Source organism: Pipistrellus kuhlii, unplaced genomic scaffold (assembly GCF_014108245.1).
Source record: "Pipistrellus kuhlii isolate mPipKuh1 unplaced genomic scaffold, mPipKuh1.p scaffold_m20_p_5, whole genome shotgun sequence".
NCBI lineage: Eukaryota > Metazoa > Chordata > Mammalia > Chiroptera > Vespertilionidae > Pipistrellus > Pipistrellus kuhlii.
Window position 1 is genome coordinate 77,196,285 of NW_023425551.1, and position 429,630 is coordinate 77,625,914.

The 429,630-nt window shown below is 45.0% G+C and overlaps 5 protein-coding genes and 1 long non-coding RNA gene across 6 annotated transcripts; 3 read left to right on the forward strand and 3 right to left on the reverse strand.

Moving 5' to 3' along the window:
• The first annotated feature begins 43,050 nt into the window (after nt 1–43,050).
• SAYSD1 (SAYSVFN motif domain containing 1) lies at nt 43,051–50,810 on the forward strand. Its single transcript, XM_036414860.2, has 2 exons — nt 43,051–43,861; nt 50,211–50,810. Exons 1-2 carry the CDS (start codon nt 43,391–43,393, stop codon nt 50,553–50,555), a joined length of 816 nt encoding a protein of 271 aa, XP_036270753.1. The 5' UTR covers nt 43,051–43,390; the 3' UTR covers nt 50,556–50,810.
• A 17,960-nt stretch (nt 50,811–68,770) lies between these two features.
• GLP1R (glucagon like peptide 1 receptor) lies at nt 68,771–101,781 on the reverse strand. Its single transcript, XM_036414992.2, has 13 exons — nt 101,664–101,781; nt 93,079–93,175; nt 92,339–92,446; nt 85,262–85,380; nt 84,833–84,939; nt 81,031–81,184; nt 80,608–80,767; nt 76,562–76,622; nt 76,008–76,077; nt 75,823–75,911; nt 75,345–75,483; nt 74,131–74,172; nt 68,771–69,059 (listed from the first exon to the last, which is right to left on the reverse strand). The coding sequence occupies exons 1-13, from the start codon at nt 101,739–101,741 to the stop codon at nt 68,892–68,894; spliced, it is 1,392 nt and encodes a 463-aa protein (XP_036270885.1). The 5' UTR covers nt 101,742–101,781; the 3' UTR covers nt 68,771–68,891.
• An 18,670-nt stretch (nt 101,782–120,451) lies between these two features.
• DNAH8 (dynein axonemal heavy chain 8) lies at nt 120,452–383,792 on the reverse strand. Its single transcript, XM_036414990.2, has 92 exons — nt 383,521–383,792; nt 383,284–383,418; nt 378,180–378,264; nt 374,366–374,517; nt 372,135–372,324; nt 371,478–371,641; nt 365,591–365,767; nt 358,445–358,558; nt 353,227–353,334; nt 348,928–349,029; nt 348,314–348,460; nt 345,523–345,720; nt 342,518–342,594; nt 338,343–338,442; nt 337,636–337,755; nt 336,270–336,405; nt 331,077–331,264; nt 321,105–321,185; nt 320,596–320,712; nt 319,505–319,624; nt 318,161–318,296; nt 316,437–316,552; nt 312,504–312,610; nt 307,392–307,467; nt 306,416–306,608; nt 301,970–302,166; nt 301,300–301,426; nt 297,580–297,815; nt 295,535–295,639; nt 291,311–291,424; nt 289,801–289,863; nt 284,727–284,827; nt 281,323–281,460; nt 280,917–281,157; nt 275,247–275,446; nt 274,226–274,379; nt 272,668–272,831; nt 271,240–271,342; nt 270,198–270,302; nt 269,701–269,862; nt 266,569–266,793; nt 262,988–263,160; nt 261,484–261,662; nt 255,400–255,587; nt 252,582–252,668; nt 252,381–252,488; nt 251,390–251,524; nt 249,836–249,997; nt 247,702–247,948; nt 247,337–247,578; nt 247,106–247,246; nt 245,545–245,782; nt 243,184–243,326; nt 242,616–242,750; nt 241,997–242,119; nt 234,287–234,500; nt 230,980–231,089; nt 226,935–227,098; nt 224,582–224,774; nt 222,806–222,928; nt 221,035–221,165; nt 218,115–218,268; nt 216,408–216,572; nt 215,030–215,256; nt 213,123–213,241; nt 211,415–211,518; nt 209,655–209,831; nt 208,873–209,040; nt 208,237–208,452; nt 205,426–205,563; nt 201,583–201,710; nt 200,816–200,987; nt 198,990–199,145; nt 197,952–198,107; nt 195,810–195,992; nt 191,713–191,818; nt 189,463–189,715; nt 189,184–189,374; nt 183,640–183,761; nt 180,695–180,813; nt 179,045–179,247; nt 170,737–170,810; nt 168,134–168,286; nt 167,650–167,805; nt 156,154–156,270; nt 154,370–154,471; nt 150,265–150,425; nt 138,716–138,872; nt 134,955–135,107; nt 134,490–134,679; nt 124,473–124,594; nt 120,452–121,065 (listed from the first exon to the last, which is right to left on the reverse strand). The coding sequence occupies exons 1-92, from the start codon at nt 383,734–383,736 to the stop codon at nt 120,778–120,780; spliced, it is 13,956 nt and encodes a 4,651-aa protein (XP_036270883.2). The 5' UTR covers nt 383,737–383,792; the 3' UTR covers nt 120,452–120,777.
• On the forward strand, nt 313,383–315,361 carry LOC118705432 (proteasome subunit alpha type-1-like). The gene is given in 5 exon segments (XM_036414199.1): nt 313,383–313,431; nt 313,947–314,392; nt 314,394–314,696; nt 314,698–314,876; nt 315,337–315,361. Coding segments are annotated over 5 exon segments (1,002 nt in total).
• An 11,495-nt stretch (nt 383,793–395,287) lies between the features above and the next one.
• Nucleotides 395,288–418,087, forward strand: GLO1 (glyoxalase I). The gene is made up of 6 exons (XM_036414407.2): nt 395,288–395,470; nt 407,373–407,455; nt 410,830–410,970; nt 412,100–412,167; nt 413,031–413,120; nt 416,640–418,087. The coding sequence occupies exons 1-6, from the start codon at nt 395,387–395,389 to the stop codon at nt 416,726–416,728; spliced, it is 555 nt and encodes a 184-aa protein (XP_036270300.1). The 5' UTR covers nt 395,288–395,386; the 3' UTR covers nt 416,729–418,087.
• LOC118705550 lies at nt 412,047–413,158 on the reverse strand. The gene is made up of 2 exons (XR_004983711.1): nt 413,026–413,158; nt 412,047–412,162 (listed from the first exon to the last, which is right to left on the reverse strand). It is a non-coding gene; the product is annotated as an uncharacterized LOC118705550 (long non-coding RNA).
• Nucleotides 418,088–429,630: the final 11,543 nt, after the last annotated feature.

Below are 429,630 nucleotides of genomic sequence, written 5' to 3' on the forward strand. Positions count from 1 at the left end.
CCCACATATGCCAGGGATCGAGCCTGCAACAGAGGTATGTGCCCTTGACCAGAACCAAACCTATAACCCTTCAGTCCAAGTACCAATGCTCTAACCACTGAGCAACCAACCAGGGCTGATTGTATATTTAGGCCCAAATACTTACTTAGCTACATGGTTGTGGGGTCTTGATTTCTCTAAAAAAAGAAAAAAAGAAAAAGAAAAGGAAAAATCTTTGCTGTTTTGATATTCTGGGGTTTTGGGTTTTTTGTTTTTTTTTCTGTCTTTGGTTTTTTAAAATTTACTTATTTATTTATTTGTTATTTCAGAGAGGAAGAGAGAGAGGTAGGAACATCAGTGATGAGAGAGTATCATTGATTGGCTGCTTCCTGCATGCCCCACACCAGGGATTGAGCCAGAAATCTGGGCATGTGCCCTGACTGAGAATTGAACCATGACCTTCTGGTTCATAGATGGACACTCAATCATTGAGTCACACTGGCAGGGTTGATATTGTTTTTAATTGGGTAACTTTTTATTTCAGAAGTTTTATACCTACAGAAAAATTGAAAGATTAGTGTGATGAATATCCCATATACAATTCACTAATAGTCACTAATTGCTAACATTTTTGTCATAATTTCTTCCTCTGTGATGTATACTTTTTTGCTGAATAATTTGGAAGCAAATCACAGATGTAACATTCCATTCCTAAATATTTCAGCATAATTCTCCAATGAATAAAGACATCTCCTGACATTACTGTAATACCACATCTCATAAAAATTAACAATAATTCCAAAACCTAAAATACAACCCAATTAAAATTTCCTTATTTGTCCCAAAATGAATTCTTACCCAAGGAACAATAATTCCAATTAAAATTTCCTTATTTGTCCCAAAATGAATTCTTACCCAAGGAACAATAATTTCAATTAAAATTTCCTTATTTGTCCCAAAATGAATTCTTACCCAAGGATATTTTTTCCATTGATTTTTTAGAGAGAGTATAAGGGGGGAGGAAGAGGAGGAGGAGGAGGAGGAGGAGGAGGAGGAAAAAGAGGAGGAGGAGAGAGAAACATCGATGTGAGAGCAATACATGGATTGGTTGCCCTGACCTGGGTGGGGGATGGAACCTGAGACCCATGTACATGCCCTTGAGTTAGAATTAAAACTGAGACCCTTGGGTGCACAGGCCAGTGCTCTAACCATTTAGCAACATCAGCCAGGGTGAATCTGACAACTTTAAGATCATTTTTAAAATTCTGCTAAGATCATTTTAATTACTGAGCAATTTGTTATTTGATCACTTGGTATCTTCAACTCTATGGGGAGGAGTGTTCTTCCCTTCCCCCTCCAAAGAAACTGGCAAATGCACCATTCTCAAGAAGGCAGTAAAAATTCAATACCCACCAGGCCCATTATAAAAATCCCATCCAGCCCTTGCCAGTTGCTCAGTGGTTAGAGCATCTGCCTGCAGACCAAAGGGTCAATGGTTTGATTCCTGTTCAAGGGCACTTACCATGGTTGCAGGGACCCTAGCCCCAGGAGGGGGCTTTGTGGAAGGCAACCAATCGATGTGTCTCTCTCTGTCAATGTTTCTATCTCTTTCTCTCCCCTCTTCCTTTTTCCCTTCCACTCTCTCTAGAAATCAATGGAATAAATATCTTCGGGCGAGGATTTTTTAAAAAATTCCAGCCCAGCCTAAATTGCTTAGGCACAGTGGCCAGCGGCATGTCAGCATATCAGTTTGGGAATTCTGAATTGCTGCTGCTGTCAGACATGGCTGCTTTCCTGAGCTTATTTCTTGGCCGTATTTTGAGACACAGATGCTTCCAAGCCATTGTACAATCAAGATCTCAGACTCTTCCAGCATATTCAAATCCTTTCCAGGCATTTTCACTCTAACAACAGGCTTTACTCTGCCCGGCAGTGTCCTCGTGTAATTCCTTGTTATCTTCCATCCTGAGTGTCACTTGGGTTGAAGTTGATTTTCCAGTCATTTCTTCAGAAAGACTTCAAAGAGCAATCTTTTCCTTAATTCTTGCATGTTTAAACATGTTCAAGGTTAACATGTGACTTTGGCCAGTGTGACTCGTTTGGCTGGGTGCACGGAGGGGTCACTGTTCAATTCCCATAGGAGGCAGGCAGGAGGCAGCCGATATCATCTCTCTCGCCCTTCCTCTTTCTCTCAAATCAATACAAACATATTTTTTAAAATGTTCAAGTTTATATTTCTAAAGTAAAAACTCAGTACAGAGAGTTTAGATCACACTCTCTTCCTGGGGGAATTCCCAGGACTTGCTCTGGGCTTCTAGCATTGACTGTGGACTCCGAGGGGCCTGCAGTCGGCAACTCACAGAAGGGTCTTTATCGCTGAGGCCCAGCAATCTTGCGAAGATGCGTTTTGGTTATGAGAATCCTTGTTAGAGTTTTTCTGGAATCAGCTACCCCTTTTCAACAGCTGTGTCTTTAATTTTTCTTCTATTAGATGGTTTCCAGTGTTTCCTTCAGATTACCGTGTGTGTGCCCGCGCGTGCACGTGCTTCATTGACTCGGTGTTTTATTTTGTTTGCTTTTTGGTCCTTTATTGTTTGTTTTGTAGTGTCTTTGTACTTTTATCAAGGTATAATTATATAGTAGAAACTACATATTTAGCGTGTGCCATTTGATAGGTAAGTTTTAAAATGTATACACCCATGAAACCACTGCTGCAATCAAATAGTGAACACACTCACCTAGCAGAAAAGTTTCCCTGTGCCCTTTATAATCCCTCCCTAGGCCTTTCCTGCCCCTAACCCTCCCCATACACCACTGATGTGCCTTCTGTCACTTTCCATTTATTTGCGTTTCCTAAAATTTTATATAAATAGTACCATACAGAACAAACTCTGTTTACTCAGCATAGTTATTGGAAGTCGTCCATGTTGTCGCATGTCTCAGTAGAAGATGTGAGAGCAGACAGCCTTGTTCCTTGCCTTGTCCCTGATCTTATGTGGGAATTTTCACCAAAAGAATTGTCTTCGGGGGATTCTCTTCTTCCTCCCACCCCCAGCCCTGCCTCCTCAGTAGTTTCCTCTCGGGAGCTCTCTGGATCTCTTTCTCTCTCTCTCCCCCCGCCTCCACCCTTTGTTCTCTATATTATTCCATGACAACTCTAGCCCCCTAACCTTCAGCTCTTCTAGCTCCTTCCGCTGAACTGAGAGATCACCAGGCTCTGAATGAGTTTCCTTCTCTGTGTTGTGACCTCAAAACTCTCAAAGTGTTAACCTGGGACAATTGTGGGGCTCACCTCATTTATTTCCCATCTCTCAGGGATCAATGAATGTCATTGGTGACAACCAATATCCTGAACACCATTGCTTCAAATATTTTGTCTGCTTTTTAGACAAAAAAAGTTTTGTTTTGTTTGTTGTTGTTTTCAGGAAGAAGATACCCTGTTACTTTCAGAAGTGGAAGTCATTGTTGCACAAGTCTGTGATGAGTGATGGGTGTTTTTCCTCCATCTGCTACTCAGAGGAGCTCATGCAGGAAGTGAGGTTCCAAACCAGCATTTTTCTTATAACCAGCAGGAATTTCCCTTAAAACCTCTCTCTCCTCATTCTCATAAACATGGTGTGACTGTGTGGCTTCTACCCTTCTCTTTCCTTCCTCAGGACCAAACGAGATCCAGGGATACCCTGGCTCCTGGCCTGGCCACCCAGTCTTACTCTTATAAATCAAGGAGTTAGGGTTTGACTCCCACCTTGGACAATGGTACTTTGCAAACTCAATTCTGCAGCCCCTATATTCTCTCTTCTTTCCTCCCTTGCTCCTGATCTACTTCTACATCTTTTGACACTCTTTCCATCCATTTAGACTTTTGACTTTCTTATAGTTTTAACAAAGACAGAGTTTGACTTTCTGCTTCTTGTTCTCCTTGTTTCTCTTAGGGGATTTCCACAAGAACAGGAAACATCATGAAGGCTGTCATCTTCACATTGGAAGTCAGGGCCATGCAGTTGCTGTGTTTGTTTTGAGTGTATGTTTTGCTTCTCTACTAAGCCACACACAGTGTCTGGTCCCTAGAGATAGTCAAGAAATGTTTGAAGAATGACTATCAAATATCAATAGATACTGCATTCCTCCTCCTAACTCGGGTCTGCATATTGAGGTAGACTGTTGCTTCCTCTCCCTGAGATGTCCCAGAATGCATGGGCATATTCCCCCATTGAGTCTGGAGATTCCTAAGGAATGGAAAAAGCTGATGGAAGTCTAAGAAGAGACGGTCATCTGAAATCTGTGTCCCAAGAGCACGGGCTTTCATGTTGGACAAAGCTGAGTTTGAAACTCAACTATAATATTTACTACTTGCTGGATCTTGTATTCATCAGGGTTCTTCAGAGAAACAGAAATAATAAGATTAAAATGATAGAAACATAGATGATAGATAGATAGATAGATAGGTAGGTAGATAGATAGATAATAGCTAGATAGTTGTAGATGTACTATCTATTTATCTACCTAACTATATCTTTCATCTACCTATCTATCTGAATATACATTTTAAGGAATTGGCTCATGCTTATTGTGGGGGTTGGCAAGTCCAAAATCTTCAAGGCAGGTCAGCAGGCTTGAAGTTGCTGTTGATGTTGCAGTCTTGAGTCTGAAGGCAATCTGGAGGTAGAGTCTTTCTTCCTGTTGGGTGGGGGGCGAAGTCGGGGGAACAGACTTCCGTCTTTTCTCTTAGGCCCTCAACTGATTGGATGAGGTCCAACCCCATTATGGACAGTAATGAGTTTTACTCAAAGACTACTGTTTTAATCACATCCTTAAAAAATACCTTCACAGCAACATCTAGACTGGTGTCTGACCAAACAACTGGACATGATAGCTTAGCCAAGTTGATACATAAAATTAACCATCACAGACCTTGAGTAATTTATTCAATCTCACTGATTCTCAGTTTTCTTACCTATAAAATGGAGCTATTATTATATGCCCCATCACAGGACTGTTGTGAAAATCAAATTGGGATAAGTATGTAAATCACCTAACCTAACATCTGACAAATTATAGGATCTTACTAAATGAAAGCTATTCTTGTTTTGTCTAGACTCTAGACAGTGGTCGGCAAACTCATTAGTCAACAGAGCCAAATATCAATAGTACAACTATTGAAATTTCTTTTGAGAATCAAATTTTTTAAACTTAAACTTCTTCTAACACCACTTCTTCAAAATAGACTCGCCCAGGCCATGGTATTTTGTGGAAGAGCCATACTCAAAGGGTCAAAGAGCCGCATGTGGCTCGCAAGCTGCAGTTTGCCAACCACGGGTCTACAAGATATGCCTGATATGGTCTCCTGGAATCCAGTCCACTCTCTTCCATGTTCCCTCGCCTTCTGTTCATATTAAGGGCTAGAAGTTTCAGAACCTATAATACTTTGCTAGACTCCTTTGCAGCTAGAGACTTTAGGCTGAGGTAAACTTAGGCAAGATTTGGAAGAAGAAAGTAAGCAAGATTGGGCAGATGTGACTGTAGCTGTCAGAGGTCAAGTTCTAGTTGCTGGTCACCAGTTTCTTGGCTTTACATCATGCTGACAGCAGCAATAGCAACAGCCATTTCCTGACCTCTAGCCTGCAGCTGTGGAGGTATGACCTTGAACCAACAGCTTTCAAGTGGCCCCTGGCTTCTATTCCTCCCATAAGCACCTGATTGCTTATATGAAGTCTAATTGCTTTGGGACGGAAATACCTAGCGTGGTTTCTGATTCCTCCGAGGAATCCAGACTGCTTCAGAGACTTCGCTACGGTGGCTTCCTGGTGCACTCCCCTCTGTATCCTAGAGGGTGCGCTAGAGGGCTGACACTCTACCCACCAGGTCCAGGAAGGCTCCCTGGGCCTTCCTCAATAGGCCCTGTCAGGAGGGACAAGGCCCACGATTAGAGCTATGGTGATGAGACAGGAGACAGAGGATGCATCAGCAACAGACAGTCCAACACAAGGCGTTTTACTCATTGCATGGTGCTCTTGCTTTGGACTAAGAACTCCAGTGTCAAACAAACTATTCAGCTCACTGGAATCTTCCATGAACATGATGTCACTAAGGCCAGGGCTGGCGTCTGTCACTCAGCAGGCAGATTTTATTAAATTGTAATATTTATAGGTATAAACGTTTTGGTGCATTTAAAGGATCGTCTCCTTCAAAAAATAAATAAATAAAATTTCCCCAATGAGGACAATGACCATAAATCCTTCCTCGTGGTGTCACAAAAGTGGCCTCTTGACCTGCCTATGCCCCATTCCCACTGCAGCCCAATGTCAGGAGGGTGATATGAAAGAAAATGTATGCACCAATCCCTGGCATTCAGGGTGAGAACTGCAGACACATTGGTGGGCTGGGGGGTGCAGGCTTCCTAATGAACCCAGAGTTAAGAGTTAAAAAACAAACAAACAGGGAGAGACAGATGGGCCAGGGAACATAAAGACAGGCTATAACTGCTGAGGGGAGGACTGGCTTACTTACAGAGGGGAATCATCTCAAGAATTTTAATAAAAAGAACTCCTACCTTTATCAAGTGCCTACTGTATACATTTCACATACAATTTCATTAAATCCTAAAAATCTTATGAGATAGGATTATTAATCCAAGTCTACTGATGAGAAGAACAAGGCTTAGAAAGATTAAGAGACTTCCCCCAGGCCCCTGGCGGGAGCATGATTCAGATCTGAGCCCACAGCTGGGGTTACAGACTCTGTGTTACACCGTTGACTCAAAGGATGATCAGAGGTCTTATACCAAAGAAGGGGATCAAAACCAGCTTGGAAAATAACAAGTTTTGAAAAGTTTGGGTTAATCAAAACAAAGGAGGTTGGTTTTGTTTCTTTGTTTTTGCTGCAGGACTTCTCAGAGCCTTTAATGTGCTGTCAGGCCGAAACCGGTTTGGCTCAGTGAGTAAAGCGTCGGCCTGAGGACTGAAAGGTCTGGGTTCGATTCTGGTCCAGGGCACGTAACTTGGTTGCAGGCACATCCCCAATGGAGGGTGTGCAGGAGGCAGCTGATTGATGTTTCTCTCTCATCGATGTTTCTAACTCTCGATCCCTCTCAATTCCTCTCTATAAAAATCAATAAAATATATATTTTTTAAAAATAATATGCTGTCAGGTGGAGAGAGAGAAAATCACTGAGAGATGGCCAGGGAGGAAGACTCCTTTTTCATATAGCATTCATAGATAGAAGGATATAATTGCATTACCTAAAGAAGTATTCTAGATATAACCCCAGGCAAAATACCAAGCAATTGGAATGGAAAGGAACGTGCGTGTCCAGCAGAAGACAGCTTTTTAGTACAGGCAAGAATAAATATGTACACACAGCAAGTAAGCCACAAATTGGGAAAAGAAATCTCGGCTAAAGTAGTCATCACTAGGTGATCTATGCCAAAGGGCTGTTAATTGGTGCTTATTTTTATTTTCTGTTCTTATGATAGAAACATCTGCTGTTTTCTATACTGCTGCAGACAAAGCTGGCTACCGAATTTGAAGGGCCTGACGCAAAATGAAAATACAGGACTCCTTGTTCCAAAAGCAGCAAAAAAAAAAAAAAAAAAAAAAAAAAGTCATTAAGTACAAAAATGGAGACATTTTTCTTTTCTTCTGCAGTTCTCCGCTGCTCATGGTGGTTGTTTTTTTTTATTTGCTACTCAAATTTTTTCTAAATAAAGAAAAATTAAAGTTTTGAATTATCAGCACAAATTTTACTGTTCTTCTCCGTATTATGCAATACCAGTTTTAAATGCAGACTATAAAACCAAGAGCAGGGTGCTTCTGGGCGTAAGACTCTGTGACTGAGCAGGTCGCATGCCCGGGAAGCCTGCCCGGCTGCAGAACAGGGAGAAACGCACCTTTTGTTCTACAGTCTCCAAGCAGCTGGTCTGGTGCACGCTGCGCAGAAAGATCAGGGTTCTGACATTTCCAGCATCCTCCCAAGGGAAGTCTGGCGCATCGTCCACTGACAGAGGCCACCTTTGAAAGACGGTACTGACTGGCTCATTTGAGAGAGACAGAGAGGAGTCAGCAAGAAAAATGTTTCCCTGGCACCTCTGGAAGCTGTGAATGTCACTGCTCATTGCAGGGAGTGTTCCGGGCCAGCCTGATAAACCAATCAGGCCGCCTCAGGTGAAGGCATCTCATAAACACATTTGAAACCTGCCTGGCAGCTTCAGGGCTGAATGGGCTGCAGAGGCCAGCTGGCTGGAGAACGGGGAGAGGGAGCCAAAAAAGATAGCATGCTCCCAAACAGGAAGAGCAGGGGACCCGCACAGCCGGTGGGGGAGGGGGCATCTCCCCCACCCCACCCACCCCTGCAGTGGTTCTCAACCTTTCTAATGCCCTGACCCTTTAATAAGTTCCTCATGTTGCGGTGAGCCCCAACCATAAAATTATTTTCCTTGCTATTTCATAACTGTAATTTTGCTACTGTTAGGAATCGTAATGTAAATATCCGTGTTTTCTGATGGTCGCGACCCACAGGTTGAGAACTGCTGCTGTAGAGCCTAAGACCAAAGGAAAACACAGATATTTACATTATGGTTCATAACAGTAGCAACATTACAGTTATGAAGTAGCAATGAAAATAATGTTATGGTTGGGGGTCACCACAACACAAGGAGCTATATTAAAGGGTCCTGGCATTAGAAAGGTTGAGAATCACTGCCCTAGAGGCTGGGACAGAGTTAGACTGCGGGTCTGCCTTTTCCTCCCCATCTTTCCCTGCTTCATGGGACCTGGTATAAGCACGCTATGCCTTCCGCCTTACATATAACTAACGCTCCCACCTTTGCCAGTTCTTTGCTTGTTCATAAAACTAGCACTTATGATCCTCGTAACAGATTTATAAGGCTATCTTTACCATTTCCCTGGTGAATAAACTGAGACTCCAAAGAATAATGTGATTGACTGAGGTCACCCAGCCTGAGGACCTCCCTGGGCCTGGAGGTCAGGCTGGCTGGCTCCACAGCATCCTCACCCTCATTATTCCTGGCCTCGGGGTCCCATCCTAAGCTCCAGCTGCCTGACGTACGTTCAACATCACGGCATTGGCTTCAGGTCTGTCTGCTAGTCTCACATGGTTGAGGATTTTACTAACTGCCAAATGTACACACTTACATACATGCACACATGTATAACTGTAGTGTATTATAAAGAGAAAGCTTTGGAATCTGAGCACAGCCCTTTGCATATCCTTTACAGTAGCAAATCTTTAGCTCTGAAAGTGTATTTGATTTTTGGAAATGGAAGGAAATTATTTGGAGCTTGTGATACTGTGAATTATAATAAAAAAGATAACATTTGGTCTTTGTCCCCAGTCCCTGACACAAGGTCCCTAAAACTTTTGGAAAGTCCTAAGTGACAAGAGGACTGGGAGCATCTTCTGTTGTAATGAGGTGACTCTGGGCGGGCTCCTGGATGGCTGTGAGGAAGCCTCCATAAGCATGGGGTCCGGAGAGCTTCCAAGTACATGAACACATTCACATGCCAGGAGGGTGACACACCCAGGTGCCCCAGGTCAGAAGCTCCGTGTCAGGACCCTCCCAGACCTCCCCCATTCTTCCTCTAGCTGCACATCTGCATCCTTTATCAGATCCTTTAGTCTTGAGCCATGCTCATTACAGTGAACGTTTCCCTGAGTTCTTTGAGCTGTTCTAGCAAATTAATTGAACCTAAGGAGGGAGTCATGGTAATCTCAGATTTGTAGCAGTTGGACAGGAACTGTGGGTAATGGGATTGGCATCTGAAGAGGGGGACAGCCTTGTGGGACTGCACCCTTACACATGGGATAGGACACCGTGTCCAGGTAGATAGTGTCAGAATTGAGTTAAATCGTAGGACACTCAGCTGGTGTCGCAAAAAATGCTTCGTGGGGGGAAACCCCACATATTTGGTGACCGGAAGTGGTGGGCAGAGCTGGAGGCGGGCAGAAGGGTCATAAGTGACATGTTCTGTGTGCAAGTAGAGAGGAAAAGCACAAGAGGAGCAAAGGCTTGGTTTTTCCGATATGGAGCCTGAAAGTTAGTGGACGATGAATTTATTCAGTGGATAAAGAGGGGAAGTAGGCAGTCAGGAAGGGGAAGTCTGCATATATGATTGTATTAATGTGCTTAACTGCCTATCCTGAGCCAAGCACCCTGCCTGCTCCTGCTGTCCTAATCCTCAGCTCGCCAATGGCCATACTACACTGTAGATTTTATTATCCAGTTTTGCAGGGGAGGACACCAAGGCCAAAAAAAGAAAATTACAATCCTCTAATTAGCGGCAGAATTGGAACTGGAATCTAGTTTGCCTAAGGGAAAGAGAACTTTTTTTTTTTTTTTTTTTTTTTTTTTTTTTTTTTTTGGCTCAGAAAATAAACAAAACGAAAGAAGAAATGCATGGCTATAAAGCAATGAGATACTTTTCTACTTTGGTTCCAAGAACTGGCCCTGCAGATAATTTTAAACCAATGAATCTGAGAGTGTTGTGAGAAATGGCAGCACCGCTATCCTAAGAGTCAGGTTCCCAAGGAGACAAGTACAAGATAAAAACAAACGCCCTTTGGGCTGTGTGTGTGTTACTCTTGTTGAGTCAGAGACTTTCCTGGTCCCCTGAGCTATGGTTCTCTAGAACCCAGCATCTAGGCGCCGAGCAGACCCCCAGACCTTGCTCAGCAGCCCCATCCCAGGGAGGCGGAGCTCGGCACCAGGGCGGGAGCAATAACTGCTCACGTTCACACAGTGAATTTGCGCTGGAGCCTTGACAAAAACCCAGGTGTCTGATGAAGCAGTGCTGTTTCCCTGAGCTAATCCCGCCCCTGTGGATAGGGCATCTTCCTAAAACAACAGTAGACATTCTTAAAGAAGCCTTCCTATGTCAGACACCCGGAAGTGAAGTGCATTATCTTTATTAAGCCTTCAAGGAAGCCTCACCATCCCCATTTCACGGATAATAAAGCCAAGGAGCCGAGAAATAAAAGGTGTTAACAAAAAAAACCCACAAAAAAACATTGAAACCTGTAAAGAATTTTTGTGAGTTTATTTGAGCCAAGTTGTCGACATATGCTGGGAAGCAAGAACCTCAGTGGATTGAGATAATGCTCCGAAGAATGGCAGGTTACATATGTATTTATGCATTGCAATCAAAGGAGGGACATAGGTGGGTGACATGAAATTCATTGGTGATGGATTAAGGAGGTGGGAGAAAGCAAAGCGGTGGGAAACACCTGAGATTGGATAAAAAGTAAAATGATGGACACATACTTAGGTGGGTACAGGGACAATTAACATGATAATGAAGGAATTTGAGGCATCTGTCCTGGCGCCCACCACATTTGGTTGTGCCTCAGGGGCTCCAGAAAAAGGGAAGTTACAAGTTACCCAGACATCTCACAGTTATGTTATCTTAGAGGCAAAAAGGCAAATGGGCTCAGGAAAGAAGATCTAAGTTGGTCTTTGTCAGGGAAAATATCGGCCTAGGACATGACTACCCACTATAACCTGTTTGTAGTTAAATATTTAATTTTCAGACCATCTTTTGTGGTTACCTTAGGTCTCTGAGTTTGCAAGACTGTCACCCAGGCCTCCCCTGAGCTTGTCAGGTTAGTATGTGGCTCTTTTCGTCCACAAAGGATAGGGCCCAGTTTCAGAGCTAGGCAATGGAGGCCCCGGGACTTGAACCCAGGTCTGCTCACCTCCATGCCCCACATGTTTAACAGCACTCAGCACCTTTTTGCCTGAGCATCTTCTTCTTCCTCTTGTGTCCCTTAGGGCCCCGGAGAAGACACAGCACATTCCACTGAAACCCCCCTCCCCCAGCCAGCCACTTCCCTGCTTTCCGTGTTTATCAACACAAAGAGCCTGACCCCCTCACACGTTTGTTTGGTCGGAGGAGGCCTGCCTCCTTCCCTGGGAACCAGAGGAACAATGAGTTGTTGTCCATCCGGGACTGCTTCCTCCACTTCCCCTGCCCGCACTGGCCCGCAGCTCAGACCAGCCAGGCCTCTCCGGCTTGTTACAAAGTGCGTCAATCACTTGTTTACTTGCTTTTCCTGCCTGGCCCCGGGGTTCCGCTGGCTGTTTCTTCTCCTGGGAAGTTCCTCCAGGGTGAGCTTTGATCTTCCTAGAGGAAGGGGCAGCAGGAAAAGGATAAAGATGCTAGATGTCTGTGGCACCTGACTCACTCTGTGAAGGAGAAGCGGCTCTCTGGGAGCAACGGAGGGAGCAGCTGAGATCGGAGCATCCTGCCCGGGTGGAGGCCTGCCTTCCCTCTGGGACAGAAGCGGAAAGGAGCAAATATGCCGCAGGCCGGAAGCAAATGGCCCCAGGCCTTTCGGTACTCGGCCGGCAGCATCACGCAGTGAATAATGAACGCAGCCTTCTTACAAAACGCCGCGCTGCAGGTGCCCGCCAGAGGGAGAGGCTTTTAGATGTGCATCTTCCCCGCGACAAGGCTGCTTATAAAAACACCTGACTGCTGGTAAAGGTCTAATTGGAGAGCTCACATGAGGACGTCTCTGGAATACTGCCCAGACTACCACCCCACTAGAGAGCTGCTTATTAGGGTTCTACGGGCTTTTGGGTCCTCAACATCCATTTTAGCATGAAAATGAACAGGGACACTTAAATATTAAAATAAAACGTCAGTCAGGGCCCAGCAGGAAATGGCAGAGACACACAAAAGGGTTTAACGGAAGAACATTTAATATGGACCACTCCCAGGGGCGCGTGGATTACGGGGACAGTAAGGTACTGCGAGGCAGGAAGGGAGGAGATAAGAAATACGCCGACCTTTCGCTACTCCATGTTCTTTACTCTCCCAACAGTGCCTCCCACTGACAAAACCCTGCTCACAGCCTAAGATTAAAGAAGCCTGGGTGACCTGGTCCACAGAGGGCAGCGCTGGGGGGACAGGGCAGGGGCGGGGCAGGAGGGGCAGGGGTGAGTCACAGCCCCTGTGCTCGCACCCAGAGTCCAGGGAGTGGCTCTGAATTGCCTCTTCACACAGAGCTGCTGTGTCCAGGTTACGACAGCAGGATTCCAAGTGTATAGGACTAGTGTATGAGAGTGGCCGGAAAACCTCAGCTCCGAGCTGCTGGGTGGCCATGTCATTGCGGTTGATGCTCCCTGGTGACAAGGACTCCGAGAGAGGGAGAAGCTGGTGGCCTTTTCACGTTTCCTGTTTAAGGTAAGGTGACCAGACATCCCGCTTTTGGCGGGACAGTCCCGATTTTTAACAATTTGTCCCGCTAAAGGCAGGACGTCTGGTCACCTTAGTTTAAGGCCCAGAGAACCCAGATTTCATTGCTTCACAGGGTGGCTTTGCTCGGTGTGAGTCGTGCTGGGAAGTATATCATATGTATAGGATGGGTGAAGAGTATTTGAAATATATGTAGAGTTGAAAATACGGTACATTTAGTACCTATGTGCCCATCATACAAATTAAAAAGTAGAACACTCACCAGGACCTAAGACACCCTCCACGGGCTCCTCTGTGAATGATACCTCCACCCTCCTCCCCAGAGGTGACCTTGTCTTAACGTCTGTGCTCATCACACTCCTGGTTTTCTTCACTGTTGTACCGCTAGGTGTGTATTATTCCCAAACAGTGTGTGTGGGGTAGAAGCACAAATCCAGCTGAGAATGAAAGGGCACGGTTCTCCTGTTCGATGGCAGGGTCCGGGAGAGAGAGGAGGCAAACAGGGTCTCTGGATCAGTCTGGTTTCAGTTTCCCCCCGATTTTACAAGAGTCCCTTCTGGGGAAGTCGGCGAACAAGGTCATGAGTTGGGAAACACAGGGCACCTCGGAAGTGGGCATCTGGTAGGGCTCCGGTGAGGGCCAGGTACTTAGTATCCGGAAGAAATATGGTCCGGAGTGTGCATTGCTCTGGATTTGCTGCCTCACTGCGGCCCACCTTCAGCTTCTTCTTCTTCTTTTTTTTTTTTGTTTAATATATTTTATTGATTTTTTACAGAGAGGAAGAGAGATGGATAGAGAGTTAGAAACATCAATGAGAGAGAATCATCAATCAGCTGCCTCTTGCACACCCCCTACTGGGGATGTGCCCGCAACTAAGGTACATGCCCTTGACCGGAATCGAACCTGGGACCTTTCAGTCTGCAGGCCGACGCTCTATCCACTGAGCCAAATACCTTCAGCTTCTGAAGCAGATCCCAGCAGAGCCCTTCTGTGGGGTGAACTGAGCAACCTCAGCTGAGCCATTAAATAGACCGTAGTAGGAAAAGCAGTGACCTCAGCAGAAGTGAATAAGGCAAGTCACATCAGCCAGCCTCACCCAGGAATTCTGTCTTCAGGCACCACTCCCCCCAAAAGGGTCAATAATAGTGGGCATCTTGGTGATGACAGCTCTTAACATATCTATCTTTTGAGGCACTCTTTTCTCATCTGGGCTGGTTGTCCTCTATGCCACATACACAGCTGTCAATCTAGACACCATTTACCACCCTCTTGGGTATTTCTTTCATCTCTCTCCAGTGTTGGAGCGCATGTGTCCCATATTCAATGTCTTTCTCTAGTTTCTCTCTTTCTCTTTCTCCCTCCCTCTCTCTCTCTCTCTCTCTCTCTCTCTCTCTCTCTCTCATTTTATAAATCATATACTCCAGTAATTCCGTGAGGAAGAATGCATGGGAAGAGAAATTTGTTAAGACTGTACAGATCTATAAATGTTTTTATTCTATAGTACTTGATTTATAGTACTTAAATTTTTAATGTTTTTATTCTATGGGACTTGATTTATAGTACTTGCTTTTATAGTTGAACGGTGTATAGAATTTCAGGTAAAAGTTAAATGTTTTCACCAGCATTTTGAGGGCATTTTTCTATTGTCTTATTTCACACTAGAGGCACAGTGCACAAAATTCATGCACAGGTAGCCTAGTGGCAGCCGGCTGCTGACGGAGGCCTCCCTTCCCCAGGGCCTTCCTTCATTTCATACTACCCCCTGGTGGTCAGCATACTTCATAGTGAGCAGTTGAGCTCCTAATTCATTGAACTCCCACCCAAGGGGGCAATTTGCATATTCTCAACAGTTATATATATATGTGTGTGTATATATATATATATATATATATATATATATACACACACACATATATATATAACTGTTGAGAAATCTAAAGCCTTTCTGACCTACCTGGTATGGCTCAGTGACTGAGCATTGCCCATGCACCAGGAGGTCACCAGTTCGATTCCCAGTGGGGCACATGCTTGCATTTTGGGCTTCATCCCCAATATGGAGTATTCAGGAGGCAGCTGATTGATATTGATGTTTCTCTCTCATCAAAGTTTCTATCTCTGCCACTTGCTCTTCCTTTCTCTCTAAAATCAATGAAAACACTCAAAAAAAAAAAAAAAAAAAAGCTATTCTGATTCCAGGTCCTTGGAACATATTCCAGGTCCTAAGATATCTATAATAGCCTGTATTTCTGTACTAAAAAAAATATCTTTTAAATAAAATAATAATAAAGATTTTTGAAATCAAGGGACTAGTGTATGAATCCTAACTCTCTCTCTCTCTCTCTCTCTCTCTCTCTCTCTCTCTCTCTCTCACACACACACACACACACACACACACAGAGGCATATATATATATTCCAATATATTCCATATATATGTATATTTTCCTCTGGTACTTTGAATATTTTGTTCTTTGTCCCCACTGATGTGAAATTTCACAATGATATATGTGCCTTGTGAGTTTTTTCTTTCACTCATTAGGCTGGATAGTTGGTGGGTACTTTTGATCTGCTCTGGGAAATTTCTTGCATTATTTCTGAGAATTCCTTACTCTTCCACATTTTCTCTGATGTCTCTCTTTAGAACTACCAGTATTCTAATGTTGGACATTTATTATGGACCTCTCTTATTTTTATTTTGTTTCTTTCTATGTTTGTTTGCTCTCTTTTTGTGGGGATAAGAGTAAGATGAAATTCCCTCAGTATTATTTTCTTACCTAGTTAGAGGTTTTCGTTTATTATACCATATATATACTGTTCTTGTTTCAGAGAAGTTCTTTTATTTTTCAAAATATATTAGTCATAAAATTTATTTGGGAATTTTTTCCCCTGCAGTTTCTGTTTCCTCCAAAATACTTTGTTCTTGTTTTTTATCTATGTCTCCCATAATACAGCCTTGCCTTAGATGTAAAACTTGGCTGTATGTTCATAGTAAATGGGAAGGTTAAAAAAAAAAACTAATTGGAAGCTCTGACAAGAGCCTGACAACACTGAGATTAGATTCAAGTAGGGAAAACTGGGCTCATCTGTTTGTTGGGAGAACATCGAATATAGGCATTTCCTTTTCAGATACCTAAAGAATGGTTTTCCTGTATCTTGCCATGAAGGTAAGATTCTAGATGCTAATGTATTGGGAGCCAAGTGTGGAAATAACACAAACATATTCAGAGTTAATCCTGTTCCAGAGCTCTGTTTCCTATGAAGCACTCAAGGATGGGAAGTGGGAAGGTCACTGCCAGTCCATGCCTATAACATCTTCTAATACACCAGGCTTGGCCTTGCTGTAGTAGAAAACTGAGTGTCCAAGCAATGAGATAGGAAATAATAAACCAACATTTGCTGACCATTTCTTTTACTTAAGAAAAGAACAGTACATACATGTAGTTGAGCTCATTTACTATCCACAAGGGGCCTGACATGGTAGGCATTGGGAAATTATTGAAAACTTACATTTTTTATTTTTCAGTAAATAATGGCCAGTGAAGACTAAATTAACTGACCCAAGGTCAGACTGTTACTAAGTGACAGAGTTAGGATTCATATCCCAGTCTCTTGATTCCAAAGATCTTTATTATTATTTCATTTAAAATGTATTTTTCTGAGTAAAGCAATTCAGGCTATTATAGATATCTTAGAAAATATATAAAATTCCAAATCCATATTTTAAAACATATAAGGCTACCCAAACATTGTACAATTTTCATAGGGACACATCATAATTTATAATAATAATTTATTTGACTGTCTCCTAATTTGAATCATTTATGTTGGTAAGTCTATTCTCTTTCTACTATATGGCATCAGCCAAGAGCAGTAGGAATGGCCAGGAGTCAGGATCAGGAAGGAGCAGCGTTCTAGGCAAGTCCCTTGGCAGAGAGCTCCGGATTAAAGGCAGTTTAGAAGGATGTGGTTCAGTACCCTGGAGAGCGCCAAAGGGTCCACCTCTATTGGGGATTAGGCCCAACCATGGCTGAGAGTTCTTAAGGATTCTGAACTGCTTCCCTGGAAAGGAATGTTAAAAGAGACAACACCCAACTATGATTGGAGGACTCTTTGTCCTTGAGGGATTCATCCTCACTACTCCCCAGATGAGAGAGCTTTGAGGAAGTAGGTCATTGTCTTCACCAAGATGCCTTTTCTCATTGCTGGAAATGCCTGGCTAATTTCTATTCATGCTTTAATGTTCCATTTAATCACTAATTTCTCCAAAAAATGTTCTGAGCTTCCTCTACATATCACCTCAAAAGCTTTTCCCCTTTCCTTCTGCATTTCTTTTGGTCTTCGTATACTAGAGGCCTGGTGCAAGAAATTCATGCACTCAGGGGGGGGGGTGGTTCCTTAGCTCAGCCTGTGCCCTCTTGTAGTCTTGGAGCCCTTGGGAGATGTCTGACCGATGGTTTAGGCCCACTCTCCACTGGAAGCAGGCCTAAGCTGGCAGTCGGACACCCTTAGTGCTGCCATGGAGGCAGGAGAGGCTCCCGCCACTGCCACTGCATTTGCCAGCCATGAGCCCAGCTTCTGGCTGAGTAGAGCTCTCCCTGTGGAATCGCACTGATCACTAGGGGACAGCTCCTGCATTAAGTGTCTGCCCCCTGGTCATCAGTGCACATCATAGCAACCAATTGTTCTGCTGTTTGGTCATTTTGCATATTAGCCTTTTATTATATAGGATTAGACTAGATTATAATGTTCTGTTTGTTATTCTAACTAGACTGAGTTCCTTGTGAACAGGGACTGATTCTCAATTATCTTTGGTCTTAGTAAGTATTCAATAAATAATGTTAAATATTTAATAAATGAGTGTATTTTCTGTAGGCAATGGAGAGCTATTAAAAGTGGTTCTCAACTAGGGAAAATTTTTGCCCCCATTTGGCAGTGTTAGAAATAGTTTTGTTGCTAACTGTGGTGTGTGTGTGTGTATGTGTGTGTGTGTGTTACTGGCATATCGTATGTAGAAACCATGGATGTTTCTCAGCATCCTACTATGGATAGGACAGCCCCCACAACAAATAATTATCTGGCCCAAAGTGTTATTTGTGCTGAGGTTCAGAAACCCTGTTTTAGAATAATAAAATGAGTTTAATCAAACCTTTCTTTAATAAACTTAAGAGTCTTCAGAGAAAAGTGAACCCAATGGGCTCATTTTTCAGACATGAAAACTGAGCTAGTTGGTATAGGGCCAGAGCAAAAACTTGTACCACGACATCCTTTCCACACAGTTGCATTTGGCTAACATTATTTTTACCCATCCAGTACTCTGAGTGGTATAGGAATGGAATGATTTCCTTAATGCCTATTATAATAGGTTCACCAATCAGGTTTGGGAAACAAGACTAGAGGGAGAAATTATCTATTTATTTAGTATATTTATATTCCTCACCTAAGGATATTTTTTCCATTGATTTTTAGAGAGAGTGGGAGGGAGAGAGAGACACACACTGATTGGTTGCCTCCTGCACACACCCCAACCAGTACCAGAGATTGAACCAAGGTATGTGCCCTTGAGCAGAATCAAGCCTGGGACCCTTCAATTCAAGGGCCAATGCTCTATCCACTAAGCCAAACTGGCTAAGGCTGTTAGTTGATATTTTTTTAAAAAAAATAATAGTTTATTAATTTTTAAAGAGAGAAGAGGGTTGAGAGAAACATGGATGAGAGAGAAACATATATGCAAGAGTTCAACATTGATTGACTGCCTCCTGCATGCCCCCCACCAAGTATTAATCCCATAACCCGGACATGTACCCCTGACCAGGAATGGAACCAGCAACCACCTGGTGCATGGGATAATGCCCAGGCAACTGAGCCACACCAGCCAGGGCAAGAAAAACAATTTGAAGTCACAGAATAGGTACAGCCAGCCTCCTCCACCCCACTCTTGCATTGGCCTCCTTTTTTTCTGGAAATATATGTTCTAAATCTAGGGCTGAATGAGAAGAAACAGTTCTCTCAAAGGCTCATTTCTGAACAATTCCCAATCTGCTCCGGGAAATGAGAGATTAGCCTGTGGAAGAGTGAATTAATTTTAAGCCACTCTGCATTGGAACCAATTAAAGCACTGGAGAGTCCATCCTGTCACAGGGGAATTTACTCTAATTGCTACAGACCAAGGGGATTCAGTATAATTTTCTTCCCATCAACAAATAAGAGCATTATTGGGAGACAAATTCAATCTCCAAGGGTTCAAGTGCCTCAGATTTAGAATGTTCTTGGTCTCAAAGAGTGCTCTGACCACTCCTTTCATGAGCCAAATCTGCCATTTTCCCAGAGTAATCACATGCCCGACTTCTCCCATTCAGCTCAGTTGATTTAGAGAAGCCAAGTGATTCAGGCACAATACGCAGTGATTCAGCAGAGTAAAAAAAAAAAAAAAATGTAGGGAAAAATAATCTGCATGGCATCCTGAATAAAATGCCTCCCAATAAACTTGGTGAATTGTCTTCAAGGGATTCAGCTGAATGTGTTGAGCATTTATTATATACCATAAATGTCTGGAGCATACATGATTAGCCAAAAATTGTATTTGTGGGTCCACTGAGCTCTGAAATGATGCATAGGGGAAGCTAGTTTCTGCAGAAGCTCAACTTTCTTTGCTGAAGTTTCCGTGGAGCATCAAAAGCTATGCTTGTATTGGCTGCTATTGGCCCGAAAATGGAAGGAGGGAGGGGGCAGGGGAAGAAAGGATAATAGGCAGCAGGTCCCAGCAAGGAAATACTGTCTCTCCATTTACATTCCCTGTCCTTTTCCTCTCCCCTGCACACCCTCCAAACTACCCCCCTCCCCCACAACACACACACACACACACATACACACACACCATGGGGAAAAGCAGTATAGCAACTCAGTATGTAGACTTAAGTAGGTTTAGGTTTGAGTCTTCTTTCTACTCATTTTCAGAGCCTCGAATTCTTCACCTATGAATTGGGACTAACACTGCTAATATCCCCAGATTATCAAAGGCATTAAATGAAATTATATATATATATATAAAGCATATGGCTCATGAAGGTACTAAATAATGTTCTACTATCATTGGGCTCAATCTCTGCCTGGACAATTTTTTAAAGACAGAAAGCTTGGTCCAGGGGATTAGTGGGATGGCAATATGGGATGGCAATTAGTGGGATGGTCAATTGAAAAAAAAAAAAACTTATTGGGGGTCCATTTCAAGTTTTGAGGTCCTAGTGATTTTCCAAAACTCTTCACAAGATATAAAATAATTGGATTGCCAAAGCTGGTTTGGCTCAGTGGATAGAGTGTCAGTCTGTGGGCTGAAAGGTCCCAGGTTCAATTCCGGTCAAGGGCATATATAATACATTGGTTGTGGGCACATCCCTGTAGGCAGCTAATCAATGTTTCTCTTTCCTCAATGTTTCTAGCTCTCTATCCCTCTCCTTTCCTCTCTTTAAAAAAAAAATCAATAAAATATATTTAAATAAATAAATAAATAAATAAAAATGATTGGATTTGTGGTTAGCCAAATTTTTGGATTGCTCCACTCTGTACTTCAGTTTCTAAAGAATAGACTTGTCACTGAGCAGGCTTGGAGAAAGCCCAAAACTCCTTGAACACTGCAATAACCCAGAGCTTAGAGTTCAGAGAGAACATTAAGCAGGAATCAGCCTTCCATAGGTCCAAACAGAGAAAAATGTTTCAACCATAAATTTGCAGTTAGAGCAAACACACAGTGGTGATAAGTCTCCTCAATGCAAGGGTGCCCACGCTAGCTCTCCATCAGAATCACTGGGATAATTTTACAAAAATATACAAATTCTTGAACTCTACTCCTGAAATTCAATGTCATGGAGGGGCTCAGGACTTTGTTTGTTGTTTGTAATTAAAGTGCCAAGGTGTTTCTGATGACCAGCCAGATTTAGAAATAACTCAGATGGTGGATGCTCAGGAGCATGGGCTCCCATGGGCTCCTGCTTTAGAAGTGATTATTAGCTTTTCTATTCTATTTCCATTTGTAAAGATGTCTCTCCAAAATCATATAGTAAGGAAGATTTAGGAGAATCTTAAGGGGCACTTGAATCTGATTCCTATTTTAGAGGTAGTGATTCTGGAATACGTGGCTGAGAAATGACACTATCTAAAAGTGGCGGTTATTATCACTTTTTGACATTCAAGTCCTGCACAATAAGATGCAACCTTCTCCCACCATTTCCCACCAGGCACTCCAAGGGTTTTCCAATATATTTTGAACTTTTCTTTTTTCACATGTTCCTCTCTAATCTGCAGTGAGTTTAGCTTCACTTAGACAATATGACCTGGTGGTTAAGAGGCTGGCCTTGGAATTAAGGCATGCTGAAATTCTGGTGAGGCTGTGAGTCAACCTGTACTATGCTCGTGGACAACTTACAGATGGCAGAGCAACAAGAGAGAAGGGATCTGGGTCCCTGCCCAATGGTACTCCCAAGTGATGCCTACAAGGAAAACAAACTTCTTTATTTTAAAGCCACTATTATTTTTGGCCTTTATTAAAAAGTCTTACACTATACCCTAACTACTGACCAACAACAGTAGTGCAGGTGATAAGGGTTGTTATGGAGAATGGACTTGGTGCTGGGAGAACGGATCTGAGTAAACCAAACTCTACCTGCGGAGCGAGGCCCCGGAGGCTTCCTAGAAGAGACATTTAAGTCATGTATGTAAGATGAGTGGCACTCACACCTGTGAGGAAGGAATGAAAGGATGCCCAGATACAAAGAAAAAGTATGGGCAAAGGCACAAAGGTAGGAAACAACACGAGATCTTTGGGAAATTAGGGTTTAGCAGGCCTGAAGAGTCAGGTATGAATGGGCAGTGGGAAGCAATGAGGCTGAGGTTTGGGAGTGAGTTTTGGATGGGAAAAGAAGAGGGTGTGGTGACATAATGAAAACTAATCAGAGAGTCCTTCACCATGGAATGTCTTTAGCAGCTCCTGGTAAGAGAAAGATAAGTACTGAAAGCCAAAGATAAGTGCTATATGGTTTCCCCCTACTGTTAGCTTCCTGATGGAGATCACAGATTCATAGAGAGGCTCAGTCCATGATCCTAACAGCAAGATTTCTTATGAGGCTGACAGGAATCCCCGGTGGCTCCTATAATCAGACTGTGGGAGGTTGGCTCAGCTGTAGGCTTATCTATACCAGATCAAAGCGACTCCAAGTGAGGTCACTGGTTAAGTAAATTTAATCCATGTCTATTGAGGTAATGGGAGGAAGAGGTTTATTTTGGTTCAGACAAGCTCTGGAGAGTAATGGGAGTCAGGGAGAAGGCAGGAACAGAGCCATATGTCAGTTTTTTAATAAGTAAATAATTTCAGTTCAGCCATCTGAGATAAATAATATCTTCTTTAGTTTAACAACCTACCAAGGCACCAATTCCCCACATGCATTTCAATTTCTCTAAGTTAGGAGAAATTGGAATGCATGTGGGTAATTGTTTCTTTCCAGGTGTTTGGTCACTCATTAAGTTTGGACCATGCTGGTTTCTTCCTCTCTTAGCTGTTCATGTTGACTAAGGTTCTACAATGAGCCAGGTATTGCTGGGTACTCCATATCAGCTCACCTCATCCTGATATCTTCCTATAAAGTCTTATTGCCATTTACAGAAGAAGAAATAGGGAGAGAAGTTAAAATAAAATAAAATAAAATAAAATAAAATAAAATAAAATAAAATAGGCAAAATTGGAAAATGGTGAGGGGGTGGTTTTGGTTTGTTTGTTGATTTTTACAGCTTTATCACAGATATCATAGTGATTACTCATGGAACCATCATTTAAGTACAGAGATAAAACTTTATCAACATCTTTGCCACCTCAGGTCACTATATCCTCCCTCTCCATCTCACTTAAGCCTCTTCTGGTTCCAAACTTCTGCTTTCTCCCCTCCCTCCCATGTCACCTCTCTAGGCCTTTCTCTTTATGGCAAAGAAAATGGAGCAATAAAGGGAATGAGGGACTTTACTATAATTGCCTAGGCAATGTCAGAGCTGGGACTTGAACCCGTGTGATCAAAGTCCTCTGGACCTTGGTTGATTTCCTTCTCTCAGTTTACCTGTCTTTTCCATCTTTCAAGGCCAATGGAATGTCATTCTCCTCCATGGAACATTTTAGACCACCCCTGTCCTCACCGATCTTTTCCTTTACCTGGTAAATTCCTGCCTGTTTGTTCCACTGGTAGGACACTTAGTAGTCAGTGTTTGGCATTATCCAACATTTTGTATTCTTGTTTTGTCTTCCTTATGAGTTTGTAAGTTTTTTGGAGGCAAAGAATCACAGCTTATACCAGTTTGTATTCATAAAACCTTGAAAGTGGTCTGCAGAGAGGAAGAGACAGAGTAAATGGGTTCCTAGGCTCTGGGATCAGACTCAAATTTAAATTCTGGCCCTACTACGTAGTTGTTTGCTGTGTGACATCAAATTACTTCATCTCTTACCAAGTGCCTTCCTAAGGGTGGTTGAGAAAATGAAACCACATAATTTTTAGGGTGTGGCAAACAGTCACTACAAAAAGGTCAATTATTATCGAAACCCAACAAGTATTTGTTGTTGATAGTGAATTACTCAATCAGTCCTCAAGGTTAAAAACTTTTTAAAATTTTAATTGAATTTATTAGGGTGATATTGGTTTATAAAATTATATGCTTCAGGTGTATGATTTCCTAATTCATCACCTGTGTATTGCGTTCACCACACAAAGTCACATCTCTTTCTATCAAGTCAAGTCTCTTTTATCCCCTCTTTTCCCTCCTACCCTCCTTCCTTCTGGTAATCATCATGCTATTGTCCATATCTATGATTTTTTTGTTTGTTTGTTTGTTTGTTTTGGGTGGGGGGGTTGTGTGTAATCCTTTCAACTTTTTCACTGAGGCACTCACCCCCTCCTCTCAAACAGCTTTCAGTCTGTTTTCTGTATCTATGAGTCTATTTCTATTTTTTTTTTGCTAGTTTATTTTATTTATTTGATTCCAAATATAAGTTAAACCAGTGCACAAAATTCATGCACATTAAAAGGGAATAGAGGAAATATTTTAATATTGCTATTTGTCCTTTCTTTATAATAGAAATGCCAGGGATGAAAGAAAATTAGTAAAATGTATATGAAAATCTTCCTCCTGGGGTGCACTGTGGGACCCAGAATCAAGTCCCCACCCACCTGCATGCACCTCAAAATCAAGCCAGACCCAGACCCAGCCGGCCCCACCCCTGTCAAACCCCGCCGGGCAGGGGGCACAACCTCAGGTCCCCAGGCCAGCACCAGGTGGGGGGGTGTAACCTCAGTCCCCCATCAAGCCCTGCCAGGTGGGAGGCATGCCTTGAAGTCCCCCATTAAGCCCCACCAGGCTGGAGGTGTGGCCTCAGGTCCCCCAGCCAGGCATCAGGATGGGTGGCACAGCCTGAGGTACCCTGGCCCAGTTCCTGGGCAGGGGGCATGCCTTGAGGTACCCTGTCAAGCCCTGCCAGACAGGCAGTGGGCAGAGCCTCAGGTCTCCTGCCCTGGTCAGGTACCATGCAGCCTCAGTTCTCTGCTGATCACTCATTATGGGAACCCTGCCTCTGCTGTGGGAGCAGCCATCTTGTGTTACAGGAAACCAGCCTTCACTGTGCATGCCGCCATCTTGTGATGGCATGAGGGTCAATTTGCATATTACCTCTTTAATATATAGGATAATATGGTATTTGTCTTTCTCTGACTGTCTTGTTTTACTTAGCATGATAATCTCCAGGGCCATTCATGCTGTCGCAAAAGTTAAGACTTGCTTTTTGTAGGGCCAAATCGTATTCCATTGTATGAATATACCACAGCTTTTTTTATTAACTCATCAACTAATGAGCACTTGGGCTGCTTCCAAGTCTTGGCTATTGCAAACAACACTGCAATGAACATAGGGGTGTGCATATTCTTTGGAATCAGTATTTCTGGTTTCTTTGGATATATTCTCAGAAGTAGAAATGCTGGGTCATAGACAATTCCATTTTAAATTTTTTGTGGAAACTCCATACTGTTTCCCACAGTGGCTGCACCAGTCTGCAGTCCTATCAATATTGCACTGTTTCCCTTTTCTCCACATCCTCATCAACACTTGTTTGTTGATTTATTTTTTAAAATATTGTATATTTTTATTAATTTCAGAGAGGAAGGGAGTGGGGGAGAGAGATGGAAACACCAATGATGAGGGAGAATCATTGATCAGCTGCCTCCTGCATGGCCCCTGCTGGGGATCAAGCCAGCAACCCAGGCATATATCCTTGACTGGAATCGAACCCAGGACCCTTCAATCCACAGGCTGAGGCTTTATCCACTAAGCCAAACCGGCCAGGGCTGCTAGTTGATTTATTGATGAAAGTTATTCTGAAAAGTGTGAGGTGATATATTGTTGTGGTTTTAATTTGCATTTCTCTGATGATTAGTAACTTTGAACATCTTTCCATATGTCTATTGGCCATCTGTATATCCTATTTGAAGAAGTGTCTATTCTGGTCCCATTCCCATTTTTTAATTAGATTGTTTGTTTTGGTGTAGAGTTGTATAAGTTCTTTATAAACTTTGGATATTAAACCCTTATCAGATGTATCATTAGTGAATATATTCTCCCATTCAATGGGTTGTCTTTGCATTTTGTTGATGGTTTCCTTTGCAAAACCTTTTTAGACTAATGTAGTATCATTTGTTTATTTATTTTCTTTTGTTTCCCTTGCCTGAGGAGACATATCAGGAAAAAAATATTGCTACAAGAAATGTTCAATATTTTACTATATTTTCTTCTAGGATTTTTATGGTTTCAAGTCTAACATTGAAGTCTTCAATCCATTTTGAGTTCATTCTTTTGTATGTTGTAAGAAGATGGTCTAGGTCCATATTCTTGGCATATGTCTGTCCAATTTTCCCAACGACATTTATTGAATAGATTACCTTTACCCCATCGTATGTCTTGCCTCCTTTGTCAAATGTTGACCATAAATGTGTGGGCATATTTCTGGGCCCTCTATTCTGTTCCATTGATCTATGTCTGTTTTTATACCTTTACCATGTTGTTTTATTCAGTCTCTTATAATTTTCCAAGTACAGGTGTGTTTTATATCATTGGTTAAATTTATTCCTAGGTGTGTGTTTTTTAATGCAATTGTACATGGAATTGTTTTCTTAGTTTCTCTTAGTTCATTATTAGTGTAAAAAATGCAATTGACCCTAGCTGGTTTGGCTCAACGGATAGTCAGCCTATGGAATGAAGGGTTTAGGGCACATGCCTGGGTTGCAGGCTTGATTCCCAGTGGGAGGTGTACATGAAGCAGCCGATCAATGATTCTCTCTCATCATTGATGTTTCTATCCCTGTTTTCCTCTCCCTTCCTCTCTGAAATCGATAAAAACACATTTTTTTAAAAAAAATGCAATTGATTTCTAAATATTTATTTTGTATCCTGCTACTTTACTGAATTCATTTATCAGTTCTAGTAGTTTTTTTGTTTTGTTTTGTTTTGTTTGGTGAAATTTCTGTATACCATATCATGAAAATAAGGACAGTTTCACTTCTTCCTTTCCAATTTGAATGTTTTTTATTTCTTCTTGTCTGATTGCTATGACTAGGACTTTCAGTGTTATGTTGAATAAGAGCGGTGAAAGCAAACCTCAGCATTGTTCCTGATCTTAAGGAAATGCTCTTAGCTTTTTCTCATTGAGAATGATGTTGGCTTTGGATTGTCATACATTGCCTTTATTATGTTGAGATATGATCCCTCCACTCCCACTTTGCTGAGTGTGTTTATCATAAATGGATGCTAGATTTTATCAAATGCTTTTTCTGCATCTATTGATATGGTCATTTGATTTTTATCCTTTATTTTGTTTATGTGGTGTATCATGTTTATTGATTTGCAATATTGACCAACTTTGCATCCCTGGAATAAATCCCACTTAATCGTGGAATATGATCTTTTTAATGTACTGCTGAATCTGATTTGCTAATACTTTGTTGAGGATTTTAGCACCTATTTTCATCAGGGATATTGGCTTATAATTTTCTTTCCTTTTGGTGTCTTCATCTGGCTTTGGAATTAGGACAATGCTAGCCACATAAAAAGAGCTTGTGAATCTTCTCCTCTTGAATTTTTTGGAATAGCATGAGAAGAATGGGTGTTTGTTTTTCTTTGAATGTTTGGTAAAACTTACCTGTGAAACCATCTGGTCCATGACTTTTGTTTATTGGGAGTTTTTGATTACTGATTCAATTTCATTGGTTATAAGTGGTCTGTTCAGATTTCTGATTCTTCCTGATTCAGTTTTGGAAAATTGCATATCTAGTAACTTTATTTAGCTCCCATCTTTTTTGTGTGTTTTTTCAGGTGTTTTTTTCTTATGATTTCTAGTTTCATACCTTTGTGGTCAGTGAAGATACTTGATTGGATTTCAAACATCTTAAGTTCATTAAGATTAGTTTTTTTGTGTGTCTTAACATGTGCTCTACCCTAGAAAGGGTATGCACTTGAAAGGAATGTATATTCTGCTGTTTTGGGTTAATATTCTCTGATGATATCAGTTAAATGCATCTAATCTAGTGTGTCATTTAAGGCTATGATTTCTCTTTTGATTTTCTGTCTGGAAGGTTGATCTATTAATGCCAATGGGGTGTTAAAATCCCCTACTATGATTGTAGTATTGTCAATCTCTCCCTTTATGTTCATCAAGATTTGCTGTATGTATTTAGGTGCTCCTACGTTTCATGCATAAGTATTTACAAGGGTTATATCATCTTATTGGATTGATCCCTTTAGCATTATGTAATGTCCTTCTTTATGTCTTTTATGGCCTTTGCTTTAAAGTTTATTTTTTCAAATATAAGCATTACTAACCCACCCTTTTTTCATTTCCATGAAATATCTTTTTACATCCCTTTACTTTTAGTCTGTATCTTTCATTCTGAGGTTGGTCTCTTGCAGACAGCATATATATGGTTCTTGTTTTCTTATCCATTCTGCTGTCCTGTCTTTTGATTGGAGCATTTAAGCCATTTACACTTAATATTGATAGGTACATATTTATTGCCATTTTATTCTTCATAACTATGTTCCCTTTTTCTTATTCTTAAAAAAGAGTCTAACATTTTTTGCAATACTGGTTTCTTGATAATGAACTCCTCTAGCCTTTTCTTGTCTGAGAGGCTCTTTATTTCTGCTTTGATTTCAAATGATAGCCTTGCTGGGTAAAGTAGTCTTGGTTGTAGTTCCTTGATTTTCATCACTTTTAATATTTCATGCCAATCCCTTCTGGTCTGAAATGTTTCTGTTGAGAAATCAGTAGACAGTCTTATTTGAACTCCCTTGTAGACTGTCTTCCTCTTGCTGCTTTTAAGATTCTTTCTTTGTCCCTAACATTTGCCATTTTAATTATGATGTGTCTTGGTGTGGGCCTCTTTGGGTTCATCCTATTTGGGATTGCCAGTGGTTCCTAAACCTGTGTGTCTTTTTCTTTCACCAGATTATATAAGTTTTTAGCCATTATTTCTTCAAATAGGTTCTCAATCTCTTGCTCTCTCTCTTCTCCTTCTGGTACCCCCCACTCCCCATGATGTAGATGTTGCAACGCTTCATGTGTTGAACTATCCTCATCTTTTAAACTTCTTTTGTCTTTTTACTATTTTAATAGTGTGTTTTCTGCTACATTGTTTTTCAAATTGCTGATGCAACCCTTTGCTTTATCCAATCTACCATTTATCCCTTCTAGATATTGTATTCTTCATCTGATTGGTTCTTTCTTATGGTTTCTACTAGAAGCTTGGTGCACGAAATTCATGCACAGGTAGGGTCCCTAGGCCTGGCTTGTGATCAGGGCCAATCTGCGGGGTGACTGGCGGGGTGATTTGCCCCCCATTCCCCCTTCCCCCTGCTCACACCCGCCTTGGCCTGGCACCACCTGCTCACTGGCCCCACCCTCCACCTTTGGTCGCTGTCTGTGGGGCAATGGCAGGGCCCCCACTTGCACTCCCCTTGGCCTGGCGCCACCTGCTCACCTGTTCCACCATTCCACCACGGTCCTACTCTCGTCAGGGCCCATTGGGGTTGGCAGTGCCTCCACTGCTGCCTGCTGCCAGTGTTGCATCGCCAATGCCTACCATGTTCTATGCTGCCCCCTGGTAGTCAGCTCACAACTGACTCCCAGTTGGTTGAACTCCTGCCCATGGGGACAATTTGCATATTAACCTTTTATTATATAGGATGTTCTTTTTTATGCTTGCTATCACTTTAAGTTCTAAATTCTTTGGGCATTCTTATAACCACTTTTAAAAAACTCTGTATCTCGTAAATTGTTTGCCTCCATCTCATTTAGCTCTTTTTCTGTAGATTTCTCCTGTTCTCTTATTGGGTCATATTTGTCTTCCTATTTTGGCTGCCTCTTTGTGTTTGTTTCTATGTATTAGATATATCTGCTATTACTCCCAGTCTTGGTAAGGTAGATTTATGTAGTATGTGTCCTTTAGGACTCAGTGGCATGTCTCCTTGATCACCTAATCTGGGTGCTTCAGGAATACCTCTTGTGTGGGTTAGTGAGCACTTCTGTTATTATTGAGTCTTGGCTGCTATTGGCTTGTGTGTGGACTCAACCCTCAGACTAGCTGATTGTGAGGATTGCCCCTGGTTACCGTGTATGGGCTGCTGGGTATGTGCTGATCCCATGAAGTGGAATTCGCCTCAGCAGGGCCTGGTGCATGTCAAGAGCTCCCTTTGGATACACTTCTTATGAAACTTATTGGATCCTGCTCTGATGTTGTGTGAAGATGGCCACTGGGTGTGTTAGTTCTGCTGCCTTTTAGGAGGTATTCTGGTGCAGGCCAATGTTAGATGCTGTCTGTGACTGGTCCTAGGCAACTTATTTGGAGTGACAAAGCAATCCCAATTTGTGACTGCCTCTGCTGGGCCTGGGCATGTGTGGGAAGGACCAATGTGCACTCCAAGGTTGGATTTTACCAGTCCTAGGACCATGGGCAGGTCAGAAAAAGTCCCAATCTGCCTCTGCCTGCCTCTAATTGCTGGCTGCCCGATAGACTCAGTCACTGAAAGAGCCTCTGGTGACACTTGAGTTGCATGAGGTATGTTCTCAGTGAGTCACCAGGTAGGGTTGAGTGGTGTTCACCAGATGCATACAGGTGCAAACTCTGTGCCAGTGCTGGGTCTGAGGCCAATCAGCAAATGTCCCAGGACATAGCAAGTTTAGCTGCCTCTTGCCAAATGCTCAAAGACTTCGTGGTGGGGTGTGGTCCCAGGGAATCATCAGGGAGAGGCCAGCATTTTATCAGATCCAAACAGACCAAGATTTGGGCACGGGAAGGGAGGAATCTTCAGTGGTCATGCATGTGAGAGAAAAATGACCCGCATACTACAGGCACATAACTCAGTCTGTTCAAGATTCTGCCAGGAGCCAGGGCTCGACAGGGTGGAGCTCCTGTGAGTTCTGAGGATGTGATGCCAGCCAGGCTCCAGGAGAGATGGCAGGAGTGGCTTCTGCCTAGAGCCACAACTCAGTCTGTCCTGCATTCTGCCCAGATGTTGGCAGGATGGGGCCACCAGGAGTCAAGAGGGTGGGGCTAGAGGATCTCCTGTGATAGGGAGGCACCAGTTAGGTTCATGGGAATGTGTGAGGAATGGACCCTGCCTCAAAGCTACACTACTCAATTACTGACACCACCTAAGTCTGCCCATACCTTTACACCCAGGCCCAGGCAGCTGACTCCTCAGCAAGGCATGAGGTCACAGGGTGTGGCTATTGCTTTCCCCCAGGCTGATGCCATAAGGAGAGGAGTGCTCCAACCAAGAAAGATGGTGTCTGTGGTGTTGAAGATTTACTCAGCACAGGGGTCCTGGTAGCTGTCCACTTAGCCCTCTCTCTGGAGCCAGAAATCCAAGTATCTCCTCACATGACTCCAATCCATCCCATCCCCTCTCCTCTGCTGGAGCCTAGGGCTAGTGATTGCAAACAAGATCTTGTGTGTTGGCCCTTTAGGTGGGCACCTGTGACTCTAATGGACTGTTTTTCCCTGGAATACATAATTCCTGCTGATTTTCATAGCCAGATATTTGGGCATCTTTTCCTGGTTCTGGTGCTCTGGGCTGTGGAGCATAGCATGGGGTTGAGACTGCTCTTCAAGGGGAATGTTGGCAACTGAAATATCCTTCTGAAATACCAGCTACTGCCCATGGGTGCAGGGCCAGCCTTTTTCACATCTCTACTCTTCCTACCTGTCTCAATATGGCTGCTTCTGTAAATCCTTGGTTATAAGACTTCTATTCAGCTTGTCTTCAGTTGGTTATTCAGGTGCTTGTTCTATATTTTAGTTTAATTCCAGTTTGATCCTGGGAGGAGATGAGTATAGCATCTACCTTATCCACTGCTATCTAGGATCCCCCTCGCTCCCTACTTACTCCAACAAAAACATTTTTTTTTTAAGAAAGAACTCAGATAGGACATCTTTTTTCCATAGAATACAAATGTAGAAAATTCACACGCACATTGGAAAGAGGCCAAGTGTTGGGTAGGAAATGCCTCACTTCCCCTCTATCACTTCCACCTTACAGCAAAATAATGCTCCCCCGTGTGCAGAGTATTGGAATGACTAACAGCTGAGCAGGCAACAACCAGGCAGAGTTAGGGGCCCTGGCAGTGTTCCTACTACTAAGTCATGAAGAAGGGTCAGCTTTGCCTATAAGCCTCAGCAGCAGCCAATGCTGTTAGGATGAAAGATGAGTCTATTTGGGTCCCAACCTCAGTGTTCAGGCCAAACTCTAGAAGGATGGTGGCTGGAGAGAAATGCAAGGGTTGAATCAAGAATTTGCAGGGAAAAGGCTGAGTAACTGACTTTGTTAAAACTTTGAAAATACATTACTGTGGGAATGTATGCATGTATTTTAGCAACACAACCTATTTCTTAAAGAACTTTAAAGGGCAAATGCCTGCATTCCTTATAATTTTATTCCTATACATCTGAAACATACAACACCTATTGCTTTCTTTACAGGCATTCTCAATTTGCAAAGAGATTCTCCTTCAAATACTTTCAGATAATTTTAAGAAGAGTTTTAGGATGGGATTTACACATAATCTTTGCTATAATTCTATGGGCTTTGTCTGATCATCTGTCCTGCAAGGCACAGGAGGCATTTTTCTGAGCATCAGAACTAAACATAACAGAACTCAAAATAGAACAGAGTGAGGCAAGTCAGATGGCAGGAAACTGTCACAATCTGAGGTCTTGGAAGCTAAAGGGAGTGTAGGTGATAGAAAAGAGGGTAATGAGGAAACTTCAGATAATGGGATCAGGTAAGACTGGGAAACCAGCAAAGACTGCTGAGGTCTTCTGGAATACAAGATCCTTGTAATTGGAGGGAGGGGAGGGGGAAAGAAAAAGGCCAAGCTCAAACCAGCAGTAGCTGTCAGAAGTGGACCACCAAGCTAAAAGCAGATGGGGGCAAGCGGTCATGCGGCAATACCTTCTAATGCAAATAAGTGTAAGACAGTAATACAAAGAAATAAACTACCATCAAAATACTTATTGTCTACAGCAGTGCCCAGCAATCATATAACCTCACCAGCTTTCCTTCTCTGGCTGCAATCTCCCCATATTTAAATCCCTGGCCTAGAGTGATACTCCTCCTCTGCTTCCTCAGATTTCCCTGGGTAATTGTCTGTTAATGTTACTGTCTCCCCAAATAGACCTTAGGATCCTCAGGGCTGGGACTATATTTTATTCATCTCTGTATCTTCAAAGCCTGGCACAGGCTGACATATAGCAGGTGTCTGATCAACATTTGTTGACTGAATGGTCTTTAAAGTCTTTGGAGGACAGTCACAGAATGAATGGATCAGTCATTTGGATTCTGTCCTCCAGAGCTGAGCATAAAGTGTGGGCCAAATCACCTTCCCAGCTGTCCTGAACAGGCTGCTTCAGTCAAGCTCTGTGGCCCTCCCCTTCCCTTCCTGTCTGCTCCTTCCCTTGTTTATTCCCATCTTCAAACATCATTCTCCTTGCATTGCCTAAAGCCCTGTTTTGCTTGCTTCAAACTTCACGACAATGGGCTTCTAAATGTGAAATACCAACCAGCCCTCTGGTTTACTTCCTCTCTGCAAGCAAGTCCATAGGCCTTACGTAGGTCTTGTGTGGGTCCTACCTTAGATTCTCTTAGAAGAAGATTCTGAGATAACGATTTGAATGGAAGGGGTTAAATGGGGAAATGTTTCCAGGAAGCACTGATGGTGGACCAGGAAATGAGAAAGGAAAGAGAAGGTGATATAGGATGCTTTAATGAGCTGTGGGTTCACTCCTCCTGAGGGCCCCTGGGAGATTCTGTGGAGCACATCTCAAGGTCATCCCCCATAGGGAGTGAGGAAGCTGGGGTTCTGGTCCACCAAATCCTATCCCAATCTGGTTGGAGGCTATTTAAGGGATGGGGGAATAATCTCCCAGCACTGCTAGTCTGCCTCATGCACTGGCTGAACACACTCCTGCAGCCAGACAGTTCCAGATGCTTGTGGAAACAAGCTACCAGCATGTACAGCAATAGTGAGGTCTGAGAATATGGACAGTGGCACCAGCAGTTTATTTGACACATTCTTAGCTTGATGACCCAAAGTCTTCCATTCTCTCCTCCCAGTTGGCTCTACTTGGAATGAAACTAAGTTTTCTAGTTGGAAGAGATTCAGCAGTCATCTAGGTTAACTAAACCCCTCTTCAGTTCTGAAATTGTCTAAACATTCCTGACAAGTATTGTCTCTGCTTGAATACTGATAGTGCCAGGAAACTCGCTGTTCTGAAAGGCAGCCCATGCAGTTAATGTTTTTGAGTTGTTGAAAAAAAAATTTTTTTTATTAGATTTTACATTTTTCACCTTATATTTCCAACTGTTGGCCTTAGTTCTGTCTTTTGGAGCCCCACAGAGTGACTCTCCTCCCTCACTCGCAGTAGCTCTTTAAAAAAACCAAAAAACAAAAAACAAAACCCAAAAAACATATATATGTTTATATATATATGTTTATTGATTTCAGAGAGGAAGAGAGAAGGAGAGAGAAATATCAATGATGAGAGACAATCAGACTCATTGATTGGCTGTCTCCTGCACATGCCCCACTGGGCATTGAACCCACAACCCAGGCATGTGCCCTTGGCCGGAATCCAACCTGAGACCCTTCAGTCTGCAGCTGATGCTCTATCCTCAGTAGCAGTAGCCCTTTATTAATAGAGTTCCTAAAACTAACTGGCGTGTTTTCATTATGACTCTTCGCTGGCCCAAATCATCCACTGCCTTCACCATTCTTACTACAATATGACCTCTAGACCAGTCATTCCCAACTGAGGCCAAATTTGCCTCCCAGGAGACATATTTGGTCATAACAACAATAGCAGGGAGTGCTACCAGCAACAATGGGTTGTGGCCAGGGAGGCTACTAAGAATCTTACAAGTCACTGGACAACCCCCACAACAATTATCTGTCACAAAATGTCTAAAGTCCCAAGGCTGGGAAACCCTGCTATAGACACATCATTATCCAGGTCGCTCCCCTCTGGACATGCGATGAGTTGTCATATAAAGCACAGTGCTCGTACTCGGCATGAGGTACCTGCAGGGATAGGGACAGAGACAGCATGAGAGCATGAGGCTCTTCTCTCACTAGACAATGGAGATGACTGTAGCAGCTAAAGCATCCACCACATACGGCCCTCCCCTCCAGTGTGTGGTCAGGGAAAATCTCCGAGTCTTACTGAAACAAACTGCTCTCAAACCAATAGTTAAGAAACAAAAACAAAGCTATAAAAATATACATATGCAAATTTAGGAGGTAGCTTTCCCTCTGAACATCTCCACAATTCTTTAATCATAATAAATTGAATCAAATTCCTTTCTTTTTTTACCCTAATAACATTCTTTCAAATTTTCATATGATAAATTGATAAATTGAGCATATGATAAATTGCCTTTTATATACTTTCATGCAGGCCACTTCTGAAAACATCAGACAGACAGGCCAATGTTGATCTATTTCTTAGCATTTCTTTTTAAAAAAGGCTATGTTGTCCAGCTATGGATTCATTTAACTGTAGCTTACATTTATTTATTTCATGTATGAAAACACCAGGCCTAGATGATTTACTACTAAGTCCTATCAAACATTCGAATAAAAGTTAATTCCTATTTTAAACTGTTCTAGAAAATAGGGGGGGGGGGGAGGGTAGGGGATAGATAATCCTAAAATCAAAACCTTTCAAGGACAGTACATGAAAGAAAGAAAATTATTGGAAAATCTCATTAATGAACTTAGATGCAAAATTCCTTTAAAAAATACCAAGTTCAATATAGCTTTGAAATTTATATTTTATAAAGTGACTGAGTTTTGGAAGAGAACTAAGATAGCAGTGTACATAAATGCTGGTAGTCACCACCTTTCATAGCCACATAAAAATTATAAATAAAATACAGAACCACCATTATTCAGAACTGCCTGAAGCCTGGCTGAATGGAACTCCTACAATTAGAGAAGTAAAGAAGAAAGCCACACTGGGACTGGTAGGAACTGCAGAGTCAACAACGTGTGGTGTTTTTTGTAATCAAGAGAAATATCTTGGTGGCAGAGGCCTCCTGTGAGGAGCAAGAGGTCCCAGCTCCACAACAGAACCCCAGCCCAGTATTTCAGAACTGGGAAGAGAAGACCCCATAACTTCAGGCTGTAAAACCCAGTGGGGATTGTGGCTGTGTGACAAAGCCCCTGCTGGAGTCCCAGGCAATTTCTCTTAAAGGGCCAATGCACAGACTTACTTGGACTTGGTCCTCTAAGCATGACTTGGAGGAATCCAGTGGCATAAGAGAGGATCTGGATTGTCTAACATTGGGGTAGGAACTTGGGGAGGCTTTCTCACAGATAGGGGTGCTCTCAGGGTTCACTGTTCCTATGCTGAGATCTACCATCACAGAGCTGATTGACAACCATATCAGAATCTCCATCAACCTGGCCCATACTGTTTGCTCCACCCTGGTGATTCCCTAAGATCCCACCCCATCTAATTTGCAGCTCCACCCAAGCTATTTGCAGTGGCTTTTCTATATAAATGATCTATCCTGGCTTAGGCTTCATACTTTCCTAAAATCTCTCAAACAAGCAGCAACTGGCATCAGCATGTCCTATACCTCTCAGTAAGAGGCCCAAGACCTGGCATTAGCAGCAGCCTGCCTTGCTTCACAGGTTGGCCACTCATGGGTATTTTCAAACCCAACACAAGTAGCAGCCAGCTACAGATTACTCTGTAACCCTTTTTGGGTAGCCCCAGGCAGTGGCTGACTCTGCACTTCCCCAAAGGCCAAAACTAGTATAGTCTTATAGAAGCTTCAGATCACACAACGTTAAAGTTCTACACATCCATGTGCAAACACTCTCAAGGGGCAGATTCAGTGAGCACCAAAGCCCCACTGAAGCAGCTCCTGCTCCACTGGGGTGTCTCTTGCACAGCAGCTCTTCCACTGTAGTAGGGGCTGGTCTTCACAGCTAATTGGCCAAGAGATCAATTCCTACCAGCGATGCCAACAGCAATCAAAGCTCAGGTGACTGGGGTAGCTGAGGCACTGGGCTCTACAAGACACCTCGCGTGTTTCCCCAAAAATAAGACATCCTCCGAAAATAAGACTACTTACAGGTTTCCTTCTGAGTGAAATATAAGGCATCCCCCTAGGCTCTGTCTCAGAATGCTATTGCTAAACATGAGAGATTTGGTCCACTGATTTTGAAAGAAATGGAGTCACAAGAAATTCACCAGGAAATTTAGGAATTGGATTGTTATGATGATGTTCCAGAAGATGATGACATGATTGTCACTGAATAAATGAGTAAATTCTTGATACTGTAGGATTCACAGTTTGTCTGGTTTGTGTTGACAACTAATCGTACTACCGTGCCATATACAGGTAATAAATTTCCTTTATTTTCATTTAACAATAAATGTGTACCGTATTCTTCTTCATGGAAAAAGAAGACATCCCCTGAAAATAAGACCTAGCACATCTTTGGGAGCAAAAATTAATATAAGACACTATCTTATTTTCGAGGAAACAGGATACTACATAAGGCCACTCAAGGAATTCCAGGAAACATAGCAGCTCTACCTAATACATAGTAACAAACATAGGGAAGCAGCCAAATTGTGGAGACAAAGAAACTTGTCACAAATGAAAGAACAGAAGCAATCTCCAGATAAAGAACTAAATTAAATTGAAGCCAGCAAACCACTGTATACAGAGTTCAAAACAATGGTTATAAGGATGCTCAAGGATCTTAGTGAAAGCTTCAAGAGACTTCGTGAGAATTTTAAGAACCTTAGTGAGAACATCAAAGACATGAAAAGGACCAGTCAGAAATTAATCATACACTCACTGAAATAAATAATAATTTAGAGAAGATGCTGAGAATCAAAATCAGCAACTTGAAATATAAGGAAGTAAAAAGAGCAACAAAACAAAGAATCAAACAAAAAACAATCAGAAGAGCATAAAAGAAAGAATCCAAAAATATGAAGATAGTGCAAGGAGCCTCTGGGACAACGTTAAGCACACCAACCAAAAGGAGAAGATAGCAAGAGATTGAAAACCTATTTAAAGAAATAATGACAGAGAACTTCCTATACCTGGTGAACAAAATAAACTTACAAGTCCAAGAAGCACAGACAGTCCAAACAAGAGGAACCCAAAGAAGCCTACACTAAAACCCATCATACTTGAAATGTCAGGGTTTAAAGACAAAGAGAGAATCTTAAAAGCAGCAAGAGAAAAGCAATTAGTTACCTACAAGGGAGCACCCATACAACTGTCAGCTGATTTCTCAAGAAACTTTGCAGGCAGAAAGGAGTGACAAGAAATATTCAAAGTGATGAATAGCAAAGACCTACAACCAGCAAAGTTAGCATTTAGAATTGAAGGTCAGAAACAGAGTTTCAGAAAAAGCTAAAGGTGTTCATTACCACCAAACTAGTATTACATGAAATGTTGAAGGTATTCTTTAAGAAGAGGAAGGAGGAGGAGGAAAAAGGGGGGAGAGGTAGGAGAGGAGGAGAAGGAGGAGGAGGAGGAGGAGGAGGAGGAGGAGGAGGAGGAGGAGGAGGAGGAGGAGGAGGAGAAGGGGAAAATGTGAACAATAAAATGGCAATAAATTCATATCTATCAACAGTTGAATCTAAAAAACAAAATAAACAAACAAGAAATCTAATGAACAAAATAAACTGGTGAATAAAACAGAACCAGAGGCCTGGAAACATGGAACAGACTAATGAACCTCGGAGTGAAGGGGGAATAGGGGTGCTGGAAGAGATCAACCAAAGAACTTATATGCATATACTGTATGCTTTACCTGTGGACACAGACAATAAGATGGTGAAGGCCTGGGGTGGGGCAGGAACTAGGTGGAGGAAGGCAATGGGGATAAAAAGGAGGGACATCTGTAATACTCTCAACAATAAAGATTAAAAAGAAATAAAGTCACTGAGTTTTTTTAATTCCAAGAATGTAGGGTAGTTTAATAGAAAATCTATTAAAGTTACTCACTGTATTAATAGAATGAAGGGGTGGAAAGTACTCAGGAATGGACTACAGGCACACAAAGAAACATTCTTTTTCTTGAGTAGTGGCCCTTTTCTGTGTAACCAAAGAAACCTACAAAATTTCTGTGATATAAAATAAGCATTTATTTTTCATACATTTTTGGGTCAGCTGGGATCAGCTCCTTCAGGTTGGGCTCAGCTGGGCAGCTCAGCGTTAAACTGCAGGTATGCAGGTCAGCTGGGTGACTATATCCATGTGACTCATTATTCTGGGACCAGGTGGCTAGCTGATGCAAGTTCATCTCATGGCAGTGCAAAGTATTCAGTGGGTGCCCCCAACAGGACAAACACACTTCATGCCCCTGCTTGCATAACATCGGCCATTATCCCATTGACCAAAGCAACCTGAAAGGTGCAGTTCAAATAGGGTCCTACCCAGTGTGGCTCAGTGGTTAAAGCATCAGCCTGAACAGACTAACAGGTCTCAGGTTCAAGTCTGGTCAAGGGCACGTACCTTGGTTGCAGGTTGAATCCCCAGCACCAGTCATGTCGCATGAGGGAAGCAATCAATCAAGCAATGTATCTCTCTCATTGAACAATAAAGTGGCAATAAATTCATAAATAAATAAAAACAAAAAAAATACAAAAAAAATCAATGGAAAAAATACCCTTAGGTGAGAGTTAACTTAAATAAATAAATAAGTAAATAAATAAATAAATAAAGTCAAGAAATAGGGAAGTATACTCTGTCCTTATATATTTTCCTTATGGCATGGATGTAAGGAAGAGTAAAAAATTGAGGCCAAAGACTGAATATCACAGGGCATATAGGTATTTTAGTATTTACAACTTATAAATATGACATACATGTATACACATAATTTGTTATGTACAAAATATTTTTTTAAATATATTTTATTGATTTTTTTACAGAGAGTAGGAGAGAGTGATAGAGAGCTAGAAATGTCGATGAGAGAGAAACATGGATCAGCTGCCTCTTGCACACCCCCTACTGGGGATGTGCCTGCAATCAAGGTACATGCCCTTGACCGGAATCGCACCTGGGACCTTTCAGTCAGCAGACCGACGCTCTACCACTGAGCCAAACTGGTTTCGGCTATGTACAAAATATTTAATAATAAAAATTAAATTTACACATTATAAGTATACTTTGAGATCCTGCTTATTTACTAGTCTCATAATCTTAATCCAAAAGGAAATGAAGTTAGTTCAGTAGGAGTTATTCTTTCATGATCATCTCTACTTTTTTCCATTCTTTTAACCTCTTCCAAAGAGAGTTTTAAAAAGTTTACAAAGCATCAAAAAAATTTACAATAAGTCAGAGAATAAAGCAAAGGGGAAATAAAGTTTATCAGAGCAAGATGGGAGCTCAGATGACAACTGCACTTGGCTGGATATTGCCCGATTGTTCTTGATTCTCTCCCCACCCTTCTGCTCTCCGCTCTTTTGAGGGCTCTCTCTGCTCCTTCGAGGGCTCTCGTCTCCAGCTTCTCCTATAGCTACAGGTCTTGCTGGGTTCTGATGATTACTCATCTGCTAAGTCCTCGTTCTGCTTAAGGCCTAGAGGCTGGTCACACTTCCTGGGAACCATCCCTTGTTAGCGTCCTTAATCCTTCCATACGTTTGTAACTTAACTCCTTCATGACGTTCTCTTTAGGTAACCCCTTTAAAGATGCCATGTTTCCTGTCAGGGACCTTGACTGCAACAGCCCACAAATCCTATGCCTTAAGTCTAATGCCTACTAGGAGACCATAAATACAGCTCCAAGGTCTCAGTGTGATTATCCAGCGGGAAACACAATCAATGAGAGACTCTAATCCTTCACGAGAAGCAGATCTACTGTTCTCTATGCCCATTCTCCTATCTCCAAAGTAAGATGGCCCAGCCTTTGGCAGCAGTCTCTGCCCTGATTATCCTCAGTCTGGATGCTCCACAGGAGGGCTGAAGGACAGAGCCAACACACGTGCTGTGACTGGGATGCTGCCGTGGTGGAACCTGGCACCTGGTAGATGCCAGTAAAAATCCTAGGTGATGCCTGGCTCATCTTCCTTGGCTTTCCTTCCATCACACCTTATTTTTCAATCCTTACCTGAAGATATTTTTCCATTCATTTTTAGGGAGAGTGGGAGAGAGAGAGGGAAAAACAGAAACATTGATGTTAGAGAAACACATCGATTGGCTGCCTCCTGCATGAGCCCCGACCAGGGCCCGGGCCAGGGAGGGGCCTGCAACCAAGGTGCATGCCCTTGACCAGAATCGAACCCAGGACCCTTTGGCAAGCCAAGGCTCTATCAACTGAGCGAAACTGCCTAGGGCTCCATAACTTTTTAAACTAATCTACACCAGTTGTGTTTTCTATGATACCTGTCTGTGACTTCCTGGAGTTCGGCGTACCCCTATCCCCTTTACCTGGTAAACTTTTCTTTTTGTACCAACAGATCTGGCCCCAAGACACTGAAAGGAGATTTCTAGAATAAATGTATAAACTGAAAAAAAACAAAGGAAGAGAAAGAGAGAGCAAAGCAGACCTACCCTTGACACCAAGATGGGCAAGAAATTTTCTCTGTGATTGCTCAGAGAGGTGATCATAGTATAATGACCATTCTTTTCATCTTACAAACTACCTCTAATTATTCAGGGCTCAATCCTAAAATATATTCTCTGCTATCCACACTCACATTCTAGTTATCTCATCTAGTTATCTTGCAGCTTTAAATAACATATATATATATATATATATCCATATATATATGCTGATGACTCCCAATATGTATCTCCTGTCCTGACTTTTTCTTGATTTTTAGTTTTTACTATCCAATTGCCTATAATGGATGTCCAATAGGCATCTCAAATTATTTTGGCATGTCCCAAATAAAACTATCTACGTTTATTCCATAATCCTCTCTTCTTGATCTTCCCCCATTTCAGGAGGGGGTGTCCCAGCATCAATCCTTTGTTTAGGATGTGAGTGGGGAGGTGGTGTGGCAAAAATCTGTCATCCCTTCCCCCACCTTTTTCCTAAAAATCCATTATCCTTGATTCATTTTCCTCATACTCCACATTCAACCCATCTGCACATTATGCTGGTTCAAATCTTCAAAATATATTCAGAATTGGAGAATTCTCACCACTTCTATCACTACCACTCTAGCCCAAAGAGTCAGAGTCTCTCTGATACCTCTATCTTTTCCCTCCTACATTTGCACTATTCCATGGCTCCACCTCCAGCAGCCAGTGAAGTCTTCAAAAATGTCAGCCCTGGCTAGTGTGGCTCAGTTGGTTGGAGTGTCGTCCCGTACTCCAAAAGGTGGTGGGTTCAAATCTCCATCAGGGCGGATTCGGGAGGTAGCCAATTGATGTTTCTCTCCCACATCGATCTTTCTCTTTCTCTCCTTTCTTCTATTTGGAATCAATTCTTAAAAAAGGCATTATGTCATCTCCTGCTCAGAATCCTCTAGTCATTTACTATCACACTCCAAACGCACCACAAAGTGTCTATCATGGCCTATAAGATCTCACATGATCTGGCCCTTGATACCTGTGCATCTGTGTTTCCTACCATTCTGTCCCTCCTTCCCTCTCCTCCAGTTGTACTGGCTTCCCTGATGTTTTGTGAGGTCAAGCAAACTACCTGAGGTCGCATGATCTTTGCACTTGCTGTTTTCTCTAAAACACTCTCCTCCAGATATGTGACTCTGGATATTTCATTTAGAGCTCTGCTCCAACAGCAACTCGTCAACCAAGTCTTTTCTGGTCATTGACTCCCAACATGGCCACCATTCCTGTTCCTGACTTTACTCTTCTTCATAACACTCACCAGCAGACACTGCACTTAATGTAAATACGCAGCTATGCATTTGGTTGTCTGTCTTTCCACTCAGAATGTAAGCACTAAGAAAACATGATTGATTTTATTCACTCCAGCATCTCCAGTGCCAGATACAATACCTGGCATTTGTTTAATGAACAAAAGAATCCATCCTAGTTTTAAATTCTTGACTCAAATTCAGAAAGATCCAAAAAATATTTGAGTCTCAATTATGTGAGCGGCACTTAACCAGATGCTTAGAGCTTTAAAAGTAGTATTACCTAGCAGTCCCTGACCTGAAATGTAAACTTCTGGGTGAGTAGTGATTGGAAGAGGGCAAGGGGGCCCTCAGCGTGCCAGAACAGTTCTTTATGCATAATTACAAACTTACTGAGCCATACACTTACAGATTTGTTCATTTTAAGCTGCACCCCAATAAGTCTTCAAGTTTCTGGCCTATCTAGATGCACCCACGGGCGCATGGTGGCAAGAGCAATGGTAGCAGTCTGCAGAGCCTGCCTGCCTGCCAGGTAAGCAGCGAGAAAGCCACCCTCCAAGTACTGACTGGCATACTCGTTAAAAAGGGAGGCTGTATCCTGTTCCCAGAGATCATGGACCTTCTTCAGTGCTCTGGGACCACCTTTCCCAATCTGGCCCCTGCTGCAGGAAGCTTCGCCCGCTGAGGAGCAGATCCCTGAACTGAGATGGAGCACATGGGAACCGCCTCCCCACCTCCTCCCCAGGAGCCTGGGGCTAGAGAGGAAGGATGGAGCAGTCCTTAAGCTTCAGATTCTTCACCATTGTGCCGAGGAGGTGGACACCGCATCCACGTGCGTTCGGAGTGGCATTCGCTCGGAGGGCCCACGGAACGTCACAAAGCCGGCGCACGCTGGGACCCGGTGCCCAGTGCGCATGCTCAGCACACAACCGCGCTGCGCAGGCGCACTGCGGCCTGGCGCCGGGCCGCGCGCAGCGCCGGCTCCTAGCGGGCGGGCGCGCTCCTGGGCTCCCAGGAAGCGAGGCGCACGCCATGGAACAGCGGTTAGCCGAGTTCCGAGAGGCCCGGAGGCGGGCCGGGCTGGCGGCCGAACCCGGCACTTCCAGGCAGAGCGCACAAATCTCGGGAGAGAAGGCGGAAGCTACTGCCACTCCAGAGTCAGCCCCAGGCTGGCTCAAACGATTCCTGGTGTGGAAACGGAGGCCCGCGAGTGCCCCGGGCCAGCCCAGCCTCGCTCAGGTGAGAGGAGGGAGGCCTGGCCCTGTACGTGGCTTTGGAGCCGCTGTCGTGGCTCCTCTGGAAACTCTGGCTGAGGCTCCGCCCCTTCCACCACGTGGTGGCTCTCAGGCCCCGCCCCCGTGAGGAGCCGGCTCTGGGTGGAGGAGCGGCCCCGCCCACACACCCTTGCCCCCAGGCCACGCCTCCTCTGGGGGCGGGGCTTCAGGGGCCTACCACCTGCTCCGGGGCTGGGCCTTGGTCTCTATCACTCCAGTGATTAATGGATTTGACCTTTTCTTTCCTGCAGCTCCTCATTCCAGCTGGGAGGCGAAGGTCTAGGACAGCGATTTTCAACCTATTTCACCTCATGGCACACAATTACTAAAATTCTGTGTACATCAAAAAATGATGTTTTTGCCCATCTGACAAAAAAAAAGTGTAATTTTGATTCATTCACAACAGATGGGCTGTTGTGTTGACTGTTGCCATTTTTAAAAATTTTGCAATCTAACGGAAAAGAGGTCAGTGCCCCTAAGTAGTCAGGTGTTGCACTGAAAAAAGGTCTTGCCGTCCCCCGCATCTCATCCTCCCTGTTGAAAATCGCTGCTCTGGGGTCCTGGAAGAAAGTCCCTCTGCCCTTGAGTTACTAACAACAAGTTGAGTTATCTTGTGACGCCCTGCGGCTCCCAGAAACCTCTCCACAACCGTGTTGAGTCCCAGCCCTTTGCTAGTGGAAGGTGAAAGGTATAATCAAAAGTGACAGTAATTAAGGCTTCGTATGATTTCGCACCTGGACTACATACAGCTAGTAACCTACGTTTGAATATAAAACTTGCAAAAATGTGGTTACTATGACTGCGCTGCTGTAGAACTAGACCAGCAAAAAGCTCAATACTGAATGCTGAAGGTGAAAACAGCATTTGGGTTAGTCTGATAGCATTCTCCCCCTTTAATCCTTTCGGTAGCTCTTGTTTTGCAGATGAACTTATTCACATCTCTATCTTTCTTTAGTTTTCTCTCACGAATAAAGTGGCCAGGTGAGATGCACATGAGACTGGAGTATCTAAGGGGACAAAACATCAAGGGAAAATCAGTGCTTTGAGACCATCTGTGACACGGCTGGCCTTTGTACCTCCGATGTATATTAAGATCCAAAAATTCCTTTTGGAATTTAAAATGTTCTGGAGCAGAAGTGTACCTTACTCCCTTAATTTTTTGTTATATTAAGTTCATTTATTATTGCATAATATCTGGTTAGGTGTTGTTTTTTTGTTTGTTTTGTTTTGTTTTGTTTTCAATCTGGTTAGGTTTTTTTTCAATCCTCACCTGAGGATATTTTCCCATTGATTTTTAGAGAGTGAAAGAGAGAGGGAAAGACAGAAAAATATCGATGTGAGAGAAACACATTGATTGGTTGCCTCCTGCTTGAACCCCGACCAAGGCCTGAGCCGGGGAGGAGCCTGTAACCAAAGAATGTGCCCCTCACTGAAACTGAACCCAGGACCCTCAGTCTGCAGACCGATGCTCTATCCACTGAGCCAAACCGGCTAGGGCCACAACATCTGGTTTTAGGGAATTTTTTTTTTTTAAAAACATGAATTGTTCCTTAAGTTTGATATGTTCTTCCATGACAGGCAGGTTCTAACGGACTTCCAGAAGAGGTGCTATAGGGTTCAAACATCCCCTTTCCTTGTATGCAGTTTGTCTTGGGGTAACTTTATTGTCAATTAGGACTCCCTTGAGCACAATTGCTTAAGATTTTTAAAAAATATATATTTTATTGATTTTTTACAGAGAGGAAGGGAGAGAGATAGAGGGCTAGAAATGTCAATGAGAGAGAAACATCGACCAGCTGCCTCTTGCACACCCCCTACCGGGGATGTGACCGCAACCAATGTACATGCCCTTGACCGGAATCGAACCTGGGACCTTTTAGTCCACAGACCAACGCTCTATCCACTGAGCCAAACCGGTTTCGGTACAATTGCTTAAGATTTTAGAATCCATTTCCCCTACTCATTTTTCTCCCTGCAGTTAAAAAACAATGTCTACTCCACACAGTGAGCTTCTGACGGTATGTCTCATTATCAAAGGAATATGAGATCATTGAGTTGGACCCAGAGAATCTGAACTTGGAAAAAGATTCTGCTATTAAAAACCCGAAAGCTGTGGCCTGACAGCAGAATGAGATGAAATGCTGGGCCTGCAGCTGGTTCTTATTAATCAAGCTGTTTCTATCCTAAGCTCTTTCTCATGCATTCTCTTATCATTCCTGAGGTTGCTCTGGTGTGACAATTCTCATTAAATTTTCTTTCTCATTTATAATTCATCTCTGCCTAATGATTTTGGTGGCACATAGTGGCATGCCAGATATCTTGCCTTCTATTTGTAATTTTCTGTAGTCATTGATAAGGAAGCGCCCACATCCTCCTTTCCCCACTCTCAAATGTCTTTCTTTCTGTGACAAGCTTCTGCTACAATAGGGCAAAAATGCTTGTAACTTTTTTTTTTAATCCTGTGGAAACCCCCTGTCTCTCTCCCAGGCATATTCCCCACCAGCCACCGAGGATCTACTTCCCACACCTGGCTTGCAACTCCTCACCTCCAACCCTTGGCTCAGGTTGGCCCACTGCCCAAACGTGCTTTTTCTTTGAAGTCACCTGGCTAAAAAGTGTTTGCATCAGCCCCTCCAATCCAGGAGTCACCTTTTGTTCCTTCCTTTCCCTCACTACCACTCAGCAAAATTCTATCCTGTGCCCACTGAGTTCCAGCTGCTGTCCTAAGTCTGGGGGGACGCTGTGGAAACGACACACAAAACGCTACTCTCACAGAACCAGCTTTGGGAGAGGAGACAATAAGAGAAGAGAATGGTGAAAGGGGAATCAGGAACGGCCACTGGCAGTGAATTGGGGTGAGAGGTGCAGAGTGCTGCTCTAAATTGGATAGGCAGGCAGGACCTCAGCCAGGCGGTGGCATTTCATAAGGAGCCACTCTTGCAGAAACCTGGGGCCAAGGCCAAGGCCACCTGTGACGTTTTTGCTGAGGTTTATAGGAGCAAGGGAGCCAGCCAGGTGATGTGAGGGGACAGGGGCATTCGTCTCAGAGGGAGAAACTAGTACAAGTGCAGAGGCCCTGCGGTGGGAAGCAGCTTGGTATTTGGGGAATGGAAGTGTCTCCCTACACCGTGCCTATATGTGCTGTGAGACCACAGACCCTCCCACTTCCACACAACAGAAGGCGCCCCGGGACTGAAGCCAAGGCCCAGCAAGGCTGAGGACGTCCCCTATCCCTCCTCTCCTTGCTTTGTCCCTTGGCCAGCTCATTTACTAGTCATCTTCCCCATCTTCTTCTAGCTCTTGACCCTCCCCTTTACCATCTCCCACAAAGGCTCCTATGCAAGTAACGGCTGTGGAGGGAGACCATTCTCAGGTCCTAGACCAGCCTCATCCCTCCTATCTCCAGCTGTGTGACTTGAGAGGAGTTCCTTAACATCTCAGTGATCCCTTATCAGTAAATTGGGAATAACGGTGCCTGCCTGGATTACAGGAGATCAGGCATTTTAAAGGCACTCAATAAATAAATGATGGTGCAAGCATTATTTTTATACTCCCTCAATAATAAAATAAATCCAGTTTGCTATGAAATTCAGGTCATACACATTCAAAATGTATTCTGTATCCATCAGTCCACCATTCCTCTCTGACATCTGGGTCACCACCTTAATCTCTGCCTGGTCCTCTCTCACTGGGCCTCCTGCTACTAACAGTTTCCCTATTTCTACCCTTGAAGCCCATTCTCTACCTGGCAGCCAGAGCAGTCTGAACTATCAATTGATTGTATTAGCTCCCATTGAGATCTGCAGAGATTTTCCTATTGTGCACACTGACAAATCCAAAAAGGACCTTTATCTATTTAATAAATGCCTTTCATTGTACAGGATGATGCTCCAACCAACTGAGCCACCTGGCCAGGGCGACCTGTATACTTCATTGAAACCAAATATAGTTTGTGGTCCTTTTAAAATGAAATGGAAAAAAAAATCTTAAAAATAAAATGAAGTGAAGTGAAGAAGAGGAGATATAACTGGAGAAATGAACTAAAAGTTCTTCTGTGGATTGAGAACCTAGGTGTTAGTGCTTTGTTTGGCTCTGGAGACAACAAAAGATGACAAATAGCAGTCTGTGTCTTCATGGTGACTATCTAGGATACAGGTGACCTATATTAAAAGAGAGCAGCTTCAGCCCTGGCCAGGTGGCTCAGTTAGGTGGAGCGCCGTCTCCTACACCCGAAAGGTTACAGGTTTGATCCCCAATCAGGGCGAGTATGGGAAGCAAGCAGTTAATGTTTCTCTCCCACATCAATGTTTCTCTCCTTTTCCCTCTCTCTAAAATCAATAATTATATCCTCAGGTAAGGATAAGAAAAAAAGAGAGAGACACTTCAGTAAGTATTATTTTACCTCAGATTTGTTATTTTTTGAGACAATTTCTTTTTTAATAGACATCTGTATATTATTGTATTGTTTGTTCACCACCCCAAGTCAAGTCTCCTTCTATCACGTTACCCCACTCCCCTTTACTCTCTCCTCCCTCCCCCACCCTCCCCTTCCCTCAGGTAAATTACCATACTGCTGCCTGTGTCCATGAGTTCTTTTTCTTTGCTCATTCCCTTCACCTTTTCCACCCAGCCCCTGACAGCTGTCCATCTGTCCTCTGTTTCTGTGAGTCTGTTTCTATTTTTTTGTGAGTTTAACTTACCAAAATAAATAAATAAAAGAGACACTAGCGGAATAGTTGGGTGCTCAGTGAGCCAGAGCCAGTCAGTGCCCGGGAGGCTGGGCACCCTTCTCAGTGGTGGAGAGACCAAGGCATGCACAGCGCACAGTCATGGCTGCCCGGAAGGAAGGCAAGGAGCCGGGGATGGAGAGGGACAGAGGCGATTCCAGGCCAGTCAGGCAATGGCCTCTGTAGTGAGACCAGTTGAACTGGAGTAGAGGGTTCATTTGTACAGTTTCAGATTGTGCCGTGCAGAAACTTTCTTAGAGCATTTTTCAAATGGCAAGTCATGACCCTTTAGTGTAGGGGTGTCGAACTCAATCAGAGAAGGGGCCAAAATCTAAAATTCAGCCTAAATCGCGGGCCGAATGGTTTACTGTACAGTCATAAACTGTCATTGTGATGGAAACGCAGCGGAGTGCAGTGATGACAGCGTGGTGTGGGCCACATTGCAAGGCCTGGCGGGACGGATTTGGCCCGCGGGCCGTGTGTTTGACACATGTGCTTTAGTGAGTGTTGACATCAATTTAGAGAAATCTAGTCCTCTGTTAAAATAAAATAGAATAGAAAATGACAGCTTCATATGATGTGAAGATATTTGTTGATTTGTGAAACTTTTTAAAATTTCATACACATACACATACACCTACACCTACACATACACATACACATACATATACATATACATATACATATACATATACACATGCATGCTAAGTCACAGTATAAAATGTATCTTTTATTCTCGGTCATGCCCAAAGAGGTTTGGAAAAAATACCGGAGTAGAGACCAGCTCCCTAAAACGGCCTAAGTCCCCGTGTCTCCCGTTAGCGCCAGCACAGCAGCCTGTGTATTGGCATTTCTATCTGCTAAGTAAATGGAAGGCCTTGGATTGCAGCCCAAAGAGTTTAAATTTTAACCTCTAGGCAATAAAAATTTGTTGAAGGCTTGTGAACAGGAGGTTGATGGGTGTTTTAGGAGATTCATTTAGCAACTGTATGTACACAGAATGGCGTGGGGAGGGGAGAGATAGGAGGTGAGAGTCCACTTAGGAGGCACTGCCTGGGCCTGGGATGTGTGGGATGGCCACCGGGTGGCAAGGTTGTAGCTGAAACAGCAATTTTTATTTTTTTAATATGTAGAGGAGTTTTCTTTCCTGTTTCTGGTGTAGTCCTCATTTTAGAATCATGTCACTCAAAATTTTAGCTCATCTAATCAAATCAACGGACATCGATCCTGTGTGAAGCATACGCGTGGCTATTGCATTACCGATTACTGGGGAGCTTCTGTGGGGGGCACACATTAGCTCTTGTTAGCAGCAGACTCGTCTGAGGAAGTGCCTCCCACAAAGGGAACCCATCTGAGTGCTGTAGGGTTTTCATCGGGTCATCTCACTAAGTGCTGACCGGTCTTGGTCCAGTCGGAGCGGGGCACAAGAGCTCTCTGGGAGATGATTGTTTTAGAGAGCAGGGCAAGGAAATAGAAATCAATGAGCCAGAAGCCTTCCGGGGACAATGAGAGCGGCCTCTCCAGATTGGCTTTCATCCTCTCAGCCTCATTACCCTTTATTTCTACCTTCGCTTGTTTGTGTCCTAGGAAGCCACTCAGCCTGGGAGCGGGACGCCACAGCCCCCACAGAGGACAGCCGTCCCCCCACCGTTGCCGCGGGACCAGTCCTTCCTGACCAGCATCACCTTCTTGAAGGTTCTCCTCTGGTTGATCCTGCTGGGACTGTTTGCGGAACTGGAATTCGGCCTGGCTTACTTTGTCCTGTCCTTGTTCTACTGGATGTACGTCGGGATGCGAGGTCCCGGGGAGAAGAAGGAGGGAGAGAAAAGCGCCTACTCTGTGTTCAACCCGGGCTGTGAAGCCATCGAGGGCACCCTGACTGCAGAGCAGTTAGAGCGCGAGCTTCAGCTTAGACCCCTGCAGGGGAGATAGGAGCCGCTCTGCTGTCCCTGGCTAGCCGCCTGCACGCCTTGGCCCTCCTAGCCCTTGGCCTTGGACTTGAGGGTTTGTTCAGGTGCCCCAGACTAAGGACAGCTTGCTTGCAGGTTAGTCCTGTGACCGCACAATTTGACCTGTTTTCCCTGATCTGCTGCAGTTTTTATTTTTGAACTTCTCTTTGGTTTGGGTGAAATTCCCTGAAAGATACTCACTGTGTATCTGATACAATGATAAAAATTACATACTGGAGAGGAGACCTGTTTGTGTCCTGATTCTGAGAGAGATGGTTCTAGAGCACTACCGAGGCCCCGGGGAGCTGACTGAAAACAGCCAGCTGGTGGTTGTGATGGTCATGTCCATGGGACTGTACACTAAAAGTAAATGTTCTCTGTAAGTCATTTCATAGTTACAGCATTTTCTTTTCCTGGAAAGTTTAAGTTGAAAGTTTTGTTTTTTCTTTCTGTTTTGCTTTGCTTTTTCAGTCATTAATAGTTTGCAAAATATTAATGACTATTTTATTAATATTTAGAGATAGACCCCATTCCCATCTCCATCCTCCACTCTCCTCATTGATCCTGCCCCGACTCAGTGAAGGAAGACGAGAGAAGACAGAGGCCTGGTGACATGTGGGGAGGGATTTCACCAAGTCAATATGGGAGGATTTGATAAATAGTTCTTAATGATGAAGTCAGTCGGAAAAAATTCTCCAGTGTGTACAGAGGGGAGCCTGGAAGCGGAATCCAGACTCGCTGGCTGCGTGGTGGCTTCCTGTTTGGAGTGAGCAGTGCCTCTGCCCGTGGGCCTCTGGTGAGAAACTGTAAATAGTGGTAATAGGTTTGCTTTCAGTGTTCCTTCTCCTTCCGGTACAGAGTTAGAGTTTGGGTTCATTTAAATTGAGCAAAGAAAACCCTTAAAAACTTTTTAATGGATCATACTGAGGAGTAATAGGACTGTAGTTTTAAAGCAATAGTGTTTTCCAAACTTAAGATTTTAAGCAATTAGTGATTCCTCAGCAGGTTTCCCACTTCAGAATTCAGTTATTAATTCTGATACTATGAAAGTAATTTTAATACCTATGAGATGTTATTAAGTAATGGAGGTCTTACTATTTTTTTTCTTTTCATTTTTGCATGATTTATTTATTTCAGCAAAATCTCAGCACAATTTAAAGTTAGCTTTTGTTCACGGAATACAGGTGCTTGAGATATGATAATGAGAAAAGCACACATATCCCCAGTTCACTGAGCATACAGTCTGGACAGGAGTGGAGTGGTAGATAAAATAAAATAAGCGTTTCCAGTAATAGAGAGATATATGTTTTAGTAATAGAAGGAGTACAGAGGAGATGTTCTCAGTTATCACATTTTGTAGCCAACTAAACCTGGGCGAAGTTTCAGCCATTGCTGAAAACTCTGCTATGCATTGCTCCTCTCGCCAGCCCTTGGCTGATTGGTAGCTTGGCTGTCCCTCAGAGTCAGCCCATTGAGCAGAAATCACTTTAGTTCATAAAGAAGTCTTTTCTTCCATGACTTCTGTCTGAAGTGGATCTGTAAAGAGTATGGGGAACAGAATCCCTAACAAACATGCAGGTTTTCATTATATTGAAGATGCATGATTTTGTCTTCTGATTTATTTTATTAAGTCTTTCTTCATTTCCCTGATACTTTTAAAATGTATTTTTATTGATTTCAGAGAGGAAGGGAGAGGTAGGGAGGGATAGAAACATCAATGATGAGAGGAAACCATTGATTGGCTGCCTCCTGCATACCATGACTAGGGATTGAGCCCACAACCCAGCCAAGTGCCCTGACCAGGAATCGAATCACAACCTGCTGGTTCATAGGTTGATGTTCAACCTCTGAGCCATGCCAGCCAGGCATTTTCCTGATATTTTCCTTGGGATTTTTCATTTTATAAAATCTAAATGAAGGAAGAAATATCTTTTTAAAAATAAGTTTTTATTGATTTTTAGAGAAAGAGAGAGAGAGGAGGGGAGAGGGAGAGAGAGAAGCATTGATTGACACTCAACCAACTGAGCCACATGAATCCAGGATAGAAGAAATATCTTTGACCAATAAGCATTGTTTAGGAAATAATTAATTTGCATTTTAAGACTATAACTCTGACTTTCCCCTAAAACAAGGTGCCCGTAACTCTCAATTAGGAATTATTACAGAGGAGATGTTCTCAATTAGGAACTCTCAATTAGTAATTGGGTTCAATTGCTAGTCCCAGCAAGGTAGAGACTTCTCATAAGTATAGAAGAGAACAACATATGAATGGACCACTAGTGCTCTTTGAAGAGTTGCTGTTTTTCTCCTGAGGCTGAGCCCAGGTTGCCTGAAGCCCTGCTTTCTTAGGATTTTCTGGGAACTATTTGTCATCTCTCCTTGCTCATTTCTTCTCAAAGGTTACATAATGCCAGGATTAACTTCTAGGAAAAGTGGGGTGTGAACCAATTAAATGCTTGGCGGGGAAGAGAGGCAGGGACTATATGTATTGCCATTCTGATCAGACCATTAAGCTTTAAGTGCGATCTGATTTCCGGAATTTAGAAAGGCCTGTACTCTCAGAAGGTCCACGCAGGGCCTGACCGTTAGCCCAGCAAGCAGCCTCCATCAAAAGGCTTGTCTGTCATCAGGAAATGCGAACCTCAGAGCTGCGTGTACTCCCCGCAAGAGCTGTGTGCAGGGGTGAAGTCGTTTCTGTCCGAATCTTACAAGTAAATTGGCTTTTGCTCGTCTTTACATTGTCCCATCTTGCCTATTCATAGGAGCAATTAAATGAGCTTCTGTTTGGAAGGCTGGAAGAGACCCCAAAATGCCATCAGATGTCCCCCAGCATTGAGCAGGGCTGCATTTATTCCTTGAATAAAATCTGCCCACCTAGTGATTCCTGAAGAAGGAGAATCCAGACACAAGACTCAGTCTCTTCCAGGCAGTTCTTTACCCAAAGAATTTGAGCCGCCCCGGTAATCGCCACCCCAGGATATCCTTATCCTAATCTCAGTGGATGCTGAGGGTCCTCCAACTGTGAGCCATCTCTCTCAGTCTCCTCCGTTCTTCAGGCTCAGCCATCCCAGTCCTGCCTCTGGGACAAGCACTTTGCACTGAGGGCTCCAGGTCTGGGTGGGATGAAGGATGGTTCTGAAAAAGCTTGAGTTTTACCAGTGATGGCTTAGGCGTTTCTCTTTGGTGCTGTGAGGATTGTGTTTTGAGGCTGGGTGATCTGCACGTTAAGAGTAAGCTCACAAGCTGTACAAAAAGAAGAAGGAAGTTACAGAGTTGGTAGAGCCAGTGTTGGACAGTTCCTCGGTTGGACTGGAGAAAGTAAAAGTCTAACTGTGTGTTTTTGTTTCCTGCCACTCACACTGTTAACCGTTTACCAGCAAGTCTCTGTAGGCTCCCTGGGCTTGCTGCTGAGACATTTCATGAGCCTCTGCTGTTGAGTCCACTGTGAGAGCCGGGATGCGGGTGGGGCTGGGATGCTTGGAGCATCCTGCCACCAGGGGGTTGCAGAGAGCTGCCGCTGTGCCTCGTGGGTCTCTTCCCATCACACTTAAACATTCTTGGCTTTTGCTCTTCACTCTGCTGCTTCTTCAAATGGCCTTTTCTCTTTAAGATTCACAAAGGAAAGGGCTCATCAGAGGTCCTGGGGAAGGCACAGAAAGCCGCCAGAGTGATTGATACACACATTTAAAACAACAGCCCCTCTAGATGTAGCAGTCGAGGGGGTTAGTCCTGTGCTTGTCCATATCTGAGCTCTGTGGGGGGAAAAGGCTGGGAACTTACACAGCCGCCAGAGAAACTTGATCCCTAAGCCAAGAAAGTAGCATTTGACCTGTATGCTTTGGTTTCTGTCACACACTTTTATTTCACAACAGTGGAGCACTGGGTTAGATGAAGACTTGAATCTCACTCTCCAAAAGCTGAGAGAGAAGGCAAGGTCAGTGCACAGAGGATCGCACTGTAAGGCATGTAACGCATGTAACATGGTATGGGTGTTTAAAAAATATATGGTGTGTGGGGGGGGGGCCAGTCATCAGATCTCAAGTCTATACTATGCAGGATTGTCACTTTTATATATATATACACACATATATATATAAATGGAGTTCCCTTAAGTGATGGATGAATGCTTTGCAAAGTGTGGACTAAGCGCACTTACATGGGAATCTTTTTTGGTAGGGTTAAAATGCAGATTTCAGGGCTAGACCCACTGACTCTGAATGTCTAGGGATAGGGCCCCGAGAATCTGCATTTTAGCAACCTCCCTGGGAAAATTTCTAGCTTGCTAAAGGTTTAGAGCCACTGACATAAATCATAAATGTTAACTAGGAAGTAAACAGTATATATTTGATCCGAGCCAAGAAAGATGGCTGCGTATTTTATTTTATTATTTTTTTATAAATATGTTTTTATTGATTTCAGAAGGGAAGGGAATGGGATAGAGAGAAGAGATTAATGATGAGAAACATAGATGGGCTGCCTCCTGCACGCTCCCTACTGGAGATGGACCCACAACCAGGGCATGTACCCTGACTTGACTGAGAATTGAACCATAACCTAGTAATTGATGGATCAAGACTCAACTACTGGGCTACACCAGCCAGGCTGGATGTGTATTTTAAATGGAGGTAACAAAGTTTTCTATTTTTCAAACTGTTCATTCAGAACATCATAGCTACATAAATGGCTTTAAAACGATGAGGAACTCACTCCGAAGGCTGTATGGCTATTAAAGGTGCTTTATTTTTGAAGTATTCTTTAAATATAATTACAAAAAGGAAACACATGGTTATTTTAGAATACCTTGGAATTATGAAAAAGAATAAAGTATTTTAATTTTGTATTTATGTGCATATATTTGAGAATTCAAAAAGTTCATAACAGGAATGAAGCTCCTTCCCTACTGCCATGCAAGCCAACAACTGATAACCTGCTCCATACACTCTTCTGCCCTTTGCTTTCTATTTTCTTCGTTATGTTTTTGGGTCGATTCCCATGCATGAAGTTTTTATGAGAGAGTGACATGATCCAGTTTTCATGGTTAAAAAGCCATCTGGGCTATCATATGGAGAGCAGATACTCTGTGTCATTCATCTGCCCTTCCATCGTCCACCACCTGTCACCTGTCCATCCATCCATCCATCCATACATGTCATCTGATTTATGAAAATATTTACATATTTTTATTCAGCCATCCTTTAAGATTTTATTAATAGTATTGCCATTATGGCAAAATTATTGGCTTATGAAGTATATTGATACATTCTACACTTTTTTCGTTAAAGTGGAATGTTTTAATTTGGGGAAACCAATTATATTAATGATCATGATAATTAAAAACCAAGTCAGAATATCCTAAAAGTCAACACAATAAAAGTTAAAAAAATTTTAGTAAAAGAACTGAATAAAGCCTGTAACCATTTGTTTCCAGAACAAATACTCTTATGCATTCATCAGTTTAACTGTTTTGGACAGCACTTTACAGAACAACTTTTTTTCTGAATCAATGAAAGAATTACAATCTATAAACATGACCAAATGAGGCATAACAATCTACTAACTAGCACCTGTTTTTTCAACTTATGAATCTATCAGATCTTTCCCCGTCTATTTACCTATCTGTCAATCTTCAATCATTTATCTGCTTGGGATCTGGTTCATTATTATTATTATTTTTAAATTCTTTCTAATACACTTTATTCAAATTTCAGTTGTTTGATAGTCTCTACAGCAAAATCGAACCTTTTTTAAATTTTTTTCTGGTTCAGTATTCCATCCTGGGTCATGACTTCCAATGAAGAGAATCAAAGCCTAATGGTGTCTACTGTGGGCTTTGACAGAGCACCTAATCTTTGCCAGGCCTGGTGCTGAGCATGAGAGAGCATGCAGCCGAGGTCCCTCTTCTCATGGAGTTCAGTCAAATGGGGAAGGCGGTCCCAAATGAGTTACAATACTGTGTGGTAAGCACTACGAGAACATGATGTCTAAAGAAGAACCAGAGCATAGAAAAGGGATATGGGGTAATGGAGGGCTTCCTGGAGGCAGTGATGTCCTGATTTTGCAGGAGCATCATCCCCTAGGGAAGAAGGCAAGGACAAGGAGCTGGCATTTCAGACACAGGAAATCAACCTGGTAAAAAGGTGATAATCATGATGGAGACTAGCATGCTTGTGAAAGTGATGCATTCTGAGGATTTCTATTATTCCTTCCCACTAGTTGGTGTGTGTGTGTGTGTGTGTGTGTGTGTGTGTATACAATGGCCTGGGCCTCCCGTGCATGTGTGTATGTGTGTGTGTGTGTGTGTGTGTGTGTGAATATATATATATATATATATATGAAAATTGTTGATTTTAATATATTAATATCATACTAGCTCTTGTCTTTTCATGAATTTTTTACTAATTATAATGATTTTCAAATTGATTCTCCTAGGTTTTTCACATAGATAATTATTTTCCTTTCAAATAATGTAAAATTTAGCCCCCCTTTTTCTAATTCTTCCTTTTCTGACACTAAGATTGGGACCTCTTCTTACTTTTTGTTTGCATTTGCCAAGTATGTTTCTGTCCAATCTTAGATTTTCAGCCAGATTAATTTTTATTAGGTAGGTTGCTTTTAGAGAACAGTTGGATTTTTTATAATTTATTCTGAGAATATTTTTCTTCAAAAATTTTTTTAAATATATTTTATTGATTTTTTTTACAGAGAGGAAGGGAGAGAGATAGAGAGCTAGAAACATCGATGAGAGAGAAACATCAACCAGCTGCCTCCTGCACACCCCCTACTGGGGATGTGCCCACAACCAAGGTACATGCCCCTGACCAGAATCAACCCGGGACCCTTCAGTTCGCAGGCCAATGCTCTATCCACTGAGCCAAACCTGTTTTGGCTGAGAATATTTTTCTTTGAGTAGTTGAGTGTAGCTCATTTATATTTATTGAAATCTTGTTTATCTCATCAAATTTTATGTTAGTTTTCTGTTTATATTGACTTTTTTTTTTTTTTTACCATAATGGTCTCTGCTTTTTAAGTTTTTTGTTTTGTTTCTTTTGATAATTAGAACAAATTTCTGTTCCAAAGTTCTTTTTTAACTTTAAAATATTTTATCATTCATATTTTAGGCAGGATTTATTAATATCTTGTGCAAAAGTGAATATCATAAGTTTGTATTTCCACCCTCTCCCTGCTTCTCTCTATTCCTTCTATTAACTGATTGACTTCTTGACTTTATATTTTTCAATTTAATTTCAACTTATTACTCAATTTGTTAGCCTTAAATTACATATTTTTACCTGTGGCTATGAAAGATGAGGAAGTCAACATACCTACACTGCTTTATACCTCCTATCCCTTTTCCTTTCCTTGATTATATATTGTTAAGGTTTAAAGCATCTACATTCTTCTTTTTAATCATAATTTCTATTTGTTTTAGTCTTAGTCATACAATAATTGATTTTTTTACTTAATGATAAACTACGAATATATTCTCATGTGGTTCTTCTACAATATTGATTTTGATAGCTGCATATTTCTTTTTAAAACATGTGTTTTTTAATTGATTTCAGAGGAAGGAAGGAAGAGGGAGAGTTAGAAAATCAATGATGAGAATCATTGGTCAGCTACCTCCTATATGCCCCTTACTGGGGATCGAGCCTGAAACCCAGGCACCTGTCCTGACTGGCAATTGAACTGTGACCTCCTGGTTCATGGGTCATCCTTCAAACACTGACCCACACCAACTGGACTTCAGAATATTTGTATATTAATAACTGTACCATTATTTACTTAGCCAATGCCCTATTATTAAACCTTTATAATGTATTGAATGTTCACTAGTATGAATAGTATAAACCAGGCTAGCCTCTTTGAAACTTAAGATTATATTTCTAACTCCTGGAGAGTGGTGTCAGACTTTACTGACCATTCCAATCTCTGAGGATCTGCTTACAATGCAGATTCTGGTTTTGTAGTCTAGCTAGGGCCTAAGATTCTCATTTCAAACAAGCTCCTAGGTGCTGCTGATGCTGCTGGTCTTTGGAACATTTTGAGTAGCAAGGTCTTGGAATATATTTTGTGTCTTTGGAATTTTGCTTGAATGAAAAAATGCTAGAAAGCATTGTAATAGTTGTTCTCATTCTTTTTTGTGACAAACTTTAAAATCTTAGGTTTGTATCAAAGGAGCAAACCTAACGAATGTTCATTTTGCAAGGTTACCTTTATATTGTAAATCTTCTCACTGGCCTGGGCCTGCCATGCATGTGTGCAGGGAGCCGATCAGTTGCGCACATTGCTGTCACCCGGGGGGAACGGCTGAGAACCAATGAGCAAATGAAGCAGAGGTCAGAGAGGTTCCCTGGAGCAAGCTGGTGTGAAGAAGCCTCCGAACTCCTCGTTGTAAGTGATATCTGCACTCCTGACCCTCGGAGGTGTGTGCCTCATTTGGTGGGCGGTTGGTGGTTTAGGTGGTTTTATCCTACCAGGCCCTGAGTGACCTGGCCCTGCCTGCCCTCTCGGTTACGTTTGCCTCCTTCACCGTCATCATGTACAGTAGTTTGGCAAACTTTTTATAAAGGACCAAACAGTAAATAGCTTCATTGGCCATACTGTCTCTGTCACAACTAGCCAGCGTCAACCCATTGTGAATAAATGGGTGTGCCAATAAGACTTTATTTATAAAACCAGGCAGGGTTGGGAGGGCACAGTTTGCTGACACCTGCTGTACACACTGAATAAGCTTCTGTTTTAGGGTTTTCCCACCTCCCCTGGATGATCCTAGGATTTGTTCCCTCACTCCATTCAGGTCTCTCAGAAGTCAGTCAGCTGGCAGGCCCCCTGACCACCCAGTCTACAATAGCATCCCTCCCCCAGATCTCCATGTCATTTTTGCCACTTCCCTCTGGTAGTTTTACAAATAATATTGATTATATTTTGATAATTCCTAAGAAAAGCATACCTGTTTATAGGCAGAGTCATTTTTGTGCATGTAGACGTTTATTTACAGTGGAACATCTCCGTGGACAAAAATAGGTTTGTGATACAGAGTCTGTTGTAATCATATTCCTTCTAATGACTTTCCCCTGAGCCTTGGCAGTACCAAATGTATTATATGGTAAATATAGCTTGATATGAAGAATTACTTTGTTCTAGAGCCTTATCAATAATAAAAAAAAAATGTCTTGGGCTATTCTGGCTCTTCTTATGGATTATACCAGGTTCTGCCCCCACATGTGATTTGCAAGAACCATTTACAGAAAGAGAAGAATTTTCTATACAATTTGCACATATCTCCAAAACAGAGGAGGCCTCGTGGCCTAACGGAAGGCTGGTCACTGCAGGGTGAGTTGGGGAGCTTGGGAGACATTTCCTGAGGAAAGATGGCCAACGGGAATGCATGTTAGCTTTGGAGGGTCCAGCCCCACGGAGGAGAGAGAGGTCGGATTCTGAAGAGTCCACCAGGGTGCCGGCAACCTCGCTACTGCGGCGCCCGGACATCCCCACCAGGGGCCATTGTGAGGGAGCCGAGGAAAGTCTTCCGCGTGGGCAGCTGAGGCAGAGGTGAGCCCCACGTGCTGTTACGGAGATGACTCCAAATTGGGGGCATTCCTGGGGTTCAGGTGGCTGGGCATACTCCCAGAGGGCCTGCACCATGGATGCAGAACCTCCAAGAGCTGTTGCATTTCTAATGTGAGGAGGAGGCCAAGACAAACCTGGTCAAGGAGCCGAGTGACAGAGGGCCCTCTGGCTAGGTGAGGGGCTATATCTGAGCAGCACGCAGTGCTCCAGCCAGGAGAATGCGAAGGAGCTGACCTTGGCTGCCACTTACCTGGTCGTGCAGCCCATCTGCTTTGGTGGGCAGCCTCATGGTCTTTACCAATTGCTAATAAAAGGTGCTATTGTGAAATTTCTTGATTACTAAGAATATTCCAGCCAGTATAATTGTTAATGCAACATGATTCTTTTATATGAGTTTACACAAATGCCTTTTCATCTATATTTTTAATGTTCCTTTCCAGAGGATGCTGTTGGTTAACTGGAGTGAAATGTATTTACTTTGGTGTGTCTCCTGCATTTTGGTCTCTCGACCTCACTTCCCATACCAGGATTTGAAAGATGAGAGCTTGAGGGTGGTTTAATTATAAAGTGGCATCTAATTGGTGGATACTAACGGGCTTCAATAAACTCAATTTTCTGGGACTTTAGAAGGTTCTGAAACTGTCTGGAAGGCAAAATATACGGTGATAAAACACATGTCTCTTTAAGGCAAAAATGTACATAAAGGGTTATAGATTGTTGAAGCATGGACCTAAACGATAAAGCAACTGTGGCCTTTTTGTGTAGCTATTCCATTTCTATCCTTATGTTCCTAAGTCTGAACTGTGTTTCTAATTCCACCTTAGTCACTGGAGCTAAAAAGGCTTCTGTAACTACTATTTACTATTTCAAGTCCTTGCTCTTTTACCTTGGGGATCTGGAAAGTTAAAAAATAAATTGCTTGCCAGTGCCCTCCAGCCCACTTGAGCCCCAAAGCAATGCGTCTCTTGGCACGGGACACTCAGTGTTGATAATTCTCAGCTATTGATTTTGTTCTTAGAGGTTGTAACACGGATAAATTCTGAGTCTGCCTGCCCTGCCCCGGGAGGAGCCGCAGTAACTCATTCGAACGCTGGTGCCCTGAGTCAGTGGGGAAAATTTTTAATTGTTAGATTTACTCTAGGCGGTGGGTCTTTTTCTCTTTCTTAAGTCATTCTGTTAGTTAGAATGAGCCTTCGCACCAGAGAAAGTAATCTATCTCAGTTTGGGATTAGAGAACTCTGCAGGGAAACAGCTCGATTTATGGAAGCAAGTCCTTCTTGGCTCCCTCTCGCTGGCAGGCCCCCTGCGATTCCCCTCCTTCTTCCCACCTCTGCACTCCCGCCCCTCTCATCCCGAGGCTCTTTTTCACATTTAAGCAGTCTGCTGCTTTCCTTTACTTACTTGTCTTATATCCTGGCCTCTTCATCATCTCTTTACAACTACCTGCCCACCTTTGGGGGCACAATTCCTACCCCTTCCTGTCCCAGTATTGGATCTACTTTTCCACTGTCTCTAGCTCTCTGGCTACCCCTGTCACCCCTTCCAGTTTGTGCTGCCTGGGTTACCCTGCTGTTTCTGATAAGGGAGACCCACTGCTCTCAGACTTTTTATCAGGGGGTTGGGGGTGGGAGGGAAGGGAAGGGAAGGAGGAGAGAGGTTGGAAGACAGTGAACTGCATGTGCTCCTGGCATTGGCTTCTGAGAGGAGTGTGAGAGATTGGGGCGGGAGGTGGTTCCACCTGGGAATGCCTACACAGATGGCATGTGAGTGAGGCTGTCACAGGTTCTGAGGGGAACTCAGTCACCCCTCCTGTGGGGCATCATCGCTGAATGTGGCTTTCTATTGCAGTGAACAGGCTGAGTTCATTCCATCTGTTACCCCCATGGCTGAGCCTCTGAAGGGCAGGGCAGCTCCCCTCGCCCTTCCCTCAGCCTCGGGGCAAGCCCTGTTAAACCAGAGTGCACCCTCTCTTCCTGATTTCCAGGGTCCTACCAATGTGTGTGGCCACAATCCTCTAATGGGGTTAGAGGCCCCGAATCCTCCCTCACCCCCCATTGAACATCCATGTGCAATCTCACTCCTCTAAACCTTCACTATAGTCTTCCCTCGGTATCTGCAGGGCGTTGGCTCCAGCTCCCCATGAATTCTCAGTCCCTTGTATGAAATGCTGTAGAACAACGCATGGAGGTGGCACTTGGCCTCTGGATTTGCAATTCTCCCTCATAGAAGAACACACGCTCCCTAACTCCTCCTCCATTTGGCTCCCACCCTGCATTGAAAAGACTGTTTTTGATTTGTGGTTGGTTGAACCCACAGGTGGATTAGAAACCCAGAGATAGGGAGGGCCGCTGGGAACGCTCCGAAAGAGACCGAGTACCCGTGGACCCGCTCAGGTTAAACCGTGTTTCTCAAGGGCCAGCTGCCTTGGTCGGGGCAGGTGTTTGGGGTGGGAAGGGGAATAGCTTGAGCTCTAGCCTGTCCTGCTGAGTGTCAGGGTGAAGATGCAGAGAGGTGACAATAGCAAGGTGGGGGGGGGGGGAGCAAAGGGAAGGGAGATGAAGTCAAAACCAAGGTTGGTGCAGAGACTCCAAAATGCAAAGATTGTGTCTGCAGATAGCAGGGGCTGGCTAATTTGTAGTTTGCTCTCAGAGTAAGATTTATTCTGTTTGAAAGGAACAATGGCCACAGCTTGTCCTACTAGGAGGTGTGTTTGAGGAGACCTTTGGAGAAGTACGTTAATTTTCTACCAGTAGTGGTAACTGAACGGTGGGGGAATTAGGAGGAATGTTCCCTGTGTGAGAGGGGATTGCGAATCTGGAGGGTTCGAGCGAAGACTTAAATTGGTGAAAAGTTCATTTCTCTGAAGATGAATCTCTAACCAGCAGCCCCATTCAAAGTCTGTGTCTGCTTTGCAAACAAGGTTCCTGCTTTTATGGCTTTTTTGTTGTTGTTAAAGAAATGGACTTAATGGACTGAGTTCATTTAGACCGGGGATCGGATGAACGAGTGGAATCAGGAGACATCCATTTGGGCATCAGTCTTTGTTTAAGCCACTCGACCACCCCACATCTCTAATGAAATGACATCGCAGTCCCTGGATAAAGTCTTCGGCGGGTAAATGAGTGCGTGCTGAGTGCTTTGAAGATGAAAATCTCGACGCGCAAGTGAACAAGGTTTCTTCCCGGGGCTGCAAACGGCATCATTTGTGCTTTCCTGCCGCACCAGGAGTCACCTCGGTTGACACTGCAGAACATTTCCTCTCCCGAAAGAAGAGCAGGACAGACACAGTGACAACAGGCCTTTATTGGGTTTGCCGGGCAAATTGAGAGAGAGCCCGAACCCATTCACATCCGTACAAGGGATTACACACCGTCCACGTCTGCTACCTATAGATGAAGGTCACGTTTTGCATGAGTCTGTACAGTAAGAAATTGCATGACAATTACCTTATTGAGACATGAATGAGGCGCCAACACCCCCTCCCAGCACTGAAGACAGACAGAAAACGCTGTCCCTCCAGCAGCCTGGCTCATCTCGGCGTTTCAAGATCCCATCAAACCCTCGGCCAAACCAAGGGGACGTTGAGGTTAATCTGCTTGGGAGGAGCTTAGAAGAACTGCAGATTTGGATGTGAAGTGAGAGCCATTGGGCAAGACCCAGCCCTGTCTGTCCATCTGAATCTGGCCCTGACCCATCAGCCCACTGGCTCCCAGGGGAAGAAGCCAGCAAGGTGGTCCATGTCCCAGGCTTGGCAGGAGCGCTCTTCTCCCCGCTCCCAAACACCCAGCACCCTCGTTTGTCTGGTTTCCGTCTGCCGACTGCTATGACACGGCGATAATTAGTCATGCTAGGTTGTCGGGATGACAATCACCGATAATTTTGACAGGCCCCTTCAGGAAGATCGCACGACCCCTGTGCACATTCGGATCCGAGCCACTGGCGGCCGCACTCCTCGCTGCGCCCAGTGCGAACTCGGTGCATCACTGTCAGCCTGGCGGCGCCTCCCTCCCAGCTGCACCCCTAAATTGGTCACAGCTGAGAGAAGGGCACTCACAGCATGGCCAGCAGGGGCCACTCCCGCTGAGGGGAGGCGTGGGGGGAGCTCACTGTGGGGAAGGGGCTGGGGGAGTGAGGGGGGTGCAGAGGAGATTGGATACATCAGAGGGGATTGCAGGGCTGCTGGGTGAGGTCCTGGAAACTGGCTAACATGACCAAGGGAAGGAGAGAAAACTCAGATTTGGATGCAGGCAAAGTCTAAGAGACCTGGAGGAGTTAATGGGAAAATTATTCTCCTTCTCTGCTTCCTGCCAATCTGTATCCATTGACAGAGCAGAAGTAATTATAGATACTGTGGACACATGTGGCATTCAGTAAAGTGTTTCAAATTACACTGCTTAACGACGCTTCCTGGCGCGGCCCTGCTCGGCCCAGTGCGTGGGGCCAGCGGGTAACACCGCAGGGCACGGCGGGTCGCTGGCAGACGTCCCTCACTCTGTGCATGTGACTTCCCAAGCAAACTTGCTCCGGCGAGAAGAAGAAGAAGAAAAAGACGACACTAATTTGGTTTTTGTTGAATATTTAGAATGTCATTCACATGGTTGTCTTAGCAGAGTCAGCTGACATACTTGAAGGATTTTCCTAGTTTGCCTTGTAGGAGCCAAAAGCGGGGTCAGCACTGAAGATTAGAATCAATTCAGTGGAAGGAAAATAAACCTGTGGAACAGATTCTGCCTCCCCGGAGCACGTAGCAGGCATTAACAGTAATGGGAGCACTGTCTGTGCATGGAGAGGAAGCATCTATGGCTCAGACTCCCACACATCCTCTCCCGGGGTCCTGTGGTCCCGTGACCTTCACAGTGGGTGGGAAGATTCTAGATTCATCATCTCCTAACTTTATGCTGCTATGCGCAGGACCACACACACACACACACACACACACACACGGAGTGTTCCTGTGGAGGAAAGGGACGGGAGGAAAAGGAGACAGGAGCTGCTGAAATGTGGCCCACATGGGTGAGGTGACCGAGTCTTGCTGGGCACGGACGTGAATGGACTGTTTGCCCTTCGTGATGGCTGTGCCACCTCTGCCAGGCTGACGTTGCCCAGGTTGCTGGGCTTCTCCCACTTCGGGGAGCGCTACAGAAAACAAAAGAGGGCCAGGACCCTTGTAGGGCTCCTTCAGTCCGCTCTGTGTGTCTGCCAGGACTTCTCCAACAAGTACAGGGGCAGCAGGAGCACATGGAGCCAGACCATTGGAAGAGCGCTGGGTTTGGGACATGGGATGGCCCCTCGCTGTCTCTATGCGTATGCGGGCTTTATGCATTTCATTTCTTAATGTTAAGACAAGGATGAGTGGAGTATGGCATAGAGATTATAAAACACACGCTACCCCTTGTCTCAGTAAAATAAGTCACTGCGGAGATGGCACCTACATTTGCTGCTGTTTGCTCTCTAACGGAAACCCAGATAACAGCTCATTTTTACTTAGAGCATTGGTGAAGCCATTTATACTTTTCACCTATCCTTGCTAGAGGCCTCGCTGGCTAGATAGGCAGGAGCTGGCCGGGGTCCTGGCCCAGCTCAGCCACTATCTACTGTGTTTTCCCGAAAATAAGACATCCTCCGAAAATAAAACCTACTTACAGGTTTCCTTCCGAGTGAAACATAAGGCATCCCCTGAAAATAAGGCCCCCCTTGGCTAACCATGAGAGATTTGGTCCACTGATTCTGAAAGAAATGGAGTCACAAGAAATTCACCCGGAAATTCAGGAATTGGATTGTTATGATGATGTTCCAGAAGATTTTGACATGATTGTCATTGAATAAATGAGTAAATTCTTGATACTGTAGGATTCACAGTTTGTCTGGTTTGTGTTGACAACTACCATACTACTGTACCATATACAGGTAATAATTTTCCTTTATTTTCATTTAACAATAACTGTGTACTGTATTCTTCTTCATGGAAAAATAATACATCCACTGAAAATAAGACCTAGCGCATCTTTGGGAGCAAAAATTAATATAAGACACTGTCTTATTTCTGGGGAAACAGGGTAGCACTGTGACCTTGGGCATGTCAGCTCTGCCAGCCTCCCTCCTCCCTGTAGCTCAGGCAGGAGGGCTCTCCAGGGTCCTTCCTGCTCTTGAGTCTCAGAGAACTCCACTGGGGTGGTCTTCAGCAAGAATTGCATTGAAGCAATTGAAAATCATGCCACAACCTGTAAAGGCCTTTGAAACGGAAGGAAAGTTTGCAACATGTGGTTTGCTTCAGATCTGCGATTTAGCTGCTCCAAGGATTGAAATGGCAAGGACAGGCTGACAGGATTTAAGCCCCTAAAAGTCGAGGGAGCTGGCCAGAGTGCTGAATCCAGACCTTGAGGGCCGCTCAGCTCCAGTGCCCACACCCTGCTGGCCAGCAGTACACTCAGCACAGAGGCAGACAAGCTCCAGCCCCACAGCATCAGGCATGCAAAGCCCCAGAGCCTCAGCGTCAGGCATGCAAACAGCTGGTGGGTTCCGGGGTACGTCGCATTTGATGGTTCCCAGATCTGTTAGAACTATTTTACATTTAGGACAGTTTGGGAACAGCTTTGAAAGGAGTGCACTGCAGTTCACATGAATATTAATAGTGCGGGTCTTGGAACAAAGAAAGAAAATATTTTCTTCAGTATCTGGTAAGTCTCCAAGAAGGAGAAAGTCCCTCGACGTTAAAAGGCGTGGAATGTGGGGGCGTGACGAGCCTTCTGAAATCAGGAATCGCCAGCACCAGTTGGGAAAAGAACTGTGCTTGTCAAATTGCCCGAGCTTCCCGGGTGCCCCTCACTAAACACTGTCTCCCCTCAACAATGTAGTTCTTGCAGGAAATGCCAATGCGTCTCTTTCGTTGTTGCCATGCCGTGTATCAATATTCTCAAAATCTTCCAAAACCGAAATGCTTGCACCAGAGCTGTACCCCCCACCCCGTCAACACCCCAGTGCCCATCACCCCTCCAGCTCCACTGAGAGAGCCAAGGAGCGGTGCCGGCCGGGAAGGCTGCCCTGCCTCCGCTGAGGAGGCGGTACGCACAGTTCTTCTTTAGCCCGAGGCCCAGCTTCCCTATTAACACAGACACAACACTTGGCTGAAGCTGAGGTATAAGAAATTTTCTGCTTGACGTGTTTTATGTCCCATTATTATTTTCCCTGCGTGTCACACGCCTCTGCTGAGAACTCGTCTGGTGCAAGGTTTTGGGGGAGGCCCCTGCCGCTCAAAACAGGAAGGAGGGAGAGAGGGGCTCCGACAGCAGTTCATCGGAAGCTTCTCCCTCGGCTCTCCCGGGAGGCCGGGACTCCAGAGAGGTCTCTCCTGCTGGAACCGTCCTCAGCACCCGTCCACGCCGCCACCAGCCTCCCAGGGTGGCTGGCTCCCTTTTTTCTGGGAATCTACGGTGCTGCTACGTGTCAGCTCATGGTGGCTGCAGCAGGATTAGCAAGTTACTACTGCTCATGACTTATGGGATGAGACCGGAGGCAGGGCAAACATTAATGGGCTCTGAGTGTGGAGGAGTCCAATCAGTGACACCCCTCCCATTTATCCCCCCACCCCCACCCCAGCAAACATCACCACCATCACCACTGCCACAACTTAGTTCTTGTTTCATCAGGTGGGAGAAACCAGAATGGCATGTTTGCACATACAGACCATTCACAGCAATGGAGAGAAGCGGATCCAGTCTATACAAGCTCCCCAGTGGGGGTTCTTCAGAGGGAGGGGAGGCCTGTCTCCATGGTAACAGTGGGGCCTGGCAGTTGTCCCACAAGAGGTCACATTTCCTAAAGTTAGAGGAGGCACCCAAACTCCCATGAGAATGCAGAATCTGGCCATAAGTGGAAGCATGTCCACAGGGTGGTGCGAGCACCCTCCCGGCTCCTGGGTTTCCGTCAGCAGCGGGCAACCAAATCCCTGGCGTGGGTGTTGTTGGAGCTCCTAGGGGAACCCAGGGCACTCCCGAGCATCTCCAGAAGAGAGTTGGGGGCTCATGCACAGGGCGGGCTCCTGGGGAGTGGGCCTGCCGGGTTCCCTGGGGTGGCAGGGGCAGGCACCAAAGCAACTCAGAGAGACGCCCAGGAGAAGTGGGAACCAGCAAAGAAAACCCGCAGGCATCTCCTCGACATGACCCACAGCCATTTCGAGAACCAGCTGCTGGGTGCAGCCCCAACACACCTCTGCAAAGAGAAGCTGGTGGAAGATGAGGGGCAAGCAGAGGGGAACCTGTGACCTGGACACATGCCCATCGCCCCTGACCAAGGAGCCGATGGGCTGGGGGGAACCCCCCCTCGTCCCCCGAGGCAGGGCAGCGCTGCATTACCCAGCTCTCGTCTGGCTGGGGTTATGTCCGCCTCTCTCAGGACCACCTCCTCCGACAGCTGCAGTCCCACTAATAAGCCATTGACCTCACGTTTGATCTGGGGCTGATTTGCGGCGCTGTCTGGGGGAACCCCAGGGGCCTGTGGCTTAACGGGAAGAGATCCTCATTTTAGCAGCAATCGCTTTTCCTCTCTTCCCGCCACAGTGATCAAATTAGCAGGCTGCTTCTCTTCAGAGAAAATGTGTCCACGTCCCGGGGGCATTGCCCATTTGCCTGTCTGATGGGTTGGGGAAGGGGGAGCGGGCGGAGAGAAGAGGGTGTTTGAGAGCAGCTGTCCCTCCCTTCCCCGGCCCCGCCCGGGAGGCTCTCCCCCACCTGGGAGGGCGGGCGCCTCGGGCTTAGCTGCAGGAGACCTGGCAGGTGGCGGTGTACACGCTGCTCCCCGCGGCGCCCCCGCTGCTCAGGCTGCTGGTGGCACACTGCAGGGGCTTCATGCTGCTGTCCCTCTGCATGTGCAGGCGCTCCAGCCGCCAGCGCTCCCACCTCTTCCGGAACTCCAGCTGGACCTTCCGTGGGAAAAGGAGGGGAACAAAAGCCATCATGCAAACCGGCCGCCCACAGGATGGCCGTGATTACATTAGCGGGGAAGGGAAGCATCCACGGCATTGCATCAGGAGACACAAGTCAAGGCCTTCGGGCGCCTAAATTAATATCCCAATAAAATTGTTTATTGTTGTCTCCTATTTTCCGCCTCAGCTCAGGAGAGAGAGATGGGCTTGATGGTTTAATCGGTCCCTTCCATCTCTAAACTCTGACTCACCAAGCACCTTCCCCATCCATCTCGGGATCATTGAACGGAAGAGAACGAGAGGGAGAAACTCGGGGAGACGAGAAGGAGGAGGAGAGAGAATCTGACTTTTCAGCTTGGAAGACAGGAGAAGGACGCACACCCCCACCCCTCATGGTGTCCACCCCGGCTTCAGGGGAGGGAGGAGCAAAGGGCGGGAGAGGCTGCGCTGGGAGCAGCAGTGAGGAGGGGGCCGTGGGCCAGGGCTTCGCTGCCTGTGTTTGAACTAAGCCCATCCAGGAACCAGTCCGGACCCAGGGGTGCGGCCAGGTGAGGTCAGTCAACCGGGCCCTGCTGTGCAGGGCTCGGGCTCCCCTGAAAAAGCCTTCTCTGGGGACCACGTTGTGGGCACAGAGATCAACTCCAGCTAACACTGTGGATCCCGGAGTTGCCATGGGCTCGTGGCCACACGCTGGTGACCCAGGTCCTCCAGGGGCTGCTGGGACCTGCAGGTCCATCCGGCCCAGGGCGCCTGGAGGGCTCTTCTGGGGACGTTTCCATAAGTTCTAGAGAAGATTCCAGAACTTCTCCTATGCCCACCCTTGCACCCAGGCCTCCCCACACTGGAATGTCCGGGGCCTGATTCCTCTTTCCGGCCCCAGCCACCTGGATGGCCAGCTGCCAGCAGCTGGAGGAAGCAGCTCGCTGCCCATGCCCATCCGCCCCTGCACAAACACCCCCCTCTGTGCAACTGCAGGGATGACATCCACCCAGCTGGGCCCACCCACGCCTGGTGTGGCCGCTCGCCACCCCTTAAAAGAACGTCTGCTGCACTGAGTGGAGAGGAGCTGCCGGGGCCTGCCTGCCAGGATGGGCCCAGAGCCCCAGGCCACACTGCGGAGCCCAGGCCCGGGTGCGAAGGGACGGGGAGTGGACACGTGTAGCCCCCGCCACGCGCCAGCTCCCTGCCCAGCAGAGTGTGTGTGGAGTGTGTGCTCACAGCTGGGATGGTGGCCTCAGACAATGGTGGTCTCTGTGCAGCATCCCAAAACCAGGGATTTGGGGAGAGAGATGGTAAACTGAGGCACGTCCATGGGCAGCCACCCAGGGACTGAAGGGGTCTCGTGGACGCCAGCAGGAAAACAGGCAGGACCAGGGCTCCCCAGTGTGTCGACTCTGGGCCTCTGTGCCCATCACCCTCGGCACTTTTCCCAAACCTCCGCTGGTGTCCCTCCCACCACAAAGCAGCGGTTATTGGGAGCTACGACACGCAGCATTTTCCGTGGATTATTTTAGTTAAATGTCACAGCAACCCTGTGACCAGCTCCTGTTTGAGGGAACTGAGGTGTGTGGTGTTTAAGTGTTTCTCTGGGCCCAGCTGGCCCGGCTCAGTGGTTGAGCCAGGAGGTCACAGTTCGATTCCCGTTAGAATACATGTCCGGGGTTTCAGGAGGCAGCTGATCAATGACTCTCTCATCATTAATGTTTCTCTCCCTCTCCCTTCCTCTCTGAAATCAATTTAAAAATCTATTTGAGCCGAAACCGGTTTGGGTCAGTGGATAAAGCGTCGGCCTGCAGCCTGAAAGGTCCAGATTTGATTCCGGTCAAGGGCATGTACCTTGGTTGCGGGCACATCCCCAGTAGGGGGTGTGCAAGAGGCAGCTGATCAATGATTCTCTCTCATCGGTGTTTCTAACTCTCTATCCCTCTCTCTTTCTCTCTGTAAAAAATCAATAAAATATATTTTAAAAAATCTATTTGAAAATATTTCTCTGGCTCTCAGCCTGGATTTGAACTAATGGGGACTGACTCCAAAGCCAGTCTCCTAGCAGAGGCCCTGCCTCCCCCGACTATCTCGGCCATATTTGTTTCTGTGCGCGCCCCGCCCCGCGCCCCCCCTCCCCCCAACTCAGGTGGCAGGGCCGGCACCACACCTTCCTCACCTCACTTGTCCTGAACCTGTCACAGTGCCCGGCATACAGTCGGTACTCAGTAAGTGTTTCTTAAAGGAGCCAAATGGATGAATGAGTAACAAATAAGCCCCTGATGTTGGGCTCCTGGATACCGAGCTATTACGATGGAGCCGCATGGACAATGACGCAAGTGTGGACCTGGTCCAGCACTGCACCCCCTAAGTCACCCCCATCCTGCCCCACGGCCCCTCTGGCAAGGCACCGAGCCAGGCTCTGGGGTTGAGGTGAACTGGTAATGCTCATTCACCACCATTTGCACTTGGGGAGAGAAGCAAGGCGACTGCCAGGCCACACAGCCAGGCAGTGTCAGAACCAGACCATCATGTGGGCTCCGGGGTCAGAGCACAGGAGCCGCCATCAGTTCCCCCAGGCCACTCCTCCTGGGCCTGCTCCCCGCCCTCCGGCCGCAGGTGCCGGGCAGCCATGCAGGACCAATGCCCGGGCCATCTTTCCTCTTCGGGTCACAAGAACCTGGCATTGCCATGGTAACCATGGACCTGGAGGACAGGCCCCAGTCCAAGAGCCACGGGTGCCTCTGTGGCCCAGAGATGGTGACAGGTCTGTCCTCATGCTGGCAGCTACAGCGCACAAGGGACTCCACGAGGAGTACAGGTGCACTGGGTGGGGCCTCTGGGACCCCAAGGCAGGAGCCTGGGAGAGCCCCCGGGAGAGGCCAGCAGGGATCTGGTGATTCACGGGTCAAGTTATTTGCCAGGAGCAGAGCGGGGGTATGTGCCCATCCCTCCCTCGGTATACAGCGGAGCCGGGCGGGGGAGGCCGGCGAGGAGGGAGGTGGCAGGGAGACTGGGCTTTTAGGACTGGAATCAGGAGACGGGACTGAGACAGGGTCCAGGTGAGACACTCCACGGAAGTGCTGGGGAAGCCATTGCACAGGTGCCTGCAGGGGTGGGGCGTGAGCGTGCGCTGCCAGCAGGGCTCTGGGGAAAGGGGAGGGATACATGGGAAGTGGGACTGGGGGGTTCAGTGAGAAGTGGCAGCAAGGAGCCCAGTTCTCTCCTCACAGGCCTCCGCTCCCCTGCCGAGCACACAGGGGAGGGGACACCGCCATCCTGGCCCTGTCCCCAGAAGATAAAGCTGCAGAGCTTTGGGCCAGGTGGCACACCACTCCTCTGGCTGTGCCATTCCTGCAGGGAATGCCATCCCTCTGGGTGTCCTCCACACCTGCCTTCCCTCCTTGCCTGGCCCACCCCACACGGCTGGCCAGCCCTCTGAGACCTGCCCGGGAATGCCCTTTGCCTGGGGCTGCCTCCGCCTCCTCAGTTGCCGGCTATGTAGGCTCCCTCCCACACCCTCCCACAGCCTGCGAGCTCGTCCACCTTCTCGCCATCGAATGGGGGCTTTCCTTCCACGTTGCTCAGACTAAACTGTCTCATCTGTAACAGGAGGATAACACCTGCTGCACAGGATTGGATTCATTAAAACCCCCGAGCACCTCGTACACAGCCAGTGCTCCGGAGGTGTCTCCCTCTCCTTCAGAGATCCGAGTCCACGCCCTGCGAGCATCGGCACCTCCTTTTTGTAGACGAGGAAACCGAGGTTCAGAGTGGGCCTGTCGCTCACCCAATGTCACACAGCTCATTTGGTGACGGGGCCAGCACCAGAGCGGAAAGCTGATGCCATTGCCCACACCCTTCATCCTCCCTGCGGCGTCACATTGCTTCTCTGAGCGTCTCCCAGATCCCCGAAACTCCAAAGTCCCACCGCTGCTCCCCTGTCCCCCACGCCCAGAGCAAAAGCGCAGTTTGCATGAGTGCGCAGACTCTAAGATCTCTGAGCTCCGACCCCGGTCTCAGCGACACAGAGCCACACGGAGAGAAGGGTCTTGGACGAACAGTGTCCCTGGGCCCCCTGAGGCAGACCCTCCGCTGCAGTTACCTGGATGCAGCTGACAGAGCCTCAGTCCCCCCCAGACTGCGGGGAGGGGTGCCGCCCTTCTGGGGGTCAGGCCTCTTGTGGAAACTTCCCCAGGCGGCCCTGTGCTGCCTGTGGGACTATTACTTGTTTTCTCCCCTGGAAGATGTGTGTGTGTATGTGTGTCGGGGAGTGGGGGTGAGCAGTGAGATCTGTGATATCCGCTCTGATGGCTTGAGGTGTGCCTGCTCTAGCACCAAGCTAGGTACTTTGGAGCAAGCAGCCTGCCCCCGGCACCACAGACACAAACAGCCCCTCTCGCCAGGAGCTGGCCCTCCCGGAGGGGGAGGGCTGTGGTCTCAGGGGGTCTCCAGGAGACGGTGTGGGGTCAGCCAGAGCCCTCCTCCCAGCCCAGCCGCCAGCAGGCCTCGGAGGAGCTTCCGTGTGGCCGGGCCCTGGCCTGCCTGCAAGAAGGGCGGCTGGCTTCTCCCAGCAGAACTCACTGAGTCCTGGCCCTGCCGCTCTCCAGGCCAAACCTGGGCATGCGTCTCTGTCTCTGACCATCAGCGTTCTCATGTGAGGAGCACGGGAATATCAAATCCAAGCTTTGGCAGGGATTTCTGGGGGAAGAGGCTGGGACACTCAACGGAGACAGTGATTATTAAAGCCCCAAATCTGGGCCGTGGGCACGTCTGTGGAGTCACCTTGTAACAGTCTCACCACCTGCTCTCAGGACTCCCTTACCATGGGGCTGGGTCTCCCCCAAACTCACAGATGGTAAGGTAAGCCTGCACACGTGTGTGTGTGTGTGTGTGTGTGTGTGTGTGTGTCTGTGAGAGAGAGAGAGAGAGAGAGAGAGAGAGAGAGAGAGAGACCCGTACACAGAAAACTGGGTTTGCTAAGTAGGGGTCTGAGCTGGGAGAGTGTGGGGGTCCCCACTGAATAGTTCCAGAACACCGAGGGTGGCAGCCTAGCAGGGTGCCCACGCCCTTCCTCAGGCCTTACCTCGTTGTTGACAAAGCAGTATAAGATAGCCACCATCAGCCCCTGGAACAGAGAGGCGCGTCAGCAGGGAGGAGGTGAGAGGAGAAGGGAGGAGGGAGAGGCGGGGGGTGGGGGAAGGCTGGCGTCCTGCAGATGGCCCCGGTCCCCAGCTCCATGGGGCTCCCGCCCCAGCTTTGCCTGCTCAGACTGGGAAGCCCAGAGCCAGGGGCTGCTCTCCTCTCCTCTCTGGAGGGACAAGAAGTCCTCTTGCCCAGGTGCTGCAGAGCCCTCCCATCTCCCTTAGGGGACAAAGGGCCCCCAAAGGAGGACCTCTGACTGCATGGACTTCCCCCACCCAGCCCCGTGCTCACTCAGGAGACACGTGCTCCAGAACTCCGATCTGTGTGTGAGTATGTGTGTGCATGTGTGCATGTGTGCTTGTGCATTACTATTGTGTGCACACGTGTCTCTCGGTGTGTGCACATGAAGTTTCCTTCTTCATGTGAACACGTGTGTGTGTTCATGTTGTGTACATGTGTTTATGGGTGAGTGTGTGCATGTGCATGTCTGTGCATTTAAGTATTGTGCACATGTGTGTCTGCATGTGTGTGTGTCTCTGTGTGCATGCATATACAAGTGCGTGAGTGTGAGTGCACATGCACATATGTGTACATGTGAATGCATATGCATGTGACTGTGTGTGCATATGTGTGTCTGTGTGAATGTGCTGTGTGTCTCTCTGTGTATATGCACATGTAAGAATATGTGCATGTGAGTATGTGTATGTGTGCATGTGACTATGCATGTGACTGTGTATGTGTGCATCACATGTGACTGTTTGATGTGAGTGTGTGTGCAAGTGCACACACAGGTCCGCATGCTTGTGGCCATCCCATGAGCTTCCTGAGAGGCTGGGACCAGTATCTTATGTTCTTACGCCCCCAATGACACCTACACCCCTGAAGCAGAGTCTTCTAATACTAGTGGAGAAGATCAGTTCATGGCTGGGTGCCCACGGCTACATCCGGAAAGCTTCTTGTCATTGTGCTTACAGAAAAGACCGGCCTGGGCATCGGGGCACCAGGGATTCCAGCTCAGGCTCAGCTCCAACCACACAACCTGGCCAGGACCCCTCTCCTCCCGGCCCGCTGCCTGCCTGCCTGCCTGCCTGCCGCCAGCCGGCTCTGCCCGCGCTCACTCTGGGGCTTTGCAGGGAAGGGCCCAGCCCTGGTCACCTGGAAGGAGGTGAAGGAGAGCTCTGTGAGCAGCTTGATGAAGCGCAGGGCCCCCCGGGCGTGCTCGTCCATCACGAAGGCGAAGATGACCTCATGGGTGCCCAGCAGGGGGATGAGCGTCAACGTGGACTTGGCAAGTCTGGGGGTGGGGGGGTGGAGATGTCATTCTGGGCTTCTCCCTTCAACTCTTCTCCTCTCTGTGCCCTAAACCCCACCAAGGCCTGGCATCTGGGTTAGTCACCCTCCCACCCCAATACCCTGGGGCAGCTGCTTAGAGGGAAGGAGGTAGTGGCCAGCGGCCCCCCAGCCCCACCCCGAGCCCAGGAGCTGCCCAGATATAGGGAGGAGGGCAAGGCGTGGGCCCCAGTGAGGTCCAGGTGGGAGACAGTCGGTCGTGCAGGCTTGAACTGGGCCCTGGGAGCTCCGTCTCTGCCGGAAGGAGGGCTGAGGGTGTCCGGTAGAGCCGGCAGTCACGCACCTGCACTTGATGTCCGTCTTGCACATGAGGTTGGCTTTCAGCTTGGACACCACGATGCAGATGACTCGGACGAAGATGAGGAAGTTCACCTGCAGGGCAGACGCAAGGGTGGCCGGAGGCCTTCTCACGACACACTTCCCCATGCCCCGCGGCTCAGCCGGGGCCACGCCCACGCCGCCACTCACCCCGACGGCGAAGAGGATGGGCAGCCGGATGATGAGCCAGTAGTTCATGTTGGAGTTCCTGGTCCAGCAGCTGGAGAGGGGAGACACACAGGCGCCCCATGGGGCCCAGACTCCGGCACGGTGCAGGCACAGGGCACTGAGCACACCGGGCATCCGAGGGACACACGCAGAGCCACACGAGCACTGCCACCGGGAGCTACCCAACAACCACCCCACAGACCCACACACACAGCCCTGAACACACAGACACACGGGAGCCCATGAACACAGGCATGTGTGTACGCAGCACCACACACAAAGCAACAGACACTTCATTCCGTTCTTACAGAACCTGGAAGGGGCGCCACGCTCCCCACGGACCCCCACCATTCGTCCTCATACAATCCCGAGGAGGGTGGACAGGGCAGGACAGAGCCGTCATAAATGCAGCTCTGGTCCCTCAGTGTGTCCTCCCGACAGGTCCCGGCCGCAGGGCCCAGGGCCAAGGAACCCACACGCACGGGGTTTGGGGACAGAGACGTCAGCACACTCACCCCGAGGAGCAGGACACTCACCCCTCGTCCTCATAGCGGTACTTGACGATGCCCCAGGGGATGACAAACAGCAAGGGAATGCCTGAGGAGAGAGGGAGAGAGAGGGGAGAGGGCTGGCAGGCGAGGGCCACTGCACGTACACCCAGCAGCCTCTCCTTCCTGGCCTCCCCCTCCCGAGCCCCTCTCCGTGCCTGGCCAGCACCAAACTTTCCAGAAGGGGTGGAACGAGGCTGGTCTGGGTGCGTGAAGAGCAGGCGGTGGAGCCACACCCACCGACTCCTCAGCCTTCCTCAGAGAGGGCCACGGAGGGGGAGAGCATTCTGCATGCGGTGGGAACAGGCCAGACCTCTGATGCGCTTCCCCCACAGCCTCAGCCCACACCCCATCTCGGTCCATTTCTTCAGGCACAGGACGCCCCGCCAGACACCTGTTCCCTGGCCACGCACACCTGCGGGGCGCCGGGGAGAGCCTGGGATGGGAATAGGACCTTGATGCCGGCAGCCCAACTAACTGCACCGTGGCCCACAGCCACCAGGCTCCACCAGGCTCCTCCAGGGCCCCACCTCCTGGCATCCACACCCTGGCATGGTCCGCCTCGTACCAGCGCTCGTCTGGGTGACAATGGATGCACAGCGGAAGTGATGGCGTGACCCTTCATAGATGAGGTTATAAAACACAATCGTAAATGGTTAGGAAAGGCTTATTGTGGACTTTCTCGCTCAATGAGGTCACCTGTTGCCATGTCATGAGGACACTTAGCCAGGGCAGAGGTCCCTGTTGCAGGGAATGCCGCCTCCTCCATGCACCCAGCAAGGCCCTCGGCTCCCTGCCCTCAGCCCCTCACGAGAGCTTGGCAGTGGATTCTCCAATCCCGGCTCAGCCTTGAGATGACAGCTGCCCTGACTGACAGCTGGACTCCATCTGTCAGAGACCCTACCCTGACTCAGAGGCCAGCTAAGGTGAACCAGATTCCTGACCACAGAAACTTCGAGGTCACAATTGTTTTAAGCAGCTAAGCTTTTTTTGCTTGCAGCAAATGGCAAGGAATGCAACTGGTTTCCCTCACTTCCAGAGCCTGCGCTCAGCTCACCGAGAGCTCGGTGTGTGTGCTGACTTACAGACTGTCATTCCTCACGGGACAGATGGGGAGGGATTGGCTCAGGGGGTTCAGGGGGGACTGCAATCCCACACTCATGCCAGTCCCCTCAGTGGCTTCCACACTAACCCCCACCCCATGTCTGTCTCTATGGTGGCCCTCTCAGGGCTGGAGATGTGGGTGTCTGAGATAGGTAACAGGGTGCATTGTAAGGGGTGTGGACACAGCTCTCTGTGTGTGGGGGGGTGTCATGTGTAAGCATGTGTGGCTTTGCGGGGGTCTTCCAGGGAAGGACACACTTCACAGCCTTTCCTGCCACCGCCATCCAGGTCCTCAACATGTGCTGTCCACTCAACAGCAGCTGCCGAGCGGCTCGCATGTCCGGAGCGGCTGTGTGTGGAGCTGCAGACGGGCATGGAGGAAGCAGAGCCCACAGCTTCCTCAATAGCTTCCTGTTGGCCATTTATTTGAACACAACAGACCTCTCAGCACCCACGATGCTTTAATAAGAGGCTTTCACAGATGCCCCAAAGGCCCCAGCACAGAAGATGCTCTGGGAGAAGGGGAGGGATGGAGGGATGGATGGATGGACGGACAGATGGACGATGAAGGAGTCAGTATGGCATTTAGAGAAGGGAAGCTCTCCAGGCAAGAACATGTCCACTCCAAGAGGCCTTCCCGGGCACCCCGGCCGTTCCTTTTCTCAGAGCCCCCGCTCCAGGCCTGGGCCTCACTCCTGATACCAGACACGGGCTTCCTTCATTCATCAGCATCTCCTTAACAAAGCCTTTCTAAAACCAGGCACAGCGCTGCCGCATGCAAACATTACGCACTCCCTGCTGGCTTCATCTCTCTCCCATTTGGAAAATCCACAGGACTGCCTGCAGAGGAAGCTCGAATTAACACAGAACCAGCTCCAAGAAGTAATGGGGCCCTCGTCCACACTTGTCTTCGTCCTGCGCTGCCTCCTGGGGGGTGGGGATTGGGGTGCCCGGCCGACCATGGACATGGCTTCTGGGAATCCCCCGCTGTGCTGGAGTCCCCACTTTCGTTCTTCTGCTCACACAAGAAGCTGCTCTTCTTGCCCAAGCTGCCAACGGGGCTAGGCGTCTTGGCATCACAGCGGGCGCTTGGCTCTCTGACTCTCTCGGACCTTCTGCCTTTGTCCCTCTGAGTCTCTCTGCATCTCCCTATCACAATTCCTCAAGAAGAGGATGCTCTGACTGGGGAGGGGGTCCCCTTAAAGCCCCTCAGACCCTGAGCCCTGAGCTGGGGAGTGAGGGGGTAGAAAGACTGGCACCTCTCTCTCATTTCCCACTCGAGACCTCAGGGCACGGTGTGTCCCCACCAACTCTCCACCAATCACCCCCTCCTGCGCACACACCACAGCGTCCCTTTGATTGTTCCTGTCCACAGGTCGCCATGGTGACAGGCACTCCCAGTGCTGATGCTATTTCCCAGAATGGACATCAGCAGCCCCTCCCTTAGGACAGAGCTCTCCACACGGGCCCATCCTGGCTCTCCACGGGCTCTCCAGCTGCCGTGCCTGACTGCCCTCGTGGGATAGAGAGGCCTGGGAGGTCAGGGAGGGGCCGAGCCTTGGGGTTGGGGGCGGGGGGAGAGGGGTGAAGGCGGAAGCAGGGAGCTGAATGCACAGTCCAGGCCCAGAGGGTCACCTGTGCAGAGGCCTGAGCATATTCCACTGGGCAGAGGGGAAGGGAGCAGACACAGTGCCGGCTGGAGAGCCGGGCAGGACAGGTGGGGCCCAGAGCCTGGGACTCAGGAGGCTGTTCCAGGGCTGCCCTGCCCATGAGGCCCTGCCCCTTCTGTGAGACCCTGCCCATGAGGCTCTGCCCCATCTGCACCCCAGTGCCCTCCATACACTGACCCCACTATTGCCCCTTAGAGGCATTCTTCTACGCTGGGCCACACAGAGCCAAGTGGCCGAGGCATGCCAGCAAGAAGCGAGGAGTGTGAGAGAGCACAGAGCCAGGGTGGCAGGCCACCTGCGTGGCCTCCTGAGAGGCGGGCTGGACAGAGCAGCCTTGCCAGGCCCAGGGGCAGGAGGCAGCATGGACGGGCCTTCGAGGGGGACGTGGCTGTGACTGAGTGGAAGACCCTGGGAGTTGGGCAGCAGTCAGGACAGCTTGAGGCGGGTGAGTGAAGGGAGGGAGGAGTGGGTGGATGGCTGCTGCTCTGGTGGAGGGGGCCTGTGGTGGGCGGGGGGCAGGGACCCGCTGGCCGGGGAGGCCAGGCGGCAGGGCCTGTGCTGCATCCCCGTGGGCGCCGGTGGCCCCGGAGCAATCCTGTTTTCCGGGGACGAGTGGGGGCCAGGGGGTGCTGCTGGGGTCCCAGCCCCTGCCCCACCACCCCTTCCTCATCGGGATCCCACGTGGCGAGAGGCAGAAGCACAACCAGAAATGTTCCAGCAAAAAAAAAAGACACAGTGGTTCTCGGCAAACTTTTTTGGCCAGAACATTTCCGGCCGGGCTCCAGGAGCATCCGCGGTCCACCTTCCTCCGCTGGAGTCCGTGACCCCTGCCCTCCTCTGACCCCTCGTCCCCATCAGGTGACGGAGCCACAGCCCTCTGCCCACCCAGGGACCCCACTGCGGCCCGGGACCTCCCTCTCCCTCCGGCCTCACTGCCCAGGGCTGGCGGCTGTGGGCTCCGTCCCGCGGGCCTGGGGGAGAGGCGGGTATTCGAGGACGGTGCAGGGCTGTAGCGTAGGCAGTGGATGTGGCTTCCATTAGGGGGAAGGCTATGAAAAGGGGGAGGGTAACCCCATGGGCAGCACGGCCTGTTCCCAAGTGAGAGCTACCCAGGGAGCCCTGCCCCAGCCCGGCAGTGTGCTCTGAGCACCAAGGCGGCTTCAGGGGGAGGGGGAGCCCCTGCCCCTCCCTCTCCCCTTTCTTCCTCCCTCCTCCCCTCACCCTCCCTGAGGTGGGGATGTGATGGCCGGGGGGCCTTACCCCAGCCTATGCTCAGGTAGAGCCGGAAGACACGCTGCTCAGAGAAGACGGAGAGGGCCAGCAGCGTGTACAGGTACACGCCCTCCACCAGGAGCCAGTAGTAGTTGGCCGCCACGCAGTACTGCATGAGCAGGAACACCAGGCGGCAGCTCAGCGAGTCCTGGGGGCGGAGGAAGGGTCCCGGGGGGGGACGACAGCTCTGGCCCCAGCCTCTCTTCACCCCTCCCCCACGTCAGACCGAGAACTCCCTAAGGGCAGGGGCCGTGTCTCCTTGGACTGCCCCTCCCATCAGACTGGGGGCTCCCAGAGGACCAGGTCTGGGCAGCTCTTGCCTTTCTCTGTGCCAGGCCTGGGAGGGTGGGGGACACCAGACTCCACCGTCTGCCCGCCCCTCCCGGGGCCCTTCCCGGGCACACCCAGCACCTGGTAGGAGAGGAGCCCGTCCCAGGCGTGCTGCGGGGCCGCCGTGCTGTACATCCACTTGAGGGCCGCGTCCTTGACGAAGACGGACAGCGCCCGGAGGATGAAGGACGCGAACAGGTTCAGGTGGATGTAGTTGCGGGTGCAGTGCAGGTGTCTGGGAGGGAAAGCAGGGCCTCTGGCAAGACGGCCCGCAGCCCCCAGCTCTTGGGCAAGCACCCACAGGGAATGCTCCAGCTCAGGGGCTGTGCTCCTGTCCTCCTCTGAGAATGCCCGTCTCCCCACACCCGTAACAACCCTTTTGCTTCTTTCGAGTCCAGCCTCTCCATAAGCCTTCAGTTGTGTGGTCCCTGCACCTCCACCCCACCCACATTCTGTCCTCTGTCTGTGGCACTTCTTTGCTACAAAGTCATGTGCGGCCCAAGCGGTGAAGGTGTGAGGGCCACTTCCCCTGGTGGGGGAGAGGGACCCTTCTTATCTACCTCAGGGCTGTTGTAGAGGGCACACAGAAAGGATTCCAAAAGTATTGGATACAATTTCAATATCCTTTCATGTAAAAACGGTGTTACAGACTGGAAATATGAGGGCATTTCTTAGCATAATAAGGGCTATCTACCCAAACCAGGAGAAAACATCACTCTTAACAAGAAACTTTAGAAGTATTCCCTTTAAAATCAGAAGAAAATAAGGATCACCCTATCTAATAAAAAGAGTACTATGCAAATTGACCATCACTCCAACACACAAGATGGCTGACCCCATGTGGTCAAAGATGATTTCTTCCATGTAGACATAAGATAGCCAGCAGGGGACGGCAGTTGGATGCCATCAAGCCATCAGGGGAGGGTAGTTAAGGGTGACCAGGCCTGCAGGGGAGGGCACATAGAGGCAATTAAGCTGGTGGGGAGTGGTTAGGGGGCAATCAGACAGGCAGGCTGGCAGCAGTCCTGGATTGTGAGAAAGATGTCCCAAATTGGAAAGGGTTCAGGCTGAGCTGAGGGCATGCGACCCCCCCCCCCCCCCGCGCGTGCATCAATTTGTGCACCAGGCCTCCAGTCTGGACATAAGAAGCTATCTTCACATCTATTCACAATGCACGACTGACCTTGGCCACTATAATAAGAAAAGGAAAGAGTGTGTTGGAATTGGGAAAGCCTTGGTTGGCGTGGCTCAGTTGCTTGGGGCATCATCCCATGCACTGAGGGGTCCTGGGTTGGATTCCAAGTCAGGGCACATACCCGGGTTTCAAGTTTGATCCCTGGAGGCAACCAACCAATGCTTCTCTCCCTTCCTCTCTCTGTCAAACCAGCAAAAAAATATCCTCAGGTGAGGATTTTAAAAAAATAGATTTGGGCATAAAGGAACAAAATTGTTATTATTTGTAGATAACAGATTATCTTCATAGAAAATCCAAGACATTTGACACATAAATTATTAGAACTAGTAAGAGAGTTCAGCAAGGTGATATGTAGGTTCGTATACATCAGCAACAAACAAGGAAAAAGTAAATTTTAAAAATTCATTTATAATACTTCTAATTGACTACCTACAAACAAGAGTGACATAGCATGGGCAAGATTTCTAGGAAGAATAAAACTTGCCAAAATTATTAAAGAAGACTTAAGTTCATTGAAGCTATACCGCATTCGCAGAGAGACTCACTCTCTTAAAGATGTCAATTCTCCCCATATTAATTGATAAGGCCATTATAGCTATAACAAAAATTCCAACAGTATTGGTTTTTACAAATGAAATTTAAAAGCGTATAAAGAAGAGGCGAGGGCTAAGATTAGTCCAGCTCACAAAGAAGGGGTCTTTGCTGCAAGTGAACAGAGACTTCTGATGAATATGTAGTAGCGAAGGCACCATAAATGAAGAGTCCAAGGAACATGACGGAAACCAACCCAGCCACTGGTGGCCCTTGCTGCCTGGCAGGGTAGGCACTGCAACCGAGGGGGTAGGGTGACTGGCAGTAAACGGTCCTGAGACAATTAACTAGGTGTATCCGTGGAAAAGTAAATCCACCTTTATTTCCATCAGATACAAAAACAAATTCCAGGCACATCAAAGAACCATAAGGAATGAGCAAAACTCGTGACCCCAGGAGATAAGGGACGATTTCTCAAACAAGACCATAACAAAATGTGGTCTTTGGAAAAGATGATACATTTTAAATCAATTGACAAAATTATTTTTTTTTAATCTATTCACAAAGTTCGTTTATGAATAAAAAAAGAAAAATTAAGATGTTTCATTCCATTAAAATTGATGTCTTCTGTGCATAAAAGGCACCAGACTAAGAGCAGACATTTCCTGCATTGGTATCCAGAATGTGTAATGAACGCCTAAGATAAAAACGAAGAAGCCAAATAAGCCAATAAAAAAGTAAGCGATTCTACGAGCAAGCAATTCACAGAATCAAACATAAAAAACGTTGCTCTCTCTGGGAATCAGAGATATGCGCATTAAAATCACAATGAGATATTTCAGACACTTTAGATTAGCAACAATTAAGCCTGGAAATACTGAATAGTGGTGAGGGTATTAAGGGAAGGGAACTCTCATTAACTGGTGAGAGAAGGCAAACTGGTGTGATCACTTCGGAAGCAACCGCACCTGATACATTTGCAACAGCACGCGCTTTTCCGATCGGGCGACTGTACGCTGAGGCGTGTGCCCTCGGAGAAATGCACGAGGGGTCACAGGGAAGAGCGTTCCTTGTAGCAAGGTTTATAATCCAGGAGAGGAAAACTTCAAATGCCCACTCAAAGGACAAGCGATAAATGAACTGTGCTACATCACACAATGTGGTACACGGCGACAGTGAAAAGGAATGAAGAATTACCTGTTTCAACAGAAATGAATCTCCCCAAAAACATTGTCAGGCCTAAAATAACACTGCGGAAGAAATCAATGTCCAGCATGTCGTCTAAAGCATGCACCATTCAGGCTATATATTCTTACGGAGACTTACAAAAGCACTGAGAGTCTTCCAGAGAGATGCGTGGGAATTATAAGCAGCCCTCTGAGGGGGCAGGAACTAAGTGCTATCCTGGGAACCGAACGGCAGTTCTTAGACTGGACGGCAGTTCTTAGACTGGACGACCCCAGCATTAGCCACTGTATCTCCAAATCTCTGAAATACTTCATAGTGAAATTAATTCCTGGAGCGAATACATCTATTGAGCACTGACTGTGTGCTCAGCACTGACTGTGTGCTCAGCACTGACCGTGCCAGGAACGAGGGGACATAGGAGGAGTACCACCTCTCCGGCTCCTGCTGACGGGTGTCCTGAGCTCCCCGGCCTCGGACTCCCTCCTGCCCTTGATGCCAGCCCCCCACCCACCCCTGGCCAGCGCCGAGGGTGTGGGAAGAAGCTGGTACTCCGGATGGAATGGCTCCTCCAGGAAATCCTTTCCCTGGGGTGACTGATGAGCTCTGAAGAGAGCAGGCCCTCTGAACCCGAGGCCTGTCTAGAACCATGCTCAGCCCTGACTACCTGAGTCACACACACGCCCTAAGACCATGTCCCTCAGCTCAGCCCACGGTGAAGGGTGCGGGTGCCTCGTGTGCGGACATGTGGCGTTTGTGTTCCCTTCTTACATGCTCACGCTTATGGAGCGGGGATTAGACGCAGCACACAGCGTCAGAGCCCTGTGTTCAGCCTCACAGTCAATGGGGCGGGCTCTCTGGAGACCTCTCAGGGGAAGAACCTGCTGCCTGTGGTTCTGGTCTGGCGCCCCCGCCTCCGCCTGGGGACAGACAGGGGTTGGGACGCGGCAGGGCCTGGGGCGGGACTCTTACCTGAAGCCCAGGAGGATGGTGGAGGCGATGACCAGGGCGGAGAAGGAGAGCGCATAGCCCACCGTGTAGACGATGTAGAGGGACAGGAGCTGGTCCTCCGGGGAGCTCTGTGTGCACACAGGGACACGCGGACATGGATGCCCCAGGACGTCCCTCCCTCACCCCTCCTTCCCATGGGACCATGGGCCCCCAGAACGAAGAAAGAGAATAAGCCAGGGAGACGGACCCCAGATCCCAGGGCCCTGGTCCCAGGCCAGAGGCAAACACGCACCGCCTCTGCCCAGAAAGCATGGTGTGCGGAGCTCCCACCCGGAGCGATGGAGGAGACGACGAGGGCCCGGCCCCACACCCACCAGGACCCAGGGCCCTGCTCCACTGATGCTGGGACCTGCTACCCCTTGCTGGCCCGGAGCCCCATCTCCAACTCACCCTGTCCCCGCGCTTGGACTCCTCGCACTCCGACAGGTCCCGCCAGGGCAGGCTGGAGTTGACCTGGTGCAGCCACAGGCCGTCGGCCGTGCAGAAGCGGTACACGTGGCCCTGCAGCACTGGGGAGACATGGGGGACACGGGGCTGAGCCTCGGCCGCTGCCCCGAGCCTCCCGTCCTCTGCACCCCGGGCTCCCCAGGCCCCTGGGACAAGCCTCTGAGAGTTAGTAACACTCACACACAGCACACACACAGACGCCCGCACACCTGGCTCCTGCCCTGCCAGGTGCCCGCCGGGCCCAGGGACAGGGAGGCGGTCACGAAGATGGGGTGCCACCGCCCTCAACCCCTCGTCCTGGCTGCACTGCAGGGTGATCGGGAAGCCTTGCCTGAGAGGAGCCGACTCCAGCCGCTCCCGGCCCCGTCTCCGCCTCAGGCACACTGCTCCCAGGTCCTGTGACCTCAGTGGCCCTGGCAACCCACAGCCACCTGCTGTGGCTTCGGACCCGAAGGCTCAGTGCCCACCTCCCCCCAACACCCTGTGGGCAGAGCGGGCCTGGAAACCAAGTGGGCAGGAGGGGCTAAGAGGAAGCGAGAGACATGGCCCTGTCCTCAGGGAGCCCCAGTCTGAGGGGGACACGACGCTGTCCTCAGGGAGCCCCAGTCTGAGGGGGACACAGTCCTGTCCTCAGGGAGCCCCAGTCTGAGGGGGACATGGCCCTGTCCTCAGGGAGCCCCAGTCTGAGGGGGACACAGCCATGTCCTCAGGGAGCCCAGTTGAAGCAGGAAGGAAGCACACTTCCTGGCTTTAATGAGACTCACAGAAAAAAAGCCAAAAATGTGGCAGAAAGGAAGCACAAATGTAAAGCAAGAGAGAGTAAGCACCAGCCAGGCGAGCGGTGCCCTTCACGCCCATCCAGGCCTCTGGACCGGAGTCCGTCTCTGGCCAGGACACACCGTCGCCTCCCCAGGACACCGGGCCTGTGGCCACAGGTTGCTCAGTGAGCATGAGTCTGCCCCCAGGGCAGGAATCGGGACAGAATGAGGGGGGACGGGAGGGGTGGCACAGGGGGACCCAGGAGAGAAGCTGGAGCCAGGACAAATTTTAAGAGCTTACAATTCTAATGATGTCAGAGCCCTGCTTCCCCAGCTGTGGGAGGCAGAGCCCAGTGAGGGGGAGGCGGCAGGGAGGCAAGCTTCCTGGTGGAGGTGGAATTAGACCTTGTCTGCGGGCTGGCCAGCCTTCCTGCTGGGGCCCAGGGTGGGCCTAGGCTGGGGCTGTCTCCCAGTGCACATAGTGTGAGTGCAGACTTCATTGCAGGGTCTGGGACAGCGTCTCCCCACCCCGTCAGGCACCTGCAGGCCCTGTCCTCCCTAGCTGGCCCCTGAGCACCTGGGCAGCCTCCCTGCTGGCTCTCCCTCCCCTGCTCCCTGCCACAAGCAAAGCCTGAGCCAGGTCCCACCCCGGACTGAGCACACGATGAGGCGTCAGCTTGCAGCATCGCTCCCAGAAGGCCCTGCATGTTAACACCCTTCTCTGGGAAAGCCTGAAGTCTAACGGCAAGACTTCAGCAGCCACAGAGCCTGTCCCAGCACCCCTAACCCAGAACCAGGCAGAGGAGGGAAGGGCCCGCCTCAGGCCCCGTAGGTGTCTGCTGTCTGCTGGGTGGATGCCTGGAAGCCTTCCCTAGGGGTCCAGTCCTTTTCTGGCCAAACCAGTGCTAGGTAAGCCCACAGCAGTGCCAGGATCTGGGCTCTCACCCCTTGGCGAGTGGGTGGGGAGTGAGAAAGAGGGAGGCAGAAGGGCCAAGGGAGGGGGAGGACATGGCCTGGAGCACAAACCATCAAGTCGCCCAGTTACCCAAGACTCAGCCCATGCAAGCGTGACCCTGCTGATACCTACTGGCCACCGCGGGCTCAGGGCCTGGCACTCCACAATTGCACTCCCATCACGCCCCTTTGCACACCCGCTCTGCAGGCCGCTCACTCATAGAGCCTGTCTCACGCGCCTGCTGTATGCCTGACATCTTGGAGCATCACAACCACCTGATACGGTTCACCACGTTTGGCAGGTGGAGACACGGAGCCTCTCAGAGGCCAAGCAACCTGCCCCAGACCAGCCGGCCAGGATGCAGCAGCAGTGGGACTCACACACCAGCTCTTCGCCTCCAAAAGCCACGAGTTAGCAGCCACACGTACTGCTCCGAGTGAGTCAACATTGGCCACGTGCCGTTTCTCCTCTGCCCTTCCCGGGCCGATCACCGGCCTCCGGGGTCCTCCCTGCAGGTCCTCCCTCCAGCGGGACCCCAGGCTGCCCTCTCTGCTCAGGGCGGGGGGGGGGGGGGAGGACAGGAGGATGGGGAGGTGGTGTGAGCACAGATGTGGTGTTACTGGCAGAGCGTCAGGGATCACCGCATCCCTGAGAGTCTGTGCGAGGGTGGCTGTCAATTATCCTTCAGCAGCAGCAAATATTAAAATCCAGGGCCGGCTCCTGGCCGGACCGCGGTCCCCAGATGCCCATCTTGGCCGTGGGCGCAGCAGGTCCAGGCCCAGCCCTGCTTATCAGCCCAGCTTTATCTGGCCCGGGAGCTGCGGGTAAGTCAGCCAGGGGCTTGGCTCCGGTCTTGTCAACACCAGGAGGCCGCCGGCCGTGTGCCAGGAGGCCCAGGCATATTTCATTAAGTCAGACCCTGGTGTTGGAAATAAAACCCCCAATTAAACACTTCCCCTCCCGGAAACTGCGGCGGCGTCTGTAATCAAGCTAACAGCCGCCCTTCCACGTGGCTGCGGCACGCGGGGCCGCAGAGAGCCGCTCATGAATCCATTAGCCCTGCTCTGGCAGCGGCAGTGCCAGCAGGACGCCTGGCCGCTGTCACAGACCGCGGGCCCAGCTGAGGGCCCTGAGGGGGGGGTCACAGGCCCTCCCCAGAGGGCTGACATGCAGGTCAGAGGCGGGGCTCGGGCATCAGCGCGGGGTGAGCTGGGGGTGCAGCACCAATCATGTCCCAGGAAGAGGAGGGCAGGCTCTGAGCTGCAGACTCAAGTTCAGATCCTGATTCTGCCTCAGCCAGCCATGGGGCCGGGAACAGCCCTCCTGGGAGTCCGTTTCCTCGTTTGTAAACGGGACCATAATGACTGCCCTGCCCGGGTCTGCGAGGTGAGGATTAGGAGAAAAAGAGCGTGAAGTGCCTAGTGCAGTGGCCAGCAAACTGCAGCTTGCGAGCCACAGGCGGCTCTTTGGCCCCTTGAGTTTTTAGCAAAGGCCAGCTTAGGAGTACCCTAATTAAGTTAATAACAATGTACCTACCTATACAGTTTAAGTTAAAAACATTTGGCTCTTGCCAAAACCGGTTTGACTCAGTGGATAGAGCGTCGGCCTGCGGACTCAAGGGTTCGATTCTGGTCAAGAGCATGTACCTTGGTTGCGGGCACATCCCCATAAGGGAATGTGCGTGCAGGAGGCAACTGATCAATGTTTCTCTCTCAGCGATGTTTCTAACTTTCTATCCCTCTTCCTCTCTGTAGAAAATCAATAAAACATATATTTAAATAAATAAATAAATAAATAAATAAATAAATAAATAAATAAATAAAAAAAAACATTTGGCTCTCAAAAGAAATTTCAATCCTTATACTGTTGAGATTCGGCTCTGTTGACTAATTAGTTTGTTGACCCCTGGCCTGGTGCACAGGAAGCCTTCAACATGTGGTCCCTGTGGGAGCCCTGCTGCTGCCCCACCCTGATTTCTCCAAAGAGCACCCCTTCCCAGAGGCTGGGCTGGGGCTGGGGCTGGGGCTGGGGCTCGGGACACCTCCTCGGCCAGCACTCCTCCAAAGCCAAGCTCGGGTCCGTCTCCCCTGGGCAGCCCGGGCCCGCCACGGGAGCGCCCACGCTGCTGCTCAGGGGAGGCACCTGTCAGAGCTCCCGAGACTTGTGAGTGATAGGCCACTTTACACGCCTTTTATGGCTCCTGTGTAATTAGAGCTGAGCTAACACGCAGGTCGAGATCGGGAGGGGCTACAGCTAATGAGGCCAGATGATGGGTAACAAGCAGTTCGCTGTGTGTGGGTGAGCGGCCCTCCTTGCCTTCTTCCTCTGCCTGTTCATTCAGGCCCGGAGTCACCGCTCTGAAAGCCACAACGTGGGCAGGAGAGGTGGCTCTGACCTCCCTCAGCACACACCGCTTCAGCCCCGTGGTGCGGGGTCACCCTTACTGCCCAGCACACGCACTCACACACCCCTAAGCGGGACTCACCCTGGCCGCCCCAGCTCCTGACACACACCTAACTGTTTTGAATGTAGTTCCTTCTCTGGTCATTCATTCCCCGGCCTGCTCTGACCCCGGGAGGCTGACCCCTGTGGACAGCATCACTTGGGCTCTCTGACCTCTACTGGGTTTGACTAAGGGATATGTCAGCAGAAGGTAGGAGGTCAGGAGAGGGGAGACGCTGGGGGATTTCTCCCTGGCTCCCTTCCTGCCTTGATTTGGAGGTTCAGTCAGTGGCCTCAGGCTGACCTCTCTGTCACCACAACCTCCGGCTGTCAGGGGGTCCCAGAGCCCCATTCCTGCCCCACTGGGGTGCAAGGGTACTAAGCTTCCCTCAGCTGCAGTCCGTGGTGCTTCATGTACCTGTCAGCCCCAGCTCCGCCAGCCCCTGTAAGTGCCCACCGCTAACCTCTCTTCCACATCCCAGCTGAGTGTGTTTTCCGCCAGCATCCCGCCTGAGACAACCCTTCCTTCTGCCCACCTGAAGCTGTGCTCACTGGTCACTTCCTTATTCACCCAGAAAGATCCCAAACTGCCCCTTCCTGCTCCCACGTACCCTGAGTGGGGGTGAGGGAAGCCAGCCTCTGCCCACCGGGCGGCCAGGCCAGGCCAGAGATAGCAATTCTGCTGCGGGAGCCCGGTGGGTGTCTCTCCGGATCCCTCACTCGGGGAGAGGGGCAGGGGAGGCAGCTGGGTGGTTCTGAGTGTCAAAAAGGGGCATGAATCAGCGCGGGAGTCAGGGAGGGGCGGGGGCTGGCCGGGGCCCGGGCTGCGGCCGTTATCTTCGCGTAGAAAGCAATAAAACTGTGTTCGCTCATAAACGGGCACCACCAGGACCTATTTCCTGCTCAAATAAAATTAAAGGTGATGGATGGAGCCAGGAGCGGCAGGGGAGGGGGGGTGGCTTGTGCTGAGTGATGGGGCCTGTCCGGCGCCTGGCTCCTGGGGGTCTAGGGCACAGCCCTGGCAGGGCCGTAAGCAGCCTCCAAACCCTAGGAGGTGGGGACCGTGGAGGTATTCCGGGAGGAGGGGGAGGTAGACAGGGTGGGTAGAAAAATTAACAGCAACCATTTTTCAAGAACCTGCAATCCTCCCAACACCCCCATCTCCTGGCTCCGCCCCATGTCCCAGGTGAGCCAGCTGAGGCCCAGGGAGGCCTGAGGGTTCCCTCCAGCTCACGCAGCCCCTCAGAACAGCGGCAAGCACAGCCGCTGATTGCCAGACTGCTTTTCCCTCTCTGGAAAGAGGGAAGGCAGCTCCCTGCTCTCCCTCAAGCTTTGCCCAGCCAGCGATGCCTCGACCACTCACCTGTCTCCATGCCCAGGAATACACACACACACACACACACACACACACACACACACACTCATGCTTGCACACGCAGGGAAGTCTGGGCTAGCAATTAAACTAGACTCCTGACTGAGTCCCAGGTCTTCTATTTACAAGCTGTGTGAGCTTGGAAAGGTCACTCAGCATCTCTGTGCCTTGGTTTGAACCTCTGTAAAACGGGAGATAACCGGAGTGCTGGCCTCAGAGTTGTGAGGATTACATGAGCTCAGGCATGTGCAGTGCTTACAACAGGCCACAAGGCGCTGTGTGAAGGGGCTGTCACAGCCAGGCTCGCCCTGTGCACCTCAGGGAGGGGGTGTCCTGCGGGAAAAAAAGGGGAGAATCTGTAGGACCCCTGCTGCGGCTCCCTATGACCTCAGTCCTGAGAGCTGAGGTGAGGCTCCTGCCAGGCCCTGCCCTGTTCGGCTAAAAGGCGCCTCCTCCAGGAAGGCTGCTGGCTTCCCGTGGTGTGGAATCATTTTCACACTTGCTTCCGGCCTGGTTTCTGCTCAGTCAGTCTCAGGTCCCCTCGGACACAGGAGTGAAGATCCCAGGTTGGGTTCAAATCCTGGCTCTGCCATTTGCTACATCCTCTGGAGCAAGTAGCTTAAACTTTCCGGGGCCTCAGTCTCCTCATCTTTACAAGAAGCATACCCATGGAGCCGTAGTAAAGATTCAATGAACACCCTGCTTTCAGGCAATTTTTGGCACATAGTAGGTCCTCAATATATATTTCTGTGATCGTTATTATGACAGAGTGTCTTTTCTCCCCTGATTGGGACTGAGCTCCTTGAGGCAGGGTGCATGTCTTTGTTAACCCTTGACACTGAGATAGATGGGTAGTGTGGGGGTGCACTAACTGCCCCTCCAGCCAGTGCCCCGCATGCAGCCTCTGTGTCTCTGTACCCCAGGGACCCCTCACTTATCTGGTCACACCTTCCCCATGCAGGACACCCCCTGCAGGTAGGAGTGAGCTGGGAGGCCTTAGGGACAGCTCCCAATGCCCTCATCACTACTTCCACTGGGTCCATCTGACAGCGAAGCCCTGAAGAGTTAGGAGGTGGCTACATGCCACCACCAGGTACAGGGCACCTACCAACACCCAGCACGTATACATGCATACATATATACATGCATGCACACATGCATGCACGCATACATACATACATCCATACATGTATGCATAGATACATCAGAGCAATGGCACCTTCTAGGACTGTTCCCACATTTCTCCTTAAGTCAGACCCCACACTTCCCCCACCCCACCTGCCAGCACAGGCTCAGGCCCAGTTACACCCAATGCCCCCCACTGTCCCCTCACCCCAAGGAAAAGCAGGCAGGCTACCCGAAGGAAGCCTAAAAACCTTCTGGGGTGAGGAAGGCTGTGTCCCAGTGGAAAGGAAGCAGTGTGCACCCCATCCCAACTGCACCCCCGGCTCCGGGGCACCGGAGGGCGGTCCACACCAGGGGAGGGGACTCACCGCTGTTGGCCCAGGGCAGGTACCAGGGGCAGCTGACATTCACGAAGGAGCCGGGTGGCCCGTCTGGCCAGCAGGCATAGTCATCGAAGGTCCGGTTGCAGAACAGGTCTGGGTGCAGAGAGAACAGTCCTGAGTCCCGCCTGTCCAAGGCACCTCCCCACCGCGGGGCTGCGGTGGTAGGGGGGCAGGACCCTGCGCTCTGCGAGCCTCTGCTGAGCACCTGCTGTTTGCCAGGCAAGCAGACTTGGCCCCTTAGCAGTGGCACTTAGAGCAAGTTGCTTAATGTCCCTTTTCCCTCATCTGTAAGATGGGGGTAACCCCGGTTCCCCAGGGCTTTGTGGGGACACATAGTGCACGGCGTGGAGAGATAGCGGAGCATAGTAAGTGCTCGGTAAACAAGCTCCTTAGGACTATTCTTATTCACTGCCTTCGAGGGGAAAATGGGGGCTCACAGACTGTTGTCACCTTCCTAAGGTTGCTGCGTTGTGATTGCAGGGTCAGGGTTTGAACCCAGGCCTTTTTGTCTCCTAACCCCGCCTTCCCCCCAACATTCACTGTTACAGATATGCCGGTCGGCTCACAGTCCCTGCACAGGGGGGGAGTGCCGAGGACACAGAATGGAAAGGCCTGAGGGGCCAACGCCAGGGACATCAACAAGACAACACCCCAAAGCCCAGGGCAGACGTGGCGTCCCAGAGGTGAAGGATGCCACCCAAGGCACGGGCCCCACCTGGACTCACCCGTGGCCGGGGGTGGAGCCTCGGTCAGGAAGCGCTGGCACTGGTGGCGATACTCACGCCATTTCTGCACCGTCTCCGAGAGGGACACGGTGGCGCCCTGCGGGGAGGGCAGACATGGGGCCCCTCTGTTTCAAGCCAACCTCTCTTCTAACCCCCGCCCCCAACACACTTGGTTTCTGGACGTCCAGGGGACCTGGAGCCCCGGCTCCACCAACGCTGGCAGTCTGAGACGGGGACGGGACCCAGTGGCGCTTCAGAGGACGTTTTTATGTCTCTGTCCCTCCCAGGGGCTGGTGCCCAGTCTGAGGAGTGGCAGTGCCCCGCAAGTGTCTCCTGACTTGATGCTTTGGGGGAGGTGTGGGGGGGAAAGGGGGGAGGATGTGGGTCAAGCATGGTCTTCTCTGACCTCACCTGGGAACCCCGTGCTCTGTGACTGCCGAGGGCCCCGCTCCCAGGGCCCAGTCAGCCTGCCAAAAGGCTTCTCAAACTTCCAACCCTTCTAGAAGGGAAATACAGGCCCCGAGTGGGAGAGGGACACAGTCAGGGCCACACAGCACCCTAAGGGGCAGAGGTGCTGTGCGGCTCACCACTGGTAATTCGACCCTCCTGCACAAAGCAATCCTGTGGGGGAGGCAGCAACACTGTCCAGGGTCCCCGTAACATGACAACACAGGTAAAGTGTGCAGCCCAGCTCCAGGCAGCTGGAGAGGGGCGTCCTGAGGGCCTGGTATGAAGGGCTCAGGAAAGTTCCAGAACATGGAGCTCAGGCCTGTGACGGGAGGGGTCCCCCATCTAGGATTAGGGGAATATGAGTTTCAATGTTCAGATAAGGTAACAGAACCGGCCTTTTAGCATGGCGACCCCAATGGACCCGCCCGGTGAGCACGGTCCCTGCCAAACATTTTTATGCACTTCCTGTAGGTTTGTCTTGGGACTCTGTTTCTTTTCTTTCCCCTTTTCCTATTTTCTTTTATTTCCTGAACTGGCTCAAGGTTATAAACATTCCTGATGTAGAGGCTGCAGTTGTGAAATGACCAAGGAGCCCTACATATAAAATTTAGGACCTATGCATAATTTAAAAGAAATCTCACTTTCTGAAATCACACAAGTAGACATGTGTGCTGAAATCAAAACAGCTTCTTTTGGAAGCTGCCAGCCTTGACTGGCGGGGCCCTGAGCGCTCACTAGGCCTGGTTTCTGAGGGTCCCGCCCCCGGGGAGCGGAGTCCTGGCTTAGAAGACACGGCCCGGCCTGTAAAAGACACATGTTACCAGGTGCTGGTCCCCCGGGAGGGCCCCAGGCCTGCCAGAGCCCCAGGCACATGCCTGGAGGAAGCGTGCTGGAGGATGGAGCTCTTCTGAGGGCAAAGTTCAAGTGTATTTGAATAGTATTGTTATAAATAAATAACATGATTCCTTAGTCAACCTCAACAGCAGCAAAGGCAGCAGCAGGATTTTAGCTACAAATGAGGCCTGGTGGGCCCACCCCACACTCCAAATCCCTTTCCTGCGGCTCCGGCCCAGCCTGCAGCAGAGGCTGCTGGGGCTGCTGGAGCAGGAAGGTGCAGGAGGGCAGAGGCTGGGAGATTTCCCCTGACCTCTCCTTCTGGGAGGAGAGTGGCAGGGAGCAAGGTCACTGCTGGGAACTGGGCAGAAGGTATAACTGGGCCAGGGAGTGGGGACAAGGCAGCGATGAAAACCAGAAGCCTCAGGGTGGGGGTGGGGGTTAAAGGCCAAGGTCAGGCCATGAAGGCCTGGCCAACACCTCAGGGAGCTTTAGACCCAGGCAGCCTGTCACCTGCTCTATCTCAGACTGGGGCTCCTTGAGGACAGGGCTGTGTCCCCTCAGACTGGGGCTCCCTGAGGACAGGGCTGTGTCCCCTCAGACTGGGGCTCCCTGAGGACAGGGCTGTGTCCCCTCAGACTGGGGCTCCCTGAGGACAGAGCTGTGTCCCCTCAGACTGGGGCTCCCTGAGGACAGGGCTGTGTCTCCCTCAGACGGGGGCTCCCTGAGGACAGGGCTGTGTCCCCTCAGACTGGGGCTCCCTGAGGACAGGGGTGTGTCCCCTCAGACTGGGGCTCCCTGAGGACAGGGCCATGTCTCCTCAGACTGGGGCTCCCTGAGGACAGGGCTGTATCCCCCTCAGACTGGGGCTCCCTGAAGACAGGGCTGTGTCCCCTCAGACTGGGGCTCCCTGAGGACAGGGCTGTGTCCCCTCAGACTGGGGCTCCCTGAGGACAGGGCTGTGTCCCCTCAGACTGGGGCTCCCTGAGGACAGGGCCGTGTCCCCTCAGACTGGGGCTCCCTGAGGACAGGGCCGTGCCCCCCTCAGACTGGGGCTCCCTGAGGACAGAGCTGTGTCCCCTCAGACTGGGGCTCCCTGAGGACAGGGCCGTGTCCCCTCAGACTGGGGCTCCCTGAGGACAAGGCTGTGTCCCCTCAGACTGGGGCTCCCTGAGGACAGGGCTGTGTCCCCTCAGACTGGGGCTCCCTGTCCCCCTCAGACTGGGGTTCCCTGAGGACAGGGCCATGTCCCCCTCAGACTGGGGCTCCCTGAGGACAAAGCCATGTCCCCCTCAGACTGGGGCTCCCTGAGGACAGGGCTGTGTCCCCTCAGACTGGGGCTCCCTGTCCCCCTCAGACTGGGGTTCCCTGAGGACAGGGCCATGTCCCCCTCAGACTGGGGCTCCCTGAGGACAAAGCCATGTCCCCCTCAGACTGGGGCTCCCTGAGGACAGAGCTGTGTCCCCTCAGACTGGGGCTCCCTGAGGACAGAGCTGTGTCCCCCTCAGACTGGGGCTCCCTGAGGACAGAGCTGTGTCCCCTCAGACTGGGGCTCCCTGAGGACAGAGCTGTGTCCCCCTCAGACTGGGGCTCCCTGAGGACAGGGCCGTGTCCCCTCAGACTGGGGCTCCCTGAGGACAGGGCTGTGTCCCCTCAGACTGGGGCTCCCTGAGGACAGGGCCGTGTCCCCCTCAGACTGGGGCTCCCTGAGGACAGAGCTGTGTCCCCCTCAGACTGGGGCTCCCTGAGGACAGGGCTGTGTCCCCTCAGACTGGGGCTCCCTGTCCCCCTCAGACTGGGGTTCCCTGAGGACAGGGCCATGTCCCCCTCAGACTGGGGCTCCCTGAGGACAGGGCAGTGTCCCCTCAGACTGGGGCTCCCTGAGGACAGGCTGTGTACCCTCAGACTGGGGCTCCCTGAGGACAGGCTGTGTCCCCCTCAGACTGGGGCTCCAGTTATAAAAGGAATAAGCCATGATATAACGAAGAGCATAGGGAATATAATCAATAGTATTGTTACAACCATATACACTGACTTATTATGATGATCATGTCAGAAGATAAATAAATGTTGAATCTCTATATTGTGCAGCTGAAACTATATGATATCATATGTCAATTATAATTAAAAAATAAGTCAAGTGCTATGAGAACACACACATACACAGAAATAAGAACAGGCCTGTGTCCACTCAGAAAGAGCTCTCTGACAACTGGGTCTGCCCCAGCTTGGGGTCTCCAGATACTGCTCACACCCCTCCAGGACTAAGTAACTGGGCCTCGGGCCTCTCCCCACCTGGGGTTACGGGAGCCTCACTGTGCCAGGCTCTGGGGGGTGATGTGGGGGATGGGCAGGCCTGGGGAAGACGAAGATGTAGAACCTGGCTCTGGCCTGAGGGGTCCCAGGCCAGGGCTGTGCCCTTCACTTGTGGGTGGGGTGGGTCCTTGCTTTGCAGGATGGTCAGAGGGGGAAGGGAGGGGGCCCTGCTCAGGCTGGGCCGGGCTCAGTACAGACTCCAGAGCCCGGGAGACTGGGAGCTGGGGATGAAAGGAGGAGTGGGGGGGAGCTAGGGCTGGGGAGGTGGAGGGAGGGCTTTGCAGCAGAAGGGCCCAGCAGGGGACAGAGCAGGAGCAGAGGAAAGCCTGGGCTGAGGTTCAGGAAGCTTCCCTGGCCAGAACGGGACCTGGGCAGAGCTGAGGATCTGGCCAGGGCAGGGCTGGGGCCACCCGGACAGCCGGGCCCAGGTGCTCAGGTGGACTCGATAACACCGTGGAGGGAAAACAGCCCTGGCTGTGGGCTCAGATCTGGGCCTGACATGGAATTAATTAATTAACATTCCCCTCTCCCCATTTTTTGTGACCTTGTGCAGGAATTTCACTCCCAGCCTCAGTTTTCACATGTGCAAAATGGGAATAGCAAGAGTCCCTCCCCACCCAGGCTTGCCGTGAGGAAGGAATAGGTAAGTTCATGCCGAGGGCGGTCCCTGGCCGGGAAATGCGCGGTCCACAGCCCGGCCTCGGGGTTGCTGCTGTTTGTGGGAGAAGGAGCAGTGCAGCAAGCAGCCTGGCTTCCTGGGGAGTCTGGGCCCCACCCGTCCATCACTTTTAGGGTCAACACTCTCCCCAAAGCAGGAAACAAACATACTTTCACCCAAGGATTGAGCAGCCAAGAGAGGACAAGGGGAACTCCGTGTCCCAGGGCAGGAAACAGTGAAGAGGAGCGAGGCCCTGCCCACCAGCCCCGGCCCCACTGCATGCTCCCAGCGAGGTGGGGCTTGTGCTGCTGGCTGACAGGAGGGCTCAGTGGAAGGTGCCCCTGCCCCACACAGGGCAGCAGAGCTGGCCCAGCGTACAGGGCAGAGGGGAGGGGCCCACAGGCCTGGGTTGGCAGTTTTTAAAATTGGGATTCGCCAGGCTTCCTGGGGTCTCTCTGAGGGGGGTGAGGGTCAATGCAGGTGGAGTTTACCACAGGAGGGGGTGTCTCTCAGATTCGGGAGGTAAGAAAGAGGATGCCGGGAGGGAGTGGTGTGCGAGCACTGAGCAGGGAGTCAGAGGACCTGGACCCCTGGCCTCTTGGTTTAGATCTCAGCTGTGACCGAAGGGGTATATTTACTCTTTTGGGGCCTCAGTTCCTTCGCCTAGAAAATGGGAAGATCATTCTCAGAGTTACTGCACAGACCCGGCGAGATAAGCCAGGTGAGCATCCTCAGGAGCTGACAGCCCTGTAGCGTGGGCGGTGTGAGGAGGAGGGGTGGCGGTGGAAGGGCACTCAGCCTTGAGCCCAAGCTAATCGCTGCTAACCTGAAATCCCCTCCTGCGGTTTTATTCCTCCCAGTGAGTAAGGGCACTGGATTCTTCTCTTTCCTGGGCACAGGTCTGAGTGAAAGGGAGGAGGAAAGAGACCTTGCCTTCTGGGCCATGAGGTGGGAAAATGGGAGAGGGCCCCCCAAAAGAAGAAAGAGGGCTCAGGAGACAGCCCTGATCCCCGGAGGCTCCTCCAGGACCTCAAGGCCCTCAGCCACTACCCAGGGCCCAACTCACTGGCCCCTGGTCCCTGGAGGGGTGGGGCTGTCGGCCCCGGCTCTTAGACACTCCTTTTTGTTGTCTTAAGGGCTCAGATACACAGGGGAAGGAATGGTGCACACACGTTCTCACATGCACAACCTCACACGGATACCCTGGCCACACATTACCACCTACGTCAACACATGCTTACTTCCCGAGAGATGACCCAGAGTCTCTCACATGCTGAGACACTGCCCACAAGATAAACACACACACACACACACACACACACACATGTTCCTTGACTGATATATACTCAACTCACAGTGTCACACACATACATACAGAGACACAGCCACACATCCTGTGACAAGTGCTCTATCTCTCACCCACACCAGGACTCATCCTGGCAGCCAGCCAGACACACACTAAGATGTCACACACACACACACCACACACACACACACACACACACACACGCACACCTTCCAGACACAGTATCACATATGAGGCCTTCCAGACACAGTATCACATATGAGGTCACAAACACATATGCACTGTCAGACACAATCACATGCTGAGATGTTTCACACACAGTGACACACACACACACAGGGCCGTGTACAAGTACACAGAGAAACAGGCCCATGCAGCCCTCACCCCCTGGTCTGTCTCAGTTTCTCTCTCCGTTTCTATGTCTCTGTATCTCTCTAACACACACACACACACACACACACACACACACACACACAGGAGTCTGCACAGAGGCAGGTGGCAGTTAAGGCATCAGAGGGCAGGATGTATTTGCTGGTTGCTCCTGCCCCGGCAGCCACCTGCGTCCATGTCAGGAGTGAGCCCTGCTCAGAACAACACCCACGCTGACCGCAGTGCGCCCTGGACTCCCTCCGCCTCCCCTGGGGTGTAGAGCCGGCCTCCACAGCCCCTCTCCCAGCCCTCCTCTGCTGCCTGGGGCAGGCTTGCAGACTCCCGAGGACAAAGGGGTCAGTCTGACAAGCGGCGGGAGCTGTCTCAGGTGCCAGTGTCTCCATCCTCTCCATACCCTGTTTACAGATGCGAAAACTGAGGTTCAGGACCGCCAGGCGTCCTATCCGAGATCACCAGCCGATGGACTCAAAATGAGAACCAGGTTTGTCTGGTTCTAATTTGCCAAAGGCCTCCCGTCCCCAGGAGAACAGCTCCATCCCAGGCGGCTTGGGAGGTCAGGAGCGGGATGGGTGGTCCTTGCCAGCAGCAATGGAGTGGCCTAGGCCCCGTTCTTCAGAGCTCACCCCTGACCCCGGGGCTCTCTCTGGGACCTTCCTTCCGTCCCACCTGGGCAGGCAGGTACTAAGCACCAGCCCCGCACCCCCTTTGCTCCTCTCTGATCCTGAATCTTGGGGCCACCTTACACAGAGAACCTTTCTTTTCTGAGCTCTGCCCACCCACTGCCCGCCCATCAGTGGCCTGGAGGGAGTAACTCTATTCTTGCCAACCTCATGAACAGAAAATAGAACGAAAAATTTACATTTTCTTAGAGTCTTATATGCGGGCATGAGGATGTGACAATTATTGTGGTCTAATCTCCAAGTCCCTGTCCACGGCAGCCAGGGATGCTCAGGGCCCCCCAACAAGAGCGTGTCTGCTCAGAGCCTGGCTCACCCTGCCTTCTCTGTCCCCAGGATATTGGGTTTAGCCTTTGGCCCAGGGCTGAGGGGATCAGAGGAAGGGCAGGTTCAAGGAGCCTGTCTCCTCTGGGGGAAGGAAGGGACTTTGGGGAGAAGACAGGCAGCCTCCAGAACCTCTCCTCTTCCCTGAATCCAAACCAGTCCACACGCCCCCTGGAGCAGCGGGATGGAGCCTGACCGCATCTTCTGCCCCCGCCCCCGCACCCCCCCTCCCCCAGGAGAGGAGGTGAAGGCGCGGGAGAGGCAGGTCCTGGGCCTGCCGTCCTGGCTCCTGGAAGATCCCAAGCGCACAGGGAGGCCACGGCCTGGCTGAGGGGTTGGGGAGATGCTGTGTGTGTGTGTGTGTGGGGAGGGGGAGGTTGCGCGGGGGGGGGGGGGGGGGGGGAATACCTCCATGGCCAGAGGCAGTAGCTGGGCTGGGGGACAGGGACACAGAGGGCATCTGGAGAGGAATCTGGGGGCTGAAAATGGGCTGGCACCTTAGCTGGGAAGCACATCTGTCAGTCTGGATCCTTAAGGGGTGGAGGAGGCCCCCACCAGGGCAAGAGCCCCCCATCCTGCCTCCCACCTGTGCTGGGACCGGTCCAAGGCCTGTATGGGCGCACTGACTCCCCGCATCCCTCAGGTCTGGGGGTGGGAATGGGAAGCCATGGAAAAGGCAGTTGCGACACAGGACAGGCCACCCAAGCCTGTGCCTCCTCTCAGCTCAAGCTTCTCCCAGCGCCTTAGGACAACCCCCTATGCCAAACGCAGGCTGACCATAGCCCCCCACCCCCACCCCCACCCCTAGTCTGCAGACCGGACAGGCAGGGAGGCGGGGGGGCCGTGGAGGGGGCCTCAGCGGTCCTCCCGGTGGCCTGCTCTCCGCTGGTGAGGAGGCCAAGGTGTCTGCTGGCTCGAGATGTGCTCTGGTGTGTGCTGTCCACCAGGGGGTCAGAAGGGGGCTGGGGCTGGTGAGGGGCCTGCAGCCTGCGGTTGGCGGGGGTGGGGGGAGAGCCTGCAGCCTGCTGCTGCAGGGGCCGGGGAGGGTGCGGGTGACAAATCCTTCCGGGAGGTCACCAGGAAGGACGGGCGCCGCAGGGTCCCTGGGGCTATAAGTCAAAGGCTGCGCTGGGGGCCAGAGGTCCCCTCTCCTCCTCTCCATGCGCCCACACCCGGCCCCCTCGGACCCAGAGCCTCCTCAGGTCTCAGGGTCGTGGATCAGCCAGCGAGCAGCTGGGGGTGGTGGTGGAGAAAGTGCCTGCCCGGGGTCGGGGCACAGCGGGGCGCTTGGAGAAGAGGAGGCCGGGGAGGGGGCGAGCCGGGCTGGGCCAGGGGCGGCCCGTGTCCGAGAGAAGGAGTTGGGAAAGTGTCTGGGAGACGAAGACGCGGCGCCAAGTCAGAGATCCCGGCGGCGGGAGGCAGCTGGCGCCCCGCAGAGGGGCCCGGGCGGCCGAGGACGGGAGCTGGCGGGGAGGGTGGCCCCGGCCCAGCCACCCGGTCCGCCCAGCCCGGGACCAGCCTGCAGCCTCCGTTCCCCAGCTCCCGCTGCTCCACCGGCAGGCGCGGAGTTTCTCCCAAGTCCCGCCGCCCCTGCCGTGCCCGCCCGCACCCCCCTCCCCGCGGGGCTCACCTGGGGGCGGGGGCCGGCCCTGCCCACCGCCGCGAGCAGCAGCAGCGCCAGGCGGAGCAGCCCCGGGGCGCCGGCCATGGCGGGCTCAGCACCGGGCCATCGCGGCCACCTGCGGCACCGCGACTGAGCGGCGGAGGCGGGAGGCGCGGGGAGGAGCCGGCACGGGGCGCCCCGCCCGGGGAGGGGCCAACGGGTCCCGGCCTTCCCCCTCCCGCGGCCGGCACCCCGCAGCCCTGCGCGCTCCGTCCGCCTGGGGCCGGGGGTGCTGGGCCCCGCGCCCCGAGCGCCACCCACGCGCCCCGACTTTCTCCCGGGGCCGCCGCTAAGGGAGCCAAAGCGCCCCACCTCTCCTGCGCCCGGAGGAGACCGGACCTGCGGGACGCGCGGGACTCGTCCAAGGTCACCCCGCCTGCAGACCCTCCCGGGAAGTGCGACCCCAACAGCTGCGAGTGACCAGGCGGACAGACCCACTCCGAGCGGGGCCTCCTTCCAAGGCGTCCCTCTCCCTGGTCTGCCCGGAAGGGCGCCCTGGGACGACTGGGCTGGGTGGGTGGGAGGGGGGGAGGAGAAGGGCGAAGGAAGGGCCCTGGGGCCCTGCTGCTCTGGAGGTCGGCTCCCCCCTCCTGCAGCCCCCACAGCCCACTCTGAATCGGGGGCTCTCAGACCTCAGTGTCCCGTGATAACGTGGGCCCATGGCTGCTCCCCAGGACCCCTGTGTCGTCTCCCTGTATTTTACCACCACCACCACCACCTCCAAACAGTGCAGGCCAGGGGTGGGGGCGGGTGGGAGCAAGGCCTGAGCAGGCTGATCCAGTTCCCTAATGCCCAGGAGAAGAAGGGCGGGAGAAGGGGACCCCCACAACACATGCCCACCACCACCACCACCAGAACTGGGATGTCACCATTGAGGAGGGCGCGGGAGCAGCACTCAGCCCTGGACCTGCCCTGGGACATGTCTGGAACATTCCAAAGGGAAAGCGGTTCTGTTGGAGTAGCTCCTGGGAGAGAACAGAGCTCAAACCCAGAGGAAGCTGATCTAAGGGAGGAGTAAGGGGAAGGGGGAGGGGGAGGGGAGGGAGGGAGGGGGAGAGGAGAGAGGCTGGGAGAGGAGGGGAGGGTTGGAGGAGGGATGAGGCAGGAGGGGAGGGGGAGGGAGGACAGAGAGGCTGGGAGAGGAGGGGAGGGTTGGAGGAGGGATGGGGCAGGAGGGAACACAGACAGCCAGAGGGATCTCCTCTCCAGCAAGCTCTGCCTCCACTGTCCAGGAGTCCTTCACTCCCTTCTCTTCCCTGCAGCTGGCCTAACAGTCACCTCTGGGTGTCACTTAGGGTGTTTGTTCAGTGACACAGAACAGAGGACCCAAAACAACAATGGCGATGAAGGGCTGTGTCCTGAAAGCGAGGCTGGAGTTCAGGGCAGGACTGGAGCGTGGCTGCTGAGCATCAGCCCTGCTCTCCTGGCCACACCTCCTCCTGGTCCACAGCCCCACCTAATGCTCTGCCCCGGCCAGCAGGGACAGGGCGCCCCTCCTCCCCCAGGGACACACCCTGAGAGCCCCAGTCGCCAGACCCAGCCATTGGCTGGGACTAAGACACCTGGCAGTGGAAGCGGCTGGGGAAAGTGCCTTTATTCCAGCAGTCACCGCAAGGTTAAATCTTGGGGCTTTTATTGCTCTAAAACCAAAACCGTGGTTGGCAAACCAGCTCTCAAGCCACATGTGGCTCTCGAGCCGCGGTTTGGCGCTCTGTTGACTAATGAGTTTGCCGACCACTGGGATAGGGGCTTAATCACAAGGAACAACAATAGCCTGTAATTATTTGAATCAAGAGTCTAGGTAGGTGGGTGGGTAGGTGGGTGGATAGGTGGGTGAATATGTGGGTAGATAGGTAGATGGATAGGTGAGTGGATAGGTGGATGGATAGGTGGGTGGGTAGGTGGGTGGGTAGGTGGGTGGATAGGTGGGTGAATAGGTGGATGGATAGGGGTGGATAGGTGGGTGGGTAGGTGGGTGAATAGGTAGATGGATAGGTGGGTGGATAGGTGGATGGATAGGTGGATGGATAGGTGGATGGATAGGTGGATAGATAGGTGGGTGGATAAGTGGGTGGATAGGTGGGTGGGAGGTGGGTGAATAGGTGGATGGATAGGGGTGGGTAGGTGGGTGGGTAGGTGGGTGGATAGGTGGGTGGATAGGTGGGTGGATAGGTGGATGGATAGGTGGGTGGATAGGTGGATAGATAGGTGGGTGGATAAGTGGGTGGATAGGTGGGTGGGAGGTGGGTGAATAGGTGGATGGATAGGTGGGTGGACAGACGGGTGAATAGGTGGGTGGATAGGCGGGTGGATAGGTGGGTGGATAGGCGGGTGGGTAGGTTGGTGAATAAGTGGATGGATAGGTGGGTAGATAGGTGGATGGATAAGTGGGTGGATAGGTGGATGGATAGGTAGGTGAATAAGTGGATGGATAGGTGGGTGGATAGGTGGATGGATAGGTGGGTGGATAGGTGGATGGATAGGTAGGTGGGTGGATAGGTGGATAGGTGGATGGATAGGTGGGTGGATAGGTGGGTGGATAGGCAGGTGGGTAGGTGGGTGAATAAATGGATAGATAGGTGGGTGGATAGGTGGATGGATAGGTGGGTGGATAGGTGGATGGATAGGTAGGTGGATGGATAGGTGGATGTGGATAGGTGGGTGGGTAGGTGGGTGGATGGATAGGTGGGTGGATAGGTGGGTGAATAGGTAGGTGGATGGATAGGTAGGTGGATGGATAGGTGGATGTGGGTAGGTGGGTGGATGGATAGGTGGGTGGATAGGTGGGTGAATAGGTAGGTGGATGGATAGGTGGATGGATGGGTAGATGGATAGGTGGATGGATAGGTGGGTGGATAGGTAGATGGATGGATAGGTGGGTGGATAGGTGGGTGAATAGGTAGATGGATGGATAGGTGGGTGGATAGGTGGATGCATAGGTGGGTGGGTAGGTGGGTGGGTAGGTGGATAGACAGAGACAGATAGAGAGAGAGCTGGCTATTGAGAACAACTTGCAGGCTCTGCTCTGCCAGGGTGGAGGCGAGGCAAGGACAGGACAGGAAAATAGGAAGCTAGAAAAGTATTTAGACAGAGCTAGGTCTTCACTAAGAGCTTATCAACTTCCAAATTACATCAAATCCTGCGTGTCTACTGAACACTGAACCAGGCCCCACCCACCGCAAAGCGGAGACAGTCTGTCCTCGGAGCAGCTACCCTCATGCCGGCGGGGGCCTCACGCAGTGACCTGGCACCACGCAGACTGCAGTCACAGCCTTGGCCAGCTGCGCTCTGAAGCCCCCTCAGCACTTGGAGGACCACCTGCCCTCGGCCAGGGCTTTCTCTGACGGGAGGAGAGCCCTGTGTTCCCCTCGGAGCGGCTCTCCCGCGCGAAGGGACAGGAGTGGGTCGCTAAGTCCCCAGCTCCTCACCACGGGATCAGACAGCTCAGGTGGGTCCCATGGTCTCCCAGACTCCCCGGCCGCGGAAGCTGCTCAGGAACGCACCCGCTCGTGGCTTCCTTCCCGCTTGTCTCACGTCTCACTTCCCACTTTCCAACGCCGTGCAACCGTGCTTCCTGGAGCCCCCTCCCCCCCCCAAACAGAAATAACACGCCTGCCTCCAGTCCTCCTCTCAGGGCTTGTTCCTGGGAGGGCCCCGCTGAAGATGGTGGGCATCTGAGAGCGCCCAGGGGTGGGGTGGTCTCTGAGCCCAGAGACTCAGGGGCCGATTACTCAGCCTCCCCTTCAGCACCTGGGGTCCAAAGTCTCTACGTCTGCGATGCTGCCGCCTCTGTCTGAGCAGGTGCCACCCGGGATTATCCCTGACTCCACATCAGTTAGGCTCTGAGCCGCCGCAGGCTGTTTCAGAACTGGCATAAGCCTCTACCCAGTAAGTGCCCACTGCTTGCAGACCTTCTGGTTCTGTTTCGGGTATTCTGGGAGATGTGGGGGGGGGGGGACATAGGGAGGGCAGGGAGCATGCCCTAGGGCTGCTGGAGAAAGTGCATTGACTCCCCAGGGTGTAAGGTAAGGGAGCCTCAGAGTGGGCCGAGGTCTGACCCCTTTCTTCCGCCACCTGCCTGCTCTCCCTCCCTCTCCCCTGGTCTCCGGGAGGATGTGTACTAAAACCCTCCTCCACCCTCGTCCCTCCACCTGTCCACTGACTCCCCCAGCCAGGACCAATCCTCCAAACTCATCAGCAGCAAAGGAGTCAGCCTGGCTCTGCCCGCAGCTCCCCTCCCATCACCTTGCAGCGCGGCCCCTTCTCTATGCAGTGTCTTCAGCCCCCGCCCCCACTCCCCCCTGAGCTCCTACTCAGGCTTCCGGCCCGGCTCAGGCAGCCCCTCTAAGAAACCTCGGAGAGCCGATAGGGGCTCTTGTCAGCCACAAGCACCCTGGAAGGCTCCCCCAAACACGGTTCTCCTCCACCCTCAGAGCCTCAGCGGAGGGGTCACCCTCCTGGGAGTGTGCCGTGATTCCTCCCCCTCCTCAGTTCCTCAGGGCCCGGGCCCTGTGCTTACTGCCGTCTGGGCACGTTGGAACCTCTTGAGTGTTTGCTGGCTAATTCCGTGGTTTCCCCGAATAGGGGTCTTGTTTTACTCGTCTCTGTGCCCGCAGCACCCAGGGCCATGCTTGGCACATGCGAGGTGCTTGGTGACTCTTGTTCAAAGCACCGTATGGAATGAACCGAGGCATTTACCGTGTCCTGTCGCCACCCTAGACCCTGCGCTCTGGAGGGGAGATGTTTCTGCTTTCACCCCTGGCCATCCGGCCTCAGCCCAGGCCTGGCACGTAGCAGGCGCTCCATGACGTTTGTCCCAAGGGAAGTGTGTCCATCCAGGACGGTCTGAATGTTCGTGGCCCCCAGTCCGCATGGGGGCAGAGCCCCTGTGAATGGGAATGGTGTCCAGGGACTCCCCGGCCCCCCCACCGTCGAGGACAGGAAGAAGCAGAAAGTGGGCTCAGACCAGACAGCAAGCCTGCTGCTGCCGTGATCTTGGCCTTCCCGCCTCCAGAACGGGGAGGAAGCGTGTAGTTGTTTGTAAGCCCCTCAGTCAGTGGATTTTGTTGTAGCAGCTGACATGGACTAAGACAAGCCCAGAAAGGAGAACAGACACTCCCTAAGCAAAGACATTTGAACAGATAGAATAGCACTTCCTAAAGCAACAACAGCCATGCTTGAAAACGTAGCGACCATTTCCCGAGCCCCACCCTAAGCGGGTGCTGCTGGGTGCTGTCTGTGCCCTGACCCCCTCCGGGGATGTGCCCAATGTATGGATGCGGAGACCAGAGCTCAGGGATGAAGAACAGCTGCTCCCAGAGCAGCCCAGGCCCCTGCCCGCCAGGCTGTGGCAGTGCAGAGGGTGCGGCCTGTCTCGGGAGCGCCTCGCCTGCCTCCTCCGAGACCCAGAGCCTGGGTCCTGCTCCTCACCCTCCAAAGTAGGCCCTTCTAGGTTTTCAGATTGGCTTCAGGAATGGGAAGGGGAGCAGCTGCTGTGAGCATCTGGGGGAAAGATGTCACCGCGAGGCTGGTCCCTGGCAGGCCACCCACCCTCCGTTGTCCCTGGCGAAGGAATCTGCTCTCCTCAGCAGGGAGACCTGGCCAGTGGGTGGGGGACAGAACCTCTCACTCAGGGAAGATGGGGAGGGAGGGAGAGGGGAGGAGGAGAGAACAGAGGTGGAGGGGGAGGCGAGAAGAAGAAAGGGGAGGGGAGGTGGGGAGACAGGTGTCTCTTGACCATATCGCTTGGGTTCCTTCCCAAGCTCCAGGTTCTTTTGAATGTGTTTATTTCCCAAAAATTGAAGATCATATCCCTCTTCGGGGGATTAGATGGGGAAAGAGCCAACATCTTTTAGCTGAATGTAAACACACTTGGGAACACACGTACACACACACACACACACACACACACACACACACTTACACACATCAGTCTTGGGTTCAAAGCCACATCATTATCTCACTGAACATCTCTGAGCCTCAGTCTGACCATCTGTAAACTGGGGTAATAAGAAAGGTCACATTTACTGAGCCCTGCCTTCAGCCAGGCACTGTCCTAGGAGCCATGCGAGTGTTGCTTCATTATGCCCCCACCCCCACCACCACCCCAGTTGTCGCCCCTGGAATCAAAGACCTGCTGCTGGGTGATGGCCGAGGCCCAGGAGTGGCCTGGAATCTGCCTTGTGCCAGCCGAACCGGGCTGCCGCAGCTCCGGGGCCAGCTGTGTGTCTGGGGAGGATGGCCCTCGAGGCACAGGCTTCACCCTCAGCCTCCTGCTTCTCCACTCTGACCCGACCTTTGCCCCTGACTCAGAGCTTCCGGGTTGTGAAGTGGCATCCTTTAATCCCCATCGTCCTGATGAGGACCCTGAAGCACAAAGCCTGGGTCCCAGAGGGTTTAAAATGGCCCGAGAGAGCCTAGCGGTGACCCCCAGAGCCTGGCCCACAGCAGCCCTCAGTCAATGGCAGCGCCCACACCACTGTCACCAGGCCCTCCGTCTCCCCTGCTGGGGTTGCACCAGCTGTCTCAGGTCTCAGCAGGGGCTGGGTCTGGCTCAGTGCATCCCTTCCCGCCCAGGTGGCTACAGCTCAGCCCGGCGCTGGGGGAGGGAGCGGGCCCGCTGGACCAAAGAGGCCCTTCCCTTGTGGTGCCACCGGAGCTGCACCCCCTCGCTGTCCAGCACGTTTCCCAGGCGCTGGGTCCGGTCCAGCTCTGGGCAGCGGCTGGGGAGGATTTACAGCCTCGAGCTACACTGATTACTGCTGTCTCAGGGGAAGGCAGCCGCCATATTTCCAAAGTGTCACGCATCCCTTTCCTGTCTGGCTCCTCTGCTGAGAGGAGGGGGCTGCCTCCACTTCACAGGGAGGGAAACCGAGTCCCGCAGAGCCAGGGATGTGCTTGAGGTTAGTGAGCGAGGAGCTGGCAGGGTTTGGGCCTCTGGACCAAGGAAGGGAAGAAGTTTAAGGTGAGAAGAGCCACGTCCCTCTCCCTTCTCCACGTGGGAGAAGACTTCATTTGAAGGTGAGAGAAAACCTGGGGGCAGAGCTGCAAAGTGCAGATCCCGGGAGACACCAGGAGGGCCGCCTCCTCTCTTCCTTTTGGCAGGAAGATTGTGTGGCTGAGCTGGCTGAACGCTCCCAGAGGCTGGCACACAACTGTGCGGCTGGTTCCCCGGGGCTGCTGGAACCAAGTGTCTCAAGCCAGGTGACAAACGGGGACATGTATCGCCTCAGCTCTGGGAGCCAGAAGCCGGAAATCAAGGTGTCAGCAGGCTGGCTCCTTGCGGGACCAAGGCCATGAATGGCCTGCCCCAGACCCCTCTCCCAGCTCTGGCCTCTGGGGTTCCTGGGCTCGTGGCTAACCTCTATCTTCACATGTCTGCCCTCTGCATGCCCCTCTGTGTCCAGCTCTTCCTTTTGGACAAAGGTGCCAGTCATTGGAGATTAGGGTAAGATGACCAGACGTCCCGCTTTTGGCGGGACAGTCCCGATTTTTAACAATTTGTCCTGCGTCCCATGGCATTAGATTAGGGCCCACCCTAATAACCTCATTTTAATTCAATTATTTCTATAGAATTACCCTGTCTCCAAACAAGGTCACATTCTAAGTCACTGGGAATTTGGACTTCAAGATATCTTTCTGGGCTTGGCTGGCCTGGCTCAGTGGTTGAGCGTTGGCCTATGAACCAGGAGGTCATGGTATGATTCCCAGTCAGGGCACATGCCCAAGTTGCTGGCCCGATCCTTAGTAGAGGGATGTGCAGGAGGCAGCCAGTCAAATGATTTTCTCTTGTCATTTTCTATGTTTCTATCTCCTTCTTCCTCTCCCTTCCTCTCTGAAACCAAATTTTGTAAGAAAAGTAAAAGATACAACTCAACCCCTAACATACATACTCAGACCACATCTCCCGGCTTCCGTTGATGCTTAGTGACCAACTGAACGTGCAGGAAATTGACAGAGGTTCCCAGGCTGGGCTCAGGAAGCCTCCCACACAGTCCTCCACACCCTCTCCTCCCCATCTTCCAGCTGCACACAGAAGCCCCCCCGCCCCCCCCCTCAGAGGCCTCCGAGGCCCCCGGAGACTCTGGAACCACAAGACAGAGGAGCCTGGGTCCTGAATGTCCGCACAGCCATCAGGATGGACCTGTAACCATGTTTGGTTTCGTCGTGTTGAGCTGCCGAGATTTGGGAGCTGTTTGTCACGGCAGCTAGCTCCCCTGACAAGCACAGCTGGCGGTGCCCCTGCATCTGTCGGGGAAGGGGCTAGTCCGTCCACGTCCACGGAGAGGGCTCCTGATGGTCCCCTCTTTGTAGCTGCCATGAGGTGAACGGGGCCCCTTCTCTGGGCCCGTCTCCTCCCCTGGTCCCCTCTCCTCTGACAGTGACTGACAGTGTAGGAAGAGGCTCGGGGTCTGTGGGGCATGGCTCCTGGGGCTGGAGGGCAGACCCCTCCTTCTTATCCTCATGGCTCCCTCTACGCCCCCTCCCCCCCGGCCGCCCCACATGTCAGCCTTTACCCCTGGAGGGGAGGGGGCCGGGGAGGGAGTGGTCACGTCAGAGCCCACATGGTCCCTTTGCAGTTACAGCTCTGCAGGAAGAGGAATGTGCCAAGCCTCACGCCTGGACAGCTGATGAGAAGGACGCATCCCACTGGCTTCTCGCCGGGCACTGTCACAAAGCCGCTGTGACCACAGTGAGATTGGAAACAACGCCGGCCCGAGCCAAACAGGAGCGGGGACACCGGGCTGAAAGCTCACCGCATGGCAGGCTGCTCCCCTCGCACAGCGCAGCCCCACAGGCTCCCCAGGCCTGGGAGAGACGGGCCAGAGTGTGGGGTGCGCTGCCACTGCTCTCAGGAGCGAGGCCACCTCCAGGGTTGTGTCAAGGTCACTGCAGAGCCTCCTCAAAGCCCCCTCGGCAAGGAGCAACCAGCAGGCAGGGCGGGTGGACCAGCAGCAGCCTGACCCTCCTCCGGGAGCTTGACATTCTGACTGGACTAGGTCACCCCCTCAGTTTTGCATAAAGGGAATGTGAGAGCATCCCCACTCCCTTCTCCTGGTTCATAGGAAACCAACGCCAAACAGAAAGTTCTAGGCCACCCATGCCCATTAGCCTTCACCCTCGCCTTGGCTGTCTGAGTGTGGGCTCGGCGGCCATCCTGGCTCCCAGGCCTCACAGGTCCCACCAGGAGCCCGGCTGATGCAGCCACAGCCATCAGCACAGACCCTGCAGGTGTCCCCTCTGCCTCCACGGGCTCCCGGCCCAGAAGTTTCCAGCCGTCTCTGGCCATTCCTCTGTCCTGCCTGACGGGTGACAGTGTCCCTCTTCAGAATGGGAGCCCGGCCTTAGGGGAAGTGGGCGTCGCCCTCTGTGGTTGTGTTCTAACCTCTCGACCTGCCGGGGCCGGTGACATTTCCCGAGGACGTGACCCGTGGCAAGCTTTCCCCTCCCCGGGCCGGGTCACGACCGGTTCCTCCCCCCGAGGAAGCCCTGGTTCCTCATGCGCTCAGCCACGCTCCGGTTTCTGGCTCATTTGCCAAACGGGATGGCAAACAGAGCTGATGAAGCTGCTCAGCACCTAATGGCTTAGCAGCCCGGCCCCTGGCCACCCCGGCGCTCTCCGGGGAGCCCCGTGGCTGTGTGCGCTCGGGGTTAATTCCGCAGGAAAGTGACAAACACCCCTCCACGAGGAGAGCGGGTGCCAGGGCTGCGGGAGGCCAGGAGGCCCCAGCGTCCGGATTGAGAGGCCGTGGGGCTTTGAGGCACCTGCAGGCTGGGCTCTTGGTGGAGGTCAGCTCCAGGGCTCAGCCCTTGAAATTCAGGGCAGTAAACTGAGGACAAGGAGGGGTCCTTGTCATCAAGCCAGGCTGCCGGGCCCAGGACACGATGATTGAACCCCTGAAGGTCAGTCTCCTTTCTCTGTGCACCGGGGAGTTGGAGGTCACGGCCTTCCTTCTAGGGGTGCCCCTCAAACACCAGGTGGTGAAGATCATGCTCGTGCAAACGCAGACCTAGGCGGGCCAGGTTCCAGGCGACTGCAGCCACTGGGGACCACGGCGCTCATGTCAGTGTGGGTGTCACGTGGCCGGAAGTGGTACCACTGCCGTCTGGTGGCTTCACCCTGCCATGCTCTCCATCTCCTGGAGAAGCAGGACCTCGGGAGGACCAGCTACGCACGCGGCCACTGCACTACCCCGCATTGTCGTGGCCCCTGGCGCGGACCACAGGCCTGGGCCCACGCTGCTGGCTTTGCTGAGGCCACTTCCGTGTCATGTCCAAGGCCCACAGCTCTGGAAAGTCTCCCACCAGGAACTCACTGACCCCCACCAGAGTATCCGAGGGTGGCCAGTTTATGGTGCTTTTGCACAATAAAACATGGTGGGTCCAGCCGGTGTGGCTCAATGGTTGAGCGTCGACCTATGAACCTGGAGGTCAGGGTTTGGTTCCCGGTCAGGGCTCATGCCCGGGTTGCGGGCTCGATCCTCAGTGTGGGGTGTGCAGGAGGCAGTTGATCAACGATTCCCTCATCATTGATATTTCTATCTGTCTCTCCCTTTCCCTTCCTCTTTGAAATCAATAACACTATATTAAAAAAAAAAAAAAAAAAAAAAGGAAAGGAAACTCAGTAAATTAAACCTGAAAGCAAACCAACCAACAAAACCTCCGGACCAGTGCTGAGGAGCACGCGCTGGCACAGGCTCCCTGCTCCCACCTGCGCAGGGGGAGGCCTGGCCGGGGCTGAGGAAGGCTGGGCTCTCACCCTGGGTCTTCCTCTGTTTTCCTTCGTCCCCTAAAGCGGACTGGCTCAGGGCTCAGCGCTCGGCTTCCTCATCCTTCTATTGACCTCTGCTTTGGCCAGCGGACAGGCTTGTGGGGAAGGTCAAATAAGATAACATTGTGCTCACGATTTGGAAACTACAACAATCCATTTAGATGTCAGGAACCACCCCGGTCCCACCCACATCACTCTTGACTCCCCACTCAGCAGGCTTCCCTCCCATCTCTCCCTGCAGTCACCCACGGCTGTGGTTTCAACTGGGCTGCCGTCCGCGTCTGGCCTTGCTCCGGCTGTGCCCTCTCCTAGCCTGCTCTTCTTCCCTGTTTCCTTTGGTCAAATCCACCCCCATCCTGCCCCACTCAGCCGAAATTCGACTTCCTCCAAGGGTCTTGCGCCTCCCTCCCTCGGAAAAGCCAGCTCCCTCCTCTGCGCCCCTGCCCAGGGGATCTTAACGGTGACTGCCCTGCCCCCACTGTGTGCGGTGGGTGCCCTCCGAGGGCACGTGCCCAAGGGCAGGGCTCCTCTGCCATCCCACACCCGCATCTCCCGTAGGAACCAGTTGGAAAGGACCTCAGGAGGTAATCAACGTGACGGGGCCGGGAGGCCAAGCTCCAGGGAACGGGTCCATAATCATCTCTTCACAGAGAAGCCCAACTTGGAAGCCTAGCAGTTTTCGATTATATTTGCATGGGAGGCTTTTAAAATAACGAAACTTTAGATTTATGTTTATGTGAGCAGATGTGGAAGGGAAATCAATTTCTCATAGGATTGGCTTATTTGTTTTTATCGCAGCGCTAAATATTAGGCACTGAGTGACAAATTAATACATAAATCGGCGGGGGACGCAGCACGCACTGCCCCAGACGGGAGGGAGCGGGAGCTGCTCTCCATGCTGCACGTGGCAGGTGTCCGCACGCTGTCAGCCGGCGGGGCTCCCCGCGGAGAGGCAGGCGGTGAAGACAGCTCTCATCCACAGCTCTGAGGGAGCCGGCCTTCTCCGCACCAGAGGAGCCTGCTCTCACAGGTTTTGGGCATATGGAGCAGGAGGCTGGCTCCCAGCTTTTCTGGGGCTGCAAGAAGGATATGAGGAGAAAGGGGCCCCCTTCCTACCCAGCCCTCTCCCCGCAGCTGGCGCCAGTCACGGTGCCCTCGGCCCGGGGTGCTGCCCATTCCCGGTAACCATCTGCCGCCCTGACGTGGCTCTGGAGCGAGTCCCGTGCACAAGGGAAGTGTGAGCGGCACCTTCCTCCTGCGGCATCTGCCCCCCAGGAGGGCAGGTGGGCATGAGAGGCAAGGGCAGGACTCATCTGCTCACCCCCTGGGCCACCTGTCCCACAGCCGGGATACCATGGCCAGGGCCCTGGGACCTGCTAGGGGACATGGCAGTGACTGCTGGCCACGGAGGACTGGCTTGGGCTTCCGGAGAAAGCAGACCAGGCAGAGAAAGCAAATCTGTTCTCCAGAAAAATTCCGTAAGCATGGAAAAAAACTAAAAGTGGCTCCTTTCCCCAGGAGAGGAGATGACACAGAAAAGACAAAGCTTCTGACGTGGTCACACTGATGCCAAGCAGCGGTTCTCCACTCTGGGGAGGGAAGGAGGGAGGGAGTGAGGAAGGGAGGAAGGAAAGAAAAAGAGAAAGACAGAGAGAGGCAGAGAGGGAGAGAGGGAGAGAGAGAAAGAGAGAGAGGGAGAGAGGGAGAGAGAGAGAGAGAGACAGAGAGGGAGAGAAAGAAAGAGAGAGACAAAGAGACAGAGACAGAGACAGAGACAGAGAGACAGAGAGGGAGGGAGGTTTTCTATGTGTCCAGCAGGCAGCCTCTCATCAGGTTCTTGTTGTGATGGGCGCTGAAGTCCTCTGGAGGACGGCAGAAGAGGAACAATAAAAGGGAAGGGTTCACATAATCAGGAAGGAATATGTGAAAACCACACAGGACAGGCGGGTGTCCTTCCCTCAGTCACAGGTTGAGATCCCCAGTCACATGTCTGAGGAGGCTCCAGTGACACAAATACCCCTGAACCTGTCAGGGGAGACTGGGAAAGATCCCCCATGCATGACCCACGTTGAGGAAGCTGTGAGGGAGCGGAGCCGGGAGATCAGAGGCCCCGGCAGGGAGGGAGTGTCTGCTCCCGGAGCCAGAGAGGAGGGCTAGGAGCCTCTCGGCGGGGGGCTGCCGCCAGCCCTGTGTGGAGGAAACGGACTTCTGCTCCTCCCCGGGGCCACCTGTGCCTCTCCAACTGTCTGAAAAGAAACAACTGTCACCCTGCACGGTCCCACGGAGGCAACTAGGCAAGCTCTGGAGGGTGGGAGCATGCCCCCCTCCCCCACCAGCTCCTGGGAGACGGACAGCGAGCACACGCTGCTGAGCCCACAGCGTCTCAGGCAGGGGTGTCAGACGAAGAGCGCTGCCAGTTCTTGAGCATTGTTCCAAAGTCCTTACGCTCACCCCAGAGGTATGGCAATCAAAGGTGGAGTGTTCAAAGATTATGCTGCCGTTAGCAGTCAGAGCCAGATGCTGGAAGAGAGAAGCGAGGGAACTGACAAATTTCCTCCCAGGTGCTCAAGGCACAAAGACATCTTCTCAAGGCAAAATGTGGTTCCGTCCTCTGGACGTCTCAGGGACTCCGCAGCTCTGAGGAAAAGAGCAAGTTAGAATGGATGCTTTCAGAGCTCAGCTGTCTGTCTGGGGGTGTTTTTCCAGTTTGTCCTGTTGCTCCGCTCAGCCGGGTATCACCTCCCTAGGTCCCCACCACTTCAGGGACTCCACTTCTCTCTAGTTCCAGCAGATGTGAGAAGTACCTGGCTGCGCCCGTGGAGATCCGAGGAGACCACAGAGAGGGAGCAAGGGAAAGCAGGTTCGTGATTTGTTTCCAGATCAAAGGAGGCGGAGGGAGAGGGAGAAAGGGGACCAGAAAAAGTGTCGAGGGAGAAAGCATGGCCACGTATAAATATAAAACAAATACAACTTCTATATGCACAAGGAATCAAACAAACAAATAAACAAACAAACAAACGGTGTGATTCACTTTATTGCAGTATTCGCTTTATTGCAGTGGTCTGGAACTATACCTGCAACATCTCCGAGGTAGGACTGCATGTCCTAACTCTTCCCAGGGTATTGTCACGTGACATCTTTTTATATCTAAAGCTGGATCATGATTAAGCCCTAAAAAGTCACTGAAGATTCAACTAGACACCTAGGAATAAGCCGTCGAGTTACTTTAATTGTGAGTGGCTTTTTGGCTTTTTTAAATGGAAAGGATCTCCATAGTTCTCTCTTTTTTTTTTTTCTTTTCACTTTTGGCTCTCTTTCATCCTTTGCTGAATTGTGTTCTTTAAAATAACATCGTATTTTACATTTTCTTTTTTTTTTTTGCTCGTGGACAGGGAAGCCACCCAGCAGGGGTTCTGTGTCCCAGGACCGACCTGGGCTTCTAGAGCTCATTCCTCCAGCGGCTGCCAATCAGCAACACACCTGCTGGTCTTGAAGAGTCAAGACGTCTCTGGAGCAGCCCAGGAGGCACATGCTAAGTGAGCCTACTCATTCCCTTAAAAGTTCCCGAATTTCAAATGCACGTTTTGTTTGCACATATGCAAATGCTGATACCTGCCTGGCAGTCTCTCGGAGTGAGACTGTTATCCTTTCCACCCAGATAACCACAGCTGTTCAAACCAGCGAGTCAGGGAAACATAGAGGTGCTATTTTCTGTGCACAACTTTGAATTGTAGAGGTTTATGCAAGAGCCTCTGGCTTTGAAACTAAAATCTAGGCTGCCCTGCGAACTCAGCCTGGGTGCAAATCCCAGCTGTCACTCACCGGTGGTGACACCTTGGACGAGTTCTTTAGCTTTCCCGGTCTCAGTTTCCTCATTTGTGTAATGGAAATGACCGGACACGATAGGGTTAGTGTAAGGGGGTTACATAGGCTAATCCAGGTTAGTTGCAGAGACCAGTGCCTGGCATTTGGTAACGCGGTATTATTAACTCACAGACTTCATCGTGAGCAAGGGCGAACACACAGATGTTTGAGTCTCTCTTCGGAGAGCTGGCAGTTATGTATAAGCACATGGCTAGGAAAATGGCTCTTTTCCCAAATGTGATGACAGAAGAAACATCCGACCAGACTTTCCAGCCTATAAACTGCTTTATCTTTCAACCCTTTCTGCTTGATTTCTGAATTCCCAAATTGTACCTCCATGAAGTCTTTCAAATGACTTGCTTCACTTCCAAGCAAATTGTCTTCTCTCTAGTTCCAGCCTCACTTCCTCTTGTTTGGTCCACAGCAACTGCTTTTTAATTGGCCTCTCACTCCCACTCCCGCAGCTGCCCTGAGCCATCCTCAATCTCTGACCCCCCCACCCTCCTGCCAGTGCTCTAGACCCTCCCATCATGGCCCACCTGACAGCCCCTCCCTCCCCATCACTGGCCTACATTTACCACTCAAATTGGGGTATGTTCACTGCTCCATTCAATCAGCACTAACTGGGGTGCAGAAGGCCAGACTCGGCTTTTAAGAAGCTTGGTACTGAGTGAAGAGACAATCAATAAGATGTTATTGATTTCTAGGATTGAAATGGTTAAATTCGGTTGCAACCAAAACGCAGCAGGAGCAATAAATCCTACCTGGGGAGTCGTGAGGGTTGTGGTAGTCCTGACAGAGGGCGGAGAAAGAACTGGGTGGCACAGAGACGACTTTCCTTCTCAGCCTTATCGAGGTACAAGTGAGTACAGAAAACAGCACATTTTGACCCTTATGAAACCTGCACCACAACCCAGAGAATAAACACGTCTGTCTATCACCTCTGGTTTCCTCCCGCCCTTTTGCAATGCTTTTCCCATGCCAGCCCCAGCCCCTCCCAGCCCAGGCAACTGCTAATCTGCTCTGCCACTGTAGGTTAGCTTGCATTTAATAGAATATCATGTATAAACTAGAGGCCTAGTGCACAAATTTGTGCATGTATGGGGTCCCTCGGCCTGGCCGGTGATGGGAGGAAGGGACCACAGGATCAGCTGGTGGGAGGAAGGGACCACAGGATGTTGGCTGTGAGAGCACACTGACCACCAGGGGGCAGCTCCTGCTTTGAGCATCTGCCCCCTGGTGGTCAGTGCATGGTCATAGCGATCTATCAACAGGTCATTCGGTGGATCGGTTGTAATGATCATTTAGGCTTTTATATATAAAGATGGAATCCTACAAATGCCCTTTTTTTTTTAATCTTCTTTCACTCGGCATAGTTATTTTGAGATGAGCATGTTACAGTGTGTATCTGGTATTGTGCTTTTGTTGCTGAGTCTACAGAATGGCTGTTCCATAGTTTGTTTATCCATTCACCCATGGTGGGCATTTGGGTTGCTTCCAATTGTTGTCTGTTACAAATAAAGCTTCTATGAACATTCATATGTAAGTCTTTGTATGAACACATGCCTTTATTTCCCTTGGGTAAAATCTAAGAGTGAAATGCCTGGGCTGTATGCTACCTGGACATTTTACTTGAAGAAACTGCCCACCTGCCTTATAAAACAGCGGTGATGTTTTCCAATGCCTCCACTGGGTGTGCGAGGTCAGTTGTTCTACACGGGAAAGTCTCCCTTGATAAGGGAGCAACATGAGATGTTCATGGAATACCAAATAGTCCTACAGCAGAAGCCATGCAGGGTGCCTGGCGGCTGGCCACGGCAGAAACTTTGACTTCGGCTACTCACAAGAGGCTTTAGGATGGAAACTCACTGAAGGCTCCTGAGAAGGGGACCACATGGCCCGGCCTCTCTCTGGATGTTCCATGCAGTTCCCCATCGTTATGCCATCCTCTTCCTCATGCTGTTCTCTTCCTTAGAACATATCCACCTATTATCTCAGTACCCGCTTGGCGCCATCTACTGAAATGTGACTGATTTTCTTTTTAAAAAAAATATTTTTATTGATTTCAGAGAAGAAGGGAGAGGAACAGGGAGATAGAAACATCAGTGATAAAAGAGGACCATTGATGGGCTGCCTCCTGCACGCCCCCTACTAAGGATCGAGCCCACAACCCGGGCACGAACCCTGACCAGGAATTGAACCCTGACCTTCTGCTTCATAAGTCGATATTCAACCACTGAGCCATGCCAGCTGAGTGAAATGTTACCGTTCTTTGAGTTCATCCCTCTTCCCCGACTTTCTTTAACCACTTTTGTCCACCCATGGCCCCCAGGTCCACCCACAGCACAGGTCTGGACATCAGAGTGGGGCTCGCTCACGCCACATCACCACAAGACCAATCCCTTTTGGAAGGTGTATCTTTAGACTCTTCTCTTCTGGTCTTATTTTTATGCAGAGTTCAAACTAAAATAACATTTTAAGTCTCGTTGTTCATTTTGCAGAGACCAAAATGAGACCATGTGGATTGATTCCAAAGAGGAAAAACTGTCTCTCCCCGCTTCATTGGTTTAACCACCTTGTCCCAATTCTTTGCTCTGTTATGCTCGCCAGGTCTCCCTCCCAAGTGTGGCAAATTATATGATTAGTAAAAAGGAACCAATTTTTCCTGAGAAAATGGTTATGGGTTTATGGAAGTTCAATGGCTCAAAATGTCTAAGAAAACCATTTAATGGGTTAGTGAAAGAAAAAAGAATTGGAACCCAGCCCATTTTTACAAAACTAGGTATGGCCGAGAAGAGCCCGCCATAAAGAAGACCATTTTGAGGCCCATCTTGGGTGCCAGGCATTCACCCCCAGGTGGCCTTTGCACCCATCTCTCTCCTCAGTGCTGACAGAGAGCAAAATAATCAGCAACCGTGAAAAAGTTCCCAGGAAATGGCCTGTAGCTTTCAACAGCCTGATATGGGCCCTTGCTAGACTCACCCACTTTCCATTTCTTCCCCAATTTTCCATAAGGTATTCAAGTTACTAGAGAACATTGAACCTAAAAGTTACCCTCGGAAAACTTACCGTGACATCTGGGGGGCTTTGCCTCCAATCATGGCAGCCAAATTCCAGCTTCCATTCAGGAGGACAAGCTTTCCCAGAGGCCCATCTTCCCTCGGTGTGCCTGCTGGCCACAGAAACACCCCAGCACCTGGGCCAGGGGGCTACTTGCCACCCTGGAAAGTTCCACGGCCCTAATGCTGAATCAACACCAGGAGCGCACCATAGCCACCTCTGCACTGTGCATTTCATATTGCATCTCCTACCACTGGAGAGTACCCTGGGCCTAGGCGATGGTGGCATTTTCTTTGGGGCGTCTCTGACACCTCACTCGGGCTGCTGTGTTGCCCTCTTGTTTTGTTCGTCATTGCAACTCTGATCAGGGCAACGCTTCCCGCCTTCAGCACCGACGAGAAAATGAGACTTGTGAATTTGGCTGTGAGCAGGCAAGAGGGTTCGGGTGGGAGGACCAGAGAGAGGGTTCTGAGGGGAGGACCAGGGAGAGGGTTCAGGTGGGAGGACTAGGGAGAGGGTTCTGAGGGGAGGACCAGGGAGAGAGTTCTGAGGGGAGGACCAGGGAGAGAGTTCTGAGGGGAGGACCAGGGAGAGGGTTCTGAGGGGAGGACCAGGGAGAGGGTTCTGGGTGGGAAGACACTTTTTCACTTTCCTGAGGCTGCATGAGAATTCAATAGAGGACCCCATTTGTTTTGTTAAATTGACAACTTCCTTTAGCAGGAAATAAAGGTTCCAACCGAGTTTCAGACTAGCTACAGAGTAAGAAATAGCTTCTCTTTGTAAAGACTTTGGTCTTCAAGGTATTAAGCATGTAACGTAATTGCACTTGATGGAGTTTGTTTTCCTTCTCCGTTTGCTGCCTAGAAATGTGCGCCCCGTTATCTCCACAGAGCTGGGCAGGAGGGGAGGGCGGAGGGCAGAGTTCTTGGAGCTCCAAGGCGCTCACAGACAGCTGGGACCCTAGTGGTGCTGAGCGAACCGCTCCCACTCCCTTCCACCCCGTTCCCATTTCACAGACACCGACAAAAGGCCAAGCTTAAACGAAAATCATGGACACGGGTAGATTTTATTGAAGGGAAAGTGGAATTTTTTTAGAAAGAAGAGTTTGTATCTACTAGATGCAACAAATGAATACTTTTAGATTTTTAAAATTCAAACCTTCCTGAGTGTTCTAAAAGGTAATTACGATGGAATACGGTTGCCTGAAATGGAAAGCATTACTGTAGAATTATCCTTTGGCATGTTGATATCGGGGAAAGCACACATACACAAGCGGGTAGGGAACACTGACCTTTTAATTTAGAAAGATAAGCAAGCAGTGAGCAGGGGGAGGAGACACGGCTCTGACTCTCCGTGGCGGCGGCCAAGGAGGCTGCTGGGATGAGCTTACTTGACGTCACACAAGAGAGCCACCCCCCGCAGGATCCAGTGGTCCGGGGACAGCAGGGTGCGCAGGTACACCACGGTGATGAAGGTGAGGTCGGTGCGCTGGGGCTTCTTGTAGATGGGGCACACGTACAGCTTGGGGTCCTTGGGCGCCGTGGAGTTGATGGCGAAGATGTGCAGCACCGGCAGCTGCGTGAACAGCACCTTGGGCGTGGACTCCGTGAGCTTCCCGTTGCGTCGGTCCCAGGCCGCGCCGTCCATGTACAGCCCGTAGATGTACACTCCTTCCTGCAGGAGCCAGGCAGGGGGCGAAGGGGAGGACAGAAATCAGGTGCTGTGAGTGGGCACCGGTTACTGTGGCGAAGGCTGCCCGTTTGGCAGGAGGACACACCCCAATCTTAAGGAGCCCCCCAAAGAAGAGAGAGCCCACTGGGCACGCCACATAGTGAGGTGGGAGCCCAATTCCCTGCAGCCGACCTCGAGGCCACGAGCCCTGCACAGATGTTCCTGCTCTCGTTGGGTTGGGGGTCAGGTGGCCTGCCGGCAACAACAGACTTAGCCAGCACCGAATCAGCTCTGCAGCGGCCTGATAGTCTCCGGGAGGCCCCAACCGGGCCCCATCTGAGTCCCCCAGAGGCCAGGTCTGAGCTGGTGTGTGTGTGGTGGGGGGGGGGGGGGGGAGGTGGGAGGGGAAGGAGCAGGGAACAGTACTGGGAGCCAGGCATCATGTGGGACCTCCACCTGCACCAGCCAAGCCAACCGATGGATGGCTCCACTGTCATCTCAGGCCCAGGAGGAAGGGAGATCTGTGCCACCAGGCGTCCCCCTCTGCCCAGGCTGGGAGGTGGATAAGACTGGGTGTGAGGGGCAGAGCGGGCACGGTTGGTTCACCACTGGCTGGCCATCACCTCAAGTCTCTCTTTCACACAGTAGGACCTGCCCTTGAAGTTCCACCATTGAATCGAGAGACAAGACACAGAGTTCAGCACCAACACCCGCACACACGTGTGGAAGGGCTGCCTGGTGCACAGTGTGAGGCCCGGTGAGGTGAAAGGCACTGTGGGCCGAGTGCTCAGGGTCTTTGTGGAGAATGAATCCTTGAAGGGGGGCTGCATGCGAGAAGATGGAGGAGAGAGGCTGGGCGTCCCAGGAGGAGCGATGCTGCAGGGAGCTGGGAGGGTGGGCAGCCCTTTGCGATGCAAAGCCCATGTTGCATCATTTGATTCGGCAGTAGGTCTAGGGGTGATAAAATAAGTCAGCACCCGAGCAGGAAAGATCTGGACACCAAGCTGAAAGGTTTGAACTTGACCTTGTAGGCCAAGGGAGCCACAGAACACATATCTAGCAAGACAAGCCAAGAGAGGCAACAGGGAGTCACAGGAGACTCCAATGATAACGTCAGCATATAAAGAGTATTTATGTGGAAGATGGTGACCCTTTTTCCATTTCCAGCAAGGACTGGGTGCGGGGAGTAAGTATAATGATAATATAGCCAGCGAGATAATTGCAGGCTGTTTGCTAACAGGACGAGGGATGCCTTTTTCTCAGCTAAAACTGAGGTACTTGGTTTGACAGGGGCAAGCCCAGGGGATCAGAACAACAGCCACTTAGGTACCATCGGACAGCAAACTGCATCCTTCAAGGCTGCTGACGGTCTCAGAACCTTACAAAGCCGTAGTTAAAAGGTGCGATGGATTCAACAGTGTCACCCCAACATTCATTTTCACCCAGACCCTTAGAACGTGACTATTCAGAAATAGGTTCTTTGCAGATGTAACTAGTTTAGGTCATTCGGGTTGGAAGAGGCAAGTTCCTTCTGGCTGGCATTCCTCCAGGGAGAGGAGAGAAACTCAGCGATACACACAGGGAGAAGGCCACTGACATTGGAGGCGGAGAGTCGGGTGATGCAGCTACAGGTCAGAGAAGCCAAGGATGATAGGACCCCCCTAAGCTAGTGGGAGAGGTGAGGTTGGGAGGGGGAGAGGGGGATTCTCCTTCACAACCTTCACAGGAAAGCAACCTGCCAACCCCTTTGCTTCAGGCTCCTGGCCCCCTGGGCTGTGAGAGAATAAATTTCTATTGTTCTAAGTCCACCCACTCCCCGTTTGTGGTACTTCGTTACCACAGCCCTAAGAAACTCATGCACATCTGGGTACCCGGAAACAGGGTGCTGCTGACCAGATACCTAACAACGTGGACTTCATATCATATAATGGGAAGAAACTGGGAGAGCTCCGAGGCCATGGCAGGACAGCCTTTGCTGCTGACATACAGAGACTCTAGGTGCTCTGCTGAGACCTCAGGCAGGAGTAAAGACCACACTCCTGGAAGCTAGAGGGAAGGAGGTCCTTGTTACAAAGGGGCCGTAGGGGCCAGGACTGGGAAATCTCGTGGCCCCTGCCCTCACTGGACAGTTGAGGGAATGAAAGCCAGAGAGAGAAAAGAGGACGAATATTTGCTGAGTGTCTCTGTGGGGTCTGCCACCAAGCCCAAATGATCCCACGAAACTCCCACAACCACCTGCGTGAGGTTGATGTACCTCCTCATTTTGCAGTTGGACAAGTTGAGGTTCAAAAAGTTAAAGAACGTGTCCGAGTTCAGAAAGCAGGTAAGTGTCCAGGTGAGATTCCTTTGAGAATTAACCCAGTCGTTAATTAACTGGAAAGAAGCAAAGGGAAGGCTAAGTATCGTAGCCATCCGTGCAGCCTTGCCAGGAAGCTGCGGCCCAACACTCCCCAGGGGGCCACGGGACCGGGCAGAGGAGGAATAGACGCGTGCCCAGTCAAGTCTGGGTAATGTAGGGAAGGTACTAGCCTGTCAATCACACCTGGGAACAGTTCATTGGCCAGAAGAGGTGTGACCACAGCAAGCGTGGGAATATATGAGATACTAAATAAAGGAGTTTGGCTCTTGCCTCTTGATTCAAGATGCCAGCCTATGGGACTCTCACGCTCTTGCATTCTCCCACATGGCCATGTGGACTAAACACACAATGGCTACAGCCAGCCTAATGCTAAACTGGACCGGATTCCACCATGGAAGAAACTGGGAGAGCTCCAAGGCCATGGCAGGACAGCCTTTGCTGCTGACATACAGGAAACATTGGATGCTGGCTCCTAGCTCTGCTGAATCCTCAATTGCTCTAGTTCCAGGACTAGATTCAGGGAAACGGGACTTTGGAAACCCAAGGATGTAATTCCATGCAAATAAAACTTTCTACCATATCCCATCCTCCCATGGGGGCCTCCAGAAATGCTTATTCCAGTGGTCCCCCAAGAACCCCACTCCCACTCGCAACAGAGAAAGACCGTCCATGCATTTCTCTAATTACACAGACAGTGGCTCCCAAGGGTGTCTGCTCACCCCCAGCCACTCCCTGCTCCACCCAGGGTCCTGCAGCTGGAACTGGCCCAGCACTCAGGCCTGTCAGTCCTGTTAGTCTCTACTAGGGTCCTGACACTCGCCCATTCCCCGAGCAGCCCCAGGAGGAATTGGAGACCCCTCCCTTGCAAACACAGTGTAACCTGTAATGATAAAGAAACGGGTTCCCAGTGCTTGTTGTGGCTGCAAATGAGGAAAAGCCCTGGCTGCAAAGCCAGTGGAGTTGACGGAGGCGTGCACAGGTCAGCTCTAGGCAGAACTTGAACTTCCGCCCCAGCTCTAGCACTGTCCCTGCCATTGCCCGGGGCGCCTACCGCAGGGGGTGTCACAATCTCCTCCTTGGTCTGCCGCAGAACTTCGTTGTGGATGGTCACGGAGTCCAGGGCCCAGCCTTTGTGGGCGCGGGTCACTTCTTGCCTCATGGCTGTCAGGAAGCCTGAAGAAAAAGAAACAGAATGTTGACGGCTCAGCTCCGTGCAGTCCACTTGAGGAACAAAGGGAGCAGAGCTAATTGCAATTTGCTTATCAGCCTCGAAAGGCTGCCCATCCAGAGGAGTCATATCAAACCTCCGGGGACATTTCTTTCAGTCTTTTGTTTCTATGGGGACCTGCTATGAGCTCAGCATTTCCCGGGAGCTCCCGGCAGAACAGCTTCCTCTCGGCCTCAGACAAGAGTCTTGGTCTGAAATTCTCCTGAGGTTCCAGCCACTCAAGTCCTATAAGGATGGTAACCCGGTCCCAGCGCATCGTCTCTATTTGAAGATACGATATCTTGGAATCCAGACTGGAATGCTAAAATATTCTGAGAACAGCATTCCAATTAAAACTTGAATCAAACCATTATCAAGCTTCTATTTGCTATAATGGAACAATTTCATTTATTCATAATGCCAAAATAGAAAACCCAACTTTCAAGTTGATCAAACAAAGCAATCACGCTGGAGGAAAGCTGCATGCTTTAGTATGCATAATACAGTTATTTTAAGACACTACATGATTCTGCATACCGGGGCCTTTCTTTAAACTCGGTATTTGCAAACGATGCCATCCAAATCAGTAAGAGTAGCATTTGGTGTTAGCAACTACACCCCAAACTGCAAAATGGACTTCAGAACCTTAGGAGGATTTACCTGTGACTTCCATATCACACTGAGGCCTCCCGGTTAATACTGACCATCACGCTGTGCCAAGTTGCAGACATACTTATAGGCACAGAGCTAACATCCCTGGGAGTTAGACAGAAAGCATAGGCCCCTAGCCTGGCTTAGAGAGAGGTCAAGTTTTCCCGTTGCCAAGCTCTTCCCTGGTTACTAAACTTGGGGAGGTGCTCATTGACCTGTTAACTCTCTGGGGGGTGGCCACCATGCAGACCAGGCACTGCTCCAAGTGGGATGACTATAAAGAGGAAGAGCCACCCACGGGCCCAGAATTCCAGGAGCTCAGTCTGGAGGGAGGAAGAGTTATAACCCAATGTCGCTGTGAGCAAAGAGGCGAACAAAGCGAACCACACGAGAATTGAGAAGATGAAGCGGAAGGCGACGCTGGAAAGATGCACAGCAGTTTCCAGATGGGACAGTTCCCGTTGGAGGAATAGCATGTGCGAAGGCGTGGAAGTCTAGTCTAAAGGTGAAGCGATAATGGCAGAGAAGGTCAGGACAAAGGTAGAGGAGGGTTTTTCAGGGTCAGAGTTTGGACTTGATTTTGTGGATGGTGGGAAGTCATTCAATATTTAAAGCAGGCAAATGATTTGGTTGTATTTGCATCATATAAGGTTGATCAGAGTGCTCACTAAAACAGGATCTGGGGCTTCAGAGTCCTTGTGTTAATCCCAAAAAAATTAGTCAGTCAATCCATGAGTGACTGATTCTTCTAAAACTATAATTTCAGAAAACAACGGGTGCCTGGAAGAAAGGATGACTATGACACGAGAAGTTAAGAGCAGGAAACCTGGCGAAGTTTGCCTGGCAGCAACTTCTTACTCTACGAATGGGGTCATTTGAGGTGATTTGATCAGCATGCGATTATTTGGATTTCCATTTTAAATCCTGGAGATCCCACACTTCAGTAGGGAAACAAACATTTGTGTGTTTGCCAGTCAGTGTACATATGACCACAGTAATAAAGTCCAGTTCTCCATCATTCAACGTGAACCGTGCACCACGTGCTGTGTTAGACACTGTGTAAGGGAGCAGAGTACTGGGAATTCAATTGACCTAATTTCGTGACATCTTACAATTCATGGCTGACCTGTCAGTGCACAAGGTCACGTGAATCCCGGTCTTAACCATCCGTCTGCACACATTTAATAATTATATTTTCCTATGACATTTTAAGTTCCAACTAAATTGTGAATTTAGCCTCCCCCCATGTGGGCCTCAGGACAACGCCACAGGTGTCAGGTGAGGAAGGAGCAGGATTCTCTCTTCTGTGACAGAGACTTCCTCCCATCGCTGTCACAGACAAACTCCAGCACAGTTGAGGAGAGCCCTCCCCCTTCCCTTCCCCCTCCCTCTCCCCCTCCCCTTTTGCTGACTTCAGCGAAGACCCTTCTGATGCTTAGAAAGCCCCTTTGTCTGCCAGTGCGATGTGTGGAATCTAGAATACACGTTACCTGGAGCTACTAGAAAGGAAAGTGTTAAAGACATGTGTCTGAGGCCCAGCACGAGGGACAAGGGGCTGTTCCAGGGCTGGGCCCACTCAGAGAATACAGAGACTTTTTTTTCCAATTCTTGATAGTTTTCATTGGCTTCTTTAAAAAAAAAAATGATCTTGTAGAATTCAAACCATAGCGACTCCACTGATAGTTCATTATTGAATTTAAAAAATGACTTTCTTATAGACTTCTATCAAGTCTAAGGGAGGCAAAAATCAATGTTGTCTGAAACCTGAAAAGACCATTGATATATTTTCTAAAATAAAAGCTTGAAAAGCAGTACTTTTATCTTGGCACCAATGTAGTTTCAATAATTCCAAACCAAAATTCAGTCATCAGTGGTGGAGAGCGATTCATACATTCATATGTCTGACTCTGAAGTGAGAAGAAAAAGTTGGGGAAACTCTTCAATTATAATAATTCTATTCTCCCTGAGAGGTAGCCACCCACATGAAAAGGGGCGATTTGATATTCAAATGTGGGAGTCATGTGTGGTCTGAGCGAGATGCTTTACAGAAATGTTTCCTGTCAAGACTTAGACAGCCCAATGCTTTCTTATGACATGTGTCAAAGTTTGCTTTTTTTTTTTTTAAATCACTCACTTTTAAGCAGGAATTATACTTTGGAGACAGGTCTAAAGCAACACTTGCCATGTCTTAATCTACACAATGACATTTCAGCAAACCAATTACTGCCACTTGACGGTGCAATCAGTTGGCTTAAAGAACGCTATGGAGTGCTGTAAGGATCATTTCACACAGGGTCTTAGAAAGGATGACAGAAATAACTAATCAGGAATATTGTGCTCCTCGGTTTTATGAGGAGTTGACCGGCACTCAGTACCAATGGTTCTATGGCAGCACCTTTTTTCCTTTAATAAATGAACCAGTCCTTATGTAACGGGCCTTAGGTTGTGCTGTGTTTCCTGTCTTATCGGTTGCTATGCCTCCCAGTAGTGTCTTTGAAAATGAGGAGAAATGATGTTCCTGCCACAAGTTTAAGACAGGCGATTCTGCCCCCTATGAGAAGCACATGGAGGTCCTTGGTGAGCTAAAGAAAAGCTTGGAAACCATTAAATACAGACAGGGTTGATCCACCAGGTGAATAAAAGCGCCCCGGGCACTTTCCTGACTTTGCTGGATGCTCTAAGGCAGGGATCTTGAACTTGACTCAACACAGATATTTACATTACGATTCATAACAGTAGCAAAATTACAGTGATGAAGTAGCAACGAAAATAATGTTATGGTTGGGGGTCACCACAACATGAGGAACTGTATTAAAGGGTCTCAGCATTAGAAAGCTTGAGAACCTCTGCCTTAATTCTTTGAATTCATCATTTCTGACGACCTCCTCCTCCCTTTTCTTCACCTACTTTCCTATTTACTAGTAGTCTGGACCTTTTCATCATTTACCCAGCACCCTCCCCCCTCCTCATGAATCGAACGCCCCCCCTTCTTACACCTGTACCAGGCTACTAACAATCCCGAGAGAAACACACAGCTACCAACAGGCTTCACCATCGCCAGCCTCGAATGCTCACCCCACCATAGCTCTCTCTCCCAAACTTCTGCTCCCTTCCAACACTCCCTGCCTCCTGAGGTCACGCCTCCTCCTTCTTCAAAGAGAACTCCTTGCCACTAAGCCTGCTAACTCTCCTTCGTCCAACTCATTCCCCATCCTCTGGTTCCAATAGGCGATGCCCTCCGCCTGACCAGCCTGCATCTGTCCACTGGAGCGCCACCTTCTGCCTCTTTGACCCTCTGAACTCTTTCTCTCCGTTCCTCTTCTGCCCCTCTCCCTCTCTCCTGGCTCCTTCCCCTTCTCACCAATATTTGAAGAAGCTCAAAAAAGAAGAAAATCCTTCCTTTTCAAATTGACCCCTCCAACTTGCCTCTCCTCTTCCAAGACAAATTTCTGCTATCATCTGGGTCTCTGGGGTCCCACTTAGCATTCTTCCTGCTGGCCATACTCACCCTGTCTCCCCCTCACTCCCCTGCACTGCGGCTCCTCTACCTCTCCCCCGCCCCCTCCACTGGTAGCTCTCTTGCCAGGAGTCTCCTTGCTGACAGCCACCTGACCAACTGGGTCCTATCTGACCTGACCTCTGGGGGCACCTGCCAATGTTTCTCCCTCCTCTCTCAGCTTCATGACGCTACGCTCTCCTGGCTCCTTCTTCCAAGCCGTTGGATGTGAGGGACCTTTCACAAGAGTTCCTGTGATCTGGACAAGGAGGATGCCCAGGCCCACAGAGGGGAATCCTGGCGGGGCTGGTTTGGGAGGAAGAGGCCCAGGGGGTAGTGCTGGGGAGTCCGCAGGGGAGGGCATGTCCTGTGCTGGCACTTGGAAGTGAAGGATCAGAGTCTTGGGCTGGGGCTTCAGACAAGTCAGTCATGGGGAGGGATGTGTAGCTGCACTGGTGAGAATGGCTGAGGTCATCAATGAAGGGCTGGGCCGAGGGTAGAACTTGCCTTAGAAGAGTCCCCAGTGGGATAAGAACCAGCCCTCTGGGAGGTGAGAAGAACTAAGGCAGGCCCTGGACAAGCCAGGTATGAGAATTCCTGGAGCCGCATCCCAGCATAGGCAAGGGCAGTGGGGTTGGTGGGAAGGTCAGCGCAGGGTGGAGCTGGCCAGGCTCCCAGGGGCCAGGTGGGCGGTGAGGAAGGTAACCGTGTGCAAAAACTAGAGTCATTAAGGATGTGGCTGTGGCTAAAGCCACTGCATCAGATCACCTCACACACAATGACAAGGAGAGGGGCTGTTACTCACTCTGGAGGCATTTCTAAGCTGGCACAGCCTTGTCGTCCTGCAAATTGGGGACAGGCAGGTGAGTGCTGTCACTCACACCAGGGTGCCTTCACTCAGAGCCCCTCAGATGTTAGGGACAGCTGGGGTTTGGCAGAAGGAAGCCACGGGGCATGCTTAGGTTGTTACTAGGTTGGAAGAAATCCCCAGCCTCTTCAAGGCTAAAGCTCCATTAACCATCAGAGCTCTCTCCCACCCCCAAAAAATGCTCCAATAACTGACCCTAGACAAGCCCTCAGACCCTGCTGCTTGCAGATGGCTCCGCGTGGAGACAAACACCGGCAAGAGGCCGAGGTGGTTTTACAGGAATAGGATAACAGGCCAAGCTTATCTGTCTCCTTGCTTCAGCAAACTCTGTCTACTGAAATCACCCTGTGTTAACAGTGAATGACAAGTTGTCTCCGGTATATGCCACCACAGACTGGTGTGGCCTGTCAAGACGCTGAGGAAAAATCAGAAAAACCAGTGCAGTTTGGCATCCAAATGGCCTCAAGCTCCAGAGTGAATTAAACACTTGAAAATAACTATATCATGTGGTCAGTGTAGTGTAGAGAGGGGGCGTGGTCAGTGTAGTGTAGAGAGGGGGTCAGGGTAGTGTAGAGAGGGGGCGTGGTCAGTGTAGTGTAGAGAGGGGGTGTGGTCAGTGTAGTATAGAGAGAGGGGGTGGTCAGCATAGTGTGGCCAGAGGCGTGAGAGAGCTGGAGAGCACATTGGCCCGCCACTGCTTCATCAGGAGCACTGGTGGGGTCACAGCCCTAGCAGCTGGCCCAGCGCAGGAGGCTCCAAAAGGCAGTCAGCACCGGGCTGAAGTCAGACTTTACAACTCATAGTCTTCAGTTTTAACCTCCCCCCATTCCATCTCTCTCTCTCTCTCTCTCTCTCTCTCTCTCTCTCTCTCTCTCTCTCTCTGTCTCTCACACACACACACAGACACACACACACACACACACACACACACACGCGTGCACACGCACACCAGAGTCTAACTCACCTGAACATAATGCTCTGAAAGTCCACACCTGAGAAAGCTCTTGGGAGGCACGCCCACGCGTTGCCCAAACTGCACCACTGAACAGGGTCATGGGTGCAGACGGCTTGACCATTTCAACAATCAGATCTAACTGCCACATGTTGAGCTTGTCAGTTGCCTCAGAAATGAGTGTGGAGGGGCTGAAAATATCAGATTAGCTGCCTGGTCGCTGAGCCAGACTCTTCAAACGTGACTGACAAACATCCGGCCACCATAGTGCCATGGAGCAGCACCACCAACCGCCTGAGCTCAGCCACCAGCAGGGGCTCCGGTCGACACCCACCCTGCAGCTGCGTGGCCTCAGAGGAAGGAGGTCTGCAGGGCGAGGAGCAGAGGCATAATGGGAGACACACCAGACATGTCTGATGCCACGACATTGTAAGAACATAAAAACAGGCATGAAGCCACGGAGCACTTCAAGCGCGTTATAGTCTGAGTGGCTTTGACAACACATATTTCTGATGCAACTATGGCCTTTTGGTAAATTGCATCATGCTTTACTTAAGCGTGTGCTTTTCAAATTTAAAATATTTACTTAAATGTTTTGACCTGAAGAACGTATTTCACTACAGGGTTCGGGGCTATGAATCCAGGAGATACATTCAAGTCGAGAAGTCAATTTCTGACGATAAACAGCAGCGGAGAGGCCCCGAGACTGAAGGGCTGATCTGCTAGCACCTGAAGGGCTGATGGCAGGAGTGGCTGAGCGCTCCCTGCTCTGGGGATTCGGCCAGGTGATGGGGACGGAGATAAGGGGCGGGGAAGGCAGTGGAGGAGCGATTGGTATGCGGGGAAGTTGCCCTCCACGCAGCAAAGGAAAGCAATCACTGATAAGGCGAGTGTCTGTGCGCTTGTGTGCGCAGGGCAGGGAGCTGGAACAAGTCGGGGCTTTCCAACACGTGGAACACCCTGGGAGGAGGAATCAAACTTTACCTTGAACCCAGAAATAAAGGAGAGAGAAAGGGGTGGATTATTAACAAGTAAAGACGGGTAAAGGTAACCCTGAGGTGGACGCATGCATTTGTATTTAAGTGAGCTGGCTTGTAACACTAACAGAAAGTTCCAAGCAAAGATAAGTTCGTATTAATATCTTGTTATTTTAAGTCACATTTTTTAAAAATGTTTTTATTGATTTTAAGAGGAAGGGAGAGGGAGAGACAGAAACACCAATGATCAGAGAGAATCAGTGATCACCTGCCCTCTGCATGTCCCCCACTGGGGATGGAGCCTGCAATCAGGGCATGTGCCCTGACCAGGAATCGAATCATGACTTCCTGGTTCATAGGTCAACGCTCAACCACTGAGCAACACTGGCCAGACTTAAGTCACTTTTAAAAAAAAATTGATGTCAGAGAGGAAGGGAGAGGAAGAAAGAGATAGAAACATTAATGATGAGAGGGAATCATTGATCAGCTGCCTCCTGCATGCCCTGTGGGAGCCTGCAACCCAAGCATGTGCCCTTGACCAGAATTGAACCTGGGACCCTTCAGTTGAGAGGGCAGGGCGGGGCGAGGATGAGCTCCTGACTCCGCCCCACAGGGCAGAGTTATCCCTAGCCCTCACCCAACCAATCAGGGTTAGCTGAGGCAGTGACATCACCACCGACTGGAGTAAAACCCCTGGACTGGGCGAAATTCGCTCTCTCTTTCGCCTTGCTGCCGGCGTGAGTGGGAGGAGCCCATGCTAGCATGGAAAAGGCTCTTTTGTTTATTGCATCGGACTTGGCTCCCTGGTGGTCCTTGGGGATCATGAAGTCTGGGCGTAACACAGTCAGTCTATAGGCCAACACTCTATCCACTGAGCTAAATCAGGGCTGAAGTCACATTTTAATGAGGAAAATTACAGAAAGAGATTGTGTGCTGTGATGTCTGACTCAGTTGTCTGTGTCTGTGGAAAGCCAGGAAAGAACCAACCCACTCTCTTGGTTTCCAAATATAAAAAATACCCTCAATAACCGAACAGTTTTTAAAATCACTGGTTCTGGCTGGTCTCAAACACTCCAACTCTGCCAGCACACCTCACACCTGGCCATCCCGCCCTTCCTCCCAGCCTGTGCCTCTGGCACCACTGGCCTGGCACCTGCCTTCCCCCAGCCATTGCCAGGCGCTCTCAAGGGTTCCCGTTTAACCGCTCCATCCAGTCTGCCCTCCCCTCCCAGGAGACTTCAGGCTCCGGCCTCCCTCCCCACCACCCTGCTCCTGCTCCAGAGCTCCAGCTCCCGTCACACTGCCTCCTCCTTTCCCTGGACACACCTTGCCTTTGTGGGCATCCCTGCCTGGCAAACCCTACTCCCCGCCTCCCGGGGAAGCTCTCCGCAAGCCCCGCCCTCTGTCCTCTGTCCCCGGGTGGCACTGCCTTCTCATTGCATTCAAGTTGCTGGAGCGTCTGTCTCGCCAACCACATCACGGGCCCCTTTGGGGCAGGAATCAGGCCTCAGACTTCTTCCTATTGAAAGCACCCAGCAGAGGGCTGGCAAACAGAAGGTGGTTAAACAGCGTAATTAAGATGAATGCTATTTCTTCAGGCTCCAGTGACAACTCACTGAAACTGAGGGTTGGTAAGGAGGAAAGAGACTCACACGTAGACACACGGAATCTGAGAATCACAGTAAAAAACTTTCCTCCCCAAATTCAGTGGAAAGTCTGGGGGGAAAATGGAGAAGTGAAATTTTCCTTTTCAAATCTGACATGCACCACTTGGTAAGCTCATAACAGCCACCAAGGTTAGCGGGTTAGTGTTTCAAAGTTAGAAAATATTAGGGCATTTGAAAATGCACGGAGTGAATGAATGCATGTACCCCGAGGATTATTAAATGTGTACTTTTAAGGGATACTGTTTATTGACGTATTACTCATGCAAAGAAAAGTGTACAACTCCGTGCATTTTCACCAAGAAATGCAATGTCCAGATCAAGAAATGGGCCATTCCTGACCCCGAGGCCCCCCTGTGACCTTCGCAATCCCTGCCTGCCCCCAAGGGTAACCACCACCTCATTTCACACTGTGGGTCTGTTTTGCCGGTTGGCTCTGTACAAGCGGAATTATACAGTGTACGTGCACTCATTGCACGTACAGTACAATGGGTACCATTACAGTGAGTCCTGCTTGATGTTCCTCACTTACCATTACTTTATGAGACTCGGCCACACAGCTGCAAGTAGCAGCGACACACCCAGCTCTCTAAGCGTGCACGCTTCTCAAATGGCATCGCCAGGGGAGCTGCAAGGTGTGGGACTGCCAGGGGGTCACCATCTCTGCTTTAGTCAAGAATTACGTGAAGTAACACCATCCATGTTGCAGTGAGAAAAAGTTGTGTTTCTGAACTTTATAAAGTCTCTGACATAAGTCAGTACATTACACAACAAACATTTCCAGGATGAAGGATTAAATGCAGAGCATTTTTCAAGAAAAAAAAAAAAAAAAAAAAGAAAGAAAGAAAGGGGAAGGGAGAGGGCAGACTCTGGAGTTCAGGCAATAAAACTTTTGCCACGTGATCGCTGTTGAAATCAGTCTAATTTTCTGTACTTTGGCAACAGTTTCTGCATATATTGGTACTTCATTTTTATAGACATTTAAAAACGAAAGTTTGCGTGACACCTTTTTACTATTTCACATGGTCTAACCACAGACCGATGACTTGCTGAAGTGGACGAGAAGAAAAACAAAGGTTGAATTTGCAAAACATACCCAGAAGATCGTCTGTGGCCTCCAAGCTTTGAAAGCGCGTGTCCAGCACCCCACAGGCTGTCCCCTGCGCCGTTTGATGTAAGATACGTGTGCCACCCCGCGCTGCTGTGCACACACCCACACCTTCCAGGCTGCCCGCTCTCCTAGGAGCACATACCTTGAGGATTGAAGAAGCCAGTCATCCAGAACACGTTGGGCCTCCCTTCAAATATCCACATCGAAAACTGAGAGTTTCTCTCCAACAGTTCGGTGAACCAGAAGCCCAGGGTGGACGAGTCCCAGGACACCCGCTTCCAGATCTGAGGTATGCGAGCGTCGTACATGTTGTCCAGGGCATCCCGCAAGTTCTGAAGTTAAAGAGATCATCCAAAGGACTTGTTTGCATGCACATAAGCCTAACCAATGGACACAGACCCCAGGGGACATGAGTGAGGGTGATGTGGGGACCATGGGGGGAAAAGGACACATATGTAATACCTGAATCAATAAAAATTTTAAAAAAACACACACGAATAAAAGGTAAAATGATGGAAGGTTGAGGGAAAAAAAGGATGAAGTTAAAACAGAGAAGCAGGAAAAGCCACAGGAAGGGGGAAGGACCGTTGAGGAACCAGCCGCTCACTTCACTCATGATGATGGTCCCTTCGATGGCTAGTTTTAGGTCACTGAGGCTGCTGCGAAGTATTGTGATCACTTTCTGCATTCTGTCAATTTCCTGCCTGAGAAATATGTTCATTGAGTTCAGGTGTCCCATCTTGACCAAGCGAGTTTTCACCTGAAACAAAGTACGGCACGAGGAGGGGGATTTTAAAAAATCGCCTGTCACCCCTCTCCCGATGGCCGCTCTGCTCTCTGCCCTCCCCCGGCCCCGGGAAGTGCCTCCACAGCCCAGCACACTCCCAGCGATCGCCTGCAGAACCAGGCCCGCCGTGAAGTCTCCCATTTTCTGGTCTTCAAACATGACGGTTCAGATAAAATGATTTTTCTTTCCTACTGGCTGTACTTCAGTTGGTAATTGGAACATGCACTTTAAAAAGCTGAAGTAAAATTGCACCTTTCCCCCTTTCAGATGATTAATGACTAAGTGACCGTTAAATACTCTTTTGCAATTTAACCTTTGTAAGAACACAGCTAGGAATACTTTTTTTTTTTTTTTTTTTTTCTTAATTCTTGCAGAGCTGCTATGAGAAATGCCACAGACAGTGGATACGGCTGAATCTTTCCAGAGCTGTCACCAAGGAAAAGGATTCCCAGGGGCCATGTGGCCTGGGCCAGGGTGCCTGCCGTCGAGACTCTCCCAACTTAACCAAGGCAAATATTTGCCTTCGTGGGCTGGTCGTTAGGCACCTGCCATTTGCCCCTTTTGGTACGTCCCTTACCGGCCATTTTGAAGAAACCAACACAAAAGCACAACAATTATTGGAAAATACGTCAATCCACGTGCACATTTCAATCTCGTGACATCTACCCCAGATAGGATTGACCACCAATCCTTGCAAGCACTCTGAGAGGGCCTGGCCTTTCCGCTGGCCGCTGTGGGAGAGCTACCAGCCCAGGGGGGAGGACAAATGCACAGAGAGGGAGAGAGTTCCAGTGATGGTCCCGTCCAAGGACCCATCGGGGAGCGGAGAGCCGTGGGGTCCTCGGCCGGAGGTGCCCACTGCCTGTCCCGAGTCACGGAATGCTAGGGACAGATGGCGCCAGGCCACGTCCTCATCACACGGGACACTCTCCCACGGTCCAGAGGTCCCGCCTGGGCAGACCCCACGCCCTGCCAGGAAGCCAGGGATGGAGGTGAGCACAGACTTGGAGGGCAGCAGTGGTGAACTGAGCAGCCTGCAGGGCCGCACAGGCAGCAAGGAAGACCGAACCCCGCCCCCCCTCCCTGCCCCTCACGTGCCAGTGGAGGTCCCTAGCCTCCTGGCATTCTCCCAAATTCCTGTTCTAGAACTTCCGTTTCTGCAGGCTCCACTACCCCATCCTCATCTCGAGCCCTTTACATCACGGCTACCCTGCAGAGAGTCACAAAAAGAGAAAATAAGGAACTAAACCTTTGCAACCCCATTAAGGGGGAAATAAAGCGCAGGAATTGGTTACAAGGTCGGATCGATAGCTCAGTAACTTTCAGTTGGCTAACAGCCCCAAACAATTGGCCTCCCCCCCGCTTAGGGCCCAAAAGAGAAGCTCCCCCAGCAGAGACATGCTTAGAGACACTTGGCCGCTGGAAAACCCAATACCAGTGCTGACTTTATGTCGACTATGATCACTGTCCCAGCCCAAACCTGTCTTTTCATTAATAAGTGAACGATTTGCTGGAGTCCGTGGCGGGTTTCCACCGTCAGTGAGACCAGGCCATGACGGGCCAGTTTTCACTGTGGAGGCCAGCACTGTGGTTGTATTTCATTTTACAAACGTCACATCGCCACCTCTTAGAGCACCTCTCCCCCGTACAACAAGTACAACAAAGATCACCAGAAAGGAAGTGACCTTGAGAGAGGAAGTGACTGTAGGTGCCTTCAGCACTAATTCCCCCCATGTGGCCTCCATACGTAGTGACGTCCCTCAAGCTTCCCCCCACCCCCACCCACACTGCTAAGAGGTGCCCGGCTAAGCCTGAACCTCACGTTACCCACGGCCTTGAGGCCCTCCTCCCATTGCGTCCACCTCTGGTTCACAGGCCGGTTTGTACCACCTTTGGAGGCAGGTACAACCCTCATCTGCTCTCGGAAGATCACTTCCAACAAACCAATGAAAGTCCCTATAGTTCTTAAAATATTGACTCACTTAAAACATATTTTCTCGCCTTGCTAGAGCTATCTCTATGTGAAGCCATTGATTTCGGAGTCATGGCCAAGTGTCTGGGCACTCATCTGCGCGATGAAACAAATTGTTTCAAGAGGCAGGAAAACGATTTTCATTGCTGGGCACTCACTGCTGGATGAGGGTGGGGGCTCCCAGCGGCCAAGCGCATTGGCTTAGGCTGGGGGTGCAGGCCCGGCAGACGCAGGGCCTCCGTCACACCTGTCCTCCGGCAACAGCCTTCACTAGGCCCGGTCAGGACCCCGGCGGCATGGCTGGTGGAAGCAAAGACACCAGCTCAGACACTCTGGGCACAAGTGCCACCTTGGACAAAGCGGGAGGCCAGGTTGGAAGGTCTCTCACAGAAAGTGCAGACCCTCAGAAATTTTACCACAGACACTTAATTAGATCGGCAGTTCTCAAAGTGTGGTCTGGGGTCCCCTAAGTTCCCCTGAGATCCTTTCAGGGGATCGACGGGGTAAGTTTCTCACAGAGACACTGACTTTTCACTCCCCCTGCCTCGGGCGTGCACAGAGAAGTTTCCAGGGCTGTGCCCTGCCCTCACAGCACCCGGGACACGGAGGGAGGCGTGGGATCCCCATTGTCTTCTATGAAACCAGATATTAAAGAGATTGCCAAAGTTAAAACAATCCCACTCATTCCCATGCACTTCCCAGTTTTGAAAATTATATTTACTTTTTAAATAAAAATGCTATGTGCCCTGGCTGGTGTGGCTCAGTTGGTTGGATCAACATCCGTGCACTGAAGGGTTGTGGGTTCAAATCCTGGTCAGGGCACACACCCAGGTTTCAGGTTCAATCCCCAGTCAGGGAGCATATGGAAGGCAACCAACTGATTTTTCTCTCTTTCTCTCTCCCTCTTCCTTTCTCTATAAATCAATAAAAAAAATTTTTTAAAAGTCATTTATGTTAATACATAATGGTTTTATTACTGTCACTTTATAATAAGTTAATATTTTTGAACTTTCTCAGTTTAAATTTTGAATATAAAAACATCACATTAAAAAAAAACTATTGATGATCCTCAATCATTTTATAAAGGGGTCCTGAGTTAAAACATTTGAGGAAAACTAATTAACAAGCAAGCACCTGGGAGGTCCAAGAAGTAGAAAGTTATTGCCATCCAACCTGGGGAGTGAATTCACTTTAATCGATTGCTTTCCTAGTACCTAGTACCTTGCTTTCCTAGTACCTGGCTGAGAGGACTGGAAAATGACAATAACAAGGGACCAATTTAAGGACCAACAAAGCAGGCTTAGGCAAGAGAGGGCGGGAGAGGTGTCCAGCCTAGAGGGTTAAGACTTCTGGGGATCCAAAGATGCGAAAAGGGTAGAGAGAGAACGTGACTGAAAGGGAAAGTGGGGCAGAAAGGAAGTGGAGAAAGGTGTCAGAGAAAGTGCAGACCATCATTTGCAAGATGCTGAGAAAGACAAGGCAGGGGAGACCAAGGGTGAAAAGAACAGCTGACAGTGGAGAAGGGATGCGCAGACAGGAAAGGGACTGAAACACACCATTGGGCATTGAGCTCGCCCTGCACTCTGGGGGTGGGGGAGGAGCAGCTCACCTCGTGAGGAATGTAATCCGGAGGCAGCTTGCTCAGCATGTCTTCAGATAATCTGTAGACAATGGCTTCCCGGGTCTCCCCCACTCCTCCTCCACTCTCCTTGGGTTGAATGTTGGTGATTGTTTCAAGAACAGCGGAAGCAGTGTTACTCTGGTACCTGATGGGAAGAGGGGACTTTGGGAATGCAGGGAGTTACACCCTCACAGATAATGATCAAAGCGCACACGAAATGATGAATCACCTACATCCAGCAAAAGAGAAAAGATGGTGGGGGACTTTACCATCAACCAATAGGAATGAGAGAAAAAACCCAGAGATCCATTTTACTGTCTCCCAGTGGAGGACCAAGGACATCACAGAAATGAAACCTCTCCTCCTGGGGGAAAGAGATTCCGCAGATGCCCCTGGTCGTCCACGGTGTGCCATCCATCTCCTCGCGGCTGACCTAACCGCCTCAGGCAGGGCAGCGAGCCCACCTGCTTTCTTCCTCTCCGGCTTACAGACTGGACCTAAGAAGCTGCCATTACGGGACAATCTGTCAGATCAAAGAGCACCACTCACATTTGCTCAATGAGTTATAAACTATTAAAATTTATTTGGTCTTTTCTGTTCTGTGTTCTCACTTTCCCACATGTGTTATTACTTCCAAGGTAATCTATTGGCATCCACCTGCTCCACCTGTCTGACTGAAGCCATCCATCTTTAGAATCCATGTATTCAGGAAAGATTTACGCTGTACGAGGCACTGAGCTGAGTGCTAGAATGTGGTGACAAACAGGTCCCTGCCTTGGTCCCTTTCCCTAGTGGAAGAGGGGACATTAGTCAACACCATTGTAAGAAATTCTGTGGAGAAACAGAACAGATGTTTAAGAGAACTTAGTCTCCCTTTCTCTCTCTCCCTCTCTCTCTCTCTCCCCCTCCCTCCCTCCCTCCTTCCCTCTCTCCCTCCCTCTCTTCTTTCCTTCCTTCCTCCCTCCCTCCCTCTCAAGAATGTGTGGAAACTTGAACCCTCATACATTGGTGGAGGATACTGTAAAGTGGTGCAGCCACTTGGAAAAACAGCTTGGTAGATTCCTAAAATGTTCAGGGTAGATTAATCATATGACTCAATAATTACATTTCTAGTTACCTACCAAGAGAAATAAAAACACATGTCTACACAAAGACTTGGGCATGAATATTCATAGCAGCATTATTTATAACTAGAGCCTGATGCACAAAGATTCATGCAAGAATGGGTCTTCCTTCTCCTTGCTGCCAGCACCACCTTCACTCCAGCTGGAGCTGCCTTTTCGCTCCAGCCCAGAGCCACCTTCCACCTTCCCATGCTGCCCAGAGGCCCAGAGAGCTGGGGTGGTGTGGAATACCCCTGGCCGCTCAGCACCTGCATATGCAAATCAATCCGCCATCTTTGTTGGGTTAATTTGCATACTCACTCCAGATTGGCTGGTGGGTGTTGTGGAGGTACAGTCAATTTGCCTCTTACTATTTTATTAGAGTAGATAACTAAAAGGTGGGAACTACCCAAATGTCCATCAATAGGTCAATGGATAAATTAAATGTGGTCCATTCATACACTGGAATACTCTTTAGCCATAAATAGGAATGACTACATGCTACCACCTGGGTGAACTTCAAAAAGATTGTGCTAAATAAAGAATCCATATGCAAAGACCACAATCTATAGGAAATGTCCAGAACAGGCAGATCTATAGAGACAGAAAGTAGATTAATGGCAGCCTGAGACCATCAGTGGAGCTGGGAATTGAAATTATTGACTAAAATTGAATGACACAAAAAGCAGTTCCAGTACCAATATTTTATATATATAAAACACTGTGCACGTATAGGTGCAGAGAGAACCTGGAGTACTTTGGTATTGGGATTTTTGTGTGGTGAGCTTTTGCTTCAATGATTACTTTCTATTTTCTGTACTGGCTTGTTTTCTCAAAGAGGAAGTATGACTTACCTAATAAAGAGGATTAAAACCATTTACATTTTGAAAAATAAGAGGGAGAAAAAAAACCTGAGAAGCAAAGCCCACAAGGGTCAAGAACTCAGCAGAGATGAATCAGTGACAAATGTTTTGGGTTCTGTGAAATGCATCTTACAAATCCCTACTAAGGTTTATGCGCTGCCAGAAGCACCCTCCACCCACCCCCGCCTTTTCTCACAGCACATGGAATGAGAGAGTTACCTCTCTCTCTTCATCCCTATGTGTGAATTAAACAACCTTTTGTAGAAGTGGCTCCTGCTAAAATTACTCAGACTTCATTGCTTGTAAAAAAGCCAATTTTGTGCAAACTGAGGACTCCTGAATTATTCAGGTGGCCTTTGGCTTATTTAGGATACCAGTTTAAGAGGGGAGGGGATGCTTCTGTCTTCAGCATTTTTATTTGACTATCTGGGCTCCAGCCTGTGTATCCTAACAACTGCATCCTTCCCAAGTCTCGGCTGAGGCCAATGCACCTGCCATGGTGCCTGGCTGCCGGGGGAGGATGCGCAGTGCTGACGAGGGCCCTGGGACAGAACTGGTGAATGTTTGCAACCCAACCAGGGCTGGGGAACTAACTCCACTTTACATTTAAACATAAGAATTTCACAATAGAGACCAATAAGCAAAAGCTGATTTTAATACCTTAAAATGGATTTTATATAATTTTAGATGTAATTTTTTATTTTATTATTTTACTGGAGGCACTGGGGAAGGGTTACCCCTCAGCCTGGCCTGCCCCCTCTCACAGCCCGGGAGCCCTTAGGGGATGTCCTCCTCATAGTTTAGGCTTCCTCTTGGCAGCCGATCAGGGGAAGGCACCACTCCTATCACCCTCTTGCTGCTGCTGCCTCTGGCCTCCATCTGCAGGAGGCGACCCGACAATCTGGGGAAGATGACACCCCCATCATGCCTCTGCTGCTGCCACTGCCAGCCGCACAGCTGCCTGAGCCTCGGCCCTCACAGCCACCAAAGTTTGCCTGTGCCTCAGGCCCTGGGCAGTGGCAGCTGCCTCCCGAGGCTTGCCTGAGCCTCAGGCAGCTGCTGCGGATTTGTCCGGAAGGATGCAGTGTCAAGTCCCTGCTTGCCCGTGTGCGCCTGGCTAAGCACACAGCCTCCTGCTGATCAGTCATTATGGCATGATGGTGTGACGACCATTAGCATATTAGCTCTTTATTATATAGGATTACTCTCTGGTGAGCAACCTCCCTCAGAAGCTGAGGTTTTAAAAAATATTCCAAAAGGCATTTATTTAAAGAGTTGAAAGATGAGCATATCAAACCCAGGCACAAGCAATTGAACATAAGAATAGCGAGGAAAACCACCGAGGAAAATGGCACAAAAGGCCTTTATGATCCATCGCCTGTTGTTTTCTCAGTACCGGTTTGTGAAGTATGGCGCTATCTCAGTTTTTAAAAGTCATATAAGGAAAAGGAAAATACAAATAACAGTGCCCTGTGCAGATGCACGCTTGCCCCTTTGACAATAACACAGGATGGGGCAAGCATAGGTTTACAGTTGTGATACAAGAAACATGCAGCTTATTCTTATATTATTGTTTATTAATTATTGTATTATTTTCCATGTGAACAACTGTAAACCTACTTTTGCCCGACCCTGAATGTAGTAATAGCTGGTGTTGGGTGAAAATAGCTGACACGACAACAAAATGAAGTTATCAACAGTCAAGGACCCACATGCTATTATGTAACAGAGATTTAATCAGAAATGTAAATGTGTGTGATTCCTATCACCCCGCGACCTGGTTCTGCACTGCACGCCAGCACACGGGGAGGAGGGCGTGCGGGTGAAGCTGTGCCGGAGAAGATGCAGGTGTCTCGTCGCTGGGGTCCTGAGGAGCCAGGACACGCCAGGCGGGTCCGAGTAACGCCAAACCTCTGACACCATCGTGAACTCCACGCATCCAAATCCCCATGGCCTCCCAGAGCTCTGTTCTTAAACCACACAGCTCTCACCCTGGTTGGCCTTAATCCCCCCTTTCCCTCGCCTGAGCTGGCACTTGTACCATCTCCTTTAACATCAGCTGCCCAACCTCAGAGATGCCGCCCCTCCACCCCCATGTCACTCCCCAGCCTCTCTCAGCTTCCAAGTCCCATTTCCAGATCATGTCTAGCAGCAGGTAGAAGCATCCAGCATCCTCATCCTTCCCGCCTTTGGGATGATCCCAAACCCTTTCTCAGGACCCCCCGCATCTCCCAAAACCAGGCTCTGCGTTGTATCAGCATCATCGTCAGGTTGCTTTTCTCTTCGAGCCTTCATCCCCCATCCCCCTACCCTGGCTCCATGCTTCGGGCGCGCTGGACTCGGCCTCCCAAACATACCACATTCTTCACAGCTTCCTGCCCCTCCGTGGAGAGCTCCTTCCTGCATGTGCCCTCATCTATGCTTTTGTTCCCGGTGCTGACCTTAAAATCGTGTTTAAGGTGTACAAGGTGATCTGATATGCAAACACAGCCTCCTCATCTTCCTCTTTCTTTGTCCTCTTGCCCCTCGTGCTGGTGCTGCCGCCACTCCTCCCCTCCCTCTCCTCTTCTCCATCCTGAGAGTCCCTGCAGGTCCTTAAGGCCCAACTCAGAGGTGGCCTCACTCACTCACCAGCTCACTTTGATTCCTAAATGGAAATTGATTGCTTCTTGGCCTTTGTTCTCAGAGCAGTGTGTGTGTGTGTGTGTGTGTGTGTGTGTGTGTGTGTCCTCATTTTAGAGTTTAACCATATTGTATTGCATAACTGTCTGCCATTCATTTATTTTCTCTGATAGATGGTGAGCTCCAGGGCAAGGACTGTGACTTGCTAATCCGCAAGCTGGCTGGGGAGTAAGTTCTCAGTAAATATTTGTTGGGCTTGAATTTTGCTAAAGCTCACCTCTAAAGGAGAGCAATCCTCTAATATTTAAAGGGCATGAAAATGTAATTATTTGTTTCTTCTTATGGCCAAAGTACATTGTCATTACTGTGTGTCTCTTTCCTGGCACCTCTCCACCTGAAGATAAATACATCTCAGATCTTTAAAGGTCACAGACAAGAAAACCACAGTAAATTTCCATTCATACCAAGGAAATCCTGATTTATTCTTCCCACCTGTGCTAACCACATGTGAGGCGGGGAAGGACCCCCTATCTGGGACTCCCAGGCACTCCCCTGGCTCCCCGTCCTCACACCTCCTCCTTGGAAACGCTCTGCACCAGGGCTGCGTGCCAGCACACATTGCGGGCGGGGCAGCCAGCCTGCTCTCGGCTGCCCACCACCCTCGCCAGCACTCCCGGGGGGGCCCATGGAGGGGCCACAGCTGGATCTCACTCAAGAGACCACTCCTACGAGGAGCCATTCAATTAATCTTTTGCGTTGATTTGAAAACAGACCCTGAGTCTCGGCTGTGGGAAGAATCCCTGAAAAGCTGCCCCATTTTGCACGTGAGCTGGACAAGCTCTCAGATCACCTCCCACCACACACCGGCCACCAAATGCCAGGGATGTACGGCCTCCATCCCCTTTATGTCTTTCTCCACAGTGTGGTTTTATGTTTGCAAAGACAGAAAAGGCCTGCCTAACTAGCTTCACTGGAGAACTGCAACCACCTTCATGAGACTCAGAACCCCAAGGGCTCCCGGGGAAAGAGTACTATAAATAAATGCCGGAGGTGAAGAAAGAGAACGGTGATGCTCCATTTGCTCTGGTCCCGAGTTACTTCTAGAAGGAATTTCTCCTTGAAGTAAAAGTGGGAAGGAGCTCCTACTGGCCTTGTCACTCGCCGGGTTTTGGGTCATCTCTGTTGGGTGGTCATGGATAATACAAATGCAAGACAACTGGCAAAGAGGGCTATCGCTGAAATAATTAACCATTTCCTGAGTATTCTCACACTATCACATCCAAATCAGCCTCAATTTATATACATCTTTGCACATGAAACATAATGTGCAATGAGCATAATTTTTAATTGATTTTAAAGACAGGAAGCAAGAGTGAGAGAGAATGAGAGCGAGAGAAAGAGAGAGAGAAAGACAGAGAGAGAGAGAGAGAGAGAGAGAGAGAGAGATCAGTTACCTCCTAAAGGTGCCCTGACCAGGGATTGAGCCCACAGATTCCTGCCTTAGAAAGGAATCTACCACAATGAGCACAATCTTAGCAGTGCTGGCGAACAAGAAAAGAAATACAATTAAATTCAAACTGTGTAGGAGTGAATACAAAAGTTGTAATAAGACATTTGATAAATTTCAGAAAGTAGAAAAATATGCAAAATTGCTAATGGGAAAAAGAGCGAAAATAAATAACTGTTTTTGACATTGAGATGGTTGAATTTGTAATGTCCTTGGTACCTTATAAATCTAGATAATAAAACTATTTAGACTATGCATAGTGATTAAACTATGCATTTTTATGGTTCCTGTCACCAAAGTATCTGAGCTCTTGGGAGAGATTTTATTTATTTGAAAGCATTTATTCAACTTGATTTTCCTTCTCTACTTCTGCATTCTTAAGCAAGTATGGACGGAGTGGGGAGATGTGTGGTCCCCCTTTTCAAGTGCCCCTCTCCCCTCCACTTTGTGGATGCTAAGGTCAGAGTGCAGGTTCTGATCAGCAGGGACACCTTCTCCACCATGGCCCAGGGACAGCCAGTTTGGGAGCAAGAGTGCTTCTTAGTGACGTGGGCAGTCAGATACAATAAGGACCCTCTTCACTGTGACAGTCACATTGATTCAGCCAGTGTGTCTCAGACAGTCCACCCCCTCTTGTATCTTCAACTGTCCTTTCTGCACAAATGCACTGAAACCCATGTTTCTCACCCCACACTGACGCATTCCTCTGTCTTTCCTCACTCACCATTGCCCCAAGCAGGATAACTACTCAAGACACACTCCTGTTCCCAACGCCTCCATCATCTCTGCTCCTAGACCGGAAACCACGACAGACCCTGTGACTGCCTTTTTTAGTTCACACTGATGGGGACAGTTCCCTCTTGCAGCTGTGGGAGTGGGAAGGGTGTACTTGGGGGAAGGAGATTGGGGTGGGCTGTAGCTGGAAAGCTGTGTCCATTTTTTGCTTACTGCCTCCTGGTGGCTAGTGCGGGAACAGCGCGGGGTTGAAGCACAGCCCCCCCCCCCCCCCCCCCCCCTCCCCCGCGAGATCAATTGACAGGAAGACTGGGGCTGATTCTGGTTACCAGGTACTTCGGAGCCCAGAGGGGAGAAGGGCCCAGCCCGGGTCAGAATATGACCAAGCACAGCCTGTGGGACAGAGTCCACGGCCTGAGCAGGCACCGGAAGGGGCCATGGTCACTGGGAGGAGGAGAGCAGGGGTTGGGGGCGGGAGAGGAAGACCCTGCGATAGACCAAGTGGTAAGTTAAGGATGGAGAGAAATCCCAAGAGGGGGCCACAGGTCCCAGGGCCAGCTGCTGTCTCTGGCAGGAACAGTCCATCTGAGGCAGAGGTCCAGATGTTTTACTTAATCTCACTCAGTGGGCTAGGAGCTGGCTAGATCCTGGCGATTGGTTTGGGAAGGACAGCTGTGCCAGCCCCAGCAGGCCTGCCAGCGAAAGCGTATGAGCTGTGTGCAGAGCTGTGGAGGGAATCTTGCCCAGGGACAAAGGATGAATGAATGAAAACTGTAGATAGCTCCCAGTCTTGTTCCACATGCATTAACCCTATCAGCCCGCCTTTGGGACCTGTCCTGCAGCTTCACTCCACCTCTGCAGCCCCCCACCGACCCTGACTGCAGCCTACGTCACACACAGGGCCTCCGAGGTGGTCGATTAGGGCAAATAGCCCGTAAATGTAGGCAAATGTGCTCAATTTCACTCAAAATTAGAGGAAATAAATTAAAACCATGCTGAGGCACCATTTCTCACTGCCACACTGGTGAAAATTCAGAACCTCACCACTGCTCTGTGGGTGACACGGAGGGGCCAGGCACGCCCGCACTGCTGGTGAGAGTTACAACACAGCTGATGGGAGGGACCAGCCCTTGGTGGAACCAGCATCCCAGCAGGGCAATTCACCCTGAAAACACATCTCCCGCAATATGGAGTACCGAATGAGGGAGGTTATTCATTGAGGAATTATTTGGGGTAGTGAAGCATTGGAAGCAGCCCTACATGCCCAGCCTCTGGAGAAGGATGCAGGGATGACAGAACATGAGCACGGAGGAGCCGGCAGCTGTACAGTAATGAGGCCAGCATCTATGCACTGAATGGAGTGGCTATAAGAAACACTGTTAAGTGAAAAAGGCAAATCACACAATTATATGTCTTGAGTAAGGCAACTTTGTTTAAGAAAGAAAGGATCATGAGAATATATCTGTACATGTGTATGTGTGTCTGGGCAAAAAGAGCACAGGGAAGATAAGCCAGAAATTAGTGCATTTTGGCTGCCTCTAAAGAGAGGAGGAAGTGAGTTGAACAATGAGACTTCCCTAAGAACAACTTACTATCTAGCTGTGACTTTCAGCCATGTTCACGTTTCACATAATTAAAATAATGGCTAGCCCACCCAACGTGGCTCAGTGTTGGGTGTCAACCTGTGAACCAGAAGGTCACGGTTCGATTCCCAGTCAGGGCACATGCCCAGGTTGCAGACTCGATCCCCAGTGTGGGGTGTGCAGGAGGCGGCCAATCAATGGTTCTCTCTCATCATTGACGGTTCTATCTCTCTGTCCCTCTCCCTTCCTCTCGGAAATCAATGAAAATATATTAAAAACCCCACAATGAGTAAAGATGGAAAACACTAAAATGTAATACATTAATAACCACCCAGGAAAGAATCGGCCTGACTTTTGAGCAGAGTGTTCCGGGCGCCCTCAGAGGGCGGAAGGACAGCAGAGAAACCCTGACCTGCTCGCAGGACGTTGTAGTTGTAGGGGTGCCGGTGGGGTGATTCAGAGCCAGTGAGTAAAGATATTGAAGTTGCTGGGAACCGGAGTTCTCACCATGGGAGGAAGGAGACAGCAACATGAAAGAAGGGAAGACAAGGCACAGCCCTGAGGGGTACCATTGGAATCGGGCCTGTTAGTATCGGCCTGTGATGCTTTAAAAATTACGTACTTCCTAGCTCATCCACCGAGAGGGGCTCCAGCAGCGCGCGCGCGCGCACACACACACACACACACACACACACACACACACAGAAATAAATGCTCTTATATGTGATGTCGCTGTAGACATATAAATATACAGAGGTTTAAATATAGAAAAAGAAAAGGCAAATGGAACCGAATGTTAGTAATCAGTGAATCTCAGTGAAGGGTCTATGAGAGTTTACTGTGCACTTGCAATTCGTCTGAGGGCTTGTAATAGCTCACATATCCGTCCTGGGAAAGCCTCTCTGCGGCTTCCCATTTGAATTGCACGTCAGTTGCCTTCCTCTGAGCTGTTCTGAGCTTCCGTTTATCTTTCCTGTGAGCCGGTGACGACGCTGCCCGCCGGCGGTGATGCAGGCGCAGCCGCGCGGCCTGGGAGCCAGGGTGAGACACGGCCCGCCTTGCTCTGCCGCCTTGGCAGGAGCCCGCAGCCACAGCAGCATTGCGTTTCTAGGAACAGGCTCCCAGGCCCTGAGGGCTCTCGCCAAGAATGCAGCCCAAGTTCTAAGCCCTTGTACACGACCACGTCACCTGCTCATTTCCAAGTGCATAACATGCAGCGTGAGCCCTCTCTGTGGAGGAGCCCCTCATTAGGCTCCACAACCTGAAGAACGTCCTGTGGCTGCTGCAGTTAACAGATGTTCCCTGCCCCCAGGCACGGGCTGGCGCGGGAGGAACAGCAGTGAAAAGAGGCCAGAGTTTCAACAGAATGAGCTTATGTTAAATGATGGCAGCCAGACGACAGCAAACGATAAACACAGATGCGTCAGTTGGGGAGAAAATCTATAGAAAAAGGCAGACAAGGAGGATTGACTCTGGGGTGGGGAGTGGTTAGCAATTGTGAAATAGGGCGGCCAGGAAAGGCTTCTTTGCCATCTCAGCAAAGGTCAGAAGAGGTGAAAAGGTGAGCCACAGTGCTGCGTGGGAAGGACGGCCAGGAAGTGCAGGTACACTGTGGTGAGAGCCTGGGCCTGTCTGAGTGACAGGAAGCCGGCAGCAGGTGGAGCTGGTGGCCACCAGGGTTGGGAGGGGGAGGGGGAAGCGGGCGAGACAGAAAGGGACCTACTAAGAGTAGGCGCGGAAGGAATCACTGGGCCTTGGAGGTCACCTGGAGGTCACTGTTGGCCTTTGACCTTGACTCAGAGTAAGATGGGCCTTCAGATAGTTCTGGCCACAGGCCTGATGCGGTCTGATGCACATTTTTAAAAGTCTCAGCTAAAGCAAACCTGTTTCTGTTTTCTCTTTCAGATAATGTGTAAGTTGACTCACAAATGGGTCCCTGAGGAATCCTTTTAATTGTCTCTCGCCTCCAGCTAACTTTATGACAGCTTTTCTTCTTCAAATAGCCGCCAGCGCAGCCACCAAAGGGCCACGGGCTCCTCCCGCGGGGTCGGAAGGGAGTGATAGCCATCCGTGGGCCTTGGAGCGACACTCACAGCTTTGAAGATGAAAAGAGCGTGAGAGAGATGAGAGGGAACAGAGAAGTGAGAATAAGGGAACGACAGAGGCCAGGAGGCCAGGCCTGGTGACGGGGGAGGCGCGTGCAGGGCGGGAGGGCACGGGGACTCTGGGCTGCCCGTGAGGGCCCACGACCAGATGAGGACGTGGCTGCGGCTGCAGGTAAGTGACGGGAGAGGGCACGGCACACGCCGTCTCAACCATCACAGCTCAGAGCCTTCCAAGGGCCTGCTGGTCTCTCTCTCCTTCCTAAAACCGCCCTCCTAGAGCAGACTTGTGGCCTTGCATCAGTGGGCCGGAGGAGACCGCCCAGAGGAGGTGAGCAGGGGCCTCTCCGAGGAGCCAGAGGCTCTGCCTGCAGGTGCGACATCCGAAGGGGTGGGTGAGCGATGAGACCGCCTCCAAAGGAGGGTCCCGAAAGGGGCTTGAAACCTGAATGTCCTTCCCACCTCTTCACCCGCCTCCGGCCTGTGGGATGGGAGCAGGGACCTCCCTCGCAGCCTCTCCTCGCCTGCCCTGTGCGCCCAGCTCCCTGCCCGGTGCCACAGGGACGGTTAGGGACAGAGGCGGCCGTGAGCAGCCAGGGAGCAGATCAAGCACAAGCACCACTGCCCCCTCCGCTCTCGGCCCTCCTGGCCCTGCCAGATTCTACTGAGGACCATCATTTTTTTATGGACTTTTTTGAGGTAAGAGGCGAGAAGGACTGTCCTATCGGGGGAGAGCATCGGCGCCAATCGCACCAGCTGGTTTTATGGCACGACAGAGAAGTAATCAGTGCATAAATTAGAGCCCTCACACTGCCATAAACTCCGGAGCCCCAGGATTTAGTGAGGGGAGAGCTGCCAAGATCCGACAAAGTTGTAACTGGGAGACAGAAAGTGACACAATTTTTCATAATAAAATAAAAAGTGGGGAAAGGAGAGAGATTAAGAGAGAGATGGAATGCGCGGTTATTGCCAGGCTGAGTTACAAACGGCTCCTTCACGTTTCCGAAGGGCCGGGCGCTTACGTGATGTCGGCGTTCGGATGCAGCCCGAAGACCTCAGGGTTGTCGAGGGAGGGCAGCGACTGGATGTACTCGAAATACTGGTCCAGGGTTTTGCAGACGGGGATTTTATATCCGGTGTAAAAGCAAAACGACGGTTCGAACATCTTCTCACTGAACCAGACCTGTGCGGGAGAGAACACAGAAGAAATAAAATCGATAAACATCTAAATGAAAACTGCGACTGGAAAAGAGAAAGGGTTGCCTTATTTCCATTTTAATAGTTTTTAATATTGAGGTTGAAAGCACCCAAACGCGGCCGCTGACAGGATAATGAGCTCGCAGAGGAAGAAAAGATGCGAAGGCAATGGAGCTCCGGCCTGGTCCGCAGCAGAGAAGCTATTTGCTGACAGTGGGGAGTGGAGCCGGCCTCGCAAGTCTGCTCCTGGGTCCAGTATCTGGCTGACCCACCGGCCCCGTGTGTGTGTATGTGTGTGTGTGTGTGTGTGTGTGTGTCTGTGTCTCAAGATTTTTAATTTATTCTTAGGGAGAGAAGAAGGGAGAGGAAGAAGAAGAGGGAAAAGGAGGAGAGAGAGAAAGAAAGAGAGAAAGACATCCATGTGAAAATGGAACATTGAGCAGCTGCTTCCTGCATGCCCTCTATTGGGGATGGAGCCCTGGGTCATGTGTCCTGACTGGGAATTGAACAGGCAACATTTCTGCGCACTGCCAGGACTCGATCCCTCTTTTAAAGAGGAGTGGCAATGCATGCAGAAGGGATGAGGCAACATACACACACACATACTCACACAAGACAGTTTCTGGCCTTTTCAGTGCTCCCTTCTCCCCAGCAGGGGCTGGGTCTGTGCTCAGAGCAGCACTGGGCACAGCACGAGGCCAGGAACACTTCCCAGCCTCTCCCTCCCGCCCTGCGCCGGAGCGCTCCCCTGTTAATTAAGTTCTGTCCTTGGCCACAAGAAGCAAATGTATCCAACCGCCTTATTGTTCGCCTTAAGGACATCCTTTCCTCATTCCATATGAGCTGATTACGTGTAATGTAACAGCGAGAGCACAAATATATACTTGGTCTGAATAGACTTATTCGGAAGAGGAAAAAATAATGCCAAATGCCTACCAGCCCGATTTGAGACAATGACTTTAGTGTCTAACTGAGCAATTTTCCCGGTCGGAAGGGAACTAATGGGGAGACAGAGGAGCAGAAAAGCAGGCGGGTGTCTGAGTCTCTCGAGGACGCCACGCGGAAAGAGGCGGGGCTGTGCTTACTCTGGCTAACCACACCCGCGCCAGTATCTTCTCTCCGTCGCCCCTTTTCCCACTCTTTTTAGGGCCAGCGATTGTTCTGAATATGAAATGCCCCGTGCACCTGTTCTCCCGGCTGCTCTCTTTGCCGCACTCCTAGCCTATTCAACGTCTACGCATGAGGCACGGAGCTTAGAATGAGAACAGGATGCGAAGATGAGGCACGCACAGTCCTTTCCTTAAAAAGGAGCTTGAGACCCGATGGAGGGCTATGCTGATAACATAATAGCCTCAGTACAAAGTGCACGGAGGCGAGAGCCAGGGAAATGGAAATAAGCCAAGTACTAAGGAGGCTTAACGCAGGAGAAAAGCATAGCCAGACCTGTATAGGAGGGAAACTGGAAGAAATAAGATGAGGTAGTCAGGTAAGGCTTCAGCTAGGAGGTGATCTTGGAGGTAAACCTTGAAGGACAGGATTGCGACAGAGGGACTTGTGATGGGGAGACTATTAATACACTGATGCACACGTGAGGCCAGTGGGAGAAATGATGACGAAGGCTCAGGTAAATCTAGTGTGGAGGTGAGAGAGAGGACAGAGACGGGAAGGGGGGCCATGTTATGGATGACTGTCTTTTGTCAGGATGATGAGGTGCTAATTTAAGAAGTGGAGAACAGGTGGAAATTATTAGAGAGCATAGTGCTGTGATCGTGGTCATTCGGAGACAGATTATGTTCTTGGGGATGGGGATGAGGAGGCAGGGGAAGGCCAGGGTCCTCAGCACATAGAGCACCAGTGACTACGTGGGCTCAGTGTTGTCAGGTGACATCTACACCTATAAAAGCCTAAGCCGCCGTTAAGCACTATGACGTGCACTGACCACCAGGGGGCAGATGCTCAACGCTAACTTCCTGCAGCGGCCAACCTCCCAAGATTCCTCCCCCAGGGAGAGATTGCCACCCAGGCCAAGGGACCTCACACATGTATGAATTCATGCATCAGGCCTCTAGTATATCTATAAAAGCAAATAGAAGTCTCCACCTGTTTTTCCATTAGTTTATTTACATGTACACAAATAGTTGGATTCACTAACACAAATAGCTGAATTTCATCCAATTTGGAGCACATTTTGGAGATATATTAAAAATACAGAATATGAAGTCTACATGGAATTACTGTGGGAGATTCTAGAAGGTACTTACAAAGACATGCAGTCATACTCCAAAGACAAATAAGGTTCTACAGCTGTTGGTTTTAGGAAAGACACACCATAAGTTGCTGAGAATAGAGAAAAGATTAGCCTCAAACTGAAAGTTACAGGAATGGAGGATCCCTCTGGAAGGCACTGATACACAATTAAACCAATTCTCTCTCGGGCAACGGTAGGTAACATAAGGTGAAGAGGCCACAGAGAGGTTAGATCCCCTGGTTAGAAGGTAAGATGAAGCTGAGGTTGAGCTATCTTTTTCTCCTTTGACCCTCGGATACAGAGGTGAGTTTATCATATTCCTTGATTTTATGTTCTCATGAGTCTAAGCACCTTCCACCTTAGTCTTTTTCCCCATTCATCCCTGATATCCACTCCCCATCTCCTTCCCTCCGAGGGCATCTACTGAAATGTCCTCCATATATGTCCTCGACGATGCATTTATCCTTGTGAAATACACACATATCACTTTATAGATCTCATTTGATTTCATTAACCTCTGCACCCAACAGTAAGTTTCTAAGATCTGTGCATGCTGTCATATGGATCGCTTCCTCCAAGGGCTGCATTGTGTCCCACGGCAGGCCTCCAGGACATTTAACTCCTCCATCCCCCTGAAGACTCCTAGGTTGCCTTCAACTTCCCACACAACAGCACCATGAGCATTTGCGTCGACATATTCATTTGTAGACTCTTCCTAGAAATATTCTGGGATGTACAGTGTACCTACCCAAGATACTTCATTTTAGTAAATTTTACCCAACAGCTTTCCAGGAGGTCTGGACCAGTCTGATGTCCAGCAGCCTGACTCCTGCCTTTGCCATCCTTACCGACACACACCTCTCCACACACGGCTCCAGAAAAACGTGTAAAGGGTTGAAAGAAAATTCAGCTTTCCGGTAAACCCCCAATTTACCAAGTACCCCCAAAAGCTTGTGGTTTTTAATTTTGTTGAGGTTTTAATTTTGTTTAGAGGAGGGAAATCATTGAAACAGAGAATTAGCCATATAGATTCTAAAATAAAGAACTCAAATAACCATAAAATACATATCTGATTTGCTCTCACTTAGGTAATATATATTGCTTCTTTAACATGTAAAAATTTTAAGAAGCGTTTGAGTCTGATGGGCTATTTATCCTATTCATTCTTGATGTGAAAGGTGAAAGCCATAATTGCTAAGAACGTTCTCTAGAAAATGTTCAATATGAGGGTTTTACTGGGCACAGAGGGGGAAAAAAAAAAAAAGAGCACTCCATCAATTTCCAATTGTCTGTCCTAATGGAAAAGATGAGAAAACTCAAATTATGGTTCATTTTCCAATCAGTTATTTTGGGGCTTGCAATCGCTTTGCGTGGTTTCAGAGGAAGGAACAGAGAAATTATGTGCAGTGTTTTCAAGGAGGAGGGGAGTCTGAGGACCCGGGCATGCGCAGCTCATCTGCACAGAAGACTCACAGACCACACGCAGATTGCCAGTTGGTTTGGCTTTGTTTTAATTTTGTTTTATCGGCCGGCTCTTTGCAGCAGCTCGGCTCTATACCTTCCCCACCCACTCCCCCTGCCTCCCTTAAGGCTGGCTTATCTATTACCAAAAAATGTGTTAGCTTAAAAGGAAAATGCAATAAAATGTGTCTCCGTGCCCTTTCCCAAAAAAATTGACTTACTCTAGCAAAGCAATTAAGTAGACGTTTATCAAAGTCGTCTGTCACTCTGCCTCCGTATTGCACTTCTCCAATCATGTACCGAACTGTACTCCACGATACGCCCTGCATTAGGAAGAATAAAGAATGATTCGCTGTCGATCCAAGCGAGCACGGCTAATCATTCCGGGTCTCTCCTAGGGGCCGAGGTCTGGAAAAGGAAGCCCCTATTCGGCCGCTGGAGCTTCTCACCGTGCTGCACTAACAGATCTTTGGCGCTTACACAACAGGAATGGCCACCGTTTGTTCACAAAAGACAGTTCCGCAAGGCTACACAGCCGTGCCTGCGGTGCTCACTGATGGTTTAAAACAGGGAAAGCACGCCCTGTTTCTCACCCTGTGTTTGTAATCACCTGTAATGCTCATTACGGTATTGCTGAGCTGTCAGAGAAGGAAAGGTTATGTTTAGTGAAGAAGAGAAAAATGAAGTCATCAACACTCTAATATGCTTTCTTAGCACTATGCCTTCAGAATCAGGACGAGAACAACTCGGAAATGCCTCACCAGATGTTTCTGCAGTGAAATCCTTTGGTATCTCACTCTGTGAGCGATAACTACATTAAAGTGTGGATTAATGTCCATAGCCATTTCATACTAGCAATGCATTTCAGATATGAAGTTTTCTTTTTATTTAAAAATCCCTTCAATACATCTGAGGTGGGAGACATAAGCATGCTTGATTTTTCTTTACTTCCTCTTGGTTAAAACGTTATTTTCAGCTTTGTGGCCCTTCAGAGCAACTATTTCAAGAGCACTGTTGCTTGTATATGCCAAAATGATCATTGCAGAATATGAGCCCAAGGTGACATAAGTCTTTTTAATCAAAACGTCATAGTCAGTTTATTATCCCCTTGTCATAGCAAGGAAAAGTGGTGGTTTGATCCTGGATTTCCCACCGGCCCAGGTGAAGATTCCCCGTGGCTCACCATCCCCCTGGTGTCCTGTAGATAATCTCCCTCAGGACCTACGAGGAGAGGGGAGCAGAGCGCCTGCACTTTGCGCCCTGCTAGCCCAGCACTCTGGACTGTCGCAGAGCTGACTCATTTGCTCTCCCCGGATCCAGGGCCATCACACAGGGGAGGAAACAGGATCATAGAGGCCCAGCAACTTGCTCAAGGTCACAGCGAGACAGATCATGGGCCTTCACAGCTCCCCTGTGAAAGGACAGCAGGTTTGCACTCCCAGCTCTGTGACCATGAGGGAGTCCCTTATTCTCACCAGGAAAACGGGGCTACCAGTAACGCCTTCCGTATGTGCCCCCCAGAGCTGTGAAAATGGGACTAAACCCTGCCTGTGGCCTAATTATCAGACCAGAGAGCTCAGTACAATCACTAGTGGCCATTGTTAGGAACTGTTGCAATTCATATGCATGAGCTCAAACGTCTGTTCAGACATGATTCACGGGCAAAAGAACTTCGTGTGGCTGGGAGATAACCCGTCACCTGTGGAGGCACAGGGGGAGGAAGAAAGAAAAGTGTGACTTGAGGTACGTTCTCTAGAAGTGCTCTTGGACTCTTGGCTGGGGTGTGAGGACACGAGTGTGCAAGAGTCCGAATGCACTCCAGGGGGCAGGAGGGAGGAAAGGAGGGAGGGGAGGGCTGGGCCAGCACCCAGCTGACGGGAAGCAGCAGGCTTTGTGCAGGAGCTGGGGGACCTCAGCAGGCTCTCTGAATATCACACTGAAAATGTCTATAGCAGCTTGATTAAGGACAGCGATAAAAATAGAAAGGAGAAAAAAAGTCACTCACCTTTTTAATATCGCATTCATCAAGGTGATTCTGAATAAACTGAATGCTGGCTGTAAAGTCGGCAGAATTGAACTCATAGGGAATATTCCATCCCAAGGGGCCGAATTTGCGGCGCTCCTTAAAAACAGCAGAGGAAAGGCCTGAGTGAGGTGTTTAAAGTGTATGCAGCTGATCCCTTCTTTACTGGTAACATGTAAAGTAAGTACAATCAAAACTGATGGACATAAAAGAAGTATAATAACCTTCCAAAATATTATTCCATGGCCCTAGAGACAGATGGCTTACCAGAATAAATTGCCAAACACTTGCCGAATCAGTATTCTTGGGTTTAGAGAGTCTAGGTCTCCATTGCCAACTCAAAAACAAACAAAATAACAACAAAACAGGTGCTCAAAGAATAGCTGTTGAATGAATTGTTTATTCATTGTTTATTCTAAATTAGACTCTTGGAAGTTTCAAATGTTAAATGTAAGGTTTTGAATTTTTGTTTTTCAACTTGGATAACTTAAGCACTCAAGAGCATTTAGTCTATCTGCTAGTTTCACTTTGTAATCTTGCAATTTTGGCTTCTGAAAACCAAATGTTTCTAAAACATGGCACATCGCTCTGATTCAGAATGCTCACATTGCCCTCACCCACACGTTCCATCTGTGAGGTTACTCACAGTAACTAACTGCCTTGCTATTCTGGAGAGCACGTCAGAGGTGTGCTGTGTCAGAACTGCTATTTCCAGGCCCGGACCACCTAGCAAACCACCCGGATGAGCTCAAATGTTGCCTTACCTCAGCTTCCCCCACCCAACACACAGCCAGCCTCTCGGGAAGGTCCGGTGATTTCTCTGGGTGACCTCCTGGGCTCTGACCCCACCACCTGAGATGAGGACCCACCTGGAGAGTAGAATCCCTGTGTATCTGTGGGGAGCTGTGATTACACTTCTCTACCTCTGAATGTATTTCTTGTCTCTTCTGCCTTCCCCAACCCAACACACACACACACACACACACACATACACACACGCACACACGCACACGCCCAATCTTTCCTTCTGCAGCTGCTTCATGCTTGCATCCTGACAAACACCACCAATGAAAGGAATCTAACTGAATGTTAGTTTGGACAAGTTCGTGGACAGGTCAGAGAAGAAACTCAGAAAGCACAAAGGCTTTAATTACTGATTTTCAGGATACACTTTTCAAATATTAAGTAAACCATGAAAATTAATTTGGGTCCAGATGTCTGGCTCTGGGAGATCAGACTGGGGGCAAACACAGAACTTTTAAAAATGTCTACCCCCCATGACTTCTAGATCCATACTTCTTTAGGCTCGGTTATCAGGCATGCGACGTTTCTGTGGTGTGACTCCCAGCTTTGGCCCTTAGCGAATTCCATCAGATGTGGACAGTCAGTCCAAAAAGAGCCAACAGGATTCCTTCTCCAAGTGTGGACTTGGGGTTCAGAATTGCTACTGGTGTTTACCCTAGTGAGCTCCCCTAAGGAGACTCAGCCTCCGGAGCTGGGAAGCACCACCTTCCACCTTGACAGAGAAGCGGGAAGGAGCAGAGGTGTGGCCTCGACGAGAGGAGAGACTTGTGGTGTTGTTCCAGGTGCAAGAAGGGAGTGTTGGCTTTCAAAGGTGTCTGCTTCTCTTTTAAAAAATTTTTAAATTGATTTTAGAGAGAGGAAGGGGGAGGAAGAGAGGGATAGAAACATTGATGGACTGCTTCCAACACATCCCTACTGGGGATAGAGCCTGCAATCCAGGCAAGTGCCCTGACCAGAAATCAAACTGAAACATCCTGGTTCATGGGCTGATGCTCAACCACTGAGCCACACTGGCCAGGCAGCATCAGCTTCTCTTGGTGGCTTTCTGTGTCATAGTTTCAGCATTCCTGTTGCCTTGGTGAGTTTTTCTAGCTACTCATAGTCTATACTCAGTTTTGAGCCTTGACAGTGAAAAACATCTCCCATTTTAGTCTCCCCTTTTACACTTGTTATTTGGGGTAAGGATCATGGCTGCCTAATGAGCATCTATATACACTTAGTGGCCAGATTATTATAATCACTGAACGCAAATTAATCTGGCCACTCAGTATGTGTGTGTATATATAGAGGCCTTGTGCATGAAATTCATGCAAGGCTGTGGGGTGGTGTCCCTCAGCCCAGCTTGAAGCCTCTCCAATCTGGGACCCCTTGAGGGATGTCCGACTGCCCCTTTAGACCCAATCCCAGTGGGACCAGGCCTAAATGGGCAGTCGGACATCCCTCTCACAATCCAGGACTGCTAGCTCCCAACCACTCGCATGCCTGCCTTCCTGATTGCCCCTAACTGCTTCTGCCCGTCAGCCCGATAACCCCCTAACCACTCCTCTGCCAGCCTGATTGCCCCTAACTGCCCTTTCCTGCAGACTCGGTCCCTCCCAACTGACCACCCCTGCAGTCCTGGTCACCCCTAACTGCCCTCCTCTTCAGACCTGATCACCCCCAACTGCCCTCCCTTGCAGGCCTGGTCCCTCCCAACTGCCCTCCTCTACTGGCCTGATTGCCCACAACTGCCCTCACTTGCAGGCCTGGTCCCTCCCAACTTCCTTCCCCTACTGGCAATCTTGTGGTGGTCATTTTGTGTCCACATGGGGGCAGGATCTTTGACCACATGGGGGCAGCCATCTTGTGTGTTGGAGTGATGGTCAATCTGCATATTACTCTTTTATTATATAGGATATACACTGAGTAGCATTCAGAGATCATAATAATCTGGCCACTCAGTGTATATAAAAGCCTAAGCAACCATCCTACTATCTGACCATCCAATCAGTATCTATGACACATGTTGACCACCAGGGGGCAGATGCTCAATGCAGGAGCTGCTGTTATGTCCAACACTAGCATCTGGCCTCAACTAGCAGAGAGTCTAAATGTGGTGAGTTGGCAGCTGTGGTTCTCAGGTGACACACCCAAAACCAGAGAGGAGGGAGCCCAATTCCAGGGTGCATCAAGAGAATCACCCTCTCACAATCTGGGACCCCTCAGAGGATGTCAGAGAGCCAGTTTCAGCCCAATCCCTGCAGGTCAGGCCACGGGACCCCAACTGTTCATGAATCCCTGTACCAGGCCTCTGGTTAGTTAATAATGATCAGAATGAAAGGCACGTTTTTCTCTCACCCTCTGGGAGAGGGGGGTCAAATTCAAGTCTGACATGGTGTTTTGAATTTCTTGAGTGGATCCCAGAAACATTGAAGTGATCCTCCTCCAGGTTATTGCAGACAAGTGTGCGTGGGAAGGGCCTATAGAATATTAATGTGAAAATGTATTCAGCTAACCCCCCGAGACCCTGGAATTCTTTCTGTCTTGAGGTCTTCAAAGAGAAGAATGCTAACCACTTACTGGTGAAATGCAAATGTTTTCTCATTTTTTAAAAAAGAGAATCAAATCTAAAATAGTTTCACCTGTGTTTGACTTAATTTTTAAAATTGACTGTCCAATTAAGACAGAAGACTGAATGAAGAGTAATTCTTTCCTCCCAATTATTGCAGCAGCCTAAACGGGCTCTATGGAAACACTCCCATTTAGAAGCACTGGGCAATTACAATTCAGCTGCTCCTTAAAATGTGATCTTTGAAAATTGCTCCAAATGCTGAGATTTGCCTCCCTTCATTTAAAGCATTTGCTCTTTAGGTTGGTTCACTAAGGCTGTAGACTGTTTAGCTCTTTAGCTCTTAGGGGAAAAGTCACAATCTTTTATTTCACAAATAAAGTCATTTCACTTGTTATTTGTGTGTGTGTGTGTGTGTGCGTGTGCGCACACACACATACTTACTAATCTCTTTAAATGACAATAAAGAAGAAACTCTGAATTATCACATTGGAATGCTATCAGGACAGACAAACCGTTGGGACCTAACTAGTCATTTGGAAGCTCAAAAGCAGGAGTCTTTGCTAGAATTTGGAATATTGAATTACCTCCAGTTAGTTTTTTGAAACCATGGGATGAGACCTATGAGATACAATAGAAAAATATTGAAATCAATGTACTGTCAAGAAGTGTTAGCCTACTTGAGAAAATAAGACATACAAACAAGGAAAGGGAAATGTGACAGTGAGTATAATTGACTGTCAACATTTAATAGATGATAAGCCTGAGAAAGGCGTTCAATCAGTGAATTCTGGGAAGAATGAAACAGAAGCCAAACCTGAAGAAGGAAGAAAAGACTGCCAGGCTGGCAGAGGCCATGAGCAAAGACAGGGGCAAAGCTCGGTCATCCAGGAGGCCTCGGTGAGTGTCCTGCAGCACAGAGGGTGGCCCTGGTGAGCAGTGGCAACCAGCGACCAGGGGCTGCTTCAGGGATGGAGTGCAGACAGACCTGAAGGTCAGGAGAGCTAACGCCGCTCAGCAGAATGGAGTCAGCATCCATGGTTAAGTTGGAGGGGGACGCACTGAGGAAGACTAGTATACTCACTCAATTTATCCAGCACAGCTCCCTCTTTTTATTCCAAAGAATATACAAAACAGAATTAGTAGAGAAAACTTGGAGTCCTGCTTGGGCCACGAAAGTAGAGTTGCTCAACAGTGTCATACTTTTAATAATGTCAAAACTATTTCCAATTTTATGCTCGATTCTGCCTCAACCCAGTGACCCCACCCCCTGCAGCCCAAGGTAGAATCCCTTCACTCGCCTCTTCAACACAAGGATCTCCTGGTGTCCCATCCTAGTTCTGTGATACCTGGAGGCAGCATAAGATGGAACATGCAGCCCACACTAGGCAATGGGAGGGAATTTAATATGTAAAAATAAGGAGCAGACATTGGCAGAACCACGGGGAAACTCTACAGAGGAAAGTGTAAAATATCCCTTTATTTATTTATTTATTTATTCATTCATTCATTCATTCATTCATTCATTGAAAGATGGAAATATGGATTGGCTGCCTCCTACACACCCCCTACTGGGGACTGAACCTACAACTCAGGCATGTGCCTTGACTGAGGAATCAAACCAGAGACCTCCTAATACATAGGATAACACTCAACCAACTGAGCCACACCAGGTGGGTTAAAAGATCTTTTAAAAATCTGTATCCTGTTACTGAAATCACAGTGAGAACATTTAAACTAAGACCTGTAAATAGATGATTACCTTTGAAGAGTGAATCTGTCAAGGTTCAAACTTGAGAAAGAAGAAAGTAAAGAAAACATTTTTCTGAATGAGAAACTGCTAACAGTGGTACTCCCTTGTTGATATGGCCATTTTTATTTATTTCGATTTTTTAGATTTTATTTTATTTTTATAAGTCAAGCTCATTTTTATCTATCTATCTATCTATCTATCTATCTATCTATCTATTTATCTATTTTGTTAGGCCTTACACAAGAATATTTTTCCATTGATTTTTTATTTATTTTTTTAAATAAATCTTTATTGTTCAGATTATTACAAATGTGATCCTCTTTCCCCCCTCAATTGCTCCCCTTCACCAGGTTCCCACCCCACCCTCTGTCCTTTCCCCATCCCCCATTGTCCTCATCCATAGGTGCACAGTTTTTGTTCAGTCTCTTCCCACACCCCCACTCCCCTTTTCCCTGAGAATCGTCAGTCCACTCCCCTTCCATACCTCTGATTCTATTATATTCACCAGTTAATATTGTTCATCAGATTTTTAAATTCCCTTGGTTTTTAGATTCACTTGTTGATAGCTACGTATTTGTTGATCATAATTTTTATCTTTATCTTCTTCCTCTTCCTAAATAACCTCCTTCAGCAATTCATATAATTCTGGTTTGGTGGTAATGAACTCTTTTAGCTTTTTTTTATTTGTGAAGCTCTTTATCTGTCCTTTGATTCTGAGTGATAGCTTTGCTGGGTAGGTTATTTTTGGCTGTAGGTTCTTGTTATTCATCACCTTGAATATTTCTTGCCATTCCCTTCTGGCCTGCATGGTTTCTGTTGAGAAATCAGCTGACAATCTTATGGGTGCTCCTTTATAGGTCACTACCTGCTTTTCTCTTGCTGCTTTTAATATTCTCTCTTTGTCTTTTGCTCTTGGAATTTTAATTATGATATGTCTTGGTGTGGTCCTCCTTGGATTCCTTTTGTTTGGGGTTCTGCAGGCTTCCTGGACTTGTAAGTCTATTTCTTTCCCCAGGTGGGGGAAGTTTTCTGTCACTATTTCTTCCAGTACTCTTTTGGTATCTTGCTCTCTCTCTTCTGGAATCCCCATAATTCTGATGTTGGTTTGCTTGAAATTGTCCCAGAGGTTTCTTACACTATCTTCAACTTTCTGGATTCTTTTATCTTCTCCCTTCTGCAGAGGAGTGTCCTCTGGCTCTTTGTGTTCTAAATCTTTGTCTTGATTCTTGCGATCTTCCAGTCTGTTTTATAATATTTTTTATTTCAGACAATGTTTTCTTCATTTCTTGTTGATCCTTATTATTTCTAGTTGCTCCCTTTTCATATCCTCATAGGTCTCATTTATTTTATCGGCCTTTTTTAGAATATTGTTGAATAACCTTATAATTGTAGTTTTGAACTCAATGTCCAATCTTTTATTTTCCTCCATCTCCTTCCTTTGTGTCCTTCTTCTTGTCTGCATTTTAGTTGTTTCCCTGATTTGATGGAATAGCTTTGTGTGCTAGGTGTTCTGGTAGAGCCCAGTAGCACAGCCTTCCCAGTTACCTGCAGTGGACAGTCTTGGTGTAGCCCTTTGTAGGCTGTGTGTGCAGTCTTGTTGTTAAGCCTTGCTTATTGTTGGTATCACTGGGAAGCGTTGATCTCCAAGCCAATTGGCTGTGAGGATCAGCAGTGTCTCAGCTAGGAGGGTTTCCGTACTCTGCTTGAATAGGGCGGGGTCTCGGGGTGGCGCAGACAATCTTTGGTTCCCTGTCAGTCTCGCCTTAGAAAAGTCCTGTTCGTGGAGAGTTTTGGAAGATTGGTTGCAGGCGCGATCGCACCTCTTTGGTAAAGGCGCAGACAAGCTTTGGATTCCTGCAAGTCCCTCCTTAGAGAAAGCCAGCCTCTGGGAGAGCTTCTGTGCTCAGCCACAGGTAGGGCGGAGTCTCGGGTTGGTGCAGACAAACTTTGTTTTCCCTTCGGCTCCTCCCCAAGTCCCGCAGTAATGGCCTCTGGCTTCACATACCTCCAAGAGATCTCTGCCCACTGCCTGACAGTCTGGCCTCTCCCTGTCTGGGGCCGTTTATCAGAGCAATAGGGTGATTCTGTTTACCTCTCGGACAAGAAAGCCAGCCGCGTTAGCTGTTCACCCTCTCCGCGCCAGGAGTAAGCCAGTAGCGAACTCAGCCCGGCCCGCCCTCTCTGCGTGCAGGGAGTAAGCCAGCAGCAATCTCGGTCCGGCCCTTCCTCTCCGCACCGGGATTAAGCCAGCGCCTTTTCGCGCACACAGTTCTCCGTACCTTCACAGTTCCTGAGGTTCAGCGTGCCTTCTCTCTCCTTCCCAGATGGCAGAGCCTCCTCTCAGCCAGCCGTCTGGTGCTTCAGGGCAATGCCTCCCCTGTTTTTCAGTTCTAAATTCAAATTTGTTGTGGTAGGCTGCATTCGGGGGTCTACCCTATGCTGCCATCTTGGTTTCTCTCCATTGATTTTTTAGAGAGAATAGAAGGGAGGGGGAGAGACACAGAGAGAGAAACACCGATGTGAAAGAGACACATGATTGGTTGCCTCCCATGATTGGGGCTGGAATCAAGCCTGCAACCAAGGTAGATGTCCGGAATCGAACCCACAGCCCTTCAGTCCCCAGGCCAATGCTCTATCCACTGAGCCAAACTGGCTAGGGCTGGCCATTTTTATTTAATAAATTATTTTTAAGAGCCATGATAAAAAATTCCAAGCCATGAAAAAGAAAATAAAAATGACTGAAGACTCCTCCTAAGGGCAGTAGCTGTCTGGCAGTTATTCTCAATCTCAGTGCATATTAGAGTCAATTGGGAATGCTTAAAAGATTGCGCACCCCACCCCGGCGCCTCCTCCCAGGGACTCTGGGGCCCAGGCAATGGCTGAGAACCTTTGCTTGAAGTGTTCCAGGGTCCAATGTGCTGGGCAAACAAAGGGTGGCATGTTGGCATCGATAGGAAAGAAACAGAAAATGTGATTCTGATCTTCTGCAGGACGCGTTGCGAGGAGACTACTAATGTAATTGTTGTGTTTCAAAGACCAAGACTTTGGAGGAAAATATATTTAAAATTAAAATCCTGAAAGGTGAGTGTGGGCTTGCTCTGAACCCCAGCATGGTGCAATGGTGGAGTTTTCCAGGAAACCACGAAGAGATCATACTGAGGCCAGCAGAAGAGGATGCAGAAGTGCTCTGGGGGCAGTGGCCAAAAGAGCCCACGCGTGCACCAGGCTGTTGGGAATGAACGGCTCCTGGGGAGGGCAGGAGGGCTGGCTGCATAGCGGAGACCTCGCCCGGCTGCCATGAGAGCTGGGCCGCTGCTGCAGTGCCTTCCTGGCCTGTGTGGTGGCAGTAAGCTCTTGGAGGAGGAGGAAGGGAAGCTGGGAGTGGGGAGAGTTTGGAGGAGCAGGGCTTAGTGCAGATCTGGCTTGGGCATCTCTGCGAGTTCCCGTGGAGGCCCTCTCCTCCGGGGTATGCTTGCTCCCACCCCAGTGACAAAACAAACTACCCTCTCCACCACTCTTCTGCCTGAGAAAGTTGACCGGCCAAATCCACTTTCCCTCCTATAGGAGAGGAGGGTGCTCAGTGCGTGCTCTGCAACAGGAACGGGGGCCACGTACCACACCCAGAGCTGGAGGGAGTGGCTGGCATGATGCCAAACCACGACTCATGTAAGAGAAACTACATGAGAGGTCCATGGAGGCCAGCATGGACCTCTCCCCAGCTCAAATCCCCACATTATGTGTCATGAACCAATTCCCTGTTCTTTTTTTTTTTTCTCTGCAGAAACACAAGTATACACATTATGTTTGCAGAAAGCAATGAATATCTGGGTTCACTTGGAAGAGTAAATCAATTAACAAATCAGGTATTTGGCTGTTGCGTCCAACACAAGAAAAATATGAGCCACAACCCATCCAATTCAGGCAGACTTTCCCACATTAGTTACATCCCAAGATCTAATGTCCACACGCATCACTCGGGCATCTATTACAGGCAGACCCGGTTTCCAGAGGTCTTAAAGTATGGTAGCAACCATACTTAGGTAAAAACTGCTGTTTGAATTTTAACCCTGCTATTCTGGCTTCTGTACTCACTTGCTTAAACAGATTGAGACCTGGAAACCCACAAAGGTAACTTTCCTGTGCCTATGGACTAGGACCACGGGAGATTGATTCCCACTGACTCCGCAGCTCCAGGAGCTGAAACTGCAGATAACCTTTAGAGATTAACTTTGCTCAGCACTGCTTCTGTACTATCTGCTTTCGCAAGATAGGCCCACATTCCAGCATCCAGCAGGATGTGGCTAGGAAAAACCCTGCGAGTTGTTCCCAGCCTTTAGAATTTAGAATTCAGAACAAAGGAAAATTTTTGTGGTTTAGACCTTTAAAAGGACTGCCTACACCTGGAAGAGCGCGGCCATGAGCGTGGACTCCACCTGCGTGTGGTGCTCTCACGGCCGTCCTGGCCAGTTCAATAAAGCCTTGCCTGCTTTTTTAATCAATCAGCAGCCTCCAGTGGTCTTATTTTGACTCCAGGGTCCGACTCCACAACAGTCTGAGGTGGGGCCTAAGATTCACCTCTTACAAACTACCAGGTGGGTCAGTGCTGCTGGCCCAGGTCTGCAAGCCCCTAAAGAACCCTAGCTTTTTCTGTCAAACTAGTCTCTCCCAACCAAGTTAAAGAAAATACTTAGCTAATATCACAGTAAACAATTCTGAAATTAAAAAAGAATAGAGGAAAATATGCTTGAATTGTCTACACTTCCTGTTTAGTCATAGAACTAGGTAACAGAATGTTAGAAATGGGGAAAATCATGAAAGATGAACTCCTTCTGCCTCTAAATGCCCTAGTGGGGAAACTGAAGCTCAGAGAGGGCCACAGCTTGGCCAACATCACTCACACAGCTGATTGCGGGGCGAGCACTGAAGTCCATGCCACCTGACACTCAGCGAATGCTCTTTCTCTAGCCTGCTAGATGGGGTTGTAAGACAGGGTCAGCCTTCTTTCCATACACACGGCGCTGTTAGCTTCATGGCCCTAGCAATGAAGGTTTTTGTTTTGTTTTGTTTTTGTTTGTTTGTTTGTTTGTTTTGTTTTTCTGTTTTAGCCCAAATACAAGTCCTGTTAAGCCTGCACACTTCAGTCCTACAACCGGACCACAGCCCTGTGTTATTCTGTTCAGCCCTCGGATCATGGCCACCAGCAACACAGGCTGCCGCACTGACGGGATGGAAAACACCCCAGTCCTCTCTCCCCGATGAGCACAGCGGGAGAGTTGAACCATCACCGCTAGGATCTGAATCACAAAATATATTATTTGTGAACTGGGAATTAAATAGCAGAGTTAAAGCCATATTTGGATTATCGTGTGATAAGATCTGGTGAAGCGAACAATTCCCAGATAGGAACGCGTGAAATGGGCTTCGGAGTGATTTACAACCACAGGCTGCCAGGGGCCCTGCGGGAAGTGACCACAGGGCTTTCCCTGTGCTCATTCTCTCGGGACAGAGAAACGCCACCCTCTCCACAGGGCAGTAAGGAACCTGAGAAATGGCTGGGACAAGGAGCCTGAGGGCAGATGCCCCAGCGTGTTCTGGGTGACACTCAACCCCTCTCCACCTTTGGGTGGGTGGGGAGCAGGGGCTCTGCACACGCCGCCCAGCCTCCGGGAAGGGAGGATGCAGCGAGGGGGAAGGAAGCCTGGTCCTCTCCCTGTCAGATCAAGGAGTGAACCACGTGTGACCTGCAAATACAGAATGACACCCAACACCCAAATGTAGAACAAAGCAGTAACAGAATGAAAACGTCCCTAGACAAGTGGCTGGGCAGCCGTGAAACGATTAAGTTGCTTTGTAAGTAAATGGTAAAAGCCAACAGCAAAGGACCTGGAGGAGAGATCACCACCGTGACTCCTGCCGACAGCCACCAGCCTCACCGGAGGGAGCAGGGTCAGCCCCTGAGCCGAAGCGGCCCGTGTAGGGCTCGGCTCTTGTGTCCTCCGCCTACAAGTGAACCTGACCTCTGCGAATCTCCATTTCCTCCACCACGGCCACGTTGGAAACCCAGCTCTCACCTCACTGATCCGTTTGCTCATCACACAGACATTACTGAGCCCGCGCAATGCCCCTGCTGCCGTGCCAGGGAGACTCAGCAGTCACCGGGCTGACACCCTGCGGCTGGGACGGGGAGCGGGAGAGGGTTGAGAGGAGCAGGAGGTGGTGAGCAAACAGACAAATATACACTTGGCAGGTGGAGGGAGAAAAGCAGGGTGAGGGGCCAGACAGTGCAGAGCACCCCCCCGCCCCGGGGAGGGCTCTCCGACAAGGCCCGGGACAGTGTGAGCGTCCCCACGGGGGCCGCTGCGGCCGGAGGTACCTGCACGGTGGAGTGGAGGAACGCCACTGTGTAGAGCATCGGCTTCCACATGGGCAAGTTACTGATGTCCAGGAGGTCTTGGTTAATCCCGGCAAACGTCCTCTTCAGGCCTGCGCGAACGCCCTGGGGCGGCTCGTTAGTGAACTTGAGAGAAGTCTGTCGCAAAAAAGCAAATGACAATTTTGTCTCTATAAATTATGGCCCAGGAGAAAGCGGAAATTGCAGTACCTCAGGCAGCAATATGCTTATAGTGCATAAGATGTGGCATTGATCAGAGCCGAAACCCAGTCCATCAGTCCCAGGTCTTGGCACCCTCCTGTGGAAATGCTCGTAGAGCCTCGTTGGTTCCAGGGTGAGGTTTTGCAGGGCCGCCTCCACTGCCCCGGAAAGCCCTGCTGTGTTCCCACCCTTTGGTGACGCCCATGATGCCGTCTCGACTTGTGTGACACTCAGGGGGAAAGACACGTACCCCCTAGAAACCAACCTGAAGCAAGGTGATTGGAAACCGATCGTGGGGCTCAGTGGTTATCCACACCCGGAAGCTTTCATCGTTGGCTTCGATGTTGATGATGGTCTCCAGCAGTTCTTCCATGAATTCCAGGCCAAGGTGGCAATTTTGCAGCAATACCCAGCCGCCCTGCATTCCAAAGGGTTTGCATATTAATTTCTTACAACATTTTGGATACGGTTTTAATAAAAACAAAATGGACTGATTCTCTTTAAACCTTTGCTTAGGGAGTGTGAATACTCCGTTTTGAGCCTATGTTTTTAGTAAAATTACTATATGGCAATGCAATCATTTCTTCTGCCACCGACGAAGCTGTTCACTTGGAATCAAGTGGGCTCCGAGTGACTGTATCCTGCCACCCCTGGCTCAGGACGGAGCAGGAATGAAAACCTGCAGTCAGACCTGTATAAGTACAGTGTGTGCACCATCTAATGGCAGGAAGGGGGATTTCAGAATCTGTAAGTTCGATAGTTCTGCCTACAGGAAGTCAGAACCGACTTGCCCCCAAACTCTAGTTACCATCGGAGGTATGCATTCCCTCATGGAAACTGGATACAGTACATTTGGTGACGTTTGCTACCATAAATACTAAGCCTCATTCTCTGTCACCACGCTTCCCATAATTCCTGAAAACACCAAATGTATTAAGCACGCTCACCATCAAGGGCAGGGAGCCTTGGTTCCGCCCTGGGCCATTTGGATGTCTGTAACATCATTCCAGGGCCATACAAAAGTATCAACTTAAAAGTCCGCCTGCTGCTTGCCAAAATCGGTTTGGCTCAGTGGATAGAACATCGGCCTGCGGACTGAAAGGTCCCAGGTTCGATTTCGGTCAAGGGCATGTACCTTGGTTGCGGGCACATCCCCAGTAGGGGGTGTGCAAGAGGCAGCTGATTGATGATTCTCTCTCATCGATGTTTCTAACTCTCTATCCCTTTCTCTCCCTCTCTGTTAAAAACCAATAAAAAAATTTTTTTTTAAAGTTAGCCTGCTCTATTTGGTCAAACGTTTAATTTACTCACCCTAAGGCCGGGGCAGGCCCAGACCAGATGATTCTGCAGGCCTTCCACGAACCCTGGGCCGGACGTTCCCTACCTCTGATCTAAAGGCTTGATAAAACTAGCTCTAACCACAAAGGTCACACAACCACCACTGTCATGTGAGAAAAAAAGGCCCATTAACCAGACATTTTGCTACCTTTATATCTCATTATATAATTGCCAGTGGAGCAGATCAAAGACAGCTACAAAACATTGAGCGCAGTAAGTTTACGGTAAGGTGTGCGTGCTGTGCTTTCTACCGTCAGAGAATATACGACGCCTCCCGGCTTAAACGGCAAAGAGGACGTGCTGGTCTCACTACGGGGGTGTCGAGGGGAAGCCAGACTTCAGTTCGTTGGTGCCATCACGGAACCAGGTGCTTTCTGGTTCCCCACTCCGCGTTCCACAGGTCAGCTTTATCCCAAACCCGGCGTCCTGCTCCGGGGGGCAATGTGGCCACACCTGGCCATGTGTGTGTGTTTTCCCCCGATGATGCCATGATTGTCAGAACTTCTCCCACACGGAGAAGGAGAGCATAAAAGTTATAAAGGCCAGTGTTCCAAAGAAGGTTAATGTGAATGAGATCTCTACGAAACTTCTCACTCGTGGAAACTCAAGTAATTATTGAAGACCCAGAGATCAACTGTCAACTCACTCAACAGAGCGGATCATTTAGTCTGAATAAAAATAATTATATGTAATTGCTTTGAATAGAAATTAAATACACTATATTATTGAATTTGATTAGGTAATAAAAATTAAGGCTCAGAGCACTTGGGAATTAATGGCCAGGTTGAAAATTTGATGACCCAGGCAGGGTTTTAGTTCATTAGCATTCTCTAGTCATTAATTCCCAGGCAAAACGGCACCAAAGTTGCTATGAACATTATGAGGTAAAAAGCTTAAAAATAAACCAAGATCTTATTTTATTTTCATAAATGGTGCAATTTCTTATTACGGCTGAAATTGCTATCTCCCAAGCATATCTACAAAATTAATGTCCTGTGACTTTATTAGGTGTGACTGAAAACATCCCTCAACATTCCACCCAGCTTGGGATTTTCAATAACAACCATCATCAATATTTAAACAAAACATCCTCAAATATTTATTTGGCTGAAACTACCCACTAATGAAAAATGCAAGTCTAATTTTAACCAAAAATTGAAATTTAACTATCTCAATCTGTCACTTCCTATTAATATTGATCATGAAATTGTAAGACTGTTAAGAGCTATATGCCTGCAGGGACTCGAAAGTGTGTATGCCAAATTGTCCAAAAAGAATTAGTGAAAATAGAAGGGAGCATATACCTTGGAAAATGAAACCAGCTTTTTTGTGAGGATGTCAGAAGCAAACTAGCTGGAGGTTTAAAATTCACAGGGGACCAAAGGTTGACTATGTCCACATAAACAAACGTGGAAAGGGCGCCTGGGCCTCAGGCAGACGGCTTCCCGGCGCTGCAGCAGTTCTGGGCGGGCCGAGGGCCAGAGGACACCAGCCAGGATGTTGCCTAGAAGCGCTTGCCCTGCCACGTACCTGCTGCATGGACATCTGAATCAGCTTCCGGGCGTGCACTTCCTGTCCCTGCCCCATGGAGATGGTCCTGCATTCTGTAACACAGCAGAAGGTTCTCCGTGTTAAAACATATGTTCTATAACAGGATTAGGACCAAAAAAAAAAAAAAAAATGATTTTTGAATGGTCATAGCCTCCCTCCAAGGAGCCATTGTTACTCAAACAGGCCTGGCCTCGGCTTGCACTAGTGAGAGACACCAGTGGAGCAGAAAGTGGGGGAACCACTCGGCTTCCGATGTGTGGGGTCTGTGGAGGCAGGAGCAGGAAGGTGATGGGGGAGAGGTGGCTGCCATGTTACTCAGAGGGAAGGAGGGGTTGGTTCCATGGGCTCTGATTTGAGGAGAAGCCTCCTTTGGTGTTTTACAGATGCTCGGGGGAGCCTGAATGGGGTTCCTACTCTTTTAGGATGCCAGGCTTGCCGTGTTCTCTGTCTGTTTTGTCTTCATTTGCATGTTTGTCTATTGCTGAGATGGAACTTGAGTGGCCTGGCCCTCTGAGGGCTGCATGCAGAGGTAGCGGCTCCTCAGATTAAATGGCCCCCTGGGCAGTGAGCGCAAACAGCAGGTGGAGATCCTCGGGGTCCGAAGTGCCGTTCTGATCGAGGGAGAAGACGCTGCTTTCGTAAGGAAATCTGCTGTCCCGGGCAGAGAACCACGTTGGGGTTCTGTCCTGCCATTGGAATTCCCTACATGGAAGAAGTCTATGGATCTTGCTTGTGAAACTCGGATGGGAAATCAAGTTTTAAGCATGCCTTCGCGGACGTTCTTGAGTTTGGGAGGTGTGATCTTGACGCCGGGAAAGGTCGGTGGAGACTTGGGGAAGCCGGGCACGCCTGGGCCCTGCTCCGCTGGGTGGGCCCGGGTCCTCAGACACAGACACGTGGGCTGCCGTGGCCAGAGGAGCAACGCAGCTGGTCCGGGAGCTGCTCAGAGAGGCTCTGAGGGGGCAGGGAAAGTCACGGGGTGGGAGGGGACTGGGGAGGCGTTTCCAGGGCACACCAATTACATGGCACCGTGTGGTTCGTGCCAGAGATTCCACCAGGGTTTTGGAGGGTGCAGTGTTGGGGATTATTTGTGGACTCAGGGCCCCAGGGAGAAACTGTAATGGACACCTGCGAGAGGATGGATGAGGAATTGCTACAGGCCAGGAGTTACTGAACAACTGGACCCCCCACCCCTGCCCCAGCCCCTGACAGGCTCCCTAATCTCTCCAGCTCAAGAGGAACCACGCCCAGCTCCCAGGGGCTTCGGAGAAGAACCCGCACAACCTACAGAAGGAGAAGAAGTGGGAGTGGGACTTGAACGGGAGGAGGCTCTGGAGGGCACAAAGACACCCTGAACATTTCTTACTTGGGAAGAACACACAAATGCTCATCGGGTCAACAGGGGAAGCCGATGTGGACAAAATGCCACCACCGCGTGCGTGTGAGCCACAACCCATCTCCCCTCCTTCCAAATCCTCTGAACGCGCCGCCTAAAAGGAACTGGCTCTGGCCCTGTAAGGCACTCAGGGCTCAGTTTCTCACAGTGATCCAGGTAAGAGGTAGGGAGGAGACCTGGAGGCCGGGTCTGACCACTTCCCGACATCTCCACTTCTATCCCCTGGTCCACGTGACCATCACCACTTGCCCGGATTTTTGCAGCAGCCTCCTGACAGGGGGCCTCACTCCCTACTAGCTTTTCTTCCCATTGCAGACTGAGGGGTTCGGTCCAGCCCTGAACTCCTCATTATGTCCATCCTCTGCTCAGAACCCTCTGATGGCTTTCCATTTCATCACAGCAAAATCCAAAACCCGATCCCAAGTCCTTACCCACAGACTCCAAGGTCCTACACAATCGCGCCTCCCCCCCCCCCCCCCCAACACACACACCTTTTCTTATCCCACTCTGTCACCCTCATTTATTCCCTTTTCTACAGCCACACTGGCCTCCTCGCACAGCCTCCCTGCTGTTCCCTCTTCCTGACTGTGTTTCCCTGTCAGGGGCACTGACACCCTCCCTCCACATTCAGTCTTCCTCTCTCCCACCCCCTCACTCTGCCCCTGCCCTGCTTCTTTCTTAGCCCATTAGATACTTTTCCCAGCTTATCACATGCTCACTTGCTTATCAACCATCGTCTGCTTTGCCCCACAGTAGAACGTCAGCTCCACGGGAGAAGGGACTCACCGGTAGCTCTGGGGCCTTACCCAGCACAGATAGTATATGCACTCAGCGGATGCTCAGTAACTATCTCCTTACACTTTTAAAAGTGATGTATATGATTCACATATCAGGTTGAAGTATACAGTTTGAATTGTGTTCTTAGCGTACTCACAAAGTTGTAGAACTGTCACTCTATTCTCATCTCAGAACATTTTCATCAGTCCAAAAAGAAAGCCTGAACAGTCTCTCCCATCATGCCCCCCCTCCCCCCTCCCCCCAACCCCAGCACTCACTAGGAAAACAACAGAGAATCAGCAAATGAAAAGCACAGGATCTTCTCTGAAGAGATCAAGGTTGGCACCATGGGGGGTCCTCAGGGAGGACGGCTGCAGAGGGGCCTGTGGGAGAAGCTGCTGTAGGCGGTGGCACAATTACTCTTTGGTGGTCTCAGGTTTGGTCTCATTTTTACTTTATTTTTACTTTTTAGTTGTTTCTGCTGGAGAGACTTTAGTAAGATTTCAACTGCCTTTCCATTTTCTTCCCAAATTAGGCCTGTCTCTCCCTCACTTTTCCTCTTCCCTTTAAAAACAAACATTTTATTTTTAATTAAGTAATATATGTTCATAGTGAGAGCCTTGGAAAATATAGGCGAGCATAAAGAAAAAATAAAAATCACCAATATCCCTCGCTAGAAACCTTCATTCTAATCCTTTTTTTTTTTAATTTTTCAATTTTATTTTATTCATTCTAATCCTTTTTAATATGCACAATCCCTTATGCCATTTCAAAATTCAAAACACTCCAAAAACTGAAAGTTTTGCCATAAAATAGTTTAGTGGCAAAAGCTGACCTGAAAGGATATGAATTTATTTATAGTTTTTATTATCACTATCTTTATTAATATTAATAATCTTATCTGTAGTGTATTATATAATATAAGGAATACTACCTGTCTAAAAGCTGGAAAATTCTGATTTCTGAAACGTATCTGGCCCCAAGGGTTTTGAATAGGGAACTGTACACCTATCTATATTAAAAATTTTATATATGTCTTATATGTATCTGTGTTGCATATATACATATGGCATTACATATATGTACATATGAAACAACACACATGTAACTTTATGTCTCTACTGTTAAGAGTATGTTGTGAGCATTTTACTGCCATTAAATATCATTGGAAAGCAGTTTTTCCTGGTCATTCAGCCATGACCCTGTTGCACATTTAGGACATTTCCAGCTTTCCAATATTGTAACTAGATTAAGCATCCTTGCACATAAATCTTGATGCGTACCCCTCAGAATGTTCTTAGAAGAAATTCTTACACATAGAACACTTGGGACAAAGCATACAGCCATCTTGAGGAGGATGGGTGCCACACACAGAGAAGGACAGGCCGTTGTCCCAGCTGAAGTGGAATGCTGCACTTCCTAACGCACTCTGACCCGCGGCTGCTCTGTGGCTCCTGGTGCCTCTGACTTACAAAAGTTTTAAAACTGTGTGCAGATTATCCACCTTGTCCCCTGGGTTGGGACTCTGGTATTGCAATCCAGGAAAAGGCAGCCATACTATGTAAGTATTCAATGCATTTCTTTTATTCTTTCACAGCTTGATTGAAACCATTTAAACGCCTAATCAATGCAAAACTTACTATGGGGTGTAATGTGAGGTGACATTCTGTTTTCTGAAGGTAGCCTGCTACCCCAACACTGTGTATGTAATTCATTCTCCTCCACTGACTTGAAATGTGAATCTCATCATAGACTAAGCTGCTCTATACTAGTATACTAGAGTCTAATTTGGGGCCTTGCATTTTGTTCTGTTGATCTGTTTACCTACTCTAAGCTATCTCCACACTCATTAAATTATCCCAATTGCATGAAGTTTTTAAAATCTGGTGCTGTCCATTCCCCATTATTCTTTTTCCTTTTCAAGCTTTTTTGATTATTTTTGTCCATTTATTGTTCTAGATGACCTGAGATCCCTCTCCTATCCCATCAGAAAAAGAAAAAAAAATGCTAGAATTTCAATTACACTTGCATTCAGTTTATAGATTAATTTAGAGACTATTGACATCTTTACAATATTGAATCTTTATTCTGAGAACAGGGTTTAACTGTTCATTATTTTATCCTACTTTTATGTCTCTATGTAAGTTTTATAGTTTTCTTTTAATAGGTATTTTAAAAATTATTTCTCCATTTTACTTTTATTGCTATAGTGAATGGGACTTTTGCATTTTATTTTACAAGACGCTCCATTGATTTTTTAATGTATTTATTTTGTGATCGGCCACCTTACTGAACTATCCTGTTAAATCTGATAGTTTTTCAGCTGATTCATTTGTTTCTTCAGTTAAACAATTACATTGTCTTAGAATAATGGTGATTTTTGCCCCTACTGTCCAGAAGTTATATCTTTTATTTATTATTCTTACAATACATTAGCTATATCTCCCACAACAGTGCTGAATGATAGTGGTACAGGCAGACACCTTCATCTTCTTCCTGACTTTAATGGGCATGTCTCTGATCATTCATCAACAAGTATGATGTTGATGTTTGAAGTTCATTATCACATTAACAGTGAGAAACAAATATTAAATTTTTTAATAAAATGTTATTTTAGCATCTATCAAGGCAATAATATGATAGCTTAAGGGCAAGTCTTTCACTTACTGTTGTGGTAAGATATTTTTATTTTATCTTTTTTATTTCAACTGTGCATATCTACTCCGTCAGGGCAGGTTATCATTATTTTTTGCATGTATTTCTTATAATATCACACTGAATTTTTCATGCTTGCATTTTAGTTAAGATCCTTATATTTATATCGATAATTTGATCAATCTGTGGGGTTTTTTTCTTTCTTTTATGCAGTTACTATCGTGGTCTGTTTTTGATATCAGAATAAAATAAAAAGGAGGATGCACTCTCTTTTCCTCTCCTGTGGAAGGGAATACAGCATGTGAATATTGTAAAGGACTTACCAAAAGATCATCCAAACCCACAGCCTTCATTGAGATAATCATTCAAAACTTCTAATTTTGTTCATCTCAATTATTAGTCTATTTATATTTTTCTACCCTTTCTGAGATCCCTCTATCTCATCAGAAAAAAAATTGTAAAATTGCATTTTCTACAAAATTGTCAATTTTAATGAGATTTTAAAATTTATTGCCAGAATTATGTATTTTATTATTTTTATTTTAAAATCTGTATATGTTGCTATACCCATTTTCATTAATTCTTGTGTGTGTTTGTGAGTCTGCATTTCATTTCTTTGCTCTCTTTATCTGTGCATGGGTTCCTCCAGGTCCCCTCCCTCACCCAGTCTGAGCAGAGGTCTCATACTGAATCCATGTGTTTCCCACACGCTGTGTGGGCACCAGTGCTTCTGCGCAGAATCCGTCCGCTCCGCACCTCTCACTGCAGAGCTTGGCAGGCACTAGGCAGCATCCTCGGTGCGTTTTCTTTCTCCTTTTTTTCCTATAAAAACTTGTTTGATTTGGTCCCATCCCTCAAGTTGCTGTCAGGTAATGGGTTAATTCAACCAATAAGGCAGTGAGAGATGATGAAAGAGGGAGGCCACTCAAGTGGGGTTTCCTAGTGAGCCCTGAATCAGATCTGTCACCAGCAAGCTCTCTGGCCTTATTCCCAGACCTTAGTTCCCTGACCTGTAAAATAAGGTAGTTGCATTGCAAGGTTTCTGGAATCGGATTTACCTTGAGCATTCTATGATGATCTGTTATCCAGGTACCCAAATGAAATATTTCTACTTAAGACTAAATTAATATGTTATCCTATCTACATAACAGTTCCATTTTCACAGCTACTTTTGACCCAAAGCAGTGAGTAGCATGTGACTTTTTAATATTCCTAAAAATGATTTAGCAAATGGTTCTTTATGCATTGGGACCTTCAGTGTCAAAGTCAAATCTACTTTGTTTTATTCTCCTGACAAAGTAACCAATAGAAGCCTGAACAATTGTTGGAAAAAACAAAGTAGTAGCAAAAAATGAAAATCACCAAATTGCTAAGCAAAGCAGTATGGTAACAGGTAATAATACTAAAGGTGATAGCACAATTCTGGCCTATGTCTTTATTTAATGTCATAGTAAAATTCCTCCCAAAGAAGACCTTGAATTTCTCACTTTTGTTTTGAACATGGTCCTAGACAGCAGAAATATTAATATTTATTTGAAATGGAATCTCTAGTGGAACAGGCTCTTCTTCTAGGAGCAGTATCCCCTTCTAAGAAATGCACCTACTCAAGCTCCATATATGGTGCTCCTGCTATGAACAAATCCCCACAGCAACAGTTCATTGATTGGCCTTGAAAGGAGCACATGACCAAAGCAAAACCAATGAATGTCTTCCCTGGTTATTTGGACTTGGGACCAAGAGAGTAAGGGGACTTTCCCCAGGAGTGCTGAACTTACTAACCATGTAAGCCCAGGAGCCACCAGAAGCCATGAGTTCTGTCACATGAAGATTGGTGGCAAGAGAGTAGAAGTTTATGTGCAGAGAGAAGTGGAGCATAGAAGCAGCTGGACAGAGACCCATTGAAGACTAGATCTGAGAAAGATTTGAAAGCTCCAAGGCTGTGAGAGAGGCACCACTCCTAGACCAGTGCAGATGACTAGCATGTCGGAGTAAACACCAGAGCAAAGAGCTTATTTTAAAGATGGTTAATGAGACTTAACCACAAGCTATTGCCAAAAGAGCCATTTAAACATGGATCTGTACAGAACATGGAGTGGTGTGGTGACAATGAACTGAGCAAAGTCCAGATGAGAAAAGTGGGAGTGAACATATGGCATGCTACCATACCTAATGGATTACAGTAACTTCTTGGTGCAGAGGGTCATATAGTGAGTACTGGGGATGACTAAATGGATTTTGTATCATGTTTATATAAACTATGTAATAAGATAAATGTAAATTTTATTTCATAGAGTAGGTTTAGTGATTCATAATCACTTTTATAATCTTTATAAACATAGGAATGAATTGACCGTACAAGGCATAGTTATCAAGATCTGAACCTGTAAGATTGGAATTCCAACAATGTTCTGGTGTTTGGAGGATGGAGAGCAACAGACAGCCTCTGTAAGCAGGTGACTCAAGTGTATGACCTTGGGCTGTGCCTTTGCGGGTCCTTGTCCTTTAGTTTTGCCACTCAGTCACTGTTCTCACAACTTAAGTGTTTATAACTCCTGGCCCTGCATCCTCCCCCTGGAATTACTGTCTGTCTATTTCCCATCATTCTCATCTAATAAAATTTTATCTATTTTTTTAGATTCTATTCAAAATAGCATCAATGTGGTCCCTGTACCCCCTGCAGTCTGAGTAGCTCGGTATGTTGTAATCAGACATGTGTACGTAACTTTGTTACAATAGCCGTCATGTGGTCTTCGGTTGCATGTTGGCATGTCTGCCTTCCCCAGCTGTGTTGTGCTCATCTCTGTACTCCCTGAATCCATCAGTCTGACTGGACTAAATGGTTTCTGAATGAAAGCATGGATAAATGAATCCCCAATTACTATGCATTACAATGGTTCTAGTTCTTTTAAATTTGTGACAAGATAGACTTTGTTGTCATTTTATATAGACACTAGAGGCCCAATGCACAAAATTTGTGCAAGAGTAGGCCTTCCTTCCCCCACCAGCTGCCGGCACTCGTTTCCCTCTGGCACCCAGGACCCGGGCTTCCCTCCAGCCCCTGGCAGGCATCTGGGACCCAGGCTTCCCTCGCAGCCCCGGCTTCGTCTGGAAGGTCATCTGGAAGGACGTCCAGTCTAATTAGCATATTACGCTTTTAGTATTATAGATGGCAGTAAAATCTGCTCTTGTACGTTCATTCTTGCTAATCTACTGTCCATGTAGCATGGCTTACAACTTAAAAAAAAACACAGAATACGGTAGATGAGTTTGTTCCTCTCTGCACAAAGATATCTCTCTCCCACCCTCACTCTAGGAGGTCTGAAGAAGGAGGAAAGAGTTTGGTATTTTTTTCTAACTCAGTTTCACGGACATATTCCTAATCAGTTACAAAGTTATGAAAGGCAAAATGTGAAGCAAAGGCGTGTGAGGTTTGCTAAGTGTCGCCGCTGCTGCTCATACCCAGCTTCAGCTTCTTGGCCAGGGCGTCAATCTGAATGGTGGGGTCGGACCCCATGGACAGGAAACAGATCAGAGGTGTCCGTGTATCGCTTTCTTCCCAAGTTTTCTCCAGGTTCAAGATAACTGGTTCTGTGTACTTCTCCTCCAGGGAACTGGCAATGTACTTCCTTGCTTGAAAAACAGTGCGGTCTGGGCACCAAGACCTAGAAATGGACATGAGCCAGAGGGAAAAATTTAGTCTCTGCCTTTCTTATCCTGTCTCATTCTAGGCACTTAGAGAACATAATTAGCAAAGGACAAAAAGCTAGCATGCCACTGTGTGGGCCTGAGTAGGGGCAAGGTCTTCTACCCTGGGTTTCGGAGCTAGGCATATTCTGAAATTTTAATTGGCCATTTTAAAAGCGCATCAAATGATTATCCCTGGTATCACTTCAGGTGAGCCATTCCTCATCCAAACTAACACACAGGAGCACGCTTATCTTCGGCAGGTAGTCATCAGGCACCTGCTGCACATCAGGCCACTCAGCAGGGAAGCCACCGGCCAGCCTGTGCACCCAGGAAGCTCTGCAGGCATCGGGGTGGGGAGGGGGGTAAACTGTCCAAGTGTCAGAAGTAGGTTGACCAGCAAGCACTAATGTAATGCCATCTGTGTTGCCAATGTTGAAGTAGGTTCTAAACACAATGACACGTTAAATAACGTCATTTGATATTTTAAATCACAACTTCTACAGATTATAGTATTCATTAGGCAAAGATTCAGTTTTAGAATAATGGATAAAAGACAGACACGTCTGTTCTAATAAAAACAAGTAGCTCTTTCAGCCTCTGTAGGTCATGAGGTCACCATTGCTGTGATCACTCACAGAGAGTGACAACACCCAGAAAACAACTTTTTATAAGAAATGTGAGCTCAGGTAGAAGTTTAACATTGGATAGATAAAAATGACTTCAAAATTATCCAACAGCATTTTGTTAATCTTTTGAGGGTTTCTGCCCCCAATGCCAACCTTGCCCACCAATCTCGCCTCTCTCTTCTTTCCCTCTCTCTCTCTCTCTCTCTCTCTCTCTCTCTCTCTCTCTCTCTCACACACACACACACACACACACACACACTCACTCACACTCTAATATAGAAGCCTTCTTTAAGCTACTGGATATTAAGAAAATATGAAAAGTGGGAAGGAAAAGAAAAAAAAAGAATGTTCTTCCTTAACATCAATTTAAAAGTTTTGCTTCTATTTTAATAGTCAAGCCTGCATCACACATTTCAATAGCATAATATTTATAGGTTTTTTTTCTCAGATGAAATTGAATTTCAGCTTACAAACTAATTGCTTTATAACTTGTGAGTTATATTTATTAAAGAAGTAAATACAACAATAAATAATGAATGAAGTGAATAATAAAGCATATTTTTCATGTTTTTTGGATAAAAGCACTATCATCAATACATTGTCAAAACATACCATTCCCTGCCAGCATCATCATTTTATTTGCTTGTCAAGGAACTAAAGAATCGCCATCCCAAATTGCAATGTAAAAGTACCTACATTGCTTATAATAACAACTGGGACACAGTGAAGTAATGCCCTGAGGTACGTTTGTAATTTGACAGGATGATGCCTCCAGCTCTGAGCTCCCTATTCTCACCTGATAAGTAAGAGTTTGTGGCAGGTATCCAGCGAATCGTTATATCCATCAGGGATAATTTCTTCCTCTGGAGCATCTTTGTCAAACCAGCTTTTCCATCCCTTCTCATTTCGAGATATCTAACATAAACAAGCCAATTAGCAAGCCACAGGAGCACATGGAGTTGAAATAATATATTGGAGAGGATGCCGAATAACACAGAGCGTCATCCTCTCTAGCACGTCATTTTTCAAATATAACCACTCATCTGCATTTTTCTTCAAAATCAATGACTCAAACAATGTGGAGATTACGATCCTCTTTCAGTTTTCCCATTGCTTTTCTCCACTATTCACTAAGATTAGGACCATGAATCAATTACGCTAAATGACAGGGAGGGAAAAATCACAGACCAGGGTTTATCAACCTACTGACATTTGGGGCCAGTTATTTCTTTGTTCAGGGGGCTGTCCTGTGCACTGTGGGATGTTTGGCAGTATTTCCAGCCTTCACCCACTAAATACCAGTAACACCTCTCTCCCAATTCGGGACCATCAAAAATCTCTAAACATTGTAAAGGCTCCCCGTGGGAGATTGGGATGGGGGATGAGGGTGGGAGAGGAATGGGCACAAAGTTGCCCTGCGTTGAGAACCACCGATAGAGACCATTCTGATGAGCAAACCTCTACATGTTGACCTCTATACAAAATACTGATGGATGGCACAATCAAAACTTCCACTTTCCTAGCGACCCCCACCCCGAGCATCAGATCCAAGGAGGGAAGAGGTCTCTCCGGGAGCTGGTCCCGGGCAGCTGGTCCTGCAGAGCCTGGGGAGAGCTGTGGGGTTCAGAGGCATCACAGGCACATGGTGAAGCCTAGGCCTGTGAAAACCAGTGGCAGACGCTGCGTGGGCCTGGCACTGCTCCTCAGCTACTGGCGGCCAGTTACTTAGGCCGAGTTTATAAGCATGTTTTAAAGAGCAACAGTCGCCAAAACCAGTTTGGCTCAGTAGATAGAGTGTTGGCCTGCGGACTGAAGGGTCCCGGGTTTGATTCCAGTCAAGGGCATGCACATTGGTTGCGGGCACATCCCCGGTGGGGGGTTGCAGGAGGTAGCTGGTTGATGTCTCTCTCTCATCAATGGTTCTAGCTCTCTATCCCTCTCCCTTCCTCTCTGTAAAAAATCAATAAAATATATTTTAAAAATAAATAAATAAAGAGCAACAGTCATCTCTAACAGCAAACAACACAGAGCAGAGGCTGCGTGCCACCCCCAAGCCCTGTCCTTTCCCCTCTATCCTCCCCACTTTTTGCTAAGGCCCAGAGAAGAACAGCTGCTCAAAGCCCACAATCTAACAGCAAAACAAGGAGCCCAGTTGCTCCAACTTTGTCCCTGGGACACTGAGAGATGGAGGAGGGTTTCTGAAATGTTTCTCAGGTGCCGTCTTTCTCCGGGCTCTTCCTGGCTGGCTGCTCTCACAGAATCAGGTTGGCAGCCCACCCTACTGCCCTGGCCCCAGCGCACTGCCATTCACAGCGCCCCCTGCTGGCCTCCCCGACACCAGCGGCTAGAGAGAGGGAGACTGGGAGGTGTTTATTCCCAACCTTCCACCTGCTGATTTTGATGTCATGGGAGAGCTCCCAGGGGTGACTGCTTCTGTAATGAGCAAGGGGCTCCCAGCCCCGTGCTGCCCACCTCCACGGCCCACTCCTTTTCCTGGGCCTCTCTCCTGGCAAATACCACTTCCGGTTGGGCCTGGGACGCCAAGGCAGGGCCGCTTGCTGTTGGAGGCTATTTTTGTTTCAGTCGCTGACAGCACTCCGCTGGGAGCCTGGTCGGCTACTCCTCCCTTCCTTCCCACGAACAGGCCGGCCGCGGCCGCCCGATGGGGGGTCCCGGTGAACTTCTGCCCTGTCCCGAGGACAGCTCTTCCCTCACACCTGGCCCAGCCCCGGCACAAGGCGCTGCGGAGAAATAACGCCTGCTGCCAGGAAAGGGCATGAGGTCAGATGACAGCTTCGCCCTTCCCTGGCCACATGGAGAATACTTAACCTCTTCCAATCTCGGTTCTCTCATCTCTAAAGCGGGATCAACAACGCCATAAATACATATCTATCAACATTTGAATCCAAAAATCAAAATAAACAAGCAAGCAGCCTAATGAACCAAAATAAACTGATGAATGAAACAGAACCAGAGGCTGACAACTCTCAGAGAGAAGGGGAGAGGTGGACGGGAAGAGACTAACCAAAGAACACATATGCATTACCTATGACGCGGACGATAGGGCGGTGAAGGCCAGGGGGGCGGGAACCAGATGGAGCAGGCAATGGGGATGAGGGGAGAGGGGAGGGAGACGTCTGCAATACTCTGAACAATAAATATTTTTTAAAAATCATAAAAAGAAGTAAAAATGTAGCAACATCAATACTCTACAAAAAAGGGTCCACCCCTGGTTCCCATTCTGACAGCAATTCAAGCAGCCTGTGCATGACTCACGCTCAGCACAGAAAAATAAGGCAGCCGCCTGCACGTCCGAAATGTTCCTTCTGAGACACCCCCCAAGCTTCTGCCTATATTCTCCCTGGCAAGCCATGCGGAGACTTAAAGCTACACCATGGTGTGAACCCTTTTGTGTGAGGACCTGTCACCAGGAGGTCCCCCATTAAATGGCCTGAGTGGCCCTAGCCGGTTGCTCCATGGTTAGAGCGTTCGCCCTTGAACTTAAAGTCTCGGGTTTGATTCTGACCAAGAGCACGTACATACCCCTGGCTCAGGTGTGTACAGGAGGCCGCCAATCGATGTGTCTCTCTCACATCCATGTTTCTCTCTGTCTCTACCTCTCCCTTCCACTCTCTCTAAAAATCGATGGGAAAAAATATCCTTGGGGGAGGGTTAATAACAACAACTAACGGCCTGGGTGTGTCTGGGTGCGGAGACCTGCGCCCTCCCGCCCTTCGTCACCTGGTTCATGATTTCTGCGAATTGCGGGAGCTTGCTCAGCTCCACGAGGTTCAGCCAGGTCATGTCGAGGATCCAGCGGAAGGGCTTGGGAGGGCAGGCCTTCAGGTCCAGGGCTGCGCCGCCTGGGGGAGGGGCCGGGGAACCAGGTCAGCGCGGGCTCCATTTTTCAAAACGCGCCCCCTCCCCTCAAGTCATAAAAATGAGATAACAGTATTACAGGAAAATATGGGAAAACTGGAAAATAGTCACATTACAGAAAATGTGGTGGTTATCCTCTTTGCGTACATTTCCTTTATGTCTTCCTGTTTTATTTACTGATTTGTACTGTCTCACAACACGCAGATGGTGGCAATTCCTTGTCAATTTTCTCTGCAAAGAATTGTTCCCAGGTGGTTGTGGTTGTTGCCTTTTTATTGTGATTTAACAGTCTGTAATATACCATTTTGCTACCAATGAATAGGCTGATCATCCCATGTGTGATTCTAAAAATCACTTCCAAGTCATCACTCCTCCAGAAGTTTCATATTCAATACTACGAGTATTTGTTGCCAGGTCAAAAAGATGAGGAGATGGAGAGATTGACATAGTACAGCTGTGGGGTTTTAAGGGAGTAACTAATGATCAAATCATTCATTCATTCATTCATTCATTCATTCAAAAAGTACTTGGGTGTTCCCTGTGTACCTGGCCCATTCCAGGCACCGGGAGTGAAGCAGAGAAAATGAGCAAGGCCCTGGCCTCACAGCATGTGGACAGCAGCGTTGGGGGGTGTTTTGAAGCCCATCACAAGTCAACAAGCATTCCCAACGTGACCATCTCCCACCCAGTCGCGTGACTACTGTTACAATTTCAAATCCCTCTGCTTCATGTCTTTAGTAATGTTTTTATCATAATAATTCCAGCTCTGTTTTTAATTCAGATTATGCAAAAACGGTGATTCTGTAGCTTTCAAATCCCATTATCCTGAAGAGCTTCTGGAATCCTTCCACTTCATAATGGACGCTTGGGGGGGGGGGGGGGTAGCACAGGGCTCTGCTCCCCCTCCAGCACCTTCCTGAGATGGTGAATGAGCTGAAGTGCCCCTTCCATGCACGGCCCTGTGTTCCACCCCAGGGGCAGTGATTCCGAGGCCGCCACGCCTTTAGCCCGTCACCTTCCCCTCCGCCCGCCCTGTGTGGCTGCAGAGGGAGGAGGCCTTCCGGCTCTGGTTCTGCTGACACCGAGTTCACTGGTGAAGCAGCCTCTGGAGTCGGCTGCGGGCCTAAGGGCCTCTGCTCCTCTGACCCAGGGACTGGCCCTCCTTTTCTTCTCCGCTGTTTCCAAAACAATGTGCTCAGGGACCGTAAGCCTCCGAGGCACCGGCAGAGGCCGCGGAGGCTGCAGCAGCGTTTCAGGCGCGTGCACCTCAGCTGACAGACGGCCTCTCCCCCGGCACCCACTCTAACACACCGAGCTGCAAAGACTCGGACAGAGCTCAGGAGCTCAGCCTCTGCCTCCTCGTCCACCACAAGGTGTCACAACGGAGTCTCCGGGACGGGTGCTGTGGAGATTAAGTGCACGTTTGTGTGCAGAAAGCTTAGGACACACAGTGGCAGCCAGGCAGTCGTTAGCTGTGGCTGTGATGTTCACTGTCTGACTTGGAACTCAGGTCCAGGCCAACCCGGAAGGCAAGGGCGCACGCCCTAACGTGCCTTTTGTCCGTGGGTCACAGCAAAAGAAAGATGACGCCTTTCTGAAGGAGCTGGGCCGGGAGAACAGTCCACCCGTTCCTCTCTGAGGCAGGACTGCCCCTGCCACCCGCTTCCCACTTCACCGTGCCTGACTCTGTCCGTTGGAACAGAAAGTCAAGGGCACCTTCCAGACACTGAAGAAAGCGAGTAGGAGTGTAGGCAAAGGGACGGTCCTCCCGGGGAAGCCAGACAGACACTTGTGCTGTGACCAATGAGTCTTCCTCCCCCCCGCCCCCCCCCCCCCCCCGTAAGCACTGAGTTCAAATGATTTTTTAAAAATTAATGATCTAAGGACCGTAAGTGTTCACCTTGTAAAAACCATTAAAAACAAAGCCACGCCATCTTTTAAAAAATAATTTGGTCACTATGTAAGTCCATTCAAAGCTAATACAAACTGCAAGCTTTGGGTTGTTATTAAAAACAAAAAACAAAAAACAAAACACAAAAAACCTCTTTTACTGCTGAGCTGTCTGTGCTTTTGCTGATCAACTGACCAGACAACCCCAAATCCATCTTCCTACAGCACCGCTCTGTCCGCGGGCTTCCCGCTCGGAAAGCGGACAATGGCTCCCCGTTGCCCACTAAGGCACCCACACTCCTCACACCGGCTCTGCTGGCCTGTGCAGCCGCCTCTCCCGCTCCCAGCTGATGAAACGGGCACAGCTGTGTTCTCTCCACAGCCCCGGTGTGCAGCCTTCTTGTTTTTCTGTGTCAAATCTAATTCTCCTCACAGATTCCTTCCCTGCTGGGTTCCTGTGTTTCGCAGCCCCCGCGGATTTCCATGCTTAGTCTCCCAGAATCCCGTGTCTCAGGTAAGAGCCGGGTTTGGCTGGGTTGGCTGGGTGGGGAGAGGTTGCAGGGGGGTGATTGTGTCATGACAGGGAGGGGCCTCAGATTGGTGCGCACCCTCTCGTCTCTACCAGTCTGGGTCCCAGGCTGGGATCCCCCACCGTCTCCCTGAGCACATCCTGTGTGACCTGCAGGCGCAGGGGCTGTCACCCACAGGGATGGGGCCTGTCTCCCGTCAGAGGTCCCTGCTCTGCAGCTTCTTGGTTTGGGCCCCAGGCCTCTGGTGTGCACCAGCCTCTCCACACTCCATGCCCACACCCCACTGCCAACCTTCCCGAGTATCCGTCCGGCCACTCCCTCACAACGCTGCCCGGCAGCCCCCATGCTGGCGAGGCTCTGGGCAGAGCATCCTCCTCTCCCCACCTCCTTCTTCCTCTGACTCCTCCGTCCTTCCACGACCCATAGGACAGGGGACAGGGCTCCCACTTCTTTCTATGTCAGAACTGTCTCCTTCTCAGAGTCACGCTGGCAACAGAGCCAGCTCACAAACAAGGAAACATCCAAAAGCGTATTTCCCATCCCGCTTGTACCCCCAGACGGGAGGCTGTCCTCAGCAGGAGGCCATTTGTTCCCACTGCTGCCTAGGTTCCCACCCTCCCCCGCCACCCTTACCCCCCCCACCCCCCCTTTCTCTCTCCTCCCCCGCTGTCCCTTCCCCTCTGCCCCTTCCCCCCTGCCCCTTCCCCGCTGCCCCTTCCCCCCTGCCCCTTCCCCACTGCCCAGGGCTCCAAACCCCGAGGCTGAAGCCCTAGGCAAGTGAGAGCCTCAGGGTGACTGGACGAGTCAGAGCAGCTTTCTAGGCCTGGTAAATTCAGGCGCGTTTTATTTAAATGTCACAGAGACTACCCCTGTGGATGGACGCTCCTCTTAGGAGCCCGCCCGTCTCTCCAGGGCCCTGTCCTTCCCCGGGGCCCACAGCCCCCTGTGGTCGCTCTGAGATCTGCTCGCTTCCTGGTTCCAGCCCTGCACACGCCTTAGGTACCACGTGGTCTCTCAGCTCCTACATGCAGTTCAGACTCCAGCTCCTCCAGGCGGACCCGGTCTTAGACAAAACATGAACCCCAGGACATATTCTCATTTCCTTTGAGCTCCAAGAACTACAAAGTCAAAAAAGACATTTCAGTGAGTCCGCAGAACGGTTTACAACGTCTCTTATCCGGTAACCTGTTCTGGGCCAAGGAGGAAATTAACTGAAGACAAGGGTAGAGAAGGTAGGCATGGCTCCTGCCTGCTAGCGTCAGCTGGACGATGAGGATACAGCGCATCACGTCCCTGCGCCTTGCAGCGTGAACTCGGAAACACTCCGCATTTTGCTCTGCTGATCCACCGCCTTGGTTGTTATTTCTACGCCCAACATGGCCGCTGTCTGACTTCTCGCCTGTCTGGCCTGCCGTCTGCCTGCCGATGTCTCAAATCCTATGTTTGCGTAGCCGCCAGGGCTGTGGGGACGCCCAGTGCCCTGCCCCCAGGCCTGTGGGAGAGCTGAGTCCCCTGCTCTCCGCAAAGTTAGATGTGGCCACATGTCTCGCTTTGGCTAATGAAAGATGAGCGTTAAGTGACATGTGCCACTTATGGGGTACCTTTTAAGGGCCAGGACACAATTTGCCACATCCCGTCCCTCTGCCTAGTAATTAGGGAGGCAGTTGGGATTCCTGGGTGACCGTAACAAGCATGCTGGAGCGAGAGCGGAGGAGAAGTAAACCTTTGCTGTGTTGACATTTGGGGGCTGTTCTTATGCCGACTAAAAAGTAGGCCCCAAACTCACACTCATTGTGCCCCAATTCCGACACTCCTAAACTGGCTCCTCTCTCAACCAGGAAATCTCTGCACAGACCGAAACCTGGCTTTGACCCCTCTCCTGGCTCCGGTCCAGTGCATGTCCCTGCTATGACCCCTCACCTGTTTCCTCCCTTCTCCTCCCATCGCCTTCCCCGGAGGCTGCGGCCCAGGGGGTTATAACAGACCCCTCGATCCTCTGCTCTCCAGCTTACCCATCTGCCCGAGTGACCTTCCCGAGAACAATGAAAGGTTCTGACAGACCACAGCACCACCCCCAAGGCACCTGGCTGCCCAGCAGATCAAGAAAACCTTTCCTCTAGGCTCCCAGTTCACACACTCCACGCGTTTCCTTCTCACGTTTCCGTCTCTACCGTCAGGAGCCACCCAAATGCCACTTTCTTTTTTAGGAGGGTGGGGAGGAGCAACGAGAACACCATTTATTAAACTATATACAAGCGCAAAACCATCAAGAAAAGATTGACACATCTCCCCATGCGTCAAATAACCTGAAAAATTCCTGACGGACCCAGCAGAGGTGTGTTTTCCACGGAGCTTTTCTGACCTCACCAAGCGCACGTAACCTCTCCCTCCTTTTAGACCCAACACCTTGCTCTTAGCTCTCTTATCACACTCGGGCGATCTAGCCTTGTTTTGCAATTATTTTATCCCCTGTATGAGACTGTCATTTCCCTTAAAACAACATCTGCTTTATCTTTGTATCCCAAACACCAGCATGCTGGGCGTGCATAGCACTTGTTTCACTGAACTGAATGAAAACACTTTTGTCTTAGTTATTATACTTTAACACGGAGATAAGCACTGAAAGGAATTAACTTCAAGTAGAAGCCATCACATCCCAGCCTGAGGAACCCCTCTCCTGCAAGGAACACTCACTGCCAGCTGCCCTTTCCCACCCTCAGCATCCGGGTCTCCCAACCTCGGGCAACAGTGGCCAGCCTTCATTTAATCACATCACTGAGGGTCATGGTGGTAACACAGGCCCGAAGGACGCTACCTTGAGTAGCCAGAGCACAGTGGATGGAAACCAGAAACAAAGGGGCATAAAGAGCTTCACTTTCTTGACAACATAACTGCTCCAATGTGCCGTAAAAATCAGCGTACAGCCACCAAAGAGCACAGCGAACGTGATATCCTTTCCGTCACATCCATCGTCCAAACCCTTCACCTTTGATGAGAGCCTGGAACTCGCGGTGCTTCACCGTTCCTCTCTGGAGGTCGATCTTCAAGGTCATGAGGAGCACAAAGAGGAACTTGTGGTTTTCGTACAGGCCTCGGACAGAGTACGTGAAAACTTCGTACGTCAGGTACTCGATGATATTTGTGATTCTCTTCTGAGGGAGTGGAGACTTCTCAGACCTGCAATGCATTTTAAAAATCAAAGAAGCAGGAATACAAAACAGAAACGTTTAAGTCGCTGCTCTGGCGGGAAGGTCGCGAGGCCCACCTGGCCATGGACTGGTCAAACAGCTTCAAGAACTGGGCCAGGGAGGTCTGGTACATGATGTTCACCATGCTCATCTCCGTGATGAGGAAGTAGAGGATGCTCCCGCGGGTGGCCGCCGGCCGGAACTCCTCCTGAGCCAGGTTGATCTTGACCTCCGTTTCTGCAGCCACGTGTAGCTTTTCGCTCACTTCAGCGGCTGTCAGCTTGGTGGTCCGGAGAACACCGATGAGAGATTCGTCGTCTACCAAGGAGCCTGAAAACCAAACAGGAAGAGTGTGGGAGCTGCAGAACACTGACGGGGAAGCTGGAAAGCCAGGGGCATCCATTCAGGAATCTCCCCGTTGTTAATGTTCAACCCCACTCCTTCAGAGCCCAGAGGGCTTCTAGTCTACCTACCACGTGCTGCCTGAATTCCTGCAAGCATTCCTGCAAGGCCTGCCTCTCTCGCTGCCTAGAAGTCTGCATCCCCAAGGCAGCCCACCCCCAGGGGCCTCGGCCGTCCCCACCATCCTCACCCTGATGGCACCCTGCAGTGTCATGAGCTCGCCCCGGGGTTGCAGGTGAGCAGGTGAGCGGTGCACTCTCACCACTGCTTCAGAGAGTGGCCCTGCCACTGGCGGGCATGTCTCACTACGAGAAAAACTCTAACTTTATCTTTCCCCTTCCTTATTGTTTCTAATAGATAGAACAAGTTTGTGACATTTGATTTTAAGACATGGAAGACACTTTAGCCATGCTGAGCTACTGGCTGTGATGTCTGCAAACAGCAGTGCTCGGGCCTAGTCAAGTGTTCAGGGAGGGGCCTGAGCTGCCAGAGGGCACGGAGCTGCTCTGATGCACTAGGTCCCCTGATGGAGTCTGACCTGTGGTTAACCTCACAGCAAAGAGACCCTGACCCAGCACACCTTGGCCCGGTCAGGAGAAGAGCATTCAGCTGTCTTTCTAATATTTAGAATCCCCAGAGGAACCAAGTGGTGGGAGAACGCACTGCACCAAGAGACAGTGCAATTAAGGCGGAAAATAGGACTCCCCTTGAGGTCACCTGGAAGGTGATGCTGGAGACGGTTGTGAGCGAAACGCATAGTGTTCTTCTGGGAGGTTAAGATTTTTTTTTTTTTAATCTAAGGATTAAAGTGCTGTTCAGAAGTATTCATCATTAAACTTCTAATTAATGGTAGAATTTACAAGGCATTAAGCTGCCTACTTGAGAACACTGTAGTGTTTGTTGATTTTATTTCATTGGGATAAGGTATGTTTACACATTCAGAGAGAACACATCCCCAAATCCGGGGGTGGTGCGATGATCTGACTGCCCAGACAGCACCTGACTTCTAAGTGGGAGGTCAAGTCAAACCGAGAGTAAGCTGGGTCCTCCCTGGTTCGGCTCAGTGGATAGAGCGTCGGCCTATGAACCTGGATTGTAAATTCAGTCCCCGGCCCTGCCCTGGTTGGGGCATTGACCTCCCACATCGATGTTTCTCTCTGTGTCTCTTTCCCTCCCTTTCACTCTCTCTAAAAAATAATGGAAAAATATCCTCAGGTAAGGATTAACAACAATAAAAAAAAAAGGGGGAGGGGCGCGAAACCCGTTTGGCTCAGTGGATAGAGCATCAGCCTGTGGACTGAAAGGTCCCAGGTTCGATTCCGGTCAAGGGCATGTACCTTGGTTGCGGGCACATCCCCAGTAGGGGGTGTGCAGGAGGCAGCTGATTGATGATTCTCTCTCATTGATGTTTCTAACTCTCTATCCCTCTCTCTTCCTCTTTGTAAAAAATCAATAAAAAATATTTTAAAAATAATAATAATAAAAAGGGGGCGGTAAACTGGGCCTTGGGTGCTGAAGTGCCTCCACCACAGATTACACACCTCAGAGCCCATTGCGGTGATTACATTTCAATGCCAACTGAAAGAGTGAATCTAAAAAAAAAAAAATAGATGGAGCCCATTAGTTTCCTTTGGGCAGGCAAATTAGCCTATTATGAGTTACCTAGCTCTCCCGGGAGCCCTTCCTTTCCTCAGGAGAGAGCAATTATATCAAGAAAACGGTTATTCTCAAATGCTCAGGCCTTGTTTGCTAATTCAGTAATCAGATTCCCTGCCGTCCCTCTTTAGTGTCTACAGGGAAATTGCCTCGCTGTCTTTGCATTGATAACTATTTCCTAACATCTGTCATCACGGGGCGTTGAGAAGAGGATACAAGAGATCCTTCTTCAGAATCCATTATTTGATTATGTCGTGATAACACAATACCTTTTGTGGCACTTAATTTGTAGAGGAGGTTATCTTCCAGTTCTTTCATCTTCCGCTTATTGAAAGTCACGTCCTCCAAAAGCTTAACCCTCTCAGACTCCAGCTCCTGTTATTAAGAAACACAAAACAGCTCCAGAATGTTACCAGTTGTTGCCATAAATCCAATTTACCAGTGTTTATTACAAACTTTTAAAAGTTTAACCCAAAATGCCTTTTGCATGGCAAGGAATGGCTACCATTAGTCAAACCTATTTTTCCATATTTTTGTTTCTCTAGAGAGTTTTGTGTGTGTGTTTTTTAATTATGCCCAGAAGCATTAGGTTTCCATAGCACTTACACAGCATGCATGCGATTACCTTGCTAAAATAATTTTGCCCAATTATCTGCAGCTGTCTTTCCAGCTCCCCGTTTATTTAAATTAGAGCATCCCATTCTCTTGGCCCTGCTTCCACATTGCCTCTGGGAGAAATGTTAACTTTATTTGCAGTCAGAAGTGGTAGAAACAAAGAGGCATTGATTAATACCAAGAAACCACCAGGCAACCCAAGCCAAAGTGAGCTCTTCGCTTGGGACCTGCCTGTAGGAACTCCGGGCACCTGGTTTGGCATAGCCAGTTGTCAATACAAATCCATTTTCCACTATTTTGCAGCTCCTTCTACAAGAGGGGCTAGCTTGGATGTTTGGGAGGTATATTTTTCATACATAAATGATGTGTTTTTTAAAACTATATTTTGAAAATTTCCCAGCTTTCAGAAAAGTTGCAAGACTGGTACAATGAGCTCTCACAAACCCATTACTTAGGTTCGCCAAATAACATTTTGCTTTCTCACTCTTTCTCTCTATATAATATTTATTATCATCATTGCTGAACCATTTGCTAATGTTATCCTTTACACCTAAGATCTTCAGCAAATCTCCTAAGATCCAAGACATTCTCTTACATAACTATAGTGCAATTTTCAAACACAGAAACTTAACGTGGATATATAATACTCTTGCTAAACACAGAGTAAATGGAAATAGTCTCGATAACATTCTTGATAGTGCTTTCTTCTGATTTTATGCAGACTCACAACTTGTACTCAGAACTGTGTTTTTCAGCTACTTCGTTGAGAGGAAGTGTCTTGAAAAACTGCTTCAGAAATTCCTCCATGTTCAGAAGGTCTTCCTAAACCAACCCATCAGGCAAGAGCCACAGCACAGCAGCCATCTGCATACCTCCCAGGACCCCCATCTCGATTGGAGCCCTACATCTAATGGGCAGGAACTTGTCCTGTTCATTCTTGTATTCGTGGCAGCACGTATCTCAAGGCTTTGCAGAGATTGGACTCAACATCCAATAAATATTTGTTAAGTTGAAATCTGCTGAATTTAGTCATCAACTTTATTTTGCATCCGGGGAAACTGAGCACCCAGAAATATTAACTCCAAAGAGCATTTCTATATAATGCGCATAGCTAGCTAGCTACTGTCAGAGAAAGGCCTAACAGCCTTGTCCTTCAACTCCGAGACCAGTGTGTACAGCGTATAACAGCACTCCCTTCCGGGTTCGCAGTGTGTGATGAGGTGGCAATGAAGAGCCGAGGAGCCTGGCTAGGTTTGCAGGGGAATAGCTCATGTATTGTTTTCATTAGGAGACTCACCCCTGGGTGGCAGTGTAGGAATGCGTGGACAACATGAATGCTGTTAGCTTCCCTTTCAGTAAGATACAGAAACACAAGCATCACGGGGCAGTGGATGCTCGTGAGCTTTGCAGCATGACCTGTAACGTTTATCTATGAGGTCTGGCCGGGTGGAGAGCCTGTGTGCTCTCACAGGTTAAGACCCTGTTCTCTCTGGTCTCCATTTGTTCGCCTGTAAAATGGGTTTCAGAGCAGGCCGTTAGGAGGGTTCACATTATGGTCAGGAGGTCTCCTGCAGACTAAGTATGCATTTTTGTTTCTCCAGCAAGCCTCGTGTAAACACCTCAGCACATGTCTGGAAAAGGAAGCTCGGGCCTAGAAGAATGGGTATAAGCGCTCTGGGACATGGAGGGGCCCGCCTGACAGAAGCTAGTGCAGCCTCCATGGGGGATCTGGACCATCGAGGAATCATCCTGGGACCGACAGTACCAGGCAGACCACAAAGGAAGGGCTAGTTTTTACCAGTTGACACCACGAGGCCTTAAGAAGAGATGGAGACCATGAGTGGAGGGGCCCATGCTCTCTCTGCCTGGCTGTGGAAGTGGAATGGATTCTCTTTCTGGATTGCATAAGCCCTGGGTTGTTTGCTGTTAATTAGAATCAAATGAGCATGCAAGCTGGGACTGTGCCCTTCCCTCCACCAGACAAGCCGCCCTTCCAGGCCTATGCCAAGTGACCATCTCTATGAATGAGGGAGGATTTCACTTCTCCTTTCACTGTCTCTCTATTTCTTTGTGGTCAATGTCATTACTCCTGTTTTTGAATGTCTTTCCTCTCTGTTTGTGTCCATCTGTTTGGATCTCTTGCCTTTTTTCCTTTCCTTGTCTTGTCTTCTTCTGCTAGCTTCTCACCCTCCTATTTTATGCCTCTGTAGTCTTTCTATTTCTAACCTTGCCTTTCCCCTGAACCCTTACTACTAAAATAAATTATATTTGTGCAAATATATTTTATATCTGCAGATACATAAAATTATACTTTGTGCATAACATTTAACATTTTCTGACATTTATCTTAACAATTAGTTTAATCTTGTGTCAACCTCTTAGAACCACCCAATCTTAAGTTGTTCTTTGTTTTATTAGAACTCTCAATTATACTTAAAGTAGAGGCCTGGTGCACTAAATTCATGCAGAGGAGGGTGGTGGGAGGTCCCTTATCCCGGCCTGCATCCTCTCACAATCCAGGACTGCTAGCTTCTAACCGCTCACCGGCCTGCCTGCCTGATTGCCCCTAACTGCTTCTGCCTGCCAGCCTAATCATCCCCTAACCACTCCCCTGCCAGCCTAATTGAGACCTAACAGACCTCCCCTGAGGGCCTGGTTGCCCCCAACTGCTCCCCCAACTGCCCTCCCCTGCCCTCCTGTTTGCCCCAACTCCCCTCCCCTGCTGGCCTGATTGTCCCCAATTGTCCTCTCCTGCCGGTCATCTCGTGATGGTATCATGTGAGGGCATGACACCACCTAGGCTTTTATTATATAGGATACATTCCCTTTTTAGTGAAAATTTCACTTAATTAAAATAAAGGTATGGCTTCCTATATTATTAGATTACTAGTGGCCTGGTACACGAAATTCATGCATGGGGGGTGGGGGAGAGGAAGGCAGGAGCACGAGGGGGGTTGTCCTTCAGCCAGGCCTGCATCCTCTCCAATCTGGGACCCTCTCAGGGGATGTCCAACTGATTGGGCCTAAACTGGCAGTCAGACACCCCTCTCGCAATCCAGGACTGCTAGCTCCTAACCATTCACCTGCCTGATTGCCCCTAACCACTCTGCATGCTGGCCTTCTTGCCCCCAATTGCCCCCCACCCCCGCCAGCCTGCTCGTCCCCAACTATCCCCCCTGTGCCAGCTTGCTCTATCCCAATTTCCCTCCCCTCCTGGCCTGATCACCCCTAACCGCCTCTCACCTCTGCCTCAGCCCCCCCACCATGGCTTTATCTGGAAGAACATCCAGAAGATACCCTGGTCTAATTAGCATATTACCCTTTTATTAGTATAGATTCGATTGTAGAGGTTGAAACAACTACTGTGATAATAATATTCATTCAGAGCAATTTCTTTTTCTCCAGGATCATTATTTTATCAAAATTTTCAGTTATAAACAAGGTCATCCATCCACAGGACTATAGAGGTGTAAGTCAACACACCCGAAGGTTTAAAGTCAGATGTAGGAAGTGAAAATAAGGGTGTGAGTGAGTGTGTGTGTGTGTGTGTGTGTGTGTGTGAGTCTGAAGCTAGAGGAGAGGTGAGTTATGTTACTTTTCTGACAGGACTTGAGACTACAAAACAAATATTTATGTTAACAAAGGTAAACAGGACATACTTAATCTTTTTTGTCCATAGACTTAACAATTTCCCAATAAAGTTCAAACATTTATTATAGTTTAAAAGTTCTTTACCTTGAGAAATTATTACCTGTTTCTCTGTTAGAATTACTCTCCTTAATAACTGATTCTCAAGTCCTTTCATTGTAACAGTGAAATCAATGACTGATGTTTTAGCATTGATCTCGGGGGTAAAGGCAGGGTTCGGTAACTTTGTAGTAATATAAAGTTTAAATGAATCCATGATATCACATTCCTTATCACCGACTTTCACCTACATCAATGCAAATATAAAGTTTAAAAAAGCTTAGAGGACAGGACTAGGACTATGGGTTCAGTTTAAGAAATACTTTACCAGAGGCTAGTGCTGTGAAACTTGAAGGAACTGCAAAAGGAAGTTGTGAAATTTTACTCATTGATCTTAAAGAATAAAGCTTATCCCTTTAGAATAAGTTACACCTGTGGTCCTGCTTGGAGATGTTTTTAGCCAGAACACCAAGCAAATTCAATGAAAAATTTATCCAAGACAAACGTTGAATAAAGAAAAACTCATTCAAAGACTTGACTGTGTTTTCCACTTGAGAAAATTGTTTCCTGCTATGGAAATGTGTCATGTTTATAAAATATATAATTTTTCCTTCCATTTCACAGTCATATCTGAAGCACATTTAACAACAGAAAGGTTTAACAAAATTTCCAAAGAAAAAACATGCCAACATATTTTTCCCACTTAACAACAGAAAGGGTTAATAACATTTCCCAAGAAGAAAAATGCCAATATAATTTTCCAGAAAGATGACATTTATCTTAAACACTACACTCTGCAGTATATTGAAAAACAACAGGTTTTGCTGTCTAAAAATTAGGTGGAGCCCTGGCTGGTTTGGCTCAGTGGATAGAGCATCAGTCCCAGGCCTGAAGGGTCCTAGGTTATTTCCAGTCATTGGTTGCAGGCTTGATACCAGGTCCTGGTCATGCAAGAGGCAACCAATGAATGTTTCTCTCTCACATCGATGTTTCTCTCTCTGTGTCTCTCCCCTATCTTTCCACTCTCTCTTAAAAAAAAAAAAAATCAATGGAAAAATATTCTCAGGTGAGGATTAACAACAACAACAATAAAGTCCGGTGGAATTTATAACATTTCTAAATAACTTAGATTTTAATTGTAATCCACATGCTAGGGGACTAGCACATTCTCAGGCAGCTAGAATTCTTGACACTGCGGTTAAGAATTGGGGTCTTTTAAAGGACTCCCAGGAATGGTCAGTCTGCAACCTCCTTGGCATATTAAACATGGCAATAAAAGAATTCACATTATGAAGAACTATTTTTCTATATAAATCTCTTTGTTTAATGAGAAATTTTTTTAATTTCAAATTTTATTCACTGATATTCATAAAATTAAGTTGTCCAAATTAAAAAATATTTTTTTTCAACCAGAAAGGCTGTCATTCATCAAAAAATAAAAATCTGAAGAAGCCTAAAGGTAGAGAATGATCAATGAAAAAAGAAACAGACTGAAAACAATTACAATAAAAAATCAGGAACACAATTCCATAGCTCTCAGCAAAGTCCATGAATTTAGACTGAACGTTAATAGAGAAACGAACAAATCAATGTCCATAGACTTTATTAAAATGTCATTTTCTCCAATGAAATACAGGTTTTATTGTATAGATGTATATATGGCTTACAAAAAGAATTTTATTGGAGTTGCTAAAATACCTATAATAATATCTTATTATTATGACTAGACAATGTCTCTCCTTAATATATTATTTAGTTTCAGTGAAATGGATACTCTTACCAAGAAATTGCCCCACCCCCATATCTGTTATAAATAATATATATACATCTATATTTTAATATTTTTTATTGATTTCAGAAAGGAAAGGAGAAGCAGAAAAAGAGACAGAAACATCAGTGATGAGAGAGAATCATTGATCAGCTGCCACCTACATGCCCCACACATTAAGAATCGAGCCCACAACCCAAGCACATGTCCTGACCAGGAATCCAACCATGACCTCCTGGGTTATAGGTTGACGCTCAACCACTGAACCACACCAGCAGGGCTACACTATATATTTTTAAAGGAAACACTGAACATGAGTTTGGAAATTATTTTTTCCAGTATACCAAATACTTGAAAGAAATTGCCTTTACTGCTATGCTCAAAAAGATAAGTAGATGTCACCATTACCCTTTTCTTTCTTGTTTTTACAAAGCTCACCTTGAAAGCGGTGCCTGATTTAATGAAATTCTTTTCTAACACATTATCCAGGGCCGGGTCCAGCTCTTCACGAATGTCCTCGATGAGCAGCGGTCGGCCCAAGGAAAGGCTGTCCTCCAAGTGTGTGCGGAAATACTTATGGTTCAGCGACGTCACCTAAACACGAAGAGCTCATTACTCTACAAATGGCACGAGCAACGTGCCTCTTCCTCGGTGGAAATCAAGAGCTGACTAGGAATTGTGAGGGCTATTTGGGAAGCCTTGTTTATAAAAATAAAAGGAGCAAACATAATTTTCAAAGCTTGGTGAGCCGTGGCCTGCAGAAGTCCTGGGTGTGTAACTGGCTCTCTGTGATGAAAAGAGGAGGAGGAGGGGTGCTCCTCAGATGCAGAGAAGTCTTTGCAAAGGTAGAGTTGGATGTGGACTTTGAGATATTTCAGATTTTTGTCTGGGATGTAAGGGAAGAGGGCAGTGGGGTGGAGAGAGACACCCTCGTTAGGAGAAAGAGCACAAGCAAAAATGTGGACCCAGTGTAGAACAGTGTCTGGGAAACAACGAACAGTCCATATGGGAAGCTGAATTGAAATATCAATGGTGACGAGATTCCCCCAGGGAGATAGGAGGACTGGAATCCTGCCCCTCCCTCCCCATCACCTGAAAATGAACACGTGATTAGACACCACCTCCAACACTGGACCCTCGGATCGTATGCTCTGTAGGACCAAGGGCCCGAGCGAGGTGAGGCAAGTGGCCCAAACCACAAGTTCTTTGGCTGCTTTCCTGATCCAGGGCCCAGGATGGAAACCACATCCATCCTCTGCCACGAACCAGGCCAGTGGACAGAGGGGAGAGGGCAACCAAGGGAGAGCACAAGAGAGAAAATTGCTAAGGCTTTGCCCTAATCCCTGTTACAAAACCCAAAGGTGTAAGTTAGCAAACAGTTGCAGAGATGACAACTATGACTGGCAGATTCGACGAAAATTTGGGGGAAATTTCATGACTTCAAGATTACGGTCCCCTGTGCCCAATGGTACCCACCTGCAGGTCATTTTCTTTTTCCTTTGATTTAATCCAAGTTTTGCCTTGAGTCTGTGGATCTATGAGGAGTGGGTATCTGGTGGCCTTCGTCACGATAATGCCGTTCTGAATCGAGAGGTCATCTCCTGGCAGGCCCTGCAGTCCCCACTCGCCGATCTGAATAACAGGAAGTGGACATGGACGTTCGAAGGAGAATGAGAATGCTTTCATGAGTAGATAAAAGCACCTCCATATAAAAGAATTTAAAATCGGGGCACATATTTTTCCACTGAGAACGTGCAACAGGTACCCAGAAAAAAAAAACAAAAACCTAAACTTGTAAATGTGAACCAAGTAATATTAAATTTTTTTAAATGGAATAAATAAATCCTCTCTTTCGTGATGCAAAACTAGGTTTAGTCCTGTATGTTATGTTTTCATGCTTGAGGAAATATTGTTAAATTTATTACATGAAGCTGGTTGCTAAGCATTCAGAGAACATAGGGGCTTAAAATACGGCGAGGGTGGCTTTGTGGGTGGGGTCCGGACTGGCTGAAGGAGGCAGAGATAATGGATACGGGTAACAAGATGTCAGAGAAGCCATAGCCGGTTTGGCTCAATCGGCCTATAGACCAAAGGGTCCTGAGTTCAATTCCAGTCAAGTGCATGTACCTCGGTTGCAGGCTACTCCCCAGCCTGGGCTCTGGCTGGGGTGCGTGCAAGAAGCAACCCATCGTTGTGTTTCACATCGAAGTTTCTATCTCTCCCTCTCTCTTCTACTCTCTCTAAAAATCAATGGAAAAACATCCTTGGGTGAGGATTAAAAAATAAGTAAATAAATAAAAAGATGACAGAGGAGATAAGCCCTGGTTAAGCCCCTGAAACTTCCCCCTCCTGCCTTGCTTCTGGTTTGGTGGGGGCCGGGGTCGCGTAGCTGAAGGGAGAGAAGTCAGGAGAGACAAGATATTATATTGTCTCATCAATGACATTTAAAAAAATATATTTCTTTTCCAAAATCAGAGGGAATTGCCAGCCTGCCTCCACGTGTCCATAAAATCTCCTGAGATCCAATGAACCAACCAGCCTCCGCCTTCACAGGCCCTAATTAATAAAGGCTACCCTGGCCCACTCGGCCTCACCAGTGACCCGCTATATTCAACGCCTGATCTAGTCCCTGACAGGACCGCGTCAACATTGTTTGAATTAGAAAGACTAATTTTTCATTTTTAAGTAGAGATAACATGAAATTCATAGCATGGTGTCTCTAGGGCAACGGGGGAGCATATCGGCAAATCAGAAAAGCCGCTCATGAATACAAATGGCCTGGGAGGCATGTGCTGCCCCAGGAGCCCTGCAAGAGGCACTGGTAATTGGCAGGGGCGTCAACGCCCCCACGAGGGAGGCCGGGGGGTAGGTCACGCTGTTCCTCGGTGACACAGAACGTGCTACTAGTAAGGGATTGCTAATGGCCAAGAGAAGGTTAATGCCAGTGCTCGGGGCCAGGCTAATGTCTGCCCTGGCCCAAGATGTTCGCAAGAGCGCGTGGTTCAGCAGGACGGTGTAAGCACTGAAGGGCTGTAAGGAAAGCTCAGTCTCAGCCTGTCTGTTACTCACCAATGGCCTTTTAGTTCCCAGCAGTGCAACTGGCACTCATTGGAAAGGAGCATTTCTTAAAATGCAGAGTAACTTTTATAGAACAAAGAAGCTCCATTTTTGGAGCTCGTAAGCATTTTCAAACAATCTTTTCAATTAAATGAAAACAACAACAACAAAGTAGGTGTACCATGACTTCTTAGTAAGAAATGAGACTGAAATTCAGATAACGTGATGAGGACAGAAACACTTACTGTGGGAGGATCCACCAGCATGGAAATGAGGTTCAGGTTCTCACTGAAAGGAATCTTCCGCGCCCTCAGCTCCAACTCCCACTGCTCTTTCAGCAGATAGTTCCGAAATATCTGGTTGAAAGGACCGAGGTAGGAGAGGAATCCGGTGCACAGCAGAATGTCGCCCACAAGTCTGTGGAGGAGGAAACACAGACCCTCCACAGTGTAAGGAGTGGGAGATCCATAGTGCAGTTTGGCTTGTTACTTTGTGAACCCCTTCTTTGCTCCCCACATTTGGAAGCCACAGGTGGAGAGAGGGAGCACTAAGGAGCAGCGGGGGCCTTACGCGGAGAAGGTCAGGGAGCGAGACAGAGGGAAGTAGCCTGTGCCCATCCCCTCCCGGGTCCTGTTCAGAATCAGTCTTGGGGAGACTACTTCTCCTTTCTCACCCCCCTGCCTGCTTCCTGAGCACACGACGCTAAGAATAGACAAATGGAGCAGCCTACAGATTTTTCTGGCAAACTCGAACCGTTTCAGCAGCACCCACTACAGGAAACCCACACTGTTGAGCTAGGATGGAGATGACAGGTGCTTCTCAAAAGGCGCTTCCCTCTCTGTTTCACAGAGAGCGAGGAACATAAGCTGCAAGCACTTTCTCAGATGGAGGGATTTGGGATGGGTGAGGGCATGCGGGAGAAAGCTCTTCACAAGACACGGGTTTTATGTTCTCGAGTCACCAAGAGGTGCCGTTTGTGGACAGCGAGTATAACAAAGACCGTGATGCATACCTGTTAATCTGAGCCTTGAACTCTTTGCTTTGCTGAGTCCATCGGATCTTCTCTCCGCTCAGCCCGTCGATGAGGGTGGAGGCCGCCTGCATCTTTTTCCGGCACATGTCGGCATCATTGAGCAGGTCCTGCATTCAACAGGAAGAAGGTTCCAAGAACTTCTTAAATCCCTGAGTTAAATGTCCATTATATTCACACGTGAAATACGTGAGGGAATCCCTTAATGTGTAAAATTAATATAATCTAAAAGTACAGTGTAAGGGAAACCTTACATGTTAAATTCTGGTAATTTATTCAGTATATAGTCACTTTACATTATAAAAGTTCAAGTAAAGCAATTTTGTAAGCCAGAATACAAATCACATCAATTAAAATATTATTTCTATGGGGGGAAGGGACACATATGTAATACCTCAATCAATAAAGAAAATTTTTTTAAATGAAATAAAATAGCATTTCTATTAAATATTTTCAAAATAAAATATAGTGTTTTAAAAGACTTGAATTTAATAATAATCTGAGTTCTTTGCAGTTAACCAAGATTTCCCCCCAGAAAATTTCTACACAACAGTCATGTGCTGCAAGCAGCTGGAATCCACTCACAAGAGCCAATTGTTAAAGTTGTAGGGAATGTGTGCTGATGTTCAACAGCTGGTATTAAAAATTAAATTATATAAACTTATCATTAAACAAATCATATTAAAGGAAAAGGTAACGACTAACCAAAACCCATCACTTCCTAATTACTAACTGTGTCTCAGCGTTACCTCGCTGAGTTACTACCATGTTTCCCCGAAAATAAAACATCCTCCGAAAATAAGACCTACTTACAGGTTTCCTTCTGAGTGAAATATAAGGCATCCCCTGAAAATAAGGCCCCATAGGCTCTGTCTCAGAATGAAAATTAATTTACCGTAAACTGGTCACTAGGGCGTCTAGCAACCAGTGACGTTACACGGAGTCCTGACGTCACTGCTGTGTGATGGCAGAGCGGAGGTCGGAGTGAGTGGTGAGTGAGGAGCAGGAGAGAAGAGGAGATTTTCGCAGATGCGTGTAGAAGAACAGGAGGATTAGAGCGGACGGGACATGGCGAAGGTGGTGAGTGCTGGTCTGTCTCTGGTGACACTACCTGATGCTCTCAGTCACCCTCATGATGACTGAAGGTTCTCAGTCAGTGGCTCCAGCAAGCCCAGTGACAGTCCCCAGGCAGGCCCCAGGGGGTAAATGTCTGATAAAGGGGTAGGGGGGATGTCTGGTGAAGGTGTTCAGTGGCACAAGGGTGGGGGGAGGGGGGATCACTTAAAATGACACAGGAGGATCAGAGAGGGCAATCAAAATGACACAGGAGGATCAAAAAGGGTTACTAAAATGGTAATCCCCCCTCTGATTCTCCTGTGCCTTTTTGATTCCCCCCTCTATCCCCCCTGTGTCATTTTAAGTGATCCCCCCCCCCCACCTTGATACCCCAATTCCTTTTTTTTACTCCTAGAAATGAGCGCAAAAAAGAAAAAGCTACTCCGTGGAGTACAAGAAAGGAATCGTGGAAGATTCTTGGGGCCAAAATCTTACTGCTTTCTGCAAAGAGAAGATGTTGAGTATCCAATTGGTCTGAAAATGGCGAGCAGAGTATGGTAACCTCATTGAACAAGTGGACAAGGGAAATGCTAAAAAGCACAAGTGTGGATCAGGTTGGCAACCATAATTTTCTGAGCTGGAAGACCTGATCTGTGAATGGGTTGTTGAGAGGAGAACAGAGGCTTTGGTTGTGAATAGGGCTCAGATTCAAGAATTTGCCCCTGCAATGGCACCACAGTTTGACATAGCCCCCGAAGACTTAAAAGCATCACAACACTGGCTGAATAATTTCCTTCAGTGAAGTGAACTGGCTTTAAGAAGATCTACAACATTGTTTAGGTTGGAAGATACTCAAGTTATTAAGCGAGCACTTGCATTCAAGTCCTTTATTGATGATGCTGACTTCTCTAAATACAATCTTTCCAACATGATTGCTATGGATGAAACTGCAGTGCTTATGGGCCAATAGTCTCAAACAACAATTGAACAGCGGGGTGCCTCCTTAGTGTACATACCCTCCACTGCTTACAAAAGTGCACTTGTTTCCTGTATTTTGGCAGTTCGTCCGGATGGCACTAAAATCCCACCTTTAATCATTTCTAAGGGTAAGAAGGAAAAGATTGAACGTGTTTTGGGCATTTTTATTCTTGAAACTGAAAAAGCCTGGGCCACACAAGCAGTTATAAGGAAGTGGGTCAATTTAATGCTGCCGCTTGTTATGCAAGGGAGCTAAAGAGGTCTGCTAGTCTGGGATGCAACCAGCACTCACTGTGCTAAAGACATGAAGACATTTCTTCATGAAAGAAAAATATATCAGATAATGATTCCCGAAGGAATGACGGCCTATCTCTAGACTCTTGATATTGCATTAAACAAGCCATTCAAAGACAATTTGCACGTGGAAATTAATGACTACATTGAAAGTAGAATGGAGAGAAATCAGCGTGGAAACTTTGTGAAACCTAAACTGCAAGAAGTTGTGACTTGGGTTTAGAATTCATGGGAGAAAATCACTGACTGTTGTTTTGCAAATGCTACTTTGAGAAGAAGTACTCATTTAAAGACAATGCTATTGATAAACATGAGAGATTTGGTCCACTGATTCTGAAAGAAATGGAGTCACAAGAAATTCACCAGGAAATTCAGGAATTGGATTGTTATGATGATGTTCCAGAAGATGATGACATGATTATCATTGAATAAATGAGTAAATTCTTGATACTGTAGGATTCACAGTTTGTCTGGTTTGTGTTGACAACTCCTGTACTACCGTACTGAATACAGGTAATAAATTTCCTTTATTTTCATTTAACAATAAATGTGTACCATATTCTTCTTCATGGAAAAATAAGACATCCCCTGAAAATAAGACCTAGCGCATCTTTGGGAGCAAAAATTAATATAAGACACTGTCTTATTTTCGGGGAAACAGGGTAAGCCCGCCGTGTCAGCCTGGTGGAAGAGTACATTATAGTGCTGCTGCTGCTGCTGCCACATATTTTTCCATCTGAGTTCAGTGTCCCCCCAATGACAGCGCCAATGGGCAGTGATGAGAGGACCTAGACCCCTGAAGTCAGCGACCCCTGCCCACAGGCTTTCTTCTTCCCCTGGCCCCTGCCTCACAGCCAGGCCACCACTCCACATCTAACCTCAGACGCTGGATCAGGATCCCCATTTGATGGGTAATTGAGGACAATTAACCTCAAGTTCAAAATTAATAAGTGCATGAGCAGGAAGGACCTGAAACTCAGTTTCCCAACTGCAAAGGGCAGGACATCACAGCTCCCCTTGTGGAAAGTGATGAGGTATATCCTAGATCACATGATTTCACACATCTAGAGAAAATAATGAACAACTTAGACTGATGAACAAAAACAGACCCAGAGAAAGAAGCAGTGAACAGACTCTCAAACCTCAGAGGGAAATTAGGGGAGGGTGGAAGTAAAGGGGAAGAGATCAACCAAAGGACTTGTGTGCATGCATATGGCCTGGCCAGTGGCCATGGACAAAGTGAGGGCATATGTAGGGAGGGGTTTGGGATGGGATTGGGGGGGATGAGGACAATTATGTGATACCATAATCAATTTTTAAAAATTAAAAAATAAAAATAAAAATAAAGAATTGAAGGGCCAAAGATCCAAAGCAAGTAGACCTCGCTAGCAGGGAAGGACGTTCAGGTAAATCTTTTCTGTCACACACATGTACCTAATTTCTAAAAACAACATATACTTGCATAACATTTCCATCACTTTGGGTATTTAATCTCACCATTTTCTCATTCATTGCTGCGTCAAATTTTGCTTGTACTTTATCCAGCTCGGCTTGTTTCTCATCAAGCAGTGCCTGCGCCTTCCCCAGCTCAGCATTGGCAACGGCTAAGCGGCCCTCCTGCTTGGCCAGGTTAGTCTTGGGAGGAAGAGGGGGTGATTAGTGCAGAGCGGTACTGGGGCTGCAAAAAACACTTGACTTCAATCGTAGGCAAACCATATACCCCATGATTGTGCCCTAGATGTCTGGAGGTCGCCTGTGTCCGTGTTTTCAGCTGGGGGAGCAGAGTGTATTGAAGATACTTCATTAAAATTATTTTTCTTTTAGTTATTAATGTTAACAGGGACACTGCAGCAATGTGTAGGAAGGAGAACAAAAATTACCAGTGATTCTACTGAGTATTGTATTAAGAGGTTGATCATTGGCATTTTGATTGCCCCCCCCCAAATCCCCACCCCTCACCTAATGTAGTAGAATCATTTCCCCATCCTTAAAACCTTTTGGTGAACATCAGTTATATGGCTGCATAAAATGCAATTTGGATGCATCATCATTTCATAAATTTCAGGCTTTTCTATACTTTCAGACATTCTGCCCCCCACCCACTTTTTAATTGTATAGGTAATGCTGGGCTGAGTACTGTTGGGAGTGTAAACATTGTGGATGGATTTCTTGGTAGTGATCCTTTGAAGTGAAATTACTGCAGCAGTAGTTTTTCATCTTTTTCTAAGTCTTATAGCATGGTAATTATATTTTCTTGTACATATAAAGTAATTAATCGGCAAAGTAAGATAGCCCAAGAGCCTTCTGGCATAAGTTTTTGAAAATTTTCTCATTTTCTTTTTCAATATTTCAATTATTTGAATTTAGCCCTTTTCCCCAGGAAATTTTCACTACATTTAGATTTTCTAATGTATTTACATATAACTGTGTACAATTTGCTTTTTAATTACTTAAATCTACACATCTGTGATTATATGGATTTATCTTTCTATTCTCATTTGCTCTTCTATATTTTCTTCTTGATTGTATTTTCTAAGACTATATTTCATATTTTGTTTTTGCAAAGCACCATTTAGTTCTAGATTTACTCATTAATTCTACTTTTCTCTCTTCTAATTTTTAATGTTATTTTTATTAGCTCTATTCCACTTTCCTCAAAGTTGGTGCATATGTGTGCTGATAAGTGAGTATGTACTGGATTTAGTATCTTTGATTCATTTAAGGGCAAAGAACGTATCATTTTACCACCTCACAAAAGTTTTGGTAGCTAGCTGTTTGTCAACATTTTCTAAATGAAAGTGACTGACTTTTTAAAATATAAACTTTCTGATTTTATTGCTTATTATCAAAGAACAAGACCTCAGCGATTTTTGCATTGAACATGATCCATTTTTGTAAAGATTCTTGGACAATAGCAATCATATTCTTTGTTTATATTTTAAAAAGTTCAAGTAGCAATTCAAACTTTAAAATAATATGGTGTAAAATCTCTATATAACTAATTTATGCCTACTCCAGATTGGCTAAATAATTTGCAGGGTCCCGTGCAAAATGGAAACGTGGGTCCTTGTTCCAATATTACTAAGAACATCAACAGGGTGACAGCAGAGCATGGAGCCAAGCACGGGCCCTTAACACAACGTGCACAGGTCACACCCGGAAAGCCAGCGCCGGGCCTACGCCATCTGCGCTGGAGTGGTGCTGTGCGCCACAATCTCAATTATAATATGATTTTTATTAATCTCCACCTAAAGTAGTTATGGGTTTTGCTTTATGTACCTTAATATCATTATATTTAATTACTACACTTAAGTCTTACCATAGACTTAATTGTTAGAAATAAAAAATTTTATCACTAAAAATTAACAGCTCTTTTAAGTCTTTTTTTCTTCTTTTTCTTGAATTCTGAAACTTACATAACATTTCTCTCTTGATATCTTTTTGTTTGGGTGTATTTGTTCTATACTCTCATCATTTCCCTTTGTTAAAACTTTCTTATTTTTTCATTTATCTTCTATTCCTCGCGAAGCACAGAGTTTAAAGAGGCAATCCCTTCTTAAAGGCTTCTTATGGAAACCAGCGACCTGCCCACCTCCTCACCAGTTCCCATTCTACAGGGCAACCACTTGCAACTCTTTCATCGGCACAGGGCTGGGGTGGGCAGCTGGGCTGTGTTTGTGTGTATGTGTGTGTGTGTGTTGTATTTACCCTCAGTACTTAATTTCATCATTGAGAAATTTTTTTTTTAATTCCCTCAGACACAGAGGGCAGCTTGGCCAGATACTGAATCCTCGGGCCACGGACCTGCCCTCCTCAGCACTCTGCCTGCGTTTTTCATTCTGCTCTAGGGAAGTCTGCGGCACCCTGAATGCTCTTCTTTTGTAATAATTCTTTTAAATTTTGTTTTATTGTTTCTTAGATGCATGCAAGTTGCCCTTTCTGTCTTTGAAATGTGAATGTTGATACTAATTTTTATAAATTTCATTTGGAATCTAGCAACCAACTTCAGTCTCCAAACCTTAGCCCCAAACTTCAGAGAAATGGCAAGTTCTCTTCTATGACGGCTTGGTTATTATTCCCAGTAAGTTCATTCCCGGTCCAAGTTAACAAGTTGGCTCAGTTTCTTGCTTGAGATGCCCAAAACATGCAACAAGAATAAACACAACTCGAGATGGTGAGAGGGCACACAGGAAAAAGGGAGAACGTCGGCAACAGGGACGTCGACCTTTACTGGTCAGAACGATGCTCTGCCTGGGAACAGCAGTAACATGAGGCCTTGGAGTTCCTGGAAGGAGGAGGGAAACGTACCTTCAGAGGCAGCACCTCCTTGTTGATGCCATAAAATGTTGCCATGGCAAGTGTCCAGGACAGCAGGCCGGCCACGTTCCCGCAGACTTTCTTGGCACTTTCAAAGGTGTAGTCATCCATGTTAAAATATGGCTGCAGCAACTCCACCGTCTCCTCGTTGATGGTGTCCTTGGGGAACTGCTGCAGGCTCCACAGGAACCCCGTGGCGCTCATCAGCTGCAAAACACCCCCACCCGAAGGGCTGCCAGGAGAGGCCTGCCTGCTCCCCAGCCGGGCACTCCGAAGGGTAAAGCCGATTGGCTCCACCACACAAATCAAGGCGAGGACATGGGGTCAGCCTAAATCCGTGAATCGCAAACTGTCCTCTTATTTCTAAAGATCAACGTACCCAGCTTCCTGTCCAGGGGGTGCACTTACTAGTAAATGGGCTGACATCAGGACTGCCAGAACTGGCCACTGGTTCCGGACAGATTGTGGCAGAAAGCAAGCATTCAGCCTAAACCTCTTTCCCTGCTTGCTTTCTGGGAGATGCAGATTGAGAGACGCCGCTACGCGGAGGTCCACTCTCACCAGCCAGCCTGTGTGGCTGAGGACTCCCAAGCGCTGCCCGGGGCCCAGGAAGTAGCTTTCACTTACTTTCAGCGACTCTCCCCAGGACGGCTTGCAGCACGGTTTTTCTGGATCCATAGTCACAGGATCAATTTTCTTTTGAAACAGTAACAGAACGCAGTCCATGATTCTCATAATAAGATGCGGGGGCTTTGCGAGCTTCCTGACCGTGGCAATATCGTTCGGTTTGATCGTCTGTATTGGGGGTGAGGAATCAATATTTTTGTTGTTGTTGAGTAGTGTTCACAGTCATGTGGCAATCTAATACTTTTAAATAACGAAAGCAGAAAGCTTTAAAATGCATTTTCTCCCCAAGCCCTGACAGTATCTCCTTAAGGGTGTGCATTCCAAGATTTCCTAATAGCTCTTTCATTGTGATTCTAGGATTTTTGTTTATTTTAGTTGTCTTCCCCCCCCCTCCCGCTCTATTGCCCTCAACTAGTTCCTTGAATATCACTACCATTCATTGCACACACACACACACATACACACACACACATACAGAGGCCTTTGCTAGCAACAAGCCTCAATAATAGGTGACATTTAGATAACTTGCATCTTCAAAGCACAGAGCCTGTCTTCTGTGTGGATAACAAAGAGGAGCAAGGCCTGAGGAGCAGAAGCCTCACCTCCGGCCTGCCCTACCCTGGAAGGGGAGGAATGCAAAGGAGACAGGAGAAGGGATTATAACACATGCCTCCTAAAGATCTCTTCTGGCATTTTCTGTATATGAGCTTGGTTTGGAATGAGTCATATGAGTCATTGTCAGACATTCAAGGCAAGGAGGGGGACAGCAACCTGCTACTCACATTCAGGGCTGCCTCCGCCTCCTCCAGGGCAGGCCTCGCGGCCTCGAGTTTGCTCTCTGCTTTTACTTTTTCACTGTCGATTTCATCCACAATTTTTTGGGCTTTGTCTTTCACCTCCTGCACCTCGTTTTTCACCTTGGCAGAAGCCTGAGCACTTACTGTGACTTCTGCTAACACCTGTTAAATTGAGGAGACACGTGAGAGCAAACAGAAACCTCTGAGCAGCATTTACAGATTTGAGTACTGAGAATATTCATTCACTAAAATGTAAAACATGAATTAGAGCACATTTATTCCCCATCTAAGATATATATATGCTTATTTTAATCCTCACTTAAAGATGCTTTAATTGATTTTTAGAGAGAGAGGAGAGGAGAGAGAGAAACATTGATGTGAGAGAGAAATACTGTTCCATTGCCTTTCTTATGCACCCTGACCAGGGATCAAACCCACAACCTAGGTACGTGCCCTGACTGGGAATTAAACCTGCAACCGTTTTAGTGCATGAAACGACACTCCAACCAACTGAGCCACTGAGTCATCTATATTTTAAGGTGTATTAAAGTAACTCCTTTGAGCAGTCCTTGCAGTCTGTTTTTTCCTAAGCTTTATTCAGGCTTAGAATATATAAACTAGAGGCCCCGTGCACAGATTTGTGCAGGGGCAGGTGTCCCTTCTGCCTGGACTTTGGGGATCAGGCCTAAACAAGCATTCAGACATCCCCTAGGGATGTAGCAGTGAGTGAAGAGGCAGGAGACTGGGGAGGAGCCTGAACCATGCCAGGCACAACCTCCCTACCCCCTATGCCTCCCAGGCCCCTGCACACACACCCCTACACCCACTCAGTGCTCCACCACTGCACTTGCCAGCTTCTGAGCAGCAGTCCCGCTGTGGGAGTGCACTGACCACCAGGGGGCAGCTCCTGCATTGAGTGTCTGCCCCTGGTGGTCAGTGCATGTCACAGCAACTGGTCATTCCAGTCATTCAGGTTGTTCTAGTTGCTCTGATTGTTCTGTCCTAACAGCTGCTTAGGCTTTTATATATATAGATATTTATCTTTTCAGGAAAAATGGTATTTCTACTGTATGTAATTTCTAAAAAGTAAACAATATAAGTAAGTGTAATGGAATAAGATCAGAAACCATATTAAGCCTCATGTAAATAACAATAAAAATAGCTCATATTTTTTCTAAGTGCCTAGCATGTGCCAGAACTTTACTAAGTGCCTCTCTTGATTCTCTCTCCTTTCAGCAACTGAATAAAGGTCAAGATTTAAGTGTCAATTCCTACCTGGCCCTCAGGGAGGGGAAGCAGACACAGCTTGAGGGGTAGAGGGTCATAGATAAAGGACCACACCATATCCCTACCCCCTGGGAGGAGTATCTTTTTTTTTTAACTTCACCAACTCCTCCTCTTATTTTTCCCCTTTGACACAAACTTCAGGTGCGACTTGGGGCATCCTAGAAACTTAGAGTATGCAGGGAGCTTACCAAATATAACTACAGTCAAGCAGAAATGTCATAAACAGATGAGAGAGAACAAGAGAGACCGAGCCAGAGAAGAAAGAACAGCCTTAGACCCGGTGAGATGGAATAGGTTAGGTATGCCTTGGTGTGAGTTAAACAAAATATCTAATGGTCGTTGGGAACATTATCCTACCAGAAATAGTCTAAGTCTATACTCTATAAGCTTCTAAATGCTTTTTCTTTACTTTGGAAAAATGTTCCTCGCCACTCGGGATAAGAAAAATGCAAACTCACTTCATCTGCTTTCACAGACGCCACTTCCAGCTCCTTCTCCTTCACGGCGAGGTCCTGCGAGAGCTTCGCAACCGACTCGCTTGCCTCCATGAGCTTGTCAAGACCTTTACAAACGCACACATGTACACGCTTGCTGAGTCTAGGAACACCCCCTCCATCAAATATTCACCCAACATTCACTACTTATAAGGCACCAACCACAGAGGTATTATAACAAACACAAGGTAATTAGTTACAGACACAGGCTTTAAAAATGCACATATCCTAGGAGCAACAATCCCCGCCATATTTCTGAGAGCTTCTGCAGGGCATGAAGAAAATCGCTCTGGCGGAAGAATATCACCTGGCCACGCTGAAGGGAAGTCCCAGGGCCGCACCCAGAGCGTCAGTCATTGGACCTGCCTGACAAACGTCAGTGAGAAATGTGCTTGGCAAACCCACGCTCCCCTGGGCCTTGCCAACACTTGGTGGCTGTCATTTTTTTTTGCCTTTGAATCCTCTTGCCGCTGAGACGGCAAATGAGACACATCCTCTGGTAACATTGTTGTTGTCCTCTTCACCATAAAAACAAAAGAACCGCCAAAACCCGAGCGCCTGGCTCTGCGGCCTTCAGCGCTGGAGAGGACAGCAAGCAGCCAGCTTTCTCACATCCCGGCTGGGTTCTAGGCAGACGTGTCCAGAGAATGGTTAGCATCTGGTCTCCTGACAGGGGTGGGGAAGCACTCGTTTCTATACTTTTGGTGTCCATGGTGTATAAATACTCCCACGTGGCCGATTTCAAGCTACCAAGAGATTCTCAGGGGCGCGCTGCGATATTTCTACCATGCAGGTAGAATGGACATAACCTCAAGAACAATAATAATAGCAAAACAAAATAAAAATAACTCAGAAGTGAGACGTTTTGAGTAGTTTTGCCTTCACTTTTAATATACTTCATTTAATTGAGTTAATGTAATTTAATTTTAATAAAGACTGTGTTTATCAACCAGATCATACAATTCCTAGCTAACCGTGGCTCCCTCCCGTGAGCCAGGGCATGGGGTCAGCGCAGAGCTGGTCCTGAGCATGACGCAGAGCCGCTGCGGGGAGGTGACGTGAGGACAGCGAGGAGCTCCTCACTTCCCGCCCTTGAGCTCCAGGACCCAGTTTTGAGCAGGAGAAATGGAAGGACAACACTAAGGTATTTTGGAGTGTAGGGGTCAGATGCTTTCTGGACCTATAATTGATCCCAATTTCTATTTTTTTCTACTTATATATACTGAACACTCAGAAAACCATCACTCACGTAAATTCTCTCTTTTTGTTTTTATTTGTTCCTGTTTTGCCTTTTCCTTTGTTAGAAGTTTGAGAAACATTAACTTCACAAAGGTTATACAAATTGAGGGAAATTGCAATGAAACCGAAAACTGAAATTGTGGTCAGTTCACAAGAGCTGGTTGTTCCCCAAGTGACCAAGGTCACTCACTGCCCAACTGGTGGACCCATGGTTCTAGAAAAAAAAACAAAAAAAAAACAAAAACAGGCCACCTGTTCGGATTTTCTTCCGCCCAGAGTTTCTTGGCAGGTCAAAGCAGCCTTTCCCGCCTTCCCTTAAACACTCGGTTCCTAACAATGAAGTCCGTATTTCATTTTCAATCACAGCGGCACCCACCAAACAAGATACTGGGATCCCTAGCAAACAAGCCCGTACAGATCCCACGCTGCTTACCAATATTCATGCGTTCAGCCTGCTCGTTAATAAATTTCACCTTTTCCGTGTAGATGTTTTTATAACCGTTTATAAACGAGAGGTAAGACTTGGGAGTCACGTGCGCTCTCCGGCGGTATCTGAAAGGGAGACACAGAGTGAGCCTCGTCTCTGCGTCGTGGCTGCCCCGCGGGTCGGAGGCCCTGTTCTTCCCCGTGACATCGGGGCGGGTCCCGAGAGAGAGTCACTGGCAGGGAGGCAGGGGTTGTGAATGGTTTCCCTGGAGATGAGATGGTGAGACCATTAAATATCTATCTTGACTTTTTCGGGAACTTTGACTTCACCCTTACCCCACTCTAGGCTTGTTTCCTCGTCTGGAAAACCAAGAGGGGAAAAAAAAAAAAAAAAAAAAAAAAATCACTGCTCTGTACCTGCCAGAATTTGGTGAAGATAACAAATATATAAATGCACTTTGCGAACTTTAAGACTCTGTGCAGATATCAGGGATAAGTGAGGTGGCTGAAGTAAATTTGTGCGGCGATCTGTATTCACTCGGCTGATACAGGCTACACACCCCTTCCCAGCGGGCAGCAGCTGGTAGGCCCCCAGCAGAGGACACCGGCCCTTAAAATCAAAGCAGCCACGCTTGGTTCCACACTCACCTCCTTGTGGGCTTTAGCATAGTCATTAGAAATAAATAAAAATAACAATTTTATACGGAAGAAACCCAAGTCAGAGAAGAGCTCCACACGTACATTAAAATCATTTTACCTTTTAGATTAATTTTGCGCTTTGGGCGTTCAGGAGATGTTTCACATTAAAAATACTTTAAGAGCTTGGCCTATCGATGACTGTCGTTACAGTGTTATGAAAATATTACATTCAGGATAAACTTCTACGCCATGAGAGGATGTGACACATACACCAAGTTTTTCAAACACCGACATGGGTGTTTGCAGCTATCCGAAGGTGGGGATGTCTCTCTGAAGGTAACAGCAGCAGGAGGAGTTCGGATGAGGTAGAAAGAACATCTTCCTTAACAGGAAGAATGAATGCCCACGAACTCACCAGATCATCTACACCTGCCTGTTTAGGAGGGGTGTGTTAGGTAGAGTTTCTCATACATACCCTTTGGGAGACAGGGACCCCCGGGAAAATCCGGGAGCTGGCACCCAGAGTGCCTCTGCAGAAGAACAGAGGTGGTCTTTCTGGCGGGCCCAGCAGCCCCGTAGCCCACCCCGCGGCCCTGAGGGAGAAGCCCACTGCTCCGGAAGTGCAGGCTGGCCCTGCGGCCTTCGCATCTGTCCGTCGTACGCAGAGTCTATCATGCTCGGGGGAAGGGAGGTGTACTTCTAAACTGTTGACACCAGCTTTCGCATATGAACACCATCGCTGCTGTCAGTGAGAAGCTTCTCCTACAGTCAATTACAATTTTGTTTCATAATCGTTTGGCCTAACAACACGATGAAACAGGCATCACTTGATCAGACTAAGTGATGCAAACACAAAACCTAAGTGTTCCTGGAACAGAAGGCAGTGATGAAACTTTAAAACAGCGCCCTTCTCTAATCACAATAAATAATGCACTTGAACGAGAAACTAATTTTAAATGGCTTGTGATGAATAGTTAAGTCATTTCTGAAAGAAAAAAAAAAATTAAGTACACAAAACAAAGTGATTCATTAAGCATGTGTTACTTTGAGGCTTAGAAGGAAGGAGGTACTTGAATATGGACACCAGTTCATTTTTACATCTCGTTTTTTACTACCCTTTACATAACCACCAGAAAACCAAAGCAGGAAAAAAAATGTAAGAGCCGCTGGGACCCTGAGCTCAGCCAGCGAGCCCCTTCCCGGCTGTTCCAGGCGATTCCTCCCAGGCCTGACTTCGTGGCCCCGCAGAGCTCCTGCGTCTGCAGTGTCCCCTACCTTTGGAAGTAGCTCTCACAGTTCTCTGAGACCACGTCATGGAAGAGGCCCATCGTTTCCACAACTTGTCTCTTGGTTTCAGCAGAGCAGACGATGTTGTAGCCTGAGAGGAAGTAGGAGGCCACGGCGACCAGCGCCTCCCTGGGCCAGCGGCTGAACCAGTCCATAGTGCAGCCCGATATCAGGCCAGGAAACTTCAAAGACCGGGCGCGGAACTTCTCGCCGACCTGTCACAGCCAAGGCGGAAGCATGAGAGACACAAGCAGATTATCACTCGGCTGGAGAGAGTTGTGTGTGCGTGCTGAGTCGGTGGTGTGACATCACCATTCTTAAAAACTCTTGGGCTGCATTAATAATGAAGTGTCCAACCAGAGGGGCAAGGGAATGCATGGGAGGAGGGGTAACGGCGGATAAGGACACATCAATAATTTTAAAAATTTAAAGAAATCGATAAAGTGTCCAGATGAAGGGAGGTTTTGTGTCCACACTCTTCTCATTTCTAAAACTGCATCTGCATTCTTGGGTTCCATTCTAGGAGCTACCTCCTAGACAAGCAGGACATGAAAGGCCTGGACCTCAGAGCAAGTGGGAATCGCAGAAGGAACAGGAGGTGTTTGATCTAAAACGGAAACAGTTTAGGGAGTCTGCAAAAATTTTCTCCAAATACGAGGAGCTGTGTGTGGGAGAGGGTCAGGCTCACTTTACAGCACCAAGGGGGAGAAGACAGGCCAAATTCAGCTGATTGTAAAGAAGACCTTCCGACATTATCTAGAAATGAAGCAGCTGCCTTGTAAATTAGTGACACCCCCTCCTCCCCCCAGCAGAGCTGACCAACAGAACTGTCTGGGGAGGTGGAGATTTTCAGTAAGTGCTGTCCAGCATGGTCGCCACCAGCCCCATGCAGCTCTTTAGCATCTGAAATGGGGCAAGTGGGACAAAAAACTGGATTTTTATTTTCACTTCATTTTAATTAATCAACATGTAAATAGCCACACATGTCTACTGGGGGCAGTGCAGTGAGCTACAGATGTCCAAACGTGCATCAGGGACATTCTAGCTGGCGTGTCTGCATTGGAGGTACAGCCGGACAAGATCACACCACCACATCCCTTCCAAGTCAAATCACCTGTCTTTAGGTGATGAGAGTTGTAGCTTACCCAATCGTTTCTCATGAGATGAAATCTTAAATTATTCACTCCGATAGGAGATTTTGAGCCATGGAGATTGGTGGTAGTAAAGTGTTCGTTTTAATTTTATTTATTTTATAACAAATGTTAGATTCTGAGCCAATCATCTCATCGGAGAAGGTAAGCACACCGCCTACACGCATTTAGACCAGCAGCTCCGCCCGCGGGGACGTGACCACAGAAGCACTTACGGGAGAGAAGCAGAGCACCACATGCAAGTTCCTCCTGGAGCGACTGATGAAGTACTCGTACAGGTTGTCGAAGGTGGGGGGGTGGCGCGGCAGCTCCTTCTTCATCACCGAAATCAGGCCCTGGGTGATCTCGTCCATCTCATCCCGGGCGAACAAATTGGCGATCTTCGAGGAACGGACAGACAGTGCTCTGCACTTTCAGACTCCCCACGGCCAGCTCCCTGCCAGAGTCTGGTCCTCTTCCCCTCCCCCCACCCCCTTCCTATCATCTTTTATCATATTTTCTTTCTGCATCTCCACGGTTACACTATTGGTTTGCCAGAGATGGTCAAGATTGCAACTATTCGTTGAGCAGCAGATTGAGCTGTTTAACCAGGAGCAACTTATGTTTCCCTCTGTCCAAACAGCTATCACTAACACTCGGTCTCTCCACCACGGCGAGCATGTCTTTAACATGCCTAGTGTTGCCCTCTGTTCTCTGAGTCACTGTCAAGTCTCAGTTCTGGCCCCAAGCTGGTTAGCCAGCTCATCGCCGGCGAGCATCCCCAGACACCAGAGCGCAGGGAAACGTCAACACCGCAGCCAGACATTAGGAAGGGTGTGCGCTCAGCGCTGGCTTCTGGGACCCTGGCTTCGGAATGCCTCCCCTGCTGCTGACTGATAAGGCTGTTCCACTGCACCCAGACTATGGATGCCAACCCTGGGACAGACGGTGAACATCTGCGTTCCTTCCAGGAGTCTGCGACCTGGGCACCTATGGCTGGGCAGGGAGTGACTACTTGGCCAGCGCCAGTGACAGCATTGGCCTCTGAGCCCCAGACAGGCTCCCTGAAGGACCGCGTGTGTGGGTGGCTCTTTGCTGCTGCAGGAGAATCACACCCAATGGCCTCTGGCGGGAACAGAGACAGCCTGCATGTGGGTTTCTCCAGATCCACCCAATGTGTCTTTGTCTTTACTGATCTGGCCGCGATGCCCTACTGTGTTGCTTTCATGAAGGTGATGCACAAGTCCTGCTAATGAAGCACCACGTGTGGGAGGAGTCGTGACGGTGCTGATACAGTGGGGTCAGAGGCGGTAACTCTGACATCTACGTACAGCTCACCGAACCCTTCCAATTCTTCTCTAGTCATGTGAGGGAAGGAGGTGTGTGGGTGGGTGGATGGATAGATACTTTGCTATTCCTGAAACAAATTACAGCATCAAATTGGAGACTACAGAGATAAGTAAGCAATCATATTTAAAATGGAACAAATCGCCCTAGCCGGTTTGGCTCAGTGGATAGAGTGTCAGCCTGCGGACTCAAGGGTCCCAGGTTCGATTCCGGTCAAGGGCATGTTCCTTGGTTGTGGGCACATCCCCAGTAGGGGGTGTACAAGAGGCAACTGAATCGATGTTTCTCTCTCATTGATGTTTCTAACTCTCTATTCCTCTCCTTTCCTCTCTGTAAAAAACTCAATAAAATATATTAATAAATAAATAAATAAAATGGAACAAAGCACACACAAAAATCTAGATATAGGCAGCATTAATTTCACAGGAACTTCAAAAAACGGACCAAATCTCATATGTTAATCACTTCTAAAATGAAAAATGTGTAATCATGGGCCTCACTTGATAACAGTTGGTGAAGGGTCACTGCTTTTTCTATTCAAATATGTACATTTTAAAAGCGTGAGTTTTTTTTTCCCCTCTACTTTTGAGACCTACCTCCCCTGAAGACAGTAGGTTGTTAAGATATTCTAGAAATGCCTCATCTTTTATTTCATTGTCAGTAAAGATGAAAGTGATGCCTTTTCCGTCAGCCCCTGCAACTTTGTATAAAGATTTCAAGTCTTCTGTTAGGTTAGTCACATTATAAGACCTAAAAATAAAAGTGGTAAAAAAAAAAATTAAAATTACAACATATATATTAATGTCATAATTTATCTCAAAATTCAATAAAGCCCATGATGATTAGAGCATAAATCTGCATCTGCTGCAAGAGATATTAAGTAACAATGTCCGCTAAAAACAAAGAGATTAGCCTGGCCAGTGTGGCTCAGTGGTTGAGTATCAACCTATGAACCAGGAGGTCACAGTTAAATTCCAGGTCACAGCACATCCCGGTTGTGGGCTGGATTTCAGTAGGAGGTGTACAGGAGGCAGCAATCAATGACTCCCTTTCATCAAAGTTTCTATCTTCCTCTCCCTTTCTCTCTCTCTCTAAAAATCAAAAATATATGTTTTTAAAACCACAGAGATTAGCATGAAATAGCTATATGTTACAGTTCCAAACACACATTCCATTTAACTTGAGAAGTGAGGACTGGGGAACTGACCATCAGTGACTCACGAAGAATAACTGAGACAGGGAAATGAACTTTTATTCCCTACAATCAGACAGTCCTCAGCAAGAGATTTTGCCCAACAGCGAATATGTATTGCATCTAAAACAAATGTGAAACTTGGATGAGTTTGGACTGATAAAAAAGTGGAGATAAATCCTATGTATTAAAGAGGTAATATGCAAATTGATCCCCACACCCTCACAAGATGGCTGCCTACAACCAGGCCAAATGACTGAACAAGCAGCCTAAATGGGGCAACCAGCCAACAGGGAGGTTAATGAGGGACAACCAATCAACTGAACAGCAGGCTGTGTGGGGTGACCAGGCCAGCAAGAAGGGGGACAGTTGGGAGCATCCAAGCCAGCAAAGGGAGGCAGTTGGGGGTGAGCAGACAGGCAATTAGGAGCCAGCGGTTCAGGATTGTGAAAGAGACATCCCAGATTGAAGAGGGTACAGGCTGGGCTGAGGGGACCCCCTCCCCGTGCACGAATTTTGTGCACCGGGCCTCTAATTATAAATAAAATTAGTGATAAAGGATATATCATGGTAATTTGTGCATTTCACTGAGTGGCTAGATGCAGAGAGAGCCTCCAGAAAAGATGCATTATGCAATGTGATATAAATAACAGAAATGCCATTATTGTGTGGCTACAGATTATGAAAAGAAGACCTTAGTTTCTGTTTTCCTGTTTCCGCTGTTTTTTACTAAATGTGTGTGCTGCCAGAGCTGGTGTGAGTGTGAAAAGGAAGCAGACACTTTCTCGAGTGTGCATGTAAATCTCCATGAGTAAGCTGAAGACAAAGACCACAAGGAAACCTCACTTGAAGGAGGTTTTACAGTGCAAGGAACAGGGAGTGTCCTGAGAGCCACGGGTGTACTGGGGAGACTATGGGCCTTGGAACCAGAAGGGCCTGGGTTCAAATCCCCTTTCTGCAGCTTTAGGAACCTTCCTCCACATTCCTCAGCCCCGTTTCCTCATCTGAAAAATGAAGGGAATGCCTGTCTGACAAGGTTGCTGTGGGCATTAGGAATAATGTAGCACAAGTGAGCCTAGATGAGTGAGGAGCTGATGTTTACACTGGGAGCATCAGCTGGCTGCCCTCTGCTGAGGGTAAAGAGTCTTTGAGACACGGCTATGCCAGAGGCCAATCTCAATGGGCTTTGTTTTCCTAACCCTCCAGCCGTGAATTGCCATATGATGTTTGAACTATCCATGAAGTCTGTATTGAAATGAAATAGAATGTATTTGAAAATAAAATTCAACTGTTTTCATTGGCAAAAGGAACGCCATCAAACAGAGAACATACATTCTTTTAAAATAAATCCCAAGAAGGGAATTCATTCAAGAGATACTTTGCTGAGATGCCTGTGGGCAGAGCCCAGCCACATTGTCCTGTGGGGGCGCCATGCAGGTGCTGCTCCCAGACGCTCTCTGACTGGCCAGTCTTGAATGGCCCAGGCATTGAGGACTCAGAGCCACTTTGGCTGTTTGTGTGCGTGTGCGTGTGTGTGTGTGTGTGTTTTAATGGTTTTTTTTTATTTTATTGATTTCTTAAAGAGGGAAGGAGAGGGAGAGAGAGTCTTTTAATTAAATGGACTGTATGTATTGCTTTTGTGATATAAGGTCTCATTCACAACACATCCCTCTCTAGGTCCTGACCTTTCTCCTCTCGTTTCTTTCATAGCTAAGCTTCTTGAAGAGTTTCTGAACCTGTCTCTGCTTCTTCACTTCTTTATTTTTTTTTTAATATATTTTATTGATTTTTTACAGAGTGGAAGAGAGAGGAATAGAGAGTTAGAAACATCAATGAGAGAGAATCATCAATCAGCTGCCTCTTGCACACCCCCTACTGGGGATGTGCCCACAACCAAGGTACATGCCCTTGATAGGAATCCAACCTGGGACCTTTCAGTCCGCAGACTGACGCTCTACCACTGAGCCAAACCGGTTTCAGCTTCTTCACTTCTTTAAAGTGACATGGCCTCTGCACCATCTACTCCACTGAGAGTTGTTTTCTTTTTACATCTTTATTGATTTCAGAGGGAAAGGAAAGAGAGAGAGAGAGGAACATCATTGATGAAAAAGAATCACTCATTGGCTGCCTCCTGCATGTCGCCCACTGGGGATCAAGCCCACAACCCAGGCATGTGCCCTGGTTCAGAGGTGAACACTCAACACCGGGCCACACGAGCTGAGCTCCACTGAGAATTTTGACACGGTGACTGTTAGATACCACGTTTGATACCCCAGAGAAATTAACTGTAGGAAAACTTATTGCCCGGCTTTCCGTTATCTTACCTGGTTAATGTGATCTGGAAGATCTGGTACCCGGCTATGAAAGAGGCCAATCTCGACAGACTTTGTTTTCCTGACCCCCCAACACCCACCAGCAGTGCGTTTCCACACGATGTTCGAACTATTCGTGAAATCTGTTTTGAAATAAAACAGAATTTCTTTGAAAAAAGAATTCAACCATTTTCCAACCCTTGTACTAAATGAGTCCAAGATTTGACCAGATACTGCCAGGCTATATTAAACCTTTTCCTCTCATGATATATCTCAGGATGTCAAAAATTAAAGTTCACGATGATTTTGATTCAAATCATTTCCCTGCCCATCTAGATTTTCATCATGAAAAACAGGCCAAATTATCTTTCTTGTCCTATTTTAAAACTATTCTGTGTGTGTGTGTGTGTGTGTGTGTGTGTGTGTGATTTTTTTATTTTTATTTTTACTTCTCAAATGAATGGATGGTGGAGTTGTGTTTGCCTATCTGCACAAAGTGTGGACTCATTGGCTTATTCCTCACCAGCCTAACACCCCACTTACTAACGGCTAGCTCTTCCACAAATATATACTACCTCTATCCTATCTCTCCCAAAGAAGATTCTTCAAAAGTCTCAGAATTCTACTTGCAATTGGGGCAGAAAGGCATTTGGAGAAGGGTGAGAGGAACAGCCTTTCTAGTGCTGTGTCGCTTTTCTGTGGTGGATTCCTTCAGAGAGGATAAGTGGTTCAGGTCTAATGCAGGCCTATGGAAGACCCTGCTAAAGAGTTGCCTTTTCCTCACGGTCCCCGCGAGGAAGAAAGTCTAGATGGAACACTCACTTCATTATCACCACTAACAGTGATTTTCAGTGCAAGTCTATAGCTGTCAGATCAGTAATGTATCAATTCCATCATTGTATTTTAAGACACGTTAATCCCTTATAGGTTTTGCACCTAGAACACGATCCCAGGCCCCGGGAACTAGCCACAGGGATACTGGAGAATTGATTGAAATGAGAAGCAGCCCTAGGACATCCAGAAATTCACCAACTTTTTCAGTCAACAACTGTACAGTTGTTCCCACAGAAAATAATGCCGTAATGAATAAACAATAACACAAAAAAAAATACTGGCAACTGTAACCCTACGTTTGCCTCACCCTGTATGATAAGCAGAGCTAAATGCTTCCTCTTTATCACCTTTCTACTCTGTGCTCTGACTCCTGGAGAAATTCCATTTTGATCTATAAATTATACAAATAAACAACACTTTGTGGCTTCCCAGACTTGGATCAAACTACCCTTCTCCTCAGTGCTGCCGCTAGCTGGATTCTGCTTTTCCGTCACCCCTATATCCCCCCACCCAATCCCTTTCCCCCTCAGTCGGCCCCTCATCTGTAAGCCTGTCATGAGATAGACATTTTAAAAGCATCCACTTTTCCTCTACAAGGAACAGAATTCCCATTATGTCAAAATATGATTTAAGGAGGGAACACATATCTCCTCACAGGGTTCTACAGCATACTGCGTAGGAAGGTAAAACTGATTCGGTGCGTCAAAAGCTCTGAACACAAAACCCATCAATTTGCCTGGGAAAAATGCCTGCTGTCATACGGGTGAATTCAAATAAGGGATTTCTAATTAAGCCTTTGTTTTTGGAGACAGTGAATGAGCCCAATTTTAAGGACACTCTCTATATGCTACCTGATAGTATATATTTATTCTCTCAAGAGGTTTATCTGTGCAATTTACTAAGCTTTTACATGCTCTATTTATGTCAGTAAACAGTCCACAGTTAGAACCTTAACAAGATGAGTCATTGCATCTTTAAAAAAGACCAGATCAAGAGATGTTCCTCTAATGACTTCATTGAACTGTTTCTGGTAAAACTGGAGTTTTTCACACAGAAATTCAAAGGATGGCAGCTGTGGGTGAGAAGAGAGAAAAATATAGGTAAGGTCCAAAATTTACAAAAGTATCAATGGTAAAGACATTCCAAAGTAATTCCACATTTTTTAAACCTATTGCATTTCTAAAAATGTGTCATGGATTAGTTGACTTTTAATTATCTCCATTTTCAGGGGCCTGAAAACCAACTTTCCAATATGAAATTATTCCCGACTTTTGCCTTAAAAAACCCAGCATCCGCTCCTACCCATGGTAATGAAGGTTGGAATATAACAAATATTTTTTCTCAGTTTTTATTTGCTTTTTAATACTGTCTATGCATTAAAAAAAAAAAAAAACTACACAGAAGTTTCACATTCTTTATACAGTCAAATTGTTCTGAAATAAATATTCAGGTATTTGCTTTGCAAATTGTTTCTCCCCCAAATTTGTTTCTTGATCTACATGCACTCCAGACTTACTTCGCTGCCCTTCGGAGTCTTGTTTCAAACTTCATTAAACCCATGCACTAATTTAGGAAGCCTAATGAGTCATTTAATCAAGTAAAGTTTTATCATGTTTATTCCTAGGTATTTTACATACTTTTCTGTCAAATCAAATACTCTTATGCTACATTTTCTACCTTGTGATTGTTAGCAAGAGTTGGCAACTTTTTCTGAAAAGGGCAAGACAGTGAATATGGTAGGCTTTGTGGCCCATGTGGTCTCCAGAGGCTACTCAGAGTTCTGCCCCTGGCCTGTGAAAGCTCTCAGACATTGGTAAACAAGTGGGCATGGCTATGTCCCAAAGCCACTGTATTATAAACCCTGGTACTTGAAGTCCGTATAATTTTCACAGGACACAATGTTATTATTGGTTTGCTTTTTCTCTACCCACTTAAGAATGTAAAAATCATTATCAGCTGGCAAATCTAACAAAACACAGGCAGTCAGCTGCATCTAGCCTAATCTCTGGTATAGAGGATAGTTACTGAATTTTGTATTTATGTCATACCTGGTCATCTTACTGAACCCTTAGCACTTGTAAGAGATTATTAAATTCTCTTGGATTATATGAAGAGATAATCATATCATCTGCAAATAAAATCGAATTTTTTCCCCATCTGATAATTACATCTATTTTCTTTTTGCCATTTTGTTGCAGTGCCTAGAACTTTCAAACCAATATATATAACCGGTTGACCGGTATGACCAGTCTACCAAAAGCTCAATGCAGGAGCTGCCCCCTGGTGGTCAGTGCATTCCCACAGTCAACCTCCTGCGGCCAACCAACATCCTGCAGTCCCTCCCTCCAGCCAGCCAACCTCCGAGGTCCCTCCCAGCCTGGCCGGTCTCGATTGGCCCCAATCAGAACTGGGCAAGACCGCCCCATCAGCCCGATTGCCAGCCAGGCTGAAGGACCTCACCCATGCAAGAATCCATGCACCAGCCCTCTGGTACTAAATAATAGTGATAAGATCAGGCAACCTTGTCTTATACCTGACTTCCATGAGATAGCTACTGAATTTAATTGAAAAAAATATTTTATACTTTGTGTATGATGACATGAATCACAACTCATGACTAATGAAGAAGTTACAGTGACTCCATGGCGAGGCTCAGATATAGGGAAAAATTTCTAGTTAAGTAGGTGATCCTCAAAAGATTCTCTTTAAGGATGAAAATAAATACCAGTTCATAGATCCTGGGCACTTCAAAGATAGTGTCTTCAGGTTCATCACCAGTCGGTTCAGGCATCTCACGGAGAAAATCTACAAAGTATGGCTCAGGATGAACATACGCTGTCAACTCCGAGCTGATATTTTCTTCAATTGCACGAGTTACATGTATATTGAACCACTGCTCGTCCTCGGGTGATACAAATCTGCCAGAAGAGACAAGGAGTGAAAATGCAAACATGGAGGCCTCTTTCCTCACCGAGCATGGTTGCTGCCTCCTTCCACCTCCTCTGGCCCCACCCCGTACCTCCATCACGTCAGAAAAGGGGACTACTATGTTCTGCCTTCTGATAGGAAGGACCTAACCTATCGAACAGAGTTATAACATTGGCAGCGTTACTTACAGAAAATACTGAGGACAGTCCCTCCTTGACCAGACTTAGGCTCCTCTGAATACTCTTCCCTCAGCTTTGGTACTTCCATGCCCTTCTTTGCATCACCCAATTTAACACAAATCTTGTTAAGTACATTTAGCTAGAATCCTCCACCCCCAATATCCGATCACACTCGTGTATGACCAAATTCCACATTCTCCTTCATCCCCCTGGGGTAACATCTGATCACCTGGCCTGCAAGAATGCTATTAGGGTCCATTTAGCCAGAATCCCCCTACACCTGAGATTTTGCTGATTTTCCACCTGCCGACCTCCCCATCCTGTTACTTGCCCATAAACTAAGGTGACCAGACATCCTGCTTTTGGCAGGACAATCCCGATTTTTAACAATTTGTCTGGTGTCCCGCAGCATTTTTAAAAAAGAGTCCTGATTTTTTTAAAGAAATCGGGACTGTCCCGCCAAAAGTGGGACGTCTGGTCACCTTACTATATAAACTCCTACTTTTTCCTTGTTGGGTTTGGAGTTGAGCCTCTGTCCCTTACCGCAAAGCCCGGCAGCAGCAATCCCTCTACCTGTCACGACAGTGGCTTTAACCAGTGTCATGAATAATTGTTTTGTTTAACAATACAGGTGAGTCAACTGGTTGAGGTCAAAGGTGCCTAAAAATTGCAATAAGAGTACAAACTTTCTGGGTTTGTGGACACACAGTGCGTGAAGGTTCTTTTTCAGACTGATGGTATCAGAGGGAAGAGAGGATGGTGGTGACTAACACTGGACAAATGTCACCTGTGTGTGAGACACTGTGGTGGCCTTTGCAACTCTGTAAGACTGACATTACCCTCCACATTTCACAGAGGGGGACACAGGCTCAGAATGATGACTAGGTTTATGTACCAGATTTTACCCCAAAACTACACAGAGCTCCAATTTTTAGAAAATGTACACAACTGAAACTTGCCTTGGAATGTTAACAACTCTATTATAATGTGGTGATTTAAAAAGATGTCCTGTTGAATGTGGCACAGCAAACTTTTTAAGGCAACCAGCAGGTGGGAAACAGCATCGATGCTTCAGATGCCCCAGAGAATATTAAGACACTATTCCTTACTCCACTGATTCACTCCTCCTCACTCCACTGACCCACTACTCCCTACTCCACCGATTCTCCCCTCCTTATTCTACTTATTCACTCCTCCTTACTCCACTGATTCTCTCCTCCTTATTCCACTGACTCTCTCCTCCTTACTCCACTGATTCTCTCCTCCTCACTCCACTGATTCACTCATCCTTACTCCACCGATTCTCCCCTCCTTATTCTACTGATTCACTCCTCCTTACTCCACTAATTCTCTCCTCCTTACTCCACTGACTCTCTCCTCCTTACTCCACTGACTCTCTCCTCCTCACTCCACTGATTCACTCATCCTTACTCCATTGATTCTCTCCTCCTCACTCCACTGATTCTCTCCTCCTTACTCTACTGATTCACTCCTCCTTACTTCACTGATTCACTATCCTTACTCCACTGATTCACTATCCTTATTCCACTGATTCACTACTCTTTATCCTACTGATTCTACTGATTCACTCCTCCTTACTCTACTGATTCACTACACCCTACTCTACTGATTTGAGCAGACAATGCAGGAGTTAATCTATTGTATAAACTTTTTGTGTTGCTGTTAATTCTCACCAGAGGATATTTTCCCATTGATTAGAGGGTGGAAGCGAGAGGGAGAGAAGCATCAATGTGAGAAAGATACATTGATTGTTTGCCTCCCTCATGTCTGGAGACACGGCTAGAGAATGGGTCTGGGGATAGAGCCTGCAAGTGATGTAAGAGCCCTTGACCAGAATCAAATCCAGGACCCGTCAGTCCACAGGCCGACACTCTATCCAGGAAGCTAAACTGTTGAGGGTCTGTATAAACTTTGATATAGCACCTTGAACGCAGGCGCTGTGATACACACCTGTCTGCAATGACTCTGGTGCACTCGTGTTTGAAAAGTGACAGGAGAACAAAGATCGAATTACACTCCTCAGCTTTTATGTTTAACATCCCTTGCCAAATTCTGGAAAGATCTCGAAGATTGAAAATGTAATGAAATTTAGAAGGAGTAGGCAGCATCTTCACCTAGAGATGGAAAAAAAAAAAAAGTGATACATATTCACTTTTCATATAAACTAAAAGTAGAACTGTTTTTAGAACTATTTTATTTCCCAAGTCCTATTTTAAATTAAATAGGCTGAACATTAAACCAACGTTAAGTTTGTACTTTCATCAGTGTTGCTGGAGAAAACACATAAGCCACCGTAGAAAGTAAAGGAACATAAGCCCTTGAATGGGAGGGATTCAAGCATGACGCACCGGTTGCAGATTCTAGCCCCGGTTCTACCACCCCTAGTTGACTTTGAACAAGCCACTTCCCCTGACTTCTTAAGAACCATGTGAGTTGTGGGAATAAGCATTCCTGGTCATCATTAACCTCCTCAGTGCTACTCGGAAATAGGTCCTAACAAAGCACGGTGCGAGCTGGTCACCAGGTTCACTTATCACATCAACAATGACTATGTCCTATAGACTGTCTGGTTAGGGGCCTTCGTGAGTTTGTATTTCCACGTGTATTCTGCACAGAGGAGACACAGGCTCAGGCTTTCATATGTCTGCACACCAGGAATAAATCGGCAGGCTAGTCTGATGTGCATCTGTAAGTACTAGGTGGTGTTCTCGGGTTTTGTTTGTTTGTTTGTTTGAACACTAATTTACTTATTATTCCTACCAACTTGTAGAATCTAAACAGGCACAGCTGTAACCATGCCCAGGTGGGGATGAATATGGGGTGTAGCAGGTGTGTGTGTGGGGGGGGGGGGGGGTACTGCTCGCCCTGAGGAGAGTATATTGATATCATCAGCATCGCTTTCCAAAGCAAAGCTATAATCCTGGAGAAAAGGAGCAGACTCCACAGGATGAGTTCAGGAGCTCCCTCATGGAATGAGCCCTCTCTTTGTTGAACTAGTCCCTTGCTGAGTTTGGAGAGTGGTTTTCACAGGCTCATTCACAGAGGAAGTAAAAACAGCAGGTAGCAAAGGAGAGAGAAGGAAGTGTTATTTCCCTCTTTGCCCATTCCAGGCCAAGCTAAAATGTAAATCATACACTTACATTACAAACATGCAAAAATGAAGGGACAAGGCCATGGGAACGCTGCTTTTCCTTCTTTGCTGTAAAAGACAGCCATCAGCATCTGGAGCGGCCATTGAAGAGGATTAGGTCAGTGCCTTTCTTTCCCTCTGCTGCTCATTTATTAGCATGCTTCTTTCCTTCTCTTCTAGTATGTCCCTTTAATTTTTGTCAACTCCCTTCTTTTCGGACCTGCTTCTGTTTTAGAGCTACGTTAAATACTATGAAGGTGAAGCGATGTACAGCGAGTGGATTAAAAGTGTGCTTTGTGAAGACGGGTGATAAAATACAAAGAAGGCTGTTTATCTGGGGGTGGGCAGAGGAGGAAAGTGTATTTATTCTTCAATGATGGTGTCTGAGCACCTCCCACTGCCCTGGGAGGACACCCAGTAAAGGAGACCACTGGGTCTGCTGCCCTCAGGGAGCTTCCGATCTAGTGGGAAGCCGATAATAATACGTAGGAAACAAGCATGTTGATAAAAAAAAAATAGACAAACAATAATGCTATAAATCATGGCTAGAAAAAAATGGAGTCTGGACAGAGAATGCCTGAGATGAGGCCACGGACAGGCGCTCCGGAGGAAATGATCCAGGAAAGGAAGATCAGAAGGATGTGAATCAAGTCACATCAAGTGGCCTGGCTCCGAGGCGGGGAAAGGCGCGCCCTGGCTGGAGCAGAGTGTGGGAGGGAGATGGGTGAGCAGGGCCAGCTCAGGGCGAGGGCACGGCCCCAGCAAGGTGGTGGCTCTCGCTGTGAATGTGACTGGGAACCTAGGGACGCTCTCGGGGTTACTTCCTGAAAAGCGTTTCAGGGCTGTGGCAGAACAGACTCAGGAGGGCAGAAAGCAAGCAAGCAGGCTGGCTGGGAAGGAGCTGTGTGATCAGGCAGGTGATGGAAGCCCCCACAGGGTTCACAGTGAGGTGGTCTAAGCTCTCAGCATGGGGCACACTGTGAAAGCAAGTACTGAGACTTGCGGACCGGCTGGAATCAGGGGATGGGAAAGACAAGTCAAGGGTGGTCCAATTTTCAGCCAGAGAAGCAGGACAGTTGTTGCTGGTAATTGAGATGCAGAAGTCTGGGAAGGGTCACATTCAAGGACAACCAAGAGTTCTATTCGGACATGCTAGCAGTGAGATGGTTATTGGGTATCAAAATGGTGACGTCCACTAAGCAGTTAGAAACAGGTCTGGAGCCAGCAACGAGGCTGGGATCCAGGTCCTGATTTTGATGCCATCGGCACAGAGAGGTGTTCTGAGCTCTGAGGCCGGATGAGATTCGGGGTAAAGACTGAGCCCTAGTTGGTTGAGCTCAATGGATAAAGCATTGGCCTGTGGAGTGAAGGGTCCCAGGTTCAATTCCAGTCAAGGACACATGCCAGGGTTATTGATTCCATCCCATGCAGGGGGCAGCCCAATCAACGATTCTCTCTCGTCATTGATGTTTCTATCTCTCTCTCCTTTTTCCTTCCTCTCTGAATCAATAAAAATATATTATTAAAAAAAAAAAAAAAAAAAAAAAGACTGAGACAGAAACCACATCCAGCATCCAGATCAAGGGCACGCCAGTACTTAAGGGGGTGGAGAAGGGGCTTAGAAAGGTAACCAATAACTGAAGGAGCAAACCAAGTGAATGAGCCCCCCCTGAGGCTGAGTGGAGAAAGTGTTCAGAGAGACCATTTGTGTCAAAAGCTGCTGAGAGTCAAGTAAAAAAACAGCCTTTAGATTTAGCAGCACCGGTTCTTGGGTGAGCCTGATGAGAGCAGTGCAAGTGAAAGCTCGTGCACAGTGGGCTAATGAGGGAACGAAAGGTGAGGAAGGGGAGCCACTAAGCCGTCAGATAACAAGAGGAGCTTTCAAAGACACCAGGAAGACCAAAGCTTTTCATAAAAATGAGCAATAGCCCCACTGGAAACAGATGGGTCTTACCACAGAAAATTCCCAGACACTCAGACCGTGCCATTCATTTGGGAGTTTCTTTAAGAGAGCCAGAACAGCACGTGCAAAGGCCCTGTGCTGACAGGGGTGGGTGGGGGCTGTGTTCATGAGACACGCCCACTTCCTGAGAATTCAGTCTCTAGAACCCCTGAGCCCGCCCCGGAATCGGAGAGGCTGGCCTGGGTGTCGCCTCCGGGACGCAGCTCCCGCACAGATGCGTGTAACTGGCCTCAAGAATGGATAGTGAACTGTGACAGCTAATTCTTATCCCTACCGTTTTCTGGCAAACATATCAACTTTGTTTTTTATCTCAGACCTACACTTAATTGCTTATTCGTAAGTCTGCCTTAAGCCATCTGCTGGCAGGCGCAGATCCGCCGAGCTTTACCTAGGGCACTGCCTTTTGTATTAAAACCTAGCCTGTCTTTTAAAGTACATTTTCATCCATTTACTAACTCTTGTTCCACCTCTGAGGAACACACACGTTTTGGTTAGCTAAGACTATCTGGAAATCCAAGTGTCCACTCAGTCAGTAAATATCTGGGTCTGACATAGTTTGATCGGAGAGGGGAGGTGTGTCTGCCGGGGGAGACAGACATACAGAGAGTTACAAATCAAAGTAACAAGTGGAAAAGCAGTGTTTTCATTTCAGCAAAATCCTACTTCCTCTTGGGTGTCGTATCTGGTTCACAGCAACATCTCATGCATATGGAAAGCATCATTCCATCAGCATGCACGCTCCCTGGGCGGAAAAGGCGCTCTAAATCTCTCTGAGCACCTCGTTTGTCTGGCACAAAACGGCATTACCACATGGAACGCGGTGATAACTTCGCGGGCCACGCGCGAGAACTAGGCCGGATCACACTTGACGTGTTTTTATTACTGACCAGGGACGACGGTACCTTAGTCCACTGCCACAGCACTCTGCCTGCCGAAACCAGATGTGCAATCATCTCAGTTATTTCAGGTTTGAACCTTCGACAGGCATCAAAGTATCCGCAGCCAATCACTCCTGAAAAACAACAACAAAGACACACACAGAGACAAATACACAAGATGAACGGTGCAAGCTCATTAAAAGGTTATAAGGTGTATGTTTATCCCTGAAAATAAATCATTATAAGACTTTCCCAATGACATCAGCAGAGGGCCTGGGAAGCTTAGTAGGCATTTTATATGGATTAGCTCATTTAACCCTCCCAGTATCCTCTGAGAAAGAATTCTCAGTCTCTCTCCTGACTCCAGTGGAGCTATAATGTAAGACAGAGTGTTCCCATTGTAATATGTCACACGGTCTGCGTGTGGGCGGGTCTGAGATTTGAACCCACGAAGCCTGGCTCGGAACCTGCCGCACAGCTCTCGTCCTGGGGCGGAGGAAGCTGGCAAAGGACGCAGAGGCCACCCCCTCCTGCTGCCGGGGAGCAGCCCGGGTCAGGCAGGTGAAGCAATTGCTCACGGTCAGCGGAGAGGTTGTTGAAAGAAATGGATTCTGCACCCACATCTCTGGACCTGGAGTCAGTCAACACCCCCGAGTGGGCTGGTCCTCTCATGGTTCCCGGGACACACCCGGCACAGACAGCGACATAACCGCCCTCGGGAGGAGGCGTTGTAGGGTTAGAATGTTTGGGGTTCAGGCTGCAAAAACTGGGTGCTCTATTCCCCCCAGTGAGATGGCACACTGCATGATGTGCTCAGTGCTGAGCAAGGTGTTTTTAGGGGGATATGAATGTGAACCCCTGTTTAAAGATTTGGAGCAGGTGGGGGGGGGGGGGGCAGCTAAAGAAACTGGGCTTCGTTCTCGCAGCCCGAAGAAGAGAGGCTGGAGGGAACATGGAACTGTCCTCCGAAGTCACGGCTGCTGGCGCCAAGGCCCAGAAGGCCCTTTGCTTCCTGAACTCCTCGGGATCTGGGTCTCCAGCTTCCTGCGGGCACGTGTTCTGAGGGAAGCATGGGATCTGGAACCCAAAATCAGGATTAGCGCCTCGCCTCTGCCCTGCACTAGCCACACGGCCCTGACTGGGCAGTTATTTCTCTCTTCCAGAACCTCAATTTCTGGTTTGTTTCCACATGTAACTTGCAATATGAATCACATCGAAGAGTGTATAAACTAGTGTGACAGCTGAGCAAATGCTCACATACAGACCTGAGAGACTCCACATGGCCTGGGACACTGGAAGCCCTTTGTCCATCCCTATCCCTTGCCCGAGGTACCACCATTCTGACATGGTGAGAACCATAGCTGGCTTTTCTTTATGGCTTTGCCACTTTTTCTTCTGAACTTGAACTTTTTTTTTTTTAACCTTAATTTTTGAAACTTGATTTCATAGAATCATGTATTCTTTGGTGACTTGCTTATTTCACTCAACATACTACTTCTGAGCTTTATCCATGCCGAAGCATGTAGCTGCGTGTGCTCAGATTTGCTGCTGTGTGGCATTACGCTGTGTGCCTGCCTAGGCAGCAAGTTATTTATCCGATTTTATTGGCAATAAATATGGGGGTTACTTCAAGGCTTTTGCTGCTGTGAACAATGTTCTGGGGCACAGATGCAAAACCAATTACAGGTGGATGGAAGGCAAAGCTGTACAGTGCTTGGGGGGAAATACAGGAGACCATCCATCCACATGACCTCTGGGTAGGAAAGAACTTCTCAAGTGAGACTCAGAGAGCACACGCCATGAAGGAAAACAATGTAAACTGTTACACAGCTGGAAGTGGACCTGCTGGGGGAGGGGGAGTGGCCAAGGTCTGCTTCACCAGAACCACCTCTACTCACTCCCCTACTCAACAGGCCTGACAGCAAATTGCATGCCCAGTTGCTTCACATTCCCACCAATGCCCGATTTTATCAGAATTTCTCATTTTTTACAAATCTAGCGGGTATGATGTGGCATTTGCTTGGTGCTCTAAATTTGCATTTTCCTGAATATTATTGCTTATCCCCTTTACATTTGTTTACTTGGTACTTGGTTTTACATTTTCTTAAAGTGCTGGGTTTTTTATTTCCCATTTTTTAATATATATTTTTATTGATTTTTTTACAGAGAGGAAGGGGGAGAGAGAGAGAGAGCTAGAAACATCAATGAGAGAGAAAAACATCGATCAGCTGCCTCCTGCACAACCCCCAGTGGGGATGAGCCTGCAACCAAGGTACATGCCCTTGACCAGAATCAAACCTGGGACTCTTCAGTCTGCAGGCCGATGCTCTATCCACTGAGCCAAACTGGTTTTGGCAATTGCCTATTTTCTAATTGGGTTGTTTGCTTTTCTCTTAATGATTCATAAGATTTCTTTAAATATTCAGAATACTAACTTTTTTGTTTTGTTTTGTGGGTTGAAATTTTTTTTTCCTTCCACTTGAGTCTTGTTTTCTTTTTTGTTGTTGTTGTTGTTTCCCCCTCTATTAATGTTGCTTTTTAGAGGATCCAACATTCTTAACCTAGTGAGGTTTATCATCCTTTTCCTGTATACTATACAGTGTATAGCTTATGCTTCCTGGGTCTCATTTAAACAGTTCTTTCCTACACAGAGGTCTTTCGGATATTCTCCTTTATTTTCTTCCAAGTGTTTTATAGCTTTGATTTTCATATTTAAATCTTTAATCTATCTGTATTGATTTTATGTTTAGTGTGAAGTAGGGGTCCAATTTCAATAATTTTCCCATAAGAATTTCTAGATATCCCAGAACCACACATTGAAGGTGCCTTTCCCTTCTGATCTACAGTACCTGCCATGTCAAATAACTAATGTCCACACATTCCTGAGTCTGTTTCTCTTGCATGTCTTCACAAACATAGTTTTTGATGGTATAGTTTAATTCAACCTAAATTTGGCACTAAAAATTTCATTTTTATTAACATAGCAAAATGCTACATTTGACTTGGTATATTATGTTGTTAACCTATGATCAATGTGCAGTTACTCAGCCCAGATTCCTCTTATAAATCATGCCAAGAAACCCAAAGCACAAAGATTTGCTTATCTCTAAAGCCGACCTTCAACAAGGCTATTTCAGAAGATGCCTGAGTCTTAAAGGGGCTATAAACATTCTTCTTAGTATTTACTCCCCTCTTTTCTAGTACTTGGCTCTCTATTTCACATACTTAATCCCCCCTTCAAACAGAGCTTTTTATCTTGTAAGTAAGGTTTTGCATGGTTTATGTCCATTATATATGCAATTAAAATATTAAACACCAAGAAGAGTCATACCAAAAATTTTGTCTATTGAAGCATTTGAAGGCAACGTGCAATTGAACACAGTAAATTGTCTTTTTAAACGTTGTGGAATGTCATTTCGACCCCCTCCAGGGTGGATCATTGCTGCTATGAGCTGTACATCAACAATAGTAGTGAAGTCTCCAGGCTTATCCAAGCTGTACATTCCTTCCATTTCCATCATTTGTCGCACAATCTCATTGGTTATCTGAAACGTTATACAATACTATTTTAGTAATGTATCACTATCACATTCCTTCTCAGCTCCTATAAAATTAGTACACATGAGATTAAAAGAAAATATTCCACTCTCACCATTGAAGTGCTTGTAAATGTTAATGATCACTTTCAAGGTTACTCAATTTAACCCATCACCCATGAAATCTAAACCGTAAGTTAAATGTGTCTGGTGCAAGTCCAATCTGCTATTCGTCACACTGCTACAACCAATTTCCAAATACACTTAGATAAATTATGGAATATTTGGTACTATTACAATAGTACTCAAGTTGCAAGTTTTACTAAAGATATCTTTCACAAAAAATTCAACATTTCAAAATACTTACATCAGAATGTGGGACAGTTTTACTCCTGAGCTTTCAAAATTATATGACTGAATGTTTGGGTTTTGGTCTTGCATCCTCACCCTATCTTTCCTGCAACTTCTAACATTGCTAAAACTCCCTCCTTATTAAAAATGTTTCCAGCCCTAGCTGGCTTGGCTCAGTGGATAAAGCATTAGCCTGCGGACTGAGGGGTCCCAGGTTTGACTCCAGCCAAGGACACATGCCTGGGTTGCGGGCTCGATCCCCAGCAGCGGGCATGCAGGAGGCAGCCGATCAATGATTCTCTCTCATCATTGATGTCTATCTCTCTCTCCTTCTCCCTTCCTCTATGAAATTAATGAAAAGAAATATATTTTTAAAAATATTTCCTCTCTTGGTGTCAGAGGCTCAGTTCTTTCCAGATTCATCTAAAGACTTGAGTAACATCCAAGCACCATTTTCCACCATCCCTCACATGTAACTGCTCCATAGGGCTCCATCTTTCTCTTCTCTTCCCACTGCCCAGAAGATGCCATCTCAACTCTGGAACCCCACCTCGGGTTCCTTTCTAAGCTCCACACCTCTATGTCCGAATTCCTACTGGGCATCTCCCAATTTGAGGCACACAAGTACCTCAAATATAGCAGTCTTTCATTTAACAAACATTTAATGAATGGTTTCTGGTAACATAGACAGACGCCCGTCATTCTAGTAGTGGGAGAGAAGAGAAAATTTAAAAACAAAACAAAACACACACACATATATATAATCTGTTTAGGAAAAAAAATGAAGCAGAGAAAGAAAATAGGCAGTACTCAGAGGTACAACTATAATAAATATGGGGAGTAGGGAGGTTATAGCTCTCAAGACATAAGGAAAGAGTTTAAGGACATGAGAAAGGAAACCACTCAAATATCTAGGCCCCTCTGTCTTAGAGCACTAGTTAAGTATACAATTTTACCTATATGTTCCCAAAAATTCTAGTTTAGCACTTCAAAGTAGGGATTCAGGAATCTGTATTTTAACAACTCCACCAGGTGATTCTAGTCATGAGAAAAGTTTGGGAAACACTGATCTAGGGGAAGAGCATTGCAGGCGGATTAAACAGTTAGTGAGAGGCTGAGCGGGCATCATATCCAGTGTGTACAAGGCTCAATAAATGTGGCTGGAGCAGAGTCACGGGGAGCTGAGGTCAAACAGGATAGGGCCTTTGAGTCACGATAAGAATTCTGGCATGTGTATTCTGTAAGTCTCATGGAGGACTTTGAGCAGAGGATTGTGTCATGCTATGGCTCACATTTTAACTGATTTCTGATTTGAGAATAGATTGAGAGGGGCAAAGGAAACAGAAGCAATGAGGAGACATTTGTAATGGTCAAGAAGAGAGAGTAGTCTGCGCAGGTATTAGCAATGGAATGGATAAATCTTGGATATAGTTTGAAGATAGAGCCAACATGATTCCCTGAGAGATTGAATTGTGTTGCTATTTTTTTGAGATAGAAGAGCAGGTTTAGGGAGTAAACAGGAATTTGGCTTTGGAGAGGACATGGTAAGGTTGAAATCCAACCAGACATTCCTGGATACATGAGCCTAAAATTCAGGAACTCTTCAGTTTATAGATGATATCTAAATATGCTGCCACTCTCCTCACCTTTTAGGAACTGCTGAAAGATCTGTGGGCCTGGGAACCCAACCAAATGGGGGAGAAGAGGAGAAAGAAAAGGGGAAAAGCTTCCCTGGCCTGAGGATGACATCTGCATAGACTCGCATGTTGGGTATACACGGTCTAACTGGGCCAGAGACTTCCAAGTCTTAACTGTGCTTTGATCCTTGAGTAAGCTCTAAGGACCTGGAAGAAGAAAGCTCAAAACCTGTCTAGATGAGGGCACATCCATCCTAGGCTTCATATAATTTTCAAAGGCAATGACCTAGCTAGCAGCTAAAGACACACAGAAAACAAGATAGTTTGAACCTGAACACAAACTATTAAAACCACAGAGAGCAGAAACAGAACCACATAGACCCCCATATGCTGGAATTAACAAGAACAGAAATTAAAACAACTGTGCTAAACATGTTTAAAAGAAATAGACAACAAATTTAAGAATATTTGCAAGGAGTAGGAAATTATTAAAAATGACAGCATTTTTTTTTAAAAGAAAAGAGAATCAAATAACTAAAATTAATGGACTTTTGAGTATGTCAAAAATAATTTGACAGTAGATTGGACAAAGTTGAGAAGAAAATTTAGGAAGTGGAAAACAGAAAATTATCTAGAATGTAATTATTATAAAGCTGGGGTGTATAGAAGAGAATTACAGAAACATAGAGGGCAGAGAAGAAAGATTAAGAGGGAGATTAAGAGTTTAAGAAGGAGATTCGCTGGCCATAGTGGGCATCATACCGACTGGTCATTCTGGTCATTATGGCATTCCAATCATTGGCTTTTTTAATATATATAGATATTTTAAAATACGTTTTTATTTATTTCAGAGAAGAAGGGAAAGGAGAAGAGAGATAGAAGCATCAATAATGAGAAACATTGATCAGTGGCCTCCTGCACAGCCCCAACTGGGGATCAAGATGGCAACCTGGGCATGTACTCTGACCAAGAATCAAACTGTGATCTAACAAAAATCAGAGCAGAGATAAACGACATAGAGACCAAAGAACCAATACATAAGATCAACAAAACCAAGAGCTGGTTCTTTGAAAGGATAAACAAGATAGATTAACTTCTAGCCAGGCTAACCAAGAAACAAAGAGAGAGGACTCAAATAAACAAAATCAGAAACGAAAGAGGTGAAATAACAACAGACGCCGCTGAAATACAAAGGATTGTTACAAAATACTATGAACAACTCTATTCCAACAAACTGAACAACCTGGAGGAAATGGGCATTTTCCTAGAAAAATACAACCTTCCAAAACTCAATCAGGAAGAATCTAAAAATCTCAATAGAACAGTGACTTGGGAAGAATTGAAACAGTCATCAAAAAGCTTCCAGCAAACAAAAGCCCAGGGCCAGATGGCTTCACAGGATAGCTTTACCAAACATTCAAGGAAGAACTAAAACCTATCCTCCTCAGACTATTCCAAAAAATCCAAGAGGAAGGAACACTTCCAAACTCCTTCTATGAAGCCAGCATCACCCTAATACCAAAACTAGATAAAGACAACTCAATGAAAGAGAATTACAGGCCAATATCCCTCATGAACATAGATGCCAAAATCCTCAACAAAATTCTAGCAAATCGGCTCCAGCAGAACATCACAAAGATCATACACCAGGACCAAGTGGGATTTATTCCAGGAATGCAAGGATGGTACAATATCTGCAAATTAATAAATGTGATACATCACATAAACAAATTGAAAGATAAAAATCATATAGTCATATCAGTTGATGCAGAAAAAGCATTTGATAAAATCCAACACCCTTTCCTGATAAAAACTCTCAACAAGGTGGGAGTACAAGGATCATACCTCAACATAATAAAAGTTATATATGATAAACCTACAGCCAACATCATACTCAATGGGCAAAAACTAAAACCATTCCCTCTAAGAACAGGAACAAGACAGGGATGCCCACTATCGCCACTCCTGTTTGACATATAGTACTGGTAGTACTAGCCATTGCAATTAGACAAGAAGAGGAAATAAAAGGCATCCAAATTGGAAAAGAAGAAGTAAAGTTATCCTTATTTGCAGATGACATGATATTGTACATAAAAAAAACAAAAGACTCCATTAAAAAACTAATTGACTTAATAAATGAATTTGGCAATGTAGCAGGATACAAAATTAATGCCAAGAAATCTATGGCATTTCTATACACGAACAGTGAACTTACAGAAACAGAGACTAAAAAAGCAATTCCATTTATCATCACTACCAAAAAAAATTAAGATACTTAGGAATAAACTTAACAAAGGAAGTAAAGGACCTATATGGGGAAAACTACATAACACTGAAAAAAGAGATAGAGGAAGATGTAAACAGATGGAAGAACATACCATGTTCATGGATTGATAGAATCAACATCATCAAAATGTCCATACTTCCCAAAGCAATCTATAGGTTCAATGCACTCTCCATTAAAATACCAACGGCATATTTCACTGACCTAGAAAGAACTCTCCAAAAGTTCATTTGGAACAATAAAAGACTCCGAATAGCCACAGCAATCCTGAGAAAGAAGAGTAAAGTAGGAGGGATCTCAATACCAGACTTCAAGCTGTATTACAAAGCCACTGTTCTCAAAACAGCCTGGTACTGGCACAAGAACAGAAATATAGATCAATGGAATAGAATCAAGAACCCAGATATCAACCCAAATCACTATGCTCAATTAATATTTGACAAAGGGGGCACGAATATACAATGGAGTCAAGACAGTCTCTTCAATAAATGGTGTTGGGAAAATTGGACAGATACATGCAAAAGAATGAAACTAGATCACCAACTTACACAATACACAAAAATAAACTCAAAATGGATACAGGACTTAAAATAAGACGGGAAACCATAAAAATACTAGAGGCATCCACAGGCAGCAAAATCTCAGACATATGCCAAAAGAACTTCTTCTCTGATACTGCCCCTAGGGCAATGGAAGCTAAAGAGAAAATAAACAAATGCGACTACATCAAAATAAAAAGCTTTTTTACAACAAAAGAAACCATCAACAAAACAACAAGAAAGCCCACTGTGTGGGAGAACATATTTGCAAATGTTATCACTGATAAAAGTTTAATCTCCAACATCTATAGACAGCTTTTAAATAAAAGGAAGATGAATGATCCAATTAAAAAATGGGCAATGAACCTAAATAGAATATTTTCAAAAGAAGACAGAAGGAAGGCCAAGAGGTACATGAAAACATGCTCCAAGTCACTAATTATCCAAGAGATGCAAATCAAAACAACAATGTGGTACCATCTCACACCTGTCAGAATAACCACCATCAACAAATCAACAAATGACAAGTGTTGGCAAGGTTGCGGAGAAAAAGGAACCCTCGTGTACTGCTGGTGGGAATGCAGACTGGTGCAACCACTGTGGAGAACAGTGTGGAGTTTCCTCAAAAAACTGAAAATGGAACTCCCATTTGACCCAGTAATCCCACTCATAGGAATATATCGCAAGAAACTAGAAACACCAATCAGAAAGGATATATGCACCCCTATGTTCATAGCAGCACAATCTACAATAGCTAGAATTTGGAAACAGCCTAGGTGCCCATTAGCAGATGATTGGATCAAAAAACCATGGTATATCTACACAATGGAATACTATGCTGCCATAAAAAAGAAGGAATTCTCATCATTTGCAGCAACCTGGACAGAATTGGAGAACATCATGCTGAGTGAAATAAGCCAGTCAATGAAAGAGAAATACCATATGACCTCACTTATTTATGGATGATAACATTATAAACTGAAGAACCAAAAGATAGATATAGAGACAGTAAAGCAACAAGCAGACTGTCAAATTACAGCGGGGAGGATAGGGAGATCAACCGAAGTACTTGTATACATGCATATAAGTACAACCAATGGACACAAAACTCTGGGGAGGGAGGGTATTTATGGGAGGGGGGGATAATGTTAAAATATGTACACATATAATAATTTAATTTAAAAAAATAAAAATAATAATAAATAAATTAAATTAAAAACAAAACAAAACAAAAAACTGTGATCTCCTGATTCATAGGTCGACACTCAACCACTGGAATCAGGAGAGGGATCATGCTACAGAGTGGACGTGGTGATCAGAGAATAAAATGCTTGCAATTGAGTTAATGAGGGAGTTGCACTGATGACAAAGTGTAGAGCATGGCTGCAAGAAGGCGTCCTTCAGACAGGGTGGAAGGCATGCTCTGTGGGGAGGCCAGGACAAGGAACTAAGAGGCCAAGATCATGTGTGTCGGTACTGATATCACCAAGAAATATGAGAGCAGGCTGCATAATTTGCAGGGCCCGGGGCAAAATGAAAATGCAAGGCTCCTTATTCAAAAGTTAAGAATTTTGAGATGGTGACAACAGAGCATTAAACCATGTGCGACAGGGACAGTACTGCACTACATGACAGAGTGAGAGATCGGGAACTGAGCCCTTCAGGGAGAGAGGGGTGATGGCCTGACGGGCTTTCAGCGGGGAGGGCAATGAGAAGCGAGGAGGACATCCCCTCACCTCCAGGCCTGGGTTCAGCTTGAGAAGTCTGCAGGGAAAGCGGCACCTGGGTTCTCAGAGAAGTCACATTTACGGTGGATTTTGTGAGGAGCCTTGGCTTCCAGGGGCCCACAGGAAGGCAGGGGAGGTAGGTAGATGAGGTCGAAGAGGGCAGGACTGTCTGGGCATTATTCTCAGGGTGCGCACAGACCTGAGCACGGACACCCCATTGGTGTCGTCTTGGGTGAACTGGGATAGAGGGCGGGATGGGATGGGTCCAGGCCGCTCCAGGTGGAGGCTGCTGATAAGGCAGTGTGTGGAGGTAGGAGAGAGATGTTGGGATCCCACAAGGAACACGCAGAATTCTAGAAGCATCAGTGAGTTTCTCTAACAGGGAATGGCTCTGGGATTGGCAGGTAATCACGACTAGAACAGTGGTATGGGGCACATTTATATTTTTTTAAGTCAAGAACTCATTTGGAGAGTGTGCAGAGTAAGACTTAGTAAGACTAAACCCTGAGGAAAGGAAGAGAGGAGCCAGAACATGAAGTCAAGTAGCCAGAGAGTCAGGAGGGCGTGTTGCTGAAAACCGCAGGGCAATTTCAAGAAGGGAGAATGTCAACTCTAATGAGAAATCAAAAGAGACTAAGAGTGATTACGAGGCTTAGTAAGATGAAGGCGATGGACATTTTTTATATATAACTAAAAATACTGATTCAATACCACCTATAGGCGATGTATATGGTATATTTTTTTAATGCTCACCTGAGCATATGTTTTTATTGATTTTAGAAAGAGAGGAAGAGAGAGAGAGAGAGAGAGAGAGAGAGAGAGAGAGAGAGAGAGAGAGAGAAACATCAACCGTTGCCTCCTTTAAGTGCCCTGACAGGATCAAACACACAACCTTTCTGGTGTATGGGATGATGCTTCAACCAACCAAGCCACTGGTCAGCACCTATAGGAGCCATTTCAGTCATACCTGGTCTCCCCATTCATTAATGACAGGCATATTAATATCATCAATAAATATAGTCATTTTTCTGCCTCCTGGTGGCCCATATGTGCTTCCCATTCGCTTATCCACATAGCTTTCAATTGTTCTCTGGAAAAGAGGAAATGATTTGTCTCATGCATCAGATCTCAAGCTACATTTCTAAAAATAATGAGCATATTTTCCAGAGTAGAATACTATTTAATATGCATAAATATCATTATTAAAACATATATTGTGAATTTTTAAAAGTAAGTTATTAGAATGTTAATTATTAATTTATGTCTAAAGAGATATATTCAGAAGTCCAGCTTCAGCCTCAATATTAGGCTATTAATCCAAATTTTAGGCTATTAACCAATATTAGATTATTAACCCAAATATGCTATTTGGATTTGGCTTTAATCTCAGCCTTAGGGAGGTTAGATAGCTGAATGCAAACAAGCAACTCTCTCTCTCTCTCTCTCTCTCCATATATATATATATATAAATGTGTGTGTATGTGTGTATAATACATGTCAATGTTTTAGATGCATATACATTATATCATAGCCACAACTTAAACATGTATTTAATGTTTATTAATTCAGCAAACGAGGAGTTTTACCTGAAACATTATTGGTTCCGTGGCAGATGAAAAGTTTAGACATTTGGATAACTGTATTTCAGGATCATATTTCTTCAAATAGGCCTTAATCATTACAGTTTTTGCAGTTCCCTGCTCTCCTGTGAGCAAAACAGCCTGCAATCACAGGATAATCACAGTGAAAGGTGTTATGTTTAGTTTTAAATATCTTATGGCTCAGGTGGCCATGCTTTCATTCTATAAATTACTACAACTCATTTTTTAGAACTACATTTACACAAAAATGTATCCTAGCTAGCTGCGTTAAATATTTGAATGTAAAATGTACACCGTGTAAGTGCTGGGAGGAAATATGGGTGGCTACTCTCGGGACCACGGGGTGCGGGAGGACTGTCCTCAGCTGGCGGGGGCCACAGTGCAGAGGAGACTGAGTTGAGTGCATCCTGGGACCTGGGCTTCATTTCCCAAACGTGTTTCTCTGACTGCCCCCAGCCCGTGGTGCTGGAATTTACATTTTCCACCTGCAGTGTGTGGGAAAGGATGTGTTTCTTACATGGTTTGCAATCATCTAAGAAACTATCAAACTTACTTTATTTTGTTTTGCAATGGTGTCTATCAAAAAATTTGTCCTAATATTGTCAACATTTGGAACCAAAATTGATGAATACTCTGGAATACTGTCAGTGGGATAAAAATATGGCTGAAGTTTCTTATTCCAGTGCTCCCAATCACCTATGCAGGAAGTAAAAATTCATCACCATAAAACTGCATTCTTCGAGAGTAATGAGAATACAAAAATGCAAGTGATATAAATAATCAACAGAATCATAAAAACATTTTCCTAAAACATGTTAACATATCTGCTTACCTAATCTAACTTCTTCTCTAATATCTAAGCTGATGTTTGCTTATCTAATATATGTGCCATTTGGTGAATTTGTTTTCCTTTCTTACAAAAGTTTTCAATTGCTAAGTCATTCATCCAGAGCACATGTGTCAAACACAAGGCCCGCGGGCCAAATCTGTCCCGCCAGACCTTGCAATGTGGCCCGCACCGCGCTGTCATCACTGCACTCCGCTGCGTTTCCATCACAATGTCAGTTTATGACTGTTCAGTAAACCATTCGGCCCGCGATTTAGGCTGGATTTTAGATTTTGGCCCCTTCTCTGATTGAGTTCGACACCCCTAATCCAGAGGAATCGGGCCTGAAGTGCAATACAAATCAGCTGGAGGTGAAACCAATGAGTTGTGCGTGTCCTGTTGTGTAGGAAAGCCACATCCACAGAAAGGATGAGAAAAACCACAGAAAGGATAACTGTAGAATTGGTATCACTTCATCCTTAACGATCTGGTAGAATTCACCAATGAGGCCATCTGACCCTGGAGTTTTCTTAGCGAAAAAGTCTTACCCGCAAATCACAATTTTTTAAGTAGATAGAGGAATATTTAGAGTGTCTATTTTCTTCTTGATGATGCTTGGCAGTTTTTTATCTTTCAAGGAATTTGTCCATTTCATCTACACTGCCAAGTGCATTTTCATAATGTTGCTTCTAATGTTCATTTCTTGTTTTTGTTAATGTCTGTAAGATCTGTAGTGATGAGTTCCCTCTTCCATTCTGGACAACGGTGAGTTATGTCTTTTCTTTCTCCCCCTGATATCGCTAGTGAGAGATTTATCAATGTTATTGATCTTTTCAAAGAACGTCTTTGGTTGGGCTCTGGATTCTAAGAGATTTCGTATCTAGATTCAAGGATACATTTAATTTTAGTTTACATTTTGAATGAGACTTTCTTTTTATCATCCCAAATCTAATCACATACTGTAAAAGTATTGGTCATTCTGGATAAAGACGGCCAGCTGGAAAAAAAAAAAAAATCATGTACCTCAGTCTCTATATAAAGGCCCTTTAAAATACTAAGTTTCACTTAATCTCCATTTTCAAATGATTCCCTTACCCTCAAATGTGCCTGGTGTCCCCTAAGTCCAGGCAGCCCTGTGTTTGACACTTTCCAGCCAATAATTCTTCAGTCCTTGACCAGTGACCAGTGTGGGGTCGGTGCAGCTGTCTAGCAGCGTGACTTTGGGAAGAGGGCCTGCAGCCGTGTTTCTGAAGCAGACTTACAAGCAGCCTTCCTGTTCTTGCCTCCCCCTTTGCCCCCGTGTCCAATGCCTGAGCCCTTTGAAGGTTCTGTGACATGCACCACATTGTTTCATAACTTTCCCACTGCTGGTGTGGGGCTTACCTTTGCCCAGGTGCTCAGTCAACTGCCACTTACCTTTCTGCTTTCTTGCTTTCAATATGAAATTATTGCAGTCTACTCTCCTGTTCTTTTGAGTTTGTGCATTAAAAAAAATAACCTTTGCTGTTTCAGGGTTTTAGAGAGAATCGAGGCAAATACAGTTTTGAGGAAGCATGACTTCTCTTCTCTGAGACTTGGAAGAACTGGGAGTTGGGCTCCGGATAAAGGCACCAAGCACAAGGGCATTTCTTTTACAGGGACGTGAGCTGGCTCCTGCCACCCACGGGCGGCAGGTCTGCTCCATGTCAGGTGGACCCACCTGTTGGGTTCACTCTCTACTTACTCTGACATTTCCAACGGGGAAGTTGTGGGATCGATCTGTCCCGGCGTCGTGAAGACCCTGTGTTCCCTACACTGCTGCCTTTCCTTGCCAAGCATTAGAAAGTAGGTGATGTAAGAGGCAATGCCAACTTATTTATGCCAGATGTCCCTTAGGCCACTCCAAAAGAAGTCGACCGTCGCCATACCAGCTCCCAGCGTGGCCAGCATGCAAATGTATACTATTCTTTGCATCTATTACCTCTTAAATGTATTAGCAGTGATGTTACTCATAACTGGTTTAATATTTCCCCATAGAAGCATGGAAGTTTACATTTTTCCCATTTTTAAAAATGTCATTTCATTTCAGGTCGGAGTCACTCTGCTTACCATAATCGGTAACATAAAACTCATACATGGTGTAATTTGCGCCTTTAGGTATTTCTGGTAAGGACAGCTTGCTCTCATGGTGTCTCATAAAGGCTTCAAGCTTCTCCCTGCTCTCCAATTCCAGAAGAGCCCCTATGCTCCACATGAGGCCAAACACAAATAATTTATGGAGATGCTCAACACACGAAATTCCACCTTCTTCCTTGGAGGGGATTAAGCCTTCCAGAAGATTGAGAGACTGAAAATATTTAAAATACAACAAATTTTTATATTTAAAACCTTAAGTAAAAAAACTTTAGATGATACTACATCTAGAAGAAGGGGACGAGAAAACAAATGTGTGTCCACCTAGTGCTGGGTCACCGCCCAGCAGCCACCAGCAGGCAGAGGGAAAGCGGTCCTGCCTCAGGCCACGTGGCCTGCAGGAAGGATGCTGACCCGGGACCGGGCGGTGAGGTTCCTACTCCCAGCTCAGGGCTCTCACCTGAGGTTCCGCTTCCTGACCTGAAACTCGGGAAGCCTACACTGGCTGTTTTCTAGTTTCTGGTTCTAAAGTTTGGTTGCTGCAAGTTTCTAGACCAAAGATTTTCTTTCTTTTCACATTTTGCAGGGCTCCGCAACCCGTGGGCCCAGCAGCCAGCCACCTGGCGGGCAAGTAAAGTCTCACTGAAACCCAGGCACGTCCATGCATGTGCAGTGTCGGGCTGCTTTTGCAGTGCAGCAGCAGAGCTGAGCAGCTGAGACAGAGCGTTGTGCGTGTGTACTAGCTGCTCCTTTAAAAATGTGTGCCCACTCCCCTTCGGCTTCAGAAAGAAATAGATCTACAGGAAATATCTTACAAAAACAAAATATCTCCACTTCTGTTATGCGTTTTAAAGTAATTCCTAAATATTTATTTTGGCCTTACATATTCTCTCTAACCTACCTTCCCTTGCTGACGGACGCTCCTCGCACTAAGAATCACACACTGGAATGGGTAAGGGAGGATCACCTGTGGACTAGAATCAGGGGATCCCTTAAAAGTCTATGCTTAATTCTTTTTTCCCCCCCTAAAGACTAATAAGGAAAACTGAACACGGGGGGGGGTGGGGGGGGAGAGTGTGGAATATATTAAAAACTGCCTGGAGAATTGTCTCCAAGTCCCCCTATCTGCTATCTGCTAAGCCTGCTCAGCCAAGATGGCATCCGGGTTTTCCCGATTGCCAGCAGCTCCTTCCTAATTCTCCTGTAGAGCTGCGAGCTTTATTTATCTGTCCACTCTCCTTATGGAACACACTTTCTGGTAAGGTCACCAAGCTTGACGATAGGAAAGAGAGTTCATTCCTCTCCCATGCCCCCAACTACCTCCCCCTGGGAAGTGAGAGTAACGGAGAGAGGGCAGTGAGGGCATTGCCGAGGCTGCAGCAGGAACGCGACTTTGTGGAGCCCTCACAGCCACAGGATAAAAGCATGTCCATGGACTCACACCGGTCCTATTTCAGATGCCTCTGCACTACAACCGAGTAGGAAAAAGAACGTCCAATCTAATAAACAAAAAATATACAAAAATAGAAAAACATACTTGCACAATGTAGTTGCACTCTAGGAGCTGCATTTTGGGGTTGAGGCTCAGTTTCATGTATGTATACGCATCTTCAAATATCTTGTCGTACAGACCCTGGAACACAGTGGCCTCCTGCACAGTGCGCTTCTTCAGCCAGGCCTGGGGCACAGGGGCAGGGGCCGCAGGTTAGGAACGCGGAGGCCGGGGGCCACAGCCCAGCGGTGCCCAGGCCTCCTGGTGCCCACCCACCTGCAGAATGGGCTTCCAGCTGAGGGCGGAGCTGCTGATGTAGACCATGCCCATCCTGGACACCGTGGCAGGCGAGGCGTTCTCGATGTTGTGGACCTCGAACAGGAGCTTGCAGTTGGGGGACATGGGGATGCGATCCCCGTTGGCCAGCGTGAGCGTCTTGTTGTCGTCCAGCACGGAGTTCAGGTTCTCGATCCAGATGGCATCCACGGGGCCATCTAAGATCAGGAAAATGTTCTCACCTGCCAAGAATTGCAACAGAAAATTAAGCAAACAACTGTTCCTACACACTGGTGGTGGGGCATTTGGGAGGGGTGGGGGTGGGGGAGAGAATCGATCACAAAGGGGCTTGGCTTTGCGTGTACCTTTCTTGGCTTTTAGCGTTTTCCTCCACAGCGTAGAAAAAATCCCGTCCGTCCAGTCGTTGGTGGCCGTGTCCAGTCTGCCAAACATCTGCGGCGCGGTGATGGCCTTGGGGTTCATGCGCATCTCGCGGTGGGGCCGGCCGCACTCGGTCTGCGCCTTCATCAGGATGGTGATGACCGTGGTCTTGCCCGAGCCGCTGGGCCCCAGGGTCATCAGGCCGTGGCGCACCAGCGACGTCTCGTACAGCTGGGCAGGGACAGGGGCGGTCAGCGGCGACGGGCAGCCCGCGGGCCTCTCCTGGCCGCACACAAGGAGTGCTGGCGTCAAAGACGCTTTAGTAATCACCCCAGTAAAGTGAGAGCATGGTTTTTAAAAATGTTTTGGGCTTGTTTTGTTTTGTTTTATCTTACTATAGGTGGGAAGTAAATTAGCACCGCGGTATAAAATATGTGATGAAGCAATGACAATGTGGAATTTGAGTTACGTTTTGGAAATAGTTAATTCAGGCTCTAGATGTTGCTTCTCAAACCTCGTGATTTTATTCCTTGTGATTTTGTTTTGCTGAAACCTATGGAGCAGTTTTTTGTTTTTTGGGGTTGTTTTCTTTGTTTTGTTTTGTTTTGTTTTGTTTTGTTTTGTTTTTTTGTGTGTGTGTGTTTTGTTTGTTTGTGTTTTGTGTGTGTGTGTGTGTGTGTGTGTGTGTGTGTGTGTGTGTTTTCACTTTCTCGGCGTGCAGTGTGGTGGTATCGCCCCCTGATGGTGGAAAGCAGCAACACACCCCATCCTGGGAGGATCCAAGTGGCACAGCTGGATTCCCTGAAGCATGGTTTGAGATGAGGGTTCCTGCGCCAGTGATTTACTCTGAGAGTGCTCTGAGGAGAAACTGAGGGGGGAGCGAGGGAAGGAAAAGCAAGACAGGAACGAGAGAAGCCCAGCACGGGGTGACAAAACCCCAGGCCTGGCACTGCAGCTTGCTGCGCCTGCCCCTCCAGTTCTCCAGAGGGGGGAGGAGAATGTGGGTGAATGTGCTAGAATTACACAAAAATGGCGACATACAAAAAAGTGGACAGTGTCTGTGACGACATCCTGTCCATTATTTTGTTAATAAAAATAAGTCAGAGGTCCCAGAGCTGATCAGAGGTAGAATTTGCCTTCTCCTAAAAGTCAAATAGAAATGTATTACTACTTAGCCCACAGGTCCAAAGCAACTGAGGCAGTGGCCATGGCATCCCACATCAGAGTAATGTTATTGATATAAAAAATGAAAACAGTGCTCAGTACACTGTATCCATATCAGACAGAAAATTATGTTCTCCCAGAAATTAAAGAGTTTTAAATGGTTTCCCATACTTGGATGATAACAAATACTTAAACTTTTAAACGTTAAGTATTTTCTTGCAAGAGCTGGGTCTGTTTCTGGTACTTCTTATAATCTGGCAGAAACACTAAGTTAAAATAAGAGTTTTAATTCTGAAATGCGGTTTTTAACGCTCCCCACTATTTCAGCTCCTTCGTATTCCAAAATCGCTGGAAAATACCCCCAAAGCAGGAAGCTCAGAGAGGTTTAATCCCGCCACTGCGACAGCTCCGTGCCACTGCTGACAAAGTGGCTGTCGCAGCGGGTGCAAGGTGATGCACACAAAGACGCCAGGAGTGCAGGCAAAGACTCGAGCATCAGTGTGGGCGTGAGCACGTGCCCACACAGAGCAGGCACAGATTAACCCGACAGACTCCTCCAGCTCCGTGCCCCAGGGAGGGACCCAGCCACCGTCGATACTGCCAGGTTGGACCTGGACCGGGGGCCATCCACCTCCCTGAGTTTGTGTAACTGAATGCACCCTCCCCACTGCCCCTGCGATTCTGGCCACAGCCCAGCCCTCTCACCAGGTGTACGCACCTCAGGGAGCCTCTACTGTGTGCTGTGACGATGGTCAGCCCATCCCATCCCGCTAGGACCCACACGTCCCCCCGAGGCCTCTCCCTGCATTGATGTGTTTTAATTGAGTTTCAACATTTACATCAAGTGAGACTAGTGTCATGAGTTTGTCTCTTAGAACGCGGACCTTTAACAACACGCGCCTCTCATTCCACTGATAATGGATTGTGATTGATAATGGATTAAAATCTCTTTACCTGCACAAGTTTGAGATTCCAGGGTGGGTGGTTTATCAGCCCCTCTGCCTGAACCTGGCGGGCCACGGCATCTTGCAGTTCCACGTAAGTGTTACTGTCCAGCTGCAGCCCGGGGAACAGGTCGTTGATTAAGCTGAGGAACAGGGGCTCGTCTTCGTCCACCTACGACGGCAGAGAGCAACTTACTCCTTCTGTCAGCAAACGGGCACGGGTCAGCCAGGACGCACACAGCACCATCATGTCCTGCCTAGAGGTCAGTCTTCTCCTCACCAGACCTGTAACCTCTGGGACTCACTCCCAAACACACCACGGCAGCCACGCTACCTGCAGCACTGCAGCCAAGGACCCCGGCATCTGGCGTCCTCTACCGTCTCCTGCTCCAAGGTGACTTCCCCTCAGTGCTGTCAGAGGAATGCTCTGCTCCTCACAGCCAGGTATGCACACCAACTTCAAACAGGCCGTTAACAGTCCCTTCCCCATGAAAATAGAATAGTAATATCTCTTTACTATAAGGATATATATCCATGCATGACTGGCTCACCCAACATCAGCTGGAAAACCAGCATCAGTGCTCTGACTTCTAAGCAGCAGGTTTGAGTAAACTGAGTCGAATCCTTCTTAGCTACACCTTTAATGCCTGATGATCACCCCACTCACAGCTGCTGACCACTTCTGATCTCGCCTTACTTTCTGGGGCGCCCCTGATGCTTTCTGGGATGCTTGTCTAGGAGTCAAGGATGCCATTATCCCAGGGAAGGAGCAGAGCACTCGGCATCAGAGTCTTGTGGATTTTTGTCCCAGCTTCTCAGCTGGCTGGGATTGCAGATGGCTTCTCCAGACTCCGAGTCCCATGCCCTCCTGGGCCATCTGTGTCCCACAGAGTGGCTGTGAGACAATACCCCCTGAAAAGGCTGTGATAGCAAGGAACTACACCAGTGTTAGTTTTTGTAACTGCAGTGTGAACTTTGAGAACCAGTTCTTCCTCAGCCTTGTTCCCCCAGGGCCTGGACACTACATGCAGCAGGGAGAGTCTTTGAATCAAGACCATGTGAACCTTTCCATCAGCCGATTCAGAACAACCTAGTCCTGGGGCAAGAATGAAAGCAGTGTAACAACTGTTGTCATCTCCACAGCAAGTTTCCTATGCATTCCGGGAAAACAGAAATAGTGTTGATGTTTGGGAAGAGACATAACTGACATCAGCTAAGCATAGACAGGCAGTGCAAAAGGTCCCGTGGTTCCCTGTGAACCAGGTTTCCATGTATGGAATATGCTTCATTATGAATAATGGTCAAGCACTGGACTGAAACCGGGGGGCTGAGGCCCACTGATGAGGCCTGTTCTGGGGCACACAACTGACAAGGGGTGCCCTTCCAGCCCACGCTGGTCAAACAGGCCATGAGGTTTTTGCCTTCTGGAAAAAACTCCCACTCCCACTGTTACTACGATTATTCATGTTCACAGCCTAACATGAGCCACCCCCGCCACTCTCCCAAGTAGAAAGAAACCAGGCCAAATTCTTGAAAGAGGAGTGAAGTCAGAGAAGAAAGATACCAGTTTTGAAAGGTTCATATCTCTCAGTCCTCTCATGACGGTGCTTAATTCACTATCTTCCGGTCTGGCTCTTTTCTGAGCTCCAAGGGTCCTCAATACAGATAGGATATTCCTCAACCCGAAGTCATAGTGAACCTAAGATGGGAGGAAGGGGAAAAGATTACCTAATTGAAACGCTCTCAGTGCAGACCCACTACATACATATAGTAGGTATTCTGATCCATATGTACTGTAGTTTTGGAGTGGCTGAGCTGCAAAGCTGAATTCTCCCACTTGTCCTTTCACCGAAAAATGATCCATCAGAAAGGTCAAGCTGTATGATAGTGTCCACACTTTTAAACATCGGTGGAGAATAAGACAGCCTGATTGCCGTCTGAGAGGCAAAAATACTTAAAATGCATAACCAACAGGTTATGTCCTTTGTGCCTCCATTTATATAATGTTTCTGAAAAAATTTATAGAGGCAGAGAAAAGATCAGTGGCTGCAAGGGGACAGGGATTTGGGAAAGAGGAGGCTGTGACTATGAAGGGACAGCATGAGGGGGCCTGGTGGTGATAGAAGTTCTGTATGTTGATGGTGGTGGTGATTATACAAATCTACATATGTGATAGAACTATACACACACACACACACACACACACTGAGTACATGATCAACTGGTGAAACCTTAGTAAACTCTGGATTTTGCCCATGGCCATTTTCTGGGTCTGTCATTGTACTATGGGTAGAAGATGCCAACTTTGAAGGAAGTAGGATAATGAATATATGGGACCTCCTGGCACATTTCTTGGCAATTTTTGTCGGATTTATAATTATTCAAAAACAAACAAGTATTCAAAATACGTAACCAAACAGGTCAAAATAATTAAGTTTTTATTTTAGAAAAGAGTCAAAGAGATTTTTAAAATGATTAACATTTTATGAAGGTAAAATTACAAAGTAAAAAATCAAGTTCTGTAGTTAGGGAGAAAAATAAATGGACAAAGTTACCTGCTTAGTAAGTTGTTCCTCACACAGTTTGTAAAGAACATAAAACTTTTGAGCCAAGATAACATTTTCAAGGAAACCACAGCTTGCAAGTTTAACTCGCATAATGATCTGGAAAATTAATACAGTGAGATTTTAAACAATGTGCATGAAAAACAATTAAAAAATGTAAATTATGTTCTGTTTTTAAATCCCAAGGCTTACCTGTCTATCAGGAACCATCATAGCAACAGTTCTAAACTGAATTTTTAAGTTCTCGGGCAGTTCCTGGCGCCCAGCATATCCAGGGTTCTAAAAGTTAATATTATTTCACTTTTATTGTTGATATAAATTTTATTTCATGAATACAAATACATTTCAGATCCCTAATTCAGATCCTAAGGTGGCATTGAGAAAAATATTAGATTCATAAAACCTCCCTCTTTTCTCAAAAATGTGCATTGGACCTTTGATATCTATCATTGTCACATAGCTCCCTTTGACATAGTTCCAGTTTCATTATACTAACACAGACACACATATTACCTTGTGAGCAAAAATTAGGCATCTGTTTATTGGTTAAGAAAATAGCAAAGAAAACCGAATACGTAAATACCTAGATAATTATTGAAATGTTATTGAAATAAGAAAAAAAAATGCAGGATTTCAAACTGATGGGTTTACTTAATTTTTATTTCCTCTCTTTAATTATCCTTTTCAGTCAGAATTACAGAATTCTTTGGCAGACAAAGTAGCATTAAAGAAACCCATGGTGGTGAAGGGAAATAAAAACGGTGGTGAAGGGGAAAATGCTCGAAGGGCCAATGTGAAGTGGGAGGAAGCTAAGGCCTCATGAGTAGCTGTAGGTTGAGGATGGGTCAGACCCAAGGTCCCAAGAGTAAGGTTAGGGATCCAAAGCGTAATAATTTAATATTTCATCTCATGAGAAATGATTGCATAGGCTACAACTCTCATCACCTACAGACACAGGTGATTTGACTTGGAAGGGATGTGGTGGTGTAATCTTGTCCAGCTCTACCTCCAATGCAGACATGCCAGCTAGAATGTCCCTGATGCACATTTGGACATCTGTAGCTCTCTGCACTGTCCATATATTGACCAGTACACATGTATGGCTATTTGCATGTTGATTAATTAAAATTAAGTAAAAATAAAATTATTTTGGGAAAGTACACTAAGAAACCCTCATTCTCTGACTATCAGATGCTGTCAATGAGCCAAATACCTTGCTGAGGCAGGATACAGAGATTGCTGGTTGCCTACCAATACTTCTCCTTTCTCTGTCCTCAGTCACACAAGCTCAGTTGCCAGTTAGGAGGGTCACTACCCAGATAAAAAACTATGTTTCCCAGCCTGCCCTGCAGCTGGTGTGAGATTAAATTCTACACCGTGAGACCCAAAGGGACACACTATATGAAATAACCTTGTTGCCTGAAGGGAGTTCATTCAATCAACTGACTGCAACAAAACAGAGATGCTTCGGTAACGTCTTAAGTCACAAGGTGACCTAGAAGTTGGAAACCAGGATGGAGTACCTTAAATCTTAAGATAATAACTCCTTGCGTGCCGTCACTATTTTTCATGTCTCAGCTATTCACAGCCTAACCTAGCATCTAATTAATATTTCCAATATTATTCTCAATCCAGGGATAATATTAAACTTTTAAATTATTCTATGTCACAGTTATCACACTGAGGGAATTTCTTCATCCCATTGTCTTAGTTATAATTGATCACTTCAGGATTATTATTAACTGCTTTCCTGGATATCAGCTTACCGTGAAACTTATCAGAAACTTTCTTTGTTTTGATTCCTATGATTGATCCACTAGGACACTTCAAACTTAGAGTACTTTGCATTATCTTGCAACTCAGAGATAACGGGATGAAAAACTTACATATGAACACATTAAGTAAAACTGGTTCAACATTAACTTCACTTCTCCAATTCATAAAAAGAATCTATTCACGTCTTTGGTTTTCTATCTGCACAACATTGTATCTCAAAGCCCCACCCTCAAACACATGGTTAATGAACTTCCACAATGCCTTGATATAGGAATTATTTTGGAGATTTTAAGTCATTCCCAGGATCTTTTATTACGTTTCAGAGAAAACCAAGCGTTGAGAATAACTAGTGAGAACGATGTCAGACAATAACACCTCTCTCTAACTGGCTCTGTGACCTGAGCTAGTTTTTTAATTTCTGCCTCAGGTACCTCCGTTATAAAATATGCACCATACAAAATGCAACACATGACTACACTGCCATGTAAATTGCTTGAACTAGCCGAAACCGGTTTGGCTCAGTGGTAGAGCATCGGTCTGCAGACTGAAAGGTCCCAGGTTCGATTCTGGTCAAGGGCATGTATCTTGGTTGCGGGCACATCCCCGGTAGGGGGTGTGCAAGAGGCAGCTGGTCGATGTTTCTCTCTCATCGACGTTTCTAGCTCTCTATCTCTCTCCCTCCTCTCTGTAAAATATCAATAAAATATATTATAAATAAATAGTATTAAAAAAATTGCTTGAACTAATGACTGTACCTTGTGTCACTTCTGGACAGAAACTCTGAGAGCCAGAGCATAATTCTTTATGTTTTGCTATTCCTTTGCTACAGCCACCAGCAAAGACTGACACAGTTCTGGAGCAGGGACTTTGTAAAGCAGGCCTGCCTTCTCCACCCAGTCCCAGCAGCAGGGAGAAACAAATCTTTGATGTTTTCAGCCACTAAGATTTGGTGATTGTTACTATAGCTGGCCTGTCTGATACAATACATAAAGCATTTAGCCCACTGTCTTACTCATAATAAGTGCTCAATAAACAGTAGCTATTATTATCATTAACCTATTACAATTTTATCTTCTGTCTTGTCTATTTTTACTACTCAAAAAAATCCTATGATAGGAAAGAGTAGCTCCTGAGCCCTGGATAGTCAGTCATTTACCCATGAGTAGATGCTTTGTTTCACTTAAGTCCATAGCAGTTAAACCAACCAAATTGCATTTAAAACCCCAGTTCTCACCATTGTTAAGAAGATTCCAAATTCTGGATTTAAGTCAACACAATCACCATCAGAAAAAATGAACTGTTTTTTTCTCTCTTTTCTTGCCGTCAAAATAATATAAATTTGTTGGGCTGCCACCGATAAGACGGGCAATTCAATTCTGTTAAACTCATCAAAGCAGCCCCAGGAACCTGACTGTGCAAGACCTGGTGTGAAAAACAAGTTGATTTGAAAAGTTTTACTTCTTGATAGCAATCATCTCTCCAAAGTGCTCGCAAACAATTAAAGGCTGAAATACAAGTTATATCAAGTTTCATATCTGCTGTTTAGAAAGACATATTGAATTCCAGTCATATTCAGAAGTTCCATTGTTTGTACATCAGCACCAAGACAATGAAAATAGTTCACTGCCAAAATGAAAGAGCAGACGCGCCACTGCATCCGGGGATGCTGAGGGTGCTGAGATTGGATTCACTCTGTAAGTGTCACCTCCGGTGGGGATGAGGGTGGAAGAAGCCGCAATGTTTGAGGAAGCTGACCAATAAGGAATGCCAGAGCCAGATCGCTCCGTTACCTTCTTGTTAAAATGAGAGAAGTATCTGGAGGCTGAGTAGGACAGAGAATGGCCGAAGGGATTTCTATTTATTGCTTACAAAATCCAGCACAAAGAAAGACCTGGATGGATATTGGGAACATTGTTCCTGTCTGATCTCGAAGGATGAAAACCTTCATTATCTTTACTTGTACAAAATGCTCTTCTTTTCTTTTATTACTATGCCCTCCCCCTCTAGTTTTTCTTCTCTCTCCTTTGGGAATTTCCATTTCACGGATGTTGGAACTTGGATAGCTACTGTTAGGAGCAAAAAAAAAAAAAAAAAAAAAGGATATTGGGGACTAGCTATTGTTATGAGAAATATTAGCCATGCTCTGTGAACCATGATTGCCTTGTTCTGGTTAAAGAAGGGACATTCTAAACTGGCGAGGAGTTGTACCGTCCCTCTCTCCCCCACCACCCCATCCAGGGCCTGAGAGTCAACTTTGGACCTGGGAGTCAACCTTGGAATTTGTCCATTCTCACTCAAGAACTGCCTGTTATCACGGAAAGATGAGCAACCTTGTTGCCCAGACAATGGAGTCCCCCCTCAGCCTGCACAGCCTGCTTCCCATGCCTGCAATCCCTACTCCCCATGGAACCCTTGTCCTACCTGTACAAGCAGCTGGTCTATGGGGGGAGGCAGAGCAGAATGTTGTGAATGACCTGCTGCTTTCCCACGCTGCCCACATTATCGGAATAAACGCCATCTATGATTCAATCCCGTCTCTGCTGAATTGGCCCAAGTGGTGACAGGAAGCCCGGACCCACTGGCTGTCTGGTTTCACTACTCCTATGACCCTTAAGGGTTTTTTGGTAAAATTTCCCATTCCTTTTTGCAATGTATTCTCTTGGTCACATATTCTAATTCAAGAGAGATTTTTTTCAATATCCAAACTTTCCAGTTGTTATGTTTTCATAGTAGCCTGTTTTTTTAATTGGCTACATGTGATACATTCTTGAATCTCTCTAAGCTATTAACTTCATTTACTTTTGAATTTTCTTCTGTTTTCTCTGTTGAACAGTTTACTGGTCAGTAGGTCTCCGCTGTTTTGGATGCGTCCCCAATTCCTTCAAATATTTTATGAGACTTTGTTATCTCTGCATAAGTTGCTTTCCTCTTCCCAAATGCAAATTCCTGTCTGTGGGATGCATGCCTGCCTCCGTGATTTGAGGGGAGGGATGGAGCCATAAGAGGGCTTGCTCTCCGGGGCTGGGGCCGGCAGTCTGTCTGGCCTGGGACACAGCTTGCCTGTCTGGAGCCCACCTCTGGGGTTAGTCTTTGTCAGGATTCCCACCTCAGATGGCTATGCTACAGCTTTTTGAGGAGGAAACATGCCTTTTCTTTGCCTTCTGCTCTCATTTCGGGATCATGGGGTTTACCTCGCTTCTCCCAACCGTCCCCAACCTCAAGCTGGGGGTGATCTACAGAAGAACCCTTCTCTTTGATTAGAAAATTATTCTCAGAGTTCAAAAATGTTTGACAGACAGGCAACTGAAAAGAATAATATAATGAATACCCATGTACCCACCTGTCAACTCCTAACAATTTGTTTCAGACTTTATGCTTTAGAATAATGTTAAAACTGCTGTTCAAGTCCATGTATATCCCTCTTGAATCCACACTCCCACCTTCTACCCTGAATTTGATACCAATGATTCCTATGCATGCTTTTAAGCTATTGCTCTTATGCATGTATTCATGAACAATATGTATTTCACATGCTCAAAGTTTATATGTGTGTCTATTCATCTAGCCAGCTGATGCTGTTCATATCCTCCTGAGCTAGGGGTGCAATCTCATGCTATCTGTTATGGAGCTGTTGCTCACATCCCACTGGAAGGAAGGGCTGGATGAATGAACGCATAACGTTCAATACAGGGAAGGCTCAGTGTACTTCTTCCCAATGGCATCATCCTTCTTCCCTCCCAGAGGAGACATATACATTCTCATGCTTTTAAAAATATGTTTGTATTGATTTTAGAGAGAGGGGAAGAGAGAGGGAGAGAGAAAGCGATAGAAACATAGATGAGAGAATCATTGGTCACCTGCCTCCTGCACACCCCCTACTGGAGATGGAGCCTGCACCTAAGCATGTGTCCTCACCAGGAATCGGACCGGACCAGTGACCTCCTGGTGCATGGCTCAATGCTCAACCACTGAGCAACACTGGCCAGACTATTTTCTTACTATCTATATCTGTATGTACATCTATGTAATACATACCTTCGGTTTTACCTACTTTTAAATTTTAAATAAATTTAACCAGCTTTTCGGGTTTTTTGTGAGACTTGCTTCTTTCCCTCTAAACCACATGTGTCAAACACAAGGCCCGCGGGCCAAATCCGTCCCGCCAGGCCTTGCAATGTGGCCCGCACCGCCCTGTCATCACTGCACTCCGCTGCGTTTCCATCACAATGACAGTTTATGACTGTTCAGTAAACCATTCGGCCCGCGATTTAGGCTGGATTTTAGATTTTGGCCCCTTCTCTGATTGAGTTCGACACCCCTACTCTAAACTGTGAGACTGCTCTACATCAATGCATCGTGCTGTAGTTACCCGTTTTTACCACTACCGAGCATTGTTATGCATATGATATATAAATCTTATGTCCACAATCTATGTATCAGTGTGTCCAGCCCACCAGAGAGGACACTCGAGTTATCGCCAGGTGTTTGCTGTATAAACAATGCTGCCATGAGCATTTACACACAGGCTCCCAGTGCATAAGTGCAGTTTACCTGAGCTGATATCAGCAGGTGGGAGTCTGACAATACACATGTAAGCTTTTTTTGTTCTAAAAAAGGTTTACACTGCCCCCAGGGTGGCTGTTTCTACGGCTCAACACCTTGCCAATGGAAAAAAAAAAAGGAAAAAAAAAAAAAAAAAAAAAGTCACACTGCTCCAGCTGGTTTAGCTCAGTGGATAGAGCATCACCTGCAGACTGAAGATTGGTTTGATTCTAGTCAAGGGCACATGCCTGGGTTGCAGGCTTGATCCCCAGTATGGGGCATGAAAGAGGCAGCCAATCAATGATTCTCTCTCATCATTGATGTTTCTGGCTCTCTCTACCTCTCCCTCCCTCTCTGAAATAAAAAATGTTGTGTGTTTTTTTTTTTTTATAAAAAGTCACACTTAAATTGTTCTTAATCTGGTGTGTACAAAATGGAATCCTCTTACAGTGTGCACTTCTTTGCTGGTCATCTGGTTTGCTTCACTTGGGTAATGCCTGTTTAAGACTTTTCCTCATTTTTCTATTGAATTATCTCTTTCTCACTGAATCATATCATATGCATTGCTCATGTGTTTGGGATACCAATCCTTTGTAGGCAATATATGTTGCTAATGCCATTTCCAAATTTCAGGCATGACTTTCTTTCTCTCTCTTTCTCTCTCTCTTTCTCTCTCTCTTTTACTCTCTTTCTCTCTCTCTCTCTCTCTCTCTCTCTCTCTCTCTCTCTCTCTCTCTCTCTCTCTCTTGTACCCACTGATGAAGAGATTTTTTTTTTACTCAGGGTAGGGAATGTATCAAATATTTTTCTCTATGGTTTGTGACTCTTATATTAAAAATCCCTTTCTATTCTAAAAAAAAAAAAGAGGTATTTTCCTTATTACCTTCTAAAAACCCATACAATTTTGCCTCCCACATTTAGATGTTTAATTCCCAGAACTGAGTGGTATACAGTGTATGGTTTAGGCATCCAATTTTTATATATGTAGGAACCCAGTCTCCTTTGTTAAATATTGATCAACTGCTGTCCCAGAACAATTTATTGTAAAGTCTGTCTCTCCATCACTGATTTACGGTAATACTGTGCCACCTGTCAAGTGTCCTTGGCCCATTTTTTTCATTTTCTATTATATTCCATTGGTCCAGTCATCAATCCTGCACCAATACCACACTCTTGAAATTACATTCTAAGTGATATCTTTCTGAAGTTTTCATTTTCTACCTGTTTTGGGCAGTTTATAAAAATAAAATTTATTTTGTTTTGATTTTACAGTCTAGAAAATTTGCTAAATTCTATTTTTCTATAGATCTTGTTGAATTTTTTTAAAAAGTGTGCCCTATCACTTGTGAATAATGAAATTGTGCATTTCTTTCTTTCCAATCTTTGTATTTTTGTTGTTGTTTCTTACTGCATTGGGTAGGATCTGAAGTACAGTGATGACTAGAACAAACAATAACAGGAGTCTTTGTCTTACACCTCCTCTCAGAAAGGATGCTTTCAAATGTTCAGCTGATGATGTTTGCTGTGGACTCCCTTTATCAGATGAACCATGTGGGGAGTATCTAGCGGAAGAACCTAAAGAACAAGAGTAAGAAACCTGAGGCCGGAGTCTGCTTTGAATGTTTGAGAAACATCAGAAAGGTCAATATAGCTGCAGGAAGGAGAGTAAGGGGAGCAGGGAGTATTAGGAGAAGGGTCAGAAGGTCAGACCAATTCAATGGGGAGGGGCAAGAGTGACTGTGAGACAAGCCAGGACCACAGGAGGGGATTGGTTTTTACTAGAAGGGAAGCCGCTGGGCAGCTGTCAGCAGAAGAGGGCCGTGACCTGACTTCCATGCAGAAAGGCTGCCGTGGCGCTGCTCTGAGGTAAACACGGAGAGCTCATTAGCAGGCTTATTGGAGCGGCACAGGTGAAGGGTGACGACTGCTTGCTGACAGCACTGAGGATCAGAGGTGCTCAGATTTGGGGTGCATTATGAAGGTCATAGTGTGTGCTGACAGGATGGATATGAGTATGAGAGAAAGAGCAGCAAAGGATAAGTCTAAGATTTTTCATTGAGCACCTGGAAGAATGACATGGCTACTCGGTGGGATGGGAAAGGCTGAGGATGGAGTAGGTGGGGGGGAAGGAAGATCACACGCTAGACCTACTAGACATTTCAGTGGAGATGTCAACCAGTAGATATCAGTTGTATATACAGACCTGAAATTTCAGGAAGTCCAAGCTAGAGATACCCATTTGATCACATAGGTAGTACTTAAAGCGAACGCATGTAGGTAGAAAAGGGAGGATGGCCAGGCACTGAGTTCTAAGATGGACGTGCTCTCTAACCTCTTCTCCTTGTCTATCCGAAACCACCGCCTACCTATCTTCCAGGATTTTCTCAGAATTTCCCATCTGCCGATGGCCCTCCTACTTGTCTTCCAGTGTGGCTATGTTTTTGAAAAGAAATCAATCATTTCAGTGGGATTTAATGCTGGAAGGGAAACCACATGTGTTTTGTAACCTTCATCTTATCTCCTCCACCATCGTTCCAGGCAGTCATAAATGGGCTCCATTTTCATAATCCACCACACATTCAACTCATGGCAATAAAATTGAGCCAGGGAAACAGATGATATCAGCCATTTCTGACCGTAAAACATGGCACTGTCATATGCATCAACTTATACTAATTTTGGTTACGTGGGAAAACATACTTTAGATATCAGAAGATTACACTAAAGTGCAATAAAAATAAAACCACAACAAATAGTGTCCATGTTTGACACTTGCCTTTAAAAATCCTGCCGAGGCCCCTGAAGTCCATCTGATCTGAGCAGTTGAACACGACCACGTATTTGCCCAAACAGCGTCCCATGTCCTTCGTGGTCTCCGTTTTTCCAGTGCCCGCAGGTCCTGCTGGGGCACCTCCCATGTTCATTCCCAAAGCCTGTGCCAACGTGATGTAGCACCTGCAGGCATCAGTCGGAGAAAGCATGGTGAGTACGGACAACACGAGACACCCCAGCGCAAGGAAAAGTCCAATGCCATTGTTATGGACCTGCTACTTTATTTTTTTAAATATATTTTATTGATTTTAGAGAGGAAGGAGAGGAAGAGATAGAAACATCAATGATGAGAGATTCATTGATTGGCTGCTTCCTGCACGCCCCCTACTGGAGATTGAGCCCACAACCCAGGCATGTGCCCTTGACTGGCGTCGAACCTGGGACCCTTCAGTCCACAGGCTGACGCTCTATCCATTGAGCCAAACCAGCTGGGGTGACCTGTTATTTTAGAATGTGAACAGCATCCCTAAGAGACAGGCAACCAAATGAGGCTGTGAGGCCGTGAGGGACTGCAAACGTTTCTCGGGACAAACTTCTAAACTCCCCAACAAGCTAGTTCGAGCCAACCCCAGCACACCACTGCAAATGGTTTTATTACGAAAAGTCTCATTCATTTAGATAAGCGTAAGGAATAATCTAATGAACCTCCTTGGATCTGTGACCCAGCTTCAGTGACATGTGTTTCACATGCAGGTAAAACTTACTAAAACTTTGTGACCCATGAAGCTTCACGTGTACACATCCATGGAAGAGAACACACGTTGACAAATGTATGGGGCAGGGACATTGGGCACATAAAGGGAAGTTGGATGAATCCAGAATTTAAATATTACAATTTTACCTGGAGGCAGTGCTATGTAAAATAAGGAAGAATTCATTGTCTTGTGGCTAAACTTAAGTCAATTCTACAAATATTTATTGAGTGTCTACTTGTGCACAACGTATTGAGCTGTTGTGAGTAGATAAAGATGAAAAAGGCCCAGTTCTTGCCTAGTGTCATCTACGGAAAAGACTGGGAGGGGATCTGCATTAACTGACCATTCAGACCTGGCCGAGAAATGCCACTTATGGTATCAGTGTCCACAACTCAAAAAACCAGGATCTAAATGAGATGATCTCCAAGGACCCTTCCTTCTTTGTAATTCTCATGACTCCCTTGATGGTCCTGGAGATAGGTTTCCATCTTGCAGCCTAAAGCTTGTAACTAATTACTCATAGCCAACATTCCAGCTTGCTTTTATTCTTTCATCTGTTTCTACTTCATTAAAATGTAATGTACATGTATAAGTAACAACTCTGGTTATTTCAGTGCTGGACTGACTTTGATGCGCTAGGATAGACCTAACACGACAGCAATAAGCTTTTTAAAATATTTCGAATACAATTTAAAAGCGATTTTAGGCACATTACTCAATTACAAAATGCAATTACAAAACTAAGTTTCCTACCTATCCGTTAACGGAGTGATAACAAGTCGATCAGTGCATCCCAGAAATTCATTTTGGTAAATAAAGTCAACATCTGTAATAGACACTACAGTCTGATCCAAATCTTCTTTAAAATAAAATCTACTCTGTTTTAGCCATTCAAAATCAGTTGCTGATTTGATGTGCATTTTTACCTTAAAAACATGAAATACAAAGACATTGCAAATAGCATAAACCACAGCATATGGGCAGTCTTTATTTGCTCATTCATGAACAGATTCTCTTTCATTTAAAGTATATTTATTGAATCCCTCCTTGGACCTGACACTATGCTGGGTAAACAGAGACACACATAGGCTTACAGAAAAGGACAAAAGACAAACAGATAAATAAGTAATTGTGATAAAGTATGAAAAGAAATTCAGGGTTTCTGAAAATAACTCGCAAGAGGACCTAACCTACTGTCAGGTGTCTGAGGGGCGTAGTCAAATGAAAAGAAAAAAAGAAAGAAAAAAAAACCTTCAAAACTAACACCTGGCCCTGGCCAGTTTGGCTCAGTGAATAGAGCCAAACCCGCCTATGGACCAAAGGGTCCCAGGTTCGATTCTGACCAAGGGCACATACCTGGTTGCAGGCTCCTCCCTGGCCTGGAGCCCCTGATCAGGACTTGTGTGGGAGGCAACCAACTGATGTGTTTCTCTCACATTAATGTTTCTCTCTGTCTTTCCCTCTCTCTTCCACACTTCCTAAAAATCAATGAGAAAAAAAATATCCTTGGATGAGGATTAACAAAAAATAAAACAAACAAATCTAACACCTGAATAAATAGCAGGAATTAGTCAGGGAAATAAAACAAAAGGTGTGGGTGATGGAGGAGTGAGAGGGCAAAATGCTTTAGGCAAAGGCCTAGAAGATCTGGTTGGCAGTTCAAGAAACTGAAAGAGCCTGGTCAGCGTGACTCATGGCTGAGCATCAAACTATAAATCAGGAAGTCGTGGCTCAATTCCCAATCAGGGCACACGCCCAAGTTGTGGGCTCGATCCCCACGAGGGGGTGTGCAAGAGTCCGCCGACCTATAATTCCCTCTCATCATTGTTGTTTCTATCTCCCTCACCCTTTCCCTCTCTGAAATCATTTAAAAATATTTAAATAAATAAATAAATAAATGACAGAAAAAGAAACTGAAAGAAGTTCACAACAGCTGAGGCATCCAGGACTCTGGACAGAGGAGTAAGAGTTGGGGCTTCATGGGGCGTGAGGAGAGGGCAGGGCATTGCTCTCGCGGCAATGGGAAGCCACTGAAGGGATTGAGCAGGAGATGCTCATGTGTGCACACACGCCTTCCTGCATCAGCACGATGGCCCAACCCATCAGCCTGCCAGGCACCAGTGTAGACCTGTGGGGCAAGCAATGCCAGGCTCCCAGCACCAGGGATGCAAGAGGTAGAGACCAGGAAAGCATGTTTAGGAACAACAACCCCCCACAACCACATTCTGAGGTGTTTATGACTCCACTGGCAAACTTGGAGAAACTCAGACCCTGCTCATGGAGGCAAATCAACATGGGAAAGTGGCAAATGGCCCCTTCCTGGCTCTGAATCCCAGTGGCCCACTCAGGTCATTCAGCTGACAGTGTTCAGATCTCTGTCTAAACAAGTCTCCACGCTATCGACAAGCTTGCTTTTCATTATTGTATTGTTTCATAGTTCATGACATTGCCTCTCTTCCAGGTAAGAATTCTGTCTTCCCTCCTAAAGCAAAGTTTGTATTTGTCACCTTAAAAGAGCTACTTTGAGGTAATATAACCCCCAGGGTCTCGGCTCTCTGACCCAGGACGCATAGCCATGGAGATGCAGTCAGTTAGCCACTTTCAATAATTTATTAAGATGGTGAGGAGGCAATGAAAGAGGATGAAGAAAGAATAGCTAAATTTTTATTGAGTTATTACTGCATAACATTATACATAAAAAATAAAATGCAAATATGCTGGCCAAGAAATCTCATTTTAGTTGAGATGCAATTGGATCATGAGTTCAATAGTAATTAAAACAAAAAGAAAACAGTTCCATGGTTTTAATTTGTATAGATTTTAAAAACCCATTCTGTATGGAAAGTAATGCTTTGCTCAGCATTTAAATTTATTTTTTTTAATATGTTTTATTGATTTTGTACAGAGAGGAAGGGAGAGAGATAGAGAGTCAGAAACATCGATGAGAGAGAGTCATCAATCAGCCGCCTCCTGCACACCCCCTACTGGGGATATGCCCGCAACCAAGGTACATGCCCTTGACCGGAATCGAACCCGGGTCCCTTCAGTCCCCAAGCCGACGCTCTATCCATTGAGCCAAACCGGTTTCTGCTCTGCATTTAAATTTAAAAGAAATGGCTTCTGTGGGACTTCAGCTTTAAGAATCAATGAGAAATATGCAGACATTTGCCTCAATAGTATGCTCTTAGCCAGTACAGGAATTTCTGGAGGTGGGTTTCAGTGAAAGGCAAAGTACTAGCATAAGGGAAACTGCAATTCAGTGAAAGCAAATTTGTAGAAGACCAAAGAAATATGGTCTAAGTATGCTTGATAATTAGTTTGATCCAGAGATCAATTCTACACCAGTGTTCATATACATATGAACAACCTGGGAATCTTGTTGAAATGTAGATTCTGATTCAGTACATGAGTTGAAGGAGTGGCGAGGGTCGGGGTGGGAAGGGGGAGAGAGGCTGGAGATCCTGCTTTTCTAACAAGCTCCCGGGAAATGGCAATGCAACTGGTTGGCATACAATACTTTGAGAAGAGATCTACATTCCAGGGGAATAAATAGACTGCAGGTCCTTCAATTTTCAATAATATAACTTATCTGACCAGAATTTCTGATATAAGTTTGAAACAGAATGCCTGTGATCATATTCTTTAAAAAAGGTCCAAAGTTGCATGAATTATGTGTCTCTAATAAAGGAAAGAGGTGCCTTTAAAATGAATCAAATAAACACACACAATATTAGTTAAAGACAAAGAGAGTTAAATGTTGGTTTATCAAAATCTCCTGGGGCCCCATCCTTATAACAGATAATCACTGCTTTAGGAAAACTTAGTCTTGCTCAAGACTGTATGTTACTAAGAGTGCTATCTAAAGGTAATTCAAATACTACTCCTCTTACTCCTGCCCTACAAAACCTTGGCCACACCAAGCCCATGATGCCCTGCTGAACACCATCAGTTGGACAAATACCCATGAGAGTTCTCTGATGCTTGATTCTATCAATATTTGACTCCTTCCCCATCAGCCCATCATAACTCATGACTAATCTCATCAAAATTGTATTATGACTCTTATTTGGTTAAATGAAATAATTAGTTCACATCACATCAATTGGTTCCAGACTTTCAGAATGGCAAATGTGAATATGCATATATAGTTGTTTATATAATCAAATATAGATATTTGTAGACATGGTACATACACACACATACCAGTTGTGAAAAAGGGTCAGGTAGATAAAAGGTTCATATAAGTTCATATAATAATTTTTCATTATTAGGAGCACTAAATTATTAACTAATACACTAAATTATTTAAAATTGAGAAAAAAAGAATACTTTACCAGGTCATCAAAAATATCTCTCTGATGCACATGGATAGTAATTAGAGTTTCAAATTTCACTCTCTCAAACTTGCTTAGGTCATGTGTTGTCTGGCTAATTAGAACATTTAAAATATCCAAAAATTTCTGGTTGGTTATTTGCATGATTTTCCTGTCATCTTTCGCATTATGTAGAGCCTCTTCTGAATCATGTGTCCACAGCATCTGAAGTCCCAGAAGCCCAACCTACAAATCCAGCAGACAAATAAGCCAACTATTTAAAACACACCCTACAGTGAAATGTGGTGGTCACTTACTCACATGAAGGCAAACAGGGTTTTACTCATTTTAAACTAAAAAAAAAGGGACATGCATTTCTCTGCTTCCAGAAATAGTTTTCCGTAGGTCTCTTTGCAACTGCTTACTTCCTTGCTTGACCTCCACTCCTTTTAATATCCATACCATTAGCTACATCTACTTTTCTGTCTACATACTTATCTAAAGGAGCAAGAGACAGAAAGTGAGACAGGTTCGAGAAGGCTGTCTTTGTCTCCTGATGAAGCTAAGGAAACTGTGAGAGAATGTCACTTCGCCTAGAATTTCTGCCCCAGAAAAGGGAGTCAAACTGATCGGACATCCCCCACCCTCACCTCCTCCATACAGCGGCGGTCCCCTGGGAGCATTTATTCATCCGCAAAGTAACAGATACAAAATCGTCTGGACCTAAAAGGAACCCACATTTGGCAGAGGACTGAAAGCAGTGTGTGTGGCATGTAGATGCTACTGGGCACTGCAGTGGGTAAGTAGGAATAAAACTTTCCCGCTAGAGCAGCGGCCAATCCCGGGGTCTGCTGGTGATGACAAATGAAACACCTGGCTAAGGTGAGAGACAGGATCTGGAGGAAACAGCCAGTGTCGGGAAGCTCCCAATAGCAAGCGGGTTCTGACCCTGTTGGCCCCAGAACGGGGCATTAAGATAGGAAAAGCAGAGAGAGACAATACAGAAACAGCAGAGTAAGGCTGATCTCCAGACCCTGAAACATCACTGCATAGGGATACATTCCAAACACGAATCTTTAAAATGACTATCTTGAGTCACCAACAAAAGTTTAAATTATGGTTTCTACTTAGTTTAAGCAGGCAGAGGATATAACAATAAAAACTGGAGGAGGCCTCATTAAAATAAAAAACAAAGTAAGAATGTTGATTCTTTGCAATATTATTAGATTCCTGTAATTAACATATTAAAATACTGAAAGGGAATGCACTAAATATTTATAGACATCATTTCCAAGTGGTAGGAAGATGGAAAATTTTTATTTTCACTTTCATAGTTTTCAAAAAGTTTCAAATGTTTGCAGCAAAAACCCATTGCATTCATTCATAGTCTTAGAAATGTGTTTTGGAAGAAAGCAAAGAATAAATTTTTAAAATGTCAAATAAAACCTTAAATTAACATTGTAGTGGACAAATTTCAGTTCTTTGGAGAAGTTGCTCTAAAGAGTAAGGTATATAGTAAATGAGTCTATTTGAATGAATATATATTCATTAGAGGCCTGGTGCACGAATTCGCGCACCAGTGGTGTCCCTTGGCCTGGCCTAAATGGTTCGTGCCGAAACCGACTCTCCGACATCCCCTGAGGAGTCCCAGATTGTTAAAGGGTTCAGGCCAGGCCAAGGGACCTCACTGGTGCATGATCAGTGGGATGTCGGCCAGCCAGAGAGGGACTGTGGGAGGACTCTCTTGCTCAGTCCTGATCAGCTGTATACCAGCAGCAAGCTAACCTACCAGTCAGAGTGTCTACATACTTATCTGCTCCCTGGTGGTCAGTGCATATCATAGTAGTGGTTGAGAGACCTTAGCATATCATTAGCATATTATGTTTTGATTGGTTGAATGGCTGACCAGTCAACCAGACACTTAGCATATTGGGTTTTTATTATATAGGATTACTCTTTAAAGCAATTTTTCCAAAGAACTGAAATTTTCCCACTACCATGTCAAGATTCTTATCTAAACTTTTTTAAAAATCTTACCTTATGTCTGTATATATGCACACTAAAGAAATCCTGCAAGCTAGCCAACTTCCCTGCTATCTCCTGCTCAACTTGACCACTGCTCTGACCTTGCTCTTCAACTGCTCCACCTGTAACGCTCCCTCCTCTGACTAAACTAGATTGAGCCTCTCCTTCTGAATATGCAGGTGATCCAGCTTTCCTGGGAGAGGAAAAGTATATTGATTTTGTCTAAGCAGCTATTTTCCCAGCTTATCAAATAAAGTATTTTATAAAGATTTATCACAAAGTTAATAATACCAGTAAAATGTTAAAGCTTGCCAAGGAAATTATACATTATTTAAAAATCACAGTATTAGAGTATTCTCTGCAATAAAGGCTGTTTCTCTATCTGTATTTATGCCGCTTGAATGGATAATTTCATAGCCCTTGGCCATCTCCGTCACATGTGCGGTCATTGGGATTTGGAGTGCAGGTTGGCAGGAGCAGGTGGAGAAGAAATATGGTTTGGGCAAAACTGCCTATATTTTCCTTGGATATCTCTTGCCTTTGATCCCAGATCACAGGTCATCGCTGGTCCTTTATGTGATGGTTGAAAATGTGATGAGACTATTGGAATTTTCTCTGTCTAGTGTTACGACCACCTGGCACATTGCATTGCCCTTCTCAGAGCCAGAGAACCCGTGAGAGACAGCACCTGCTCCAACCCCATCCTCCTTCAAGGTCTTCTAGTTCAAAAGTTAGTTGCCTGAGAAGGCCTCCTTTCATGGACCGTGCCAACTCGTAATCACTTGAAGGGAAAATTAAATAAAAGGCAAGACGGATTTTGTTTCAGGAAAAGACATGCTCATTCCCTCTCTATGTATATCCACATCCACATCTGTACCTGTATCTATACCTATGGTTTATATATATAAGGTAAAACTTTTCATAAGTGGTTTTATTCTTACAGAGGGGAGAGCAGTGAAGGGGACAGACAGATGGGCCTGGAATGGTGTGGTGGACAAGCGGGTGGTTGGGAGCAGGTGGGTAGGCCTCCCTAACTAGTTCACAGCTACACCAGGCCACTGCCTCCTGAGCACCCTTCCCCTTATTTCCATCCCTTATAAGCATTATTTAAACCATGTGTATTCTCACCTGTGCTGGAAAATGACTGAGGAAAGGTAAGAGTTGAAATCCTGAATCACTGATTTGATAGAACCCAGATCGAATTATATTATGTAATGATGACATCTGCATTTTTAACAAGTCCAGAAGCCAAATCTCCACGGGACCTTTGGCCATCACAGGACTGTCCAACTAAAAAATAGATTATAAGCAGATCACCGATGGGTAATAATCTGGTGTTTTTACAGTTGTCACACGTTAACCTGACAAATCATCGTTCCTTAACGCAAAACAAATAGTTCTATATTTTACACAAAATATTTAAAACGTGAGTAAAATCAACTAATACTATAGGCGGAAGGAACGATAAAAATCATCTGGTCTAAAAATACTTTCATTTTATACATGATGAAGTGAGTCCTGCAGAAGTTAGCTGAGCTACCCACATTAGTGTGTCACCCTGGGCTTCAGAACTGAAACCCTGTTCCAGTTCTCCTAGTAACCAAAGTGTAATCAAGTTAAATTACAATAATTTTTTCTCCTTCTCTTGATATGACGGCCAGGATCCGGTCGTAATCTTTTGCATGAAATGTCACTTCATTTATGTTGTCAGATACTGCAGGGAGGTGTGGCTGGAAGAAGCACAAGACAAGGCAAAAACATCACCTGTGAGCTTAAACACAAAAGCAGCTGAGATGTTTTTAAAAGCCTCAATATTTTTAACCTTTGTAAAATATCAAGAATTCGCTTCATTGTTTCAAGAAGAAAAAGAGAAAGAAAAGACTTGAGGGCCCACATTTCAAAGCCAGCCCTGCAGAACGTGCCCCAAGCCCTTGGAGTAATGACTGTCCCTTTTCCTCCGGAGGGACCAAGCCATACAGTCCATCCCTAGCTCAGACCTGCCTTCTCTCTCGGCTGCACCTCTGCCTTATGCAGCAGCTTTGCTTCTCTCTTTTCTCATCCCCACAGCTTTCTGGAAACCAACAGGTCTTATTAGTGGCTTCCCAGCCTCCCAAACAGAACTGCCCTGGGATGCCTCCCATTCCCAGTTCTCTGTATTTTCCTCCTGGAAATATTGTCCTGGGAAATGGCTAAAAGCATTTGCAAAGCATTCTGGATTGGGAGGGTGGTAGACAAATAGAAACCACCAGCTCTATTTGATCTAAGAATATTTAGACTAAAAATGCTCATAATAATGAGTCACATTTAGTGAGCATGTAATGTATGCCACATACTTTCCATTGCATTATCTCACGTAATCCTTATGGCAAGCCTATGAAGTGGAGCCATTAGTCTCCTGACTGTACAGAAGAGAAAACGAAGGTGCAGGAAAATTAAGAAGCTGGCCAAGGGTGTCCAATTGGTGAGTGGCATCATCAGTGACCCTTGCCTTAGGTAGATGCTCCAAATATACAGAAAACAGGACATTTTATAATCAACACAATTTTTAATGCTTTCTTTCCTGCCTCCACTTTTAAAGTGTTGACTTCATTTTTATTGCCCATTATGGATGCTGGGGGAGGGGAGGGTGCAGTGCTGGTGTTCAGGTGATAGATACTTAGGTTATACCTGTATGGTATGGGAATCACTGGCTTGTCCAAGAATTTCCAGGAGAACCGGATCAGATACAAAGAAGAATCTTGGAAATAGTAATCGCTTCTTCTCCAAATACCTTTAAATAAAGCCATGTTATCAAATGATATGTTTCTGGGTTATTTATTTTTAGCCAAGGCATGATCACCAAACATCGTCAATAAGATAACAGCAAACACCTAGAGTCATTGCCATTTGCCTCTGAAGTGTTTTTCTTAGAACCATGGATGTCACTTGGGAAAACAAGAAAGGGATCCAGAGCAAGCCTGCCCATCATCCCATCACCTTCTCTCTCCTCAAGAGCACTCCTGGGACCTAAGAGTATTGTGAACCTCGCAGTATGACATAACCCAGCATGAACGTAACTCAGCCACAAACCAGCACATTTTGAGTGAAAGGGGGGACAATGAACCATGAAGCTAAGATGTCCGCCCCATTTCACAGAGAGCCTGAGAATGAGCTGCTTTGTAAGAAAAGGATCCATGACTTTGTCTGGTTAATTGTTTTAGCGCGCATCTCTACTCCAGGCCTGTTGGGCTGAATGGAAGCTCCCTCCCCTCCAAAAAAGACAGGTCCTCATCCTGCTCCTTGGAACCTGTGAATGTGACCTTATTTGGGAAAAGGGTTTTTGCAGGTTTGCTGCGGTTAAGGCTATCAAGAAGAGCTCATCCTGGCTATCCAGATAAGCCCTGAATCCAAGAAGTGTCCTCATAAGAGAAATACAGGAAGAAGAACAAAGAGAATGCAGAGACAGAGATTGGAATTATGTAGCCACAAGCCAGGGAACTAATTCCTACAGCCACCAGACGCTGGGAAAACAAAGACAGACTCTCCTTCAGGGCCTTCAAAATTGCTGACACCGGATTTCATCCAAAACTGTGAGAAAACAGGTTTCTGTTGTGGTGATTTGTTACCGCAGCCCTACAAACGAATACTATGCCTTCACTCACCCACCCCCAAGTTGAAGGTGTCTTCTTTTGCAGAAAAATTAAATGTATGTGAAATGTTAAATTACTATGGTATTACCCCTCCCACCATTCACTACCAAACCAGAAATGCAGGGTATCCTCCCCCCCCCCAAAAAAATGTCGATACACTACAACAGCAGATATCTCAATTTTAAAGAGGAAATGTATTTTAATAAACACTGCCTTTATAATTATTCAAAGTATGTGTACACATTTTTTGGGGGGCGGGGAGGACACCCTATATATAACTTGTTTGGGATAAATATCTCAATTTTAAAAAGGAAATGTATTTTAATAAACACTGCCTTTATAATTATTCAAAGTATGTGTATACATTTTTTGGGGGGGGGTAAAAAAATGTATACACATATACAACTTGTTTGGGATAAAACACCAGCAAGTACAAAACAACAGGCCGTTTAAAAATTTAACTTACCCTGTAAGTGATTTCTGACATACTTCCAGCTGTTCGTGTAAATGAGGTAACAGCTGCCCCATGGTCTCATCACCCACACAGCAACTGATCACATTGGGGTTCTCATGAGCGCGCTGCATTATCTTGACCCACGACTTGTCAATATTCTGGAAACGTTTTGCTTCCTAAAAACAAATCCAGGGTCAGTAAGAATCAGCCTTTGGGAACTTGAATAAAGGAAAGTATTCACTTTGGAATTTCCTCTAGTTCTTCAAACCAGCCTCTATTAGTCTCTACATAATTTAAAGGGGCAATTCTTTTTCATTTGAATTCATTCTGAACAACAAAAACCCAAGTGATAAAACTGCTTATTGAAATACTGCTTCATCACAACAAAGTTGATTACTTGTTTCCTCCTTTTAATACGGTTTTTCAAAGTACCACGTGATTGCTTTTGCAAAGCTATCAACTTCAAGCTCAAATCTAGTCTTTCCGTGCTCCTGGTGTTCTGGTTTGATAAGAAAACTGAAAAGATGTGAAAATAATTTGATCTCAGGTTCCTTGGAAGAGTTACAGCTCCATAATGCATAAGGAAAAAGAAGGAAGAAAACAGTAAAAACCCAAAACAAAGCTTCATTTACATTTTTGGCAAGTGAATTTTTTCTATTTACCAATGGATGGATGGCAGTAAGCTTTGCATTCAATTGTGAGAATATCTCCAGAAGTTGGCATAATCTCGCCTATTTTAAAACTTTTAAGTGCAATTTTTAGAATGCATCTTTCTGATTAAAAAAGAGATTTGTGTTTTTAAAATGTGTTAGGTAATGAATGAAATCTGTCATTTTTCAAAACTCTTTTATCCTTGATTTTTAATCTGTATATATTCTGTTTATAGATGTGGAAATTCAGAAAAAGCAGGCTTGATTTTATAAAAGGGAAGTTACCTTCGCAGAATAGAGCTACTAGTGAGTTATTGGCATTTATTTAAAAGGTTCCAATTGAGCTGTTTTAACAATTTTATTACATGCTTCTAAGGCAAAATTTCCTTGCCCCCTGGTATATTTTAAACTACCATGAGTCAATTTACTGATAGTGAATTGCACTTACAGAATACAGATTAATTTTAATTCTACTCTCAGTGGGATAGGATATGAATTCTTGGAAGAGATGAGCTGCTATAATTTAACAGTATCATACTTGAACATACTTCACATCCTCAAACAACCTGGAGAGTTTTCACTGTTTGAAAATATGTGAGTTTCTTCTTTCTACTCATGTAAATCAAAGGGCACTTTTAAAAAATAGTTATGTAAAGGGCCAGATTGTAAATAGTACAGGCTCTGCAGGCCATATAGTCTCTGTTATAAATACTCAACCCTGCTTTTGTAATGCTAATGCCTATAAATAGAACATAAACAAATGGACATGTCTGTGCTCCAATAAAACTTTATTTAAAGAAACAGGCAAGGGAGCCATAGTTTGCCAGCTCTAGGAGAGGAACCAAGCCATGACTTTTACAAAGACACATAGACAGACAACACACACCAAATTATCCTAGCAGAATTACAAAATCATTTACCTGAGGCAGCTGTTTGGCGATATCTCCGCCTACAAAGACAGCTTCAAGATAAACCCAAAGGTTCTGGACTACTAGCCACTCTTCAATTATGTCTGAGGATGTGGACAACTTATACACCCAGTTCTGTATATTTTTCTTAAATGGAGCATTATATCTAAAAAGAGTGGGAAAATATCGCATTTCAGTATTTAGGCTTCTAGGTCAATACAATTCTTAACGACCATTTGTAAGCTTCCCGCCACAGGAGGACAAAGACCAGGAAAAACTTGCCTGGACCAGGAATCGTAGCAGATAAGGAGGTGAAGCTGTCCTAAAGACACCTGGTCACACATCTGCATCCCAAGCCCAGGCCCCAGACCCACAGAGGACCCAGCACAGGTGTAGCCATGCTCCACCATGAAAAAGTGCAAAGTGGTAAGCACCAAGCCCCTAATAGTATATTCCTTTCATGTGTGGCCAGCATGCTTTTCCCGGGCCATTGGATGACTATTTGGCAGGCTTAGCCAAGGAAGGCAATGATGACAAATCAGAAAAATGAAAGAGAAAAAAAATAAGTGAAGAAATCATCATCTCAGTGGGGAATCAAGATGTTCAAGAGACAAGCTGCTGCTCAGCCAGTCGGCATGGCTCTGTGGTTGAGCATTGACTTATGAACCCATCATTGCATATGTCTGGGTTGTGGGCTCTCGCCCCAGTGTAGGGCGTGCAGGAGGCAGCTGATCAATGATTCTCTCTCATTGAAATCAATTAAGAGAGAGAGAGAGAGAGAGAGAGAGAAACTGCTAATTTGAGGGAGAATAATTATGGGGACCATCAGAAAAAACAGGAAGGGGAGATAGGTATCATGGAAGAGAGATGGAGGCCATGATTATTAAGGAGGGAAAGTAGTTCATGGAGAGACAAACAAGAGTCACACTCTGGGTCAGAATATCATATTATGCTGCAACTGCAAAACTGGGCTTTTTATAACCCCAATTACCAAAATAAAATTATAAAAATTAACCCCAAAGTATAAAATTACCTGTTGCTTAGTAAGGAACCTAAGACCATTAAACTGTCCTCCATCAAGGTGATAATTTCTGATGACTCACTTCCTTTGAGCAGAAGCTCTCCCTTTCCCTTAAACGCTGCAAAACTCAGATTCTGGTTGGTCCAATTGTCAACAACCTGAGCCAGCTTGGCTTCAATATCCTTCTCCTTGATGGCAGATATGCAAATGTCCTTCAGAGGGAAATCGAAGAATGTGTCACAACGTTTTCTGTTACAAATTAAGTGCACTGTAATGGACCAAGCCTGGACCTAGAAGCTATTTAGTCATTTTATGGCCAAGAAACACAAGGCTCAAGATTATTGTGTTACAAGTTCAAAGTAGAACCTTCGGAGACTCTGACTACTAATTACTTTACCACATACATGAAATAATGAAACTTAAATCATCATTTTTCTTGATTATATTTTAACTGGATTTTTTTGGCCAAAAGTGAGATAATCACAGCTGCTCTATCACAGCAGTTTGCTATGAGAAAAAAAGAGAATATATGTGAGAATCTTGTGAACACTTTAAATAACATATAAACATTGCTATATTCCTGCCTGTTCAGGCCCTAGTATGAGCATCTCATTTGCTTAAAAATCAATTCTATTTTTATCTGATGGATTTTCCTGTTTTCCTGAGTATTTAGCTGAAAAAAACACCATGATGGACCAAGAGGGTATTCTGCTAAGTGAAATAAGTAAGACAGAGAAAAACAAATACCATATGGTTTCACTAGTATATGGAATCTAAAAACAAACAAACAAAACAAAAAAAAGATCAAACAAGACAAAAATAGACTCAGAAACAAAGACCAAAGGAACTGTTGCTGAATGTGAAGGGATGCGGAGATAGGTGAAAATATTGTGATAAATTTGCGTGATGGATGATTACTAGAATTAATGGAGTGCTCATATTGTAAGGTATAAAAATATTGAGTCATTATATTGTACCCCTGACACTAATGTAACTAATATGATACTGTACACTCACTATAAATAAATAAATGCAACAAGTATACATTCTTCTCAAGTGCACATGAAACATTCTTCAAGACAAATCACAGAAAACAAGTTATTCTAATAAGTTTAAGAAAACTGGAATCATGTCAGGCATCATTTCTGACTATAATATATGAAACTAGAAATGAATGGCAAGAAAAAAATGGGAAGAATCACAAATATGCAGAGATTAAACAACATGCTACTGAACAACCAACGGACCAAAGAAGAAATCAAAAGAAAAATCAAAATATATCATGAGTCAAAAGAAAATGGAAATACAACATTCCAAAAGTTGTGGGATGCAGCAAAAGCAGTTCTAAGAAGGAAGTTCATAACGACAATTGCTTACATTAAGAAACAAGAGAGATCTCAAATTAACAACATAATTTTAAACTTCAAGGAAGTAGAAAGAGAAGAACAAACAAAACCCAAAGTTAGAAGAAAGAAAATAACAAAGATCAGAGTGGAGATAAATGAAATAGATACTAAAAAGATAATAGAAAAGGTAACGGATACTAAGAGCTGGCATTTGAAAAGATAAACAAACTAGACAAACCTTTAGCCAGACTCACCAAGAAATAAAGGTAACTCGAATACATAAAATCAAATATGAAAGAGGAGACGTTACATCTGATATGAGTGAATTGTGAAGGGTTATATATGAGACTACTATGAACAACTGCACAAACATAAATTAGACAGTCTAGAGCAAATGAGTAAGTTCCTAGAGAATCACTTATAAAGACTTACATATGTCGAAACCGGTTTGGCTCAATGGATAGAGCGTCGGCTTGGGGACTGAAAGGTCCTGGGTTCGATCCCAGTCAAGGGCATGTACCTTGGTTGTGGGCATATCCCCAGTAGGGGGTATGCAAGAGGCAGCTAATCGATGACTCTCTCATTGATGTTTCTAACTCTCTATCTCTCTCCCTTCCTCTCTGTACAAAATCAATAAAATATATATATATATATATATATATTTTTTTTTTTTAAAGGCCTTAACGTATGAGGAAAGACAATATCTGAACAGGCCAATTACTAGTAAAGAGATTTAATCAGTTATCAAAAACCTCCCAACAAACTAAAGTCCAGGACAGGATAGCTTCACTGGTGAATTCTACCAAACATTGAAAGATGAATTAATACCAATCATCTCAAAGTCTTCCAAAAAAATAGAAAAGGAGGGAACACTTACAAACTGATTTTATGAGCCCAGCATTACCCTGATAGAACACCACATAAGAAAATTACAGGCTAATATTCCTGATAAATGTAGATGCAAAATATTAACACACCAAAATCAACAACACATGAAAAGGATCATACACCATGGCCAAGTGAGATTTATTCCAATGATACGAGAATGTTTCAATATCCACAACTCAATCAATAAATTAGAAACATCATATGATCATCTCAATAGATACAGAAAAAGCATTTGAAAAATTTCAACATCTACTCATGATAATACCTCTCAATAGAGAGGGAATAGAAGGAAAATACCTCAACATAATAAAGGCCACATATATGACAAACCCACAACTAACATCACAGTGGTGAAAGGCTGAAAGTTTTTCTCTAAGATCAGGAACAAGACAAAGATAACACTTTTTTTCAACATAGAATCAGACAGACAAGTAAGAAATAAAGGCATTCAAATTGGAAGGGAAGAAGTAAAATTGTCTCTGTTTGCAGGTGACATGATCTTATATACAGAAAACCCTAAAAATTCCACACAAAAAAACCTGTTAGAACTAATCAAAGAATTCAGTCAAGTTTCACAATACAAAATTAATTATGAAAAGTAGTTGCATTTCTATACACTATTAAAAAATAAATTAAGAAAACAATTCCATTTAAAATTGCATCAAAAATAATAAATTAACAGAGATAAAAAAAACCTCTATGATTAAAATTAAAAGATGTTGAAAGAAGAAATTGAAGAAGAAATAAGTAGACTATCCATTCTCATGGATTAGAAGAATTAATGCAGTTAAAATGCCCACACTACCTACATATTTCAATGCAATCCCTATCAAAATCCCAATGCCATTTTTTTTTACAGAAATAGAACAAACAATCCAAATATTTATACAAAACCATATATAACCCTATATAGCCAAGGTAATCTTGAGGAGGAAAAACAAACCCAGAGGCATCATGTTTCATGATTTCAAACTATATTACAGAGCTATAGAAATCAAAACAGTATGATATGTGCATAAAAACAGAAACACAGATCAATACAACAGAATATAGAGCCAAGAAATAAAACCATGTAAATATGGTTTATTAATTTATGACAAAGGAGTCAGGAATATACAATAGGGAAAGGACAGTCACTTTAATAAATGGTATTGGGAATACTGAACAGCCACATGCCAAAACAAACAAACAAACAAAAAACTGGACCACCATTTTACATCATACACAAAAATTAATTCAAAATGGATTAAAGACTTGAACTTAAGACCTGAAACCATAAAATTCCTAGAAAACAATATGGGTGGTAAGATCCTCGACAGCGGTCTTGGTGGTGATTTTTTTGGATCTGACTCTAAAAGCCAAGACAATAAAAGCTAAAATAAAGAAGTGGAATTACATCCAATGAAAAAGTCTCTTCACAGCAAAGAATACCATCAACAAAATGAAAAATCAACTTACTAAATAGGAGAAAATATTTATAAATCATAAAAATTATTTAAGGGCTGAATATCCAAAATATGTAAAGAACTCATATACCTGAATAGCAAAATAAAACAGCAATTTGATTAGGAAAACAGGCAGAGGATCTGAATAGACACTTCAAGAACACATACACATGTAAAGGCGCTCAACATCATAGGTAATTAGGGAAACACAAATCAAAACCACTAGATATCACCATGTACCTGTTAGAATGGCTATCATCACAAATACAAGAATTTATAATTATTGTTGAGGAAGTGGAGAAAAGGGAATTCTTGTGCACTATTTATGGAAATATAAATTTTTGCAGCTACAATAAAAACAGTATGGATATTCTTTAAAAAATTAAAAATAGAACTACTATTGATCCAGTAATTCCACTTCAGGGTATTTATATGAAGGAAATGAAGATTCTAATTTTAAAAAGTACCTTTATTTCATGTTCACTGCAGCATTGTTTACAATAGCCAAGGCATGGAAACAACCTAAGTGTCCATTGGTGAATGAATGAATAAAAAATGTATGGATATTATTCATCCATAAAAAGGAGAGAAATCCTGTCGAAGCCGGTTTGGCTCAGTGGTAGAGCATCGGTCTGCGGACTAAAAGGTCCCAGGTTCGATTCCGGTCAAGGGCATATACATTGGTTGTGGGCACATCCCCAGTAGGGGGTGTGCAAGAGGCAACTGGTCAATGTTTCTCTCTCATCGACGTTTCTAGCTCTCTATCTCTCTCCCTTCCTCTCTGTAAAAAATCAATAAAATATATTTTTTTTAAAAAGGAGAGAAATCCTGCCATTTGTGACAACATAGATGGACCTTGAGAGCATTATGCTAAGTGAAATAAGTCAGACAGATCAAGGAACAAATTGGTGAGGGTGACAGAGGAGAGTGAAAATGATGAGGTGATCAAAGGTACAAACTTCCAGTTACAAAATAAATAAGTCCTGGGGGTATAATGTACAGCATGTTGATTGACTATTTATATAAAAACCTAAGCAACCATTACAACTGAACAACTGGAACGACCGGTTGACCAGTTGCTATGATGTGCGTTGACCACCAGGGAGCAGACGCTCAATGCATGAGCTGCCCCCTGGTGGTCAGTGCGCTCCCACAGGGGAGTGCCGCTCAGCCAGAAGCCGGGCTCATGGCTGGAGAGCACAGCTGCTGCGGCACGAGCCTTTCCCAACTCCGTGGCAACACTACTGGTGCAGTGGGCCAGGATGAGTGCAAGCGGCCTGGTGCTGGCCTTGGTGCACTGCTATATCCCCCAAGGGGTCCCGAATTATGAGGGGGTGCAGGCCAAGCTGAGGGACCCCCACCCCTGTGCACAAATCTGTGCACCAAGCCTCTAGTTAATAGTACTCTATTATATATTTGAAAGTGGCTAAGAAGTAGTTCTTAAAAGTTCTTATCACAAGAAAAAAAAATTATGTCTATGCGTGATGGCCATTTTGCAATATACACATGAGTCATTATGTTGTACAGCTAAAGCTAATATAATATTAAATGTCAAATTATATCTCAATTTAAAATAAGATACCATGTAAACACCAAACATAAAACAAACAAAAAAAGAACCAATTAAAATCTTAGAAAAAGAAAATATAATATTTTAAATAGCTAATAGACATAAGGGAAAGTTAGAATTAGAAATCTGGAAAGTGTTCTGAGGAATTTACCAAGTACACAATACAGAAATAAACATCTTTTTAAATGGAAGTGTAGTTAAGGCATAAGGGAGTACAGTCTGAGGACCTTCAAAACTTACATATTTCAAATAATCATATTATCTCCCTGAGTTACAGCATTATTTTGCAAAACCAAGAGATGTTCCAAGATCATCCCAAATTTTGAGGATGCATTATATGGGGTAATTAGTATACCCTTGAATAAAATGTGTATAATTTTCATAAAAGAAGAATGAGATATTCTTTTATGTACCATCTTATAATTTTATGTACCTCAATGTCATCCTTATTTTTCAGGAGTGGTGCTTCCATAATATTTCTAAGACAAAAAGAATCAGATTCCACATCAAATGGGGTTCCAGTTAACTCAGAGATCCGATCCCAGTGTCTCAGCTTCATTGCCTTATTGGTCATCATTTCTAGTAGAGGACACGACTCACTGAAATCATCAATTCTTTTTTTCAGATCCAAAAAAGCCTGCCAATCTTTAAGTCCCTTTGGAAGTTTACGACATCTTTCAGAAAAAAAAGAAAAAAATATTTCACCTACACAATTCTTTGAAGAAGGTGTTATATATTTACAGCAATAAAACAGAGGATAAACTCATTTATGATATACCTATAAGATCCTAAGAATATAAGCACTATAAAAATGTAAGTTTAATTCAATTGAAACCCACCTGTTTTGAAATTCCTGCAGTTCTGCATTAATTTTTTCAATGTCAACATCTCCCCATAGTATTTCATAATAACCACTAATATTGCCCATTACGGTGTCATACAGTCCATATAACTTCTGTAGCAAGTTGAGTTCCTTTCTGAAACCAAATAATTAAGTCATTATATAATGTATATTTAAAAAAATAAATTCCATTATAATATAAGCATAATTAATCCAATCAAATATTTCATACACTCTGTGTAAAAAAATATTATAGATACCAACAGGCATACAACCCTGTCATTTTTGAAACAAAGACTTTATTAAAGCTCCATACATTAGGTCAAGTTTACACCTCTGAAGTATCCAAAAATCATACTATGACCTGACATTGACAAATGGTTTGATCATTATTACCATACCAATCATTGCAAACAATGTGACCAAAACTTGATAACAAGATCACAGCCAAGGCTAAGGTTTTATTTGATTTTTTTTCTTTCCTATGCAAGCTGGATTTTTATGAGAATGTCTGCCTTTAAGTCTGACATTACTATTACTTTCCTACCAGAAGCTTTCCCTCATGTGCCAAATGGAGTTATAACCAAAGCAAGAATAAAAAGAGGGATTCCAGGTTCATGTAAAAATCTTTCTCGTATAAAACATCAAAAATTGACCACTCAACAGAATTTTGGATTTTTCCAGGTGTTCCTCAACCATTAGTATACAATAAGGGTCCAATGGACCTAGTTTTAGTTTTTGAGTTCATTGCTTCATTAGTCCTATTTATAAAAACTAATATTCACAACTATTATTATTTATTATAGACAATGTATAGGCTAAAGCTAAAATGTGCTTATTTTCTTAATGGAGTAAAATTCATTTTATTTTCCAATTATCATAAGGGTAAACTGGACCCTTTTCTAAATCTAAGACACATTCTGGAATCCTAGTCATCTTGTTTTTCCATTTCTTGTTTCATTTTGCTAATTCATCATCCTAGAAATTATTTTAATTATTAATCACTGATTATTCCCAATTGTGCTAAAATGACTAAAATAGTAAGAAAAGAGGAGAATAATGAAATCTCCTCTAAGGATGATGCAATAGCAGGGGGGGGGAAATCACTATTGCATCATCTTTCATAAATAAAGTGGTGCGTCATTTTGCAAGAAAGTACAAAAAATAAAATAAATAAGAGAATTCTGGAGATATCATTTTTGTAATCTTATTTTTTTCCTTTGGTTTTCATTTAAAAGAGTTAAGAACTTAGTTTTTTCATTTTCTACCTAAAACAGCAAACAAAGAGAATAAAATTGACAAAGGAAGATACTTCTGCAACATTAAACAGAAAAGAGACAGATAGCAAAAGAGACTGTGTAAGTGAAATCCCAGACTGAGTCTTCAGATGATGATAAGCTGGATAAGTTGTATTAAGTTCAATGATTTAGGAGTGAACAATAAATATATTTCTGTAGAGGCAAGGGCTTCACATGCAATATTTTGCAACAAGAATGTAGACAATATCCTTCTGCCAAAAAGGTGTGGCAATGTTTTTTTCATTATTTATGATGTTTATGTAAGTTTTATTTAATACAAATGTTGAAGGCAGATTTGTATTCAAAGAAAATAGATACAGACATTTAAAAAATTCACTGATGATCATTCAAACCTCAAAGTAATGGTTTTTGAATGTATATGCAAGAAGGATGATAATCTGAGTTTTCAAAAGTTTTAAAAATGCAAGTCTAAGAACAATCCGAGGTGAGGAAGAGCTACAAGTGCTGGAGATAGAACTACAATCCGGAACCAGTGTCGGGATGCTCCAGGGCCCTGCCTGAGAGTTGCTGAGCAGCTGGCTGCAGGTTAAACTCAGTCTCCATTCCATGTGTATGGATCTTAAAACCAGGACACTAAGGGGGAAGTGAGTTTTCACTGCTTAAGTTCTTGTTACATTTTCTAATAAGATTGCTTTTCGCCATCCCTTTATTTTTACTTCTGTTAATTTTCATAAATTAAAAACATTAAAAAAAAAAAAAAAAAAAGCCCATTGGTCCAAATGGTAAATAAGAATGATTATTTTTCCTAGAATACTAAGGGTTAAAATAAAGCACTGAGCCCTGGCCAAGTAGCTCAGTTGGTTCCAGCATTATCCTCATATGCCAAGGTGGAATAACAAATCGATGTCTCTCTCTCTCTCTCTTTCTCTCTCTTCCCCTCCCTCCCTCACTCCCTCCCTTTTACCTTCCCTTCCTTTTTCCTTCTTGCCCTCTCTCAAAAAAAGTAAATAAATTAAAAAATTAAAAAATTAAATAAAACACCGAGTCTCCAATGGAGTATGGGGGGGGGGGGGAGAACCAAACAAACAAACAAACAAACAAACTAGCACCTTTGTAAAAATACAGATTTCCTAGGACCCAGCCCCAGAGATTCTGATAGAGTAAGTCAGGGTCAAGGGCCAGCAGACATAGGCAATTCTAACACAATTGGTCACTGGGTTAAGCTTGGTGAATGAGCACTTTAGGAAAAGAACACAAAGCATCTACCCTAAATGGCTGAAGCACAATTTACCTTCAGACAATTTCAGGTCTGTTTCGCCATGACGCTTCCATGCTGTGACTTTGAAAGAAGCTAACATAAAGCTCTTTCCTAAAGCCAAGATCCTGATAAGCTAATACCAAGACAAGGTCCTAATCAGCTCATTTTGCCCTTAAGGAAAATTATATTTAAATTTTTATTAAAATGTACTTGTTTAAATCCTAGATCTACTGTTTATAATCACTTCAGTTCATTGGTCTTCAATCTCCATGAAAATTCTGTGTTTGCCCAATTGATTTCAGAGCACTTAGCACAAATTCCATTAAGAAGATTGAGAGCGGAGAATGGCTACTCCTTTAAATAAACAAAAGTTACCCAAAATTGCAGTGCTCCCACACAATCACTGACACTATAAAAAATAGTGGAAAGAAAACAATAAAGCATAGGCTCAACTTGGCCATGAAGACCAGAATTTTTGCAATGTATTTTCTCCTATTCTAGAACATTCCTTTTGTATATAGAGACTGTGTATACAATGGGTCAGGAATAGCCAAGAATAAGGGGAGCACTTAGGAGTGTTTCATGGGCAGCCCTTCTCTACATAATAACAGATTTTTTAAAAAATATTTTTTATTGATTTCAGAGAGGAAGGGAAAGAAAGAGAGAGCTGCCTCCTGCACGCCCCCCACTGGGGATGGAGCCTACAACCCCAGCATGTGCCCTTGACGAGAATAGAACCCGGGACCCTTCAGTCTGCAGACTGACGCCCTATCCACTGAGCCAAACCATCTAGGGCCATAATAACAGATTTAATGATGACATGATTCTTCTAATGGCCAGTATTTAATTATTTGCTTTTAACACTTATAAAATGTCCAAACTTACCTGACTTTGTGCAAAACCTCATAGTCAGTCACAGGCAATCCGAAAAGTTGTTCACCGGATGAATATGTAACAAACTTTCTCCACAGATCATCAAAATTGGCCTGTAAAAGCGTTTTCGAGTTGTAGTAAAAGATAATTAATTCAGACTCCATTAAAGTAAAATGTATGATAATTGGAATAAAAGCTACATTGAGGTTTATTTAATATGCTCTTTGAAATGACAATTTATGAAGCAAATTAATGCTGATACCAAGCTATGAAAGGAAAAGTTAAGCACTTAGGAAAATTAAGTTTTAAGCATTCTAGAAGTCTCCATTTTATATAAAATTATTTCTTTAATAAATTAAGTGGCCCCTAGAAGACCTATATTTTAAGTTCCCATAAATATCTCTAAAACAGAGTTTTTAAAACTGCATTTAAAAACATCTGTAATTCAGGCTTTAGAATGGGTCAGGTCTCCTGCAGGGTTCAAAGGAGTGAAGTATCTGTATAATCCACTCAACCCTATCTTCTCTGTAAGCAAGAGAGTATATAAAATGAATGATTCCATGTTAACACCATGTGTGATCATTCTAACATTTAAATCGGCAAAGTTAATGCTTGTCTTTTGAACTAGAATTTGAATCTCCAATAGTTAGAATGCTACAAAGCCAGGAGAAATAGCCCACCTATGACAAGATATGTGTGTGCTACTTCGGAGGTGTAACATACCAGTGAGGGTCCTCAATTTCCAACCCTGGAAAACCCATGGCATCAGACCTCACAATGTCAGACAGTGATACAGTTCTGACAGACACGTTAGCCTATTTTACAGAAGCCCAAACAGGAAGGTAAGAAGACAATGGAGGAACTCCAATAAACTCTTGGTTCCTAGAGGGCAAAGGCCATGTTGTTGTGTTTTTGTTTTTATTGATTTCAGAGAGGAAGGGAGGGGGAGAGAGATAGAACATCAATGATGAGAGATAATCACTGATTGGCTGCGTCCTGCATGCCCCCTCCTGAGAATCAAGCCCGATACCCAGTCATGTGCCCTTGGCCAACGCTCTATCCACTGAGTCAAACAGGCCAGGGCAAGGCCATGTTTTGTACTCTTTATATTATTCCTTGGTGGTTAGTATAGTGGAACTATGTGATTCTCAGAAAAGAAGAGACGAAAGCTTCAAAGTTAGCATACATTAAACGATGTCTAAAATCTTATTCATGTGGTGAAGACAACTGATGGATGCCAATCACTCACCCCTTTTCCATTCAGGTCCCAAATAATTTACAAAGATCCCCAGGACCAGACGACTGGGGAAGAAAATGCCAGCTTTGTCAACAGGCCAGCCAAGAGCCCAGTAACTCCCGAAATCCGAGTAAATAACACCGCAGAGGAGAACGCTGGCACCGGAGGCTTCTTCCCCAGACCGAGATCGGGCAACTGCTTCTTTGGGAGGACAGAGGGCAGCACCTGCTCTGGGGTAAACTGGGCTTGTAGCTCTGACCCCAAGTCCCATGTCCAGCCAGACGAATGGCAAACAGCCTGCTGGGCTCACCCCCGAGCAGAATAAGCAGAACAGAAGATACTAAAAGGCAAGAGAAGGCCCTGGCATTGTCTTTCCAATAGTCTATGGGTGACACATTCAAGTCCCAGCTGCTGACCCATAAACTGGTAAATGTTGAGGTAAAGACAAAGTCTATCTTCAAAATATACCCAGGCCCCCAACTCCTCATCAACTCCAGGACCGCCCCCCTGGCCCACGTCACTAACGCCTCGCACCAGGTTTCCTGCAATGGCCTCCTAATCAGTCTCTCAGCTTCTCCCCCTGACTGCCAGCAATCTGTTCTCAACACGGCAGCCAGGGCGAGCCCCTGCAAACATCAGTAAGATCAAGTCACTCTTCTTACTCAGAGGGAACCCAGGGCCCTTCCTGGGCTGGCCAGCTTCTCCAGCCTGCCCCCTCCTTCCCTCTCCACCCTATCGCTGTTTCTCTTTCCCCTTGCTCTTTCTGCCCCCGCCACCCTGCTCGCTTGCTGCTTCTCACGTTAGCTCTCACTCAGGGCTTGGCGTTTGCTCTTCCCAGGCCTGGGAGGTGGCTCCTCCAGAGACCTGCCTGGCTCATACCCTCCTCCTCTAGGTCTCTATTCAACTGCCACCTGCTCAGGGAAGCCCTCTCTGGCGGCCCTATTTTAAATTTCACCTCCACACGTTCACACAGCCCGTTCACTCTATGGCCCTTCCCTGCCTCCCCCCACCCTCTTAGCACTTATGGTTAACTAACATCACTATCTCTTCATTATTCATTTTGCTTTTGCGTGGCTGGCTCAGCTGGCAGCGACCAGGTGAGCAGGTCGGTTTCAGTCCTGGCTGCTCCAGAGAGACAGGCCTTTCCCTGGCACTTTGGGTCCAAACCCGAGGACTTCAGTCAGCAAAGGACCAGAGGCTCCTCCAGGGTCCAGGGAAAAGTGCTGGCAAGGGTTATGGGAGGCGCTGGTGCTAGTCCAAGAGTGACTTTCATATTTCTGGGGAGAGGAGAATCGTGACAACAGGGAACTGGACTCTTTCGTCTGAGGGCGTCACGTGTAAGTGGAAGGCGTGTGCCTGCTGCAACTCATGGAAAAACCCTCACCAACATGCATCCTCCTTTATAAAACCCAGGAGCATCACTGGGCTAGACCGTCCCCGGAACCTGGCGGCAGGGACCCTGGGCTCGGGCAGAGGGTCGCATCTGCTTCGCACGTTTATTCCACGAGGAACGAGCCGCACTTCCAGGTCCTGACGAAGCACTCTTCTCATCGCAGTATAGATGTTCTATTCCAGAACACTCGCCCCCAGGGGGGCACTTGGAAGCGAGATGCCAGAGGGGGAACTCCAGCTGGTTATGACGGGGAAAGCCTGAGCCACCCTCCTACTTTCAGAGGAACCTGCAACTTGACTCCTCTATCTTGACCGAACCTTTTTGGTGAAAGGCTGCCTGGGGCCAGCCAAACCGGCCACGGAACATAAAGCGGGGCAGCAAGAACAGGTTGCTGGCTCCACTCCTCCATTCACGTGCTTGGGTGAAACCCAGTTATCAGGTGGCATGAAGGAATTCCCCGGGGTGGGGGAAGGGGCACATAGAAAAGTCCCCCAGCGTGTGGTGGAATGCAGAACGCCTGCCTTCCTGGGGCCCCCTCGTCAAGAGGAAGGCACTGGCTTCTGGGCAGCACCCCGGCACCTCCCAGGGGGACGGCCACGAACGGCCCGAGTATAAACGCAGGCAGAACAGGCGCCGGAGAGAGAGGAGAAGTGAGGTCTGGAGGAGGCCCAGGACACAGACAGGTTTCTTCTTGTTACCGTACTTTAAGAAGAAGAGACAAACAGTTTTGTCTAACTCACGATCCATCCAGTTTTCCTTATTCCAAGCGCCACGTCTTGGTGTCAGTCTTTACAGTTTCTTGTTTGTTTTACTGAGACTGCCATGAGCCAGGCCATCCTCCTCCAGGCCCCTCTGCTGTGCCAGCCCAATCTGACTGTATCACTCCCAGCTCACTGTAGCCTGCGAGGCCCTCCCGTTAGTGATTGCGACCCACTCTGCTGCCCCTCCCTCATCACTACCTTCTTGGCCCACTGCACCCCACCTTACAGGTTACACTCCTTCCATCTCCCCAAAGCTCCCTGCTTACCTCCTCAGCTGGGGGCCACAAATTCTGCCTGACTTATTTTTCCTCCTTCTCCCAGCTAAGTCTAATTAGTCCTTCAAGATGCAGCGTGGATGCCTCCTCTTCCAGGGAGCCCTCCCTGCCTGCCCGGCCAGCCTCCATCAGGGTGGGGAGCTCCTACATCTGTTTGCAGACCACGGGCCCTCGTAGCCAGACCACAGTGCTGTGGTTGTCTCTCTAGCTCTCTGTCTCCCCATCAGGCTTTAGCAGCTTAGAGGTAAAAGGACCATTTCTTTGCCATCTTTCTATCTATCAAGTCACACAGTAGACACTGATGAGTAATATTTGATAACTAAGAATGCAGGTGGAAGAGGGGACATAAGGAGAACCTGGACATTTTGAACAGCCACTGCAGAAAGCAGGAGCAAGAACAGAACAAACCACAGAATTCCTGATGCTCTCGGGAGCTGGCTTATGTAGGAATCCACAAATCTGCACAGCATCTATCCGAGTGTGTGACTTTTCTCTAGATGTGCTCAGCAAGCTGAGTGCAGAAAAAGACGGTGAATGGATGGCCTGACTCAAGGAGTAGTGGATGGTCCCAGGCAGGGAAGTTGAAAGTGATGGAAGCAGAAGGAAGAAAATTAATGGATACAGAGGGAGGACAAACTATTAATATTTAAAATCTTATTTGATACACTAGAGGCCCGGTGCATGAAAATTTGTGCCCTGGGAAGGTACCTCGGCCTGACCTGTGCCCTCTTGCAGGCAGGGACCCCTCAGGGGATATCCACCTGCCAACTTAGGCCTGCTCCCCAGGGAATTGGGCCTGAGCTGGCAATCAGACATCCCTCTTGCAGCCCATGAGCCCTGAGGGGGAGCAGGCCTAAGCTGCAGTTGGACATCCTTAGCGCTGCCCAGGAGGCACTTCAGCCATCAGCCTAGCTTGTGGCTAAGCAGAGCTCCCCCTATGGGAGCTCACTGACCCACCAGGGGGCAGCTCCTGCATTGAGCATCTGCCCCCTGGTGGTCAGTGCATGTCATAGCAACCTGCTGTTTCCTGGTCGTTCCACCATTAGGGTCAATTTTCATATTACCCTTTTATTATATAGGACTTTATTATTCTATAATTTTTTAACACTTTACATACAAATGAAATGCTTGGAACTAGAATAAGGTATACACTTAAATTCAAAATTAAAGTCTTATTCTCTAAAAATACATAGAGATATTCTGTGGGAAAGAACATGGAGGGACAGAAGAAAAGGAATCAATTATATTATTTAGCAGATTAGAATACAATTAAAATCTGAATCTACTTTAAACATTAACATTTCCATTTCAGGAAAAGTGCATAAATTTTTTCCTAAAAGCATTTTTAAAAATCACTACTCATTGCCAAATGTGTAACAAAAAAATGTAGTTTTACATATCACAAAAAACATAGTTTTACCTGAAATATCTGTAGCCTGTTGCTAGCTTCTTGGGGTGGTATATTTGGAACCATCGGTCCTTCCTATAATGAATAATATAATCTCCATTTTAATTCCTAATCACATGAACTTATTAACTTACTGGATTTACCTATTATTTTCTTTTAAGTAAATAAACAGTATTTTAAATTTAAATGGTGTAATTTTTTCCTGTACATGAATTTTTCATTTATTTTTTGTAACAGTTTTGAGATATGTACAATTCAATATTTTTTTTACTTAATGGAGTTGTGTAACCATAAACACAATTAACTTTGGAACATTGCATCACTCCAACTTTCATTCATTTTTACATTGGGACGATCCTAATACTTCTCATTTGGTTTGACTTGTTAGAATAAACAGATGCTATTTTTTTTTTCTTAATTGAAGACTTACAGGAAAGTTGCAAAGAGAACTCTCACATACCCTTTACTCAGCTTCCCACCATGTTAACATGGTACATTTGTCAAAACTGAACATTAAAATTGGTACAAGACTATTAAGTAGACTTTATTCAGTTTTCCCACTAAAGTCTGTGTTCTGTTCCAGGAACTTGTGCAGGATCCCCTATCACATGTGTCTCTGTGGTCTCCTCTTTTTAAAAAGGTGACAAGATTTCATCCTGTATGACATTTGTCCCACCACAGCTGTTCCATCTCGCTTAGAAGTGATGCTGCTGGAAGCAGCCTCCTTTCCATAGCTCTTCAGCTCCACATGGAAACAGACACGCACACAGGTTGATGCTTGGAAGAAGCAGTGGGCAGTCTCTGTTGGCATGAGCCAGAAAATAGTTGCAAAAAGGACCCCAGAGAGTCTGTACCATCATGAATGTTATGGGTGGGCAAAATAGCAGACCAGATTCCCAGTATAACAGAATGAGTGGGCGGTCAAATGTTGACTAATACAACTAAAGAGATAAGTTCGGAACATGTATGTACAAAAGAAAGTGTTATATAAGTAGCACTAAAGGCTTAAATCTATTATGAATCCAGATCTGCTGTGATCACTGAAAGGGAAAGATACATCCAACTTCCGAGTTTAACATCTGGAGATCGACTACTATCAGTCACTATTGCAAATTGAACAGCTTGTGGGACTGACCAAATATGACATTTATTATTTCTTTTCAGTGACTCTAAGTTTTCTAAAAGTTAGGGGTGGGGGTGGGGGGGAGAAGGGGTAATACCCTGGTATTAGGGCATTTACAATTTCTTAGAGCCTTTCAATAACCGTATTACATTTTCCATTATGAGATTCTGGCCTAAGAATGGGCAAAACCAGACTCTTTGTTCCTTCCAGGATGTTTAAATTCAGGTAAATCTTTTTCCTAACTCTATAAAACATGCTTCCCTTTTCGATCAGTGTGAATATGCAAATATACTCTCTTACGTGCAATGTACAAATCACAGTGTATTTCTTGGTGTCTATAACTTTCACTTATATAAACATACCAGCAAATAACACAGACCATGCAAATGTTGAAATTACCAGTTCATATGATTCTGCAAAGTTAAATACATCCTCACGGAAAACCTCCACAGACTCAAGGAGATTACTTTTAAACTGTGGCTGCACTTGAACTAGTTCATCTTGTACAGAAACCTAGAACAAAAAAGAATACTCCATGTGAGAGTGAAAGTAATGTATTAACTGAAAACTACAATTCTATTCCAGCAAGTCTGTCGCCCCACAGATATCACATAAGAACAAAGACATCTCTGCAATGTTTTTTTTAAGTAAAAACAAACAAACAAACAAAAAACATAGAAATAAATAATCCAAGTGCACTAATTGAAAATTCAAATCATCCTAGTTCATGACCCAAGACATCTTCTCTCACTGAGGTTAGGGAAGTTAGTTTCTGGCTGATCTATCTCAGGCCATCACTGTAGCCCAGCAAACAGTTACTTCTATGGGCCCAGTCTGGGTCACATACTGTCTCTGGGGCCAGCTCAAGGTCACGAATTAGCAATCACTAGTAGGTTCACATGGTTGCAGTGGTTGGAGCTGTTCCCTAAAAGAATAGTGATATTACTCTGGGTATAAAAAAAAAATAATATAGCAAATGTCTTCCACAATAGTCTTCAAAGCTTCTGCTTAAACTTTTAATCATAATACCACTTAATTCATGCTTATTATCCACCAGGCTCTTTATGTGTTATCTCATTTAATCCTCACAACAACCCTGTGTGGAAAATATTAATATTAAACCTATTTAACAAGTGAGAAAACTGAGGCACAGAGAGGTTAAGTAATTTCTTTAAGGTCCCAGCACCCGTATGAAGTAAGGTCAAGATTCAAAACCTGGCAGTGGGGTTCCAAGGCCCCTGCCCTTAACTGCTCTCAACAATAGCCTCTATCTTGGTTGGAACATATACTACTTAAGGTTTAATGATGACTTTAGTATGGAATTGGCTACCTCTACTAAAGGGCAGGTCAGTGAGTTTATTTTTATTTTTTCTATTATTTTGTTAATCCTCATCCAAGGATATTTTTTCCATTGATTTTTTTAGAGAGTGGAAGGGAGGGCAGACTGTGTGTGTATGTGCCGGGGGGGGGGGGGGGGGCGGGAATAGAGAGAGAGAGAGAAAAGCATCGATATGGGAGAGACACATAGATTGGTTATCTCCTGCGTGCACCCCAACTGAGGTTGTGGATCGAGCCTGCAACCCAGGTACATGTCCTTGATGGGGAACTGAACCCTCAACCCTTCAGTGTGAAGGCTAATGCTCTAACTACTGAGAAAACTGGCCAGAGGATGGGTCAGTGGGTTTAACACCAACAGTTAAAGAGATAGAACAATTCACACGAATTATTTCCATTGAACAAGAGAAAGCTGGAGTGTTTCCCACTTCTTTCCTGAGACTCACTCTCCTGACTAACCAGCAAACATTTTTCAAAACAAGCATATTAATTAATACTTAACATGAATGTAAATAAACATAAACATAAAAATATTTTATATACATTACCTCAAGTGAGCCTCATAACCATATATAAAAATTTTAAGTGACCACATAAAGAAATTTAGAAACAAAGATCATTAGCTTGCATATGATAACCCAATCGGCTGACAGCAGGGATGGAATCCCAAGTCATGACCCCATTTTCAGCTCTATGCCCTTGCTACTATGTCTTGCTTCAACCTCAGTGACAAATCTTTCTGTACACAAGAAATATTAAGCCACTGTTCATTTAATTAATATTTAATATAAAATTTCAGTATATTTAAAGAATCTGAACACTCCCTTGGAGTTTTTTAATGTCTAATTTGTGGTATGTAGATATTTACCTATTTCAAAAATGTTTAGAGAGAAATATATACTTATAAGTGCATACATTAAAAATCTCCAATCAGTAACTAACCATCTACCTTAACAAAGTAGGCAAGTAGAGAAAACTAAACCCATAGCAAGCAGAAGGAAAGAAATAATTTTAAAAATAGAACACAAGTAAAGGATATAGAGATTACAAAAACAATAGAGAATAATCAACAAATCTGAAGTTTCATCTTTGAAAGATCAATAACATTGATAAACTTTTACCTAGACAAACCAAGAATAAAGGAGAAAGGACTCAAATTACTAAAGCTAGGAATGAAAGGCAGGACAGCACCACCTAGCTTACAGAAATAAAAAGGATTGTAAGGACACAATCAACAGAGTGAACAGGCAAACTACAGAATGGGAGAAAATAATTGCAAATTATATATCTGATAAGTAGTTAATATCCAGAACATATAAAAATACTCCTACAACTCAACAACAAACAACCCACCCAATTAAAAAATAGGTAAACAATTTGAGTGGACATTTCTTCAAAGAAGATACAGAAATGGTCAATAAGTATATGAAAAAATGCTCATTTCATATATCATGTATCATTAGGGAAATGCACATCAAAAGCACAATAGATACCACCTCACCCATTAGGATACCTACTACTAAGGAAACAGAAAGTAACTAGTGTTGGCAAGGATGTGGAACATGTGCACTGTTGGTGAGGATGTAAAATGGTGCAGCCGCTATGAAAAACAGAATTATTAATTAAAAATGGAATTATATTAAAATTAAAATAGAATTATATTGCTGAATAGAGATCCAAAAAATTGAAAGTAGGGTCTCAATGAGCTATTCATACCCCAGGTTCATAGCAACATAATTCATAATAGCCAAAAAGTGGAAGCAAGTCAATAAACTGTGGTACTACGTATATAATGCAATATTATTCAGACTTGACAAGGAAAGAATTTCTCACACATGCTATAACATGGGTGAACCTTGAAGACCTTATACTAACTGAAATTAGCCAGTCACAAAAAGACAAATATTGAATGATTCCACTTTCAGGGTACCTACAGTAGTCAAATGCATAGAGATAGCAAGTAGAATGACAGGGGCTGAAGGAAGGGAGAATAAGGAGTTGCTGGTTAATGCATATAGAGTTACAGTTTTATATGATGAAAAAGTTCTGGAGATTCACTGCACAACAATGTAAATATACTTACCACCACTGAACTGTATATACTTAAAAATTGTTAAGATGGTAAATTTTAAGGTATGTGTATTTTACCACAATTTAAAAAAAAAAAAAAAAAGTACAAAGCTAAATAATTAAGACAGTATGGTACTGGCATAGGAGTACACATATGAACAACAGAATAGATTGAGAGTTCAGAAATAAACCCTTCCACTTAGGGTCAACTGATGGTCAACAGGGTGCTTCATTGAAAGAATAGAATTTTCAACAAATGGCACTGAGACAACTGGATAGCTACATCTTTTGCATCAAGCTGGACCAAAACTCACAACACAGAAAAAAATTAATTCAAAATGATTCAGAGATCTAAATGTAAGGGCTAAAAAATTATAAATCTCTCTTCTTAAAAAAACAGAGTAGCCGAAACAGGTTTGGCTCAGCGGTGAGTGTCGGTCTGCGGACTGAAGGGTCCCGGGTTCGATTCCGGCCAAGGGCATGTACATTGGTTGCGGGCACATCCCCGGTAGGGGGGTGCAAGAGGCAGCTGGTCGATGTTTCTCTCTCATCGACGTTTCTAGCTCTCTATCTCTCTCCTTTTCTCTCTGTAAGAAAATCAATAAAATATATATTTTTTTAAAAAACAAAAACATAGTAGTAATCCTGGATTAGGCAATGATTTCTAGATATGATACCAAAAACACGAGCAAAAAAATAAAAATTATGCCAGTTGGACTTCTCCAAAATAGGACTTCTTCAAAATTAAAACCTTTTACTTCAAAAGACACTATAAAGAAAGTGAAAAGACAATCCATAGAATGAGAGGAAATATTTTCAAATCCTTTGGTAAAGGACTTATATCCAAAATATATAAAGAACTCATAACTCAAAAATAAAGAAATAACCCAATTTTAAAAACAATGGATTCAAATACACATTTCTCCAAAGAATGTATACAAATGGCTGAAAAGCACATGAAAAGATGCTCAACATCATTAGCCATCAAGAAAATAAAGTACTGGTACATAAGACAATACAAATTAACCTTGAAAATATTATGCTAAGTGAAGGAAGCTGGTGGCAAAAGACTACACAGTGTATGATTCTATCTATATTATATATCCAGAAAAGGCAAATCCATACATAGAAAGTAGAGTTGTGGTTGCCAGAAGCTGTGGTGAGAAAATAAAGAATTACATAAGATAAGTGAAAAATAAGAGTTACGTTTGTACTTACAGATTTGCTCTGCAATTTGTTGAAGGAATATCTCAAGGTATCCACTGCTTCTGATTCTTCTTTGGTTACTTCAACTTCAAATCTGTTTAGAATAGCATAGGCTTCCTGTGGAGTGAGGGTGAGTTCAGAAACATCACAAGGGAAGCAACTGTCAAATGATTTAGATGCTTTCTAGAAACATATTCCTCCGTCTTAGCAAACAGTACGCTCCAGGAGACTTGTTTCCAATACTAACCTTGTAAAGAAGCGCCTCTAGAGTCTCACTGACATTGGTGTTAACTTAACTCTGAGACCCTGAAACCTGCATGTAGTGAGTGCCTAGGTGATTCTGTTGGAGCTGTAGGCAGATCACACAGAGATCAACCCTAGGAAACATCCCTAGAATCATTTTCTGCTTCTTTCTCTGACTTGATCTTGTGTTGACACCATGCAAAATACTGTCTTGTGCTCTATTAAAATATGAGTTGGCTACATAAAGAATGGAACAAAATGATGATGAAACTTGAATGATTAAAGAAATGGATTGGCAACTGGCTTTACCAAAAGAATTTATATTAAAGAATTGAGCTTCTGAAGTCAGGGGGGAAATGGTATGGTGATTTGCTAAATCTTGAGGAATGGGTGGTTAGTATCCAAAATCCCAAATATTAAAATTTAAAGAAGTAGAAATGGTATGAAGTTTATTAACTACCAAAAAGCATAAACTCTAAATGGGATCAAGAAAGCTATGCTCAGCCTGGCTGGCGTGGCTCTGTGGTTGAGAATCAATCTATGAACCAGGAGGTTACAGTTTGATCCCATCAGGGCACATGCCCAGGTTGTGGGCTCGATCCCCAGTGAGGGGTGTGCAGGAGTCGGCCAACGGATAATTCCCTCTCATCACTGATGTTTCTATGTCTCTCTCCCTCTCCCTTCCTCTCTGAAATATATATAAAAATATGAAAGCTCTGCTCAGCCATGAGATTGGGTACCAAAAGGAGGCAGTGGAAATGCCAGTTCTCCAGGTATTGCAGGCAATGAAAGAGTGCATTGTCTATAGAGAATTTAAAAACAATAATAAAATGAATTAAAAGTCTGACTTTTTTTTTTATCACCATGAGCCATGACTTCTAAATATTAGTCATAAAACCCTTATGGTAGACAAAAAACAATGTTCTCCCCAAAATTGTCCACATTCTAATCTCTGGAACCTGTGATTACGTTACCTTAAAGGACATAAGGGGCTTTGCAGGTGTAATTAAGTTAAGCAACTTAATCATCCTTCGAGATTATCCTGGGTTGACTGTGTGGGCCCAGTGTAATCATAAGGTCCACACCAGGGTAAGGTGGAGGCAGGAGAACAGGAGTCAGAGGCGTGAGGACAGCAACAGAGCAAGAGAGATGCCACTGCTGGAAGGCGCGTGAGCCAAGACTGCTGCCAGCCTCTAGGACCTGAATGGCTTCTTCCTGTGAGCCTCCAGAAGAAACACGGCCTTGCTGACACCCCGATGGACCTATGCTCAGATCACTGAGCTCTAGAAAGCTGAGATGATAAATCTGAGTTGTTCTAAGCCGTTGAGTTTATGGTCATTTATTGTATTAGCAAAAGAAAGTGAATACAGTACTCTTCCCTTAAAACATCTGCTCATCTTAATTCCAGCAGCTTACCAGTAAGCCTAAGTGTATCACTCACACCGTGCTGCCCATGGGTGCCACCGGCCCTGAGTGAGACCTAGGCCGGGTTTCTAAGGAAAGACAAAGGTATTTGGAGAACTTGCCTAACATGTTAGGACTGGTGTGAGGCAGGGCAACCACTCCCTTCTGTAAAAGGTCAGCGCCAGCATAAAAAAATGAACACTGTCTAGTCCAGTGCAGCATTATTAATGTACCAATATTCCTTTGTTTACTGTTCACTGATGGTAGTTGTCAAAATACCTCCAAAGAAATCAACATCAGAAATAGACAGACTGTACCATGACATAATGAAATATGGTAACAGAATCAATTTTTAGTGTCTCTCTATTTTTTAATAGCACTTTAAAATGAAAAATGCAATCATTTCTTACTTCAATTGGTCCCAACGTCATGTCCATTTGAATTTCATTATCACGGATACAACTCAAGGCTTCCATTGCAAACCTGACATCATCTAAATCACGAATAGGTCTAGATAACTTTTTCAAATAATCATTAATGAATGCTATCATGTCTGACATTTTCTTTTTGTATTCTTCATTCAGGTATCGACAGAGTAACATCTTCCATGCCTTAGCCTCAATTGATAAGGCCAATTTCATTGGCTCTGGTGAAGACAAAAAAAAAAGATCAAAATAGAATACAACTGACATTCTGAAATGATTCATTTTATGTGTAATCTGAGCATCTATAACTGCTCTGTCCCATGTAACAGTCACTAGTCACATATGGCTACTGAGCACTTCAAAAGTAGTTAGTTCCACTTGAATGTGCTGTAAGGTTGCTCAGTTTTGAAGATTTAATTCCTGTTCCCATGGAGTAAGCTAAGTTGTGCATGAGGACACTAAAGTCTATGAAGAAGAATTTCAAAAGTTACTTCTAACACTGTCCAACATGAAACTTGCTGTTTCTGACCCTCACGCATCACCTCCTTTTCTTCTAGGTAACCCTACACAGTACAGTATAATGTTTTTTATTTTGTTTTGTTTTGTTTTGTTTTGTTTTGTCTGCCAAACCTGCCTGTTATTACACTTCCTACCTCATTCACATGGCTAGAGAATATGTATAACCTGACCCTGAATCTGGGCCTTGCTGATTGTCCCAGTCAGTCTTGACTTTTCATGTACTAATCAGAGTCCATTCTTGAGAGTTTGAAATAAGACTTAAGGGGAGCCCCCTTGACTGGAGAGCAGAAAAAGTCATGCACAGAGGGAAGAAGAAATGAGAGTCAGAGAGAAAGGATTTCCTCAGCTTCCTCTACTGTTCCTGGTTCTGGTCCATTCCGAAAGCCCAGTGGCACCTTGGATTCTGGGATATACCTTTTCTCCCTTCAACATAGCTCAAGTAGGTTTCTGTTCCTTAAAAACAAAACAGTCCTAACTAGTCAACTCTACCTTCTTTATCCTTACTCATTCCTCTTCCTCCACTTGGTACCCTAAACTCCCTAGCCCTGCCAAATTGGAGACATAACCTCTCCCCTCTCAACTCCTAACACTTATACTGAGAGGATTAGGAAGCAGAAGAAAGTGTACCCTGAGAGCACACACAGGGTCAGCTTCTGGCTGAGGCTATGAGATGCTATTTCATAAGGTCCTGGGCCTCTTTTCTCCTTTTCCTCGGGCCACAGGGATTCAGCTTACCTTCCCCTTTCTTTATAATTATTTCCACCTATCCCATTTTTAGTTTCTCTCTCTAAGAGCAAGTACCTGGACAACTAGAACACTGTGCTACAGTTAATTTTTGTATTAAGGATCATAGTGCTAACCACAACAAGGGAACAAATAGAACATTAAAATAATAGGTAGAGTACAGTTTCCAAAATATTACCGAAGTTCTTGTAATTATTGCTCTTGATATATAGTTTGTTTCTAGCTAAATAATCCCCTCAAGTATTTGTGATTTTTCTCCAAATTAAGTCCCTTCTTTGTAGATATAATTTTATATAATGAAGAAGTAATATGCAAATTGACCCTCATACCCTCACACAAGATGGCTGCCCCATGCGGTTAAAGATGGACACCACAAGATGGCTGGCAGGGGAGGGTAGTTGTGGACAATCAGGCCAGCAGGGGAGGGCAGTTAGGGGCGACCAAGCCAGCAGGGGATGGCAGTTATGAGTGATTGGGCCAACAGAGAAGGCTAGTTGGGGAGGACCAGGCCTGCAGGGGAGGACAGTTGAGGGGGATCAGGCCAGCAGGGGAGGGCAGTTGGAGGCAACCAGGCTGGCAGGGAAGAGCAGTTTGGGGCGATCAGGCCTGCAGGGGAGGGCAGCTGGGGGGGACTGAGCCTATAGGAGAGGACAGATGCGGCAATCAGGCTGGCAGGGGAGCAATTAGGCACTGATCAGGCTGGCAGGGGAGTGGTTAGGGGGTGATCAGGCTGGCAGGCAGCAGTCCTGGATTGTGAGAGCAATGTCCCAGATTGGAGAGGGTACAGGCTGGGCTGAGGGACACCCCCCACCCCCAGTGCATGAATTTTGTGCACCTGGCCTCTAGTAGTATATAATATTTATTGGACATTAACTATTTGCCAGGTATTATGCTAAGCTTATATAAAATAGTTCATGCCAAAACCAGTTTGGCTCAGTGGATAGAGCATCGGTCTGCAGACTAAGAGATCCCAGGTTCTATTCCGGTCAAGGGATATGCCTTGGTTGTGGGCACATCTCCAGTGGGAGGGGTGCAAGAGGCAGCTGATCAATGATTCTCTCTCATCGAAGTTTCTAACTCTCTATCCCTCTCTCTTCCTCTCTGTAAAACATCAATAAATATATTTAAAAAATAGAATAGTTCATGAGGTGGGTACTGTCTACATCAGGAGAAAAGGGGTCAAGTAACATTGGTAGTTAAATTTGAGAGCCACTGTTACACTGATTCCTTGAGCATAGATGTGAAAACCTACCTAAAGTGTTTAGTTGATGCAAAATAGGTCATTCAAATATTTTCTGAGAATAATTATCTCACAAACTTAAGGCGAAAATGATTGTACCTCTGTAACCATGTCAATAAGTAGCCATCACAACCATAGACCAATTCACCTTAGTTCACATACTTTTGCAAGTCAGTGTCAGCCCCTCTCTTCTGAATGTCCACCAATCAAGATGAACATACTCAATACTCCCGCCTCTGAGTGCCAACCAATCAGCAATAATATTACCCAAGCAAGCATCCTTCTACAGATGATGTAAACTCTTTAGGCCCTCAACAGGAGACCTCCAGTCTGCTCTTCAGGGAGCTCTGTGCCCGGCCAGCCTAGCTCTTCCTCACTTCAGGAAGCACTAAAGTCACTTTGGGCTTTTGTTTCAGACATTAAGTGGTTGCTTCATCACCCTTTGATACTCTGATTCTTTCTGTGCATGGGATGACTCTCTCAATTAACTTTTCAGGAGACTTCGAACTGTTTGACTCCTAGCTCAGGTACACAACCCCTCCTCATGAAAACTTCCACCTTATACTCTTAGCTGTTGGACTGCCAATCGAGGAACAGTGCTGCAGATTAAGTGTGTTAAGCCACGGTGATATAATATTACCGTATTTTTCGGACCATAAGACACACTTTTTTTCCCCCAGAAGTGGGGGGGAAAAGTCCCTGCGTCTTATGGTCCAAATATAGCCTACACATATACTTTAAAAAAAAAGTTTTTTTACTTGCCCGGCTCTGTGTGGTCTCTGTGTGCTTGCCCAGCTCTAAAATGGTTCTAAATGCTGCTGTTTACTTTACAGGGTTGATTACATGTGTTTATGACTGTGATGTTGGGTTTTAATGCACATAAAATATTTTAGGACACTATTTGTTTTAGAATCTTTTTTTCTTCATTTCCCTTCTCTAAAAACTGGTGCGTCTTATGGTCCGAAAAATATGTACGTGTGTGTGTGTGTGTGTGTGTGTGTGTGTGTGTGTGTATATATATATATATATATATATAATATCATATCACATACATACTATATGTAGCACATATATGAACAATACTGGTGGTCCAGAAATATTTAACATTTATTTTATTGTAGCAAGGTAGCTTAATGACTGCTTCTAAATTAAGGAATGCTTCGTGTGAAAATACCGATATTTTACGTAATATTTTTAAATACCTGTATGCAATTCAAGTGCTCCTACAATGATGACAGGCTTCAGCTCGTCAATCTCCTGTTCAAAAGTGGCGTAGTGCAGAATTTCTGACCTGATCTCAGTCAGAGAGGGGTTGTTAGCCAAAAATTCCTGAGGGGGGAAAAAAAAAATCAGTGTTTTCTTTAGCTTTAGATTCTTCTCCAAATTAAATCCTTCACATAAAAAGTATCAATCCTCTACGTAAGTAGTTCCATTAGAACACTGCACTTACTTAGGTACTTTTACACTGGTCTGTACTACGATGTGAACAGACCAAGACGAGGTGAACTAAGTGGAAGAGAGTGGTGGAAGGGAGGGCCTCAGAAGTCATGAATGGCTGTTCAGAGTTCTCAAGTTTCTTGGAGCCTAACCAAAACTACAGCGGAGCCTCTGGAGGTATGCACACCCTGAGTGCCTGGCCCCTGCACGGTCTAAACTTGACTGGTCCTCAACTGTTCACCCAAATTAAACGAAATCTGCCTGGGCCTCAGATTGTCACTGTGAGAATGACAGGACACAATGGGTTAGGTGCTTGGCATTTTATAGGTTATTGACCTCTGCTCATGAGTTCCTGTCATTATCACTGATGTTAGCTTAGTGCTCCTTCACACAAACAAATCAAACCCCAATTGCGTCACAAGTAGCAAAATGCACCTTCACTTTCACGTCTCGGTCCTCTGTCCAGAGCGTCTTGTATTTTTGAAAGTCCTGCAGGGCCTCGTGGGCCGCCTTCCTTAGAGAATTTACCGAGGAAGAAAGGAGGAGGACCAGCTTGGAAATATCCTTGTGTTCTGCTACACCTGGGTAAAAATTCTTCAGCTTCCTCGCAGGAATTACTTCTTCAAAAGATCCTGAAAACAGATTTTTGAAAATATGGTCAATGTCTATACAACTTTAAATATTATATCAATTTCAATATTATTTTAAAGATTCCCCCTCTAAGTAATTAAGAAGTATTCTCTTGCTAACTTCACTTCTTTTTTAAAAAATCTTTTTATTGATTTTTCAGAGAGAAGGGAAGGGAGGAGGAAGAGGATGAGGATGAGGAGGAGGAGGAGGAAGGGAGAGAGAGAGAGAGAGAAAGAGAGAGAGACATCCATGCAAGAGCAAAACATGGATCGGCCGCCTCTAGCATGCCCCTGACTAGGGAATGAGCCTGCAACCCAGGTATGTGCCCTGACCAGAATTCCAACTGGCAACCTTTCTGTGCACGGGATGACTCTCAACCAACTAAGCTCTTAACTTATTCTTACTAAACTATTGTGTCTTATTAAACTATTTTTGAGCCTTGGCCAGCTTGGCTAAATTGGTTGAGTGTCATTCTGTGAATCTCAAGGTTGCTGGATTGATTCCCAGTCAGGGCACATCCCCCAGCTGCAGCCCATCCATGCTCTGCTCTCACATTGATCTCTCTCTCTCTCTCTCTCTCTCTCTCTCTCTCTCCCTTCCTCCCTTCCTTCCTTCCTTTCTCCCTCCCTCCCTCCCTCCCTCTCTCTCTCTCTCTCTCAAAAAATCAATAAAAATATTAAAAAATATTTTAATGTCTAGATTTCTTTAATGTGGAAAAACTGTGTTTTTCAGAGGAGATAACTGAAAGACACTAGTTAATGCCCGCCAAAAACAAACAAACAAACAAACAAACAAACAAATTTAAAGACCTATAAGAAAAGGTCAAAAAAGTTGAAACTGCTACCTTCCAAAATAGTATGGTGGTTAAAGAAGAGGCACTGCATTTATTACCCACATAACCTTAGGCATGTTATTTACTACTCATGGAGATACTTGTGAGAATGAAATTAGACAACGTATGTCCATCTTCAGTTAAGCAGCTGGTACATGGAGCTTACCCAATCACTACTAACCACCACTATAAGCATCTCTTGGTCAATGGAAATCTTCAAGTATCCTCCATCCGAGACCATGCAGATACTATTGCTTGACTCAAACAGTGCCTTCCCTTTTAAAACAGCTGTTAACAATTAAAAATCATGACATTTCACACAAAAGTCCAGATTTTGAGCTTTTTCTCTTAAAAGCTGGTAGCATAGAGTCCACATTTCAATGTACTCAGCACCAGGTTAAGAAGAAAATACCAAAATACCAGTAATCCTCTCTGGGCCTCTCTCCAATCACATTCCTTTACCCCAGAGGTAACTAACCACTCTCCTGAATTTTCTTTGAAGATAAACCAGTGTATTTATCTCTAAACAATATCTTGTTTGATTTAAAAAAAAAAAAAAAAAAGAAAAAAGAAAAAAAACTGAGCCAAAGGACACACGCAGCTGTGAAATAAAAACATTAATGCTCGCCCTAGCTGGTTTGGCTCAGTGGATAGAGCTTCAGCCTGCAGACTCAAGGGTCCCAGGTTCGATTCCGGTCAAGGGCATGTACTTTGGTTGCGGGCACATCTCCAGTGGGGGGTGTGTAGGAGGCAGCTGATCGATGTTTCTCTCCCATCAATGTTTCTAACACTCTATCCCTCCTCCTTCCTTTCTGTAAAAAAATCAATAAAATATACTTAAAAAAAAAAACACATTAATGTTCATGCTATTAGATGGAGACTGTCAGGAGAAAAGAAGCTGGTCTCTGGGTCTAGCCCGCCTGCAGCTTCCTGCAGGCTGATGACAGCCCTTTGGAGGAAGCCCTGGCATAGGATCATGAGTCTAATGGCATAGAGATAATACAGGACTCATCGCAATCAGGGCACCTGGCAGGGCTGTGTTTATGAGCCAAGTAATGGATGTCCAGCAGGAATAGGGCCAGGACAGCGGGCCACTCCGTATTCTCCTGGATCACATTTCCCAGTTCTCAGTAGCAGGCCAAAGGCACTGTCACTTCAGAGTGACCCCAGCTTCACCTGACCTAGGGCAGTGGTCAGCAAACTGCAGCTCACGGGCCACATGCGGCTCTTTGGCCTCTTGAGTGTGGCTCTTCCACAAAATACCATGGCCTGGGCGAGTCTATTTTGAAGAAGTGGCGTTAGAAGAAATTTAAGTTAAAAAAATGTGGCTCTCAGCCGGGACCGGTTTGGCTCAATGGATAGAGCGTCGGCTTGGGGACTGAAGGGTCCGGGGTTCGATTCCGGTCAAGGGCATGTACCTTGGTTGCGGGCATATCCCCGGTAGGGGGTGTGCAAGAGGCAGCTGATCGATGACTCTCTCATCGATGTTTCTAACTCTCTATCTCTCTCCCTTCCTCTCTGTATAAAATCAATAAAATATATTTTTTTTTAAATGTGGCTCTCAAAAGAAATTTCAATCGTTGTACTGTTGATATTTGGCTCTGTTGACTAATGAGATTGCCGACCACTGACCTAGTAATGCGAGTAGAGCAGCGACTTTGTCAGCACATGGTGAAAGCAGGCAAGCACAGACAAGAGTATGGACCAGGTTCACCCGGGCATTCAGTCTTCAAGTTAAAAGGCAGTACAATGGCACCAGGCACCATGGCGAGAGCAGTGGACACTTGTCTATCTCTTGAGTTACACCGGTGGCCCTCTATTTTAGACTACATGTGTCCCTGTGTACTCATCCTTTATCATCCACCTGGGAATTCCCTTCAGCTCCCTGCTGCATTTCACTCCTGGTTCCTACATCTCATGTCTTCTTCTCTTTTTTCTTTACCTTATTTTCTCATTTTGAAAGGGTGCAGCAACTTTGTGGAGAAGGGTGCACTGAGTAAAATTTTTAAGACAGTCAATGTCCGAAAATGTCTTTATTCTACCATCACACTTAGTTGATAATATGGCAGAGAATAGAATTCTTATTTGCAAAGTTGTTGATAAGTCGAAAGATTCTTGCACCTTATGGTTTTTAGCTTTACATTTGGCCTGCTACAATAATAGACTAATGGGCTAAAACTCAAAAACAATTGGATTCCAGTCCTCTCCTCTGGATTCATTCCTAGCCCCATCACTAAGTTTGTATATTCATAAACCCATAGATTCATAGATTCATTCGCCGGCTTTTCCCCTCAGACCTCCTTGCAATTTCCCATGTTGGTCTTGCTAGGACCTGCACAACTTGTCCAGCCATCATCACTGCCCATGAGTTCATGGATACCTTCGCTTCAGATCACTTCCCCCTGCTTGAAGTTCTGCCCATGGGGAAACTCCCCCTCTCACAGTCCTTAAGGGCCACTCCTGAGTAGGCTCTAGTGCATTTAGACTCACACCAAAACATCAAGCCAATGCACCATAGGCCTAGCCTGACCTTGTGTTTGTCCTCTATTAGCTGGTTATAGGGCATGCCCCATGAGACCACAGAGGTGAGCTGAGAGAGGAGTGTTTATGCAACACGGAAAGCTGGCCTGGGGTCTGTAACTCACATGGTGCCTTATGTTGAATTGGCATTTCCCTGGTTACCGAAGGAGGTAGAATATTTTCAGAAAAATCATTTGACATTTTTTTAGATTCCACACATAAATGAGATTATCCAATATTTTCCTTCGGTGTCTGGCTTATTTCACTTAGCATAATGCCCTCTGGATTTACCCATGTTGTCACAAATAAAAGAATTTCCTTCTTTTTAAGGCTGAAAATATTTACAATGAAAGCATTTTATTGTATAAAAAAAGTTTTTTTTTTAAATCATAGTAACAGAGAGTAGAACAGTAGTTACCAGAGTCAAGGTTGGAGGAAAAGGATATAAACTTTCAATTATAAGATGAATAAGTTCTGGAGGCCTCATGTAGCATGGTGACTGTAGTTAATAATAATGTAAGATATGTCCTTGCTGATTTGACTCAGTGGATAAAGCATCAGCCTGCAGACTGAAGGGTCCCAGGTTTGATTCTGGCCAAGGACACATGCCTGGGTTGTGGGCACGTCCCCAGTAGGGAGCATGCAGGAGGCAGCCAATTGATATATCTCTCATCAATGTTCTTATCTCTCTATCCCTCTCTCTAATACCAATTAAAATGTATCTTTTAAAAAAGTGGAGGATGGAAAAGACTAGTTTTTAAATACAAAACTTAACAAATAAACATATAAAAAATACTTTTAAAAATATCTACACGCTGTTGAACCCAGGAAGAGTCCGAGAAGAGCACTTGCACATTGTAATTCAGAGAATCTATGGATCTGAGATGTAGGGTTCTTACTTTCTTCCCGCTTCATCTGTCTTCCTGCGCTTGTATAGGCCGGGTCAGTGGTGCGGCTGGAACTGAGCTTGAGATTCTTCATGGGCCGGGTGGGCTGCTGCCCCCAGTGAGCCACTCCTCTGCTGACCTCCAGGGTTAACTGGATCATCCGGTTAATGGCTTGTTGAATGTCATCCAAGCTCGGAACCATCACCTGTGGAAGAAGAAACGAGGCCCTGGTTCTGTGGGCACATGCGATCCGTCCCTCTGCTTCTCACCGCCCCGCTGAGTGGGGAAAGCCTCAGCTACCCCCAAGAAAAGGATGCTTTCAGGAGAGGGATGTGAGGGCAGTGTGGACTGCATGCGGACTTTCTCGATCCCTGCAGGCAAGAAGGTCAAACACAGGATCTGTCACCCTTTCCCCGTGAGGGGGGCTGGATGCGGCCAAGAATTGTGGACTGTGTGTTGGGTGTCCAGGAGGCCACTTCGGGGATGTGAGCGGGTGAGTCACAGCCCGTCCCCCTGGCCTAACCCTGACCTCACAGCGTGCGCCTGTCAGAGTTCCTCATGTCGGGATGCAGCGGGTGGTGGGAGAGACGGTCCATGAGGAAGCACAAGTCCATGGTGCTCAGGGCGTAGACTCACGCTCTCTCTCTTTCTATTCTGCCACCCTCAGTGGCTTTGCCTCACGGTCGTGTGTTTGCGGTGGTCGTATTTAGGTAATTTAAGGTTTGAAGTAAGAAAAAGCAAGATTTTTAGAACACTTGCTAACTGATGGCTGACCAGATGCTTGACTCAACTTCAGCACACCATGCAGAGCAATTTTTATAACAGGAATTAACGATAATATTTTTATTTTTGTTAAATATGAAGGTGAGATAGAAAGATATATAGGACCAAGAGGTTACCATAAATGAAAGTTCAGTTCTCGTGAAACCCTTGTCAAATACATTACCCAAACATCCTTGTGTTAACTTGACTATTCCCTCATTCTTACCACATTAGGAATCGCAAGATGTACTTCTGCTTTTATAAAGGAAATGACATCTTCTACCCGCTTTCGTCCATAGAGGCTGTAACAAGATGGACATTTAGCTGATAAACCTTAACCTACAATTTCATAAATAGCTTGCTATGCTATCGCACTCAATCCTAAAAAATAAAGATAGTTTCAAAATACTATATTACATGAAGAGAATATTTTTATAATGAAATTAAATTTCAGAGAGCTAAAAAAAAAAAAAAAGACAGCGACAATATTTCCGGAAATAAAATATTAAGTCTCATATACATTTTATAGTATTTTAATGTTGTTCTGTTAGTCAAAAGTATTTAATAATGTGTTAAAAGCATTCTTTTTTCCTAACTCCGTAACAAATACTAGACAAGATTCACCAACAAAAAGCATATACCTTCATGTATTCTTCTAAATATGCTTTTTTTTGTAGGGTTAAACAGGAGGCTTTTGGTCAAAGTTTCCAAAAACATTTCTTTTTAAACAATATCTCTCATGCTCAGACAGAAGTATAGACATACAAACACACAAGTACAGTAAGTGACAAATACCAGGCCTGCAAATTATCTCCCTCTACCTTGACATCTGTCCCCATCCCAGACAAAATTATAATAAACTAGAGGCCTAGAGCACAGAAATTACTAGAATAAATATTTTAATAATGCTATTTGCCCTTTCTCTATAATAGAAGTGTCAACTAAATTCACAATCAACAATGGCAAATCAAAACACATTCATGCAATTGGTGCCAATGAAAGCTTTATATGTATCGCCCATGTCTGTTCATTTTAGCCTTTTATATATAGAGAGAGAGAATAAACTTGCTTAATTAGACCTTATTTAGCTAAACTTTTTTTCCAGCTCAGTGAAGCACCCCAACTTCTCTATCAGGTAATTATCAGCAACACAGCAGTAAATATCAACACAAAGCACATTATTATTGTAGATCATGCAGGGAGAACAAAGGGTAAAAATATTTAACTGAATCAAGGTTTGACTATATTCTTCACAGTGAGAAAACCTAAAGTCATTTTCAAGGTCCATGATTTCTTACTTCTTTTCAGTCAGGTCAAATTTCTAAGCTTTCTAAATCTCCCTTTTCTGCTTAATGAAAAGAAAATAGGATTCCACTGAGTCTCTTATCTACCTACTCCAGGATTTCTGTGAGCATCAAATGAGATGAGGCATGGGGAAATGCTTCACAGACAGTTGGTTAAAGTGTAAAATATTTGCACCTGGATATAAAGCAAGCTGTGACCCTAGGCTGAAGAAACCCCAAGGAGGCTAGTCACTAGGGAGAGGAAGCTGAGTGTTGCTATGTGACATCATTAACCAGTGCCCACAGCCACAGTTTCAGGGCTGGGCTGGGTGGCCTGTGTCCCACTTGGGGGAAGCAGAGTGTTGCTTTGTGAGAACCAGTTCCATGGTGTCATTTCCCTGTAAATGGCCAGTGCTTGTCACGGCAGCTCCTGCATTGAGCATCTGTCCCCTGGTGGTCAGACAGTTGAACATTTAGCATATTAGCCTTTTATATATGTAGATATAAAATTTCCATAGCAATACATGCTGTCATTAGTGAGAAACGACACCTCCAGTTATAAATACAACCGTCTGCAGCTACAGTTTTTCAGGATGCAGGCCTGGGGTGATAGAAGCAAAGGCCCAGCACCCCAATAAGTGATTAAGCCAGATCTCTTGTGTACTCCCAGCTGAACCTGCCATATTCTAGTTCCTCTTCAGGGGGCAATAACTGTGAACCAATAAGAGTGGCTCTGTATTCAAGGTTCTGAAGGTCATGTGGAGGCAAAAGCGAAACTCCCAGACAAGGAAATAGGGAAGGAGAGACTAACACTCAAAAGCAAAAAATCTCTGGCTCAAAGATGGCATATGAAGTAAAATCTCAACAAGCATGACTATTTCTAACAGTAAGAAAGGGAATTAAAGAAATCAATAATTGAGCCAGAAACTCAGTCCAGATAAAAGTCAAAGTAGAGAAGTATGACAAACTCTAAAGTAAGTATAATGAGAATGTTCAGAGATATAAATGAAGGCTATCTTCTAAAATTGCTCAACTAAAAAGGCAGAAATGATGAGAAAAAGTATTCATTGAAATGTTTAAGAGATAGCAGATAAAATCACTTTATACTAGATACAGAGATGCTGGCCCATAATGCAGCCTAGAAATGAAAAAAGACAAACTAAATGATAGAGGAGTTAGGCGCTGGGGAGGAGAGGCCCCAGCCCTTGAGATGACCACACGTCCAGTGTGCCCAGGACAGTCTGGGTTAAGTCTGTCCTGACCCTTCACCTGAATCATGTCCCTCACACAAAAAAAGAAGTGATCTAGTTGGAACAATAAATTATGTGGTCAATCCATTCAACGTTCAGCTATTAGGAGTTCCATAAGAGAAAGTACCACCTAGCTGGTACGGCTCACTGGTTAGAGCATCGGCCAGTGCACCAAAGGATTGCAGGTTCAATTCCTGGTCAAAGGCATGTGCCTGGGCTACAAGTTCAATTCCCAGCCCCAGTCAGGGAATGATGGATGTGTCTTTCTCTCACCTCTCACATCTCTCTCTCTCTCTCTCTCTCTCTCTCTCTCTCTCTCTCTCTCTCTCTCTCCTTCCCTCCCTTCCTCCCTCCCTCCTTTTCCCTCCTTTCCTCTCTCCCTTCCATTCTCCCTAAAAAATAAAAATAAAAATGAGAGAGAATGTTCCAGAAGCAATAACTGCAAAGGAAATTGCTGGTGATTTTCCAGAATTAAGGAATGCTATAAGCCCTCAAATAGAAAGTGCACTCTGAGAACAAATCAGAATAAATAAAGACATGTCCTCACAGGGAGAGAAAACTGCAGAACATCCAAGATAAAAAGCAATCTTCCATTAGAATTACTGCATACTGCTCATCAGCAACAAATAGATCAGAAAAAATGAAGTAGTTTCCAAGTGCTGAGAGACAAACAAAAGAATTTTATCTAGCCAAACTTGTCTTGAAAGAGAGCAAAAACAAAAGCATTTTTAGACTCAAAATGAAGAATCAGAGAGTTTACCCCTCACACATTCTATCCTCACTAAGCAACCAGTGAGATAAAAAATATACAAGAACCTAAAGACTTTAATGAAATATGCCAGTAAATAAATAATTTGAGTGTTCAGGAAAAGAAGGGAAGGGAAACACAAATTTTAAGGAAGAGAAAGCACAAATGGTTCATAAACATAAAAATGTGTTCAACCTCAACAGTCACTAGGAAAATGATCATTGAAAATCCAATGAGATGCCGTTCACATAAGGTTTTTTAACTGAACAATACTAACTGTGTGTGAGGATGAGGAGCCATGGGACCCTCCTACTAGGTCTAGCCTGGCAAAGAGAGGCAGGCACATGCTCCAGGGCCCAATAATTCCACTCTTAGCAGGAGGCAGGGACAAGAATGTTCAGAAAGGTTTCATTCACAGTAGCCCAAACCAAAAACAGCCCAAATGGCCATCACCCATAGTACAGAATTCAGATTATGTATGCTTCAACTATATTGAAGTAAAATAAGTTACATCAACATAGATGAATCTCAAAAACATAATGCTGAACATAGTCCAAAACAGGCCAAATTAAATGACACATTGATTGGGGATACAAATATGTGGTAAACCCTAAGGACCATGACAAACATCAAGTTCAGGATAGTAGTTACCTTTGAGTGAGCCAGAGAGGACCAGTAAGGGGACTGTTCAGTGTTTTTCATCTTGGTCTGGCTGCCAGGAACTAGTTGTTCATTTGATCACTGTTCTTGCAATATTGCCCTTATCTATATATATAAAAGCCTAAGCGACCAGCCAGTAGTTATGATGCACAATGACCATCAGGGGGCAGATGTTCAACACACAGTCATGGAAACATGGAACAGACTGATGAATCTCAGAGGGAAGGGCTAGAGGGGGAAGCAGGGAGAATGGGAAGAGATTAACCAAAGATCTTATATGCATACTAGAGGCCTAGTGTATGAATCCGTACACTGGTGGTCTGCAGAGATTGGGCTGAAACTGGCTCTCTGACATACTCAAGAGGTCCTGGATTGTAAGAGGGCACAGGCCAGGCCAAGGAACCTCACCAGTGCACGAATCCGCACACTGGGCCTCCAGCCTATATATACTACAGTGTTTCCCCGAAAATAAGACATCTTCCGAAAATAAGACCAATTTATAGGTTTCCTTCTGAGTGAAATATAAGGCATCCCCCGAAAATAAGCCCCCCCCCCCCCCAGGCTCTGTCTCAGAATGCTATTGCTAAACATTAGAGGTTTGGCCCACTGATTCTGAAAGAAATGGAGTCACAAGAAATTCACCAGGAAATTTAGGAATTAGATTGTTATGATGATGTTCCAGAAGATGATGACATGATTGTCATTGAATAAATGAGTAAATTCTTGATACTGTAGGATTCACAGTTTGTCTGGTTTGTGTTGACAACTACTGTACTACTGTACTGTATACAGGTAATAAATTTCCTTTATTTTCATTTAACAATAAATGTGTACCGTATTCTTCGTCATGGAAAAATAAGACATCCCCTGAAAATAAGACCTAGCGCATCTTTGGGAGCAAAAATTAATATAAGACACTGTCTTATTTTCTGGGAAACAGGGTAGTATAAAACCCTAAGCAACAGGCAACCGGTAGCTATGATGCACAATGACCACCAGGAGGCAGACGCTCTGACCGGTAGCTATGATGAGCACTGAACACCAAGGAACAGACACTCAACGCAGGAGCTGCAAAGCTGCAGTGACTTGGCAACTGCAGTTCTCGAGTGATGCACCTGTAACCAGAGAGGAGAGATCCCAATTCCAGGGTGTGTCACTCGAGAACTGCCTTCTCATAGCCTAGGACCCCTCAAGGGATGTTGGAGAGCCGGTTTTGGCTCAATCCCCTCAGGCCAAGTTGAGAGGACCCCACCGATGCACTAAGGGCCTCTAGTGTTTTCATATAGTCTTGTCATCAATGTTATATTTTAAATTTTATAATTTTCTAAATTAATAAACGGTGCTCTTATTAGCACTGTTGCTACAGATAGTATTATCAGATCATATTTTCAACTTGCCTTGCAACAAATATTCTTCTTTTCATTGTGTCCAAAGATAACCGTGTAGCTTTTTGAAGACTGTCTAGTAATTGATGAGAGAAGAAAGCATAGACCTCTTTACATTCCTGTAATGAGAAATCACATTACATTTGGTACAAAAGATAAAAACTCCTACCATCCCCAAAGCAAGAATACAATATTAGCCGAAACCGGTTTGGCTTAGTGGATAGAGCGTCAGTCTGGGGACTGGAAGGTCCCAGGTTTGATTCCAGTCAAGGGCATGTACGTTGGTTGCGGACACATCCCTTTGGGGGGTGTGCAAGAGGCAGCTGGTCAATGTTTCTCTCTCATCGACGCTTCTAGCTCTCTCTCTCCCTCTCTGTGGAAAATCAATAAAATATATTTTTTAAAAAAATACAATATTAGAAGTGTTATGTGGAAAATGAAAAATAATAAACCATACAATTTCAATTATATTGTATAAGGTCAATCCTAAATTACTTGCTTATTTTTTAAAATATATTTTCATTGATTTCTGAGAGCTGGATAAGGACTGCTCAGTTGGTGTGAACCAGGAGGTCAGGGTCGGTGAGTTATCAGGCTAACGCACTGGTTGACATATCCATCTTTATTTTATTTTATTTTAAAGTTCTTTTTTTTAATATTTTATTGACTTTTCAGAGAGGAAGAGAGAGGGGGATAGAGAGTTAGAAACATCGATGAGAGAGAATCATCTATCAACTACCTCTTGCACACCCCCTACTGGGGATGTGCCCACAACCAAGGTACATGCCCTTGACCGGAATTGAACCTGGGACCTTTCAGTCTGCAGGCCGATGCTCTAACCTCTGAGCCAAATGGGTCCCAGCAACATATCCATCTTTATGTGAGACAGCCATGAGGAAGGTGGAGGCTACTGAGGAGGCGACTGCGCTGATGCCGCCAGGTGACCCACCAATTCCAGAGGTTCTGACTGCTCTCAGTCTTACTCTGAGGACCTCACCAGTGTTTCAGGAAATGCAGCAGAAAGAGAAGGGCCACTGGCCTGGGCCCACGACCCCCTACCCCCCTTGGCTCTGGCCGATGCCTGCAGACTACTAACAGTGGCTGGTGCGAGGTTCTGAGAGGAAATCCACAGCTAAAATCTAGTTTCAGCAAGACAGTGTTTCCCCTCAATTGCTTATTATCATCCTTGAGCAAGAAGGTGAGAATGGAACAAATGTGTGTCTGTATTACAGTGTGTGTTAAAGTGCAAAAGAATGTGAAATAGAAAGAATGAAAAGACGATGAGCATCATGGGACAAAAGAAGACTGACCGGAACAGGGCAAGCAGGAATTAGCACAATCATGGCAGGGCATTCAGTGCTGCTGTCACCAGAAGGGCGAGGCAAGAGGGGAAAGAAACCCTGTGCCTCCTTCTCAACCTCCATTCTTCACACAACGTGAAAATCTCCCCCTCAGGGTTTCTCCTGGAGGAGAGTCCACAGGCTGCCCATGGTGCTGATGAAAATGCAGATCCTGGGATCCTTGATCCACAGCTTTGCAGAAGAAGCAGAAAGCCAGGACCCTGTAGCAACCAGTATGACAATGATGTCACTGTTTGGCGCCCTCAGGGCAGGATTCATCAAATTGAATATGCAATGGAAGCTGTTATACAAGATTCAGCCACAGTTGGTCTGAAATCAAAAACCCATGCAGTATTGGTTGCATTGAAGAAAGCACAGTCAGAGCTTGCTGCTCATCAGAAAAAAATTCTCCATGTTGACAACCATATTGGTATTTCAATTGAGAGACTTACTGCTGGTGCTAGACTGCTATGTAATTGTATGCGCCAGGAGTGTTTGGATTCCAGATTTGTATTTGACAGACCTCTTGCTGTGTCTTGTCTTGTAGCTCTAATTGGAAGCAATTAGATACCAGATACCAACACAAAGATATGGCCGAAGGCAATATGGTGTAGGACTGCTTATTGCTGGCTACGATGATATGGGCCCTCATATTTTCCAAACCTGTCCATCAGCTAACGATTTTGACTGCAGAACTATGTCCATTGGAGCCCGTTCTCAATCAGCTCGTACTGACTTGGAGAGACTTATGTCTGAGTGTGCAGAGTGCAGTTTGAATGGTCTGTGTGCTTTAAGAGAGACACTTCCTGCAGAACAAGACCTAACTACAAAGAATGTTTCCATTGGACTTGTTGGTAAAGACTTGGGAGTTTACAATTTATGATGATGATGATGATGATGATGATGATGATGATGTGTCTCCATTCCTGGACGGCCTTGAAGAAAGACCACAGATAAAGGCACAGCCTGCTGAGCCTGCCGAGGAACCTGCAGAAAAGGCTGATGAACCAATGGAGCATTACGTGATAATCTCCCAGCCCATATTGTGTTTCCCTGAAAATAAGACATCCTCCGAAAATAAGACCAACTTACAGGTTTCCTTCTGAGTGAAATATAAGGCATCCCCCGAAAATAAGGCCCCCCTAGGCTAAACATGAGAGATTTGGTCCACTGATTCTGAAAGAAATGGAGTCACAAGAAATTCACCAGGAAATTCAGGAATTGGATTGTTATGATGATGTTCCAGAAGATGATGACATGATTGTCATTGAATAAATGAGTAAATTCTTGATACTGTAGGATTCACAGTTTGTCTGGTTTGTGTTGACAACTAACTGTACTACCGTACCGTATACAGGTAATAAATTTCCTTTATTTTCATTTAACAATAAATGTGTACCGTATTCTTCTTCATGGAAAAATAAGATATCCTCTGAAAATAAGACCTAGCGCATCTTTGGGAGCAAAAATTAATATAAGACACTGTCTTATTTTCGGGGAAACAGGGTATTTGTATTGACAACTGTGTAAGAATGTAGGAACATGGACTGATGACAGTCATCTATACTTTGAACCAAAAGGTGCCGCGGTGGAATGGTATGTTTTAGGAATCAGTCCAGATGTGAGGTTTGGAATTGCAAGCAGATTCACTGAAACCATATAATGAAATGCATTTTTTTGAGAGGGTCTATATCATCATTTTCTAGAAAGTACAGTTGCCTTTACTAATGTTTTTATATGAAGAACGTAGTGTCTTTCTGGTTTTAAATACAAATGTGAAATAAAATTGTTTCATCTGCTGGTAAAAGAAGGAAGGGAAGGCAAGGGAAGGCAAGGGAAGGCAAGGGAAGGCAAGGGAAGGCAAGGCAAGGCAAGGCAAGGGAAGGGAAGGGAAGGGAAGGGAAGGCAAGGGAAGGCAAGGCAAGGCAAGGCAAGGCAAGGGAAGGGAAGGGAAAGGAAGGGAAGGGAAGGGAAGGGAAGGGAAGGGAAGGGAAGGGAAGGGAAGGGAAGGGAAGGGAAGGGAAGGGAAGGCAAGGGAAGGGAAGGCAAGGGAAGGGAAGGGAAGGGAAGGGAAGGGAAGGGAAGGGAAGGGAAGGGAAGGGAAGGGAAGGGAAGGGAAGGGAAGGGAAGGCAAGGCAAGGGAAGGCAAGGCAAGGGAAGGCAAGGCAAGGGAAGGCAGATCCCTGGACCCCGAATGAATCAAAATCTGGGCTTGCAATACAGGTCGTGCTGTTAAACATAGTAACAGGAAAACGTTCCCCACTCTCAGTCAAACAGAACGGCGCTGCAGTCCCCGAGGGGCCTTTACTATGCAAGAAAGCATGGCCAATCACCAAAGGGGAAGATAAGTATTAATATAAACGTAGTTGACAGATCACATTAAAAGTTGATAAAGTTGAAGAGAACTGTAAGGATTGCTATATATTGCCAGATTCATCAGTGCAAAGTTGAAAATTATATTTTGTCAATTTTGTTACAAATTCAGTTTAGTTCTAACCCACACAGGTTGGTTGCAGAACCTCCTGGGTGAAGCGCCACTCGGGTTATCTACAACCTCTGAATCATAACTCTGTGAAATCCACTGAGGTTGTTTCACAATAAATACCTTTTTAAATTCATCTTCTTTCTCGTTGACAGCAACCTCAGGCACAATTGTAGGTTCATAATCAGTGTTTTCGGTCTCTTCTGCGTCACTTCCAAAAACAACATGTTTTCTCTGTTCTGCAGATAAAATACAAAACAAGATGTAATTTTTAATATTGAGCACATGGCTTATTATATTGTATATGGCCCCAAACTTCTTTTTTAAAAACTCTTCTTAAAAAGTTCTTAACTTAAAATTTGTTCCCATAGGAATTCCTTGAATTCCATTTAAATCACCCATCTCAATAGAATTGTTATTCTACTGAGAAATATACTTTTTAAAATATGCTGTCTTAGTATCTGGAATTAAGAAACATTTAAGGTTTTCACTTACGATCTTTCTAAAATAGTTATTTATTTTTGGAGTTTTAGAATGTAATGAACTGATATGTTTGTGTTTTGAAACTTCTGAGGAAAACTAACTAAACTAAGTGGGGAAACACTAAGAGAAAGAAGGCCTGTGTGCTCACTGTTAGGCTCAAGTTTCTCAGCCTCAGCACCACTGCCATTCTTGGTATCTTGGTGGTGGGGGCTTTTGAGCATTTAGGATATTGAGCAGCATCCCTGGTCTCTATTCATTAGAGCACATGTGTCAAACACAAGGCCCGCGGGCCAAATCCGTCCCGCCAGGCCTTGCAATGTGGCCCGCACCGCGCTGTCATCACTGCACTCTGCTGCGTTTCCATCACAATGACAGTTTATGACTGTTCAGTAAACCATTCGGCCCGCGATTTAGGCTGGATTTTAGATTTTGGCCCCTTCTCTGATTGAGTTTGACACCCCTACATTAGAGGCTAGTAGCACCTTCCCTGGCTTTGTGACAGCCAAAATGTCTCCAGGCTTTTCAGGATGCTGGGGTAAGGGGGCCCGTAGGGGGGGGGGGGGCAGGGGGGAAGGATGAGAATGAGAATTATTATAGCAAACCTGAGACTGCTATCTATGAAAAGCTCTGCTTGCAAGGTTAGTCCTTAATTGGTATCTGGGAACTAGGATTTTAGGTTTCCCACCATTCTCTAACTCAGTGATTTTCAACCTGTTTCAGCCCCTGGCACATATAAACTAATTACTAAAATACATTATATTTTTTGCTTATCTGACACACACAAAAAAAAAAGGGTCTAATTTTGATTCATTCACACTGGACAGGTATCATTGTGTTGGCTGTTGTCATCTCTTCATTTGACTATCTAAGGGAAAATAGGACAGTGCCCCCTGCCTAAAGAGTCAGGTATTGCATGTTTTAAAAATTCTTGCAGCACACAGGTTGAAAATCGCTCTCCTAACTAACTAAACAGCCCCAGCTGGTTTGGCTCTGTGGTTGAGCCTCGAGTTATAAACTAGGAGGTCACCATTCAATTCCAGTCAGGGCACATGCCCAGATTGCGGGCTCTCCCCAGTAGGAGGCATGCACGAGGCAGCCGGTCAATGGTTTTCTTTCATCACTGATATTTCAATGTCTCTCTCCTTCTCCCACCCTCCCTGAAATCAATAAAAATATACTTTTTTTTTTTTTTAAAGGGCTCACTGTGTCTAAACAGTTCATGCAAACAATGTGTTTTATGCTGAACACCTGCTTTGCTTTCCTTCTGGAAGTTTGGAATTTTGGTTCCTGCTAAGCAGAAGAAGTCTACTTTTGAACATATTCTTTAATTATTGTGATTCAAACATTATAGCGAGTGAAATTACCTGATATATGTCTTCCTGATTTGGCAGTGTATTTAACTTCATAAATAGCCTCAAATATTGATATAAGTTCTTTGACAGCTTCCTCCACATGCTTACTCTTGTGGTTTAGAATATCAGCCCATTCTTTTGTGTATGTCTATTAAATTTAAAATGATTATTAATTTCCAGATACTTTTAAAACACTGTGAAAATTATTAAAAAGCTATAATTAACCACCACTGAAAAATAACTAGAGATAGTTGCCAATAGCATGTTTCAGATCAAAAACTGCCAAAGGCTAAAGGCACAGCTGCTCAGCCCCTGCCAAGAGAAGGAAAAATCAGTCATTGACCTTTGCCTGATGCAATCACACAGACATCACATTCACCTTGATATGATGAAGAAAAAAAAAAAAAAGAAGAAGAAGGCTGAAGAAGCAGAGACATAATATTGTCAAAAATTCAAAATAACTGGGGCAGGTGTGGCTCAGTGGTTGAGTATCCACCCATGAACCAGGAGGTCACAGTTCGATTCCCCTGTCAGGGTAGATGTATGGGTTTCTGGCTTGATCATCAGTAGGGAGCCTGCAGGAGGCAGCTAATCAATGATTCTCTCCCATCATTGATGTTTCTATCCCTTTCCTTTACTTTCTCTGAAATAAATTAAAAAAACATATTTTTAAAAAATGTTTAAATGAGAAGCGGTTTTAAAAAGGACAATCCAAAGTGTTGCTGCAATTCAAATGAAATTAGTTTTTTAAGTAAGCACGGTGTAGATCAGGCATCAAAATTTCAAAGCTTTGTGTGTATTAACTCATTTAATTAAAGGACAACCTCTTGTCCCCATTTCACAGGTGAGAAAACGGAGGCTCAGAAAGAATAAGAAACTTGTCCAAGGTCACCCAGTGGGGGGTAAAAACAGAGGTTTGAAGGCCAGCTTGGACTGATTCTAAAAGCTTGTGCTTTTGCCTTTCTACACTTTTTTAATAGTCAGAAAGGCTTTAGGAAGAAGTTGAAAACTGGTTAAATTCAAAAGAGAAAGCAGATTTATAAAATGGAATAGGTCCTTTGACAACATCCAGACATTTTAGAAAAGAGGAAAGTAAATGGGAACAGCTGACTTGGGCCTCCAAATGACTTCCTAGAACATATAAAAAACAATTACAACTAAAAAAAAATAGGCATTTCTGAAGGAAGATATACAAAAGGTTACCAAGAAGATGAAAAAAATGTTCCACATCACTAGTCATTAGGGAAATGCAAATCAAAACCTCAATTTGATACCCACCAGGATGACTATAGTAAAAATTCACATTTCAGGTTTATGAGTGTCTCCATGATTAAAATATAACACATAAATGCATACCTCATTGAGTGTCAGCATATCTTCCACCTTGGTAGCACCAGTTTCAGGCAGGGAAATTAGCACAGTTTTGGCTATCTCCTTTAGAACTGTATCAATATGCATCTCACACAAGTCATTGATCTACCAACAAGAAAAACAAATGTGGGAGAAAACTCTTCTTTCATCCAAAATGTACCTGAGTTATAAACTAACTCAGAGGGCTGAATCTAGAATCCTGCCTCCAGAGCCAAGCTTAGTTTGGTGGGATTTTTAGATGTATATCTGCAAATAAAGAAAGCTTGACCTGGAACTAAAGTTTTATTGAGCAGCAACGTGTATCAGATGTATTATTTCTTTGAAAGCCTCAATCCAGCCCAGGAGCCATCGCTATTTCAGTTGGACAGCACAAGAAACCAATACTCTTGCTGTAAAGTGACCTGGGGAGAAACACCCAGCTGGTGAAGGGCAGAGAATCACACCACCCAAGCCTCAGAGTTTTGAGGGTACACCACACTGCCACACTAACAGACGAGTGTGTCTAGAAAGAGCTTCTATGCGTACTTGCATAACCCGTGGACACAGACAATAGAGAGGTGAAGGACAGGAGTGGGGAGAAGGGGGTCAATGATGAAGAAAAAGAGGTCATCTGTAAAACTTTCAGCAATAAAGATAAATTTTAAAAAATAAAAGATAGCTAATGATGACCACCACCACCACCCCCCCCCCCCAAAAAAAAAGTGTGCTTCTACCCAGCAAGCACATTAGAAACCAACAGACAATAGCCAACTTTCTCTACCTCGATAATTAATATCAGATGTATGGTTATTTAAGAACTCTGCTCTGCCATTTTCTACAATCCACAGTTTTTTTTAAACTAAGCCATCATTTTAACATATTAAAGGCAAGTTCATTCATCGACAACAACAGGCAATCCTAAATGAAAATGGCCAGAAGCAGTTAAAGAAAGATAAAGCATTGATTGTTTTTAGCTTAATGGGTATCCTTTCAGTTAAAAGTCACACCTTGTAATGGGGTTTCATAGGTAATCAAACTATTGCTCACAGCCTGAGGATTCATGCATGTAGTTTTTTTTTCATGTTTGTCTATTTTACCTTCTTTAAAAGTTGGTTGAACATATTCAAAACTGAGTCAACTTCTTGAAAGAAGCTTTCTAGTGTTAAAGATGACCATGTTAATATTGTGAGCCCTTGTCTCAGCACGGATTCCACCTAAAAAAGGATGTTTCCATTATTAACAGAAGCATCTGCATTTATTTAAAAGACTTTCTTTTATTACTTAGAAATATTATATGTTATATTTCCTTAATTATATTTCTCCTCCATTATACCTGACAAACGTGACTTTTTGGTTTTTATTAATCATCTTCAGCTATCCAGGAAGCGATCATGGATTTTTAGAAAGTGCTAATTATTTAGATTTAGTTGTTTTACAAAGGTAACAAAACGTAGACAAGAAACCATTGTGTAGAAATAATAAAGCTATAAAGTTGAAGCAGAAAGACAGAGGGTCTAGGCAAGAACAGATGTTCTAAAACCCACAATCTACAGAACTGTAACCTTCAACAACGAGAAATTCAACGTAAACCTTCAGTATTACCAACCTTCTTCATTTTAGGGGCCATCAGATTGACAAACACGGAGGGCACTTCCTGACACAACTCGTCATAATACTGCAGAAGGTCCTGTTAAAAGTCCAAACGGCATGTCTCACTTTAACTGATGTGATAACAGTAGTCACATTTTGATTCAGACCAAGAAGGTTTCATGATACCTGTGTCCTCATATGCCTGCTCAGATGGAGGGTGCCCGTTTAAATGTATGCTAGTTCATGAACTTCTCCCATCTGCAAATTACCTGAGCACCCCCTTTAAACAGTGAGTCAATGGGGCTTTTGAGATTTGCATTTTTCATGTTTAGGATGTAATTGTCTTTCGAGATTTATGCTATTTTAAATAGCTTGGAAAATTATCTTTTCATGATGTCTGCTGTTACACATTTCCCCCTTTTCTTCCCTTGTCCTCTGACATATAAAAGCATACACATCACTGATGCCACACTTGTTTTCTTGAGTCAAAATCAATGTCCCACAATCAGAATGAATAAGCTTTTTATTTTCTTTTATATATCTTTCAGAGATGAGCCATCACAACAATCGATTTTGACTATTTTGTAATTTACTGCACTGTGTGATGGGAGATGTGGATTCAACTTAATCCTCCCCAAAGTAATAATATCAAATTGTTTCAATGTTTACTCGATAGTTTCAGAGTTATTCATTTCTTTCCTGTTTTGTAGAGGGTCGCCTGGGAAGGCACATGGGCAATTTTCCTTAACAATCCTCAGCTAAACTTAAGGGGTAGGCAGAGCCACACCTTAGGAACATGTTTCCCCAAGATGGCAGACACGTTGTCAGCTTGGCCTTCATATCAGCCCAGGTGTCGGCAGGGGCGGGACTAGGCATGCTAGGGCCTACTTAAGAATGCAAATAAGTTGGTGTTGTTTCCTGGTATTGGGGATATAAAATAAATGCCCTGGGAGAGGTAGTCATCTTCTTCCTGCCTCTCCAGCAGACAGGATGGCGGCCCACCCAGCTCCCAGCTTAAAAATCTATCTGTGTCTTCCCTCTTTATTTTTAATATTTCTCAATCCCTGGCCGCCTCCACTTAGAACCAGTTCATTCATTTCTCTTTCTGTGGAAAAGGGAGATCCCCACCATGTCTGGCCCCCACTGCATCAGGCCCCCCGCACTGTTTTGTTGTGTGTTTTTCTGGGGTTTTTGTTTGTTTGGTTTTGTTTGTTTGTTTTTTGCTTTCAGTGAACTTTCATGTGTACTTGACACTTGACAAAGGACTTTGACTTTCTCAGTATCGTTCAATACTAACTGAATCATAAAGGATTCAATGGGAGTGATATGAACCTCAATTTAGAACAGCACTTTGACACTCAATTCTCCAAAGCCACAACTAGCCATACAAAAGCCTAGGGCTTCCCATGCTGAAGCTAAAGTTTACGTAATGCCAACACTCCTTTGAGGTGTGTGTTGTTTTTTTAAAGATATACAGTATAGCAATTAAATACTATTTTTGGCAAAGCTAAAATTATTAAACTCTTAAAAGAAAGCATAGTTATAAATCTTCATGACCCCAAGGTAGGCAAAGATTTCTTAGCTATAACTCTAAAAACACAAGAGACAATAGAAAAAGTTAAATGACTTTAACTTCACCAAAATTAAAAATGTGCTTCAGAGGCCACTATCAAGAAAATAAAAATACAACCCTCAGGATAGGATGATATATTTTCAAATCCTGTATCTGATAAGATATTTGTACCTAAGCTATGTGAAGAATACGTACATCTCAGTAACAAAAAGGTAGATAACTCAATTAAAATATGGGCTAAAGGATTTGAATAGACATTCCTTCAAAGGTCTAGACAATGTGCACATGAAAAAATGCTCATCACTAGCTATAAGAGAAACATAAATCAAAACCACACTAACACACCACTTCACATCCAAATGATGTTCAAATGGAAAAAGACAGATAGTAACAGTTGTTGGCAAAGATATGGAGATATTGAAACCCTCACACAGTGCTCGTGGAAATACAAAATAATGCATCCTCTTTGAAAAAGTGTGTCAGTTATTCAAAAGGTTAAGCATAGAGTTACCAAGTTACTGAAACCCAGCAATTTCACTCCTAGGTATACCCCATGGAGCAGCAACTTTCAACCAATGGGCCTCAAGAGTTTTTAAAAGATGAAATACTTTCCTAGCTGGTTTTGCTCAGTGGCTAGAGCATTGGTTTGTGGACTGAAGGGTCCCAGATTCATTTCTGGTCAAGAGCACATGCCCAGGTTGTGGGCTCGATCCTCAGTAAGGGGCTTGCAGGAGGCAGTGGTTAGTCAATCAACTATTCTCTCTCATCATTGATGTTTTTATCTCTCTCTCTCCCCTCTCCCTGCCTTTCTGAAATCAATAAAAATATTTTTTTATATTATAAAAAAAACAATACCTGACTATTCAGTCAGAAACATTGAGCCCTGTTCCCTTAGAGTAGACTGTTAAATTTAAAAATCACAACAGTCAAGGAGAACCAAGATGGTGGTGCAGATAAATGCCAGTACTTGCCACCTCCCACAACCACATAAAATTACAGCTAAAATACAGAACAACCATCATTCAGAACTGCCTGAAATCTAGCTGAATGGAAGCCCTGCAACTAGAGGAGTAAAGAAGGCACATCAAGACTGGCAGGAGGTGCAGAACAGGCTGGTCCAACACCCACGTGTGGAATTTTTTTAATTGGGGGGATATCTCCAAGGCCTCCCATGAGAAGCAGGGGATCACAGCTGCACAGCACCCCCTTAGCCCAGGGTTCCAGGGCTTGGAAGAGAAGTCCCCATAACTTCAGGCTGTAAAAATCAGCAGATATTGTGGTTGATTGACAAAAAAAGCTACTGGAGTCACACGTGTTCCTCTTAAAGGGCCCACAAACTAATTTACATGTTCTCAATCCCTCTGAGTTCCAGTACTGGGAAGCAGCTTTAGGGAAATCCAGAGACATACAGGGAGGAACTGGACTATCTCGCATTAAGGCAGGAACTTGGGGGTGACTTTCTCCTATACAGGGGTGCTTACAGGGATCATTGTTCCTATGCTAAGACCTCCCCCATCACAGAGAGGACTGTAATCAATATCTGAGTTCCCATCAGCGTGGTCCAGAGTGTTTGCTGCACCCTGGTGAGTCCCAGCCCCATCCAATTTGCAGCCCCTTTTCAATTTGCTGTTTGCAGCAGCTTTTCCATATGAATGGCCTGTCCTGGCTCAGGTTTCAGACTTTCCTAATACCTCTTAAATAAGCAGCAGCTGGCATCAGCATTCCCCAAACCTATGAATAAAAGGTCCAAGACCCATCACTAGCACCAGCCTGCCTTGCTTCACAGTTGGACCTGGTCTGGGCACTTCCTAGCCCAACACAAGTAGCAGTCATCTGTGTAGCTCCTGCTGGGTGGCCCCAGGTAGTGGCTGACTTTGGGCCTCCCTGGAAGCCCCAGAGCCAGTGCACCTCTTTAAGAAGAGGAAGAGGGCCGGGACGGGTTTGGCTCAATGGATAGAGCGTCGGCTTGGGGACTGAAGGGTCCCGGGTTCGATTCCGGTCAAGGGCATGTACCTTGGTTGCGGGCATATCCCCAGTAGGGGGTGTGCAAGAGGCAGCTGATCGATGACTCTCTCTCATCGATGTTTCTAACTCTCTATCTCTCTCCCTTCCTCTCTGTACAAAATCAATAAAATATATTAAAAAAAAAAAAAGAAGAGGAAGAGGAAAAAGAAGAACAACAACAAGAAAAAGATAAAATATATGGGAAATAATATGGCAATAAGTGCATATCTATCAACTATTGAATTTTAAAAAATAAATGAATAATAAATCTAATGAACAAAATAAACTGATGAATAAAACAGAATCAGAGGCATGGAAAAATGAAAAAGACTGACAAATCTCAGAGGGAAGGGATGAGGAATGAGGGTGACAAAGGGAAGAGGGAAGAAATTAACCAAAGAACTTTTATGCATAAATGCATTACCTATGGTCACAGACAATAGGGTGGTGAAGGCCTGGGGTAGGATAGGAACTGGGTGGAGATTAAAATAAAATAAAATAAAATAAAATAAAATAAAAATGACAATAGCCGTCCAATGTGAATAAATCAAAATAATAACATTTTTTCCATCAAATCAGAAAAAAAAAATATATATATATAAATATATATATATATATATATATATATATATATATATATATATGGTGTGCCATAGCATTTTAGTAATTAGTTGATGTGTGCTATAAGATAAAAACATATATTGCAAAAAAAACTTTATGCAAATGTTCACAGCAACATTACCAATAATAGCCAAAAAGAATAAACAACCCAAATATCCCTCAATTGATGAATGGACAACTAAAATGGAGTATAAGTATACAATGAAATATTATTTGGCTATAAAAAGAAATTAAGTATTGATACATGGAACAACATGAATGAACTTTGAAAACTCATGATAGATTACAAAAGCCATAATGGCAGATTTAGTGTTGGCCAGGGGAAGGTGTATCTTACTGGTACCCTCAGGATTAAACATATTATAAAATAGAATGCATTTAATCTATAAAATTATAGTATTAAGAATAATTATTCATCATTATCACTATCAACAAGTATAAATCTGATTTCTGATAATCTTTTCACTTTCTGCTTTCAAACTCTAATCCTTCCTTTTGTTTGCATGACAGTATTTTAATTCTATCAAGAATCAACAATGGAATAGGATAGAGAGTCCATAAATAAACCCATGCATATATGGTCAGTTAATTTACAAAGGAGTCAAAAAACGTACAATGAGGAAAGGACAGTCTCTTCAATAAATGCTGCTGGGAAAACTGCACAGCCATATGCAAAAGAATGAAACTGGACACCTGTCTTATACCATATGTAAAATCAACTCAAAATGGATTAAAGACTTAAATTTAAGATCTGAAACTGTAAAACTCCTAGACAAAAACATAGTAAGTTCCTTGATAGCAGTCTTAGCAATGTTGGGTGTTTTTTTGGTGTGTTTTTTTAATCTAACACCAAAAGCATAAGCAACAAAAGCAAAAGTAAGTGGGACTATATCAAACTAAACAGCTTCCTGCAGCAAAGGAAAATATCAACAAAATCAAAGACAACCTATGAAATGGGAAGACATATTTGCAAATCACATATCTGATAAGGGGTTAATATCCAAAATATATAAAGAACTCATACAACTCTATAGCAAAAATTAAAATACCTTTAAAATATGGGCAAGCCACATTCTAAAGATGACAAATAGCCAATAGGTACATGAAAAGATGTTCTACATCTCTAATCATCAGGGAAAGGTAAATCAAAATCACAATGAAATATAGATTACAGCATAGGGAATACAGTCAATAATATCAAGATAAATATGTATGGGGCCAGGGGGGTACTTGAAGTAGCAGAGGGAGCATTCTGTAAAGTACATGATTTTCTAACCACTTTGCTGTATATCTGAAACTAATAGAGAGTAATATTGAATGTAAACTGTAACTGAAAATAAAAGATAAGAAATAACAAGTTTTTCATATGTCTCTTGGCCTGTTGTACATCCTCTTTTGCCATGTGTCTATTTAGATTCTTTCCCATTTTTTGATAGGATTGTTTATCTTCCATTAGTTAAGTTGTATGAGTTCCCTATAAATTTTGGAGATTAAATCTTTATTGGTATAATGTTGGCAAATATGTTCTTCCATTCAGGGAGCTCTCTTATTGTTTTGTTGATGGTTTCTTTTGTTGTGCAGAGCTGCTTATTTTGATGTAAGAGATGCAAATCAAAACAACAATGAGATACCATCTCACACCTGTCAGAATGGCTATCATCAACAAATCAAAAAACAACAAGTGCTGGAAAAATGTGGAGAAAAAAGAACTCTCCTGCACTGCTGGTGGAAATGCAAACTGGTGCAGCCACTGTGGAGAACAGTATAGAATATGGGTGTCGAACTCAATCAGAGAAGGGGCCAAAATCTAAAATCCAGCCTAAATCGAGGTCAAAATGGTTTACTGAACAGTCATAAACTGTCATTGTGATGAAAACCCAGCGGAGTGCAGTGTTGACAGCGAGGTGCGGGCCACATTGCAAGGCCTGGCGGGACAGATTTGGCCCGCGGGCCTTGTGTTTGACACATGTGGTATAGAATTTCCTCAAATAATTAAAAATGGAGCTCCCATTTGACCCAGTAATCCCAATTCTAAGAATATTTCCCAAGAAATCAGAAACACTGGGAGGAGAAACCAAGATGGTGGCATAGGTAAACACCTTAACTTGCCTCGTTGCACAACTTCAAAACTACAACTAAAAGACAAAACAGATATCATCCAAACCACAGGAAGATGGGCTGAGTGGAAATTCTACAACTAGAAGGAAAAAGAAAAGCACATTGAGATTAAGAGGAGGTGTGAAAGGAAGAAGTATGGAGGCATGCGCGCGGACATGCGAAGAAGGCTGGCAACTGAGTACATGGCTGACTTTTTCAACCTGGAGGGAGATACAAGCTCCCAACTGCTCTGAACTCGTTCCAGGAGAGACTCTGGGGACCAAGACTCATACGGGGGGAAACTGGACTGACTGGAAGTGGGCAGAACACGAGAGAGGCTTTCTCTCAGAAGTACTTGCAGCAATTACCGTGGACTCTGACACATAGGGCCTCTTAGGGCAGGGCTAAAGATCAGCCATTGCTGTTTTCTCTCCCCTGAGACTCCGCCCCATACAAGCTGTGCATAGAGGGTTTTGTATATGAATGGCCTGGTTCCCTGAATTCTAAACTTATCAAACTGCAGCTGAGTCATAGAGACCCAGAACATCCAAAAGAAGGCCCAAGGCCCCACAGAAGCTTGCATTGCTTCACAGCTGGGCCCTATCTGGGCACCTCCAAAACCTAAACAAAGAAGAGGAATCCGCAGATCTCTCTGTAGCTCCTGTTTGGTGGGCTCAGGCAGAGGCTAAATTAACACCTCTTTGGAGATTCAAGAGCAAGTGTACCCAGGGCTCAGAGTAGGACCATCCAGATTACAACTCCTCACATCCATAAGGGAGACACTCAAGAGGCAGACTCTGTAAGCACCAAATCCCCACTGAAGCAAGTACTGCCTCATAAGGGTGTCTCCAGCACAGAAGCTCTCCCATCGTAGATACAGCTGGTCTCACAGCCAACTGGCCTGGAGGTCAATTCCTCCCAGTGATACAAACAACAATCAAGGCTTAACTACAATAAAACTGTGTACACAGCCCACAAAGGGGTGCACCAAGAGTATCCACCTCAGGTAACTGGGGAGGCTGAGCCACTCGGCCTTATAGGACACCTAGCACACAAAGCCACTCTATCAACTCAGGGAAGCAGCCAAAATGTGGAGACAAAGAAACAGTTCACAAATGAAAGAAATGGAGGAAAGCAAACTACTGGATATAAAGTTCAAAACCATAGTTATAAGGTTTTTCAAGAATTTTCTAGAAAAGGCCGATAAATTTAGTGAGACCCTTGAGGATATGAAAAAGTACCAATTAGAAATTAAGCATATACTGACTGAAATAAAAAATAATATACAGAGATCCAACAGCAGACTAGAGGATTGCAAGAATCAATTCAAAGATTTGAAATACAAAGAAGCAATAAACACCCAATTGGAAAATCAAAAAGAAAAAAGAATCCAAAAAAATGAAGATAGTGTAAGAAGCCTCTGGGACAACTTCAAGCATACCAACATCCAAATTATGGGGGTGCCAAAAATAGAGAGAGAGCAGGATACTGAAAACCTATTTGAAGAAATAATGACAGAAAACTTCCCCCACCTGGTGAAAGAAATAGACTTACAGGTCCAGGAAGCTCAGAGAACCCCAAACAAAAGGATCCAAAGAGGACCACACCAAGACACATCATAATTAAAATGCCAAGAGCAAAAGACAAAGAGAGAATCTTACAAGCAGCAAGAGAAAAGCTGTTAGTTACCTACAAGGGAGCATCCATATGATTGTCAGCTGATTTCTCAACAGAAACTATACAGGCCAGACAGGAGTGGCAAGAAATATTCAAAGTGATGAATAGCAAGAACCTACAACCAAGATTACTCTACCCAGCAAAGCTATCATTCAGAATTGAAGGACAGATAAAGAGCTTCACAGGTAAGAAAAAGCTAAAACTGATCTGTTCATCACCACCAAACCAGTATTATATGAAATGCTGAAAGGTATTCTTTAAGAAGAGGAAGAAGAAGAAGATAAAGATTAAAATTATGAACAATAAACACATATCTATCAACAAGTGAATCTAAAAATCAAGTGAATAAGAAATCTGATGAACAGAATAATCTGGTGAATATAATAGAATCAGGGGCATAGAAAGGGAGTGGACTGACAATCCTCAGGTGGAAAGGGATGTGGAGAGTGCAGGAAGAGACTGGACAAAAATCATACACCTATGGATGAGGAAAGTGTGGGGAGAGTAAGGGCATGGGGTGGGATGTGGTGGGAACCAGTTGGAGGGGAGCTTTTAGAGCAGGGGAAGGAACAACTGTAATAATCTGAACAATAAAGATTTTTTTTAAAAAGAAATCAGAAACACCAGTCAGAAAGGATATATACACCCCTATGTTCATAGCAGCACAATTCACCATAGCTAAGATTTGGAAACATCCTAAATGCCCATCAGCCAAAGAGTTGATTAAAAAAACAGTGGTACATCTACACAATGGAATACTACACTGCAGTAAAAAAAGAAGGAACTCTTACCATTTTCAACAGCAGATGGACCTGGAGAGAATTATGCTAAGCCAAATAAGCCAGTCGAAGAAGGATAAATATCACATGATCACACTCATTTGTTGAATATAATGAACAGCAAAAAACTGATGAACAAAAATAGATCCAGAGACATAGAAGCATCTAATAGACCATCCAACCTCAGAGGAAAGGCAGGGGAGGAAGCAGGTAAGAGAGCAACCAAAGGACTTGTATGCGTGCCTATGGGCATGGCCCATGTACACAGACAGTTGTGGGGTGAGGGCATGTGTTGGGGGCTGGGGACAGCTGAAGAGAAGTCAATGGGAGAGGGGGAAGGAGACTTATGTAATACTTTTAACAATAAAGAATTTAAATTTAAGAAGAAGAAAAAAGAAAATACAAGTGTTGGGGTGGGTGTGGAAAAAAGGGAACCCTCATGCATTGTTGCTGGGAATGTAAACTAGTGTAGCCACTATGGAAAACAGTATGGAAGTTGCTGAAAAATTAAAAATGCCATATGATCCAGCAATCCACTTCCGTGGGAATGAAATGTGAGCTGCAGCACTAGTCACAATAACTGAGGTATGGAAATGAGAAGGATATCCTGCCGCTTGTGATCATATGGATGGACCTTGAGGCCGGATGCTGAGTGAAATAAGTCAGACACAGTAAGACAGATACTGTATGCTATCACTTATATGTGCAATTTTCAAAAACCAAACTCGTAAAACTGGAGAGTAGGAAAGTCCTTGCCAGGCCCTGGGGGGAGGAGGAAATGGAGAGAGGTTGGTGAAAGGGTACAAAGTCTCAGCTATAAGATAAATAATATCTGCTGAGCAATCGTTTCAGGGTGGGCCTAACACTGTGACTCTAGTTGATAACTCTGTGTTGGATAATTGAAATTTGCTTAGATAGTAGAACCTAAATGTTCTCATACACAAAAACCAAACTCATGTACATATGTAAGGTGCTGAATGTGTTAATTAACTAAATGAGAGGAATCGTTTCACAATGCATATGTATATCAAACCATCACAATGTACACTAAATATCTTACAATTTTTATTTGTCAACTATGCCTCAGTAAAACTGAAAAATCAAAAGAATCCACATAGTAACAGATTTCCTGCTCAAAGCTATGTCAGTACAACTGCAATAATATCCACCCCCCACCCAAAAAAAAAAAAAAAAAAAAAGCCCTTCAAAACTAATTAGAAAATATAATTTGTCTTACCTGCAAATGCAATTTATCTCCTTTCAACTTACTCTCCAGCTTTAGCAATCTCTTTGCCTGATCTGGTACCTCCAGCTTCATTTTTATCATGCACTTGGTTTCCCGAACAACTTCCAGAAGTTTGGGATCAAAATTAACCATCAACTTCCCTGATTCTGGATGTCGCACAAAAAGTGTGGCTTGTAAAGCTACAAATAAACAATTTTTTACTTTAGATATTTTGAATTTATTTTTGCTTCCAGCCCTATTTAACATGCCTATCTTTCCAACTGAACTATCGACTTCTTTTTTTAAAATCCTGTATAATAAAAGCCTAATATTCTAAGAATCCAGCTGTTCATTCAAACATTCGACCAGTCGCTATGACACACACTGACCACCAGGGGGCCAATGCTCCCACAGATAGGTTAGCTTGCTGCTGGTGTCTGGCAGATTAGGGCTAGGTGAGATGAGCTAGACATCCCCTGGAGCCGTCCCGAGGCCCCTCCCTGGCTCCAATCGTGCACCAGTGGCATCCCTCAGCCTGGCCTGCACCCTCTCACCATCCAGGACCCTTTGGGGGATGTCATAAAGCTGGTTTCAGCTCAATCCCCACAGGCCAAGCTGAGGGACCCCATCAGTGCACAAATCCATGCACCTCTAATATGTGTGTGTGTGTGTGTGTGTGTGTGTGTTATTAATTTCAAAGAGGAAAGAAGAGAGAGAAACATCATTTATTCAATTATTAGAGAGAATCATTGATCAGCTGCCTTCTGCAGTCCTCCACTGGGGATCGAGCCCACAACCCAGGCATGTGTCCTGACCGGGAATCGAACCCTGACCTCCTGGTTCATGACACTCAACCACTGAGTCATGGCAGCCAGGCTTGAGGGCAGAGCAATAGCATTGACTATCCCAGTTTCCCAGTTCCTGACACACAGTTAGTGCTTAAGACATAGATAAATAAATGCAGAGTGTCTGTAAGGCCATAAAATTTGATCAAGAGAGAAAACTGGGCCAATAATGGCTAGTCCTTGTGCTATGAGCTGCAGATCATTTCAGGGTGGCCTAAGCTAGCTGTATTACCATGTTAGTTTATTTTCACAGATGGTGATTGAACCCCTAGAAGAGAACAGGAAGATGTGCACAACTATAAAAATATGACACACCTCACAGATTTCCCAAACCATTTCCATGCCTAACCCCAAATTGGCTTCTTTAAGGAGGTTTAACTGAATGAAATCTCCATCCTGAATTTCTGACAACTAGGATCAATATCAGTAAGAATATTTATTAAACTCTGTTGCACTGTGAACTCCTAGAATAAGTACAGAGGGAGATTTTCTTACACTATATCTGAACTAATACATAAACATCTAATAAAAGAGAAAAATGCTATGCCCACAGCCAATCAGAGCAAGTATGCAAATTAACCCAACAAAGATGACAGTTAATTTGCATATGCTAAGGGAGAGAGGAGTAAAGACTGAAAACAGCATAGAAGGAAGAGGGAGGAAAAAACAGGAAAGCAAGGCAGTTGCCAAAGGGAAAGCAGCAGGTGGGGCGGGGTGGGGCGGGCGGGAGCGATGGCAGTATGTGCAGCCACGGCGGCTACACAGGTGGCTGCAGTGGCAGTTCGAGCAGCTGCAGCAGCCGCTCGCAGGAATCTTCCTGCAAAGGGCCCCTAGTCATTAATATAAATAGGAATTTTCAGATATACTTTTTACCGTATTTTCCGGCATATAAGACAACTTTTGAAACGAAAAAAAGTCAACCGAAAATCGGGGGCAAAAGACCAAAATTGCACAAAAATTACCTGCAGATCTTGATGGCAAAGTAAGTCTTTTCTTTGAAGTGGGGGGTAGTCTTATATAGCGAATATAGGCCTAAACCTATGTTTTAACTATAAAATTAGGGGTCGTCTTATACGCCGGAAAATATGGTATTATGCATCCCTATGTTCATGCTGAGGAGCCTTGGATTATTTGTTATTATAGCATTAGAGGCCTGGTGCACAAATTCATGCACGGGGTGGGAGGGGTTGTCCCTCAGCCTGGCCTGTGGGATCAGGCTGAAACCAAGCTCTCCGACATCCCCCAAGGGGTCCTAGATTGGGTGAGGGTGCAGGCCAGGCTGAGGGACCCCACCAGTGCATGACTGAGGCCAGGGAAGAACATGGGAGGTTGGCCTGCTGGGGAGGAACCATGGGAGGTCTCAAAGGTCCAGCCGGTTTCGCTCAGTTCCAATCAGCCCGACCGCAGCAGCAAGCTAACCTACTAGTTGGAGCATCTGCCCCTGGTGGTCAGTGCACATCATAGCAACTGGTCAACCAGTTAACTGACCCCTGGTGGTCAGTGCACATCTTAGGGAGCAGTTGGCCTTAGCATAGGGGTGTCGAACTCAATCAGAGAAGGGGCCAAAATCTAAAATCCAGCCTAAATCGTGGGCCGAATGGTTTACTGAACAGTCATAAACTGTCATTGTGATGGAAACGCAGCGGAGTGCAGTGATGACAGCGCGGTGCGAGCCACATTGCAAGGCCTGGCTGGACGGATTTGGCCCGCGGGCCTTGTGTTTGACACATGTGCCTTAGCATATCATTAGTATATTATGCTTTGATTGGCTGAACAGCCAACCAGATGATCGAACACTTAGCACATTAAGCTTTTATTATATAGGATGATAACAAAAAATAATCACACACCTGTAGATAAGTATGTACGAGCTTAAATTACATATTATATTAACAAACACTACTAACTTGAGGATGTCCAAGCTTCATATTACTGCACAGATTGTGGCTGCATCAAATATCTACTTCAATAGAAGAGTCTGTATACCCCCTTGAGGTTAGTGGAGTTTTACTCATCCTGTAAAGTTAGTTTTAATGATGCTAATTTCATGGAGATTTCGACTAAAAATTTTACCCAATTTATTTTAATCTTTTTAAAAGTGAGCTAAAAATCATTTATCTTCCCAAGTTAACATCTAAATTAACCCTTGGACATTCATTTAATAAAATCTGTCTTTCTTAAGAGCTGTACTGAGCTTCCGTGATAGAACAGCATGGGCAGCAAGACCACTAACAATGTCAGCCTGGAAGTTCTCCCCAGGGCTGAGTGAACTTTCATTCCAGGTGAATCATCATTAGAGAAGCATAACAGGGGTTGACACTAGGTCTCCGATTATTATCCCGATTGCCTGTATAGTTAAATATCATCACACCATTGTATCAACAAGAAGTCTTTCAGAGCGATTCCTGCCCAGTAGCCTGTGTGCACATGAAAGACAGATTTGAGTCCGGGCCCTGCCGCTTCCCAGCTGTATGACCTTGAGCAAGTCAGTTAACTGGTTTCTCAGAGCCTGGGTTTCCTCATCTGCCAGATGAGGGTAATCATAGTTCCTCACAGGGTCGCCATGAGGATGAAAGGCAGTTAGTTGTATATGTAAAGTACTTAGACAAAGCCTGGCACATGGTCAGCACTATATAGATGTTAGCTATGACTGCTATTTAAAGGATACAAAGATGAAACAGACAGAGTATTCTTGGAATGTGTAGGGGAGTTAAGACGGGTCTGAAAAGCAGTAAGGGTCCTGAGAAAGAATCGCAGATAGTTCGTGGACCACTCGAGAGGAGGATGCCATTACTTTCTGCTGGGAAGAATGAGGAAGGGCTTGATAGAACAGGTGACTATTGAACTCAATTTAGAACATGTGCAAAAGAGAGGGAAAACCAGCAGGACAAAACAAAAAGTAGGGACATGCATGGTATTTCAGAAGCTAAATAAATAGTACATGTCCCGTGTTTAAGTTGTTAAAAATTCTCTTTTGCCCTTTTCCATAGTGTCAAGTGTAAGCTTTCTCGATGCTCCTTTGAGAATGTTGCTCCATTAGCGGGCTTTCACTGGGATGCATTCGGCCCGCCACTCGCATATGGCCGGACAGAAGTGCCTATTAAAGGTTTGGTTAAGGTGCCAGTTGGGGAAGACACCCTGCGGGGTTGGGGCCCTGTTTTCCAGGATGCCGGTGTGCACTGAATCAACCACCCCCCATATATGCTGTGTCCCCAACTACTCAAGTAAATGGATCTGGAACCAAGAGGCAGAAGTAGGAATGGCCCCCTCACTCTCACTCCTGGTGACCCACCCCCTGAAGTTGTGCTACCTGTGCCTGCAATTATGTGCTCTGCTGAAGTGGAGATCCCGGGCTGGGAGGGCGAAAGCTTCCTACCAGGGGACAAGGTCACGGTCCCACAAGGTCACAGATAAAGAGCTTAAAGTTAAGGTGGGACAAAGCATAGCCAACAGCTGAGCCAACACAATAACAACAACACCCCCGATGATGCCAGCATTAGTGGGTGATAGCTGACAATCCCCATCCTCTGCCTCACACTCAGCTCTGCCCAGTGCTTGAGGATATAATACTTGGACCCTCAGAGGTACTTGGACCAGCCTAATCAACCTAATGCTCCTCTCTCTTCAAGATAGATAGATAGATAGATAGATAGATAGATAGATAGAGATTAGATTTTTTTCTTGATTTCAGAGAGGCAGGGAGGAGAGAGAGAGAAACATCAATGATGAGAGAGAATCATTGATCGGCTGCCTCCTGCACATACCCTACTAGGGATCAAGCCTGGGACCCAAGCATGCACCCTAACTGGGAATCGAACCGTGACCTCCTAGGTTCATAGATCAATGCTCAACCACTGAGCCACACTGGCCATGTAGGCCTAATACTCTTACTTATTGGAGCTCAAAATTGAAGTTAAATTCAGTTATAGGAAAAGAGAGGAAGGAAAGGAGAAAACAAGAGAGGAGTGAGGAAGAGAAAGGTGAAAAGGAAAGAGGGAGTAAGGGAGGGGAGCTGCAATTCTCCCCTGATTGGGACTGAGATTTGATCTATGGCATGATAAAACTAAATATTAAAACTTCCTTAAATCTATGGGAAAATACCTATAAAAAGTCTTAATAATTACTTTTTTTTTTCAGGAGGAAATAATAATCTAAACAAATCAACTTTAACGTCATGACGATTTTTGCTCATAAAGACCAAAGTATTAACTATAAAGATATATATAATTGTATCACCCCCAAATCTCAATGTAACCATCATAAGACTACATGGAAGGGATGTAAAACTTCCCCAGAACCATGAACTCATTCCAAGTCCCCCACCCGCCTCGGGAGCGGCACCACCTAGCCGCGCACCCACCGTACTGTATCTGCGAGATCTCTCTGGTCCAGGCCGTGTGGTAGACCACCTCAAACTCCACCAGCACATAGGAAATCTTGTTATACTGACGAATGACAGCTTTACCTTCCGAACTTGACAAAATGTCTGAGTTTTTCTATTTGTTTAAGAGAAAGAGAAAGCTTTATTTTAAAAGACTGTTGCTTGTTTCGTGCAAATCATAAAGCTGTTTGTATTTAAAACGGCATCAAATAATTATGCTTCCCATCTAGAGTTTACCTCAGAGTAAATCAGAGATGAGGGAGGCTGTATAAGCTGGCCATGGGAGTAGGAAAACATTATGTAGAAGGGGAAACTGGGGACGGAAATACAGTTTAGAAAGGTCTAGCCCTGCAGCCAGCCCCAGGCACTGAGAAACAGAAACATCAATGAGAAGAGAATCATTGATCGGCTGCCTCCCTCCCACTTTTCTAGACAAGAGGCGATGGATGGATCTTCCTTGAAGTGTGGATATCAGGACAAAGTCCTAAGTTCCAGCACCAAAAACAGTAACCCTGTATTCAAGAACATAACCAAATTTCTTATGCAAATTACGGCAGGTTTTATGTTTTGATCCACATATGTCAAAAACAGTCAATCAGCAATGGAGTTCCATCCTGGCCCCTGTGTAAGCCCAGCAGCTCAATGTTTTTTAGTATTGAGAACAGCTAAATAAGTGATAGTAGCCAAATACAAACAACAAAAGCTTAATATTTAATAACATTTAAATCATATTGTTACTCACAAGACAATATTTTGGTGGCATTTTGTTCTGAATTTAAGCACTAGACACAAAACTAAAGCCAACCAGCTCCACTCTGTAGCTGTCTCTTTAAAAAACGAAGCAAAAAAAAAAAAAAAAAAAAGAGGAGAGAGAAAACAAACTGGCAATTTCAGAATTCCAACCGGGCCTAAGAGTATCCTGGTGTTTTTCAGAAATCGAATACTCTTAAGGACACAGGGAATGAATGTCTTTTATGATTCCCTGCTCTAGGTCTCAGTTTCTCACATAGGAAGAGACTGAGCCTAGCCTCCCCTTTGCTAATACACAGAAGTACTTTATTCTTTTCAAAACAACTTTTAAAGCCTGTTTAAAGTGTCCTGTATTATTAAAAGTTACAAAGTTTAAGATTCACTCTCTTAGAGACAACTATAATGAAACAGGCTTATCTATCACATGTGAAATAATTGGCTTAGTGTCTCTCAAGAGTATTCATAAACTAAATTTTCTTCACCAGTAAAATAATGAGCTCTATCTACTTTCTTGGACATAAATACTATAAGATCAAATAGATTTCTTGTATTCAAAACCCTAGCCCACATACTGGAAATGTCAGCATTGGCTTACAAAGAAATAGTTGATGGGCTCGCTTATCCGGCGGTAGAGCTGCCTCACCCAAAGTATTTTCCCTGCTATTGGGGGCATGTTGCGAGCCAGAGGAGGGTCATCCTTTTGAGAATGGTAAAGCTGTAATGAAAGAGCTGGTATTAATGTTTGAAATTCAATACGATGAAAAAGGCAAAAAAAAATGTGTAAAGCTATTGATGTTTTGCCATTATTCCCATGTTTTATACCAAGGACGTAATCAATAAATATAGAAACACCCTTCAGAGATAATAGCCGAGATTCAGGAACTATTATGTTAAAAATATATGACACTTAATGATCTCTAACCCGTCTTTCCCATTACATGCATACTTTTTCTGCCTTTTATCTCAATTTTTAAAGAAGTATTTGAAAGAGGGAGCACATTGCTACATTATACCTGTCATAATAGTCTCCAGGGCTCATACTTCTATGAGCTTAATGGGCTTTCTGGTCCATGCAAGAATGCTGTCACGCAAAGGCAATTCTTAAGAGCACAAGATGTAAACCTGGCCTCCCAGTGACATACACAGTCAGCCCTTCCCGCACCGAGAAGGGACCTCAGAGGCGTCTCACAGTGACAGGACTGCTCCTGAGCTGCTTAGCACAATAGAACCATGGCAAATACTTTCAGAATGCTTTTACTTTTGTACTAAAGTACCTGTCTTTATTGTAAACATGATACTTGCCTTCTTAATAGCTTCGAGTTCAGACACGTAACACTGAAGGATACGCTCAATTGTGTGATTTATTTCTAATTGAAGACAGGGAATTTTCAGCTTCTGGAATCTAAGAGTAATTGAAGGTGAAGAATTAAAAAGTAAATGAGAAACATACTTAAGAACTGCTGCAGTCCTAAAAATCCATTCCTTTACTCATTTGACAAATGCATTTGCTAAGATACAGCGGAAACAAGACAAGTATGGCTCCAGACTTCTTGCAGTCTGTTATCTTATGGAAAAGGGAGCAATCAGTCAAGAGTTACATAAATAATTATTTAAATTACCAGAGTGCCAGAAATGCATATTAACAGGGAACCCAGCCAAATCTGGGAAGACAAGAGAAACTTCCCTGAGGAAGGGACATTAAACTGAGACTGAAAAGGTGAGTGGGGAGTGGCTTTGTAAAGATGGAGGGTGCACACCGATTATCCCTCTGCCAATATTAATGTCACATGATCCCAAATAGCCGAATAGTAATATTATAATAATGATTTTGTCAGCCAAATATCACTTTCTTTTTTTCTTTTAATATATTTTATTGATTTTGTTCAGAGAGGAAGGGAGAGAGATAGAGAGCTAGAAACATCGATAAGAGAGAGTCATCGATCAGCTGCCTCTTGCACAGCTCCTACTGGGGATATGCCCGCAACTACGGTACATGCCCTTGACCGGAATCGAACCCGGGTCCCTTCAGTCCCCAAGCCGACGCTCTATCCATTGAGCCAAACTGGTTTCGGCCAAATATCACTTTCACTTAGAGACCCAGTGATGCACAGGAAGTGCTAGAACCAGGGCGCTCCTATAATAAAGTGAATTAACGCCAGTGCACTATAGGTTGGTTGGGGGAGGGCAAAGACGGAAGGAAAGAGACAGAGACATCACTAAGAAAGTATTACCTGCCATCTGTCACGCGTTAAAATCACTTTATCTGTTTAACTCTTATGATAGTCGCATAAGGTAAGGTATATTATCCAGATACAATACTGATATTATCCAGAGGTAGAGAGACATGGAAGCTGGGCCCAAGCCCAGAACCACGGGCTCTCAGGAGAGGGTCCCCAAAGGGTCCCTGACATGACCATGAGCCCTTTCTGAGCTGGAAGCAAAGAGCCCCTAGTCCAGCTCGTCCCTCTCGTCCAGGCTTTCCTGACCTTTTGGAGGTCACTGTTGTCAGGAACTGAGGGGACAGGCGCGGCAGGGGCCCTCGGGAGGGAAAATGGGAGTTTGGAGATCTGCTACTCTTAATTTCACTTTTTTCTAAAAGTCAAAATAAAATCTTTTCAGTACGCAGAATTAAACATTATTGTTCCCTTTCCAATAACACCTATGAAATCAACCTCAACTATATTATATAGCTGGGGGGGGGGGAGGGGGGGACCAGGGAGACATATAAAATATTTCATTTTCTTATTGAAAGACTGCTACAAAAAAAATATGCAATGAAAAATATATTTCAAATGTTTACCATCCTATTCACTGGTAACTGAAAGAGCAATGTTTATGAGTTCAAAAGTTTACCTAGAAGAAGAGGGAGAAGATGGTGGCCAAACAGACCTTTCTTGCACTTCATCCCAGGGTTAACTGGAAATAAAACTAAATTGGGGAACATTCACCCATAATTATCAACTAAGGCCCAGCTGAGAAGGAGACCTATACCGAGGAAATACAGAAAACACCTGGAGACTGATCGGAAAGGCAGCGTCACAAGAGGGGCTGGCCCAGCGTCCTTGGGCGGCAGGCTCAGAGTGCCCAGGGATCCCGTGGCTACAGGACGGCTTTTCCCTGAGAAGATCGAGTCCCGGAACACAGGCTGGACTCTATAGCGCAGAGTCACAGAGCGAAGAACAGTGACCCACCTAACATCCAGCTGTGAAAGGCAGCAGAGCTTCTGGCTACCAGGGAGACCAGAGCCCGCAAAGAGAAAGCCTCACTCGGTTTATTTTGTTCTTTTTTTAAGATGTGGAAACAGCCCAAAAGTAGCGGAGTAGATAAAAAAGCTGTGGTACATTACACAGTGGAATACTGTGCAGCTGTAAGAAGGATCTCTTAATCTGTGAAACAACATGAAAGGACCTAGAAAGTATTGTGGTAAGTGAAATAAGCCAGTCTGAGAAAGTCAAATATCACATTATCTCACTTATATGTGAAATCTAATGAACAAAAGAAGCTGCCTTAAAGACAAAGAAAGAATCTTACATGGAAGCATGTAACAGACTGACGATTCTGAGGGAAGAGGGGTGTGAGTGGAAAGAGATTAATCAAAGAACTTATATGCATAATTCATGGACACAGACAATAGTGCAGCTAAGGCCCGGGGAGGGAGGAGCATGGGAGTGGGGAGGAGGAAATCCTAATAGGGAAAAAGGGACATCTGTGTAATACTTCCAACAATAAAGATAAATTTAAAATCTTTTTTAGCCGAAACCGGTTTGGCTCAGTGGATAGAGCACCAGCCTGTGGACTGAAAGGTCCCAGGTTCGATTCCAGTCAAGGGCATGTACCTTGGTTGCGGGCACATCCCCAGTAGGGGGTGTGCAAGAGGCAGATGATCGATGATTCTCTCTCATCGATGTTTCTAACTCTCTATCCCTCTCTCTTCCTCTCTGAAAAAAAAATCAATAAAACATATATATATATATATATATATATATATATATATATATATATATATATATATATATAATCTTTTTTAAAAGTTTACCTAGAAGAGGAAGCACCAAAAGTGTCTACCTCAGATAACTGGGGAGGCTGACCCACCAGGCCATATAGGACACCAAACACACAAAGCCATCCTACCAACTCAGGGAAGCTGTGAAAATGCAGAAAAAAGGAAATAGATCTCAAACAAAAGAAATGGAGGAGAACAAAGAATGGATATAAAGTTCAAAACCACGGTTATCAGGTTTTTCAAGAATTTCCTAGAAAAGGCCAATAAATTTAATGAAACCCTCAAAGATATGAAAAAGTACCAACTAGAAATTAAACATACCCTGACTGAAATAAAAAATATTATACAGATGCCCAACAGCAGACTAGAGGAACACAAGAATCAAGTCAAAGATTTGGAATACAAAGAGGCAAAGTACACTCCTCTGGAGAAGCAAGAAGAAAAGAGAATCCAGAAAGTTGAAGATAGGGTAAGAAGCCTCTGGGACAACTTCAAGCGTACCAACATCATAATTATGGGGGTGCCAAGAAGAAAGAGTGCAAGATACTGAAAACCTATTTGAAGAAATAATGACAGAAAACTTCCCCCACCTAGTGAAAGAAACAGACTTACAAGTACAGGAAGCTCACAGAACCCCAAACAAGAGGAATCCAAAGAGGACCACACCAAGACACATCATAATTAAAATGCCAAGAGCAAAAGACAAAGAGAATCTTACAAGCAAGAGAAAAACAGTTAGTTACCTATAAAGGAGCACCCATACCATTATCAGCTGATTTTTCAACAGAAACTATGCAGGCCAGACAGGAGTGGCAAGAAATATTCAAAGTGATGAATAGAGAGAACCTACAACCAAGATTACTCTACCCAGCAAAGTTATTTTTTAGAATTGAAGGGCAAATAAAGAGCTTCACAGATCAGAAAAAGCTAAAGGAGTTCATCACCATCAAACCAGTATTATATGAAATGCTGAAAGGTATTCTTTAAAAAGAAGAAGAAAAAAGATTAAAAATTATGATCAACAAATACATATATATCAAGTGAATCTAAAAATCAAGTGAATTAAAAATCTGAGGAACAGAATAAATTGGTGAATATAATAGTATCAGGGGCAAAGAAAGTGAGTGTATTGATAATTATTAGGGGAAAAGCGGTGTGGGGGTGCAGGAAGAGTCTGGATTAAAATCGTACACCTATGGATGAGGACATGGAGGGTGGTGGAGTAAGGGCAGAGGGTGGGGTGGGAACCGGGTGGAAGGGAGCTATGAGGGGGAAAAGGAGAAATAATTGTAATAATCTGAGCAATAAAAATTTATTAAATTTGAAAATAAATAAATAAATAAATAAATAAAAGTTTACCTAGAAGAGATTTCTTATTTAAGATTGTATTTTCAGAACATCTTATTTAAGATTGTATTTTCAGATATAAAGTTATGCCAACTAGAAATTATACTGCTTAATGGATAATAAATACCTTTGAAGCAGCTGAAGAGCCAGCTGAGAAGATACGATTTTTCCAAAAGTACTGTTCATAAATGCCTGTATTTGTACCTAAAATAAAACATTGATATTTAATTAATTATCTTGGCACTAAGAGATTAGTTTTGTTTGACAACATTTAATGATTTTTCTACAGAATCAAAATAACCTTCAACGCAACTACCATCTAAGCATCTAAAACTCCACTGCCCAGCAGAATGGCCATTGGCACTCACTATTTAGACGTGTAAAATATGCAATAGGTTTCAAAGACTTAGTACAAAAAAAAGGATGCATAATATCTCAATGTTTCTTATATTGATGATATGTCAAAATGTTAATATTTTTAGTATGTTGGGTTGAATAAAATATATCATTTTTTAAAATATATTTTTATTGATTTCCAAGAAGAAAGGAGAGGGAGAGAGACACAGAAACATCAATGATGAGAGAGAACCATCAATTGGCTGCCTCCTGCACACCCCCACTGGGGATTGAGCCCACAACCCAGAATGTGCTCTGACCAAGAATTTAATCATGAACTCCTGGTTCATAAGCTGACACTAAACCATTGAGTCATACTGGCCAGGCAAAATATCTTATTAAAATAATTGTATCTGCTTCTTTTAACTATTATTTTTTTGGCTACTAGAAAAATTATAATTACATATGTGGTTGTTTGGGGAAATTACTGACCGAGAGAATTTTTGAAAGGAGTGAGTGTCCCTTACCAAGCGTATTTCTTTAGGATATTTATAATTTCTAAGCATATTGGTAGAGCAATGTGATGACACTATAGACACCCAGAATCAATAGGTGTCACTTTCCAACATCACTGCTTCCAGAAACCTCTTTGCCATGCCAAGGAGAAACAACAAGAAAATATTCTTCTGAAACTTACACCATCCCAAACAGTGAATTCCAAACTCCTTGTACCAATGGAACTGTAGTACTCTTTCTAAATTACTTCACTTACAGATTATATTGTTACTAGAGACCCAATGAATGAAAATTGTACAGAAGTAGGCCTTCCTTTCCCAGGCTGCCAGCACTAGCTTCCCTCTGGCACTGGGGACCCCAACTTCCCTCACAGCCCTGGTTTCATCTGAAGGTCATCCAGAAGGACATCTGGTCTAATTAGCATATTAGGCTTTTATTATTATAGGTGGTCTACTTACCTAAAATACAGTATTACTCAAACACTGACACCTTTTTAAAATATTAAAAAGTTAATATCTAAAGGTACTGGAAGCTAAAATTTAAATCTAAGACTACATAGTAAAGCCTTTACAACATATAATCTTTATTAAAAAGTTATAAAATTAATTTAAGCAATAAGTTTGTTTTAAAAAAAAATCCAAATTCCCATTGCCATAAAAATGTAACTCACAAAGCCCGACTAGCCAAACACTAAAAGTAATAACTAAAATATATCATAAGATCAGAGTTTCACTTTCAAAAACTAAAAGGAAGTCTATGCCAAAAAGAAAAATTGCTGTTAGAATTTTAGGATCTATCTTTTTATATTGCCCAGATTACATGTAAGATAGTTTGTTTGGTTTTTTTTTTTAAGAATCTTTAAAGAGTAAATGAGAAAATATAATTATCTTTTTCCTCACCTTCATGGCAAGACGTGGGAAGTGGGCAGAGTGTATTCTTGTCCCTCCCTATATCTCCAGGACATTGGGAAGCAAGCAGAGGGCCTTTCCATGGGGTTAACTTCAGTTAGTATGAGAGTAACTGAAGCCATATAAGCCCAAAGGTGAGAGAGAAATATGGCACCAGACATTATTTTTAAGTACCCTTCACCCGCCCGGTGCCCCAGAAGCTATGACAAACAGGATGAGGGCCTCTCAGAGCTGTCCTCTAGGAGGCAGAGAGAATGTGGCCATAAAGTACAAGGCCAAGGGGAGAGTGAGGCACCTTCCTAATCTGTCCTCAACTCTTTTTTCACTAAAACAAATAACAAGAGTGATGAATTTTCCCTTGCACTGGAAAAATGACATTGGCTTCTTGACACAACAAAAATCGAATACAAATTTTAATGTAAACTAAAAATGACCCCTAAGTACAATCATCCTTGGGGCTTCTAGTTGGTTGTTCACTGACATCTTTTACTGACTACTAGAGGCCCGGTGCATGAATATTCATGCACTGGAGGGAGAGTCCCTCAGTCCGGACTGCCCCCTCTCACAGTCTGAAAGCCCTCAGGGGCTAGAGGTGACTCCGCAATCAGGGGAAGGTGATGCCCCATCACACCTCTGCTGCTGCCACTGCCGGCAGTGCAAGCCTCATCCAGCCCAGGTTACCTGAGCCTCGGGTGGCCCTGGATGGCTGGGCAGCAGCCATCCAAGGCTTCCCTGAGCCTTGGGCAGTCCTGGGCAGCTGGGGGGCTGAAGGGACTAGGGGACTCCAGAGGCAGGCACGCAGAGTGGCTGCACATCTGCCACCCAGGTGGGGCTGAGAGGACTGGGTGCCACCATCTTTGAGGGCAGGGAAGTCAATTAGCCTATTCCCTCCTTATTGGTTGTATGTGCTGCCATCTTTGTGACAGCATGAGGGTCAATTAGCATCTTCACTCTTTATTAGATAGGATGTCCCTTTTTTCACTTTAAAAAAGGTATAAAATATGCCCTAACTGGTTTGGCTCAGTGGGTAGAGCATTGGCCTGTGGGCTGAAGGGCCCCAGGTTCGATTCTGGTGAAGGACATGTACTTTGGTTGCCGGCACATCCCCAGTAGGAGGTGTGCAGGAGGCAGCTGATAAATATTTCTCTCTCATCGATGTTTCTAACCCTCTATCTCTCTGTCAAAAATCAATAAAATGTTTTTTTAAAGGTGGAAAATATTTTATAATATTTTAAAATATAAATGACTAATTAAAAAATTAGTCACACTAGCAAATATTTTTTATCCATTTGCAAGAGGATCGTAAAATAAATAGTAAATATGTGAATTCCAATATTATTAATTACAAGTTAAAGTATGTATAATTACTTACCTCTAAAGCATTGATTTTTGACATGAAGTCTAAGAAATCTGTGTCAAACTCTGTCCTTCTTGGATCCAGAATGTCATATTGCTTTTTCTTAACCCCAGAATATATATTTTTGAATTTTATTGCCATTATATCTATTCCCTCTATGGTAGAATTACTCAAGGCTGAAAACGTTTGTACAATAGTTATCATTTCTGTAATCTTAAAAAGAGAAGTGTTATTTTATTTTTAACATGGGATTGTAGCTCCTTTCCCTGGAGTAAACTCTTAATGAATCATTGATTAAAAAGCAGACCAAGAAAGAGCCCCCAGAATCATTAAGCTTAAAACCAACCAGAGTAGATAAAATAGATGATAAATCCCTGTCATTAATCAGTACTATTCTTCAACTATTTAAATCAATGATATTCAAGTATATCTTGGAATTTGATCATATTATCTTTCAAAAGGAACAGGGGTAGGAGGGAAGGAATTTGAGTAAAAGCCTTGGCAGGTATCTAAATTATTTCATTCTTTTATTCTTGAGAATTTTCTGCAAATTACTTCTCTGGATTCAAAAGCTTTACCATCTCTTTGCCCCTGTGGTCCTGATATATAGCACCAGCATAAATCCGCATCTGTTTTCCTTTCCCCTGCATTCAGGTAGAGGGAAGGCCCAAAAACACTGAAGAATGACTGTAGTCACTTCTGACCCCGGAAGAGTCCCAGAAAGTCATCAAAATGAACTTTATTGCAGAAATGGCTCCCTCCATCTCAATGTACCAACACCATCTCCTTCACACACAAAAATAAATAAATAAATAAATAAATAAATAAATAAATAAATAAACCTTCCACATTCACAGTCCCTTAATCTTCATTAGTGATTCTCTGTTCTGATTCCTCCTTTAACAATGCTCAAAGCTCTCCAGGTTTGCTTCCCTTTGTCCAATGCCCAGACAGAAACCAAACCTGTTCTCAGGGGAGTCCTCCAGAGACTACAAACTGTGGAGACAACACAGAACCAGCAATCAAAGTCCCTGCGCATGTCAATCCAAAAGGACCATTTCCTGAACAACTGTCACTCTTAGGTCACTGTTTCTGTACAGTTCCAAAACGATTGTCACCCTAGAAGCTAGCCCAAGCCTGGAGTAAACATGGACCACCTGGAATTCACAGCATGCTGTGTGTGCCCTATATAAAAGTGAGAAAAAGCTGGGCTTCCTACTAATACATTTTGCTTCTCACCTTAACAAAACACTAAAGAAAAAGAAAAACTTTAAAAAACATATTGAAGAACGAAACTACCCACTTGCTCTGTTATTCTATCCTAAGACTCTGATCTTCATTCCTTACCTTATCACCTGACCCGCATGGCCAGAGACAGGGACAAAATCCCTGGCATGAACAAGTCCTCTGTTTTGTCCATCTGTGGATAATGGATGGTCAAGAGACAGAGACAGCAGTCAGTCTCAAACTTAGCCAGCGAATCCCCCACTCCCATACACATGGCAGCAATATAAAAGCCAGTCATGGTCATTGAACATGACCCTCCTCCTGCTCCTGGCCATGGCATTTTTACTAGCCTTCTCTTTATCAGGTTTTGACCCCTCAGTATTGACAGCCAATTTTAAGTGTAATTCCTTCTCTGTTCACCAATCTTGGCATCCTTTCTAGTTCTCAACTTGCTATGATTCTCTCATCTCAGTGTGACTCTACCCCACCTCTACCTCTAGTTTCTTAACTCTCCCCTGAGCAAAACCAGCTTCCCACTTCTCTTCTCTCCCACAAATGTCCAGGGTGAGAAGAAAACAAAACTAAACTCTAAAATCAATAAAAACATAAAACATATCTTCAGGTGAGAATTAAATTTTTTTAAAAAGAAGAAACTGAAATGATAATCCACAGAATGGGAGAAGATATTGGCAAATCATATATGATAAGGGGCTACCCAGAAATCTTATAACTCAACAATAAAAATACAAAAATAATTAAATATAAAATGTATTTTAAAATATGAATAGAAATTTCTCCAAAAAAAGAACTACAAATGAACACTAAGCACTTGAAATTATGTTCAACATCATTAGTCATCAGAGAAATGCAAATCAAAACTACAATAAGATGCCACTTCACACTAGGATGGCTAAATTTAACATGACAGATAATAGCAAGGATGTGGAGAAACTGGAACTCTCTTAAGTTGCTTATGAAAATGTGAAATGATGCAGCTTGTTTGAAGAACAATTTGTCAGTTCCTCAAAATGCTAACCATGGCACTGCCACATGACACAACAATTCCACTCTGATGCATATACTCCAGAGCAATAACAACATGTGTCCATATAAAAATCTGTACACAAATGTTCAGAGAAGCACTATTCATATGCCTAGTAGAGACATCACCCACACAATGTCTGTGGATACACCCTATACATCGGCCTCGAAAGAGAAGGTGCCCACACACCCAGATACGACATGACCACCAGGTTCTGACAGGTATTGAAGCACTTCATCTCACACTTCCTCTCGCCCAACACAATGGTGAAGAGCAGAGGCTTTTGAGTTCAAGCTCCCTGGGTGGAGGCAGACCTGGAGAAAAGTAAAAGTTTGCAATAGCTTGTGTGTAGCTGGCAGAAGACACTAATCAGGAATAAAAAACAAGATTTAATAAAAATGCAGTAAGTAATATCTAATGATTCGTACCAACAGTGAGACGAGCAATCTGGAACAATAATTCTCGCAGTGCTATGTAAAGTGCCACATAACCAGAGAGGTGTGTTTGGGGTGGATGCTGTGGCTGTACCATGCTTACCTTTTCCAGTCTTTTGCAGAAAGCTTCAAATTTTCCAAATATATACATTTCTGAAACCTCAAAAGACTTTTCCCCCGAGGATTCTAAAATCAGTTTCCTTGTTTTGTGAAAAGATGCCTGATATTCCTTAAAGAGGAAAATGCAATCCTGTGGAAAAATTAAAAAAAAGGGACAGAAAGGGAGGTGAGACATTCAATGTTCAGGAGTCAAAAATTCTACCTTCACACAGAGCTGATCGCATCAGCCCCTCAACAGGGGCTATTGCTAGTAACATTAAAAGTTCACATTCTTGCCTTGTCTGCATGGCTCAGTGGTTGAGCATCAACCTATGAACCAGAAGTCATGGTTTGATTCCTGGGGTTGCAGGTTCAATCCCCAGTAGGAGGCAGCAATCAATGACTCTCTCTCATCATTGATGTTTCTATCTCTGGAGGCAGACTTGAAGAAAAGTGAAAGTTTTCTCTCAGGCTACTTTGCTCAATGTTTTATCAAAATTAACATGCTTAGTATATGAATAAAGTAAATAAAATTGGGCCAAATGGTGAAAGCTTTACTTTATGAAAATAAAAATACGTAAAAAATAAAATAAATAAATAAATAATACTTATAAAAACCTGAATTTTCTTTAGTACAAGGGGTGTTTCCTGATCCCATACATGGCTAGTTCCTCCATCAGTAATATAGGCTTTCGATGCTGTCACCATTTGATTTGTTACCTAAAATGAATATTAGTCCAAAATAACTGAAGAGAAATAATTTTTTTAAATCACAAGCATAAAAATAATAAGTAGTAAACCTATGTAATGTATGACAGTATATGAAACATTCCAGAAATATACATTCCAGTAAAAAAAAAAAAAGTCATGTTTACCTACAACATTTAAGTCAATGTAATTGGGGCTATAAATTTCAAAATCTACTATATTTTCCACTTGTCTATTTCTGCATTAATTAGAACTTGATCCAGTCTAAGTGTGATTCTTCACCATCCTTTAACATGCAAACCAAATATCATATCCCCCCCAAACAGTGAAAAAAGTCAAGATATCTATTTAAATAGTCCGGAAGTGTCTGGACCGGTTTGGCTCAATGGATAGAGCGTCGGCTTGGGGACTGAAGGGCCCCGGTTCGATTCCGGTCAAGGGCATGTACCTTGGTTGCGGGCACATCCCCAGTAGGGGGTGTGCAAGAGGCAGCTGATCGATGATTCTCTCTCATCGATGTTTCTAACTCTCTATCTCTCTCCCTTCCTCTTTGTATAAAAATCAATAAAATATATTTTAAATAGTCCGGAAGTTAAGTCAAGATGTCAGACTCACACACAGAAATTTTGGAGAATTCCTCAAATATGGAAAGCATATGGGATCAAATCTATTTTTTTAAAAAGGGGAGGGGGGACTGGAGAAAACCAGAACCCAGTTCTGGAGATTACTGTGAAGGTTACTGTGAAACAATATGGCAAATTTTCAAGATGGAAGATGTCATGAGGGGCCTTTGGTTGTAACCCCACACACTGAATTTGCAGCAACTTCTACAACAGGCAAAGGGACACATGCTGAAAGGACAAAGCTGTAGGTGTGAGCCACAGTCTTGGAGAGGAGTGGCTGTATCAGGTAGCTAGGAGGACATATCAGAGAAAATATTATTCATACTTCCTTCTCAATGTAAGTCACACCCCATCCCTTCAAGAAACAGAACAGGGAGGCAAATTAGAAGCCTCAAATACAAAAATGGCCAGACAACTAAGAATTGTCAAGCAATTAAAGAATACAAACTTGGTAACAGAGGCAGTAAACTCAACAAAGATAGGAAATACAGAAGAAATATATGTAAAATCTTTTAAAATGTCTTTTATCAACCAAATCTATATATATAAAAGCCTAAGCAACCGGAACGACGGGTCCACTAGTCACTATGATGCACATTGACCACCAGGGGGCAGACGCTCATGCAGGAGCTGCTCCTGGTGGTCAATGTGCTCCCACAGCCATCCTCCTGTGGTCTCTCCCCCACTGCCAGCCCCCCAATAAGCCCCAAGGGGAGGGACCCCCGGCCAACTTCCCATGCCACCCCCCCCCCACCAGCCAACCTCTCGAGGTTCCTCCCTTTGCTGACTGCCCCCCGCCCAATAGGCCCTGAGGAGGGGCTTCCAGCCAACCTCCCAGAGTCCTTCTCCCTGGCCAGTCCCCCAATAGGCCTCGATCACCAGCCAGGCCGAAGGACCACATCCATGCATAAATTCATGCACCAGACCTCTAGTTAATTCATAAGAAAGAAATGAGAGAATTTTAAAACTAGAGAAGTTGGAAATTGAAAATTTTATTGTCAATTTTTTTTTAATCTATTGATAGATTGTCTAGCATTTGGAGAAGAAATTAAGAACACATGAGTGAGCTGAAGGGTCAAAAGACAAAGATAGACAAAAAGAAATAGTTAAGAGAAATGGGAGTTAGATTCAAAGGGTAAGAATAAACTGAACAAGTGGGTAAGAAATAATCAAAGACAAAAGAGGCAATTTCTCTGGAAAAAGAGAGACAAAAGTCTTTGGATTGAAACAACCCAGCACTATAGAAAATAATAAATACAAAAAGAACCACATCACTTTGACATTTTAGAAGTTCAAGGATAGAGAAAAAAATCCTAACAGCTTCCTGAGAGAATAAAACATGTTTCCTACAAAGGAAAAACAATCAGGTTAGCATTAAATTTCTCATCAACAATACTGTGTATTAGACAGCAATACCTTCAAAGTTCCAGAAGAAAATACATTGAACTTAGGATTCCAGTGAAACTAATATTTGAGTGGTAAGACAAAATGAAGGTATTTTCAGACATGTGGGAATTCAGAAGGTTCACCACACACAGAAAAGAACCACTTGAGAATTTTTTTTGGCAAAAGAAGTAATGAATCGTCTTGGTCTGACAGCTCAGATGGTTAGAACATTGTCCCAGTACACCAAGGTTGTGGGCTCGAACCTTGATCAGGGCACATACAAGAAGCAACCAATGAATACATAAATAAATGGAACAACAAATAGATATTCCTCTCTCTCTCTCTTTCTCCCTATCTGTCTCTCTCTCTAAAAAATTAACAAATTAAAAAAAAAAGAATGAATCCACAATGGAAGAAAATGTGGAAATCACAAAACAGGTTATCAAAGAAACTAACACTACTTAGATTTTAGTTAGAATACTTGTTAATTCATAATGTTGAAAAAATATCTACACTAATGATAGACAAATATGTAAATTGACTGTTCCTCCACTGCCCACAGCCAATCAGGAGTGAGTATGCAAATTAACCCAACAAAGATGGCAGACCTATCGGCAATGCACATGCATGCAGGCACTGAGTGGCCAGGAGCGGGGCAGGATGCTCAGGGCCTATGAGCACAGGTGTCGAGTGGTTGCGGGCAGGGCACTCAGGATATAAACGCACTGACACTGAGTGGCCAGGGGTGAGGTGGGAGGGGTGAGGTGGGACACCTACCCACCTTCACATAGCCAGGGCAATGTGGAGGACATGCCAGGGACCCTGCCCAGTTTGACCCTGTGGTTAGCACGCACACCAACACTGAGTAGCCAGGGTCCCGTGGAAACCACTGGAGTGTCCAGTCCTGTCAACCTGGCCTGGGGGCAGCTGGAGTTCACAGTCCTTTTGATTTCTGCAGCCCCTGGACTGGAAACGGAAACCAAAAGCATGGGGAGCACCAGGAATTCTGGGAATCATAGTTCTTGTGGCAGACGTGTTGCAGGATCTCCTAGCCACATGTGTCAAACACAAGGCCCGCGGGCCAAATCCGTCCTGCCAGGCCTTGCAATGTGGCCCGCACTGCGCTGTCATCACTGCACTCCGCTGCGTTTCCATCACAATGACAGTTTATGACTGTTCAGTAAACCATTCTGCCCGCGATTTAGGCTGGATTTTAGATTTTGGCCCCTTCTCTGATTGAGTTCGACACCCCTACAGACACTAGAGCAGAGTGAGCCTGGAGCAAGATACTGTTGCAGGTGGGGGATGGAGGGACAGCAAGGGTGAGAGACGTAAGTAAAGTCAGAGTGTTGAGGAAAAATTAAAGGGAAGGCATCCTGCAACTTTTAGGAAATCTCCTCCAATGGAGCAAAGAAAAACAAAGACCTCTGTGAGCACCAAACCAAACTGGGTTGGAGTCTCAGACAATTCACGCATATGATTGCAAAGACAGACAGACACTCCTGGATTTGAGAGGGTTCCCCTGAGGGCTCCCAGATGGAGAGGGTGCAGGTCTGGCTGAGGACCCATTCCTAGTTAATAATAATATGGAACCAGAGATCTCAATGTGGAACATAAAGAGCCTGAAGGAGAGAAGGAAGAGACAGGGAAGAATACCAAGGTTCTTGCCTTGTTGAGAACACAATGATTAAATCTACCCTTCGTGGGGGGCAGAATGGGGGGAGGAGAGGGAGGGTTAAAGCTGAACTGTGAATGTTACTTATATTCTGCTTGAATCATTTACAAAGAAATTCTATTCATATATTTCTTGGACAATTTTTTAAATCATTTAAAATAATAAACCATAAGGCATTACATGAGAGATTTTACACAAACTACAGTGCCAGTGGGAGTAGCTAAAGAAATATTGTTAATAGTGGACACAAACCTTAGCTCTTGAGCAAAACTATTTGGAGTGGATAAATATGGTCACCATCTACATTTAAACAAAAAAGCCTGGAGGCTTACCTCCAGCAAGGAGAAAAGTTCCCTTCAATTAAGCACAACCAACTCCAGTCAACATCTTCCTTTTCTTGTCCACGGGAAGTATTAAAATCCAAAATTCCCAGAGGCACCCAACCCTCCCATTTCCCTTTTCCGGTTCAGAGGGAGAGCATTATTCACAGAGTTACAGGTGTGACTCCCCCACTTACAAACTTACCTTGATAAACAATGAGGTCATTCTCTCTGAGGTATTATAGTACCTAGACACACTGTGAATCATTCTGATGGCATTAATCAAATTTTGTATTCCATGGGCCATGGAAACCTAAAATTGAAATATATCGAGTGAATTCCATCATAGATTGATAAGTTTAATAACAATATCCTATAATATTCAAAACTCTAAACATAGATAAACATCGAATTTTACTAAATGCAATGTGGTAGCCCAGACTGGATCCTGGAACAGAAAAAGGCCATCAGTTTTGGTGAATATGCCAAGGGAATTCAAGATGCTAACAGGAGAAGCTGGGTGAAAAGAATTTGGTACTACTGTTGCTTAAAGGTGTATTCAGAAATAAAATATTAGAGGTGAAAGTTATGTTAAGGATTAATAGTTCAAGCTGCTCTTTTTTAAAGTGAAGAAACTGATAACTTGAGAGGTAAAGTGACTTACCTAGGTCAGAAAGCTAGTTAAAAACAGAGATCAGACTAGTACTCATTTCCATGTGTTCCATTCAATTTGCCATTCAGCAAGCATACTAAGTGCCACTAAGTTCTGAGTATAATGGGCAAAATCCACATAGATGGGGCCTATTCTGGAGGAGGTCACGGCTGAGTGCAAGAGACGTGCACAAACAAGTCAAACAGCAGAGCAGCACACAGCAGAGCAGAATAAGTGCAAACACAGATAAAACCGTTGCTAACGTGTATCCAGGGCTTACTGTGTGCCAGGCACTAGGCAAAGAGCTCCGCCTCGTCATTTATGCCGACAATGGCTTCTTAAGGTAGGTTTGATCTCATCACAGCTAAGACATCACTGATTGCAAGACTGACTGTACCGTCCCACTACTTTACAAGATACTATTATAAGAAAAGGGCATCTCATTCCCACATAAAACTAAGCCACCCAATCGCTCCACCCGCTCTGTTACAGTGAAGATGAAACAGAGGAGCCGTGGAGAGAAAGATGGGAACAAACCTTGTATGTCCCAATCCCACTCCTCCTGGAGGGAGGGAAGAGGAATTCCCCTGAGAATTTGTACTACAAGCTGGCACTCATTCACTGCAGTCTGAACTCACACCAATGGTACAAAAACAAACAGAGGAAAAAACTCTATCCCTCAAGGAGAGAACTAATAGTCACATTCACAAAGATGCATAAAGTCAACTGACGATAAAATGTTCTCTGAGTGCAGAGATGTTAAAATGCGATAATGTTTTAGACCCTATAAAATAAAATATTGTTCCTCCCGTTCTTCCCTTGAGAAAATGGAGAGGTAGGGGAGTTAAGTACCCTGATCGAGATCCGAGGGCTATAGCATAACCCCAGTTCTGTACCTGGGATTCCTGAGGCCTGCTTTTCCCATGGTGTAAATCACGTTGGAAGAACAGATAAGGGCAATGGCACTCCCGCCCTCAAGGAGGATGCCTATTCATTTCTAAGACAATATAAATATATCAACTATTTTTAAAATGGTAATGGAATAAGTAAAACCAGAAAGAACAACTACTAATTCATGTCACAAGTATGAGGTGTGACAATGGCATAATTAATTGTATGTGGCTTAAGAACATTAACATTATTTCATAGTTAACCCTATGTGTCAGAATTCATATTAGATGTGTCATCTGTAGATCAAAAAAATATTCTAATAAAAAAAAATGTGCCTAGAAGGCGACCCTGCCACCCTTAACAAGGCAAGCCTACAAAGTACCCCCAAATCCAATGAAAAAGGCTTAGGGACAGCAACAAATGGACCCATCAGGAGAATGCCCTTCAACTGAATTTTAAACATCCTCTATAATAATGAAAGCGTAATATGCTAATTAGAATGGACATCGTTCCGGACAACCTTCTGGACAAAGCCAGGCCTCACATGTGAGGGAAGCCCGGGTCCCGGGTGCCAGAGGGAAGCCAGTGCCGGCAGCCTGGGGAAGGAAGGCCTGCTCTTGCACGAATTTCATGTATCAGGCCTCTAGTTACATATAATAGTAGCTGCTTGAAGGCACAGTTCTTACCTATTTATACACAATACTCAGACATCTTATATGTAAAATGTGTAATAGTAGATTTGCCTAACATGTAATACCAGGATGATAAAAATTTATCAACGAGCAATGGAAGCATGAGTCCTCTGCACTTTTCCTGCTCAAATGACAGTGACAAACTAAACAGAAATTGTTGATTGTTTTTAATAAAAAAAAAAGAAAGTGAGAAAAAAGGAATTTGTGAAACTACAAAAATAGTGGGTGTATTGGGGGGAAGCAATTACATGACAACACTATTAATACTCCAATTTCAAAAGAAAATGTTTGAAACATTCCTACATCAGAAAATGTAAAAAGCTCAATAACAATAAAATAATAGTAATAATAGTAATAATGTATATCCATAGCTAGAACAACTGAACAAAGTGTTATAACAGACTAGGATGAAAAGAACACCAGCACTAAAAGATGTGAAAATTATGGAAATTTAAGCAAGTCTGTTGAACCAAGAAGGTAAAATCAGTAGACCTTAAAATCTAGAGGTCTTGATAACAATAGGAACTATTGTATCATCTTTCCACATTTATTTTTTATACTGGAAAGTTTTAAATGTGTAGAAAAGTGAAGAGAATAGTCTAATGATCATCTATCCCCACCACCAGATTTGACAAATGTTAACATTTTGCTATCTTCATTCACCTATTATTTTTTACATCAAGAGCCACTTGTAGGTAGACCTTTCTAGAGTAGGCATTACATGTATGTGTACTTAACATTTGCTCCCTCAACTCTTGTAACTCCAAATGCTTGTGACATGTGATCATTCTAATTCTCTAATTTTTCTTAGACACAAATTTCAATTGCACATTATAAAGCTGAGGAATTAAGTCCTTGATCTAGAGCACATGTGTCAAACACAAGGCCCGCGGGCCAAATCCGTCCCGCCAGGCCTTGCAATGTGGCCCGCACTGCGCTGTCATCACTGCACTCCGCTGCGTTTCCATCACAATGACAGTTTATGACTGTTCAGTAAACCATTCTGCCCGCGATTTAGGCTGGATTTTAGATTTTGGCCCCTTCTCTGATTGAGTTCGACACCCCTAATCTAGAGTGAGCCACGCAATAGCCGTATTTCTCTATCACCATGTAATCTGGGGTTTTTTGCTCATGGTCACATGCACAGAAGCACCTAAGATATTCTTATATGAAACAGATTTTAAAAAGGTTCCCAATGTAAGTTCAGTAGCTGGTATGAGGAGTAGAAGTGAAGAGAATACTAGGTGTGCCAGTTAATAATTTGGATTTTGTAATCAGAGAAAACCTGGTAATTTCAAGAGAAACATCAAAAGTGCTTTATTCAAAGTAATGTCCATTGCTAGCTACACATTTCTCCATCTTTCAGGTAATTTGCGGATACCATCCCAATAGAACTTTTCTTGTTTTGAGGCAAACCATTCAGAGACCCAATTTTCCACTTCTTTGTACGTTTTGAAGTGCTGCTCAGAAAGTGCATGTGCCATTGATGGGAACAAGTGCTAATCTGAAGGAGCAAGGTCTGGTGAATACAGCGGGTGGGTTAATATTTCCAAGGATAGATCTTTTAACATGTCTTTAACTGGTTTTGAAATGTGTGACGATGTGTTATTATGAAGCAAAATTACTTTGCCGTGTCTTCTGGCACATTCTGATCAATTCTTGATCAAAGCGTGGTTCAAATTGATGGTTGTCAGTAGCGATCAGTATTAACAGTTTCACCTCCTTTTAGAAGCTCATAATACCTAGTAAAGTTTAAATCATAATTCTTCTTTGTTAACAACAACAATAAGTTGTAAATGAGTTAAAATCCATCATCTCTTTGTGGAATCAATTTTAAAACTGCTTCTGAGAAGTCTTTCTATCCTCTTTCATGGTGCTTCCTGGTGGATGATGGATTCCCACATGGCAATAAGAATTGCACCTGTCCAGGACTCTCAACCCACTTTTCCCTCACCACCCACATTAAATTCCCTGGCTACCAATATTCTCTTGGAATATATATATATATATGAAATATCCCTACATATCCCTCTTCTCCAATATAAGTGATACGGAACATAGACTCTTCCCCTTTCCCTGCCTCTAGGATGAAACTCGAACCCAAAATGATTGGTTACCCAGGCTATATGGCCAGTGGTGCCCTGTATGTGGAGGATTTGACTCTCTCTTCAAAGATTAAAATGGAGAATGCCAAACATGTATGTCGAACACTAATGTAAATTATTTCAAGAGCAAATAAATTTAGAGAATACCTTGAGGAGGCAGCAAAGTGAAGTGGGGGTAAATATAACTTATATTGTCAAAGAGTGCCGGATTCAAATTCAGCCTCATCACTTATACTTGTAGAAATGCTCAAGTTCAGTTTCCTAGTCTTTAAAACAAGGACTGTTGTGAATACAGAATGAAAATATATGGAAATGCCTACAATGAAAGACCCAGGTTCTCAAGACAGTGGACATCTTTAAAACCACAGCTGCACAAGGTTCTCAACAAAAACTGGTTTCCTTGATTTCCCTGCTCTATCTAAAGAAAGGAGAGAGGGTTCTCTTTCACTTTCATACTTCACATGAAACATTATGAAATGCCAGATAACTTATGAATAAAAAACTAATAGAAACTTAGAAAAATAGAAGGAAATGGTAGTACTAATATGTCCTTTAAAGGAACTCTATAGAAATATTATAAGAAAAGTAGGTTCAAAACTAGAAGATGGCTCCTGTTAGAAACTACTAGTAGAAGGTGCATCACTGACTAGCTGAGAGATACTGGTAAAGTCACTATGTCACCCGGAGTTTTGATTTCCTAATCTCTAGCCTGGTAGATAGGTTCAAAGACGGCCCCAATGATGTTCATCCTCACAGTATTCACACTCCTCTGTAATCCCTTCTCCTGTGTGTGCACTGGTTGCCTGACTTGCTTCCACCGTACAGAATACAACAGACGTGATGGAACATCACTTGTGAGATAATGAGTATATTTGTCTTGTTTAAATCACAATGGGTGTCATCTTTATGTTAATACATTATATGTAATGTGGGTTAAAAAATATAGTTTTAATCCATTATAAATATGTAATGGGGAAATAGATCTTTTAAATAATTTTTCTGCAGTATGTTTTCCCATATACACATATTAAGTTATTTTTAAATGTGGTAATTTTTAAGCTACACTTTTAAAAGCATACTTACTAGATCATAGTTATAGAGAGGTTGACATACTTTTTCTAGAGTGTACAAATATCTGACATTATCTTTTGATTCATTTGCTGTATCTGTGATTCTTGCATCCAATTCGCGCCAATTCTAAGAAAAAAATGTATAAGAATTCTATGACACATCCAAATATGTAAGTGTGCTAAAGTTTAATCAAGAAATTCAATATATATACACTAAAGTAGTAGATGGTCAGTGCATAGCATAGCAAGCAATTGAACTCCCAGTCAGTCGAACTCCTAAGGAGACATTTTGCCTATTAGACTATATAAAAATTATTAGATAAAACGTAGTGTATTAATATTTGGAGAACTACAAAGCTCAGTCTGACCAGCATAATTCTCTAAGACATGATACTGGGGAGGAAGGGTAGATGGTGGCACAGGTAAATACAGTACTCACAGCCTCCCACAACCACTTCAAAATTACAACTAAAATACAGAGCAACCATCATTCAGAACCACCTGAAATCTTCTAAATGGAAGTCCTACAACTAGAGAACTAAAGAAGAAAGCACATTGAGACTGATAGGAGGGGCAGAGGGTAGAACAGACCGATCTGGCGCCCACGTGTGGCATTTTTATAATTGGGATGGATATATTGGCAGCAAAGGCCTCCGATGAGGAGCAAGGAGTCCCAGCCCCACACCGGGCCCCAGCCCAGGTTTCCAGAGCTGGGAAGAGGAGCCCCCATAACTTCAGGCTGTAAAATTTAGTAGTGATGTGGCTGAGTGACAAGGAGACTGCTGGAGACCCAGATAGTTATTTTTAAAGGGCCGGTGCACAGACTTACTCAGACTTGCTCCCCCTGAGCTCCAGAGCTGGGACAGTGGCTTGGGTGGACCCAGGGACATATGGTGAGGAACTGGATTGTCTGGCATCAGGGCAAGAATTCAGGAGAGGCTTTATCTAAGAAAAGGGAGCTTACAGGGTCATTGTTCCTATGCTGAGACCTCCCCCATCACAGAGCTGACCGATAGGTGCCATATCTGAGTCTCCATCAACCTGACTCACACTGTTCACTCCATCTGATGATTCCCTGAGACCCTACCTTACCAAATTTATAGTACCACTCAACCTGTTAGCAGCAGTTTTTTCATATGAATGGTCTGTCTTAACTCAGGATTCACTCTTTCCTAAAATCTCTCAAACAAGCAGAAACTTGGGTCAGCATGCCCCAAAACTATCAATAAAAGGCCCAATACCCAGCCTTAGCATCAGCCTGCCTTGCTTCACAGCTGGGCCTACCTTGGGTACTTCCAAGCCCAACTAAAGTAGCAGCCACCAGCACATCATTCTGTAGTTCCTTTGGAAGGCCCAAGAGCCAGTGCACCTGGTGGACAGCTTCAGCCACCCCAGATTACAACTCTAACACCCATGAGTGATTGACTCACTTAAGAGGCAGACTCAGTAAGCACCCACTGAAGCAACTCTTGCTCCATAGGGGTGTCTCCTGAACAGCAGCTTTTCTGCTGTAGTTACAGCTAGTACTCACAGCCAATTGGCCTGGGGGTCAATTCCTCCCAGTTAGGTCACCTACAACAAGACAATGCACACAACCCACACATGGGTGCACCTAGAATACCCAGATCAGGCAACTACTTCAGGACACCTACTTCACAAGGCCACTCTATCAATTCTAGGAGACATAGAAGCTCTACCTAACACATAGAAACAAACAAATGGAAGCAGCCAAAATGTAGAAACAAAGAAACATACCACAAATTAAAGAATAGAAGAAGCCCCCTGATAAAGAACTAAATAAAATAGAATCAAGTAAACTACTAGATACAGAATTTTAAAAAATGGTTATAAGAATGCTAAAAGATCTTAATGAGAGCTTCAATGGGTTTAGTGAGACTCTCAAGGATCTTAGTGAGAAAACCAAAGACATGAAAAAGGACCTATCAGAAATTAAGCATAATTAACTGAATTAAAGAATAATTTATTCTTTATTTCAGGGAATCAACAGCAGAGTCAAAGATGTTGAGAATCAAATCAGTGATCTGGAATATGAGGAAGCAAAAAACACCCAATCAGAAGAGCAAAAAGAAAAAATAATCCAAAAATATTAAGATAATGTAAGGAGCTTCTGGAACAACTTCAAGCATACCAACTTTCTCATCATGGGGGTGCCAGAAGGAGAGAAGATATTGAAAACCTATTTGAAGAAATAATGATAGAAAACTTCCCCTATCTGGTGAAAGAAATAGAGTCCAAACAAGATAAACCCAAAAAGGCCCACACCAAGACACATCATAATTAAAATGTCAAGGGATAAAAACAAAGAGAGAATCTTAAAAATCATAAGAGAAAAGCAGTTAGTTACCTACAAGGGAGCACCCATATGACTGTTAGCTGATTTCTCAACAGAAACTATGCAGGCCAGAAAGAAATGGCAAGAAATATTCAAAGTGATGAAAAGCAAGGACCTTACCAAAATTACTCTACCCAGCAAAACTAGCATTTAAAAAAAAGGTCAGACGAGATTCACAGACAAAAAAAAAAAGCTAAAAAAGCTCATTACCACCAAACCAGTATTACACAAACTGTTGAAAGGTATTCTTTTTTAAAATATAGTTATATTGATTTCAGAGAAGAAGGGAGAGGGATAGAGAAATAGAAACACTGATGAGAGAGAAACATCATTAATCGTGTGCCTCCTGCACGCCCCCTATTTAGGATTGAGCCTGCAATCCAAGCATGTTCTCTGATCAGGAATCAAACTGTGACTTCCTGATTCATGGATTGACATTCAACCACTAAGTCACACCAGGGAGGAAGAGGAGGAAAAAAGACTAAAAATATGAACAATAAAATGGCAATAAATAAATATCTATCAATAAATGAATGTAAAAATCAAAATAAATGAACAAGAAATACAATGAACAAAATAAACTGATGAATAAAATAGAACCACAGGCATGGAAAAATGGAACAGACTGAGGAATCTCAGAGGGAATTGAGGGGCGGGGGGCGGGAAGAGATTAACCAAAGAACTTATGTACATATATGCATTACCTATGGATACAGACAATAGGGTGGTGAAGGCCTGGGGCAGGATGGGAATTGGATGGAGGGGGAAATTGGGGAGAACTGGGGACATCTGTAATACTCTCAACAATAAAGATTTTTTTAAAATAAGATATGCTATTGGGAGAAGAGGGATTGAAGAATAACACATTATGATACTGTTATAAAAAAATAAAAACACAAAATTATGTCATTTCATATATAGGGAGTACACTCATCCTATATAATAAAAGCTTAATATGCTAAGTGTCTGGTCATCTGGTCGGCCATTCAACCAATCAAAACGTAATATGCTAATATATGCTAAGGCCACTCAACTGCTCACTATGATGTGCACTGACCACCAGGGGCAAACAATCCAACTGGTAGATTAGCTTGCTGCTTGGGTCTGGCCATTCGGGGTTGAGTGAGACATGCCCTGGAGCCCTCCTGTGGTCCCGCCCTGGCTGGGCAACCTCCCACATCCCTCCCCAGCCCCGATTGTGCACCAGTGGGGTCGCTCAGCCTGGCCTGCACCCTCTCACAATCTAGGACCCCTCAGGGTATGTCAGAGAGCCAGTTTCAGTCCAATCCCACAAACCAGGCCAAGGGATCCCACTGGGGCATGAATTCATGCACCAGGCCTTCAGTATATAGATATCACAGAATGAGCCAATCAGAGAAAGACAAGTATCATATGTTCTCACTCATATGTGGAATCTAATGAACAAAATAGATCCAGAGACATAGAAGCATGCAAAAGATGGATGTACTTCAGAGGGAGGGCGAGAGGGTTAGGGAGGGAGGGAGGGGGATGAAGATTAACCAAAGAACTTATATGTATATATGCAAAGCCCATGAACAAACAATAGTGCTGTGAAAGCCTGAGGACGGGGCGGGAGTAGGGTAGAGAGGGTCAACAGGGGAAAGAACAGGACATCTATAATACTTTCAATAATAAATATTTTTAAAAACCACAAATAAAAAATTTTGGTTATCTCTATGTATTTATCATTCAAGAACAGGAGTTAGGGATAAGAGGGTGTGTGATTAAAAGATACTTGCTTTAATTCAAACATAGACAACTATATGGTGGTTATCAGAGGTGAAAAGGGGGTCAAGGAGGTGAAGTGAATAAAGGGGGTCAAATATATGGGGAAGGAAGGAGACTAGACTTTGGGTGATAATCAAACAATGCATTATCCAGATGATGCATTATAGAATTGTATACTTGAAACTTTATAATGTTACCAGAGGCCCGGTGCGCAAAATTTGTGCACAGGGAGGGGGTGTCCCTCAGCCCAGCCTGCACTCTCTCCAATCTGGGACCCTCAAGGGATGTCCAACTGCCCATTTAGGCCCAATCTCGGTCAGTCAGACATCCCTCTCACAATCCAGGACTGCTGGCTCCCAACTGCTCCTCTGTCTGCCAGCCTGATCACCCCATAACCACTCCCCTGCCAGCCTGATTGATGTCTAACTGCTCCCCTGCCAGCCCGATTGCCCCTAACTGCCCTCCCCTACAGGCTTGATCACCCCCAACTGCCTTCCCTTGCAGGCCTAGTCCCTCCCAACTGCCCTCCCCTGCTGGCCTGATTGCCCACAACTGCCCTCCCTTTCAGACATGAGTCCTCCCCTGCTGACCATCTTGTAGTGGCTATCTTATGTCCACATGTGGGCTACCATCTTGTGTGTTGGTCAATTTGCATATTAGGTAGGATAGAGGCCAGGTACACGAGTGGGGGCCAGCTGGTTTGCCCTGAAGAGTGTCATGGATCAGGGTGGAGGTTCCCTTGGGGCATGGGGTGGTCTGGGCCAGGGGCCTATGGTGGTTTGCAGGCTGACCATGCCCTCCACCCCCAGCGACCCAAGCAGAGGCCCTGGTATCTGGGATTTATTTATCTTCTATAATTGAAATTTTGTAGCCTTAAGTGGAATCCACAGCTGGCCAGAGTGTGGGAGAAGCTTGGCTTCCTTCTTTGCCAGGGAAACCCAAGCCTCCTGCTCACTCTGTGGACACAACCATCTTGGTTGGATTAATTTGCATACTTGCTCCTGATTGGCTAGTGGGTGTGGCTTGTGGCTATAGTGGAGGTATGGTCAATTTGCATATTATTCTTTTATTAGATAGGATTACCCAATGTTACCCCAATAAATTTAATTTTTAAAAAGAGACACTTGTTTTATCTGCACTGTTTAAAAATATTACAAAAGATAATGTATTATCTATAATAATAAAAGCATAATATACTAATAAGACCAGACATCTGAATGACCTTCCAGATGTCATTCTTGACATCCTTCCAGATGAAGCCACAGCAGTGGGGACTGAGGCAGAGGTGGTTAGGGGCAATCAGGAAGGCAGGCAGAGTGGCTAGGGGCAATCAGGCCAGAAGGCAAGTAGATAGGGGAGATCAGGCAGGCAGGTGAGTGGTCAGGGGTGATCAGGCAAGCAGCTGAGTGGTTAGGGTGATCAGTCAGGCAGTCAGTTAGTGGTGATCAGGCAGGCAGGTGAGTGGTTAGGGGTGATCAGGCAGGCAGGTGAGTGGTTAGGGATGATCAGGCAGGCAGGCAGAGTGACTAGAGGCGATCAGGCAGGCAGGCAGAGTGATTAAGGGTGATCAGGCCGAAACCAGTTTGGCTCGGTGGATAGAGTGTTGGTCTGAGGACTGAAAGGTCCCAGGTTCGATTCCGGTCAAGGGCATGTACATTGGTTGTGGGCACATTCCCCGGTAGGGGGTGTGCAGGAGGCAGCTTGTCGATGTTTCTCTCTCATCGATGTTTCTAGCTCTCTATCCCTCTTCCTTCCTCTCTGTGAAAAATAAATGTGGTGTTTTTTTTTAAGAGTCTCATGCTCTACCGACTGAGCTAGCCGGGCATTCTGCACACTATATGTGGTTGTTTTGTTTTGTTTTTAAAAAAAAAAAAAAAGGGTGATCAGGCAGGCAAGCAAATGGTTATGGGAGATCAGGCAAGCAGGCAAGTGTTAGAGGCAATAAGGCAGGCAGGCAGAGTGGTTAGGGGTGATCAGGCAGGCAGGCAGGAGAGCAGTTAGGAGTCAGCGGTCCTGGATTTTGAGAGGGATATCCAAAGGGTCCCGGATTGGAAGAGGGTGCAGGCTAGGCTGAGGGACCCCTCCCACATGCACCAATTTTGTGCACCAGGTCTCTAGATTGTTATAAAGATGTCTTTTTATATATTTTTTTAATTTTAAAAATATATATATTTTATATTGATTTCAGAGAGGAAGGGAGAGGGGGAGCAAGAGATAGAAACATCAATGATGGGAGAGAATCATTGATTGGCTGCCTCCTGCACCCCCCAACCCCCCACTGGGGATCCATCCGCAATCCAGGCATGTGCCCTTGATGGGAATCAAACCCAGGACCCTTCAGTCTGAAAGCTCTATCCACTGAGCCAAACTGGCTAGGGCGATAAATATAATTTTTTAAGGAAGAGTAAAGAAAAAGAAAAGGAGATGAAAAGAATCAAGCTAAACTTTAATAAAGATAAGCTCTAGGAAAAAGTGAAATGTATGATGAGAGGGCATTTTGCTTTTGACTTCTCATGTAGTTCTTTTATATATGTATTTTAATATTTTATTGATTTTTTACAGAGAGGAAGGGAGAGGGATAAAGAGTTAGAAACATCGATGAGAAAGAAACATTGATCAGCTGCCTCCTGCACGCCCCCTACTGGGGATGTACCCACAACCAAGGTACATGCCCTTGACCGGAATCGAACCTGAGACCTTTCAGTCCGCAAGCTGACACTCTATCCACTGAGCCAAACCAGTCAGGGCTCATGTAGTTCTTGACCTCAATGAGTTTATGTTGATTTACAACTTCAAAAAAAAAATTTTTTTTAATAGCAATCATCCCATACTAGTATTGTTTAAATTGGTGTGCAAAATTTTGAGGACTTAATTTTCGTTTCTATACTTCATTTCCCTCTTCTGGAAATAAGTTATTATATGAGAAAGCCTTACTCAAAGATGAATACTTCTGCATATATGATGTTCATATGTGATGCAAAGAAGCAGTTCCAGAAGAGTAATTTTCTAGTTGGTTGTTCTGAACTATATCAAACTTTAAAATACAGGCCTTTTTACCTTTAACAGTTTGGAGTGTGCAACATTAAGCACATTTATGACAGCCTTACAACTTGGCCCTTTAATCTGTTCAATGATGTAATTGAATTTGGCTGACATGCGTTTCCAGTGCTCCAGTTCAGTGAGTGGGCCTGAGTCATCAGCTTCTTTTCTCATTTGCTCACTCTCAATAAGTACCTGCAATCAAAAATATTCACAGAATGGAGAAATGTTACTTTCTTTTAAAAGTTAGTTACTTTCATCTTTTCAAAGGAAGCTAAAAGTATAAATGACATTCAACATTGAAGAATAAAAACTGTTAACAGACTAAGAATAGATGGGAACTTCTTTAAAATGATAAATAGTACCTAGCTACCAAAAATCCACAGCAAACATACTTAAGGACAAAATTTTAGAAAATATCATTCTAAAACCAAGAACAAGACAACTTTGCCACTATCACAACCCACTTCCATTCAACCTGGTAATGGAGATCCCAAAACAAGATAAGTAAACAAAAGAATTCCAATAAAAATTAGAAATGAAAAAGCAAAGATGAATCATCACAGCTGACATGGTTGACCACATTCTAAAAATTAAAAAATATCTAAAAGATAAACTTTTACAATTAATGAAGCCATGGTGGCAGAGGCCAAGGCAGAGGTGGTTAGGGGAGATCAGGCTGGCAGGGGAGAGCAGCTAGAAGCGACCAGGCTGACTGGGGAGGGCAGTTAGGGGTAACCAGGCCGGCATGCAGATGTAGTTAGGGGCTTTTAGTTAGGCAGGGAGGTGGTTAGGGGCAATCAGGCTGGCAGGCAGATGTGGTTAGGAGCCAGCGGTCCCAGATTGCAAGGGGGATGTCCGATTGCCAGTTTAGGCCCAATCCCTGTGGGACATCCCCCAAGTGGTCTCGGATTGGAGAGGGTGCAGGCCAGGCTGAAGGACCATCCACCCACACACTGTGCATGAATTTTATGAACTGGGCCTCTGGTGTATATATAAATACCAGTAGCATTTCTTTATAAATCATAGAACAATCTAAAAATGTAAATATAAACATATAGCATTTGCTTGCTATAACAAATAATAACAATGATATCAAGAAATTAACAAAAGATGTACATTATCTTTTTGGAGAAAATTAGAAAACTTAAGGACAAAATTTTTGTTTATTCCAACAAACAAAAGAAGGCCTACAGAAATGGAGAGATTATACCAAGTTCGTGAATGGAAAAATTCAGTCATATAAAGATGGCATTTTTCTCTAAATTAATGTACATTCAATGAAGTTTCAATCAAAATCTCAAAAGGGTTTTTGGTACTTGATAAATTAGCCTTAAAATTAAATTTGAAAGAATTAACCAGAAGTAATAAATACAATTTTGAAGAAAAATACAGAAAGGGACTTGCCATACCAAATACTGATTTAGTAAAAAGCTACAGAAATAAAAGCAACATGGTATAGTACAAAAAAATAATAATAATAAGTAAGTAGACCAGTGGGATAGAAAAGGGGTCCCAGAAACTTGTTATGTTACAGAGTTGATATTACAAATTTGTTAGGAAAAAATGGCCTTATTAAACTAGCAGCTTGGGACAAATTGGCTGACGATATGGAAAAAGACAAAATTAGATTTCCTACCTCACATTGTACCCAAACACACACAGATGCAATTCCAGATTGAATAAAATGGTAAAGCTTTTAAAGAAAATATAGAAGATAGGGATAAAACAGTTACCACTGAGGGAAGAAAGGGGAATTGAAATTGGGAAGAGGAATACTAGGGGATTGCAAAGTGCTGGCAGTGACCTGTTTCTTAACTTGCGCAAAGCTTATACAGGTGTTAATTTTGCAATAATTTATTTATTTTATTGTATTGTATTTATTCTGGAGTATTTCACCATTTAAAATGAATAATGTAGGAGAATATCTTCATAACACTGGAATAGAAATGTGTTTATGGGACCATCTGAAATTGCAGGACACAAGATGAACCAAGAAAGGATTAACATCCAGAAAATACTATTTAAACTCTAACAATTCAGTAAGATATCATCAATCTGAAATATAACTACGTAAAGGAAATGAAGAAGCAATTCAACAAAGAGGAAACCTAAAGAGCCATTAAACATACTCAACCTCAACTGTATTCAGAGTAATGCAAAATAAATCAAGATACCATTTCACACTCAGTATATTGGCAACCATTAAAAGTCTGACAATCCCAAGTGTAATGAAAACCTGAAGAAAGGGAAACTCTCATATGCTTCTGTACAAAATATTATAGTTAATATTTTATAGTTACTATAATCACTATTTGGAGGGCTTTGCAATACCCAATAAATTATCCATACATTACTGCTCTCAGCAGTTCCACTGGAAAATTTATTTTTTAATCCTCATCCAAGGACATATTCCCACCATTATTTATTTATTTATTTATTTATTTATTTATTTATTTAGAGGGGAAGGGAGAGGGAGATAAACTCTGATGTGAGAGAGGGGAAGGGAAAGGGAGATAAACTCTGATGTGATTCCAACCAGGGATCCAACCGGCAACCCAGGTATGTGTCCTGACTGGGAATTGAACCCCCCACCCTTCAGCACAACACTCCACTGGGAAATTCTTGAACATGTACAAAGGAGATCTGAACAAAGATATTCATTAAATATGTATTTTTATTGTTTGCAATAGCAAAAACATGTAGAAATAACTATCTTTCTGAGGGAATCAATAAATAAACTTCTCTAACTTCTTAAACAGAAGTTACTAGACATCATTTAAATGTCTCTTAGATGTCTGAACATCTATATAATAAACTGATTTTTTTTTCACAGAGGAATACCATACAGTGAACGAGTTAAATTTAGTTGTACCAACATGAATGAAAGAGAATGTTGAGGGGGGAAAAACACCTATAAAAGGATCCTTTATAGTATCATACTGTTTATGTAAAGATTTTAAACACAAATATATTATATCTATAATATAAAGTTTATAAATTTGTAAATGCAAAAGAAAAGTGTTAAACTTTAAAGAGAATGGGAGGAGTCAATAACATCAGAATAGTGGTAATACAGAGGGAGCGAGAAGAAAGAGTTAGAGGCTTTAGTGAAAATTAAAAAAAAAAAATCTGAAGCAAATAGAGCAAACTAGAGGCTGGTACCTAAAAATTCGTGCACTCAGGGGGTCCCTCAGCCTGGCCTGTGCCCTCTCACAGTCCAGGACTCCTCGGGGGATGTCCGACTGACAGCTTAGGCCCACTCCCAGGGGGATCAGGCCTAAGCTGGCAGTCAGACATCCCGCTGGGAGCCAGGGAGCCCTCAGGGCATGTCCAACTAACAGCCCTGGGGAGCTGGCCTAAGCGGTTAGTCGGACATCCTTAGCCTCTCCTGCCACCACCACTGTGCTGGCCAGCCATGAGCCAGCTTCTGGCTGAGCAGTGCTCCCCCTGTGGAAGCACACTGACCACGAGGGGGCAGCTCCTGCATTAAACGTCTGGTGATCAGTGGGTGTCATAGCACCTGGTCGTTCCCAGTTGTGCTGCCATTAGGGTCAATTTGCATAGTATCTTTTTGTTATATAGGATGGTATCTGTTTAATCTCAGTTACAGAGATGTGTGTTATTTGTTTCCTGTACCTTTTAATGTTCATAACTTAAATTTTGATGGAATTTTTAAGGATACAACTGAGGCAAAATACATAGTTAATTTTTCAAACCTATTAAAGTTCTATTTTTAATCCAGGAAATGCTTGTAATTTTTACCATGGTTTATGGAACTCTTCTTAACCTAATTACAAGCTTTTCTACCTTCTTAAATACAGGAGAGTAGACATAATTTAAGCTTTTTAAAATGGCTAAAGGTCTATATAATTTGAATAACTGAATTAAAGAATGCAAGCGACTCTTAAAATTAACTTTTAAATTTTAAATCAAATGACCCTTTTGATGTTTAATTCCTGTTACATTATTCATAGGCGATAATCCAGCCTCAAATCGAATACTTCCAGTGATTCGGCACATTCCATTTCCATTTCTCTCCTTATAGCCATCACTCTCTCCGGCTTACTTCTGCCAAACACATTTAACGTCACATGAAACCCTCTCAAATCGTTTAAAATACCATGTCATCCCTACACCCCCTTTTTCCCAGGTCAAACGTCTCCATGTACTTTCCTTGAATACACTGTTCAGAGCCTTGGCCTATTTTTCTCTGCACTGCCCATTTATTAATAACTTATAAAACGTCTTTATGTATTATGGATACTCTTTGTTATGCCTGCTGATACTATAACCTCCCAGAAAGTGATTTCGCTTTTAACTTTGTGGTGGTTTTGACATGTGGAAGTTACTAATACCTTTCTCATATAGCCAAACCTATCTTTTTTTTTTTTTTTCTTTCATGGCTTCTGGGTTTTGTATCTTGCTTAAGAACATATTATTATAATCTTATGCTCTGCTTCATGTATGGCTTTTTTTTCTTTTGTTTTTGGTTTGTTTTGTTTTGTTGGTCTTTTTTAAAAAAAAAAAAAATTTCCCTTCACATAACTGTTTTTAAGTCTGGCTTCTCTCACACGTTTTTGAGATTCACGTTTTAATGTTCTTTTTTCACTTTTAGCTTTCATGTTTATGTCTATTATCCATCTTGAATTAATTATTGTGTATGACAAGAGGTCAAGGTTTATTTTTTATGTTTGTGGGGTTTTTTGTTGTTATTTTTACGGATCTCTCCATTTCCTGCACTTATTCTGCTTAATTGGAGGCTACTTGCTACAATTGCCCAACTACTGATTTTCTTATTTCAGGTTGCTAAGTCTCCTATGTCAAACTATTTTCTTTTCCTTGCCCATTTTTGCGAAAGAGAATCTATATTGATTGATCATAATAGTTGGAGAGGACCTCCTTGGCCAGCGTGTGGGACAGAGTTGGATTTCCACAACGGGTTACAACTCCCCCTTCCTCCAGGGGCAGAGTGGGCAGCTGCTGGAGGTTTCTGCTGAGAGGTCTGCTCTTCAGTTACCTAGTGACACATGGAGACAAATTCTGTGGCCAGCATTCCAGGCCGTGGCGGAGTTTCCAAAGCCCTCCAATTTCTTTCACTGCAACTGCACCTTCCTGCTTCCAACATAGTTCTATGCATGAGAAGGAACATCGGGAATGCTCTTGTATAACTCTCGCATGGTCAGGATTTTTCTCCCCCGTCGTCACCTAACTGAAGACTTTCTCTCCTAGGTCCACTGTCCTGTGCTCAGGAGCTAGAGATCTGCCGCCTGGCTCCTAGAGGCCTCTTTCCCTCTGGGGCAATTACATCATTTTTAGAAGTGTTTATAAGTTGGCACCTCTCAGAAGGTTGACATACACCCCGTTCCTAACATTGCTTTTGCTACTGCCAGAGAGCACTTACATGTCCAAAGTAGTACTGGTATGAATGAGCCTAGTTTGGACATCTTTGTCAACCCAGACAATTCCATTGATCAACCAAAAGGTATTTATTTAGTGCCCAGCACTGTAGCTAGTCTCTTCATTATGTCCTTTTCCTCTCTCTCTCTCTCTCTCTCTCTCTCTCTCTCTCTCTCTCTCTCTCTCTCTCTCTCTCTCTCTCTTATGAAGAATATAAACACTATATGAAGTATTAGAGATAAATGTTGGCTACTCCTGATTCTTCATTATTTCATTCTCGACCCATAATGTTATAGTTTCCTTCTTAATGTGAAAAATATCCTAAAATTGATTTTAATTGGTCCATAGAGGACAATGAATTTTGCACTGGAGTCAAGAATAGGCTGAGTTTCATAACAGAATCTAGAAGATTCTTCTCTCCTCTGCTTTTAGAGATAAATTGCAGTGCCTAGAACACAGATGTGACAATGATGCATGCCTGATGAAATTACTTAAGTTAGCTCACCTGTTCGATCTGTTTGTACCATATCATCAACACGTCCTCTAGCTGACGAACAGTTTCCGAATTGCTAGCTGCGACTGTCACTTCTTCAAAGCTTTGCAGTTTGGAAAAATCAAAGTTGTCTACACTCTTTAACTTAACTGTTCCCTCAATACTTATTCTAGCACCTAAAAGGGAAAAAATATTGAGAAGAGGTGTTTAACGTCGATGTGTTAAATATCACAGTGTGATTTCAAGGTGTAATTACTAAAAAGTTAGAGACCTAATAGTTCATAAAAATATTGATCATTAGGTTGTGAATTGGTTTATTAATAAAATTGTCCTTTAACAATAGAAATAGTGTAGTTATATATTTAAAAGAGAGTTTATAATAAATTATGTCTTTTTAAATATAGTGGAATTTTTCACAAATAATATAGAAAGAGAATCCTCCTGCTGTAATATAAAACAAAAATGACAACTTAACTTACTCCTACAAAAATCCTGGGGAAGAGAGATGCTAATGATTTAGTATCTTACCTCTCTGAGATACCTTAACATCTTTGGTACCTTAACATCTTCCTTTGAAATGGAATATTTTAAACTCATGCTTATTTTTAATAATATATAGTTCATTTTCTCATTTTTAGTAATGTGTTAGACAAGAAATGTTATACTTACCATCTAAAAATGAAAGATATCTGTTGATTGTTTCAGTAAAAATGTGTTTTTCTGACTCTCCTTGCTTGGATTGGTTTAAAGCACCCCAATTATTTGTTGCAAGGATAGCTGGCAGAAATATCTTTGCCAGCATATTCCTGATCCCAATTAGGAGTCCTCTTGAGGCATCCAGGAGAGTAACCAGCACTTCCTGAAAGGGCAGTGTTCAAATGTTTTTACATGCTGATACCAATAAAGAACTGAAAATCATAACCTATTTTACATTATAATAAGCACAGACAATACATTTTATAAACTATTAGGAAAGCTTAAGTGGTTGTATTAGAGTTCTAAAATCATCAAACTTATATTCTGCCCTCAATTTACCATTTACATGCTTGTTCAGCAAGTAAAACTTCCCCTGGTGCTTTAATTCCCACAGAGGGACGGAGATGTGGCCTGGAGCCTGTGCAATGTGAGGGAAATGAAACTGGGCCTTCTGCATAAACAAAGTTTTCAGGTGAAAGTTGCCCGGTCTCTGAAAAGGGAATCATAAACACTGTGCCAGTCTAGGGAAAAAGCAACAAAACTAGCCTCTGCTCGGAGTTTTGCATGGAAAAACATTGGTCAAAGGGTACAAACTTTGTTATTAGTATGTTTGAGAATCTACAATACCATGAGGCATGGTGATTATAGTTAACAACTAGTGATCGGTGCATGAAATTCGTGCACATTAAAAGAGAATTAGAGGAAATAATTTAATATTGTTATTTGCCCTTTCTCTATAATAGAAGTGGCAGAGATGAAAGAAAATTAGTAAAATGTATATGAAAACCTTCCTCCTGTCAGAGTCTGGGGCTTACCACAGACCCAGAGTCAAATCCCCGCCCACTCACATGCACCTCAAAATCGCATGAGACTCAGACCCGGCTGCCTCTCCTGACATTGGGCTAGATCCAGACCCAGCCAGTCCCACCCTTGTCAAGCCCTGCCAGGCAGGGGGCATAGCTTCAGGTCCCCTGGCCTAACACCAGGACATGGGGTGTGGCCTGAAGTCCCCCAGCCCAGACCGGGGTGGGGGGATGCCTTGAGGTCCTCTGTCAAGCCCTGCCAGGTGGGGAACACTGCCAGAGGTCCCCTGTCAAGCCCCACTGGGTGGGGGACATGGCCTGAGGTCCCCCATCAAGCCCCGCCAAGTGTGGGGGGAGGCATAGTCTCAGGTCCCCCAGCTCAGCACTGGGAGGGAAGGGCACAGTTTCTGGTATCCTGTCAATCCCCACTGGGTGGGGGCATGGCCTGAGTTCCCCCGACCCAGCATTGGGGGTGCACCTTGAGTTCCCCTGGCCTGGTGGCGAGGTGAGGGGCGTGGCCTGAAGTCCCCTATCAAGCCCCACCTGGTGGGGGGTGCAGCCTGAGGTCCCCCGGCCTGGTGCCGGGGCTGGGGTAGCAGACTGAGGTACCTTAGCCCAGCACCAGGATGGGAAGCACACCTTGAGGTCCCCCATCAAGCCCTGCCAGGTGGAGGATGTGACCTGAGGTCTCCTGTCAAGCCCCACGGGGGCAGGGGAGGCATAGCCTCAGGTCCCTGCTGATTGCTCATTAAGCCATCTTTGTGATGGAGTGATGGTCAATTTGCATATTCCCTCTTTATTATATAGGATACCATATTATATACTTGAAAGCTGCTCAGAGGGTAGATCTTAAACATCATTACCAAAAAAAATAAAAATTGGTAATTATGTGAGGTGATGGAGATGGTAATGCTACCATGGTAATCATTTCTGAATATAAAGTGCATTAGAGCCCTAGCCAGTTTGGCTCAGTGGATAGAGTGTCAAACTATGGAATGAAAAGTTCCATGTTCAATTCTCAGTCAGGGCACATGCCCAGGTAGCAGGCTCAATCCCCAGTGTGGAGCATGCAGGAGGCAGCTGATCAATGATGCTCTCTAATCATTGATGTTTCTATCTCTCCTTCTCCATTCCTTTCTGAAATCAATAATATATATATTATTATATATTAATATATATTAATATATATTAATATATATTAATATATTATATATATTATAATATATATTCTTAAAAAGTATATATATATACTTTTATATATATATATATATATATATATACTTAAAAAGTTCATTAAATCAACTTATTCTACACCTTAAACTTATACAATCTTATATGTCAATTATAACTCAATAAAGCTGGAAAAATGTTTATCTATTTGAAAACAAAATATAAACATACCTCATGAATATTTTTAAGATTTATAGCACTATCATTTTGACAGCGAACAAAAAATACACACTTTCCTTTTAGTTTCTCTGGGACTGCATTGTCTATATACAATCTCATCATTTTTGACCCTTTCGTTACTCCAGCAATAATTCGACCACATTCTGAAAACAACAGTCAAGAATTTAGCACAATATCACATAACTGATCAAATGTGGAGAATTACTCTTCTCCTTACCCTGCCGCTTCTTGCTTCATTTTATTATAAGACGTTTTTGGTATGATTGTGGAATCAATTGTTTTTTGTCGACAAAAAGATGTCAATCTTGGAATTTTTACATTGGGGCTTCCTCTGGTTCCTCTCCCCGAGGTCTGCACATCCGTTCCTTTTAGCCAGGCCTCAGGCAGGGCCTACATACAAACTGGTCCCTATCCCACCCCCCTATCTTGCCTACCTCTTCCCAACTTATCTTTTAAATCTCGGCTGAAACACCATGTCTCTGGGAAGCTCACTGATTCCCCTGAGAAGATTCAGTCACCTATGGAATATACTCATAGCACCCAATTTATATTAAATTCTTCCTTGAACTAATTTCAGTGGAAACTAATCATTTAATTATAAATTTTTCTTTGAATTAAAAAAAAACTAACAACAATCTAATTCTGTTAGATGGCTGGTTGTAATAGTAATATGCAGAAATCAATAGTTTTTTCCATTTACAATAGCCAATTTAAAATATGATAAATGAAAATTGTAATTCCCCATCACAAAATCACCAAAATGTTGTGTGCCCTGCCTGTCTTCCTTTGAATTCAGGGGGTTCCTCTCATCCTGTCTTTCCAGAGTTACCAGCCTTGGAGCCCTGCAGTGGTGGGCACCTGAAAACTAGACTAATCAGGCTCTCTGCAAGAATGTACCTCTTGAATGGAGACACACAAAGATAAAAGGGAATCTGAAAGGTGTCAGTCTGGTGATGAATGCAAAAATAACTGCCCTGAAATCCATGGAAATGCTCTATTCCAGCCCTTTCCAAGGCCTGGTAGTTCAACTAATTCTAAAATTTGTGAATACTCAGCACCTTTTTTCTTATTTAAGTCAGAGTCTAATTCTGTTGCTTGCAGTCAAAGAACCCCGGTACTATATAAAAGCTTAAATGCTCATTCATAGCGGTTGGGATGAGAGCTACCTCTACCTTTGATAAAAGAACCTGACTTTGTCCCATTAAGCAATGTGTACATTCCCTGGAAAACAGCTGCTTTCTCAGCCTCCCTAGGAAGCCATGTGACACAGTTGTGGCCAAGAAGACAGCCTGGGCTTTCCTGAAAAAGCAGAGGTGTGTGACTAATGAGGCCCTTTCCCACAAGTGCCTTGGACCTGGATGTGATGCCCAGAGCTTCATGGAGAAAACATGAACATAAAGACAACATATTAAGAATGGCAGAATAAAAAGAATCTGTGTTCTGGTGGCATTGCTGAGCATTTGAACCATTGCTAGTCATTGCCTCCCTTGTTACGAGAGAAAAACAGACCCACTATTAGGATTTCTGACTTACAGCTGAACATAGTCCCGGGTGGCAGATCATAATAAGGGAATGGTTTCTAAAAATCACAATGCAACTGTTCTATGGGATACCGAACAACATTGTTTAACATAGAAAATGTCAACTGCAAAAAGCAAGTCAAAAATAAAACATATGATCACATCTTTAAATGATATAAGCATTTATATGTTAGCACATGCATATAAGAAAGACATGTAGAGAAATATTTACCAAGCTGAGAAATGTGCTACTTTGTAGATAGTAAAAATAATGATTAAAAATAGGTTTATCCTTCCTTCTCACAATTCCCCTCCTGCGAATTCTTTCCAATACATTTCATAATCCACATTGAATTAGCGTCAATGCTTTTCATTGAGGCATTGTTTAAAGGAGCAAAAAAGTTATAAATAACCTAAATTCTAATAAAAGGAGATAAGTCTTGAAAATCATAATTACATGAGAGAGAGAGAGAGAGAGAGAGAGAGAGAGAGAGAGAGAGAGAGAGAAGAAGAAGAAGAAGAAGAAGAAGAAGAAGAAGAAGAAGAAGAAGAAGCAGCAGCAGCAGCAGCAGCAGCAGCAGAAAAAGGAGAAGGAGGAGGAGGAGGAGGAGGAGGAGGAGGGGGGGGAGGGGGAGGGGGAGGAGGAGAGAGTAATCCATCAAGGAGTTAACAATGTTTATTTCAAGTGAGGGAGAACGTGGGTGATTTTTATTCTATTGGTAGATATTTTCTTATCGTTCTATAGTTTTCAGCTATTATAGTTTTTAATGAGTTGTGAAAATATGGGCCATGCAATAATGCACCAGGGTAAGAACTGCGAGAGACAGGAAATCCACAGAGCAGACCTATTCAGAATGTATGAATTTGCATATTTTCTTGGGGGAGGAAGAAATACACATTCAACAATTAGATGAAATTAGAATAATATAATCAGGTGCTATGCAGGAGTCTGGAGAACAGGGTCGGGTGTGGTTTGAAACATTCTGGAAGGCTCTCTAGAAGACAGTGCATCAGGTCACCTGGAGGAGGGGCAGGTCTTGGCTGGGTGGAGAGAAGGAAGGCATTCTGAGTCAGGAAGGTGGAGAAAGCTCACAGAAATGACTCCAGTATGAACAGAAAACAAAGAAGGGACTGGCTTACAGAGAGCAGAAGACTCATGTCTGGAAGAACAGGAAATCAGACCAAACAGGTCCTGTATGTCCAGGTTACCATGGGTCTTAGCGGGTAATTGAGGGTTTGCACCCAATCCCATAACTAGCAGCACAAGGAAAGATTTACTTGGCTGGAGTAAGTAGTGTGAACTTCAGAGGAGGAGTCTGGTAACAGAGATACTGGTTTTCAATCTGGCATACTAGGGCAGCATAGAGTATGGGCGGCCAGCCATAGGCAGCAGAGTTTAAAGCAAAAAGGGACCAATAGGAGGGACATACACTGAAGATAAAATCCACAGGGTTTGGCAGGTAAGGAGTCTAAGGTCAAAAGGATGGCCTATGCACCTAGTTATTAAGACAAAGGTTTAACTACCTGGTAGACTGTTAATTATTTTAAGAATAACGAGAACATTAGGGGAACCCAGATATTCCAACTGACAGCTGCAGCAGACAGATGTGACCAGGACCACAGGGAGCGGCTGCTGAGCTCTTGGGTGGTTTTGTGACTGTTTCTAGTCATCTGAAAACATGTGTACAAAATGGCTCCACCTGTTTCAGGGGAAATCCAATTAAATTCTAGAGAAAATCTGTATTCCCCAGGAGAGGCCAGTGATTTCTATAAAAATGTTTTCTCCTTAAGTCATTATAGTAGCCCAGATGGAGTGGCTCAGTTGGTTGAGCATCGCACCAAAAGGTTGTTGGTTCAATTCCCAGTCAGGGCACACCTCTGGGTTGTAGGCTCAATCTCTAGTTTGGGCACATACGGAAGGCAACCAATAGATGTTTCTCTCTCACATCGATGGTTCTCTTCCACCCTCTCTCTCTCCCTTCCTTTATAAAAATCAATAAATGTATTCTCTAGTGAGGATTAAATAAATAAACAAACAGACAAGCAGAACAGAAACAGACTCAGATACAGAGACCATTTTGACAGTTGTAAATAAACTTTTTTAAAAAAATCATTATTAATACCTGAAACATATATATTTGGATTTAAAATGTATTTTTAAGATATAAGCTTCTGATAAATTTTCTTTATAAATATAAGATTTCCCATGTGTAAGAGAAAAGACATGCTGCACTTTAACATTTATGAACTACTAGCCAGCACAGTACCCTGGAAAGCATCCTTACCCAAACCAGGTGCATCTCCTTCCTGGTACAAGAATTTCAATGTCTTACAACCATCTTTCATAAAAAAATAAGTCAGTGGTTCCAGCTGTTAAGTAAAAGGAAAAAAAGTCAATAAAATGACTAGGGTACTACAACAAAATGAACCAAGCCCTGTGTTAGGCATTTTACATACTTTAATCTTCATCATTTTGTAAATTAAAAAGAAAAAAAGAGGCTCAAAGAGTTTATTCATGATACACAGTGTCAGGCACATCAGAGGCAGGATTAGAATCTGAACTAATTTAGCTCCAAAAGTACAGTAGAATATAGGGTGAATTCTATTTCTGAACCTCACCAGAGGATATCTTTTCCATTGTTTGTTTATTTGTTTATTTGTTTTGGGAGGGTTCTTTTTTTTAGAGAGAGAGTGTGTGTGGAAGGGAGGGGGAGAGACAGAGAGAAACATCGATGTGAGAGAGACACATCTGATTGGTTGCCTGCAACTGAGGTATGAGCTTTTTTTTATTTGAGTAATTATGTCTTTAGCAATTGTAATTTGACCCATATTGTAGCCAAACTAATATAAAAACAAATTATTATAATAACAATCTTCTATATTTATGAGCTTAAAGTTCTTATTTAATTACGAGTCAGTGTAATATTTTAATAAGTAGAAAATTAAACAAATTGTGTAAACAAAACCTCTCACACACACATCATTTGGGAAATAGAGTTACTGAACCCACTTCACTGATTCCATACCTTAAGTGTCTCTCTTGAGCAGTGTGTTTCTCTTCACTTACGGACCACATGTGGGATGTATCCCAAGTCTGGCAAAGCCTCTCCCCCTAGGACTAGGGGTGTCGAACTCAATCAGAGAAGGGGCCAAAATCTAAAATCCAGCCTAAATCGCGGGCCGAATGGTTTACTGAACAGTCATAAACTGTCATTGTGATGGAAACGCAGCGGAGTGCAGTGATGACAGCGCGGTGCGGGCCACATTGCAAGGCCTGGCGGGACGGGTTTGGCCCGCGGGCCTTGTGTTTGACACATGTGCCCTAGGACAATGTGCGCCACAGAGTGGTACCTAGAGAGCTTTTACAAAAACAGAATGCTGGGCCTGAGGACCTGCATTTCTAAAAGGTTCCAGGTGGTGCCCATGCCCCGAATCCTGGGACCAGGTCTGGGAACCACCACGTAGGAGGTGAAAAAGAGCCACAGTCATTGCAAGAGTTAGCCCTTAATTTCCTATTCTTCCACTTCACACGTAAACGGCTCTCTTGCACAATTATTTCAGGTCGTAACCTGAAAGATACAAAAGCTGTCAGCACAGCTATTCTTGCCCAGTTCCATAAATACTTTCTTGCTGCGTCTGACTTTTATGTCCCTTCAGCTTTGAAAGCATACAAATTCTCAGAAGTAGAGCACTTGACTGTGATAAAAAGAGATCACAATACCAAATGCACTTCGTTGTTCTTTTTTAGACACATTGTTCTCCTGAGACCAGCAGAGTGAATGTTGTCATAGGCCAAGATCATGACTGCGAATTTAAGATTCACTTATAATATGTAACGTTTTACAAATAGTTCATCTGCGCTGCACCACAACCTTGCACTAAGTAAGGCGGCATTATCACGCCCCTGGCCGAAGAGAAAAGTGGAGCTAAAAAGAATTTGCGTGAACGATCCAATACACAACCACAGTGCAGAGCCCGGAACTGACACAGACCAGCACCTCCAGATCCGCGCTCTTTCCACAGAGCCGTACTGTTGTCTCCTTGACTTTTGAAAACACTTGTCATATAAGTCAGTAAAGCAATGTATGGGACTACCTTGAGCAGTGCTGAATGAAGGGAATAGTCAAAGTGGAAGTAGCAAAAGTGTGAATGCTAAGAGGGTAAAAATCTCTGGTTTGGTGAAGGTCCCGGTAAGAAAAAGAGTCCCAACAAAAGAGCTTTCAATGCCCTAACCAGTTTGGCTCAGTGGATAAAGTGTTAGCCTGTGGACTCAAGGTCAAGGGCATGTACCTTGGTTTTGAAGGCACATACCCAGTGGGGAGTGTGCAGGAGGCAGCTGATCAATGTTTTTCTCTCATTGATGTTTCTAACTATCCTTCTCCCTTTCTCTCTGTAAAAAAATCAATATAACTTTTTTTTTTTAAGAGCTTTCAAATAAACTTCATAACAAAGAAGCTACTTCTAGAGGCCAGAGCAGAGTCAAGGGTGGCATTAGCACCAATATAACAGGACTAGCAACAAAGGAAAGCCAGTAGCACACCAAGTCCTGAAGGAGTAGGCATGGGGAGAATGGTGTAGCTGAAAGCAGGTTGAGAACTGGAGCTGTGTGAGATGGACCGCTCAGGAGGAGCTGTAGTTATAGGAGGACATGACCATGGCCAGACAAAAGGCCAAGTGGCCTCCAGTCTCCTGCTGGTGTCTCCCAGTAGCTGAGCCACTTGGAAGCCACAGAGCAAGGGAGCCCAGGTGATGGATTCCAGAAAGGTCATCCTTCCAGGCCACAGAGAAAGGTGAAGCAAAGTGGAGAATGGGTCTGAAGACAAACTATGCACCCTCTGTTGTCCACAGTTTTGTGGTGCTCTTGATAAGCTGCTTTCATACCAGGCTTCACATACATGGAAAACTTTTCCGTATACAGTCTTCTCAACCACCACACCAACCCATGACACCCCTTGTTCCTCGTTCCATCTTCTTGCTCACCTGCCACCAAGTTGGATGCAAATTTACTGCATCTCCTTGCCTGGTCCTTTGGGTGAAATAAGTGCTCTCATCTCTCCCAGATTTGACATTGCTTTTCCTCCTGGCTATCCTTTCTTCCCTCCACTGGGGCTTTGCAATTCACAGGCACTTCTAAAGGCAGCACCTTTCCTGTCTTGATTCTTCCCTTAAGCACCAGATTTCCCACTCCATGCAGCCTAAGCAGGATCTGGCCTGGTCTGTGATGGCCTTAACAGAAGAGCCTAACCACACAGACCCACAGTCTGAGACACACTCCAGGAATGACAAAAAGAAGGGTTTGAAGATGCATGGCACTCCCACTTCCTAGCTAGCATGCTGGCTAGTGAGAAAGACTTCCTCCAGGCATAGAATGCTAGTCCAAAAAGCCAGGGTTTTCAGATATTTAAAGCCAGGGATAACAGATATTTAAAGGTGAGATGGCCAGCTCTGCGGGCACTCGTCTCCCTTAGTCCTGATAGCTGTCCTCCCCTGACGGCACTGGCCAAGCCCAATGCCCATGCCTATGCCCTTTGCAGAACCACTGGGATTCCATCGTCAGCCAAATGTGTGGCCAAACCATTTTTACGTGGAACAAGGTGATTACCCATCTGGTTTCCCCCTTTACCAAGTGCAGGAACGGTCCTTGGGACAGGCCTGAAGCCTGGGCCTAATGAGAAACATGTTTTTAGAAACTGTCCTTTTCTTCATCTCATAGTCATCTGCTCAGGGATGTATAGGGTTTTTGGTTTTGGGGGCAGTCTTTTTTGTTTGTTTGTTTTTTGTTTGTTTTTTGCACCACTCTTGGGTTTAAAAATGTGCAGATACATAGGGAGAATTGCCAAAGGAACCTAAATAACCAGTAGGGAAGGGAGGCCAGGAGATTATTTTTAAAAAAGCAAAAAAAAAAAAAAAAAAAAAAAAAAAAAAAAAAGCAAAACAAAACATCAGAAACAACTTGAGAATAACACAGAGAAATATCTCGCCATACGAGTGGAATCATTCACCGCCAAAATAGCCTGCAGAATCTGTGGGGTCCACGGTGAAATGTAGGGGCAGGACTGCTTATTTTAAAAAGTAAGAATTTCAAGATGGCGACAGCAGGTCACTAAACCCACTGCAGGGCCCTTCCAGTCGGAATGCCCATGAAGCCAACCTTGACCAGACCTGTACTTTCCCGCAAGGAACTTCAATGGCCTGAGAAGCCATACCCTACTTCCAGGTGTTTGCTATGGCACCTCTTGTTTTGTGTACCCGTCTCCAGGCATCTTTCTAACCTTCGCCGTTAAAATAGCTCAAAGGTATTGATCTCTCCGCATCAATCACATTTCCCATCGCATGTAACACACTAAGGGAGCTGGGAAATAAACACTCCCATTCACACTGTCAGGGAACTGCCATTGGTAAAGTTTTATAAGGCCCTGGAAGAAATAAAGGGCAGACAACTTTCCAGAACTTGACAACACAAAACACTACATCAAGCAAAAGAGAGGCTTTTTTTTTTTTTAGGAGCCATTCCACAGAATCGTGGCTCCTAGATCAAGCTAACGAGTTTTGCCCACATTCGCTAGTCCCTGTGAAAGCAGGGTGCATAAACCCTGATGATGACAACCTCACCCACCCAACTCTCTCACCAGTGCATTCAGTGGGACAATTAGCTCATCACCAGCACATATCTGTTCACCGATCCTGCTGGGGCTCCAGCACACTCCACTCCAATAGTTGATAGCAGCTTTTTATTAGTAGCAGTTCATTATTAGTAGTAATTTTGTTGAGAAACTATTTAGAACCAGAGCTACCAGACAGGATGCTATGATACTGATTGTAAGAGCTGCTAGGACAGGCACAGCTTATCATCTATCAGTGTAGTTAGGGTGGCCATATAAACTCATCATCCAAATCTGGGACTCTTTTAGGAGTGAAAAAAGGGGCTGTTCATAATTATGTCAGGAAAGTAGGCATAATCCCGGGCACGCCGAAATGTCTGTCAATCGCCTCGTTGTTTTCTACCAGACTCAGGCACTAGTCACTGTTCCCTAGCTAAGATTTCTGCAGTTTTTCTATCCAAATGATCTACATATGCTGTTCCTATAACCTGTCCTTTAAAAATATTACTCTGCCTATGCTTGCCTATTTCTCTAACTTCTAAAGTCATTTTGAATTAGAATTTTAGCCAAATTCTAGTTCCCAGCTCTTCTCTTTTCTTCCTTCTCAACAGTAGACCTAACTAGAAATGTCATCCAACTTGGCTATATTTCTATCAAATAAAGCTTCTCTAGTCAGTGGAATCCCAACCCTCTCTTTCTAAATGTGTTGTTGTTCGTGACTCCAGTTTTCTTAAGCCAATCACGTCTCCAAAGAGCTATTTGAGAAAGAATGACGAGTCAGACTTACAGATGGGCAATCCAAAAGTAATTCTTCAACGGCTACTACGTCCAGACCAAGAATTTCGGATATAATTTCAAACAAGTATTTGTAGGAAGGGTCAATTTGCATTCTTCGGTTTTCCCTTGCGTCTCTAAACCTTGCCTAAAGAATAAACACCATAGGCAAACACGGCAATTACAAAGAAGAGCTAACAATGCGTTTGAATTTGAATTAAAAGGGACGTTTAGGAATGGCAAGCAGAACCTGTCTCTCTTTCAACGTCTCCTGCAGGTTGGGGAGGCCGCTCATGCTTCGGAGGTACTTGGAGGACCTGTGGGAAGACTGAGAGAGGGCCTGGGACAGCATGGACTGCACCGTCCTGGGCGCGGGCCGGGCCCGAACTCTCTGCGTTTCCTCCTCGTCATCCTCTGGAAACATTGTTTCACTGGAAGGAATGAGATTCAGGATATCGCTCTCCATAGAGGAAGGCCTCTTTTCAGGAAAAGAGGGCGACTCTTTCGGGGCCTTGGCCTGCGGGTCTTCCTCGCCGCCGGGAGGAGGGGCCTCGTCCCCCGGAGGGGGCGGGGCCGGCTCTCCGGGGCCCGGGGGGGCGAGGTCTTCGGCGACAGGAGGGGAGGCGCCTCGCGGAGGGGGCGGGGTCTCTTCCGGAGCGGGCGGGGCATTCTGCTCCTCGCTCATGGTCGCCCCTCTTTCCTCCTGCGGAGCGCCTCACGCTTCAAAACCTGGAGTGCAAGTGATAAAAAGTTTTCTTTTAAAACTGTACAATAGATTTGAGTGTGTATGTGCCCATTGATTCCTCCCCTTGAAGCTGGACAAGGAGCAAAATCATCTGTGTCTCCCTTAACTATGTTATCCACAGAAGCTAAATTTACAGGAAATTACTTACGCTATTTCATTTTTCAATTACAGTTTACCTTCGATATTATTTTGTATTAGTTTCGGGTGTACAGAAAGCTGATTTTTTTAAACACACACACACACACACACACACACACAGTAGGGGCCTTTCAAACTATAAGAGCCCCTCCTGATCGTGATACCACCCTAGGGGACTGCTGCTCCACACACACCCCATCCGTCATACTAACCACCTCTGTGTGTGTCTTCTTACTTCAGTTTCCTTGGAATTTATGTAAAGCTGTTTAAGGGGAAAACAAAAAACCAGCATTGAATTTCTGAAACTTATTAGAATATTTCTTCCAGAGTACATGTTCTAAGCCAAGAGTTCAATTTGTGCTCTAGTAATTGAGTGCTGGCATAGGGTAGAGATTAACCAATGAACTTATATGCATATATGCATAGGCCATGGGCAGACAATAGTGCAGGGAAGGCCTGGGGAGGAGGGTAATGAGGGAGGGGGGAGTGGGTAAGGGGACATCTGTAATACTTTCAACAGTAATAAATTTTTTAAAAGAATATTTATGGTTAGTAGTTTGCAAACACTGAATATAAGGAAACTAATAACTAGGTTTTAATTACTATCACGACTGAGAAACAAATACATTCTAAATAATTTCTATGGTTGAAAAGTTTTGTGTGTTTTTTTTATTGTCTAAATAAATCATGTATCTAGCTGAAACCGGTTTGGCTCAGTGGTAGAGCATTGGTCTGCGGACTGAAAGGTCCTGGGTTCGATTCCGGTGAAGGGCATGTACGTTGGCTGTGGGCACATCCCTGCTAGGGGATGTGCAGGAGGGAGCTGGTCGATGTTTCTCTCTCATCGGCGTTTCTGGCTCTCTTTCTCTCTCCCTTCCTCTCTGTAAAAAAAAAATAATAAGAATAAGAATAAGAATAAAATAAATAAATCATGTATCTAAGACTCTCAAAAGCATGTACCTGAGATTTTCATTTAGGGGAGATTTTTGCCTAAGAGAGCTGTAGAAATCTTTCTCTAATGATATATTGTAATTTGAGATGCAATTTCAATGTGTTGATTCATCATCTGTAAGTCTGTCTTGTCATATATAGAGAGGTCATGGTTTTTTTGTGGGTTAGTTTTAAAAAATCATTGAAGAGGGACCAGGACCGAGGATGGTCTGACCCAGAACAGTCTGGAATGTGTAAACCATTTGCTCCTCAGCGTTCTTGGTTAGGGGAAATACAATCTTGTCACTCATTCATTAGCTGGCTGTAAGTTGCTCAAATTGTTTGGCCTTGTTTAATTTTTTGTCTCAGTTTTCTTTATTCCAGTTGCTAAGGAATTTCTCTCTCTTACTAACCTGCCACATTACCACTTCCAAACACTGGTGCAACTACTTAAGTTAGAGAAGGAATACAGCTATGTTACTTTATATAGAAGAATTCCTTAAAACTATAAATATATTACATAGTTGAAATGGAAAAAATCTGAGTAAATATCAATTAGATTACCACGTCACATATATTTGTATATTTTTTGGTTGTTTACATCAACATGTTTATAATAGCAAAAACAAGCAAGAAAACAAACATTTCCTGGAAACAAACCAAATGTCCCTTCATAAAGGACCCATTAATTGTACTGTAATTAATACTTGTACTATAATCTTTCTATAATATCATCTCTGTTCAATAAAATTTTAATGCAGACATTAGCAATAAAAAGGATAAGAAAAACTATATATACAGATGTAGAAAGATATTTTCTATATATTGTTACATATTATAGAAAAGAACAATAGTAATTTTATAAAGTTTTTAAAGTGATTTATGCCACATATGGTAGTTCATCTATTCTAAGAAGCACTTTTAAAAATTGATTTTAGAGAGAGAATGAGAGAGAGGGAGAAACATCAATTTGATTTTCCACTTACTCATGCATTTATTGGTTGATTCTTTATGTGCCTGACCAGTGATGGAACCTGCAATCTTGCTATACCAGGAAAATGCTCTAACTAATTGAGCTGTCAGGCTGGGGCCCTAGGATACACTTCAAAAAGAATTTAATTGGCAATATTTTTTTCTTTCCTTTATGTATAATTATGTATATGAAATTTGCATTTATGTAATTGCATAAAATTTATGTACTTTCATAGATCAGTAACAGTTTAGATTTGGTAAAATGCACTAAAAGATTTAAATTAAAATTAAAAGCTTAAAATTAAAAATATAAAAAGTATGTAATTATATAAAATCAGTAATAGTTTAGATTTGATGAAAAATATTTAAAACTTTCCAGGAAAGATTCACAGTAAATTAACAATGATCAACTCGAGTGAGGAAGAATAGAGGAAGTAGAGGAAGAACCTCACTTTTCAACTTTATAACTTTTGTATGGCTCTTTAAAAAAATACAGTAATGCCTGCCCTGGCTGGCATGCTCAGCGGTAAGAGCATCACCCTGTGCGCCAAAGGGTCACAGCGTCCGATTCCCGGTCAAGGGTATGTGCCGGGTTTGCAGTACCATGGTTCTGGGTTCATCCCCAGCTCCAGTTGGGGCATGTGCAGGAGGCAACCCATCAATGCGTCTCTTTTTCTCTCTCCCTCTCCCTCCCTTCCACTGTCTAAAAAAATAAAGGGGGAAAATGTCCTGGGGCAAAGATTAACAACAATAAAAGCTAACCATGTGCATATTTTACTTGTATTATATGTGTGTACATACAATATGTATTTATATTTCCCCCTGTCTTTTAGGATTTAGCAAGACTAATTCTGCAGTGAAGAGGCAGGTCCTTACACTCTTTGCTGGTCCTAACAGCACAGAGTGAACGCAGGATAAACACTTGTTCATCTTCTCCCTTCACTCCTCCCATCTCCTCCACTGGTAAGTCATTGCCACATGCAACCATTTTAAATTCTCGCCACCCCTTCTTCTTAAGTTCAATTTTGGAGGTTCACTGGATGTCCCCAGTCACCCCTAGGCATTTTCAGGAGCTTTGAGGAGCTGGACACCTCTACGCATAGGAATGCTGAAATAAGCGAGTGCATGCTTATAAGCGAAGAGCCAGCCACTTCACCCACACCCCTTTCTCCTGGACCATTTCCATAAGCCCATCCCGTCTTCCTTCGTGACCACTGAGGGTCTTCTGCATTCCTGGCCGCTGTGGCTACCCACAAACACGGAGGAGCCCCGCCAAAGCCAACGCGCAAATGCGGAGACAGACTGGTAAACACGCAGGGTGGCCAATGCCAAGAAAAGGTGAATTAACGAAGGGCAGAGAGAGACTGGCTGTGAAAGAAACTTCTGGAAAACACGTAGGATTAACGGGGTGCAAAAAGCAAGAGAGGGGGTAGCTCGCTTAGGAAAAGTGGTAAATGCAGTGGAGACTGTATTGGACCGTGGAGCAGGGGAGCAGAAATAAGGCTGGAGGGATCGGTATTTTGTCTGTTTCACCTTTGAATTCTAAAAAAGGGGAGGAGGGTGTGAAGTCGCTTAGCTGTCCCGCGAACAGATGTACGTTACCAGGGGCAGTGACCCCGCTGGGGGTTGTAGTTGGCTGTTACTGGGGAGGGAGGAGACTGAACTTTAGCACCGACTCCACTCCCCCAAAAAGCGAGCAGACCCGCCGCGCGCACTCCCCGCCGCTCCCCAGCTCACCCGGCCACCGAGCGGCCGCTCAGCGGGGGTTGCTGCTCTTGACCTTCTCCGCGGCCAAGGCTCGGCGGTTGGGAGTCCAACAGCGGTTGGGGGGAGGGGGGACACCGCGCAGGCTCGGAAGGGTCCTGCTCCGGGGGGGGGTGCGGGGTGCGGGGCGCTGGCTGCAGGGACGCTGGCGCCCCCACCCCGGCCCCCCCGCGCGCTCTCTGGGGACGCGCGCCCTTCTCAGCGCAGCGGGCGGTGAACCATGGTTTAGGGACCTAGAGATGGGAATTTGGGGGGTGGGGCTGGGAAGGATTTCAGGAAATGCTTTGAAGGAGCTGGCATGAAAGTGTAAATACATAAAAGGACGTTTTCTGTAACTTTTACATTTCCTGAAGTTAGTATTTCTCTGGAGAACCTAAAATGTTTTCCTTTGAATTCCTTTACTCAGAAACCTATGACTGATGACACAGAGACTACAAAGGCTGAAGAAAACTGAGAAGTCCACGCCTGCCTCTTTCCACCGCACTTCTGCTTTTCCTGCGATTCCCTGGCACTGTATGAAGGGTCAATACAGTTTAATTAGGTCAATTAAAACCACACAAAAAAGTCAATCTTGGGATATAGAGCAGATTAATTTACAGTGAAGACTGAGAGATCTGCCAACTAGAAGAAAAAAAAACACAAACAACACAATGATTATTTCAAAATCACAAAGAAAGTTAAATAAACCAAGGCCCAGCCATACTAAGAAGCAGCACAAAATGATTATACAGTGAGGTTAAGGCTCCATAACAGCCCCTGCACATCTTGCTGAGTACACCAAACTGCAGTGCCTCACTGGCCTGACCCTGAGCAACCGTGGTGTGGCTAAGGAGCTCACCTCCCAAGCCAGAGGGACTAGCTTGCTTACTTTGTGCCATCAAAGATGCTGACCCCTTAGCCCTGGAACCCGCAGCTGCCTTCCCAATCCACTGTCTGCCTCAGGGGGACCTGGGAGCAGAACTGGCCTCCCATGTGATACCCCTGCTGTTTATTGGGCTGTGAGTAATAGAGTTTCTCTCTGGTCCACCTTTCCACTAGTCTACTTTGGGCACTTCAGCTGTGGCAGGTTTACTATAATCCTTGCCATCTTCTCATACAGAGGTATCCGTCTACACTAGGGGTGTCGAACTCAATCAGAGAAGGGGCCAAAATCTAAAATCCAGCCTAAATCGCGGGCCGAATGGTTTACTGAACAGTCATAAACTGTCATTGTGATGGAAACGCAGCGGAGTGCAGTGATGACATCGCGGTGCAGGCCACATTGCAAGGCCTGGTGGGACGGATTTGGCCCGCGGGCCTTGTGTTTGACACATGTGGTCTACACTAATACACTAATAAAGGGTAATTAAACCAGATGTCCTTCCTGACAAACTCGGGCCCTGGCGAAGCTGCCCGTGGTCCCAGGTGCTCGTGGCTGGCCCAGGCAAAGCTGGCCCAGGTCCCAGGTGCCTGTGGCCGGCCAGAGGAAGTCTGGGTCCCGGGTGTGGGGGCTGAGGCAGAGACAGGGGTGATGAGGTCAGCAGAGGAGGAGTTAGGGGCAATCAGGCAGTCAGGCAGAGATAGTTAGGGGTGTTCAGGCAGGCAGAGGTGATTAGGGGTAATCAGGCAGGCAGGCAGAGAGGTTAGGGGTGATCAGGCTGGTAGGGGTAATCAGGTAGGCAGGAGAGTGGTTAACACGCAATGATTGGCTAGTAACATTCTAGATTGCAAGAGGGATGTCAGGATCAGGCTTAAACCAGCAGTCAGACATCCCTTGAGGGGTCCTGGGTGCAGGCTAGGCTGAGGGACAATCCTCCTCCTCCCCACGTGCACAAATTTCATGCACTGGGCCTCTAGTCCTATATAATAAAAGCATAATATGCTAATTAGATAAGATGTCCTTCTGGACAAAGCTGGGGCAGAGGCCTCCGCCATGGCAGGTGGGGGCCGAGGCAGAGGTGGCCAGTGTGGTGGCAGAGGCCAAAGCAGCTGCTGCAGTGGTAGGGGCTGAGCTCCTCACAAGAATTTCGTGCATTGGGCCTTAGTACATATATAAAAGCCTAAGAGGTGCTTAGGACTGGATTGACCAGACTACTGGACAACCAGCTGGTAGCTATGATGTGCACTGACCACCAAGGGAAAGACACTCAATGCAGGAGCTGCCCCTGGTGGTCAATGTGCTCCCACAGCCAACCTCCCACCATCCCTTCCCTTTCCCACCTGGCTGTCCCTGATTGGCTCTGAGACTGAGCTTTACCTATATCTATGTTCCCTTACCTACAAATTCCTCTTCTGACAATATATACTAAAGAAATAATACTTAATATGGACAGAGCTTTTGTTCAAAAGATGTGCATTGCCGCATTTGGCTTGTAGCATGTGATCCATGCAATAGTTTAATTGACTCTGGCAGAGAACTAGGTTCATGAAATACTGCCCATGATAGCACTCCTCATGGTGCCTGAAATATGGGAAAAGTGCACCTTCCAGAGAGTTCTCTTGGGGCTTAATAGAAACAAAACACCATGCAGCATATGTAACACTTTAAGTGGTTAGACTGCCCAAGACCCTGAAAATTAAATGTCCCTAAAAATATAACAAGAGAATGCACATGAAAACACTCAGCACAGTAGAACATAGTAATGGCTCAATCAATGCTACTTATTATGCTACTTGTTAAGTATTAGTATCAGTGTATGGAGTACAGGAGGGGAAAATACTGAATTAGTAATCAGGAGACCTGAATATATCCTAAGACTATGCTATCCAATAACTCAACTAATTTATTCTGGAATTCAGATTGTGAAACTGCTTTATTTCTGAGTCTCCTTATTTGTAAAATGAAATGCGGAAGATGAGTTGATCTCTAAGTTTCCTTCCTGCTCCAAAAATCTACAACTCCACGATGAGTTTGATTTCAAGCCTCAGCAACTGAAAGACAGGTGATATTATTGATAGAAATAAAAATGTCAAGACAACCAACTGAAAATGTCTAGATGCTGTAGGTAATATGCAGTTAAAATGCACAGATTATCAATATTTGTTACATATAACTGTCCTAATATAGCCACTTGATCATATTATCAAATAATTTTAGTAGCCAACTATTCAAGTAAAAAATCTATGACTATAAAAGGCTAAGTGACTGACCATCCACCTGCCGCTATATATGCCGTGCACTGGCAATTTAAAAATAGATGTTGACTCACACATGTGCAATGCATGTAAAGCTCTCGCTGGTGCCAACCGCATGCGTGTGTTTTGATCTGTCATTGTCCATCATGAATTTGGTTGAGACTTCTATTATAGAGAAAGGGCAAATAGTGATATTAAAATATTTCTTCTAATTAATTTCATTTCAATGTGAAGGAATCCATGCACCAGGCCACTAGTATATAAATATTGAATAACTATCCACAGTTCATTTTTTCTCAAGCTTTCCTTCCAGGATTATTGGTTTATGGCTGAAACAGCACATTAATACCCCTGTTTAGTTGTCCATTCCATTTAGTAAAAAATAAAACAAAATGGACTGCCAATGCAGAAATTTAAAACAACTCACAGTAGAAACTTATATTTTTTGGGGAAATGTAGATTTCTCTATTTTTTTATGATAAAGACATATAAACTATGTCCTAGCACCATTCATTGAGAACATCATTTTTCCCCCCTGATCTATATCATGTGTGTGTGTGTGTGTGTGTGTGTGTGTGTGTGTGTGTTAGCTGTGTATTGTTGCACAGCAAATTATCCCAAAACTTAATAGCTAAAAACAGTAAGTACTTATTATCTCTCATGATTCCTGTGGGTTAGGAAGCTGGGAATGGGCTGGCCGGGTAGTTCTGGCTCGGGATTTATCATGAATTGTAAATTAAGGTGTCAACTGGGGCTGCAGTCATCTCAAAACTCTCCTGGGAGAGGATCCACTTCCAAGCTTACTCATGTGGCCACAGGCAGGCCTCAGGTTCTAGCTGTTGAGAATACACATCTCTTCCTTGCTATGTGAGTCTTACTATACTATTGATTACAATATGACAGCTTGCTTACCTTCTGAGTGAGAGATTGGAGATAAAGCAAGTGAGAGAGCTCCCAATACAAGAATCACAGTCATATAATCTAACCTCAGAAGTGACATCCCATCACTTTCGGAATAGCACAAGAGTGAATGCCAGGAGGTGGGGATCATAGGAACCATCTTATAGCAGCCTTTTCCCATTTAAATCTACTACTAGAGGCCCAATGCATGAAGTTCGTTCAAGAGCAGGCCTTCCTTGCCCCAGTTGCAGGCACCAGTTTCCCTCTGGTACCTGGGACCCGGGCTTCCTTCATAGGCCTGACTTCATCCTGAAGGCCATTTGGAAGGACATCTGGTCTAATTAGCATATTATGCTTTTATTATTATAGATACCAGTGCCATTATCACACTGTGTTACTGTAGCTTTATATTAAGTTGTTATCTGGAAGGTTAGGTCCCTACTTATTTATTCTCCAAATGTGTCTTGCCTTTTGAAAGACTCTAAAAATTGAGTCTATAGATAATTTATTGAGTTCATCAAGAGTCCATAAGATTTTTATTGGGAATACTTTACATTAATAAATTAATTTGTAAGCAAATCGATATTTTAAGACACTGAGTCTTTCTATCCATTCACCTGGTTTATCTCTCACATATTCTAAGACACTCACTAGAGGGATTTGAGGGGGGAAACACACACACCACACACACACACACACACACACACACAGAGTTTGGGTGTCTTTTCTATAAAACATCTCAGATAAATTTCTTTTGTCTGGGCTTACTATACAAAAATTCAGTATTAACACACAATATATAATATAAGCAGAGTTTGTGTATTGCCTCAATTTCTGTGTTTAGTAGCTTTAAGGTCAATCTCCATGTTAAAGTCCTGTAGTTCTAGTACATTGAGTTTGGATGATCTATCTCTCAATAAGTTAGTACTAGATATGCACAAAATTTGTTGAAATTCTTATCATCTTTTTGAAGTGGACATCTATAGTTCAGTTTGAATCAACTCTCTCTTCTTCTGGGAACTGGTTTTCCTCCCTCCCTACTGCTACCAGGTGAGTTCTAATCCAAACTGCCCAACAGCAGTGCCTTGACCACAGGAGTAAGCACAGGTCCTAGCCTCAGCCAATCATAGCTTCTCCCTGGATTTTATCACATTGGAATTCAGGGAAGAGATTAACTCCTCTCTGGTGAGAGGCTGAGAGGCTAAAAACTTCAAGTTACTAAAGAACTGGAGCAAGTGTGCCTGACAAAATGAAACTGACATGAAGAAAGAAGTGCGATGAGAGATGGAGACATCTTGGTGGTGTCCAAGGGCATAGTCCCAGATTCCTGATGCCTGTGGCCAGAGGCATCCCTGCTTCAGTTTGATTAGGTGAGCCAATAGGTTTTGCCTAGCCCTAACCTCTTGCAAGCAACATTTCTGGCATCCATCTATCTTCTTGCTAACTTAAAGAGACCCTCCTATTCACTTAAAAACTCTCCTCTAGTTCTGGCTGGTGCGGCTCAGCTGATTGAGTGTCATCTCATGCACCAAAAGGTCACTGGTTCGATTCCCAATCAGGGCACATGCCCAGGTTGTGGGTTCTGTCTCCAGTCAGGCTGTGTGTGGGAGGCAACCAATCAATGTTTCTCACATTGATGTTTCTCTTCTCTCTTTCTCTCTCTCTAAAAAATCAATAAAACATATATATTTTTAAAAACTCTCTTTTACTCATTCATTAACAAAGTTCTTTTCTAAATTTTGTATTCACCAGTAATGATAGTCTTTTAACAACAGGAAATATTTTTTGAGCATATATTTTGTTCTAATCATCATAGAAGAGTGTGGATCCTGAGAAAGAAGAGTCCTACTAAGAAGGACTCTCAGTGGCTTAAATGGGCTCACATTGAAAAAACAGAGCCTAGCAGCCATTTTTACACAAGAAACTTCTCATGCAAGTTGCATTTCAGGGAGAATCCTGCACTAAGCTATCTGCCTCCTCCCGCACTGAACTCCCCACCTGCATTGTGTCTCTGTCATTTAAGCAAGCCTTTACAAATGAATTTCTCAAGCAGTAGGTTTGAGGCTTTCCCCATCCAATTGGAGCTGTACATCTATAGTCCCATAAGCATCTTCACTGACCAATCAGGACAGTGGTTTTTTGGGGGTTTTTTTTTTTTTGACCAATCAAACTTTGAGGATTTGGAGTCCTCATTTGCATAAAAATGGACCAATCAGGGAAAAGGGGCAGAGACTTTTATCTATATAAGTCAGCTTCCCTTTGGCTCAGACAGTGCACTTTCCCTTTCCACAGAAGACTGAAGGTGACTGAAAGCTGAAGACTGCGTTTCCATGGCTGGAGCTGAAGTAGTTTGCTATTTTTATATATTTTATTGATTTTTTACAGAGAGAAATGGAGAGGGATAGAAAGCTAGAAACATTGATGAGAGAGAAACATCGACAAGCTGCCTCCTGCACACCCCCTACCGGGGAATGTGCCCGCAACCAATGTACATGCCCTTGACCGGAATTGAACCTGGGACCTTTCAGTCCACAGGACAACGCTCTATCCACTGAGCCAAACTGGTTTCGGCTGGAGCTGAAGCTCTTTGATCAGACCAGTGCAGTAGCAGAAATAAGCACAGTGGAGCAGACCTGAGTGGAGCAGACCTGAGCAGAGCGGAACAGAGCTGTCTAACCTGGCTCCAGAGCAGCCTGGGTCAGTGCTGTTCCACAGCCATCAGCCTTGCTGTATCACAATTGAGTTGTTTGCACTAGTTTCCTTCTGCACCACACCCTAAGTTGGGGATTGCTGTTGGCATTAAATTGGCACCAACAACCAAACATCAGTTGACAACAGTGATGACTAAGTCTTCAAATGAAGACAATTAAAATATGTGCCTCAGCGGAATTAACTTAAAAACAAGTTCTGGATCTTTGACTCTTAAGTGTGAAACAATGACAAATCTCATTTGATCCTCAACCAGATGCTTCAAGGAATCTCAGAGGGGCCAGTTATACCAAGCTAATAAATAGTGGAACCAAAAACTTGACCTAGGTTTTTTACTAAGTCAGAATAGTTTTAATTATCCTGTTCTGTTTAAACTTAGACTTGGGGATTTCTATACTTTAAAAATAATAACTCCCAATTCTCTTTCCATCAGATTCCAATTTCCTATCAACTTGCAGCCCTGAGGTTACCGAATGGTTACCGAATTTTCACAAAATTAGGTCATCAAGCAACGAAGAAATGCCACTCTTGTCAGCCAACTGTGGTGTTAGTTTATTTTACTTGCCCTTTAAGCGGTCCTCCATTAAAGTTTTGTAGTTCTAGGCGCAAGGCACCTTGGGAGTTGTAGTCTCGGGGCACAGACTTCTGTGGCCCGAGGCGCTGACTCACTGACATTCAATCAGCTCAGAACCAATTTGCTCTCCGCACAGCTATTGGCTGGAAGGCAGCGAGCGCCCGCCCCGCGGCTTGACGCCGTGGCTGGGGGAGGCATCCCGGGGCGGGGCGTAGTGTGGAGCTCGCCGCGCGTTCCCGGTACCTCCGTCCGTGATACAGCAGCGCAGCCATGGCAGAACCGCAGCCCGCGTCCGGCGGCCTCACCGACCAGGCTGCCCTCGGTTGTTGCTCGGACCCGGACCCCAGCACAAAGGTGGGCGCAGAACCTATTTCTCCCGAGTCCCGGGGCCCAGCGTGGCGCATTTGGGGTCCAAAGATAGAGCCGATTCACCCGGGCTCAGCCAGGCCCGGCTCGGACTGGATTCGAACCCCATTCGACCGCGTGTGCAACTCTGTCCGCCTTGGGCGGGCCGAAGTGGGCTGGGGAGAGGACTAAGGGTATGCAATGGGGGTTCCGTGAGAGGATCCATTTCTTCAGATTGTTTCAAAGCCTGCAGCCCAACTTGCATTAACTTTTTAATTTGGGGATGTTCCCTGAAGCCACAACTAACTCAGAGTCAGATTCGCTGTCTGTGGGTGTGCGTGTTCCCAAGGTCAGAAACCGTGGCGAATTAGAAGAGCAATTTCAGAACTAACACCCAACCCAGGTTCCAAGGTCCCTGTCCGGCGGCCTCTCCCAGCCTGCAGCATTTTCCCGTCACTACCCTGGCTCCAGGCTCAACTCCTGGAAGCTAATTTGATCGCTTCGGGTTTAACCCCGCCCAGAATTTCACTTTTCCTTCGCTTCTATGTATGTATGCTCACAGCCACCCTTCTGCCCTGCCTGTGCGATTTAGCCCTAGGAGAGATTACAGAATCTTGGAGATTAGATCCAAAAGGATTCGTAGAAATTTCTTCACTGATCTACTCAGTGGAGGAATGACCTGTTGCACATGAAGGCTCTCATCCCTCCAGCTTGCTTAACTTGTCTGTACTAAGAGCCAGTGTAACTAACTCACTGAGGTGTGGTACTTCCGTTGTCAAGATTAGACACAGCAGTTGCTGGGGGATTGTTCATCAATGTCAGTAAACGCCTTCGTATTTATTCACTGGGCTGGGGAATTTCTAAATTCCTTGAAGATTAAATGTGTTTGGCTCAGTGGATAGAGCGTCGGCCTGCAGACTGAAAGGTCCCAGGTTCGATTCAGGTCAAGAGCACCTGTACCTGGATTGCTGCACATCCCCATAGGGGGGTGTGCAAGAGGCAACATTGATGTTTCTCTCTCATCGATGTTTCTAGCTCTCTATCCCTCTCTCTTCCTCTCTGTAAAAAATCAATAAAGTATATATTTTTAAAAATGTGCTTTATGCAGCCCTCTAAGAGGGATGCATGACTTTGGTCCCTGCTTGCTCTTTGCCCTCAGGGCAAAGAGTCATACACCTGTAATTGCTAAAGCCTCTGACTAACATCTGTTACTTAGGCAAATATATATACAATCTCTCACACTCATCTCACTTGTATACCTTCTCATAATAATGCTTAGTTATTTCACATAGTCTTTCGATATACATTAATTTCCCAGGTAAGTGGGGATTTTATGTATTGGGCTAGTAGTAAAAAAAAAAATTTTTTTTCAGGGAGATCTTTATGAAATTTGTTTAGTACACTTCCTTGCATTCTTTTTTTATTTTTTTATTATTTGTTAATTAAATTATTATCTGTGTACACATCTTACCACTCCTTCCCCCCTCCCCCCCATTCCCATACATACTCTCCCTCCCCAGAGTTTTCCTTGCATTCTTAATTTACACTCCTCATAATCTAAATTTCTCTTGGTGATTTGGAGTAGTTATTTTTTGGGATCAGAATTTTTTGGCCTTTGAAGTACTACCATGTGGGGTACATAAAATGGAATCTGTACTAGCAGCTTATATATATTCAGTGTGTCAGGCCCTGGGTTGCTGTTTTATTTTATTTATTTTTTAAATATATTTTATTGATTTTTTACAGAGAGAAAGAGAGAGGGATAGTTATTATAGAAACATTGATGAGAGAGAATCATCGATCAGCTGCCTTTTGCACCCACCCCCCCTCCCCCACTGGGGATGTGCCCGCAACCAATGTACATGCCCTTGACCAGAATCAAACCTGGGACCTTTCTATCCATTGAACCAAGACGGTATTGGCTGGGTTGCTATTTTATGTACATCACTTAATTTAATTCTCACAACAATCCTGTGAAGCAGGCATTATCTCCATTTTACAGATGAGTCTCTGGCACATAGGTATTGGGTAACTTGCTCAGGAAGGAGCCCACACTCACAGCTTCCACTCTTTTCGGCTTCTGGGGTACTGTTTTCAGCACTAATTTTGGAACTTGAGATGAAGTAAATTTAAAAACCTAAGTGAATTAAATTCAGCCTGATTACTGATTACCTGTTATATATAAATAATGTTTGGGGATACTAGGATAAACAAGATGAGGTCCCTTCACCAAACATACACCAACTCTAACAATAAAATGGAACTGGGAGCAACGTGCTATTAAAATCAGAAAGCACCCTGGGAGCACAGGAGGTAGACATTCTTGACAACAGCATCTGTGATATGGTGTGGGCACGGGGTACCTGGAATCTGGAGACCTACATTTGATCCCCGGTTCTATCATTGGCTGCTGTGACTTTAGCAGGGCACTGGGGCTGAGTTTGTAAAAGGAGCATAAAAAGAGCCACTATGATGATAAAGTGCATTGGTGTTCTCAACACTATGACACGTTATACAGTTTAAGGCTGCATTTCAGTTGTGGGACCTGGCACTGCTCAAGCAGAAGGCAGGGGTGGGCCCATTCCTTGAAAGATGGATGGGATTCCAATGCCACATGGGAGACAGAATTACATAGCAGGGCATTCTAGGTGGGGGACACCTCTGAGCAGAAATGTGCTGAGATATCAGAAAGGTGCAGCGTGGTGCAGGTTCTGGAGAGGAGAGTTAACGTGTTTTTGGTTGAAGTCTGGGTCATCTAAGCAGCAAAGTACTGGTAGAGGAAGCTAGAATGGTAGGGTGAATTCAGGTCATGGAGAAAGCTCTGAATGTCATATCTAAGGAAGCTGGATTTATATGAGTAGTGAGGAACCATTCAGGGTTCTGTTGAATAGGTTGGAGGGATCCAAGCCTGAGGTGATGACTACGCCTAAAAGGCTCTTCCAGAAAGTGAGGTAAGTGATGAGGGTTGCTTTGAAAAGGAGAGAGCAGCAGTGGTGGAAAATCCACTCCCTTGTTGATCATTTGAATCTCTGACATAAAGGTAGACCAAAGAATGAACAGCTGAACATATCCTGGGCTATAGTATTTGGCTAACTGTCTTCAAAAGACCAAATACTTCTTTTCCCAAGTAGTAATCTGAAAGTCAGTTTTTCTACTGTTCTCATCAGTGTCCTCTGGTACAGTAATTTGTAGTGGTAGGTGATAGAGTTGGGAAAAACTTTCAGGGATGGTGACATTTCAGCTGTGTTTTACCAAATACAAAGGAGGTAGCCAGGTAGAGTTGGATGCAGAGGTAATGGGAAGAAAGAATGGAAAGGAGGAAGAAAGGACAATAAACAGAGAGAATGATCATTTATAATAAAAGCCTAATATGCTAAGTGTCTTGTCATCTGGTCATTCATGCAATCAAAGCATCGTATGCTAATGATATGCTAAGGCCGCTCAGTCACTCACTATGATGTGCACTGTCCACCAGGGGACAGACGCTCTGTCCAGTAGGTTACCTTGCTGCTGGGCTCTGGCAGATCAGGATTGAACGAGACAGGCCGGACATGCCCTGGAGCCCTTCCATAGTCCCTCCCCAGCTGGCCAACCTCCTGTGTCCCACCCTAGCTCCAATCATGCACCGGTGGGGTGCCTCAGCCTGGCCTGCCTCCTCTCGAAATCTGGGACCCCTCGGGGGTCAGAGAGACAGTTTTGGCCTGATTCTGCAGGCCAGGCTGAGGGACCCCACTGGTGCACAAATTCGTGCACTGGGCCTCTAGTAGTGTATATATAAAAGCATAATGACATCAGAAAACTGATACAGGGATCTACAGGTAATGATACTGAAGTTATAAGCAGTGCAAGTTGAGGGGAAGGTACACAAAGCAGTCATTGGGATGCTCAAAGAAATTATGATCACTCATTATGTTCACTTGTTTTTCTCACCTTGCAAATATTTGTATTTGGTAAATATGTGTGTTTTACTAGTATAGTGCATAATTAAAGTAAATATACATTTATTGAGGGTGCATGCGTCTTGTAAACTCATAAGGATATGAAATAAAAAATATTTGAGATTACCAGTTTAGGGAACTTGTGAAAAAAATGAAGTTAGACAAGTATGCATCAACCATATGTACTTGCTCTTGATACTTTATATTTTAAATAATTTTTTTAAATTGATTTTAGAGAGGGAGGACGAGAGAGAAAGAAAGAGAAACATCAGTGAGAGAGACATGGATCAGCTGCCTCCTCCACACCCACTTCTGAGGATCGAGCCCGAAACCCGAGCATGTGCCCTGACAGGGAATAGTGGGATGATGCTCAGTCTACTGAACTACCCCAGCTGGGCAGTACTTTATTTTAAAGGCTGTGATGCACTGCTGAAGGATTCATTTTTAATCCAGAAATGGCACGGCTGGGTTTTCATTATACAAAGATCAATCTGGTAGTATTTTAGGAAGATCACTTTGGGCTGTGTTGTAAGCCTGCAAGAAGCAGGAGACAGGGAGGCTGTTGTAATCACCCAGGCAGGTGATCACCAGAAAGGCAAGGAGAAGGATTCCAGAGGGATTTAAGCAGTCAGGTTGATGCGATGCATGGATTGCATTATGGAGGAGTAGAGACAGAAATCTAGGGAGACTCCAGGTATCTGATTTGGGCTAGCAAGGGATTCTAGAGGTGTTCTTGATGGGAATATAGGAAGGAGCATTTATTTTGGCTGTGACGAATTTAATATTTTGACCCAGGTGGAATTGATGAGTGGGCTGATAGAGACATCCCTCCAGAGCATGACTTCGGGAATGCAATTTGGGATCAAAAGCAATAGCTGATAGAGAAATTCTGGGTGTGTTTCATAAATATAACAGAAAGAATAATAAGCAGAATAGCTTACTCTGGGCCAAGCACTATGCTAAGCACTTTCATGCATTATCCCATTTACTTTTCAACTGAACCCTACAGGCTGAGAACTATAATTATCCCCATCATAAAGACATGAAAACAGGTTTAGGAAAAGTAATGATTTACTCAAGGTAATGGTTATATAATCAGCATCTGAACCATATTGCCTCTGAAGAATTATTTGTCTCACGCTGCATGAGACTGGAAAAACCTCATGATACTGATGGTTTCTAGGATTTTCCTGTTTCTCTTACCTGTTGTAAGAGTGGTCTGGCAGGTGTGTTTACCAATATCACAGGTAATTTTTAAATTTAAGAAACGCACCTTTGTGTCTCCTAGCTATTTCTGTCTTTCTCATCTATAGGGAAAGTATGCTTCATATATGTTGTTGATTTATAGAGTGGGAAGGAAAGGACCAAATGAAACCAATTTGGATAAGATAGAATGAAAGTGAAGGAGTGGCTGAGTCATTTTCTGGAACATTTGTTAAATTCCGACCCAGGCTGAATCAGGGAAGCAGCACTAGAAGGAGGAAGGTAGTAAAGAAAAAGATAAGTTGTACCATATTGTGCATCAACCATGAGCCCCAGCTGTCACGTAGCAAAGCACTGTTGTTCCCCTCAGCTATACTTTCCAAAAGAATCTTTCACTGAAGGCAGTCGTGATTTTAAAAAGTCAGGAAAATACTAAATTGCCACTTTTTGTTTTATAGGAGATATAACAATGGAGTAGAGTTAAGCCCTTGCCCATTTCATGTGATTCTGATCTGTGGTTAACTCTAGTTTGTTTCCCAGGAAACAATTAAAAACTGTGTTTGTTCCTTGGGAATACTGTTTATGGTAAAAAAAAAAAAACAACTCAATTGGTAAATTGCATGAGAGGGAGAGTTATAATCATCTAATAGGAAGCCATAGCTTTGGGCTACCCTGAATGCAGTGACTTTTGTGCAGATTCAGGAAGCCGTGCCTGAGTTGTTGTTACTAGAGGTACTGGCTCTGCGGTGCACCAGGTGGTTCCACGCCTCCCCGGTGTGGATCTTCTCCCTGAGCGGGGCTGTCCAGCTCCTTCAGGCACTCCTGCTGCAGAGGAGCACCTAGTCCAGCTCTTTTCCTTACCCTCTCAGCCTATGGTGGTTTGTTTTGTTGAGCCATAGACTTCAACTGCTCGCGGTAATGCAACACCTTTGACAATTGCTTGGGAGAGCGTGTTGATAGGCTCCAAAGGGCATTGGCATCACGGTTACTAAGGCCAACACACACGTGTTAGGCCAAAGAAACTTCCGTTTTTCTGAACATTTGGCTAGTGCTAAATTTAAGCGTGAAGTTTCTCTTTTCTGAAGACTGAAGGGGATAGAGGCAATAGAGATCTTGATTTTGAATAAGATATACTATCTTACAAAGCCCCTTAGTGACAGTTCTAGAGAAATGAGTGTCTTCATCACTAGAAAGAATCTGAGAGGTAGAAGACACAAAGTTAAGCAACTGTTTTTGCCATTATTCTGGCTTCTTGACAAGTTTTGATATATCCTGAAAACAGACATTTAGTGACCAAACATTGTTGGGGGCAGATGTATAAGATCCATTTGAAGACTTCTTCTGGGAATGGAGTGTACATACTTTTTCCTATTCCTCCTGATAAGTACGTTCTATGTTAAACAGACATAGGAGACGGAAAGGTGAGGAGAAGGCAGACTGGCTAGGGGCCCCGAGACCCTAAGAACACCATGGGAGTGAGTTTCCCCAGCTTTCTTTTTGCCTCATATGGCCCAGACTTGGAGCTGACAAAGCTAGCAATCTGGAAATGCCAGTGGGTACAGACCAAGGAAAGCCTCGCCCTCTCTCCACAGGAATAGGAAGTGGGCAGTGTTTCCTGATAAGTTGGAAACTTTTAGACAATAACTGCTCTGCTACAACCAAGCACCACAGAAAAACATTATGGCTGCAGCCCCCCCTACACCAGCAAAGGCTGAATGGGGAGTCTGGCCCACCCCAAGGGGCAATAATGAGGTGCCTGATACCCCTGCCAGGGTGCTGTCAGAGAAGGCTGAGTAGGGAGCCAGAACTTCCATCTCACAGGAAGTAACAAGCTTCCCCCTGTGCTATGTCAGTGGAGAAACATGGGAAACCTGAAGTTCTACCCCAACCCAGCAGCAGAGAAGTATTTTAAGAAAATCATAAATGAGAGAGTAAAGGGATATAAAGAGAGGTAAGGTTTCTATACTTGATTCAAACCGATAAATAATGACACCAAGTGACTGTGATAAGTTATTTATATACAAGGGTGGGAAAAGTAGGTTAATTATAGTAATAAATAATATAATAATTAAATAAATAACAATATAAGAATAAACAGTTTCACATACAACTGTAAACCTACTTCAGCCCACCCTGTATATAACAAAACACCAGAGCAACTACTAGTAAAGCTATATACAAATAAAATACATGTAAAAATACTCTAGAGAAATCAAAATGGAATTATAAAAAAAGTCCCAGTGATCTATAGAAGGGCAAAGGAAAAGAAAGAAAACAGTACTGGCCGGTTGCTCAGTGGTTAGAGCGTCAGCCCATAGGCTGAAAAGTCTCAGGCTCGATTCCAGTCAAGGGCACGTACCTGGGTTGCCAGCTGGCTCCCGGCCCAATCGGGGTGAATGTGGAAGGTAACCAATAGATGTGTCTGTTTCACATCGCTGTTTCTTTCTCTGTGTGTCTCTCCCCCTCTCTCTAAAAATCAATGGAAAAAATATCCTCAGGTGAGGATTAACAAAAAAGAAAGAAAGAAAAACAAAAATAAGTAAAATGGCCAACTTAAGCCCTAATGTTTCAACAATTACATTCGATGTAAATGAACCAATTAAGACAGAGTAGATTGAAAAACATGCCCTTGTTTATCCATATATGATGGAATTTATTGTGCTGATTATTATGCAACACATGTAAGTTAAGTCAATATGCTGTATACTTAAACTTACATGGTATTATATGTCAATTATATCTCAAGCTGAAAGAAAAATTAAAATATGACCCAACTACATGGTATCTATATGAAACTCCCTTCAAATATGATAGAGGCAAGTTAAAGTGAAAGGATGAAAATATATTATGCGGACAGTAATCAAAAGAAAGCAGGAGTGCCTATGTAAATATCAAACAAAGTAGATTCCAGAGCAAAAAAAATGATCATGGAGAAGTACTTGATATAATGATAGAAGGGTCAATGGACTTAGAAGACATAACAATCCTGAATGTGTTTGTACCAGACTGTAGAACTGCAAATTTATGTGATGCAAAAACTGATCTAATGGAAAGAAGAGATAGACAGATCTACAGTTATAATTGGAGAATTCAGTACTCCTCTCTCAACAATTAGTAGAAAATTAGCAAGTCTGTAGATTTAACAACACCTTCAGCAAATAAGATCTAATCAGCAAGAACATATAACCAACATTTCTAGAACACTCCACCCAATAATAACAGAATACACTCTTTTTAGGAGCCCACAGAAAATATTCTAAGGTAGATCATGTCACAGGCCCTAAAACCAACTTGAACAAATTTAAAATAATCGAAATAAAAAGTGTGTATTTTGACTATAATAGAATCAAGCTAGAAATCAATAGCAGAAACATAACAGGAAAATCTTCAAACAATTGGAAACTAAATGATACATTTTTGAACAATCTATGGGCCAAGAGAATTCTCAAGGGCAAAATTTAAAAAATACATTGGAGAGTTTGGCTGGTGATGCAGGCTGTGAAAGAATTCACAACTAAGACAAGAGGAAACTTATTTTCCTTTCCCAGGGAGGAAAGGGCCAAGCATTGCTAGTCAATGCAGGGCAGGGACCACACAGTGGCTTTTGTATGTATGTATGTATGTATGATGTATGTATTTATTTATTTATTTCTGGAGAGGGGCTACTTTATTTTTAAATTTTTTTAATGTGGCTTTGCACTTTTTATTTATTTTTTGACAGTTTTTTTTTTTAAATTAAGGTATTATATGTGTACATATTTTACCTTTGCCCCTGTATGGGAGTGGGGAGTGGGGTGAGGCAGTGGCTTTTGTTTTTAAAGAGCAAGCAATTACATTTGCTAAGTGACAGGAAGGGAGGGGGGTTGTGTTGAAGTTGAGCAGATAGCAGGGGCTGTCTTGAAAAGTCAGTTTACTTGCTTTCCAGGAGACAGTCCAGCAGATGTCCTCCTCGGGTGGTGTCTTATCAGTGTTTCTTCCAATCCTGTAAAACACGCTTAGAACAAAGTTATGAAGAGCTTAAAAGAGGCTTGTTTGAAGAGGAGGGGAGAGGAGAACTTTCTACTAACTAGAAACTCCTTGATGCAAATTATCTAAACATTTTCAAATTATTTAAATGTTTCCCTTGAGTTGTGAAAACAGCAGGGAGAAGGGGCATGAAAGATTGCAACCTTGAGAGTAGCTTCGCTTGCCCTGAGTTTGAGCAGAGGATCTGTTTGAATCAAAGGAACTAACAGTCTTGGGTTTAATTGCCAGATGCTGTGGAGGCCACAGCAAAGAAAAGGAGAGGTCTTTTTCTGTCTTTACAAAAATGAAAGCGAAATATCAGCTAACAGTGCTAAGGGGGAGAATTTATAGCACTAAATGCATACGTTCGAAAAGAGAAAAGTCTCAAATCGGTCATTTAACGGTCATTTAAGTTTCCTCCTCAAGAACCTAGAAAAAGAAAAGCAAAATAATCAAAGGAAACAAAAGGAGGGGAATAATAGAGTAAAATCAATGAAATTGAAAGCAGAAAATAGAAAAAAACACAATTAAGCATAGCTGATTCTTAGGAAAAAGCAACAGAATTAACAAACTGTAGCAAGACTGCCAAAAAACAACAACAAAGATGACACAAATTATCAATGTCAGAAATGAAGTAGGGAATAATACTACAGACTATGGATATCAGAAAGCCAGGCATCAATGTTCAACTGTCTATACATTAACTAGACAATTTACATGAAGTGGGACAATTCCCTGAAAAACACAAAACTGTCATAACTTAGTGTGAAATAAATAATTTGAATAGCTCTGTAACATAAGGAAATCAAATTCATAATTCATAATCTTCCAAAAAGCCTGTCTCCAGGCCTAGATGATTTCACTGAAGAATTTTTCTAAACATTGGAGAGGAATTGATACCAATTATACACAGTCCCTTCAAAAAATTGAAGAGAAGAGAACACTTGCCGGTTCATTTTATAAAGCTAGTATTACCAATGTACTAAAACCAGATGAAGACAGTACAAAAAGAAAGAACTGCAAATCAATATCCCTCACAACTATAGATATAAAAATATTTGACAAATTATTAGCAATTAGAGTTCAGCAATATAAAAACAATCACATACCATGACTAAGCAGAGTATATTCCAGGTATGGAAGGCTATTTCTATATTCAAAAATCACTCAAAGTAATTCACCACATCAGGAAGCTAAAGAAGAAAAATATGATCATATCAATTGATGTAGAAAAAGCATTTGACAAAATTCAATACTATTCGTGATTCCTCCCCCACATTCCCATCAAATAATAGGAATGGGAACATCTTCAACTTGATAAAGAGCATCTATAAAAACCTTACAGCTAACATTGTGCATAATGGTCATGCTTTCTTCCTAATTTGGGGGAACAAAGCCAGGATGTCTGCTCTGACCAATCTTATCCAAAATCAGGCTGCAAATCCCAGCCAGTGTAATAAATAATGGGATTATATATTCTATAGGATGATGTGAGTTACAAGGGGGATGTGTCTGTGCGGCTGTGAAGGGAGAGGTCAGAGTTTTCAGGCCTGTCTTATGAAGTCCTTGGTTTTGACAAGAATAAAAATGTGTTCGGAAGCACAAACATAGTTAAGAAACTCATGGTCTGAAAGATACTGTGGTAGAAGAAGACCTGAGCTTAGCATCCGAAAGTTGGGGGCAATTCATTTAATCATTCTGAGTATGTCGCTCATCTATTAAATGTGGATTTTAATACCTACAGGCAATGATGCCTCATAGTATGTACCTAATGAAAGTAAACTCCCTAGTGATGTCAGATCCCAAGGCAAAATTATTAATGCTAATAATAACCTTAACTCCATGAGTTATTATACTCTCTATACCCTTTTATCAGTCAAATCGAGTCTCTTGGTTCCTGATTTTTAAATTGGACAGTTTCACAATGGTGTTACAGACAGCAATTTTTACGCTTTTAGGTATTTAGTTTAGGATCTTGTAACTCCTTGCTATGGTTACCAATAAATAGTTCTGTGAGGGCACTTGTGTGTTCATTCAAAAAATTTTACAGTGATTGGATTCTTTATTTATAATGTCACTGTTTAGTTTGGGCACCCAAAGGCAGACTGGAGATAGGGGTTTAGTTCTTTTATTTGGGAAGTAGTCAGAGAAATCTCTGGAGTGGGGAACAGAGGTGATAGGAAGTATGTAAGAGGGAGGGCATTTGGAACAAAATTCTGGGGAGGGAGGCTATGTATGGGAGGGGGGACAATGGTAAGATATGTACACAGATGATAATAATAATAATAATAATAATAATAATAGAAGAGTGAGGGCATTTGGAACAAAACTCTGGGGAGGGAGGGTATGTATGGGGGGGCAATGGTAAGATACGTACACAGATAATAATAATAAAAAATTTAAAAAAGAGTGAGGACATTTGGGTTTGGGCTTGCTGGGAAGCCTCTGAGAAACTGGCACCTTCCTCAGAATTGTCCCACTGAGGACAATTGGTTGAGTGTCATTTCTGGGCTGTAAACTCCCTGGCACTTGGGACCTGCCAACCCTTGTGACCAGGAAATACCCTTGGCAGAGAGCCCAAGTTGTAGGCAGTAGGTATGGAAGCTTTCCAGATGGTTTCCATGGTAGACAGAAAGGACAAAAAGTGTTTTCTCCATAACTGTTGTTACAATGGTGGACCGTTTGCGTCTTGTTACAGAAGGCACAGTTAATGTTGGTACAAGTGCTAAAAATGGAAGGTGTTTAATACGTACTGTTCTCCTTAGGATTTTCTGTTGCAGCAGACCATGCTGCGAATTAAGGATCCTAAGAAGTCTTTGGATTTTTATACTAGAATTCTTGGAATGACGTAAGTAAACTATATATTGGCGCCTGTAATGTTTAAATATATAGCTTTGCAAATACAGGGAATGCTTTCAAATATATTTTTAAAAATGGTTTCAAGTTTGCTTCATAAATCACAAAAGTCCTTCTGGCCAGCAGTCAGGGGCTGCTGTCAGGGCTTCTGTCAGTTCCTCTGTCCCAGCCAGGCTCAGTGGGCAGCGAGACACCAATACTTGTATTTTCTCTAACTCCCTTCTCTCTGAGAGCTGCCAGTTAAATCCTTAGTATGCCCAGACCCTTTGGATGTTAGAGCCACTTTTAGCCTCTTGTTTACTTCAGAAAAGGTAGAGATACAAAGACCTATTACTTAGAAAATGAATGAGTTTACCTAAAACTGGCCACCTTCCCATTTTTATAGAAAGTGTTGTCTTTTGCTGAAAAAGGTTATCCTCTGATCTTGTCATTCTTCAAGTGCATTTGTTTATTATTCTTTTTCAAATTGTAAGAGAAGATTTATTTAGAAAGTTAGTGGAAGTGAGCCAGCTGGGCTGCGGAGGCTCAGGAAATAGGTTACAGAAGCAAAAGCCGGGCCCTTGGAGCTTAGGAGAGAGAAAGACAAAGGTAACTCTCCTGGAGAGAAGAAGCGAAGAAGAAGAGGTGACAGGAAAGGCGTGGCGGGCTCCCCAGAGCTCATTTTTATTGATTTGAGTTTTCTGTTTGTTTTTTATAATAAAGGTAAAGAGTAAAATGATCTTTAATTTGCTGCCTAGGTAACTTTCATTGACATTGAGAGAAAAATTTGGTTAATACAATATATGTCTCTGTTTTAAAAATCCAGCCAATTCAGAAAAATACAAAATGAAATGTAATAACTTCCCTCTCCCAGTTCTTCTCCCCAGAGATAACTGCTGTAAATAATTTATTGTAGTTTTTTTTTTTTTTTTTTTTTTTTTTTTCAGGAAAAGTATTTTGCATATTTAAAGGACAGAATGAAACCAAACTAATTTCATTTGCTATTTGCAGGCATTTGATACAGTATTTCATTCCATCTTCAGAGTAGGTCCATAAGGTAGCTTATGTCCCCATATGAAGGAAGAAGCCAGGGGTTAAACATTAAGTAACCAGCCCTGGTTTTGAAGCCAGGTCTGATGAACTCCAATGCTGACCTTGTTTTTAAAAGCCCCCAAGAGGGGGTCGTAAGGTTGTACTGAAAGATATGCTCAGCTGAGAAAAGCAAGTTTCAGCAGGAACATGAGCTGCATCTCCCACCTGACAGGTCTGCAAGGCTGTGCAGTCTGTTTAAGTATTTCATGACTGCAGTATTTGAGGTGCTTGATGCTTTATTATAAACAGATAGAGTAAGTCTTATTTGTGCTAAGTCAGTGCATAGATTTTATCGGCCAGGGCATGTTACATACCAGTGATAATCAAAAGATTTCAACAGAACTCTAGGAACTTTTCATTTGTTAGGCTTCAGTCATTCCCTCTTATTATGAACTAGAGGCCTGTCCATGAAATTTGTGCATGGGGCAGGGGGAGGGGTGTCCCTCAGCCTGGCCTGCACCCTTTCGCAATCTTCTGTCCAGGGGATGTCCGACTGCCAGTTTAGGCCTGATCCTGCTGATCCCACAGGGATCAGGCCTAAATTGGAAGTCAGACATCCTCTTTGCAATCTTCTAACTGCTCGCCTGCCTGCCTGCCTGATCGCCTCTAACCACTCGGCCTGCCTGATCACCCCTAACTGCTCATCTGCCTGCCTGAACGTCCCTAACTGCTTCTGCCTTGGCCCCCACCACTGCAGCTTCGTCCAGAAGGTCGTTTGGCTGTCCAGTTTAATTAGCATATTATACTTTTATTATTATAGATGAGGTCATCTTGGAGCATTTAATGCTAATCTAAAGAAAATTATATGCATACTCATACTACCCTATTCCTTGCAAAATAATCTTATACTCTGAATTTACTTTATAGGCCATAACTTTACTGATCTTTTTTAAAACCTCAGGATTAATAATTTGTCTACTCTTTCTCTCATATCAGTCTCTCCTTTTCCACTGGGTTTTTTCCCTCGACCTACAGAAAAGCTTAAGTCGTCTTTATTCTAGGATAATTCTTACTCTTTGCTCTCTGGCCCTCCTACCCATCGCCTCCCACTATCGATGGAGGTAGACCACGCTGCTGATTGACTTGCTCCTCCCCTTTCTCTCTTAGTGCAGGCAGTCCAGCTTCTGCTGCCCCATGCTGCGGAAACTGCCTCACGGGACCTTTCCATATCTGGTGACCTGTTCCCAATCTCAGGCCTGTTCAACCTTTCTGCAGTATTTGATACTATTAACCACTTAATTGTGGACAGTCACCTCTTCTGTATCCTTCCTTCTTCCTTACCACAGATTTTTCCCCTAGGAGTTTTGGCTTAGTAAGAACTCAGTACATTTATTTATTTATTTATTTATTTATTTAAAAAGTATTTTTAAGTTTTATTTTTCAATTATAGTTATTATTTTTTTCATATTTTTTATTGATTTCAAAAAGGAAAGAAGAGGAAGAGAGAGAGAAAATCATCAATGATGAGAATCATTGATCAGCTGCCTCCTGCATGCCTCCTAACAGGGATCAAGCCCACAACCTGGGCATGTGCCCCGAGCAGGAAATGAACTCTGACCCCCCTGGTTCATAGGTCGATGTTCAACCACTGAGCCACATGGGCTGGGCTATTTTGATTCAGTTTCAGATGTCCAAGTTAGTGATTAGACAGTCATACTTTCAATGCATTTATTTTCTTTAACTGAATGTCTTATACCTGAAAGGACAGTAAAGTAACACATTATATCTTTTACTAAAAATAAAATTTTATTTTGAAGATATCTTTTGCAATTTTTAAACAAGTATCATAATTCTGGCTAAGTTTCATTATATTTAAAGAATTGATGATATCTGAAGAAATGATGAATTACAAAAGTTTGCTTTTTAAATTTTTATTTCACTGATATTTACAGATGAATATATGTTGTTTTTTAAATCCTCACCCGAGGATACTTTTTAAAAAATTATTATTGATTTGAGAGAGAAAGAGAGAGAAAGAGAGAGAGAGAGAAATGTCAATGTGAGAAACATTAATTGGCTACCCACCAACCAGGAATCGAACCCGAAACTTGGGTGTGCGCTCTGACAGAGAATTGAACCTGCAGTCCTTCGGTGCACAGGACATGCTCCAACCAACTGAGCCACAGCGTTGAATAGATTTTTAAAAATGAAATATTTTCATTGGCTTATCTTGCTTTTCCTATTAAAATGGCCTTATTACAGAGTTATTCTTAGTAGAACTTGAAAATTGCTATGTTGATTTTAGCATGAATCAACCTTTCCTGTTGTTAATTCAGGATTGTTGTTTAATTTCAGGCTACTCCAAAAATTAGATTTTCCCACCATGAAATTTTCACTCTATTTCTTGGCTTATGAGGATAAAAATGACATCCCAAAAGAAAAAGATGAAAAGGTAGCGTGGGTCTTCTCCAGAAAAGCTACACTTGAACTGACACAGTGAGTATGAGTTTCTATCTTTTTATATATTCTATATTTTTTAAAGGCTTGTTTTTATACACTGTTTCCCTTACCAGCCTAATCCAAACCTGGTCTACTGAACCACTTTGCATTTGTAACAGGATGTTTGAGTGTTTTTTCATGGATCTTTTGGTCTTTGTGTTGGTCTTATGGCATAAATAGGACTAGTGGGATCATTTGCTTTTTAGGTAGAAAATCTAAGACTGAAATGGCAAGATATTTGCCAACCTATAGCTAACAAATGTTTAAGTACTACAACTAAGTCTTCATAAAATGTTGAAATAGGTATTCCTCTTTTTATTCTTTATGTTGTTCTTGTGCATTGTTTTTGTTGTTGTTAATCCTGACCCAAGGACATTTTTTTCCATTGATTTTTAGAGAGAGTGGAAGGAAGGGAGGGTGGGTGAGTAAGAGAGAGAGAGAGAGAGAGAGAGAGAGAGAGGGAAAAGAGAGTGACGTTGATGTGAAAGAGATACATCTATTGGTTACTTCGAACACTCCTTAACTGACCGACTGGGGCTGGGATCGAACCTGCAATCCAGGTACGTACCCTTGACCAGGAATTGAACCTGCAACCCTTTGGTCCTTGGACCAACACTTCATCCTTAGAGCCACCCTAGCCAAGGTTCTGTGCACTCTTTATAACCAAAAACAGCATTTGTTTCAGGATATGTGATTTAATGTGTCCCCTGATTCAAAACAGTTCTGGAATCAGACAGACCTAAACATGAGTCTTGACTCTGACAATAACTCTGTAGCCCTGAACAAGTTATATCACCTCCATCCATGACATTCTCATTTATAAAATGCAGATACTCTCATATAGCCCACGGAGCTGTTATGAGGATTTTACTGGGCACAGAGAGTGATGGTTGCTTTTGTTATTGCTATCCAGATGCCTGGTTTAGTCTCCTTAGTCTACTTAAAATCATATTTTGCCCATTTGCCCTTTCTGTAGTTGAAAAGTTAATATTTACAACAGCAGAGATTAGACCGAGTATATCAAATAATATATAGGATAAGAATACAAAGACAGATTGTTGCAACTTTCTTTCCAGAATATCTGTTCTGCAGGTCCCTTGTAATTGTGTTTTCCCTCCTTTCACAGCAATTGGGGCACTGAGGAGGATGAGGCCCAGAGCTACCACAGCGGCAACTCAGACCCCCGAGGCTTCGGTGCGTCTCCCTGTTTGTATATGACGTGCACGGGCTTGTGTGCTGTTGGCGCCGCATTCCTTTTTACGATTGTAAACGATCCGAAGCATTGAGGATAAGTAATTTATTAGGAGCAGGGCTGTTGTTATTTTTAGTTTCACAAATAATTTTATTTAGGAGCCATTTAATCTCTCAGTCTCAGTCTGAACATTACATCTCCTCTCTCACAGTGATTTTACTTTTCAGTCTCTGTGTTATATTTCCAGTGGGTCTTCAATGTGAAAATCAAAAGCTGTGGCAAATAACAATCTTGATTTTTGCTTAGCATATATTTCTGCCTGAACTAAAACCTTTCAGTCAAAATAATGGGATAGCAGGCTTAAATTGGCTGTTATGTAGTCACTGTCAACCACAAACCTAGTAAGTATGGGTAAATGATTATTCTTTTATAGGTTATTCTTAATAGATTGAATAACCTATTCTTAATAGTCTATTCATAATATATGAATCAATTGTGGCCTTATTTTCAAAAATTTATAATTCAGAGCAACTAATTAATTTATTATACCCAGCCAGTTAGACTTACATTTTTATTCTTTAGTTCAGAGCAGGACAAAAATAGGTTTACAGTTATGAGTACATGAAACAGAGTTTATTTTTATATTATTATTATTATTATTTACTAATTATTGTATTATTTTCTATATCAACAACTATAGTTCTACTTCTGCTTCACCTTGTATATTATAGTTTTCTAACCTCCTTGATTCAGTCTGTCTTTAGATGCCTTTTGTTTTGAAATATACTAGTTTTGGAAGCACTTGGCCACCTGTTGTAATGATTTCTTCCTTCTCTTTGCCTTGTTTCGGGGGTGGTCACCTAAGGTCACATTGGAATTGCAGTTCCTGATGTACATGGTGCTTGCAAAAGATTTGAAGAACTGGGAGTCAAATTTGTGAAGAAGCCTGATGATGGTGAGTTATAGAACATTCACTGAGCACCCATGGGAAGGCACTGTGGTAGTAATACCCTTTTGGAGCAAGTAACTTTGAAGTAGTCTACTTCAACCAGCTTAATGAAAGAAGGGAGTTGTTGGAAGAATACCTGCTTATTTAGGACCTGAAAGATGGTGGGTGCTTCCCAAGGGACTAGACACAGGATTTGGGGAGCCATCAAAGACCTAGGCTCCTCACCTACCCTCAGACCCCACCTTATTCTCTGTCTCAGGTGTTATCTAGCTACCCCAAAATAAGTTCCTTAAAGTCTGCTTTATCTGATATTAATATGACCATACCAAATCTCTTCAGTTAATAATGGCCTGGTATTTCTTTTTCATCTTTTACAACCTTTGCATGTCCTTAAATTTTATATATGTTTCTTGAAATAGTATATGTCTAGATTTTGTTGGATTTACATGCAGTATAATTTATTTTACTTAGATTTGTTTCTGCCGTAATTTATTTTTTCAGTTTTCATTTGAAACTCTTCACTGTTTTCCCTGTTTCATTTTAATTTTTTATTTCAATTAAAAGATTTGATATCCAGATATCTTCCCCACAGGAAAAGAATTTGTTCCCTTTTACTCCTATCATGTTACTATTACCCAGACTTGGATATGATTCATTTTTTAAAGATAATAAATATGATTTCAAAGTATTTGATCACCTTTTCTCCATATGTCTCTTACAGCATTTTTTAGATTTTTGTCTCTTTATTAAGTACCACAACCAAAACTGTTTTAAAGGATTTGTGAAATAAATTTTTGAAGCTTTGCATGCCTGAGAACCATGCCTTCAGACACAAATGGCAGTTTTGTTGAATATAAAATTTTAGGGTTATTTTTCTTCAATCTTGGACATAGAACTCCATTGTCTTAGTTTTCCAATGTTGCTGTTGAAAATTTGCTGTCTGATTTATTAATATATTCTTTCAATGTTTTTTTTTTTTAATTTATTGCTTTTTAGAGAGAGGAAGGAGGAAAGAGAAACATTGATTTGTTGTTTTGCTTAGTTATGCATTCATTAGTTGCTTCTTGTATGTGCCCTGACTGGGGATTGAACTCACGACCTTGGCATATCAGGATGACACTCTAACCAACTGAGCTACCAGCTAGGGCTGATTTGTGTTCTTTGGTATATTATCTTCTGTTTTGTTCTGGAAGATTTTAAAATTTGTTATTTCTTTCTCCTTGCCTTCTTTCTAGGAGATTTCCTCAAACTGGCATACCAGTTAGTTAATTTTTTCTCAAATGCATCTGTTCTGATAGACTCTTTTGGTTTCTCATCTAATGTGTTATTTCAGCTATTATAATTTTGATTCCTAAGTTTTGCTTGATTGCTTTAACTTTTCTTTCTTTTTTAATATATTTTTATTGATTCAGAGAGAGGAAGGGAGAGAGAGAGACAGAAACATCAATGATGAGAGAGAATTATTGATTGGCTGCTTCCTGCTTGCTGTACACTGGGGATCGAGCCTGCAACCCGGGAATGTGCGCTGACTGGGAATGGAACCATGACTTCCTGGTTCATAGGTCAACATTCAACCACTGAGCTGGGCCCTTTAACTTTTCTTGTTCTTATTTCATATTGCTTATATTTCATACTAGCAATATGAATTCGTGCATGCATAGGGTCCCTAGGCCTGGCTGGTGATCAGGGGTGATCTGTGGGGCGGCCAGCAGGGCGATCAGGGCCCTCGCTTGCACCTGCCTTGGCCTGGAGCTGCCTGCTTGTTGGCCCCGCCCCCTGCCACCACTGCCACTGGTGCTGTCTTTGGGGCGACCAGCGGGGCAATTGGGGCCTTCACTCACACCCACCTTGGCCTGGCACCGCCCACTCACCTGTTCAACCATCCCGCCGTGGTCCCGTTCTTCCCGCTCTCTCCACTGCTGGCCACTGCCAGCACCGTGTCACCAACACTCACCATTTTCCACGCCACCCCCTAGTGATCAGCGCATGTCTAACTCCCAGTTGGTCAAACTCCCACCCTTGGGTACAATTTGCATATTAGACTTTTATTATTTACGATTCCTTTTCACTTTTACGTGTTTTAATTGTTCTTGGTCCATTGATCTAATATTTGTTCTTTTTGAACCTATAATCCATTGTTTATGATTATGTTCCTCAAATTCTTGTTATTTTGTTCTTAGAGGGAGTATTTTTTATTGTAAATATTAGTTATCCTGGCCCATCAGGCAATGTGAATGAGGGGAAAGCCAGATTCTTTACAACCCAGTGACAGGAAGGGGGGCTGGGCAGAAACCCCTAGGCACTGAAAATGACAAACACCTCACACTCCACAGACCAAGTCTCTTGGTTAGAGCTTCCTGCTTTGTCCCTCCAGGACGAAATATTAGCAGTATTACTAGGAGACATTCCTGAGATTGTCAGCCCCTAAGCCTGGCTGTGTGGAAAGTGAAGGCTGGAGGGGATCAGTCGGTTCCCACGTGTTTTTCTCATTCCCCACAGGCTTCTGTGTGGGGTACCATTACTCCTGAGGACATCTGAACGAGTCCATGAAACCTCACCCACTTCCCTCCCCCTAGTGTGGGGTGGTGCTGATGCCCCAGCCACTGGGAGGAGCAAGAATCTAACAAAACACTTCCTGTTTATTCTCCCACAGGCGTGATGGAAAGTACCCCCTTCCACATAGACCAGTTAAAACAGTCACCCTACCTCATTCCCACATTTCCTCTCCACAACCATCACCCAAGGGGTTCTTACTTTCCCCCCCTACTTGCCATGTTCCTCTGGGGTGATTTTGGGGAAAAGAACTAGAGATAGGAGTCAACTAATTCAGCATCTTAGTCCCATAAATTTCCGAGGTCACATTGTTCCATTTAAGCCAACAGCTCTACTTGCCACTTCAGTCTCAGTTATGAATTCCTGTGAGAAAGAACTGGATCAGCGGACCTTGGGTTACCCAGAATAGTCTTCACAGGGTTGTATGATTCGAGCATCTGGGTCTTTGGGCTGTGGGTGAGCCATGCCCCCTGCTCCCTTGAGCACCTCCTTCTTTTCTTCTTCCTCTAAAATAAGACAATTTCTGCCCTAGCCAGTTTGGCTGAGTGGATAGAGCAACAGCCTGTGAACTAAAGTGTCCCAGGTTCTATTCCAGCCAAGGGCACTTGCCTGGGTTGCAGGCTCAATCCGCCCCCCCCCCCCCCGCTCCCCCCCCCCGTCAGTAGGGGGCGTGCAATTTCTGTAATGACTCAACTGGTAGCATGAAATGATAATGTTATAAAGAGGAGAGATTCACCTGTTACCTAAAAGATGTATCCAGTCCCACAGTTTATTTCATTATACAATAGTATATTCCCAGCTATGTATAGAAGTTAGAATATTAGTCATTCCAAAAAACATGCATTTGGGCAACAATGACAACAGAATTTTTGAAAATTAATACTGTAAAGAATGCAAATTAAATTTGAAGTAACAAAAACCTTTTAAAAGTTTTTCAGTCTTTTTAATAATGAAAACCATTTCATTTTACAGGTAAAATGAAAGGCCTGGCATTTATTCAAGATCCTGATGGTTACTGGATTGAAATTTTGAATCCTAACAAAATGATAACTATTATTTAGATCTGTGAGAATACTACTTTGAGATTTCCATGAAGATACTGTGGGAGTTAGAAAAGAGAGACAGGGAACCTGGATATTTTCGGATAACAGAAGCTTCGAGGACTGATGGTGCATTGTCTCAATTCAAATTATTCTCAAGTGCATTTCCCTTCCTGTTTCAGCTGTGCTTTCCACCGACCTGACCAGTCCCTCTAATTTTAAAGTAGTGCTTTGCCTTGTGTACTTGAATGTGGTTGTAGAACATTAGTTTTCTAGGTAATGATTAGAACAGTTCCCTTCAGAGGCTGCATTTGCCTTCTCCCTCCCAACATGACTTCTCTACAAGTCTGTCTTTGAATCATCATTTTAAAAAAAACAAATTTAACATGTTTCCTTCTGGGGTTCAGTCCTCAGAAATAACGTTTCACAGCGGAAAGTAAAGAGCACTGACCAAAAACAAAACTTTATGCGCACTTGAAATAGAATAAAGTGTTTATTTTACAAGAGAGAAGGCACTCTTGGGAGGAATTCAGAATCATGCTGATGAGGATGCTGACAGAAAGACTAATTTCTTCTTATGTATAAAGTGCTTTCAAAATTCAAGGACTAACCTCTTTATTTTGGGAGTGGGGAGAAAGGGGAATATTTTTCCTGGGTTTGCAAACACCAAATAAGGCGGTCAACATGCTTTATCTTGTTTAATCCTCCCAACTATCCTGTGAGAAAGAACACAGGCTAGACATGTAAAATAACTAATTACTGGAAGGCAATACAAAATAAGCATGAGTACTCAAAATTTCATCATTATTTTTAGCATTCAGATGTACCTCATAAATGAGTACCTCACAGGACGTCCCCCACTAGCCTCCTGTTGTAAAGCCTTCGGTGACTTAGCATTATCCTCTCTGCTCTCGGCCTGAGAACCGTGGTGAGGGAGGGAGCAGCGGAGGAAGTATGTAGCCCTCAACTGCTCTGGGGATGCCCCGTTGCTCTTGTGTGAGTGGTGCTTGTGTTACCTGTGAAGAGCCGTACACTAAGGTCTTTCAGATGCCGGTAGTCATTTAGGATAAGTTATGACCAGTGTCAACTTAGGTATCAGAAATCAGCTCAGTGGTCTTCTCTGCCATGATTGACATTCGATGGATTTTAAAAAACCAAACTGATTTTTTAAAAATCTCTTCAGGCTCAGAGAAAAGAGCATCCAATTAGTTGAACTGCATTTCGGTTTCCTGTAGACTGTGGTGGAAGATCTTTGTTAGGCCATGCCAACTGTAAGCACACTGCTAGAAGCACTTGGCATTTCCTCTTTGGATGGAATGGGTTTATGTGAGCAACTCAAACAAATGGCAATACTTATAGACAAATAAAGCATTTAAATAAGACTGTTTAATTTGTAAACTCTCCATCATGTTCTTTCTTAAAAGAAGAAAAAGGCTGCCTTCAGGGAGTAGTGCAAGGATGTGAAGGAGCTTGCAGGCTTGTTCTGAACTGGGAATCGATGTAATTCTGTGTATCCTACAGAGCAGATAGTTCCTATGGATAACGAGGGGTGGGAAAGGTGGGAAGAGGGAAGGAAGGAAGGAATAAAGGGTTGAAGGAGAAAGAAGTATAAAGAAGAACGGCCACATCAAAAGGTGAGTTGTGGGAACCAATGAAGACTAGTTTCACATGTTGGGGTATAACATCAAATGGGCACATTATTAGATTCATAAATTCAGTTGTTCAAATCTTATTTTCACAGAAGAAGCCTTCTGTACTTGCTAAGAAAAACTTGTCAAAAGATAGCCCTTGCTTATTCCTTAAACTCATCCTTCTATGCATTGAAAAAATACCTATTGTATCACCAGGCTTTGCTAGCAATTAGGACAATTCACTTCCAAATTAATCTACCTGAGAAGTGGTGATATGAAAGGGTTAAGTTGACCTCAAGGAGTTTTTCTTATGGCCATGTAGTACTCCATTGTGTCTAAGAAATATATGGTTTAACTCATATGTGGAATATAAAACAGAAACTTATGTACACAAACAGCAATGTGGTGGTTGCCAGAGGGAGGAGGGTGGGGGAAAGAAGGGGTTCTGATAAGGGGTGACAAGAGAAGATTTGACTTTGGGTGGTGGCACAAGGTCCTCTATATAGATTTTATAAATTAGTAATCCATACATGTAACATTTAGTTCAAGTAGACTTGTGGTTCTCAACCTTTCTAATGCCATGACCCTTTAATACAGTTTCTCATGTGGTGGCCCCCAACCATAAAATTATTTTTGTTGTTACTTCATAACTGTAATTTTGCTAATATGTTTTCCGATGGTCATGACCCACAGGTTGAGAACCTCTAGCAGGGTAGCCTACGACCATCGGAAAACAGATATTTACATTACGATTCTAACAGTAGCAAAATTCTCATCCCATCAAAGGCACGCACTGTTAACATGTCACTGGCATTAACCCTGATCACCTGGCTGCAGTGCTGTTGTCAGGCTTGTGTCCACAGTAACGTTTTTCTCCACCCCCACCTCACTGCCATACTGTGCTCTTTGGAAGTAAGTGGTATGTGAAGCCCACACTTAAGGTGTGGGGCATTCGGCTCCTCCTTGAGGGGAAAATGGCTTTCTACCCAAATGAATACTCACTGAGATGTCACAAAGTTTTTCGGATCATTACAATAATAAACCACATCTCTGCCCCTCGTCCACTAAATGCCAGTATTGAAACCTAACCAAAGATGCCCCACAAGTCTCTGAAACTACCTCTAGGGGTCAGTACTGCCCTGTTGAGAATCACTGGTCCAGTCCTAGACTCCCAATTCTAGTTTCTATAGAGTGTGACCTTAAAGCATTTACAAAGGAATCTTGAGTTCAGAACCCACAGTCTTATGCTTTTCTTCTTACATACTTTTGTTTGCCACTAGTTCAGCATTTATTTTAGCTATTTACAATCCTCTAGAATGTTCAATTTACCTTTTACATAAACTCATTTTATTTTATTAAATTATGTAGTTATGAGAATAACTGGCTTGAACATGTTGGTAGTGGAAACAGCTGACCTGAGAAGCACACCGCTCATCAGAGAAGTGGAAGTGCACGGGTGTCCTGGAGCGGGGACAGCAGGTACAGGTAGCCTGCCGGGACACCGGCTCTTACCAAGGAAACTATGAGCCAGGTTCATCCAATCATTCGTCAAGTGAAAACTGGTTAAAAGAATTTCTACTGAAAATGCATCAGTTTGAGCCCTAACCGGTTTGGCTCAGTGAATAGAGCATCAGCCTGCGGGCTCAAGGGTCTCAGGTTTGATTCCGGTCAAGGGCATGTATGTTGGTTGCGGACACATCCCCAGAAGGGGGTGTGCAGGAGGTAGCTGATCGATATTTCTCTCTCATCGATGTTTCTAACTCTCCCTCTCCCTTCCTCTCTCTAAAAAAAAAAAATCAATGAAATATATTTTTAAAAGGAAAATGCATTAATTTGAGTCCTATTAATATTAGCAAAGATTATAGAATATTTTAATGCATCAATTTGAGTCATTGATATTAGAATGATTATAGAAGATTTTTTAAATGTCAGTGTCTATGACTGCTGTAGATGTAATGAAATAGGCTCTTTTATAAACATTATCCTAACTGTTGATACACTGATTTTGCAGTATGTTTCAAGAGTCATTACAGACTTTAAAATATTCATCCTTTTATCTGGTACTATTAATATTGTTATTTTCTGAGAAGTCTGTTTCCTAGGAAATAATCAGATTTTAGTTTTAAAATTATATCCAATTTGTTGCATCCATCATTATACAGAATAGAAATAACTTAAATGTATAAAAATGAGAAATAAATTAACTATTCTAACACCCACATATGGTAGAATATTACCTATTTTTTATACCAGTAAATTGTATTCTCAAAGAATATTTAAAGATGTGGAGGCCTGGCCAGTGTGGCTCAGTTGGTTGGAGTGTCATCCCATATACCAAAAGGGCTCTCTGGGGTTCGATTTCAGGCCAGGTCCCATACCTGGTTGTGGGGTCAGTCCCAGTTGGGGCACATACGAGGGGAAACCTGTCGATGTTTCTTTCTTCCATCGAAGTTTCTCCCATCTCCCATCTCCCCGCCCCTTCCTTCCTCTCTCTAAAATAAATAAAAACATACCTTTGGGTGGGATTTAAAAATAAATGCTCATGAGATATTAAGTGAAAAAAAAAAACCAACAAAAAACAGTATGGCCGAAACCGGTTTGGCTCAGTGGATAGAGTTTCGGCCTGCGGACTGAAAGGTCCCAGGTTCGATTCTGGTCAAGGGCATGTATCTTGGTTGCGGGCACATCCCCAGTATGAGGTGTGCAAGAGGCAGGTGATCGGTAATTTTCTCTCATCGATGTTTCTAACTCTCTCTTCCTCTCTGTAAAAAATCAATAAAATATATATTTTTTTAAAAACAGTATGCAAACTAATGAACATATGTTCTTTCTTTTTTTTTTAAGAAACAAGTATATAAAGAAATGACTAGAAGAAAATATACTAGTACCAAGTTCTGATTTGCTTTAGCTGCTGGGATTACCAGTGATTTTATTCCCTTCTTTATGTTTTTCTGTATTCTCCAAATTCTCTAAAATGAGCAAGTATTTCCTTTTATAATCTGGAAAAACTGAGATATATTGCTTAACTTGCAAACATTTACTATTTTCACCTTTTGAGTAAAATGAAGTTGTTTTGTTAATCCTCACCTGAGTATATTTTTTCCCATTGATTTTTAGAGAGAGTGGAAGGGAAAAGGAGAGACACACAATGTGAGAGAGACACATCTATTGGTTGCCTCCCGCATGCCTCGGACCAGGACCGGAAGCCTTAAACTGAGATATATGCCCTTGACCAGAATCAAACCCGGGACCCTTCAATTCGCAGGCCAATGCTCTATCTACTGAACAAACCGGATAGGGCTAAACTGAAGTATTTAAATGAACATGTTCTTGTCTGCTATCTAAATTTCTGTTTAAGATGGTAACATATAATCAAGATTAAAAGATGCTCATTATTTTAAATGCTTTACATGTTTAAAAGACAAGACTCTAAACAAGCATATTCAATTCAGTGACATTTAAACTATTTAAATTTTAAGAGTTGAAACAGGTCATTGATAGCCCATGAAGGAAGTTGGCATTGTCTTTTTGTCCACACTACCCACTCTTAGCTGACTTATTCTTTATTTTTTTTAAAATATATTTTATTGATTTTGTACAGAGAGGAAGGGAGAGAGATAGAGAGTTAGAAACATCGATGAGAGAGAGTCATCGATCAGCTGCCTCTTGCACACCCCCTACCGGGGATATGCCCGCAACCAAGGTACATGCCCTTGACCAGAATCGAACCCTGGACCTTTCAGTCCCCAAGCCGACGCTCTATCCATTGAGCCAAACCGGTCTTGGCTTAGCTGACTTATTCTGAATGAACTTTTTGTTGTTACATTCATTTTGCACATTAAATTATAGTCTGGAATTGTACCATAAGTACATGGTACAGTTTAGGCACAAGCACCACCCTGTGTTTATTTAGGAAAGAGCCAGTCATGTATCTTGGAAACCATTGTAACATTGTCACCTACCAGTATTTGAAACAGCCTCACTATTCCCAGGATGGTCTCTGTACCAGCAGCATCACATCACCTGATGCTAGTTAAAAGTTAAGACTTTCAGGCTTCACCGCAGACATACCGAATCGGAATCTTTACTTTCAGAGGATCCCCGGGGGATCATTGTGAATAAAAAAGCATTGTTGTACAGGCTCCTTTTTAAAGCCACTAATATCAGAGAAGTGTATCCAAAAATAGGAATTATTTTCACCCTCCATTATAAAAATAGTAAGACACTCAATTATGGTAATGAATATAAGGGATATATATCTAACCCACAAACTCAGGGGTGTAAGAAGTGGGTTTTCTAATTACACATAATTAAAGCCCCCATTTTCTGAGGGGGTCAGTGGAAACAATCTCAGTAAACTCAGGATCTTTCCTGAGGCTTTTCTCTGAGGTAAAGTCTTAGGTTCCTCTACTGTCTATAACTGGTTGGCACACTCATTAGTCAACAGAGCCAAATATCAACAGTACAACGACTGAAATTTCTTTTGAGAGCCGAAAACTGACTTCTGCGCATGGGCCACGAAGTTTCAATCACACTGTATTTGCCCGCCTGCATGTGGTATTTGTGGAAGAGCCACACTCAAAAGGGGCTCGAGAGCCACGGTTTGCCGACCACTGGTCTAGAAGGTTGGAAGAAGAAGGGCATCTGATCTTCCACAGGTAAACCACCCTATTGGCATTTGCTAAAATGTCAAGTACCCTAAATAGTCCTCTGTTGTAAAATCTGTGTAGCTTGCTGTTAGACCATCATTCATTCTCACTGTTGAGGCTACTTCAGGTCTGGCACCTCCCTTGCTGCTTCATTCATCTATTCCCATGCTATGTTAGCCTGCAGGGAAATCTTTGGGGCTCAGACTTCTGCACCACATTTCCCTAGGGAGCACTGGATCGTGCTGCTGCTCTGGCATCCCGTGAGACCATGGGAAGCTAACCCTGAGGTTTGTATACGGTCCTATCCAGTAGACTTCTTTGACAGCCAGTTCTTCCCAGAGATCTTGCCCACTTCCAGGGGTCCCACCCAGAAAACCAAATACAAGGGCCCTCGCCTTTTAGATCTCCAGACTCCCAGATTGCAGAACTGGGACTGCCTTTATTTAATCCACAGGTGCAGAGGAAGGGAGAGCATCTGGTCTCCCACAGATGAGCCATCCTGTTGGCATTTGCTTCACAGGGACTCACCAGGTGGTGGAGCTCTCCCTCCTGACTCCCTCCCCAACCCAAAGCATGAAGGTTTCCATTTTTAAAAGTCAAAGGCCTTCTTTCTTTTTAACATCCCTAGGCCTATGTTGCAGCTGCCTGAATGAGGGAAGGCCATGGGTTACAGAAATGCAGGGAGAGAAAAAATAATATTTGAAAATATGCCACCTGAACCATGGGGAAAAGGATTTATATCCCATTATTATGATAGAGGGGTGTGCTGAGCATGACTAGGAGCACACAATCATATTAAGTGTTCTCATAGAGCAAGAGGCTGGGAGTAGGAGACAGATACTGCAGGAGAACATTAGAGTCCGAAGAGGCAGACTGCACAAAACAACTGGAGCACGGGGCAAAGGTAAATGTCGGCAAGAGTAAAATAGGTATAAGCACAATCCTAATTACCCTAATCTGGGCTACTAGCGGCAATGACAGCATCTGAACTAGTTTGAAGAGTCCACTCCAAAATGGGTGGTTCTAATTTGGCATGCATCAGAATCACATGGAAGGCCTGTCACCCCGGAGTTCTGACTCAGTAGGCCTGACGAGGGCTCTGCAATCTGCTTTTCTAACAAGTTCCCGGACACTGCTGCCGCAGGTCAGAGACCCCACTCTGAGAACAGCTGCCCTAAGTGTCACACTCTCCATGGGTGGTTTGCAAGTTTAATTCTACAAAACCACTGTGACATCGATCTGTTCTGCAGCCCTTCCGACATCCCTTATCCTTTCACTTGCAGCCCCACCACCACCATTACCACATGTCTCCTGGCTAGTCCCAACCTTCTTTCCAAGTGACAAATGACTCTTCTGTTTCTGATAGTCCCCCCTCTTTGCATTTATTCAGAGCTCTGAACCACTCCTGGCAGTTTTCCTCTACACTCGTTTGTTCCACCAGGTGTACTATGTGCAAACCCGGTCCCATTAAGGACATATTCTAGGTCCCCAGCATTTTTTTTCACCTGCTTTCCTTGCTCAGTAAGATAGGCAGGAATATGACTTGTAAATGGACTAGAGACCAGAGAGTGAGGATTTAATAAAGAAATCAGGATTTAGCAAGATACCTGGATAGAAACTCAATATACAAAAATCAATATACATAAATTTTTAAATGACTTTATTTAAAATAGCATCTAAAACATCAAGTACCTAGGAATAAATCTAGTGAGATTTGTAAGACCTCTATAAACTAGAACAATGAAATTTTAATGACAAATTTAAAAACAAATAAATGAAGGGATATGCCATGTTTACAAATTAGAAGAATCAATAACCAGAAATAAGTTATCTCTAAATTGACCTTTCGATTCAATGAAATCCCAGCCAAACTCACAGAAGAATTTTTATGGAATTTGGCAAGCTGATTCTAAAATGTCTATATAAATGCAAAGGACCACACAGGCACGGATAAAGTGATAAAGCAAACTTAGATATCTTTTCCCACCAGATGTCAAGACTTACTATAATGCTAAATTAAGTAAGACAGTGAGGTATTGATATAATGATAGACATATAGATCCAAGGGAAAGAATAGAAAGCCCAGAAACAGGCCCTCAGGTAATGGATACTAGATTTATGAGAATGTTAGCACTGCAAAGCTGTAGGTAGGTGCTCAGGGAACAGGCTCAGAAGGGAGGCTTAGTTGGAATTGCTTTCAGGAGGCATGCCTCTAAGGGAGTGAAAAAGCCGCACTCAGGCAGGAGGACAGGTTAAACAATGCAGTGGCAACAGAGGCCTCCGCCAGTTCCACAGGGAGCTCTGAAGCTGAGGTGGTCTCTTAGAAATGAGGCCAGGAACCAGGCCTGGCCTTTGTACCCCTACAATGACCAGTGATTTGATGTACTTGCCCCCAAAGAGGGAATCTTTTTTATATATTGTTAGAGAGTGAGAATGTTGGAGCATACTTCCAGAGAGGCTGTGGACTGTGCCCCAGATAGAGTTATCAGTGCTGACACCAGGCCAGGCCTTGAGATACGGTCTTATGACCCCTTCCCAGCACATAGGCCTTCTTTCAAGGGCAGAGCAGGACTGACTCCGTTTTGTACTGTGTCTTCCATCTTGTATAAAATGTATCAACTACCCAACCCACCCTTAAATCAGCCAATAGAAATACAGAGGGAAGTAACCCAGTGTAATCGGACCCTGGCCCTCACCCCACCAATCAGAACCAGTCAACTCAGTGGTCTGAGCATCACCCCACCACCCAACCCTAAACCCTATAAAAAGACCACACTTTCAGAGCTCAAGGCTCTCTGCACCCTGCCGCTGCGTCGGTAGAGATAGGGAGACCAGGCTCGAGTTTGAATAAAGGCTCTTTTGCTTTTGCATCGGACTCGGCTCCCTGGTGGTCCTTGGGTATCTTGAAGTCTGGGCATAACAATATATATATATATTTGATTTTTTTACAGAAAGGGAGAGGGATAGAGAGTTAGAAACATCAATAAGAGGGAAACATTGATAAGCTGCCTCCTACACACCCTCATCCCCACACATTGGGGATGTGCCTGCAACCAAGGCACATGCCCTTGACTGGAATCGAACCTGGGACCCTTCAGTCCACAGGCTGATGCTCTATCCACTGAGCCAAACCGGTTAGGGCGAGGGAATTTATCTTGAGTAAGGCAGTTTCCTTCTGCCAAGGAAAATTCCTGGGGAGAGACCATATAACACAGTACCGTATTTTCCAGTGTATAAGACGACTTTTGAAATGAAAAAAAGTCAACCAAAAATCTGGGGCAAAAGACCAAAATTGCACAAAAATTACCTGCAGATCTTGATGGCATAGTCTTTTCTTTGAAGTGGGGGGTAGTCTTATACAACGAATATAGGCCTAAACCTATGGTTTAACTGTAAAATTAGGGGGTTGTCTTATACGCTGGAAAATACAGTAAATACCCCAAATAACTGAAAGCAGAGACTAAAACTGGTATTTGTACACCAGTGTATGTAGCAGCATTATTCACAAAAAGCCAGAAGGTGAAACCACCCAGATGTCCATTGATGAATGGATAGACCAGATGTGGTGTTTACATACAATGGAATATTATTCAGCCTTAAAAAGAAAAGAAATTCTGACAAATGCTACAACATGGATGAAAATTGAAGATATTTTACTAAGTGAAATAAGCCAGACACAAAAGGATAAATAATGTACGATTCCACTTATATTACATGAGAATGGTTTCTAAAGGCTGGAGGGAGCAGGAAATGGAGAATTATTGCTTAATATGTACGGAATTTCAGTCTGAAAGATGAAAATGTTCTGGAGATGGATGGTGGTGGTCAATTCGAAACAATGTAAATATATTTAAAGCCACTAAACTGTATACTTTAAAATGATTAAAATGGTAAATTTTATCTTTTGTGTATTTTACCACAATGAAAGAAATCAATGGGCCTCATTGTGTCGCCTGGTAAGTGTTCCCCTTGGAAAAGAAGGGCCTCTAGGCAAGCAGAACCTAGAGTTGTGGCGACAGGAAACAAGTTCTCAGTGGATAATTGGGGCAATAGTAGTCAGAGGGACTGCTTATATTTCCACCCCCAACTCTTGGTTTCTGGACCCATATAATACCTGTTAGGAGTACAGCATGAACGATGATAATTGATTTAGGGGATATAATGTATCTGGTGGATGGCACCTCATCATTGCAGGGTATCATCTCCGAGCTGGTACCCCAGCTGCATCTTCAAAGACCATTTCATGTCTGTCTCATAGCAGCAACTTCTGGGTGGTCAGAGTGTGATGGATCCAGAGGGTTCCATGGTTCTGTGCTCACTACTGAACCTCCTTTTCTGTAAAGTGGACCCCTTGGGCTTCCATCACCAAGAGAAGAACATACTCCAGGGAGCTACTGCCCTTCTGGCCTGAATCCCAGAATGGGACACATGGAGCAGAGACACCCAGGTGTCCCACGGCCTGCAGCAGATGATCTCAGCTGATGTGAATGAGCAAGCCATAAATGCTAATTGTATGCCAATGACATTTTTGTGGCTATTTTTTGCACACATTTAGTGGCAATAACTGATTGGTATGCTTCTGTATCTCCCTGCTTCCCAATTTCTTAATTTATTTCTGCACCTTCATTAGGTGGAATGATTTCTTTCCTTACTGAAAATATTTTTAAATCTCAAGATACTTCTGGTCAAAATGGTGGCATAGGTAAACATGGTACTCCCATCCTCCCATAACCCCATCAAAATTACAACTAAACTACAGAACAACTATAATGCATAACTGCCTGAAATCTGGCTGAATGAAAAAGTCCTACAACAGATTTAAAGAAGGGAATTAAAGAAGAAGCCATGTTGAAACTGATAGGAGATATAAATTGGGTTAATTCCATACCCATATATAGCAGATAAAAATCAGGAAGAATATCTCAGCTGTAGGAGGCCCCACTGAGGAGTGAAGGGTCCCAGCCTACAGGTGGGTACTTTATCTGAGATTCCATCAAATCTGGTTCACACTGTTTGCCCCACCCTGGTGATTACCTTAAGTCCCACCGTACCCAAATTTGAGGTCAACCAAGCTGTTTCTCCAGTGGTCTTCCATACAAATAGCCTGTTTTGGCCCATGCTTCTGATTTTCCTAAAATCTTTCAAATATGCAGTATCTGGTCTTAGTGTACCTTATACATTTTGTTAAGTGGCTCTAGGCCAGGCATCAGCATCAGCCAATCTTGGTTAGCAACTTAGCCTGGCCTGGGCCACCGCCAAGCCCAGCACAAGTAGCAGCCATCTGAAGTTTGATTTGTAGCTCATGCCAGTTGGCCCCAGCAGAACACAGGTGGTAGCTGACCTTGACCTAAACCTCATGGAAGGTCCCAGAGTCAGAACACCTGGTGGACTGCTTCAGAACATGATGAAGCACCATCACCCAACCACCTCCACAAACAACACACTGAAGAGGCAGACTCAGTGGGTACCTATTCTGTGGGGTGGGCCCCAAACAGCTGATCCTCCATGGAGATCAGAGTTTGGTGGTCTGTGCAGATGATCAGTCTTTGCAGATGATCCACCTGGAGGGGTAAATCGCTCCCATTGACGTACTAATAGCGATGAAGGCTCAATTACAAGAGGGTGTGCACAGCCCACACAGGGAGGGCACTCCTGGAGTGTCCAGCTTAGGTGATTGGGAAGGCTCTGCCACTGAACTCTAAAGAACACCTGCTGCATTAGGCCATTTTACCAAGCCCATGAGACATAGCAGCTATAATACATAGAAACACAAGCAGGCTGCCAAAATGAGGAGACAAAAGAACATGGCCCAAATAAAAGAACAGAACAAAACTCCAGAAAAAGAGCTAACAAAATGCAGACAAGCAATCTCCCAGAGGCAGAGTTAAAAACAATAGTTATAAAGATGCTCAATGATTTTAGGGGAAGAGTATATAAACTTAGTGAGAACTTCAATAAAGAGAAAGAAAACATAAAAATGGGGGATGAGGACAAATATGTGATACCTTAATCAATAAAGAAATTTAAACAAACAAAAAAACAAAACAAAAAAAAAAAATCCAGAACTGAGAGAAAATAAAGCTCTGTTATTTAAGAAAAAAAGAAATATTCCATAACTTTTAAAGGACAGGTAGTCCCAGCACTCTTATCTTTCTAAATTACATTTAAATTAGTTCAAGCATCCAGATGCCATTTAGATGGGAAATTCAGAATATGTCTACTGGGTGTTTTCGATACATCCTACTTGGATTTTTTTGCATACCTTTTGTATCACAATTACATAGGGTATTTGTTGAAAACAGACTCACATGGTACCCCTTAAATCAGAACCTCTGGAAGTAGGACTCAACATGCCCCCAAATCATTTTTATGCACTTAACACATGATCTTTCTTAGTCTGAAATCACTGTGCCTACTTTGCCTGTCTGATCCACACATGACTTCTAGATCAACACTATCCAGTAGAACTTTCTACAATGATAGAAGCTTCTGTACATGCACTGTCTAGCCACGAGCCACATGTGGCTATTGAGCTCTTGAAATGTGACTAGTCTGAGAAACTGAATTTAAATTTAATTTAATTTAAATGTAGCCAGATGTGGCTAGAAGTTACCATACTGAACATTGCAGTTCTAGATTGTGA

What these genes read in the sequence shown, in the direction of transcription:
- GLO1 (XM_036414407.2), top strand. Translation starts at nt 395,387, where the DNA reads ATGGCAGAACCGCAGCCCGCGTCCGGCGGCCTCACCGACCAGGCTGCC. An exon ending in ACTAGAATTCTTGGAATGAC is followed by an intron (nt 407,456 to 410,829) that starts GTAAGTAAACTA and finishes GTTTAATTTCAG; the next exon opens with GCTACTCCAAAAATTAGATT. An exon ending in CTCAGACCCCCGAGGCTTCG is followed by an intron (nt 412,168 to 413,030) that starts GTGCGTCTCCCT and finishes TGGTCACCTAAG; the next exon opens with GTCACATTGGAATTGCAGTT.
- SAYSD1 (XM_036414860.2), top strand. Translation starts at nt 43,391, where the DNA reads ATGGAGCAGTCCTTAAGCTTCAGATTCTTCACCATTGTGCCGAGGAGG. An exon ending in GCCAGCCCAGCCTCGCTCAG is followed by an intron (nt 43,862 to 50,210) that starts GTGAGAGGAGGG and finishes TTTGTGTCCTAG; the next exon opens with GAAGCCACTCAGCCTGGGAG.
- GLP1R (XM_036414992.2), bottom strand. Translation starts at nt 101,741, where the DNA reads ATGGCCGGCGCCCCGGGGCTGCTCCGCCTGGCGCTGCTGCTGCTCGCG. An exon ending in AGTCCAAGCGCGGGGACAGG is followed by an intron (nt 84,940 to 85,261) that starts GTGAGTTGGAGA and finishes GTGTGCACACAG; the next exon opens with AGCTCCCCGGAGGACCAGCT. An exon ending in CTACCTGAGCATAGGCTGGG is followed by an intron (nt 76,623 to 80,607) that starts GTAAGGCCCCCC and finishes CTCTCTCCTCAG; the next exon opens with GCATTCCCTTGCTGTTTGTC.
- DNAH8 (XM_036414990.2), bottom strand. Translation starts at nt 383,736, where the DNA reads ATGGAGAGCGATATCCTGAATCTCATTCCTTCCAGTGAAACAATGTTT. An exon ending in ATATGAACCTTTCAAAACTG is followed by an intron (nt 249,998 to 251,389) that starts GTATCTTTCTTC and finishes CTGCCGTCGTAG; the next exon opens with GTGGACGAAGACGAGCCCCT. An exon ending in AAAAAGAAAATGACCTGCAG is followed by an intron (nt 198,108 to 198,989) that starts GTGGGTACCATT and finishes CTTCGTGTTTAG; the next exon opens with GTGACGTCGCTGAACCATAA.